This window comes from Poromitra crassiceps (genome assembly GCF_964638095.1).
Source record: "Poromitra crassiceps genome assembly, chromosome: 1".
NCBI lineage: Eukaryota > Metazoa > Chordata > Actinopteri > Beryciformes > Melamphaidae > Poromitra > Poromitra crassiceps.
In genome coordinates, this window is record NC_139623.1 from 63,940,831 (window position 1) to 64,517,546 (window position 576,716).

Sequence of the window (576,716 nt, forward strand, 5' to 3'; positions counted from 1 at the left end):
TAATCCACCTCCATACATGTCAAACCAAATATGAACACAGCCTACTACCCACAGGGTAGGAGGCGCTTCATGTTTGATGTACTGTTACTTAACGGCACCCTCCTACGCTGTGTAGGCTTTTATCACAAACTGAAACACTTTGAATGTGTATGAAAGGCAAGGAAGCTATATCACTTAGCTACCAATAGGTACCTGCTTAATGAATATACCTGATTTGAATGTAGGTGGTTGGTTTACCAGGAGGTAACTTCCCATGTCGCGATTGCCTACAATGTAATGCCATGATCAAAAATGACTTTTTTGGGCACCCACATACCGGCAAGAAATACACCATTAAACATAGGATTTCTTGCAAAACCAAATATGTGGTATATTTACTTAAATGTCCATGTGGCCTTGTGTATATTGGCAAAACGAAAAGGGAGCTGAGAATAAGGATAGCAGAACACAAGAGCACAATTAGAAACCATGATGAGAAATCCTCAGTTGCGAGACACTTCACAGCAGCTCATCACAATGTGTGTTCTTTACAATTTCAGGGTATTGAGGTGGTCCAGCCCCTCAAAAGAGGTGGTGATCGAGACAGAGTCCTATTACAGAGAGAGGCAGCCTGGATTCATTATCTACAAACAGAGAGCCCTAGGGGTCTAAATGAGGAACTGCAGCTAGGCTGCTTTCTATAGATTTGCTATTGCATAATGAGCCTACTGTTTTTTGTTTTTTGATTTCTTTATATCATTCTTTATATAATTCCTTCTTTATATTAATTCCTTTAGATTAAAATGATTATCTTCTTTATTATCTTGTTCATTATTGATTTTTCACCTTTTTTCACAGATGGTTTGAGGTTATATGGTTTATTCCCTGTTATTTGTTACATGTTTTTTGTACTGATCAGTTTTCAGCCACACACCCCCCTTCCAGTCTATTATTATATTCATTATATTTGTCCAAGAGTTATTTCCATACTGTTTTCTTTTATAAATGACTATTATAGCCCACTTGTATTGTACAAAGACAAACTATATTTATTTTCATATTGATGAATTTCTTTAGACTGAAGCCTGATAATCTATGCATGTCTATAAAGATGATTGGCCTGCCACCTAACACGGCTGATCTCCATTCTCCATTAGTCCCCTCCTGTGAGTGATTGGCTGTGATCAGTATATAATGTTTGTCCATTGTCATAGTGTCATGCTGACGAAGCCTTCTAGGCGAAACGTTCATCACCTTGTTTGCCCACAATAAATAAGATATTTTTTTCTTAAACTGTGTGTGCCGGGACATCTGTCACCTACTGGTTTCAGACATCCTCGTCTGAAACCAACCAACCGGGGCAGCCAGGCAGAGTTTTCCCCTGCCATCCTGCATTTAGAAAATTCCCAGAAATGGAGGGTGGCAGGGGAAACTCCATGTGTGTGTGTGTGTGTGTGTGTGTGTGTGTGTGTGTGTGTGTGTGTGTGTGTGTGTGTGTGTGTGTGTGTGTGTGTGTGTGTGTGTGTGTGTCTGTGTCTGTGGCTGTGTCTGTGTCTGTGTCTGTCTGTCTGTCTGTCTCTGAGCTGATGTTCAAGTATGACTGTCTAGCTGTCAACTTGAGGCTCAGGTTGTATAATTCAAGCTTTAGCTCAACTTGCCCAGCTCATAGTCTGACATTGCCAGACCGATTCACAAATGCATCTGCAAAAGCAAAACACAAGCTCACGCAGATTCGTCAGATTCCCCAAGGCTAGGCTACAAGCTAGCAGTGTCCTGATTCCAGTCAGTTAGGTGCTTCCTTCCTACTATCGGTCAAAAGTGACTTTCCTGACACTGTACAAACCACTATCCGCACTAAAATGAAGTCATGTTTGACATAATTGACGATTTTAAAATAAACAGGGAAAGAAAGTGATAGATGTTTGTTATTTTAACAAACGTTATGTCACTTTGTTCTCTAGCAAGAGACTCTTAGCAGGGTCGCAAGGTATTATGGGATACCCTACCAAGGAATCATTGCATGCTTCCTTGAAGGTTTGCCAAAAATATGTGCTTAGAAAGGTTGCAAATAATGTACCGGTATCCTGTTTCAGACAGCCTAAAACTTAAAAATGACAAATTCCTACCAAATGCATTTACTGTATGTTGATTCCTTGTGTTTCATCATCTGTAAACAGATGAATCTATTCTCCCCCTGGCCTTTGGCGCTAAACTGCGTTAAACGCAAAAAAACACGCTTTGCGCCTGCCTACCCGTGACTCGGGAAGATAGCTTCAGCTTTACGCTGAAGAGGCGTGGCGCAGTGCCAGAATAGGCCAGAATGGGTGTTTCGGCCTTAAATACCAGCCAAAGCGATCTTCCCAACTGGCATTCATTTTGCGGTTAGCGCTTTTCAAAACCAGGCCTTATACAGTGCGCCGGCTCCCGGCGATGCAACCACGGCATTAAGGCCTAAACATGGTCGTCCGTCAGATCCTCGCCCCGCCCTCCCCATAGGACGGCGGGTGGAGCGCCGTCCTACGGGGAGGGGGCGCCGTCGGCTGACGGGGGCTGCTCGAAAATGTGACTTCACGGCGACGATACGTGCGTGACGTCAACTGCAGGAAAGTTGTGATTGGCCGTTGCCCTGGCTCTTCGTCGTAAAGTCGCCTTTCAAAGCATGATGTTAGATTATAACGAACTAGTTGTGTGGCTTAGCCTTCCCAAATGTTGAGGGTCGTTTTTTAGAATTTAATACATAGAATTGGGAATGTTAAATTCAATTTCATTCAGACTGCCTGGCACACAATCTCCGCCATTTTCACACTGAGCTTCCACGGGAGGAGGGAGGGTGGGAGGGGGGAGGGCGAAGTGGCGTCCGAGCATGTAGGGCTCGCTGGCGCCGCCAGACGGCGAGACGGCTCCAATTCGAGGCGGACGGATGACCATGTTTAGGCCTTTAGCTATCTCACTCTCTCCCCCCTCTCTCTCTCACTCCCTCTCTCCCCTCTCTCTCTCACTCCCTCTCCCCCCTCTCTCTCTCACTCCCTCTCCCCCCTCTCTCTCTCACTCCTTCTCTCCCTCTCTCTCACGCGTCAATTTCTGCCCCTATAGACCTTATTCGCTTGACGTCACTCACGTACTGGCACGCCCACCGCCGCCATGTTCTCGACATAATGCAGCAGCTCGTGACAGCCTATGTAAGAGCAGCGTTTATAGCAAGCTAGCCGCCGTTAGCATTACCTGTATCGTTCCAATTGTGTTCGGATGGGGACCTGCGTTGCACGGCTGTAGTAATGACAGCAACACAGGCAGAGACACTGCACTTATTATTATTATTATTATTATTATTACCTTTATTATTATTATTATTATTATTATCACTTTGAAACACAGTGCAAAACTTGTCATCTCAACACAAAAATAAAATAAAACTAACAGTATACTATACCATTATACTGTAGCAGCAGCCAATGACAACACATTCAAGCCATCCTAAAGTGCATTAGTGAGTGCAGTACTGAGTCCGGGCAGAGAGTTCCCCAAACTTTTGAGTAGCCAGTCAGATTAAAAAAGTAGCCGGATCATGTTCGCGGCGTTTGTTCCAGTGGTCCTTTTCTTATAAAGGCCCAATGCTCAATTTAATTATAAATAAAACAATATCCATATTGTAAAACACAAACAGGCAATGTATATTTTTAAGAACAAAGAAAATACTAATAAGTGTATGTTTCCCACAGGATTTGGAGAGATTGTGGTGGGTAGACCTTGCTTGGACCCTCTTGGGGGGTTCGGGGGGCCATGCCCCCTGTAAGAAAAATGTGTACATTTTAAACTAAAATGCATGAATCTGGTTCACTTTGAGAACCAATTGAAGAGGTTAGATCAGGGGTGGGCAATTATTTTTCATGGGGAGCCACATGAAAAACCCAGATTGTTGCCGGGGGCCGAACAAATAATGTCATGCCGTAACCCAGGAACTTTGATGATAGAGAGGACTACAAAAAAATGTCCTCGCCACCAGAGGGCCAGATTATGCTGAGGGTTGGGGGCCGAATGGCGCTGGCGCCAAAAAATTTGGGGCATTTCAAATCAGGTTTAGAGGAATAACTAATTTTAAATGTTAAAGTTGTGATGTCATTATTCAGTCTTAAACACCAATATTTGATCCTTTTCTCATTCACTCCTATGTCACCACTTGCTCTCCCTGCAGGGCTTGAAATTTGCTTTTTTGACCACCTCCCAATATGGCTGCTAGAAGTTACCAGCCAATTAGAATTTCCACTATCCAAAATGTTTTTGTTGAAATAAACCATAATATGAGTGGGTTAATTTAAGCATAAGTATCAGTATCAGATTCTCAAAGCCTGTGTTGAGGGTCACACGAACAACAATGCACTCTTGAAGCTAAATAAATCCAAAACCAACAAGTTAATTATTTACATTTTTTACTTCAACGTAGAACAGTCATTTCTTACACATGAGATTACTTTTAGCCTTTTAGTCGTAAAGATTATTGAAAGATATTCCATAGCAGCAGAATGTGTTGACTGGTGTCACACATGCAGGCAAAAAGATATCAAAAGGACGCATGGAGGTCTATTCCTCTAAAAGTAAAGCTTCATTCTTTTTTAATGGTGAAGTTTTTAACTTGCTGATTTACTTTCTGCTCACAAATACCAGTTGCATAACCACAGAAATATAGTGGGCTGTCAGTGGGCAGTGGAGGACACACACACGCACGCACACACACACACACACGCACGCACGCACGCACGCACGCACGCACGCACGCACGCATGCGTGCACACATACACTGATATAAGGGGGAAGGTGCCGATAAAGCAGAGTGAGTGGGTGAGAGAGAAAGAAGGAGAGAGACAGAGAGAAAACAAGGCCAGGTCAAAACCTGGCATAAGGTCGGTGCATGGGATCGTCACCCATGTATACCCATACACATTTTAACAATCAACAGAACACATATAAGCCGTCATCTGATTTTCCACCTTTTTTCCCTGTTTGTGTTTAGGGATTCAAGATTCAAGATTCAAGATTTTTATTGTCACTCCATGGTACAAGTATCACGTGTGAAATTCTTGTGCTGTGGACTCCGTTTACAACATAGTACAAATGTAGGCATATGAGTGCAAAAACAACAAGAGACACAACAAGCAATAAGGCAGTATAGTGATAAGACAAGTCAGAGACAGTGGCATATTCACTGCACATAGGTGCACATGTCCTGTGCATACTTTAGCCGTGCTTAAACATTTTAAATTCGGCGTATTTGACATATAGGTGCAAATAGCATATTCCTTATTAATCATACAATTAAACTCTGCGTTTTAAATTTGGCGTATTTGACATACGGGTGCAAATAGCATATTCCTTATTAAACATACAATTAAACGTTAGACATACGTAATGGTAGCAGCTACAGTACGGTACAGTACGGCTACTACACTATTTGTGTATGTTAAGGAGTCTCGTGGCCTGCGGGAAGAAACTGTTCCTCAAGCGATTTGTGCGTGCTTTTGGAACCCTGTATCTTCTCCCTGAGGGTAGCAGGGAGAACAGGCTGTTGTGGGGATGGTTTGTGTCTTTGATGATCTTCAGGGACCTCCTGAGGCACCGCTGTTTATACAGTTCATGCAGATCTGGCAACTCACATCCTGTTACGTGCTGGGCCGCGATGGCCTGCGGTCCATGGTGGTACAGTTCCCGTACCAGGTGGTGAAGCAGCCAGTCAGCAGGCTTTCAATGGTGCCTCTGTAGAAGTCCGTGAGGATTTCTGTATGCAGGATATTATGGATTTTTTTAAACGATACGATACTCGATACAGATACGATACTCGATACCTAATGGATAAGAAACAGAATGTCCACAAGGTTGATCACATTCACAAATTCAAGGTTTAGTAACACCCTTAACAGTCACTGTGGGATTGAAGGACACCTTTTGAAATCTCTGGTGTTAGAAGACCACCATATGAACTGAAGGTTTCTGTGCTAGAAGAATAATGCCATATTAACTGAATGTCTCTCTGTGATAAAACAAGGCCATAATGTAGGCCAGTGGTTCCAAAATGGTGTGCCAAGGCACACAGGTGTGCCTTGGGATTTTGCATTATTGCAATTGCAAATATAGCCTAAAACTATACAAAAAGTGGGTGTGTTGCTGCTTTGATGTAGTAATTTTGCAAAGTTTCAAATTAATTCCTAGAGTAATATATTTTGTCAAATTGTATTTGACATTAGTAAATAAAAAAGCATTTAGAGTGATAAGAGTAATAGAGGCTATTTTGCACCGATATACTTGTCGTGCCATTTGGTGTGCCATGGGCACAAAAAGTTTGGAAACCACTGATGTAGGCTATCTCTATGTATCTCTTAATACAATATTTTTCTTTACACTCTTTACAAATTATATAGCCATGTACATTGCACTCTTCACAACAACCTGTGATATCAGTCAATGTTTGAGACAGGCCTGTCTCATTGAAAACAGAATAGAAAAATATAAACTGCAGCACTGGCACAGCACACTATAGACTATGTAAAATGGCTCAGACTGAAAAGTTATTAGTGTGTCTGTCCAGTAACACACGATAACCTAGTAAGGCTACATTCAGTCCAAACGCGTTTTTGGAGCTTCCAGCGTCTTTCTGCAATTCATTCTCTATGTAAGGACGCGCTAGACGTCCTCCTCTTTTAATGAACGCACCTGGCGTTTAGTGCTGGTGGCGTCTGTTGTTTTTGGAGGAGCGCAGTGGGTGTTTTAAAGTTGAAAAAAGTTGAACATTGAGTAATGTAAATCCGGAGGGATTTTCAACCTCTGCTACTGCCATAGCAATAATCTGGCTTTTATGTTGACAGTGAACAACATCAAACATACAAAACTAGCTGGCTACCATCCGTGTGGTTGTTCTGTACTGCACGCGACTACAGGGGAAAACAAACGGAGCAAAAAAAACGCTCCGTGCGCTGTGTTTTGTGCACAATGGAAGCGCTCTCAACATGATTTTCATAGCGTTCTGACTGAAAAAAGCGCTTTGGGTGTGAATGGCGCCTCAGGGTAACCCAGGTTATTTCTTTTGTTGTGACACATTACAGATGTCACGCTTTCCCGACGGCTCCTGAACGCATCATGTGCAGGAGGCTGGAGAGAGGATGCAAATGCGAGTTTGTCTGTCTCTGTCTGCTCTCAACTCCGTGAATATCGCTTTAATCTTCATAATAGCGGCTCATTACCCGCTGTACACAACATGTACTAGTTCTGCACAAGCACTCGCGGGTCTCTCCTCTCGGCTAACACGCTAGTTATAGCCTACTTAGCTCAGCTGTTAGCTACTTAGCTTAGCTCTCTGCCTCTCGGTAAGATGTTCATGTTCCTTATGCATAACAATCCATTCATGTATATTTGCTGGAAGGGGAGACGTCTCCCGCTACTGTTGATGTCCAGTGTGATGGCAGAGACACTGGGAAATGTGTGTTTGTTTATTTGTTGCGTCGCATGTAACGTTAATTAGAGAGGAATCCCGCAACTTTGTTTAAAAAGCACAACAACGACCAGTTAGTACTGAACTTTGGGAACTTCCAATACCAAACTGTTTATACAGTACACAGTAAACAAATTTAGATATTTTTACAGAATCGATATTTTGAGGCCAATTGGCCGGAAAACCAGGATAGCCTCGATTTCTATTTTTCTGCGCGGACCATGGGCGCGGACCCTCTGCGGCCGTGAGCGACTCTGTCAAGCTGAACAAGATCAGATCATGGCAGACAGGAAGTCCGAAACCAGACATTCGTCAAATAAAACCAATTTCAAAGTAAAAGCCCATCTTGATGAAAGTGTGCCAGGAGTCGTGTATGCAGCGATTGGGACACACATGGTCATATAGGCCAGTGCAGGCACCGGCCTAAAAAGATATAGTAACAGACACATGAAAGAGCAGTTGTTACTTCTATAATGTAGGCTACTTTATCAATGTCACCTGTAGCCTACTGTAATTTGAGCTTTGGTAGCCTAATAATGTTGTTAATAAAGCAGACTGGATTTAACAGAGAGAGCGAGAGAAAGAGCGCACGAGAGGGAGAGAGAGAGAGAGAGAGAGAGAGAGAGAAAGAAAGACATTACACTGATTTTTATTTTTTATTTAATTTTATAGTCATTATAGGCTACCACAATTTTGACAATATTATTGCTTTGGCAAGAGATGTATGTCCTGGCTGTCAGCCAATAAAGCAATAATGTGTGTGTGTGTGTGTGTGTGTGTGTGTGTGTGTGTGTGTGTGTGTGTGTGTGTGTGTGTGTGTGTGTGTGTGTGTGTGTGTGTGTGTGTGTGTGTGTGTGTGAGTGAGAGAGAGAGAGAGAGAGCCTCAGTCTCAGTTGTGAGTTGGACACCGTGAGAGAAAGATGCGGTCTCTCTCTCTCTCTCTCTCTCTCCCAGCTGAACACATGGACCGAGCCATAAAAGGGCACATCGTTTTTCCTCACAGTTGTTGCACGATATGGAAGCGTACTGGAAGGCTAATTTTAAGCCCGTGGACCTACTATACCGTGTGAGTGCGCGCGCGCGCGCGTGTTTTTTTTATTTAACTCGCTGCTACTGATGATCGCACCCAGCCAGCAGGAGCGTAGTAAGTGTGTGATCTGTGGAGGAAGAGGAAACACAGCGTAGCCTAGGATACAGCTCAGAGACTCCCAGCAAAACTTCTTCACCTGCTGCTGTAGCCTACACATTCAGCCCGAGGCCTAGCCTACTGAGGATTTAAATATGTGATTGGTCTAATTGGTCAGCGTGCACCAGACTGTCATCTGAGAGGGATCTGGTCCTGATGCTGCTGATGTGGTGGATTTCATATAGGCTGTGGCTTCCAAATCCATTTCTGGCTTGATTTATCCCTGACTCAACAAGGATTTTTTTTCATTTATAATCTGGGATGCTTCTTCGAGTGCCACTCACACGGACTTCCATTTAAAGTAAGCTGGACAGTCACTGCTTATTATTATTATTATTATTATTATTATTATTATTATTATTATTATTATTATTATTATTATTATTATTACCTTTATTATTATTATTACATTTCTGGGAGGTTTTGGGCTTAATTTTGCTGTGCGTAATGCTAAAAAACACAAAACTACAATATGTGGACGCACTCTGGCTAAAAGCCATGACAGGTGTGACCCACTGACAGACTGGAGACAGACTGTACAACATGAGTTTGGACGCTGCGAATGCTGTTTGGAGTAACGGGACATCGCCGGGGCTTTACACGGGGACGCAGGCGTCTCCTCCCGGCTCCAACTCCTCCAACCTCACCGCCTATGACCACAGCAGCCACCGGGCGGCGTTGGACCTGGGCCGTGCCGTGCCGGTGGGCATGGTGCTGGCCTTCTTCATCCTGTTTGCCATCGTTGGGAACATCCTGGTCATCCTGTCTGTGGTGTGTAACCGCCACCTGCGCATCCCCACCAACTACTTCATCATCAACCTGGCTATAGCCGACCTGCTGCTAAGCACCACGGTGCGTAACACTCGCAAATGTGCCAAGGCCAGTGGTTCTCAAAGTGGTGTCCGGGGGCCCACAAGGGTCCTTGAGGGGGTTCCAGGGGGTCTCCAGCAAAATGGGGAATATTTCACTATAAGTCAATCCACGTGTAACACAATGACAGACTTTAGGCTGCTGTGTGACTATTTTGTGTCAGTTTAGGGGTCCTTGAGGTGAAAAAGTTTGAGAACCACTGGACTAGGCTACTAGGCTATGCTTTTAGAACATTGCTTGCAGTAAACAAATTAATCCACTGGGTGCTTCTTGTTAAATACCGAGTTACAGCAACAGGCAGGGACGCTATAACTCTATTTAAGTAGGGGGTGCTGCAAGGAAGGAAGTCTCGGTGGCGCCCATAAGGGTGCCGTCGACAATTTTCTTTTTTTTTAATGCGTTTTAGACATATTTAGAGGAATATCTTATTTTAAATGAACCTTAGGTTATATGGTTGTGATGTCATTATTCATTCAGTAGTTTCTCCTTTTCTTACTCACTTTCATGTCACCACCTGCCTTTAGGTCATTTTACACTACAACAGACAGCAACACAGGAAGAAACACTGACGTTATTATTATTATTATTATATTTTATTATCTTATTATCATAAACCAAGTATCAAAAATAACATCTCCACCCTCTTTACTTTACTCATAGTCTTCAACCAAACCCTAAATATCGCAGTATAAAGCAAATAAAACACATTTTAATAAAAATTATTTTTATTGATGTAGCAATTCCAATACAAAACAGCAGAGGGTGTTGCAGCACTCTAACCCCCACTTCCCGCATCCCTGGCAACAGGTTGATTCAGTGCCTTTGATTCTCTACTCTGAGTCTCAGACAAGCACCCGCAAATCCCACTGTGGGCTCCATTTAAAATGCCCCTATACTTGTTCATCCATATAGCCTTCCTTCTCCTTAGATCTGTTTTCTTCTGGGGTGAAGAGTCAGGCTTTTGATGAGATTACGCAATCGATACCTCGACCACCATACATACTGTAGCTATCGCAATAAAACAGTACTTTCCTTAAAGCCGTTGTTGTCCGCTGAAACAGGCTATTCTTGAATGTTGTGTTGTTTTCAATTCTCTGCCTGTCTTTTCAATTGAAAATGGCTGTTGTTCTTCTGCTTCCCAGCAGGGAAACAGCACCCTCTCTGCTGTGGCTACAGGTGGAAACCCATAATTACACATCCGGAAGAACAGAAATTACAGGCTATGGCATGAAAAAAAACTGTTCGTTATTGAAAACTATGCAAGACTGGCCTGTTCAAAGACTGCTTGGGCTTTATACTTATTAGGTCCTATAATCCCAAATAGCAAAGAGAAAACAAAAATGCAAACCAAACAAAGCTCGGGTCTCAGGAGGCTATGCCTGTGTTTTTGTGATCACATGTAAAAAAGCAGGGCCGTTTTGAATGGAGCCCACAGTGGAATTCACGGGTGCTTGTCTGAGGCTCAGACTAGATAATGGAAGGCTGACTCTCATGATCTGAGGATAGTATGTGAGAGATATTAGTGCTGTAGATGTTGCCCATTTAGTTTTGTGGTACTGCTGCAGTACTGCGACAAGTGCCACAAGTGTGGGCGTTTGTTATTTAAATGTTTCATTTGTTCTTAACAAAAGCCATCTGCTTAAGGATGTCTTTACCGATTATCAACCCACTTTGTATCATTATAATGTCGTTAATATAAGCAGATGGGCAGTGTTTACCTTCACTATATGTTTTCCACTGAGAAATATCCTCCATTTGTCTGGATTGCAGAAACCCCGCTCCCGCCAGGTCTCGATGCGATTCTCTGTGGATGTGCGGCACATACTTAAAATATAAAAACTAACAAAAACAGCCACCCTGGAAGTCAAATTGACAGCCCTCGGAGCAGAGTCCGCATCTCGAACATTTCCATTGTGCCGCGTTGTGACATACAACGCGTCACAGCAGAGCATTTTGCCATGGAGGAAATGGGTAGCCTGGGTCCAGACCGTCGAAGCCCCCCATTCCAGAGATGTGGATTTGGCTGTTCTTGCTCTGGCATCGTCATGTGCAAAAGCTTTTTCTCTGGTTGAAAATCCAATCACGGGTGCTGATTGGCTAATGCTGTTGTCAGTCATGCACAACGGAAACACACAGCTGTGGCCAAAGCATTAAAGGTCCCATATGATGCTATTTTTAGCTGTTTAAAACATGCTGTTTTTTTAAACAATGTTACAAAAACAAACCCAACAAAAACCATTATAAGTGTTGGTGACAAACAGCTAACGTAGCTAGCTAATGCTAGCTACGTTAGCTTGTGCTTGTGACTAGGTGGGCCAGAGGAATTGTATGAAACACATCTCCTAGCAAAGGCTACATGGACCAAACAAAAATGAGGACTTGGAGAAGTCAGCAAGTAAATTGGATTAACATTACAGGTTCTGAAAATGTGTGCCTTCATTACTTATTCCAGCTAAACTGCATCGGTTGTTCATATTGTCTATGAAAGGCAGCTGTGCTAGGGTAACGTTAGCATTTGCGAGCGCTAACATTAGCGCTTTACATCCAGGGCTCGACGCTTACCATTTTCCCAAGGAGCACATGTGCTACTGAGTTGAAAAAGTTATTAGCACATTAGCTTCTATCTTCCGACAGGCGATATCCCTAAATAGCGATTTGCGCACTGTTTGCGCATGCTTTAAGGCACGGAAGATAGCGTTCCGCCTTGCGCCATCCGCCAGGTGTTCTGCCGAGTTTTGCTCCCCCGCCGAGCAGCAAAAAAAAACATCCCCACCTCACGGGAGCTACTTGTAATGGGGAGCTACTTGTAATGATTTATACAGAAATGTAACTGTTTCAAAGTGATATAATTGTCTGGTAGACGTGACCTCCCTGATTTCTAAGTTAAAACAGCCCCGAAATATGTTGGGGATGCAATTCTCGGCGGGCATGCGGAAACGTTCACGGCACCTGTCGCAGGCGCAAATTAGAGCCGTGCCAATTCTGCCAAAAATCATCTGCACCCCAAAATGCCTGCGCAAATGGGATTTGGGTGGTCTTAACTACCAGAATTATTCACAGGCGTGGCCAGGCAAGGCTGGGCATTACGTCAATCAAAACCAATCAGGTTCCCGTCTCGCAATGGTTGTTTGCACGAGGTTGCCTCGCCGAGGCATGCAATATGCTGTAATTCTCTCCATGCGTAATAGAGTGTACTCACTCGTGCGAGGACAGAGGGAGCTTATTGACAGATCGTCTGTGGTGCCAATGACCCTTCGGGTTATGAAGGTAAATAGCCTATGTCCATTGTCCCACAAGTGTTCTCAATTAATTTCCCTCTTTGCGATGTGATAAAAGTTTCTCAGTGAGTTATAGTTGATTGCCTCACTGAATTATCTGCTAATACCCAATTTTAGCAGCATAATTTGATGTCTTGGCGTGGCAAGGCTGTGCTTAATGACATATCCAAAAGGAATTCCACTTTCCACTCCGCAAATACCTCTCTGCGCTGGGAGCGCACCTGTAATCTCCGTGCAGAGCGCCCAGCGCAGAGAGGTATTTGCGCATAAGAGGTCCTTTTCAAAGCTCTTAGCGCAAAGTAATTGCGCGCTGCTGACGATTGGGTAACGCCATCTATCCCACATTTTAGCACTGAAACGCCTGCTTTGGCATGGGGCAGCCAATGCCCAGTACAATTATCACAGGCATGCGCTTGTGTCCGCCCCCAATTTGCATTGCGCACGGCGTTAAACGCTTTTGGGAAGATAGAGGCCAAAGAATTTTAGTAGCACAATTCAAATTTGATACAGAACAATATAGCATGTATTTGATATGATTCTATTCATCTCTGATACGTTACAATTAAGTTTAATTCAATTCAAAGTATTATCATGATAAACATGCATTTATTTCCTACCAGAAGGACTCAATAGCTCATTGGCTATTGTTCTGTTGAAAACCATAGCTGTGTAACGTTATCAGATAGCTGATATCAGATAGCGTTAGATGGTCTATCTAATAACAGACAGCATAACGTTAGCCAGATTGTCAACAGGTCTTTTTGAAGACATTTGCTAAGCTTGCATTGCTAATGCAAACATTAGCTGCTAAATAACTAGCGATGTCATTCATATAAGCCAGCTAACGCTAGGCGCTAGCCATCCCTGCTGAAAAAACCAGCATGCACCAGCATAGCTTTTTATGCTGGTGTACCAGCATCCCAGCATCACATGCTGGGATGCTGGTAAATTTGTTGTGTTTTGAAAACACAACAAGTTATGCTGGTGTACCAGCATCCCAGCATGGGATGCTGGTGGTGTGACCAGCATGGGATGCTGGTGGTGTGACCAGCATGGGATGCTGGTGGTGTGACCAGCATGCAATGATGCTGGTATGCTGGTGGTGTGACCAGCATCCCATGCTGGTCACACCACCAGCATGGGATGCTGGTGGTGTGACCAGCATGCGATGATGCTGGTATGCTGGTGGTGTGACCAGCATCAAGGTCTTGTGACCAGCATGGGAAGCATACACCAGTACACCTATGCTGGTGTGCTGGTGTGACCAGCATACACCAGCTATTCTGGTGTCAAAACACAACATGCTGGCCTATGGTTGAATGCTTGTTAACCAGCACCCCATGCTGAGAGTAGTCAGACCAGATAAACATCACAAAAGTAATCTTTCTTGAACTAGTTAAATGAAGACTATTTCAGGTTTACATAACAATATAATTATTTATTAAATAAAAGCAACACAGAGAGGGAGTGGGAGAGAGAACCGCACATACAGCAGTGCACCTGAACAGTCAGCCTGTACCTGTCTTTATGTCAAAAGTATTAAAAGTAAAAGTGCGACTCAACTCAATTAATGTGCTGAAGGCAATTAAAGACTCATTACAATTAAACTCAATTAAATAATAAAACTACTGACTAATTAACAATAACACAACAAACAGGCAACATCACCCGACAAGAAAAGAGGTCACCCCAGGAACAGCTGGAGAAGAGGTGTGCAGGCAGAAATGTCTGGGAGCAGGCTCAATTGGGGAGAACAGGGAAGAACCGCCAACCACCGACATTTTGTCAATAGCCTATGCTCCCTTGAGGAGCAAAGGCCTTAAGTCAAATCAGAAGTAGAGAATTCCACTGAAAAACAATGCAGATTTATTTTGCACAAAATCTCACAATCCTAAAAACTTTATGGAAAAAAACAATGTTTTGCAGGCATTCATTTACCGTAATTAATTAATTTCAGTTATTGAGAGTTGATTTGAGTTCAGTCGTGGACCAGTGATGTCATTCACAAATCACAACTTAAATCAACTCTCAATAACTGTCAAACTAAATGAATGCCTGCAAAACGGTTTACAGTTTTTGGATATGTGTGAGATTATGTGCAAAATAAATCAGCATTGTTTTTCGGTGGAGTGTCCCTTCAAGTGCTATTCTTTGCTTGTTTGTTTATGTCCATTATTTTCTCTGTGATGTAGCATCCAGGCTTCCCCCCTCGAGCTTCCACATCTGCTTCACCCAGGTTTTGGTTCTGGAGCCATTCTTTGTATCAAACTGAAAAGCAAACAGAGATAAATTAGTGGCAGAGTAACACTGTTCTTTGGTCAATATTTCAACTGCCATTTGAAAAAGTGCTACACAAAAGTGACGCATGAGCTACTTTAAAAATTATTTCACTGTACTGTCTGCCCAGGGTCTAGCTGTACAAAGACCTTTCTGGCTCACAGCCCGATTGGTCCCAAGTTCCCAACACATTTTAAAATTCATCTTGAAGTTGATAAGTCAGATACTGTAAGTGGGGGCGTTAAATCGCACCTTTCTGATCCACCTTGGAACCTGGTAAAACAGCTCATCCATTCCAGACACATTACAATTTGGTAAATAAGAGTCCAAATGCAGTGACACATGCATTAGGTTCCATGGGATCATGGCATCAGCTATGTGCACAAATCATTTATTTAACAAGCCAGTCACCTTTAATTAAAACTACAGCCACCCACAGGATATGTCCATCTAGATCGTTTTGGTGTGAGTTGCTGAGTTTTGGAGACACCGGCCATGTTGTGGTGCTCAAAGCACACACAAAAAATAAAAATAAAATAAAATAAAATAAAATCCTTTCCAGAAAGGATAAAAAGCAAGTAGGCCTAGAGGACCACAGGAATAGGTTTTTGGAGAAAAGAAAAGTTCTCAACTTACTTAACAGATTAATGTGTGTCCTCCACTGGCTGTTTCTCCCTCAATGTATGATATCTCATCGAAAACCTGCACACACACAGTATATAGACAAAGAGACAGTGTCCATTAGAAAAGCATGTGTGAAAAGCAGCACTTGCCCCTCCCTCATTACCACCACTGAGGTGCCCTTGAGCAAGGCCCTTAACCCCTTAATGTGTGTGTGAGTGCGAGCAGGGCCCACTTGAAAAAGAGATGGAAATGTCAATATGGTTACATCCAAGATCTACAGAGCATTACAGGGAAACAGTTTAGTGACTGTAATATTTGCACAATTGAAAAGTGAAACCCAACGAAAAAGGTCTGGGTCAGTTTCTCTAGCTTTACTTTACACATCACAAATACCAGGTAAGGTAGAGCTTTCCCCCTGTTTTCATATTTATACAGTAATTAAATCAGCTCCACCATTAAAGTCGAAGTGAACCGGAACGGAATGCACCAGCGCGAGCGTCAGACACTGAAAACGAATTGAGAGGCGGACCATATACGTGTCGATGATTTGATTTGACAATTCTGAGGACTGGCTTTGGGATTGGCCAATCCTGGCGTGTTCCACCCGCAAATCCAGTGGGATTCAGCCTGTTGTCATGCTACACGAGTGGGATCCGCAGAGTACCAGGGAGCCAGCTGCTTCGTGCGGGGCGAGCGGACAATCCGATTCATAGGTGCTGTCCGCCCGCCTGGAATCTCCGAGAGACGACCCCTGACAGCCAGGGAGGCTGTCAGGCTCGGAGGCGCGCGCCATTATCGTTATAAATGTAAATAATATTCCTGGAATGCGTGTTTTAACGAGCCAGTTACATTTCTTTGCATTCTTAGACATTACCGTTTGATTTAGTTTGCATAATTGCTCAAGTTAGTAGTTAGTTTATGGGCTAGAAACTCTGCCAGATGACAGGCAAGGCGCCATTTTCGCCTTCATTTGGAAGAGAAAATGATCCTGTAATGAAGATTTGATTGACAGCTGAACCAAAATACTAAACTAAATACTAAACCAAAATACTAGCCTGTTACAATATAGAATTATCACCCAGCCTGAGCCATAACGCCACCACAAGCGCGCGCACGCACGCACGCACACACACACACACACACACACACACACACACACACACACACACACACACACACACACACACACACACACATCACGGTAAAAAAGTGTTCCCCCCTCAGCGGCCACTCTCCTTCTTACAAGTAATTGACTAACGTGAATAACCTCTTTCTGTCGTAGTAAATAACACACAAGTTAAGCCTACTTCACTCACCTCCACAAATAATCTGCTTCAAGCCGCCGGTTCGTTGTTTCTGGAGTTTATTTGAAGACCGGAGCAGTGAGTGCTGTACTGACAATTGACAAATGGTGCAGACAGGTCCAGCCGCGCGAAAGTTTGGAGATGGTCTCGCGCAGCATATCAGAGGCGTAGTGATACTCAGTTCCATAAAATAGTTCCAATTGAATGGAGGGTATGCAGCACGGACGTCACTTTCCCACTGGAACATGCCCCCTCAATCGGGACTGGCAAAACCTAAAACCTATGGGCAAAACATTCAGCAGGTTCTCTGTTGTTTGGAGCAGTAGGTGTCATTAATCTAGGCTGATTACTGCATTCAAAATCAGTCTTGCTGTCACTCAGTGGGCGTGACCATGCAGTGACTTCTGCCTGTGACATCACGTGCATACCCTCTATGGGAACACTGGCCTCAGAAATGAGTCTGACCCACGGCCACCTAGAGTTTAATTAAAGCCTCTGTTACAGTAGAAAACATAACATAGCTTGAAAGTAATAATAATAATAATAATGACGACAACAACAACAACAACAACAACAACAACAACAACAACAACAACAACAACAACAATAATAATAATAATAATAAAATAATAACAATAACAATAACAATAAAGGTAATAATAATAATAATAATAATAATAATAATAATACATTCATGTGTAATGTTATTTTAAAGGACTATGCTTGATATAGAATTGCATTAGCCTCTTGTATTGTGTTATATTAGCCTGTTACCCTGTAAGGTGTTTTGTTGGGCATGGTTAAAACTTTTTTCTTGTGTGTTGCGTTATTTGTTGCTTATGTTATAACTTGGCCCTGTACCATTTATTTTATCTGGCAAGCTGTCAATGGAGACCAGAAGACGATACAAAATATAAAAAGAAGGCATATAACCCTACCCTGGGTAAACCCAGCCTCCACGTGACCAGTAGCCTGTACTACGAAGCTAGTTTAATGCCTTATCCGAGTAAGTTTGAGTTTAAACCTGGTTTAGCCGTACTACAAAGCAAGTTAACTTTCAATCACCATGGCAACTGACGCTGCAAAGCTAACCTGGTTGCGACCAGGTTAGCTTCAGAGGATAAGATCAAAATCCATGACAGACCCATATAATCGGCTCTCTGGAGTCACTCACCGTTCATATAAGATCGCCATAGGAAAAATAGATTGCAGTCAACTGAGAATATAACAAGAAAAACATTCGTGGCTCTGTAGGCTACATAATTAAATTAAGCCTACTTACCACTTTATGTCTTAACAGCTCAACGATGCGTGGAGAAATATGATCACTATTAATCACCGCGGCGCATATCATGAATGGACCCTCAAATGGAGTGAGGGTGATATTCTCCTACATGCCAGAAAAGCCTATACATATAATATAGATATGGGATAAATATGGATAGCCCCAATACTAAATATGCAGGCTATTCTTGCATCTTTCAGCTGGAACTGTGTCCTGTAGGCTGTATGCCAATATATGAGCAAAAATAGGCTAGTTTTTATCAATGATAATATGCCCGCATCGTCTCAATTCAGTTCAGCAGTTTTCTCTTTTATAGTAGGCTATTAGGCTTTATACTAGGCTATTTTATATATGAATTATTCGATCAGTGCAACCACACACATGAGTGATAGAGATCATTATTCATTGAGCATGCGTTTCTAAATCTATGGTCTAAATAGGCTTACAGATTGTGGAAATGTATAGACTGAGACTGCTGTATCAATGTATGCAGCTGTATCAGACAGAAATCGCTGATCAAAGTAGCCTAAATCAAATGACTGATGTGAATACAAGCTGCTGCTTTAGACAGCCCTTCAGCAGACTATCCAACGCGGATTTTCATTCTGACATTAAATCGCGGATACATTAAATATCCGCTAAAACTCTGATCATGCACTGCGCTTTCATGGAACGAGGAAATGGGTGTGGGCGTGGATCAACTCAGCTGTTCATAATGTGATTGGCCAGCGCACCTCTTTCGCGTGGACGCGCGCCTGTGCACGAGCGAAAAACGTGCGCGTGCACAGGCAGATCCCAGGTCCACTTACCTAGTAAAAAACCAGCGTCGTAGTATCAGTTAACTAGATAGCTTTGATCCTGTTCAGTCAAACCAGATCAAAGGGACTTATCGCGGATCTGTCAAACTAGTTTCGTAGTACAGGGCTCTGCTCTCAGACCTGCTCTGCTCTCGTAGTGACTGAGAGCAGGTCTGAGAGCAGGTCACGTGGAGGCTGGGTTTACCCAGGCTAATATAACCCACCCTATAACCCATAGGGGATGGGTGATGGGCCAGATTGTTTCCCAAACTTTTTCACATCAAGGTCCCCTAAACTAGACCACAGACCCCCAATTTTGTGCCAGGGTCCCCCATCCAATAAAACTTTTGCTTTTAGATGTTTTCCTCATGGTTGCCATGGCAGCCATTTTACTTTCCACTATAACCTAATTATTTTTGCATCAAATCTCCTGAACCAAACATGATGACAGAAAAGGTGATGTCTACCCCTTACTGTATGTTTTCATGGTATGATCCAGTGTAGGAAATTAGCCAGGGGCAAGGCCAAATATGCTCTAATAAATCTCAGAATGCACCAAAAAAACATGATCAAGGGGCAAAAATTGTCCCCAAGATTTTGATAGGCCTAATTATATTCTCATTACATTAATTACATTTTCATTTGCTTCTCTAACACACACTAACACAATTAACTTTTGTAAAACACCCCAAAAAGGGACCTGGGCTTGGCCTGGACACGAAAGTTAAAATTAAATCCATGCCATGGACCAGCAGGGTACAGAGGAGGTCATTTCCATTGTGGAGCACTTCACAATCTCCTCCACCAGCATGACCATGCTGGTCAAGCAATCCCCAGCACAACCATGTTGGTCCACCAGCTTCACCATGCTGGTCCAGCAACTTCACCAGCTTTACCATGCTGGTCCACCAGCTTCATCAGCATGACCATGCTGGTCCACCAGCTTCACCAGCTTCACCATGCTGGTCCACCCGCTTCACCATGCTGGTCCACCAGCTTCATCAGCATGACCATGCTGGTCCACAAGCTTCACCATGCAGGTCCACCAGCTTCACCAGCTTCACCATGCTGGTCCACCCGCTTCACCATGCAGCTCCACCAGCTTCACCAGCTTCACCATGCTGGTCCACCTGCTTCACCATGCTGGTCCACCAGCTTCATCAGCATGACCATGCTAGTCCACCAGCTTCACCAGCTTCACCATGCTGGTCCACCAGCTTCACCATGCTGGTCCAGCAACTTCACCAGCAAGGCCATGGTAGTTTACCAGCTTCACCAGCAAGCGTTAGCTGGTGGACCAGCAAGGTAATGCTGGTCCACCAGCATCAGACCAGCACTAACCAGCATAGACCAGCATCAGACCAGCACTAACCAGCATAAACCAGCATAGACCAGCAAGAAATTCATGCTGGTCTATGCTGGTTTTTTCAGCAGGGATAACTATCGTCTGCTGCAGTGGTAGCTTTGTCTTGTGTACAAATCCATCGTCTGACGCATTTTAATCCCATCTGTTTATGTGACTCTTGTCTTGCCAGCCAGTAACTGGCTAACGCGTATCATTACAGAGTAGACACTTTTCTGGCTGTCCGCTGTCTAAACAGCCAACTGACTGACTGACTGAGCTGAGCGACGAGTCGATCACATGCTTTTTTCAATGGACACCATTGGTTCTGTGCAGTGCTGCCTAAACTACACACTGCAACAACATTGAAACTGAGCATGGCACTAAAAATGAATTGAATGGTTGAATTCTGTATTCGCACACGTGCCCCTTATTGCGTTTTACAATTCACACTGTTCTATTTTTAGTAGCAAATGCGATCAAAATGATCGCACCGTCGAGCCCTGTTTACAACTGCAGTACAACAGATGCTGGAATGAGACACATATTTTCAGAACTTACCACTTCAGTCTTACATCCTTGCTCACTTCCAAGTCGTCTCATCTTTTACTGCAGTTCCGAATCCGTTATTCCATCAGACTGGTGTGTTAGCCAGGGAGCCCAGAGAGATTCAGCTCCAGCAGGCAGTGATCTTGCAAGACTGCTGCCAGCCGGCTGGTTGCCGTGGACACCATGGTCTCTAGTGATTGGTTAGCGTGGACACCATGGTCTCTAGTGATTGGTTAGCGTGGACACCATGGTCTCTAGTGATTGGTTAGGGAAGACCAAAGCCTGCCCCCTCATAGAAATCCTCTGAAATGACTGCAATCTCAGACTAGAAGAGGAAATGAGTGTATGAGTTGACGATTCAGGCTAAGAAAAGGGAGGTCCGTGTGGAAAACATAGAGAAGGTAAACACTACCCATCTGCTTATATTAACGACATTATAATGATACAAAGTGGGTTGATAATCGATAAAGCCATCCTTTAACAAAACTGCTGGGGTGTGGCAGAAGACTAAATGAGTGACATCTGTACGTGTGTGAAAATCCCAATATTGGCATCGTCTGGCTCTGTATTGCTATGCTATGCAGGAGCAAGCTAAAGCTAATGTAAGCTAATGTAAAGATAAATGGTAAGCTGTCATCAGCCCTCAGTTATTATTTTGGTGTACCTCAGGGTTCAATATTGGGTCCTGTGTTGTTTGGTCTCTTCATAAATGATCTTCCGTCTGTATGTAATGATGTTGATATGCAAATGTATGCAGATGATACTGTCATTTATGTACACGCAGCAACCAAACAACAAGCTGCATGTAAACTCACGGCAGCGATGGCCCCTGTCACAGAGTGGCTTAATAGCTCCTGTCTTCACTTAAACACCAAGAAGACAGTCTGTATGTTCTTTACAAAGAGACAAACAGATGATCGAACACCTGATGTCTATGCTGCGGGGGAAAAGCTGACAGTAGTGACTGATATAAAATATCTTGGTTTGACAATTGACTCAAATCTGACCTTTAAAAAGCAAATTAAGAATGTGACAAACATAGTGAAGTTCAACCTGTCCAATTTCCGCCATATTAGGAACTGTCTAAATAGCAGGGCAGCAACACTATTTTTTCATGCCATGATCATGTCACATCTGTCTTATTGCTTGACTAGCTGGGCTCAGGCCTCCTGTACAGCACTCAAACCTTTACAGTCGGTATACCACCAGGCTCTTAAAGTGCTTGACAGGAAGCCAAACACCCATCATCACTGTCATTGCCTAAGAAATCAAAATCTACTAAGCTGGGATAATTTCATTAAAATCACAAACGCCAGTCTTGTTTATAAGATTCTGCATGGCTTGGCCCCTCCCCCCCTTAGTGCTTTTGTTAAGCAAAAAACAATGGATGACAGACGCACCAGGTCTGTGGCAAGAGGCGATTGTTTAATTCCTATGAGGAGGTCTGCCTTCAGACAGGCAGTCTTTTCAGTGAGAGCAGCTCACACATGGAACAGTCTCCCACTACAGGTTAGAGACTGTGACACTTACCGCTCCTTTAAAGTCAACTTAAAATCTTGGTTGAGAGACAATCAAGTGTGTGACCATACCGTGTAACATGACGTGTTTTGATTTACGTTTTTATGTATTATTCCTTATTGTATAATGTATTTTATGTTATTGTATGTGATGTGGCACTATAGGTACAGTATTGCTGTTCCGGTTTGAATGTACTTTTTGTTTTAGCAGTTTTTACCATCTTACTGCCCAGGGACTACGGTTGAAAATTAGCCAAGCTGGCTAAACTGGCGCATTTACAGAAATGTTTATTAATGTGCACTGTCCCTGTAATTTTAAACTCAATAAATGAAAATGAAATGAAAGCTAAGACACGACCAAACTGGTTCCAGGTGCTGCCGGTGTCAGCCACGCTGGAAGTCTTGGACCGCTGGGTGTTTGGGCGGATCTTCTGTGACATCTGGGCGGCGGTGGACGTGCTGTGCTGTACCGCCTCCATCATGTCGCTGTGCGCCATCTCCATAGACCGCTACATCGGCGTGCGCTACCCACTGCAGTACCCCATGATTGTGACGGAGAGGCGCGCCCTGCTGGCCATGCTGGGCGTCTGGATCCTGGCTACAGTCATCTCCATCGGCCCGCTGCTGGGCTGGAAGGAGCCGCCCTCACAGGTAGCACAGTGTTGTGCAAGCCCACACTTCACAAGAGCTAGCTCAAAGTTCAGCTCACGCAGATTCAAATGAACTAGTTCACGTTCATAGCTGAGCCTCATATTTTGAACTTTGAACTATAGCTCACAGTCCCAAAAAATGAGCAGCTCAGTTAATTTCAAGCTCACTTCTTGTTTACCCAGAGAAAAGGCACAGCACTGAAAACGTAACACACAATATAGCTTTTTAAACATCTTTATTTTAAAAGATGAATGTAAAATTCAGGGGCTTTAGCCCAAGCTTCAACAAGAGCAGCCATTTATCTTGCTCTAAAACCAAAAATATACAATTAAAAATATACAGTACATAACTTTTTGGTAACGCTTTAGAATACAGCCCGCAAATAAGTATTTAGTTATAGTATAACAACGGGGTTTAGGGCTGTAGTTATAGTATAACTACGGGGTATAAGGAGTGAAAAAATACTTTAACTAGAGGGTAACAAGATCTGTACTTATAGTATGACTACGGGTCCCAGGAGTGTAGTTATAGTATAACTACGGGGTATAAGGAGTGAATTAATTAAACCCCGTAGTTAGACTATAACTAGACTCCTTAAACCCCGTAGTTAGACTATAACTACACTCCTTAAACCCCGTAGTTATACTATAACTAGACTCCTTAAACCCCATAGTTATACTATACCTAGACTCCTTAAACCCCGTAGTTATACTATAACTACACTCCTTAAACCCCGTAGTTAGACTATAACTAGACTCCTTAAACCCCGTAGTTAGACTATAACTACACTCCTTAAACCCCGTAGTTATACTATAACTAGACTCCTTAAACCCCGTAGTTAGACTATAACTAGACTCCTTAAACCCCGTAGTTATACTATAACTAGACTCCTGAAACCCCATAGTTATACTATAACTACACTCCTTAAACCCCGTAGTTAGACCATAACTACACTCCTTAAACCCCGTAGTTAGACTATAACTACACTCCTTAAACCCCATAGTTATACTATAACTACACTCCTTAAACCCCGTAGTTAGACTATAACTACACTCCTTAAACCCCGTAGTTAGACTATAACTACACTCCTTAAACCCTGTAGTTATACTATAACTACACTCCTTAAACCCCGTAGTTATACTATAACTACACTCCTTAAACCCCGTAATTAGACTATAACTACACTCCTTAAACCCCGTAGTTATACTATAACTACACTCCTTAAACCCCGTAGTTATACTATAACTACACTCCTTAAGCCCCGTAGTTATACTATAACTACACTCCTTAAACCCTGTAGTTATACTATAACTACACTCCTTGTACCCCGTAGTTACCCTGTAAGTACAGTGTGGTACCCCGTAATTAGCCTATAAGTACAAAATTGGTCCCCTGCTTCATAATACAGCCCACGACCCCGTAGTTAGACTATAAGTACAGATCTTGTTACCCTCTAGTTCAAGTATTTTTTCACTCCTTAAACCCCGTAGTATACTATAACTAGACTCCTTAAACCCCGTAGTTACACTATAACTACAGTCCTTAAACCCTGTAGTTATACTATAACTAGACTCCTTAAACCCTGTAGTTAGACTATAACTACACTCCTTAAACCCCGTAGTTATACTATAACTAGACTCCTTAAACCCCGTAGTTATACCATAAGTACAGATCTTGTTACCCTCTAGTATTAATTCACTCCTTATACCCCGTAGTTATACTATAACTACACTCCTGGGACCCGTAGTTATACTATAAGTACAGATCTTGTTACCCTCTAGTTAAAGTATTTTTTCACTCCTTATACCCCGTAGTTATACTATAACTACAGCCCTAAACCCCGTTGTTATACTATAACTACATGCTTATTTGCGGGCTGTATTCTAAAGCGTTACCGCTTTCTCAACATAACATTTTTCCCCAGTCCAGTTCACAGGCAGCTGTTCTATAGACTCATTTAGAGTGGACGTCGTTAGTTGCGCACGCATCGTGGTATCCAAAACTCTGAGGAACTGAAGCCGAACGAGAGAGATCCCCGAATACAGGAAAAAGACGTCTTGTGCCGTATGCGTATAGATGCTGGACATTCCCACTAGGAATATGACGATGTCCGGCACTGCAACTTTGGCGATCTAGTGAGGATTCCATACCAAATTTCAAGCTGAGAGAGAGGCCGTCATATCTGTATTACCTGATCAGCCCGTGACGTCAGTCAAGCCCAAGCATGACGTCAAGCATGACATCAGTTGTCCTCAGTTCATGACGTCAGGCATGACGTCAGTCCTCCCTAGTATATATAGCAAGGGTTCTACGTCACCCCCCACTCTGGAGGATCACAGCAGCAGCCGGCATCGCGCAGGATGGGGGGGGGGGGGGATTCTCTCTAGCCCAAATAGATGCCACCCTCTCGCCTAAAGAGGAGCGCCATCTTACAATGGACTCATACGCCAAAGTAGACCCATCCTGACAGTGAGTACGGGTCAAGAAACCTCACTCCATTGAAAGAGTTAGTTTATTTGTGTAAGGTAACCTGTCTGTTGCTGGCGAAGATTTAAAATACGTGGAGGAGGTGTCAGGATCTTCCATATTTCTATGACAGCTGAACCGCTAGTTGTAACTTTCTGCAACCAGTTCGGCTCCGCCCACAAAATCCCAACACCTTTAGAGGATTTAAACGGCTAGCTAGGCTGCTGTGCTTACAACGTTTAACCCGGACAGCTATCAGCAACTACTAGACTCATAAACCAGAAGACTCACCGAGAGAGAGAGAGAGAGAGAGAGAGAGAGAGAGAGAGAGAGAGAGAGAGAGGACACCGCTTTTCTCTCCGTTTAGCCAACGTTACTTCTATCTTCAGCAGGCGACCGCTATGTTGTGAGAGAAAATACCAGATGTCTGTGTGAACAGGAAGAAAGCATAAACATGATGCACTTTATTTAGTCACTTTCCCATTCGGTCTTCTATTTTTTTTATATTGCTCAAATGCAAAAAATAAATTCAACTTAAAGCAAAATCTGACACTCACCAGCACAAGAGTCAACTCAGCCAACCTCGCCTCACTCGCTCTATAGTCCAGAATGAAACACCCTCCTCCTTATAAGACGCAGAGAATCAGCTGATTGATTGAGTCGATTTGCCACAGCTGTGGTGCTTGGTGTGTGTGTGTGTGTGTGTGTGTGTGTGTGTGTGTGTGAGAGAGAGATCAGAGAGTGAGTGGGTAGGTGTGACTCACGGTGAGAAGGCAAGCGCAGCCTGGCGAAATGACTGCAAAACCGGTTTTATTCTTATATAAATTACCACACACACACAATGGCCAATGGCCAATTATCGAGGTAAGAAGAGAACGAGAAAAAGAACGATGAGAGCGCCGTTCACCCCCGCTCAGCTCACCGTTCATGAAAATAATGAGCTTGCTCAGTGAGTGGCGCTCTATTAGCGTGTTCAACACTTGGTAAGCAAGCTACAAAAAGGACTCCCTCCAGGATTTCGCAGTTTTTTTTTACATTGTGGTCAAAAATGCTTGGGTTTGCTGCGACTTTTCTCAAAAAGTGCAATGTAATTTGCAAAGTTTTATGTGATGTTTTGCAGGAAAATTGCGGGAACTGGCAATTGCAAAAATTGCAAGTTGGGGTGGGGGGATTCAAAATGTTTTCTCAAGAATCGCAATGCTTTTTTCCCCCATAAAATTGTGGGAACTGGAAAAAATGGCAAGTTGAGAAATGTGTTTTTGCTGTTTTTGCAGAGAAACCGCTGGAATTTAGAAAAATGGCACACCCCCGACAAATATTGCAGAGATTGATTGAATTCGCATTAATCATTGTGATTGTAATTGCAATTTCTTGCAGGAATTGAATAAGGTTGATCATTATTGATCTAATTTTAAATGTAATTGATTGTGACAAATGTGCCATGCTCAGCACATCTTACGGTAACACTTTATAATAACGTTCAGTCGTAAGTCATTTATAAGCCTTTAGTTAATGATGAACCAATCACTTACAAAACATGAATATACATTTGTAGATGATTAATAAATGCTATGTTAACACATTGAGTGCCAAGGACGTCTGTGGACGTCCTAAAAAAAAGTAACGAGGAGTGCCAAGGACGTCTGTGGACGTCCTAAAATCATAATTCATATTATTCCATAATTCTGCTGTTTAAGGTCGTACCTAGCCAGTGAGCATGAATCCCTTCAAGGGATCACACGGCGCCACCTTAAACATCGTCACAGGAGCTGCTCCACCCACCTCAGATCCTTTACTTTGTACAGGAGACAGCGGAGAAAGCCGTGATGAAAGTGGAAACCGATGCATGCTTTCTGCCAGAGCCGTATATATTGCTCTGTCTACAGCGGAGAGTGGGCTCGGCTGCATCCGCGCTCACAACTGAGCGAAGAGTATGCCACAAGCTTATGCTTCTATCTATCTCCACACGATTTCCTAGAAAGCCAGCATCCGAAGCCGAACGGCCAAGCCTTTTCGTTCAGTCGCGTTTGCCAGCGCGCATCATTTCCTTGATGGGCGCTGGGATCTGTCCGGGGCAAAAACGGAGTCGAGAAACAAACTCTGTGCGTGTGGGGAGGAGCCCGCAGCTCAGAGGTGGAGAGGGGGGGGGGGGGGGGGGGAGAGGGGTGTGTGGCACACAGGCTGCACAGAAACCACACCACACGCCACCACATCAGAAAACACCAGCCAGAGTCAGTGAATGTGCTCGAAATTAGAGTGCAAAAGGTATTCATAAAAGGGACTATATCTTGGAAAGTTAAAAAAAACGACAGAAAACCCTTGAAAGTGCACTTTTTTGAGAGGCTGTCATTTCATAATGGAACTATCTAGAAACAAAATTTCTTCTTTGGAAGAAGCAGGAGTGTTCAATGTTTCATTAAAGTCCAGCCCCGTTAATATAGCCATAATAGAAAAAATTCTATAGCTGTTTTCAACTGAATGGAAGTGAATCTGGCACAGGCTCCAGACAATTTTACTGAAGCGCTGTGGCACTCAATGTGTTAACATATCACAAATGTGTTGTAAGTCATCTATAAACTTTTAGTAAATGAAGTGTTCCTCACCTGTTATAAATGATGTGTAAATCATTTACAATTCATTTAGAAGGCTTTCTGCATCCCCTAATCTAAAGTGTAAACCATTCATCACACATAAATGTGTTACATACAAGGGGCTAGCTCTGTCAAAATTGAAATTGGTAGCGAGTGGATTGGTTAAACTCACTCCCCAGTATAAAGGCATGTTAATCAGCTCCGCCAAGGGAGCTAGCTCTCTTGGCGTTGCGGTTAACATGTCGTTCTCCCAAGCCGAGGGTCGGCAGTTCGAATCCACCCCTGGACAAGCCCTTAACATTGGTTGCTGCAAGTACCACCTACACAACGCCGTTACATGGGTGTGTGTGTGTGTGTGTGTGTGTGTGTGTGTGTGTGTGTGTGCGCGTGGGGGGGGGGAGTTTTTAGTGCTGACCACTGTGGAAATGAAGCCAAGCTGGGCAAAAGAGAGAATTAAATAGATTAAAGCCTTTTCACATTGCATGAATAATGAATAAGTGACAAGACAATAAAAATAAATAAATAAAAGCTAGTAAGGATTTAGTGTCTTGCTCAAAGACACTTCAGCAGGTTGGGGGTTTGGATCTGTGTCATCTAACACCCAGATGGTGTCCAGGTCTGCATTTGTTTGCATTCGTATCTGGTCTTAAAAATGTGTCATATTGCTTTATACAATCCAAATGCCCCGCTGTGTTTATAGGGATCAAGTATTAAGAGAGAGGGAATGACACAAAACTCCACACCTTAATGGATAACATCATTTTCTTTTTAAGTTGTGCTGATCGTCTTCCCTTCTTGCTGCTGGTGTCTGCACTACAGATCTCAGTGCTAGTTTTATTCAGAAGTCTGTTTGCTACCGTTCACTCTTCTCCAGTATGAAAAATAAACGTCCACAGAGAGGGAATCCATCACAGCATGATCCAAACTTTCTGCTTTCGTTTCACTGAGCTGAGATATAGCTGAGTGTTTTGTTTCACTGAGCTGAGATAGAGCTGAGTGTTTTGTTTCATTGAGCTGAGATAGAGCTGAGTGTTTTGTTTCACTGAGCTGAGATAGAGCTGAGTGTTTTGTTTCACTGAGCTGAGATAGAGCTGAGTGTTTTGTTTCACTGAGCTGAGATAGAGCTGAGTGTCTTGTTTCATTGAGCTGAGATAGAACTGAGTGTCTTGTTTCACTGAGCTGAGATAGAGCTGAGTGTTTTGTTTCATTGAGCTGAGATATAGCTGAGTGTTTTGTTTCACTGAGCTGAGATAGAGCTGAGTGTTTTGTTTCACTGAGCTGAGATAGAGCTGAGTGTTTTGTTTCATTGAGCTGAGATAGAGCTGAGTGTTTTGTTTCACTGAGCTGAGATAGAGCTGAGTGTTTTGTTTCATTGAGCTGAGATAGAGCTGAGTGTTTTGTTTCATTGAGCTGAGATAGAGCTGAGTGTTTTGTTTCACTGAGCTGAGATAGAGCTGAGTGTTTTGTTTCACTGAGCTGAGATAGAGCTGAGTGTTTTGTTTCACTGAGCTGAGATAGAGCTGAGTGTCTTGTTTCATTGAGCTGAGATAGAGCTGAGTGTTTTGTTTCATTGAGCTGAGATAGAGCTGAGTGTTTTGTTTCATTGAGCTGAGATAGAGCTGAGTGTTTTGTTTCATTGAGCTGAGATAGAGCTGAGTGTTTTGTTTCACTGAGCTGAGATATAGCTGAGTGTTTTGTTTCATTGAGCTGAGATATAGCTGAGTGTCTTGTTTCATTGAGCTGAGATAGAGCTGAGTGTCTTGTTTCACTGAGCTGAGTGTTTTGTTTCACTGAGCTGAGATAGAGCTGAGTGTCTTGTTTCACTGAGCTGAGATAGAGCTGAGTGTTTTGTTTCATTGAGCTGAGATAGAGCTGAGTGTCTTGTTTCACTGAGCTGAGATAGAGCTGAGTGTCTTGTTTCACTGAGCTGAGATAGAGCTGAGTGTTTTGTTTCACTGAGCTGAGATAGAGCTGAGTGTTTTGTTTCACTGAGCTGAGATATAGCTGAGTGTTTTGTTTCATTGAGCTGAGATAGAGCTGAGTGTCTTGTTTCATTGAGCTGAGATAGAGCTGAGTGTCTTGTTTCACTGAGCTGAGATAGAGCTGAGTGTCTTGTTTCACTGAGCTGAGATAGAGCTGAGTGTCTTGTTTCACTGAGCTGAGATAGAGCTGAGTGTTTTGTTTCACTGAGCTGAGATAGAGCTGAGTGTTTTGTTTCACTGAGCTGAGATAGAGCTGAGTGTTTTGTTTCACTGAGCTGAGATATAGCTGAGTGTTTTGTTTCATTGAGCTGAGATATAGCTGAGTGTCTTGTTTCATTGAGCTGAGATAGAGCTGAGTGTCTTGTTTCACTGAGCTGAGATAGAGCTGAGTGTTTTGTTTCACTGAGCTGAGATAGAGCTGAGTGTTTTGTTTCACTGAGCTGAGATATAGCTGAGTGTTTTGTTTCATTGAGCTGAGATATAGCTGAGTGTCTTGTTTCACTGAGCTGAGATAGAGCTGAGTGTCTTGTTTCATTGAGCTGAGATAGAGCTGAGTGTCTTGTTTCATTGAGCTGAGATAGAGCTGAGTGTTTTGTTTCATTGAGCTGAGATAGAGCCGAGTGTTTTGTTTCACTGAGCTGAGATAGAGCTGAGTGTCTTGTTTCATTGAGGTGAGATAGAGCTGAGTGTTTTGTTTCATTGAGGTGAGATAGAGCTGAGTGTTTTGTTTCATTGAGCTGAGATATAGCTGAGTGTTTTGTTTCATTGAGCTGAGATATAGCTCAGTGTCTTGTTTCACTGAGCTGAGATAGAGCTGAGTGTTTTGTTTCATTGAGCTGAGATATAGCTGAGTGTCTTGTTTCATTGAGCTGAGATATAGCTCAGTGTTTTGTTTCACTGAGCTGAGATAGAGCTGAGTGTCTTGTTTCATTGAGCTGAGATAGAGCTGAGTGTTTTGTTTCACTGAGCTGAGATAGAGCTGAGTGTCTTGTTTCACTGAGCTGAGATAGAGCTGAGTGTTTTGTTTCACTGAGCTGAGATAGAGCTGAGTGTCTTGTTTCACTGAGCTGAGATAGAGCTGAGTGTTTTGTTTCATTGAGCTGAGATAGAGCTGAGTGTTTTGTTTCACTGAGCTGAGATAGAGCTGAGTGTCTTGTTTCATTGAGGTGAGATAGAGCTGAGTGTTTTGTTTCATTGAGGTGAGATAGAGCTGAGTGTTTTGTTTCATTGAGCTGAGATATAGCTGAGTGTTTTGTTTCATTGAGCTGAGATATAGCTCAGTGTCTTGTTTCACTGAGCTGAGATAGAGCTGAGTGTTTTGTTTCATTGAGCTGAGATATAGCTGAGTGTCTTGTTTCATTGAGCTGAGATATAGCTGAGTGTTTTGTTTCACTGAGCTGAGATAGAGCTGAGTGTCTTGTTTCATTGAGCTGAGATAGAGCTGAGTGTTTTGTTTCACTGAGCTGAGATAGAGCTGAGTGTCTTGTTTCACTGAGCTGAGATAGAGCTGAGTGTTTTGTTTCACTGAGCTGAGATAGAGCTGAGTGTCTTGTTTCACTGAGCTGAGATAGAGCTGAGTGTTTTGTTTCATTGAGCTGAGATATAGCTGAGTGTTTTGTTTCACTGAGCTGAGATAGAGCTGAGTGTCTTGTTTCATTGAGCTGAGATAGAGCTGAGTGTCTTGTTTCACTGAGCTGAGATAGAGCTGAGTGTTTTGTTTCACTGAGCTGAGATATAGCTGAGTGTCTTGTTTCATTGAGGTGAGATAGAGCTGAGTGTTTTGTTTCATTGAGCTGAGATAGAGCTGAGTGTCTTGTTTCATTGAGCTGAGATAGAGCTGAGTGTCTTGTTTCACTGAGCTGAGATAGAGCTGAGTGTTTTGTTTCACTGAGCTGAGATATAGCTGAGTGTTTTGTTTCACTGAGCTGAGATAGAGCTGAGTGTCTTGTTTCATTGAGGTGAGATAGAGCTGAGTGTTTTGTTTCATTGAGCTGAGATAGAGCTGAGTGTTTTGTTTCATTGAGCTGAGATAGAGCTGAGTGTCTTGTTTCACTGAGCTGAGATATAGCTGAGTGTCTTGTTTCACTGAGCTGAGATAGAGCTGAGTGTCTTGTTTCATTGAGGTGAGATAGAGCTGAGTGTTTTGTTTCATTGAGCTGAGATAGAGCTGAGTGTTTTGTTTCATTGAGCTGAGATAGAGCTGAGTGTCTTGTTTCACTGAGCTGAGATATAGCTGAGTGTCTTGTTTCACTGAGCTGAGATAGAGCTGAGTGTCTTGTTTCACTGAGCTGAGATAGAGCTGAGTGTTTTGTTTCATTGAGCTGAGATAGAGCTGAGTGTCTTGTTTCACTGAGCTGAGATAGAGCTGAGTGTCTTGTTTCACTGAGCTGAGATAGAGCTGAGTGTTTTGTTTCACTGAGCTGAGATAGAGCTGAGTGTTTTGTTTCACTGAGCTGAGATATAGCTGAGTGTTTTGTTTCATTGAGCTGAGATAGAGCTGAGTGTCTTGTTTCATTGAGCTGAGATAGAGCTGAGTGTCTTGTTTCACTGAGCTGAGATAGAGCTGAGTGTCTTGTTTCACTGAGCTGAGATAGAGCTGAGTGTCTTGTTTCACTGAGCTGAGATAGAGCTGAGTGTTTTGTTTCACTGAGCTGAGATAGAGCTGAGTGTTTTGTTTCACTGAGCTGAGATAGAGCTGAGTGTTTTGTTTCACTGAGCTGAGATATAGCTGAGTGTTTTGTTTCATTGAGCTGAGATATAGCTGAGTGTCTTGTTTCATTGAGCTGAGATAGAGCTGAGTGTCTTGTTTCACTGAGCTGAGATAGAGCTGAGTGTTTTGTTTCACTGAGCTGAGATAGAGCTGAGTGTTTTGTTTCACTGAGCTGAGATATAGCTGAGTGTTTTGTTTCATTGAGCTGAGATATAGCTGAGTGTCTTGTTTCACTGAGCTGAGATAGAGCTGAGTGTCTTGTTTCATTGAGCTGAGATAGAGCTGAGTGTCTTGTTTCATTGAGCTGAGATAGAGCTGAGTGTTTTGTTTCATTGAGCTGAGATAGAGCTGAGTGTTTTGTTTCACTGAGCTGAGATAGAGCTGAGTGTCTTGTTTCATTGAGGTGAGATAGAGCTGAGTGTTTTGTTTCATTGAGGTGAGATAGAGCTGAGTGTTTTGTTTCATTGAGCTGAGATATAGCTGAGTGTTTTGTTTCATTGAGCTGAGATATAGCTCAGTGTCTTGTTTCACTGAGCTGAGATAGAGCTGAGTGTTTTGTTTCATTGAGCTGAGATATAGCTGAGTGTCTTGTTTCATTGAGCTGAGATATAGCTCAGTGTCTTGTTTCACTGAGCTGAGATAGAGCTGAGTGTTTTGTTTCATTGAGCTGAGATATAGCTGAGTGTTTTGTTTCACTGAGCTGAGATAGAGCTGAGTGTCTTGTTTCATTGAGCTGAGATAGAGCTGAGTGTTTTGTTTCACTGAGCTGAGATAGAGCTGAGTGTCTTGTTTCACTGAGCTGAGATAGAGCTGAGTGTTTTGTTTCACTGAGCTGAGATAGAGCTGAGTGTCTTGTTTCACTGAGCTGAGATAGAGCTGAGTGTTTTGTTTCATTGAGCTGAGATATAGCTGAGTGTTTTGTTTCACTGAGCTGAGATAGAGCTGAGTGTCTTGTTTCATTGAGCTGAGATAGAGCTGAGTGTCTTGTTTCACTGAGCTGAGATAGAGCTGAGTGTTTTGTTTCACTGAGCTGAGATATAGCTGAGTGTCTTGTTTCATTGAGGTGAGATAGAGCTGAGTGTTTTGTTTCATTGAGCTGAGATAGAGCTGAGTGTCTTGTTTCATTGAGCTGAGATAGAGCTGAGTGTCTTGTTTCACTGAGCTGAGATAGAGCTGAGTGTTTTGTTTCACTGAGCTGAGATATAGCTGAGTGTTTTGTTTCACTGAGCTGAGATAGAGCTGAGTGTCTTGTTTCATTGAGGTGAGATAGAGCTGAGTGTTTTGTTTCATTGAGCTGAGATAGAGCTGAGTGTTTTGTTTCATTGAGCTGAGATAGAGCTGAGTGTCTTGTTTCACTGAGCTGAGATATAGCTGAGTGTCTTGTTTCACTGAGCTGAGATAGAGCTGAGTGTCTTGTTTCATTGAGGTGAGATATAGCTGAGTGTTTTGTTTCATTGAGCTGAGATAGAGCTGAGTGTCTTGTTTCATTGAGCTGAGATAGAGCTGAGTGTCTTGTTTCATTGAGGTGAGATATAGCTGAGTGTCTTGTTTCATTGAGCTGAGATAGAGCTGAGTGTTTTGTTTCACTGAACTGACATAGAGCTCAGTGTTTTGTTTCACTGAGCTGAGATATAGCTGAGTGTTTTGTTTCACTGAGCTGAGATAGAGCTGAGTGTTTTGTTTCACTGAGCTGAGATAGAGCTGAGTGTTTTGTTTCACTGAGCTGAGATAGAGCTGAGTGTCTTGTTTCATTGAGCTGAGATAGAGCTGAGTGTTTTGTTTCACTGAGCTGAGATAGAGCTGAGTGTCTTGTTTCACTGAGCTGAGATAGAGCTGAGTGTCTTGTTTCATTGAGCTGAGATAGAGCTGAGTGTTTTGTTTCATTGAGCTGAGATAGAGCTGAGTGTTTTGTTTCATTGAGCTGAGATAGAGCTGAGTGTCTTGTTTCATTGAGCTGAGATAGAGCTGAGTGTCTTGTTTCACTGAGCTGAGATAGAGCTGAGTGTCTTGTTTCATTGAGCTGAGATAGAGCTGAGTGTTTTGTTTCATTGAGCTGAGATAGAGCTGAGTGTTTTGTTTCATTGAGCTGAGATAGAGCTGAGTGTTTTGTTTCATTGAGCTGAGATAGAGCTGAGTGTTTTGTTTCATTGAGCTGAGATAGAGCTGAGTGTTTTGTTTCATTGAGCTGAGATATAGCTGAGTGTTTTGTTTCATTGAGCTGAGATAGAGCTGAGTGTTTTGTTTCATTGAGCTGAGATAGAGCTGAGTGTCTTGTTTCACTGAGCTGAGATAGAGCTGAGTGTTTTGTTTCATTGAGCTGAGATAGAGCTGAGTGTTTTGTTTCATTGAGCTGAGATAGAGCTGAGTGTTTTGTTTCACTGAGCTGAGATAGAGCTGAGTGTTTTGTTTCATTGAGCTGAGATAGAGCTGAGTGTCTTGTTTCATTGAGCTGAGATAGAGCTGAGTGTTTTGTTTCACTGAGCTGAGATAGAGCTGAGTGTTTTGTTTCACTGAGCTGAGATATAGCTGAGTGTTTTGTTTTGATCTCAGCGCTCCGCTCTGCTGACTGTTAGTCAGCTCACTGACATCCGCAAGGAAGAAATGGAGTCTCCTCCAGGAAATAATCCTGAGAAAGAGTTTACTGTTGCATCCATCTCTTTTTATCTAGGCTGTCTTTGTCAGCAGCTCATTTCAAGCTCAGTTTAACACAGTAAAAACATTTAAAAAAAATCCAAAATATATCTTTTTGAGTATTGTTATATACCCGTATATCTCTCCTCCCTTGTGTTGTCAGGCTCCATCTGGGCCCTTCTTGAACTAGCTTCTTTCTCTCTTTAAAAAAAATAATAATAATACTAACCTGAACTAAACTTGTACCACTGTTCCTTCAGAAGTTGTAGTTGTCATAGACTGTGTTGCATAGTTGATTGCTCTATTGCTGACAAAAATATGTTATTGTAAGTCGCTTTGGATAAAAGCATCTGCCAAATGACGTAATGTAATGTAATGTTAAAGCCTATAGCTACAGCAATTAATTAATCACAATAATCAAAAGACAAGACAAATCTGAGAGGTAGATGTGTGTGTGTGCGTGCGTGTGTCTGTGTGTGTGTGTGTGTGTGTGTGTGTGTGTGTGCGTGTGTGCGTGTGCGTGTGTGTGTGAGTGTGTGTGTGTGTGGGGAGTTTTCAGTGCTGACCACTGTGGAAACGAAGCCAAGCTGGGCAAAAGGGAGGATGAAATAGATTAAAGCCTTTCACCTTGCATTCAGTCTGGCATCTGATGAGGCCAGGTGTTTTGTTTCACAGAAACATCTGGGAACTCAATCTTAGAAACAGTTAAAAAAGGGCCGGCACTTTTTCAAACAATACTTGGCATGTGATTGGATGAACTATCTCTCTATCACTGTCTATCACGAGCTAACTTCAACCACTTAGGACCACCTCCTCCTTCCTCGATTGGTAATTCGGATTCAAACGAAATAGATCATGCTTTGCAAATGGATTTGTCATGTGATCGTGATCTCGTTCTAGTGTGAATCCAGCTGTGTCGCAATGAAGAGGTCTAAACGATAGCGTTGCACGTATCTGCAAATGTGATATACAACACCGAAACATTAATCAATGCACCTGTAGTTTGCAGAAACATAACATGCCATAACATATATTTGCCGAGTGGGCTGGCTAAACTAGTCTACTAAACTAAACCGAACTAAACTAACCCCCGTCCCCCCTGCAGGACGAGACGGTGTGTCCCATCACGGAGGAGCCCTTCTACGCTCTCTTCTCCTCGCTCGGCTCTTTCTACATCCCACTGGCGGTGATCCTGGCCATGTACTGCCGGGTCTATATCGTGGCCAAACGCACCACCAAAAACCTGGAGGCCGGCATGATGAAGGAGCGGCAGGAGGACTCGAACGAGCTCACCTTGAGGATCCACTGCAAGAACCAGCAGATCCAGGAGCTGTGCGGGGGCAAGGGGGGCGGGGGCTCGGCCGGACGCAGCACCCTCACCGTCAAGCTGCTCAAGTTCTCCAGAGAGAAGAAAGCAGCAAAGACGCTGGGCGTGGTGGTGGGCATGTTCATTCTCTGCTGGCTGCCCTTCTTCCTGGCACTGCCGCTCGGTGAGTGGAGTGGGGCTAATGTGTGTGTGTGTGTGTGTGTGTGTGTGTGTGTGTGTGTGTGTGTGTGTGTGTGTGTGTATGTGTGTGTCTGTGTGTGTGTGTGTGTGTGTGTGTGTGTGTGTGTGTGTGTGTGTGTGTGTGTGTGTGTGTGTGTGTGTGTGTGTGTGTGTGTGTGTGTGTGTGCTTTTGTTTTCCTGTATTTCTGTACTTTCAAGGCCCAACGGTCTTCACAAAGGTAGAAAGAAGACAGAACTCCTCCAAAGTGAAGACATTTTAGCACACTCCTCATTGTAAGGGGCTAGTTTAGGGTTCACACTAGAGTTTAAGGTTAAGATTTTGTTTAGATTTAGGGTCTGGAGTCAAATCCCAAAAATGAAAGTTCAGTCATTATCTACTCGGCACCATGCCGATGAAAAGCCGGGTGAAGTTCCTTAGTCCACAAAACAGTCCTGGATCTTCACAGCAAAACAGTGTTGCAGCATTCTCCTAAACAACCAAAGTTCATGGGGACATAAAATAAGAACCGAGAGGGAAAAGGCTCCATCTTGCCCCTGTGTAATCCAAGTGTTCAGAATCCCCGAGATGCCAAGTTCACTTCAAACGATGTCAATTACACACTGTCACTGCTGAGCTCAAAGTTCACGTTAGCCCCCATCTGAAGTGTGTGCAGGAGCTCGAAGGCTCTCCTTCCCTGGATTTTTGGACGGTGAAAAGTGTTTGCCACACACCCACGCTGCACTGACAAGTTGAGATCCAGATGAAGAGCGCATGAGCTGTGCACCCACTTCACATGGAGTGCACGCTAACATGAACGTGAAGATTTCAGCTACCGTAAATACAGGGTGTAAATGACGTCTTCTCAAGTGAACTTGGCATCTCGGTGCTGTGAAGCTCCAGGACTGTTTTGTGGACGAAACTTCACCCGACTTTCCATCAGAATGTGATTGAGTAGATAATGGATGAATTGTAATGTTTGGCTGAACTGTTCTTTTAAGGTGAATGGTTTGGGGTTTGGACATGAATGAAGTCCTCACAAGTGTGTTGGAGTGTTTATGTGCAGCGCTGCAGTGTTTCCTGCACACTTGGCCTCTGGAACAACATTCACATCACGTTCCTTTGAAAGCAAAAATAATGAGATTTATCAAGCTGAGCTGCTGCTCTTGAAGACATAACACATTACCACTCAATCATATTAGAAAAATAGCTGTGTGCCATGTGTGCCTCCCAGTGTTTTGGTTTTGTTCTGGGCCCGGAGCCTCAGCAGTGTGTGAGCCACACAGAACATTTAGTGTATTTTTAAGCCTTTATTTGGCCAGGGAGGGTTATCTGAGCACGCATGGTATGTTTCAGCATGGCCCTCCTCCACACCATACACTAACATACTCCATGGTATGTTTCAGCATGGCCCTCCTCCACACTAACATACTCCATGGTATGTTTCAGCATGGCCCTCCTCCACACTAACATACTCCATGGTATGTTTCAGCATGGCCCTCCTCCACATCATACACTAACATACTCCATGGTATGTTTCAGCATGGCCCTCCTCCACACTAACATACTCCATGGTATGTTTCAGCATGGCCCTCCTCCACACTAACATACTCCATGGTATGTTTCAGCATGGCCCTCCTCCACATCATACACTAACATACTCCATGGTATGTTTCAGCATGGCCCTCCTCCACACTAACATACTCCATGGTATGTTTCAGCATGGCCCTCCTCCACATCATACACTAACATACTCCATGGTATGCTTCAGCATGGCCCTCCTCCACATCATACACTAACATACTCCATGGTATGTTTCAGCATGGCCCTCCTCCACATCATACACTAACATACTCCATGGTATGTTTGAGCATGGCCCTCCTCCACATCATACACTAACATACTCCATGGTATGTTTCAGCATGGCCCTCCTCCACATCATACACTAACATACTCCATGGTATGTTTCAGCATGGCCCTCCTCCACATCATACACTAACATACTCCATGATATGTTTCAGCATGGCCCTCCTCCACATCATACACTAACATACTCCATGGTATGTTTCAGCATGGCCCTCCTCCACATCATACACTAACATACTCCATGGTATGTTTCAGCATGGCCCTCCTCCACATCATACACTAACATACTCCATGGTATGCTTCAGCATGGCCCTCCTCCACATCATACACTAACATACTCCATGGTATGCTTCAGCATGGCCCTCCTCCATATCATACACTAACATACTCCATGGTATGTTTCAGCATGGCCCTCCTCCACATCATACACTAACATACTCCATGGTATGTTTCAGCATGGCCCTCCTCCACATCATACACTAACATACTCCATGGTATGTTTCAGCATGGCCCTCCTCCACATCATACACTAACATACTCCATGGTATGCTTCAGCATGGCCCTCCTCCACATCATACACTAACATACTCCATGGTATGTTTTAGCATGGCCCTCCTCCACATCATACACTAACATACTCCATGGTATGTTTCAACATGGCCCTCCTCCACATCATACACTAACATAATCCATGGTATCCTTCAGCATGGCCCTCCTCCACATCATACACTAACATACTCCATGGTATGTTTTAGCATGGCCCTCCTCCACATCATACACTAACATACTCCATGGTATGTTTCAGCATGGCCCTCCTCCACATCATACACTAACATACTCCATGGTGTGTTTCAACATGGCCCTCCTCCACATCATACACTAACATACTCCATGGTATCTTTCAGCATGGCCCTCCTCCACATCATACACTAACATACTCCATGGTATCTTTCAGCATGGCCCTCCTCCACATCATACACTCACATACTCCATGGTATGTTTCAGCATGGCCCTCCTCCACATCATACACTAACATACTCCATGGTATGTTTCAGCATGGCCCTCCTCCACATCATACACTAACATACTCCATGGTATGTTTTAGCATAGCCCTCCTCCCCATCCATTTACTAACATACTCCATGGTATGTTTCAGCATGACCCTCCTCCACATCATACACTAACATACTCCATGGTATGTTTTAGCATAGCCCTCCTCCACATCCATTTACTAACATACTCCATGGTATGTTTTAGCATAGCCCTCCTCCACATCCATTTACTAACATACTCCATGGTATGTTTTAGCATGGCCCTCCTCCACATCCATTTATTAACATACTCCATGGTATGTTTTAGCATAGCCCTCCTCCACATCCATTTACTAACATACTCCATGGTATGTTTTAGCATAGCCCTCCTCCACATCCATTTACTAACATACTCCATGGTATGTTTCACCATGGCCCTCCTCCACATCATACACTAACATACTCCATGGTATGTTTCAGCATGGCCCTCCTCCACATCATACACTAACATACTCCATGGTATGTTTCAGCATGGCCCTCCTCCACATCCATTGTGGAAGCTAAAAACCTAATCTAAGAAAAACCCTCAGATACCCTCAGAAACGCTCTAAGAAAGAGACAGTCACACAGTCCTGGAATAGATAATTGGTCTATTTTATTGTAAGTACACAACCCTTATATAGCCGTCCTGGCACGCAAGTCTCAGTCAGGAAGTCACAGGGACCACTCTGTTGCTCTGAAGCGGCCCTCTGCTTCCCGAGATAAGACCTATTCACAACTTCCTACAGAGAAACGATTTCACTGTCCTAGTCTGTGCGTCTGGCAAAATTCCACCACACCATACATTAACATACTCCATGGTATGTTTCAGCATGGCCCTCCTCCACATCCATACACTAACATACTCCATGGTATGTTTCAGCATGGCCCTCCTCCACATCCATACACTAACATACTCCATGGTATGTTACAGCATGGCGCTCCTCCACACCATACACTAATTCAGCTGCCAGGGTTCTGACCCGCACCAAACCCTGGCAGCACATCACTCCCACCCTCATCCACCTCCACTGGCTCCCGGTCAAGTCCCGTATCTTGTACAAAATCCTACTCCTCACATACAAATCCCTCCACACCCTCGCCCCCCAGTACCTGTCTGACCTCCTGCAACCCTACACCCCATCCCGGAACCTGAGGTCCTCCAACTCGGGTCTCCTCTCCATCCCCCACTCCCGCCTGCCAACCTTTGGGGCCGGAGCCATCAGCGTGGCGGCCCCCACCCTTTGGAACTCTCTCCCAGCCTAAATCTGCAACGCCCCATCACTGGCCAGTTTCAAAACTCTACTCAAAACTCACCTGTTCAACACAGCCTTTGGCAACTAGTCTCTTCTGTTCCTTGTTGCTCTTTGTTATCCTCTATGTGTGTCCGTCATCTTTTTATACTTTTGTAAAGCGGCCTTGGGTTCCTTGAAAGGCGCTATATAAATCCAAGCTATTATTATTATTATTATTATTATACTCTATGGTATGGTTCAGCATGGCCCTCCTCCACATCATACACTAATGGCCCATTTCAGCTGGTATTAGCGCGGCTCTGCCCAGCTCGTCTCGCTTTTTTGTCTCATTCTACTGATCAAAAACCTGGACAGCCGGGTTGAGTCGGGGTTGAGTCGTGCTAGTTTTGGTCCCTGCTTTGTTGAGGTTCCAGCCGGTACCATGCGGTGACGTGAAAACCCTGCAGACGACTGATTGGTCAGGCAGAATCGGGTTTACTGTATCTACTGTCAATAGGGATGGGACTCAATACCCGGGTCCTTACGGAAAATCAATAAGGTCCGACCTTATCGATACTGTTATCGAGGGTGGGGTGTGCTTTTAGGTGACAGCCACCACTCCCGGATTGAAAGGCGAGCGGAGGCATTTCCACCCAGCTCCTCCTAGCCCAAATTAATATTTTCATAGGTTAGTGTAGCCTAGGCTACTGTATGATGAACGAATTCATTCAACAACGTGGGCGCCCCCTGTGTGGCCCGCGCTGGAATTGCATTTTTTTTTTACAGTGCACCTGAACGCAACATGCAAGATACCCGCTGAATAAGTGTCCAAATGTTCATGTAATTCTGGCCAATACTCACACTTCTGTTATAGCATTTCAGTCTGGAATATGGAATATCTTTCAATAATCTATGATTTAGCTGCTAAATTGTCAAATACTACCGTCTGCTCGCTACCCAGGCACTTATGTATGTACTTAACCTATCCGGTGTGCACAACATTGTCAGACTAAACTCCGTCTGACACCTACAATCCGCTACAGAAAAATGTATATTGTTTGTTTATTAACTGGCCCCTGGCCTTCTATCATTTCACGAAAGTGGCCCCCGGGCAAAGCAAGTTGAGTATCCCTGATGTAGCCTATTAGGTACAAGGCTAATTCTTATCTTCTGGTTCCAGTTTTTTGTAAAGCAAATTATTCCCATGAAGTAGCCTAATTAGCGCCCGTACTCCGTTCAGTGTCATATCTTCAGTGCCTACTGCCCAGGTGGGGTATCTCGTCGTAAGGGCCTTTCTGTCTGTGTGGAGTTTGCATGTTCTCCCCGTGCTCCCCCAGGGGGGTTCCTCCGTATATAAACCCCCCCCCCCCCATTAAAAACATGCAGAAGATCAGATCGTCATCGTCATCCGACCAGTGACGACAACATCCGAAGTCGGTCCCCGGTCGCTGTACGAGAAAGCGACCACTGCTCCTGGCCTGCCCCCCGGAGGAAAGGACAAAGCCAGGATGGGTTAAATGCAGAGGACAAATTTCACCGGCCACCGTCAGCATGTGTGTGTTGTGACCCTCCGTGCATGTGTTGATTGTAATCGTGTGACAATAAAGACGGGCTTGTCCGTCTGAAATCGTGTTAAATCGTGAAAGACGACACCCGCATATCAAACAGCTGCAGTCTGCATAACGTTCGTCGGGCGAATAGTATAGGCTTAAATGCACATGACTACTATAAGGTTAGTAGTTTTTGTAAGGGAATGCACAAGTGGCTAGCTAGACAGATTGCAGTTCTGGAGCTGGTTTCCAGAGGGAATCCTCAGACCAACTCGCCACAGACAGCTATAGTCCTCTGAAGCGTATTATTATATCCGTTAATTTTACCTACTGTTAACATCGTTTGAGCATAAAGCCTAACCTACTTAAAGGGGGACTAACCCCCTAGATATGTATTAGAACAGTGATTTGAAAATACCTATGGAAAAAACCAAGAAATGACATATACTCTTGTCTATACTAGACTCTTTGGCTGTGTTCAAGTCTAGATTTTTTTTCGGAAATCGACGCCATTACAGTTTGCCTACTGCCTCAAAAATAATTTATTTGAGAGGGGCAATATATTTATAAATATCAACAACTAGCCAACGCTGGTGGCCTGTATGGAAACATAAAATCTGAAAATGGTTGAAAGTTATATCAATTTGGTAATTCAGTGGCGAACTAGAAATTTTATTATTTTTCTGCATGTATCTCTATGGCAGCTCTCAAACTACGTTACGAGAGCAAAGTGACATGGGCTCGTTAACAGCAGCACACCCACAATAGGACAAACCTCTCGCTCTGGGGTAACACAATGCGAGATTTCTCCACGTAATTCCCTCGTCTAACTAGAGATAAACCGCGTAATGAAATCCGTTTTTAATTAGCGTTTTGGGGCTTTTCGTGATTCTTGTTAAAAGTTACTGCAGCGCAGGGTTCTATTATACAATCCATGAGCGCAGGGCAGTGTCAGACCTCCATGTGTGAAGAGCTCCGCCCGCGCGTCCCCGCTGCCTGAGCACACAGCAGCTCGTGCTCGTGCTCTAAAAGGCAGGGTGCCTACGAGCTGCTGCGTGGCTGGCAGAAAGGGCTCCAGACTCAGTGTGATAATCCTCTAACAGCATTTGAGCTTATTCAGGTAAGATATTTATAATGTAATGACACATTCAGCGATAAACTGTCTACAATGAAGACATATGTCAAATATGACAACGTGGTGTTCAGTATTTTAAGAGCACAGGAGCTACTTGCTTGATCAAACGGTCAAACCCAATCCGCCCAGCAAAACACACACACACAGACACACCGAGAGAGCCCAGCTGCTGCTGCGCGCGCGCCTGGAGCTTGGCGCTAGTGCATGAGGTTTACAGTACGACTCTCTCCCGCCCGCTCCCGCCTGCCTGGGCTGGAGACAGTGCTTCCCACTCGGACTGATAATATAAACATCATCATTCGAGCTTATCCAGGTAAGATATTAATAAAGTAGTGACACATTCAGCGGGAAACTAACTATAATTAAGACATGTGCCAACTTTGACGACGTTTGGTTCAGTATTTTAAGAGCAAACTTCAATAGGAATAGGCTTGGAGTTCTGAGGAGCCGAAAGGGTACAGGGGGGGTAGGGGAGTAATTATCTTGAAATCCCATAGTCTTTGGGAACACTGTGACGTCAGTGTGTTCCTAATATCCCATTCATTTGAGAAAAAAAAAAAAGCAGTCTTCGACCCTTAGAGGGCGCTTATGCCAGATATGCTGCTGAAAAATGATACAAATGGTCAAATGGCAACAGTTTGGTGTCAAATGTGGAAATTCTGACCAGAATTCTTCACACATCACCCCCAAAGTCATATATATTGGTTAAAAGCTGAAAAAAAGTGTTTTGGGGGTTAGTTACACTTTAAGCTGCGTTCACACCGACCTATTAAAGTTTTTCGCTGGCATCGAGTTTACATACAAAGTCAATGCAAACGAGCGATTGAGCGTATTTTCGCCCGGGAGAAAAATCACTGGGCGTCTGAGCGACAGAGGCAGAGCGATAGGGAGAAAATTCGCTCCTCGCCCGAGATGAAATATCCCAACTCGAGCGAAATGACGCTGGCATCAGTCGCTCGCTGTTCAACGCTGATTGGTTGCCGTGTGAGAGTGAGTCAAGGATCACACTGGCTTGGAACAAACCGCTGGTTTATTGTGTGGCAACAAACTGCATTGACAGCTGATTGACAGGCTGACAAATGACATGAAGTGAAGTCTGTACTACCGGTATAGAACTCACGTTAGGAGCACGCTGATAGGCTTAGCTTGTAAACAACTACGGTGGCTCGTAGTGGACAAACATCATAGGGCTGTCCCAAACGATTATTTTCTTATCGATTCGACTAACGATTATTTTTCCGATTAGTCGATTAATCTAACGATTATTATTATTTAATTTTTTTTATTATATAACAATAAATTTACCCAAAACAAATAAATAACCAAAAACTTCTCAATTTCTGTATTTTATTTAACCATCTCATTCTCTTTAACAGTCCAACATAAAATCTCTCAAATAAAATTAAAGCAAGAGCTTGTCCTCAAATAAAATGAATATAGTGCAATTCAAAATAAAATAGTAGAATAAATTAAATTCAAGTCACTTTCAGGAGGAATACCAAAAACCTTGTGCAATGTCAACTGAGTTTAGCAGCAGTCCAACATAAAATCATCATCTTACAGTACAATGGTGTGCAATTTTCAGTAACAGTGCTCTTAATTTTGGAGAAAGACAAATGCTCCAGGTAAGCGCTAATGTTAGAGGCTAACTGTTACTTGTTGTTACTTTAAATGGCAGTAAAACGCCACTGAATGACCAAATTGATTTAACTTTTAACCATTTCGATTTCCACTTTCCATACGGACCCCAGTATTGGTTAGTTGTTTATAACGTGACTATATTTATAACGTTTATAACGTACAACGGTTTCCAGTTTATAACTGTCTACAGCCAGAGTGCGGTTGTAGCTATAGCGCAACACACAGATTCAGCCCGCAAACCGGAGTACGTTATTAACGTTATAAATATAGTCACGACGTTAACAACTAACCAATGCTGGGGGTCCGTATTGAAAGTGAAAATCGAAATGGTTAACACATTCACTGCCAGCCGTTTTTTTTTTACTGTAGGTAGCTTCTGCCAGAGGGTTTTTTTGAGGATTCTGGCTCATCTTTCAAGACCCGAGGATTCTTTTCTGCTAAGATTTTGTGAACACAAAATATCTCAAAAGAACTAATAGAATGTGTGCTTTCTCTGTCTAAAAGAGTTAGTTTGTAGAGTTAGTAGTTATGTAGGCATTAGCACTTGAATACAGCATGGTTTCAGCGTCTGAAAATTTAAGCTGAGATAAATAGCTTTTTGTGAAATTAGATAGAACAGTCACTTTAACCATTCATTTTTGGCATCAGTAAGACGTCAGACATCTAAACAATAGTTTTGAACAGTAATTTCCTCCATAACAGCAGGAAACCCCCCTCTACTTCAAACTCCTCCCTCCGTGTGTGTTCTTCTTGGCTGCAGCGGGCGTGTCACAAGCTCGTTTCTGCTGCTGCTGCTGCTGCTCCTGTCTGCTGGCGGCCGCTGGGCGAGGATGGGCTCACTCGTTTCTTGGGGTTTCGGTTGAGAAACCCCAAGAAACGGGGTTTCTTTTGCGATTCTGGTCTTATTAATGCTGCGTGTTTCAAAGTGTGTTGCACCCATAAACTATTATGCAAATTTGCAATCCCCCACCGCCAGCAATCAGCGCGAAAGCGAAAGCGTTTTCGCCAATCCATTTTACAGTATAAGAATGGTTTCATCACGCGTTCCCCTGCAGTTTTGGCTCGGCTTTTTCTAGTGTGGAGAGCACTGTCGCCACTTAGTGGGTCGGTGGAATGGGTTGTACACGTTCGGCGGCTCCAATATTTATATAAGAGATGTAAAAGGGTTAGATCAACGTCCCACCGTCAAATTTTTTTTTTTTTTTTACGTATTAACACGTTCACTGCCAATGGCGAGTTGACTCGTCAAAAAAAATCCAACGGTTGACTGCCAATGACGAGTTGAGACGTCAAAAAAAAAAAAAAAAATTTGACGGTGCTACGTGGATCAATGCCCCCCACGTCTCCTATAAAAATATTGGAGCCACCGAACGTGTACAACCCATTCCACCGACCCACTAAGTGGCGACAGTGCTCTCCATTCTAGAGGAAGGCAAGCAAAAAGCAGTGTGAGGAAGCCATTCTCATGAAAATGGATTGGCGAAAACGCTTTCGCGCTTGGGAGCTGGCGGTGGGGTTTTGCAAATTTGCATAATAGATTACGGGTGGAACACACTTTGAAACACGCAGCATAAATAAGACCAGAATTGCAAAAGCTTCATCAAAGCTCTCAGAACCCCAAGAAACGAGCGAGCCCATCCAGACTTGCCCAGCGGCCGCCAGCAGACAGGCACAGCAGCAGCAAAGCAGTGAGCCTGGTGACGCGAGGTTACAGCAGCAACAGAAACAAGCTTGTGACACGCCCGCTGCAGCCAAGAAGAACACACACGGAGGGAGGAGTTTGAAGGAGAGGGGTGTTTCCTGCTGTTATGGAGGAAATTACTGTTCAAAACTATTGTTTAGATGTCTGACGTCTTACTGATGCCAAAAATGAATGGTTAAAGTGACTGTTCTATCGAATTTCACAAAAAGCCGTTTATCTCAGAATAAATTTTCAGACGCTGAAACCATGCTGTATTCAACTACTAATGCTTACATAACTACTAACTCTACAAACTAACTCTTTTAGACAGAGAAAGCACACATTCTATTAGTTCTTTTGAGATATTGTGTGTTCACAAAATCCTAACAGAAACGAATCCTCGGCTCTTGAAAGATGAGCCAGAATCCTCAAAAAAACCCTCTGGCAGAAGCTAACTACAGTATTGAAAAACGGCTGGCAGTGAATGTGTTAACACGTCATTGGCAGTCAACCGTTGGATTTTTTTTGACGTATCAACACGTCATTGGCAGTGAACGTGTTAAAAGTTAAATCAATTTGGTCATTCAGTGGCATTTTACTGCCATGTAAATTAACGAAAAGTAACAGTTTATAGCCGCTAAAATTAGCCACACGTGACGCGTCGAAGCACGTAGCGTGCGTCGATGTAATTACGTAGTCGACGTCATCGATTACGTCGACTCGCTGGGACAGCCCTAATCATGACATTGCGTAACGTTATAGCCCCCAGATGTCCGTCAATTCGTGTGCCTGTTGACGAGCGATTTAATCACAGCGACAGAGCGATTCCAAAGGGTTGAATCAAGCAACAGAGCGAAAAATAAATATCTCGGTGTGAATACAGCTTTACAGGCATGGAGGATTCCTCCTGGCGCCCCTGCAGTCATGATTGTATAGGCTACTTTTTTTACTTTCACTGTTGGTGATTTCCCCTGTAATTCTTTTATTAATGAGCTGACCATTCGCACTGTTCCGGCTTGCCGCTCCTACGCTTTCAAGTGGAGGCGGGTTGCCTGGTAACCCGGCGCTGTGACTAGGTCCACTGGTGGAACAAAAGGCGTACAACAATTACCCACCAACCCGTGTTCACAACTTTCACATCGCAGGCGCGGATCCTATTTTCCGTGCATTTTGCGGCTTTCAAGGCCGGTGTGAAAGCGGCTTAAGATTCACACATTCAAACAAGAAGTTCTCTCTGTGTTTCAGAGTTGTTTTGTATTTAAACTAGTTTGATATACAATACCATACAACATAACTTACTGTCAGGTTTCTCTGTGATTTGTTATGCATCATAGCAGCTGTGTTTAAAAACAAGACAGAGTCTAATAACTGCTATTGGATGCAATGTGAATGCGGTGCAATATGCAGTTGTTGTTATACAATCTCTTCACTTCCATGGTGATAGCCAGTTTAAGGTCCAGCTGAAATGGCATTGCCAGAGTATCTAACATCCGTATCATCATGTACGTACCGTCATGTATTGTACGTACGTACAACACGTAGCAAAACATTTATTTAAACGGAAACAGTGGTGGGTTGAATTGTGAGGAAACATGACATTCAACCTGCAAACGTAGCACACCGTTTTCAGATTGAACACACCCCAGATTACAGCGCCTGGCTGGTTCACTGTGCCCAGCCCCAGAGCAGTCTTCCCCCATGCACAGCCTCTTCCCAGATGGGGAGAGAGAGCTGGCCAGCTGCCAGGAAAGAGCCATGGTGAATTGCAATATTCCTGGAGTGTGAGTTATGACGAACCTTTGCATGTACAGATATTGACACTTTTTGTTATCTTTGCATGTTTATTTTAAAAAAAAACACGATTTCAGACGGAAGCCCGTCTTTATTGTCACACGAACACACTACAACACATGCATGCGGCCACAACACACACTCATGCTGACGGTGGCCGGTGAAATATGTCCTCTGCATTTGACCCATCCAGGCTTGCCCTTTCCTCCGGGGGGCAGGCCAGGAGCAGTGGTTGCTTTTTCTTTCCAGCGCCCGGGGACCATCATTGGACCAACTTCAGATGTTGTCGTCACTGGTCGGATGACGATCTTCTGCATGTTTTTAGTGGGGGGTTATGTACGGAGGAACCCCCTGGGGGGTACGGGGAGAACATGCCTATATTGCCATATTTGCGCAGATATTAACATTTTTGGTGGGCTGACATCATGCATGTAGCTGATTGGGCTACTTTTCATGGAACAGAAAGACAGAGAGACAGACACTGTATACACACATACTGTACAGTATACAGACAAACCCTCTTATAGATGGCTTGCCACAGTCTGTGGCCACACCATAACCACCTCCCCTCCCCCCCAAACAAACAAACAAACAACAACAACAACAACAACAACAACACACATGGGGTGAACACACAATCACATTGCAGGTAGTAAAACACTTCTCGCACTACATTCAATTACACCTAATTTTATGAAGCCTCCAGAGACTGTACCCGCATGTGCCTTTTTTTTTTTTTTTTTTTTTTACTTGCCTTCACATTTGAGGCATTTCGCTGAGATTTAGCTGCCATCCTTATCTGGGACTGCAGCAGCAGAACAAGCTTCAAGTCCTAAATCAACAAGCAGTTATAAGGCAGTAAGGAGGGGGAATGCACCCAGAAAATATCCCTGGTTCCCTAGATCAGTGGTTCTCAACTTGATCCTTGGGGGGGTTCCAGGGGTCCCCATGCAAAGAGGAGGATAATTTACTTTCACTATAATTCCATCCATAAGTAACACAATGACAGAATGTATGGCTATTTTGGTCATGGGTTTCATACACTTTCTGTAATAAAACATCTAAAAGCAAAAATCTTAGATCAGAGACCCTGTGAATCTTATCAAATGGGGGTCCGGAGTCTAATTTGTGTCAGTTTAGGGGTCCTTGATGTAAAAAAGTTTGAGAACCACTGCCTAGGCTGTTGGAGAGGTGCAGCAGAGACAAGAGAGTAAAGAAAGAAGTGTATTTCTTATTTTTTCCTATGTATTTGCCACAACATTGCCCTCAGTTGCCCTTCGTCAGTTGTGGCAGCGCCACACATTCTCACTTGATGACATCACAGATTACAGCCAAGCGTGTTTGGATTGTGGTGTTGGAAGGGGAACTGGTTATTTTCATAAAGACTGACTGCACAGCACTGTGCCTGAGCTGATGAGTAACACAGACTGACAGCACTGTGGCTGAGCTGATGAGTAACACAGACTGACTGCATTGTGTCTGAGCTGATGAGTAACACAGACTGACTGCACTGTGTCTGAGCTGATGAGTAACACAGACTGACTGCACTGTGTCTGAGCTGATGAGTAACACAGACTGACAGCACTGTGTCTGAGCTGATGAGTAACACAGACTGACAGCACTGTGTCTGAGCTGATGAGTAACACAGACTGACAGCACTGTGTCTGAGCTGATGAGTAACACAGACTGACAGCACTGTGTCTGAGCTGATGAGTAACACAGACTGACTGCATTGTGTCTGAGCTGATGAGTAACACAGACTGACAGCACTGTGTCTGAGCTGATGAGTTACACAGACTGACTGCACTGTGTCTGAGCTGATGAGTTACACAGACTGACTGCACTGTGTCTGAGCTGATGAGTTACACAGACTGACTGCACTGTGTCTGAGCTGATGAGTAACACAGACTGACAGCACTGTGTCTGAGCTGATGAGTAACACAGACTGACTGCATTGTGTCTGAGCTGATGAGTAACACAGACTGACAGCACTGTGTCTGAGCTGATGAGTAACACAGACTGACTGCACTGTGTCTGAGCTGATGAGTTACACAGACTGACTGCACTGTGTCTGAGCTGATGAGTTACACAGACTGACTGCACTGTGTCTGAGCTGATGAGTTACACAGACTGACTGCAGTGTCTGAGCTGATGAGTTACACAGACTGACTGCACTGTCTGAGCTGATGAGTTACACAGACTGACTGCACTGTGTCTGAGCTGATGAGTAACACAGACTGACTGCAGTGTCTGAGCTGATGAGTAACACAGACTGACTGCAGTGTCTGAGCTGATGAGTTACACAGACTGACTGCACTGTGTCTGAGCTGATGAGTTACACAGACTGACTGCACTGTGTCTGAGCTGATGAGTAACACAGACTGACTGCACTGTGTCTGAGCTGATGAGTACCACAGACTGACTGCATTGTGTCTGAGCTGATGAGTAACACAGACTGACTGCACTGTGTCTGAGCTGATGAGTTACACAGACTGACTGCACTGTGTCTGAGCTGATGAGTTACACAGACTGACTGCACTGTGTCTGAGCTGATGAGTAACACACTACTTTGAGGTGGATGCCCCTTTAAAGGCCAAAACCTTAAAGCAGTGATACTCAACTTGCGGCCCGTGGGCCACGTGCGGTGCGGCCCGCGGGCGCCCCCTGTGTGGCCCGCGATGGAATTGCAACAAAAACGTTTTTTTTTGTTTTTGTTTTTTTACAGTGCACCTGAACGCAACATGCAAGATACCCGCAGAATAAGTGTCCAAATGTTCATGTAATTCTGGCCAATACTCCACTTCTGTTATAGCATTTCAGTCTGGAATATGGAATATCTTTCAATAATCTATGATTTAGCTGCTAAATTGTCAAATACCGCCGTCTGCTTGCTACCCAGGCACTTATGTATGTACGTAACCTAACTTAACCTAACTAACTATCCGGTGTGCACAACATTGTCAGACTAAACTAAAGAGCAGATATGCTAATTCTGATGTGACAGCATCCACTCCATTGTGATGTCATCCATTCCATTGTGATGTCATCCACTCCATTGTGATGTCATCCAGTCCATTGTGAAATGCCCCCCCCACACTGCCCCCCTTTTAGCCAATTGGCATGAACACAAACACACACCTTCACACACACACACACACACACACACACACACACACACACACACACACACACACACCTTCACACACACACACACACACACACACACACACACACACACGTCACACGCACGCACGCACGCACACACACACACACACACACACACACGCACGCACACACACACACACACACACACACACACACACACACGCAAACAAACACTTGACCTCCATGCTAATTTCAGCCTCCTAGGACGAAATCTGTGCCTGCTAAAGTGTGGTGAACTTTTTATGGACCAACTGACCAACCAACGGCCCACAGCTAAAAAGTAGAATGGTACCTATTTTTGTTATACCTCTGCTGGCGATAGCCAGGTCAGAGGCATTATGGATTCGGGTTGTCTGTCCGTCCGTCCGTCCGTCCGTTTGCCTCAAACGTCGACTTGGACTCAAGGATGAACTGATTAGATTTTGGTGGTCAAAGGTCAAAGTATGCAGCTGTACCGTTAACTCCCATACATTTGCGAATCTAACTAACTGCAGGGCTACCTCACAGTGTACTGCATGGAGAGTGATGATAAATGCATTGTTTATCTTGTTTATGTATGGGCAATATGGCAAATAGGTGAATATCTCAAAAAGTTGGCCTATCCCTTTAATATACAATTGCTTATGTTTGTATTTTTTGTAAAGTTTGGAGGCCCATATTCTCAGATCCACTAGGATGTGACAAAATCATGTTCTTCCAGTCAGTGCATATAATAGTTCAGTTTAGTTTAATAATTATAATGATACAGAAGGTCATAAATGGGAAATAAGTAATACAAAAAACGATCAAAGTTGGGGTGGCTTGGTGCAAGGGCGAATACCTGGTTTCGCAAGTGGGGAGGGACACAATAAAATGTGGAGCGCCGACCCTCTAGGGGGGTCCGGGGGCATGCCCCCACTGAGGATTTTTTTTTTTTACATTTTAAAGTAAAATGCATCAATTTGGTGCACTCTGAGGGCAAAATTAAGAGGCTAGATCTATAAAGAACTACACACATCACTCAATACATGCCTTTTAGACACCACCTCTTCCAACTCATCAGAGCTCTGATATGAAAGCAGTTGACAAGGCATAGAACAATACTGATGTGAAAGCCAGAGCCATATTGAAATCACGTAGGTTGTATTATTATTATTATTATTATTATTATTATTATTATTATTATTATTATTATTATTATTATTATTATTATTAGTGTACTTTATTTTAAATTCAACCATGTTCACTGCTTACCATGCACTCCTCCCTCTCATTATCAAGAAAGCAAAATCACCTAACCCTTTATACAGCAGCACCATTTATTATTATTATAATTATAATAATTATTATCATTATTATTATTATTCCACGGTGCACAGCAGCACTTACAACCTATCTGCAAAGAGCCGCTTGGCCCTGTATCAACCTCCCTGTCTTCAGGCACCTTCTCCACCTCATCTGATCTCTGACAAAAACACATTTGAGTTCAGCACCAGTATAAAAAGTTGGGGGGATAGAATCTAGGTTTTGAAAAGTGTGTGTGTGTGTGTGTGTGGGGGGGGGGGGGGGGGGGGGGGGGGGGGCATGTCCCCCCTGTCCCCAGTGTAAAATATGCCCCTGGCTTGGTGGGATAAAACCGTTATATGTCATCTTGGTCCATGTTAAGATTTTTTCCTAATGAAGTCAAACTTGTTTTGGGCATATTTTGGATGTGCCCCAATGTGCTTAGATGCACCCATAAAGACCCCCTACTGTTTACCAGAGTTGATTAGAAAAGGGTATCATTTCAATGCTGTGAATCAATTAGTGAAATACGCTCCAAGATGACTACAGTCTCAAAAGTATGATCATATTAGAAGCAGATGTTTTGACAGGCTTAAAAAATGCTGATATTCATTTGGTGAGACAAGGTCTAAATGTGTTTTCAAAGGAGGCTGTAGCAGTTCTGCAGGTTTGTACACTTCAACTGCTGTTTATAACGGAAACACACTTCTAGCCTTTCATGTATTTAGTCTCAAGAGCATAAACAATGAAGATGGCTTCTTCGGGAGCACTTGTCTTTCTGCTGCAGAGTGGACTCTTTCATTTTCCAGGTTTCTCTTTACTGACTCTTTTTTTATGGCTGTCGCCGCCCATGCTAACTACCTAACGTTAGTTTTTTCTTCCTCTGTTGATTCCAATCAAACCGCGCATTAAGACATCGCTTGTAGGATATCTGGACCTATCGCCAGAATAAAGAGTTAAAACAAAATTTCATGTAGTGGAGAATTGCTTTCCTTCCCTTCTACCTGCAACAGCGTTATGTGTGCTTGTGACCTAGCAAGTTCATTCTTCCAAGAACGACTAGCAAGAACGTTCTCCCCAAGAACACAAGAACAAGAATGCATTCTTGGTATTGAGAAATGGCCCAAGTGTCAGGTCAGCCAAAACAAAATGGAAACTTCCAGGTACAACTTTCAAAATAATGTATTTTAGACAGGAGAGAAAGGTGTTTCAACAAACAAAGCAGCAAACATTGTATCAAAATAGTCTTCGTGGTGTTAAAATTACATATGGAGTGAAACTGTGGCTGTAAAGCATTACTCAAAATGTTAATGTTACAACGAGGGTTTTATTTTGAAAGAGCTAAAGCGGATGACCTACTTACATTTTGGCTGGCTTGACGCAGTCTTTCCGCCTGGGCTGTGTGGGCTGCACTCGTGCATGAGAGACAGCATATTCCGTCAATGTAAAGTAATTAACTGTTAAGAAAGACACATTTCAAGGTACAAGTACAAGTACAAGTACAAGGTACAAGGTACAAGGTACAAGGTCAACTTTATTATCCCACAAGGGGAAACTCGGGTGGTCATCATACACGTCTGTTGCAGTACATACCGTGTACACACTGTACACACCATATACACATACACATACCCACACACATACACACGCACGCAATATCAAAAATATAAAACATCTACAATAGCCTACATAGGTTTAAAAGTTACAATGCAAGTGCATAGTGCAAAGTGCATTCTGGGAGTGCGGTGAGCACATTAAAGGTGCAAAGACTGTTTTAGAGAATATACAGCAGCATACAATATCCAATAAAGTATATACAGTCCAAACAATATACACAGTTTGATCAATTATTTCTTGTTTAGCGCTCTGATTGCCGTTGGCATGAAAGATTTACTGTACCTGGTTGTTCTGATTTTTCTCTGCAGAATTCTGCCGTTTGACCTGCTGCTCCTGAGGAATTTCAGGTGGAGGGGGTGGGTAGGATCATCTAGGATCTGATCAGCCTTTTTTTTAATAAGGTCGTCGTACAGCTGTGCTGCAGACACCTGATCAACCCCAATGATCCTGCTTGCTGTCTTGATCAAGCGCTGTAATTTGACATGATCTTGGACACGCATGTTACCAAAGGTGCAGATTAGACCAAAAGACAGAACACTCTGTAACACTGCTTTATAGAACATCTGAAGAATGCGACGGTCTACTCTAAAATGATTCAGTTTCCTAAGAAAAAACAACCTCTGTTGTAGTTTCTTGGATTTGTTCCGTGCGCATTCATTAAACTTCAGGCAGTCATCAATTTCAACACCCAGATATTTGTAGGTGGAGACCCGTTCAAGTGACTGGCTGTTGATCACGAAGGGGGGGACTTCTTTCTTATTTTTACTGAAGTCTATGACCATCTCTTTGGTCTTCTTGACATTGACCTCGAGGAAGTGGTCAGAGCACCACTTCATAAAACCTTCTATTTCTCTCTTAAAACTCTCCATGGATGGATTATCTGGTTTTAAAAACCCTAACAGCACCGTGTCATCTGCATATTTAAAAAAGGTGTGGAAAAGAGCAGATGCCCGACAGCTGTTGGTATACAAAATAAATAAAATTGAAGTCAGAACACATCCTTGAGGGGCCCCTGTGTTAATAATTTTAGAGGATGAGATGGCGGAGTTGAATCTGACCTGCTGGCTGCGGTCTGTCAGGAAGTCATTGATCCATAAGATAAGTTTGGGATTGACCCCGAGATGCACCAATATGCTCATCAACAGGTGGGGTTGGATCGTATTAAATGCACTGCTGAAATCGACAAACACAATTTTAACTAGGCTCTGGGCCTGTTCCAAGTGCTCATAGATGTTATTTGTCAGAGTCAGCAGTGCATCTTCAACGCCTCTGTTCTCCCGGTAGGCAAATTGGTTTGGATCTAGGTGAGGTGAAACCTCGAACAGAAGCTGTTTAGATATTATTTTTTCAAAACATTTCATCACTACAGATGTTAAAGCAACTGGACGCAAATCATTGAGTTCTTTTGGTCTGTTATTTTTGGGCACTGGCACAATCATGGACTTTTTCCATATGTTGGGGACTACCCCAGTGTCTATTGACAGCTGAAACAGCCTCTGAAAGGGCTGTGCCAACTGGTCCGCACATGCTCGTAGTGCTCTACAGCTGATGCCATCAGGTCCCGGGGCTTTACGGGGTTCACACGTTTAAACTGAGACCGAACATCATCTAGAGAAATGACAACATTCATATCAGACATATCCTTTACTCTCGCAATAGCTTCGGCTTGTTCATGTTTAAAATCATGACAGTCAAATCTGCAATAGAAGTTATTTAACACGTTAATTGCCAAGAACGAGTTGAGTCGTCAAACACAATCCAGCTGTTCACTGCCAACGACGAGTTGAGTCGTCAAAAAAATTATTTATTTATTTTTTGACCGTGGGATGTGCATCTAACCCTTTTACATCTCTTATATAATTATTGGAGCCACCGAACGTTTACAACCCATTCCACCGACCCACTAAGTGGCAACAGTGCTCTCCTGACTAGAGGAAGGCAAGCATTTTTTTAACTTGTCACGCCATTCTCACCCCAGCCATTCTCATGAAAATGGCTGGGGGAAAACGCTTTCGTTTTCGCGCTGATTGCTGGCGATGCGGGATTGCAAATTTACATAATAGATTACAGGTGGAACACACTTTGAAACACGCAGCATAAATATGACCAGAATCGCAAAAGCTTCTCTCAACCAAAACTCCAAGAAGCGAGCGAGTCCATGCCGACTTCCTCAAACAGCGGCCGCGCAGCCACAGGCACAGGACAGCAGCAAAGCACTGAGACTGGTGACAAGCTTGTGACGGCCGCTGCAGCCAAGAAGAACGCCCACGGAGGGAGGAGTTGAAGCAACTCTCCCTCTCGCTCTCTCCCTCTCTCTCTCTCTCTCTCTCGCTCTCTCTCTCTCTCCCTCCCTCCCTCTCTCTCTCTCTCTCTCTCTCTCCCTCTCCCCCTCTCACTAGGATTAAACCTAGTGCGTCTCCCTCCCGAGAGGGAGGGAGAGAGAGAGAGAGGGAGGGAGAGCGAGAGGGAGGGAGAGAGAGAGAGAGAGAGAGGGAGGGAGAGCGAGAGGAAGGGAGAGAGAGAGAGAGAGAGAGAGAGCGAGAGGGGGAGGGAGAGAGAGAGAGAGAGAGCCAAAAATGAATGGTTAAAGTGACTGTTCTATCGAATTTCACAAAAAGCCGTTTATCTCTGAATATTTTTTCTGACGCTAAAACCATGCTGTATTCAACTGCTAATGCTTACATAACTACTAACTCTACAAACTAACTCTTTTAGACAGAGAAAGTACACATTCTATTAGTACTTTTGAGATATTGTATGTTCACAAACTCCAAGCAGAAAAGAATCCTCGGCTCTTGTAAAATGAGCCACAATCCTCAAAAAACGGCTTGGCAGAAGCTACCTACAGCAAGAAAAAAACGTCTGGCAGTCAATGTGTTAAATTATTCGCCATGTCCAGCTCATTGTCAACTGGCATGGAGCGGCTCACGGGCTTGTATCCGGTGATTGTCTGTAAGCCCTTCCATGCTCTCCTAGAGTCATTTTTAAAATAACGTTCTAATTTCTTTTTATATGCCGCCTTGCACTCGGAAATCTTATTTTTAATCTTTTTCTGTACTGCCTTTTTCTCTTCTTTGCTACTGCCTGATTTAAACAGGCTTTTTCTCTGGTTGAGGAGTTGCTTTAACTCCGGAGACACCCAGAGCTTATTATTAGAGAATATTTTGATAGATTTTTGGGGAATTATCATATCCTCACAAAACTGAGTGTAACCCGAGATGGCAAACGCTGCATCGTCAATGTTATCAGTCCCATCAGTCACTACTTCCCAGTCGGTACACTCCATGCATGCTTGGAGGGCTTCAATAGCAGCGGTTGTCCAGTGTTTAACCTCCACCCTTTTTGGCCTTCTCGCGCCGTAGTCGGGGCTCATAAGTAGGCACCAGCCTAACCATGTTGTGATCTGAGCTCCCCAGACCAGACAGTGCCTTGGAATAGAAGGCATCCTTGATGTTACAGTAGCAGTGGTCAAGAGAGGCCATATTGCGGGCCTGTGGGAATCACTGAATCACTGACTCACACTGGAAAAGGAGCGGCAAATCAAGAGGAGGAGAAGCAGGGTCGGAAAATAACGCGTTGGACCGCTGCCAAGTTTTATATCGCCATGGCGTGCAGAGCCGTCTCATTAAAACCCGCCTCACTTGCAGGGTCGCGCTATCGGCTAAACAGCCCGGTTTGGCAAGTTTTAACGCACAGGGAGTGAAACTTAACGCGCGTAAATGTCTGCCCCTATAACGCACTGCAAGCATCAGATACCAAATACCAACAGTACAGAACCAGCAGTATTTTACTTGGTTTCTGGCTCCTATTCATATTTGTGGAGGCAAATTTCATTGTTATCCATCTGTCATTCAGAGGCTGTTGGATCATCCTACCTGTCTGCCGTGCACTCACTGCGTGAGAAAATGACACAATCCATTCTGTCCAAACTTTCACCAATCTAATCTCATCATGACATCCAGGAATAGGGTATATTTTGCTAGCGGATGCGTTTAGAACATTATTCTCACTTTGTTCAGACAGTCTTGCATAGCGTATTTACATGCTTACTGTATTTAAACTGCCGTGAGATTTGTTTGAGGAGCATGGCGAGACAGATGGGGATGAAAGTGGGCAGAGGGAGGGGGGAGGGGGGGAGCTCAGAGCGCTTTGGTCGCTGCTGGAACCTCATTTAACGCTCCAAAATTGAAACAGGTTCGGAGTATGTGCGTCAAGGCAGTTTTATGCGTGTCAGAACTAGAGCTGGGTATTGGTTCAAATTTCAAGAATCGATTTGATTCCGATTCGATCAATTTCAATATTGATTTGGTTAGTAATACCAAAATGTGTTTTTTGAGCTGTACCCTGAATTACATGACTGTCCAGTTATGTAACATAGGGGTTCCCAACCAGCCAAGTAGATACATGGGAAAAAAAGTTGCAGACCTGTTGTCAATTTTAATGGTTTTAGTTACACATATATTTACCCACCAGGTTGTGACAAAGGGTAAATATCAGCCTTTTCATCTGTCAATAAAGACATTTTCACAATTATGCACAGTGATTTGATTTCAGCCTATATAATTTCTAAAAGTAGATATTAATGATCAAACATTTCCATTCATGTAGCCTACAGTATTTATGTTTTTGTTTCAACTACAAACATAAATAAACGTCAACTTGAAACTATGTTTCAACTACCACACACAGTATAATATTTTAGCCTGTTTATTAATCTTTTTTTTTTTTTTTAATTAAAAAAAATCGATCTCTGGACATAATGAATCGATAATCGAGGATTAAAATGAAAATCGATAAAAAATCGGCGAATCGATTTTTATGAACCCAGCCCTAGTCAGAACGCTCTTGGTGCGCGTTCGGCCGTTTCAATCATGAGAGACCAGTGGGTAGAATTTGACAAGCAAGCTTTATTCACAAATAGCATGGCTAATTAATTTTGGCGTAATGACTCCGTGGTAAGATTACCCTCTTCTTGTGGTGAGAGAGGAGGGCATCTGCTCAGTCTCTAGAATAAAGAATCTCCCCCGTAGGGAATTCTTCAGGAGTCAAGACGTTGGTGGTGGACTGGGGAGGTGGGTGGGGTTGAAACACAGCTCCAGAGAAGACGATCAGCCCAGCTACAGCCACCACTGAGGTGAACGGCCAGGGAGGATGATGACACGCTGACCATGGCTAAATATACTGCCACGTCATAGGCTCAGCAGCGACGTCATAACGTCATCATATTGACAGGGGCTGATTGGCTATTGAGGATGGGGTGATGAGTCACGAGTCACACGTCATAACAGACGTCACGCTTGACTTATGTTGAGAGCTGATTGCTATTGTGATATGAGATAATGTGGTCTCCATCTTGAAATTCGGTCGAGACCAACATTTAAAACAATGGGTGGACTTCAAAACGCGATCGTCTGACACTCCTAGTGCGTTTGGGGCTTTAGACTGAGTAAGTTCACTAACTCCACTAAAACCAGACGGATTAAATGATCTTATCTTGTCTTTAAGGTAGAGTTTCCCACCACAGCTATAACATTACTAAACCTTATTTATATACGATTTTTAAAACACAAAGTGCTTTCCAACACAGTTCAGATAAATAAGCGCTTATATATTGAACCAAAACTAGATTAGGCTACAGTATAAATGAAACCAGACATGAATCAAATTAAATAAAACAAAAGAAAATAAAACAACATTTAATTAAATCAAAATACAAAAATAGAATAAGAGTTCAAGGAGACAGACAGGGTTACAAACCAGGATGAAAAAATAAGACATTCAAGACAAATGAAATCAGATATGATGATAAAGATCAAATAATATTATGCAATTGCTTTTTGAACATTTAGCTTTTTTTTTTAACTTTTGCTAGTGACGTGCATCACAGGCTACTGAAACACCGGAGCAGAACACAGCAGCAGCTGAATGCCTTCAGTCAGGCTGCTCCCTGCTGAGTCACGTTCTGCACAGAAACACTTCCTCCATCTAAACCAAGACAGGCAGGCTGCTTGAGGCGAGCGTCCTCAAACGTCCTCTGCCCTTTACACACACATTTTCATTTGATGGTCAGTGCGATGAGAGGGAGTGTGCCTGACCGCGCTGCAGTGTAGAGCCACTGCACATCTAAGAGACGTGGCCGCTCCAATCAGCATGCTTCACTGGTTATTTGGCAAAGCTTCACTTGATATAAGATTGTTGCAGAGGTCAGTGAGCCTCACTCTGTGTAACTCTACTCATGTCTTGATATAAGATTGTTGTAGAGGGCAGTGAGCCTCACTCTGTGTAACTCTACTCATGTCTTGATATAAGATTGTTGCAGAGGTCAGTGAGCCTCACTCTGTGTAACTCTACTCATGTCTTGATATAAGATTGTTGCAGAGGGCAGTGAGCCTCACTCTGTGTAACTCTACTCATGTCTTGATCAGTGTTGGGCAGTAACGCGTTACTAAGTAATCAGTAACTAATTACTTTTCCAGAGTAACGCGTTACTTAGTAACGCGTTACTGTAATTAGTTACTTTTTTAGTAACTAAGTAATATAAGGCGTTACAATTTCCAAAACAGTAATTAATTACAGTTACTAATCCAAGTAACGCATGCGTTACTGTGTTACATCATTGCCTGCCAGAATGCAGTGTTTTCTATGTAAAAGAAAACATTTTATCCTCACGGACTCAGGCGCACACATATAGTCATAGTGTGTGTGCGCAATACAGCGTCAGAGCGTGCACGCTGGCTTTCAAAACAAACCGAGTCAGAAGAAGGAGACGAGCAAGAGAAACCTGGCTACCTCGAGAGAGAATATGCGGGGATGGAGGCTAAATTGAAGGCGACGCTGGGTGAGGTAGACTTGGGTGTGTTCACTGGATTAACAGATACACTTTGGGTAAGTCAGTGTTGTAGGCTACACTTTGTTACTTCCTAACCTTCTCGTCAAAGCCTTTCTCACCGTAGTCAGACGGGCCGGCCCAGGGAATGTTGACAGATCATCACTTTTCTTTCAGCAACGAAGCTTGAAACGTTTGCATTGAGGCTGTTGTATTACCACTCCGAGTTTCCGACAGTAACAGCATCTTTCACTCACGTTATCTGTGTGACTGTCTGACTTTCATTTCGTGTGAAGCTAGCCAGTCTTAATACACCACTTCCTGTTCTTTCTAACCGAATTTCAAAGTAAAATGCCTTTGGCTTTTCGTTTAACATAGCCTATATAATACCAAAGCGAAAATAATTAATAGAGTGACATGCTAGACGGTATTTGGGGTAAAAATAAAAATAAAAGTAACTAGTAAAGTAACTAGTAACGTACCTAGTTACTTTTTGAAAAAGTAATCAGTAAAGTAACTTTTATTACTTTTTTAAGGAGTAATCAGTAATCAGTAACTAATTACTTTTCCAGAGTAACTTGCCCAACACTGGTCTTGATATAAGATTGTTGCAGAGGGCAGTGAGCCTCACTCTGTGTAACTCTACGCATGTCTTCATATAAGATTGTTGCAGAGGTCAGTGAGCCTCACTCTGTGTAACTCTACTCATGTCTTGATATAAGATTGTTCCAGAGGTCAGTGAGCCTCACTCTGTGTAACTCTACTCATGTCTTGATATAAGATTGTTGCAGAGGTCAGTGAGCCTCACTCTGTGTAACTCTACTCATGTCTTGATATAAGATTGTTGCAGAGGGCAGTGAGCCTCACTCTGTGTAACTCTACTCATGTCTTCATATAAGATTGTTGCAGAGGTCAGTGAGCCTCACTCTGTGTAACTCTACTCATGTCTTGATATAAGATTGTTGCAGAGGTCAGTGAGCCTCACTCTGTGTAACTCTACTCATGTCTTCATATAAGATTGTTGCAGAGGGCAGTGAGCCTCACTCTGTGTAACTCTACTCATGTCTTGATATAAGATTGTTGCAGAGGTCAGTGAGCCTCACTCTGTGTAACTCTACTCATGTCTTGATATAAGATTGTTGCAGAGGTCAGTGAGCCTCACTCTGTGTAACTGTACTCATGTCTTGATATAAGATTGTTGCAGAGGTCAGTGAGCCTCACTCTGTGTAACTCTACTCATGTCTTCATATAATATTGTTGCAGAGGGCAGTGAGCCTCACTCTGTGTAACTCTACTCATGTCTTGATATAAGATTGTTGCAGAGGTCAGTGAGCCTCACTCTGTGTAACTCTACTTGTGTCTTGATATAAGATTGTTGCAGAGGGCAGTGAGCCTCACTGTGTAACTCTACTCATGTCTTGGGGTGTCTCTTCCTTTGTGAAAACCCTGTGCTATGTTGAGACTGGACTCTCTCTCTGTTTTGAAAATCACGTCTAAAGCCCCAGACACACCAAGCCGACAGTCGGCCGACGACCACGTCTGTAAGTCTGTCGCTCTAGTGCAGTGATACTCAACTGGCGGCCCGCGGTCCACATGCGGCCCGTGGGCGCCCCCAGTGTTTGTGGCCCGCGATGGATTGCATTTTTTTTTTTTTTTTACAGTGCACCTGAACGCAACATGCAAGATACCCGCTGAATAAGTGTCCAAATGTTCATGTCATTCTGGTGAATACTCACACTTCTGTTATAGCAATTCAGTCTGGAATATGGAATATCTTTGAATAATCTATGATTTAGCTGCTAAATTGTCAAATACCGCCGTCTACTCGCTACCCAGGCACTTATGTATGTACTTAACCTAACTAACTATCCGGTGTGCACAACATTGTCAGACTAAACTCCGGCTGACACCCCAAAAACCTACAATCCACTGCAGAAAAATGTATATTGATTGTTTATTAACTGGCCCCTGGCCTTCATTTCATGAAAGTGCCCCCGGGCAAAGCAAGTTGAGTATCCCTGCTCTAGTATTTGCGGCTCTAGTCTGCTTTGATGGCAGCTTGTCAAGCATCAAACATATTCTCAATTAGAAGTAGTGATATTACAAAACCGTTTAAGTGAGCGAAATGGTAAGGCAAACGCTGCCTTGTTTCATGAATCAAGTCTCAGGCAGGCGCAGAATGTTCATGAGTTGCCCCTCAGCTGTCGTGTTTGTGGTGTTCAAATGTGAGGTGACGCATCGGTCGGCCTCTAGTTCCTATAGTTCTCCCGGTGTGTCTGGGGCTTAACACATAAAGGAACGCCGACAAAGCAGATACTCTCACTTTTTCATTTGATTTTTTTCCATTGGAAAAACTTTCCTTTGACCGGATTTTGATGTTCCCTTTAATTCAGCAGCACGATTATTTTTTAAAGCGGTGCAGCCGCTTCTATTAGTCACGTGTGTCCGTCCGTTATGGTCGAGATGTGAGCACGCGATTTGAGCAGTGTACACGAGATGTAGAGGTTCCTTACCTGTTCCTTCCTACCGTTTCTTATCCTTCTTAGAAGTGATTTTCAGACTGTTCCTTCAGACAATGGCAGTGAATGGAGAGAGAGAGGGGGGGGGGGGGTCTCCTGTAGGAGCAACAGATCACAGAATCACTGATTTGTCATGGAGGGTGAGACACAACCCAAGACTCTACCAGAGGCACACAGAGCTGGACTGGACGTCATACAGTTACATGATTACTGCTTTGATTTGATTTAAGATATTAAAAGAAGAAAATGTTACAAAAAAGACTTGTTCCTCGATGGAAGACAAAATAACAGTAACAGTAGCCTAAAATATGATAGTATTTACACTGCACTGGCCAAATTGTCCAAATACTATAGCAACAATTTAAGTAAACCTTTTAGTTCTCTCTTCTTCACTTTGATTTGCAGGACGAGGCAGATCTACACACTGATAACAAGGAAGAAAAACGAGTTTCCAGCTGAAAGTTATTCAGGATTTAAAAGAACATTCCACCTTTGGACCTGCTATATATCATCACTCTGTGATGTTCAGAACATTCCAGGACTTATTTAGTAATCAAGTGTTGTAATTTACTTTATGCTGAACTCATCTTCCCTCAGCTCGCCTCGTCTAGGTTAACCTCGGGTAGTGATTTAATACATTTAGAATATCTTCAACCCCAGAGAAGGAGTGTGAACTTGTTGCACTCCGTTAGCTCTGGGTTAGCTACATTAGGTGAAGAGAGCGAGAGTAGGCACACCACCCAGAAAGACAAAAGCTGCTGCTGCAGTGCATTCTGGTCTCTCTCCTGCTCCTGTGGTGGAGAAACTGGTCTCTCCTCTTCTACCATGGATCTCTGCCTGTGTGATTGTGTGTCTCTTGGTGCAAAATGGCAGCTCTAGAACGAAGCCATCACTCTTTAGCCGTATTCGGCATGGTAGACCCTTAGAATTAAGGGAGGGAGAATAATGTAAGTCTGTCTATAGGATAGAAATGGCTGCCATAAGTCATAGAACCTGTCAGTTGAGCCTCTAAGAGTATATTAAATGTTTTCTACGTGGAGAAATTGTATACTTTACTTTACCTACTTTATTTTATTTGTTTATTTGGTCAGGACAGTACACATTAATGAACAGTTACCTATACAGAGTCATCTATATGATAACAGTAAATGTCAGATTTAGCTAAAAGCTCATTTGCATCCGTAGTCCTCAAGACATAAAAACATACAAGATAAAAGACAACATCAAAACAGAATACAGTAGGAAAAATGCCAATAGAAACAACAATGTGGCCAAATGAACATAATAATGGTGCGTTAAAAACTAAAGTATGCAGGATAAAAGTGCGAAATTACAAAAGAATAAAGTGCAAGGGTAGAGACATATGAGGGCTTAATAGTTATGGTTGGTTATGGTTGCAGTGTTGATTTATTTTGAGCCATTCCTTGAGGTTTATTTTGAAGGTTGGATATGTGGGGCATTCCCTTATTGCAACTGGGATGCTGTTCCAGATTTTCCCACCAGTGATAGATAGAACATTGTGACTGAAGGGCCGGCGGTGCACCTGCGGAGAATCTCGCAGTCTCCTCTCTGGCAAGCCCTGGTGGTCATGCCTTCTATGGTTCTCTGTTTGAGAAACTCACCCAGAGGAGGTGGTGTGAGACCATGAAGACATTTAAACACAAAACAGGCGTATCTAAAAGTAATGAAATTAACGGAATAAAATACATTTTGTTTTTTCAGGACATTACAAATGTGAAAGGACAGTGGCTTTTTATCATAGATTTTTAGAGCTTCTTTGAAGAGAGATTCAATGGGCTTAAGTGCTGTTTTACAGGCCAGTGACCACCTCGTTAAGCAGTAGTCGAAATGGAAAAAAAACTTGGAATGCAAAACATTAAGGCAGCATTGTCAGTCAGTAAGTTTCTGATCTGCCTAAAGCTTGGAAGGTTATATGACTGAATTAATCATCGTTTTGATGTTCAAGATTCAAGATTCAAGATCTTGAAACATTTGTATCCTGAAGGAGAGTTGTGAGTCCAGGATGACTCCCAGGTATTTGACCTCGTTCACCAGGGCGAGCTCCTCTCCTTCCAGAAACACACCAGAGTGTGTAACATTCATTGGTATAAGATCCCTGATCCATTAAATATGTATTTTTGTTATTTAAGCCTAACCCAAACCATGATCCTAACTTTAACCAAGTTGTTTTACTTACCTAAACATAACCAAAGTTGTTAAAGTCTTTTATTTGCATTTAGCATTGGAAAGATTTGAGTTGAGATTGCAGGTTTGCAGAGATGTCCCTTACAGAAAAAACACATGAGGTTTACCAGGGGCGTTTGTAGGTCCTGAAGACATTGGGGGCTTAGCCAGGGAAGCCGACGGGGAGGGGGGGTAAAAACAATTTGGTTTTTCCAATCCGTAAATACCCATGTTGTGAGTCATTTGAGATGAATACAGAAGAACAAGATTAGTGGGTCTCAAAGTGAGGTTCAGGGACCACCAGAGGTCCTTGATAGGGTTATGGCGGGAGTCCACTTAGCAAATTCATGAATTGATAAATGTCAGCATTAGCCTCTTTCACTTACAAGAAGTTCTCACCACCTCCCCTCCTCATCCTCTGGTCTGGTCTCCTCAACTCTGCTCTCCTCTCCTCTGCTGTGGTCTGGTATCCTCTGTTTTGCTCTGCTCCACTCCCCTGGGAAGCGTTCTGGAACAATTTCACATGTGATAACATGTTATCACATGTGATAACATGTGATAACATGTTTTGCCACATGTTGTATAGCAACATGTTTTCCACATGTGGAAAACAACATTTCATGGGTTTCACATGTAATCACATAGGTGTCACATGTAATTACATGGGAATTTACATGGGTTTCACACATTTCACATGTGAAAACGTTCCAAACTACATGCTTCAGATGGGCAAAGCACATGTTTCAAATGTGTTCCACATGTTTTCAGCTGTGAAATTTAACATGTTTTCACATGTGATTACATGTGAAATTGCACATGTGCAAAATCACGTGATCACATGCAATCACATGTGTTTTTGCACATGTGATCACATGTGATCACATGTGATTTTGCACATGTGAAGTTCATGTGGTTTTTCTGTAAGGGGTAAAATGCCATGTTTTAGAAACATTGTTTCAAACTTATGTTGATATTCTGCATATTTCTGGTTTGCAGTCACATACTATATATATATACATATACTGTATGTATTTATATATACATATATATATATACATACGGTATATATATATATATATATAATTGTATTCCCCTTTGTAGTGTATATATATATATATATATATATATATATATATATATTATATATACATACATACATACATACATACATACATACCGCATTTTCCAATGGTGGATATCTCATTTTGCAATAAAACTCTTCATCTACAGAGAGACAGCAGCACCTGGCACTGAGGCAGAAGATCACCTTACAAGTGCATGTTGAGGTGGAGGAGGCCAGGTTGATCTCTCTCTTAATCCTGACAGCTTCAGGAGGTATAGGGTTCCCTCTCTTATCTCAGAAGGAGCGCTTGATTTGTTCCTCCTGCTCGGCGGGTCAGTTCCCTCATCCCAGGTGCTGTGATGTCATCCTCAGTCTGCCCTGAAGCCGGGCCTTCACAGTGCACACCCTACCTCCAGGTCTTTTCAATCCCACAGGACGATCTTCCAGGCTTGTGTCCAAAATCAGAAGTAGAAATGTGTTAGAGACACAATGAAGTTCAAGTTCATTGATTCCTGTGTCAAAGAACTTTGAGAATGTGCCTAACTACAGTAGATTAGTAGTAGACTACACCGGGGGCACGGTGGCTCAGTGGTAGAGCTGTCGCCTCGCAGTCAGAAGGTCCTGAGTTCGATTCTCGCCTGGGACACTGTGGGCGCTGTGGTTGTGTTCCCCCCCATATCTTCAGTGCCTACTGCCCAGGTGGGGTATCTCGTCGTAAGGGCCTTTCTGTCTGTGTGGAGTTTGCATGTTCTCCCCGTGCTCCCCCAGGGGGGTTCCTCCGTATATAACCCCCCCCCCCACTAAAAACATGCAGAAGATCAGATCGTCATCGTCATCCGACCAGTGACGACAACATCCGAAGTCGGTCCCCGGGCGCTGTACGAGAAAGCGACCACTGCTCCTGGCCTGCCCCAGGAGGAAAGGACAAAGCCAGGATGGGTTAAATGCAGAGGACTAATTTCACCGGCCACCGTCAGCATGTGTGTGTTGTGGCCCTCCATGCATGTGTTGTGTGACAATAAAAGACGGGCTGCCGTCTGAAAATCGTTTTTTTTTTTTTTAGATCTAGCTGGGGGGGGGGGGGGGGGGGGGGGGCGGGGGTTGTGGCTTGCTCGGCCTTAATTTTGAGGTCAATTACAAACCTGTAAAGTTTCGTGACTGCATCTTGCATGGCTTGGATGCTATCGCATTTACAAAGTCTGTCCACAGACAGAGAGACAGCTAACCTGACTTCGCCAGATGAGGCGGTATTGAGTTGACACCACCACCACCATCTGAATCCGGCCCAAGGATTGGAGTAGAAGCCGGCCCGGGCCCAGACAACCCAATCAGCGGCATCTACGGGCGGGCTTTAGGCGAGACCGAGTGTGAGGCCACCAAGAAGCTGTAGTTCTTTCACTATTCAACATGGCGGCAGCTACCGAGGCTAGCTTAAATGGTGCAATAACAACAGTTATGTTGTATGTTGGGGTCAAACATTCTATTCAAAACAATAAGCTAACATAAACGTTAAACACTTGATCTTACAGTGAGTATGAAACTGTTACCGTATTGCTATAACGTTATCAACTATGAACATTAGTAAACTTTATTACTAAGACTAATTGTTGTAGGATTTGGGGAGCCAGCGTTCATAGAGAGCTTTGCCAGGCTGGGAGACCTTTGATTATGCCAATTCCACCTCACCTGGAAAACATACAGCACTGCCTTTGGCTCTAGCATATAATGTGACGTTACAGATCACCACATTTCAATAAATGTTTTTGGAGATTTGAAGGTGCTTGGATGTTTAGACTCTTCTGTCTTATTGAACAGACGGGTGAATTCTTTTCCAGATTTCTTTTATCCCATTTTTATCCCCCATTAGTGCTCATTTTAATTTATTTATCCTGGTTGCTGCTCCACCCTCTGCCGATCTGGGGAGAGCCGAAACTGGCTCCATGCTCCTCCGAGACATGCAGTAGCCAGCCGCTTCTTTTCAACAGGGGAAGCTTCAGAGTTGGGGTCCGTTACTCAAAAAAGTAATGTATTACACATTACACATTACTTTAAAAAAAGTAATGTCTTACTTTACTTGATTACTCCCTGGAGAAAGTAATTTGTTACACTACTCGTTACATTACTTTTGCGTTACTCCGTAACATCGCCTGAGATGCATTGTCACGTAATTTGCCAGTTAACAATACAACATTAAACCTTACCTTACATATGCCCATACAGTATATTAGCACAAATCTCTATCGTAATAAGGTAGGTTACTACTGTGTAGCTCTACTACGTGGGTAGCTACTGGGGCATACACAGTAAGTCGGGGCTTGATCAACCCCGGCTGGGTCACCTGGGCGAGGGTGTATGATGTTGCGAGACCCGAAACATCCTATGACCCCAGGGTACATCACTGATGATATGTCCCAGTTGCATCCATGTGCTGTTTCTTTTCTTCATAGTTAGCCTGGTCTAGCCAGTGACTCCTAGGAGACTACATGACAACCAGGAATAGATTGGTGACCACTGGAGAGACAGTTGACAGCCGGAATGTAGACGGCACCCGGGAGCAGTATGGGTTAGCGCCCCAGCCTGTGTCTTCCGTGAGGAAGAAGCCCAACAAATCCATGAGAGGCCTTTTAGGAGGGCCATTCAAGCCACAAGTGGAGCCTGCAGTACCACCATGGCCCAAGAAACATCTTACCAGAATTAAATGTTTGGAGCGGGGGAGTCTGGTGCAACGCACAGGTCCTGGACCTGGTGAGACATAGGAGGAGCCCGGACAGGGGGCAACCCACAGAGCCCAGTCCCTCCACGTGCCAGAGCCTCCCGGTCCCAGCAGAGTAGTTCCGGGCCCCCTAAGAGGGCTGACCGTGGGTAGCTACTGAGACATAAGTCGGGGCTTGATCAACCCCGGCTGGGTCACCTGGGCGAGGGTGTATGATGTTGCGAGGCCCGAAACATCCTATGACCCCAGGGTACATCACTGATGATACGTCCCAGTTGCATCCATGTGATGTTTTTTTTCTTTATGGTTGCAAAACTTTTCCTGTCTGATGGTGGCTGTCCGTTCCCTGCCATCTGTATTTTGCTCAATATTTTTCTGAAAAATGGCGAGTTCATTCTACTGTTGAAATTGGCAACATTTCCTCTACCATGTACGAGGAGGCAACAAGCCTGTCCATCTCTGATTTTGGTGTTACCTGGTGAAAAGCAAGCTTTTGCTGCTTACTTGGGGTCAGGGACGTGCAGAGAACATTAGAGGGGCAGGGGCTCAAATTCATAAAAGGGCACTATTACTACGGAAATTTGAGGCAATTTGAAGGCCAATTTAGGGTTATAACTCATTTTAAATATTCCGATTTTAACCAGATTTAGAGGAATATCTCATTTTAGGATGAGACTTGTCACGGAAAAATAACTCCATAACTGAATAATATTAGTATATAAAAGTTGCATGCTGTTGCAATACTGTTGTGAAATCATTTAAGCATCAATATTTATTTGCTCCTTTTCTCCCTTTAGGTTGTTGTACTACAACAGCACAGGCAGAAACATTGAACGATACTGAGTGAGGCTTGTAATATACCATGCATTTTAACCATAATTCTAAAAAGCAAGACAGAAGATTTAGATAAGGGGCCCTATTCTCCCACAGGCCTTCGGCGCTAAAACGGGCCTTAAACGCAAAAAAACGTGCCTTGCGCCTGTTTTGGGACGATATCAATATGGCTTTACGCTGCCAAATGCGCTTTAGGCCGAATGGGCGTGGCGCAGTCCCAGAATGGGCCAAAGTGGGCGTGTCGGCGCTAAATACCGGCGTACTGCTATCTTCCGACCTGCCGTTAATTTAGCGCCTTGCGCCTTTGAAAAGCAGGCCTATTCAGTGGGCCAGTCCCTCCCCTCTCTCCTCTGTCACCCTTCTCTGTGTCACTCTCTCCCTCTCTCCTACTGACAGGAGCAGGCATTGGTGTGCGTTTACCAGTTTATTGTGAAATAAATCCTTCCGCGTTGAGTTACTGTCACAAGCCTGTGTGACAACGCGTCCAGCCTGGGTAAAACAACTCCGTCCGTACCGCTTTGAGGCTGCAGGCAGTCTGACAGGCACAATACTGACTGTCTCTCTCTGACTGCCTGTGAATGCCCCAGCATGCAATTGGGTACTCAATTTCGCTACTAAATAGCAACCAAATGAGGCGAAATAGATATAAAAGGTTGATCTAAAATAATGTGTAATGGTAACACAGCCTGCAATTGTAGAACATTTCAATATTGGACCAAATAAATCATCGAAATTAAAACACCACCCTAAGTGAAACATATATGTCCTCCTGGGCCTATATATATCCTTTGTCGATTTAACGTCATTTAGCTTCTACTGTCATGTGCTATACTGTGATGTCCGCTCCAATAACTTGGCCCAACTTCACATTTAGTTTTACAATAAAAACACATTTATGCAATGACTTTACATAATGTAGGGTATATTTATGTGCATCATTCTACCTGCAGCAGGGGAGAGAAAACGATATCGTTCTGAACAAACTTTCACCAATATAAAATTAATCTCATCATATAGGGATAGGCTATATTTTTGTAGCTGATGCCTTTAGAACATTATTTTCACTTTGATCTTGCTATACTGTAGCGTATTTACATGCTTGCAGTATTGAAACTGCAGTTAGATTGGTTTGAGAAGCATAATAATATGGAATAATATCCTATAATGCAGACAGACAGACTGGATGAAGGGAGGGGGGGGGCAGAGCGTTTGGCTTTCGTCTGGTTTTGCGGGATCACTGGAATTGGAGCTAAAAAGGCAAGCGTGCAATTCGTTTATTGCAGTTATCCAATGAGCATGACGGTGCATAATTTTACGCTTAAAAGGCGTGGTTGTAATGGTTGAGGCTGCGTCTAGCGCCAGCACGACGATATCAAGTGCGCTTGTCCACGCCCACTGATTTGAGCTGCGCCAGGCGTTCGGCCTAGAAACAGCGCCGATGCAACGATAGGGACCAAGGTGTATTACCGTAAATTCCGGACTATAAGCCGCGGCTTTTTTCCCGTTTTTTGGCCCCTGCGGCTTATATAACGGTGCGTCTTATCTATGGATTTTTTCAGAAAAAAAAAAAAAATCTCTCTTTTTTAGCACTCTTTCTAACTATAAATCCACTTCTGTTTTAATTTCCTCTCTTGCCCTCTTTTCACCACACCGCGGACACTGTGTGCACTGTAAAAATAAACAACGGTGGTGTTGTGTTATGTTGTTTTGTTGAAATGTTGTAATACGGTAAATGGGAGCTTCCTCAAACAGCCATCTCTTCCCGACAATCCCCTCTGTGCGTGACCACTTACATATGGTAATTACGGTAAGCAAACGGCCACTCGGGCAACAACTCCCTCCCCCGACTACCAGGAGAAAATCACAAACTTCGGCGAATTCACACAAAGGAAGATCAAGGAATATTCACAACAAGACGAGCAGTAGAAGCAACACTCTCACTTACCATGGGGAAGGTACGCAGAAATTCACACGAGGCAGCTTTCAAGTTGAAAGCAGTCAATCTCGCATTAAAAGAGAGCAGCCGCCGATCAAACAGAGCAGCCGCGCGTAACCTGGGCAAAAGGGACTGTCCGTCCGGGGGAGAACTACTGAACAACTCCCTCCCGACTATCAGGAGAAAATCACAAACTTCGGCGAATTCACACAAAGGAAGATCACGGAATATTATAGGAGTGTGAAAACATCCACAATTACCAACGGGTTCCAAAACGCTGGACTGCTGCGGGATGAAGAGGATGACGCCACGGGGACTGCCCCCTAGTCCGATACCTCACGAGTCCGATACCTCACGAGTCCGACACCTCATGGTTTTGGGTTAGGGTCTGGGGGAGGTTAGGTTTAGGCGTGGGGGTGGGAGAGGTTAGGTTTTGGGTTAGGGTCTGGGGGATGTTAGGTTTAGGCGTGGGGGTGGGAGAGGTTAGGTTTTGGGTTAGGGTCTGGGGGAAGTTAGCCTCTTTTTTCGGACTCGTGAGGTGTCGGACTCGTGAGGTATCGGACTCGTGCCATGGCACCTGAAGGAGAGAGGAGAGTGGTTGACGAAGCCACCCTGAACCTGTTCGTTTCCGACACTGAAGATGAGGACTTTGGTGGTTTCAGTACGCAGGAAGAAGAGGAAGACGAGGATTAGTGACTTGACTTCTCTGGTTACAGGTTTGCTGCACATATACGGTAGCCTATTGTTGTGTGATTTTGTCTGGGGATTAGTGACCTGACTTTTGTTTTGTTTTGTTGAAATGTTAATAAATGGGAGCTTCCCCAAACAGCGATCTCTTTCCCGACATTCCTCTCTGTGCACGAACCCTTTCATATGGTAATTAAACATCAAAACACCCGCGGCTTATAGTCCGGTGCGGCTTATAGAAGAAAAAAATAGTCAATTTTGGTCCCGCGGCTTATACACCGGTGCGTCTTATAGTCCGGAATTTACGGTAGATTTATTTTTATTTTTTGCTGATTCAACAACACAACATCCCTTTCCAATAGTGTAAAGTAAAAAATATTTTCAAGAGCAACAATTCTGCATTTGTTCCCTATATTTTGGTTATTTATTTATTGGGTGGTTTATTTATTTATGTATTTATTTATTCATTCATTCATTCATTCATTCATTCATTTAAGTCGAACAAGAGCCACAACAACTACCCAGGCCAGTAGCCATAAATGAGGCTCACTCAGTCATCACTGGCTAGTGGCTACGGAATACATATCGATATCAGACAAAGCCGAATTACAGTTGCAGTTATTTAACTCCGTTTTTGCTACATAGACCACCATAAGATGTGATTTGCATCCCCTCCAGACCAGAGGCCTGCCCTCAGTGCCCTGGTACATAGACACAGACTTTAAAAGCATAAAAAAGCATTGAGGTGACTTTCATGTTTTGGGGGCTCTCTCCTAGCACATGAAGGCTGAGTTTGGTAATCAACATCCAGGTAGAGGTGATCTCGACATCTCGGTGCTGGCGGGGTGTAAAACGGCATTACAGGCTGCTGCATGCCTGTCTCAGATAGGCATGCAGCAGCCTCTGCACCGGCGAAATTTCAACATGAAACTGAAATGGGGGGGGGGGGGGGGTGGCTCTCTGTATAATTCTTTGTTTTGACAAACATACATACCTGATTCACGTTGACTGACTGATATATCTGTCAGACTGTGTGCGCCTGTGCTGCTGCTGTCCGTCTGCATGTGTTTGCTCTGGCTGAGTGGAGTGCGCACTGCTGGAGTGGGTGGGGACGGGCCACGTGCGTTTTTGGGTTGGTGCCTTCAGGGGCGGTTTAGAAAAACACTGCTCCATGCAGAGGCCTATTACAAATGGTGCATTCAAGGCCAAGAGAGCTCGGAAAAGGCATTTCTCTTTGAATGCTGCCTTCAGTGACGGCATGGAAAGGGCAATTTCCATACAAAGCACCATTAGAAATGCATTCATGGTCAGGAAAGGGCACTTTTTATTTTATTTTTTCATGTGTCTGAGCTGTTTGTTTTGTTCATGTGTTGTTGGAATGAAAATGAAAAATGTATTATAAAAAAGAAAGAAAAAAGGCACCTTTTATAGACTGAAAAAAAGGCAGGGGCTCAAGCCCCCTTTCATGTCTATGTGTGCACGTGCCTGCTTGGGGTCAAGGCAGGCGACTCAGCTTGGCTCTGCAACCAGCTTTGTGTTAGCATGTTTCCACTGCAGATGCTTTGAGAGGTTTGATGTCGTACAGTAGCTAGCTGCTTCTGTCCAGGGCAACGTTTGCAGTGTCACATTCTTGTCCTTCCACGCAACAAATTCGAAGTAATGTGCGTATCTCCACCCCTCAAAGGTTGTTGTAGAAGGCATGCTTTTTGGCAGATTGCAATCCAATTATTACGGAGCATACCGCACTGTGCCCACTTCACTATACATGTAAGACGTTGTATTTGCGAGGGGTATTTACAGACCCCATCGCTGTATGTGGGTTTCTCTTATGGTTTACATTTCATTTCATTTTATTTTGTCCAATATTCAGATATTCCAGAATTGCATGTTGTGTTAAAATACATATTATTATTTCTATCTAACACTTTTTAGCCTCATTTAATTGTAAAACAGAGTGTAAAAAGTTATGCAAAGCCTTCTGGGAAATTTCAGAATTAATACTATTAATAGAAAAGTAATTTTCTATTTGTTTAAATACAATTGTTTCCACAAGTTTTCCTAATACAGGTAAAATACTGATTGGCCTACTGTTTGATCCAGTGAATGCTTCTTTTCTATTTTTCGGTAGAGCAGTCAGCTACCTTCCATACTTGAGGATAAATTTTTTCATTAAAACTTAAGTTAGAAATATAACATATAGGACTTGCTACAATTCCAGCCGACAGCTTTAAGAGTCTACTGTCTAGATTGTCATGACCACAGGGCTTTTCACATTTTAATTCAGACAATAGCTTTTCAATTGACCACATTAACCTAATTACATTTACACCTGGTTTTAATGTGTCTCCACTGTCCACATTGAGATCTGATTGCAATCGGATCAGGCAAGCTCCATAGCGTAGAGCTGAGCAGCAGGGAAAAAATAAAATAAAAAATAGCGGTGACTGTTGTTGTATGTGGAGAATGCATTTGCATTTCCACTTCTGTTCAATGTGGTCATAATGTGTCCCTGACCACCTCCAGAGGTGATTCGGCCAATCAGATCACAATCTGTCCTCAATGTGTCTGCTGCTGCTACATTTGCACCTGTACCTGTGGTACAGTGGTCAGGCACTATCCCACTGCAATCTGATCACCCAAAATACATTTTAACGCCAGGTGTAAATGGGGTCTAAGTGCCAATAAACTCTCAATTGGAATTCCTCAGACAAAGACACTCAAATTCCCAATGGAAGAAATATTAATGAAACTCACACATTCAAACCAACACAAATGAGAGTGTTTGAAGGCATCTAAAAGAGTTTTGGGAGCTTCTGTAAAGCAAGGTGGCTCACACTGCCGATCCAACGGGAGCTTTTTCTCCTGCCGGTTCCCAGCAGGAGACTCGACCAGAATCCTCCAGTGAGCTGTAACGACTGTGATGGGATGGATGTGGGAGACGGGTGGAGGAGGTTGGGAATGTTGCCATCTCTCTTCTTTTTTTGGGGAGCCAGAAGTGTCCATATTTGGACAAGAAGAGCTGCAGCGCTGCCTGCTATTGGTCCATGATTGGAAAGCTACGTGCTCACTGGACAGGCGATCTGTCAAATACACCCCAAAGCATTTATCGTCTATTTTACTCTAAATTGGACCATAATTGACCAAATTCAAGATTCAAGATAATTTGAATAGTTATAGTGAGTAAGCATGCTACAAGTGAGGAATTTGTCTTTGTGCAGTAAGCAAACAAAACAATCTCAAATTATAAAAAAAATGTGAAAATGCAAAGTAAAAGTCCTTTAAAGTGATGTGTGTGTGTGTAGCCGTTTTCCCACATGCGTACCGGAAAATTACCTGTAAGTCAATATCGGACATTTCCCTTCACACTTCGGCTCGCGCATGTGGGAATCTATCAGCGAATTTGCCTGTATGTTGGGGGGCGGGGGGAGCTTGTATGTATGTAGAGAAAGCAAATGCACGAAGCGAAATGTGGAAGTAGTTTGCTTTGATGTGCGCGAATGATTAGATGATGCACTTTGAAGAAGTTGGGATCCGTGTCTGAGAGAAATAGTTGCTGGTTCGATGTTTATCCGTTCACCTGCGTCGCGTTGAAGCACTTTTTACAGACTGGCTTCGTTTGATGTGTCCGGGCTTGCCTTGCCTTCGGAAATCAGCACGCCCACACATGAAGCTGACATAGGCTACCGCTCTTATTATCACAAGATCATTTCGCCAGTTTGCTTTAATGTGCGCGAATGATTAGATTATGCCCGCTGGAACATTAAGCAACGTGTGTAGGCTACACCTCGCCCATGAGAGAAGGACCGACCGCTGTCGCGGAAAATGACTGGACCCGTTTCCCACTTGGTCTCCCTTAAGAGCATACCGCTCTTCTGACTGGCTCGAAACTGGTGAAATCTCCGCGACGACGGGGTCGCGCTTATACCGGCACGACGACTTTCACACATGCAGGCATTAGACCACGTTCCGGTCATTTAGCGGTACAAAGCGCATGTGGGAAAACGGCTTGTGTGTGTGTGTGTGTGTGTGTGTGTGTGTATGTGTATATATATATATATATATATATATATATATATATATATATGGCAAATGGTTCTCGAGATACATGAAGGACAGACATACAGAAGTCGATCGGACGGACAGTCTTGGAGATACATGAAAGCTGTGATCTTATTGCTTGAATTGCACATAGTCGGACGAATAATTCTGGAGATAAACTGCTTTTTGTGTTGCCAGTAGGTGGCACTATGACTATGCATAAGTGCAAATTACATGAAATGTGGCACCGCACTCCATCGGGGTCTGAGCAGCGCACTCCCCAAGTTTGAAGTCAATCTTTTTGTATTGCCAGTAGGTGGTGCTATGTCAAATTGCACCAAATTCGGTACCGCACTACGCCGAGTTCGCCAGCAGCACACTCCCCAAGTTTGAAGTCAATCAGATTAATGGGTCTCAAGATAAACTGCTTTTTGTGTTGCCAGTAGATGGCGCTGTGCCGAATTGCACAAAATTCGGCAGTGCTCTATGTTTGGTTCCCAGCAGTACACTCCCCCAAGTTTGAAGTTGATCGGACTAATGGCTATCGAGATAGCATTAGAGCTTTTTCAATTTCATCCCAACTTAACATCTTTCTCGGAGAAAATGACATCCTAGACAAATTCCAATCAGGCTTCAGAAAGAACCACTCCACAGAATCTGCTCTCCTCAGGGTCTCCAATGACATTGTAATGGCATCAGATGCAGGTAAATGTGCAATTATGGTGCTATTAGATCTTAGCGCAGCTTTCGACATGGTAGATCACCGCATCATGTTAGACAGGCTTAGGGAGTGGGCGGGCATTTCAGGGACTGCCCTCCAGTGGTTTGCCTCGTATCTCAATGGGAGAAGCTTCTCAGTGGCCATGGGCCCTTTTAGGTCCAATAGGGCTCCCCTACCCTGCGGCCTGCCCCAGGGGTCCGTTCTGGCCCCTTTACTTTTTGCCCTGTACATGCTCCCTTTGGGCCTCTTAATCAGCAAGTTCAAGGGTGTTTCTTATCACTGCTATGCTGATGATATTCAGTTATACTTCTCCTTTAAGCCCGACAAGATAGAGGAAATTAGTACCCTACTTGGGTGTCTGTCAGCCATCGAGGAGTGGATGTTGTTGAGCAATTTCCTCCAACTCAATGCGGCAAAGACAGAAGTCCTTATTATAGCTTCTGATGACATCGCCTCTAGGGCAGCCAAGCGCTTGGGACCCCTAAGTGAAAATGTTCATCCAAACATCAGGAACTTGGGTGTAATCGTTGATCAGTCAATGCACCTTGAGAAGCATGTAAAAGCTCTGACACATACCTGTTTTTTCCACCTCAGGAACATCGCTAGACTCAGGCCTATTGTATCCGATGCAGAGATGGAATTGTCTGTTCATGCTTTTATATCATCGCGGCTAGACTACTGCAATTCCCTATTCACCTGCCTGAGCAAAGCATCAGTGAACCGGCTACAACTGGTCCAAAACGCCGCAGCTAGGCTGCTTACTAGGTCCAAAAAATCATCTCATATAACTCTCTGCCCACCAAACACAAAGTCATCTAGCCTCTGCCCACCAAACACAAAGTCATCCAGCCTCTGTCCACCAAACACAAAGTCATCCAGCCTCTGCCCACCAAACACAAAGTCATCCAGCCTCTGCCTACCAAACACAAAGTCATCCAGCCTCTGTCCACCAAACACAAAGTCATCCAGCCTCTGCCTACCAAACACAAAGTCATCCAGCCTCTGCCCACCAAACACAAAGTCATCCAGCCTCTGCCCACCAAACACAAAGTCATCCAGCCTCTGTCCACCAAACACAAAGTCATCCAGCCTCTGCCCACCAAACACAAAGTCATCCAGCCTCTGCCTACCAAACACAAAGTCATGCAGCCTCTGCCCACCAAACACAAAGTCATGCAGCCTCTGCCTACCAAACACAAAGTCATGCAGCCTCTGCCCACCAAACACAAAGTCATGCAGCCTCTGCCCACCAAACACAAAGTCATGCAGCCTCTGCCTACCAAACACAAAGTCATGCAGCCTCTGCCTACCAAACACAAAGTCATCCAGCCTCTGTCCACCAAACACAAAGTCATGCAGCCTCTGCCTACCAAACACAAAGTCATCCAGCCTCTGTCCACCAAACACAAAGTCATCCAGCCTCTGCCCACCAAACACAGTCATCCAGCCTCTGCCCACCAAACACAAAGTCATCCAGCCTCTGCCTACCAAACACAAAGTCATCCAGCCTCTGCCTACCAAACACAAACTCATCCAGCCTCTGCCTACCAAACACAAACTCATCCAGCCTCTGCCTACCAAACACAAAGTCATGCAGCCTCTGCCTACCAAACACAAAGTCATGCAGCCTCTGCCTACCAAACACAAAGTCATGCAGCCTCTGCCTACCAAACACAAAGTCATGCAGCCTCTGCCTACCAAACACAAAGTCATCCAGCCTCTGCCCACCAAACACAAAGTCATGCAGCCTCTGCCCACCAAACACAAAGTCATCCAGCCTCTGCCCACTAAACACAAAGTCATGCAGCCTCTGTCTACCAAACACAAAGTCATGCAGCCTCTGTCAACCAAACACAAAGTCATGCAGCCTCTGTCCACCAGAGGGGGGTGGGCTAGGATTGGGGTGCTGCCATGTGGCACGAAACCCTCAAATATAATCTGAATATGTATTAATAAATAATAACTAGGGACAGGCAGAATAACCAGAATAACCGTCACTGGGGAGTCGTAGCCGTGGCCGGAGACTCAGCAGTCTCTTTACGATCCTCCGCTCAAACAGATGGCCCGAAAACAAAATTGGCCAGCTACCAGCATTTTTAACATTCACTCATTAGACTTATTTTAAGAATGTCTAGGAAGAAGCTGTTATGCACCAGTGGGTCAGAATTTGTTTAATGACACTGCATTGTTGCATTAACTGGGCATCTTGTGCGGGCTCGCTCCTGCCCTGCAACTCGCCGAGCTGGCCCTGCAGCTGCAGTCTCTCTCGTGACTCTGCGTGTGTGAGTGAATTTATGACATCACTGATGATGTCATCAGTGGGATTTATGACATCACTGATGATGTCATCAGTTGATTTATGACATCACTGAATGCCTATTTATGACATCACTGATGACATCATCACTGATGGCATCATCACTGATGACATCACTGATACATCATCAGTGACATCACTGAACTATAGCCTTGTGTGTGAGTGAATTTATGACATCACTGATGTCACAATGCCTATGTATGACATCACTGATGACATCAGTCACTGATGATGTCATCATCTGAACTATAGTCTTGCGTGTGAGTAATTCACTGATGATGTCATTTATGACATCACTCATGAGTGGGACAGACAGAAACAGACAGAGCCCAGACAGACAGACAGACAGACAGACAGACAGACAGACAGACAGGCAGACAGAGCCCCAGCTCCCATTTATATACTGATGATACTAGGCATCTCACGCACTATGCATGCTCGATTTCTAGGCTCGCCCACCCTGCAGCTCGGCTGTTGCGTGGCTTCGCCTGCCCTATTGGCGCATGCGCGATGTCTCGATCCCTCTCTCTCCCTCAGTCTCCCTCTCTCTCCCTCAGTCTCCCTTACCTCTCTCTCACTCTCCCTCAGTCACTCTCGTCTCCCTCTTTCTCTCCCTCAGTCTCTCCCCCCTCTCTCTAACTCACCTCTCTCTATCTCCCTCTCCCTCAGTATCTCCCCCCCTCCCTCTCTCCCTCAGTCGCTCTCGTGTGTGTGGGTGTCACTGATTACATCATCAGTGATGTCACAATGCATATGTATGACAACACTGATGACATCATCACTGATGGCATCGGCCCCGGGGATCATGAATAGGATTTAACAGTGGTTCTCAACAGAGCACCAGCGCTCCTTGAGGGGATTCCAGGGGTTCCCCAACAAATTGATGAATTGTTAAAGTTCAGCATTATTTCATAAGAAGTTAACACAATTGGGGAATAAAGCAGAATGACTGTTATCTTTCTCCATACAGTACAGACAGTCATGGGATTCAGGCAAGCAGCTATATCTAGTAGCTCCATTCGTGAAGCCAATGTGGAAATTTCTTGAACCTACATTCTTTCGAATGGCCTGCAGGAGGCCACTGGCTGCAAAAAGAAGTCAAATTATATTATATCCGCTTTTTTATTATATGGAGGTCAATGGGAAAATGGAGGTCAAACCCAAATTCTCACTTGATGACCTCAGTAAACAGGTAACACTTTATAATAACGTTCAGTCGTAAGTAATTTATAAGCCTTTAGTTAATGATGAACCAACAATTTACAAAACATGTAAAGCGAATAGGACCAATCAGCGTGACATCACTTGACACCCAGAAATGCGGAACCCTGCGGTTCTACTGTATACATGACATCGCTTATATTTTGACATTCTGAGTGAGAGCAGAAGTAGCTCAACAGTTTGATGTATAATATATGCATGTCGTGTTAAAGTTGTGTGAACTGTCGCAGTTTTTAAAATGTAAACAGAGTTAGCCGGCTAGAGTCAGACAATCAAGCCTCGCGCCACTTGGGCTCCATTGCCGTTCCATTGCCGTTGCCACCCAGTTTACCAAAATGCTGCTTGGCTGATCCCTCATATAAGAATAAGGATAAGCAGGGATGCAAGCTGTGTCTGCCCCCTGGTATCTCTCACTTTTTTAACTATCCATAACTTTGCATCCCTGAATAAGAGTCTAATAATCATTGTCATTGTGTTTTATCTGGAGACTAAGCAGCCATAGGCTTTTGGTTGTATTGAAGCCTTTATTTTTATGCCTCCGCCGCCGGCGATAGCCAGGCCGGAGGCATTATGGATCCGGGTTGTCCGTCCGTCCGTACGTCCGTACGATGTTCGTTAACGCGATATCTGAGGAACGCCTTGACAGAATTTCATCAAATTTGCCTCAAACATTGACTTAGACTCAATGATGATCTGATTAGATTTTGGTGGTCAAAGGTCAAAGGTCAAGGTCACTGTGAGCTCTCGAACGCCATTTTCAAGCTTGTTAACGCGATATCTCAGGAATGCCTTGACGGAATTTCATCAAATTTGCCTCAAACATTAACTTGGCCTCAAAGATGAACTGATTACATTTTGGTGGTCAAAGGTCAAAGGTCAAGGTCACTGTGACCTCTCGAATGCCATTTTCAGGCTTGTTAACGCGATATCTCTTGATGGAATTTCTTCCAATTTGCCTCAAACGTCCACTTGGACTCAAGGATGACCTGATTACATTTCGGTGGTCAAAGTTCAAGGCCACTGTGACCTCACACACCCAATTTCCAAGCTCTGTAATGCAACATCTCAGGAGTGCCTTGACGGAATTTCTTCCAATTTGCCTCAAATGGTGATTTGGACTCAAGAATGAACTAATGGTGGAGGCATAAGTCCACGTTGCGGTCGCTCTAGTTTGTATTGAGTGATACACTTTACTAAAACTCATATATCATATTATAATACCCCAGGTGTGTATAAACAAAAATGTGAAATTATTATTCGGTATCGTATCTGTTATCGGACAGGATATTTACCGGTTATCGTATCGGCTGAAAGAATCCCCCCCAAAGTCTATAAATCCCCCCTATCGGAAGAACATAAGAGGGGAATTCCCCCCCAGTTTGCAAAGTGAATTTTATGCCCTGCGTCTAGTCTATGGATTCTGGACATAATCGAAGAGACAAAATCTCATCAAATGGGGGTCTGTGGCTGTAATGTGGTATAAATGAATGATGTGCAAAGGGTTGAGAGTCACTGCAATATACTTACTGTCAATTCTTCTCATTGTATATTATTATACTTGTGTCTCAGGCACAATGCTGCATACAAGCCTGTTAGTTATGTGGTTTAGTTCAGTCAGCTCACCTTGAAACAAACAAAACAACAAACACATCACAGCCCTGCTCACATCAGCTCCTTCTGAGATACTAAAACTCAACAGGGGGGTTGTCCTGAAGGTTTTGCATCCTGCACCACAGACTGCACCACGCACGCGCGCGTGCTGACACCTTATAGGCTTTCACAGCACGTATGTATACAGAACAGACCTCTACTGGTTCTCAAGCATTTTCACATCAAGGACCCCTAAACTGACACAAATTAGACCACGGACCCCCATTTTATAAGATTTTCTCCTAGGGTCCCCCAGATTTTTTGTTTTTAGATGTTTTATTACAGAAAGTGTATGAAACCCATGACCAAAATAGTCATACATTCTGTCATTGTGTTACTAAGAGTTGGAATGGAAATAAATTATCCCCTTTTTTCCCGGGGCCCCCCTGGACCTGAGAACCACTGCTCGAACAGAATAACTGGTTCACACCCATCATGTTCAGATCACTATTTGGACTGTTACAGTGTGTTTTCTGCTTCACTGTGTTGGTTTTTCCAGGTGATAACAATGACCTTTGAACTCTAGTGCCACCAAATAACACAGATACCCCTTGCCAAAACACAAGGGGTTATATGTAGCAGCAGACAGAAAGTGTAGGCTACTGTAGCAGAACTGGTTCATATTCAGCTATTTCCCCTGGCATGAACACCAAAACATTTGTTTTGATTCCACACTCTCCACAGTGTGAAACACTATTCCTCCTGTCTGATCTAAAGTCTGTGTCTCCCTCAGGATCATTCAATGCCAACCTGCGTCCACCTGAAACCTTCTTCAAGGTGATTTTCTGGCTGGGATACTTCAACAGCTGCCTGAACCCCATCATCTACCCCTGCTACAGCCGGGAATTCAAACAGGTACTACTAATCTACATAATCAAGTTGAAGTTGTCTGTGTGTCTGTATGCATGGCTGTCTTCTATGCACGCCAACACCGCAGGTCGGATTGGCCTGAAAATTTGCATGGAGGTGGGTTATGATCCGGGGAACGTCATGAAACTACCTGGAAATCTGGCATCTGGAGGACTGCTCCAAACGTATTTTCATTGTACTTGTACAGTGACAATAAAGTTATTTACTTTTTGGGAGGGTCATGGGCACGTCATCAAGTCCTGGAACAACCTGGAAAGTCCTGGAAAGTCCTGGAAAACACCTCACGCTCACCCCAGGACGAAATGGTCTGAAATTTTGCCTGTCGGGGGTTATAATCCGGGGAAGGTCATGGGCCCAGCATCAAGTCCTGGAACCACCTGGAAAGTCCTGGAAAACACCTCACACCCACACCCATGTCGGATTGAGCTGACATTTTGCATGGCGGGGGGTTATGATCTGGGGAAGTCATGGGCAGGTCATCAAGTCCTGGAACCACCTGGAAGGTCCTGGAAAATCTTGGAAACCACCTTACTCGCACCCCAGGTCAGATTGGACTGAAAATTTGCATGGCAGTTATGACCCGGGGACAGTCAGGCAGGTTGTGTACTCCTGGAAACTATCTAGCCTGGTAAACCAGCCGGTCACGTGAACTCACATTTCATTTCGTTCTGCGGGACCGTCTGGCCTCAAGCCCTGGAGGGCTTTAAGCAAAAACTGCCAAGTGGAAGAACCGATCAGCGACTGCGCTCAGTGCGCTATGATTGACAGCGCAAGTTGGCCAATCAGGAACGCCACTAGCACTGCCCTAACAAAACAATAATGGCCGCCTCCTTGCCAGTCCGTCTCGAGGAGTAATGTCAATAAAGTGCAGTTATTGCAGAAATAGACTCAATAACAATTAAACAAGTAGCCTACAGCAATATGCAACAGCGGAGTTTCTCGGCGGAAAATGAGTTTTGCCATTCTCCCGAGTGGATTTGGGTTTGACTGAATCCAACGCTGATTGGCTTAAGGAGTTGTCTGTCAAGGCAAGTACACCCGCTCAACCTCCGCCCACTGCTAAACACTGGGAGAAAGCTTAAGGCCAGAAATGAAATGTGAGTTCACGTGACCGGCTGGTTTACCAGGCTAGAAACCATCTGGACACCACCACAGTTTTCCGCCCTAGCAAAAGGCGCAGTTGTATTGCTTTGTGCCTACTTAACCCGGGCAACGCCGGGTACATTGCTAGTATATTATACAGTACTACTGCTGCTGCCACCACTCCTAGTGCTACTACTGCTACGATGGCACGGTGGCTCAGTGGTTAGCGCTGTTGCCTCACAGCAAGAAGGTCCCGGGTTCGAACCCCGGTCCGTCCCAGGCCCTTTCTGTGTGGAGTTTGCATGTTCTCTCCGGGTGCTCTGGTTTCCTCCCACCATCAAAGACATGTATGGTAGGGGAGTTGGTCCCTGGGCGCTGCACTGCGGCTGCAAACTGTGCTCCTAGTTCTAGGAAGGTTCCTAGTAGAGGATGGGTCAAATGCAGAGGATGAATTTCCCCATGGGGTTAAATAAAGGATAACTTTAACTTTAACTACTACATTACTCCTTGGCGTCACTTTTTAACACACCGGGTACCCTTCTTTTTTGCGTCACTTTTTAACACACCGGGTACCCTTCTTTTTTGTTACTCCCACGTCTGAAATCAATGCCAAGGACACTGTGGTTCGTGTGGCAGACATAATTTTACCTTGAACAGGGTTAATCTCCCAGCATTTTTAAAGTACATTTCAACCACATTACATTTTTCTTATTTAATCATCACCAAACCGTTTCTCTAACCTTAACCAAGTTGTTTTAGTTGCCTAACCATAACTGTAACATAAGATGCTGGATATGGGGGGGTACGGTGGTGCAGTGGTAAGCGCTGTCGCCTCACAGCTCGAAGGTCCTGGGTTTGATTCCCACCTGGGACGCTGTGAACGCTGAAGGAATGCATGCCCGTCCACATGTCCTCGAGGACCCGGGTGGGGTCGTCAAAAGGGCCCTTCTGTGTGGAGTTTGCATTTCTGTGTGGAGTTTGCATGTTCTCCCCGTGCCTCCCGGGGGTTTCCTTCATATAGGAACCCCCTTCACCAAAACATGCAATATCCTGGTTGCTGATGTGGTTCCTCCTCTGGTCGTTAAGGGTGCCTGTTCAGAGGGAGGGGAACTCGTTGGAATAGCGTGATCCTCCCACGTGCTATGTCCTACCGGTGAAGCTTCCTCTGTCAGGTGAAAAGAAGCGGCTGGCTAACTGCCCATGTCTCGGAGGAAGCATGGAGCCAGTTTTCGGCTCTCCCCAGATCGGCAGAGGGTGGACCACAACCAGGATAAATAAATTAAAATTAGCACTAATGGGGGATAAAAATGGGATAAAAAATTTGGGAAAAAATATATAAAAAAAGAAAGAAAAATAAATTGCTGGATATGGTCTCATAGCGTCGAAAAATGATGAAAAAGTGTGTTGTGATCCCAAAGAGGGTCCGGACCAAATTTGACAAGTTGAGAGTGAGAATGTGTTTATTGTGTTTTACTTTCACTCCACCAGCTCCTTCCCTCATAACGATGCCATGCTGCTGTTTGGTCGATCTCTTTTGGATTGGATCTCTTTGTGTCTCTTCAGGCCTTCATCCGCATCCTGCGCTGCCAGTGGAAGAAGAAGAAGAAGGGCTGGCAGGCTTACTACAACTACCGCTCCCACCAGGGCTCCAACAACTCCTCCTGTCTGAACGGTAGCCAGCAGACCCTGTCCTCCGTCAACCCCAGCCCCCGCTGTGTGGCCTCCCGCCTGGGCCCCTCGCCCTGGACCAGAGGGGGGTCCTCGTCCTCCGCCTCCTCGCAGCACAGCAGCCCCTTCCCCGGGCCCGTGGCCCACCGAGGGGCTCTCCCCGGGATCGCTGGAGGAAGAGGGAGGGGGCAGCCAGTGTCCCCTCTGGCTATCGGCGGGCCGGGGTTAAAGGTCGGGACGGGGTTAAAGGTCGGGACGGGGTCGGGCGTGTTGGTGAACGGAAAGAGTGGAAAGCTGGAGGGGAAACCAGAGTCCCAACTGTGACTGGCGGAGCTCGTTGTGTGGGTGAAACATGAACTGGGATCAGAGTAACTCACACGTTGTACCTCTGGAGAGGGACTTGCTCCCTCGGGACTCAAGAAGGATTTCCACCATGCAACGTCTCCACTCCGTCTCCCTGCCCTCCCCGCCGTGCCCAGCTTTGACCAGGCAATTGCTGCTGCTGCAGAGTGTCAGCAGGCTTTCTCCTTCCATGTGGCGCTGAAAGAATGTGGAAAGAACGGAGCAAGACTTGGCAGAACGCGACACCAACTCTGCCAAGGATTGGGGGTTCAATCCCACTGGGGCTACTGAAAGCTGACCGAGTGACTCCCAGTACTGTTGACTGAAATAATGTACCAGATGGATTATGATGCCAGCCTGAATAGGAGTTATAAGTTGTAATACAAATAAGTGGCAGAGGTCAAATCAGCCACCTCTCCAACCCTGGGACCAGCTGCAGAAACCTGGTTTGAGACTGATCTAAGCCTTTGACTGGTCTTTCTACCACTGATAACAACAGTGTAGCCATGATGAACACTGGAGTTCAATGATGAATCCAACTCATGGCAGCATATGGGGATCTGCTTCTGGGGAAAAGCTAGTGAGACATTTAGACGTTTAAACTGGTTGAACATCAGCACTTTTAAGTCAAAGCCATAGACCGTATAATAATATGGATGTAGTTACCATTATGTCACTCATTGGTTTTGGACTCGCGTTTTGAAGCCTCGAGGTTGGCATTTTTACTGTTGCCATCTTGGAGCCAGAAGTGATGTGAATTTGGACAAGAAGAGCTGCAGCGTGGCCTGCTATTGGTCCCTGATTAGCGAGCTGCATGATAACTGGACAGGTGACCTGTCAATCACACCCCAAAACATAGTCTTTTTTATCATCTATTTTACTCTAAATGGGACTATAATTTACTAAATGAACATCATGCTGTATTGAAGAAGACTTGAAACTGGCGATTGAGACCATACACTCATTAGGAAAGTGTTTACTGAGGTCATAAATCAAGTGAGAAGTAGCCATTTTCCCATTCACTTCCATGTAACCAGACTTATTTTTGCAGCCAGTGGAGTTGCCCCCTCTAGGCCATTCAAAACAATGCAGGTTTAAGCTACTTGTGCATTGGCCTCACAAACGGAGCTCCCAGCTAGCCCACAGGGGCGGAGCGACCCTATCAGCCCAGAGGGGGCGAAGCTCTTAGGGGGGCCCCATCAAAAAAAAAAAAAAAAAAAATTTTTTTTTTTTGAAGGCCAGGCCAGGCCGCGAAGAAAAATGTACCTTTTTTGCATGTTTGAATCGGTTTTAGCCATATTTAGTGGAATATCTCATTTTAAACACACCAATGTTATTGTCTATTGATTGAATTCCTCTCAGACTCACACCACTGACTTTATTAAATAAAGTAATTTTAAGTTACAACTGTAAAATAGCTGATAGCCCCTATATCCGAAAACACAATTTGTCACTCATTGAGCCAAGTAATATTATGTCCAAGAAAGACTACAGTGAAGCCACTTTACAGACAAGCTTGTTCTGAAGAAGAAAAATAAAAACAATGGTTGCCAGCCGGGCCTGGTGGCCTGGCCTGCAAAAAAAAAAAAAAAAAAAAAAATTGTTTTTTTGATGGGCCCCCCTGACGAGTAGGCCCGTGGCGGCCGCACCCTCTGCCCCGGCGTACGCTCCGCTACTGCTAGCCCACTATCCATTTAGTGTGTGAAACAGATCTTGTGTAGTGTTATATAGCATGTATTGACACAAGCAGTTGAGTTATATAGCATGTATTGACACAAGCAGTTGAGAAATATTCCTTTGATCTGTGAAGAAAATGAGCTATTTGAATTATGCGCCAACCAGACATTTGAATAGGGGCTGATAAAGATAATATTGAAAATTAGTGGCAAAAATAATTCAACAGTACCAGGATATTTACTTAAAAAGTTATAAAGTGATTTGGCTGAAATCTGGTGGACAGATCGCCTGCACGGATCAGTTGATGAGATTTTATGATGATCTTGGATTTCCACCATTAGACTATATTTGTTTTTGAGCCCTTTGTTCATGTGCTGGTGGAAAAGTCAGACCTCTGGGACTTCCAAATTGCCGCTGTCACAGGTTCGGTTATAAGCTGGAGTCCAGGGGCAAACAAATGGCACTCCACCTCAAACCTTGTATCTCCAAATTTGGCCATTTTCTTTTTATTTCATAAATGGATTTAGGGGGTACCCAAAAATAACCTGTGAAAGTTTCAGGTACATTGGACCAGCGAAAGATGTTATATTACTGGTTAGTAATGTTGTTATTACTATTACACTGTATATTAAAATGTGAACGTTTTTTCTTCCTTGTGAAAAATAGCTTTTTTGGAGATACAAGGTTTCTGCACGACAGCAGCGAAACACACAGTCCAATTGTTTTCGTATGCGTTTTTAATCCGTCATCTGAGAACACAGACGGGTACCAGCTCGCAAAAATCTAAAATGTAACCTCTTCCGAAAACTTTAATGATGGACGAAGGTTTCGGAGTCAGTGTGTAAACGTCAGTGACACAACATGAGGTCGTATTTATTTTTAAACAGACGGAAAATACGGACTTGGTGTGCAAAAACCTTTACTGTTGACAGACACCAAACATGAGTTTGCCCCATGTTGAGAAGGTTAAAGGTTATTTTTCATAACTTTTTCAGGGCCCTTAAGCCGTCTAAAGCTACAGGTATTGATAACATCCCAAGCAGGTTCATCCGAGATGCAGCTGATTTGATTTCACCTTTTATTACTCATATAATCAATCTGTCTATCAGATAAGGTCATGTCCCCCATGATTTCAAACAAGCCAGGGTAATCCCCCTTCACAAAAAAGGAAGTAAACTAGAACCAGGAAATTATCGCCCAGTCTCAATTCTCTCTTCCATATCTAAGTTAATGGAAAGAGTCATTTTTGAACAAATTGACAGTTATCTTGCATCTCGGGAGCTCCTGTTTAAATTTCAGTCTGGATTCAGAAAATCACATTCAACTGACACCTGTCTGCTTTTTCTAACCGATCACATCAGGAGGGAAGTAGACTCTGGTAAATACTGTGGTATGGTCATGCTGGACCTTCAAAAAGCATTTGACACCGTTAACCATGACGTTCTACTGTGTAAGCTCGGGCCCTGGGCTTCAACAGCACTTCCCTCAACTGGGTTAGGTCCTACCTGGAGGGTAGGGAGCAGGTGGTGGACATAAACGGTACGCTGTCTCGTCCCCTTCACCCTGACGTGTGGGGTCCCCCAGGGAAGTATTTTAGGGCCTCTTTTCTTTTTAATTTATATAAACGATATGCAAGCGGCCTGTGACTGCAACCTGTTCCTCTTCGCGGACGACTCCGCCCTCCTGTTCTCTCACAAGGACAGGGGGGAGATCTAAAGGAAATTGAGCAGTGAGCTTCACAGTGTTAGTGTGTGGCTCTCGGACAACAAATTATCACTTCATCTGGGGAAAACGGAGTCCATTTTATTTGGGTCAAATTTTAATTTAAAAAAGTCCCCCGGGTTTAAAATTATGGTTGGTGACGTAGCTGTTTCCACTAAGGAGGAGATTACTTACCTTGGCTGCATTTTAGATAACAAATTCTCTGGAGAGAGCATGGCCTTAAAAGTAATTTCCAAAGTAAATCAAAAATCCAAATTCTTAGCCAGAATTTGATCCATCATAGACAAGAGCGCCCTTGTAACCTTGGCAAATGCTCTGATTCAATGTCATTTTGACTATGCTTGCTCCTCCTGGTTCACGGCAATCACCATGAAACTCAAAAACAGGCTACAGACGTCTCAAAATAAACTAATATGGGTTATCCTGAAACTGCATCCCAGAATCCATCTCCTCCCCTCTCACTTCCTTAGCCTTAGGTGGCTCAGAGTGGAAGAGAGGGTTTCTCAGATCAAACTGTGCATGGTTTTCAGGATTTTTAAACGGGAGGCTCCTCGCTACCTCTCTGACTACTTCTGTAAAGTCAGTGATGTACATGGCTACTCCACAAGAGGAAGCACTTCCAACATTGTTCCGACCAAATTTAAATCTTTAAAGGGTAAATGTACTTTGTCTTATTCAGCAGCTATTTTATGGAACAAATATGGAACAAATATAAAGACCCTTAATTCCAGGTTTTCTTTTAAGCTTGCCTTGAAAAAATGGCTGGTTGGTTCCCAAATGGGTTCCTAACCTTTTATTTTCTTCTGTCTCCTGTATGCTTGCAGCATTTGAACCCATGGTAGGGCTTTGATTTATTATATGAGCTGGTCTCTCTTTTTACTTATTGATTGGTGCATTTTTGTTGTTGTTTAATAACCATTCGATCAGTCATTGAGTGTATGGCTGTGTTGTTTAATGTTTTTGTTGTTTATGTTGCCCGCGCACACACGCGCTCACACATGCACACATACACTCACTCCACTTGTCCCATACAAAGGACCACAATGGAAACAAGCCCTTGGGCTTTATTGTGTTTTACTCCTTTTGATCAATATTGTTTTGTTGTATTGTCTTGCACAATTCTGCATTTATTGAATCAATAAAGATATCAATCAATCAAAAAAAAATTGGAAACTCGGGCACAATTTTCGCCAACTTGCCTGCTTTGTCGTCCAAATGAAATTACTGCAAAGTAGGATTTATTTATTTTTCCTTTTAACAACATGTACAAAATCAACAAGAGGGTAGCACCTGCATGGAAATGAATAAATCAGTCACTCAATCAATCAAATTGTATTTATTTTTGTACACTAAGTGCAATGAAAATTGCTTTACAGAAATAAGATACAAGACCAATAATAACGGGGGGGGGGGGGGGGGGTGGGGTGGGGGGGGGGCTTGGGGTTTTCTTTTTTGTATACAAAATAACAAAACCATAAAAGCCACAACTCAAGTAAAAGTAATGCTAATTTATATTTTAAATTCTCTCTTAAAACAAACATCTTCAGTCTTCACTGAATGATTATTCTCTCAATCCAGTCTCTTCCACAATCTTCGAATGCTCTATAGTAAGTCTGTACTTCCCATTTGGCCACCACCCCATAGGTGGTGAAAGGTGAGGCTCATTGGACTCAGGTGCTGAGAAATGAGTAAATAGCACCACCTGCTGGTCTTAGAGACACAGTAGAGTCCATCTGGAGTAGGTTACTTGCTGACAGAGACTGAGAGAGTAGGCTAAAGTTCTTTCCTCTTTGCACTGTGAGATGTGCTGTAAATGAACAGTGAGTTATTATATTATTATTATTATTATTATTATTGTTATTATTATTATTATTATTATTATTATTATTATTATTATTATTATTATTATTATTATTATTATTATTGAGATGTGCTGTAAATGAACAGTGAGGTACACTGACTTATTATCATCATTGTTCGTTGCAAACTCCACACAGAAAGGCCGTTTTCGATTAGCCCACCTGTAGCACTGAGGACATGGGAATGGGGACACACCCTCAGCGCATCAAACTCTTGAGCGAATTCTGCTCTCACTCAGAAAGTCAAATATAAGCGATGTGATGTATAGTTTTTGAGATATTAACGTTTGTTTGGCACAACTCATACTAGTATTTACTGCCGCGCGGTTCCGCATTTCTGGGTGTCAAGTGACGTCATGCTGATTCGTCCTATAATGCTACACTGTGAGAAATATGAGACCGAAAAAAGGCATCTGATTCAAAACCTGAGAGAGGGAAATGAGTGTTATTGAATCCTATTTCAGGAGCCTATCTTAGGCCCCAAGATAATGGAATAGGATTCAAAAGTAAAATAAAGAAAATCAAATTAGTTACTCTGACTTACACTAACCTCGCGTCACCAGGCTCTTCTCGGCGAGAAAGAGCCTGGCTCCCGCCCACAATTGATTTTGTCACCCTACTGGTTCCAGCCTAGAGCCCGCCCTAGACCGGATGGCAGCGTTTCTAGCTCGTCAACTTTCACGTTAACTTGACAATTTGACCCAAGTATCAGAATCCTCTTTCACCGTTTTGACCGGTGTGTCAGGCGGTGGTGGCGGAGATGCCATATTGCATAAACGTTTTGTTTTATGTAACGCTAGCTTTGTTTTGATCAGACTCTAGTTTAGGTAACATCACCGCGTCAAGCTAACGGCAACAAAGACGTTGTTAGGCGCATTGCCATCCGGTGTTAATTCTGGGTCCGGGGTTTACGCCCCCATGACAAAAAGCGGGGTGGAAGGTGCCCAGACTAGACTTACACTACACTCCAGACCAGTTGGGGGCGGTAATGCACCAATTCGTAAACCAAAGCGTGGCTTTGTGACGTCGGGCAAGATGGCGGCCGCTGTATGAAAACAATACGCTTGAGAGACACTTCCCTATATTTTCCTTTTAAAAGTCAAGTTTGCAACCTTATACAACAGAATAATGTATGGATGATACTGTATATAAACTGGAGCTAAGGTTGAGTTTCGCTGTGAGAGCAAGAATAAGAAGTTCCTCCCTCTTATGGACTCAGATGAATGGTTTAGCTGATGCTAACGTTATAATGGTTTAGCTGGCACTAACGTTATAATGGTTTAACAGCTAGCTGATGCTAACGTTATAACGCCAATGTTTTAGCTGATGCTAACGTTATAATGGTTTAGCTGATGCTAACGTTACATTCATTAGCTTTGAAATATAAAGTTGAAATAGTAAATAGTCGAGGAGGAAAAGTTGCTGTCGCTGTGTGAAAATGTCTAGAGTGCAGAAGCTGAGAGCGGTGGTGAAGCAGCGACTAACTGCGGCCGTTGAAGAGATATTTGGGCTGTTTGAAAGAATGATAGCGGAGTACGAGGAAGAAACTTCTCTTTCGAAACAGGAGATCGACCGACAACGAAAGCTGTTAGACGCTGTGTTAAACCCTGAAGGGCGCTTACACGGAGCAGGTTGGTGACTGATATTTAAATGTTATTTTTACGTTAGTTTCCCCCCTTTAAAACAGTTTGCTCTAGGGCTGCTGTGAATCAGCGTGACATCACAACAGAAAAGTACTTCTGGGTGCCACACTTTAGCAGAAACTAGAATAGCCCCATTTGTTCCCTCACCCATCGCCTCTGTTTCTATCCATGATACATCAGATCGGCAATACGTCATTTTGTAGGCGGCACATTAGTCCATGGGCCAATGGTGAAATCGGTACCACCTAAGGGGACCGCACAATTTTTGTCTTCCTACATGTCTCTAGTTTATATTTTGGTATGATAACCCTGCCAATCTAGTATCTTATTGATAGTTATCACTCTGTAAACAATCCTACTCCCATATAAATGACAAAACCCTGATTTCTGTGTATTAGTCCAGATGATATGTGAAAATGATCTTCCCTTTTTCGTAAAAGCATGAAACTTGGTGCGCCGCTTATAGTTTTGGGCCATGAACATTTTCAGAAATTGGGCCATCGCAAAAATGCCTTTTATTGTGTGTGTGTGTGTGTGTGTGTGTGTGTGTGTGTGTGTGTGTGTGTGTGTATATATACGCACACACACACACACACCATATTTATAATGTGTGTATGTGTGTGTGTGTGCGTGTGTATGTGTATGTGTGTATGTATATATACCCCCACTCCCTTTAAAAATGATCTAAATCTATGCATGCATTGTTATGTGGATCTGGCAGCATGAACTGCACGGGCGTCAAGTCAGCCAGAATGTACAAGTATGTCATCCGCTTTGTTGCTTTCAAAAATAAAACGCTTATTGTAACGTAACCTTATTTATTTTGAGTAATGCGTTACAGCCACAGTTTCACGCCATATAACATCACAAAGATTATTTGAATACAAGTTTTGCTGCTTCGTTTGTTGAAATACCATTTTATCCTCCAACGTGCATCAATAAGCTATATGTTTGTTTAAAGTCGAACTGAACCTGTTCGTCACGTGCATAATGAGTCCGTTTCAGACTGAAAACATAGTTTGTCTAAGATGATTTTATTTGACAATTCTGGGGACTGGATTGGGCTTTGGCCAATCCTGGCGTGTTCCGCCTCCAAATCGAGTGGGATTCAGTGTGTTGTGGCGCTCCCCTCGGAAAGAGCCTTTTGACGGGAGGAGTGGAGCTCAGCGAGCCGCAGGCAGCCAGCTGCCTTCGTGTTGCCGAGTGGAGAGTGCAGCACGTCGGCCTGGAATCTCCGAAGTGCGACCCCTGACAACCAAGCTCTCGGATGCGCGCGCCATTATCGCTGGTGTAAATACGATATCCCTGGAATGAGCGTTTTAACGAGCCAGTTACATTTCTTTGCATTCTTAGAGATTATAGTTTTTGTTTTTTGTTCATGTTTCTAACAATTGGCCAAGTTAGTAGTTAGTTTATGGGATAGGAATTCTGCCAGATGACAGGCACTAGGCGCCGTTTTCTACTTCATTTGGAAGAGAAAATTATTCAGAAATGAAGATTTGATTGACAGCTGCATGTCGTGATATGATTGGTTGAAATGGGGTAGAAATTTGATAGTACTAGGTGACGTCAGCAAACTGTACATTACTGTTATCAATGAAATCTTGAAAAGTGAACTTTTGATGTGAAAAAGTGTGAAAAACGAAAGAAATTAGATTGTTGTGATTTTGTTTGCATACATTATTAAATAGGTGCACTGCATACCCAGGTATTTGAACTAAAAGAAAAGAAAAGTCATTTTTGGGTTCAGCTCGACTTTAAGTAACATTATATTGAAAGTTTTAACTGGAACTTTTCCAGCTCATCCCGAAAATGGTGGCTGGAGATATGCTCCTGAAGGAGACAGATGCACGCTTCTTCATAGCACACGCCCGATAAAACTCATTCAAAACTTTTCACTAGTTTACTGACTACACTGTCGTTTCCCATAATGTTAGTCACAAGAAATGTGGAGAAAGAATAGCTTTTTGGGAGACAATCGCTTCATGGTGATTTAACGCTAGCTGCAGCTGTAACGTTAATCACACTGGTCAGTTTTCACTTTTTGGCAGAACACCGGACCTTGTAATCCGTGGATTTACGTTAGTGTAACAGTGATCATAAAGTAAAATGGATCATACTGGACATTGGATAATGGACATGTATTGGAAATGAGCCTTCGCTTGTTTCACAACACTATTGTCTGCTCCGAAGTGCTAATGCCATCCATCCAACCATCGGAGATACTGTCTGAGGTAGGCTTTAGATGTTAGCTTAGCGTCACCTCACCTAATATCAGTCAGTTCCTCTCCTCACAATAAATGCTCCAGGTAGCGCTTTTTCCATGCAAAAATGCCAACGTTATGTGTGAACAGCCCCATACACAGCAGATTACCCCTGCTCCGTCATTACCATAGTAATCACACAGACACCCCCCCCCCCCCCCCCGCGCGAGTACTCGTTCATAATAGAAGGAGAGTACTCGAGTATTTAAATTGCTTAAAATGCCCATCCCTAGTATGAAATGCTTTGAATGCGCGGATATTTGGACACAACAAATATGCTGCTTGCCGAGCGGGGAGGCTACACCGCTGCCTGAGGTAACGTTCAGCTAACAGTCCGCCCTTTAACTCATTGAGTGCCAGCCACTTTTGGAGAACGGACGCTCCCAGTGCCAGAGTTTCAGAGCGTTTTCAGTGATTTCTCGAGGCCCACAGAATATTGTGTGATATTACTATGTAAACAACGAACACGCCCAAAGAACGATGAGACTCTCTTCTATCATCAGCAAAAAAAAGTTTATTGATATCATTTTCCGTTCTTTAGTTATCAGCCGGAGAAGATAGGTTGATTTCAGCAAAAACAGACGTTTCCATCTAGAAGCTGAGATAAACAGCCTTTTGTGAAATGAAGCATTTCAAGCAAATCACTGACTCTGAAGCTAATATTTTCTGACCTGAAACATCTGAACAGTAATTTCCTTCAATAAAACAGCACGCCCACCCCCCTCAACTCCAAACTCCTCCTCCGTGGGAGTGTCTCTGGTGGCTCTGCTGGCTGCTGCGTGTGTCAGGCGAGTCTCTGCTGCCTGCTATGGCAGGCTCTGCTGCCTGCGGATCCACGTTCGGATGGCGGCCGCTCGTCGGGGGAGTCTGGATGGGGCTCGCTGAGTTCGTCTGCGTTTCTGGGGTTTCGGTTGTGAGCTGGGATGAAGCTGCGTCCGATTATAGGCTTTCTGCTGCGCGTTTCAAAGTGCGCTGCACCCAGTCTATTTTCGGAGCGCTCAGCCTTGTGCATGAGAATGGTTTGGCTTTGGTTTTATTTTCTGGCGGCTAATCGTGTGGAGAAACTATGCAGCAGAGACAGAGGGGCTCATTTGTGGGAGCGGATTGGCTGCTGTTCGCAGCTAACGTTAACTCCAGCCAGAGCAATCTGTGCCGCTCTGGCTCATGCATCGGTTTCTCTTTCATCACGGGGCTTTTTCTGCTGTTTTTCCTCAACTTTCTCTAATCTGGAGAGCACTGTCGCCACCTAATGGGTCCGTAAAATAGGTTATACATACACCTTCAATAGCTACAATATTTTTACAGGAGATGCAGGAGGCTTTGATCCACGTCCCACCGTCAAAAAACGCAATTGACGACTTTAGTCGTCATTGGCACTCTACGTTAGTATTTGAATTGACGACTATAGTCGTCATTGGCACTCAATGAGTTAATGTGTCTGACCAGTCGTCCGTATTCAGCAAACGATCGTTCCGCTCTGTCGGCTTAACGTTATAGACATTGGTGCGCAAACAATTGCAGGACTTCTCCCGCATTATTAAATTACAAATCTGCGGGAATTGGCAAAAATTTGCGCGATTCTCGCAATCCCGTGCCAAATTTTAAGCCCTGGGCTGTCGAAAGACTGGATTTAAAGGTACTAAATGCGATATTCAGCACGACTAGATGCCCGCAAAAGACAATTTTATATCTCGCGAGACAGGCAGTTTATAATGTTCAGAGCAGTGAAAGAAGCCACGCCCTCTCTCTGTGTCGTGAAAACAGGCTTTGGCTGCGTTTCCCAACAAAGAAGCTTCTTAAGGAGTTAAGAAGCTTCTTAAGGAGTTAAGAAGGCTCCAAAGAAGTGTTTCCCAAACGCCTTCTTAACAGCCTTCTTAACACATCGCTAAAGAAGGCTCTTAAGAAGCATCTTAACTGGAGCTGTCCACCATCTCGATGTGAGATGTCCTCTGCGGTAGGCTTGCCGCGATATTAGGTGTTACCAGTGTTACACGGTGGGGAGCCTTACACCGATTACATAACATGCCCACCGGTAACACCTTCAACTCCACCCGCTCGTGACAGTTTCAGCATGCACTCAGCTGCGCTGGTGTATATTACAAGCGCTCCCTCCTATCCTGGCTGTCTGAGTGTGGCTGTACTGTTCCTTGTATCTCTCTGGTTAGACATACCAGCAAGTAACGTTAGTTGTACATGTTGTGAACACAATCCCCCCTCATAGACATGTAGGTAAGACCCTTATCTAAGCCTGTGTGTATTCTCTTGCCACTGCCATTTCTGGAAATGTGGTTTTAACAGAGAAAAATCTCCGCTAGGATTGATGCTAATATGTTAGCTAAACCTCCGCTAACATTAATGGTAATAATTAGCATTGATGACTTAGCTGTGATAAAAGCACATGCTACTCAGCTATCGTCATTGCCTGGCTTACTGCTGCTTGCTGGTCACGTTAATCCCATGGCCAGAAGAAATCACCAGATTTGTGGCTAATGAAGTTAGTTTCTTTTCTCCAGGAGGAGATCTGTCCCCAGTGTTTAACGTTATGTGAGGCTGACAGACACCGCTCACAACAGCGCGCAGCAGCAGGGATGGGAGAAACATGGGGTAGAAAGGACTGTGTGCAAAGTAGCCTAATTTATAGACTGACAAACGTAACTGCTCCAAACTATTCTGTGTGGTTAACCTGACATCCCTACCACGCTTGCATTGGTGACTATCTTGACGGGTGTGACTGAGAGCAGTTCAATTAAAACTCCGGACCGTGAGGACTGCTGAGCAGCTCTGGAGTCTGTTTTTTGTTTTTTTACACGGTGTAACCGGTAACACCGGTGCTGACACGTGTTTATTACCCGGTGGGAAAATGTCAACACCGTGGCATCCCTACTCTGCGGCCCACTAGATGGCACTCTGAGCCCACCAGTGGGCCACGACCCATTGGTTGAGAAACACTGTTGTAGAATAACCTAATCGTGGTCATGTTAAACAAGAACTTCTATTAAACATTATTTATTTCAGACATGGACTGCAGTTCAAATTGCTTTATATACACAACATACAACAAAATTGCGAGAAACACTACAGAATTTAAGCGACCTTGGGTTCTGTGAAAGGTGCTATATAAATCCACAACATTCTTATTATAAAAGGAATCCATTCTGATTAGAGGAATATAGCCTACGGTAAAACATTTAAAACACAAGTAACCATACATACAGGGGAGATTTTCAAGTGTTCCCCAATTTTAAACACTAAAGGGTGCATGAAAGAAAGGAAAAAGGGAAAAACACAAGAGGAACAGTGAACACAAGTATCTCCTTTTGCCTGACGCGGCTGGATCTGCCAGTGTTTCGTCATTAAGAATGCCCCAGACCCTTCTTACAAAACCTTCTTAACGAAAGATCATCTTAGCGCTAAGAAGCTTTTGGGAAACGCAGTCTTCTTAACGAAAGATAATTTTAGGCTAAGAAGCAATCGGGCTCCTGCTTCATTTCTGTGGATTTAGCTCTTCACCGCGTTTATAAATGACAGAGAGTGACCCAGCGAGGCCTGACAGCTATAATAAAGCGGTCATGGCTGTGAAAATAGGTTTGTCTCTGTTTGTATCACGGTTTGGGACTGTGTATTTCCTGGTCTGTGTTTACAACGCGCAATGTCGGCTGGAGTGGCTCGCTATGCATGTCTCGATAGACAAGTGTCTGGTAGGGGTGGGAATCTCTAGGCACCTCACGATTCGATTCAGAGGGCTACGATTCAATGATAAAACGATTATCGATGCATCTTGATGCATCACATCACAAAAACAAAAAATATCAATCCTAACCCCTGAATAAAAATAAAAATGGAAAAAAATAAATTGGGGGGGGCAAATTAATTTGGGAAAAAACTGATTTCATATGGCTCTACACTGGATCCCATTATAAACGTTGAAAAAAGTATCAAACTTAAACTGCGATTTCTCAAACAGTACAAAAGATAAATTAAAGCAGCTTTAATTTATCTTTCCTTTCCTTCGGTAGTAAACAGAAAATACATTTGTGGAATCCTCTCTCCTGATGATATAAAAGTAGGATGGGATCCCAGAACATGTATTTTCTGGATACTCCAGAGCATAGGAGGACGTTACTGACCAAACACTCTATATATATGAGTGAAGACTGTTGGAAAGTAGAGCTATTCATGGGTGGCAGAGCTCCGTCCGTACAGACTGATTTCACTCAAATGTTAATGATCATCTGTTCCATTTTCCGTCCGCCTCCCCGCTAATAGATCCTCTCCTATGTCAAGGACCCTAGGCCTGTGTGTTCTCAGTGTTTGAAATGAACAGTTGGCAATCGCCGAGCGTTTGGCCTCCGGCAGCTGTCCCCCACATGGCGAATAAACCAAAATAGTAGCCTAATAAACAAAACTGTGCTGACAGTCTCTAGTCTACCACCGCATATCATTGTTTGAGCTACTCTTCAGTGGATGTCCTCTGGAAAACAGAGAGGAAAAAAGGTGCAAAAGTGACGGTGAAACTAGTGAACGCCTGTTATCCCCAGGGAATGAGGAATTGTCCATTGCATCCATAGTAACCAAAGTGACAGTGAAAGCTATCCAGACAGGGACAGCTACTGTAATGTCAGCAGCACCGACTAAAAACCTGCATGTGTGCGCATGTCAGGTAACCGACATCTAATGTACTGTAGTCTATGTATTGTAATGCAGTGGTTCCCCAATGTGGGGCTCGGGACACCAGGGGGGTCGTGGGATAGCACTGGGTGGGTCGCAAGATGATTTCTAGAATGTGTAAAATTGGCCTAAAGAATGTGTAAAACTACAAAATGTGTGAAATACAATTTAAAAACTATTAAAAAGAGCACATTTTAACCATAATTGTTTGTTTTGTTTACAAAATGCGCACAAATGTTTGCATGCTTCAACCACCTCCGGGGATATTGGGGGTCGCGAGCCACTGGCACTGTTATTTTGGGGGTCAGTAGGGGTGTCACGATACACTTAGTTCACGATACGATACGTATCACGATACTGGGTTCACGATAACGATACGATACGATACGATTTTAACAATATTTTTTTAAACTTGAATAATGACAATATATGACTGGAAAAGTAGTATTTTATTTGAAATGCACAAATACAAAACATGCTGTTGTGGGAAATTGTTATTACAATAACAACTAGAAAAAACATGAGATTGGAGATAAGGCTTATCTTGAAATAGAATGAGTTACACCGTCACTTAGATTTACTTTGAACTAAAAGGTTTCTCAGCAGTATAAATTCTCATTATGCATCTTCAGCTTTTCTTCAAACTCAAACAACAAGACTTTTCTTAGTCTATTTTTTATGCATCTTCAGTTTTTCCTGTCAAGTAAACAGTTTTGCCAGAAACTCAATTGAATGGTTTCTCTCCTGTATAACTTCTCATGTGTCTCTTCAGAGACTTGTTCAACTGAACTACTTTCCACACATTGAACTTCAACAAACAAAGACGTTTCTTTGTCTATTTTTGAAAAAAAAAAAAAAAAAAAAAAAAATTTTTTTTTTTTTTTTTTTTTTTTTCACGATATGAGATTTCATCTCAACGATACATATCGTGACGTTTTACTATCGCGAAATTTCGTGGGACGATATATTGTGACACCCCTAGGGGTCAGGGGCTGAAAAGTTTGGGAACCCTTGATGTAATGTAATGAAAACCAACCAACTCAGAACAAGACTTCCTGACAATGTTTTTTTTCAAAATAATATGAATGTAAAATGAACATACTCAACGGTGCGGAAGTACAGCAACAAACGTTAAGCTACGGCTAGTAGCCAGGCCCATGACAAGACTTCCTGTCATTTCCCCCCCAAAGTAAGATGAATGCAAAATATATGGTCTGACAATGGTGAGTTGTGGCACCCTTGACAGTAATCTAGTTAAAAAGACAGGTATATTTGAAGTAGAAATCCTAACCTAACCATTTCCGTCTCCTTGGCCCAGCAGTAGCATGTAACTCCAGACCATAGATGGTAGGGGTGGGGGAAAAAATCGATTCACTTAAGTATCGCGATTTTTAATGTCACGATTTTTTGAATCGATCTTTTATTCTAGAATCGATAATCGCAACAACAAAAAAAGTCAGGCCACTCACTGAACAGCAGGCCAGGCGCTGCCTACTGGTTAACTAGTGGTTTTATTACTTTATTAGTTAGTCTGAAGTAATAATTACACTTCAGGGTTAAAGTGGGTGCATCTCATTGTAAAATTGGACTTGGCCCAAATTGGGCTTCAAACAGACAAATTTCACGCGCGTCGGCCCATATCAGCCTGGCCTGCTTGGTATCTAATGCCCGGCCTGAATTATGATCCCAGTCCGCCCCTGTTTTTAACTATATCGCCCAGCCCTACTCATGATATAATATACAGTCTTTAGTGTATGATTCAACTTTTCCAATGTTCTAATCTAGTGTAAAAAAGCAAACAAACTGAAAAAAGAAACAAAAATCGCAATAAATCGTAATATCGAATCACAATAATCGTAGAATCGCAATACTTAAGAATCGCAATATATATCGAATCGGCACCCAAGTATCGTGATAGTATCGAATCGGGAGATAAGTGAATCGCCACAGCCCTAATAGATGGTGACCACTAGTTTGGGTGAAATAACGCCCTTTGCTGGTATACAAGTTAAATGATGCACAGAACACATTGTTGGTTAATCAGTTAATAAATTGTTAATCAGCGAAGGTCGCCATTGTAAATAAGAATTTGTTCTTAATGACTTACCTGGTTAAATAAAGGTTAAATAAAATATCAATTAATGACAATTAATCAAGGGTTAATCACTAACATCCCTATTTTGGACGTTTATATAAATTAGTTATTGTGGGACCACAGGCATTCTATTTACCAATAACAATGTAAATCTTTATCCTTATAATATAATTATTGTTCTAGATATGAATGGGCCAGCTATCTTTATTAAGAATTTAAACATTTATGTAATTGGGATTCAGGGGTGAGAGGTCATGGCATGGCGATTTAGGGGCAGCAGTCCACAGAAGCACTCCTTAAATCATAATTTTCCTATTAAGGAGGCTTTCACACCAGCCTTGTTTGGTCCGGATTTTAGGATTTTTCCATTTGATCCGAACCAAAGTGACAGGAGTGAAAACTCCCACAGACCAGAACGGTCCGGACCAACGGTCCGAGGAAAAGAGGTTGTCTCGGTCTGGATCAAACTGCACTATGTGCGGTTCGCTTGCCGTGTGAAAGCATTTTTGGGATAGTTTGGACCTTAGGACCAATTACAGGACGTTTTGCCAGGCTATTGCCAGAGGAAAAAGGCTAAATGAGCCACGGGAGGCCGGGAGCACATGCAGACGGGAGGACGGCACGTTTTTAATATAAATATGGTCAGACATCGTTATAAAAAGTCAAGCAGAAAAATGCCAACACTTTAGGGATTTTCGGAGAGTATCAGAGAGAGAGGGGAGAGCAATGACACGCGAAGATAAATAAATTATTGCCTTTTTTTAAGGGAGTGAGCATGATGCACAACAAACCTCTATTATTGCCTCACTGTAAGCAACAAACAGCGCCACACAGACCCAAACTACTCCTTAATCCAACACAACAAACAGCGCCACACAGACCCAAACTACTCCTTAATCCAACACAACAAACAGCGTCACACAGACCCAAACTACTCCTTAATCCAACACAACAAACAGCACCACACAGACCCAAACTACTCCTTAATCCAACACAACAAACAGCACCACACAGACCCAAACTACTCCTTAATCCAACACAACAAACAGCACCACACAGACCCAAACTACTCCTTAATCCAACACAACAAACAGCACCACACAGACCCAAACTACTCCTTAATCCAACACAACAAACAGCACCACACAGACCCAAACTACTCCTTAATCCAACACAACAAACAGCGCCACACAGACCCAAACTACTCCTTAATCCAACACAACAAACAGCGTCACACAGACCCAAACTACTCCTTAATCCAACACAACAAACAGCGCAACACAGACCCAAACTACTCCTTAATCCAACACAACAAACAGCACCACACAGACCCAAACTACTCCTTAATCCAACACAACAAACAGCACAACACAGACCCAAACTACTCCTTAATCCAACACAACAAACAGCGCAACACAGACCCAAACTACTCCTTAATCCAACACAACAAACAGCACCACACAGACCCAAACTACTCCTTAATCCAACACAACAAACAGCACAACACAGACCCAAACTACTCCTTAATCCAACACAACAAACAGCGCCACACAGACCCAAACTACTCCTTAATCCAACACAACAAACAGCCCCACACAGACCCAAACTACTCCTTAATCCAACACAACAAACAGCGTCACACAGACCCAAACTGAAAGCAAACCTAACTGGACCAAATGTATACAATGTAACAAAAACATGAATTTGGTTCGGACGTTGGTTCAGACTTTTAGGTGTGAAAACGCCCTAACGTTATGAAGGAATGGTAATAAGTTTAGGTAGATTTACTTAGTGTGAAGTGAACATGTCTGTATTTAATTTGTACCTCCAGACCTCCAGCAGCTGCTGTTCAGTAAAGAAGAGGTTCCCCCTGAGCAGCAGGAGTGGAGCTCCAGTCTGGACCAGGAGGACCCAGAGCCCCCACACATTAAAGAGGAACAGGAGGAACTCTGGATCAGTCAGGAGGGAGAGCAGCTTCAAGGCCTGGAGGAGGCCCATATCACCCAGTTCCCATTCACTCCTGTCCCTGTACTCTTTGGTACCGCTCAATAATTTCCCCATTAACATTATGAAGTAATGGTAACAAGTTTATGTAGTTTTCCTTAATGTGAATATTTCATTTGTACCTCCAGAGCAGCTTCAAGAGCCGGAGGAGGCCCATATCACTGAGTCCCCATTCACACTCTACACTGTCCCCGTGAACAGTGGAGATGAAGAGAAACCTCGGTCCTCACAGCTTCATCAAAGCCAAACTGAGGAGAACAGAGAGGCAGAGCCTCTAGCCAGCAGCTCAACTCAACAGAGGAAAACGGAAGCTGATGGAGAGGACTGTGGAGTACCAGAAACAGCCAGGAACTTAGATCCAGCTAGTCAATTACAACCAACTAGTGCTGGCAAGACTTCACACTCTTCTGAACCTGAGACTGAAGACAGTGAAGGTGATTGGATGGAAACCAGTGAAACTCGGTCAGGTTTAGCCTCACTTGGGGAGAAACACTTTAGTTGCTCATTCTGTGGTAAAATATTTAATCACAAATCACACGTGAAAACACACATGAGAGTCCACACAGGTGAGGAACCATTTCATTGCTTAGTCTGTGGTAAAAGTATTGGTCATCAAAGAAACTTGAAGAGACACATGATGGTCCACACAGGAGAGAAACTATTTAATTGCTCAGTCTGTGGTAATAGTTTTGCTCGTAAAGGAGTCTTGCACAGACACATGAGAGTCCACACAGGTGAAAAACCATTTAATTGCTCAGTCTGTGGTAAAAGTTGCAGTCAATCTACAAACCTGAAAAAACACATGGCGCTCCACACAGGAGAGCACCCATTTAGTTGCTCAGTTTGTGGTAAAAGATTTTGTTATCAAGGAGACTTGAACAGACACATGAGAGTCCACACAGGACAGTGACCATTTACATTGCTTAGTTTGTTTTGTGTGTAGGGATGCCTTTTTTTTGGACAGACAGCCAACACTCGTAAACCGATCATTAACTGTTAACCGACAAGATTAAAATGTACTATTTAGAATGCATTCCCCCAGCTGGCAAAGTTATTTAGAAGGGAAGCACAAAAATGTGGACCAAAGCAGCTCAGCAGGCAAAATAGAATACAAGGCGAAAAAAGGAGCTACTTGGAGTTTGAAAAGAATATATTATTGAATGAGAAGTAATTGTATCTGCGTACTGCAAAGAGTTACAAACCAGAATACATCTTCAATTTGATACGGGCCAACACAAAAACACAATGCGTTTCAACCGTTGGTCTTTGTCAGGCTGTATAGATCCCCTCTGCACGGCAGACAGGATGATGTAACAGCCTCTGAATGACGGGCTCAAAACTATAACAACTTTTTTTTCATCGGTCATTGTGCCTGCCTCGTGCCTACATATGAATTAGTAGACTTTCCCCCAAAATAGTGATGGTTCTGTCATTCTGTGGTGTAGCCTACATTTCAGATCTGATGCTTGCAGTGCGCTATAGGGGAAGAAATGTATGTGCGAGGGAGTGAGAGAGAGGGGGTAGAGAGAGTGAGATAGCGGCAGAAAGAGTGATTGAATAACGCCGTGGGTGCATCTGAATAAGGCCTGGTTTTGAAAAGCGTTAACTGCTAAATTAACGTCAGTTGGGAAGATCGCTTTAGGCTGGTATCTAAGACCGAAACGCCCATTCTGGCATAGTGTTGTGACGTTCGCGAACGACCCGAATCTATTGAACGGCTCTTTGGTAGGAACGACGGGAACCGAGTCGTCGTCGTTGAGAACCGTTCTTTTCCCCCCTTCGTTCTTTTTTCCTCTCAGGTTTCTGTCAGTCACACTCACCGGACTATAGCGCTGAAGCGCGCACACAGCACACGCACGCACATACACACACACACACACACACACACACACACACACACCCCTCCCCCCCCCCTGCTAACAAGCGAGCTCGCTGGGGAGCAGGAGGCTTGCTTGTCATGTTAAAAAGCGCACCCCGTTTACTGGCTCAAATGGGCGGTGTCAGCACTTAAAATAACAGACTACACCGCGGTGAGCATAACAAGTGCATCCTCATTTGATATGCAAAAATGGTGACGTCAACTTTGACGTGAACTTTCCTTCCCCGGGGGAAAAAAGGGGGAGGGGGGCGCGCACTACTGTTTCTGAACAAGTAGTGCGCGCCCCATAAAAAAAAAAAAAAAGGAACGAGGAGCCGCTATTTTGAACGGCTCTCAGAAAGGAACGGAGCCATAAGATCCGGCTCCCTTCAAAGAGCCGTAATTCCCATCACTATTCTGGCACTGTGCCATGCCTCTTCAGTGTAAAGCCCATTTCGGGCCTAAAAACATGACGCTATCTTCCCGGGTCACGGGTAGGCAGGCGCAAAGCGCGTTTTTTCCGCATTTAACGCCAGTTTAGCGCCTAAGGCCAGGGGGAGAATAGAGCCCATCATCTACGGCTGGCACTGTGAGACTAGCCTATCCCCACGGCCCAACCCCCCTGATAAGACCGGACCAAGTCTGGAAATGTATCAAATTTTGAAATGGAAAATGTGTAGGAACCATGAACTAAGTTAACCCCTGGCTTTAGAATAATAATAATAATCGATCGCTTTTAGTAATTTTTTAAAAACAAAAGTCTAAATTCTCTGAGTATTTTCTGGTTTCTTTACTCCTCTATGACAGTATACTGAATATCCTTGGGTTGTGGACAAAACAAGACATTTGAGAATGTCATCTTGGGCTTTGGGAAACACTGATCTAAATATTTCACCATTCCCTGACATTTTATAGACCCGATAACTAATGATAACTGATAAGATATGATAACTAAACCGATTTACCAAGAAAATAATCAACAGATTAATCGAAAATGAAAATAATTGTTAGTTGCAGCCCTACTATTGTTTTGGTGTTTGAATGCAGTTTCTGAGGAGTTGCAGTGTGTCAAACGTCCTCTAGAGCAGCGGTTCTCAAATGTTTTCATATCAAGTACCCCTAAACTGACCATGGACCCCCATTTGATAAGATTTTGTCCCAGGGTCCCCCCACCTGATAAGATTTTTGCTTTTAGATGTTTTTTTGCAGAAAGTGTATGAGACTCATGACCAAAACTGTCATACATTCTGTCATTGTGTTACTGTATGGATGGTATTATAGTGAACATAAATTAGGCTATCCCCCTTGTTGCTGGGGAGTGGGGACCCCCTCAAAGACACCAACATTCCCGGACCCCACTTTGAGAACCACTGCTCTAGAGGGAGCCTTCTCCTTTCTCTTCTGCTGCTTCAAAAGGAAAGCAGTGAATTCAGAGAAGTCAAAGCTGTACTCGTCTCAGCAGACTTCAGGGGCCAAATGTATAAATCTCTGTATATTTAGGTGTAGAAATCTGTGTAGCTCGAAATAAAATGTCACCCAAATTCACACATACATTATCCTTTTTTTTGCCACATCACACTACTCAGAAGACTGCGTACAGGCAGGGGTGTCAAACTCATTTTAGTCCACGGGCCACATGGGTTCTCCTGGCAACCAGCTTGCAGGTGCTGAGTGTGTGTTCGAGATGGAAATGGAAATTAAATGAATTGAATGAAAATAAAATTATCAAAATCTTGGGGGCATTTTTTTTTGCATGGTTTTTCTGGGGATTCTCACATTATTGGGGACATTTTTGCCCTATTGCCCCCGGCTAATTTCCTACACTGGTCCAGACTGACCTGAGGACCTCGGGCTCCATGTGGCAACCCAATCACCAGATTAAAAAAAAAAAAGAAGCATTTTGCATGCCTCAAAACCAGGCATATGTACAATATCAACATAAATGTCAAACAAAAAGTCTGCAAAATACATTTCTAAAACATGGCACTTTATGTCTACAGTCTAAATGTAAAATTGAAACAAAATGCTGGTTAATCTGAAAACCTTGCTGCCTTTCCAACGTTAAATGCAAATAAAACCACTTGGTTATGTGTAGGCAAGTAAAACCACTTGGTTGGGGTTATGGTTTGGGTTAAAGAAAAAGATGGTGCAGGTAAAAAAAAACATGAATTTACATTTTTGGCCTCATGTCAGAAAACATCACTCAACAGGCCAACACTGTCAATGGAAGGAATCAGAACAGACTCTGACTCGGTTTAGATTTGTCTAAATGAAGGAATATTTTCAAAAAGCTCTCCTCTGATTTATACAAGAATCCTCTCTCATAATATGGACCTGTGGTTTCTCATCAGATTCCCTGCAGGTTTCAGATTCACCACCAGAGGGAGCAGCAAGTCTGTCCATCCCTGCTCATTCCATATGTTTCAGGTTTCTACCATCAACATGGTTTCTACTAACCTGACGCTGCCAGATGGACGGTATAGCTCCACATAGGTTTCACTAAACCAGTCGGAGAACCAAATGAAATGTGAGTTCACGTGACGGGCGGTTTACCAGGCTAGGTTTCTACCAGGAGAGGAAGAGAGTTGAAATGTTAAGTTGTTCCTGCTAAATTAATACCAGATATGAGACATAATTAACAGAAGTTGCTGTTCAATGTCATACCTAGTATTAAAGTGAAATAAGTGTTTTGCCGCCAATAGTTTTGTTTCTTTAATTATCAAGTCAATTTTTTCATAAAAAATAAAATAAAAATACACAACACAATGATTTGCACAAATAATAGACAAGGCATTAATTTAGCAGGAAGAACTTAACATTTCAACTCCCAGATACCTTCAGTTATTAAGGTGAGACATGGCAGGTGAAAAGGGTAAAAAGGCTGTTTTGCCTTTATTCTCATACTCTGAGCCAGAAATCTCCACTTCAGAAGCTACCTACACCACACTTTCCAGTTTTATTCCTAGCTATATTAAGAATGTTTTTGTTTACATAGGTGTTTATTTAGATCATTCCTAGCCTGATTTATTTATCATTTTATTCCTAAAAACTTGGTGAAAATAGTTTTTTTTATGACTTGACAGTATTTTCTGATTTATGGAGTGATAAAAAGAGATATCTAAAATTGCCTCTGTAAAAACTTTTGGCTCTAAATGTCAAAGTGAAATTCTAATTTTTAACCTGGCTTTATCCAATGTTCAAATTTCTGTTCAGGAAATCTATGCAAATTAGCACATATTTAAGTAGATAATGCCTCATGTGCACATTTCAATAATGAGAGGCTAGAAGGAAAGTAAAATAAACTTTAATGATGTAACAAACAACACTTAGATTTGGCGTATGACTCCATGGTATGATGACGCTCCTGAGACGTGAGGACGACGTCTGATTTACAGGATAGATAATCCCCTGTAGGGAATTCTACATTCATGACATTGGTGGTGTTCTTTACTAAAAAGGTGGATGACATCAGCTCCTCCTTCCATCCTCCAGACACCCTCACTAACACTCCCGACTCCAATCCTGCTTCTCGGCCCCCTGTCCCTGGATTTCCTTCCTTCTCTCCCCTCTCTCCCGATGAGGTGCTTAAACTCATCAGCTCTAACAAAGCCACTTACTGCCCCCTCGATCCTATCCCTCCCTCTCTCCTCCAAACCATCTCACCTGACATATCTCCCTTCCTCACTACCTTCATAAACTCCTCTCTGTCCTCTGGTCTTGTTCCGCCTGCTCTAAAGACTGCAAGAGTCAAGCCTCTGCTTAAGAAACCCTCCCTTGACCCTACTGCTATTCAGAACTACAGACCTGTCTCTCTTCTCTCATTCCTTTCCAAAACCCTCGAACGAGCAGCGTCCGAACAACTTTGTCTCTATCTCTCCCAGAATGACCTCCTGGACCCTCTGCAGTCCGGTTTCAAGGCTTCTCACTCCACTGAGACAGCTCTTCTTGCTGTCACAGAGGCCCTTCACACTGCTAAGGCCTCATCCCTCTCCTCTGTCCTTGTCCTCCTTGACCTGTCTGCTGCCTTCGATACAGTCAACCACCAAATCCTTCTTTCCACTCTGTCTGACCTCGGCATTTCAGGTTCTGCACTCTCCTGGTTTGCTTTCTATCTCTTGAACCGCTCATACCAGGTCTTATGGAGAGGGTCCCTCTCCAGATCCTGCCCTCTTACCACCGGTGTCCCCCAGGGCTCAGTCCTGGGCCCCTTACTTTTCCTTCTCTATATCAGATCTCTTGCCTATGTGATCTCTTCTCATGGCTTTTCTTATCACTGCTATGCTGATGACACCCAGCTTTTCCTTTCCTTCCCCCCCTCCGACACTCAAATCGAGGCTCGCATCTCTGCATGCCTCAAAGACATTGGCGACTGGAAGTCTGCCCACCACCTCAAGCTCAACCTTGGTAAGACAGACCTACTCTTCCTCCCAGGGAAAGACTGCCCTCTCACAGATCTCTCCATCTCCATTGAGAACACCACTGTACGTCCCTCCCAAACAGCTAAGAACCTTGGGGTGATCCTTGACAACCAGCTGTCTTGCTCAGCCAACATAGCTGCAACAGCACGCTCCTGTAGGTTCTCCCTCTACAACATCCGCAAAATCCGTCCCTTTCTCACAAGAGAAGCGACTCAACTCCTGGTCCAGTCACTTGTCATCTCTCGCCTGGACTACTGCAACGTGCTCCTGGCCAGCCTACCTGCCACCGACATCTGACCGCTTCAGCTCATTCAGAACGCTGCAGCCCGTCTGGTATTCAACCAACCCAAATTCTCTCATGTCACTCCCCTCTTCCAGGACCTCCACTGGCTTCCCATCTCGGCTCGCATCAAATTCAAGACACTGGTACTGGCCTACAGGGCAGTACACCAGTCAGCTCCCCTGTATCTGCAATCTATGGTCAGGTTCCAAACCTCTCAGCGCTCCCTTCGCTCCTCCACCAGTGCAGGTCGCCTCACCCCTCCTTCGCTACGGGGGCTCAAAAGTCGCTCATCCCGATCTCGACTCTTCTCATCCCTGGCACCTCAATGGTGGAACGAGCTTCCACCTTCAGTCAGGACGGCCTAGTCACTGCCGATCTTTCGGAAAAGACTAAAGACACAGCTTTTCAGGCTCCATCTGGGCCCTTCTTGATCTAACTTCTTTATCTCTCTTTCTAAAAAAAAAAAAAAAACTACTAACCTAAACTAAACTTGTACCACTGTTCCTTCAGAAGTTGTAGTTGTCATAGACTGTGTTGCATAGTTGATTGCTCTATTGCTGACAAAAATGTGTTATTGTAAGTCGCTTTGGATAAAAGCGTCTGCCAAATGACGTAATGTAATGTAATGTTCAGGGGAGGAGGTGGGGTGAAGCAACTGCTACAGTGAGGAATCAGTCGCTGAAGTGAGACACACAAGGAGATTTACAACACTGAAATATGGGGGAACTGATATAGAACTTCAGTTAGGTGATTGGCCAGCAGGCCAGAGAAAGGGAAGCGTGGGAGACATAGATTGGACAGGAATGAATGGGCGAGTATATTTATGAATGGATGACGTAACCTGAACAGGCGTTGCTTGCAGGGGGAGAGAGAAATGAATGAAATGGATTAATTAATGGGATGGGTAATCAGACATTGACTAGGGGAAGTAGACATTATTTAAACATACAATTTTAGAAAACTTGTAATAAAAAAACGTAATGTAAGTAATCAACTGGGGAAGTTTCATGGTGATATCTATTAGTTAAAAAATTTACCTATTCACCTGAAAGCAAATTGGCAGTGATTTACAATTTCTGCTTCCTGTAGCTTTCCAGTAGCTAGTTGACCAGGTTGTGATCAAGGTCATAGATAGAATTTCTGCATCACAACCTTTTATAATGTTCCATGTCTGATTTCAGCCAAAAAATTAGGGTTTTGCCGCCTGGGTATGAACAATGAAGAAAAAGACAAGGGCACGTTTGAAAAGATCAGACTTGACTTATTTTAATCACAATCTATTATAGCTTGAACATTTGTCATTGGACAGGACAGAGGCTGCGGCCTCACGAGGAAGTAGCCAAACTCCTTCTGGATTGTAAAATAAGGAAAGTGTTTGCATAAGAAAATATATTTAGAATACTCTGTTTGCACATTAGCTACAACCAGGTTGGTTCAACATACAATGTATCCTCTTTTTAAAAAGAAACGTCTTTGTTAAAGATGGCCCAGGTAGCAAGCGAATGATGGGCTGCCACTGTTGGGCCGATGCTGGCAGTCTGGTGGCCAGACTGGTCAAATCTCCTGCCCTGCCCCCTCCCGCTGTGCTGTTTGCTCATTTTCCCAGTAAATCTCCTGTATTTGCCATTTTACTTTTTTACACTTATACAAACAAGTTGTTTAGATTAGATTCATAGACTCATTTGGGAGACTATTTTCCCATTCCTGACCAGAAGCATGTTAGGAAACATCCATTTGTTGATCTAGTTAAGCCAATTATTTTTGCTGTGAGATCACAGCAGGGCAGGCATTAAAGGCTCCTGCTCATTAGATCTCTGGAACCAAGAGATGAAACCCCTTTCATGCAGGGGTGTAGTGTGTGTGTGTGTGTGTGTGAGAGAGAGAGAGAGAGAGAGAGAGAGTTTACACACCTATTTTCACATCAACTGTATCAATCAATGAGGGGAAACAAGGTAGGTAAACTGCTCACCTTGGATAGTTTACCCACGTCTGTATTTACCACTACACCCCTGCTTTCATGATGTAAAAATGATGGTTGGGTGGGGGTCCTGGAAAATCTCCCTTATTTTTAAAGCCCAACGTTGACAAGGTATGGTCTGGCCGGATTTAGACTGTTCAGCCAACTGTGGTAAGGATGATTTATGTAAATATATAATTATAAGTCAGTCAATATTGGCTCAACGCAGGGCAATATTTTTCAGATTTCCAACCAAACAGGCCAAACAGTGATGCTAGCCCAACATTAGCTTGCTAACATGGTGGCACCTGAGGATTCTATTGAGCAACAGATTTCTACAGGCTTTCCTACTGAAGTGAGGCTCTGTGTCCACTGGGCTCCTCCTCACAGATGTCCTGCCTGCTGCAGTTCAACTGAAACCTTGTGTGCAGCACGATGCTCCTTAACTAAAATCTTCTGACAACTAACAATGACCTGTGCTCTCAGAGCTGTAAGGAGCGCTTAATTAACTGCCTTTCCAATGAAAATTATTCCAAAAATCGCCAGCAGTCTGTTGCCTCAGTCAATTCATTTTAACAGTTGCACCGACTGACAACGTTCTAATGTAGTTAAATTACAACTTAAAATGTACACTTGTCCTCTAAGCTGTAAAGTCTTTGAAAAATAACCGTTGGCATGGTTTGATAGAGGAAAACCTAATAATAATAAATAACTGCTGTAGGAGAAGCAAATAATCAGCAATCGGCTTAAAATAAATAAAATATTTCCACCCCATTAGTGATTGAGGGGGAATTGCATTAGGCCTGACAACAGTATACAATACAGCTTTTAGCCTGTTGAAATTACAGGTTACACCACGAGATGTCAGTGTTTTTCTCTGTATTAATGAGATGTGACGATCTACAGTGGGTATGGGAGACAAACTACAAATACCCATGCTTCGTACTTGATAGATAACCTGTTTGTTGATGTGTAGTGATGATAAGCTTGGTTCCTCCTCTTTTTCTCTCACTATCTCGACTCTGAAGTTAGCTGACATAAGTGCTGCTGTTACAACAGGCTGCAGTACCCAGTGGACACATACATGCTTTCTGCTATTAAAGAGTCAAACATGCAAAGACAACCAGGAAAACACAGGAAGTAAATACTCAATATACAGTTTCTATATTGTGCTTTTAACATTTCTTCCACCATCTTACAACCCCGTAAAATCATGCCCAGTTTCCCTTCCCGTGAATATCTCTCATACATCCTGCTGCTCACCCAGCTAACACACACCCATCCTTACCCATACCACCCACCCCCCACCCGCTCTGATGCTGCATGCTGCAATCCATTGCAAGTCAGAAGTCGATAGTTTCTGAGTCGGTATTCCCGACTTCCGATCTAAATGCGTCCCAGTGCATCTGCTCGGGAAAACATGGACACCCGGGAGGAGTAGGCTAGTAGCGCATGCTCGCAAATATTTTTTAGTTGTTACAGCATGTTTCACAACACAAACACTACATGAAGTACAAATTGATGAAAGGTACTGAATCTGATCACTGTGTGTAGGCCTACCGCCATATTGATGTTTGATGCGATGTGTGTTTATATCGGTAAACTCGTGCAAGATCCATCTAGCCCGAGTTTTCGACTTGAATGACCGTTCCAATGCACTTTTCCATGTCGGAGGTCATTTTTCCGAGTTACGAGTACAATAGATTGCAGAATTACACCCATGGGAGTCTATGCAAGTTTCCAGACCTGAAGCTTGCGTAGGCTCTCATGGATTCAAAAACACATGAAAGCTACACGTTAACAACACAAACCCATGCACCTCTGAACAAATCAAAACACACCTCAAAATCAAATGCTTCCAAAAGTGATTACACAACACAGCTGAGAGCTATAGCTAACCAGTTAGCACAAAACAAAAGCAAAGCCAACTAACGTTACCCGAACAGAACAGGTTTAAAATATTCCTCAAACCGGATTACATGAGGGCTACTCAACAGTCTCATTAGAGAAAACATCCACTGAGCATGCCCAGCTTCTGGAAACATATTTACATACATAATAGTAACCATGACAACACATTGACTTCCCCAAGGCTAGCACGGGTGTGGTGGCTTTGTGAAGGACATGCTTTTACATGCTTTTACATTTTACATGCCATCATGCTGCCTGCTTTTTAAAATGCACTCGTGACAACTGGAAGCTGGAATCTGGGTCCAAAATTGAATAATAAACTAAATAAAATAAATAGACTTTACCAAATGATAATTTTTCAGAGAAAGATGCCACCCTACTTGTTTACAGTGCTGTTTAGTGCATAAAATCAGCTACTGTGTGAAACATTCAATAACAAGACGAGACAAATTATTATAGAGCCAATCAGGAGCCTGCTTGACACGCAGCCATTGCTTTGCTTGGATTTGATTGGCCCAGGGTCAAAGAGAGGGCACACTGGTCTAACCTTGCAAGGCAGCTGATTCGTGCGAGATCATGAGATCACAATCACACGACAAATCCATCTTGCCACGCTCCAATCGACTGGTTTGAATCTGAACCACCAGTGGTTCGCACCAATCAGCATCCTATGAGGCAGCTATGGGCGGGCTTTGGTGTAATGCCAGTGAGAGCAAGCACATGATAGACAGATGGTTCATCCAATCACCTGCCAGGTATTTTTTTTAAAGTTCCTGCCCTTTGAAACACTTTCCCGAGCAACTCGTTCCCGGATGGTTATGTGAAAATAAACCATCTGGCAGTGTCAGGTTAACACTGGTCAGCAGGGACAAAATGTAAAATTAAATATACAAGAAAAACACTGGTCAGCAGGGACAAAGTTACCGGCCACCGTGGCAGTTTAATCTGTACTGAATGATCAGACAAAGACAACGTTTTACCAGCGTTTGTCACTTTTTGAATGGTCATTTTGAACCCTGGCTGAGACATTTACAACCTCCAAGCTATTAAAATAAACATGGAGAGGAAGTGAGCAATAATGACAACATGCCAGTTCAGATTCTTATGACAAAACTGTCATCTCCTCAGCTCAAAAACTTCCAAGTTCCCAGTTGTCATGAATGCGTCATTACTGCCACCTAGTCCGTTTCACCGCCTGACGAAACAGACTAGGTGCTCATGGCTGCAGCATCACCTCAAAGATTTGGTGTTTGATATCAGATTATTTGGTCCCTTACTATAAAAAGCCCAAACAACACAATCAACCCAAACACACCCAATTTGGTCAGACGGAGGATTTGAACCAATGGCCCCCAATTTAGGGAGAGGGGGGACTGAACCACCACCAACCCTACGAGCCTGAGGATAGGGGGGGGGGGGGGGGGTCACAGGGAGCATGCAAACGGGGAGGGGGGGGGGGGGGACATCTGGGTCCTCTTGTCGTTCATTCATTCCTGTCGGAGAGAAGCAGTGTGTCTTTAAGGAGTTGTAATGATTTCCTGTTTCAAAATAAACAGAACACAGGCATGTCCGTTATACTTTGGTCATCTCATCAGACGTGAGGCAAAACAGCAGTTAAAATTTCACGATTTGGGAGAAGATGATGAGCGCTTGATTTAACTTAAAGGATGGCTTTACCGATAATCAACCCACTTTGTATCATTAATAATCTCAGTAATATAAGCACATGGGCTGTGTTTACCTTCTCTCTCTGTTTTCCTCACGGAGAAAAATGCTCCTGCAGAAACTCTGCCCCCACCCACTGCAAGTCATTAAGACTCGTTAAGGCTCTCAATGCGATTCTCCATGAATGTGCGCATACTTAAAAAACAAAACAAAACAATAACAGCCGCCCTCGGAGCAGATTCCGCATCTCGAGCACAACTTCTGCAGTTCCATTGTGATGCATTGTGACATAAAACACGTCACAACGGAGCGTTCTGTTAGAGGAGGAAATGGGAGCTCTCCGTGATGAAAACAGTGAGAGAAGGTAAACATTGCTCATCTGCTTATATTACCGAGATTATTAATGATACAAAGTGGGTTGATTATCGGCAAAGCCATTGTTATAGTAAATTATTGATTGATCACTTATTCATTGGTTGTTGATCATTATCGACTCTGTTCCATAAATGATCTATGGCTCTCCTGATGTAAGTATCATTTATGGAACAGAGTCGATAATGATCAACAACCAATTAATAAGCGATCAATCAATAATTTACTATAACACCATCCTTTAACTCAAAAGTAACGGGTGCACTAGCCTGGCAAGATAAATCAAACGCACCACAAGTTAAGTAACGCATGATATACTGTACAGCTAGCGCTTAGGGATGTTTAGACACTCTGCCAACAAGCTTAGTGACTGGCTCACTGCACATTATACACCTACGTACCACAGACATTCATATGACATACAAAATATGACATGCATTATTTACAAAATATTGATTTCAAATGATTTAATCACAAGATTAAGTAATTTACAGACTTCGCCCCCCCAAACATAATGCAGCACATCTGTCTGCACTGTGCAATAACCAAGGAGCAACATATTTCAGGCACAAGGTGTCGCCAGTTAATAACCCCCGCCTTTTGTTTGTTTGTTTGTTTGTTAGCAGGATTATGGAGAAACCACTGGCCCGATTTTCATGTAACTTTGTGGAAGGGTGTAGCGTTGGCCAAGGAAGAACCCATTACATTTTGGAGTGTATTCGGATCCGACTCATGATAAAACAAGCAATAATAGCATGAACCTTGGCGGAGATCTGTGCTCTCCGAGTGCCCTTCTAGTTTGATTTGAAATCAGCTAGAACGACCGCACCAGAGATATATGCCTCCGCCAACAAGTGAGCAGTCCAGATCCATGTCTGTCCAAACTTTGACGTTTGAGCCAAATGTGATGAAATTCACTCAAGGCATTCCTGACATATCGCGTTAACGAGGTAGAAAATGGTGTTCGTGAGGTCACAGTGACCTTGAACTTTGACCTTTGACGACCAAAATCGAATCAGTTCATCCTTGAGTCGAAGTGGGCGTTTGAGCCAAATGTGACGAAATTCAGTCAAGGCGTGTCTGAGATTATCACATTAACGAGTTAGAAAATTGCATTTGTGAGGTCACAGTGACCTTGAACTTTGACCACTAAAATCTAATCAATTCATCTTTGAATCCAAGTGGACGTTTGAGTCAAATTTGAAGAGGTGTTCCTGAGATATCGCGTTAACGATCATCGGACGGACGTACATACGGACGGACGGACAACCCGAAACCATAATGCCTCCGCCTCGGCTATCGCCGGCAGAAGCATAACAAAATCGAGTTCTTGATAGTGGAGTGAAATGAAATGTGAAAGAGCGGGCTGTTATTCAGCAGTAAATAAAAGCTCTTATTGTCCAGTATTCAACAAAGCCAGGAAATGATGAAAATAAGGATGCGCCAATACATATGATCACTATTATTGGATAGTTGGCCGTTATCAGGCTATAAAGGGCAAACTTATCAGAGAATCTCTCCAATACTAAAATGTGATGTCAAGATCCACATACAACATGCCAGGAAGTCAGGAACCAAAGCAAAGCAAAGCAACTGGACTTTGGAAAAATGGAATAAATCTCAGTTATTTTTGTCAAAGTAACATAATATAGTTCAGTACAAGTGATGTGGCAGTATGGGTGCATCCATATGATATTTGAAAGGATATTTAAATATATTTTTGTCCAAAACAATGTTTAGTTCAGTGTTTGTGAGTTTTCTCTAGATTTCCCGCTATCACAAATTCACACTTGGATAGTCTAATATACAAATAGTTCATACTCAACCTCCTAACAAGTAACTATAATGTGTCACCGAAAATACATACAACAATTTCTGTTTTGGGTGAACTATTCCTTTTGCCTAGTAATCTTACATGATATGTGGCTAAATCTGGAAGTTTTGTGTCAGAGATTGCTCAAATTTATGCAAAAATCTCCTTCTTAAAATGCTCTCTTCTCCCCAGTACTTTTCTAACACAACTCTCTCTTATTCTCTCCAGTATTTACCTGTTTGATGATCGCCCCGGTCCTCTCGATGACGATGGTCTTGCCTTCCTTGACGGGGGAGGTGGCCAGGTAGTCGTCACCCAGCAGACCAAGGATGGGGTACTGGTTCCTGTACCTACGTGCACGCCACACCCGCACGCATGCACACACACACACGTGCGCACGCACGCACGCACGCACGCACGCACACACACACACACACACACACACACACACACACACACACACACACACACACACACACAATAGTGTAATGAGGGATACACGATATTGCAATATTTTGCTGATATCTGACATGCCGATATTTTCCAACTCTTTTGGCTGACTGCCAATACCAATATATCCACACATTTTTTCCACTGAATTTCAGAGAACATCAAGTCTCTCCTGGAGGGGAATGAACACATTATTATGCCGACTCTTATCGTGATGGAGCACTGGCAGATGCAGACATCAATAAATACAGTGCTTTTCAAAATGGACACATTCACTGGGCAAAATAGGAAATCTTCAACTTAGGTTATGGAAAACATGCCATAACATGTTCTTTCAAACAAAACTGTAAGATTCATCCTACTTAAAACCTTATATCCTACTGGGGATGGATTCCGTCATTTTTTCAGATTCGTATAGCGATGATTTTGAGATTGGTAGGCCTTACGGTCTGAAATTAGGCCCAGGTGTTTATTTTTTTGGGGCGTGTTTTACAAAAGTGTGACACTTCGCATTAGGGACACTTCCTGTCACCCTGTAGTCAAAATAGTTACAGCTTTACTATTGGGGTCGGATTCCATCAGTTTGTTTTCCATTCAAATGTGCTATTTTCTTAACCTTGGAAGCAAGCTGGATTCTCTCGTGAGATCTAAAATCCTTTGAGATAATCCATCTTGGCCTCAAGCTCGGCCTTAGCGTGAGTGGCTGAAGCCGCCGAACACCCAGCTGTCAGAATTTTAAACCAAGTTAGGAGTGTTAGTCTACCAGCTCAGCTGGACATGCCAAGCTCCGTTAAAAATCTGTGTCACTGATTATTGGTAAACATAATTCATCAATATAATATAGTTTAAGATTTTGCACCTATTGTTAAGCTCTCCTGGTAAATCCGGCATATACCGGTTAGATAATCCACCAAGCAGCACTTAAAAATACACAATAAAAGTTAAAACATTCACTGCTTACACCACAGTGTACTTTTGATAATGGTGAAACAAACGTCTGGGAGCCGAGACTAGCAATAAACAAGGAAGGGACCATTCTTACAGTTTGAAATGATATCGGAATACATGCTACATGGTGTATGTGCCGAATTGTTACAGATACAGTATCAAAACATTTCAATAAATATAAACCTAAAGCTTTCAAATTTGAAGGTTGCTAGCAGGCTGTTTTTCCTCTTCCTTGCCTACCTTGACGTCCTCTGGGCTCCAGGGTTGGTCGGCTCCCTTTCGCGTTCATCAACATCAACATCTTTATATGAATTTATATCAACACATCTTATCATTTTATCCAAGGTGCCTCTGACCAGACGACGGAGAGTGAGCGATCATCTGCGATACATGATTCAGATTTACATTCAACACTAGCACAAGGCCATCTTTCCTCAGTTTATTCTCACAAAATCAAGCAAACATCTGATAAATAAACTGATGTCAAGATTCAAGATTCAAGATTTTTATTGTCACTCCATGGTACAAGTATCACGTGTGAAATTCTTGTGCTGTGGACTCCGTTTACAACATAGTACAAATATAACAGGGCATATGAGTGCAAAAACAACAAGAGACACAACAAGCAATAAGGCAGTATAGTGATAAGACAAGTCAGAGACAGTGGCATATTCACTGCACATAGGTGCACATGTCATGAGCATACTTTAGACGTGCTTAAACATTTTAAATTCGGCGTATTTGACCTACAGGTGCAAATAGCATATTCCTTATTAAATATACAATTAAACTCGGCGTTCTAAATTCGGCGTATTTGACATACAGGTGCAGATAGCATATTCCTTATTAAACATACAGTTAAACATTAGACATACGTAATGGTAGCAGCTACAGTGCGGTACAGTACGGCTACTACACTATTTGTGTATGTTAAGGAGTCTCGTGGCCTGCGGGAAGAAACTGTTCCTCAAGCGATTTGTGCGTGCTTTCGGAACCCTGTATCTTCTCCCTGAAGGTAACAGGGAGAACAGGCTGTTGTGGGGATGGTTTGTGTCTTTGATGATCTTCAGGGACCTCCTGAGGCACCGCTGTTTATACAGTTCATGCAGATCTGGCAACTCACATCCTGTTACGTGCTGGGCCGCGCGTCTCACTCTCCGTAGCGCCCTGCGGTCCATGGTGGTACAGTTCCCGTACCAGGTGGTGAAGCAGCCAGTCAGCAGGCTTTCAATGGTGCCTCTGTAGAAGTCCATAAGGATTTCTGGCCTTAGCCCAAATTTCTTCAGGCGCCTGAGTCCGTGTATTCGCTGTTGGGCCTTTTTGACAACAGTGGCGGTGTGGCCGGCCCAAGTCAGGTCCTGGTGGATGTTGACTCCCAGGTACTTGAAGCTGTCCACCCTTTCCACCACTGTGCCGTTGATGGTGATTGGGGGGGGTGTGCTCCCCCCCCTCCTGTAGTCTACAATGATCTCCTTGGTCTTGGAGACATTCAGAGAGAGGTGGTTGTCCTGGCACCATTGTTCCAGGGCCCCCACCTCCTCTCTGTAGGCCGTCTCGTCACCCCCCGAGATCAGCCCCACGACTGCTGTGTCGTCTGCAAACTTCACGATGGTGTTCGAAGTTTGAGTCGTCACGCAGTCGTGGGTGTAGAGGTCGTACCAGAAGGGGCTGGAGACGCACCCCTGGGGCGCTCCTATGCTGATGGTCAGTGGGGAGGAGGTGAGGTTGCCCACCCTCACCACCTGGCGGCGGTCTGTCAGGAAATCCAGGATCCAGTCGCACATTGCTGTGTTATGTCACATGTCCCATGTTTTAACGCATGTCTGGGAACACCCATACAGGCTCTAGGAACGCCCACAATAGACGCTGGGTTAGCCTGGGGGCGGGGTCAGGGTGGGGTAAATTCCCCCATTCTATCATTCAGCAAAGTTAGAATTTAGCTGATAGCCCAGCCCAGGCAGACACGGTCAGGGATTTAACCACCGCAGTAAACGCACATCTGAGCAGACGTCTTGTGTTCTGCTCTAGAACCCCCAAACATGTAGTTTAGAGCCGCAGCACCGTCTTTTGGTGAGTCAGCCCATGAGATATATCGGCAGTTTTACCCATTGAGATATAATATGAATGGAGAACGCGTCCCTATCTCCTCCCTGTATGGTCTATTGAAGCCAAAATCTTCTCAGATCAGAGAACCAGAGTCTGCGCACTAGCTCTTTTGGGTTGAAACCTCAGTCTGAGCCCCCCCCTCTATACTTTCTTATGTAGAGCTGCTGTTTCTAGAATGCGCACAGTGCATTGTGTATTTATATACAGTCTAGCTCTGTAAATATGGCACTTTAACACATTGACTGCCAGCCGTTTTTTTTTTGCTGTAGGTAGCTTTTGCCAAGCCGTTTTTTTGAGGATTCTGGCTCATTTTACAAGAGCCGAGGATTCTTTTCTGCTTGGAGTTTGTCAACACAAAGTTCACAAAAGTACTAATAGAATGTGTGCTTTCTCTGTCTAAAAGAGTTAGTTTGTAGAGTTAGTAGTTATGTAGATATTAGCCGTTGAGTACAGCATGGTTTTAGCGTGTGAGACAGGAAGCTGAGATAATCGCAGTTTTGTGAAATTCAATCAAACACGCAGAACAGTCACTTTAACCATTTATTTTTGGCATCAGTGAGAGATCAGACATCCAAACAATATAGTTCCGAACGCCCTCTCCTTCAACTCCTCCCTCCGTGGGCGTGTCTAGTGGCTTTCAGCCTGCGTTTGTCACAAGTGAGTGCTCTGCTGCTGGGAGCCTGGCAGCGAGTTTGAGCAGCCTGCCTCCCTGGCAGCGAGTGTGGATAGGTCTGGGTTTGAGAGCCCCGATGAAGCCCCGTGCGACTCTAGGCTTTATGCTGCCCACCATGGACAGTAGCCACACAGTCCATTTCTGGAACCCCCCACCGCAGCAGCGCGAAAGCGTCCCCGCCTACAGTATGAGAATGAGGCTCGTTCGTTTCTGACTGTAAAATCGCCAAGCCATTTCCTTGATTTCCTTCCTTGGAGGAAGCAGACGCGGGAGGCGGCTGCTTTTGGTTGACTTTATCTCTGTCGGGAGAGGACCGTCGCCACCTAGCTGGTCGGTAAAATAGATTATACACATTCAATACTTCCAATATCTCCATAGGAGACGCGGGGGGCATTTATCCACGTAGCACCGTCAAAAAAATATATATATTTTTTTTGACGACTCAACTCGTCGGTGGCAGTGAACAGCTGGATTGTGTTTGACGACTCAACTCGTTGTTGGCAATTAACGTGTTAACACCTTAACTGCCAGCGACGAGTGTACTCGTCAAACACAATCCAGCTGTTAACTGCCAGCGACGAGTGTACTCGTCAAAAAAATCGATTTTTTTTTTGTTGACGGTAGGTTGTGCATCTAAGCCTTTTACATCTCTTATATAGGTATTGGACGTGTACAACGTGTACAACCCATTCCACCGACCCACTAAGTGGCGACAAGGAAGGAGGAAGGCAAGCAAAAAGCAGTGTGACTGAAGCCATTCTCATGAAGGTGGATTGGCGAAGGCGCTTTCATTTTCGCGCTGATTGCTGGCGGTGCGGGATTGCAGATTTGCATAGTGGATTGCGGGTGGGACACACTTTGAAACACGCAGCATAATATGACCAGAATCGCAAAAGCTTCATCAAAGCCCTCAACCAAAACTCCAAGACGCGAGCGAGTCCAACCAGACTTCCTCAAAGAGCGGCCGCACAGACAGGCACACACCCGCACAGCAGCAGCAAAGCAATGGTGACAAGCGGGGACTGCCCCCTAGTCCGACACCAAATTGGAAACAAATCCCATTCTAAAAGGCTTTTAGAATGGGATTTTCAACCCATTCTTTTTTGTTTCTTTTTCGCTATAATTTAGAGTAATTTAATTTCTATTCAGAAATTTATTTGAGAGGTCGAGAGTATGAGAAAGTGCATTTGCAAAGGTAGGAAAGTGCTTGTGACATGGCGCTGCAGCCAAAAAGAACGCCCACAGGAGGGAGGAGTTGAGCAGAGGGAAGTTTACTGCTGTTATGGAGGAAATTACTGTTCAAAACTATTGTTTAGGTCTTACTGATGCCAAAAATGAATGGTTAAAGTGACTGTGCTATCGAATTTCACAAAAAGCCGTTTATCTCTAAATATTTTTTCTGATGCTGAAACCATGCTGTATTCAACTGCTAATGCTTACATAACTACTAACTCTACAAACTAACTCTTTTAGACAGAGAAAGCACACATTCTATTAGTTCTTTTTAGATGATTGGTGTTCACGAAGTCGTAACAGAAGAGAAACCTCGGCTCTTGTAAAATGAGCCTAGAATCCTCAAAAACCCCCCTGGCAGAAGCTATCTACAGCAAGAAAAAAACGGCTGGCAGTCAATGTGTTAAGTTGTAATATTTTTTGTCTCGCCAAAAGTAACCAGGAAGATTCCCACTATGAGATCAGTTTATCAAAATGACGCCTGTACGAAAATCTGATTTTGGTTGTCGGAAATTGAGACCTCCGGGCTGCTCTCAGCAGCAGCCCGGACCGGAGGAGGAGCCAGGGATGCTCATAGCCTCGGATGCACTGCTGTGTTGATTAGCCTAATGTTTCCGTGGCATTTTGATTAACTTTATGATTTAATTCCTTTTGGAGCAAATGTTGGTTTAACAAATCTAACCTTTATGCTTTACGCTACGTTGTTTACTGGTATAGCATGAGTAGGGCAGCCTGTAACGTTCCATTTAATATAGCTCAGTGGTAACGTTAGCCCAGCTGCCTGGTCTCTTCTCTGTAACTATATCCTTACAACAGCTAAGAAAGGAGCTTGTGAAGAACGAACATCCCCACAGTCCCCAAGTCACTTCCCTGAGATATCTATATAAAAACGTTTATTGCTTTACTACCAAAATTAGCGATTAGCTAATGGTGGTTGTGTACACTTATGTAGGCCCCGTGTTGGTTATACCCGGGAGTTAACATTATAAAACACATTTCCTGGCATATGCAGGCAGTTGGACAACGTGGTAAGTTCTGAAAATATGTGTGTATTATTGTGTTATTCCAGCTATCGTTATCGGTTGTTAAGTTATTGTTACGTGGGAGTGTCTGTGCTTGATTGTTCCTCTCCAGGCCCTCCCCCCCCTGTGCTGTGGCACCTGTGCAGGAGAGCACAGGTGTATTCACTCTGCCAATCAGAGGCTGCAGCTTAAAACCATGGAGAGACAGACAGTCAGCCCAGTGGGCCATCGTGACAGCTTGGAGCTGTGTGTTGGTGTATACCAAATTCCTTACAGCTTGGTGCTGTGTGTTGCACACAGCATGGTGTGCTGTGTGCGTGGTGCTTAGCACTTGTGGATCGGTGTCGGTCAAAGAAAGCTTTCTCAACTCTTCTAGAGAGTGTGACTCTCAGATTGAGAGTGGGGCGCCTGGTGACTCTCTCCGAGAGTGTGGTCAGTTTATTTGGTTAACCTTAGTTTTTGTGTTATTAAAGCCCCAATCAGTAAGATTTTTTACATTTTTTACTGTAATATAACAGCTTTTTAGTCACAGGACATGGTAGATTGACTTGTAATAGGGAGACCCTCGTCTTTATTTATCCCACACCGCCCTCCATTGGCCAGCCCTGGGACTAAGCAGTTTGTCTGCCACGTCCCGTAGCAAGAAAAAAGAAAAAAGAAAAGCATGCGCGCATGCGCTGTACAGCGGAAGCGCTGTGTTCAAGAAAACAAGGAAGTAACTCGATTCGGATTTGCTACGAAAATGATGTTTCACGGAACTATGGATTATTATTTCATCACGTGGTGAGTACCCGATGTCACAACATGTACATAGAGCTTTCTGGCGCTGTGTTTTGTTGACTTTGAACGGCGATATCATTATCGATACTATTGGACCCAGAGGGCGCAGTTTCTCCAACAGTAAAACTTGGAAAACTTACTGAATGGGGCTTTAATCACTCTTCCTCTGTTTCAGGAAGCAGTCCTGTGTTGATTCGATTTGTACCTTTTTATTTAACCTTATTTTAGTAATAAAACCTGATTATTGTAAATGATCTGTCTCCTTTGTCCCCCGGTTTGTTGTGTTTCATCATATGTTACATCCTTTCTCCCCTGGTCAAACTTGGGAACGTAACATTATAGTAATATTAAGCCGATAAATAATGAAAAACAGCCGACTAGCACAAGCGGCTAACGCTAGTGCTAGCCTGCATGTTAAAAACCGTTGTGTACCGATAACGTGGCTGGAACTAATAAAACACATATTTTCTGAACTTACTTCAGTCCCCAACCAACGTTACTTCCTCGCGCACCTTTCACAAAACAATGTCCTTTTTATTGGATATGTCTGGTAGCCAACACAGCCACCCCGACCTCCAGGGAGCCAGTACCCATGCTAAAAGCCCGACCCCCAGGCAGCGTTAGGCTGGGTTCACACCGACGACCCAAGCCTTGCCTATGCCTTGCCTTTACCCACGCTTTTTAATAGGCGTCCGTTTTAGTCAACGAGGCTGTGTACACCGGCCGCCTGAGCGTGAACCCTGCGTGTACCCATGCCTTGCCTGTGCCTTGCCGATTTTATCGAATAGGCGTGAGCTCTATTTTGAAGCCGACAAGGCGCGTGCAGGCAGACTTCTTCTGTCAAGCCATGAAAGAAAAACGCACAATATCCGTCGGAAATGGAAAAGTCAACTGAATTTCATAATAAAATGGAGTTACTACAACATGTTGAGCAGAGAGACAGAGAGATTGACGGGTGGCTATCACGTGGGGCTTTCTCCCCGTCGGCAAACAAATCTTCATGAGAGAGAATAGCGACCGAAGAAGCAAGATGGACAATGTTGTTGTGCCAGCACATATTCTTGCAAGATCACCTCTCTAAAATGTACGACTATAGTCAGACCTGGTTATACATATCCAGCATCAATAGAACATTAAATATATCCGATTTATTTTACCTAGAGGCTACCCATGACAATTCTGGACAACACGTGAAAAAATACAGTCGGGAGAGAGGAGAGGCGCTTGTGACTCGGCTCCAGGTTCGGCGTGCAAAAGGCGTGCGGTGTGATCGCAAAAGCGAGTAACAGGTTCACGCCCAGCTCGGCGTAGGCGTGGGTTGAGGCAAGGCAAGGCGTAGGTTGTCTGTGTGAACGAAGCGTTAGATAACAGATGAAGCCGTGTGTCTTGTCTATGACGATAGATCTATAATATGAACAGCCTGTCCAGCCAATGACGGCTTGAGACTGGCTGCCACAGCTGTCAATCATCCATTTTTATCCCTTTTTATATGTCAAATAACTACTTAAAAACAAACTGATCAGAAAAAGGACCACTTGCACAGGCATTAGCATGATAATGACTATCTAAAATGATACAAACCACCTTTGGAAAAAAATTATCTGACGTGTGCTGTGATTATTTTTGTTGTGATTTTCCCATCCACTAACATGGGGGAGGCGGGCCTTGTGACCTATACTGGCTACAGCCGCCAGAGCGGCGATCTAACATGCAGCGGCTTCACTGAACGGGACCAATGCTCAGTCCATCTTTATATGTCGATGGTTTTACCCCACTCACTCACTCACTCGCCAGCCGGTTAACATTTTGTGGGCGTTCCCAGACATGCGGACTGTCTCTATGGGTCCCTATGCCAAAATGGCTGTAAAAACTCATTTCAAATCAAATTTGAAGCGTTAACTCCAGGATGAATGCTTAACATCAGGTAATTAATGTTTTTTGGTTGTTTGTTTTGTTTTAGAAAAACAGCTGGAAGTCCAAAAAAGTGCCTTTTTGGTGGTTTGGGGGCTTTTTTGCTATATGACGAGGCCTTTTTCCATGCTTGTCAATGAGATTTTCCCCCCTTTCAATTCTTTCTTTCAAATCTTTGACTTATTCCAGGCTCTGGGGAGGAGTGGGGGATGCATTTGTGGGACTGAGCCCCCCCCCCCCCCCCCCACTATTTGTGTTTTTTACATTATATAGAAAACCAGTGCCACGGTGGTTTATTTTCCTGTGTCTGAGCCCTGTTTGTCTTGTTCGCATGTAGAATTGGGGGGAAAAATGTTTTGCTGCCAATTAAAGAATTTCCCATTTATGGGATGGAAAATAATTCACTTGTATTTTTTAACACTGATAAAAAGCACTGCCAGGAAGTAAACAAACTGGAATTTAGAGGGTTAAAATTCAGAGTTGGAATGAAATGTTATTACCAATGAAAAAAACAAAAAACAAAACAAAAAATTCATCCTTCTCAACAATTTTGACAAGTTCTGATGAAAACAAGGGTATGTTACAGGGTATGTTATAGGGTACAAAGGACATGCTTGGATGATGAGACAACTCTGACAATAGCCAACCAGGGCAAATTCGAACTATTTCACAACTACCGTATTTCATTTGGGCATAATTAACACGTAATCTTATCGGCCTGTCATATCAGCACAAATGTTTCAGGCCGACAGCGTTATTTCATTTTAAAGCCTTTATCGGCCGATACCGATGATGTGCCGATATTATTGTGCATCCCTAACTGTAATGTAGTGTAACATAGCGTCATGTAATGTGTAGTGTTGTGCTGGCTCATGTAATGTGTAATTGTGCTGGCTTGCACTCTACAGTACCTCTTGGTGATGATGGTCTTGGTGAAGTTCTTGGAGCTGTCGCTCTTCTCCTGCAGCAGTTTCCTGATCTCCTGCAGGAGGAACAACACAGGTCAGAGGTCACACCAGCTGACAGGCTCGCAGGTCAGAGGTCACACCAGCTGACAGGCTCAGACACTCAGCAGCCGACTGTGTTTTGATTCACAAATATACAGTACAGTATTGTGTGCTCAAGGATTACTCTTAGTATCTCAAGTAGAAAAAACGTAGGTGCTCTTGAAGAAAGGGTTCATGAGGAAAAGACAGGTGTCTGTCTTTTACTCATGCACAGCCCAGGTCGAAACTTTTTTTTCATTTTTTTAATTTCCATTATCAAATTCCTTGCTCCACGTATGAGTGCCTGAAGTCTCCTTCTGCTCCAGCATACAGTACAGTATGTTTGAAATGATGTCGTGGTGTTTTCCCTTTCTGTCCCTGAACATGGATGCCTGCACATGCGAACTCCGACACACGCACGCACGCACGCACACACACACACACACCATGGTTTAATGTGTTGATGGTGCTATTTTTCGCACTTTTGTTTTTAAAGCTTGAGTGTCCAACTTTTACATATAAATGACCATGTCTTAATTGGCCTCGGCTGGGTCTACTGGGCGAGGGTGTATGATGTTGAGAGACCCGAAACACCTTACGACCCCAGCTAACATCACTGATGACGCGTCCCAGCGCATGCTGTAGCATGTATTTTAAACCTAGAATCCTGGCTCCCCTGGCCAGTGAATAGACTAGGTGACAACCAAGTATAGTTTGGTGACAAGCTGGAGAGACAGTTGACGGGCGGAGAGATGGCATCCGGTACTGGATGGGATTAGCACCCCATCCTGGCTCTCTCGTGAGGGAGAAACCCACAAACGCTACGGATTAGCCTCCTGAAAATCTGTGCAAAGATCGGCGCGGCCTGGGGTCCTTCAGGCTAGAGTGAGGTGCTCGCCGCAGGCGAATGACGTGCAACGCACAGGCCTTCTTGAGTCGTCCTCTCTGCCCATGGTAGGATTGCCTTTTCCCCGGGAGGGTCTGGTGAGACGAAGGAGGAGCCCGGCCTGGAGTCACCCACACAGGGCCTTAGACCCTCCATGCACCGAAGGCATTACAATACTGCGGTGTAGCACTAACTCTATTGCAGCGGATTGGGTGTGATCAGCCCTTCCGCGGGCAATGTTGCAGACAGAGTAGGAAGGCTGATCCGTGAGCGGCTGCTTCTGGGATGGGGGTCGGGGTCTTAATCGGCCTCAGCTGGGTCTACTGGGTGAGGGTGTATGATGTTGACAGACCCGAAACACCTTACGGCCCCAGCTAACATCACTGATGACGCGTCCCAGCGCATGCTGTAGCATGTATTTTAAACCATCCATTATAAGCCACTGCCAAATGAGTCCCCACAATGCTGATTAAGCCTATCACTGCCACATAACTCTCAGTATTCCACAGTAGACAGTAGCGCACCAGAGAGTTCCACCCAGCCAAGCCGGCTAGCTTCAGGTTAGCCCTCTGCTAACTTCAGGTTAGCCCTCTGCTAACTTCAGGTTAGCCCTCTGCTAACTTCAGGTTAGCCCTCTGCTAACTTCAGGTTAGCTCTCTGCTAACGTGAATGTAGATCAATAATGTCATCGTCTTCTTCCAGCTTATTTGTTATTGAACCAAATGGATCAAATTCTCAAGTGAAACGACTTATTTCGTGGGGGTTGTGTGTGACGCTCAAAACAAGTGATCGACTGTTTTACAGCCCAGACAGAGTAGGCTGACTAACGCTGCATCCATGTGCTGTGCTCCTTGCATGGTTCCATTTCCAGAGTTGGGAAGTCCTGCTTCCGACTTCGGCGTGTTCACAACATGGACGCAGTGTTGCCAACTCTTTTGCAAGGAAAGTAGCTAATGGCTACTCAGAAAGTCGCTAGATGATGATGTCACACGCTCATTTGTATATGCAATTATGCACGCCGCGGAAAAAGCGTTGTGATATAGAGAGGTGCTGACTCTGCCTGCCTGGAAACCCTATGCAGTGTGTGTATCTGTGTGAAGCACTGGCAGGGAGAGAGAAAGAGACAGAAACCCTGGCAGCAGCCATACCAGATTTGTCGCTAGTCGATTTAGAGCAGTGGTGACCAATTTGGGGCCCGCGGGCCAAGTTATCAGATATCTGCACTGATTGCAAAGGGTGGACGAGCTTTTTCATGTGGTGACTTTGTGAAACAGTGTCTGAATGTGGCTGCGGATACTGTGTTCACTCCTGAGATTGCATCCCTGCAAATTGTCATGGCAAATTGTTTACAAAAGATGGACAATAAAGCTGATTTTCAAAGTACCTTGAGGATTTTTCAAGTTGTGAATTAAGTCAAATTTCTCTCTTGATTACAAAGGTGGAAAATACAACTGTTATTAACTGGGTGTTTACTGATTAAATGTTTAAGCTCCCCACAAATGCAGATGTTTTTTTAAATATATATAACCAATTGCAAATTATTACAATTACCAAACAGATAAAAAGTAGATTATTATATTGAAATGTAATTTTAGATTTAGAATGTTAATTTTCTATAAAACACAATACATTTTAATGTAATTCCACAACGTTTATTTTTGGCCCTCCACCCAGATTGAGTTTTGGCCCTTCATGGGAAAGAATTTGGGCACCCCTGCTCTAGAGAAATAAAGTCGCCAGGGGGGGTCTGAAAAGTAGCTAAATATAGCGACAAAGTTGGACACCACATGAATGCAGCGCACATACTCTCACTGCCAAAAGGGGGAGACAAAATATCCGCACTATAGCTTTAAATGTAAAGAAGTGAAATAAGCTGAACAGTATGAAGGGGCGAACCTCCTCCTGTCGTGTGATAACAGTCTGCCTCTGCTCCAGCGTGCCCAGCAGCTCTGACATCTTCAGCTGGAGGCTCCTCTCTGAGGACGACCGCTCAGTGGTCACTGTCTTCTGGATCTTCACCAACTGGGACTACAGAGAGAGAGAGAGAGAGAGAAAGAGACAGACAGACAGACGGACAGAGTGACAAGCAGAGTGACAAACAGCCAGCCAGAGATAAAGAGAGAGAGAGAGGGGACACACACACACACGCACGCACACGCACACACACACGCACGCGCCATGCACACACACACACAGAGCAGTGGTAAATAAATGAAAGTAACTCCTAGTGAACCCTTTGATACGTACTTCTATAGAGCTCAACAGTCACGTGACTTCCCGTGACGTTTCCAGCCAAAGAAGAGCTTCCCATTAATTTTCTCCATAGACTAGGGCTGGGTATCTATCTATATCTATACTATAATGACGGGATCGTCTGTCTCTCTCTCTGTCTGTCCTTCGCGTATCTCGGGAACCGTTGGTCGGATCGACTTGAAACTCGGGGGGTGCGCTGATGGCGACCCGACGGAGTGCGGTGCCCTGTTTCCGTGCGATTCGGACACGAAACACGTTCGATATTTGAATATTTGTCTTCAGTTCTGCTCCTTCAGAGGGTGAAGAAATCTCCTCCTATGTATGTGCCTGTCCAAATATGCATTTACAAGTCTGTCATGAATAAAATCAAGGGGAAATAATCAGTAGAGCTCAGTTTTTTATGTGGCTATAATGGTAGGCTATAAAGGTGCTCTTATACTCGAGCAAAGCTCCGTGGGGGTGGGGCCCCGCGAGTCTCCGTGAGTCACCGTGTAGACCTCGCGCTGGGGCAGATGCCATTATACTCAGAAAGTGATCAGCATGTATTGTACAATGGTGAGAACAGCCCGTGAAAAGTCGCAATGAAACTCTGTGCAGTACTGAGTGCGCTTTAACTCTCAAACGACCGCACATCAGCACATGAAGGACTCACCAAACTTGTTTTTACTGAAAGCCGTTTTTACTTCTCAGCCCTGATAGCCTACTCTGTGCTGCTTTTAATCTCTCTCAATCATGCTCTCAACACAACACATTTACTTGGTGAAATGACTAAAAACGAACAGTTGCAAATCTAAGTTTATAGCCTACCACATGGGTCAAGAAATGTGGTGAAAACACAGCTCAGTGTTCAGGGTTCAGTGGCTCGAAAGCAGCCATGTTTGGAGAGAAGCTCGCGCTGTTAGAAAAAAAATCAGGCACAACGCGAGCGGCCGCTGGAGCTAGCGAATAACCACGCCCAACAAATTTACGTAATTTGACGCGCCCGCCCCTCGCTCCACCCCCGCGCAGGGTGAGCATAATTCAGCCTTAATGAGTCACGCATTCAGAAATAATATCCTCTAGGGCAGGGATACTCAACTTGCTTTGCCCGGGGGCCACTTTTGTGAAATGATAGGAGGCCAGGGGCCAGTTAATAAACAAACAATATACATTTTTCTGTAGCGGATTGTAGTTTTTTGGGGTGTCAGCCGGAGTTTAGTCTTACAATGTTGTGCACACCGGATAGTTAGTTAGGTTAAGTTAAGTACATACATAAGTGCCTGGGTAGCGAGCAGACGGCGGTATTTGACAATTTAACTGGAGCTCAGCCAAACTTTATTTCACATTAGTTATTATTGTGAATGAAAACTAACGTGAAATTATTAGGAAATGGTCGGGGGGCCACTCTGCACCCTGTCGCGGGCCGCATCTGGCCCCCTGGCCGCAAGTTGAGTATCACTGATCTAGGGCCACGCCACTTCCGGGAACCCCCATCCTGTGTAAGTTGGGTTGGGAGTGTGCCCTATTGTGCAGTGCCCTGTTTTCGTGCAATTCGGCATAGCGCCACCTACTGGCAACATAAAAAATGCTGTTTATCCCAAGAACCGTTCGTCCGATCGACTTCAACTTTGGGGAGTGCGCTTTGGGGGACTCAAGGGAGTGCAGGGAGCTGAATTCCGTGCAATTTGGCATTGTGCCACCTACTGGCAACACAAAAAGCGCTTTATCTCCATAGCCATTCATCTGATCGACTTCAAACTTGGAGAGTGTGCTGCTGGGAACCTGACATAGAACACTGCAGAATGTTGTGTAATTCGGCACAGCGCCACCTACTGGCAACACAAAAAGTGGTTTATCTTGAGAACCGTTCGTCCGATCAACTTCAACTTTGGGGAATGCGCTAATGGGAACTCGACACAGTGCAGTGACGGATTTCGTGTAATTCGGCACAGCGCCACCTACTGGCCACACAAAAAGTGGTTTATCTTGAGAACCATTCGTCCGATCGACTTCAAACTTGGGGAGTGCGCTACTCGGACCCCGATGGTGCCACATTTCATGCAATTTGGACTTATTCCAGGACTGCGTCTATGTATTTTCTTCGCATATCTCGAGAACCGTTTGTTGGATCGACTTCAAACTTGCGCTTAGGGGGACCTGACAGAGTGCAGTGTATGTGCGGGGGGGAGCGCCCACGGGGTGGTGCATGGGGGAATGGGCACTGCACTAGTTGGTTCAAATTTCAATAATCGATTCGATTCCGATTCACAAGGTTCCGAATTGATTAATCCCGATTCGATTCGATTAATTTCAATATCGATTTGGTTAGTGATACTAAAACATGTTTTCTGAGCTGTAACCTGAATTACATGATTGTCCAGTTATGTAACACAGGGGTTCCCAACCTTTTTTGCGCGACCGGTTGTCAATTTTAATGGTTTTAGTTACACATATATTTACTCGCAGGTGGTGACAAAGGGTAAATAACAGCCTTTTCATCTGTTAATAAAGACACTTTCACAATTATGCACAGTGATTTGATTTCAGCCTATATCATTTCTAAAAGTAGATATTAATGATCAAACATTTCCATTTATGTAGCCTACAGTATTTATGTTTTTGTTTCAACTACAAACATAAATAAACGTCAACTTGAAACTTTTTTTTTAACTCATTCATGGCCAGTTTAGGACTGCCAATATTTAGCACAGGCCAAAGATTTTCATAATTGTTGGTCATCTTTCAAGACCCACAGTAAATTATCTATTAGCACCAGAGTGATTTGCAATACCTCAAAATGAAGATGTACGTCTCTGGGTTCACCAGGAAAAAAAAAGTGAGCTTTTAGCATGTTCTGTACTCTACTTATATCCATTTATATACACCCTGTTTTCACCCAAAAGGTCTCTCTGAGATGACAAACAGGAGAAAAGGCAATTTCTGTAAAATACACATTCTCAGGCAGAACTCACTCTCAATTCTTTTATTTTGAACTGTATTGACATCAGACATGTAAATACTATTCGTTATGACACAAATGAAAAAAAAAAAATATATATATATATATATACACATGAAGTGCTTTTTTTTACATTCAACAATACAGCAGTGTGAGTGAGTGTGCAGACAGACACACAGACAGACAGACAGACAGACAGACAGACAGACAGACAGACAGACAGACAGACACACCGACAGACAGACAGACAGACACACAGACACACACACACACACACACACACACACACGATCCCCCTTCGTTGCGTGATTTCTAACCCCACATAGGATAAGCAATAACCACGCCCTGTGGCGCCGGGATTGGCCAGGAGCAACACTGGAGGGCACGCAGCCCAGCGATTTCATGAACCAACTGAATAGCTCTTGAGAACGGACAGCGGGCTGCTGTGACTGCCACTTCTGCCGTGTGTTTATTTTGTTTTGTTCTGGTCCACCCGTCCTCGTCCATGTCTCCCTGTCCTATCCTCCTGCTATTTGATCGTTCCCGTTTTCCCCTCGGCTATTCAACACGTCCTCACCGCCCTCTGATCGATCATTTCCTCATTCCTCCGATGATCAAACGCATCTCTGGATTACTTTCTCCCGTTTTCTCCCGGCTGGCACACAGGAAAGCGACCAGCTCCTGCAGCGCGCCGAGGGGCGTTTCAATGGCGTTTCTCCTGTCTGCACAAGGCAAGCTCCTTATCCGTTTTCTGCTTTTCCTCCTGCTCAATTTCAAAACAACAGCTGCGGTATGTGTTTGTTCACGTGTTGTCTTAGATGCTAGGGACCTGATACTATGTCACAGGCTGAGGAAGTGTTTGAACTACGCGCTGCAGTAATAAAAACAAAAACACGTCAAACACGTCTGGGCTATTCCTGATAACATGTCAAAGACGTCATTGGCCCTGAATGAGTTCATAAAAAAAATTGATCTCTGGACATATGAATCGATATCAAAGGAATAAAATAAAAATCGATTAGAAATCGGAGAATCGATTTTTTTAACCCAGCCCTACCATAGAAAAATCCTTATAACGAGTTTTAATGCTGAAACCAAGCTAACCCTGAATTGTGAATGACCATAAAACATTTCAGTTGGAGCAAAAACAAAGAATAACTAGTGGGAGTGGGGGGGGGGGTGTATACAATTAAAAAAAAAATCCCTGTTTTAATTTTTTTTTTTTTTGCTCCAAGTTAAATGTTTTATGGTCACTCACAGTGGTGTAGTGACTCACTCACGACCCGTCACCCATGACGCAGGGACGTCGGGGGCCCTCAGGGGCCTTCAACGGCCAAAGGGGGCCAGGTGTAGAGTAGAGAGGGGGGCGGGGGTTGGGGGAGTTGGGGCATGACGACACAATGGGGCATTGTGAAAACTGACCACACAGCTGCACTTCATGCATGGAAGACAACAGTCTGAGCGTAAGCTATAGCCTTAATTCAACAAACTATCACGACATGCAGAGTCTGATAACAAGTTGCTAAAAATACATAATGGGTGATAATGGCCCGATAACGTTCATGCATATAATAATTTGTGCATAACGTTGGGAATTAATTAAACGACCCTACAACTCATGCCGAGATGCATCGATTTCCTCAAGTCTCAAGTGCTCCAAAGAAAACAGGTCTGCAGGACCGCCCTCTCTAGCCTGGGTAAGTCACGTGGGGGCTGGGTTTACCCAGGCTACGCCCTCTCACCATCACAGAGGATGTACGCTGGTCGTTCATGCGGATCAACCTACACGGGTGGCCCGGAGGGCATCCCCGGTCATGTCCTCAAGGTCTGTGCCCACCAGCTGGAGGGGGTATTCACAGACATTTTCAACCAGTCCCTCTCCCTCCGGACTGTGCCCTCCTGCTTCAGATCAGCAACCCCATTCCCAAACAGCAGAAGGTGACCAGCCTCAGTGCCCCATAGCCCTCACCCCCATAGCCAGCAAGTGCCTAGGGTGGGGGGCGGATGCCACACATCCGCCCCCCTTCCCCCCCAACCACGGCCCTCTACAATTTGCATACCGCCCCAACAGGAGCACAGCGGATGCCATTGCCCACGTGCTACACACCGCCCTCTCCCACCTGGAGGGGAAGGACACCTATGTGAGAATGCTGTTCATGGACTACAGCTCAGCATTCAACACCATAGTGCCCTCCAGGTTGGTCAGCAAGCTCAAGGATCTGGGCCTGTACACAGCACTGTGTGACTGGATTCTGGACTTTCTGACAGACCGCCTCCAGGTGGTGAGAGTGGACAACCACACCTCCTCCCCACTGACCATCAGCATAGGAGCGCCTCAGGGCTGTGTCTCCAGCCCTTTCTGGTACGACCTTTATACCCATGACTGCGTGGTGACACAGACTTCAAACACCATTGTGAAGTTTGCAGACGACACAGCAGATCTCCAATGGCAATGAGACGGCCTACAGGAAGGAGGTGGATGCCCTGGAACAGTGGTGCCAGGCCAACCACCTCTTCCTGAATGTCTCTAAGACCAAGGACGTCATTGTGGATTACAGGAAGGGGAAGGAGACTCACCCCCCAATCACCATCAAGGGCACAGTGGTGGAAAGGGCGGACAGCTTCAAGTACCTGGGAGTCAATATCCACCAGGACCTGACGTGGGCCAGCCACACCACCACTGTCGCCAAAAAGGCCCAATAGCGACTACACAGACTCAGATGCCTGAAGAAATTTGGCCTGAGGCCCAAAATCCTCAGGGACTTCTACAGAGGCACCATTGAGATCCTGAAGTCCCATACTAGATATGTATGTTAGCTAGTGTCAGATGTGTTAACAACAAGACATCATGGTTAGCTGATAGCTAGCTAGTAGTGATGCGCGGGTCACCCAGAACCCGCCGGGTCCCGCGGGCTGAGCCGCCCCGCAGGCAGGCTGGGTTGGCAAATTATGAAAATATCGCGGGTGCGGGCGGGGCAGGCTCAGAACGTGACAAAGCAACATTATTAAATAATTTAGAGCAGTGAAACACGCAGAGTAATTAACCTTAAAGACGTTAACTCTCTGTCACGCGTAGGTACACACAATCAGGCAAGACTCCTGCTGCACTCTCTATAGCCTACATGGAGTAAAGAAACGCTTCAATGATGTAACCTATGTGTTCTCAAAACAAACATTTTGGAAGGATTATTCGCTGTAATTATTAGTTGAAGTGTAATGCCACCGCAGATTTTCTGTTGTGGACTCGACTGTGATCTATTTGTCAACTTTACTGCAACGTGAGTAGGTTGTGAACAATTGAGTGCGCATGAGGTAATTAAAAGAAATCAGACAGCGAGTCTAGCCGTATCTGCAAGCCGTGTGCGCACCTGCTGCACTACTACGTTTAGTAGCCTACTACTGCAACATGGCCAATTCAGAGCGAATGAGGTAATTAAAATAAATGGGGAAGAATAAGAACTGTTTCTGTAGCCTGCCTAGTGCCTACCTCTACCTGCTACCTCCATTTGAAACACTGCGGTCACGCCATCCGCACTTTGGGGAAGCATAGTCGGTCGCGCTATCTGAAGACTATGGATTAATTGAAGAAAGACCGTCATGAAAGCAGCAGCGCAACTCATCCAGAGCAGTATAGTAGGCCTAGGCTACAACTGTTGTCGGGCACGGCAGCATGTGAGTGTCTGTGTGTGTGTGAGAGAGAGAGGGGGGAGAGACACAGAGTTATTAGCTACTTTGCACACCTTGGAAGCTCCGCTGTGCTCCTCCTGAGTCCGGAGACATATTACATTAAATTGGCCGTTGCGGGCTGCTGGGTTGGGCTGGGTTCGGAATTTTCAGATATTTTAACGGGCTGGGCGGGGCGGGCTGGCTCCAATGATGGGTTGGGTTGGGGCGGGCCTTAAAAAACCATGACCCGCGCATCACTACTAGCTAGCTAACAAGCTAGACATTTATAGATGGGTGGACCAGTGATAAAACAACCAGTTCCCAGTCAAAAACAGCAGAGAAATACACCATGTCCACTGAACTTTGCTCAAATAGAGTTGTATGTTTTCACAGCTGTTAGTGCTTAAGAGCTGATCTCCAATATGGCCGCCAGTCGGTGCATTACATCACCTGTACAGTAAGTCCTCTACTGTATATTTTTTATTTCGTTTTGCCCAATTCAACTGTATCCATTCCTCCCTCCATCTCTCACCCGCAGGCTCTGCAGCTCTCTGTCCTTCTCGTCTCTCATGGCGTTGAGCTGCTCGCTATACTGACGCGACAGCTCCTCTGTCTTGGTCTGCAGGGTGGAGCTGCTGCACTGTCCCGCCAACTAGAGAGAGAGAGACAGAGAGAGTTAGGCAGACATAAAGACAGAGAGACAGAGAGAGTTAGGCAGACATAAAGACAGAGAGACAGAGAGAGTTAGGCAGACATAAAGAGAGAGAGACAGAGAGAGTTAGGCAGACATAAAGACAGCGAGACAGAGAGAGTTAGGCAGACATAAAGAGAGAGAGACAGAGAGAGTTAGGCAGACATAAAGAGAGAGAGACAGAGAGAGTTAGGCAGACATAAAGAGAGAGACAGAGAGAGTTAGGCAGACATAAAGAGAGAGAGACAGAGAGAGTTAGGCAGACATAAAGACAGAGAGACAGAGAGAGTTAGGCAGACATAAAGACAGAGAGACAGAGAGAGTTAGGCAGACATAAAGAGAGAGAGACAGAGAGAGTTAGGCAGACATAAAGACAGAGAGACAGAGAGAGTTAGGCAGACATAAAGAGAGAGAGACAGAGAGAGTTAGGCAGACATAAAGACAGAGAGACAGAGTTAGGCAGACATAAAGAGAGAGACAGAGAGAGTTAGGCAGACATAAAGAGAGAGAGACAGAGAGAGTTAGGCAGACATAAAGAGAGAGAGACAGAGAGAGTTAGGCAGACATAAAGACAGAGAGACAGAGAGAGTTAGGCAGACATAAAGACAGAGAGACAGAGAGAGTTAGGCAGACATAAAGAGAGAGAGACAGAGAGAGTTAGGCAGACATAAAGACAGAGAGACAGAGAGAGTTAGGCAGACATAAAGACAGAGAGACAGAGAGAGTTAGGCAGACATAAAGAGAGAGAGACAGAGAGAGTTAGGCAGACATAAAGACAGAGAGACAGAGAGAGTTAGGCAGACATAAAGAGAGAGAGACAGAGAGAGTTAGGCAGACATAAAGACAGAGAGACAGAGAGAGTTAGGCAGACATAAAGAGAAAGAGACAGAGAGAGTTAGGCAGACATAAAGACAGAGAGACAGAGAGAGTTAGGCAGACATAAAGAGAGAGAGACAGAGAGAGTTAAGTTAAAACAGCGCCAAAATATGGTGGGGATGCAATTACTTGCGGGGGAACATAACTCATCACAGCAACGGGCACAAGCGCAGATTAGAGGCACACCAAATAATTTATGCACGGCGCAAACGGGATTTGGGCGGTTAACCACCAGAATTATTCACGGGTGTGGCCTGGCAATGCCTGGACGTTACATCAATCAGATTTCTATCTTGCTGTCCATGTAATACAGTTTGTGTGAGGCATGCTGTACTTCTCCCCATGCGTAATTTGGATAGGTGTAGGCCTATTGACTGTATATATTATCTCACAACGACACCATCACATCATATACCTGTTAAAAACTAGGGATGCACGATATATCGGCAATCATATCGGTATCGGCAGATGTTAGTTATTTTTTAACATATCCGCATCGGTCCGATGTTGCAATGTTAATGGCTGGGTTTCCCAAAAGCTTCTTTGCGCTAAGAAGCTAATTTAACCCTTCTTAACTCATTGAGTGCCATGGACGAACATGTTCGTCATTTCGTTTAGTAACGTAGAGTGCCAAGGACGAACATGTTCGTCAATTACGTTTTTTGACGGGGGGATGTCGATCTAAGCCTCTTACATCGCCTCTTACAATAGGGGAGCTATTGAATGTGTCTAACCTATTTTACAGAACCCTTAGGTGGCGACAGTGCTCTCCAGATTAGACAAAGGCCAGGAGAAAAGAGAGAAGAAGTCATGAGGAAACGGAAATCGCATCGATATGCTTAAAGCATAACGTTAGCTGTGCCTGTGAACAGCAGTCATCTGCTGCCACAATTGAGCCCCATCCGTGTCCGCTGCGATAGCCCATCCATATGATTTAGTTGCCGACACCAGCGTCTTTCTGAAAAGTTACATTATTCTCAGCTGGGAGCCGGGGACACGCTGTAAAAAAGCGGGGGGATGCAGCGGACTTTTCAGTGCAGATCAAACTCAGAGCAAACCGCAGCAGAGACACTCCTCCCACCACGGAGGAGGAGGAGGGGGTGGGGGGGGGGGGGGGGTGGGGCACACGCAGGGCACTACAGCATACAACCATTGACAGTACACACAGACCCAGGCAGCAGCAGGCTCGATGCATAGAGAGCAAACAAGCTAGAATAGGCTATCTGATGCCCACCAGCAGTAAATCAAGACCAGCAAGAAGGTGTAGGGTCTGCGCACGCAGGGGCCAGCGCTGCTGGTTGCAGCTAAAAAATATTATTTGGCCAAACAAAATTCCTTTGTTTTCACTCTTTTATTGAAGGAAATTATTTTTGAGGTGTCATTATATCAGAAAATATTAGCTTCAGAGTCAATGATGTGCTTGAAATGTTTAATTTCACAAAAGGCTCATTATCTCAGCTTCTAGAAAAAAATTGCTGTTTTTGGTTAAATCAAGCTATCTTCTCCGGCTCATAACTAAAGAACGGAAAATGGGATCAATAAACTTTTTTTTGCAGATGATAGAAGAGAGTCTCCTCGTTCCTTGTGCGTGTTCGGTGTTTACATAGTAATATCACACAATATTCTGTGGGCCTCGAGAAATCACTGAAAACGCTCTGAAACTCTGGCACTGGGAGCGTCCGTTCTCCAAAAGTGGCTGGCACTCAATGAGTTAAGGCCCCCTTAAGAAGCAAACGCGTTTCCCAATTGCTTCTTTACGAAGGCATGCGTTTCCCAAAAGCTTCTTAGCGCTAAGAAGCTTCTTTGACCCTTCTTAAGGCTCCCGTAAGAAGCCAACGAAGCCAACGTGTTTCCCGATTGCTTCTTAGCCTAAAATTATCTTCCAATTATCTTCCGTTAAGAAGGCTGCGTTTCCCAAAAGCTTCTTAGCGCTAAGATGATCTTTCGTTAAGAAGGTTTTGTAAGAAGGGTCTGGGGCATTCTTAACACCTTCTTAATGACAAAACACTGGCAGATCCAGCCGCGTCAGGCAAAAGGAGATAATTGTGTCCACTGTTCCTCTTGTGATTTTCCCTTTTTCCTTTCTTTCATGCACCCTTTAGTGTTTAAAATTGGGGAACACTTGAAAATCTCCCCTCTATGTATGGTTACTTGTGTTTTAAATGTTTTACCGTAGGCTATATTCCTCTAATCAGAATGGATTCCTTTTATAATGTTGTGGATTTATATAGCACCTTTCACAGAACCCAAGGTTGCTTAAATTCTGTAGTGTTTCTCTGTTTTGTTGTATGCTGTGTATATAAAGCAATTTGAACTGCAGTCCATGTCTGAAATAAATAATGTTTAATAAAGTTTAAGGGGACCATGATTAGGTTATTCTACAACAGTGTTTCTCAACCACTGAGTCGTGGCCCACTGGTGGGCTCAGAGTGCCATCTAATGGGCCGCAGAGGACCTCTCACATCGAGATTGTGGACAGCTCCAGTTAAGATGCTTCTTAACACATTGAGTGCCAGCCATTTTTTCAATCCTGTAGGTAAGTTGTGCCAGGTTTTTTTTTGAGGATTCTGGCTCATTTTACAAGAGCCGAGGATTATTTTCTGTTAAGAATTCGTAAACACCAATCATCTAAAAATAACTAATAGAATGTGTGCTTTCTCTGTCTAAAAGAGTTAGTTTGCAGAGTTAGTAGTTATGTAGATATTAGCCGTTGAGTACAGCATGGTTTCAGAGATTTTCAGAGAGTTTGGAGATAAATGGATTTTTAGAACCACCTCACGTGCCTGTGATTATGGGTGCCCTTGTCTCCCACTCTGTGCGCTCTCTCTCTCTCTCTCTCTCTCTCTCTCTCTCTCTCTCTCTCTCTCTCTCTCTCTCTCTCTCTCTCTCTCTCTCTCGAGAGAGAGAGAGAGAGAGAGAGAGAGAGAGAGAGAGAGAGAGAGAGAGAGAGAGAGAGAGAGAGAGAGAGAGAGAGAGAGAGTGTGTGTGTGTCTCCAAACTCCTCCCTCCGTCTGTGCTGCGGAGTGCTCTGCTGCTGGGAGTTTGCAGCGAGTTGAACAGCCTCTCTCCCTGGCAGCGAGTGTGGATAGGTCTCACTGTCTCTTGGGTTTGAGAGCCCCGATTAAGCCCCGTGCGACTCTAGGCTTTATGCTGCTCACCCAGTCCATTTCTGGAACCCCCCACCGCAGCAGCGCGAAGCGTCCCCGCCTACAGTATGAGAATGAGGCTCCTTCGTTTCTGACTGTAAAATCGCCAAGCCATTTCCGCGGGAGGCGGCTGCTTTTGGTCCACGGGTCCCGTGGCTGTGGCTTTCTCTCTGTCTCTGTCTGGAGAGAACTGTCGCCACTTAGTGGTCGGTAAAATAGATTATACACATTCTCTTGCTCCAATAGTGATCTCGAAGATGTAAAAGGGGTTGATTGATGTCCCACCGTCAAAAGAAAAAAATGTTTATGTAAGACGAGATAGCTCGTCTATGGCACTTAACCGTTGGATTATGTAAGACGAGATATCTCGGCTATGGCACTCAACGTGTTAAGAGCCTTCTATTTTTTTTTATTTTTCTCTTCTGTTAAGAAGGCGTTTTGGAAACACTTCTTTGGAGCCTTCTTAACTCCTTAAGAAGCTTCTTAACTCCTTAAGAAGCTTCTTAACTCTTAAGAAGCTTCTTTGTTGGGAAACTCAACCAATATCGGTTATCGGTATCAGCCAAAATGTTCACATTGAGAGGAAACAATGCGGTGAATCTATGATGTATGGGCTTTTCCAAAGTTTTGTAAATAAAGAAATGCATCACTTTTTCAATATGTTCAAAATTCGATGATCATATAACGTGTTTTTATACAGATCATATCGGCATCGGCAAATATCGGTTATCGGTCATAACAGCAATGTTAATATCGGTTATCGGTATCGGCCAAACTTTTCATATCGGTGCATCCCTATTAAAAACATCTGAGTTTTGATGCAACTCGGGTTATTTTGTTGACTGGGGTGGGACAATAGAAACGTGTTTGCAGCGGGTAAACGAAAGATAAAAGAAAAAGAAAAGATTGGAGGATTTACAGTGGACTCAATTAAAACTCTGCGAAACATTGAGCTGCCGACTCGTGCCGAGGACAGAGAGAGATGGAGACAGCTTGTGACAGATCGGCTGTGGTGCCAACGACCCTCCGGGTTATGGGATAGCAGGTGAAGGTGAATAGCCTATTGCAAGTAGGCTACAATGTACAAGTTTTCTCAATTAATTTACTGTAACCCCTCCTTGCGATGTGATAAAAGGTTCTCAGTGAATTATAGTTGATTGCCTCACCGAATAATCTGCAATCAAAATAATTTCAATTTCATGACGTTTCTGCGCTGCGCAGCATGGAGATTATGGTGCGCTTAAGCACAGCGAGTATTTTAGTGCCTAAGAGGTGCTTTTCAAAGCTCTTAGCGCAAAGTAATTGCGCGCTGCTGACGATAGGATAATGCCATATATCGCCACATAGCAATAGATGACTTAGCGAATTAGCGCTGAAACGCCTGGTTTGGTATGTGGCACGCCTATGTCCAGTACAATTACAACAGGCATGCGATTGTGCCTGCCCCCAATTTGCATTGCGCCGGCGTTAAACGAGCGCAAACGCTAAATTACCGCTTTTGCGAAGATAGGGCCCAAAAGCTTCACTATTGAGCATCATCAAGGTCTTGAGACTTTAAACAATCTCAACCATGCGGGATACTTCGGCAACCAGCTGCATATACCGGATCAACTACAAAATACTGGTCCTCACAATCACATACAAGGCCCTGCAACAACTTACCACCCCCCCCCCCCCCCCCATCCTTCTCCAGGGCAGCTCCCAGGCTCTGGAACTCCCTCCGCCCTGACATCAGAGACTCAGAGTCCCTCACAGTTTTTCAATCCCCCCTCAAGACCCATCTATTCTCCTCTGCCTTCTCTTAGTCCCCCCCACCTATCTCTGTGTGTCTGTGACCTGTTTGTCCATTATTTGTTGCACTATCGTCATCACGTTAGTGTAGTGTATAGTGTAAAGTGTCTTTGAGTCCTTGAAAGGTGAAATATAATAATAATAATAATTATTATTATTATTATTTGAGCTAAGAACACAGAGAGAACATGTGACAGAACATGACACAATGACACAGCGATGTGACAGTTTTCCATAAGTAAGACAGGGTAGGAAATTATTGGGCCCTTGGAGAAAAATACCCATAAAAATAATTAAGTTGTCCTTGGAATTGGAATGACAGTTTTTTTTATGCCCCCGTAAAATAAAGAGTTCACTTTCTGTATATTAACACGTTCACTGCCAATGGCGAGTTGACTCGTCAAAAAAATTCCAACGGTTCACTGCCAATGACGAGTTGAGACGTCAAAAAAAAAAAAAAAAATTTTTTGACGGTGCTACGTGGATCAATGCCCCCCACGTCTCCTATAAAAATATTGGAGCGACCGAACGTGTACAACCCATTCCACCGACCCACTAAGTGGCGACAGTGCTCTCCATTCTAGAGGAAGGCAAGCAAAAAGCAGTGTCAGGAAGCCATTCTCATGAAAATGGATTGGCGAAAACGCTTTCGCGCTTGGGAGCTGGCGGTGGGGTTTTGCAAATTTGCATAATAGATTACGGGTGGAACACACTTTGAAACACGCAGCATAAATAAGACCAGAATCGCAAAAGCTTCATCAAAGCTCTCAGAACCCCAAGAAACGAGCGAGCCCATCCATCCAGACTAGCCCAGCGGCCGCCAGGCAGACAGGCAGACAGGCACAGCAGCAGCAAAGCAGTGAGCTGGTGACGCGAGGTTACAGCAGCAGCAGCAACGAGCTTGTGACACGCTCGCTGCAGCCAAGAAGAACACACACGGAGGGAGGAGTTTGAAGGAAAGGGGTGTTTCCTGCTAACCTGACGCTGCCAGATGGACGGTATAGCTCCACATAGGTTTCACGCTAAACCAGTCGATCTGGGTTTGAAGTCACCAGACCCGCTGACGGAGGCGGGCACTTTGTCCAAGCTACTTGGCAGGTGATTGGATGACCCATCTGTCTATCACCGCTGGTGGGTGTTAACTTCAACCAATCAGATCGCGGAAGGTGCCTGTGGATGATCTCCGTGGTATTCATTGATTGAGTCCTCGCGGTCGTAAAGTCACCTTCGAAGCATTTAGTTAGATTATAACGAACTAGTTGTGTGGCTTAGCCTTCCCAAATGTTGAGGGTCGTTTTTTAGAATTTAATACATAGAATTGGGAACGTTACATTCAATTTCATTCACTGCCTGTCACTTCCGCGGCGGCAGCCATGCTGATGAGTGAAAAGAACTACAAAGACCATGTACCCACTACTTGCCCAGACGAGCCAGAGCCCGCCTACGGCCGCCGCTGATTCGTCGAGCTGGCATGGCTCGACCAATCATCTTAACTGCCTGTGCAGGTCCAGACCGTCACGGAGAACCAAATGCAATGTGAGTTCACGTGACGGGCGGTTTACCAGGCTAGTTTCCTGCTGTTATGGAGGAAATTACTGTTCAAAACTATTGTTTAGATGTCTGACGTCTTACTGATGCCAAAAATGAATGGTTAAAGTGACTGTTCTATCGAATTTCACAAAAAGCCGTTTATCTCAGAATAAATTTACAGACGCTGAAACCATGCTGTATTCAACTGCTAATGCTTACATAACTACTAACTCTACAAACTAACTCTTTTAGACAGAGAAAGCACACATTCTATTAGTTCTTTTGAGATATTGTGTGTTCACAAAATCCTAACAGAAACGAATCCTCGGCTCTTGAAAGATGAGCCAGAATCCTCAAAAAAACCCTCTGGCAGAAGCTAACTACAGTTTTGAAAAACGGCTGGCAGTGAATGTGTTAACGTTACTCTGTATTTGCAAAGCACAACTCGAAAATGGCCAGCTCTCCTCCTAATAGCGTTATTTACCTCAGTGACAGGCAGCACAAGGTAGCTGGCCAGCTAGTTAACTAGCTAAAGTTAACTTAAGAAAAATAGATAATTTTTTAATATGCAAACCACCCACGGAGTCATAACTAGAAAGAGATCGAAATGAAATAGAAACAGGGCCAAACAAGCTGTCAAAGAGTCTACTATTGTGGGTTGAAGGATAAATTGGATAGCGAGTAGAGACGTGTACCGATGGAGACAACGATAGGAAATTGGGATTTTTTTACTGTGATGGTTTAAGAACTAGAGTGGGCTTGAAGTGCCATGTGAAACTTGCAGCATGCGTGGGACCTGGTGAGGCGGGGCAGTAACGTTACCTTCTGTCGCAGCATCTCGTTCTCCTTCTCCATGGCTCTCATGCGCCCATCCAGTTCCTTCAGCTTGAACTCCCGGCCTGAGTCTGTGCTCCTACTGCTCATCAGCTGACTCTCCAACGCACGCTGAGATGCACTGCTCTGCTTCACAGACACCTAGAGAGAGACCACACACAGAGGGACTCAGAAACACACATGAACGCACACGCGCACACACACACACACACACACACACACACACACACACACACACTGACCAGCGGCGGTTGGCGGTGGTAATAAGCAGTGTTGGGGGTAACTCATTACAAAAGTAACATATTACATGTAATATATTACTTTTAGCAGTAACTCAGTAATACTTTATTACTTATAGGAATTCAGTAATATTATACCAGTTACTTTGTCAAGTAACTCAAGTTACAAATTCAGTTACATTTTATTCAATCAAAGCACATATTTAAAAAAGATACAATTATTTCCTAATCAAACTGTGTGTTTTTATGCAAATAACCACTATAGATGACAATAACAAAGGAAAAGAATAACATTTAGAATTTTGGACAGTTTAACTGACTTCAAGGCGGTTGAAATTATTTTTCGGGATGGTTCCGGGGCGGCCATGTCATTCTGCTGCTGCTGTTGTTTTGGTAAAAGTAATCCAAAAAAGTAGTGTAATAAGTAACGAGTTACTCTACACAGACAGTAATATTGTAAAGTAACTTATTACTTTCAAATGAAAGTAACTAGTAATATGTAGTATATTACATTTTGAAAGTAACTTGCCCAACACTGGTAATAAGTGATTGGATTTACATAGCACCCAAAGCACTTTACATATCATGGTGTGTGTGTGTGTGTGTGTGTTTGTGTGTGTGTGTGTGTGTGGGGGGACCTATCCATCTCCATTGACAACACCACTGTACTTCGGGAGGTTATTCATGAGACCAGAGGGAAGAGCACCTCCTACTGGTCCTCCAACACCCCTTCCAGCACCATGGTCTCCCATCTAAGGACTAACCAGAGTCAGACATGCTTAGCTTCCTCCAACAAGCCAAGGATGTAATGCAGGAGCCACGGTGCCAGTAATCGATGTCCAAAACAGTATTCGAATGCTTCCTGTTTTTTTTTTTTTTTTTTTAGCTTTTTCAGAACATGTACAAAACAAAAACAAACATGCTCAGACACAGGAAAAGAAAAATTTAAGAAAAACAAAAACAAAGACATACAACATTCAATATTACAACATGGCTACCTTTGCATAAGGTGCTTATAATAAAAACTGCGCTTGGGGTCTCATACAAGATGGGACAAAGAGTCCAGTCAGGTGAGTCATTCATCCCCCTGACCAGGTAGGCCAGAAACGCTTCCCAAATGACAGAGAATTTGTCCAGTGAATTGGTCCTTGTGAATCTAAGTCTCTCCATCCGCACAACTGAGGTCCTTACATTCATTTTTAAATAGCAATCCAACATTATTCATTATGTATCAACATTAATTATTATTACTTATTCTCTCAGGCAAGGGCAATTAACCTTAGTGATAGTTTTGTGCCTAACAGCTCTCATATAAGATTGCTTACCAGCACTGAAACTGTGACAGTTTGACCATGCAGCCACATTATCAGCAAAATTTTGTTTTTATGGGCTATGGCTCTAAAAACAATATGTGTAGGAGTATTCTTTTCAATAAAAAGGAAAATCCTTGAAGTTCGATTTTTGCCCTCACCTTCGTGCCGCCCAGCCAAGGCCGGATTAACCATAGGGCAACCTGGGCAGGTGCCCAGGGGCCCTCGGTGTGAAGGGGCCCTCCAATTTTTTTTTTTTTTTTTTTTTTTGGTCGGGCTCATGTTGGGCTCCACAGAACTATGACACAAATCTAAGACCAATCAGGACAAAATAAAATTTGTTTCCAAGAAGATTAAGTCTGATGATTTAGGGGCCCTTTACACGAGGACAGTTTCTGAAAGAAACGACACAATAGCGTTTCCTTCACACCTTTTCCTTCACACCTTCTCCCTGTTTACATGAGCGCTGTTGAATTTTTAAAACGCCGTAATGTACATGCCAGGTCGCTAGGTGGCAGTGTGATCACCTTATTCTTTGCCCATACAAGGACGCTTACTGCATGACGTAATTTCACTTTAAACGCGGAAGTAGAGTATACTTTCCGCAGTCATTTAGACTTGCCAAAAAGCTTTTTTCAAGCTAAAAAAACCCCCCAAACTGTTAAAGTTTTAATATTTGTCGGGTGAGAATGTAATATATACGTGACCAGTTTATCAGAATAACGCCTATTGGAAATCTTTAACGAGCAGCGAGGACCGGGAGGCTCCTCATTCAGCGCTGGCCAGCTGACTGTGATCTGTCACCCTACTGCTACTGGCAGTGAGAAAACACTGTCGACTGCTTTTGTAACTAACGTTAAATGCCGACCGGGTACAGCCATCGGCTCCTCGCAGCAGTAACGCTATGAACATGTAACTGAAGTTGGCCGCAGTGTAGCTTAATTCTGAGTGTTGCCAAACTTCATTCATACTGACGTTGTATTTGGTTGCCAACTCGCGCACGGCATCGCGTGTGTCGCCTGTGCAGGCACGTCAGAGTTTCTGAAATGTGCCGTTCCAAAGTGATTATGTGGAGCGCTCAGCGGGGAGCGTCACCAACAATTCCACTCTGGAGGGTGGTTTTAAAATGTGTCGTTTCCTAAGCGCAAATTTGCCGTCGCCGTCTTAACGGGAGGCACTAACGATACAATAATTCCCCGTTTCCATAGGAAACCGTCCTCGTGTAAAGTGCCCCTTAGTCTCATTGGATGCCTGTGGGCAAGTGGTGACCAGGGGCGCGGGAAGTGGGGGTGCTTGTGGTGCTGCGGCACCCTCTGCTGTTTTGTATTGGAAATGTAATGTCAATTAAAATATATATATATATATGATCAAAATGTGTTTTATATGATTACAATTTGTTTTATATGTTTTATACTGCGATATTTAGGGTTTAGTTGAAGACTATGAGCAAAGCATGTTATTTTTGAGGTTTGGTTTATAATAATAAGATAATAAAATATAAGACTAAATAATTTCAGTGTTTCTGCCTCTGTTGCTGTCTGTTGTAGTGTAAAACGACCTAAAGGGAGAGCAGGTGGTGACATGAAAGTGAGTGCACTGGCGATTATACGTTGGTGCACCGGATGCACGTGCAACCCCTACTGGCCAGATGATTTTTTTATTTTATTTCTACGTAATAAACTATTTAGATGTCCCCCATTTGCGCGAGATAGAGCGCGAGAGACCGAGGCTGATAGAGAGGGAAAGAGAGATAAAGAGAGCGAGAGACAGAGAGGGAGAGAGAGAGAGATGAGACATGAGAGCGGGGGAGGGAGAGAGAGCCACGGCTGGCACCCAGCTGCTTGTTAACTTAACTTAACGACACTACTGCAGCCTGAGAGACTCGTGAGTAGGCTACTCCCAGTAAAAACAAAACAAAAAAAACAATACCAATAGCGTGCAAATATAGGCTACTTAACCATAACATAGGATACCAATATTAATGCAACAGTATCTTCTTTGTACAAAGCTTACCAATGTTGTTTTAGCACAATTGAAGACAGCCTCAAATATTTCTCAACAGCATCCTGTCTTTGAGATGTCATTTGCAGATATTTCTCTACACTGCTGTTACAAAGGACATTTATAAATTCCATAAGCTGCTCTTATTCTTAATGTTTTGTTCAAATGAACCAGTAATGTAGCCTACTACAGTTACAGTATGGTTCTACTTCAGTATAAGCTATTAGTACATTGTTCTACTAGAAAAGATTGACTAACTTCAATGCTATGGTTGGAAGGCACAAACATGCCATGCATTTGATATCTGAACAGAAGCCATGAATCCCATATCAGCAACCTGTCTGTTCTGTTTTATTGTAGCCTACACACTTTAGTCACATGTGTTGCTTACTGTAGGCTATTTAGCCTGGGAGTTGGGACAGTAGACCCTTCTCACGGGGTCTTTTTTGTCGAAAAGGCAGGGTTAACACAGGTGCAAGCAAAACACTAATGAGGGCTTCAAACTTCCATGATTGGAATTTGGAAACCCTCATTAGTGTTTTGCTTGCACCTGTGTTTATTAGACAATTATTTTTTCATCATTGTAAAGCCACAGCACAGTGAAGAGGATATTAATGTGAAGGTCCTCTTCCTTTTGCTCTCAGAGTGCATCAGATTCATGCATTTTACTTTAAAATGTACAAAATATTTTTATCCTGCTGGTGCTACCTGTTTGCAAAGCCTAGAATCGCCTATGAGTGAGTGAGAAACTGAATCTCAGAAACTGAATAATGACATAATAACAGTATAATACTAATGTTAATTTAAAATGAGATATTCCTCTAAATATGGCTAAAAAACATCCAAACATCCTAAAAAGTAAATTTTTCACAGTCCCTTCCTTGCAGCACCCCCTACTTAAAAACAGTTCCAGTGTCCCTGGTGGTGACTGCTCAGCCATTCATTTTTCCATAGACATTTTATAAAATGCTTATAAAAAAATTGATTTGCTTGGTCAAACAAAACGATTCAGTTATATTTAGAATCAGCATTTTACTTGGACAATTGTTTTTAATTATTTTATCTTGTTTTGGGTAGGGGGGCCCCTGGGAGTTTCAGTGCCCAGGGGCCCCTGGGGGTAATGTGCAACATGAGATGTAGTTGATTAACAAAACTAAACCTTACGTTTCAGTTTCAGGACAAACTGTGACTTTCTTGACATGCATAGTTATCTTTTAAATTGACAAAATGTAACATGTGTATCTCGTGGCACAATTCAAGCGGGATCAAAAAAGTACTGTCTGTCTCTGTTTACCACCGTTGTATTTTTTCTGATGCTGGTACAGGGAGAAAGGCAGGAAGTGACGTTCACTTTGGCTCTCTATTCCAATACTTGTCACTGAAAGGCAGGAAGTGATGTCACTTTGGCTCTCTATTCCAATACTTGTCACTGAAGCTTCCAAGTTCAAAAATGGTATTCGGGACAGCCCTAGTAAGCAGTGTATACAAAATGACAAATTATGTAAAATATTACAAAACCAGTAAGGAATTTGCATGCATAGCCGCAATATAACATGCACAGTACATAATACAGCATAAATATCAACCAAGGTACAGAGCTGCTTTACAGGGTGATTATTCATTTCACTTTGGGTATAACCTAGTTATTGTAGCAAAGAGTTAAGAGGATGGTTATTGTCTAGCCTCTACATAATCAATGAAGGGTTGCCAAGTCTTATGGAATTTCTCAACGTTACCCAATATATCAGACAGTTTTAAATAAAGAGTTCAAAAAACAAAAATAGCTTTTTAAAGATTGGCAAAAATCATGAGTCGTTCATCATTAATAGAAAAATAAGACAACACACACACTCGTGGGCACGCGCGCCGCGCGCACACACACACGCACACACACACACACACACACACACAAACACACGAGTGTACCTGTAGCTGTCTGTTGTTCTCTCTGACAGCCTCTAGGAGGCGGTCATACTGCTGAGCCTGGTCTGCCTTAAAGCTCAGGTCTCTCTCCAGAGTTTCCTTCTCACTGTCCAGACGCTGCATGAGAAAGCACACACTGCTGCTCAGACTGAGAGAGTATATATAACAGATGTTTATATATTATGTTTATATATTATACATGAGAAAGCACACACTCTGCTGCTCAGACTGAGAGAGCAGCTTCAACACTCTGCTGCTCAGACTGAGAGAGCAGCTTCAACACTCTGCTGCTCAGACTGAGAGAGCTGCTTCAACACTCTGCTGCTCAGACTGAGAGAGCAGCTTCAACACTCTGCTGCTCAGACTGAGAGAGCAGCTTCAACACTCTGCTGCTCAGACTGAGAGAGCTGCTTCAACACTCTGCTGCTCAGACTGAGAGAGCAGCTTCAACACTCTGCTGCTCAGACTGAGAGAGCAGCTTCAACACTCTGCTGCTCAGACTGAGAGAGCTGCTTCAACACTCTGCTGCTCAGACTGAGAGAGCAGCTTCAACACTCTGCTGCTCAGACTGAGAGAGCAGCTTCAACACTCTGCTGCTCAGACTGAGAGAGCAGCTTCAACACTCTGCTGCTCAGACTGAGAGAGCAGCTTCAACACTCTGCTGCTCAGACTGAGAGAGCAGCTTCAACACTCTGCTGCTCAGACTGAGAGAGCTGCTTCAACACTCTGCTGCTCAGACTGAGAGAGCAGCTTCAACAGTCTGCTGCTCAGACTGAGAGAGCAGCTTCAACACTCTGCTGCTCAGACTGAGAGAGCTGCTTCAACACTCTGCTGCTCAGACTGAGAGAGCTGCTTCAACACTCTGCTGCTCAGACTGAGAGAGCTGCTTCAACACTCTGCTGCTCAGACTGAGAGAGCTGCTTCAACACTCTGCTGCTCAGACTGAGAGAGCAGCTTCAACACTCTGCTGCTCAGACTGAGAGAGCAGCTTCAACAGTCTGCTGCTCAGACTGAGAGAGCAGCTTCAACACTCACACAGGTACTGTGCTAACTTGGGACGGGCATCTGTCATTCTAAAGGATTAATCAAACAAATAATCCATAGATTGATTTCAAATTGGACACACCTCTTTATGTTGGATTTAAATGATTTTAAGTGCATCACATTACATGGAGGCTATTGGAATAAAACGTGAATTTACCATAAACAATATTAATATAAAATACAAGCAAAATACAATATACACGTAAAAGAAGTGTGTCGTATTTGTCCAATGTAGTAATAATTTCTGGTGTTCATTTGGAGGCAGTGGCTCACATTACATGGAAGCTCTTAATAATAATAATAATAATCATAATAATAATAATAATAATAATCATAATAAATAATAATAATAATAATAATAAAAATAATCATAATAATCATAATAAATAATAATAATAATAATAATAATAATAATAATAATAATGATAATAATAATAATAATAATAATAGCAATAACAACAACAACAATAATAATATTAATCATAATAATAATAAGCTGACAAAAGGATTTGATTAATTTCATGACTTTTCCAGGCCTAGAAAATTAGATTTTGAAATTCTGGGCCTTTTCCAGTTTTTCCATGACCGTGGGAACGCTATACAGTAGGTGAACTAGGACTTTATGACGTTGTGGAAACACAACACTGAAACAGGTCTGAGGACTTCCAGTGAGTGGTGGAAAACTGTCATGATGGGTTGGAATATTTTTAGGGATGCACCGATTGCCATTTTCTTGGCCGATTCCGATTTCCGATTTTTGAATAGTCTGACTTGCCGATACCGATTTTTGCCGATTCCGATTTTTTTTCTCTAAAAACAACAATTGACAGCTTACACAAACGTTTTTGTAACTTTGTTTGAAAATTAAGATACATAAAACAATTCTTACATCTAATGGGGATCCAAATAAACAAATAAACAATTATTATCATTTGCATGAAGTAGGACCATCTCACTCAAACACATCTCAAAATAAAAGTGTTCCAGGTTAGGCTACTGGACAGAGCTTTTTTGTGCAAATACAATGAATACAAAAATTTAATTAAATCCAATAGCCTATATCCCACAGCTATCATGCATTTACTTTTCCAAAAGAAAACAGGTGCAACAGAACATCAAAATGATCCATGGACAAGGGGTTTATAGACTGGCTCCAGACCAGTCCTCTTGAGTAGAGGGGAAATGAGTTTATGAGTTACAGTAACGATCTTCAGTCTGAATATCAGGCGGAGTTTACACACAGTCCGAAGTTTGGTATGCGTATTTGTATCTGCCATCCGAAAAAATATCGTCACACACAGAAAACCTTGCACACTTGTGAGTCCGATGCATTTTTATTATTATGTCCGTCGTTCTATTTGCAATACGAAACAAATAGTCTCTCCTGTATCTACGTTACAACATGACTGACAGGCTGAGGCAGCAGCGCTGATGTGGAATGGAAAAGGCAGGTCGGGGAATGGTTATACTGGACACAATGCTCGCGTTCACCTCGCCAAGCCGGCTGTGCGCGGTGGCGGTGCTGGAGCACCGCTTCCCGGGGAGAGAGAGCAGAGAGAGAGAGAGGGGCCAGTGAGGTGAAGCAAGCCGCTCAGACTGGACTCCAGCCGAGCGGGACTCAGCCGCATCTCTGTCTCCACGGCTTATTTTCGACTTGCATGTGTGACAAACTGCGAGATTTGTCTACTTCACTGACGGTGAAAAAAATCCACAACGAGGAAGGTATGCTGGCGTGTGTGGTGTGGTGGCTGGGTGCCTGTCTCGGTGCTTTGGGGTGCGCGCACGTCATGTGAAAATCGGCTCACAGAATCGGCTATTTAGAGTGACCAGCGCAGATCACCGATCGAGGCCGATCACGTGAAAATCGGCCATTTCCGGTCACGTGCCGATCGATCGGTGCATCCCTAAATATTTTCCTTGCTGTAACCAGCACAGTTTAAAACCACTGTATTAGACTTGACTCAATAACAGGGAAGTAACCAGGGTTGCAGTTGTAAATACAGAGGTGGGTAAACTATCCAAGGTGTAGTAGTTTAGCCACCTTGTTTCCCCTCATTGATTGATACAGTTGATCTGAAAATAGGTGAGTAAACTCTCTGCCTCGTTTCAAAGAGGTGGGTAAACTGTGTTTACCCTCCACTACACCCTTGGAAGTAACACATGTTTAACAGGTTCGGAATAACAAAATAAGCTGAGTGGACTGATTGAAGAAATGTAATTAGTTACTCTCTGCTGTCACATTTAACAGCCACATCATAGTCTAATTTGCCCGTTGGATTAGTTGTGACTTGAAGCCTTGGTCACTGATTCTCCAGGTTGGACGCGTCAGTTGTCTTCCAGTCAGAATAAGTGAGGAAGCTGTCTGTCAGTGTAATGAGTTCAACATCATTCCTCACTTTCAGGTCATGTGACGTGTCATGTGACGTGTCATATGACCGTTAATGAGAGGAGACTGAGGGTTCAGACATCTTTCACTTTAACATGCTAGGTGACGTTACAAGCTTGGCCTTCGAGATCCAAACAATAATGATTCTCAATCTAGCCGAAAACTACCAGACACCAGTAGAGATGGAAATGGAAAACTACATAAGCCTTCATTGAGGTCTGTGAATGATCACTAAAATAAATAAAAGTAGATGTAAATAGTTATGGTATTAGTTCAAATAGCTCAAAATAGCTATAAGATTGACCAATTACAATTCACAATACCTGACAAGTCCAGGCTGAAGTCCTCCTAGGTTAAGTTCATGGCCGTATTTTTCAAGTGGTTTACAAATTCCCTACAGTATTCACAACAGTATACAGTACTGTAGAGTCTAGGGTCTCACCCTTAGGTCTTCAGACATGTGGATGAGCTCCTCTCTCAGGCTGCTGAAGGTGGACAGAAGGAGGCGCATGCTTTTATCTGCAGTCAGACGAGTCTGAGGGACAAACACAAATTCAGTCTGACAAACTCACTACAAAGACACAACCAAAGGGCTACATATATCCATATGCGGATATCGTCTTAGATTTGGATATGGTAATATCATGATGTAGATGCATGATGCATGTGTAGTGTTTTCCTGGGTTTAAAGGCTGCATTACAGTAAAGTGATGCCATGTTCTGAACTTACCAGACTGTGCTAGCTGTTTCATTATTTGCCTTTACCCACTTAGTCATTATATCCACATTACTGATGATTATTTATCAAAAATCTCATTGTGTAAATATTTTGTGAAAGCACCAGTAGTCGGGAAGGAAAAACTGTCTTTGCATTTTATTTTCATCATCACAGTCTTGTTTTAATAACAATGCTTGTTGCGACATTTCACATGTGGCTTTGACTTACAACTGAACATTTAGCTTACTGCGTAGAAAATACTGAGATATATTTTGTGTATCAGCATTCAGCCTAAAAATACAGTATATGATTTTTGGTCCATATCGCCCAGCCCTAATGACGAACACTGAAGGGACATTTAGAGTGAGCTCTGATCTGCAGTCAGACGAGTCTGAGATGAAGAGAAATACAATCTGGATAATAGCAGCATCTAAATGCTAACACATTTAAGGGACAGTTCACCACAAAATCAAAAATGTCCTCTTAGCTGTAGTGCTACCGTATTTATAAAAGTAGCACGCACATCCACTTCAGTAGCAGGTGCAGGACAAACAAATCAGCAACAAGTGAAAAGAGTAGAGTCTGCACACTGCGTAGAGACTTGCTCCCAGCACATTTATTGTAAGATTTATTGTACCATATTTATCACACCAAAACAGTGAGTTGCAGAGTTTTGGAGATATCGGTCGAAGTTTAAGTAGCAAGCATTCTTGTACGGGCTTGAAGGGCTCGTACTCTCGTTTACATTCACCACTGGGCTTGAAGGGCCCAGACCCTGGTACACGTTCGGTTCAGGGTTCAGGTATGAACCTGGCTCAGATCTCAAAGCTCGTATGTGTCCGTCAAAACACGGTCTAATCTCTGAGTAATCTCTTCCTTAATCCCGAATATCGAAGCCATGGATCAAAAACACAACCCTCTCTAGGGGGGCGTGGCTAGACACGCAATGGAGTAGACGCTTTTTATGTAGCTCCGCAAATATACAATTTAAAACACAGTTTTTCTCTAACTTTCTGACCTAAATCTCACACACAATATGCCAAAACCTTCAACCAGGCAGTCGGAGAAGCCTGCATCAAAAAAGTCTACACCAGGCTCAAGTTTAGACGAGGTAAACGCCGTTAGTCCCGCTACATCCAACGTGGCTAAACCTGCAGCTAACGCTGCATCATCAGACCAAATGGCCTCAGGAGGAATTCTCCGGACAGAGAAAATGGGCATGAACAGGCGAGGAGAGAGAGAGAGAGAGAGAGCGAGAGTAGCAGGGAAGCGTGCGCTGTGTCAACACGGAGGATTTCTAGTCTCGTCAACAGCGCTGTGCTGTGTTCCTTTCTCTCTCTCTCCCCTCGCCTCTTCATACGCACATTTTCTCTGTCCGACAGTAAACCCCGGAGAATAATATTCATGTATAGCAGCGATCCTCAAAGTCCGGACTCCGGTCCGCATCCGGACCCAGACGCCGTCCTATCCGGACCGAGCCACCTACAAATCACTGAATAGTTACATTTTCACGGAGCAATTCTATTTTAACCGGCACATTTTCTAGCCTTTACGGTACTGGTTTATCTGTCAGGAAGCTCACAGACCAATGCATGCGCTGTAAATCATCACACGTGATGCTACTCAGCCAATCAACAAGCGAATCGATTCTGCCTGCTGCTGCTGCGGGAGAGTTGACACACGGACGGAGGAGAGGCGAGACTCGGAGAAATGCGAGAGAAGTATTTCACATCGCGTGCTCAAAAGAAAGAGTAGCCCGTGAAAGCTTTAGTTTTAATCCAGAGCAGGCAGACTCATGTTCATTCATTGGTCTCACGAGCAGTTCAAAACCAGTATGTCTCGTGAAGTGTGATGCGATCCTGACCAGCTGTCTATGGAAGTGCCACACATGAGCACACACACTCAAATCCAGGGCGCACACACATTCACTGCCCAACGGCATGCAAAGTTTGCATTGCGAGCGACCGATAGATAGAAAGACAGACAGACAGGCAGGCAGGCAGGCACAGACAAACAGAGTGGGAGCTCACTTCTATCAAGAGAAAAGGAGGTTTGTTGGCTGAGAGCCTGACTGATAAAATGTGAAATGGAGTTAAGAAAAGGAAGAAAAGGGGGAACTTATTTTTCTAAAATGAAAGCACTTTATTTTAAGATGCAAATTTTTCCAAAGCACTCTGTTGTGTTATTTCTAAATGCAGCCATTATTTTACTTGAAATGAGAAAAGAACATGTATTTATTATTAGTGTAGGCTAGTTATTTATAATTAATCCAGTTAAATATGAAAACTGTAAATAAACATTATTGATGTTTATTTTGATTTAACAGTCAGTCACTGACTACATACAGACGTTGTACCATTAGGCTACTGCAATCATTGAAGTAGCCTAAGTTCAATGGCACTGAATCATAATGCAAGCTCAATGTTCCGGACCTTCGCTTGAGGACATTTTCTCTATCTGGACCTCTTAGAATTTTAATTGAGTGCCCCTGATGTATAGAGTCGTTTCCATGTTGCCAGACACTATAATGACAGTTTGAGTCTCCCAGCGGCAAAACAAGCAGTTTTATTAAGTTTTTAAAGTTATCCTTTATTTACCTGTTTGCTTTTTCTAACCGATCACATCAGAAAGGAAGTAGACTCTGGTAAATACTGTGGTATGGTCATGCTGGACCTTCAAAAAGCTTTTGACACCGTTAACCATGATGTTCTACTGTGTAAGCTCGGGGCCCTGGGCTTCAACAGCACTTCCCTCAACTGGGTTAGGTCCTACCTGGAGGGTAGGGAGCAGGTGGTGGACATAAATGGAACGCTGTCCTGTCCCCTCCCCCTGACGTGTGGGGTCCCCCAGGGAAGTATTTTAGGGCCTTTATTCTTTTTAATTTATATAACGATATGCAATCGGCCTGTGATTGCAACCTGTTCCTTTTCGCGGACGACTCCGCCCTCCTGTTCTCTCACAAGGACAGGGGGGAGATCGAAAGGAAATTGAGCAGTGAGCTTCACAGTGTTAGTGTGTGGCTCTCGGACAACAAATTATCACTTCATCTGGGGAAAACGGAGGCTATTTTATTTGGGTCAAATTTTAATTTAAAAAAGTCCCCCGGGTTTAAAATGATGGTGGGTGACGTAGCTGTTAACACCAAGGAGGAGATTACGTACCTTGGCTGCATTTTAGATAACAAACTCTCTGGAGAGAGCATGGCCTCAAAAGTAATTTCCAAAGTAAATCAAAGAACCAAATTCTTAGCCAGAATTTCATCCTTCATTGACAAGAGCGCCTTTGAAACCTTGGCAAATGCTCTGATTCAATGTCATTTTGACTATGCTTGCTCCTCCTGGTTCACGGCAATCACCATAAAACTTAAAAACAGGCTTCAGACCTCTCAGAATAAATTAATACGGGTTATTCTGAAACTGCATCCCAGAGTCCATCTCCTCCCCTCTCACTTCCTTAGCCTTAGGTGGCTCAGAGTGGAGGAGAGGGTTTCCCAGATCAAACTGTGCATGGTTTTCAGGATTTTTAAACGGGAGGCTCCTCGCTACCTCTCTGACTACTTCTGTAAAGTCAGTGAGGTACATGGCTACTCCACAAGAGGAAGCACCTCCAACATTGTTCCCCCCAAATTTAAATCTTTAAAGGGTAAATGTACCTTCTCTTACTCAGCAGCTATTTTATGGAACAAACTCCCTGAGAGTATAAAGACCCTTAATTCCAGGTTCTCTTTTAAGCTTGCCTTGAAAAAATGGCTGGCTGGCTCCCAAATGGGTTCCTAACCTTTTATTTTCTTTTGTCTCTTGTATGCTCGTAGTTTTTAAACCCTAGGTAGGTCTTTGATTTATTATATGAGCTGGTCTCTCTTTTTATTTATTGATTGGTGCATTTTTTGTTGTTATTTAAATAACCATTCAGTCAATGACTAATCAGTCATTGAGTGTATGGTTGTGTTGTAAAATGTTTTCATTGCTTGTGTTTGTTGCCCGCGCACACACGCGCTCATACCTGCACACATATTCACTCCACTTGTCCCATACAAAGGACCACAATGGAAACAAGCCCTTGGGCTTTATTGTGTTTTATTCCTTTTGATCAATATTTTTGTTGTATTGTCTTGCACAATTCTGCTCTTATTGAATCAATAAAGTTATCAATCAATCAATCAATATCCCCATGGGGAAATTCATCCTCTGCATTTGACCCATCCTCTACTAGGAACCTTCCTAGAACTAGGAGCAGTGGGCAGCCACAGTGCAGCGCCCGGGGACCAACTCCAGTTCTTTCGCCATTGCCTTGGTCAGGGGCACTGACAGGAGTATTAACCCTAACATACCCTAACATACATGTCTTTGATGGTGGGAGGAAACCGGAGCACCCAGAGAAAACCCACACAAACACGGGGAGAACATGCAAACTCCACACAGAAAGGACCTGGGATGGACTGGGATTCGAACCCGGGACCTTCTTGCTGTGAGGCAACAGCGCTAACCACTGAGCCACTGTGCCGTTTATTATCGAACGTGTATTGACGATGCGGTGCGGGATTGCCCTGTGTAGTACACTGTGTAGTTGTTTGAGCACATTGCTCGAGCTGTAAACAAGGTTATCTCGGTGAGTAGCCTACTCGACCAATTTGAAAAAAATATGTCACGATGAGTTTATTAGACACATACAGTGTGGAAAATAGGGTCCAGGTTGAAAGAAAAATTAAATTCTTCTTTAAGGCATAGTGTTTTCTAGTCACCCTAAGATTAATAGTGGGTTAGGGTACTACGTTTGGGGTAGTTACCTATTTATGTTGGGGTTAATAGTTTTTCTGTTTAGCTCAGTCAGGTTTGATCTGTTTTGTCTTGTTATGCTGCCATTCGCTCCACTTCACTGTATATATTTGTGCTTCCCTATTACAATAATCTTCCTTTGTAAAAATGTCCTATTTGTTTGTACATGTCTGGGCCTGGGGTTAGGACTTGGGTGGGGGGTAGAGACCTTACAATTGTTTCATGGAACATCAAGGGGCTATCTCAAAGTGTAAAAATAGAGAAGGTTTTAAGACATCTTAAATCCTTATCAGCGGATTTGGCCCTTCTGCAGGAGACGCACATGAAAGTGGCCCAGCAACACAGATTGAGGTGCAGTTGGGCTTCCCACATTTTTCAATCACCATTTTCCTCCCATGCCCGGGGGGGCGCTATTTTGTTTAAGAAAGACATCCCATTTAAACTTAGTTCTATGACCACATATCCATTTGGTAGGTATATTTTAGTTTCTGGTACTATTGATTCATTTCCGGTAACCCTTCTTAACCTCTAAGGTCCAAATGTAGACGAACCCAAGTTTTTTTAAGAAAGTTTTTAATTTACTTTTGTTGTCAGTTGACACTGACAATTCAAATATAATAATTGGCGGCGACTTGAACTGTTACTTAGATCCCTATTTAGATAGACTGTCATCATGCCCACCCCCAAATATCTCGTCAGTGCAGGTTTTGAACAATTTGATAAAATCCAGGAATTTAGTGGATATTTGGAGGGTTCAACACCCTACCGATAAAGTATACTCATTCTACTCCCATGTCCACACATCCTATAGTAGAATAGACTACTTTCTAATAGATTCCCAATTAATCTCCCACGTCACCAATATTAAGTACTACAACATACTATCTCTGATCATAGCCCCTTGTCGATGTCTCTGAATCTCTCTCTTCCCAAGCAAACCTACTCTTGGCATTTCAACCCCTCTTTACTCAATGAAGGGAAATTCATAGAATATATTACCACCAAATGAAATCATTTTACGGAATTTAATGATAACGGCGAAGTATCAGCGTTAAAGGTTGTCATTCATGGGGATATCATTTCATACGAGTCCGCTGCCAAGAAGGAGAGAAATAGGCGATTATTGGAGATTGAGAATGTGCTACCCGCCCTTGAGGCGGTATATCAGATCTCAAAATCATCTGAAGATTATAATAAGATATTGAAGCTAAAGTATGAATATAACTGCATCCTTGGTGGTCAAATAAATACTCTCCTTTTAAAGCTGAGACAAAGGCAGTTTGAATTGGGAGATAAACCCAAGGGGCTCCTCACACGACAACTCAAGGGCGCCCAGGCCTCCAGGTCAATCCTCTCTATTAAATCAAAAATGGGCGCCCTGCTGACCGACCCCAAGGAGATAAACAACCGTTTTAGGGAGTTTTACAGTGAACTTTACTCATCTAAGTGCGATGCCACTCAACCTGATTTGAACAATTCTTTCGATCCTCTTGAAACACCCAAACTTAGTGATGCTGCCAGACAGGAGTTAGACTCTGATTTCACATTAGAAGGAATAACTTCTGCCATTAAAGCATTTCCATCAGGCAAAGCTGCCGGACGGGGTGGATTTGGTGCCGAATTTTACAATAAATTCTGCGACATTCTCACCCCACTCCTCCTCAGAATGATATCTAGCTCTAAGAAGGACAAAGTCTTGCCCAGGACAATGTATGAGGCTAACATCTCCCTTATTTTGAAAAAGGGGAGGGAGGAAGTAGACCCGGCTAGCTACAAACCCATAGCGCTCCAGAACTTTGACAGAAAGGTAATCACTAAAACACTGGCTACCCTGCTAAATAAACATTTGTCATCCATCATTCATCCTGACCAGACAGGGTTCATCCCAAATAGGTTCTCCTTCTCCAATGTCAGACGTCTCCTCAACACAATATACGCAGATCACAGCAAGACCAGTGGTGCAGCGATTTTATCACATGATGCACAGAAGGCGTTCGATCAGGTTGAGTAGCCTTATATGTTTGAATCGATGCAAAGGTTTGGGTTTGGCGATTCATTCATATCCTGGGTAAAGCTCATATATGCTAGTCCAATGTGCTCAGTTATAACCAATGGTGACAGGTGTGGAGAGAATTTAGAGGTCAGCCGGGTTTCCATTGCTTCGCTCGGTCCAGCAGGGTTGCCCCCTCTCACCGGCCCTCTTCGCCGTCGCGCTCGAACCGCTCGCCTTAAAAATACGTAGTCACCCAAGCATTGCAGGCCTGAAGGTTGAAGGTATTGAGACACGCATCAGTTTGTATGCCGACGATGTAATATTATACTTCCAAATGTTAGAGCTTTAATGTTCTGGCAGCAAGGGACTCCTGGCGACTTAAAGGACGGCTTTCCCGTGGGGAATATGAATATATATTAAATCTCACGCTAAGGTTTTCGAATCCGTTGAAATTTTTGAAATTGGTTATTCACAGCCAGAGATATCAACCGAAATCCACTCTGTGTGTGTGTGTGTGTGTGGGGGGGGGGGTGGTGGAGGGGAGGGGCGGGTGCGGGGACCCGAAATCCTACATTTCCCACAATGCACTGGGCTCGCGTGGCCTTCGTTTCCACGCCCACCCCTCAGGCATTTGGCTGATATCAAACTCCAGTAGGTGGCGGTAATGCACATATATGCTTGCCAACCGCCATAAAAGTCAAAGAAAAAGAAGAAGAAGAAGGCTTCGGCATAAAAACATTTAGTAGAACAAGAAAAAATAAATAATTAAATTGCCTCCAAATTGCACCAAATTTAAACCGTAGTATATGTCGGGAGATGTCTTCATAAAAAAAAATTCATGCATTTTAAGGCATTTTCCAAGGAGTTACGCGCATCTGATGTTGTAACTATTTCATGTAAAAATGTGTAAAAACGGGTGCATTGCTCAGCGTTGATTTCGTTACTTCAACGCACCTACTACTAGATGTAAAACTTGAAGAGCTTTCCAATGCCGCCAGTCCCGTGTCTGTACGTGCTTCCGTTCCCGAGATATGGTCTCTTTGCAAGGAGCTATGGAAAGCTAATATTAGCTACCGTAGGCTAGGCGGTGGAAAAAGATGGCTGCCTTTTGTTTTTCTTCAAGACCTCTGAAGGGGCGTGGAGGACCTCTAGAGGCGGGACCATGGCAGCACAGGCCCACAAGTAGTGTAGTTCATAGGTGCTCGACTTCCGCAAGGCGGACTTGGCCCAGATGACGCAAAACGCGTCGGCTGGGCCAAAAAATATGTGAGAGATGGTTGATATCTCTGGCTGTGAATAACCAATTTCAAAAATTTCAACGGATTCGAAAACCTTAGGGGCGTGAGATTTAATATATATTCATATTCCCCATGGGAAAGCCGTCCTTTAACCCTTGGGGCCCCCCTTTGGCTGAAAATGGAGGCCAGCTCTGTTGCCAACTGTTCTCTATCAGTCCTGTTATTTTCTAAGTTAGAGAAGCCTGGGACTTTACAAAATGTAGGTTTTGTTGTGAGAAACTCCCTCAGAATTCTAAACCAAGTCAGGAAGGTTTTGAGTCTACCAGATGTGTCTGTCCACACACCAATTTGTTTCAATCACTCTTTTTTACCTCCATGGTCGGACAGAAACTACCATGCCTGGAGTGAGAAGGGGCTAATTTCCATCAAAGACCTATACATAGATCATTTTGCATCCTTTGATCTACTGAAGAGGAAAGTTGAGTTGCCCTCCACGAACTGGCTGAGATTCCTGCAAATAAGAAATGATGTGCGATCCAGGATCCCTGCCTTTGAAGCGCTCCCAAATGAACATGCCTTTTTTGAAGTTTTGCTGAGCCCTCCCCTCTCCAAGCATCTTATTTCTAGATGTGTATGTCTGTTTGATAGCGGCACCATGACCTCTACTGTACATGCTTTCATTTCCTCAAGACTCGATTATTGCAACTCACTTTTCACCTGCCTTAACCAATCATCCATAAACCAGCTCCAACTTGTCAAAAATGCCGCTGCAAGATTGCTCACCAGGTCAAAAAGGTCTTGTCACATCACCCCTATCCTAGCCTCTCTCCACTGGCTCCCAGTGAATTTCAGAATTCAGTTTAAAGTCCTGGTCTTAACTTATAGAGCCCTCCATGGACAAACCCCGGTTTACATCTCCGAGCTTCTCCATTCATACTCGGCCAGTCGGTCTCTGAGGTCGTCCGACCAGGAGTTACTGGCGGTGCCCTGGACCAGATTAAAAACTAAGGGTGATAGAGCCTTTGCGGTGGTGGCCCCAAGGCTCTGGAATACTCTCCCTCTGGACCTGAGAGTCTCTTCCTCTGAACTCGTGTTCAAAAAGCAATTAAAAACTTTCCTGTTCAGAAAAGCTTTCGGCCATACATAGATTTTACCGACTGTTTTGATTTATTTCATTCTTCTGCTTGCAATGTCTATGTCTTTATTTTAGCTATTTTTCTGATAGCCTAATTTTGCATTTTCTTAGACATGTTTTAATTATATGATATGTTTTAATTGTATTACTTGTTTTAAACTGTATGTGGTCCTCTGTGAAGCACTCTGTGCACTCGTGCTACGAAGAGCACTATATAAATAAAGGTTTACTTACTTCCTTACTGAGAGGATTAGAGAAGCATGGCAGGGGGAACTTGGTATTGATTTATCTGACATTATATGGGAAAGGCGTCTGTCAGTGGTACAACTATGCTCAGTTAATAGTAGACACCAGCTGATTAAATTTAAAGTCGTTCACCGCCTTCACTACTCTAAGCACAAGTTGCACAAGTTCTTCTCTTCTGTCTCACCACTGTGTGACAGGTGTCAGAGGGCACTCTGTCTCACGCCTTCTGGTTCTGCCCTTCACTGATGGGATTCTGGGCCAAAATATTTGACTGGTACTCTAAGGCCTACAAAATAACCCTTCACCCGGAGGCAGGACTCGCCATCTTTGGCTGCTCGGAGACCTCTCTGGACTTCCCCACAGCTGTGCAACAGTCTCTGACACTGCAGACAACTGTTGCAAAAAAACTCATCCTGAAAGAATGGAAGTCCCGCTCTTCACCTGCTTTCCAACTGTGGTTGACGGACATGATCTCTATCATAAGGATGGAAAGGCTCAGATCCCTGAGAGCCAACTCAATTAAAAAGTTTCAAACTATTTGGAACCCGTTTCTGGAATACCTCGACGAGGTTGGGGGCAGTAGGTGACTTGCCCGATTGGTTTCCCTTGGACCCCCTGAGTGGGACCCCATGTGCAACGTTTCTTACAAGCACATGAGCACACTATGGACGGTAGCACTATATTATAATTGTTGATTATTATGTTTTTGTTTTTCTTTCTTTTCTTTTCTGTGTCTGAGCTTGTTCGTTTGTTTTGTTTGTATATTGTTAAAATTGGAAATTGGAAAAAAAAAAACTCTGGTCCTGGAGCGTGGGCCACTTATGGCCCATGCTCACACACCGCCGATGATGTCACACATCCCATTGTGATGTCATCAGAGATGGTGACATCCTCATTGTGATGGCATCAGTGATGATGTCATACTCGACTATGACATCATCGGCAAGGACATCACTCTGTCATGATGTCACAGGCAGCATTGTGAGGTCATCGACGCAGTGATGATGTCATCACCAAAGTGTCATCCAGAAGCGGCTTCAGGAACCTAGCTGGACCCAGAAGCCCAGAATTTGCTCCGGGGGGCGGCCGGCCTGGTGTTGATGTGAAGCCTTTAAAACAATGACACTCGGCTTGTGGTGCTAAAATACATTTGAAAAACTCAACAGCAATGTCTCTTTCCAGAAATCATGACCCGGTTAACTCAAGAGAATCCAAAGACCTTGTTGTGAGCAGTTTAAGCGAGGAACTATTTTCTTTCAACCCAAAGTTCAGTCTAAAGAAAATAGATCCTAGATGGATAAAATAGCACTACACAGGTAAGACGGAAATAAGTATTTTTTATTGTATTATTTGATTTTGGAGTGAACTGTCCCTTTAAATAGCTCAGAGTCTGTCTCACCTGCAGCAGGTAGCGGATCTGCTGCTTGGTCAGTTCAGAGGCTCCTTTAGGAATCAAACCCTCCACCTCCTCTCTCTCCAACTGGACACAGAAAGACAGACAGAGAGACAGACAGACAAACACACACACACACACACACACACACACACACACACACACACACACACACACACTCAAAGTCAAGACAAAGCATGTCTCAGAGGGCTTTACAGGGAATGTACCTAGCTAAATCTAGCTAAGCACTACAGTATCAATAAACAGAATTGAACAATCCTATATAAAGCATATAAAAACAAGCATAGAAGAGAAGAGAGGGAGGGGGAGAATTAGCAGAGGGAGGGATAGGGGAGAGAGAGAAGAGGGTGAAGGGAGAAGAGAGTGGGAGAGAGAGACAAGTGTGGAGAGTGAGTGGAGAAGAGGGAGTGTGGAGAGCAAGAGCAGAGAGAAAGAGAGCGGAGAGAGAGGAGTGTGGAGGGAGCAGTGGTGCCCTGACATGGTACAGTACTGGTTTGACCCGCTTTAGCTCCAAGAAAAACAAAGAAATAAATGAAGCCACGCCATGTCGAGCAACAATATTCCAGTGCCTGAGGGGATTTGGCGAAGACACATTAGCCTCTCGTCACATTAACTGCAAACACCTGTGTGGAAACCAACTGCTAGCTTACAGCATCCTCTTCTTCCAACCATTCGTCAACATTAAGTCCGCCAAATAAATCAAATTATACATGTAGTTCCGACCAAGCAATCTGATTGGTCAAGGACCGTTCTTAAATGAGCATAACAGCAAATTAAAATTAACAACAAAACAATCCATTTTGCATCAACGCTGTAAGCTAGATGCTGGTTTCTGCACAGGTGTTTGTTACAGTTTTAACAGTTAACAGTTAGTAGGCGGACAAGCCCGTCTTTGATTGTCACACGAACACACCCAACACATGCATGCGGCCACAAACACACTCATGCTGACGGTGGCCGGTGAAATTTGTCCTCTGCATTTAACCCATCCAGGCTTGTCCTTTCCTCCGGGGGGCAGGCCAGGAGCAGTGGTCGCTTTTTCTTTCCAGCGCCCGGGGACCAACTTCGGATGTTGTCGTCACTGGTCGGATGACGATGACGATCTTCTGCATGTTTTTAGTGGGGGGTTATGTACGGAGGAACCCCCTGGGGAGCACGGGGAGAACATGCAAACCACACAGAGAGAAAGGCCCTTACGACGAGATAGCCCACCTGGGCAGTGGGCACTGAAGATATGGGGGGGAACACAACCCCAGCGCCCACAGCATCCCAGGCGAGAATCGAACTCAGGACCTTCTAGCTGTGAGGCGACAGCGCTACCGACTGCGCCACCGTACCCCCACATAGTTAACTAATGTGATGAGCATATCGGCTGGCTGACTCAATGGGGACTATTTCTTGTCTCGGACTAACACACTCGGCAAAAACTTTGTTATTGTGAGAGCAAATGGCCCCAAAATATAACCACCTTTTGTTTATAGTTTGTATTTTGTTGGTAACTGTTGTATAATCGCAATATTACACGAGAGGGTGTACTTTACTGTGGTTATTGGCACTTCAGTGGAAGTGGCTGAAGCCAAGGTCCTGCTGCATCACTGTCGTGCCAATAACCACGGTAAAGTAAAGTACAGCCTCTCGTGTAATACTGCTTAAATGAACAACAAAACAATTTAGCATCGACGCTGTGAGCCAGCTGTTAATGAGATGAGAGGCTAAAGCTGGCTGGCTCAGCCTGGCTGACTTAACGGGGACTATTTCTTGTCTAATAAAAATGGAACTAACACTAGCAAAAAGTTTATTTTGCCGCAAAATATGCACACCTTTTGTTTATAGCTTGTATTTTGTTGGTAACTGTTGTATAATCGCAATATTACACTTGAGGGTGTGCTTTACCTCATTATTGGCACTTCAGTGAGGCGCACGGACCTCGGCGCAAGTGCCTCAGTCCTGCCACATCACATCACTGCCGTGCCAATAGCCAGGGTAAAGCACACCCTCCAGTGTAATATTGCTTCATTAGGGGGCACGGTGGCACAGTGGTAATGCTGTCGCCTCACAGCTAGAAGGTCCTGGGTTCGATGCCCGCTGGGAGTCAAGTCAAGTCAAGTCAAATTTATTTATATAGCACCTTTCATACACAAAGGCAATTCAAGGTGCTTTACAAAAAAATAATTGAAAAAACAAGCAGCAAAGCAATGCATATATAAAAAAACACAGCCGACAGTTTTAGTTAGAATATATACTCAAATTAACAAACATGAAACATTATTTCTGTTTTAAATAAGTTACAAGGCATTCTTCAGTCTTATTTTTGGTTGTTTGTTTGTTACATGTTGTGGGAATTTCAAAAATGCATCAAACATTTTGAGCTTTACCAGTTACAATCGGCTAACTTGGTTCTACTCCAATTTGGTCTTGTTACAATGTGCCTAACATGGACCTTACTTTTGAACATAATGAGCTTTACCAGTTACAATCGGCTAACTTGGTCCTGCTGCAAAAGTGGTATAGCTTTACCAGTTACAATCGGCTAACTTGGTTCTGGCTACAATTTTACCACTGATTTCTGTTGGAATTGATCCAAGTTTCCTTAAGGTCAAAGACCCTCCTCATAAAAGCAGGAGGGGAAAATGGTTTGCAGACAGGTCCCCTGTCCCCATTTGACATTTCTGCTGAGGTCACACACAAAAGTGTCGACAGTTCAGTTATCTAAAAGTAAGATGGACGTTTATTTCCATGCCTATTGTGGTTAAGAGGTGTTGCGTCGTCTCCCGTCTCAGTAAAGGCGTTGTGGTTAAGGTGCCGTCTTTTAGTCCCCATGAAGACATAAAGAACAGAGGTTAAGCATGCATGGTTTAACCACAGGGTTTTTCCACTAGTTTAGTTATACGCCTGTGACGCATGATATGCATTTTGAGAGCTGACGCCTGTGACGTATGAGATGCTGAATGTGTGTGTGCGTGTAGGTGTGTGCGCAGGATGTTCTCTGAGTGTGTGCGTGTAGGTGTGTGCGCAGGATGTTCTCTGAGTGTGTGCGTGTAGGTGTGTGCGCAGGATGTTCTGTGTGCATATGTATGTATGTGCACGTACACAGTTTGAGCCACCTGTTTGCACACCCCCCAGGAAGATAAGCACCCAATGAGAATAGCGAAATTGGCAATCTGCATACCCACACATGGAAACTCCCCTATTAAGATCCAGCCTCTAATTTGATTGTATATAACCCACTGCTTGATGAAATAAAGATTGCTTCTTCATCGGAGGAGACCTGAATTCAGTCCAAGACTTGTTGTCGTTTGTTCTCTTTTCACTTTCACTCTCCACCAGAATTAACGAACACGGGAAATTGAGTCATCTTTGATTGCAATCCTTTTTCCATCTAATTGATTGGTCAACTTTGCTAATTTCTAATAGTTGGTGACCCTGGACGTTTTCTGTGTAGGAGGGACTTCTGTCCAGCCGCTGGACATCAGATCTTAATAAGGTGGCCACCTCGTATAAGGTAAGCGGAGCCTATTATTGAATTCTGCACTTTTGGATATGTAAATCAAGAGATCTGATGTTCAGAGGTTGAGATTGAAGGTAGGAATGTGAATTGCCGACATTAAGTCTGGAGAATAAATTATATATAGGACATTTTTACCTAACTGAGTAGGAGTAAAAGCGTAATATTCCAGGGATAGTGCGGGGGTTTGACCAAGCTACGGGCTTGAAAGACAATCAAACACTAGGAATAGTTCCAGGATAGCGTGGGGGTTTGACCAAGTTACGGGCTTGAAAGACAATCAAACGCTAGGGACATAGGGACAGTTTCACGGGAAAGTGTGGGGGTTTGACCTAACTGAGGGTTTGGAAGAATAATCAAGCACTAGAAACGTTTTGGAGAGTTTCATGAGGAAGTGTGAGGGGTTGACCTGAGGGTAGGGAAGACACTCAAGCACTGACGTTTTTCTGATAATCTGCAAAACTGTATTTGTATAACCAATTACTGTGGAGGAATTTCAGAAGTCTGTTGATAGTGCTCTAAGTCAGCACTGACTCTGGAACTGTGTTGTAATTGAAAGTGGAATTTAAACAGAACCTGTTAGCACTCGCTAACGTGTGGCAACCGGGCTACGGTCACAGTGTTGGGGGAACCCCATGCAATGAGCCGGGGAGAGCTGGTCTGAAGCAGTGTGCGAAACAGTAAACTCCCTAGAAGCTTGCTCATTGGGCACTCGGTTCTGGGCATTGCGACCCAAATCCACTTTCATTACGGGTGTGTGGTGTTATTACTCTATAACTCTGTCAGGAGAGATGAATAGCTGGGTTTAGTAATTGTTTCTTTAAGAGGATAAGATTTGCAGTTATTTTTCCAAAAGCACGAGAATTTGGGATAATAGGAAAGTACATTTAAAACTCAAAAACCCTGTGTGGAAGTGCAACTTTAGCACACACATACACCTAGATACCTTAAGTTAAGAGTCTAGCCGAAATAGCAGATTCTGACCAGTGCATACCGGTGGCTGATACCTTACGGTGACAACTAAACCACCACGGAATCCCTAACGGGAGCTGGCATCTGTGAAAAGGGAGACTCCTCTCTTAAGAGGAAAGGCCAAAATATAATTTTTTTTTTAATTTTTATTAAAATTTAGAATTCATCCAAATTTATTTTTAATAATTATTTCAAATACCTCATAATATTTAGATATATTGTTCCAAAATCTAGGGGGAAATAGAATAGTACAAAGAGTAGAACGATTGAGTCAAAATAATTTGTTCGTTACAGTAGTGTCAGAAAATAATTTTTTTTTTTTAATTCTTCTAAGTTTAATTTTATAAGTATTTCCTATACCTCATAGTATTTAGATATATCGTTCCGGGATCTAGGGGAAAACAGGATTGTAGAGAGGGTGGAACAACTGAGACAGTCCGAAGGTCCGACAGTCCGACAGTCCGACAGTCCGAAGGTCCGACAGTCCGAAGGTCCGAAGGTCCGACAGTCCGATGGTCCGAAGGTCCGACAGTCCGAAGGTCCGACAGTCCGAAGGTCCGACAGTCCGAAGGTCCGACAGTCCGAAATTCCGACAGTCCGATAGTCCGATAATAGTCCTGGTGTTAACAATAGGATTCTATTGCTTGTGTATCTGGACTGAAGCAAGATGAACGAGGAAAAAACTTGTTAGATTTAGGATCAAAACCGCAGGGAGATTGAAGTACATTTTCTGTATAACATAGAGGGATAAATAAATTGTGTAATTAGCCACACTCCTGGATTTGGAGAGGGAGTGCAGTTGGGCTCAAAGTGACAGTTCGATTCTGACAAGGGACGCCTTGTCAGAGTAAAACTGACAATTGACGGGGGGGGAAGTGATTTTATATGCCTGCCTTGATAATTTTTATTAAAATAGGGGGAGTTTTAGAAACCACAATAACAGGGTGGCATGTGTGGAGTATTATTCATTGCGAGAATGCCACGGTAATCGGCTATTTTGAAACACATTCAATAGAGAGGTTTTACTGCAAAATAGTCGAACTTTCAAATTGGATGGATATAGAGTTTTCATTAATAGAACTACTGATTCTCCCGGCGCTTCATTGTATTATAGGAAGACATTAGAAGTGAAAGTAAGTTGTTCTTGAAGGGACATATAACAGCGGGTGTAGTGTTCTCAGAAGGAAGCGGCTGCGGCAAGCGTGGCTCTTGTGGCGACCTTTGATATGGTTATAGGAAGTTGAGAATAGGTTCATTGAGAAAGACTGTACTATTGACAGTGAACTTTGAGATTTTTGACAGAGACCGGAGCGAGTTTAAATAAAATAATTTGAATGCCCTGTTTAGCCATATAAATTAGAACTCAAGCAAAATTAGGAGGAATAGGAGTATGAGAGATCGCCTCTGATATGCTAAAATGAAAATGTGGCAGGAACGCTCAATTCTGCTGTTGCTAACAGTAACAATGATATCTATGTCAGATCCAAATCTGCATATTCTGGATAATCCATCGGGGGAGGTGAAGATTCCTCTTGGGTCGTCCTTGACTCTGGAATGTAGTTTTAAAGCCGAGCGTAAAGTTAGGGTAAATTGGTGTTTTAACAGAGTGGGAACTCCAGGATACTGCCAACACAGACTTTCCACTGAAGTGTATAACAACTCTGTGAAGCAGAGTCAAGGGGAGGCGGGTGTAATTACTTCTAATTACACGTTATCAAATGTTAGATACGGGCACAGCGGACAGTATTTTTGCCATGTCATAATAGAGATTCCCCTTTTAAAAGAAGCGATTAGCAACGGAACGAGGGTAGTGGTTATTGAACCGGTCCTTACAACAGATGTTCTGCTCCAGTCCGGGAGATTTTTGGTGGCGATGGGGGTGATAAACCCTATCCTAATTGCCTTATTAGTAACGATCTGGGTCATACTGAAAAGCTGGTTTAAGCGTAGACATATCGAACAGTCAATATACGCGATTATGCGCCCTGTGCGGATGGCGAGTAACTATGCAAACAGACAGGTCGTGTGATGCTAAAGCAGTTAGCCATTTAGCATGAACTATGCAACAAGTTAAATAATAACGAACTAAATTATATTTTAAGTCCGTCGGGTAAAGTAGCGAAAAGCGCTAATCGAGAAACGGTGTTAGATTCTCCGGCTGACATACCCCGGATGTTGATTGTATAGGCGGGGTCAAGATGGACGAGGATGCGCGTGCGTGTATCTGTGATGTGAGCAAAGAAGGCAACTAGAGAGTAGCGGGTGTGGAGTTCCTGATGGCGGAAGTGCCTACAGAATGACGTGGTGTAGTTTTGCTGGTGGAGGCAGAGAACAGGCACGGTTGTACAGGCACAGGAGAGAGGCAGCAGCATGTTTGAGAATAAGGAAACGGAGTGTTTGAGAGAGCGAAAGGAATGGGGTTGCAGCGTGTGAATAATCATGTGTGATTGTTATTGTGTTGTAATGATTGATTGGTTGAGGAGTGAATGGAGTGGGAGTTGATCAGTGCTGATTAATGCGGGCTGATCGGTCATTGTTGAATGGAGGAGGAATGGGGTTGAGTATTGATAGTGGGTTGATTAGTTTAGATCGACAAGGGGGAACGCGGCTTTCAGTGATCGAAGTTCCCGCCCCATGTGAGAGCATCAGCTGCTAACTGATCAGGCACGGTCGCCCCTGTGCCTCCGGCGTTTGTTGTCCTCATTGGGGACTATGCTGCTAAAACTGGAGGCACGGTTTACTTTGTTGGCTGAATGGAGTTGAGTGTTGTATCATTTGGTGAATTGTGGAGTGCATGGGTAAAAAGATGAACACACAGTGCTTCGTGGGTCCCCTGTGTCCGTTTCCTGTGTGGCTCGGTTAGGTCTCAGCAGAAACACATTGTCACATATAATAAGTTATGGAAAATAAAATAGATTTAACCGGGAAATTAATTACAACGGTGGGGAACACTGAATACTGCACATTATATAGTAATACTCACTGAATAGAAAGTTTGCAGAAACTCATAGAAGAACAACAGACATACGATGAGTTTGCTTAGTTGACAAATTTGCATAAATGGAGGCTTTGTTGATTAACTTGAGAATTCCCTCCGTTATCTCTATAAAGGAACTAACACAAACCCAGGTAAAATACACCAACATTTTTCCGTTTGAGATGAGCTACACATAGCGAAATTTACACTAGGAGACGGGAAGAGGGTTCAAAATTTTGTCTATGAATTAAGACAATGACTTTTTAGGACAAGACTGTCCTTGGGTGCATTTGAAGTATGTAAACAATGTTGACTGTTACTGTTCCATCTAGAGGTCTTGCCAGCCTCCACACACTAGTGAACTGGGAGGTCTAGCCATCCTCCATGAAGTCTTGATCACAGACATGTCACAAAACCACAAAGTCAGTACATTGAAAACGCTGTAAGCTTGAAATGCACCCCAGGAGCCATCTAGTCTAAGGGGAAAGTCATTATAACCAAATGTAAAGGATTGGGGAGGGGGTCACATTTCAAACATCATCTGCAGAAGAGACTTATTGTCGTAATTAAAATAGTTTGTCTGAAAACAGGCACACTGTGAGATAATGCTGGGTGGAGATGTCATACAGGAAACTTTCACCAAAGCACTACACTTAAGCTAGTTCAGTAAATGACTAGAGAGAAAAAATCAGTGTCATGTCATGGAGTGAGATTATATTTGTTATAGGTTTGTGTTGATTCTTTTTGAGATCACAAATTCCGATCTTTTGACTACAATTTTAAGGTGCGGCTTTTATTTTTACATAATGGGGATCTAAGTACATTTTCATGCATTCGTTGTATAAATTGGGACAAGAGGGCAGAGTTTGGGAACTGGGGTATGGGAAGAAATAATATGACGAATTAGGAAAGGTTAGCTGATGATGGGTCAAGTGTGTTGATGTTGAGATTTGACTGTGTCTGTTTTTGTACACAGGAAGTGGAGACATCGGGGAACCAGGAGACTGGAAAATTACCTAAGACTGTTAGTTTGGTGGACCACAGACGCGCCGAAAATATGGAGTCATTACCTCCTTTCCCAATTCACAATGGTCCAGACAGCACTGTCCACTATCTTTCAGACGGATCGAGCGTTGAAGCGGTCGATTTTAATAGACCCTCGAGGGTTACTGTTGAGGTGGCGCTGATCCGATTGCCCCCCGGTATCGTCGTAAGCTGGAACGTGGAGGAAGAGTACAATTTAGAGCCCCCGATGGAAGATTACACTGTTTACATGACTTGGGAAACGGGAAAAGGAAACGGTATCTTCCGTAATTGGAAGTCTAGGGGAGTGGTAAAGTGTTTGCAGCTTCCGATGTATGTGGTGGCTGCCCGTTGCAGGCCAGGGTTTACGGCCGGTTTCACTGTAGTGGGAAGAGACGTTTTTGGTAGACATGGTTCGTTTAGTAAGGTGGCATGGGCTTTGATGCCTGAGTAGGAGTTTGGAGATATGTCAATCATCTATGCACAAAGAGGGCGGTGCCTCGAGCCGGCCAGGATAGTCAGTATAACAGTTGCGATAATAAGTGAAGGGTACGTTTAAAATGATTCAAATTGCAATGCTAATGGAGTACAGGCTATGTTACAGAATGAAAGGAAAGATCAGTTTTGCTGCGGAGTTGAGTAAGTAGTTATACATCTTTGTTAAAGGTGTATAAAGAGGGATTGATGGGATTTCTCACGTTCCTTTCCTCATTCAGGTATCCGGCTTCGAATGGGACACAGATGCCAATCTCAGGCAGAGATAATGTTATTTTGAATGTTTTTAAGCTTAGTTATGCTCATGTGCAAGATTATGGATGTCGAAAGTCAAGTATGTAGTATGTTCCTCAGTTTTCTGATATTTAATCATGTAATATGTATTTTCATCTTGAAATACATTATGCTAATTCAATTATATATTTTATTATGTTTTAAATATGTTATTTTTGAAATACACATTTTGATGCTCTATTGTTTCATGTGACCTCTGCTCCACTGTCATCGGGCGGTGTTTTGCTGCAAAGATCTCTTGCAGGGTCTCCTGCAAGCGTATGGTGCAGCTCACCGGGGCCAAAAGTTCATTCAGGCGTATATCAGTCGCTATCGAAACTAACAGACGTCTGTATGTATTTGATGTGGTTTTGACCGCATGGAAAGAAGCGCATCGTGTAGATTATCCAGCAAACGAAGATGTCTCTAAAAAGCCCGTAGAAAAGAGGGGGGGGGAGTTTCCACATCCTGCCCACAATAAAACCTGCAGCTACTTGTGTCTAGAGGGTCACCGAAAGATCACTTTTAACAGTTCATTAACTCTCACCTAATTAAGTTAAAATTAGGATAAAATAATAGAAAGCATGTGTGTATTAATCTTTTCTTCCATAGGTGAATTGATTTAACAAATAACATATTGTAACGTATCGTGATACGCCAAGGAACGGAGAGTTGTAGTTGGTACAGGTTAAGATGCTTATATTCAGCAGTTGCAGAAGGGAAATCAGAGTGAGGAAGCCTTTAGGGCAGTCCACCAGCAGCTCAAAGCAAAACGCTGGACCAATCGTTGAGAGACAGATGCTGTTGCTAAATCATGGAAGAAATGGAGTCAGACTGGAATGGGAAGAAGAAGGAGATGAACCGGTGTGAGGTAAAGACAGAATAGTGTAGAGAGGGACAGAAACGCCGTGAAGGTGGATCTGGTGGAAGTAGGGGTAACCTTGTGACATGGGGTTACAAGCTTCCTAGATTTGTGCTCCTCACAAAAAATGTAAAAACAGGTGTACCGGCTGGGACCTGAGGTTATGAAAATAATATAGGCAGTTGAGTGAGGCCAGCTGGCCTTAGAGCGTGGAAAATATATTGTTTCTTTATCATTTTATACTTTTATACTCTTAAAACAAAAGCTTGCTAAAACAAAATTAAGGGGACTCTTGTAGGACTCTTGAAAAAGTCAATCTAGGCAATATTGAATTTTATAGTTTATAATAGACTTTTGTTGTTTTTAGGAACATTGAATGTACCACAGACCCACAGGATACATCAACAAGGTTTCTCCTGAAAATAAAAACAGGTCTCCGGGAGTTTTTACCGAGTTGATGTGCTCTTGGGCGAAGTGAACAGTCTAAGATGTATGATGTGGTTGTATGTTTCTATTTTCTTATACTTTTATGTTATTAACATTGTGTATGTTTTTATATTTTTAATATTTTTATTAAAATATTTGTTTCACTCAGAATTTAAATGAAGACACAACTATTACAGAGCGGTAGGAATAGAAGGATCTCTGAAAGGTCATAACGATGGCCTGGATGGTGGAAGAAATCTCATAGATTCACTGAGGCTAGGGAGGGGGATTGGGCCCCCCCGAACCTAGCCTCAAACAGGCGGCGGCGGGCCTGCGAAGGTCTGAGGGCACGTTAAATCTGAATATAGTGCTGGGGAGAGGACTGAAGGGCCCCCGTGTCTTGAAGTATGAATGAACATACTGCTGTGGTACCGTCTAGTCGGCGTGTGTGTCGCATGTAGGTGTGTGGGCAACACGTGGTACGTGGATGACAGTCCACACCTAGCAGAGTGGGCTTCAGGGATAGGAGTCACTCTGTGAACAGGCTAGGCAGATGAAAACGTGTCAAAGTTCCTATGCCCATAGCAAAGTGGGGTAGGGATCAGACCGTCGGCTTCCAACCGGGTGGCCAATCACCACTACGGGATCCACCTTAGAGGTGGGTTGGCGGTCGCTATCGATCTGGGTCATCTGCCGGTTGGGTCGCAGATGGCAGTAAGACCATGTTGGACTGAATGTCAATGTGGCCGCCGCGCTCAGCTCAATGTACAGTCAGGCCACTACAAGCCAAAAGCGAATGAGTTAGTAGGCGAGTAGTGCTCCTGTGATCGGGGTTTTTGAAAAGAAAACACCGGGAAGCAGGAGACTGAAGATGGCTAAGTGGGGTTGTTGAGGCAGCACACTTGAGTCAGCTTCAGTGGAACGGGGTCTAGCCTGGGACTGCGCCCTGGGAGAGGGAGGTCTAAAGGACTCAAGCGAGTGTTTACATAGTCCTTGGAAATATGGAGCTTGAAGACAAGAGGTCATGAATCCTGGAACAGATTTATTTGAGTTGTGTATTTTTATACTATGATTATTGGATTTTATTTTATCTTTATTTTTATAATATCTTTTTAATATGTTTAAAATGCTGCTATAAAATTGAAGGGTTAGGACAAAATACAGGTAAATGATTATTGATTTAGATTGGATAAATTCAACTATTTAGTTACATAAGTAAATCATGTAAACAGGGGGTCTGTTGGAATTGATCCAAGTTTCCTTAAGGTCAAAGACCCTCCTCATAAAAGCAGGAGGGGAAAATGGTTTGCAGACAGGTCCCCTGTCCCCATTTGACATTTCTGCTGAGGTCACACACAAAAGTGTCGACAGTTCAGTTATCTAAAAGTAAGATGGACGTTTATTTCCATGCCTATTGTGGTTAAGAGGTGTTGCGTCGTCTCCCGTCTCAGTAAAGGCGTTGTGGTTAAGGTGCCGTCTTTTAGTCCCCATGAAGACATAAAGAACAGAGGTTAAGCATGCATGGTTTAACCACAGGGTTTTTCCACTAGTTTAGTTATACGCCTGTGACGCATGATATGCATTTTGAGAGCTGACGCCTGTGACGTATGAGATGCTGAATGTGTGTGTGCGTGTAGGTGTGTGCGCAGGATGTTCTCTGAGTGTGTGCGTGTAGGTGTGTGCGCAGGATGTTCTCTGAGTGTGTGCGTGTAGGTGTGTGCGCAGGATGTTCTGTGTGCATATGTATGTATGTGCACGTACACAGTTTGAGCCACCTGTTTGCACACCCCCCAGGAAGATAAGCACCCAATGAGAATAGCGAAATTGGCAATCTGCATACCCACACATGGAAACTCCCCTATTAAGATCCAGCCTCTAATTTGATTGTATATAACCCACTGCTTGATGAAATAAAGATTGCTTCTTCATCGGAGGAGACCTGAATTCAGTCCAAGACTTGTTGTCGTTTGTTCTCTTTTCACTTTCACTCTCCACCAGAATTAACGAACACGGGAAATTGAGTCATCTTTGATTGCAATCCTTTTTCCATCTAATTGATTGGTCAACTTTGCTAATTTCTAATAGTATCCACATGTCATTTTTGACACACCCACAATATGCAAACATTTCAGATTATTATTATTACATGTACAGTCCATTTGTTGGAAATGTACAGGAAAAAAAATAAAAATTACAGGCCGAATACAGGTTTATTCTGCCGCGCTGGAGAGAGGCAGTAGTTTAGTAGCAGTTAAAGGCAAGAGTAAACATAAAGGTCTTTAGCTTGGATTTAAAAATAGGCAGAGTAGGGGCAGATCTAATGTGTTCAGGGAGTTTGTTCCAGTTATGAGAGGCATAGTGGGAGAACGCGGCTTCACCATGTTTTGATTTGGTCCTCGGGACAATTAGTAGACCAGTGCCTGAAGATCTCAGGGATCTGGATGGTTCATAGTGTAGAAGCATTTCAGAGATGTAGTGTGGGCCTGACCTGTTGAGAGATTTGTAAACTATTAGCAGAATTTTAAAGTCTATTCTAAGATTTACTGGCAGCCAATGCAGGGATTTGAGAACTGGTGTAATGTGTTCAGCTTTCTTGGTTCTTGTTAGAACTCTAGCAGCCGAATTCTGAATGAGCTGTAGTTGTTTAATAGCTTTTTTGGGAAGACCATTGAAAAGACTGTTGCAGTAGTCTAGCCTGCTAGAAATGAAAGCATGAATTAGTTTTTCAAGATCTTGTTTGGACATATAGCCTCTAATCCTTGCTATATTTTTTAGATGAGGACATTCCCATGTCCTCAGTGCCTACGGCCCAGGTGGGGTCGTCAACAAGGGCCTTTCTGTGTGGAGTTTGCATCTTCTCCCCGTGCTCCCCTTGGGTTTCCTCCAGATAGGAAACCCCCACTATATATACTGTACATATTGCTTAATTATATTTATGCAACCATGGCTAATTTCAGCCTTTAGTTGAGTTTGCCACAGACAGATATTATCTAATCAACTCTTTATTGACAGACACATAAGGTCCAATAAGAAGACACACAAACAAAAACACTACATTTAAAAGCATCACACCAAAAAATAAAATAAAAAAAAAGTAAAGTAAAGAAAAAAAATAAAGCAATCAGAACACTAAAGTAAGGCACTATACCAGTGTTTCCAAATGCACGATTGGTATTTCACATTACTGAAACTGGGTTGAGTCAGCAGCATAATAATCAAATTATGAGATACATTCAAACGACAAATAAACTTAAACGTCAGATTTCTCAGAAGAGCATGAAAAGTGCACACTCCTACTTCACAAAACAATTGACTGGCACTCGACCATCTGGGTTTTCTAAGTAGAACCCTCATACAATCATTATAAGCAACCTGCAGCTTTTTAATGCTTGTCTGCTTATATTTTACCCACAAGGGGGCAGTATACAGAGGAGTGCAGTAAGCTCTGAACAAGTTTATCTTGACATCATTAGAACAAAAGTAGAACTTCTTCCTCAACATGTTGGCTTGAGCATACAGCATACGCCTCTGCCTGTATAGGTCATCATCATCACTCAGTTGGTCAGTAATGATGTGACCCAAATACTTTGTTCTATCACACACTGTCAGAACCTGACCTGACAGATAGAATGAAGGAAAAGAAAGGTCCTTGTCCTCTCTTGTTCTACAGATCATGATGACACTCTTTTTAGCATTATATTTCACATCACATTTTACACCATAATCAGAACATATATTCAGCAGCTGTTGAAACCCAGCACTGCTAGGAGACAGGATGGCCAAATCATCTGCATACATAAAATGATTTATCAGAGTGTTACCAAGCACACATCCCATTCTACAGTTACTGAGTTGTACAGAGAGGTCATTCATGTAGAGATTGAAGAGGGCCGGGGAGAGAATCCCCCCCTGTCGGACCCCATTCCCAACCTTAAAAGGTGCAGAGACTTTTTCGCCCCATCGATCGTTCAGATAATTGTGTGTGTGTGTGTGTGTGTTTGTTACCTTGTAGTCGTTGCTGGGATCCAACTGATGTTTCCTGTAATACACAGAGAGGAAAGACAAACAATGAGGAAGCCATGACAGGAGAGGAGGGAGAGGTGTGTGTAGGTGCAAGAGCGGGGGTGTGTGTGTGTGGGAGTGAGCGAGTGAGTGAGTGAGTGAGTGAGTGAGTGAGTGAGAGTGTGTGTGTGTGTGTGTGTGTAGCCGTTTTCCCACATGCGTACCGGAAAATTACCTGTAAGTCAATATCGGACATTTCCCTTCACACCTCTCCTCTCGCATATGGGAATCTACCAGCGAAATTGCCTGTATGTTGGGGGGCGGGGCGGCACTGCAGAGCGGGTGGGGAGTGACGTGTCGGCAAAACTCCGAATGGTGAAATAAGTTTGCTTGTTTATCCGTTCACCTGCGTCGCGTTGAAGCACTTTTTACAGACTGGCTTCGTTTGATGTGTCCGGGCTTGCCTTCGCTGTCGGCAACGTAAGCAAAATACTTCCACATTTCGCTTCGTGCATTTGCTTCGTCTGTGTCCCTGTCGGGCTGCTGACTGAAGGAGGAGGACGGACTGTGGCCAGAGAGCGAGCAGGCAGCAGAGGGGAGAGGGGAAAATCAGCACGCCCACACATGAAGCTGACATACTGCTCTTATCACAAGATCATTTCGCCAGTTTGCTTTAATGTGCGCGAATGATTAGATTATGCCCGCTGGAACATTAAGCAACGTGTGTACACCTCGCCCATGAGAGTGTTGCGGGAAATGACTGGACCCGTTCTACACTTGAGTCCGCTATCGCGCATACCGCTCTTCTGACTGGCTCGAAACTGGTAAAATGTCCGCGATGACGGGGTCGCGCTTATACCGGAAAACAACTTTCCCACATGCAGGCATTAGACCACGTTCCGGTCATTTAGCGGTACAAAGCGCATGTGGGAAAACGGCTTGTGTGTGTGTGAGTGAGGGAGTGAGTGAGTGAGTGAGTGAACTGGGTAGGGAACTGTTACTGTGAATATTTCTGCTTGTGTCCGGTGTCTAGAGAGTCCAGAGGAGGAAGGCTGCAGGCAGAAATTGGTCACTTTTCAGATTGTTTTCTTTCTTTCTTTTTTCTCTCTCTTTCTCTTGCAGTCCATTCTCTGAAAGTGCTGTCAATGCCAATGGGGGGGGGGGGGGGGGGGTCATTTCCCACCAATGTGCTAGAAATATGCAGTTTGAGAATGTAAAGAGAGTTTGTCTATGGGGTGAGTGTGTCCGTGACTGCGTGTCTTACATGAGTCTGCCGAGTGTATCATGAGTGGCTTACTAGTCCATAAATCATCAGGTGTGTGTGTGTGTGTGTGTGTGTTTGTTCAGTGATTCAGAGCCACAGGTGGCTGACAGAGAGGCGAGATGTCAGAGGAGCCTTTCTTTGACGTTCTGTAAATCACAGTTAACGATCCTCTGTCACTTTCCATCCCCTATATCTCAGTCTGTCACTTTCCATCCCCTATATATCACTCTGTCGCTTTCATCCCCTATATCTCACTCTGTCACTTTCTATCCCCTATATCTCACTCTGTCACTTTCCATCCCCTATATATCACTCTGTCGCTTTCCATCCCCTATATCTCACTCTGTCACTTTCTATCCCCTATATCTCACTCTGTCGCTTTCCATCCCCTACATCTCACTCTGTCACTTTCATCCCCTATATCTCTGTCGCTTTCATCCTCTATATCTCACTCTGTCACTTTCATCCCCTATATCTCACTCTGTCGCTTTCATCCCCTATATCTCACTCTGTCACTTTCATCCCCTATATCTCACTCTGTCACTTTCATCCCCTATATCTCACTCTGTCACTTTCATCCCCTATATCTCACTCTGTCACTTTCATCCCCTATATCTCACTCTGTCACTTTCTATCCCATACAGGAGCAAGCAAGCAAGCTCAGATGGGAACCGAAACTCATCTTGTGTTTGACCTGTTGGAGCACGTTGCTCATGATGCAGGAGAAAAATGCCAAAGCCAATACTAAAGTAAACTAGAGGCCAGGGCTGCTCCAGGATTCCCTCTAGATTAGATTCTACTAACCTACATGCCAGCCTGAGTGTTCAGTGTTATCACTTCTGTCTGTCTGGTAGTTTTGCAGCAGTGCGGTGAAGCAGTCTAATATTCAGAGCTACATGCCAGTTCAAACGTTTGCCAGGGTACTTGGCCCTGGGTGAATGGAGGAAACACATATCCAGGGTGTGTCATTGTGTTGTTGACTGCTGACTTCCTTGGTGCTGTGAGTGGGGTTGGTGGACCAATAGGAGGTGAGACATGGGGCCAGTTGCACCAAGTGGTCTTACGACTGGTCTTAAGCTAAGTTGGTCGTAACTTTACGACCTAACAGCTACGCCGGTTGCACCAAGAGGGCTTAAGCCTTCTTTTCACTACGCCCAGGCGTAACTCTTACGCCTGGTCAGGAGGAGGCGTAATGAATTGCCTGCCACAGAGATCTCCGTGTCTATCAGCGGAGACCTGCTGTAATTGAGTCCTTACCGTCCTCATCGTCGTAAAGTCGCCTTTGAAGCATGACGTTAGATTATAACGAACTAGTTGTGTGGCTTAGCCTTCCCAAATGTTGAGGGTCGTTTTTTAGAATTGAATACATAGAATTGGGAACGTTACATTCAATTTCATTCAGACTGCCTGGCACTAATCGCCGCTGCCATTTTCCCCCGGGGCTTCCACAGGAGGAGGGGGGTGGGAGGAGGGAGGGTGTAGTGACGCACATACAGTAGTGGGTGACGGCGCGAGGCACATTTTTGGCCCAATTAGGGGGCATTCCCCGGCAATTCACATGGACGCGCATTGCTATGACCAGCGTAGTTAAGACCAGACATAAACCCTGTTGGTGCAACAGGCGTAAATCCACTCTAAAGACTGGTCTTAACTAAGACCGATGTAGGAGTTACAACCAGGCATAGTTAAGACCACTTGGTGCAACTGGCCCCAGGAGACCAAGAGAAGACCAAGATTGAGGGCGGACGAGACCGGGACCAAGACTATACAAATGCGAGACCATTTTCAGGACCATTTACACGCGACCATTTAACCTTTATACCATTGCTCTGCTAACAATGAAATAAATCATTAGGAATGATAGTAAAATATAAATGGCTGTACAGTATACAGTATACTCTAGGGCTGTTCGATTTTGCCTAAAAATAAAATTTACGGTTTTTTCTCTCAAAACTCGATTTTCTTTATACTATTATACTTCTGAAGAGAAAGGAGAGTCCCCACGCACAGCCAGTGGAAAGATCAGGTGCTGGTAGGTTGCAGGTACAAGGCATAAAACAAAAGAAGGTACCACCGCACACTGGAGTCAGGATTTAACTGAGATTTATTCAGCAAACGACGCGTTTCGCTGTAGCAGCTTCATCAGGTTTGCTCATACTATTATACTTCTCTAAACATTTGTTGCCCTGCAGAGCTCTTTTTTCTCGCTTTTTTTCACAAGTGATAATTTACGCTTTTACTCTGAAGGCAGAACAACCCAACTCCCTGTTTTAGCTTGCCGCTGCTATGCCTAACTTCCTGGCTGTTGCTTGCTAACCTGCAGTCACTTGACACTGGTGGATTTGACTCACTCGGTGCTCTGTTGGAGGGATACTCTTGGTTTGATGACTCTTGCCTGTAGCGTGTGTGTCTCTAGAGCTAAGCGACCACCCGTGCTCTGAGTTATATCTGTACTAGAATAACACAAAGTCACAACAGGTATGCGGGGAACTGCGATAGCAGTTAGGATGAAATTCAGACAAGGTGAGTCAGCAGAGGCTGGTAACATAACGTTATGAAGCAGAAGCAGAATCTATCAGTACTCGGTGGCCTCACGTGTTGTTTACGTCTGTGTTCGTGTGCGCGTGTGTGTGTTGTGGCAATCGTTATCTTGTAGGCTACAGCCCGCTGTGCAACATGCTGCTCAGTCAGGGCCGGCCCTAGCCATCTGGGGGCCCTAAGCAGGATATAGATTAGGGGCCCCCTCCCAGGGGCGGGGGTTTGGGGGCATCCGCGCTGGAAGTACTTTTAAGTAGGGGGTGGTGTGACGAAAATTTGACGTTTTTTGGACTTTTAGCCATATTTAGAGGAATATTTAAAACAAACAAACATGACAATGATGACGCTCGTTTGTAGCCCTATCAGTGTCAAGCAAGCGTATAGAACCCAGCAGCCATAAGGGTTGCCAGGTCAGTTAAACCAGGCCAGGGGTTCCCAACCTTTTTTGTGCCAAGGACCGGTAGATACATGCAGGACCGGTTGTCAATTGTAATGGTTTTAGTTACATATATATTTACTCACCAGGTGGCGACAAAGGGTAAATAACAGCCTTTTGTGTTGTACTGTATGTAGCCTACAGTATTTATGTTTTTGTTTAAACTACAAACATAAATAAATGTCAACCTATGTTTTAACTACCACACACAGCCTGTAATATTATAGCCTATGTTTATAAAAAAAAAAAAAAAAAATTTGAGGGGGCCCCTGGCAAATCCCGGGGCTCTAGGCAGCCGCTTAGTTCGCATATAGGGCGGGCCGGCCCTGTGCTCAGTGCTCACTCTCATTCATTTGCGCTGCTGTTTTTAGTAGCCAGTAGTCACAGCCTCCAGAGAGACTTTACAGCGGGGAGAAGGGATGAGTAGCAGCATGCATACATGAGAGAGAGCCGCCCCGCCGTAATGTAATTACCCTAGTTAAAGTGTAAATCGATTTGACGATTTTCCTTTTTTTAACATCGTCCTAACTAATTAATTCGATTACGATTCAAACTCAATTTATCGAGCAGCCCTAATATACTCAGTGACAGAATGCAATCCTTTGATCTGAAACACTTGAATTCCATATCACTGACCTTCAGAAAGGCTCAACACAGTTGACAGAATGAAGTGTAAAAACACCTTACTGCTGCTAAATTATGACTCCTCCCCCCTTTGTGGTTTGTATAAGCAAATCGTATTATTGATGATTTGGATGACATCTCTCCAGCCACCTTGTTGACCTGTGTTGTCTTCCTTTGTGCATGAACGTGAGGGGAGTGGCTACAGCGTTAGAAACTTTCAAACTACAAGGTTATTGGTTGCGATTGAAGGAGGGATTTTTACACCCAATCACAGTAAAAAAAAATATATATACACACACACAGGCAAGTAATGATGTCACTGCAGTTGTGGTCTCGGCTGGTGTTGAAATAAAATCCCAAGTCCGGCTTGCCTGAGAAACGAGATAAGACCGAGACCGAGGGAGGGCGAGTCCGAGACCATCAAATGTGGTCTTGAGACTGGTCTCGAGTACTCCAACACTACTGGGGTGTGTAACCCTGGTGCTCTGAGGGGTGTAACCCTGGTGCCCTGAGGGGTGTAACCCCGGTGCCCTGAGGGGTGTAACCCTGGTGCCCTGGCTAAATACCCACACAGGCCCTCCTTCCATCATGGCCAGCTAATCATCCCCTGATAGCTAAGTGGCTCATTCAGTCCTCAACTGGCTGCCATGCATCACAGTGGGTGCTACACATCGGTGGTGGATGAGTTGAGAACACTTTTTTTATTTTATTTTTTATTTCTGGTCTGAGTTATGGTCTCTCCTGTTTCTAAATAGCTGAATCGCTTGGTTTGAAGTAAAACCAGCATTTTACGAAATGTCTATGGAAAAGTGAAGGGCGGAAAATCCTTTGGTTCGTATGCCTAACACAGAAGAGGGTGTGACTTTGGAACTTTATTGTACTTGGCCAATTCCCCCCTGCTGTCCCGGTCATGTGCAGTCGCAAGCCGCTTCTTTTCACCTGACAGCGAGGGTTGTCACCGGCAGTTTTTCTGATCTAATATCTGTCGAGAGAGAGTTTCAAAAGTGTCGCGCGATGAACCATAAATTGTGCTTAAATGTACTTCAGAACGTACCGTCCGCGGATCTTGGCCACGTGTTCGGCGATGCAGGAGTGGATGTCACAATTCTTCCTGTAGACCTCAGCCAGCAGCTCGCCGAAGAAGCGCGTGTCCATCTTCATGACCTGAGGCACCTCCTTCACCTCGCTCCTCAGCTCCAGCCTGGAGGTCCTCTGGATCACCACAGGCTTCTGCTCGATCACATTAACGATCTCCACCTCCTCCACCTCCACCATCTCCTCCTCCTCTTCTTCTTCTTCCACGTCCTCCACCTGGAAAAGGGGCAGACAAACTTATTCACATGCTTCCTGTTTTATTTTTTAACTTGATTTTTATTCTTAGTAATTATGGTTATTAGGGCTGTGGCGATTCACTTATCTCCCGATTCGATACTATCACGATTCTTGGGTGCCGATTCGATTTATATTGCGATTCTACGATTATTGCGATTCGATATTACGATTTATTGCGATTTTTGTTTATTTTTTTCTCTTCTTTTTTCAGTTTGTTTGCTTTTTTACACTAGATTAGAACATGGGAAAAGTTGAATCATACACTAGAGACTGTATATTATATCATGAGTAGGGCTGGGCGATATAGTTAAAAACAGGGGCGGACTGGGATCATAATTCAGGCCGGGCATTAGATACCAAGCAGGCCAGGCCGATATGGGCCGACCCGCGTGAAATTTGGGCCGTTTGAAGCCCAATTTGGGCCGTTTGAAGCCAGATTTGGGCCGTTTGAAGTCCAATTTTACAATGAGATGCACCCACCCATGTAATTATTACTTCAGACTAACTAATAAAGTAATAAAACCACTAGTAAACCAGTAGGCGGCGTCTGGCCTGCTGTTCAGTGAGTGGCCTGACTGCAAGCACCCAAAAAAAAAGAAAAAAAAAAAGAATTGCGATTATCGATTCTGGAATAAAAGATCGATTCAAAAAATCGTGACATTAAAAATCGCGATACTTAGGTGTTATCTTCCCCCACCCCTAATGGTTATGGTTTTGTGTGGGGTGAAAAATGATGAATACAATGTACCAGTCAATGTGTACATTACCCAATATTGTAGTACGTGCGTGTACACATGCAATTTGCGCATCGTACAAATTATTTATGTCAAACATCAGTGATGATGTCGCTTATATTGAATTACAGGTATATATGCTTATATACAATAAGTTAAACTGGTGAGGCTCTTTTCTGAATGGTCCAGGTCTCTAGGTTGTGGTTGTAAAGTTCCATGAGGCTGTGATTATCCTAGAGATCACAATACTGTAGGTCATTATAAAGTGAGGTCGAGTTTACAAAAATCGTTGTCTCAATACAATGAAATGGCTACTATGGGGAGTAACATCCTCAGATATGAATATAATTAGGCCCATTGAATCTGCATGCAAGAGTCAGCTTTCCAGTCATATCCAATTTACGCAATTCCAAGACTGTTTATGCAGAAAAGTAAATAGAATAGGCGAAAATAACACATTTATACTGCATGCAAAAACTGCATTTTGTGTGTGTGCCAAAAAACTGCATGGGCTTAGCATAAAGTTGGTGTGTCTGCAAAGGGGAGACTCGTGGGAGGTACCCATAGCACCCTTTCTCATTCAGATATCTTGTGGTGAGAGGTAAATGGACGCCTTTGAAAATGCCCATGCCAGTTTTTCCCTCACCAGAATATATCCTAACTTTAGAGCTAACTTCCCCGACAAGCTAGCATGACATGGTTGCTAGCAATGGATTCCTTAGGTCTTCTATTTCATGTGATATCAGTATCTTCACTCTGGCTTTAAAACTGAGCCCGCTATAGCCTCTGAAAGACAGCAATGTCGGCCGTGGACGCCAGCATCCTCAAGGCGTACAATATCTTTTCTTCATGCACACATCCACGACCCACTCAAACAGCACCAGGTCGCAACCCCCAGATGAGAAGCACGGATTCAGCCCGCAGAATGGATGATGACATGCAGTATGCCTTGGGTGTATAAGAAGCATGTCGTTCAGATGCCAATGTGATGATATCTACACTGCATCATGTGCCATTCATTAGAGGGTTTCTCAGTCAATTACTGCAAGAGATTTACTACAATGCAACAAGTCACTCCTCGCCTTGGGGTCATGCTGCCAAACGGCTGTCAAGATACAGCATTGATGGAAGGAAGGACTGAGGAGCATGAATGACGACCGCCATCACTGCTGCACAAATAAAGCTAGATGCTCATTGGCTAGCTAGCCACCAAGAAGAAGACATTTAGGACATCTGGGTAATGAAGTCCTTCAGACGTGGCACATTCAAAGAATTCTCTCCTGCCACCACTTGGCACTGACAAAAGTGAAAGTTACCATTCATACATGGATGTATACCTCTTCTCTGATTATTTTCTTGCAAAGGTAAGACTTAACCCTGTGAGGCAGCTGGATTTGCACGAGAACGAGATCACGTGAAAAATCCATCTTGCCACGTTCTAATCTATTGGTTTGAATCCAATCCACCAGTGGTTTGGACCAATCAGCATCCGAGGAAGAAGGAGGCGGTCCTAAGTTGTTGAATTTAGCTCGAGATAGACAGATCTTCATCCAATCACATGCCAAGTATTTTATGAAAGTGCCTGCCCTTTTTAACCGGTTTCGAAGATCGCATTCCCAGATGCTTCTGTCCAACAAACATCTGGCAGCGTCAGTTTAGGTAAGGCTGGGATTAACCAATGAACAAGAGACATACTTCTATGAGATTATAGGATATGTTAGTGTTTATATAACATCCCGCTGTAAATGGAGGGTAGGGGCGTAGCTGTGTGGGGTTATTGGAATTACAAAAATGGGCACATCCAATCAATCATTGGATTAGGCGCACCACACTTCTAAAGCCCGCCACACCCACCTATGTGGCAGCGCTACACTTGGCATCGAGCTCCGCTCGAATTTGCCACCTTGCGCTCAAAATTCAAATTGTTTAAACTTTGACCTCTTTACCGCTGACCTTTCTCTGCTCTACCTCGCAGTGAGAGAAGAGAAGATCGCTTATCATGTGAAGGCAGCTTTAGGCTCTCAATGCTAAATCCCAATGTGCATTCTGTACAGGCTGCGCCGCACTGCTGCACCAAACACACCCACATCTGCCTGTTATCTGCCTGTAGCTGCAGAGTCCAGTCAAACACACCCACAGCCGCCTGTTATCTGCCTGTAGCTGCAGAGTCTAGTCAAACACACCCACAGCCGCCTGTTATCTGCCTGTAGCTGCAGAGTCTAGTCAAACATACCCACATCCGCCTGTTATCTGCCTGTAGCTGCAGAGTCCAGTCAAACACACCCACAGCTGCCTGTTATCTGCCTGTAGCTGCAGAGTCCAGTCAAACACACCCACACCCGCCTGTTATCTGCCTGTAGCTGCAGAGTCTAGTCAAACACACCCACGGCCGCCTGTTATCTGCCTGTATAGCTGCAGAGTCTAGTCAAACACACCCACAGCCGCCTGTTATCTGCCTGTAGCTGCAGAGTCCAGTCAAACACACCCACAGCCGCCTGTTATCTGCCTGTAGCTGCAGAGTCTAGTCAAACACACCCACAGCCGCCTGTTATCTGCCTGTAGCTGCAGAGTCTAGTCAAACACACCCACATCCGCCTGTTATCTGCCTGTATAGCTGCAGAGTCCAGTCAAACACACCCACATCCGCCTGTTATCTGCCTGTAGCTGCAGAGTCTAGTCAAACACACCCACGGCCGCCTGTTATCTGGCTGTAGCTGCAGAGTCTAGTCAAACACACCCACATCCCCCTGTTATCTGCCTGTTGCTGCAGAGACCAGTCAAACACACCCACATCTGCCTGTTATCTGCCTGTAGCTGCAGAGTCCAGTCAAACACACCCACATCCGCCTGTTATCTGCCTGTAGCTGCAGAGTCCAGTCAAACACACCCACATCCGCCTGTTATCTGCCTGTAGCTGCAGAGTCCAGTCAAACACACCCACATCCGCCTGTTATCTGCCTGTAGCGGCAGAGTCCAGTCAAACACACCCACATCCGCCTGTTATCTGCCTGTAGCTGCAGAGTCCAGTCAAACACACCCACAGCCGCCTGTTATCTGCCTGTAGCTGCAGAGTCCAGTCAAACACACCCACATCCGCCTGTTATCTGCCTGTAGCTGCAGAGTCTAGTCAAACACACCCACATCCGCCTGTTATCTGCCTGTTGCTGCAGAGACCAGTCAAACACACCCACATCTGCCTGTTATCTGCCTGTATAGCTGCAGAGTCCAGTCAAACACACCCACATCCGCCTGTTATCTGCCTGTAGCTGCAGAGTCCAGTCAAACACACCCACATCCGCCTGTTATCTGCCTGTAGCTGCAGAGTCCAGTCAAACACACCCACAGCCGCCTGTTATCTGCCTGTAGCGGCAGAGTCCAGTCAAACACACCCACGGCCGCCTGTTATCTGCCTGTATAGCTGCAGAGTCTAGTCAAACACACCCACGGCCACCTGTTATCTGCCTGTAGCTGCAGAGTCTAGTCAAACACACCCACGGCCGCCTGTTATCTGCCTGTATAGCTGCAGAGTCTAGTCAAACACACCCACGGCCACCTGTTATCTGCCTGTATAGCTGCAGAGTCTAGTCAAACACACCCACGGCCGCCTGTTATCTGCCTGTAGCTGCAGAGTCTAGTCAAACACACCCACGGCCGCCTGTTATCTGCCTGTATAGCTGCAGAGTCTAGTCAAACACACCCATGGCCGCCTGTTATCTGCCTGTAGCTGCAGAGTCCAGGCAAACACACCCACGGCCGCCTGTTATCTGCCTGTAGCTGCAGAGTCTAGTCAAACACACCCACGGCCGCCTGTTATCTGCCTGTAGCTGCAGAGTCCAGTCAAACACACCCACGGCCGCCTGTTATCTGTCTGTAGCTGCAGAGTCTAGTCAAACACACCCACGGCTGCCTGTTATCTGCCTGTAGCTGCAGAGTCCAGTCAAACAGTTGTTGCATAACCTGTTAGCCAACGCCAGGCAGGGCTGCTGGCTGTGTGTACTCTTCACGTGGGAAGCACCCTCACTCTCTACAAACAGCTGTCCATCAAACTCTTTGTTGACACGTGACAATGACAAATGTGTGATGTTTGCACTTTCTATGTTATACCTCTTGTCTTCATACATGTGTCCCTTTTGTACTGCATGTGAAGAACTTTTGTGGCAAAGCTTCTTGGTGAAAGTGCTTTACAAATCATTTCGACTGACACCCAGCAGACCTTGACCCTATTAGAGCCACATCTCAAGAATGTGAAAAGAATGAGAGAGAAGTTATTCTTAGTGACTTGGCTCATAGCCAAACCAATGTTTGTTGTTATATCTTCAAGTGAAGTCCACATCAGGCTTTCAAAGACAGGTTGGTTGGGTTCCTGAGAGGCCTATCTTGTTGATCTATCTAACCAAAGCCTCTTCTAAACATGAACTTTGGATCATAACCTTATCAGGTCCGACTCTCCCCCGCAGGTACCCTGCAAGACATGACTCAATAAACCACTTAATCACTTTCTAAACATGGGGAGAAGCTCCGGTGTGGTTTGGGGCACAGTGCCTAGCCTACTGTAGAGGAAAGGTACAAAATAGGCTACAATTCTCTGCTCTGGATCAAATTATATGTAGGGATGCACAATATGGATTTTTACAGCCGATACGATAACCCATAAATATATGCTTCACCTGGCCGATAACGATTTAACGAATTATTTCACATTTTTGTTTAAAAAAAAAAAGTTCTTAACTCATTGAGTGCCAAGGACGAGTATGTTCGTCAATTGGTTTAGTAACGTAGAGTGCCAAGGACGAGTATGTTCGTCAATTGCGTTTTTTGATGGTGGGACGTGGATCAAAGCCAGATCCATCTCCTGTGAAAGTATGGTGCATGTTGAATGTGTAAAAGCTATTTTACGGACCCATTAGGTGGCGACAGTGCTCTCCAGATTAGAGAAAGGCGAGGAAAAACAGCAGAAAAAGCCGTGATGAAACCATTCTCATGAGAATCGTTTGGCTTTTCGCTGTCGCGCTGGGAGCCGGCGCACAACGGTGGGGGGCTCCGAAAATAGACTCTGGGTGCAGCACACTTTGAAACGCGCAGCAGAAAGCCCAGAATCGGACGCAGCTTCATCCCAGCTCACAACCGAAACCCCAGAAATGAGCGAGCCCGATCCAGACTCCCCCGACGAGCGGCCGCCATCCAGGCAGCAGAGACTCGCCTGACACACGCAGCACTCAGAACGAGCAGAGCCACCAGAGACACACCCACGGAGGAGGAGTTTGCAGTAGAGGGGGGTGGGGGTGCTGTTATATTGAAGGAAATTACTGTTCAGATGTTTCAGGTCAGAAAATATTAGCTTCAGAGTCAGTGATTTGCTTGAAATGCTATATTTCACAAAAGGCTCAATATCTCAGCTTCTAGATGGAAACGCCAATTTTTTCTGTTTTTGACCTATCTTCTCCGGCTGATAACTAAAGAACGGAAAATGATATCAATAAACTTTTTTTTGCTGCTGATACAATAGAGTCTCATCGTTCTTTGTGCGTGTTCGGTGTTTACATAGTAATATCACACAATATTCTGTGGGCCTCGAGAAATCACTGAAAATGCTCTGAAACTCTGGCACTGGGAGCGTCCGTTCTCCAAAAGTGGCTGGCACTCAATGAGTTAACCTGTATTTTATGCACACCTGGGGTAAAAAAAAATAAAGAAAGGGCAGATGTAGTGAGCAAAGATGAATGATTTAATATTCCATAGCTCTGACCTAACCAAATCTAACTGACATCACTATAACACAAAACACTTCTGATGTAATATGATTGTTTTAGTAAAGTGTATCACTCAATAGTCAATACAAAAAATAAAGGCTTTTATAGAACCGAAAGCCTAAAGCTGCTTAGTCTGCAGATAAAACACGAAAGGCATAGTAATTTAGACTCTTATTGGCATGTTACTGATACTAAATGGGCTGAATGGGTCTGAATTTTGCATTGGGGCCAGTTCTATTGAAGTGATGGGGCAGGCATGGAAAGCCTCACTATAAGCCATCATATCTGTGTCGTTTCACTTTTTACTGAAAAATGCTCCCTCTAGATCAGTAGCGTAGCCAGACTTGGCTCATTGGGTGTGCCACAGAAAGCCAGGGTATGCCAGGGGGCGGACCACCTGGTGGCGGCCGCAAGGCCACCGCCAATTTTTTCTGGGGTCTTTTCAAACCAGATTTAGAGGAATATTTGTGTGTTGTTTGCTCCTTTTCGCACTCATTATTAGCAGGTAGAAGCAGTCAATTAAATTGTATTTTTTGGCAACATAAAACCACTTTGTTTAGTATCTCAAAAAAGTCTCACCTACTTTTTCCAATGAGTGTTCTAGTCGGGAAAGAACGCAAATTTGGTTGGCATGCAGGTTCGTCTACTGCAGAGAGATCTGTAGCGTTAGTGTCCTCTGGCTCTGCACAAACCATCAGTGTGTTTTTGGCTGCGTTCCCCGCTGTTAACGTCATTGTTTCGGCTGCATCATCGTCTGTCTCTTCTCCACTGTACACCACCAATACAGGTGCGGGAACGGGTGCACTACAATCCGCACTTGTTGAGGGGGAGGGTGACGACGAGTCATCTTCTTCCTCGTCGTCAATGCGACGTTTCTTGCCTTTGCCGAAAAAGCTTAAAAGCGAGCTTTGTTTCATATCTTCTTGATTTGGCTGCTGCTGCTGTGCGTGCGTGCATTTGTTTACTTTACGTGGACGACAGCTTAACTAGTTTCCCATGATGCTCCGGGGCACATAGGGCAGCGGACAGTTGGACACAGTGCATGACAGCGTTGACATGTGTTTTGCAGACAAAACAAAAAACTTTTTTTACCCCATTTTTTTGGGTGTGCCAGCGGCCTGTCTGGGTGGCATTTGCACACCCTAGCGCACCCGTGGCTACGCGCATGCTCTAGATGAAAGAAAAGACACTGTGATGTTGACTGGTGTGTTTTTTTATGTAAATGTGCACATTTGTTTTCCGTATTATTGGTCTCTATATAACTAGATCATGACTGCCCAGCAGCTAGCTAGCTAGGTTAGCTTCACGTTAGCTTACACGTAATGTTACGTTAGCGGGTTGCTTTTGGAGTTAAGACACAAACCCTGGACGTTTCATTTTGGGTAAAGCGAGGTTCTCTATGGTTTACGCCAGCTCTGGGAGTATGAAGTGCTTTAAATGTGGGGATGTTTGGTCACAACAAACTTGAGGACCGCTGCCTGCTGAACTACTAGGTAGGCCACAACTAGCTAGCTAACGTTAGCCACCACAAGCCACAACGTTAATGTATGTTAACGCTAAACAAATCCGCTGCCTCCTCCCTACGTTTGGTTTAACGTAACGCCAGCTCAGACTTTCCCTCATCTCAGAAACCTTGCGGGACATGTATTGCAAATTGCAATAGCGTTGTTTTGTTATCAACTGAAACTGAACAGCCACACTGGAGGTGGCCATGTTTCACGCAGCTGCTTGTGACGTCACGAGCACACGACAACAATGCTCTGCTTCCATTGCAAAACAAAGCCAAGTTGGCGCCGTATTATCGGGGGCTATTTATCGGCTAAAATGCCATTATTGGAATAATAAATGATAACGCAAAATGGCCATATCGGCCGATAATTTATCGGTCCGATAAATATTGTGCATCCCTATGTTTCGAATGCATTTATTCCTCTAGCATTCTTCTCAGAGATCAACTTTGCAGCGGGTATATGCCTAGGCTATAGCCTATTTGTTCGGCACGTCATAAGTTATTCTGGGCAAGCTTGGGACGCATCGTTATTGAAACAGAGACAACATGCACGCTCCTATCTGCATTTGCGGACACAAATATGAGCCAATATTTCCTCGACATTGCCTTGATGGGAAAACAATGCAGCTTAAAACATGTTGGCATGGGGAATAGGCTAAACTCAGTCACAGAGAGAAGAGTGCAATGTGAGCGCCATGCGCGGCTCTCTCTCCCCCGAACACGGACAGAAAAAAAACTTTATATTCACAATTCTCAAATGAATTATAGGCTACACAGAATTACTACACAGAACTAATTCAAAATGCTGCTGCTAGGCACATCTCTCTTCCTTGGCTTGCACTGGCTCCCTGTGTCATATCGTATTGATTTTAAAATTGTATTACTGACTTTTAAGGCCTTAAATGACCTGGCCCCTACCTACCTCAGTGTCCTCCTAGTCCCTTATGTCTTTTAGTTGTCCCCAGAACTCGGCTGGTGACTAGGGGTAATCGCACTTTTGCAGTTCGGGCCCCCACTCTTAGGTCTGCTAATTCTGTTTGTGCTTTTAAAACCCTTCTTAAAACATTATTTTATAGAACAGCTTTTATCTCCGTTTGACTTATACGACTCTGTAGTTTCCTTTACCCTGTTTGTGTCTTTTTTATTGTTTTTGGTGGTTATGCTCTTTGATTGTTTATTTCTTCTTTTATATTACATTATCTTGTGTTGTTTATTGCTTTTATCCATGATGTGAAGCACTTTGTAACTTTGTTAAGAAAAGTGTATACAAATTAGGTTTATTATTGTGGTAAACCTGTGGTGGGAGGGGATGTACAATGACAGGCTGATTGGGGTAGCCCCTCTTGTGTGGAAATATAGCCTAATTGCGGTGTACTGCATCTATTGCACGCTTTGTGTGCCGTTTGGTTTTCTCATGTGTGCTGTGCGTAATCATTAGCCTACTGTTGTGGCCTATGTTTGAAGTGACTTCATCTCCTCCTGTAGTGGTTTTGCCTTAGAATAGACGTTCCCCCAGGGACCGTTGGGAAGCTCATTTATATATTCACCTGTGATCACCTCTATGTGTTTTAACCTGTTACCCAAAGCCTGTCAAAATAAAGCTGTATCTATTTTTTCATACTCCCGATTTGTGTGTTGCTTGGTCTCCGTCAGAGCCCTTTCCGGGCTGGTTTATTACATTATTATTATTATTATTATTATTAATATTATTATTATGTCGTATTAAGTGTTACAAATTCAGCAGAAACAAATTTAGAAACTATAGAAACTTAACAAATTTAAAAGCTCAGAACGAAAATGTGTTTCTGGTCAACAGATTTCCACTTTAAACAGCATGCGCTGGAGCACGAGTGTGTTGCTTTTCTCTCCCACCTGCTGTAGCTTATGTCTATGGGCTGTCCTGAGTGTCCTCACTCGCTGATCATGAATTTGCAGTTTAATTCATTGATATGCAGAACAATTAATTAGCCTAATATAGGCTACGTGAAGATTAATACCGCGGGCACTTATCACCCAATACAATAGCCTAATGCGCAGTATCATCTCCTTGTTAAATTTTCAAACTGGCAGATGGAAGAAAATAAACGATTAAACTTTTACGGTAGGCTACTTGTTTACTCACCAATTTGGCTCTCTTCCAAATAATCCAGCTACGTAACTACGTCCATTCATGAAATTATTAAATAGCATGGGGACATTTATGGTCTGTATGTGCTCGCTTAGCACGTCATCAACGCCGCCACCGGACCATCAACTGTGACCTGCTAAACAAGAGCCGCAGGCACAGCGATGCAGAGCTTGGACGAGGGCCTAGGTGGTAGGCTGATATGATCCGCAATCATGGGAGTGCGCTCAAAACAGAGACTTGGTTCTAAACATGCAGCCAATTTGACTAAGGTGCGGTTATGAGTAGGAGTTCAGTACATGTTTAAAAAACAGCTCAAGAGTGATGTCAGGACATGTATGTCTTGATTTAATTCAGTTTCGATATATTCTGTTAACAAAGTTTAATGTATCATAATAATAGTTCCGTTTCTGATCTGCAGATTTTCTCAAAGTAAGACCAGATCCAAGGCAAAGGTGTGCAAAATAAATAACTCTGGTCTAAAAAACCCTAATGTCACAGTTCAGCACTTTTCTTTTCTTTTTTTATCGTGCTATAATATCATATCATGAAAGGTTTGTGCTCGACTGCCTCCTGCTAACCTGACGCTGCCAGATAGTTTGTTACACAGAACCATCTGGAACTCTGGCATGTTCAAAAAATATATACCTGGCAGTTGATTGGATGAACCATCTGTTTATCATGGGCTCGCTTCTTTCTGTTATCACCCCTAAAGCCCGCCCGTAGCCCACAGCAAGATGGATCTCTATCTTTCTCTCTCTCTCACACACACACACACACACACACACACTTGCTCTCACTCCACGCATGCACGCACGCACGTGTGCACACACACACGTGCACACACACGCACACGCACACACACACACACACACACACACACCCACACACACACAGGCCCTTCATCTGGCTGCTCCAGCATGTCTAGGTCAGGTATTGGTGCGTGGAGAGGCTGATTATCATAAATCTAAACTGTTTTTCAAACTCGCCTTCCCGCTGTCTTCTTTATGCTTTTATCTGTTTTGGTTTGGTCTTTGTGGAATGTTTTCAGTTTGTGCGTGACTGTGCCATGACCTTACTTATGTATTATTATAACATAGCATTGTAAATTCCATTTTGTTGATGGTTTTGTCCAAAGCAACCTGCAGTTTCATGACAGGTTTAGGCAGTGTTAATACCTATCTCTCCCATATGAGATACACATGGTTCTTATCTCTCACTGCCACATCAGGTTAGAGGGGAATTTCAAGAGGCAGGGTTTCCTGGTTAGCTCACCAAATATCAGAGTTAATCCTTTCATTACCTTGGATAATCCATCCTATGGGTGTCTTGTAGCAACAACAAGAACAAAAATTCTAAAATAATAATACTGTATTGGTGAATTAGTTTAAACCATTCTTTCAATTAAAAAAGGTAAGAGACAACTAATAATACATGAAAAGAAAACATGAGCATGAAGGATGCTGTGCTGTGTTGAGTGTAGGAGGGAAAGTGAGTGCCAACTCAAGACTCCCTTTTCAATTCTGCCCCCTTTCAGATGAGGGTGTGTTATGTTCTCTTTGTACACACCGGACCGGATCATCACCAAGGCCTCCAAAATCATCGGCCATGACCTCCCCCCAATCAGCTCACTATTCACAACACGCACCTCCAACCGGACAGCCAAAATCATCAGAGACCCCTCCCATCCAGCTCACCACCTCTTCCAACTCCTTCCATCTGGAAGACGCTACACGGCCATATCCACCAAAACCACCCGGTTTAAAAACAGCTTCTTCACAACAGCAATCAGAACTCTAACCCCCTCCCCCCCCCAATCTGGACTTTTACTTTTCTCTGCTGCTGTATGTTTCTCTGTGCGTGCTGTAATGTTTATATGGTGTTGTGTCTGTTTGTCTACTTCTTGCACTGAAGCTGAGCTACCATGCTGTACCTAACAATTACCACCAACATTGTTGTGTGGCATTAATAAAGTATCTTGTATCTTGTACTTTATACCTGGTCTGGGTCAATAGTCCATTCTGATTGGCTGCAGGGTGTCCAATATTTTGTGATAATGTACACCTAGCTAAGTAGTTCCAGGCAAATGGTATGTTCACCGTTCATATCAATGTGCCATGGTCTCGACAGAGCCGTTTGAGCTCTATCCACCGTTAAGGGTTAATATGGCACTTTTATAAGGTTAGAAAAAGAATTAGTCGGTCAAAGTAACTATTTAGATTACCCCTGTGTGCTCTTTTTTCCCCCCTTCAAAATAACGGCTATTTAAGTGCCCGGCATGGTTCTGCGCAACCTCGTCTTGGTGCCCTGTCGCCGAATGGCGGCGACAGCGAGACTGTGCATACTCAAACGTTAACTCGGCGCGTTGGCTGCGGTACACGTCCAAAACGTTATTGTGTCGTTTAGGAACTTGCAATCATGTCGGTGGGGGGACATTTTATTGTCCCTCAATTTCAAAACTCATTCCGGTGAGCCTGCAGAAGGCTTTGCTAGATGAGGGACAAGCACTGTTAAATGAGGAAATGGCATTTCCTCATTCCTCACAACAAGGAGTTGACGCCGCGGAGTCACATCTTCAAGGAGCTGCACGCGCAGTCAGCGCCGGCGATTTCGCTCGAGCATAATTTGCGCTTTAGAAAGCTCTTGTTTTCGGAGATTTGATGTTGTCAGCTGACAGAAGCCAGCTGTTAGCTGTCAACTGTCAAACCAGGTCTGTTTACAATTTTGCAGCAAGCCAGTCAGGCGCTTTGCGAGATACAAATCAAATCGAAGAGGAAAAAGATGAGATCAACAAAAAGAAAACAACGAAATGGGCAGTTAACACCAACACACTGAGAGACTTCCTTGTACAAAACAATCTGGACTCCAACATTAAAAGCTACACTACTGATACAGTACGTCTCGCGCCACTTACGTTAACGTTATTCCTGGAATGCGAGTTTAACAAACCAGTTACATATCTTTGCATTCTTAGACATTACCATTTGATTTATTTTGTATGTTACATACAATTGGCAAAGTTATTAGTTAGTTTATGGGATAGAAATTCTGCCAAGGTTGTAGGCACTAAGTGAACTTTTCTCATGTGAAAATCTTGAGCAGTCGAGGGGACTATTTTGTCTCCGCTTCTCAACTCATCCAAGGTTATGAAAACTAGATTTTGATTGCAAAACGCATGCATATATAAATTGTTTTGTTTCTTTGGCATGTGACCATGGTATAAGCGGGTTAATGCACTTCGAGGTGTCCATTATCAGTAAATAATGGCCTTTGCGGAGGCAACCGTTTCTAAACATGTTTCACGCCTCCGCGTCGTCCATTATTTTCTGATAATGGACACCTCGGCGTGCATGCCATTAACCCTTACTTATAAGCTCTTTGGATGAAGAGGAAATCTATACTGCTGTATTTATTAGTCATAATCCAGGAGAAATGACACAGAGAAGAGAGGGATTTGTAAAACAGTCATGGGTCGTTATCTACCATGACAGATCCAGTTGAGTCTTCATTTAATCTGATCTGAACTTGGTTTCACCCCTGAGAGAGAGGGGGGGAGGTAGAGAGAGGGAGAGAGAGAGAGAGAGAGGGAGAGAGAGGGGGGAGAGAGAGAGGGAGAGAGAGAGGAAGGAGAGAGAGACAGAGAGAGAGTGAGGTGTTTAAGGTGATGTCACCCCTTCTTAATATCCACAGTGCAGAGCGGTGCAGCCAGATTCCACAGCAGGCTGGTCGGGGCTGGACTGACACTGTGGTGTTACTGTCTAGGGCCTCCAGACCCCCTGTGGAGCCTGTAGCACTAAAGGCCTAAACATGGTCGTCCGTCAGAGCCTCGCCCCGCCCTCCCTGTATGACGGCGGGTGGAGGGCCGTCCTACGGGGAGGGGGCGCCGGGGGCTGACGGGGGCTGCTCGAAAATGTGACTTCACGGCGACGATACTTGCGTGACGTCAGCTGCACGAGAGTTGTGACTGGCCGTTGCCTTGGCTCATCGTCGTAAAGTCGCCTTTCAAAGCATGACGTTAGATTATAATGAACTAGTTGTGTGGCTTAGCCTTCCCAAATGTTGAGGGTCGTTTTTAGAATTTAATACAAAGAATTGGGAACGTTACATTCAATTTCATTCAGACTGCCTGGCACACAATCTCCGCCATTTTCACACGGAGCTTCCACAGGAGGAGGGAGGGTGGGAGGAGGGAGGGCGTAGTGGCGTCCGAGCATGTAGGGCTCGCTGGCGCCGCCAGACGGCGAGACGGCTCCAATTCGAGGCGGACGGACGACCATGTTTAGGCCTTAAGGCTTTGTTCACACCATAGGCACAACTGATGCTTGACTCACGCTGAACGTGAGCTCACGCCTAACCGTTCACACCAGACACTCTCCTTTCCTCTAACCATTCACACCAGACACTCTCCTTTCCTCTAACCGTTCACACCAGACACTCTCCTTTCCTCTAACCGTTCACACCAGACACTCTCCTTTCCTCTAACCGTTCACACCAGACACTCTCCTTTCCTCAGCCTAACCGTTCACACCAGACACTCTCCTTTCCTCTAACCGTTCACACCAGACACTCTCCTTTCCTCAGCGCGGGGCGCAAAGCTGCTCCACCGGCCCCCTCCCCCCTCCATTCACTTCCTGCATGGCAGCTTCAAGCTTCACGCGTTACGCTTGGAAAATAGGACTGAATCCTGAACGATCGCTTGAGCAAGGTGTGAGCGTGGCTTCAGCGTGACACGCGCGTGGGTGGTTTATTTGTTTATTGTTTATTATAAGGATCCCCATTAGTCTACACCGAAGTGAAAGACTACTCTTCCTGGGGTCCAAGGACACATAACTTAAAACAATGGAGCACACACAATGGAAACAAGAAAAAAACGTACTTGACATTATTGCATTGTGGTGTGAACTAAATGAAACTTGTGGGTTCAGCGTAGGTTGAGCTTATAGGTTGAGCGTTGCTTCGGCGTATGGTGTGAACGGCCACTAAGGTCCAGTTTACACGACAATGCTCCCTGCATAAAATGGCAAACTTTTGTTGCATTTGGGCCTTCCATTTACATGGCAAAGGCGTTATTGGGGCCTGAAAACACAAAAAAGTGAAACCAGGTTCCAGAGTGGAAACGCTCCCCTGGTAAAATGCAATTCTTGTGAAAACATGGCTCCACTTCTCGCAAGTGATAAGCGATAAGTGCCGCTATTAACGTTCACGGATATTAATTAATCGTTTGTGCAAATTAAATGATCGAACGACCCTCAAACTCATGGCCAGATGCATCAATTTCCTCAAGTCCCAAGTGCTGCAAAAAAGTATTTTTTTTATAGGGCTTTACTGGGTTTTTATTCTGTACTGCAACCAGTGTGTCACTATGATGTGCATACAGTGGAATAAACTTTTTCACCTTATGTAGCCACGCCCATTTGACCCGGTTGTGTGGTCGTGTCATGACTTCCGGCAAAAAAAAAAGAAAAGAAAAAGGCCGGCTGCTCCAATATCATCTAACTCTGAATTAACTAATAATTTAGCCAATTGTATGTAAAGCCGCTTTCAGACATGCCTTGGAATTCGGGAGTAATCTAGAGGGCATCCGGATGGTGGTGTATGTATGAACACATTTTGGTGAGCTCTGCGCGCTCCTGCGACCCTTGTATCAGGGGCGAATTGTTCCCCCCCTCCCCTCCAGAGCTCGGTGAAGTAGCCAGCTCAGTGAGTGCATGAGGAGAGAGGCAGAAAGCCAGCGTGACAGATTATTATTATATAAATAGTCGATGTGAATGAGCGAGCAAAAAAACATCATGCCGTTTCAGTTTTTCCAAATGAAGCTCAAACCTGCTCCGTGTGCGTCGGCCAACAAGCTACATGTTGCTGGATTGAAAGGCTCATGGCTCTGATCTGATTTCATTTCTGCATAGCTTCGCACAGCACACACATTTAATGAGCATTTTTGGACGCGAGAGTAGTCCCGCTTCCCAGTATTGGACATCGCTAGGTAGGGTATCTGGATCTGGTTGCGTTCATGCCTTTGATTTAACGTTTACACAGCGTTTGTGAAGATTCACGTGCAGAACCGCAAATTCCAAGTAGCGTCAAGTCAGGCAGTATAAAACGGAAACTTCCGGGTATAACCTTCGCATTAATGGCAATTAAATGAAGTAAATGCATGTGTAATGTTTTTTGTGTGTGTTATCCGAAAGATACAGAATAGAGATAAACTGGAAGAATATCTGCTCCCTTCGAATCAATCAATTTTAACCCGTAGTGAGTCGACCGTTCTGATTTCTTGTTACTAAGCAATACAACATTGATTTTATTTTGAAGGTAAAAATGTGTAGCTTCCTGTATTCTGTATAATTCTAGTAGATTTGACGCATTTTAGGACTGAACATAGCAAAGACCTGTTTTATTTTTAGCGCTTGAGACTCGAGGAAATCGATGCATCTGGGCGTGAGTTGTAGGATTGTTTAATTAATTACCGTAAATTCCGGACTATAAGACGCACCGGTGTATAAGCCGCGGGACCAAAATTGACTATTTTTTTCTTCTATAAGCCGCACCGGTCTATAAGCCGCGGGTGTTTTGATGTTTAATTACCATATGAAAGGGTTCGTGCACAGAGAGGAATGTCGGGAAAGCGATGGCTGTTTGGGGAAGCTCCCATTTATTAACATTTCAACAAAACAAAACAAAAGTCAGGTCACTAATCCCCAGACAAAATCACACAACAATAGGCTATATGTGCAGCAAACCTGTAACCAGAGAAGTCAAGTCACTAATGCTCGTCTTCCTCTTCTTCCTGCGTACTGAAACCACCAAAGTCCTCATCTTCAGTGTCGGAAACGAACAGGTTCAGGGTGGCTTCGTCAACCACTCTCCTCTCTCCTTCATTGTCACTCAAAACCAACGAACTCCTCTTCATCTATAGCTGTGTTTCCATTACAGTTTTTCGCAAAAGAATTGCGATATTTCTACAACTTCGACAATGTACAATTGCGACTTGTAGGCGTTTCCATTGAAGTTGCGTTTGAGTGATTCCCCGTTGCAGCAGCTGCCACAGTGATTACGCACGGGGATCTGCCCCATATCCCGTCCCCTGCATGCTCAAATCCAACCAATGGTCAATGGAAATCCCAACATGAAGTTACAATGCATATAAACGAGCCTGATTATCAATTCAAAAGAAAATGAGTCGCAAAATGTTGCTGGCTGCGTGAATGCAGTCAGCGCGACAGGCAGAGGAAAAAAGGTAGCCTAATAGCCTACAACTGGTCCGATTTAGAGATGGAGGGGGGAAAAGGCTGATTTGGTTCTATAATTGCACCTGAAACGTGTGCAATGTATTAGCCTACTCACAGTCACTGTATTCACTTCAGACAGCACCACCGCACCAGTGTGTGCTTTTCATCCTCTCATCTCGCCGCTGTGCCAAATGCGCGCACACAGGCAGCCTGCTGTCACCATGGACCGATTTCTGCCATTAAACATTATCTAATTTGCCCGGCTACGCTTTTGCACAACACTCGTCTTTCTGCTAGGTAGCGTTGCTTCAAAGTTTTCCACTTGCTGCGGAGGTTTTGACACGGCTATCGAACCTTACTTACCAAACTTATTTTCCGCTCCTTTTCCAAGGGATAATATGGGTCACATGACGTGCAAATGCGAAAAATGTGTTTCCATTACACTTTTGCGATAAACTGCTATATCGACACGTCTGAAAAACCACCTCATGATCATCTACTGCTCGTTCTCATGCTGTCGAGAACGAGCAAAGCTTTTTTTTGGTGAAAGAATCCTCCAGGGCGCTTCTTGTTAACAGTCCGAGTGAGTGGCAGGTCGAACGTCAAAGGCACTTCATCCATATTTATGATCTGCTCCGGTTCGATGGAATATTCCTTGATCTTCCTTTGTGTGAATTCGCCGAAGTTTGTGATTTTCTCCTGGTAGTCGGGGGAGGGAGTTGATGGGCTTGTGGCCGTTTGCTTACCGTAATTACCATATGTAAGTGGTCACGCACAGAGGGGATTGTCGGGAAAGAGATGGCTGTTTGAGGAAGCTCCCATTTACCGTATTACCGTAACATTTCAACAAAACAACATAACACAACACCACCGTTGTTTATTTGTACAGTGCACACAGTGTCCGCGGTGTGGTGAAAAGAGGGCAAGAGAGGAAATTAAAACAGAAGTGGATTTATAGTTAGAAAGAGTGCTAAAAAAGAGAGATTTTTTTTTTTTTTTTTTTTTTTTTTCTGAAAAAATCCATAGATAAGACGCACCGTTATATAAGCCGCAGGGGCCAAAAAACGGGAAAAAAGCCGCGGCTTATAGTCCGGAATTTACGGTACTAACGTTATGCGCAAAAGATTATATGCCGTGAACGTTAGGCAGTTATCGCCCATTACGTATTTTTATCAACTTGTTTTCAGACTCTGCATGTCGTGATAGTTTGTTGAATGTCAATGCGATTCACTTAAGGCTATGCTCAGACAGTGAAGTACAGCTGTGTGGTCAGTTTTCACAACTCCCCATTGTGTGGTCATGCTCAAATTCCCCCCGCCCCCTCTCTACTTTACACCTGGAGGTGCTCCACATGTATGAAAGCAACATGCCTCATGTCTGAAAGGAGACACTTCACGTATCCCCCGGGTCAGGCTGAGGGCAAGCAACCCTGACCTGACCCGGAGTTCATGTCTGAAAGTGGCTTAACATACCAAATAAAAGCAAACGGTAATGTCTAAGGCCATGGCACACCAATCAAACATTATCCAACACACACGAACGAACACGAACACACGTAGATGTTCGTTTGGTGTGCCATAGCTGTCTGTCCTTGTCTGTTCGTGTTCGGCGATGTTCGGTGATGTTCGCCCGGATTCAACATGATCAATCCGTGCTTGTTCGGTGTTCGCGGTTGTCTGGTCAGTTCACCATGTTTTCAGTCGCGTATCCATGGAAACGGAGCTCGCGCACACGTGCACACACACTCAGTACTAGCTAGCAGTAAACTTCTGGCTGTTGTTGCTGTCGATGGCTTCGTTTTGGACCCTGGAAAGAGAGGAACTCTTGGTAGAGCTGTGGGAATCAAAACGAGAGTTGTACGATGTGTCATCTCAACGATTTTCCAACCGAAACAGCCCGGCGAAAGCAATAGAAGAGATTGCTGAAAGACTCGGCACTACTAGTGAGTTTATAGTGGGCTAATGTTAAGTAGCTAATGTTAGCGTAAGGGGCTTTAACATTAGCATTAGCTTAGGTCAAAGTAAACACGGAAGTTATTTGGTCAGCTTCTTCTTCTTTGGTGTTTTACGGCAGTTGGCATAGTTATTGTTGCATTACCGCCACCATTTGGCTGAAATTAGAACAACTGTTGTGCTGAATATGTTTGGTCGGTGTGCCATGCTTTCAAACAATCTCCAACATCTGCCAACATTCACAGACAATTGTCTGTTCGTGTTTGTTGGTGTTTGTTGGAGAATGTTTGATTGGTGTGCCATGGGCTTAAGAATACAATGCCATGTAACTGGCTCGTTAATTCTCGCATTCCAGGGAATTACGTTAACATCTGCAGGTTTTATAGACGTAAATGGCTCGAGCTGCGCTCAAACTCATGGCCAGATGCATCAATTTCCTCAAGTCCCAAGTGCTGCAAAAAAGTATTTTTTTTATAGGGCTTTACTGGGTTTTTATTCTGTACTGCAACCAGTGTGTCACTATGATGTGCATACAGTGGAATAAACTTTTTCACCTTATGTAGCCACGCCCATTTGACCCGGTTGTGTGGTCGTGTCATGACTTCCGGCAAAAAAAAAAGAAAAGAAAAAGGCCGGCTGCTCCAATATCATCTAACTCTGAATTAACTAATAATTTAGCCAATTGTATGTAAAGCCGCTTTCAGACATGCCTTGGAATTCGGGAGTAATCTAGAGGGCATCCGGATGGTGGTGTATGTATGAACACATTTTGGTGAGCTCTGCGCGCTCCTGCGACCCTTGTATCAGGGGCGAATTGTTCCCCCCCTCCCCTCCAGAGCTCGGTGAAGTAGCCAGCTCAGTGAGTGCATGAGGAGAGAGGCAGAAAGCCAGCGTGACAGATTATTATTATATAAATAGTCGATGTGAATGAGCGAGCAAAAAAACATCATGCCGTTTCAGTTTTTCCAAATGAAGCTCAAACCTGCTCCGTGTGCGTCGGCCAACAAGCTACATGTTGCTGGATTGAAAGGCTCATGGCTCTGATCTGATTTCATTTCTGCATAGCTTCGCACAGCACACACATTTAATGAGCATTTTTGGACGCGAGAGTAGTCCCGCTTCCCAGTATTGGACATCGCTAGGTAGGGTATCTGGATCTGGTTGCGTTCATGCCTTTGATTTAACGTTTACACAGCGTTTGTGAAGATTCACGTGCAGAACCGCAAATTCCAAGTAGCGTCAAGTCAGGCAGTATAAAACGGAAACTTCCGGGTATAACCTTCGCATTAATGGCAATTAAATGAAGTAAATGCATGTGTAATGTTTTTTGTGTGTGTTATCGGAGGAGAGAAAACCATCTGAAGCTTTCTTTGTTGGAGTCCAGGTATTTTTTACAAGAAAGTGCTCGCCATTGTCGATGATAACGTTATCTGACCTGGCTAACAGTGGATACTCCGCTTGCTGTGTACCGAGCTCAAAGTAAGTAGTAGGCTACGTTCTTTGTTTTACCCCCTGCACTGTCCGCTACAAAAACAACTCTCTCCTTCTGACGTGTTTTTGTATTTCGCGCCATGACCAGCGGAAGTGTTAACACGACCCGGGAGAATTTGGCCCACCCCCGCGTATGAAAATAAGGTGAATAGAGCTGCACGATATTGGAAAAAATCGGACATTGCAATATGTATATTGTGATACAGGAAATACAGGAATTTTCACCAAAAGACTTGAATAGGTCTATCAAGCCTTGCCCGTTTAAGAAGGTGGCCTAGTGGGTAACCTGCATGGTTGACGTAGTGGGGATGGGAATTGATAAGATTTTAGCGATTCCGATTCCATTTTCGATTCTGCTTATCGATCCGATTCCTTATCGATTCTCTTATCGATTCTCATTGGGCAAGGGAAAAAAAAAAAAGAGTAGAAACGGGTTTATTAACATTACTTTTCTTTTAGATTATTATTATTATAATTATGTATTATTATTCAGCTCTGAGATCAGATTGCTCTTTTCAATCCCATACCAAGCAGGGATCAGTGTGTCTGTTAAACTGGCTCTGTTTGGGGGTTTGTATTTTGGGTTGAGCATCTTTGTCATCTCCCTATAGAAAATATATAGTGGGAATGAATGAAACAGAACTAGTGGTTAGAATGACAACATGCAACTTTGGACATTTTACTTTAGCTGGCATGTCAGACAAACTTAGTCACTGCTCGGTGACATTCGTTTACCCTTGCCTCGGTCATTTTACTCCTCCCTGCCTGGGTGAATGGAGGGGCTAGAGGTATACAAGAAGTACTCGCTGCAGCCTCTGACCCAAAGCGACTACCAGTCTAACCCTAACCCTACCAGCCCCTGAACCAGTCTGACTCTGAACATCATCATCCTCTAAATGAAATGGATGGAAATGGAGTATTGGTGAAATCTGGTTTACACAATAGACAGGGTCTGGAGGAGTTTACTCTCCATATTAACAGATGACGCGCTAACGTTAGCCGCGCTGCTGTTAGCCACGTTATCGTCACTCCGTAGCACATCAAAAACGTGACATTCCTCCAAAATTATTGCATGCTGTGTGGACAAATGTTTCTGCATATTGCTAGTATTTCCCCCCTTTGACGAAATAGAGGTTTTGCAAGCATTGCAAGTGGCACTGTGGTCATCGTTTTGCTTCTGCCTAGACGCCATGGTGGCTGCGGTCTAAACAAAACAAGGCTGCGTTGCGTGCGTGTCGCAGCGTGTGACGTCATCGCGCATGGAATCGATAGTGGAATTGTTAAGGATTTTGGCTAACGATTCCAAGGAATTGATCCACTGGGACCCGGTTCTCAACAAGAACCGGTTCTCGATTCCCATCCCTGTGATTTTAGCTGCAGCCAGGGTGAGTTGCAGGATGCTAAGAGAGTAAAGGTACTATAGTTAGTAGGAAAAGAGTTTAGAACCTAACAGAGAGGGCATGCATTACTGTAGGCTATGAGTTCATGTGCATTACTTGACATTGCACATTCTGCGATGTGACTATTGCACATGTGCCCATTGCGATGACGATGCTGAAATTATATATTGTGCAGTACTTTAAACTGGATAATTCATTCAAATTAATACTCCTATGAAGCATGCATCAATCCCGCTAGAAATACTCAGAATACAGTAAGGCGTTTTTACCTTCAAAATAAAAGCATTAATTTATTGCTGAGTAAAGAAAAAACAGAACAGTCAACTCATTATTGGTTAAAATTGACTTTTCAAAGGCACCAGATATTCCTCCAATTTGTCTAAACACTCAAGCCATGAATGTGTTTTAGGTAGTCTCTTAAAACAGCTCCAGCAATTTGCGCCACCTACCCATCTGTACTTCCTGCAGGGGAAAGTCGGTCAAAACAGAAAGGGAAACTCCAGTGAAAATAATGAGCTCTGATTGGACTAATGAGCGTTTAGACAGCTCATCAGTCCAATCAGAGTCCAATAGTTCCCAACGGATATAAGCCGGGTACAGTACATCCACTGAAGGCGGGCACATCTGCTAATTTGTCCAATCACCTGCCTCGGTTTTGTTTACATGTGTCGCGATTGATCGAATATCATCAAACTTCCTCTGGTCTGAAGCTTTTTTCCCCCTTTCGCTAAATTTTAACGGGCTAACGGTGTCTGTGTAGCATCAGAGGAAGCATGTGCTAGTCTGCAACTCTCCCCAGAACAGCAGAAGGGGTGGAGCAATGACAAGAACAGCAGCGGGAATTGGCCAAGTACAATTGGGGAGAAAATGGGAGAAATAAATAAAAAAATAAAAAATAAAAAATAAATTAAAATTGTAATTAAATTAAATAACAGGCTAAAGTACAGACTGTCTCCGGAGCATTTGAAGATTGTGGAAGAGATAGACTGGCTTGAGAGAGTATGTTTTAGGCTGATTGGAATTTTAGTTACACAACAATTTCACATGGCTGCTCTGAAGGCAGAAATAATTTCATTCGATACTAAGTTATCTAGGTTAGCTAGCCTAGCTGACCTTCCAAGTTCAACCAAACTAGCCAACCAACCTATAGCTACAAGTATTAGCCTAGTCCAGACATTTGACCTAAAAATATGGTTCACACACAAATTGCAACAGAAACAAACTCAATGGATTTTGCGTCTTCAATATGTTTTAAATGAGAGAAAAAAAAGTGTTTATTTAAAAATTGTATATGGGTGGTATTAGATATTTCATGTGAAAAGACGTTATTTTTTGTTTTTGTCATACCTGACAGTTTCGACTGCTTTGCTTCCTGCAGCCTTCTTCAGAGACGTCACGTGATGTTGCTGTGACGTATATATGGCCAAACCCACATAAACCATCCATATATACGTCACAGCAACATCACGTGACGTCTCTGAAGAAGGCTGCAGGAAGCAAAGCAGTCGAAACTGTCAGGTATGACAAAAACAAAAAATAACGTCTTTTCACATGAAATATCTAATACTGTAAAACTAAGTCAGACGTCATGAACCTTTTTGGTGTATATGGGTGGTGTTACAACAGGTGGAAATGTTTGAAAATCAACTAAACATGAGCCTACCAAAAATGCCCCCCTCCCTCTCTTTTTCTTTTAGCAATGTAAGTCTATGGGAGGACTGTTCAAACAATGCCCTATTTGAACTACTCTTGCATTTAAGCTACAAACTCCATTCCAGAATTATTAACTGTTATACTGATTTTCCCAGCCAGTATGGGAAACAAGCCTGCTCCTCAATGCACTACTGCCTGGTGAGCAGAGCAATGCACTAAATACATAGGGGGGAAAACACCTGCTGGCAAAACTATCCGTCTCTATTGTTTCAGAATGTTGCCTGTGTATCATGGCCCTTTTCTTTTTTTTAAACTCTTTATTTTCCTTTTTTCCACACACATACCTATCACTTCACACAACAGGTAAATAAAACAATTAGGTCGAACTTCGACAGCCTATTGGTGATATACATCGGTGATGAAATGACAGCCATGAAACAAACAAATAAACAAATAAACAAATAAACAAATAAACAAATAAACAAACCAGAGCGCACTAGGGGGGGGATCTCTGTTAACTCTCCTCTTCTTCGACTTACTTAGATGGCTCAGTTAGGGCCTTCAGTCATTTTGTGCCCAGTAGACCACCCATTTCAACCAACGGTTGTCATGTGTTTTAGCCTTCGTTCTCAGGCGACAAGTCAGTTCTTCCATGGAGTGGATCTCTTCCACAATGTTTTTCCATATCTCTGCCCCCGGGGGATCTTCCTTTAACCAGCTCCTTGTAATGGCTTTTTTCCCGGCCAGGGTCATAATCTTGAACAAATAAATATCATCCAGAGGGATACTTTCTTCAATTAGCCCTAGATACACAACCTGTGGTTCTCTTGGAAAGTCGTATCCCAACACCTTCTGTATAATCTGTGTGATATTCTCCCAAAATGGTTGAATTTTCATACATGCCCAGAAAACATGAGAGTGATTGGCATTCACCTGGCCACATTTTCTCCAGCATATTTGCTGTTCACGAATCTGTTTGCTTTTGATTAGAGGTGTAATGAAATAGCGAATTATGTTTTTCCAACCAAATTCTCTCCAGCCCCTGGAGTATGTAGATTTCTGTTGTGTTTCGCACATGGAGTACCAATCACTCTCTGAGATGTCAATGCCTAATTCACGTTTCCACTTTTCCATAATATACAGTGTGTTATCCCCAGTCCTATTCTGAAAACATCTATATAGCCTGGAAACAATCTTGGTAGGTGTGTGTTTGTATGCTCTCATCAGTAGTTCCACCACCTCGTTACCCTCTGCAGAAACATCTTTCTTAATTTCGTGTTCATAGAAATGCCTCAACTGTAAATATCTAAACATGTCTCCCTCTCCCAGGTCAAACTCCCTCTTGAAGCTCACAAAGGACCCAAACTCCTGTCCATCTGAAAGTGTGCAAATGGCTGTCACACCTCTTTCCCTCCATCTCGAAAATGTTTTATCTAGTCTACCAGGCCCAAAGCTTGGAGATTGTGAAGGCCAAATCAAAAGTTTAGTATCTCCCTCCAGTTTGTATCTCTTGACCACCTCTCTCCATATGTGTAGGGTTTCCTCTATTATGATGTTATCTCCCCTCTGATTCGCTTTCTCTTTTTCACCCAGTCTAGCCTGGGGCCGGCCCTCCCCCAAAGTCATCTCGATATCTTTCCATCTGGCTTCGTACGCCGAGGCGCACCAGTATACTATGTACCTCATTTGAGCCGCATAATAATATCCTTTCAGTTCCGGCAGTGCCAGGCCACCCTTTTCTTTGCTAACCTGAAGTGATTTGAATTTAACCCTCGGCCTGGTACCCGCCCATATAAATCGCGATATCTGCTTGTCCCAGGCTTTGAATTGTGAATCCGGCACCCTAACCGGTAGAGACAGGAAGAGATACAATAGCCTCGGTAGAACATTCATTTTGACCACTTCTATTCTGGAGCTGAAATCAAGCACTAGTGTTGACCACCTTGACCAGTCAATCTGTAACCTATCATTAATTATATTGTAATTTACTTCGTACAGTCTGGTTAGGTCACGTGTAATTACCACCCCCAGTTACTTTATTGACTCGTTCCTCCACTCCAGCCTAAAACTTTGCCTAAATATTCTATCGGGAGAAAAGTTAAAAGCGAGGACCTGAGTTTTTGAGACATTCAACTTATATCCGGACATTCGTCCGTAGTTTTCCAAAATGGTCATAAGTCTAGGGAAGGTTGTGTTAGGATCCTGAAGATATACTATAATATCGTCTGCGAAGAGACCTATTCTATGTTCCTTACTACCCACTTTAATACCCCTTAAATCACTGCTTTCTCTAATAATTTGTGCTAATGGTTCTATGAAAATTGCGAAGAGGGCGGGGCTAGCGCAACATCCTTGACGGGTCCCTCTATACAGTTTAAACCTATCCGTCAATTGACCATTTAACTTTATTCTCGCATTCGGACTGTCGTATAGGGCTCGAATACAGCTTACGAATTGTTCATTAAAACCCAACCTTATCATCACCCCAAACAGGAACGTCCAGCTGACCCGATCAAAGGCTTTCTCCGCATCTAGACTCACGATGGCTGCGCTCAGATGTTGTTTATCCGTCTGGTCTATAATATGGATTGTACGTCTAATATTATCCTGGGTTTGTCTTCCCTTTATGAAACCCGTCTGGTCCTCGTCTATCAAATCTGGCAGAGAGCGCTCCATCCTTTTGGACAGTATAGACGTGAAGAGTTTATAGTCCACATTCAATATCGATATTGGCCGGTAAGACTCGCAATATTCCTTATTTTTTCCTTCTTTTGGAATGACTGATATCACCGCCTCTTTCCAGGAGGGAGGGGCTTCTGCTTTCTCAAGTGTCCAATTGAATGAATTTAACATCATGGGGGCGAGATCATCTTTAAGAATTTTGTACCACTCGTTCGGGTAGCCATCACTTCCTGGACTTTTGTTGGCCTTTAGACGTGTTATCGCTGCATACAGTTCTATAGCCGTGATGGGAGCAATTAGAGCTTCGCTCTGTTCTTTCCCTAAGGACGGGAGGTCCAGCTCTGTTAGAAATTGTCCTATGCTCTCCTCACTCTCCGCTTCCGGCTGTGAATAGAGATTTTCATAATACTCTTTAAAAATACGTTGTATTTCCTCAGGATCATGGACAGCTTCACCTTTTCGGGGGTCTCTAATCTTGTGTATTGATTGCCTATTTTGTTGTTTCCTCAGACGTTTCGCTAATATTTTGGTTGCCCTTGGTCCTGATTCATAAAATGTTTGCTTTGTAAATCTCAGTTTCTTCTCCAATTCGTCCTTTGCCATTTCTTCCATTTGTCTTTTAATTTCCCTTATCTTCTCTAATGCCCCGTCTCCTCCCTCCTGTAATTGTCCCTCCCCTATTTGAAGCTCCCTCTGCAGTTCGTCGTATCTGGCCCTTCTACGTCTATTTAAATATGCTGTCCTTGATATCAATTTCCCCCTCATGACCGCCTTAATCGTATCCCATACCATAATTGGACTCACCTGGCCATTATCATTATCTTTAATACATTCCCCAATCTCCTTCTTGATCTGCTTTAATTCGTCTTCACTGTTCAAAATGCCCACATTTAGCCTCCAAAGCGTGTTCTTCCTCCCGTTGTTTAGCTGAATTGTCATGTAGACTATGTTATGGTCTGAAATATCTGCCGTTCCTATTGAACACTCTAACACCCTATGTCTGTCCCCTCTATTAATCAGAAAAATATCCAGTCTGGAGTGCACCTGATGTGTTGCAGAATAGTGTGTATAGCCCCTCTCCCCTGTGTGTAAATCCCTCCAAACATCCATCAACCCCGTCTCTTTGATAAGTATGTTAAGATCCTTAGATCTCTGAAACTTGTGTTTCCTCGTGCTTGTAGTGTCCAGAGAATAGTTCAATATCGTATTCAGGTCCCCGCCCCATACTAAAACCCCTTCCGCTTCTGAATTTATCACATCAAATAAATTTTTCAAAAACTGCCTACTACTTTCGGGGGGAACATACACGTTTACCAAGGTTAGTGGAACATTGTCTATTTTCCCCACTACGATTATGTATCTACCTTCTGTATCGCTCCTTTCCCTTATTAGCTCAAAATTAACCGAGTTAGAAATCAAGGTAGCCACTCCTCTTCTCCTACTGTTTGAACATGAGCTGAAAAACGTATTTTGATAACCAAATGTTTTCATTTTCCCATGTTCTTCATTCGACATGTGTGTCTCTTGTAAAAACATCACCCGTGTCTTATCCTTTCTTATTTTTGCCAATACTCTGCTTCTTTTAACTGCATTACTCAGGCCATTAACATTTAAAGAAGCAACGTTCAACTTAAGTGAGCCCATCATTCAGTCTTGTAACGATACACAGGTTATACATCCCCCAAAACATGCGCTGAACATAAACACACCTCAAACCATAAACTAAAAACAGTAACATCATTAACAACATAAACCTGACTTCCAAACGAGAAGGATATAACCACTCCTCCTCTTCCGTGACCCCGCTGGAAGGTCTGGGGGCAAAACTCCCTCTTGGAGAGGTCCCCACGCCAAAGGTGACTAGCTTGGCAAGACGCCCAACCTCCGTCAACTTCATTGTCCAACGTCCAACTCCACTCCTCTCCACGCACCGAAACCAGCCCTCCCAGGCCCTCAACTGTTCAAATTAGCTCTGTATGTCCAACGCCTTTATCCTCCACAGTCATATATTTATGTAGCGCCCACTCCGAATACTTCACGAGCCGTTCTGCTGCCGATATTTCCTGAGTTTGTCCTCCACTCTGGCAGCCACGTCTCGCTCCCTCCCGCTGCTCGCCGCCGTCTCCGCTCCTCCCGCTCTGTTCGCTCCGCCGGTTGGCTTCTCCACCTGAATCCTCCGCTCTCTTAGCGCTTGGTACGCCTCCAGTGCACTGCCGTAGGTCCTCGTATTTGATCCCTGATCCCAAAAGATCCTCATATTTGTAAACGGCGTCTGGAAGCGCACCGCAGCCGTCTTCAGGGCTTTCTTTATCCCGCTGTATTCTTGCCTCTTCTTAACCACCTCCGTGGCATAGTCATGATCGAAATAAACAGGCTTGCCTTTTATTAGGATCCCTTTCTTCTTCCATGCCTCTCTCAGCACTCTTTCCTTGGTTGTGAATTCCAGGAAGTTTATTATGAAGTGCCTCGGTGGTTTTCCTTCCGGGGGTCTTTTAGCAAGCGATCGGTGGGCTCTCTGTATCCTGAGGTCCGTATCGTTCAGAGTCGGTAGTTCCTTTTTGAGGAAGTCCTCCATATACTTCGCCACATCGTCTCCTTCTTCCCCCTCTGGCACACAGAATATGCGAATATTATTTCTCCTTGCTCTCGATTCAATGTCCGTCAATTTCTGCTGCAGGGCGACCCTCTGCTCCCGGCTGTGTCGCAGCTCCTCGGCTATATCTGCTGCCCATCCTTCTGCTCGCTCCGCCTGGGCCTCAACTACTACGACGCGGTCTACCAGGCCTCGCATCTCCGTGACCGCAGCTCTGAGTTCGCTATTCATCCTCTTTTCCATCTCAGCAAAGTCCCGCTTACGACTCTCATTCATTTCTAACGTCTGCTGCTCAAGCAGGTCTTTCATCATACTCCTCATCCTATCTTCGTCGGCCATGCTATCTTCCGAGTTAGCTTGGTTAGCTTGGACACTGTCAACACGCCTCTGTGTGGCTAGGTTAGCTGTAGTTGTGGTTGTCACGTTAGCGTCTTTTTCTTCACTACTTTCTTCACTCCTTTGAGCTAACCTGCTACTTGCTCTGGTCTGCTGTTGCGCTCTTTTCTGTTTTCTTCCGCCCATTCACCCACTCCGTCTCTCAAAATTTGAATTCAGAATTATTATTTGTTGTTTATGGCTATTTCCCCGGGAGCGCGGCTTCCATGCGACTTTCTACCTCTGCGCCATTTCCGGAACCAACACAAATGTTCTTTTACCTCACACTCATCATGGCCCTTTTCACTTCCTGTAGGTACTCTCCGCCCATACGCCACAACCAATAAGAGACAGACTAAACAACAATGTGATCACACTCAGGAAGTGGTTCATGGAAGCAGGCTGGTACAGGAATTCTGTTCAAACATCAAGCAAACTGAGCAGCAGCTCTAGACTAGAGGTTCACTATATTACACTTGAATGCTTTACCGTCATTATTGGCACCATAAGTGATGTGGTCAGGATTCAAGTTGCGATTATACAATGGTTATCAAATATATAATCAAAATGTATTCATATTGTGAGGCAATTCACTCTCAAATTTTTTTTTTGCTGGTGTTATTTCCATTTCCCTGGAAATACATTGGGTGTGACTAATAACTGGAAAACAATCAGTTACGTCAGTAGATTCTATGTAATGAATCCTAGTTTACTAGTCAAGCAAGTAGCCCAACCCTTATTCACGAGTCCGACCTAGCAACAGAGACGATTTCTAGTCCCTCCCTGTTGAGCCAGAGCCAGCCAACTTGAGCTCATGTTTAGAGATTGCGGGATTTCCCAAAATGGAATAAATACCACACACACAAAACTGCCTTGCTAGCTCAATCTTGCTATAACTAAGATACCTGCTGAAAAAATACATTTTCCATGTACAGATTTAGCTACCATCCGCAAACTTCACATGTATTTTTAAGCTAGTGTTTAAGCTAGTTGGCCCGATACAGCTAACCGATCTGGACTTTGCAGATGATATCGCCTTGCTGTCAGACGAAATAACAGATGCTCAGGAACTTCTATCAAGAGTGGAGACAGAGTGCAATAAAGTGGGATTGCACCTCAATGCCAAGAAAACAGAATATATGGCCTACAACACACCGGACCATGCCCCTTTGAGGACCGTGGAAGGAGCCCCACTCATGCGAGTCTATGACTTTAAATATCTTGGCGCCCGCATGGAGAGCTCAGAGCGAGACATAAAGGTGCGACGAGCACTCGCATGGAAGGCGCTCAACGACACCAAGAAGATCTGGACCTCAAATTTATCCCGGGGGCTCAAGAAAAGGATCTTTGTCGCTACCATAGAGACCATACTGCTCTATGGGTGCGAGACATGGACCCTTTCCAAGGCCACATCAAGATCTATAGACGGATGCTACACGCGGATGCTGCGAATGGCATTTAACATCTGCTGGTCACAGCACATCACAAATAAGCAACTCTATGATGACTTACCATCCCTCACTAGTAAAATAAGAGACAGGCGACTACAGCTAGCTGGCCACTGCGCCAGACACCCTGAGCTGCCTGCTAGCCAAGTCATTCTGTGGGAACCAACTCATGGAAGGATGAACCCAGGAAGACCAATTAAGACCATGGTCAACACCCTAAAAGAGGACTGCAGAGCTGTAACAACTGGGGAGCTACGCTCCCTGATGGAAGCACGAGACGTGTGGAAGGTCCGACATCGTGCCCGACGGCGGCCATCCCGGCCTGAGTCGATGTAGTGAGTGAGTGAGTGTTTCCGCCACATCCTGTCTGGACCACTTGAAAGATGGCCGTTATCTAATTTATGGTCCCGCAGAGCTCAAGGGTTATAGAGCAAGGCACTCGCACTGCCAGAGTGAAACAGAAAGAGGATGCTGTTCTTCCAGGGGGCTGATGCAATACACACACCATTTGACTGCAGAGCAGGTGGTTGGGTTTAGGCATGTGGTCACTGAGGTTATGGTTAGAGCAGAGCAGGTGGTTGGGTTTAGGCATGTGGTCACTGAGGTTATGGTTACTGCAGAGCAGGTGGTTGGGTTTAGGCATGTGGTCACTGAGGTTATGGTTAGAGCAGAGCAGGTGGTTGGGTTTAGGCATGTGGTCACTGAGGTTATGGTTAGAGCAGAGCAGGTGGTTGGGTTTAGGCATGTGGTCACTGAGGTTATGGTTACTGCAGAGCAGGTGGTTGGGTTTAGGCATGTGGTCACTGAGGTTATGGTTAGAGCAGAGCAGGTGGTTGGGTTTAGGCATGTGGTCACTGAGGTTATGGTTAGAGCAAACTTACGGTCAAGGCTGTCGTAAAGTCATGAAGAAGCGACGAGACAACCCACCCAATGCGAGCCAACGAGAACGCACATCAGGCACACAAAACAGCACGTAATCGTAATGCATGAAATGGCATGTTTTTAGAAAGCCCCGTTCTTCCAGAGCAAATGGAGCTAAAGCTTTCAAAGTTTCCTGCGACTGAATTGGATAAAGCAAACTTAAAGAGCATAGTGCAGGTAAAAAATATATATATTTACAGTTAGGAGGACTCAGGATTCTTATGAAAATACCCCCCAAAAAACAAAAACAAAATTAAAACATGCCCCCAGGGCAGAACTATGGAGAAAAAGGTGACATTATAATGCATATGTAAAAAAAAAGCCATCTGTGCAGATAACACCTGTGATGACACTTGGGCTACTGTACTTACTGTAATAATAATAATAAACAGTCAATGTGTACAGAGGCCCATACCACGAATGGAGGATAAACAGATCCAGGATCTGTCTTTTGATCTGGTTTGGCTTAACCAGATCAGAGCATTCAAGCTATTCGGTACGACGACAGCGGTTATCAGTTGGGTCTGTTCATTCAGGCTTTCCTCATCAGCTCTGAGCTCGCGCACCTGAAAATCCTCGTGAACAGGAGCTCGTGCCCATGAAAGAGGCGTGGTCTGTAACAACTATAGCCAATCACAATGCAATATGGACAGCTCCGGATTTTACAGCGTCACACACACCTATTTCCTCATTCATTGAAAGCCACATGAAAGTATTAATTAACGGAGCTTTACTGCATGTCAGAATCAAAGTCTGCATTGAATACGAGTCTGTTACTGAAGGACTGTCTAAAGTTACCGCTTTTATTCACATCAGTCATTTGATCTCTGCTGCCGTTTCTGCCTACAGCAGATTAATATACTCAATAAAACCTGCATGTGTTTTTTGTGAGTAGGAGTGTAAACTCAAAATTTCCTAAATCCGTAGGCCTATTTAGACCTTAGATTTAACGTCTGAATCAACACGTTGCGGGGCGTAGTTTTCATTGAATAAAAGAATTGCCTATAAAAATAGCAGCTCCGTTCCACACAGCGCACCTTAGTGCGCTTTGGAGACGTTTATGGTAACCTTTTTATGCAGGTGATTTGGTGATATTTCTCCACGCAGCGTTCAGCTGCAATCGGCAGGGTCAAACGTGCTTGCAGCAAATAAAAATGAATACTTCACGCTGGAGGAACAAACCATAATCTTAAAGTGTAACTTTTAGTGTAAGTGTAGCTTTTAACCAATATGACTTTGGGGGTGGTGTGTGAAGAATTCTGGTCAGAATTTCCACATTTGAGACCAAACTGTTACCATTGTACCATTTGTATCATTTTCAGCTGCATAAGTGACCTCTATGGGTTCAACACTGCTTTTGTTTTTGCCCTCAAAACTGCACAAAATTTGGTACAACCTGACGTCACGATGAACCAAAGACTATGGGATTTCAAGATAGTAACTCCCCTACTCCCCCTGTACCCTTTCCCGGCTCCTCACAACTCCAAGCCTATTCCCAAGCATGTTCCTACCAATATGGTGCTACAATACACACAGCTCACTGGCTGTTTGTGTCACTTGACCTGTTAATCACCTGTTAATTGATTATAATCGCCTGTTATTTTCCTACCAAGATGGCCATGTGGTGTATGTTTTTCAAACAAAAGGTCAGTGACTGAAACGTCACAGAATAAATTCTTATTTGCAAGTTTGGACGGTGTGCAGGACTCCCTTTTTACAATTGATGGACAATTCTGTTCCTGTCCGACACACCTGCCCGAAAAAGAGATGTGCGGAGCTCTCCTTCTAATATAGGCCTCAGCAGAAAACTTTCCAAAGCACCAGACGTACGATAATTATCGTAGTTGTACGATAATTTACCACCAAAACCAATAGCATTTTTACCCTCTGGTACAATAATTTGACACTGCCCAGAATGCATTTCGGCATTGACGGGCGAAAAATAAAACTCCGCTCCATTTCCCCCCCAAAGGCAACTGTTTACTTTCTGTTTAGTTTGGGCTCTATCTATGGTTAATATGGCACTTTATAGTTTCAGCAGAACACATCACCCTTATCATTGACCTCAAGATGCAAGAGGGACAGTGAGGCAGCAGAGAACAGCTTAAATTCCTTCCTGACTCTACAACAATAAAGATAAGCTACAGTGAGTGGCACAGTGAGGGGCGTAGGAAGCGCTGTAAGTGATGCGTCTAATCACATGCTGGTGGCCAGGTGTCCCCGGGCGGGCGGGTGCAGGGGTGTGGCTGATATGGGAACATTCCTATCATTCCTGCAGTGAAAGGACAGGTAGAGACGACAGATTAACTGCTTTCACACCTCCTTCCTTGCACACCTGCTGTGAGAATAGGGCTGGATGATATGGCCAAAATCTATCTCACGGTATACTTCTTTATATCAGTCCATACAATACTTATTACAATATTAGTCAATTAGTGTGTTAACACTAAAAGGCCACGGGAAAAACGGCCAGGAATGCCCATTTATGTCACAACCAGTGTTGGGAGTAGTAACTTAACTACTTCTTGCAGTAACTAGTAATCTAACTAATTACTTTTCAAATTTAGTAACTCAGTTACAGTTACTAAAATAGTAACTGGGCTAGTTGCTAGTTACTTTAGGACATGAAAATAACAGACAACTTCAGAGGATTATCCGGTTTCTGATCCTCAGACCTAGTCCGGGGAGAGAGCTGCAGCCAGAGCCCCAGAGGCTAATGACCTTGATAGGCTATAAGCCTCCCCAATAAGTGAATGTTCAATGCCACACTGTGGCACAGTGACACTAAAATGTGTGCATTAATAACAATCGAAGCAGACTTTTAAAAGTAACGCAAAAGTTACTTTCCCTAGTAACTAATTACTTTGAAGTAACTAGTAAATTTAAAGTAATTAAATTACTTTTTGAGATAAGTAACTAGTAACTAACTAATTACCAATTTTCAGTAACTTGCCCAACACTGGTCACAACAGATGTCTGCACCTAAAAACATGTTTGAAAAACAAATGTGGCAAGTCTGTTACAAGCCGTGGGTTGCTTCAAATCTGCCCGTGGGCCGCAATTGGCCCGCGGGCATGTCTGGCCTACGACGTGCCCAGCATGTGTTTGTTTAGTCTCATGTTAGATACATCTCCAGAAAATAGTTTTGGGTGTTGTCTTGGCAGTAAATTGAAAGGGTAGACGAAGCAGGTGGATGAGACATGTTGACCACGCCTCTTCTCTCTCTCCCATATATATATATATTTAAGCAATATCACACGAGAGGGAGTGCATTGTTGGCTAATATTGGCACTGCTGTGATTCGGTCGCAGGCACGAGGCCGCAGGCCGAGTGCCGTAGATAATCACAGCAGTGCCAATATTAGCCAACAATGCACGACCTCGAGTGTGATATTGCTTTTATACAACAGTTCTATTAAACAAAGCTGATTAAAAAAAAATGACAAAAAGCTGAGAAAATAGATGATTTCTGTATTTATTCCTCCGCCAACAAAAATAGTCCCCCCAGCTTTCCCTTTGCAGAAAATGTAGCCTAATCAGCCTAATAACTGCAGGCTGTCTACTTTTTGTCATACACATTGATTTGCACGTTTCCATTTATTGTACAGCCAGTGAAGAGAACAGAGTCTGGTGACGGCATGGTTGACTGTCGCTTTGCAGGAGACATGTCGGATACCGAGGATGAGCTTGTTTGATCTGACAGTATGTTGCTCCATCTTTTCCTGCTCTCCGTGGATGGTCACCAATAACTTTTTAACGAGCTTTCAGACCAAGACAAAAATGTGTGGCGAAGTATCACTAATCACCGTCCTCGTTGAATTCAGCATCCTGCATTAAATTCCATGAACGGCTGAGAGGCGGCTCGTTGATATGGCGATTTAAACCAGCGCGAAGCCCAAGGTAACCGCTTATCCCATATAGCTCTCCTTTGTTCGTCCGTACGGATCCATAAAACTGCCTCAAAACAGTATTCAGCTCTGTCTTCTCAATTGACTGGAAGTTGATGGTCATAGTTTTTGAACGTAGCCAAGTTTGAAAGCAGTTCACAGCCCAGACTGTTTGCTTCACAGTGTTTGCTTCGTTTTTGTTTTTCTCCAAATCGTCAAGTCCTGCAGGTGAAATATGAGCAAACCTGGAGGTTTCCGCTGAAGAATGTTGCTCCCCCTCGTCCTCTTCTGACGAGCATTCATAGTTTAAGTCAAAAGTTATGTTAGGAAAAAAATCCATCTTTGCGCTCTCGGTTACGCTTTGAATGACGTTCAATGTAACGTGGCTGGTGTTTGTTTTGTTGATTAGAGCAGCTGTGAAGCGGAGTGATATAGCCTACCCTACACACAGTGAAGCGCCAGTGCATTATCGTGAAATATAGGCACTCGTAAGATCCCTCTTGTCCAATCAAATTGCTCGGCCGGAACTACCTGTTGTATAAATATATATATATGATCCACCCCTATTTTGGCTCACTTTCACACCAGCCAAAAATCAAATGGTCCAGATTGGGTTGCCAACCCTCCTCCTGGGATGGGGGGAAAATCCCAGAGATTTTTTTCACAGATGAATTCATAAGAATAAATAAATAAAGATTTATAAAAAAATTCACTACATTGGTTGATTTAAGTGACATGAGATACAACAGGGAAGGATTTACTAATATCTTGCGTTGAATATAGCATGTTTTAACACTGGCCATTGGTTCAGTTGATCTGCCAAAAACAGATAATGCTTATCAAGCTGGAGAACGTGACTCCTCTCTTTTTTTTTTTTTTTTTTTTATGTTGTTGTTGTTTTTCTTTTTGAGGGCAGTCCTATCGGTCAGATGAGATTTATTTTCAAGGATACGACCCTAACCCTAACCTACGACCCTAACCTGACCTTAACCCTAACCTGACCCTAACCTACGACCCTAACCTGACCTTAACCCTAACCCTAACCCTAAACCCTAACCCTACACTGCTGTACTTTTGACTTTGTTGCTGTTGTTCTTCAGTGGTCACACAAACAGCACAGGTCGCCTGTCTGCCTCAGGCTTTAATATGCAGTCAACTTCACACGCTAAATACCAGCTCTGCAGTCATACTGCTGTGTAGAATGTGTGGGAAGATTATAGCAACCTTATGATGATAGGTTAGACTGGAGGTGTGTGTGTGTGTGTGTGTGTGTGTGTGTGTGTGTGTGTGTGTGTGTGTGTGTGTGTGTGTGTGTGTGTGTGTGTGCATGCGTAAGTAGGCTGACCTAGAAAGGAGCAACAGAGCATGGAGAGAACAGAGCAGACCTGGGGTCAAACAGTAGGCAAGTTTATATTCTTAGTGTTGGTTTTAAACTCTTTGAACTATCAGACGGATGGGGTTGACCCTGACCTCTCACCCCAAATTTGCTACTGGGAACGATAAACCATCCCATTTTTATCCCACTTATCATTTCTGTGATGTATTGCTCACTGAATGTTGCAGAATAGAATGTTTTTTCGAGTTCACAGTGTCACGCCCTCAGTCTCAACTGGCCCCTAGGCTTTCCCTCTCTTTTGTGTTTGTGTGTGTGTGTGTGGTCCTGATTGCAGGAGATTGGACCCTGGTGTGCTGGAGTGGAGGCCTCGCCTGCACAGCTGCCGGCTATGTCAATCAGCCTACAGCCTGGCTATATATACTCCAGCCAGACATCCAGTCTTCGCCGGATTATAGACTATGCTACGTCAGTCGTGTAACCCGCTAAGTTCTCATTCAGTCTTGCTCCTTTGTTCCGTGCTTGTGCTAACCGTCTCTTCATCTCCATGCCCAGGATCTCCTGCCTGCCTGTCTACCTGCATGCCGCAGCCGATAGACTCCTGCTCTGACCAGGCCTGCCAGCCTCTACCACCAGCCACACCGAACCTTTAATTAAAAACTCTTTGTTACATCTTCAACTGCCTTGCCTGCTTCTCTGCTCAAAAGCCACCTATTATACCGGGTCTTAACACACAGCTTAATTCGAGCACAATCATCATCATCATACATCAAATTACCAAAGTGGCATCTGTCTGCGATTTTGGTCATGTTGCACATTTCTAACTTTTCACCTTTTCACTTTTCTGGGTGTTTTCTTACTTATAGACTAGTTGACTAGTCGCCATTAAAATGTCTGTTTAAACGAAAATTAGTCACCACCGGCATCCCTAGTCACTGATGATGTCACAATGTCTATGACATCATCAGTGATGTCACTCGAGCAATTATGATGTCAACATGTCTATGAGTGACCTCATCAGTGATGCGAAGTTGTCCAATTGTGCGCGGAATGATGTCACTCGAGCACTGCATGATGTGATCAGTGATGGTCACTGGAGCCATTGTGATGTCATCAGTGATGTGAAGTTGATGCAATTGTGCACTGCGCATGTCAATAGAACAGGCGAGGCCACGCAGTGGGCAAGGTGCAGGCCGGGCGACGGAATCGAGCGCACTTAGCGCGCAAGATTTCTACTGGTAAACTAAGAGCTTGCAATGTCACTTGTAGACTCAGCTCTGAGTCTTTATCCGCATCACTGAACTAGAGACTGAGCACAGCTTCTCCCAGCTTCCACCACCTATTAGACAAACAATTAGAATTTTGAGTGAGAAAAACAAAACAAAAACGACATTGCAGAACCAATCCAGAGTCTTTAGGGCGGCCCTTCATGCAGAACCAATCCAGAGTCTTTAGGGCGGCCCTTCATGCAGAACCAATCAGGAGTCTTTAGGGCGGCCCTTCATGCAGAACCAATCAGGAGTCTTTAGGGCGGCCCTTCATGCAGAACCAATCCAGAGTCTTTAGGGCGGCCCTTCATGCAGAACCAATCCAGAGTCTTTAGGGCGGCCCTTCATGCAGAACCAATCCAGTCTTCATGCACAAGTTGTGTGCTTGTAAACACGGATGAAACCAAATCAAATAATGTAACATTGCTCAAGACATCCATTTTGTTTCACTATGGAGGATAACAGGGGTAATTTCTGGTAACTTGAGAAAGGGCCGTAGGTTTGTTAGCGGGCGTTCTTGTCGCCATTCAAACTGCTATTTTTGACGAGAAGTCCCCAGGGCCCAGTAGTTCAAAACTTTTAATTCCTATCTGATCGGATCAGATTTGGATTTTGGGTAGTTCAAAACCAAAAAACAGGATTAGGATCACTTTGATATCCGATCAGATCAGGAAATCAAATCCAAGCTTTAATCTGGATCAAATCTTCAAAACGGGTAGTTAGCGACAACACAGGATTGGGATCAGTTTGATCCCAAAAAACTGGATTATCTTGATCCCACCAGAGGGGTGGATTTCCAGTGGATTACCAGAGCAAAATGTACTATACAATTTATTTAAAAATATGTTTCAATATAAATAAGATGGCAAAGTTTGTTAACTCATTGAGTGCCAATGACGACAATCGTCGTCAATTCAAATAGTAACGTAGAGTGCCAATGACGACGATTGTCGTCAATTGCGTTTTTTGATGGTGGGGCGTGGATCAAAGCCTGATGCATCTCCTGTGAAAGTATGGGGGATGTCGAATGTGTAGAAGCTATTTTACGGACCCATTAGGTGGCGACAGTGCTCTCCAGATTAGAGAAAGGTGAGGAAAAACAGCAGAAGAAGCCCCGTGATGAAACGGAAACCGATGCTGGAGCCAGAGCCGTATAGATTGCTCTGGCTGGAGCTAACGTTAGCTGCGAACAGCAGTCAATCCGCTCCCACAACTGAGCCCCTCTGTCTCTGCTGCATAGTTTCTCCACACGATTAGCCGCCAGAAAAGCAGCACCCGACGCCGAAGGGCCAAACCATTCTCAGCAGTCCGGTTTGGCTTTTCGGTGTCGCGCTGGGAGCCGGCGCACAAAAACGGAGCGCTCCGAAAATAGACGCTGGGTGCGTGTTAGGCTGTGTGTTAGTGTGGGGATGAGTTTCTTCTAGCTCCGCCGGCATGCAGGCTGTGTGTTGGTGTGGGGGTGAGTTTCTCCCAGCTCTGGCATGCAAGCTGCGTGTTAGTGGGGATGAGTTTATCCCAGCTCCATGCAGAGATTCGTCGCCTGACACACGCAGCAGAGCGAGCAGAGCCACCAGAGACACTCCCAGGAGGAGGAGTTTGCAGTTGAGGGGGGTGGGGGTGCTGTTTTATTGAAGGAAATTACTGTTCAGATGTTTCAGGTCAGAAAATATTAGCTTCAGAGTCAGTGTGTAGAAAAGGGCCCATAATGGCCCACCGTCAAGCCTGTTCTTGGGGCAGTCGATGCCCACCAGCCGGCGCGCCACGACGTAATGATGATGACATCATCAACAATGACACCGATGATGTCATAGCATAGAGCTCACCTGTGAGATCATCGGCAATGTCAGACATAACATCGATGATGTCATAGCCCCCTAGAACGTTGTGACATCACCAATGACGTGATGTCATACACCAAAACGCGGGCATATAAGCCAGGTGTCCTGTGACGCTATGCTTGATTCACCACATCCGAGAGGTTCCTGCTTGATTCCTTCGACGTCAGGTGAGCTCGCTCTGGTCATGGCACCTCACCGACCAGAGGAGCAACCCTCCCCCCACCAGATCGGATCTGGATACCGCAGAGTATCCAGGGTTCGGAGTAGTACTAAAGGGCCAGACCCCCTACACTCCGACCAGACGATCCACCAGGGGCAGGAACTCATCCGTAGCCACCAGCAAACCCTCATCCAAGAGATTCCGGCCTCACCCGAGAGATTCCAGCTTGATTCCAGAGATCCCCTCAACCCTAATAATGTCAACCATTAGCACAACTAAATCCGGACCCGAACTGAATCCTGGCCATCTTCCAACCGGCCAGGCCCTGGTGCCTGATTGCCTTACACCCAGTCATCCCAGTGGTATTTCAACTGCGTCCCAGGACCGACCAGTCGGTCCCTATCTCCATCTCCGTGATTCTGATCGATCACAGCCCGTGAGCCTTCATACACGATCCAGCACACTTCACGAGGCAAGCCCAGAAGCTTTGCCCCCAGCAAGCCAACAAGCTTCGCTACACAGTGATTTGCTTGAAATGCTTCATTTCACAAAAGGCTCATTATCTCAGCTTCTAGTCTGAAACGTCTGTTTTTGGTGAAATCAACCTATCTTCTCCGGCTGATAACTAAAGAACGCAAGGGGACTTAAGATACATCAATCCAGGACCAATTGTGGAAGAGGGGAGAAGCAGATGCAGCGCACAGTGGAGACACTTGGTGAGACGCAGGAGGACTCCAGTCAGGAAGCACCCCACAGCACAGGAGACCTCTCAGCACCTGTTCCACCCCTAAGCCACAGGAGGGATCCTCCTAATGCCACCCCAGACACCCAACCTGAGAGAGGGAAAGTGAAATGGCCCCTAGCGAATGAAAACACACAATGGAACCAGTTGGATCAGGACCTCAACGGAGTTCTAGAGGCCACATTAGCAGGGACAGCCGAAAGGAAAATCGACAGCATGACAACAATCGTCTTCAATATGGCCAAGGAACGATTTGGCATTGAGGAGAAGAAGAAAACCAGCGGAACACCTGGAAAACGGCTCAACAGGAAGGAGAGAGAGATCCTACAACTGAGAAGGGAAATCAAGACTCTCAACAAGCAGTTCAAAAGAGCAAGCGCTGAAGAGAAGGATGGCATAAAAGATCTGACCAGTGGACTTCGAGGGCAACTCTGCAGACTGAGACGGGCTGAAAGGTCTCGGAGACTGAGGAAGAAGAAGGAGGTTAAGCGGGCCCAGTTCATAAAGGACCCATACAGGTTCACCAAAACCCTGTTGGGCGAAGCAAGATCTGGGAAACTGATCAGCCCTAAAGACGTCATAGAGGAGTTCCTCAAAGAGAGCCACAGTGACAATTTTAGGGGCCAGACTCTGAGCGCGCACCCGAAGGTTGACAGGACTGAAGCCCCTGAGGAAGAGCTTGACACCAGAGAACCATCATGGCGAGAAGTCAAAGACATTGTACGGAAAGCCCGATCAGCATCTGCTCCAGTGGTATACCCTATAAAGTATACAAGAAATGCCCGATGTTACTCCGCAGGCTGTGGAAGCTTTTGCGGAGGGTATGGTTAAAAGGCATCATTCCATCATCCTGGAAAAGGGCAGAGGGCTGTTTCGTACCAAAGGAAATGGACTCTTCTGAGATCAGCCAGTTCCGTACAATCTCTCTCCTCAGCGTCGAATGCAAGATCTTCTTCTCTGTCCTGGCCAAAAGGTTGACTACGTATATGGTGAAGAACAAGTACGTGGATACAGCAATCCAGAAGGGCGGCATTCCGGGCTTCTCTGGATGTTTGGAACACACAGGTGTCCTCAACCAGCTGATCCGGGAGGCCAAGGAGGGCAAAGGTAATTTAACAGTTGTCTGGCTCGACTTGGCCAACGCGTATGGATGGTAAATGGTAAATGGCCTGCATTTATATAGCGCTTTTATCCAAAGCGCTTTACAATCAGTAGATAGTCTACATTCACCCATTCATACACCGATGGCGGCAGGCTGCCACGCAGGGTGCCTACACACCATCGGGAGCAAGGAGGGTTAAGTGTCTTGCCCAAGGACACAACGACAGCAGCTGGGAGGGAGCGGGGATCGAACCGCCAACCCTTGCGTCATTGGCCGACCCGCTCTACCTCCTGAGCTAAAGCCGCCCCATGGATCAATCCCTCATGACCTCATTTACACAGCTATGGAGCATTACCATATCCCCCATCATATCAGGGGACTGATCACCAGCTACTTCGGAGGATTCAAGTTACGATTTAAGACTGCCCAGTTCACAACCCAGTGGCAGGACCTTGAAAAAGGAATCGTAACAGGTTGCACTATCTCCCCCATCTTGTTTATCATGGGAATGAACCTGCTCATAACAGCGGCAGGGAAGGAATCCAGGGGGCCGATCATGGAGTCTGGCACCCGCCAACCCCCAATAAGGGGCTTTATGGATGACCTAACCATAACAACCACATCCCATGTACAAGCAAGGTGGATCCTGAAGGCACTTGATGACGTGGCAACATGGGCGAGAATGAAGTTCAAACCAAAGAAATCAAGAAGCTTGGTGATCAGAAATGGGAAGGTGACCAGCAAGTTCCAGCTCCAAGTCCAGGGGGCAGTTATACCAACTATTGAGGAAAATCCAATCAAATGCCTAGGGAAGTGGTACGATGCCTCTCTTAATGACAGAAACAGCGTATCCAGGACAGAGAAGCAGGCAGATGGATGGCTGAAGAAGATAGATGGATCAGGCTTACCAGGAAAGTTCAAGGCCTGGCTCTTCCAGCAGGGTCTGCTACCAAGACTCATGTGGCTACTGACAATTTATGAAGTGCCTATGACATCAGTGGAAGGCATCGAGAGGCGCGTGAACAAGCATCTTCGCAGGTGGCTCGGCATTCCACCAAGCTTCACGTCAGTAGGCCTATACATCAGGTCTGGACAGTTACAACTACCCCTATCATCAGTGGTCGAAGAGTTCAAGGTGGCAAAGTGCAGGGTTGTGATGATGTATAGAGATTCCAGCGATGAAAAGGTCAGAGCTGCAGGCGTCACCACAAGATCAGGACGCAAGTGGGTGGCTAGTACATCTGTGGCACAGGCCGAAAGCACGCTGAAGTTGAAGGACATAATCGGGAACCCGTGCACGGGGAGACAAGGACTCGGGACCACCCACTTCCAACAGTGGGGGAAGGCAGACCCAAGGCAGAGGAGAGACATGATCCAAGCCGAGGTCCGACACCTCGAGGAGGAGAAGCGTAGGTCAAGGGCTGTGGAACTTGGATCACAAGGTGCCTGGACCAAGTGGGACCTGCCAAAGCGAAAGATCGCGTGGCCTGAACTCTGGAGACTGGAGCCCTTTCGCATCTCTTTCCTGCTTCGGTCAGTGTACGACACGCTTCCTACACCAACAAACCTGCATAGGTGGGGAATGAGAGAGGACCCACTTTGCAGGTTATGTGGAGGGAGAGGCACAATGGCGCACATACTGGCAGGATGCAAGACTGCACTTAGCCAGGGAAGATACAGATGGCGTCACGACAAAGTCCTCAGTACACTGGCTGACATCTTGGAGCAGGAGAGGCGGAAAAAACGCCAGACCCATGTGAGACCAGTCCCATCCATCCAGTTCATCAGGCAGGGGGAGAAGCCATCGTCCTCCAAGAAGACCAAGAAGAGCCTCCTACAGGCAGCACAATCATGGCAGATGAGGGTGGACCTGGGACGTAAACTACACTTTCCCCAGGTCGTCCAAACATCCCTGAGGCCTGATATGGTCATATGGTCTGAGGAAGCAAAAAAGATCATCCTGATTGAACTTACGGTGCCGTGGGAAGACGGATGTGAAGAGGATTCAGAGAGGAAAGCCACCAAGTACCAGGACCTGGTCCAACAGTGCAGAGACAAGGGGTGGCAAGCCTGGCTATTACCAGTTGAGGTCGGCTGCAGGGGCTTCCCAGCGCAGTCTGTGTGGAAGATGCTCACAGCTCTGGGGATAGCTGGAAGGGAGAGGAAGACAGCTGCTCGCAGGTTGGGGGAGGCAGCGGAAAGAGCCTCTTGCTGGCTTTGGAACAGGCGGGAGGAGTTGAGCTGGAAGCCAGGAGAAGGTGGGTAGTGACTGGCCATCACTGCTGACCCGCCAACTGGAGGGTGTTGTGGTTGAGGGTTGAAACACCCGCTGAAAGTTGGACGCCACCTGACGACATCTTCTCCTGGCCGAAAGCTACAGTCACGAAAGCGACTGGTAATTTGTGCATCGATGTATTCAATAGAACGGAAAATGATATCAATAAACTTTTTTTTGCTGATGATACAATAGAGTCTCATCGTTCTTTGTGCGTGTTCGGTGTTTACATAGTAATATCACACAATATTCTGTGGGCCTCGAGAAATCACTGAAAACGCTCTGAAAGGGCTGGCACTGGGAGCATCCGTTTTCTGGCTGGCACTCAATGAGTTAACTGAAATAATACAAAATTTTTAGCCTTCATGGCAAATAAATTTTATATTTCATTTTTTGGTCACATTTGTGGTGGCCCATTTTGTTTTCAACCAAATGTTGATGACATAAATGTTTATGCTCATAAAAGTATCACAACAAAGATTGTCAATCACAAATGTAATTTAGATTAAAGAAAAAATATCTTCAACAAAAAAAAAGTCCATCTGTCATCACCTTTCAAAAGTAATTGCGGACAATAGCATCTCGCATTGCACCACCACTCTGTCTCTCATTTAGAGGGAAATCCATAGGTCAATGCACCTGATGTGACACACACCATTCAAGACAAGGTCCTCCTGACCCATGTGGATCCAGAAGCTGGACCTTCAGCCAGGCCTGATGACACACTGCAAGAGCCACCTCGAAAGAGAAAATGCAAGCGCACCAGACAACCAGAGCAGAGGGATGATGCCTACGAGACACTGCTGAGCCGTGAAACGGAGAGGGCAGAGATGCAGATCAGTCCGGCCAAAGAACAAATACAGCAAACTGAAACCTCACTTAGAATTCAGCTCCTCAAAGCACGCCTGGATGATCCAGCTGCCTTTGAATGAATGTTTTTTTTTGTTACCCTAGTGGGAGTATTTTTTTAAATTACAATTCCATTATGATTTTATGTCCTTTATGTATTTAAAAATATAATTAGACATTATAGATGTCTCTGCAATGTGGTCTCTTGTCTTCCTTGTATTATCTTTCATATCCACTAGATGGAGATCGGTAGGATTAAAGCACTGATATTCAGGATCTATTAATCTTGAAAAGTCTGAAACTGGATCAGGGTGATCCTATCCTGAATTGCTTTGAAATATTGGGACAAAATCTGGTCGAGTTGTCTGATCCTGGATCACAGAAAATGGGATTTCAAAATCTGATCGGATCTGATTGAGATTAAAAGTTTTGAACTACTGGGCCCAGATGATGATTAGTAGGCGGAGATCTCAAATTGTCTGGGAGCTAAGACTAGGTCACTTCCTGTTAAGACGCAGAATAGAGACCGATCAGTCAGAAGTGCTAACAAAATGCCAGCAGCAGTCTCTCTGTCTCCACAAACGTGTTTGGACTCAAGTCACTTGTGCGCAACATGATTTGCATATTGGGTTCATTCCAGGACAACATTGCAGAAAGGATTAAATGTGTGCTTAACATAGCTGGCATGAATGACACAGATCCCACGTATAAACATCTGGTGGAGGCAGAAACAATGTCATTGCTGCTACCAAACACACACACACACGACACGTGTACACACACACACACACACAAACAAACACAGTTTCTTGTTAAAGCACGTGGTTAACCTCAGATTCCACAAATTGTGTTGTGTCAGTGCGGTTCTAGCTACTCCACAGTGAGTGCTTTTATTTTGAAAGAGGAGCAGCATCAGATCCATCAATATGCAGAAGTATGAAGTATAGCTACGTATGTTTTCACTTTGTGCACACGTGAAGAAACGCTGAGCTGAAACAAGCCTGCGTTGTGTTGAGAGTCCGCACTGGGAATCAAACTGGGAGGAGGCTAAAGCCATATTATTTAGCTGGGATGAGCTACAGCTGACTGGTCTTGTTTTATTGCACATGGTCAAACCATCTAACAGCAGAGCTATCTGAAGACAGAATGTGAGAAAGAAGCGTCCTTAAGACTATCTGCCTGTAATCCAAGAGGTAAACAATACGTCATCGCACCACCTCTAAACCGGGACCACAAAGCCTTCCTGTGTGTGTGTGTGTGTGTGTGTGTGTGTGTGTGTGTGTGTGTGTGTGTCCAGTGTGAGCATGGCAGTGATGTAGGTCAGTGTGTGAGTCAGGCCTTCAGGACTCTGTGCGACCGTGTAACACTAGATGCTAGAGTCACTTTACCAAACAGGCTGTGTGTGTGTGTGTGTGTGTGTGTGTGTGTGTGTGTGTGTGTGTGTGTGTGTGTGTGTGCGTGTGCATGTGAGATTGTGGGAGAGAGACGAAGACTACAAAGAAAGGAGGAAAGAGAAAAGGTGAGAGAGAAAAAACCATAGTGACAATCTATAGAGATGATTTCATGTGTTAGCACACACAGGCACACAATACACACACGCTGATGTAGTTTTAACTTGACTACTTCCAATAAAATGAAGAGACGAGACTCTGGACTTGAACTCAGAACTGCTTCTTTAGTGAATAAAACAAACATACATGTGGCTTGTGATAATGAAGGATTAACGGACAGCATGGCCGCTAACATTAGCGGGTTGAGTTGTGGCTGACTCGCTAGCTGTGGTGATGTTGTTACAATACCAGTTTGTGATGTGCTGCTGATGAAAGGATCCAAACAGTTGTTTATAGTGCGGAAACCAGTCCATTTATTCCATCATTGACAGGCAAACAATAATCCATTTATCGACCCACGAATATCCCAACATAGCAAACAAAATAGCACAAAACAAAATCAACGGCATGTAGCACAGCAGTGCGTCAGCCACAACTCAACCCGGTAATCAAGCACCTCGGTGGCTCATAGTATAGGACTAGGGCCTGCCTCAACATTAGTAAAAACCGTTCGCCCTTCCGGAGTCAAAACACCTCGTTTTCTTCTTCTGTTGATGATAAACCCCATGATGTGGGATATACCATGTCTTGCCATTTCCTTTATGCAGCTCACTCACAGGCACTGGCTCAGCATAGCCTTTCTCAATCATGTCTTCTAGGAAGGCTGTGTATTCATCCTTGTACTGTGGGCTCCTCAAGAACTTCCTTTTCAAATTCAGAAGACGCTGTTCAGCTACTTGTCGATTGTTAGGAAAAGTGACATCATCATGTCTGAATGGTAAGCTGAGAGTGTAGTGACCATTCTTAAGCACAGCTGAGTCATCAACAATCCTCATGAATCGTTTGTCTTCCAGAGACAACTCTTTAGTTTCCTCATAAGACTTCTCATTAAAATCAGTGTTATACTGTTCGACAAGCAAGTCTTGTAGCTTCACTACTGAAGTCCTGTTGACAGTGATTGGAATTTGTTTATCACCACCCACTTTCAATGGACCATTGACAACCCAGCCAAGGAGGGTTCTCACTGCATATGGCCCATCTCCTTGACTATTAATGACCTCCCAGGGCTCCATTAATTTAGGTGCATTTGTTCCAATCAACATTCCTATATCGCTGTTTATTTCTGGAAGTTTCACCTTTTTTAGATACTCCCACTTCAGTAGGTCCTTTTCGCTGGGTATGTTCTCTTTAGTCACAGGTATGGATTGCTGTGTGAATGCCTCTGGTAGTGGAATGAATGTCTGGCTGTCTATTCCACTCACCTCCAAATTTGCAACAAGTGAACAGTGAACAGGCCTCTCTTGACCCATGGTACGTAATAGGATTTTTGTTTTCCTATTTTCAGTGCCCAGTTGTTGAGCGAGCTTCTCAGTACAGAAGGTGGCATTGCTACCCTGGTCAAGAAAAGCATAAGTCTTTACAACTTTGTTTCCCTTAGTTGACTTGACTTGAATAGGCACAATAGCTAACACACACTCTTCTCCGGCCCCAGTAGACGTGTTGAATGAGACAACAGCATTGCCTGTTGCTTTCTCTTCTGTGTGTTTTGTTCCTGTTCTGATTGCATTCTCATTTGTGACCTTGTGAAGTAGAGTGGGATGTGTTTGATTACACACTGTACATGTGAGGCGTTTTGTACAAGTCTTACTCATGTGTCCTTTGTTTAAACAACCGAAACAGATTCCTTTTGCCATAAGAAAGCTGATCTTTTCTTTCTGCAGCTTCTTCTAAAGTGAAGGACATCTCTCCAGGTTGTGCTCCTGGCTGCAAAATAGACACATTGAATTAGTGAGCTCTGTGATGTTCAACTGAGGCTTGTGTTGTTTAACTGGTCCTGAATTCAACACTGGCACAACACTGGTGGCATAGCTGCTGGGTTTGGGTCTTTTCTGTATGTTACCACTCTTGCTTGCACTTTCACTTCGGTGGTCTTGAATATTTCCAAACACAGGATCAGTTGTGATCTTGACCTGTTTTTGGATTAACCTTCAAGACCACCGAAGTGAAAGTGCAAGCAAGAGTGGTCTAAAGTCCATAGCAACAGAACAGGAGGCACAGCAACTCACAGTAGATCTGCAATCCCTCTGCCAGAAAGGAGGCTTTCATCTATCTAAGTGGATGAGTAACAGTCGAACAGTGCTTCTATCTATCCCAGAATCCGACAGAGCAAAAGAGGTTAAAGAGCTGAATTTGGATATGGACAAACTTCCCATGGAAAGGGCTCTAGGAGTCCAATGGTGTGTGGAAAATGACACATTTCAGTTCAACATCAACATCAGAGAACAGCCACACACTCGAAGAGGAATATTGTCCATGGTCAGCTCTGTCTATGACCCACTGGGCTTCATGGCACCGTATACTCTGTCTGCCAAGCTGCTACTTCAAGATCTTTGCCGGAGTAATTATGGATGGGACGACATGGTACTACCATCACTATCTGAAAAGTGGAAAAGATGGACTGATGAGCTGGAAACCATGTCAGAGTTCAAGGTAAATCGCTGCATCAAACCAAAAGGATTTGGAGAAGCCATTCATGCACAGTTGAATCACTTTTCAGATGCCAGTGAATATGGCTATGGAACTGTCAGTTATCTGAGACTCACTAATGGCAAAGGTGAAGTACATGTAAGATTCCAACTGGGAAAGGCCAGAGTAGCTCCTCTCAAGCAAGTTACCATTCCACGCCTGGAGCTGGCAGCTGCTGTGCTAGCCGTGAAGGTGGATAGAATGTTAAGGACGGAGCTACAACTAAGTCTGGATGACTCAAAGTTTTGGACTGATAGTCAGTCAGTACTAAAGTACATTGCAAATGAGCACACAAGGTTTCATACATTTGTAGCCAACAGGGTGGCGATGATCAGAGAAGCTACTCACGTGCATCAATGGAGCTATCTTGATACTAAACTGAACCCAGCTGATGATGCCTCGAGAGGCCTAAGTGCTAAGCAGTTTTTGGAGAACCAAAGATGGATTCGTGGGCCAACCTTTCTTTGTTTGCCAGAGGAAAAATGGCCACTTGAGCCTACAGAAGAGCACACACTGAAAAGTGATGACCCGGAGGTCAAAAGAAGCGCTGCTGTGTGCAGTATTGTTGTCTCACATGACAATCCCACACGTCAACTCATGTTGTACTTCTCCAGTTGGATCAAGCTAAAGAAAGCAGTTGCCTGGTTCCTGTGGTTCAGAGATGTCTTGCAGGCACTCAGCAAAAAAAGAAAAGAAATGGCGTCTCATCCCACAACAGTGTGCACACGCTCAAGGAGTAAGGAAATGTGCGTGTTCAGATCAACTTTGAGTGGTCAACGTCTCACTGTGAATGATTTGAGATCAGCTGAAAGGGAAATTATAGCTTTCAATCAGAAGCTTGCATTTCCAGAGGAATATACCTGTCTGGAAAGAGCACCATCTAGTGTAAAGAAGACCAGCAGCATCTATAGACTGGATCCTGTATTAGAGAAGAGGATTTTAAGGGTCGGAGGTAGGCTGAGCAGGTCAGCTATGCCAGAGGAGAGTAAGCACCCTGTTATTCTCCCTAAAAATCTTCACATCTCTACTCTAATTCTCCACCACATACATCAGGTCACAGGACATGCTGGCAGAAATCACATGCTCTCAGAATTAAGAAAGAAATACTGGATCACCAGCGCCAATTCTGCTGTAAGGAATATAGTCTCAAAGTGTGTTGTGTGCAGAAGAGTTTTGGGCAAAATCAGCGAACAAAAAATGGCAGATTGCCACGAGAACGGATTACACCTGATTTACCTCCATTCACAAACACAGGGATGGACTATTTTGGTCCCATTGAGACTCGGAGAGGAAGAGGTCACATCAAGAGGTATGGAGTCATTTTCACATGCATGTCCAGCCGAGCTGTTCATCTTGAGATGGCTTACTCTTTGGACACAGACTCATGCATCCATACTATAAGGAGATTTGTTTGCCGAAGAGGACAAGTGTCTCACATTAGATCTGACAATGGCACCAATCTGGTTGGTGCAGAGAAAGAACTGCGGTTGGCCCTCTCAGCTTTAAGCCAAAGCAAAATCCACAACGCTCTGCTAAAAGAAGGTATCAAATGGAGCTTTAATCCCCCAGGAGCTTCTCATCACGGTGGAGTATGGGAAAGGCTTATCAGGATGGTACGCAAAATACTTTGTTCTATCCTACATCAGCAAGTACTTGATGACGAAGGCTTGCATACGGTGCTGTGTGAGATAGAATATATTTTGAACAGCAGGCCGATCACCACAGTTTCATCTGACCCACAAGATTTGGAGGCTCTTACCCCAAATCACATTCTCCTCTTAAATGCCAAGCCCATTCTGCCACCTGGGATATTTGAGAAGTCTGATCTCTACATCAGACGCAGATGGAAGCAAGCTCAGTATATGACTGACTTGTTTTGGAAGAGATGGACCCAGGAATATATGCCACTGATGCAGGAGAGGCAGAAATGGTTCAAAGAAAGGAGAAACTTGGATGTGGGAGATGTTGTAATGGTGGTGGATTCCACAGCCCCAAGAGGAGCATGGATTCTTGGCAAGGTACTTGAGACTACAGCAGACTCAAAAGGACATGTGTGGTCTGTCAAGCTCAAGACTAAAGGTCCTTACACACCGAGCACGTTTTTTTCGTGCGATTAATTCGCACGTCAATAATATTTTCCGAACCTATATCAGTCAATGCAACCGTACACACCAATGGCGAAGTTTCGCCGAGCGTTATTGCGGTGTTTATTTTTTCGAACCACGGTCGATTTTTTAGAAGTTCGCTTCCGACGTGTACACATCTGTGGCTGTGATTGACAGGTGGGTCAAAACTCGCATCGCAATTTCGTGCCGTATATTCGCATCGCTCTTGATGTGTAAGGACCTTTAGACCAGTATTCTAGAGAGACCTATCACAAAGTTATGCCTGCTTCTAGAAGCCTCTGATTAGGACATAACCATAAAGTACTTTTGCATTATAATGAATGAATGCATTGATTAATGAATTTAGTGTTGGCTCATTTCTTAAGTTGATTAATTGTATTGTTGCCTGCCCTTACAATTAGGGGCCGGTATGTATGAGCCAAAAACTGAGGAAAATTTATACTTTACTGTTAGGTTAATGTTACTGTGAATTACCCCACCTGCTGGCAGGAGGAAAAACATAAAGGCCTCAGGTAAGCCTGGCAGGTGAGGGGAGTGGCCGGCAGGGCAAACAGGCTTTGACCATGCTGAAGATCATGGTTTTCCTCCTGCCAGCAGGTGGGGTAATTCACAGTAACATTAACCTAACAGTAAAGTATAAATTTTCCTCAGTTTTTGGCTCATACACTGGTATTTTCCTTCCTCACTGCTCCTGGAGCATTATGGGTAGTGAGGCTCTTAAAGGGACAGTGTCCGGCATTATGCCTCTAAATAATCTTCTGTACTCATTACTTAATCAATAAAATACTCAAATGAAATGTACAGCCTGATTTTAACCCTTTTAACTAATATTTACCATATTATGATTTACATGAATTAGTAACGTATTAACCCCGTGTGAAATAAACATCAGTTGCATCAAATAAATCATTCCCATCAATTAAAGTTACAACATTCTCCCCCCCGATGAACTACAGTTCATCTAAATCTCTAAAGAATATAGTAACTGAATTGGTCTCCTCAATATAGTCCCTGACGTAGTGCGGACGGCATATGACCGCACAAGTCCATCGCGACCTGGAAACAGTTCCTCAACTCTTCCTAGCTTCCAGGACTGCCTTGGCATGTTGTCCTCCCCGATGAGGGCAACGTCCCCCACTTTCAGCAGAGAGGGTTTTGGCGTCTCACTGCGATGGGCTGACTTCAAGTCCTACAAGTATTCTCTTCGCCAGCTGTTCCAGAAACTGGTCATGAGTCTCTGTCTGTATCTCCATCTCCGGGTCATTTCCTCCTTGTTCACTGTTGGATGGAGAGTATCTGCCGGAAATGGCTTAGGAGGCATGCAAGTGAGTCTCTGACCCACCAAGAAATGAGCTGGTGTCAGCGGCTGTGGTTCATCCACTTCGTTGTGCACATAGGTGAGGGGCCTCGAGTTTATTATGGCTTCAGCTTCTGTCAGCATGGTGCACATTTCCTCGAAATTGAGTTTGGCTCTCCCAAGCACCTTCCTCAGAATTATTTTTACTGACCGCACCAGTGTCTCCCAAAATCCACCCCACCAGGCTGCTCTTTCAGCTATGAACCGCCAGGTGATGCCCTTTTCTGAGAAGAACTCTCGTAGCTGTGGCTCCTTTATGCTCTTCCAGAGCTCCCGCAAATCCTGATCAGCTCTCTTGAACGTTTTGGCGTTATCTGAGTAGATCACCTTGCACAGTCCTCTTCTTGAGATGAATCTTTTCAAGGCTAACAGGAAGTTCTCCGTGGACTGATCGGAGACCAGCTCTAGGTGTATTGCTCTTGTTACTGCACAAGTGAACAACGCAATGTATGATTTCTTCATGGAACCCTGTGCTTTCACATAGAGCGGCCCTGCAAAGTCCACACCTGTGACTTCAAATGGCGGTGACTCTGTTATTCTGTCCTTTGGTAGTGGAGCAGTAGTCTGCTGTCCAGCCTTTGCCTTGAATCTCTTGCAAAGTGTGCACTTTGACAGCACTCTCCTCACCACCTGCCTTGCCCTCAAAATCCAGTATCGCTCTCTGGTTTGCACTAAAGTGTCTCTTACACCTGCGTGCATTATCTTCTCGTGTTGATACTGCACCAACATTTCTGTGTATCTGTGATTGTTGGGGAAAATCCATGGGTGCTTCTCTCTGTAAGTAAAGTCAGAATGCTGCAGTCTTCCTCCCACACTGAGCAGCTCATCTTCATCCAGAAATGGTCGTAGCTCTCGGATCCTGGAGTCAGCGTGGAGGCCTTTTCCTGCTCTCAGAAGATTGATTTCTGGGCTGAAACTCTGACTCTGTGTTACTTTTATCCAATATTTTTCTGCGTCATGCAGCTCTTCTGTTGTCAATTGTCCACGCCTTTTTGTGTTTGAACGCATGTTGGCTATGAATCTCTTTATCCAGGCTGTCACTCTGAATACTGTTTTCAGTTTACTGTACCTTTCCAGACATAAGACTGGTGTTAAGAGGTATGTGTCTTGACTAACAGGCTGTACAGTAACCTGGTATTTGGACCAGACTTCAGAGTTAACCTCATCTTCTTGAATGTAGTCTTCAGCTCCTTCTGACTGATCAGTTGATGTCATAACACTAGGTCCATTCCACCACAGTGCGCTCTGATTCAGATCCTGTACAGTTATGCCTCTGGTGGGAAGGTCGGCTGGGTTCATTTTCCCTTGGCAGTGTGACCATGACTCTGGGTCGGTCAGGGATTGAATCTCCGTCACTCTGTTCGCAACAAACGGTTTCCACCTTTGAGCAGAACTGCGTATCCAGTGTAGCGTAATCATTGAGTCTGTCCACAGGCTGATTTGTGTTCTGTCTATTTGCAGTGATTTCATTAGGGTGTTCCCTAGTCGGGCTCCTATCACTGCTCCCATCAACTCTAGGCGTGGCAGTGTCATCCTCTTGAGTGGGGCCACCCTGGACTTGGATGCAACAAGGCTTGTCGTCATTTTGCCATCCTTTGTTTCTCCCTGCAGGTATGCGACTGCACTGTAAGCCTTTTCACTTGAGTCACAAAACACATGTAGCTTCAAGGTATGGCAGTTCTGTGGCTGCATATCTGTTCTGTACCACCGTGGGATAGACAGCTGGTGCAGTTGGGGGAGTTCTGAACACCATTGTTGCCATTTTCTTACCAGATCAGTTGGCAATTCCTCATCCCACCCGAGCCCTCTCTCCCACATTTCCTGGAACAGACACTTGATCCGGATTGTAAAGGGGGTTAAGAAACCTAGAGGATCGAAAATGCGAGCAGATGATTGCAGAACACTTCTCTTTGTGTTCTCCCTTTCCTTCAGAATGATGAGCAAAGCCCTGAGGTCAAACACAAAATCATCAGTCGCTGGTCTCCACACTAAGCCCAGAACCTTCAGTACTGATCCATGTGTCTCTGGCTCTACGGCACAATCCATCAAACTCTCCTGCCATTTCTCCTTCAGCTCCGGAGAATTTGTCATCCATTTGCAGAGGTCCATGCCTGCAGTAGCCATGATGTGCTTGGTTGTTGTCGTCACTGAGTGGGCCTCTGATACCTCCCTTGAACTTGCAATAAAGTCATCCACATAAAGTGAGGTTCTGAGGATCTCTACCACTTGTGGGTGCTCTGACTCGTATTGCTCCAAGTGCTTCCTTATGGTGGCTGCGAGTAAGAATGGGCTCGAAGAAGCTCCAAACACCACTCTGGTCATTCTGAGCACACGCAGCTTTTCATCCTTCTCTTCATTTGGTGGGCCTGTAAGCCACAAGAATCGTACAGCATCCCGATCTCGTTCTGACAGTGATATCTGCAGAAACGCCTTCTTGATGTCTGCCATGTATGCAACTTCATGCAGTCTGAACCTTATCAAAACGCTCAGCAAATCTGGATTCAGATTGGGTCCTGTTAAGAGACAATCATTTAGTGAGGGACTTCCATCTTCGTGAGACGAAGCATCAAACACGACTCGTAGTTTGGTTGTCACTTTATCTTCTCTCAATACAGCGTGATGAGGTAGGTAATATGTCTCACTGCCTGGCAGAGTTGTATTGTCCTTTGGCACATCCTCAGCCATTCCTTGGTTTAAGTAGTCCTCAATCACATCATTGTATCTGCTGTAAAGCGTAACATCCTTTCGGAGTTTCCTCTTCAAACCTTCAAATCTTTTCTTGGCAATGCGGTAGTTGTCCTGTAGTGGAGGATGGTCTTGTCGCCATGGCAACTCCACTTCGTAACGCCCCTTTTTGAAGATGGATGTTTCCTCAAACCGTTGTAGAGCCTCTACATCCTCTGGGCTCTCTGTCCTTTCACTTGTGATGCCCAGTGACTCAAGCTCCCAGAATGCATGGAGCTGCTTGTCCATTTGTACTTCCTCACTGAGCTGAATGTGCATACAAGTTGTCTCTGTCATGCTGGACACTGATACTGGGCCCTGCACCGCCCATCCAAAGGTGCTCTCTAATGCTACCAGGCTCTCTGTCAGTCTCTCTACTCGGCCTGATACAATCTGCCAGTAGTAATCTGAGCCTATTAGCACAGAAAGTTCAGGTGTGTCATCTCCAGGGAAGTCTGCGAGTAGTAGACCTCTCCTCTTCATCTCTTTCTGTATATGATCACCAGGAACTTTCATCATGGCTGAGCACACTTGAGGGGTCACGACTGCCTATATCTCAATTCTCTGCTGTTTATCCCAGACATTCTCCAAGCTGAGCTTCACTATGTTGTGCTTCACCGTTGTTGGAGCAGGGGAGCCAAATGTGTGGAGGTTGAATGTCCCTTGTTTAATGACAGGTAGTTTCAATGCGTTCACAACATTCTCATGCACAAAGCTTCCCTGACTGCCTCCATCCAGTAAGCAACGGACTATCTTCCTACCCATGAGCCCTACCACCCATGCCTTGGCAGTTTGAAGCAGCACAGTGTTCTCACCATCCGGCTTAGTCTTCTCTGCTTGCGGAATTACGGAGGATATGACAGTGTCTGTTTTTTCAGAAATCGTGGTTGGGTGAGCCTCATTTCCCTCACAAATAGCTACATGATGCCTGCCTCCACATGTTACACATGACATGCCCTTTAGCCTGCAGAACCTTGCAATGTGTTTAGGCCCTAAGCATACAAAGCACCTGCCTAGCCTTTTTATCTTCTCCTTGCGCGCCACAACATTGTGGTCTGGACATTTCTCAGATTTGTGTTCAGCACTATCACAGAACAGACAATTTTGTGTCTTCTGGCTAGCTGTATGTAGTGCAGCTGCGGATGCCATGCTTGGTTTCTTAAATTTCATGTCACTGGAGGGATATGATTTGCTGCTTGGCTTGTATGCAGGCTGGCTCTCTCTCTGATTGTATGATCTCATCATTTGCAAAGCTCTCTCTCTACTCTGAACCTCCTTCCGCAAGAACATAAGAACATCAGGTACTCTCCATTCATCATCTTCTCCTCTTAGACGGCTATATTCAAGAGCCATGTCCTCTGGCATCATCTGTAGCAGTATTGGGCATAGCATGCTTCCATATGTATCTGATACCACTCCCAATGACTCCAGGCTCCTACTCTGAATTTCACATTCATCATATAACTGCCTCAGTGCACTGACATCAGATGATTTTTTCACAGGAGTAAGATTCAGTAGCTTTGACATGTGCGAATTCACGATGAGATCTTTCCTTCCAAATCGGTTGTGGAGTATATCAATAGCAGCATCATAATTACTGTCTGTTAAAGTGAGTCCTGCTACTGCCTTTGCAGCTGGTCCTGCCATGTACGTTTTTAGATAGGTGAATTTCTCTCTTTTGCAAAGGGCATAATTGCTGTGAATAGCAGTCTCGTACTGGCTCCAAAATTCCTGCCATAGACTCACATCTCCATTGAATTTCTCAATCATCAGCCTTGGCAACTTAACTGATGGAGTGCTGCGCTGAGATACAGTAGAATGTGCACTAGCATCACTTAGGCGAGGAGAGGGGTCGTTATTACTCACAGTCTCATGTTCCTTGATTATTTGGTGAGCTCGCGCTTTCATTCCAATAATACGGTCCTTGTATTCCTCTGCAAGTTCGACCTCCGCCTCCACGTCTTCCACGGAAGTGTGTTCTTCCATCTCCCGGTCAAGCTCAGACAAGCTGTCCTCCTTTGCTGACAGCACAGCCAGCATCTCTCGCACATGGCCAACATCACGATCTTCCTTTATTAATTCACTGTCCATCTGATTAAGCAGTTTAAATGATGTAGTTTTAACTTGACTACTTCCAATAAAATGAAGAGACGAGACTCTGGACTTGAACTCAGAACTGCTTCTTTAGTGAATAAAACAAACATACATGTGGCTTGTGATAATGAAGGATTAATGGACAGCATGGCCGCTAACATTAGCAGCTAACTTGACTGGTCACTGCTCTGCAACATTCTGGTATTTTCCTTCCTCACTGCTCCTGGAGCATTATGGGTAGTGAGGCTCTTAAAGGGACAGTGTCCGGCATTATAAAATCTAAATAATCTTCTGTACTCATTACTTAATCAATAAAATACTCAAATGAAATGTACAGCCTGATTTTAACCCTTTTAACTAATATTTACCATATTATGATTTACATGAATTAGTAACTTATTAACCCCGTGTGAAATAAACATCAGTTGCATCAAATAAATCATTCCCATCAATTAAAGTTACAACACACGCACAACACACACACCCACACATCAAAATCCTCCCAGGCAGGTTATCTACCTCTGTAACACACAGCAGGCAGGTTATCTACCTCTGTAACACACAGCAGGCAGGTTATCTACCTTCGTAACACACAGCAGCAGGCAGGTTATCTACCTCTGTAACACACAGCAGGCAGGTTATCTACCTCTGTAACACAGCAGGCAGGTTATCTACCTCTGTAACACAGCAGACAGGTTATCTACCTCTGTAACACACAGCAGGCAGGTTATCTACCTCTGTAACACAGCAGGCAGGTTATCTACCTCTGTAACACAGCAGGCAGGTTATCTACCTCTGTAACACAGCAGGCAGGTTATCTACCTCTGTAACACAGCAGGCAGGTTATCTACCTCTGTAACACAGCAGGCAGGTTATCTACCTCTGTAACACACAGCAGCAGGCAGGTTATCTACCTCTGTAACACACAGCAGGCAGGTTATCTACCTGTATCTATGACGATGTATCCTGTATCTATGACGATGTATCCTGTATCTATGACGATATCTATGACGATGTATCCTGTATCTATGACGATGCCCCTCTGTATTGTTGTTGCACTGTCCTATAATGAAGTCAGGATAGCTCACACCAGAGCCGTATAATGGAAGAGTTCCGACATCTCCGTTCACTCCAATGGACCAGTTTTTTACAGCGATGGCGGCGGGGCGGAGCCTCCATGGGAGCCTCGCAGAGTTCCAATTACCAGGAAGTAGGTCTATCAGCGTCGCTGTTTACATTCATAGTTGCAGCAGAACAGATGGCTTGTGATGATGTACTTTGAAAGGTAAGACGTTTAAAGAATCAAATTGTATATTATCAGTACATCTGAATCAAATTAACGTGTGCATTAAAGCATGCTAGTGGATTATCCCTCAATACATTAGTAGATTTAGGGAAGATAGAAGGTAACGCTAGAGAGCAGATTATGGTAGGGTTGCCGACTTCTTGAAATGGAAATAATTTCTCAGTTAACATTCACATAGCTCGTTGCTACACGCTGAAAACGATTGGTGTGGATTATGCAATGAAGCAGCCTGCATGGTATGTTCGGTGGATGGCTATAAACAGCCTTTTCCCCCTCTAATCCACAATAAAAAGCGTCCCAGCCAGTCCCAGCCCCTTTGCTGGGAGAGTCTGGCAAGCGAGAATCACAAAACGGCAATTGCTTAAGCTTCAACCATTTACCCATTATTATTTAACACAAGCAAACACACAAACCTGAATTTAATCAGTTTTTTGCATTTTTGCACCTAGCCTATTTGTGAGAAATCCACTGCTGGACTGATTTACTCCCTGATCGAGCGCACTCCCTTAACTACCTCGTGGTCCGCGAGTTGGTTATCAATTCTTTCATTGTGTGACAGTGTGTGCGTCGCTAAGACTGTGAGTACAAACCTGTACAGTATAACTTAGTATAAGTTACAGTTGTATAGTAGTTTTGCTGTGTGTGACTATAGTTCCCTGTAGCTGTCGAATTGTTCTGACTATGTTATGATGATGGTCATTGAAATTCCATGCATGCTAGTATTGGATGTAGACTATACAGTTGACGCTGATGCCTGTTATAGTTAATATTTATATCAGTATCTTCATTACAAGGCATAGCTATCATTTAACTAAAGTAGGATAATACCCACAATCATTTTCTTTCCTTTTCTTGATGAACATGGCTTATAGCAATTAATAGTAATTACCGAAAGGAATGTGGTCAATGCTGCTGCCATGTAGGCATAAATTGTAATTACATATAATTTCTTTGATGGGAAGAGGGCTTGCAGCTGTGTACTGTCATATATATCTTTCTGTTATTCTTGAGGCTTGAGATATGTAGATTGGAGATTATTGTACTATACTCAGTTACATTATTTTAATAACTACTTAATTAAATTTCCATTGTATTTTCCTACAGCAACCACATGCTCAATCACATGCCAGACTTACCAATTAATAAACCAGTGAACAAGACCATGGTTGCAGTCTATCTAACCGGAGTGCATAGCCAGTTGACTACAACCAGTATTTCAGCATCTGCACACTGAATCGCACACTATTCCTAGAAATATCATCAAATAATTTTATTTGGGCGTTGCAAAACAAAACTTTCTCATTCTTAATAATAAAACAGCTGTATTTTAACTCATTCAGGGCCAGTTTAGGACTGCCAATATTTAGCACAGGCCAAAGATTTTCATAATTGTTGGTCATCTTTCAAGACCCACAGTAAATTATCTATTAGCACCAGAGTGATTTGCAATACCTCAAAATGAAGATGTACGTCTCTGGGTTCACCAGGAAAAAAAAAGTGAGCTTTTAGCATGTTCTGTACTCTACTTATAGCCATTTATATACACCCTGTTTTCCCCCAGAAGGTCTCCCAGAGAAAATAAACAGGAGAAAAGGCAATTTTTGTAAAAGGGCACAATCTCAGGCATAACTCACTCTCAATTCTTTTATTTTGAACTGTATTGACATCAGACATGTAAATATTATTCGTTAGGACACAAATGACAAAAAAAAAATATATATATATATATATATACACATGAAGTGCTTTTTTTTTACATTCAACAATACAGTTTACTCGGTGTGAGTGTGCAGACAGACAGACAGACAGACAGACAGACAGACAGACACACCGACAGACAGACAGACAGACACACACACACACACACACACACACACACACACACACACACACACACACACACACACACACACACACACACACACACACACACACACACACACACACACACACACACACACGATCCCCCTTTTAGATTTCTAACCCCACATAGGATAAGCAATAACCACGCCCTGTGGCGCTGGGATTGGCCAGGAGCAACACTGGAGGGCACGCAGCCCAGCGATTTCATGAACCAACTGAAGAGCTCTTGAGAAGGACAGCGGGCTGCTGTGACTGCCTTCTGCCCGCTGCTGCCTAGCTGTTCCTGTGTTTATTTTGATTTGTTCTGGTACACCCGTCCTCGTCCATGTCTCCCTGTCATATCCTCTGCTATTTGATCGTTCCCGTTTTCCCCTCGGCTATTCAACACGTCCTCACCGCCCTCGCAAACTGATCGATCATTTCCTCATTCCTCCGATGATCAAACACATCTCTTGATTACTTTCTCCCGTTTTCTCCTGGCTGGCACAGAGGAAGGCGACTCCAGCTCGTGCAGCGCGCCGAGGGCGTTTCAATGGCGTTTCTCCTGTCTGCACAAGGAAGCGTTACCCGTTCTCTGCTTTTCCTCCTGCTCAATTTCAAAACAACAGCTGCGGTATGTGTTTGATCGCGTGCTGTCGGCTACCCTTTGAAGGCAGGGACCTGTGTCTGTGTCACAGGCTGGGCAAGTGTTTGCTGCAGGCGCTGCACCAATAAAAACAAAAACACGTCAAACACGTCATTGGCGGGGAGGGCTATTTCTGATAACACGTCAAAGACGTCATTGGCGGTGAATGAGTTAAGAAAGAAAAATGCAGTGATGTCATTTCATATTTTTTTTGCCTCAATTCTCAACCAAGGTATTCAATTCAAGGTATGAATCGCTTAATGATTTTTTTCTTGTATTCCACAGCATGACGGAAGCCTACAGGAGAGTGCCTGAGCTTCTTTCTCCAAGACAGCCACTGCGTTGGGGAGCTCCATAAGGGAGGAACCAGTCTTGGTCCTAAATAGTTCCTCAATTTGATGAATAAAATCATAGGCTTCTTGGGAAGGGCGACAAAGAGCACCTGCCTTGAAGTCTTTCAAGTTAACTAAGATGCTGTTTTCTCCAGCAGGGCTGTCATCATTGTGCTTTGTTGCAATGTTGCATTCTTCACAGATGCTGGAAAACTTGATGAGCTTGTGGACGATGTAGCCTGCAAGATGGAAAATAATACATTTCTCCGTTTTTGTGAGGTCAGGGGCTGCTCTGTTCACTGCCATCAGCTGTTCCACTCTGACTGACGGAGTGATATTTTTCTCCACTGTGCATTTTGCTTAGAAAGCTGCAAGAGTAAACTATAGCATATGATGCGATGAATGAATGATAACCCACCTTTTGAAGAATACATTACAAAATGAGAAATAGAGTGATAGAGATACAATTAGTGCCTCATGAACAGATTTATTTTAACCTTTCATTTATTTTCATGATTTATTATTACATTTTTTCAGTTTCCCCTTTCTGTCAAGTACCCTCTGTAGTACCCCAGAGGTACACGTAGCCCAGTTTGGGAACCACTGCCATAGTGGTTGAATGCACAGTATTAGGGAACACTTTATACTTACTGGACATGTACACACTCATTACATATATAAAAGACAACCATGAACATGAGACAACTTTATACAAATTCATATCACATGCATCATCATAACTGATGTGTCTTGTCATACTTTGTTCAACATCAGCAGCAAAAGCTGTTGATGATCACAACTAATGAAGTTCCCTAAGTTTGGCAACAAAGACCACACCTCATCTCCCAATTAAATGTCCTGTCCAAGCCTAGATAGATGTGTCTGTGTCCCTCCCTCCCTCTCTCTCTCTCTCTTTCAGCACAAGAACCACAGGGGGATTCAATGGCACCTGAAGACTCCTTGTAATGAGACAGAAGCATCGCCCTGCACCCTGAGTTTTAACTCCTTGGGTTTTGTGAGCCTTTCCTTGTTCTGTAGTTTTAATAAACCAAACATAAGCTTTAATTACAATGGTATGATCTTTGTGAACAAGTGCAAATGCAGTGTTTGAACATGATTACCTCGTATAGTTTCCTGTTGTTGGGATGTTCAATTGATAGATTGCTCCTCCTCACTTGAGCCAACCATTTTTTTCTCCTCTCCTCATCTTTGGGGAAATTGTACATTCCTACCCCGGATTCTGACCGCTTTGAGCATTCCCATGCAGCAAACCGTGGTGGGGACTATATGGACAGCACCGAGGAAAGGCCACACAGACAACCTGCTTGATTTGCTATCCATGTTTCTGATTTTATTAGAGTTTGATTGAATGAACTAGTTTCAGTAAATAAAGTGAGGGCCTTTAATAAAGTGTTCTATTTTCATTAGGCCTAAAAGGTTGTTATACTGCATTATCCATTGTGTCAACTATCTATCTGAAAACCAAAAAGATGACTGAAAGCACAATAAATAAATACAATTGTAGAAAGGTCATCTGAACTTTGAAACATAATACTTTCCCCTCCTCTAGAAACATTAGGATGTCTTGACTGGCATACAATTATTTAGAAAAAGAAAAGAAAAACACCTTGATGTAACTACATACACATGTCAGTGGGCTATATATAAATAAACACTGTTAACAGTGTAAATAAATGCATTTATTGACTGGATAATTACCAAAGACCGTAGTTATGGCTCCCTCTGTTGTCTTTGACCATTGTGTTTGACAGAGGCTTCATATTTCCCGCCAAGCCACTGGAACTCTCCAGTGGCTACATGGGTCACGTGACATTCAGCGTTTTGGTCCTCCGCTGACGCCACTCTCTCTCTAGATTGCTCTGGCTCACACACTCTTCAGAGGCCATCTGAGCAGAGAGAGCACATTTAAAGCAAGGGGCCACTTCACTTCAGCTCTGAGAAGCCTCATAGTATGAGGCTTCTCAGAGCTGAATTTAAGATGAGGGATTAATATGTGAAATGTAAACCCTCATTTTAACTTCAGCTCTGAGAAGCCTCATACTGTAATTAGAGCTGTCACGATTCCTCGAGTACCTCGAATAACTCGAATAATTAAAATGATCGAGGCCAAAATGATTCGCCTCGACACGGCATTTAGAGACTGTGTTTCTCACGGACGCTTACTGGTGTGGCACAGCGCTCTTCCGGTGTAAACACGTGAGGACACATGATCGCAGACAGACCAGAGAGCAGCTATAGCGAGCGGACCCCGCAAAATGGAACGAGGCGGCGGAGAAAGCAGACAGGAGGAGCCGGGAAGGGAAGAACCAGGGCCGAAAAAGCGACCGAAACTGTCTAAAGTGTGGGATCATTTCACGCTGAAAAAGGACACAAACTCAGTGGTGTGCAAGTACTGTAACGATACTTGCATATCACAACAGTACCTCGTCAATGCTTCAGCACCTGAACCGTAAACATCCAGTCTACGCATCCACCAGCGCATCTACGTCGAGCGGAGCAAGGTAACATAACGTTAACTATACACAACGCTAATGTAAATGTATGCTAATGATTGCTACTTGATATTAAGACTAGTAGTAGTTGTGCTGCTGGCTTGCCACGTTGCCAATATGACTATTAGTAACTGCATTCACGCTGCATTTTTGTGATGTGGCTTGCCGTTTTCTGTGAGAAATACAAAGCTCAACCTAACATTAACGTTAGCGGCTAATTTAACAGCGTTGTGTGTGTGTGTGTGTGTGTGTGTGTGTGTGTGTGTGTGTGTGTGTGTGTGTGTGTGTGATCACACCAGCCTGTTGGTGTGTGAGAGAGAGTGAGTGTGTGTGAGAGAGAAAGAGTGTGTGTGTGGAGAATGTACATTTACACACCCTAGACCGGTCGACTCTTCTCATGATGATTGCAAACAACTATTTAATTGGTGCATTTTAGGCTCCAATTATTACACCACCTGACCTGTTATCTTGCTATTCTGATATTTGTGTCAATAATAGGCAAACAGGTCTAGGGTGTGTAAATGTGCATTCTCCAGTTTTGTTATGAACTTACCTAATAAATATCAATATTAATTATTATTTCACCTCTTTTTCAGCGGATCACAGCGTACTATGGACAGCTTTGTAAGGACGGGTGAAAAAGATGAATGGTGCCACTGCCAGTTCTATGCAATTTAAAAATAAAAATGTTGTTTTTTCTAAGAAAGAAACTAATGTAGTTGTTTATTTGAAGAGATTTATCTTATTTTTTGGTGTATATTTACGATAAGCCTTTGAAAACACAAAAAAGGGTTCTTATCCGATTACTCGATTAATCGATGGATTATTCGGTAGAATACTCGATTACTAAAAGAATCGATAGTTGCAGCACTAACTGTAATCCCTCATCTTAACTTCAGATCTGAGAAGCCTCATACTGTAATCCCTCATCTTAACTTCAGCTCTGAGAAGCCTCATACTGTAATCCCTCATTTTAAATTCAGCTCTGAGAAGCCTCATACTGTAATCCCTCATCTTAAATTCAGCTCTGAGAAGCCTCATACTGTAATCCCTCATCTTAACTTCAGCTCTGAGAAGCCTCATACTGTAATCCCTCATCTTAACTTCAGCTCTGAGAAGCCTCATACTGTAATCCCTCATCTTAACTTCAGCTCTGAGAAGCCTCATACTGTAATCCCTCATCTTAAATTCAGCTCTGAGAAGCCTCATACTGTAATCCCTCGTCTGTGTAATCTGACTTGCACCGGTCAGCAGTGAGCCTGGCCCTCTGCAGGGAGAGAGACTGTCCCGTAAGGTCACATGTTTGATCCTGTGCTGCTGCTGAAAAGTCCCCGAGCAACAAGACAATGAAGCCCGAGCTGCTCAAAGAATATCAAAAGAAAAAATGATTTTGCTTTTATGTTGATTCTTTTTCTAGCATATACAGCCCCAAATACACTGGAAGCATCAGCATGTGAGGCAGGCATTTTGAAGTCCACCTGTTGTTTTAAACGGCCAAACATGCACTACCAAGTGTTATGAGGCGCGTCAAACTGCCGGGCCCTAACTGACGCGTCAAACTGCCGGGCCCTAACTGACGCGTCAAACTGCCGGGCCCTAACTGACGCCCCGACTCCCAACTCCTCAAATGAGGACCCAGCAGCAACCAAAGCGCTCTCTCTCTCTCTCTCTCTCTCTCTCTCTCTCTCTCTCTCTCTCTCTCTCTCTCTCTCTCTCTCTCTCTCTCTCTCTCTCTCTCTCTCTCTCTCTCTCTCTCTCTCTCTCTCTCTCTCTCTCTCTCTCAAAGCAATTAAAAAATCATCAAGTCTCATGCAACACTGTAGTTTACAGGTGTGCAAGTCTCATGCAACACTGTAGTTTACAGGTGTGCAAGTCTCATGCAACACTGTAGTTTACAGGTGTGCAGTTGAGATCAAAGTGAAGGCCAGGTTGGAGATGGGTGTGGTCTGACCAGCCCCTCCACTTTACCCACGTGTGTTTTAAGCCGTACGGGTCCAAACTGGTTTTGTGTTTTACTGCAAATGACTGTAAAAAGCTGACTTGACTTGACTAGTCAGTCAGCCTATCAGTCAAGTGAGTGTGAGTGTGTGTGTGTGTGTGTGTGTGTGTGTGTGTGCGTGCGTGCGTGCGTGCGTGCGTGCGTGCGTGCGTGCGTGCGTGCGTGCGTGCCAACCAGGCTGAGTATGTGTCCAGTTGTAAAGTACTGTATCTGTCAGTCAACAGCTGTCTGCAGCAGCTTCACATTAGTTGTGTCTCTCTGTAGACTGGAGCAAAGGTTTCCTGTGACTGTTCCCCTCACCTTCATCAGCCCTGCATATTATAACAACATCCATTGTTTCATATACTTTCCATCCAGACAAAAGACTAAAACTAAAGAAAAACATTTGAGCAAGATTTGAGATTTTAGCAAAATAAAATTAAAAGAAACAAAATACAAAATAAAAACAAAAATTAAATAAAATGCTAGTTATGTAATAAATAAATAATTATAGATATACTGTATATATTGCAAATAGAAATAAATGCATGTATTACATTACATTAAAATAAATTCAAATAAATGTAATATTCACTGGCAGGACGTAGCATGTGGAAGGATCACACTATTCCAACAACACCCAAAACTATTTTCTGGAGATGTATCTAACATGAGACTAAACACATGCTGGGCACGTCGTAGGCCAGACATGTCCAAAGTCCAGCCCGGGGGCCAGTTCCTGAATGGTATTGTATCAAGGACTTTTTGATATCAAAGACATAAAAGTGGATTTTATCTCATCCGTCATCTGTCGCTATCTCGAAGAGGATGATAGGGTCTTTACTTGTGTGTGTGTGTGTGTGTGTGTGTGTGTGTGTGCGTGCGTGCACGTGTGTGCGTGCGTGTGCGTGCGCACACGTGCGTGCGTGTGTGTGCGTGCGTGCGTGTGCATGCGTGTGTGTGTGTGTGTGTGTGTGTGCGTGCGTGTGTCCTTACCTCCTCCTCAACACTTGGCTCGGGGCTCTTGATAGGGCTGGACGACTGGCTGAACACTGAAGACGACTTTCCATTATAGCTCTGAAACAATGGACACATCAGACAGACAGACAAACAGACAGACAGACAGACAGAGTTTTAACAATGAACACCAACATAATATATGACATTGTAGGGTTGCACAATTAATCGAATCACAATATGGCCAAGTGCAATATCCAAATCACAGGAGTCTGCAATTATTTGATGAAGGAAAAATGTGTCACAACAACATAGCATTAAATGAAGCATTGTGGAGCTACAGAGAAGCCATGATATTCTCCAGACGTAGGGGAACATGCTTGTTTGTTACAGACCCCAGTAAAAATCACATCACATTTTTATTTTATTTTTGTGTGAAAAAGAAATCGAAAAATTGCCATTCCCACTAAAATCGTATTGCATATAGCAATATCTGTCAGTACAATCGCAATATCTTTTTTTTGGCATCTTGTGCAGCCCCGTCTTTCGGCTTCTGTCTGCCAAAACTCAACTAAAGCTAAAGCAAAGCTGCACAAAGTAGTATGTAACATCTTTCTAATGGAGAGAAATGAGCTGCCTCCCTGTATCATGATATAATTTATATCTTTCTTCCCTCTTTGTTTCTTTGTTCTGCCCCCGACCATTTTCAGGAATTCTGCATCTTTTTCGGTTGATTCTGGAGTTTTGGCTGAGTTTATTGCGTTGGCTTGAGGGAGCTCAGAAATCAAGTGTCCATGCTACTCAGACACCCCACCCCCAATCTGTAATACTATTTTTATAAGCATTGTACGAAATGTAGGTGGAAAAAATAATGGTGGAGGAATGGCTCTGGTGCATATGCCTAAACCGGAAGTGGGCATGATTTTGGCTCTCTATTCGATGGCATTGTGTGCAGTGGTGGCCTAAAAATGTGTGAGCTTGTGACCGGAAGGTCATCGGTTCAATCTCTGAGACTGGCAGGATAAATCTGGGTAAGGAAAGTGAAAAAGTAGCTCTTGCCCCTCCCTCATTACCACCACTGAGGTGCCCTTGAGCAAGGCCCTTAACCCCAAGCGCTCCAGTGGAGCTGGTCAGTGGCCAGCAGATCAGACTGTGGTTGTACTGGTCAGCTTCCAGGTATGTATGTCTGTGTGAATGTGATCAGGGCGCTCCTCAAACTCCTGTACTTTACGTTTGTCACTGGACATCTAGTACCTGTGCTAGTATTTATCTGAAATGTATGTAAAGTAGTACCTGAGGTATTTTGGACAGATTTTCAGACACATTGAAATTTTACATTTCAGGCACTAAGCTGCTCTTGCCCACTCTGACAGGACACCTGGCTGGGCTGATATATATATATATATATATATATATATATATAATCTGCTGTCTTCCAGGCGTCTAATCACAGAGAAGTGATTCAGGTGAAAGAATGTGTTTGTCTTCACATGTAAGGGTGTGCCAGCTCAGCTAAACCAGCCTGGGTGTGTCAGGCCAGGCAGCGTCTCTCTGTCCTGCTCTCTAACCAGCCTGGGTGTGGCAGCCAGGCAGCGTCTCTCTGTCCTGCTCTCTGGGCATTTACAGAAGCTGAAGCTCGCACACCATCAAACCAGCTTCAAGGTGTAAACCAGCAGCACTGCATGCAGCCAATAGCAAGGAGCGGCTCAGAGCCAGACTCCTTACAATACTCTGTGACACACGAGTGGTCAAGTAAGAAAGACATGTTGAAATGAATAGAGGTGGGTGAGGTGAGTAAGTTCTCAGCCCAGGGCTCATGCCAAGACTTTCAAGAAGAGATGATCAGAGCAGGGAATAGCTGTCTGGCAAGCAGCAGGTGTTCATTAGACGTGGAACCTCCAAATAAGGAGCAGTCAGATACACCAGAATGTTAACTGGAGACAAACATCTACAGCTTGTATTGTAGTGAATTGGAAAAGCACACCTTAGCTCATGAAGCCTGAGTTTCAAAACATGTTCCACCTCACCAACAATGACACAGATGGTTTTGTCACTTGGTTGCATAGTTCACCTTGTCCAGGTGAGAGCGATGGCAGTGAACTCTGTCTGGTGCCACCAAATAACATCAGCGAGACGCCTGAAAATATGGCTCTCTCCAACAACCAGTACTGCAGCGTCGGTGCAGTTTGTTAGAAGTGAGAACACACTGTAATGCAAACAACTTCAGTAAACCACCACAGAACCAAACAGCTTTTCTCAGGCCGAGTCCACCAGTCTGCCTATCAGCAGTTAGAAGCAGGTTCATGTACTGGACAAAAGGCAGAGTCTTATGCTCTTCCTGCCGCGAGGTGAAGAAGCAGCTCGTCATCAAGCACAAACTAACATAATTATAGTGAAGAGGATTTCCCACGCACAGCCAGTATGATCAGGTGCTGGTCGGTTGCAGGAACATAATGAGGAAAATAAGCACCGCACACTGAAATGACTTACTGAGATTTATTTAGTGAACAACGCATTTCGCGGGTAGCGTCATCAGGTACACTCATATGCCATGAGCGCCCACAGGTGTGTTAAATACATCAGGGTCACATGACCAATTATCAGTCATCTTTTTTAAATATAGAAATTACAAAAAATACTTCAAAAAGGAAAAATACGACAGCAGAATTACATGTTTTTAACAATATATCAAAAAAACATGGCAAAGTTAATTTTACACAATTAGCAATTCTTTTTTGTTTTTTCAAGATATTTAAGTTCATTTTCAGGAGGATAAAATACCCTATAGCTCTCCCTCTACCACTAAAAGGGGGAGGGGTGAGTGTCAGGGAACTGAGTGGCTCGTCTCTCCCTAGGCTCTAGATCAGAGGTTCTCAAATGTTTTTCAGCCAAGGACTCCTTACAAGATAGAAAATATACCGGGGACCCCCTCATTCTGATTTGTGATTTTGGGCTAAGCTTAATTGTTTCCACGGCAACATGCTTGACTTTTAAATTGATAGGTTTGTTAGATTAGAATTAGAATGTAATCAATGAACCATTTTAGATTTAAAGCATACAATATTTTCATTGAACTATGAAGCTTTTGCACACACAAAAAAGTTTTTATTTTTATTTTCCTGAAAACTATTCGTGGACCCCCTGCCAAAGTGCCATGGACCCCTGGGGGTCCCCGGACTCCATTTGAGAACCACTGCTCTAGATTACCTGTGGAGAGAGATTAACCAAAAGTTGATGAATCAAATTAATATTTGAGACGAGAGGCTTTCTGTATATTTGAACTGAACACCATTGCACCTTTTGGCCTTAATGAAACATGATTTGAGTTGTTTTTTGTGATATGTTTATTAATTTGTATCTTTCTCCACAGGTAATCTGGAGCCTATAGCGAGAGACGAGCCACTCAGTCCCCTCCCCCTTTATTGGTAGAGGGAGAGCTATAGGGTATTTTATCCTCCTGCAGTTATACTTCCGTATGGTGCAGCTTAGCCTTATCAAATGTTCTCATTCTGTAACTGAATATTAACTTTGCTATGTTTTTCCAATTATGGATTTTGCCTAATGCTTTCTGTGCTTTTTGAAAATCTTAAATATCTATCTATCTAGAAAAAAAGCAAATTGTGTAAAATGAACTTTGCCATGTTTTTTCATATATTGTTAAAAACATGTAATTCTGCTTTCATATTCTTTCCTTTTTTAAATGTTTTTTGTAATGTGTATATTTAAAAAAGACTTGGTCATGTGACCCTCACGTATTTTACACACCTGTGGGCGCTCATGGCATTATGAGGGAACCTGATGACGCTACCCGAGAAACGCATTGTTCACTAAATAAATCTCAGTAAGCTATTTCAATGTGCGGTGGTTATTTTCCTCATTTTAGCATGTAATTAAATTATGTTTGGATAAAAGCTGTGATCTGTTTCCACATGGATATAGACCAGGGGTGGGCAATTATTTTTCATGGGGGGCCACATGAGAAACCCAGATTGTTGCCGGGGGCCGAACAAATGGGTCTCTATCGTTGCAAAGGCCTAAAAACTGAGCTTAGTGCCAGGCGCAGCGCAATTAGTGGGTGTGGACCAGCGCACTCGATATTTTGGTATCGGCGCTACACGCAGCCTTAGGCCTTGGCCACACTGATCCGTGGTGTCTGTCCGTGTGCGTTCATTTCTCTGTTCACTTCCATTCATTTTCAATGACAGCTGTCCGACTGTCCGTGGAGCATTCAGAAGCGTACGTATCCAGAAAATTTGCATACGTTTTGATGGACAGAAAGTTGAAGAGGGATGAACTTTTTCTGGATGGACGTATCGGATGGTCGGATGATCGGATAGTCACTGTCCGTTTAGCCAATCAGAGTCGAGGTCTCGAGAGGAGGCGTTCCGAGATTTGTTTCAACTTTTCAAAGAAGATGGCGGCCGAGGCGGTGAAGGAGGCTATAATTAATGCTGTGTACACCATCCCGCTGTTGTACAACGTGATAGTCAGTGTCACCGTCTGATTTCACCATCTAATCTGGTCATTCGGTGGCATTTTATTGCCACATAAGTAACAGCTAGCTGACGCCAGCTTTCTTCTTCTCTCGGTTTATAGGCGGCTCGCTGACACCTTCAAGGTGCTTACCGCCACCTGCTGTACAAGTAGGTTACTTATGCAACGGACATAAATCTATCCGTCTATCCGTTCTGTCCATTTTCTGACGGATCAGTGTGGCCAAGGCCTTAAGCATTATAACCACGCCTTTTAAGCGTAAAATTATGCACAATCTGCTCATTGGAGAAGTGCAGTAAACGAATCACAAGCTTGCCTTTTAAGCTCCAAATCCACGGAGCGATCCAGTCCGGTCAGAAAAGCCAAGCGCTCTGAGCTCCCCCCCTCCCTTTCATCCCCGTCTGTCTGTCTCCATATATATTATTCCATATTATTATGCTTCTCAAACCAATCTAACTGCAGTTTAAATACTGCAAGCATGTAAATACGCTACACTATAGCAAGATCAAAGTGAAAAGAATGTTCTAAACGCATTGGCTAGAAAAATATAGCCTATCCCTATGTGGCCTATGTCATGATAAGATTAGATTGGTGAAAGTTTGTCCTGATTAGAATGATATCGTTTTCTCTCGCTACCTTTTCTTCTCCAGTGCTGCAGATGATGCACATAAATATAGCCTACATTATGTAAAGTCATTGCATAAATGTGTTTTTATTGTAAAAGTAAATGTGAAGTAAGCCAAGTCTTATTGGAGCAGAGAGGACATCACAGTAGAACCGTGTTACGGCTGTCTCTCATCTAAATCACGTTATATCTGCAAGGGATATATATACCACCTGGGCTGGGGTACATATATGTTTCACATAGGGTTGTGTTTGGATTTCTATGTTTTATTTTGGCCAATATTGAAATGTAAAAAATTAAAAAAGGCTGCTGAACTGAATCGACACGGTACGTGCGGGCATAGATTTCATTTATAAAAAATAGCCTATTTTGTGGTCACATATAGGCTATTGGCAGCAGAGTCGCATGTCTCCCTATTTCATACAAGGACTATGCTGGAAATAATATGAAGTTCAATCACATCATACAGGCCAAAAGCAACACAGTTGCAGCTGCAAAATGCAGGAGTAGCCTAGATATGAATCATCTGTGTGCAGGCGATCCCATATTAAATTGCTTAGATAGTAGTAGGCTATTCTGACATGTATGACCATGTCCAACCCAACGTCAGCCTCAGCTCCGTTGCGCACACGGCTCCGTGCGCTTTGGAGACGTTTATGTAACCTTTTTATGCCGGTTTAGTGATATTTCTCCACTCACCATTCAGCTGCAATCGATCGGCGGGGTCAAACAACGTATATAGGCTACTTGAGAGCACAGAAATTAATATATAAAAACATATTCCAAAGTGGTAAAGCTGTGTTCACACCGAGATATTTATTTTTCTCTCTGTCGCTTGATTCAACCCTTTGGAATCGCTCTAATTGACGGACATCTGGGGGCTATAACGTTACGCAATGTCATGATATTTGTCCACTACGAGCCACCGTAGTTGTTTACAAGCTAAGCCTATCAGTGTGCTTCTAACACGAGCTCTATACCGGTAGTACAGACTTCACTTCATGTCAGCTGTCAGCCTGTCAATCAGCTGTCAATGCGGTTTGTTGCCACACAATAAACCAGCGGTTTGTTCCAAGCCAGTGTGATCCTTGACTCACTCTCAACACGGCAGCCAATCAGCGTTGAACAGCGAGCGACTGATGCCAGCGTAATTTCGCTCGAGTTGGGATATTTCATCTCGGGCGACGAGCGAATTTTCTCCCTATCGCTCTGTCTCTGTCGCTGCTCGGACGCCCAGCGATTTTTCTCCTGGGCGAATATACGCTCAATCGCTCGTTTGCATTGACTTTGTATGTAAACTCGATGCCATCGAAAAACTTTAATAGGTCGTGTGAACGCAGCTTTAGTAGGGCTTGATTTAAATGTAGCCTGCAACAAGTGCAAGGCTAATCAGTCCTCTATTAATTCAAGAGGAGCCATTTTTTTTCTTTTTTCTTTTTCTTTTCTTTTGAATGCAATGTATTTTTCATATGGGGACCATATGAATGGTGACTCGCTGTTTCCAGAGAGCCGATTGGTAAGCAGGTGGGTCTTTCATGGGTTTTGATCTTATCCTCTGAACTTAACCTGCTACAAAGCAGGTTAGCTGTAGAGCATAAGTTGCTATGGTGATCTATCTCGGTAAGAAGTTAACTAGCGTCGTGGTACGGCAAACCTAGGGTTAAACCTGAAGTTACCTCGCTAAGCCACTAATCCTGCTTCGTGGTACACCCCACTGATCTACAAAATTATCCAAAAGCATATTTATGTATATTATCTACAACTACTAGGCTATTACTAGCTCTCTTACTGTTAATAATTAACAATAGCCTAAAAAAATTGATAAATAATTAAAAGGAAAGACAGACAGACAGAAAGAAAGAAAGAAAGGCAAAACAAAATCTATAACTATGCCATTACTGTTAACAATAACAATAATCATCACAATGAGCAAAAACAACATAGCCTACTACTAGCCTACTTGGTAGTGTCATGGGGACTTAGTGAGCAGTGTGCATCATGTGTCTATGACAGTGATCATCAAATCAATCAATCAAATAATCAACAACAAACAATGTTAGTTTTTGGCAAGAAGAAGAAGCCTAGAAAAACACTGCAACTCCTCAGTCTTACTACTGTAGGCTACTAGCCTACTTACAGTATTACCAGACAACTTTAAAGTTACAGCTTCTTCTGCTCGCTAACCCCAGGCGAGCAGGCAGCAGTCTGACCCCAGGCGGGGTGCTCTCACCTCGGACATGCCGTGCTGGCGGTACAGGTGGTCGGACTCAGACTCCTGGCTGGAGACGCTGATGCGGGGGAAGCTCTGGACGCTCTGCAGGTAGACAGGGGACATCATCTGAGGCATCATCTGCACCTGAGACATGATCTGAGGCTGGGGCATCAGGAAGAAGCCCTGCTGCCCCTGCTGCTGAAGGCCAGGCTGCACGGGCACCAGGTAGCGCACCGTCTCATACTGCGGAGAGCCGTTCAGAGAGAAGGAGCCAGACAGCGGAGAGAGAGGGGAGGCCGGCCCGGGGGAGAGCACCTGGGTCCGGGGCTCAGAGGACACGCTCACGGTCCTGTAGCTGGTCCTGGACGTCGTATGGCCCGCAGGAACAGACATCTTCACGACGCGTGGTTCAAGTTTAAATCCCTCCAGAGAAATAACAGTAAAGTCGTCCAAAGTGTCCCAGGACAGACAGAGCCGAGCTACACCATGCGGAGTTGGCTCCAGAAACGCCTACAGTTGGTGGAAGTTTGCAGGACAGGACCGGACAGGACAGGTAAACATCAGAGACTTGACTACTTCCTCCACTGGGAGAGCTGCGCACTGTTTCTGGATCATGAAGGCGGGGCTGAGAGGCGGACCTTGGAGGGGGACAGGAACCTAGAGGATTTGAGGAAAATAACAAAACAAAACGCTACAAAACAAAACAAAACAAAACATGCTATGTATAACAACAAAAACAACTAGGCTATAATAATAATCATAACAAAAACAATACATTTTACATGTTTATTATTGGTGGTAGTAGTGTAGTTGTAATTTTTTGTTAATTCCCTTCCCATTATTATTATTATTACTAGTGCAGTGCCCGTTCCCCCATGCACCACCCCGTGGGCGCTTCCCCCCTGCACACACACTGCACTCTGTCAGGTCCCCCTAAGCGCAAGTTTGAAGTCGATCCGACAAACGGTTCTCAAGATACGCGAAGGACAGACATACAGACAGTCCTGGAATAAGTCCAAATTGCATGAAATGCGGCACCGCCTCAATCGGGGTCCGAGCAGCGCACTCCCCAAGTTTGAAGTCAATCGAACAAATGTTTCTCAAGATAAACTGCTTTTTGTGTTGCCAGTAGGTGGTGCGGGAAATTGCAAGATTTGCAAGAAAAATTCAGCGCCACATTACTTCGGGTTCCCAGGAGCACACTCCCCAAGTTTGAAGTCAATCGGATGAACGGTTCTTAAGATAAACCACTTTTTGTGTTGCCAGTAGGTGGCGCTGTGCCAAATTACACAAAATTTGGCACTGCTCTATGTCAGGTTCCCAGCAGCACACTCCGCAAGTTTGTAGTCGATCAGATGAGTGGCTATCGAGATAAACCGCTTTTTGTGTTGCCAGTAGGTGGCGCTATGCCAAATTGCACGGAATTCAGCTCCCTGCACTCCGTTGAGTCCCCCTAAGCGTACTCCCAGAGTTTTAAGTTTTAAGTGGATCAGATGAATGGCTATAGAGATAAAGCGCTTTTTGTCTTGCCAGTAGGTGGCGCTATGCCAAATTGCACATAATTCAGCTCCCTGCACTTCCTTAAATCCCAACGGTTCTCAATGGCATGCAGCAGATGATGCTCATCCATAAGCAGTGGTGGAAATGGCCAGGTTTTACTCTGGGAACCCTACTTACACAGGATGGGGGTTCCTGGAAGTAGTGTTGCCCTAAAGCAGAGGTTCTCAAATGTTTTTCAGTCAAGGACCCCTTATAAGATAGAAAATATACCGGGGACTCCTCATTCTGCTTGACATTTAAATTGATAGGTTTGCTATGAAGCTTTTGCTGAAAACTTTTTGTGGACCCCCTGGCAAAGTGCCATGGACCCCTGGGGGTCCCCGGACTAGAGGATATTATTTCTGAATGCGTGACTCATAGCCTACTATTATAGCCATGTAAAAAATCTCTTAGAAATCTCACTTAACTAAGATCACTGAGCTCTACTGATTATTTCCCCTTGATTTTATTTGTGACAGACTTGAATATTAATGCTGCTTATTCAGCTTACAAATAGATGTTCTCCTACCATTCTCTATACTCATTTCATGCTGCCCTCTCTCCCTCTCATCAGGGCCCCCAACTGTCACAACTTAAACCACAGACCCCCATCTGATAAGATTTTTTCTTTTAGATGTTTACAGAAAGTGTATCAAACCCATGACCAAAACAGTCCTAGTCAATAGTCATGTCATTGTGTTAGATATTGATGGAATTATAGTGAAAATAAATCACTCCCCTTTTTGCTGGGGACTGCTAGGAAGCCCCTTGGCAGTGGTTCTCAAACTTCCTCACATCAAGGACCCCTAAACTGACAAATAACGGACCCCCATTTGATAAGATTCTGTCCCAGGGTCCCCCATCTGGTCAAATGTTTGCTTCTAGGTGTATACAGAAAGTGTATGAACCCCATGACAAAAAATAATCATAAATTCTGTCATTGTGTTACTTATGGATGGAATTATAGTGAAAATAAAGTATTCCCCTTTTGCTGGGGACCCCCTGGCACCCCCTCAAGGACCCCTGGGGGTCCCCATACCCCACTTTGAGAACCACTGCTATAAGAAATTACATAGTAAAACATTAAGAGTGGTTAACGGTACGAAAGTCCCCCAGAAACGGGTACCAGAAGAGGAAACTGTTATTAAGGGTATACATAACTGATTTGATTTTAACCCTTTAATGCATAACATATTCATACCCCCGTTACTACACAACTGGGGTAAAAAATGACCCCAATTCATTTCCTATGTAATTTCATGCATGGCTGAGGGTTTCTTTGCTATATGTTGAAAACTATTTATTTCATCAATAATGTCCCAAGTATTCATTAAATATCATGTTTTTCATTACAACAAATCATTATTTACATGTTTACTTTGTTACTTTGGTACTACATCAAGTTTCCACACATGGTTCAAAAACGACTTATGTAGGCAAGTATGATTAAAAACAAGCCAATGACAGACTGTAATAATAATTTTGTTAAAATAAATATTTTAGCAATGATTTGGACCAAACATTATTTCATATTTCAAATATTCTTATTTGTCACATTGTCACACATAACATAGTTTACACATAATACTCTATAACCGATAACGCTAAAATTGAACTATAGTGTACCTACAATGTAACTGTAGTGTAATACTGAATGGTGATGAATGTGACAAAACATCAAAAGCACTTCAGTGTGTATGGGTCACAAAGTAAAACTTCATGTTTGTGTTCCTTGCACACAGGCCTGGTGCACTGGGAACAGATGCTGGTGGCTTTTCTGTCCTTGGCACGGGGCCAGATCTCGCACCTCTTCCTCTTTGGGCTCTCCTGTGGTAAATGGTCTGCATTTATATAGCGCTTTTATCCAAAGCGCTTTACAGTCAGTAGGTACATTCACCCATTTTCACACAGATGGCGGCAGGCTACCACACAGGGTGCTGGCACACCAACGGGAGCAATTTGGGATTCAGTGTCTTACCCAAGGAGACTTCGACATGCAGACTGGAGGAGCCGGGAATCGAACCACCAACCTCTTTTATCCAAAGCGATTAGTGGACGACCCGCTATACCTCCTGAGCTACAGCCGCCCCTGCCCCTGTGGCTTGTCTTCTCTTTTCACCCCACATCTTTCCATTGCCCGTGTAACGTGCTTTTGGAGTGGGTGTGCTCTCCAGGTGCCTGATCATGTGTGACAGGACAAGCTCTTTCGTGAGCTCCTTGATAAAGAGCCACCGTGCGTGGGGCACACCACCCATGTAGTCAGGGTGGTGTGGAGTGAATATGGTGAAGGCATTGAGGGTGGCAACATCCAGCACGTTGTAGCAGAGCGCCATAGGGCATCTCCGGGTTCTGCGCTTGCAGGTGTAGTTGCGCACCATTTGGTCCATTATGTCCACTCGTCCTTTTAAACATCACCTTACCTTAGGAAGAGCAGGATTTATGGTTGTCAACAGCACTTGGGAAAATGTCTGCTGCATCTGTGGCTGACTCCTTCAAAATGACTGACAGTCCCCACCACCCCACTTATGTGACACTTTAAATTAGGACCCATGCAAACATGAACTCAATAAATAGTTCTGTCTGTTAAAATTGCATAGGGTGGTTGCTTTTGACTGGGATGCAAAAAGCACTAGTAAAATAGTAGCAACAAATTAAATCATATTTTTTTTTGATTTGTGATGAAAAAACAATATATTTATTGAATACATGTGATATGACATGATAAAATACATTTATTTCAAAGATATGGCAAAGAAACACTCAGCCTAGCATGAAATTATATAGGAAATGAATAGGGGTCATTTGTGACCCGTTATGTATTAAAGGGGTAGTGTTACAAAAAGTATTATGTTTCAAAACGTAAAAAAGAGAAAATTAAAGTATTTGTGATGATCAAAAACAAGTTACTTGAGGAATACCTGGAACCCTGGATAATGATTTTTGTTGTTGTTGCAAAGATATAGAAAATTTAAACCCTGCGGAGTCATTTTTTACCCCAGTTGTGTATTAAAGGGTTCCTGTTTGAGATTTGTTTAATGTTAAATAGTTGTCACAGTGCTGGTAGCTTGTTCCAAGAATGTGTGCCCCTTAGATCAGAGGTTCTCAAATGTTTTTCAGCCAAGGACCCCTTACAAGATAGAAAATATACCGGGGACCCCCTCATTCTGATTTGTGATTTTGGGCTAAGCTTAATTGTTTCCAAGGTAACGTGATTGACTTTTAAATTGATAGGTTTGTCAGATTAGAATGTAATCCATGAACCATTTTAGATTTAAAGCATACAATATTTTCTTTGAACTATGAAGCTTTTGCAACAACAAAAAATATTTTATTTTCCTGAAAACTTTTCGTGGACCCCCATTTGAGAACCACTGCCTTAAGCTTAAGGAACCTTTTGAGTACCACTGGTTGTTTCGTGTCACCCGAGTAAATTAATATCAAACAGCTCCATCTTGTGGTGAAATACAGATACTACGTGAATGAGCCTTTTGGACAGGTTTCTTTCCAAAATGAGACTTGTGACACTGAAAAAAAAAAGTCTGACAGCAGCACATACCTATGAGGACTTTATTTCTTGGTTGCAATACAACATTGACCGTTTAAATCCTCTCCGTTTTGGACATGAACTTTTCTATGGATATAGGCCTAGATGGGGAAAATAAAATTGCTGTTTATACTCGTTTACAAAATATTGTAGGATTAATGAGCTTGTTTATATACACGACACAACTCAATTGACAGGAAGAAATAAACTAATCAGGAATTGAAACAATCAGTACATATATTTTATTTCAGAGTGTACATTTACTTCATACAAAGCAAAATCCATTCTGTCAAAGAGAGAAAAAGAAAGTAGTTTATAAGGAAAACTTCAACCATCGAAACCCACTGACAGAAAAAGCGGAAGGTTATAAATCCGACTGCAATAATACAGCTTGAGCAGACGTGATGACCACTGGAGGTGACCCGGGCCAAACTGTATCTGCAGGCACTGAGTTTGCTTTCTCCTGCCTCGTTGCAGATGGGTGATGCTTGCCACACCAATAGGCTAGTGTTAGAAAGTTTAGCCAATCAGAATAAAGTGTTTGGAAGTCAATTTTCACTCTGACACAGTTGGAGGACCGCCTGGGATGATCCTGATGTGGTAAACCCCGCCCATCTGGGACTGACCGATATGGGCTTCTGATACTGATATTATTGGATTGAAGTTGTCAATAGCAGATATTTTGTACTGATTTATTATCTTATTCTTACAGTTGACCATTTATTGACCAAGTGAAAGTTGTTTTACAGACTGTTTTGTTGATGTGGTCAGGGACGGAACTCAGTTGACTGGCTGACATCTGGCATTAAACAAATGGCCAATATCGCTCCGATATCGGTCAAACCGCAGTTAAAACACACATTTGCAAATAGCAGCTATGTAGCTCGTACAGTGTCAGACAGCAGAATAACAGCTATGAGATGGAGAAAAAAACTACAGTAGTGAACAGCTACACTGCGTCACAGGCAGGGCAGACAGATTACAGTAATCAGATTACACTTTCTGAACAATTTAAGTAATCAGATTACTGATACACATACTATTACTGGCTCTCAGTAACATGTATGAAGGGAAAGGGGGTGTTTACATTGTGAGGATGTGTACAGCAAAAAATTTGAGATAATCCAAATGTATCTGAAAGTAATCACATTGCACCAATGGATTTGAGTATTCCAGCAGTTTATATTAATAAATAATACTCTGTATATTTCTTTATGTGCATAACCTTCTAAAATCAAATCGCACACACTGTTAAAAACAGTTCTTCAGATGCTCTGATTGCAGTCATTTTTCTCTCAACCACGACCTGTTGTAAAGATAAAGCACTAAACAATCAAGAACCAACTTAACCAAGCACAGGAATTGTGGATTTCTTTGCAATACAAAAAGAAAATATATTAAAACCAATGTTGTTCAACAGTTCACTATGGACAGTTCACACACACCCAGTGTGAAGCTCACAAACTGCAGGTTTTTCCACCAGTGGACAATTTCTTCAATTTGAACAATTGGGACGGAGATGAGATCAATCATGTTCCTAAGTTCTTCCTAAAATGTGGCCAAAACATATGAGGAGGTTCATTCCAAAATGAACTATTCACCATTTTGAGTGAAACCACACTCTCACAAAGTGGATGCAGGCTTCCTTCAACTCATTAAGAACTATTTAGGTTACTGATATCTAAAACAGCTGCCCACAAAGTGCAAGTCATACTCGTCACTGACACACATGTGTTACATAAAGGGCATTTGTTTTGTTCACCATAATGATAATGCTGGTGATGAGAATGTGTTTTTAGGCAAATAGTGACGTCTAATCAAAATGTGGTAAACTCATGAAACACATCGAATTACGTTTACTAACATCTAAAAGGAGTGCAGTGCTTCTCAGAGGACATGTAAGCATTACATGCAATAAGCTTTGCTAATCAGGAATGGACAATAACAGCAGCCAAATTGACAAATAAATACATGAATCATTCTTCAGTCAAATCAGATCAACATAAAAGCATAACTTCATATCAAATAATTAGAAAATAAACCAAACTTTGCTTTAGAAATAAAATCTTAAATATTTTAAACAATTTCCGATAATAATTTAGCCGATACAATACCCTTTGCACTAGGGGTGGAGGGGAATCGATACAGCATAGTATCGCAAGATTTTGTTGGCATTGGCAACATAATCGTATCCTATCGAATGCCAAGTATCATGATATTTTATTATACAAAATGTCAAGTGCATGCAACATTTATGACAGGTTTTTTATGACAGTGTTGGTTGTTGATAACAGACTGGAAACTTTATCTCATTAGATAAAACAAATATTGACGTTTTTTTCCCTTTGGGGACATAATTTGCAGTTGAAAAAAGGTAATAAATCACAACATATCGCAATATCACAATACTCATATCACAATACTAGCATATCGCAATACTATCGTATCGTGACTTAAGTATCGTGATAATGTCGTATCGTGGGGCATCCGGTGATTCCCACCCCTACTTTGCACCAGAAGCATTAGCACTGGGTTAATATGAGGATCTGGGACTATACAAAATACAACTGGAAATCCTTAGACGTTTTAAAAGGGTGGATCAGTAACATCGTTAGCAGTAACGTTACTCTTTTTTTTTGGACAGCATATGTTCATAATGTATATTGTATTGTATGTATATGCATTGGAGTGTCACCCAAAACTATACACATACTGTACAGTGGATCTGCTGAAAAATCTTTAAAAGAATGTGAAATCTGATAGAATGAAAATATAAAAAACTGAAATAACCTGAACTGGCACATGGCTCAAGGTGTCAGCTAGCTGCACCAGGATTTCTGTGACTTTTATACTATCTATGGACTGAACAGACTGGACATACAGCAGCCAATCATCAGACAGTGACATGGCAATGTGTTACAGCAGCCAATCATCAGACAGTGACATGGCAATGTGACATATAGCAGCCAATCAACAGACAGTGACATGGCAATGTGTTACAGCAGCCAATCATCAGACAGTGACATGGCAATGTGACGTACAGCAGTCAATCATCAGATAATGACATGGCAATGTGTTACAGCAGCCAATCATCAGATTCCTAGCAGTCTGTAGAGAGTCAATTGTGAGCCATGTCTAGCCACTGGAGGTGGTATGAAACCCAAAAGAAGGTACCAGCAAATAGACTGGTGGTTGAGACGTGCCTTCTGAACTTAATTACAGGGATGCAAAGTCATGGATAGTGAAGAAGATGACAGATACCAGGACATAAAACCACTCAGAAATCCTCCTATTCTGGGATGAAAAAGTTGACCGTCACATAAAGGTTACTAGTTTGCATCCCTATAATTAGGCATGATTTAGGGATGTCACAAACCACATTTGTTGCCAACAATAATACACAGAAAGTATCACAATACCAAGTAGATTTGTTATATAACGCCAAAGAGTGCAGACACAATGACTTGTTGGTTAGTGTGTGACACAGGAAACCATTTTAGGCACAGAAGCGAGCTGAAGTTAAACACTTATGAGCTCATAATCCCCTTTGCAAGTTTGTAATTATTTGTTAAATATCAAATCTACTAACACAAGCCACTGTGTGATATGCTCCATAAATAGCCTATAGATTGTCACAAAACATATTCTATCATTTTGGTGTCAGACGTGTTGTAACCCCTCGGTCACAGTTAATGAGTTCAATGTGTATCGGTCATCTTTCAGTCACACACACACATTCTGGATGGAATGCACTGGCAGTGTTCAGTCACACACACACATTCTGGATGGAGTGCACTGGCTGTTTGGTATTGTGATAGTTCAGCTGGACTCAGCATTATGGAAATCTGTCAGTGAACATCGAATGGCTCAGGAAAGCATGTAACACAGTACAGATCTCCACTAACAAACTGAAATGGTATTGAAGTATTGAAACATATTAGCACAATCTATAGATAGTGAATAATAAAGAAATACAAACCCAAGCGAAAGCACACAAATTCAACATACGGTAGTCAGGAGGCATTGGTATAGGCAAAGAGCAATACAGCATTAGGCAAAGAGTCACAATAATAAGGTGAGCAAAGCAAAAGCGTCTAAGGCTAAGGAAATATGTAACATTATCTCTACAGTATGCTCACAGCTCCAGGCTGGGTTACTGTATCTTCTCTACAGTACCTTCACAGCTCCATGCTACGTTACTGTATCTCTATATTACCTTCACAGCTCCAGGCTGCATTTCCCAAAACCATCTTTACACAGAGCCCATGCTCTATGCATGATGCAGGTACAGTAAGGCAGAAACACAGCCCAAACGCCCAACTTGAAACAGTCAAGAAAGGATCAGAACGACTGGTTTTTCTTTGTTTTCGTGACACTTTTGGAACTGCAGTGACCCACTGACGCACTTAAGGACAAAATGCAGAACTTGTATAGAATTGTATAGCATGGTCATTCCACTGTTTACCATGGTATTTGGCTAGCAGTACAGCATCAAATTGTGATTTGAGAATTTTAAGGGTTAGTTCCTATGACAACACCACCACCAATCTGGACATGACCCTGTAAAGTCTGTCAAACTTGCTTGAGAACTGACTGAGCAGATGAGTTTGTTAGCAAACTGAAAGCTACGTTAGCAACAACACTAACATAGCTTTATCACAGAGTGTACTTTTTTTCTCTAACTTTTCATGTTAGTAATCCATCCATGGCAGCAATTCAGCTAGTGGCATTTGATTGTTCATATCATATGTATGGACACAATATGAAAACGATACAGTCAAGCTGGTTTACTGGGCAATTACAAGGCAATTACAAGCCAACTGCAAGACAGGCCAAGGAGCAGAGAAAAAGTGGTGCAGAAATGCAGGTGCCAGCGCTGCACCAGCTATTGACACAACAAACATGACAAGTCTCAGTCTGTAAATGCTTTTGGGAACCTGTCTCTGACCAACTGACTCGAGCTTTCCACTTTCCAAACTGCTCAGCAACCAGCCGCACAACACTGAAGGTCCTTAAAAACTGAGTAAATACAAGGAACAAATTCAAACAAAATAAAATAAAATAGAAAATAAATAATCGAAATAAATGGACATCTGCGCCAAACAAATCTGAGATGGGGGGGGGGGATTAATGTACATCTTTAAATAAAACAAAGCCATGGTAAAATTTTGAATGGCGACAGTGTTTAAAAAAACAAACAATTGCAAGTGGATGAAAAGTATCCTGCCCTGGCAGCACATTACTGACCTGTACAAACCACACAATGACAATTTGTTATTGCAAATAATTACTAGCTTTTGTTACCATTCATATGGAGATGAACATTATTGATCCCCACATAGGAATTGGGTCACTGCAGGAGCAAAGAAGATATCAAGTTGTCAAAATGCATGTCAGCATCTGTCTGAGGATGTCCATGGGTGCAGCGTACAGCGTCAGATTCACTTCACATATCATCACATGTTATAAATTGTACAAACACCTTCCTGTAATTGCCTAAGAGATTTTCCTGCATAGCAAATCTCTGTTTAAAACAGAACTAAGAATGATTTGCAAATACAATTGAAGCCAGTCTGGCAGAAGCACAGTTTGGCACAACAGACAACACCCCCTTCCTCTCAATGCTAATGCCTCTTTTCCATTCATGCCACGACTCAAACCTCCAAAGAGGGAAAAACTGTCAAAAGAAAAAGGCGGCTGACATGGATCAAATACATCCACCTCTGTATCTGTCTGTGTGTACTTAGCCTCTGTCTGCCCCTTAGCTGAACAACAACAGTTACAACAAAATGAATACAATGACAGTGTCTTCAATGGGATTGTATCTTTGTATGCAAATAAACAAGAAAGTCATTTTGGTTTGTTATGGTGGAGAATGAATACGAGCAAAAGGCAAAAGTCCCTTTTCTCATCAGAGGCTTTGGTCACAACATTGTGAGTTGGTTTCAAGTCAAACTGAAGGTTTCAGATTGCTGATGTTCGGAGTTTCTTTTCTAATGTCTCTGTAAATTTAACTGCAAAAGTGTTACAATTTCATATTTTTCTTACTTTAATTTTTTAAAAATGCATGGCAATTTACGTGTTCCCATTTGAGTGATGTTTGGTTTTCACTGAAATCTCAAATCCTCTCATTTAACCCCACAGATTTAGTGCAAGCAGATTTTAGATTGGGGTCAACTAAAGCAGATCCAATATATCCATGATCTGCGTAGCAGCGATGCTACTGACACTCTTCAGTGGAGCTCACCACTTGGAGCTCACCACAGCTTCAGTGGAGCACACCAGCTCAGTGGCCTTGTGGTCTGAGCGTCCGCCCTGAGACTGGGAGGTCGTGAGTTCGATCCCCGGCCGAGTCATACCAAAGACTATAAGAATGGGACCCATTTGCCTCCCTGCTTGGCACTCAGCATCAAAGGGTTGGAATTGGGGGGTTAAATCACCATGTGATTCCCGAGCGCGGCGCACGCTGCCGCTCACCGCTCCCCCAGGGGATGGGTCAAACACGGAGAACAAATTTCACACATTGTGTGACAATCAGTGGGACTTTACCTTTACCTTAGCTTTCTAGTGGAAACGTCTCCATACCAGCTCTAAAACAATGCTTTTCTGATACCATCTTTGTTGAATGAAAGCTCAATTCATTTTGTAACATGGTATAACACAAGTTTCAGGTTGAACTTTTGTTCACGCCATCTGCTATTCTAAGCTGAATGGGACCTTGTTCAGTCCAAACAGGCAGAAGGTCACCTCATGCTTAGATGTTTCACAACTGTTGGTGCATTCAAATACATTACAAGAGCAAAACTCAGTCAGTACATATTGCTAGTTATTATTTTTTATACAGAGCCTAACTCATGTGGAGCGTTGGTTCTTCCAATCTGTGTGAACACCGTCTTACAGCAGATCCTGCAATCCTCTTGTAACAGTCAAATTGCCACTCTACCAGGCTTTACCTCTACATTTAACAGTTACACTAATAGTTATTTAACAGTTAAACCTAATAGTCATTTAACAGTTACAGCTAATATTCATTTTGCAAACACATTTCATGCAAAGATGTGCCTAAAACACAGGGTGTCTATGCATTTCAAAATTCCACTCTCTTTCCTTTGCAATTGCCAGACCTTTCAGGACTTGATAATTATCTAATTAATTTTCCATACTCTTCTAAACTTGCGTAGGAGCCCAGAGATAACAATCCGAAGCCTCTTCTGTGTCTCAGTCGTGAGAAGATCATATTCTGCTCAGTTGATCCAAAGCAGTAAGCCTCGTCTTAATGACATCAAGGTAATAAACTAATTTTCAACTAAATCATGTTTCCATCGTCTGCTACAACCAAACATTTAGCTGCCTGGGGAGTGCCAAGGGTAGTTGAGGCCTGAGGGTGAGAACACTCCTCTCAAAACTGTACCAAAACAAAACAAAACAAAACAAAACAAAAGAATGACAGTAAATAAATGGTGAAGTGAGATGATCCAGGTTGAGATGCAGATAAGCGTGTGCAGATGGATGGTGGTGTAACGGTGTGAATGTAATGGGGACAAAAAGCAGGGCTGTGTCTGCACCCCACCTCTGCCCAACACACACACACACACACACACACACACACACACACACTCACACACACACACACACACACACAGTCTGTAGAACGACAGTGTCCCGCTTGGTGCTGGTCTTAAAACGGGAGGTTCTTCAGCTGCTCGAAGGTGATGAAGAACTGACAGTCTGTTAAGGACAACTGACGTGCGTACATAGTGCTTTTTCCCTAACCGCGATTCAAAGACATGGACTGACAAGACAGCAGCTCATGTCTAAGCCCTCGTTCACACCATACGCTGAAGCCACGCAGCGTTATGGCACTTTCATTTCGGCGTCCTTGTTAACAGGCGAGACCGTTCACACCAGTCGCACACCACGCTCTGCTGAAGCCATGCTTTCAGCTTCTGTTCTATCTTTCAAGCGTGCAGCCAGGCATGAAGTCAATGCAAGTTGTGAGCGGGGGGACGGCAGCGCCGAGCGAGGCGCTGAGGAAAAGAGACCGGTTTAGCGTGGCACTCAGCTTCTGTGCTGAAGTGCCTTCTCTTGTTCCACAACACTGAACACTGTAGTGTCTGCTAGAAGAGCTACAAGCACTTTGAGTACTTAGAAAAGCGCTATATAAATGGAATCAATTTATAATAACCAACTGACCACTGAGCTGGCAGCTGCTAAGCTAACAGCAGCTGTTTCCATGACCGAAAAGGCAGTGCCTTTTCCATGAAAAAAAACACTGTGTGAACTGTGTGAATTATGTAAATATACAGTATAACAACTAGAAACAGATACCTGAAAAGGCTTGTTGTGGACCTAGATAGAACAAGTCAGTACTGTTACAGGTAATAGCAAACAGTCTGATAAGATGGATTTGTAACTGTCTTGTCTTTAGCCTATCTCTGCTCCAAAACACTCTGAGCTGTAGCTTGAGAATAGGCTGTGCAGTTAACCTGAACTACCGTTTCATCATGCTGCACTGAAACCACTTTCCACCATCAGGTGACAGTAAAGACTATTCTACCCTGGCTCCCCCTCCAGTCAGTGTTTCATACGTGGCTGTACAACATTGATGTTCTATGAAAATGTACATGTGCGCGCCGCGTGCTGTAACAACACGTCATCATGTGCGCGCCGCGTGCTGTAACAACACGTCATCATGTGCGCGCCGCGTGCTGTAACAACACGTCATCATGTGCGCGCCGCGTGCTGTAACAACACGTCATCATGTGCGCGCCGCGTGCTGTAACAACACGTCATCATGTGCGCGCCGCGTGCTGTAACAACACGTCATCATGTGCGCGCCGCGTGCTGTAACAACACGTCATCATGTGCGCGCCGCGTGCTGTAACAACACGTCATCATGTGCGCGCCGCGTGCTGTAACAACACGTCATCATGTGCGCGCCGCGTGCTGTAACAACACGTCATCATGTGCGCGCCGCGTGCTGTAACAACACGTCATCATGTGCGTGCCGCGTGCTGTAACAACACGTCATCATGTGCGCGCCGCGTGCTGTAACAACACGTCATCATTTGCGCCAAAGATCGTATATTGATAAGAACCGAAGGCTTATACCTTGTTCCACTGCAACATCATGGCTGTAGCGCTGTTGTAAAAAGGCTAAGAGCCTCGCTCCTGCCTTCAATATACGATCTTTGTCTCCCTTCCAGGCGGTAGCCCGGAAACAGTATGGCTGCCTCTACCTCCGCAAAATGTTCGTCCAGAACAGAAGCCACAATATTGTTATAAATATCAACAACCAGCCTACAAATCTCAAAGCTGGAAAGAGCATGACACAAACTGCTTGATAGTTATATCAAACATTCAGAGGCGTTTTGTTACCACATAACTAACGTAGGTCACAGAGCTAACAACTAATGTAACTCCACACTGTAATGTATGATGTGAATACGTCAGTCGTTAGACAACCATAATGTCTGACGTCATCACCTGTTTTTACCAACAGCTTATTTTTGCGACTTTGAGCCAAAAATAAGGTTATTTGTCAACAAAATACACTGGCGAACACTGTGGCTAATTGGGAAAAAAACAGCTACACATGAAATGTCTTAAAAATGACAAAATACACTGGCGGGAGGCTTTAAAGAGACCATCCTGTAACCAAACGTCCTGCCAAACTCTCCTCCTTTGTGCAAGGCACTGAACCTCTACCTGCTCAGATACGTAAATGAATACAATGTAAAACCTATTCCTCACTTTCTATTCTATTAAGGTTATCAAAATTATCGATAGTGTCGATAAAAATCAATACTAAAAATTTTAAACGGATACAATACTAATTTACAACAGGTATCGATAGTGTGACAGATCGCTACTCCCTCTCAGATAGGACGTTGTGATTGTTTATATGTATTATAGATCTATTCTTATTTTGATGGCTGTCATTGAGGGAAAGGGGTTGGCTCAGGAAATGATGTAGCGGGCTGGTATTTAATAAACCCGGAAGCTGCGATAGCTCTCTCATTTGAAATCAACGCAGAAGAAGAGCCAGACAGTCGCTCGCTCGGAGTCTCCGTTCTGTCTTTCTTTTATGTCATGTTCTTTACCAGTGTGTGTTTTGAGTTTTGTAACCAGTCTAAATGATCAGAGGTGGAGTCGTTGATCTCCACTCGTCCTTAACCACCTGAGCTTCCCGAGGAAGAGCGCCTCAACACCACACCTGGGCCGGACTGTGATAGCTTCGCCAGGTGAGCCTTTCATTTCTCTTTGATGACAGCTGTATTTCTTTCATGTTGCAGAGTTGCGGTGCCATTTGATTGCCCCTAGACTCGAGCTTATAACTAGGGATGCACGATATATCGGCAATCATATCGGTATCGGCCGATGTTGGTCATTTTTTAACATATCGGTCATATCGGTATCGGTCAGATGTTGCAACGTTAATATCGGTTATCATTATCAGCCAAATTCTTCACATTGATATGAAATAATGCAGTAAATCTATGATTTATGGGCTTTTCCAAAGGCTTTGCAAATAAAGAAATGCATAACTTTTTCAAATTCAGTGTTAACGTGTTTTTCAGTATGTACAAAATGTGATGATCATAAAAATGTGGTTTTATACAGACGGCCATAACAGCAATGTTAATATCGGTTATCGGCATCGGCCAAAATTTTCATATCGGTGCATCCCTACTTATAACCGAACCTGTAATATTAGTATCAATACTAAAAATGTGAGACTGATACAATACTCATTTGCAACAGTATGGATACCAGCAGTGCTTTCTCTGAATGAAAAAAAACATACTGATTTCTCCCTCCCTACTATTGGTGGGTATCTGTTGCTTCAAAAAGCTCAAAGTGTTCTGATAGGCTGATGACTAGAGCAGGGGTAATCAGCTGTGTAAGTGCTACGTTTTTAATGAGTTTTATCGGGCCTAGATTATGGAGAAGTGTACGTCTGTCCGGCCATTTTTCTGTGTTTATTTTTTATGCCTCTTGATGTGTTGTCACCCCCCCCCCCCCCGCCCCCCGCCTTAATGGTATCGAGTATCGATATTTTCCTGGGTATCGGTATCGAAGTAGAATTTCCTGTATCGTGACATCCCTATATAGACCCTTCTGACGGGGGCCATTTTGTGTCGAAAAGGCAGGGTAAACACAGGCGCAAGCAAAACACTAATGAGGGTTTCAAACTTCCATGATTGGAATTTGGAAACCCTCATTAGTGTTTTTCTAGCACCTGTGTTTACCCTTTTCAACACAAAATCGCCCCTGTGAAAAGGGTCTATTCCAGTGGTTCCCAACCTACGGTACGCGTACCGTAGGTGGTACTTGCGCCGCCTGCTGGTGGTACTTGGAAGGCTCTGTGAAAATTAATATATATATATATATATTTTTTTTTAAGTTTTTGTGCAAAATCCATGGTGGTCATTAGTAGTAGTTTTCAAACATGTGAAAGTGAAATAATAATAATTATTATTAATATTATTGGCAGTGTTTCTCAAGGTAGGTGGTACTTGCGCCCCCCCCTGCTGGTGGTACTTGATCCCTGGAATCCCAATGTTTAAATTATGAAATAAACCCAACTTTAAAATCAATTGTAAAACATGTTTATCTATCAATATAATACTACGAATGAAAATAAACTTGTGATCATTGAAATTGAGGTTTATTTTGTTGTCTTGAGATTTAGAAACAAATATTTGTTTCTGACGGACACTATACCTGTTGCGCATGCACAATTACCTGCCCGCCCCGCATGGTTGCACAAGTGGTGAACAAAGACGAGGAGGGATGCTAAAGTGGATCAAAACGGGAGGGAATCGTAAAAGAGCTGTAGTAGAGGAGAGCAGCAACGATGAAGCACAAGGAGGTGAAGACAGCAGTCAACCCAGCACAAGTGCAGCAGGTTGCACATAGGCTGCAGGTTGGAATAAATGTGCCTCTGCGTGAACTGTGCATAGCTGAATACTGTATTTTAACGTCGGTCATATGGTGGTACTTGGAGAGCCAACTACTTTCTCAGGTGGTACTTGGTGTAAAAAGGTTGGGAACCACTGGTCTATTCTATCAAGTAAAAAAAAAACTGACAATATGCCGAAACAGCCGTTACAAACACTGTCCAATCACAAAAACCACTACATACAACGATAAACCCATTCTATTCAGTACGGAAAGGACAGTAATCGATTTATAGTGTGTAATTGAATATCAGTTATCCTGGTGCTGTTAATGGAAAAGTTACCCTGGATAAATAAAGGTTTAGCTAATCAACTGACTAGCCTTGCAAACTATTTAATCAGGTCTCACTCACAGAGTTGGCATGCAGCCTCTCCTCTCTCTCCACTTCACTGATTCAAACTCCGCTCACCTGTGTGCTGCTCCACTCTCTAGCTCTCCATGGTGCTGAACCTGTCCCAAGTCATTTTTGCCACTAATGAGCCATTTTTGCCTATTTAGTCGGCCCAATTACCTAAGTAAAAAAACACGGCTCCATTAAGTCACGCGCAGTGGTGCTCTTTACACTTCCTGAAAGATTCAGTCCAATCGCACGTAAAATGGCATAGCTGTGATCGAACACAATTCTGCTCACTCACTCACTCACACACACACACACACACACACACACACACACACACAGACACGTTGCATTCTTATTATAGGATACAAGGTTCCTATTAGGGGTGTCACGGTACACAAAAGTCATGGTTTGGTACGTACCTCGGTTTTGGGGTCACGGTTCTGTATGAATACGGTACAATGGAGGAAAAAAGCAACAAATCCCAAATTCTGTTTTTTTCCCTTTGAATTTTTCTGAATTTTGAATTTTGCTTTTTACGCTAATTTTTCCATCAGAAATAGTGTCTAATAAGTGGGAATGAATAAATGTCCACAATTTAATAAAATCTAGGCAATCCACACAAAAAGGTTTTACTCTAGAGCAGCAAAGTGTGGGGTGCGCCTCCCTCTCAGATGTCTGTATTCCAGCTGTTTGACAGGGTAAAGGCATTTCTCCCCACTTTAAATCTTTATTGTACACAAGTTTGTAAACAGAGTGCATGTGGAGTAGCCTAATACAGTGGTTCTCAATTTTTTTCAAATGAAGGACTCCTAAACTGACGATTAGACCACGGACCCCCATTTGATAGGATTTTGTCCCACGGTCCCCCATATGATAATAAGATTGATGCTTTTAGATGTTTTATTACAGAAAGTGTATAAAACCCATGACCAAAATAGTCATTGTGTTACTTAAATGACCCCCTTTTGGCTGGGGACCCCCTGGAACCCCCTCAAGGACCCCTGGGGGTCCCCGGACCCCCATTTGAGAACCACTGGCCTAATACACCCACCCACCCCTCCCCCACTGTCTGACAGACAGCGGGGCGGGTTTCACTTTCCCAAGTACACTACGTACCCTAACGTTATTGGATGAGAGTTTTGTTTACCATAATGATTACGTTCGGTCATCATAATGGATTATTGGAACATGACAAGGAGTCATCCCCTCTTCCTCACCGCATCTTGCTTGTCATCTCACGCGATGTAAATTGCTTGTTTACAAGTTAACAGCTTTGTCAGTGTTACAGTGGGTTCGGAAAGTATTCAGACCCCCTTAAATTTTTCACTCTTTGTCATATTGCAGCCATTTGCTAAAAGCAATTAATTTCATTTTTTTCCTCGTTCATGCACACACAGCACCCAATATTGTCAGAAAAACACAGACTTGTAGACATTTTTGCAGATTTATTACAAAAAAAACACTGAAATATCACATGGCCATAAGTATTCAGACCCTTTGCTGTGACACTTGTATATTTAACTCAGGTGCTGTCCAATTCTTCTGATCATCCTTGAGATGGGCCTACACCTTCATTGTGCTTAATTATATAGATTGGACTTGATTGGGAAAAGCACACACCTGTCAATATAAGACCTTACAGCTCACAGTATAAAGTGACCAGTACTCTTCCTCGAACTGGCCATCCGGCCAAACTGAACATCTGGTTGAGAAGAGCCTTGGTGAGAGAGGTAAAGAAGAACCCAAAGATCACTCTGGCTGAGCTCCAGAGATGCAGCGGGGAGATGGGACAAAGTTCTAGAAAGACAACCATCACTGCAGCCCTCCACCAGTCGGGGCTTTATGGCAGAGTGGCCCGACGGAAGCCTCTCCTCAGTGCAGAACACATGAAAGCCCGCATCGGGTTTGCCAAAAAACACCTGAAGGACTCCCAGACTCTGAGAAATAAAATTCTCTGGTCTGATGAGACCAAAATCGAACTTTTTGGTCTTAATTCTAAGCGGTATTTGTGGAGAACACCTGGCACTGCTCATCATCTGCCTAATACCATCCCTACAGTGAAGCATGGTGGTGGCAGCATCATGCTGTGGGGGTGTTTTTCAGCTGCAGGGACAGGACGACTGGTTGCAATTGAAGGAAAGATGAATGCAGCCAAGTACATTGATATCCTGGACAAAAACCTTTTCCAGAGTGTTCACGACCTCAGAATGGGCCGAAGGTTCACCTTCCAACAAGACAATGATCCCAAGCACACAGCTAAAATAACGAAGGAGTGGTTTCAGAACAACTCTGTGAATGTTCTTGAATGGCCGAGCCAGAGTCCTGACTTAAATCCAATTGAGCATCTCTGGAGAGACCTGAAGATGGCTGTCCACCAACGTTCACCATCCAACCTGACAGAACTGGAGAGGATCTGCAAGGAGGATTGGCAAAAGATCCCCAAATCCAGGTGTGAAAGACTTGTTGGATCATTCCCAAGAAGACTCATGGCTGTATTGGCTCAAAAAGGTGCTTCTACTCAATACTGAGCAAAGGGTCTGAATACTTATGGCCATGTGATATTTCAGTGTTTTTTTGTAATAAATCTGCAAAAATGTCTACAAGTCTGTGTTTTTCTGACAATATTGGGTGCTGTGTGTGCATGAACGAGGAAAAAAATGAAATTAATTGCTTTTAGCAAATGGCTGCAATATGACAAAGAGTGAAAAATTTAAGGGGGTCTGAATACTTTCCGAACCCACTGTATGTAACGTTTAGCCGCGACGCGCAACTATAAAGGACTTTGTTGTGGCTACGTAACGTTACATTAGCAAGCTTACCTCGTTGGCTTGATGTTGACAGAATTAGCAAAACAGCTTATCGCCTGAGTCATAAAAGTCATTAGGATACTGTTCTGCACTCGCTTTTTTGACGATGGTAAAGGGGGGGCAGCTGGATGCTTCAATATTGTTGAGGTTTTGTTAAGTAGCATGGAAGCTACGGCTTGTAAACACGCTGGAGCGACCCCCGGTAATGTTTCCTCTCCACAAAACGTTCCATTCAGTGAACGCGGATTTCTATGGCCCTTGTGTTGTTTTGGTGTGTCTTCTTCTGTGGCGTTTATGGCGTTCAAACAGCATTTCTGTGTTTTACCACCACCTTCTGGATTCGACGGATTTGTCGTGTCGCCTCACGCACTGAACCGTGATGACCATACCGTGACTTCATGGGACGAATACACGTACCGCGACACCCCTAGTTCCTACACATTTTCCATTTCAAAATTGGATCATTTTTCGAATGCTTAATTTCTGGACTAGATTTAAAGTGTCTGAGTAACATGACCTTCAAATACATCATATGATCACTCAAGTTACTTGACACCAATCTGGGAACCCATCGGTTAAACATTTTTGTTTCTCTAACCTCTGGGGGCAGCCCCGTTTCCATGTGGTGCAACAGGAACTCAAGAGGCACGGTCGGCAGCGGAAGAAAATCCCTATCCGCTCCCTGCAAGCTTTGCCATTGGCTCCAACCGACCGGCTCTGCCCATTAATGGATTTATTTTCCGCTACCTGCGTGTCGCTCTCAAATCCGTCCGTCGCTATGAAACAACAATAACAACTCTAGCTCGTTGCTATTAGCAAGTAGCAACTTGCTATACACTGACAATGGTAAGTTTTGCCTCGACACCGGTCACGTTCACGTTCATTTTGATCGGGTAAAGCGCAGCATGCTTGCGAGCGCTGTTGCACACCTTTTGACGGAGCCTGCCGACAGATTTTCGATGCAAGTCGAAAGTCTGTCTCGAGAGATTACTTGACACAAATATGGTGATATGTGAATGTGCCATAGAGTTAGCCAGGACCTGCCAGTGGGTCTACAGCCACACAAAACAAGAGCCTCCTGTATCTGGACTAATATTTCCAGGCACTTTGTGCAATTCCCAAACTTTTCAAGATCAGACACGGATTGAAAGTAAATTTTCCATCTATCTCCAGAGCTGTGTGGGAACCTGTAGAGTGAAAAGGATACGATGATGTTCCACGGGCCCAGTCTCAGCCAGTTTGGCCAGAAGCCCTTATAGAGGGCAAAGAATCCCTCATTCTTCCATGTCTGCATCAGTCCGTCCAGGGTTCCCTTGTACATCGGGCTCCCCGACAGAACTCGCTGGTTCATCATGCGGGTCCGCACCACGTCCACAGGGTTGGAGGCCAGCGCCCCCGCCAGGCCGCATGTGAAACTTGAACTGTGGACACATCCGGAAATGGGGCAATGTTAAAGGCGCAGAGTTTCAGCCCAAAATGAGATGTGCACCATTTGAAAAAAGACACTGAGACATTCATATAATTACTGTAAACACAAAAGCATGGCTGAAAAGACAGTTTCTAGCAGCCACTACACTGCATTTTATATTGTTTCTACCAGCCACTACACTGCATTTAATATTGTTTCTACCAGCCACTACACTGCATTTTATATTGTTTCTACCAGCCACTACACTGCATTTTATATTGTTTCTACCAGCCACTACACTGCATTTAATATTGTTTCTACCAGCCACTACACTGCATTTTATATTGTTTCTACCAGCCACTACACTGCATTTTATATTGTTTCTACCAGCTACTACACTGCATTTTATATTGTTTCTACCAGCCACTACACTGCATTTTATATTGTTTCTACCAGCCACTACACTGCATTTTATATTGTTTCTACCAGCCACTACACTGCATTTTATATTGTGTGCCTCCAGGTCACATTTCATGACAAGTGTTGTATTACTTTATGGCCAAAAGAAGAAGACGACGGCCACTAACACTCTGCTCATGCTATGTAGCATGTAAACGGGAATATTCTATAAGCAACTCATGTAAACACCTTCATCGAAACACTGTCTTATATAGAATAAGGTAGATATTTGGATCATTGCTGTCCATGGAAATGTAGTCAGTGCAGGCATTTAGCCAGGGGCAAGGGCAAAAATGCCCGTAGGAAATCTTAGAATGCCCCTAAAAACCATCATCAAGGAGCAAAAATTGTGGCCAAGATTTTGATCATTTTATTTTCATTCGATTCATTTTATTTCCATTTGCACCTCGAACACACACTCAGCACCTGGTTCTAACACACACTCAGCACCTGGTTCTAACACACACTCAGCACCTGGTTCTAACACACACTCAGCACCTGGTTCTAACACACACTCAGCACCTGGTTCTAACACACACTCAGCACCTCGTTCTAACACACACTCAGCACCTGGTTCTAACACACACTCAGCACCTGGTTCTAACACACACTCAGCACCTGGTTCTAACACACACTCAGCATCTGGTTCTAACACACACTCAGCACCTGGTTCTAACACACACTCAGCACCTGGCTCTAACACACACTCAGCACCTGGTTCTAACACACACTCAGCACCTGGTTCTAACACACACTCAGCGCCTGCAAGCTGGTTGCCAGAAGATCACAGTCACACAAACAGTGCTGATGTTCACACTATGCGTTAAAGTCATGCACTAATTGTTTTTTTAAGTGCTCCCAAAATGTTGTAAATGCCCCCATTTTGTAGACAGTGGGGGCAAGTTGCCGACAAAATATATATTTTTCCTACACTGAATGTAGTCAATGTTGTACCAAAAACATAGAAAAAACAAATAGAAAAAGAATAAGCTTACATGAAATGTGTCAAAATGGTGTCTCCCATGATGCCGGAGTGAATTAGGTGTTTCTTAGTGATGTCATAGACAGGAAGCTCCACCCCCACCACGATGGCCGCCCGCTGGGCTGTGGGGATGACGCCCTGAGGAAGAGGAAGATGAAGAGAGACACTCTGACCAAATACTTCAACAACACTGATCAACTGACAGCTCTGATGAGAGGATGACTTAAACAACACTGATCAGCTGACAGCTCTGATGAGAGGATGACTTAAACAACACTGATCAGCTGACAGCTCTGATGAGAGGATGACTTTAACAACACTGATCAGCTGACAGCTCTGATGAGAGGATGACTTTAACAACACTACTCAGCTCTGATCAGAGGATGAGAGATGACATACTGTATGACAAAAGCTTTAACACAAGTGGTCTTCAACATGGGCCCCCAGGGGGTCAGCAGAGGTACTACAGGGGGTCTGCCAATTTCTGTCACTCGGTGGTGTGCATATCTCCGCCAGGCCCGTGTTTTCCCCCAAGCTGACCCATAGACCATGTGTGTGACGAGACATTGCCTGAATGTAATGTGTTAGTGAGTGTTCTCATACTGAGATGCTATTGTAAATCATATATGGTAAATGGTAAATGGTCTGCATTTATATAGCGCTTTTATCCAAAGCGCTTTACAATCAGTAGGTACATTCACCCATTCACACACCGATGGTGGCAGGCTACCACGCAGGGTGCTGGCACACCATCAGGAGCAATTTGGGGTTCAGTATCTTGCCCAAGTTTTTTGTCAAGTTTTTTGTTGTGCCTTTGTGTTAGAATAATTGTTTAGTTGTTTTATTAGGGGATGCGGTTGCGTGATGAAGGGTGGGATTGGGGTTTCTCAAGGGCAGTCTGACTGAGTGTATTCCTCCAAAAAGGTTCATAGTGTCTATAATTTACTTAGATCATTAGGTTTTCTTCTATATCAGACACAGGTTTACAGGAGCAGCGTTCTCAAACGGCGAAATGACAGCGTCGTCCTGTCAAATCTGACAGGACGATCACGCCTCTGTAAACAACATCAGCTGTTTAAGACACGTCACACACCATCTAGTGACACCTCTGATGAAGACGGAAGTTTTGCCGTCGAAACATGTCAGGTAGGAACAAAAACCTGTGTCTGATATAGAAGAAAACCTAACGATCTGAGTGTATTCCTGTGTATTAGGGATGGGCATCGAATTTCGAATTTTCGAATAATCGTTGTTATTATCAAGGTCGACTTTTATTATTGAAATTCGAAATTCGAAAAAAAAAAAAAAAAAAAAAAAAAAAAATTTGAGTGAAATGTTGCATTGTCTCCCCTGATTCTAAGTATAGTCAAATCGCTTGGTTTGAGCAAGTAAAACAATTTTTATAAGCATTTTAAGCAAGGTTTATGGAAAAATGAATGGCGGATGAAATCCCATGAAGAGGGAGAGGGGGTGACTTTGGCACCCCTTTGGCACTCAGACCTGAGCCTACTAAATATTTAATGAACCACTCATGATTGTCAAAACTGTTTTTTATTTTCGAAAATGTCAATGTCATGTAACATGTTCTTTACTTCAGTGGTGCAATGCTTGTTTGAGCTAAAAATCCACAGCAGAAGCTTTTTATATTAATTAATAAAGCCGTAGACTTAGAATCAGGGGAGACAATGCAACATTTCACTCACAAAAAAATAAAATAAAAAATACATTTTTTTTTTTTTTCGAATTTCGAATTAAATTCGAATTTGGCCAGCGAATTTCGAATAGTGTTTTTGCTAGAAATGCCCATCCCTACTGTGTATTAGAGAGGCAAAGTGAACATCACTTCCTGCTTCAGCACTGTACCAGAGATTTTCTTCCGCAATTTATTTTCCCATAGACATTTCGTAAAATGCTTATAAAAATAGTTTTACTTGGTCAAACCAAACGGTTGAGCTATATTTAGAATCGTGAGAGACCATAGAACAGTGGTTCTCAAATGGGGGTCCGCGGACCCCCAGGGGTCCGTGGCACTTTGCCAGGGGGTCCGCGAAAAGTTTTCAGGTTAAAAAAAAAAAAAAAAAAAAAAAAAAAAATTATTATTATTATTATTTATTTATTTATTTTTAAATTAAAAAAAAATGCTACATGTTACTTATTCCTTCTCAAACTACTTCCTACATGGTGCAAGTCTATCAAAATATCTTGGCTGTCATTGATTGTGTTGCATAGTGGTTTTCTGTACTGTTGACAAATTGTGATATTGCAAGTCGCTTTGGACAAAACAAAAGTGTCTGCTAAATGACGTAATGTAAATGTAATGTAATAAAAAAATATATATAGATATATATTTTTTTGCAAAATCTTCATAGTTCAACGAAAATAGTTTATGCTTTAAATCTAAAATGGTTCATGGATTACATTCTAATAACAAACCTATCAAATTAAAAGTCAAGCACGTTACCGTGGAAACAATTAAGCTTAGCCCAAAATCACAAATCAGAATGAGGGGGTCCCCGGTATATTTTCTATCTTGTAAGGGGTCCTTGGCTGAAAAACATTTGAGAACCTCTGCCATAGAACATTTCACTTAGACCAAAACTTAAAAAAACAACATACCGTAGATGTGGGATATAACATAGATAGGGGTGACCAAAGTGTCTATAACGGCTGGCGGCCATTTTGGAAAATGGTCATCAAAATGCCAATCTGCAATGCCCCAATATCCAGATGTCTTCTACATATATTAAGCTATTTCTGTGGCAAATTTGGCACTTTTATCGCTAAATGAACATGAATAGCCGCACTAATAGGCCTATAATGTACACATAATGAAGTGACCAATTACTTTGTAAAAGTTCATATAATTTTGAATTACCGGTACTATTTTTATTTGGTTCTCAGGCTTACTAGGATCTATATTATGTCTGGTATTGCATGTGGGTCCAATGGGATAGGAAATGTAGACAAATTGATCTGCAAAATTTGGTGCTTTTATCACAAAATGAACGATAGGTTAGCTATGCCGCCCCACTATTTTGCATTATGTTTTCAATTTCAATGTGTACTGTTTTGCAGTTTGTACTATATTACATTACATGCAAGTACATTGATGCCAGAAATAAATATGCTGCTACATGCTCTAAACTTTAAAGTTCATTAACTCATTGAGTGCCAGCCACTTTTGGAGAACGGACGCTCCCAGTGCCAGAGTTTCAGAGCGTTTTCAGTGATTTCTCGAGGCCCACAGAATATTGTGTGATATTACTATGTAAACACCGAACACGCACAAAGAACGATGAGACTCTCTTCTATCATCTGCAAAAAAAAGTTTATTGATATCATTTCCGTTCTTTAGTTATCAGCCGGTAGGGCTGGCACGGATCACGGATAATCCGTGACCCGTACGGATCAGCCCCCACGGTTCGGAACGCGGTTCGGAACATCAATAGTCCGTGGACCCCCCCCCCCCCCTTCGTTTCATTTAACGTTTAATGTTAGTGTATGAGAACGCCCAGCGCAGCCAGACACAGACAGGCATAATCATGGCAAGCACAATTGAGCTTCCTCATCCCTTGTCGCTGCTGTAAAGTATGTCTGAAGGCTGTGGCTAGTGGCTACTAAAGACAGAGTCACACAAACTTATTTCAACACCTCTGAAAAAGCACAGGAATGCGATCAGCGTGTTGCGCGCTGCACAAGATAAAGAGAGCCACAACACACACACACACACACACGCGCGCACACGTTTCACAAACACATTATCACCGGACGGTGAAATGTTGCCTTAGGACACATAACAACAAAACAACACGTGGGGCCACTGAGTAGCTTAACGTAGCATCAACGTTATATTTCCAGACTGACCTGGTCTGGTCTGTAGGTCTGTACCCGTGTCATGTGACTGGTGCAAGCAACAGCCACGAAGTTAGGCATAGCAGTGCCACCTAAAACAGGAAGTTGGGTCGTTCTGCCTTCAGAGTAAAAGCATACATTGTGTCACTTATGAGAAAAAAATATTTTTTGAGCTGTGCAGGGCAATAAATGGTTAGAGAATTATAATAGTATTAAAAAAATCTAATCGAAAATCTAATTTTGAGAGAAAAAATCTGATATATATTTTTTTTTGCTGATCCGAAAAATCCGTGATCCGTGGCTCAAAATCCGTCACGCGATCCGATCCGTGGGTTTTCTGATCCGTGCCAGCCCTATCAGCCGGAGAAGATATGTTGATTTCAGCAAAAAAACGCGTTTCAATTTAGAAGCTGAGATATTCAGCCTTTTGTGAAATTAAGCATTTCAAGCACATCACTGACTCTGAAGGTAATATTTTCTGATGTAATGACACCTCAAAAATAATTTCCTTCAATAAAACAGTGAAAACAAAGGAATTTTGTTTGGCCAAATAATATTTTTTAGCTGCAACCAGCAGCGCTGGCCCCTGCGTGCGCAGACCCTACACCTTCTTGCTGGTCTTGATTTACTGCTGGTGGGCTTCAGATATTCTAGCTTGTTTGCCTGTCTCTGTCTATCGAGCCTGCTGTCTGGGTCTGTGTTTACTGTCAATGGTTGTAGCCTATGCTGCCCTGCGTGCCCCACCCCCCCCCCTCCTCCTCCGTGGGAGTGTCTCCGGTGGCTCTGCTGCGTTTGCTCTGCGTTTGCTCTGCACTGAAAAGTGCGCTGCACCGCGCTTTTTCACAGCATGTCGCCGGCTCCCAGCTGAGAATAATGTAACTTTTCAGAAAGACGCTGGTGTCGGCAACTAAATCATATGGAGGGGCTATCGCAGCGGAGACGGAGAGGCTCAATTGTCGCAGCAGATTGACTGCTGTTCACAGGCACAGCTAACGTTATGCTTCATGCATATCGATGCGATTTCCGTTTCCCCATGACTTCTTCTCTCTTTTTTCCTCGACTTTCTCTAATCTGGAGAGCACTGTCGCCACCTAATGGGTCGGTAAAATAGGTTATACACATTCAACATGCCCCAAAATTTTACAGGAGATGGATCTGGCTTTGATCCACGTCCCACCGTCAAAAAACGCAATTGACGACTTTAGTCGTCATTGGCACTCAACGTTACTATCCGAATTGACGACTAAAGTCGTCATTGGCACTCAATGAGTTAAAATAGTATTTTTGAGTGAATTATCATCTTAATTGTCTTTATTTTTAGTTGGCACATGCTTAAAACAACTTGAAACTGATGATAGCTAAATCAGAGCGATTGAGTTGTGCGATAAGCTGCAATTTATGATCCGATTAGTCGACTAATCGTTAAAATAATCAGTGACTAGTCAACTATCAAAATAATCGTTTGCGGCAGGCCTAGTCCATGCAGGCCTAGTCCATGCTGGACCTTCATGTGTCTTTGATGATGATAGAAGTGCTGTCAAAGCACCTACTGGGAGGACAGACACAACAGAGCATGGAGGGGTTTTTAAGCGACACCACATGCCCTCTAGTGGTGGGTCAAAGCTATATAATATAGTTCACTACATTCAAATGATCTCAATGACACATTTCGGTATTAAAATAAAATGAGGGGGGAAAAGGCACTCAGACAGACACACACACACACAGAAATGGTTCACTCACTCTCCACAGGCCCCTGGTGCCCTCTGTCTGGTAGATGTTGATGAAGTTAGACATCATGCTGCCCTGCAGCAGGCTGCCCTGGGCCTGCATCCTGATCTGCACCAACACACACACACACACACACACAGAGGAGTCAGAAAAACTGTCTCAGACACATCAGGTTTTGTAAGCGTTTTTGTGTGAGTAAGGTCACACAATAGATCATCATCATCAGTGTATATATATATATATATATATATATATATACATATACACACATACATTAGGGATGCACACAATTAATCGAAGATCGATTACTCGCTCATTAAGGATTTACTCGAGCATGTGAAAATGTACTCGATCAAAACAAAACAAAAAGCAACGTGCATTCTGTCAGTAGAACGGTGTTTTCAAATCATTTTTCAATGATCCTCCAGAGGGCGCAATGATATCACTGTAACAGACTGTTCAGTGTGTATGCGAGGCTCTGTGGATGTCCCTTCAGAGTTACCGTAGAACAGGAAGTGCCGGGACTTACAGTATGTTGTTATTGTTGACGAGAGCCGGTGTTGACGAGTGTGCTAACGCTAGGCGCTACTTGTCTGAGAATAGATGTGAAAGCGTGACTCTCTCGTTTATTGTTTTATTAACAAAGTGTAAGTAATAGGCGGACCCGGACACTCGGCTACATCACTATAGCCCTTTTCAGACAAGTCATAAGATGCTCTACTTGAACAGTGTTCATTCGGATAAATTGGCTGACTCCTCTTCCTCAAACCTGGAGCAACCCACCATCAGCGAGGAAGATGAAGAGTTGAGACGCACGTACAACAACAATCAATGTTCATTCGGATCCTAGTCTCACCTGGACTGGAGCTGAGCAACTCGGCATCAGCGTTTAAGAGCTGCGACGCACTGCGAGCAGAAAAAGTAAACAATCTGCGGTAAGTGAGCCCCTGTTGGACCTAGGCAGCGCGGCCGCGGCGCGGATTCTGGGCAAATGTTGACATGTCTAAAAGTTATGCCTCTACGTTTTTATGTGTTTCATAGCGTAGGCTATGCTATGCAAGGCTGTGAGAAATATACAATAAGTTGCTGCTGTATAAATAAAGGTTTTATTGAGGAAAAAACGCATTTTGTATGGTTTGGATTTTATTTTTATTTTTATTACTCGATTGATTGCTCGTTAACGTTACCAATGATCGATTTTGGAATTTGTGGAAAATGTGCATCCCTAACATACATACATATATATATATATATATATATATATATATATATATATATATATTTATATATATATATATATATATATATATATATATATATATAAAGCATGTAGCGAGCACCTTGAGGACGTCGGTGGGGTTGGCGATGGAGGAAGACAGGACTCCAGACACCACGCCACAGAAGACGTTGATGACCATGGTCTCATCTGTCCCAACATAGAGAACAAACACTGTTTACACTCTGAATGCCACCAAACATACACAATCACATACACAGTACACATATATACACAGCTATAGGATTATGTTATGCCAATAGATTATATGAATACCATAGATACTCTTTTTCTCTTAAAAAAATAGATTTCATTTTCAACACACATTGTATAACTTTCAACACAATATACAGTATGTTCTCGACAACATTTATCACATGGCTTCGTTGAATACTCAATTATGATTAGTCAATGAGTGCATTCTCATACCGTCTCAGACGATGTTTCAGAACAAATCGTATCACTCTCAAGTCCAGAGGTCAGGTTGATTTGCGTTGGGGTCAAGGTGGGAATTAAACGGAGACCATGGAGGCCATGGCCTCTGTTGCCCCTCCCTTTAGCCGTGATGCCCTGAGCCACCTTGGCAGTGCCCTGCTACAAGCCTGCTACTGTCAGTTGCTTTAACAGCATCAGTGGTCTCAGTTTAATGTAGCCTGCCCTATGCAAAGGATGTGTCATTGGCTCATTTTAACAAACATTTCAGAAAAATCACCCTTCACGATTTCAATAGAACAATTGCCTTTGTGCGCTGGCATGTGGCCTTGTGCCCTAAACAAATTTGACGCTGAAGGCCAGATGGCATTGGCCCTAAATGACGAAATTCCCACCCTGGTTGGGGTCTTTGATGATCATGTCAGTGTTTATTTTTGTGATAATGCCCAACATGCTATGTATTCATTATGAAAAAAATATACTGTATATTATATTTTCATTACTAGAGGAATACCCGTCCAGTGTAGCACTCCATGCAGAACGGTTAGTTAGCATTGTTGTTTTCAATTTGGCGGCCGGGGACATTTACAGCGACACACAGGGAGGAGGGAGAGGAAGGCGCTCTGATTGACATGGTCGGAGCCAATGACAGAGCTTGTAAGCGGGGAGTGGAAATCCGGCAGCGACTGAAATGGTCGCCTCCAATGGGAGAGCAGCTGTAGAGCAGGGGGGGGCTTATGCCAGCAACCTGTTTCCATGCAGCCAGACTCCTCTCATGGAAGGGAGGGGAGGCTGGCAAGCGAGACTACACCTTACTTAACAAAGTGGTTCTGATCAAGTTAACTGTTAACTACTGATGTGATGATAACCCCTTCAGCAGAGAGAAAAATGCTCAAGGTCAAAGTCATGACATGCATTATCCTGTGCATTAGACACTGTGTAACCTGAGGCTTACAGTAGCAGCCGGGCAGGATTCACTTACAGGACCGTGCAAGGTTTAGACGGATACAGGAAAGCATTTGAAATGTAGTATTATTTTCTGTAATTGATGACCTACTAACACTATCCAAATTAATGTGATGCTGTTTAGATCTCCAGAGGGAAATTATCTTGTCTCTTTTTTTTTTTTTTTTTACAATTCTTTGTGGTCAATCCCAGCCATCTGGTACTCCAAGCTGATCAAGATAAGCACTTTATTTGTGAATGCTTTTTGATCTGAGTCTAGGGCTGGGTATTGGCAAGGACCTCACAATACGATACGTATCACGATACATGGGTCACGATTAGGGATGGGTATCGTTAAGGAATTAACGATACTACTACTCTTATCGATACTGCTTATCGATCCGGTACTTTAACGGTACTCTTATTGGTACTTTCTGTTATTTTTAAGAAAAAAAAACAGAAAAAAATGGGGCTGGTTGTTGTCGGTTCTTTTCGTTATTTTTAAGGGGAGAAAGAAAAAAAAGTCAAAAAAAAAATCGATTTTTTTTTTTTGACGGTGGGACGTTGATCTAACCCTTTTACGTCTCCTATACCAATATTGGAGGTATTGAATGTGTATAATCTATTTTACCGACCCACTGAGTGGCGACATGTCTCTCCAGAGTAGAAAGAGGCGAGCCAAAACTGGAGGGAAAAGCGCGAGGAAGCCGTTCTCATACTGTAAAATGGATGGCGAAAACGCTTTCACTTTCGCGCTGACGCACAGCGGTGGCAACGGTGGGGGGTTCCAAGAATAGACTGGATGCACACTTTGAAACACGCACCATAAATAAGCCCAGAATCGCAAGAGCTTCATCAGAGCTCTCAACCGAAATGCCAAGAAACGAGCGAAACCCATCCAGCGAGCCCCATCCAGACTGCCAGGCAGCAGCCAGGCAGCAGCAACTCGTTTGTCACAGACCCGCTGCAGAGCCAAGGAGGGCGGAGGAGAACGCCCACGGAGGGAGGAGTTGGAAGCAGAGGGGGGTTTCCTGCTGTTATGGAGGAAATTACTGTTCAAAACTATTGTTTAGATGTCTGACGTCTTACTGATGCCAAAAATGAATGGTTAAAGTGACTGTTCTATCGAATTTCACAAAAAGCCGTTTATCTCAGAATAAATTTTCAGACGCTGAAACCATGCTGTATTCAACTGCTAATGCTTACATAACTACTAACTCTACAAACTAACTCTTTTAGACAGAGAAAGCACACATTCTATTAGTTCTTTTGAGATATTGTGTGTTCACAAAATCCTAACAGAAACGAATCCTCGGCTCTTGAAAGATGAGCCAAAATCCTAAAAAAAAAACCTTGGCAGAAGCTAACTACAGTATTGAAAAACGGCTGGCAGTGAATGTGTTAATGGGTGCATTTTTATTATATAATAATTTAATCCTCCTACCACTGCCAATACCAACATTCAGCTAGGGAAAGAATAAATAAAGCACGACAGTATCTGTCTGCTGCACTTGCCCCCAAATCACTAAATTTCCCCCCTGCTCTGGAAATAACATTTATTTAGGAGAACTGATTTAGCTCTGTTGATTTATTTCAGACTGGGTTTTTGATTATTAACACACCCAAACAGCTGGATAATGTTTACTACTCTCGTCTTAATCATCCGTGTTCACATAGTCCTACCTGATGACGAGGTGGGTCCGTTTATCATGGGTAACCACAACCGGGTCATTATTGACAGATGAAGAAGTCGTGTGAGCTAGCTTGTCGAAAACTGTGCATTTCTCCGTTTGTACCTATTTGATGCACTTTAGTGTTTAGACTAGGGATGCACCGATCGATCGGCACGTGACCGGAAATGGCCGATTTTCACGTGATCGGCCTCGATCGGTGATCTGCGCTGGTCACTCTAAAATGCCGATTCTGTGAGCCGATTTTCAAGTGATGTGCGCGCACCCAAAAGCAGCGAGACAGAGACGGATGAGTTGCAGCCAAAACAAAAGCTGCCACTACACACATGCCACAGCATGTCTTCGTCGGTGTGGAGCCGCGGAGGGGCAGGGTAGGTTGGAGTCCACTCCAGTAGGGCTGCAACAACTAATCGATTAAATCGATTAAAATCGATGATCAAATTCGTTGGCAACGAATTTGATTATCGATTCGTTGCCTCGCGATTAGTTGGACCGCAGAGCCATCTGTTTTGTTGATAAAAAACAGCAGCTGATCGCAGCTGCTGCGGCGCAGTGCTGGCTACGTCACTCCCTGGCCCCGCTGTCGCGGAGCCGACTACGTCACTCGCCTTGCGAGAGCCGACTACGTCACCGACTACGTCACTCGCCTTGCGAGGGACTGGAGTAGAATTGGTGCACTGTCAGTCAGTGTGGTGAAGTACCTGAAAGCATGATCACGTGACGTCACAACGCTGCGACGCTGTGTGATACCGGTGTTTTCAGCTCTGCCTATTACGACTTATTTTGCCAATTCCTCGCCTACCTTTTGCTATCTTATCTTTTCTCTGCCTGCGATATCACATCGCTACTTAATAACTCTTCTCTCTCAATCCGCGGACATCTGAAACAACCGTTCTATCGCTAAACGTTAGCCTAGCCGCCTGCTAGGCTAACGTAAACAAGAACTGCTAGCCACCAGCTAACAGCTAACGTTAAACTGTTTACAATGCTCTCGCTCTCCCCCCCGGATAATCACCATGCTACGGGACTATCCAATACGACTACGCTTAGTGGATCCGTGGAATCACGCTCATTTCCTTCGGATGATGAAGTTATTTTCAAGCTGCTGCCTGATACTACTTCAACACCAGCTCCCTCAGTATCCCGGGTCCTCATCGCACAACAACTAGCCACAACATCCGAGCGACTGGTCCGGCGTCAACCTAGGCTACCAGCCTCTGCTCCTAATGGCCTCAGGTCCCCGGACTGGCCCGCACTGGCCCGGCGTCAACCTAGGCTACCAGCCTCTGCTCCCAAGGCCCCAGGTCCCCGGGCACCGCAACGGCATGAGCTGCTTCTGGCCGCAGCACTACGACACGCTCCTGACATGGCTAACGCCAGCCATCTCCCTCCCGAATCGGGTAAGATCGATCCAATTCTTACTATCCACTCTCTCTTAGATATGATTAATCTATTAGAAAACCGTGTTTCCCAACTAGAGAACGATAAACGCCAGTCACCTAATGATAGTCTTGTTACACTTAACCAGACTGGCTTCCCTGATCACTTACAATGTACCTCAGTAGCTGATGTGTATTGTGAATTAAGCGAGGATGCTAGCTGCGGTCCAGCTGGTACCCCCGTTAATGCTACTCCGCAGCACGAGCAGAACAACCCGGCCAATGTCTCGTTGGCCCCACAGTCTGTGGATGATGGGTTTACAGTTGTCTCACACTGCCGTGGCGTTAAACGTGCACAGCCCGCCGCTGTGCAGCCCGTTTCCCAACAAACCACTTCGGTTGAGATCCGAAATAGATTCACGCCGCTTGCTAACTCTCCTGTTCAGCATGCTGTGTCGTCCGCTCCGCCCGACAATATTAAACCCTCTATTCTATTGATTGGAGACTCTATAACCCGCAATATCAAGCTTAACACACCAGCCGAGATAGTTTGTCTGCCCGGGGCCAGAGTACCCGACATTGAAGCTACTCTTAGGGTGCTAACAAACAGCCATAAACAGACAATTACCCAGGCTACCCATGATAACATCATACTACACGTTGGCACCAACAATGCCAGGTTTAAACAATCGGAGATCACAAAGCACAGCATAACTAGGACCTGTGCTTTTGCTAGCAAGATGAGTCGGCATCCATTAATTGTCTCTGGTCCCCTCCCTGTCACACTTAACTCTGACATTTTTAGCAGGCTGTTTTGGCTCAACAACTGGCTGGCCAAACACTGTGCTGATAAGGGCTACCTATTCTTAGATAACTGGCCCTCTTTTAGAAGCATGACTGGCATGCTTAAGATGGATGGCATCCACCCTACCCCATTGGGTGCTAGCACCTTATCAAAAAACCTGGATAGTTGCCTACGGCAAACCCAGACTACTATCCTTGAATGACAGTTTCACCCACAACATGCAGGGCCACAGGCTGCTAGACAGCCTGTTAGTTCTACTTGTGCGGTTATGGAGTCTGCTAGTTCAATTAACTTAGTCTATCCAATACAGACTGTGCTCCGTCCGCGCCGCACTATTACTAGTAACCGACCCATAAACGCTCTGCAATATCCTAACCCAAACCTTATTGTTATTAATCCGACTATTACCACCGCCGTTCCGTCTCCGTATTATACCACGATCTCTCAAATTAGCACAGTTTCTCTTCGTCGCTCCGTCCCCTCACGCCGCTCTCGTCCACCCCTCAAAACGTCAAACACCAACCTCATTGAGATTAAATCTACTCTTGGTATCGAATGCTCTAAATTAACTAATATTGATGATAAATCTATTCGATTTGGATTCATTAATATCAGATCAATCACCAATAAAGCCCTCCTCGTCAATGACTTAATCATTGAACATAATATTGACGTTATGGGATTATGCGAAACCTGGCTAAAACCGGACGTTGTTCTTCCACTCATTGAAGCCTCCCCCCCTAACTTTGACAATTCGCATGTTGCCAGAATGTCAAGAAATGGTGGGGGCGTTGGCCTAATTTATAACTCAAATCTAGGTCTTCTACAGGATCAAAAGTATAAGCTCCTATCTTGTGAGATACTTACTATGAGACACTCTAATATAGCTGGCCTCGGAGCCTTCTACCTAGTTATGCTCTACCGCCCACCTGGGCCCTATTCATCTTTTCTTGATGAATTTTCCAATTTTCTCTCTGACCTCGTAACCCGCACGGATAATATCCTTATCATTGGCGATTTCAATATTCATGTTAACCGTAAAGCTGACCCACTCTGCAAAGCCTTTCTATCTTTAGTCGACACCCTTGGCTTTGCTCAGTTGGTTCATGAACAAACGCATTCTAACGGCAACACGCTTGATCTCGTCCTTGCTCGTGGGATTAACGTCTCAGATCTGTCAGTCATGATTTACCCTCCAGCACTGTCAGATCATTATCTCATTCAATTTAAAATAGACCTGCCCCTCCGGCAATCAAACCTAGCTGATACCTATACCGCCCGGCGTATCGATAGTTCTACTCCCACTGAACTCGCTGATTTGTTATCGGGGCCGCTTTCCTCTCTCCCAGAGCGGATCGACTCCATTAATGAATTCACAAATCAATTTAATTCAATCCTACTCGCCTCGCTTGATTCTATCGCACCTCTACGTACTAAAATCCGTCGCCCAAAAAAACCCTCGCCTTGGTATACTGACGATACACGCGCACAAAAACTAATATGCAGAAAACTAGAACGTAAATGGCGATCATCCAAGCTTGAAGTCTATCGACTAGCTTGGAGTGATAGCCTATTAAAATACAAATGTATGCTCTCCGCTGCAAGAGCCTCCTACCTATCAGATCTTATTAACACTAATAAAAATAATCCTAAATTTTTATTTGACACGGTCGCAAATCTTACTCGCAAACCATCCCCCAATACAAACTCTCCATTTACAGCTAATGATTTCCTTGACTTCTTTAACCGTAAAATTATCTGTATTAGAGATGAAATTAGCAACTCTCTATTACTCACAAAGGGTGCTAACCCCTTTCCTAGCCCTGTCCTTAGAACCTTAGACGAGAGTACTATACTCTCGAATTTTGAGACTATCTCCCTAAATGCACTTTCAAAAATTGTACTTTCATCTAAATCCACAACCTGTTTATTCGACCCTCTCCCTGCAAAGTTGATTAAGGAACTCCTTCCAATACTAGGCCCCCCCTTACTTAACATTTTCAATAGCTCCCTCTCCTCTGGCATTGTCCCTGCCTCCTTCAAATCTGCTGTAATCAAACCTCTACTTAAAAAGCCAAACCTTGATTCTGAGGTTCTTAACAACTTCAGGCCAATCTCAAATCTCCCCTTCCTCTCTAAAATTCTTGAAAAAGTAGTCTCAACACAATTAACTGACTACCTCTCGCATAATAAACTTCTCGATCCCTTTCAATCTGGTTTTAGATCACTCCATAGTACTGAAACTGCTCTTACAAAAGTAACCAATGACCTTCTCCTCGCGTCCGACTCTAATTTCTCCTCTCTTCTCATTTTATTAGACTTAAGCGCAGCCTTCGATACAATCGATCATAAGATCCTCCTAGACCGCTTATCTAACTACGTAGGTATCCGGGGCACTGCCCTATCCTGGCTAAAGTCATATTTGTCTGATAGGACACACTGTGTCTCATATAAAAATATTATGTCCACATTCTCCTCAGTGAAGTTTGGTGTACCGCAGGGATCAGTCCTGGGTCCCTTACTCTTTGGAGTTTACTTACTGCCTCTTGGCGAAATTTTCCGTAGATATGGCATTAACTTCCACTGTTATGCCGACGATACCCAAATTTATATACCAATTAGACCAGACGATCGCTCTAAACTCGCTAATCTTGAATCCTGCTTAATCGCTGTTACAGACTGGATGTCAAATAATTTCTTACGACTAAACGCCAACAAAACTGAACTACTAGTTGTTGGCCCAAAAACCCAACTTCCATTTCTCACTGATCTTAGTCTGAACATTGAGAACTGCGTAATTACTCCAAACTCAAAGGTGAAAAACCTAGGTGTTACCTTTGATCCTACTCTGTCATTCGATGCTCACATTAAGGACATCACTAAAATAGCTTTCTTTCATCTTCGCAATATCTCAAAGATCCGTCCCTTGCTAAATGCAACGGATGCCGAAACCTTAATACACGCCTTTGTTTCATCTAGACTCGATTACTGTAATGTCCTATTCTCTGGCCTTCCACTTTGTAGCACAAATAAATTACAACTCGTGCAAAACGCCGCTGCTAGAATTCTAACTAGAACTAAGAAGTTTGATCATATAACTCCGGTCTTAATCTCCCTCCACTGGCTCCCAATTCAGGCCAGATCAGACTTTAAGGTGCTTCTGTTAACCTATAAATCTTTGCACGGGCTCGCACCTCCGTACTTATCTGAGCTAATCATTCCTTATGTTCCCACGCGTACTCTCCGCTCACAGGACGGTAATTATCTTACCGTCCCTAAAATTAAGAAAAAATCAGCAGGTAGCAGAGCATTTTCTTACCGTGCTCCACACCTCTGGAACCAGCTTCCTCTGTCAGTTAGGGAAGCTGGCTCCATTGAAATCTTCAAAACTAGACTCAAAACCCATTTATTCTCCCAATCATTTGGTTGTGCTTGATGGTTATGTTTGATGATGTCATTCTCTAGAAATATTTATTAGCTCTTGAATACATACAATCCTGAATTGCTGAGCGGGCTGTCTCAAGCCAGCAATATCAGTATAAACTTAGACTTGACCTAATTTAAATAATATGGCATCAGTCGACCCAGTAGCCTAGATAGAAAATCAAATAGTTGGTGAATAAACTTAGTCCTGAACTGCTGAGCGGGCTATCTCAAGCCAGCAGTATCAGTATAAATTTAGACTGGACCTAATTTAATAATATGGCATCAGCCGATCCAGTAGCTCAGATATAAAATCAAATAGCTGGTGAATAAACTTAGTCCTGAACTGCTGAGCGGGCTATCTCAAGCCAGCAGTATCAGTATAAACTTAGACTTGACCTAATTTAATTTAATAATATGGCATCAGCCGATCCAATAGCTCAGATATAAATTCAAATAGCTGGTGAATAAACTTAGTCCTGAACTGCTGAGCGGGCTATCACAAGCCAGCAGTATCAATATAAACTTAGACTTGACCTAATTTAATAATATGGCATCAGCCGATCCAGTAGCTCGGATATAATATCAAATAGCTGATGAATAAACTTAGTCCTGAACTGCTGAGCGGGCTATCTCAAGCCAGCAGTATCAGTATAAACTTAGACTTGACCTAATTTAATAATATGGCATCAGCCGACCCAGTAGCTCAGATATAAAATCAAATAGCTGGTGAATAAACTTAGTCCTGAACTGCTGAGCGGGCTATCTCAAGCCAGCAGTATCAGTATAAACTTAGACCTAGACTACCTAGACCTGAATTAGCAGTATAATATTAGTCATCCTAAATAATCCTAATAAATTTTGATTTGACCTAATTTTATTGCTGTCTATAGAGTTAGTTCCACCTCTGCGCAGATTCCCCCGCTCTCTTCTCTCTCTCCCCCTCAGGTGTCCTCATTGGCCTGACGTACACCCCACCGCTGCAGCCCTAGGTCCGGCCGTCATCGTCCTAGCCACCTGTCGTCACTCTAGGCCATCTACCCACTACTCCTTCTACTGTCTGACACCCCGGGCTCATCACCATCACCGACCCCTATCCTCATCATCCTGGTCACCTGCTTGCCTAAGGGAAGGGGGGGGCGCCCCCCCAGCCCCCCCCCCCGCCTCATCATCACCTCCAACTCCTATCCTCCCCTCCTCTTAATCATCACCTCCGACTCCTATCCTCCCCTCCCCTCCTCTTAATCCATGTCACCAACGCGGACTCATGGATTCCTCAGATCATCCTCATGGAACTCCCAATCTGTTACCCTTTTTGTCACCTAGCTAATTAACTAGTATTCTCTAAACCTACGAACACTTAAAGACTGCATTTTCTATTTCTTTTTGGACTCTACTTTTTAGATTTTCAACTCCCTTCCCTGATCTTAGGATAATTTAAAAATTACATTTTTATATCCCTTCTGTTGGACTCTTTTTTACATTTTCAATTTTCTGTTCTCTTGTACATTTTATTTCCATAATAAACCACTCACAGAGTTTCATTATCGGAAACTCTGTGCATGGTTTAGCCCGGCATCTCTCGGCCTGTCTCGGAGGGGAGTCCCCAGATGGGGGTCCGCTGCTGTGGCCTGGTGGGTGGGCCCGTCCCCCGCGTGGCCTGCTCTCACGCTCTCGGTCACTATGCTGGTGGCTGGGGGCTGGGGGGGCGGGTCGCGTGGGGGCTGGGTCCGCCTGGGCCGCAGCAATTGGCCCCTAGCACAACGACCTCACAAGGTTCCTCCTCAGCCAAGTCACTGGGGCAATCCATGCGGCGATCCATATGGTGGAAAGGTTTTCTTGCGTTCACTGGGGGTGAGGGGGTGCCGCTGTGTCCCGGCCTGGCCTTCCCTCCCACGCCATGTGTGGGCGGGGGCCGGGTCGGGGGGCATCGGTGCTCTTCATCACTGGTCGAGGGCTGCCGGTTGGTTTAGAACAGCTTAGGTAGGCGATAGATTAGCTACAGCCTAAGGCTGACCTGTTAGTGTTCAGGCTAAAATCAGACTAGAGCAGGGTAGGATAGGCCAGATTAGGCTGTAGATTAGCTAGATACTATGTCCCAGTTAGCTCTGGTTAATGCTTAGAGTAGTCAGTTGTCTGCTCTTCTCCCCCCCCCCTCTCTTTCCCCCTTTCCCCGCTTCTTCCCTTCTTCCCCCTTCTTGTTCTCCTCTCTTTCCATGCTCTTTCCTCCCCCACATCCCACCGCCCCCCCCCCCTTCTCCTGCTCTCTCCTCATTCTCCCCCCCCTCTGCTCCTTCTCCTCTTCTCCCCTATTTTCCTGAATCCCTGCCACTTCCTGCTCTCCCTTCTCTCACATTCCCCCTGCTCTCCTTCCCCTGCACCCTCCCACCTCTCCTTCTCTGCCTCTCTGTCCTCCCCCCTCTCTCACATTCCCCCTGCTCTCCTTCCCCTGCACCCTCCCTCCTTTCCTTCTCTGTCCTCTCCTCCTCCACATTTCCCATTTTCCCCCCACCCTCGCCCCAATCCGGGCCCGTATCCTACTCCCTCCCTCCACCCTAGACCCTACCTCTACTCTCTGTCCTCCCCCCTCTCTCACATTCCCCCTGCTCTTCTTCCCCTGCACCCTCCCACCTCTCCTTCTCTGTTCTCTCCTCCTCCACATTTCCCATTTTCTCCCCACCCTCGCCCTAATCCGGGCCCGTATCCTACTCCCCCCCTACCCCTAGACCCTACCTCTACTCTACAGATGCAGCCACTCCCGTCGTGACAGATTTTTTTCATTACCTTGTGCTTGACGATGCGGTGACGTTTTTGAGATGGTTTGAGATGTGAATAATGGCATTCAACCACTAGGGGCCCTCATAGTACCATAATGTGTCTCTCACTGTTGCAGCAGTTTCAAGCTGCGGGGTCACAGTCCACGCAAACGTATTTGTTCTTCCGGTTCAGCGCTAGTTGTCCTATGTGGCTACTAACATAGCTGCTAGTTATGTTATATGGCAGTAAAATGCTACAGAATGACCAAATTGATATAACTTTTAACCATTTCGAGTAGCAATGTTTCCATACGGATCACCAGCGTTAGTTTGTTTATAACGTGGCTATATTCATAACGTTTATATCTCGGATGCGTTATATACTGTCTGGTTAACGCCAACCTACAGTATGTGCCCTATCAGAGTTCGTTACGTTCGTTACGTTATTGTACAGTACACTAAACAAACGTGTGGGCGTTAAGTTTTAATTTGGTACAAGCATATTGTATGGTGACATTGAATCAGTGTTAGCTTAGCGCTAGCTAGCTAGCAAACACTACGATCTGTGAATATAATCTAGAATTGGCCTGCAGCCATTTCTAACTACTGTACAGTAGCTAGTTTTTCTCGAATTGATATAACGTTACAGTAGCATGGACCCATCTCGTTATGACAGTGGGGAGATGTTAGCTTTTAGGTTGATACTGTATACATTCAGATCTTTACTACCTAACATCCGAAAAGCTAGTCACAATACTGTATTAATACCGACTAGTCACCTTTAGCTGACAGCCAAACTTTTCACCCTGAAATAGGAGGATTTACTGTATGAGTAGCCTAGTTTGATTTCTCCCCTGGTATCTATTCATTGTCACTAGCCTATGCATACAGTACATGAACCACCATCATTCAGTCAGTCAATCAATTGATCAACAACTTTATTAATCCAACTCAGGGAAATAGGTCAAATGTGAAAGAGAATCTATACTGTAAATGTTGGTCTGTAGATAAATGAAGATAAAATAATTATAGAGTTTAAGTAAACTTCTGTGGGCACTGGGCAGGGCTCTGCTAAACACTGCAGTGTATGAGATTAAAAAGTGACTTCTTCTGTTGAGAGAGAGACCCGTACAAAAAATCAGGAGTGTTGGCAGTTATCAGTCCAATGTGCTTTGCTTACTTTATATGTAAGTCAGTATGGCCCTCTGGAAAAAAATGTTTCCCACCCCTGATCTAGGTTCATAGACTTTCAGATATCAAGTATCGAAGTAGGTTTTGAGGTGTCTTCAGAATGACCAGCTTACTGTATCGGGTCACTCTTACATGTACATTATAGTGACTACGCTGTTGTATGTTATCTGCCAAATATATTTCCAGGCTGTTAGAGGATTATAGATTATCTAACATCAGCCATTGATAGATATTCCAATGTCTTTAAAGCTCTGTCATTGTTACTTAACCCTTAGTTAATATGGAACAATAAATGAGCTTGAATCGTCACAACTCTTATGACATCTGTATATCAAATGCTTTGTCACAGAAGAAGCTTTCTAAACCCAGAAAAAGTGCCATAAATTCACACACACAGTGCTAAAACATGCATCATCACACCAAGTTCTGTCAAAACGGTCACATTTGTACAATCAAAAGGATCTGTGGGTTGATTTCCTGCCCACTACCATCTGATATTGTCAGTGTTCCTGCAAAAAAAAATCATACACAATTCATTTAAACAGATGGACATTTGCTTGCATAGGAGTTATGAGTGTGCAGTCTGTTTCCTTTGTTTACAACTTAGAACAAAACAAAACATGCAAAGCCACTTTTGCCTGCTCCTTGGTTGACCCATTCAGGAAGCGCTCAAAGTTCATGTTTCCAAGACAACAAGCAACAAGCACCACAGCTGTTTGTTTGCGGAAGCCGAAAAATCCATTGAGCAAATCAGCGCAGCGTATTTAGACCACGTGCATGCACATTGCGACATCAACTGTTGAGTGGTTAATTTACATGGACCTCTTGCCAGCCTCAAGAATGAAATTTGTGGGGGGAAGCAGGACAACTGTTACCTTTCAGAACCGGTTTGACTGCTATTCTAACAGCATACAGTGATCAGCTAATTAGATGCATCACTCACCCCCCCCCTCCCCCCCCGCACAAAGGGCACGCACACACAGCACAGAATTAGATTTCACTCAATATAGACTTTCCTGATTTGAATCCAATCGAAATCGTTTGGCATCTTCTGAAAGATCACATACGAAAAGTGACCAAATTCACACAGTGCTAAAACATGCATCATCACACCATAGTTCTGTCAAAACGGTCACATTTGTACAATCAAAAGGATCTGTGGGTTGATTTCCTGCCCACTTCAGCAGAACTGAACGTGTGGCCTGGTTTAGTGGTGTTTGCTGACAACGCCACCTAGGTTTTTTTTGGCTAGAGCCTAGGAACTTAATAGACTCAAATATACAATGGAGGTTCGGCACAAGGGAGAGCAGTTTAAAATACCCAAGGACAGAGACAGAAGCAGCTTTTCCCAAATATAAATACCATTTATTGGTTAAAAAGTTTTCAGGGAAAAAAAAAAAAAAAGTTCTGTTGTTGCAAAAGCTTCATACTGTAGTTCAATGAAAATATTGTATGCTTTAAATCTAAAATTGTTCATGGATTACATTCTAATCTAACAAACCTATCAATTTAAAAGTCAAGCATGTTACCGTGGAAACAATTAAGCTTAGCCCAAAATCACAAATCAGAATGAGGGGGTCCCTGGTATATTTTCTATCTTGTAAGAGGTGCTTGGCTGACGCCAGCCAGGCCGACGTGTCCTCCACGCCCGGGCGGGGTCCGACCAGCCGCCCACAGTACCGCAGCAGCGTTCAGGCGATCCGCTGACCCACAGCGCTCTGGCTCCGTCTCCGCCGCCGTCCGCTCCCTCAGAGCTTTGAGACCATCTTGCCACTCTTTTTGCTTTGGACGACACTGCTTACAGGCAGGCTCTGAAAAACAATGTAGAAACACAAAAATATTCTTCTTTCAGGTGACATAAATTTATGAATGTGACATATCCAAAGCGTCTTATGTTGACTATTTGTGAAGTCCCTCGGCGTGACTATACTGTATGTGAAAAGTAACAAGAGTTCGTCTGTTCCATTGTTAAAAACGACGTGTACATGCAGGGGCGGCTGTGGCTCAGGCGGTAGAGCAGAAAAATAGACTCTGGGACAGCCCTACCATTTTCCCCAGCTTCCTGTACAACAAAAGCACTCTATCTCTAGTTCCACCTCCAATGTGTGTTGAGTTCACATACTATAACAAAGCCTCACAAATGCACATTTTGTTTCACAGTTATGACTGCACTGAAGTTCGCACTGAAACATTTTGGGAAATAAAAACAAAAAAGAGCTAAATTAATTGGGAGTTATTTTTCTTTTTACGGTAGACTTTTCTTTGTGGGAAGCGAGGGGGGGCGGGGGGCGAGGCCTGAGCGCAGCGCGGCACGTCCATGGAGATTTTTCTATCAGCGCGTCGGGTTTTGCTGCCTGTGCCTGTAAGATCTGCGTGGTAGGCTATCAGTGGATATCTGCTGTGATTGAGTCCTCACCGTCCTCATCATCGTAAAGTCGCCTTCAAAGCATGATGTTCGATTATAACGAACTAGTTGTGTGGCTTAGCCTTCCCAAATGTTGAGGGTAGTTTTTTAGAATTTAATATATAGAATTGGGAACGTCACATTCAATTTCAAATTGCTGACATGCACTAATTTTAGCTGCCTATAACATTTGCAAAGCTGAGCTTTTCAATAGCTTTGTAAATAGCCTACTGTTCTAGAGGAAGCCTCACGTCTTTTTCTGCCTCCCCTTCCCTTCAGTTTTATCCCAATTTAGAAATGCTTCTTTCTCTACACTTTTGTCTGTCTCTCACAGATCTTTGTTGTCACTCGACACTATTATTTGGTGTTGCTTAGCTGGAAACGATCATATTTTCACGCACGCACACTGTGACGAGAGAGGGACCATGAGTGTAGCCTATAGGCTACTACTGTATGCCCTGTCTGACAGCTTGCCCGCCGGGCGGAGTTGCCTCCTCCCGCTGGGTGAGACAGCTGTCTTGGTATGAACGGGCGTGCAGTGGGGGATGAGAGGAGCGCGAGCCGTGTGAAAACAGACGCGGGCACCAGCATTCAGGCGATCCGCTGACCCACAGCGCTCTGGCTCCGTCTCCGCTCCGCCGCCGTCCGCTCCCTCAGAGGCGGCCTTTAAAAAGAGAAAGGCTGGTGAGTACGGGTGTCGAATCCCACAGTAAGAAAACTGCAATACTGTGATTGCAGAATGCAGATTAACGTAACAAGGCTCCAGCCTTTCCCAGTAACGGCAATGAGGCCAGTAGATATAGTGTGTGTCGGTTAGTGCTGCACGATTAATCGAATCGCAATCGCAATCGCGATGTCAGCACGTGCGATTGCATAACCGCAAAAGTGTGCGATTATTTTATTTTTTTCACGTCTTTTTGAGTGTGTGTGTGTGTGTGTGAGAGCCTCCTTTAAACTAACGTTACACGCGGTTAGAGAAGCGAGCTTCAATCCCCGGGACCGGCAGGATAAATCTGGGTGGGGAAAGTGAAAAGGCAGCGCTTGCCCCTCCCTCATTACCACCACTGAGGTGCCCTTGAGCAAGGCCTTAACCCCAACTGCTCCAGTGGAGCTGATCAGTGGCCAGCAGATCAGACTGTGGTTGTACTGGTCAGCTTCCAGGTATGAATGTGTGTGTGAATGTGAACAGGGCACTCCTGAAAAAGAGAGCATTGCTCTCAGTGAGACTCCCCCTGTATAAATAAAGGTAAAAAAAAAATCGCAATCACAATCGCAATCGCAATATTGTCCACCCTAATCGCTAATCGCACCTTTTCCCCAAATCGTGCAGCACTAGTGTCGGTTCACTGCTCCTCCTCTGCTGTCGGCGGGGACGTGGCTTTCGGCGGCTTGCTCTGGCTTCTCTCCGTCTCTGAGACATCAGAGTGAAATCCTGCTCAATCTGCAGACAAGATATACCTGTTAACATGGGGGCCAAAATTAAAAACAGTTCTGCAGCGCACACGCACTGCTCACGCAGACACTGTTTCAGCTGTTAGAATAAGAGCTTATATCCGGCTTCTCCAGCTGGGGGGAATGCATTCAAAATATTATGTTTGAATCAATCTGGGAACCGAGAGTCTATTTGTATTTGAAAAATAGACTCTGGGACAGCCCTACCATTTTTCCCAGCTTCCTGTACAGCGTGCCTTCCTGCCACTTCTGGCGCTCTTGGAACTTCTCTCGTACAGCCTGCATCCTTGATGGCAAATAAATTAATAAATGATCATTTCAATTGCATTATCACAAATATACACAGCAATTTAGTCATTTTAACAGTTACTAGTTCACATGCAGTACTGTACCTACTAGGGGTACTTGAGCAGCTTGCAGGGGGTACTTGGAATGATTGGGGAATACATTTTACCTCCAAAATGATAAATAAATAAATATATATTCCAAGTCATTTCATAAGCCCATTGTTAAAATGTGATGTGTGTGCCGCAACTAGTTCTGCTGGCAATTGTCAACTGCTACACTGTTCTGCTACTGATAATGGCAAAAAACAACAACTAAAAAGCCCAAACACCGGCAGTTCAGTGAAACATATATTTTGTATAGATTTACTTGTATGTAATCATCAACACGCATGAGTGAGGGGTACTATTGTCATGGAAAAACAGCTCAAGGGGTACATAAGACAAAAAAGGTTGGGAACCACAGTGCTGTGTACACCATGCAATACACGCTTCTGCAGTGGGTTGCACCAGCTGTGCGTAAGTTGAAACGTAAGCTAGTTTGAACGTAGCAGTTAGTGTGGACTTTACACCCTAACTTAAGACACAGCTGCAGTGGGCATTAACGTTAGTAAAACGTTAGTCAACCCAGTGCAGTTCTCCGTTCAGGCGTTGGACCGACCAGTGTGTCAAATTAACGTTTATGTCCATCTGCCGCTAGTAAAACTGTCACCCTACAGTCCTCTGTAATAGACTCAGTCAACCACACATGACAAAACTGCAACAAAAGTCGCCTACCCACGCTCTGTTCAGAGCAAAACACACGTGTCTCAAAGTCCGCTAGCAATTTAATACTCGTGTTGCACCGACCCACCTGGCGTTAATAACTTACTGTCGATAAACCACTACAAAGAGGTTTAATTAGTCAGTCCGATGCTAACGTAGCGTTAGCATGCTAACGTAGCGTTAGCATGTTATCAGCCCAGCCTGTTCAACAGATGGCTAGCATTACATGTAGGTAACTACTACTACCTGTAATGTTGCAAATCAGTTTAACCTGACACATGTTAATCAATAGTAATAAACTTACCTGGCATTTGATCCATCAAGTGAAGAAAAGGGCTTCCCAACTGCTTAATTATGTCCGTCATATTAACGCTACTGTAGGCTATAGGGGGAGAAAAATGGCGACCGAATCGGAAATAAAGTGGGCGTTAGTAGGCGTGACCATGCTGTTTACTCCAATATAATTTTGTCTGGAACTTTGCGCTCACTCTATTGCCTGCAGGTAATAATTATGCTCCAAAAGGATTAAATATTACTATTTGAGAGGAAAATAATATTTACTCTGGGAAAAATACCCTCCAGTTTTTCCTGTGTACTAGGCTACTGACGGTGGACTGCTCTGAGAGGCAGGCGAATCACAGGGCGAAGTCAGTCTTTCAGAAAGCTAATCAGACGGTGTGTTTTTGCACCTCCTGGTGGGTGAAAACAGAAGTGGACTTCCCAGGGTGAAAAAAAAATATTCCCACCGCAGCACTGCCGCGCGTTGCGCGCACGACAGACGCGGGGCAATGGGTCTCAGATTGGCTGGCTGCATCTGTACCTCCCCTGTACCCTTCCACCTCTCCTTCTCTGTTCTCTCCTCCTCTCTGTCCTCTCCCCTCTCTCACATTCCCACTGCTCTCCTTCCCCTGCGCCCTCCCACCTCTCCTTCTCTGTTCTCTCCTCCTCTCTGCCCTCTCCTCCCTCTCACATTCCCCCTGCTCCCCCTCCCCTGCACCCTCTCCTTCTCTGTTCTCTCCTCCTCCACATTTCCCATTTCTCCCCACCCTCGCCCTAATCCGGGCCCGTATCCTACTCCCTCCCCTCCCCCAACCCTAGACCCTACCCCTACCCTGGCTCTCCCTCCCCTGCACCCTCATCTCTCCTCCCCTGCTCTCTCCTCCTCCACATTTCCTATTTTCTCCCCACCTCCCCCCTCTCCTCCCTCCACCCTAGACCCTACCTCTACTCTACCTCCCCTGTACCCTTCCACCTCTCCTTCTCTGTTCTTTCCTCCTCTCTGTCCTCTCCCCTCTCTCACATTCCCACTGCTCTCCTTCCCCTGCGCCCTCCCACCTCTCCACATTTCCTATTTTCTCCCCACCTCCCCCCTCTCCTCCCTCCTCCCTCTCCCTCCCTCCTCCACTCTCCTGCTTTCTTCAAATGTTCAAATGTTATCTTTATTCTGTATATTCTTGTTACTGTGTGTTAGCTAGAATCAGCTAGACATACTTTCTGTGAAGCCCTCTGAGACATGCTTGTGAATTAGGGCTATATAAATAAACTTGACTTGACTTGACTTGCGCACGCGCAGTAAACGACAAACAACTTGGAAACATGGCAGAGGAGAAAGCAGCTTGACCCAAAACTTAGCAAGTTTGGGAGCACTTCATATTAACTGGAAATAAAAAGTCTGTTACGTGCAAAATGTGCAAAGCCGATCTTGCATGGCATGGAAGCACAACGGCCCTGCGTGAACACCTTAAACGCAAACATGTTGGATCATTGGATGGTGCCAAGGGAGCTCAGCAGCGGGGTACGTTAACGTTATTCTACTACAAACTCGATATGCATGTAAACTAGTGTTACATTATTAGACCCATGTGTATTGTTGTTTGAAGTGGAAATGTTCGTCTCACAGCAGATAGTTTGTTTTGTTTATCTAACGTTAACAGTCGATGCGCATTCCGCCCGCATCCAGGTCGACAACATTAACGTTATAGCCGACCGGCTAGTTAACGTTACGTTAACTTGCTAACGTTAGTGGTAGAGCAGACAGCAGATAGTTTGTTTTGTTTATCTAACGTTAACAGTCGATGCGCATTCCGCCCGCATCCAGGTCGACAAGATTAACGTTATAGCCGACCGGCTAGTTAACGTTACGTTAACTTGCTAACGTTAGTGGTAGAGCAGACTTGGTCTGTAAACTAAGGCTAAAAGAGATGTTGTTGTCCCTTGTTCATTGGTGTGTGTGTGTGTGTGTGTGTGTGTGTGTGTGTGTGTGTGTGTGTGTGTGTGTGTGTGTGTGTGTGTGTGTGTGTGTGTGTGTGTGCGCGCATCTTAATGTAAGGAGTGAGCTAAGACAAATTTCATTTGAGGCTTCTGTTATATAAAGGCCTTCTTTACATAAGCAATTATCAACTAAATCATCAATGAGTGAGTTTTATTGAGTTTTATGTTAATAGTGCTGTTAGGCATACTCGCTCATACTGTCTTTCTCATTTCAGAAAAAAACAACTCACCATGAGGCGTTTCGTTGTGGGGAATGCGGCTTGTACACCAAGGCAAGCAGCCATCATGACAGACAGTGTCCTGAACATGCTGGTCACCGACATGAGGCCCATGTCAATGGTTGGAGATGCAGGCTTCATTGCCATGATTAACACCCTCCACCCTGGCTACACTCTTCCTTCAAGAACATTCTTCACAAAACTGATGGAGCGAAAATATGAAGACACATTCCAGGAGCAGGTCCGTTAAAGCACTTTATTTAAGAAGATATGAAGATATCTGGAGGGAGGAGAGGGGAGGTGAAGTGGTGAAGGGCTAAAGGAAGTAGGCAGTGAAGGAGAGAGGAAGTAAAGTGGTGAAGGGCTAAAGGAAGTAGGCAGTGAAAGAGGAGGTGAAGGGCTGAAGGAAGGAGGCAGTGAAGGAGAGGGGAGGTGAAGGGGTGAATCTGTTATCTTCAATTTAACTTTTGTGTTTTAAATTTAACTGTGATTTTGTGATTCCCATTTTTCTTTGCAAGTTTGAAAGAAACCAGTGTGAATACAGTATACTATAAACAAGAGGGGACAAAGAAAAAAGATGTACCACCAAAAAAACCTCTTCATTTTCTTTGCAAGTTTAAAATAAAGTTTACCACTGAATACAGTAGAAGAGGGGACAAAGAAAAAAGATGTACCACACTGATGGACAGTCAATGTCAGAAAAAAGAAAAATAGCACTGGTTCGGTTCATGTTCTTGAGTAAATAAAAACAGTTTTCTACAATTTAACTTGGTTGTGGTTTCCCCCTTTTTGTATGCAAGTTTGAAGTGTTCCAATATAAACCACTAATGAATACAGTATAAACAAGAATGTTTTGATGCAGACTTATGTTGCAGGGACTACTAGAATCATCGTAATGTTGGAATTGTATGCATCAAAGGGTTAAATCGAGCATTTCTGAGCGATTTCAATATATCCGATTAATCGATTAATCGACAACTAACCCTACCGATTAATCGATTATCAAAATAATCGTTAGTTGCAGCCCTACACTCCAGTCTGAGCGGCTCGCTTCACCTCACCAGCTCTTCCCCGACCAGCGTCCACTTCACCGCTGCCTGCTGCTGCTGCTATCTGTCAGTCACGACTCACGTTGTAACGTGGATACAGCCAGGAGAGGACTTGTGTTTCGTATTGCGAATAGAACGACGAACATAATAATAAAACGCATCGGACCAGTGTGCGAGATGATTTTTTTCCGAATGGCGGATTAAAAAAAACACGCTCTGTGTGTAAACTACGATATTCAAACGGAGTCAACTCAAACTCATTTCCTCATCTAGGCTACTCAATAACAGCCAAATCCACAACTGTAGAGTGGGCATGGCTTCGAAGGTCTCTGGGCTCCAGAGCTATAGGCTATAAACTCCTTGTCCATGGATAACATTTTGACGTTTATTTATTTTATTTTATTAGTTTATTTGGTAGGGACATATACAAAAAAACATTAAACCCCATAGGGGAAGATATGCTTTGTAACAGATTTAGCCATAGGCTACTTTCCATCTGAAGCCCCTGTTCTGTTGCACCTTTTTCCTTTTGGAAAAGTAAATGCATGATAGCTGTGGGATATACTGGAATTAATTGTTTTATATTCATTGTATTTACACAAAAAAGAAAAGCTCTGTCCAGTAACCTGGAACACTTTTATTTTGAGATGTTTTTGAGTGAGATTGTCCTACCTCATGCAAATGATAAGAAATGTGACATGAATGTTAATTTTCTATTAAAGCAAAGTAAAAAAGTAAAAAAAATAACCCGCCAATTATTGTTCTTAGAAAAAAAATCGGAATCGGCAAAAATCGGTATCGGCAAGTCAGACTATTCAAAAATCGGAAATCGGAATCGGCCAACAAAATCGCAATCGGTGCATCCCTAGTTTAGACAAATTGCTCGTGTTTCCACCGTTGCTAGTGAATGATTTATCGCACTGCTGGTCCAGGGGAGCCAAAGTGCCCAGACGGAACGTTTTCGGCAGGGTACGTGATGGATGGATGGAAGAAATGGCAGACTGTATGCCTTGCCATTTTGACTGTTGAGGACGTCGAAGATGTTTACATATTCGGATTCATGATAGCTGGACTTTTGCTGACCGGTGTCGGCATCGCAGTCGTCTATCGCAAAATGTGCATGACAATGGGGAATAATGAAAGCCCAAAGATAGCTATCCTCATAAACATGATAAACGAGCTGGCCCGTGTTGTGAACTCTCAGTCTAATGCGTTCACAGAACGCATGAACTCTCAGGCTAATGCGATCACAGAACGCATATCAAAGGTGGATGCTATGCTTGCAGATGTGATCAAAAAACAGGACGCGATCTTGGAGAAGATGCAAAGAAACGGGAATGATGAGTATTAAGTTGGAGAGACGAGCTCCGAGGGAAAGATTTGGATTATACTTTCACTCGGATAACCAAATTATCCATCATGTTACTTATTTCGGATCCCCAGACTGCCAGATGGTGTATGAGAAATTTTCCCCGTTGAAGGGCCAGTGGAAACGAGGAGCTAACCCCCCCCAACAGTCACCCTTCACCTAGACAGCTGCAAGATAAAGACTTTGGACGAGGCCGTATATCCGCTCAACAACCGGGAAGGAGGCTTCCACTATCTGGTTGTTTAGGCTTACAGCTCTCATGGACAAACTATGGACATTCCTGCCAACACTCAAACTGACACACACACACCACATTATCCTCCCCCCATCCCCCGCCCCCCCATGCCGCCCAGTCCGGCCTGTCAGCCTTGCAAACCTCTACCTGGACGCCACACCCCCCCCCCCCCCTTCTCTCGGTCACACACATTGGAGCCCTAGTGGATGCTGCTGTGCACGATATGCATAGCCTTCAGTCATGCGTGAGCGAGCTTCTTCCCCCCCTCCCACTGCTAAACCCCCCCCTGCAAACCCTACTCCCTCCCCCCCCTAGTGTGTTTTCAACGGATGTTAATTCCTTACATGTAACAACAAATGTTTATGTATTGTATAATATTCAAGCGTGCCATTATTCCTATCAATCTAGTAATAATGTAATAGTCTTAATTCGAGTATAGAAGGTGATTCCCATTCGTGTGTGTTTTTGTCTCTATGTTGTACGTTGAGGACCGCAATGGAAATAAGCCGCCAGGCTTTATTGTGTTTTTATCCTCGGTGGACTGTCTGTTCCCTGTATCTGTGTTGACTTTTTCACCAAAATAAATAAATCAATCAATCAATCACTTATGACAATGTGAATTGTCAGCATCAACTCGAGTGAAGTACAACCTACTCCTCTCTCTGGCACTGTGTGTGTGCATGTGCGCGTGCGTGCATGTTTCACCGGCTTTGAGCCGTGGCACTTTCTGTCTCCACTCTCAATTCCTTGTACAGCCGGGGGGGAGGGTCTAGGTGCACTGCTCAAATCCTGTGTGCACATCTCAGCAGGGGAGTTTCTAGGGAGTGGTCTTGGCCACCCCAAAATCCTGAGGGTGCTGGCCAACAATACCGTCTTTCAGAGGCTGTAGCGGGCTCATTTTTAAGCTAGAGTGACGTTAGGCTAGATTTTGACAAGGGAAAACCTTTCTACATCCTTCCTAAATGCCGCAATCAGTGCCACCCTTGCTTGAGTCTGTGCCCCACCTGGGCCACCCCACTCAAAATGGCTGGGACACTGCATCTCGGCTCAGACACATCTCGCCTCAAACAGACACACATGTCAATTATAGATGTGGCTGCGCTGCTTAAAGCGTCTTGGGGGTATGCACGCATTGATGAGTTTTGTTGGGGCTTTATGTTCACTGATGGCTGATAGTGACCTGATGAGAGCCTTATGGATCAGATTGTGAGTCAGACCAGAACAGCCAAACTTTGGGTTTAGGTCTTGGTGAAACCAATGATGCTGATGCTGATGTCATACATCTGGGCTGAACGTGAGGGTGACTGGCTTCTAGGGGTGGGGGGAAAAATCGATTCACCTAAGTATCGCGATTTTTAATGTTACGATTTTTTGGATCGATCTTTTATTCCAGAATCGATAATCGCAAAAAAAAATTTTTTTTTTTTTTTTTTTTGTGCTTGCAGTCAGGCCACTCACTGAACAGCAGGCCAGGCGCCGCCTACTGGTTTACTAGTGGTTTTATTACTTTATTAGTTAGTCTGAAGTAATAATTACACTTCAGGGTTAAAGTGGGTGCATCTCATTGTAAAATTGGACTTCAAACGGCCCAAATCTGGCTTCAAACGGCCCAAATTTCACGCGCGTTGGCCCATATCGGCCTGGCCTGCTTGGTATCTAATGCCCGGCCTGAATTATGATCCCAGTCCGCCCCTGTTTTTAACTATATCGCCCAGCCCTACTCATGATATAATATACAGTCTCTAGTGTATGATTCAACTTTTCCCATGTTCTAATCTAGTGTAAAAAAGCAAACAAACTGAAAAAAGAAAAGAAAAAAATAAACAAAAATCGCAATAAATCGTAATATCGAATCGCAATAATCGTAGAATCGCAATACTTAAGAATCGCAATATAAATCGAATCGGCACCCAAGAATCGTGATAGTATCGAATCGGGAGATAAGTGAATCGCCACAGCCCTACTGGCTTCTCCATCTGACCACATTCCAGAAGATGCTTACCTACTACTTTGCAGCTGGCCATGTCAACCATGTCTGGTATGGCCTCTACTATCTTCGTTCCATGGAGAAGCTTCCTCCACAAAGGACTTTTCTCCAGGGGCAGAATGTGATGTGACACATTAGTGGAATATGGAATGGCCTGTGGATCAACCATTTCATAACTACTTTCGTGAGGTACAGCCACAGTGATGGAGGGATCATTGGAATAACCATGAAGCCAGAGGCACTGAAGATCTGGGCCCTGAGCCACCACATATGCTGCAAGATTGAGTCAGACATGAAGGAGATGGAAGAGGATGAGACAGATACTACAAAGGTTCATCTCTATCACAAGGAGGAGGCTAAAGCCATTGGTTAAGCAGATGCCAAAGTCAAGGACAGGGCTGGACTTTGTCAGAAACTGGAAACCTGCCTCCATCCATTGGATCCTTGGATTGGGGAGGCAATGTTGGAAGATTTTGAGAGGACCTGGTCAGAGGGATTTTACAACACCATCTCAAACAAAGTAAAGACAATGAAAACAACCAAATCAATCCAATTTGACAACTCCACAATTTATGACCTAAATGCCATCGATTCAAGGGTAATCACACTGTTGTCTAGGGAGGACGAGGACGGAATGCAAATTTGTAAATCCAAGTCTACACTGAAGAAGTCATTCCAAGTCAAAATCTCCAGGAGGAATGCCAGTGTCATTGATGGATCAGCCCTTCTTTGGACATCCACTGGCCAGCTGATGGCACCATAGCCGATTTCATCAAAAATGATAAGACACGGCTGAATTCATACCAATCAGACAGTGATGTGTACCTCATCTTCGGCAGCTACTCTGATTACAGAACTGTATCAAGTCCATCACCCGAGATGTCACAGAGACAGGGGTCAGCTAGAAACACCATCTCTTAGCTCTTATGTGAGGAACCAACCCAGGAAGGATCAGCTTTTCCATCTACAGAGGACAAGCAAACACAAGTTGGTGGTGCCAGGGGAGGAGCCATGTGACAGGGGAGGAGCCATGCCCCATTGAGATCAGGTTGGAAGAAAGAAGGAGCCAATATGATATAGAAAATCAGCAGGAAGAAACTGACACCATCATTGTCCAAAAGGTCCTGATGTGTGCTGGAGAAGCCCATCAAATCTCGGTGGTTTCTGATGACACAGATGTGTTCATCCTACTCCTTCACCATTACCATCAGGAAGGACTGGATGTACACCACACATTATTGAATCGCCCCACAAGGAAAGGGCAATAGTGGACATCAAGTCAACACTGGCCAAGCCTTCACAAATTGTGAAGCACCTTTTACCAGCCCATGCCATATTGGGATGTGACACTGTAGCGTCTTACTATGGGTTGGGAAAAGGCTCTGTCATCAAAGTCCTCAAAACTTTACGAACTATCTGCCATTAGCAATCTGGATGCACCGTTCCAACAGGTCCCCGACCAAGCCACTGCCTTCATCTCAGCCTGTTCTGGTATAAAGGAGAGCACAGACATGTCACACACAAGGCTACTTGTCTGTGAGGAAAAGAAAGGGAAAGGACACATGTCTGCTCCAAACTTAGCTGCTCTACCGCCAGCGAATGAAGCATTCATTGAGAATGTTAAGGGGGCCCACTTTCAAGCAATATATTGACATATCAATGTAAATCTGCCACTAGCATTGAACACAGGCATTTGGACAGGGGGAAAAAAGTGCAACAGGTCACTGAGCCCACCCACTCTACTGGAAGATTGCAAACTTGTCCTAGACTACATTTTGGAGATGATGCAGGTGTGGCTACAAAACCCTTTTAACTCCAATAAGTGCAACTGTGGAGTGCCTGGTTTGCCATGCACAATGTTCTGTGCATGTTTCAGGGTAGGATGCCAAATAGGCTTAACACTTTGAGTGCCACGGCCCTTGGGCAAAAGGTTGCTGTACTGTGCCACATAGGCCGCAATGCATTTTAATATAGCCATATCATTTTTTGTGTTCCTCTTATATGGACAACCAATAGCCTCAATGAAACTTTGAACCCTTCTGTTTCATTAAAAAAAAAACTGTGTTTATAAACCGTTCCATTTTGGAAATACACCCCTCTGAAAAAGAGTGTTTTCGACCGAAAAGAGCATGCTGAAATTAGTTTCTGAGATAATCACATCTTTATGTTAGAAAGGCGACAGAATGACTTCCGGGATGCAGGCGTAGGGAGCGGACGCACCTCTGGGCGCTCTCGCACTATTATTCCCATTTATATAATTTTATACCTGTAAACTGCCTGTTACTACATGGTTTAGACGTGTTATGTCTCTAGAACGTTGTTGGCCTGCTTCGTTTGAAAGAATGTCCAAACCAGCGGCCGCCAAACCCAATACAAGAAGCACAGAGAGAGAAGAATGGCGGAGAAAGATGGCAGTGTCCATGAGGAGCAAGTTAACGAAGCTGCAGCTAATGCTAATGCCACTGCTAGCAGCGGGCTCAGCGACCTCGACCCAGCTATATCCAAGGTTTTCCTAACGATGACTGAACACATCACGAAAGTGATTGACGATAAGTTGAGCCCGCTGCTGCAGACAGTGCAGGCAAACGTGGTTGCGCTGCAAGAAGTTGGAAAACGTTTGGATGAGGTCGAGGGCCGTGTTAACGTGGTCGAAAATGTCGCCTCCTCCACCGATACACGAGTGGATGATCTGGAGAAACAGGTGCTTATGTTAACAGAACGTCTGGATGGTTTGGAGGACAGGAGCAGACGAGAAAATCTGCGGATATATGGAGTTCCAGAGGGGACGGAGGGAGGCGATCCGGTAAAGTACTTCGAGACCTGGATACCTAAGCTTCTGAATATCGAGACGAAGGCCGGAGGGATAAAGTTGGATCGGTGCCACCGTCTCGGACCCAACACTAACTCCGACCGCAACCGAGCTTCGCCCCGCTGTGTCATCCTGCGACTCCACAACCCCAGGGACAAGCAGAGAGTGATGGAAGCGTCGAGACGAGCCGCGGAGAACGGGAAACAGCTGCGCTTCCAGGATTCAAGAATCTCGTTCTACCCGGATTATTCACAGGGAACTCTTCGGAAGCGCAAATCGTTTGACGAGGCCAGGAGACGACTGAGAGAGATGAAGGTGATCTACACCACGCTGCCCACTGGGGTGCTCCGAGTGACGCATAACGGCAAGACGACGCTGTACGACACCGCTGAGAAGGCAATGTCTTTCGTCAACTCTCTGGCCGCTGCTGGAGACAGGCTAGGATAGCCTGTTTGTTGCTCACCCCCTCCGCGCTACCTAGGTAACGTGACGTCACAGAGGCACTGTTTACATGGCTTATCGTATATGACTGCAACTGCGAGACATGCTGTTCTGATGAGGCAGCTAAGCCTTCTTATTTTAGTTACATTATTTGGGAAGTACAAACATTTTATTTTTTATCTTAAATGGTGCGTAGAGGCTTGGAGAAGGATATAACGGACTGGCTAGGTTTATACTAGTTTCTGTCATCCTCTGTTGTTTTCTAGGTGTCATCTCTCTTTCTCCTTTTCTCGCAAAGGAAGCCCCGCACCTAATGCAAAGTGAAAGCTGGTACAACAGCTTTGGAAAACCCATTCTGTTATGGGTATTTACGTCTACTCTAAGAGTGCTTTCACGGTTTTGTGTTTTTGTTCTGAATGTTGTTTTTTGTTTAGTTGGCGGCTCTAGACCTGTTTGTTCTACACATGGACACAATTTTTATTTTCTCAGAACGTCTAACGTCTGGTGGACATTTGCGTTGGACTGCTCTGTTTGAATACCTCTTACAAAACTATACACTGTTTGGAGGAGGGGGGCCGGGGAAGGCATATTTTGTGTTTACATACAAATGTTTATTTATTTTACTAATATTTTTCTTTAACAACAAATGTCATTGAATACCGTAAATTCCGGACTATAAGCCGCGGCTTTTTCCCCGTTTTTTGGCCCTGCGGCTTATATAACGGTGCGGCTTATCTATGGATTTTTTCAGAAAAAAAAAAAATAATACAAATAAAATCTCTCTTTTTTAGCACTCTTTCTAACTATAAATCCACTTCTGTTTTAATTTCCTCTCTTGCCCTCTTTTCACCACACCGCGGACACTGTGTGCACTGTAAAAATAAACAAAGGTGGTGTTGTGTTATGTTGTTTTGTTGAAATGTTACGGTAATACGGTAAATGGGAGCTTCCTCAAACAGCCATCTCTTTCCCGACAATCCCCTCTGTGCGTGACCCCTTACATATGGTAATTACGGTAAGCAAACGGCCACTCGGCCAACAACTCCCTCCCCCGACTACCAGGAGAAAATCACAAACTTCGGCGAATTCACACAAAGGAAGATCAAGGAATATTCCATCGAACCGGAGCAGATCATAAATATGGATGAAGTGCCTTTGACGTTCGACCTGCCACTCACTCGGACTGTTAACAAGAAAGGTGAATCGTCGATCACATTGAGAACCACTGGGCACGAGAGAACGAATTTCACTTGTGTTCTGGCCTGCTCTGCATCTGGAGTAAAGCTGCCGCCAATGGTGATTTTTAAGCGGATTACGATGCCGAAAGAGAAAATTCCCAGTGGGATATGCCTCAGAGTCAACAAGAAAGGGTGGATGATGGAAAGTGTCATGAAGGAGTGGCTGGCTGAGTGCTACGTCAAGCGCCCTGGAGGATTCTTTCACCAAAAAAAAGCTTTGCTCGTTCTCGACAGCATGAGGGCTCATATAACAGATTCCGTGAAAGCAGCCATCAAGACCACAAACTCCATTCGGGTTCCGAAAGGCTGGACTGCTGCGTGATGATGACGCCGGCACAGCTGGGCGCCTTCAGAGGCTGTTCGATTCCGACACCGACAGTGACGAAGAGGAGTTCCTTGGTTTTGAGAGTGACAACGAAGGAGAGAGGAGAGTGGTTGACGAAGCCACCCTGAACCTGTTCGTTTCCGACACTGAAGTTGAGGACTTTGCTGGTTTCAGTACGGAGGAAGAAGAGGAAGACGAGGATTAGTGACTTGACTTTGACTCTGACTCTGTTTTTGACGCTGCACCTTCACCTAAAAGATGAAGACAAGGATTACGGTACCTGGTTTGATTGTTGACAGCACCTTTTGTTGAAATGTTAATAAATGGGACAGCCATCTCTTTCCCGACATTCCTCTCTGTGCACGAACCCTTACATATGGTAATTAAACATCAAAACACCCGCGGCTTATAGTCCGGTGCGGCTTATATATGTAAAAAACAGTCAATTTTGCTGCTGCGGCTTATATACCGGTGCGCCTTATAGTCCGGAATTTACGGTACTCTTAAATTTTGCTCATGGAATGTCAGGGGTTTGCACAAACCAGTGAAAAGGAGGACAGTATTGGCTTTTTTGAAAAAAGAGAATGTTAGTCTAGCATTCCTCCAAGAGACTCATTTAGAGGAAAGCAAGGATTTAGCCAAATTACAACATACTTGGGTTGGTGAGGTTTTTATTACGTCTTATGCATCTAACAGTAGAGGTGTTGCTATCTTAATAAGTAAAAATATTGCCTTCAGATCCACAAATGTTTTGAAAGACAGGGAAGGTAGATATGTGATTCTCAGAGGCATCCTGTTTGGGAAATCTGTAACTTTCATGAACATCTACTGTCCCCCGGGGTACTCAACTGATTTCCTTACTAAAGCCTTTGCCGAGTTTGAGGAGCTAACCTCAGATTATTCTTATGTTGCAGGGGACTTCAATTGCCATATTAACCCTCTGCTTGACAGACTCCCTCCTGCTGCTGGTCCACCTGGTAGACAAGCCAAAGCTCTAATTTCAATATGTAATGATATTGATTTTGCTGATGTCTGGAGGACATTCAACCCTTCTTCTACAGATTTCACATTTTTTTCCAATCCCCATAAATGTCACACTAGATTGGATTATTTTTTTATGCCTAAAGGACTCATGTATTCAGTAATATCGTGTAAAATTGGGAATATAGTAGTAAGTGACCATGCTCCGATTTATTTGGAAATATCTCTGAAAGAGATGAACAGATTTTCCAAGTCTTGGAGGCTTGATACAACACTTCTGAATAATGATATTTTCACCTCTCACTTTAAGGCTCAATTTAAGACTTTCTATGAGGCAAATGTTAATTCTGCTCCAAACCAAGCAATTCTGTGGGAAACATGTAAGGCTTTCTCCAGGGGAGTAATTATATCTTACACAGCCAGCAGGAGGAGCCAAAGAATTGCCCAACAAAAACAATTAGAATCTCGGCTTTCCCAAGCTGAGGAAAGCTATATAGCTGCTCCTAACCCTGTCAAGTTGAGAGAGTTAAATGCTGCGCGTACAGCTCTGGAATCTTTACTTACTTTACAATCAGAAAAAAGTCTTAAATTTGCAAAACAGCGCCTATATGAGTTTGGTGACAAGCCAGGCAAATATCTGGCACGCCTAGCCAAAAAGAGAACAGACTCACAGACTATAGTTTCACTTGTGGATACTGAAGGCAATAGAACTTTTGAGACTCAAGCTATTAATGACATGTTTGCTGCTTTCTATACAAAGCTGTACACAGCTGAACAGGGTGAAGATGCTCCTCGTTCCATGCAACACTTTTTCTCCAACATTGATCTCCCTACAATTACAGATGAGCAAAGAACTATTCTCAATGCCCCCTTTTCAAAGGAAGAGGCTTTTATTGCCCTTACAAAGCTTCAGTCTGGAAAATCTCCCGGTCCTGATGGCTTCGGTTGTGAATTCTTTAAGAAGTTTCCAGACTTATTCCTTGACCCCTATCTAGCTATGTTGAATTACTCGGCTGAAACAGGAATTCTTCCCCAGTCATTAAGGGAGGCCAACATCTCACTCATATTAAAGAAGGGGAAATGTCCTGACAATTGCGCCTCCTATAGGCCAATTTCTTTATTAAATTCTGATTTAAAACTGCTTTCTAAAATGTTGGCATTACGGCTTGAACAATTCCTCCCCCATATTATTAACGTAGATCAAACCGGATTCATCAGGGGCCGGAACTCCTCAGATAACGTGAGGAGGCTCCTTAACATTATTCAGTATATGCATGAGCAGAAGGAGGCCGGTCTGGTGCTTTCTTTGGACGCGGAGAAGGCATTCAACCGTGTCGAATGGTCTTACCTCTTCCATACCATGAATGTTTTCGGCCTGGGTGATACTTTTATCAACTGGGTTAGAATTCTTTATAATGACCCACAGGCGGCGGTTATTACAAACGGCTTGCGCTCAAAAAACTTCGCTCTGGGGCGTGGGAACCGCCAGGGTTGCCCTCTCAGCGCTTTTCTCTTCGCCGTCGCCATCGAACCGCTCGCCCAGGCTATACGCCAGTCACCTGTGATCTCTGGAGTCTTTGTTGGAGAAAGGGAGCATAAAATTAATTTATATGCTGATGATGTACTTTTATTTTTAACCAACCCAAATATTTCTGTCCCATGCATCATTGATACTATTACTTTGTTTAGTTCCTTTTCAGGGTATAAGATACATTTTTCAAAGTCTGAGGTTATGCCACTGGGTTCTCTTCAGACAGTCCCCGATGCCCCTGACCCATTCCCATTCCGCTGGTCCCCCTCTGGTTTTGTATACCTAGGTATACGTATAACGCCCTCATTTGAACAGATGTACAACGCTAATTTTACTCCTCTTTTAGATATTATTAAGTGTGATCTTGACCGTTGGGCGTCCCTGCCGCTGTCTTGGTTGGGTAGGGTCGCGCTCATCAAGATGAACGTCCTACCAAGGATTTTATATCCACTCCAGATGGTGCCCATTATTCTCTCAAATAAGGTGGTTAAGATCATTGAAGGTTGGTTGAGCTCATTTATATGGAACAAAAGACGGCCTTGATTGAAACTGGCAAAACTACAATTGCCTAAAGCTGCTGGTGGTTTAGATCTCCCAAATGTGAAATGGTATCAGGCAGCTGCACATTTAAGGTTTATGGCTGAGTGGCTGAGGGGAGACCAGTCCTCTATATGGCTAGATGTTGAAGCCGCTCAGTGTGATTGTCCGCTCAGAAACCTGTTATTTCTTAGAAACCTTGCCTCAGTAAAAAGCCTGTGTAAAAACCCAATTGTTATTAACACTCTAAAGGCATGGAAATTGGTCAGATCGATGGAGGGCCGAACCAAACTAACATCACCTCTTACTTCAATTCAGGGGAACCCTGACTTCCCTCCAGGTCTTAGTGACCTTGGTTTTAACATTTGGAAGGATAGGGGGCTACTAGTTTTAGGGGACTTATTTGATGGCCCTATCCTGATGTCCTTTAACCAGTTACAGCAAAAATATAATTTGTCACACCAACATTTCTTTCGGTTTCTGCAGGTGAGGGACTTCATACTCCGGCGTACAACATTAACAACAAATATAGAAGCCTCTGAGGTCGAAAGGGTACTCTCACTTGGTCCAAGAAAGGGTTTTATTGGTTTTCTTTATAGTTTATTAAGGTCTACCTCTACTCTGAACACTCTGGCCACCAAGCAGATATGGGAGAGGGACCTTGAGGTGGAGATTGATGACGAGGACTGGTGTGATATATTTGATAACGCCAAAAGAATTTCTGTGTGCAACAGACTGTGGTCGATGCAGCTAAGAATTATACATAGATTGCAAATATCACCCAGCCTTCGTCATAAAATGAATGCTAGCCTGTCTCCCCTCTGCCTTAAGTGTAAGATAGAGGTGGGAGATTACACCCACTGCATATGGTCATGTCCTAAGATAGAACGATACTGGTCAGACATAGTGCAACAGTTGAGTGTCATCTTTGGTGTGGAGTTGGACCCAGACCCTGTCAGCCTTATTCTTGGTCTTCCCCATAAGAAACTCGTTTATAAACATCACAAACGGCTATTTAATTTATTAACTTTTGCTGCTAGAAAAAATATTCTTTTATTTTGGATTAAAGACAAACCTCCAACAAAGAGGAACTGGCATCAGATAATTATGCAGCTTATGCCTCTGGAGTTCATGACATGTATGCTGCACTCGACAACCGATATCTTTTATAAAGTGTGGGAGCCCTATCTGAAATATATCGACCCTAACCTAGCAGAGACACTGACTATTGGATATCTCAACCGAAGTGATACTGCCACCTGATGACTGCCTTTTGCCTTGTACATCTAATTTAATTTAATTTATTTTATCGTATTCTCATTCATCTGTCATCCTTTTCTTCATTGTTGTCCACATATGTGTCTTTGTGAAGTGTTTAAGCTGCCCTGTCTTTTTGTTTTTGTTTTTTGTCTTTGTCTGTTTTGTCTTGAAAAATTGAAAATTTAATAAAAATATTATTGAAAAAAAAAAAAGAAAGGCGACAGAATGAATTCTGCTTTGAGTTGAACAAAATGCTATAGCTGAAATGAAAGGTTAGAATGTCTAGTTTACCTGCGGGAAAAAGTATGTCAAAAGAAACTACACATTGAAAGCTTTCATTTGATGTGTAACATAATAACAATATTCAAAACACAACATGTCCTGCACTGTTTTATCACCCCTTGTTTTATCATTCAAGCACATCATTGACTCTGAAGCTAATATTTTCTGATATAATGACACCTCAAAAATAATTTCCTTCAATAAAAGAGTGAAAACAAAGGAATTTTGTTTGGCCAAATAATATGTTTTAGCTGCAACCAGCAGCGCTGGCCCCTGCGTGCGCAGACCCTACACCTTCTTGCTGGTCTTGATTTACTGCTGGTGGGCATCAGATAGCCTATTCTAGCTTGTTTGCTCTCTATGCATCGAGCCTGCTGTTGTATGCTGTTAGTGCCCTGCGTGCAACCACCCCCCTCCTCCTCCGCCTCCGTGGTGGGAGGAGTCGAGTGTCTCTGCTGCAGTTTGCTGAGTTTGATCTGCACTGAAAAGTCCGCTGCCTGCATCCCCCCGCTTTTTTACAGCGTGTCCTCGGCTCCCAGCTGAGAATAATGTCACTTTTCATAAAGACGCCGGTGTCGCCGTGTCGGCAACTAAATCATATGGATGGACTATCGCAGCCGACACGGATGGGGCTCAATTGTGGCAGCAGATGACTGCTTTTCACAGGCACAGCTATGTAACGTTATGCTTCAAGCATATCAATGGCGATTTCCGTTTCCTCATGACTTCTTCTCTCTTTACTCCTGGCCTTTGTCTAATCGGGAGGGCACTGTCGCCACCTAAGGGTTCTGTAAAATAGGTTAGACACATTCAATAGCTCCCATATTGTAAGAGGCGATGTAAGAGGCTTAGATCGACACCCCCCCGTCAAAATATGAATTTGGAGTTATTGACGCCATTTGGCGTCGCTGGCAGTCTACGGTAAATTTCTCTTGACGCCATATGGCGTCGCTGGCACTCAAAGTGTTAAAGAGCATGGTGCAGGTTAGAGACCCCAATCAGTCAATGTGTAGGTGAATTATGGAGGAACTCGATTTTCACATAAGACACTTACATATACACTACAGTGACTTCTGGGGTCGTTTTACTTTTTGAGCTTTTATTTTGAAATAAAACTCTGACGTCAGAAAGGGGAGTCGCCAGGCATGCTCGTCTGTCCCTCTGTCTGTCGTCACTTAGGTCAGGGCTGTCAGTCACACACTATGGATGCTAACGCCGGTTTTCAGGAGGAAGAGGAGGTAGCAAATGTTTATGCACATGCATGTGATGGGCCTCAGCCTAATTTTGACAGTGAAAGAGAGCAGGAACAGCCCACAACGGACCGCGGAGAGAGAGTTGTGGAGGAGCCTGAAAGCAAGCGAGCGGAGGCGGGCCGAGGTGCGGTCTGTAATTCGACACACACACACACACACAAGCGAGCGGAGGCGGGCCGGGGTGCGGACTGTAATTCGACACACGCACACGCACACGCACACGCACACAGACACACACACACACACACACACACACACACACACACCCACACACACACACACCGAGTGAGAGAGAGGGGGACTGACGGAGGGCCCCTCCACTCTTTCTTTCCCCTCCCTCCCTCCCGGAGCGAGTGAGAGAGACGAGAAAGAGAGAGAGAGCGTGTCACCGCGCAGACAGGTACACACCAAGGCTGCAGCCCTGGTCCCGTTTAGTGAAGCCGCTGCATGTTAGATGGCCGCTCTGGCGGTTGAATCCAGTATTAGGTCACAAGGCCCGCCTCCCCATGTTAGTGGATGGGAAAATCACAACCGAAATAATCACAGTATACGTCAGATAATTTTTTTCCAAAGGTGGTTTGTATCATTTTAGATAGTCATTATCATGCTAATGCCTGTGCAAGTGGTCATTTTTCTGATCAGTTTGTTTTTAAGTAGTTATTTGACATGAAAAAAAAAAAAAGGGATAAAAATGGATGATTGACAGCTGTGGCAGCCAGTCTCAAGCCGTCATTGGCTGGACGGGCTCTGCACATTATAGATCTATCGTCAATAGACAACACACACGGCTTCATGTTATCTAACGCTGCCTGGAGGTCGGTGGCTCATGTTGGCTGTGCTGGCTACCAGACATCAATGGACCCCAATAAAAACAACATTGTTTTGAGGAATGAAAACAAATGTTTTGTGCGCGAGGAATTAACGTTGGTTGGGGACTGAAGTAAGTTCAGAAAATATATGTTTTATGAGTTACTCCAGCTACGTTATAGGTAGGCTACACAATGGTTTTAACATGCAGGCTAGCATTAGCTGCTTGCGCTAGTCGGCTGTTTTTCATATTACTATAACTTAACAACCGATAACGATAGCTGGAATAACACAATAATAGACACATGTTTTCAGAACTGACCAGGTTGCCCAACCGACAGGAAATGTGTTTTATAACGTTAACTCCCGTCCCGGGTATAAGATGAGATGCGGCCTAGTAGTACACAAGCACCATTAGCTCATCGCTAACGGGTTAGCATGACATACAAACAGACGTTTTATTTTTTGTAGGCTATTAAAGCAACAAACGTTTTTATATGCATATCTGGGGGAAATGCTTTGACACAAGCTCCTCTCTTAGTAACGATATACCAGGCAATAGACCAGGCAGCCTGGCTCAGGTCTAGGCTAACGTAGGTTGGCCTGCCTACACACACTACCGGGCGGGTACAACAACGTAGCCTCACGGTTACATTTGCTAAACCAACATTTGCGCCAAAAGAAATGCGTAAATTCCGGACTATAAGCCGCACCGGTGTATAAGCCGCACCTGCAAAGTTGACTATTTTTTTCTTATATAAGCCGCACCGGACTATAAGCCGCGGGTGTTTTAATGGTTTTTTTTTTTTTCTTTTTTTTTTTTTGTGTTTTAATGTTTAATTACCATATGTAAGGGTTCATGCACAGAGAGGATTGTCGGGAAAGAGATGGCTGTTTGAGGAAGCTCCCATTTATTAACATTTCAACAAAACAACATAACACAACACCACCTGTGTTGTTTTTTACAGTGCACACAGTGTCATACAGTGTCATACAGTGTGGTGAAAAGAGGGCAAGAGAGGAAATTAAAACTTATTATAGTTATATAGGATTTATAGTTAGAGTGCTAAAAAAGAGAGTTTTTTTTTTTTTTTTTTTTTTGAAAAAATCCATAGATAAGCCGCACCGTTATATAAGCCGCAGGGGCCAAAAAAGGTCAAAAAACGGGAAAAAAGGTGCGGCTTATAGTCCGGAATTTACGGTAATCATAAAGTTAATCAAAATGCCGCGGAAACATTAGGCTAATCAACACAGAGCTGTTCATCCGAGAATTTCCCCCAGTGAGAGGCTGAGCCAAGCAGCCCTGGCTCCTCTTGCGGCTGAGAGCAGCCCGGAGGTCTGACTTGTCTGGCTGATACAACTCTCCGACAACGGAGAACGTTACAGGCTGCAGTACCCACAACACCAGCAAACAACGTTGCGTAAAGCGTCAAGGTTAGATTTGTAACACCAACATTTGCTCCAAAAGGAATTAAATCATAAAGTTAATCAAAATGCCACGAAAACATTAGGCTAGCTTAGTCAACACAGCAATCCCCCCACTGCCCCAGTGAGGCTGTTGTCTTGAGTGAGGCGGCCTGCCTCCACTTCCGGCCCACGCTGAGAGCACAGCAGCAGTCAGCAGCAGACCGGGAGGCCTGAAATCCCCGACAACCAAAATCAGATTTTCGTACAGGCGTCATTTTGATAAACTGATCTCATAGTGGGGCTCTTCCTGGTTACTTTTGGCGAGACAAAAAATATTACAACTTAAAGTGTAATATTTACAGAGCTAGACTGTATATAAATACACAACGCACTGTGCGCATTCTAGAAACAGCAGCTCTACAGAAGAAAGTTCAGAGGGGCGGGGAGCTCTCAGAGGTTCTAACTCAACGGAGCTACTGCGCAGACTCTGGTTCTCTGATCTGACAAGATTTTGGCTTCAATAGACAATACAGGCAGGAGATGGAGATCCTCCCTCCATTTTTATTTATCTCAATGGTACACACACACACACACACACACACACACACCGAGTGAGAGAGAGAGAGAGAGCGTGTCACCGCGCAGACAGGTACACAAACACACACACACCGAGTGAGAGAGAGAGAGAGAGAGAGAGAGATAGAAAGAGTGTGTCACGCAGACAGGCAGCAGCAGCTGAGTGGAGCTGAGCTTGTTATCTGCCTGCGCTCAGCAGGCTGCAGGCTGCAGTAACCTGGCGACACCCGACCCAAAACTCACTGACAACGACTTACTACAGGCAGCTACTGACTAAATGACTGACTAACTATATACTAAAAACTATCTAGTGATTAACCTACCAACTGACCGACCGACTAACTGGCTGACTGATTGACTTTGACTAGCGTACGTACCTGACCTGACTATCTGTCCTGAAATGCGACTGATTTGACCATGGAATTGACGACAGTGGAGGTACGGTGGTGCAGTGGTAAGCACTATCGCCTCACAGCTCGAAGGTCGTGGGTTCGATTCCCACCTGGGCCGATGTGAACACTGAAGGAATGCGTGCCCGTCCGCATGTCCTCGAGTGCCCACCACCCGGGTGGGGGTTGGCAAAATGGCCTTTCTGTGTGGAGTTTGCATGTTCTCCCCGTGCCTCCCGGGGGTCTCCTTCATATAGGAACCCCCTTCACAAAAACATGCAACATCCTGGTTGCTTATATGGTTCCTCCTCTGATCGTTAAGGGCGCCTGTTCAGAGGGAGGCGAACTGGTTGGAATAGCGTGAACCTCCCACGTGCTATGTCCTACCGGTGAAGCTTCCTCGGGCAGGTGAAAAGAAGCGGCTGACTTGACTGCCCATGTCTCGGAGGATGCATGGAATCAGTCTCGGCTCTCCCCAGATCGGCAGAGGATGGAGTAGCAACCAGGATTGAGTAATTCAAATGAGCACTAAACGGGGGATAAAAATTGGATAAAAAATCGGGAAAAAAACATAAAAAAAAAAAATAAAAAAAAAAAAAAAGGAATTGACGACAGTGGGAGGGGAGAGGGAGACACGCACGCGGGAGCCACTCCCCACTGTGACGTAGCAGGCTTTGTCTTAACAGAATAAAAGCCTGTTATTTCCTTCTGAAAAAGGAAGGTGTTTTTCTCCAAAAAAAAATCAAACTTTTTTTTTTTTTTTTTAAATGCTGCATTAACTTTTCAAATGGACATAGGGACAAGGTTAAGTATACATTTAGCAAAGGAATTACCCTGCTCCATGCTCTTTAACTACCATCAGAAGCAAAATGTGTCCTTCACACCTCCCAGTGTGTATCATCTACTCTGAATCTCTTCATGCCAATGAGCAAAGGCTCAATGGATGTTCTCATCCAGCACGACCCCTATAGTCATAAACAGTTTGTTTTGCTGGCATGGCTTAAAAGGGTTAACATTATGTAGTGTGGAATGAAATACATTGTACATGACCTCCTTTATGAATAGACATTGGAGAAAACAAATTAGATGCATTTGATTTGAGTATTTTGCATGAAATCCCATAAATCCCTATTTTTCTGGAATTTTGCCAATTAAGGGGTTAATATCTGAAAATGCTCAAGGGTGCTCACCGGGCACCCTCCTGTATTTTGAATAGGTACCCCCAAACTACAAGAATCAGCAGAGAAAAAAACTTTATCCGACGAAGCGAGGTTCAACCCCATGGCTCCCGGACTAACCGCAGCTGTTAGCTACATTAGCTAATCCCACTACTGCTGCTGTAACCACTTCACCAACACCGGGCTCAAAACGCCAGTGTGAGTGACACCAAATGTTTCACTTGTTAACCAGTCGGAGTGACGCTCTTGCCAGTAACATATTGGCTTTGAAATCTGTTGATACATGGACCCTGCTTGTAGATTGCAGCTACATTTAACGTTAAACACATTGCCGGTGGAGGTACCCGGATGTAGCAGACAAAGAGTATTGAAGGCAAGAGACAAAGCCTGTGTTGTTGTTTTTTTACAACAGCGCTCCCGCCTTGATGTTGCAGTGGAACCACTGAGGGGAACAATCCAGTCGTCAGTTCTTATTTACAATTGTCGAAGTTGCGATTTATAACTGAATCCTGGACATGCAGAGCTGCTGTTTGGGCTGTATGGGGCTACACTCTGAGCATACTGGGGGCAGCAGCTCAGCTTGAGGGAGGCTTTGGAGGGAATTGTAGCCTACATGAAACATGAAAGCTGGAACATCCCCACCCCCCACTAACTACTTAAGACAACTTAAAAATATATTGTGAATATATGCCATTGTTCTCTTGTTTTAACACATTCACTGCCAGCTGTTTTTTTTTTACTGTAGGTAGCTTCTGCCAGAGGGGTTTTTTGAGGATTCTGGCTCATCTTTCAAGACCTGAGGATTATTTTCTGCTAAGATTTTGTGAACACAAAATATCTAAAAAGAACCGTAAATTCCGGACTATAAGGCGCACCGGTGTATAAGCCGCACCTTCAAAGTTGACTATTTTTTTCTTATATAAGCCGCACCGGACTATAAGCCGCGGGTGTTTTAATGTTTTTTTTTTTTTTTTTTTTTGTGTGTTTTAATGTTTAATTACCATATGTAAGGGTTCATGCACAGAGGGGATTGTAGAGGAAGCTCCCATTTATTAACATTTCAACAAAACAACATAACACAACACCACCTGTGTTGTTTTTTACAGTGCACACAGTGTCATACAGTGTCATACAGTGTGGTGAAAAGAGGGCAAGAGAGGAAATTAAAACTTATTATAGTTATATAGGATTTATAGTTAGAAAGAGTGCTAAAAAAGAGAGATTTTTTTTTTTTTTTAATCCATAGATAAGCTGCACCGTTATATAAGCCGCAGGGGCCAAAAAAGGCCAAAAAACGGGAAAAAAGGTGCGGCTTATAGTCCGGAATTTACGGTAATAGAATGTGTGCTTTCTCTGTCTAAAAGAGTTAGTTTGTAGAGTTAGTAGTTATGTAGGCATTAGCACTTGAATACAGCATGGTTTCAGCGTCTGAAAATTTATTCTGAGATAAATGGCTTTTTGTGAAATTCGATAGAACAGTCACTTTAACCATTCATTTTTGGCATCAGTAAGACGTCAGACATCTAAACAATAGTTTTGAACAGTAATTTCCTCCATAACAGCAGGAAACACCCCTCTCCTTCAAACTCCTCCCTCCGTGTGTGTTCTTCTTGGCTGCAGCGGGCGTGTCACAAGCTCGTTTCTGTTGCTGCTGTAACCTCGCGTCACCAGGCTCACTGCTTTGCTGCTGTGCCTGTCTGCTGGCGGCCGCTGTGCAAGTCTGGATGGGCTCGCTCGTTTCTTGGAGTTTCGGTTGAGAGCTTTGATGAAGCTTTTGCGATTCTGGTCTTATTTATGCTGCGTGTTTCAAAGTGTGTTCCACCCGTAATCTATTATGCAAATTTGCAATCCCTCACCGCCAGCAATCAGCGCGACAGCGAAAGCGTTTTCGCCAATCCATTCTACAGTATGAGAATGGTTTCATCGCGCGTTCCCCTGCAGTTTTGGCTCTGCTTTTTCTAGTCTGGGAGAGCACTGTCGCCACTTAGTGGGTCGGTGGAATGGGTTGTACACGTTCGGTGGCTCCAATATTTATATAAGAGATGTAAAAGGGTTAGATGCACATCCCACGGTCAAAAAAAAAAAAATCATTTTTTTGACGTATTAACACGTCATTGGCAGTCAACCGTTGGATTTTTTTTGACGTATTAACACGTCATTGGCAGTGAACGTGTTAATAATAATTTAAAAAAAAGACTCTTAACCCATTGATACCTGATGCAGCATTTGCGTGTATATCCCTCATTTGTGTGTGTATCCCTTTAAGACCGTGAACCGCGATACACACACAAATGCTGCATCAGGTATCAATGGGTTAATGTGTAACTCATTCGTCCGTGGTATCGAAAATGGTATGAGTGAACTCTGAGTGAGTTCATGTCAATTCTGCTAATAAATACATAATACCTGCTTCTTGCCTTTTAGGGGTATTTTTTTCTCTTCAGTTACACAGATATCGTGATGTATCGTAGGTTAAATTTCTTCCAATATATCGATTATCGCAGAATCGCTGTATCGTGATAATATCGTCATCGAGGGCCAAGTATCGTGACCGTATCGTATCGTGAGTTACTCCGCGATTCCCACCCCTAGGTCACACAATATTAAGCTATTTTACATCAGGAATTTATTTATCTGGCATATTTTAAACCGGCCACTTGAGCCGGTGACCTTTTAATTTGCCGGCCCATGGCAACAAATTGCCGGCTAACGGAATCCCTGATACTGTATACATCTATACTGTACCATGTGCTGGCAACGTATGCTAGCACACAGGACGGCAGCAATATCTCACATTTTAAAAGAGGAGGTAGACCAACAGTGAAAGACAGAGAGAAGGGGCAGCACGGACAGCATCATGAGGAGCAACGACAGGTGTGTGCCATAGTGTTAGTAATAGTGTCATTGAAGGAACGGATGGAGACAAAGCTCTCCATATTCAGGGTTTTTTGTAACTTGTTCCAGTCATCGGCTGCAGCAAACTGGAAGGAGGAGCGACCCAGAGATGTGTGAGCTTTGGGGACCTTCAGAAGAATGTGAGAGGCAGTGCGAGTGCTGTAAGTGGGAGTTCAGCGTTCCAATAGGTGTGCAAGATAAGGGGGAATGAGGCCTAGGAGTGATTTAACCACAAAAAAGGATGTACTCGGAAGTCGTTCTGGATAACAGAATCAGTTAAATAACTAAAATGTAAAAATAATGGCCAAAAGAAAATTGTCCAATAGCCAAATACTGAAAAATATTTTTGCTGTGGCGGTTAAGGAAATTTGTTAGGAAGCCCAATCACAATTTTGTTCTTTGTTTTCTATTCTAAAAAACAAGATTGGCTGGTACAGAAGCACAGGTAAGAGTTGCTGGTGAATTGTGGGCGATTACCAGGAACTGAAAAGAGCAGTTGCTGTCCCTGCTGGCAAGCTGTAATTTCGGAGCATTAAAAGAGAAAGGTAAGAGAGGTAAGAAGCCAAAATATCAGAGGGAGAAATAACTGACACCCACCTTCAGGGCGAGTGACAAACAGCCTCTTCAGAGTGTTGTAGGTTCCTATCTTGATCGTCCCGTACGAAGCTTGCCTCAGCAGGGCCGGGGAAATCCTTGAAGGACAATTGGAATATTGTTATTAGAACAAAGGAAGATTATGTGCACATCCAAACAGGCTGGAGGTGCTGGTCAAGAAAGCTGGAGTACTTGATGAGAGAGAAGGAATGTATCCCATATACTTCAGAGCATTTTCAGGGAGGGACTAGGGCTGGGTCGGTTTGAAAATTTTAAAACCGGTTCGATATTGCCGTCTAAACTAGGGATGGGCATCGAATTTCGAATTTTCGAATAATCGTTGTTATTATCAAGGTCGACTTTTATTATTGAAATTCGAAATTCTAATTTTTTTTTTGAAGGCAGACTGCAAAATAAGCCAGGAATGCAGACAGCAGTTTTCAACTGTTTAAAAAGCCATTTAAATTTTCTTCAACATGGCCCCTTCCTAAAAAGTTGAATAAACAAGCAAACAAAGAAAAAAATAATAATAATAACCCCTTCTATGATATAACAAGGAGCACTCAATGTACGTACCAAATAATACGCTTTATGACGTCCCTTTTACAGTATGTCATCTTTTGTGTCAACTGCGGCCATTTAGAATTTAGCCAAAAACTCACTTCCTGTTTAAAACTTTTTGGCCACCCCTTGTAGGATGTGTTAAGATCACCCACAAGACATTTGTATAACATTTTATGCCTTTATGAGATTCTTTAGGCTTTTTGAGTCTATCGCCAACACTGTAGGCGGACCATTTTCAATTGTGTCAATAATTCACTTCCTGTATAAGATTTGTTTGGGCACCCCTTCTAGGCTATCTCAAGATGACCCAAGGGACATGTGTTCCAAATTCTATGCTTTTTGGAGATTATTTTGGTGTCTTTTGAGTCAACGGTCAACAGTTTAGGTGGCCATTTTGAATTTTGTCAATAACTCACTTCCTGTTTAAGATTTTTTTGGGCACCCCTTCTAGGATGTTTTAGGATGACCCAAGGGACATATGTGCCAAATTTTATGCCTTTATGAGATTCTTTAGCCTTTTTGAGTCAATCGCCAACACTGTAGGTGGCCATTTTCAATTTTGCCAATAATTCACTTCCTGTTTAATATTTTTCGGGCACCCCTTCTAGGATGTCTTAGGATGACCCAAAGGACACGTGTTCCAAATTTTATGCTTTTTGGAGATTCTTTTGGTGTCTTTTGCGTCAACGGTCAACAGTTTAGGTGGCCATTTTGAATTTGAATTTCGAATTAAATTCAAATTTGGCCAGCGAATTTCGAATAGTGTTTTTGCTAGAAATGCCCATCCCTTGTCTAAACCGGATCGAACCGGTATACCGATTTTTTTTGTAATTTAATTTGTAATTTTTCTTTTTTTTTTCTTTTTTAAGCAGGGCTCCCGAGTGTGGCCCATAACTGTCTGTAGTGCAACTTCAGTCCACCTGATAGCGATAATACACCTCTAAGCTGGTATTGTCAACCAGCAATGATACTGAATAAAAAGAAGCAGGACACCTGTGTAACAAACACACCCTGTATTTATTTCTCATAACTATTCAGCTTAACTTTTCTTCAAACATCAACATAATAAACAAAATAAGACTTTTGCATACTAGTGCAACTTGAGAAGAGGCTAATACGAACAATAGTGCAATCAGAATGGACTGGCAAAAAAATATATATATATTTATTTCTTTTTATTATTTTTTTCGGTTTTTTCGGTTCAAGATTCAAGATTCAAGATTCAAGATTATTTTAATTTGTCCCGAGGGAAATTTGTCTTGGACATACAGGCTGCCACATAGGTACACAGTGCCATAACAAAAACAACAACAAAAAAACAATAGTGCATAGTACACCAGTGCCGACATGTGCAAACACACAACCAAAGCACGTGATCAAACCGGTTTGGGCTCGTACATCGAATCGAACCGGTAAAACCGGAAATCGACCCATGCCTAGAAGGGACCGCACACTCCAGGACTTGACTTTTATAGAAGAATTAATTATTAAAAAAACAACGCGTTTCGCTTGCGCTTCTTCAGGTGAAGACCTGAAGAAGCGCAAGCGATATATATATAGACTGAAATGCATGGTCGGAGCCGGTCAGATCCAATGGCAGAGCTTGCAGGGAGCTGACAGCTGAAATGGTCGGCATTTGCACTAACGCACGGCGCTAATTGTCCCAGCGACACCACTGCGAGGAAATGCGGACGATATCGGCCTGTAGGTTTATATCCACTTTGGATACAAAATTGTTTGCCAATGTTCACTATTCATTATTTAAAAACAAACAGATTTAAAAAGAAAAGTTAAAATTATAACATTGTCTAAAAGGTCATTTCCGAGAGCTTGAAAATAGTGATAATAACATTCAATGTCAATGATGACTTCTACTTTCATGGCAGCAACAACTTGATTAGCTTAGGTGTTACATTTTAGAAGTGGTGTATATCTCAGTTTGGAAAGTCTTCAAATACAGCGCTGTGCCATGCGATGTGTGATAGAAGCAATATGAGTCTATATATTACTACAACACAGCATCTCAAGCAGATGTCAGGGCTCCCCTGGCAGGCATCAGACACAGCTATGTCATATAGTACAGGCTGCACTGTGCGGGATGCTAACAATAGATCTGTGCACGTTGATTTATTTGGAAGCGTCAAACAAGGTAACCTCGTTTTCAAATGTCATGGAGAGAGGCTACACTCAGGACAGCCAGGCGTATGGATGTGTCTGTGTCTGTGTCTGTGCCTGGAGACAATGTGTCTGTGCCTGGAGACAAAGCAGCTGCTTTCCACCCTGACAGAGACCAGCCATCAGAGTGATTTCTCTACCCTGACCAGCCAATCAGAGTGATTTCTCTACTCCTGACCAGCCAATCAGAGTGATTTCTCTCACCAATGATGCAACACTGATTCGACATCTTAGATCGGCCGGGAAAAGCTGCCGACAAGCCGTCGTCAAAGCAGACTAGAGCCCTGGGTGCAGGACAGAGCGGGACAGAGCGACACAGCTGCTGTGTCTGGGGCTAAACAAATGCTACTTCTTGTCCTTCAACCCTCATTACTCCAACTGTCCAATCCAATGGATGATATCGACCAACTGTCCAATCCAATGGTCCCAAACGAGCAAGGACCAAATCATATCTCTAATCAGGATGTAGCACAGGGCTTTTCAAAGTGTGAGACTGTGGGCCTCCCCTCAGACAGTTTACTTGCTTAGTTTCACTCAATTCCTAGATGCCTATGAGATTATTATTGTTATTTGATCCCATAGACACTCAACAATTGAACCAAGATAGCCCTCTGTTTGATAGTCTGACATAGCCTACTTCAGATGACACCAAATACATTCAAAAAGCTCTTTCTGAAGGCGTTTATTTGTTTCTGACTGAGAAAGTAAAATTCCCACTATATTTATTTAACCAAATTACACACATTTAGGTTATTCCATGTGCTCTCCTTTTGATAACAAATAACTAAATATAATATTTTTTTCACTTCCATTCAGTCACTGAGCCTCCCCTGAAACTGTTTGGAGCCCCCCTGGGGAGGACCGCCTCCCACTTTGAAAAGCCCTGATGGAGCGTGTCCTGAGCCTAAATGAAAGCTGCTCCATACCCAGAGTAGAATAACCCTAACCCATACCCAGAGTAGAATAACCCTAACCCATACCCAGAGTAGAATAACCCTAACCCATACCCAGAGTAGAATAACCCTAACCCATACCCAGAGTAGAATAACCCTAACCCATACCCAGAGTAGTATAACCCTAACCCATACCCAGAGTAGAATAACCCTAACCCATACCCAGAGTAGAATAACCCTAACCCATACCCAGAGTAGAATAACCCTAACCCATACCCAGAGTAGAGCGCCCGGATGCCCTCCTCCTTGCCGATCCTGAACAGCGCGTGGAACATGCCCTTGTAGCGGATCTCCATGTACTGTGACTGACCCTGGACCTGCAAGCGCGTCTTGGTCAGGTCGATGGGGAAAGTCCCTGTGGATTCATAAAACAAGAGAAAAAATATCAGGCTATTGACCAGAATGGTTAAGTTCAACAACAGTTTTTCAGGTAATAATCCTGTTCAAATGGTGCAACCATGAACCAACAGCTCATTGTATTTGAATCAAGTGTCAAATTCATACTGCATCTGGGTATAGAGATAGATTATCCTACAAGTAGCGTGCAAATACAGTGGTTCTCAACGTGGGGTCCAGAGACCACCAGGGCTCCTTGAGGGGGTTCCAGGGGTCCAGAGACCACCAGGGCTCCTTGAGGGGGTTCCAGGGGGTCCCCAGTAAATGGATGAAATGTGAATGAATTGATTTCATTTACAAGAGGCTAACACAAGTAGAGAATGTAGAATGACTGTTTTGATCATAGTTTCACTATTAGCTCTCGACCTACAATACAGTCATGGAATTCTGCAGAAAATCATATCTAACAATAAACACATTCTCAGATTTGGGACAGAGAGAAAACATATCTTCAAATGGGGTCTGTTGCGCTCACTTGGATTACATGAAGGTCCTTGATATGGAAATGGTTGAGAATCACTGGTTTATAAGGAAGCAGCAGACAGTAGCACGGTGTCAGGATAACTAACTTTGTGAATGGTGTACATCTGCAGCTACCAGGCGCGATGTGCACCAAAGACCAAACATTTTTAAACAACTGGATGCATCAATCGTCATTCAGCAGACGTCTTATCTGATCATTTAAAGGATCCCATTTGCATTAGCTTCTATTCTGTTACATATAATACCACACAATTATTCTCCAATGATCAATACATACAAAATGCATTATAAACGAAATATGAATACAGAATTACTTGTAATATGCAGATACAAAAAAAATAAGAAAAATTAAAATATTAACACAAATCATAAACATGCAACATGGGACATTGATAATGCTAGCTAAAGACTCTGAACAAATCTCTATGAGTAGAGATTTCAGAGCTTTTCTATTGGTAGAAAATGCAATAGATTTTTTCCTAATATCCCGTTTCAATTACAACGACATACAGCAGGACAGTATAGAGGCGTTTTTGTAATATGTAATATGAAATTCAGCAAGCATAGCATATTTATCATATAGCACTGATTCTTACATTGAATTCCAGAAGCCTATGTGGCAGTGAGTCAGTGTGCGTGTGTTATGGTGCATCACGTACCGAATTCTGCGACAATCGAGGCCATTCCTCCGTAGATGAACGGCTTCCAATTCAGGCTAACCATCTCCTCTGCTGCGGCCGCCTCTGCCTGCTGCAGCCCGGCTAGGAACAGGAGCAGAGAGAGGTAAACAAACTGCTGTACGCTCGCACAAGGCAACATCTTGATAAACAGAGATCAAACGGAGCTAGGCTACAGAGCATCCACTGACTCCTCTCCTCAGCAGCACAGCACTGCACCGGAAAGGGACGCCCTGCCGCTGTGTCAAACAGCCACGAAAGACACATCATATTTCTCGGGCTGCTGCTATTGGCTGAGAATAAAATCAATCGTAGAAGGAATTCAATTGGCTCCCCATCTGTGGTTTGTATGGGCAGAGCGTGAGTGACAGCTCGGGGACAGCAACAGTGTCATGAGAATGAAACGAGGTTATTCGTCAGATAATAAACAGAAACACAATTTAAATAATAGATATAAACTCCCGACACATTAGTGTACCACTTCAAGTAACAAGATAATCGTACATTTTACAAGTAGCCATCTTGGCCGAACAGATGGCCGTGCCAAGAGCTGGGCACACGAAGCAGATGGCTGTGGCTAGGCTAACAGCTAACAGAGAACACTTCTGGAAATGCTTAGCCACCTTGCTAGGTTACTGGCCAACTACTAACGTTGCAAACAGTCAAAACGCAACGTACCTGTGCTGTCTGTAAAAGTCCCGATCTGTTATTTGACTTTGTTCTCCATGACTTATTCGATACAGCGGCTAACTTTGATGAAGTGAAAGCAGAAAACTTCTCCCCTGCAGTTAGCTTCCCATTGCAATCGGTGTCAAGTGAGCCTGTGTGTTAAACAACAGGAGTTCCGTTCAAACTTTCAAAATAAAATGCACTTGTGTACAATGAAATTCTAACCTCGCGTCACCAGGCTCTTCTCGGCGAGAAAGAGCCTGGCTTCCGTTCACAATTGATTTTGTCACCCTACCTGGTTCCGGCCTAGAGCCCGCCCTATTCACCTTATTCACCACGCCCACTTTTTCTCTCTTCCGCATTCAACGCAAACGTATTTGTTCTTCCGGTTCAGTGCTAGTTGCCTTCTGATATTAGCCACTAGTTAGTTATGTTATATGGCAGTAAAATGCCACTGAATGACCAAATTGATATAACTTTTAACCATTTCGAGTAACACTGTTTCCATACGGATCACCAGCGTTAGTTTGTTGTTTATAACGTGGCTATATTCATAACGTTTCTATCTCGGATGCGTTATTTCGAATCGCACATAGGTTACGCCAAACCACACATAGGAAAACGGTTACGCCTCGAATCGCACGCAACCTATGTGGGTTTCAGGACGCAACAGCCTCGACTCCACTAACGTCATCTTAAGAGCACAATATTCCTGGAATGCAAGTTTAACTAAACAGTTACATGTCCTCTGCATTCTACATAAAATTAAGATATTAAGGGTTGTTTTATTTTGTATGTTACACACGTATTGGCCAAGATATGTTAGTTTATGGGGGAGTAATTTTGCACTTTAGGAGCGGAGTGTGCGCGGCCATTTTGCCTGCGGGGTTTTTGGCAAGTCAAAACGGAAATACTATTACGAAATGACGTAATGCGGAAGTGTCCATGTGTGGGCAAAGAATAAGGTGAATAGTAGGGGGAATTAAGGGCAAAAAATGGCCAAATCGTTACGCGGTGGATACAAGCACCAAATTTGGTACACACATTCTTTAGGGTGTATCTCACCATCTCAGAAGGGGTGCCCAAAAATTCGGACCCATTAAATGCTTTTTAAAAGGGAAAATCCTAAATGGCCACCAGAAATGACGCATGATTCCAAGAGGTGATATAATTCTGACATTTTGACTTAATGTGCTAATTATAGATTTTACATTTATAGTCAATAGACAAATAATAAAGGATTTGGCCAAAGCCACCAAAGAAACATGTGTTAAATATGTTTTAAAGGCCTTTAAACACAAAAAATAGGCTTAAAATGTACTCCGAAAGACATGACCTTCCACATTAATCCTTCTCTGAGTGATATATTGTTAATGCCCGATATACATCATTGTTTTTAAAAACTTTTAATAGGCCCTATGAATGATTATCTATAGATAATATATTGTGACAACTTCATATGACCATAGATCAAGCCCTCTAGTAGGTCACAGGCGAGACATGGCAGGTGACTAGGGTAAAAAAAATAACTAACAGCTATCACAATGAAACTTCTCCAGTTGATTACTTACATTAAGACTAAGATTTTTTGTATTACAAGTTTTCTGAAATTATATGTTTAAATATGCAAATTAGGCAATATATGCACTAATTTGCATTAATTTGCATACATTTCAGGGACATAAATGCGACTAAAGGTATACATGTGCTTTCATCAGGTGCTCTAGCCACAATGCCAGACTGTGACCATGAGGAGGCAGACACTAGAGTATGCATCCATCTGAAAGATGCTCTAGAAAAGGGTGCACAGACAATCGTAATTCGAACTGTGGATACGGATATCATAGTGATTCTCGTGGGTCTGTTTGGACAGCTAATTGAAGAGTACCCAAATATAGGCCTCTGGGTTGCTTTTGGTATGGGGAAAAACTTCCAGGAAATATGCATCAACACAATTTTCAACAAGCTGGGGAGGAAAATTAGTTTGGTTCTACCGGGATTCCACTCATTCACAGGCTGTGATACAACTTCGCAGTTCCAGGGAAAAGGCAAAAAGACAGCCTGGGCTGCATAAACATTTCCAGAAGTGACAAATGCCTTCACTGCTATGATGGTTAATCCTTTTGAAGCACTTAGCCAGGAATCAAACAGTTTTGCAGTGCTAGAAAGATACACCTGTGTTCTGTATGACAAGACAACTGACATTGAAAATGTCAATGAGCTAAGGAAAAAGGTCTCTCAATGGAAAACATTCCTCCCACACAGGCTGCGCTGCTACAACATTCAAATCGAGCAGTTTACCAATCTGGCATTTGGTCCAGAAGCCTGAAAGCTATGCAATGTCTACCATCTCCTGAAAGACATGGATGGATTAAAGTTGCTGATTCTTGGACACCTTTATGGACACTCTTGACAGAGGCTGCCAAAGTTTGTAGAGAACTCCTCAAGTGTGGCTGCAAAGCTGAGCCTCTCTGTTCGAGAAAGTGTAGATGTGCTGGTAATTGCGAAATGGCACACACATGAATAGTTACCAAACACTAATCACAAAAAACAGTATTCTACAACAGCATGAGTGAATACTGGATTCTGATTGGCTAGCAACAGTGGTAAATAGGCCAACAATCTACAGTTCGGCTCCAACCGCAGTATCACTCCGCTCCCTGATGCTGACTCCGCTCCCTGTGCTGACTCCGCCCACTGTTAGCCTGTCAGTCTGCAAATCTCTAACAAGGAAATGGCCGATCTCTAACAAGGAAATGTCCGATTTCGTAGTAACGTTTGATTTACTGGGTGGATTGAGTTTTGAGCAGTGGTTAGATGAAGATGAAGGTGAAGTGAACAAAGAACGACATGGTGAAATTGGGGAGAGAGAACTGGCTGAGCTTGAGTTGTCACGAGTTCGGACTAGCGGGAGGTCGGACTAGCGCCCGGACCCCGAACCTGGGACTGTCAAACAAACAAACGCCCTCTGCCGTCACCAGATATCAACACACCACCACCAAAACGGGCTGCTTTAGATAACTGTTTAAATAACTGTACTTTTACAGGCAATGTATCAATAACTGTGAATCCCGTTAAGGAATAGGTTAGTTGTTTTTTGGCTCAAAGGCAACTAAATGTTTAGTGCAATCATTGATCTTGTGTATGGAACTATATTCTGTGGCGGAAGGATAAATGTATTCTGAAACCAGTAATGATTGTAAATAAATGAATTGGATGTTACAATTGTGTATTTTTTATATTATTTGGTAGCTGTTGTAGAAAACAAATTTACCACTCGAGGTCGGGGGTTGTGGCCACATTTACCACTGGTACAGGGTTTATAGCACTCGGCTTCGCCTCGTGCCACAACCCTGTACCAGTGGTAAATGTGGCCACAACCCCCTTCCTCTCGTGGTAAATTTGTTAAATAATCAAGAAGAAAATAAATAATACAGAGTGCAAAACAAAAAAGAAAATGCAGAGGGTAAAATAAGAATATGCAGAGTAAGATAAGATGCAGAGTAAAATAAATAAGAATATGCATAGAGTTAGTAAAATAAAGAAGATTCAAAGAATCAATAAAGTATATAAAAAAGAATGCAGAAAGTAAAAATAAGATGATGTAGACTAGAGTGTAGGCTAAATGTAAACTGAAGGCAGACTGCAAAATAAGCCAGGAATGCAGACAGCAGTTTTCAACTGTTTAAAAAGCCATTTAAATTTTCTTCAACATGGCCCCTTCCTAAAAAGTTGAATAAACAAGCAAACAAAGAAAAAAATAATAATAATAACCCCTTCTATGATATAACAAGGAGCACTCAATGTACGTACCAAATAATACGCTTTATGACGTCCCTTTTACAGTATGTCATCTTTTGTGTCAACTGCGGCCATTTAGAATTTAGCCAAAAACTCACTTCCTGTTTAAAACTTTTTGGCCACCCCTTGTAGGATGTGTTAAGATCACCCACGAGACATTTGTATAACATTTTATGCCTTTATGAGATTCTTTAGGCTTTTTGAGTCAATCGCCAACACTGTAGGCGGACCATTTTCAATTGTGTCAATAATTCACTTCCTGTATAAGATTTGTTTGGGCACCCCTTCTAGGCTATCTCAAGATGACCCAAGGGACATGTGTTCCAAATTCTATGCTTTTTGGAGATTATTTTGGTGTCTTTTGAGTCAACGGTCAACAGTTTAGGTGGCCATTTTGAATTTTGTCAATAACTCACTTCCTGTTTAAGATTTTTTTGGGCACCCCTTCTAGGATGTTTTAGGATGACCCAAGGGACATATGTGCCAAATTTTATGCCTTTATGAGATTCTTTAGCCTTTTTGAGTCAATCGCCAACACTGTAGGTGGCCATTTTCAATTTTGCCAATAATTCACTTCCTGTTTAATATTTTTCGGGCACCCCTTCTAGGATGTCTTAGGATGACCCAAAGGACACGTGTTCCAAATTTTATGCTTTTTGGAGATTCTTTTGGTGTCTTTTGCGTCAACGGTCAACAGTTTAGGTGGCCATTTTGAATTTTGTACATAACTCACTTCCTGTTTAAGATTTTTTTGGGCACCCCTTCTAGGATGTTTTAGGATGACCTAAGGGACATATGTGCCAAATTTCATGCTTGTATCTACCGCGTAACGATTTTTCCCTTAATTCCCCCTACTACTAGACCGGATGGGCAGCGTTTCTAGCTCGTCAACTTTTACGTTAACTTGACAATTTGACACAAGTATCAGAACGGCAAACAACAAAACAAAAGATGGACGTACCCAACAAAGTTTTTGAAGAAGTTATTTTAGAAACATTGCGGATTCACAATCTTACATCTTTTAAGCCAATACAGAAGCTTTGCATCAGACAATTAATCGAGGCAAGAGACTTCAAGCTAACGGCAACAAATACGTTTTTTGGCGCACTGCCTTCCGGTGTTCATTCTGGTTCCGTGGTTTACGCCCCATGACAAAAAGCGGGGTGAAAGTTGCCCAGACTAATGAAATTCAGGAGAGAAAAATAAACAATTTTGCTTGATAAACTCTACAGTCTATGGATAAAGGGAAGGGCAATGTAGGGCAAAGTAGACTACGGTAAAACCTGTCAAATGAGTTAGTGTATTAACAAGAGGACCTCCGTTAATACTGTAGCGATCCAGGTAATTGCAGGTATTGTGGTGTTTCCGTGTGTAGCTAGGAACGGATATGTGTGGGTGTGTTCCTAGGGGGAAGGGGGTATATGGGACCAGCGGCCGCGTGGCGGAAGTCAGTCAGGCTATGTGAGCGAGCTGACCGGGTGCGTGTAGAGTTAGCAGCGAAGCTAGCTGCTAGGTGCTGTTGTGAAGCCAAGAATAAAAGCCTTGTACCAACTTCAAGTCTCCGGTTCCTTGGGCGAATACCCGATTCGCTACATTGGTGTCTAGGAGTGGGATCGATAACCCTCTGCGACGGCCGAGAGGGGAGAGGGTGAGAGGAGGAACGGCAAAAGAGACTGTGTGCGGCGCGGCTTTTGGGCTCCAGACCTAGCGGTAGCAGGCTAGCTGCGTGTGCTAGCTGCTAGGGGCGCCACGTGTGATGGTGCACGGTGAAGAATGGCCATTGGCGAACGGGAGAAAAGAGGAGCTGACGACGGGGATCAGCTCGGCGCTGACGGGCATGGAATCCCGTTTGTTGAGAGAGGTCAGATGGCTGGCGGAGGCGATTCCTGCCTGGGCAGTGGAGCTGTGGCGGGCGCTGCGGGAAGTCGGGCGGCGTGTGGACGAGTGGAGCACAGAGGGAGCGCAGTGTGGAGAACGGCCGGAGGAGCCACAAAAGAGACTGTGTTGGACCTGCGGAGAACCGGGCCACGTGGCGAGGTGGTGCCGAAGCGGTCCCGGGAGACGGACCGGGTATGCGGAGCAAAGGTACTGGGGACAGCAGGGAGCCTGCTGGGCATGCGGTGGATTGGGGCATATAGCCAGAGAGTGTCGAGAAGCTGTCGGGGACTGGAAGACAGCGGGAGAGGAGAGACGTGCAGGCGGCGGACAGGTGAGACTTTGTTGGACGTGCCGTTCGCCTGAGCATTTAGCCAGAGACTGCACTAAGAGTGTGAACGCTGGAAGAGACACACAGCCGGGGGAGCAGCCGGAGCAACAAGCAGCGACGCAGCGGAGCAGTGCAGAGCCGGTTATTCAGGGCAGGAGAGTGACGTTTGAGCCGGCCCAGGCTAGCTGCTCTGCATACCAGCCGGTAGAGGGGGACATCATTATCAGTAACGAGACAATCAGGAGAGCGGGGATCGTGTTGAACAGCCAGAGGGAAGTGAGAGACATCACCTGCAATGCTGTTGCAGTCGGGGGAGCGACACTCGTGTCTCCGGGTGAGCCTGGGGAGTTACCGCCGGGGGAACCAGCCCAGCCTAGCCGCTACATACCCCCCATGGTTGCACTGCGGAGAGCCGAGGTGGAGATCGACGCCGGTGGTGTTCGCCCTGCTGTCCTGAACGCGCCGCCCCCTGGGGGAGGGGGACGGGAGGACGAACGAGTGCAAGAGGTGGAGGAAGACGAGGGAGATTGTTCAGATGGGGACCTGACAGACGAGGACATAGACGCCATCATGGATGTCGACGAGGAGGAGTGGAAACGCAGGCAGGCGGAGGACGCGGATATCGGTCCGGTGTATGCGTGGGTAGCGGCCGGGGGGACTGCCCCCTAGTCCGATACCTCACGAGTCCGATACCTCACGAGTCCGACACCTCATGGTTTTGGGTTAGGGTCTGGGGGAGGTTAGGTTTAGGCGTGGGGGTGGGAGAGGTTAGGTTTTGGGTTAGGGTCTGGGGGAGGTTAGGTTTAGGCGTGGGGGTGGGAGAGGTTAGGTTTTGGGTTAGGGTCTGGGGGAAGTTAGCCTCTTTTTTCGGACTCGTGAGGTGTCGGACTCGTGAGGTATCGGACTCGTGCCATGGCACCGCGGCCGGACGCCGGCCCCCTGTGGAGGAGATTCACACATGTTCCGGTGCCACGAAAGGACTGTGGAACATGTTTTCGGACCTGCGTCTCGATGGAGATGGGCTGTTGGAGAGGAAAGGGGGACAAGGGGAAAGGGGGTTCCAGAGGGTTGTACCCAGCTACCTGCGGGGGTTGGTGCTACGGGGGACGCACGGGGGCTGCGGCTGGAAGGGTCATTTCGGGCCTGAAGCGACACTCCGCCGGGTTCGTGAACTTTACTACTGGGGCAAACACAAGGAGGATGTGCGGGACTACTGCCTTCGCTGTGTTGACTGTAGCGTGCTTCAGGTGGGACAGAAGCTGTAAAAGGGGGGATGGAAATGGGGTTTAAATGAAAAATTAAGAAGTTGCTGGAGAAAGAAAAGTTAAGGAAAATGTGGGGGCTTGTGTTTAATTGAGATGTGGGGGTTATTGTTGAATGGGAAATGTGGGTTGAATTTAAATGTGTGAAAAAGAAAGGAAATAATGCAAAACTAGACATTATGGAGTGCCTAATGGGAAACTAGACATTATGGGGGTACCTAATGGAAAACTAGACATTACGGAGTACCTGATGCAAACTGGACATTATGACGGGGGTGTTGGAAAAAAGAAGGGACTAATTGTGGGGAATTGAAATGTTGTGGGGTTTGTGGGAATTGGAATTTGATGTGGTGATGGGAAAAATGTTGTGTTGGGTGTGTTTTGGTACAGGAGGATATGTGTGGGTGTCGCGTGGGAGCGACATTAAAGTTGGGTGGGGGAAATGTAGCGATCCAGGTAATTGCAGGTATTGTGGTGTTTCCGTGTGTAGCTAGGAACTGATATGTGTGGGTGTGTTCCTAGGGGGAAGGGGGTATATGGGACCAGCGGCCACGTGGCGGAAGTCAGTCAGGCTATGTGAGCGAGCTGACCGGGTGCGTGTAGAGCTAGCAGCGAAGCTAGCTGCTAGGTGCTGTTGTGAAGCCAAGAATAAAAGCCTTGTACCAACTTCAAGTCTCCGGTTCCTTGGGCGAATACCCGATTCGCTACAATACTTTCAAAATAAAATGTTCTATATAGGCCTACTAAAAATATTGTAGCGATCCAGGTAATCCAGGTATTACATGTAATGTGGTGTGCAATAGAAGTGTCTAGATTGCAGCTAGGAACTGATGTGTGGGAGTGTTACCGAGGGGGAACACTAGGCTGGTGGGAGACTTCCGGGGAACACAGAGCATGCGTGTGTCAGTCTCCAGATACCGCCAAAAGGAGAAGCTGCTAGCTAGCTTTGGGTGTAGCAACCACCAAGAGTTGTCTGATAACTAGCTGTGAATAAAGAACCCTGTACCAACTCAAGTCTCCGGTTCCTTGGCGAATTAACGATTCGCTACATTGGTGCAGAAGTGAAGTGGTAACGCCTCTGATTCGGCCGGGAGGGGAGAGAGTGAGGAGGAACGACGGAGAAAGTTGGAGCCGACAGCTTTGGGCGCGAGCGAATAAAGTACGGAACGGAGCCGCCGAAGATGAAGAGGGAGATAGAAGAGGCTGAAGCCTCGGTGCGCGCGGAGATGAGGAATACAGTGGAGGACGTAAGGGGGGTATACAGACGGATGAGGGAGGAATACAGACAGATGGCGGAGAGCCTCGGGCGGGAGGAGAACGATGCCGAACCGGGCCCCTCTGGCAGACAGGGACCCGTGTACAGCGCAGCAGAGGCCGAGCCGGACCCCGCTGGCAGACAGGCGGGGAGTGACGAGGCTGAAGCAAGGCCCGCGACAGCGGGAGACGGCGCCCGCAGAACCAGGAAGGACGTGGCCGTCCCGAAATACAACGGTAAAGGCGAGTGGGAGGCGTACTGCAAGCAGTTTGAGGCGGTTGCAGACTGGAATGGCTGGACGAGAGGGGAGAGAGCCACCCATCTCGTGATGTCCCTCGAGGGCGAGGCTATAACGTGCGTGTCGGCAATAGCTGATACAAAGGACTTGAATGTGGTGATGGGGGCCCTGCGGAGACGCTTCGGACGATGTGAAGAGAAGGCCATCGTAGTCGCGGAGCTGTGTAACAGACGCAGACGGCAGGGTGAGTCGCTGCGTGCACTGGCAACGGACATTGAGATTCTCAGCCGGCGCGCATACAGTCAGCTGCCGACGGAGGCGCTGGAGGGGTTGGCCCTAAGCTACTTTGTCCAGGCCATCGAGCCACAGAGTCTAAGCCAGAAGGTAACGCTGAGACATCCGAAAACACTGGAAGCAGCGCTGGGGTTGGCGCTGGAGATAGAGATTGTGGAGGGCTGGGACACGAGCAGCGGCATGATGGAGGCCGCCCCCGTGGCGAGAATGGCGGTGGAGAGCCCGCCACGGGAAGAGCCAGCGTCGAAGAGGGTGTTGGAGGAGCAAAGCAGCATGGTGCGGGAGCTATCTGAGTCGGTGCGCCAGTTAAAAGAACAACTGCTCCGAAGCGCGACCCTGCAGCCCACCCCACGAGACAATACCTGGCACAGGGGGCCCGGGGCCATGCGCTGCTGGACCTGTGGACGCCCCGGACATCGGGCCAGAGAGTGCCGCGGAGGAGCGTGGAACCAGGGAAACGGCGCGGGGCCCGTCTAAGAGGGGCGAGATGGGCCCCCTACGTCATATTCCCTATGGCCATGTCACCGTTGGAGGGGGCCCAGCGGTACAGATGGGGAGGTGGGGCGTCGCCTTCCCCCGAAGCAGACGACATCGCCGGCGCTGTCAACATGCAGAACGGGCCGCACACGATGAACGGCTGCCATGTTCAGGTCCGCCTGCAAGGGAAGCCCTGTGTCACCCTGGTGGACACGGGGTGTACGGCAACGCTGGTGAACTACAACATGATGCCAGAGGGAGCGCTTCTGGAGCAGCCAGCGGACCAGCTGCTGAGGACAGTATCCGGTGAGTTGATGCCGATGAGGGGAAGGGGTCCGTGATGATAACTGTGGGGGGACAGACAGTGAACTTTCCGGTATGGGTAGTAGAATGGCGGGGCCCTGTATCTTGGGGGAGGACTACTTGATGCTAAACCAATGCACAGTAGACCTGGGAAAGAGGACACTCACGTTCGCAGGGGGGCCAGTAGTTCAGATGGGCCACCCTCCCACCGCTCCAGGGGAGCAACCAAACGTCAACGGCACCACAGTGTACCGCGTCATGGTTGAGCACGGGCCCCACGCGGAGCCACAAAAGAGACTGTGTTGGACATGTGGGAAACCGGGGCACTTAGCGAGAGGGTGTCGCAGCGGTCCCGGGGAACAGACCAGGTACGCGGGACAACGACATGGACAGCAGGGAGCCTGCTGGGCATGCGGTGCGATTGGACACCTGGCCAGAGAGTGTCGAAAGGCTGTCGGAGACCGGGGGACAGAGGGAGAAGAGAGACGCGCAGGCGGCGGGCAGGTGAGACTCTGCTGGACGTGCCGTTCGCCTGAGCACTTAGCCAGAAACTGCACTGCGCCCCCCACGGTTGCTGTGCGGAAAGCCGAGGTGGAGATCGAGGCCGGTTGTGTTCCCCCTGCTGTCCTGAACACGCCGCCCCCTGGGGAAGGGGGGCAGGAGGACGACCGAGTGCAGGAGGTGGAGGAAGACGAGGAGGACTGTCCAGAGGTGGATCTAGAGGACGATGGCGTAACCATCATGGATGTCGTCGTGCGTGAGTGGAAACGCAGGCAGGCGGAGGACGCGGAGATCGGTCCGGTGCTTGCGTGGGTGGCGGCCGGACGCCGGCCCCCCGTGGAGCAGACTCACATGTTTTCCGGTGACACGAAAGGACTGTGGAACATGTTTTCCGACCTGCGGCTGGATGAAGATGGGCTGTTGGAGAGAACAGGGCACGGGGTAAAAGGGAGGCAGACCCCAGGGGTTGGTTGTGCGGTGGGCGCACAGGGGCCGTACGGGGCATGACGACCCTGAGAAGATGCTCCGAAATGTTCGTGCACTTTTCTACTGGGCCGGACACGAGGAGGACGTGTGGAGATACTGTAGTGCGTGTGATGGCTGTGGGGCACCGAGGGGGGACCGGGCTGAGTTACACTGCAGATGACTAACCCCACTGGGGGTTGAGCAGGAATAGAGTGCTTCAGGTGGGACAGAAGCTTTAAAAGGGGGGATGGAAATGGTGGTTTAAATGAATGTGTAAAGAAGAAAAGAGAAATAAGGTAAATGTTGGGGTCAAATGTTGAATTGAAGTGAAAGTGAAAATGAGTGTAAAAGGAAAGGGGGAAAATGTCAATGATGTAGATGATGGTGGTGGAACGGGAATTAAGTGGTGTGTGGAAAAAAAGGAAAGACTGTTGTTGGGAATTAGAATTTGATGTGGTGACGGGAAAAAAGATGTTGAGGAAAAAAGTTATTGTTGTGTTTTGGTACAGGGGGGGATGTGTGGGTTGTGGGTGTCAACGTGGGCGTTGACTTATTGTTGGGCGGGGAAGTATGTAGCGATCCAGGTAATCCAGGTATTACATGTAATGTGGTGTGCAATAGAAGTGTCTAGATTGCAGCTAGGAACTGATGTGTGGGAGTGTTACCGAGGGGGAACACTAGGCTGGTGGGAGACTTCCGGGGAACACAGAGCATGCGTGTGTCAGTCTCCAGATACCGCCAAAAGGAGAAGCTGCTAGCTAGCTTTGGGTGTAGCAACCACCAAGAGTTGTCTGATAACTAGCTGTGAATAAAGAACCCTGTACCAACTCAAGTCTCCGGTTCCTTGGCGAATTAACGATTCGCTACAATATCTAAACGAGATTAGCTATATAACTAAAATGAAAAGAAATTGCTAAATTAAATTGGGGGGAAATACATTTGAATGATTTTGCTTGATACAACTGAGTGTCCACTGTCCAGACAGCAGTTGTTAATGTAGACTACTGAAGGGCAAAGTAGTCCCAATTTAAATGGACTAGAAATTGAACGCACTCCTAGTGTGGTTGTCATCATCCTCCTCCTCATCATTGTTTTTTTCCCCCTACCGTGCCTTGTTGGTTTGCCCTCGAGGTCTCTCCCACGCTTCTAGGGCTCGCAGACGCAGCTCAGTCACTGCATGACCTCGCCCGCTCAACTGCAGTTGAGCCAACTGCCGCCCAATTATATTAGTAAGATGGGCAGAAAATTAATGATATAGGGAGCAGGTTCAGTTTTTATGTTCCAAAATGGAAAGAAAAATGAACACTAAATTATGTGGAAAAACTAAAACTTGACTACAAGAGAATACCAGTAGTCTGAAAAACTAAACCTAATGTTAGCTAACGTATCATTAAAATTGTAAATTGTTAACACACTGACTTGAACTCAACTGAATTAGGGATTAACAATGAAGTTGAAATAAAAAACGTCTAAATTAAAAACAGGGTGACATTCAGTGACTAACACATTAGAGGAAAAAGGGAAAACGATGACTATGCTGTTTTAGAAAACAAAGGTTAGCTTTATTAGATCAAATATGTTACAACAAACATGATCAAACCATTTCAAATCAGAGTAACCTCTGGACAGAACCATGCCTTGACCTTGCAGGGATAGGACTCTATGTTGAATCATGCCATGTTTCCATGCTAATGTTTTATCAAATTAAATCCCTTAACCCAATCAAATCAATAGATTACTTAAACACTCCATTCAGAGAACGTATATGAGGAGCTTGTTGTTTTTATTGTTTATTCATTTATTTAATGTCTCTTTGGACAGCAACACACTTACACCACAGTTTCTTTGCCGGCCACTGTGCAGCTCCACTGGAGGGTTAGTGCATTGCTTATGGGCAATTCCATGATGATTGTTGAGGGAAAGGACAGGTTTAACTCCTTTACATCCCACATCTGCAACAGATTCAGCCAGTCCCTGGATTCGAACCGATGACCTTCCAGTCACGAGCCTGGAACAAGCCGGGCTCACAGGCGAAACCTGATGCATTTAAAACAGGAGTGCTGACATCCATCCCACCTCACTCGCCTCACACAGCAAGCCTGCTATGATATCCAAAATGTTCATCTGCACCTGTAGAAAAATAGACATTTATTTTTTGTGCAAAATGACATTCCTCTTCTACAGTCAGAGGATTACAGTAAAGAAGAGAAGGTAGGTGAGTCAACAATTAAAAGAAATCAGGAGGTCTGGCGATCCCAATTCAAAAAACAATTTGAGTATAGCGAGAATAACATGCTTCTTCCTCCACTTCTTCTTCTTCTTAATCTGTGGATGGGCGATGTGCTGCTGAAGGTCATGCTAGATGGAGGCTGGAAGATGGTTCCAAAGAAGAGGAGCTGAAGGCTCTGCCTCCCATTCTATGAGCAATATAACTATTGACCATGTCAATAAATCACTCTTTACAACACAAACATCCCATGTTAGGGCATGGTGTCTCGGTGCGTCGGGCCCAGGGTATGGCGGTGGGAACAGGAAGTGCTGTGGATTACAGAGTGGTGCGCAGCAGTCGCATGACACGTTGGTACAGCTGCTGGACGACCAACACTAGATTCCTGAGAGAGAGAGAGAGAGAGAGAGAGAGAGAGAGGAATGGTAACTCTTCCAGCATTCTACATAAAGTATTATTTGCAGATGACACAAATCTATTTTCATCTCACAAAAATCTAAATGACCTGCAAAACAATGTAAACGAAGAACTGGTTAAGGTGAACATTTGGTTTAAATACAATAAACTATCTTTAAATGTAAGCAAGACTAATTTTATTGTCTTCCGCTCAAACAAAAATCAAAATAATGTTGAAGATGTCTGTATTAAAATAAACAATCTGGTTATTGAGAGAGTGAAGTCCACCAAATTCCTGGGGGTTCATATTGATGAACATTTAAACTTTAAGCGTCATATTGATGACTTAACGAAAAAACTGTCTAAATATGCTGGCTTATTTTTTAAGGTGAGACACTTTCTTCCATTGGAAGCACTTCTAACCTTATATCGGTCCTTATTTGAGCCCCATATTAACTATTGTAATATTATTTGGTGCAATACCTTTCCCAGTTATCTCATGAAACTACAGACTGTACAGAAAGAAGTCATACGTGCCATTTCATGGTCGAAGTTTAATGCCCATACTGATCCTCTCTTCCAGCGCTATAGTCTTCTGAAGCTGCCCGAAAGTAATGTCTTTCACAATGCATGTGTTATGTATGATGTGGTGCATATGAAAGTAATGTCTTTCACAATGCATGTGTTATGTATGATGTGGTGCATATGAAAGTAATGTCTTTCACAATGCATGTGTTATGTATGATGTGGTGCATATGAAAGTAATGTCTTTCACAATGCATGTGTTATGTATGATGTGGTGCATATGAAAGTAATGTCTTTCACAATGCATGTGTTATGTATGATGTGGTGCATATGAAAGTAATGTCTTTCACAATGCATGTGTTATGTATGATGTGGTGCATATGAAAGTAATGTCTTTCACAATGCATGTGTTATGTATGATGTGGTGCATATGAAAGTAATGTCTTTCACAATGCATGTGTTATGTATGATGTGGTGCATATGAAAGTAATGTATTTCACAATGCACGTATTATGTATGATGTGGTGCATTGTAATGTCTTTCACAATGCATGTGTTATGTATGATGTGGTGCATATGAAAGTAATGTCTTTCACAATGCATGTGTTATGTATGATGTGGTGCATTGTAATGTCTTTCACAATGCATGTGTTATGTATGATGTGGTGCATTGTAATGTCTTTCACAATGCATGTGTTATGTATGATGTGGTGCATATGAAAGTAATGTCTTTCACAATGCATGTGTTATGTATGATGTGGTGCATATGCGAAACAACTGACTTTGTGACCTTGTTCCAATTTATGTTCACTCACACACACATCAGACAAGAAGGAAACATATTATAAGGGGGAAAAAGCGTAAGCTTAAATGTACGAGCTTCAGTACCGTTTGCAGAGTTCCACAACTGTGGAATGAACTTGAGGACACCTTAAAAATGTCAATATCTGTGCCTGTCTTTAAAAAGAGATTAAGGCAGCAGTTGCTGCAAAAATACAAATGTAATTGAGGAAATATGTTCTGAGATCATCATTAATTTTAAAGTCTTATTTTAACCTCTAGGGTTTTTATGTTTAGTGTTTACTGTAGGTAGTGTATGTATTTTACGTGTGTGTTATTTTTGTTTCTTAGGTGGAGGCTCAAATAAGCCCATACGGGTTTCCTACCTCTTCCTGCACTGTCTGGACTACTTGTTGTCTTTTGTCATATTTTATGCATCTTAAACTGTGTAATGTGTGGGTGTGTGTGCACGTGCAAAATAAATAAATAAATTCATTCATTCATTCATTCATAGGAACAGGATAAAAGAAGAAGAGAGTGGGAGAGAGAGGGTGGGAGGGAGGGAGGGGATAAGGGAGATAGAGAGAGACTTGTGTGTTCACATCAAATATGTTCTGAGCGGTTTATTTGAGCTCTGCAATGTTTCTTCCTATTGTTTGTCCAGATGAGAACGATGACCTTTGAACTCTGGTGTCACCAGATAACTGCAGAGTCTCAGGGGCTGTTCACATAATAGTGTTTTTTCCCCAACCGCCAGGACCCTTTTCTCATTAAAAGACATGGGAAGCAGCTGCAAGGCGCAAAAAAGGTGGCCGCTCCCACGGATATAAACAAATGGTATCTAGGGATGTGCCGGTATGAGTTTTTGATGGTATAACCTTGAACAAAAATACCACGGTTTCACGGTATCACAGACTAAAATAGCTACATGAAATATATTACAATTTAAAATATATTAAAAAATAAATAAATAAAACAAATTGAAATTAAATTATCTTTAAAAAAATAAGAGAATACAGCATATTTATTTTTTTATAAAATAAAATCGACTTTTCTTTTTTTAGAGAGAGAGTTACACACAGAATTTACATGCAGACCCTGAAGGTTGCTTCTGCAGCTGCGAGGGTTTTCTCTGCTCTCGGTTAATGTCACTATATTCTTCATCGCAGTGGGTCATTACCATCGTCATAAAAAGATGGACGTCTGGTCTGGTCCCGTTCAGTGAAGCATGAAGTGGAGCATGTTAGATCGCCGCTCTGGCGGCAGGTACAGTAGGCTATAGGTCACAAGGCCCACCTCCCCATGTTAGTGGATGGGGAAATGAACAACCGAAACAATCACAGTACACGTCAGATAATTTTTTCCCAAAGGTGGTTTGTATCATTTTAGATAGTTCTTATCATGCTAATGCCTGTGCAAGTGGTAATTTTTCTGATCAGTTGTTTTTAATTAGTTATTTGACGTATAAAAAGGGATGATTGACAGCTGTGGCAGCCAGTCTCAAGCCGTCATTGGCTGGACAGGCTCTTCATATTATAGATCTAGCATCATAGACAAGACACAGTAGCCTACTGCTTGGTAAAACGGCTTGATCTGTTATCTACCAGACCGCAATAAAAAATACATTGTTTTGAGAAAGCTGCGCAAGGAAGTAACGTTGGTTGGGGACTGAAGTAGTAAGTTCAGAAAATATGTGTTTTATTAGTTACTCCAGCTACGTTATCGGTTATTTTAATACATCAATGGTTTTAACGGATGCCAGCTAGCATTAGGCGCTTGTGTTAGCCGGCTTTTATTAGCTTCATTCTTTAATGTCAGCATAACTACCAACAATCTAACAACCGACAGCTGATAACAGACACATATTTTCAGAACTTACCAGGTTGTCCAACTGCCTGCGTATGTCAGGAAATGTGTTTTAACGTCACAACTCCCGGGTATAAAATGAGGCCTACGCAATACCAGCCATTAGCTAATAGCTAACGGGTTAGCCTGTCGCAAACAGACACTCTAGTCACTAGAGGTTTTATTTGGGGTGAAGCACGAGGAGAGTATTTAGCCTATATGGATATCTCTGGGAAGTGCTTTTACTATGGGTATGTTCGCAAGCTCCTCTCCTCATAGCTGTTGTATAAGGATACAGAAGAGACAGGCAGCTGGATAACGTTAGTTAGAAAAACGACCCGACTGAGATAAAGCAGCACTGGGCTGCCCAGTAAGTTACAACGTAACCAAAGGTTCAGTTCGATTTCACCTGTTAAACCAAAATTTGTTACAAAATGAATTAAATCATAACGTTAATCAAATGCTACGGAAACATGAGCTAATCAACAGAGCTGCAAACATCAGTTCATTGGATAATAATTTCCCCCTGTATGATAGTTTGTTACCCAGAGCACCCCGGAGTCTGGCTGCTAGGATCAATCTCCGACAACGAAATTCAGATTTCCGTACGGGTGTCATTTTGATAAACTGACCTCGTAGTGGGAATCTACATGGTTAATTTTTGCAAGACAAAAATGATTAGAACTGAAAGTGTCATATTTACAGAGCTAGAGAGGATTGACTATAACACACTGTGCGCAAATCTAGAAACAGCAGCTCTACATAAGAAAGATTAGAGGGGATAGAGAGGGGGAGGGGGGGCTCAGACGAGGTTTCAACCCAAAAGAGCTACTGCGCAGACTCTGGTTCTCTGATCTGAGAAGATTTTGGCTTCAATAGACCATACAGGGAGGAGATAGGCACGCTCTCTCCATTCATATTATATCTCAATGGTCATTACCTGCTGTACACTTAACGTGCACTAGTTCTGCTTAGAACACGGCTCTCTCGAATACTCGATTCTGATTGGTCAATCAACAAGATTCACCGGTCATTATTTCTCGACAACCGACCGCTGCTCTGCCACACCTGGATTAATCAGTTGATAAAGAGCCTTTTGCCAGCAAACACTACTAATTAGGCCAACCAGTTGCAGCTGTGGTGTCTTGTGTGCCAATTACGAATGAAACCGCTTTGTCTTGAAAACGCTATTAAAAAATCTATTTGAATAATTATTTTTGTCAGATTATTGAATGATTTAGTTGTAGGCCGTGTTCTAAGCGGGATAATGTATGGTGAGCCGGTGATTACTGGAAATAATGACCTTCAGGTGAATGATTAAGCCCTCCGCTTCGTCGGTCATTATTTTGCCAGTAATCACCGGCTCACCATACATTATCCCTTACATAATCACCTGCAGCTCTCTCCTTCTTTTACCCACTTTCTCACTAATCACACGGCTGTTTCCATCCATTCCATTTTCTACTCACTTAGCTTAGTTAGCTGTTAGCGGTGGCTGCTGTCTCTCCCTCAGGTAAGATGTTTATGTTTAACCTTATAACGTTGCTGTATATTTGGAGGTGGGAGAAGTCTCCCGCTAGTGTTGATGTCCAGTGTGACTGTGAGTTTCTTTGTTTATTTGCTGCGTCATGTGTAACGTTAGTTAGACACACAGACAGTTAGCACACGCACACAAACAGACTTATATATAAGAAATATATAATTGCACCCTTTTGCGGTTATGTAACGTGCTGACATCGCGATTGCGATTATGATTCGATTAATATATAAATATCATCACAGACTCACCGAGCCCCGACGGAGAAGCAGTTGTTGCGGTTGGGGTTGAGGCAGAAGAGTGAGGCCACACAGTACACACAGCACAACAACATGGACAGCAGCCGTCTCTTTAAAGACATCTTCAGTCTGCAAGGGAAGAATCACAACCAGTCACACTCATCTCTCTGCACACATCAGTCTGTCACACTCATCTCTCTGACACACATCTGTCAGTCTTCTCTCTGACACACATCAGTCTGTCACACTCTTCTCTCTGACACACATCTGTCAGTCTTCTCTCTGACACACATCAGTCTGTCACACTCTTCTCTCTGACACACATCTGTCAGTCTTCTCTCTGACACACATCAGTCTGTCACACTCTTCTCTCTGACACACATCTGTCAGTCTTCTCTCTGACACACATCAGTCTGTCACACTCTTCTCTCTGACACACATCTGTCAGTCTTCTCTCTGACACACATCAGTCTGTCACACTCTTCTCTCTGACACACATCTGTCAGTCTTCTCTCTGACACACATCAGTGTGTCACACTCATCTCTCTGACAGTCTGTCACACTCTTCTCTCTGACACACATCAGTCTGTCACACTCATCTCTCTGACAGTCTGTCACACTCTTCTCTCTAACACACATCAGTCAGTCATCTCTCTGACACACATCAGTCTGTCACACTCATCTCTCTGACAGTCTGTCACACTCTTCTCTCTGACACACATCAGTCTGTCACACTCATCTCTCTGACAGTCTGTCACACTCTTCTCTCTGACACACATCTGTCAGTCTTCTCTCTGATACACATCAGTCTGTCACACTCTTCTCTCTGACACACATCAGTCTGTCTCTGTGTCAGCTGTGCAGAGACATATCACAACCAGTCAGACTCATCTCTCTGACACACATCAGTCTGTCTCTGTGTCAGCTGTGCAGAGACATACTGTATCAACAAATAAAGTGATGGATTTCAATAGCAGTTGTTTTATCTACTTTACCAGCCAAATATGAATTCAAGATGATTTTACCCTTTCACGCATCATGTCCACCTGAGTGGACGGAAATTAAAATGTATTTTTGAAATCATAATAAATGTTTTTTTTTGTCAAAGTTGCACATAGGCCAATGAAGTGGACGTTAGAGCATCACCCTATACACTGCCACCCAGTGGCCAGCCGTTGGAACTGCACCTAAATTGACCAACACCCAAGATGGCCGACAGAAATAAAAACATGCCAAGCTGCTCAGGTATATCCAGCCAATCCGTCTATGGAAGCAGACACTTGCAGGTAAAACATTTTGTTTTACATCAAATAACATCTAAAAAGCAATATAGTTGTGAAAATGTCCAAGTATTGATTTTATTTAGTGAGGAAATTGCGATTGATCGTCTGTCCAATACATTGGCCCTTGTGCGTCACTGGCTCTATTTCAACTACAATTCATGCTATTACTGCCACTTTTTTTCTATTTTTTATTTATTTGTTCTTTTCATGCCTAAAGATAAATAGAAACACTTGGGGAAAAAATCCTGACTGAGGCTTTCATAATTCATGCATCAAAGGGGTTTTAATAGCCATAGTGAGTATTATCATCTTATTACAAAGGAGGAATTTTTCTTTGTGCAGTATGCAGTGCAGCAATCACAGCAATAGGAAAATATGGACCAGACAGAAAGACAATCTTCAAATGATGAATAATAAATTATAAAGTGCAAAGTATAAGTCCACGTAAAATGTCAAGTAAGTCCTCTTAAGTCAGTGATTCCCAAACTGTGGGCCTCGGCCCACCAGAGGCCTGCGGAGGTACTGCAGGTGGGCCGCCAGGAGCATTTTCTTTTTTTAGGCGGACATTTTTGGACAAATACAAACTACCAAATGGACTGTACTTGACTAGAAAGGTACTTGACTACAAAGGTTGAATAATACACTAACAAACTAGGTTAGACCACCCAAATCAGTGTTTTTATTTCACTATTACATCCTGGAAGTTGGCGCTAATGGGGTGCCGCGTTAGCATACTCCATGACCACATACATGAAACTGTTAGCATTTGAGCTACAGTAATGCATTGTAACATTTTAACAGCAACATTAATGTGATTTGGGCGATGTACCCCAGCCTGCAAGCTTTCCAACCATGTCTAATTTGAATTCAATCTAGTTAAAAGCAAAGAAAATTGCAGTGCATTGTTTGGAGAGTAGGAAGTGAAATGCGTGTGCATTTTCTTTTCAAGATCACCTGTCAAATCCCACTTTAACCCCTGTGCACGCAAATATTTCTGATGAGTAAGGGGGAGAAAATGTTGGCAATCTGGCTTTTAGCTATTTCGCAGATTTTTTGTATTATTAATTAATGGATTATTAATTTGCTGTATGCCTATGTTCACATGCTCTGTTAATGAAATAAAAATATATAGGGAAATATATCTTAGTTGCATGTGCTGATCAGAGCTTTTATTTATTTTATTTAGCCTTCATTTAAACAGGTAAAATCACATTGAGACCGAGGTCTCATTTACAAGTGCGACCTGTTCATACAGCAGCTCATACAACAGTTACACATGTAAAGACAGCAACAATACAATCAACCGTCAAACAATAATAAGTTAAAAACAACATAAAACATAAAGAGTTCTGATTAAAGGGTTCGGTGGGCCCCGGAAGATTTTCTGATTTCAAGTGGGCCCCCAGTATTCTTAAGTTTGGGAACCCCTGCCTTAAGTGATATATAATGGGGGGGGGGGGGGGGGGGGGGGGGTCCGTGGGATGAGATCCTTTAAAGAGGTTAGAGACCCCAATCAGTCAATGTGTAGGTGAATTATGGGGGAACTGGATTTTCACATTAAGACACTTACATATACACTACAGTGACTTCTGCTCTGTGAAGGTTAAGGTTATGTGAAGGTTAAGTATACATTTAGCAAAGGAATTACCCTGCTCCATGCTCTTTAAGTGTCTGTGAGATAATGTCCATGGTGGGACCTCATTCGTTGCATGATGGGGCTCTGAATGATGGCTGATTAACAGATTATACCAAATTTACAAATTTGCCAGATTGTATGTAGAAATCTTACTTACAAATTATAATGTATGAGCACAACGTTAGAAGCATTCATTTTCCCTATTATTTTTCAGGTTTGGGCATTTGTCTTTTACTCTGAGATCCTGAAACACACACATGTGCTCAGTTTTTGAATTATGAATAAATCATAGATGTTTTATACAAATCTTGTTCCTTTCAGACCACTGATGTATTCCTGCTTTTTACAAGGTTTCTACACATTTTCAATAAAAAAAATGCCATACTTTTTTACAGACCTTGATTTGTTTTGACGATTTTGTCTGGTGTTCAATATGTTGACACAATTTGGCCTGCTAACTAGGTCATATCATTGTATAGATTACAGTTGTTCTTCACAGCCACAAATATCAGAATATGAGGTATAAGAGCATCCCTCTATCTGAACATTCTTCACATCAACAAGAACTGTGGACTCTAAGTGGGTCGACAACAACATCAAAGCTAGAATTATGTGTGTATCAGACCTGAACCACATTTCCCATACTTTTTCATGCCCCCCCCCCCCCCCACATTTCCCATACTTTTTCATGCCCCCCCCCCCCCCCCCCCCCCCCCCCCACACACACACACACACACATTCAATTCAATACTTTTCCAGACTTTCCAGACGTGTGTAGGAACCCTGACTACAGTTTGCAGGTTACAGTGTGGAACTGAGTTAAATACCTGTTCCCCAACGCAACACATTGCCCTTCTCCATCACCTGAAAACACTCATCAATCATCACCTTAGCAGTCCAGTCGACTTGTAATCTTCAGAAACAGCTTCTTTCCTACAGGTCCACCCTCCAAATCCAGAAATGTCCTCCCTGTGGTCTAAAGCACACACAGCAAGGTCTTGGAGAAACGTCCAGGTCAAGGCAGCGTCAGAAGAAGCAGAGGCGGAGGTGTAAACAGGGTGCTGCTTGGTGCTGCCTGCTGGGCAGCAGAACTGCTGAGCCACACTTTGTTTTGAAAGGCCCTGAAAGGTCTAGCAGTGGTGAATAACATTCCTACATTGTATGTCTGTTGGAGCTACTGAGTTATTCAGGGTTGGGGAGGGGTGAGGTGTGTGTGTGCATGTTAGGGAGGGGTGAGGTGTGTGTGTGCATGTGTGCATGTGCGTGTGTGTGTGTGTGTGTGTGTGTGTGTGTGTGTGTGTGTGTGTGTGTGTGTGTGTGTGTGTGTGTGTACTCTGGACTGGTTGGGATTATTGGGTTGAGGAGTGAGTGTGTAAAAATGGTACCACATGAAATACATATGACATTAACCAATGTTTTCTGCAGAAGAAAGATTGTGATTGGTCAATAAAGTGAACGATGACATGACACACTTCTTGCTATGCAGATGTTCATTCAAGGATTTGAAAGACACTTGTAGTAGGCTAGCATGACTGGCCGCCTCTGGAAACTCCTGAAACTCCTGAAAGTCCTATAGCTACAAACATTTCAACTAACCATTGTTGATGTGAAATGAAGACAGATTAAGCAACATGGCTGATTTCTCACCTCACATTTTTTCAGAAACACATTTCGGTGAACCGTTTTCGTAATATAAGAGTTTCCAAACGAGTCACCATGTTTTTCAAGTTTGGCTGAGGCTTTTGTCATCCGGAAGTGGGCGTGGTTTCATCTAAACTGAGGGACCTAACCCCACCTCTGATCCTAACCCCAACCAATCATCACTCCCCATGCCTAAGATATAAAGGTAAAGGTAAAGTCCCACTGATTGTCACACAATGTGTGACATTTGTTCTCCCCATTTGACCCATTCCCTGGGGGAGCGGTGAGCAGCAGCAGCGCCGCGCTCGGGGATCATATTGTGGCGGAATGAGGCGCACACCAGAGGCAGATCCTTTGGCTTATCAAACTCTTTATTAGCGAGCGAACAGACACACATAAAGGCAGGCACGCCAACACCTCGCTAGCTTCTCCTAGCCTAGCTCTCCCCAGCACGTCTGCTCTCTTCCAGCTCCACACAGCTCTCCCGACCATCCCACTTCCTCCCCTAGTCTCCACCCACTGGCCCTATGCTCCCTTCACTTGCCACTCCAAAACCCCAAACCCCACATGCACAGAACATCATAACAGACAGATACAGTTAGACATACACCCTACTAGCTATCCCATAATACTCCATCTTTCCCCGCGCTACCCTGCCCCCCCCTTTTTAAACCATTTGCCCCCAAATGACACCCCAAAACAACCCTTACATCAACCCTTATAAGCCATTCAACATTTTTCATTTCAAACAGAACATTTCCCCTTTTATTCCCCCCCCCGCACATCACATCCCCAAGTCCCTCGTGCATCTAGCCCACCTCCGTTTCTGATGTTACCATGGCACAGGTGGTCCTACCCTTCCCCACTCAACAGTTTTGTCCCCCCTCCTCGCACCGCACTCAACACAGCAAAGGCAGTAGTCCTCTACCTCTTCCTCCATCTGCACCCAGTAGAAATGTCGACAAAGGTGGCTGAGTGTCTCTTCAGGCCCGCGATGCCCCTGACCGCTGCGGCCCCTGTGCGCCCCCCGTAGCACCAACCCCCGCAGGCAGCTGGGCACAACCACGACTCTGCCACTCTTCCCGTGCCCTTCCAACCCCAGAATCCCCGACTCCCACACCCTCAGGTCCGGAAACAACTCCCACAGTCCCTTCGTGGTACTTGAACACATGCCAACCTCCTCCACGGAAGGCCGGCGTCCGAACGCCACCCACTTGCGCACCGGTCCAACGCTAGCGTCCTCCGCCTGCGTATCCACTCCTCCACATCGACATCCCCCATAGTCACGTTCTCATCCTCCACCTGTAGACGCTTGTCCTTTCGCCCTCCACCAGGGGGCGGCGAGCTCAGGTCAGCGGTGGGAACACAAATGGACGCCATCTCACTCTCCACCCCGGGCCTCCGCACAGCACCAGCGGGGGTTGTGGAGCAGTTGGACTGGGCCGGCTCTTCCGACATTTGCACCACTGGTACCTCAGGAAACACAATCGTCCCGACCTGAAGAACTGGCTCTTCCCTCTGGTGGCTCACCTCCTTCCCAGGCTGTGTGTCTCCTCCGTTCCCCACAGTCTCAGTGCACTCTCTGGCTAAGTGCTCAGGCGAACGGCACGTCCAACAGAGCCTCACCCTTCCTCCAGGTGGACCTCCCTCCGTTCGCACTGTCCTTTGATCTCGGGACGCGTCGGGGCACACTCTGGCCAAGTGTCCACATGTCCCGCACGTCCAGCAGACACCTGGACGCGCCCAAAGCCTCTGCTCCCTGGGTCTGGTCCCTCTCCTGGAACCGTAGTGGCACCCTCTCGCTAAGTGACCCACTCTCCCACAAGTCCAACAAGCTGTCCGCGCTGGCTCCGGCCGCTGCTCACCGTGCAGAGTGGCCTCTTTTATTAGCTGCATCAACTTCTCTGCCCAGGCAGGCGTAGCCTCCAACAGCTGTCTGACCCCCTTCAACAAACGGGCTTCCATCTTCCCCAAGTTGGCAGACCACCAGCTGTGCTCCGGAGTTATCAACTCCCGGCGTGCTCCGTCACGTGCCATTCCCCTGTGGTCGTCCATGGCAGCTAGCTAGAAACGGCTAACTGCTAACGCTAAGTCGAGCCTGATTTTTAAGCCAAAACGATCCCACTTCTGACACCAATGTGGCGGAATGAGGCGCACACCGAGGCAGATCCTTTGGCTTATCAAACTCTTTATTAGCGAGCGAACAGACACACATAAAGGCAGGCACGCCAACACCTCGCTAGCTTCTCCTAGCCTAGCCTAGCTCTCCCCAGCACGTCTGCTCTCTTCCAGCTCCACACAGCTCTCCCGACCATTCCCACTTCCTCCCCTAGTCTCCACCCACTGGCCCTATGCTCCCTTCACTTGCCACTCCAAAACCCCAAACCCCACATGCACAGAACATCATAACAGACAGATACAGTTAGACATACACCCTACTAGCTATCCCATAATACTCCATCTTTCCCCGCGCTACAATATGGTGATCTAACCCCCCAATTCCAACCCTTTTTTCGATGCTGAGTGCCAAGCAGGGAGGCAAATGGGTCCCATTTTTATAGTCTTTGGTATGACTCGGCCAGGGATCGAACTCACAACCTCCCAGTTTCAGGGCGGACACTCAGACCACAAGGCCACTGAGCTGGTATATAAGTCATGCCATGCTATTGATGGTTGGAGTTGGTTAATGCATAGTTCTGTGAACTTCTGTACTTAAAAATGTCTGAGTTACTGTCACTGTAAGTAAAAAAACAACAACCATGGCTGTACTTCCCCTCCAGACCAGCAGGTGGCAGTGAGATGCACACACTGCGCATGCGCGTCCCTGACAGCTGTCATGGCGGCGCCCTGTCAGAGGTTTCCTTCGTGGTGAGAGACCGACAGCTACAGACAGGCATAGATCTAACGTTACAGACGGTCTGTGTTTCAGGATGAGGTGAGAGTAGAAGCGCGAGCTGTCTAGGTGAGTTTCCCGTCACACCCGGTCACTCCGCACTTTGTTCCTGGGACTCAACTCCCGTGACGTCCTGTCCACACGGGAGGACGCCAAACTTCACAGTAGAGAAACGTGTGATTATAACATACTAGACTCTATGGTGTGATCTGCTGCGTACAGACTGCTGTACAACACAGCTGTCACTGATCATCCACCAAGCAGCTCTCATTTACATGAACGTTACATGTTCATTCATGTAGGCTAACGAGATGTTTGGCTGTCAGATACTGTCAGACTGCTGCTATCACAGCGAGTCAGCTCTGAGTGACGCTTCAGAGTCTAATGAAGTTTAGTGGGTTAATTTTAAGCCGAGTTTACTATCAGACTCTGGAGGTTGGCCAAAGCTCTTCAGTCTGAAGCCCCGCGGTGTGTCAGTGCCACTGAGCAAAGCAGCAGTGATTTTAGCAGACTTTGAATGGAGCGTGGCGTCGCCCTCTGTCCATACACGGCCCGGCCACATCTACGCGTCGTTTGACGCCGGCTGACGGCCGGTTCACACACACGCCTACGCCTATGCCTACGCCTATGCCTACGCATATAGGCATTAGGCTGGTTTCACACCGACGACCCACGCCTTGCCTTGCCTCAACCCACGCCTACGCCGAGCTGGGCGTGAACCTGTTACACGCTTTTGCGATCACACCGCACACCTTTTGCACGCCGAACCTGGAGCCGAGTCACAAGCGCCTCTCCTCTCTCCCGACTGTATTTTTTCACGTGTTGACCAGAATTGTCATGGGTAGCCTCTAGGTAAAATAAATCTGATATATTTAATGTTCTATTGATGCTGGATATGTATAACCAGGTCTGACTATAGTCGGACATTTTAGAGAGGTGATCTTGCAAGAATATGTGCTGGCACAACAACATTGTCCATCTTGCTTCTTCGGTCGCTATTCTCTCTCATGAAGATTTGTTTGCCGACAGGGAGAAAGCCCCACGTGATAGCCACCCGTCAATCTCTCTCTCGCTCTCTCTCTCTGCTCAATACTGTTGTAAACTCCATTTTATTTTGAAATTCAGTTGACTTTGCCAGTTCCCACGGATATTGTCGCGTTTTTCTTTCATGGCTTGACAGAAAAGCCTGCCTGCACGCGCCTTGTCGGCGTGAAAATAGAACTCTCGCCTATTCGATAAAATCGGCAAGGCACAGGCAAGGCGTGGGTACACGCAGGGTTCACGCTCAGGCGGCCGGTGTACACAGCCTCGTTGACTAAAACGGACGCCTATTTAAAAGCGTGGGTAAAGGCAAGGCATAGGCAAGGCTTGGGTCGTCGGTGTGAAACCAGCCTTACGTCGGGTTCACACACACGCCTAGAGCGACGCTTAAAGCAACGCCTAAGCAACGCCTAAAATTTAGGCGTCCTTGTTAACAGACGAGAGCGTTCACACATACCGCTGCCACGCTGTGCTGAAGCCACGCTCGCGCTGTGCCTACGCTGCGCTGCATTTATCGTTTAGGCGTCTGTTCTATTTTTCAGCTCTAGGCGCGCTGAAGGACTTGGGCCATATTTTCTACCGAGTTTGCCCAAAAGGGAGGGTGGAGCATAGTAGCAGAGGAGAGCTGTCCTTCATGTGTTCCTCTATTAACGTCTTTTCTGTCAGATGTATATATACCCCCCCTGTCTCAATGCAAGTTTCACTCATGGTGTTGATGACTCATAGTCACATGATTACCCGAGGGAAAATAACAATTACAGCGGGCCAGGAAATAGACAGACATCCTCACTTGCACATTACAATAAAAAAGAGGACTCACCCATGCTATAAATCAGATCTGAAAAGTGTAAAAAACCCGCTGCTCATGTGTTCAGCGTAGCGCAGAGCGTGGCGTCCTGTGTGAACGAAAATAGGCGCCAGGCTGCATGAAGCAATGCCTATATGCGTAGGCGTCGATTAAAGCATATGCGCAAGGCGTCGCGCAAAGCGTGTGTGTGAACCGGCCGTTAGGCTCGTTTGAGATGAGCAAATTCTGCGCAGATTCGACCAGCGCCTTGCTTGCCCCATTGCATGATGGTTAGAAAGTTGTCCGACTTGCTCCGTCCTGCCCGACTGCGTGAGTCACGTGACTCTCGCGAGAGCGAGGCGGGCGCAGATTTGGAGCGAGGCGTCGCAGTTGCTCCCCACCAACTGCGCCCGACTGTGGATGACAGAGGATGACGAGAAACGCATCAAGCTGAGCGCCCATTGGTTCAACACAGGTGCATCACAAACCCACAGTGAAGTGTAGAAACTTCAATTTTATATCTATTCCAAGCTGTCACTCCATATTTTACATAAATACCACCTGGAATGCCTACATTAAAATAAAAATAAGGAATCTGAAGATCTGTGTTATTTGAGCAGTGAGTGTGGGTGGTGCTAATGCATGTTTTAATTTGTTTACAAACCGCTGTTAAACCAAACTGTAGAAGAAGAAAAGCAGCAGCAAGTGTGCCGTCGGGGGTGTTCGACTTGTTGATGCCTCGCCTGACTGTGCTCGCCTGCTCTCGCCTGCTTTCCAGGCGAGGCGGCAGTCATCTCAAACGAGCCTATTGCTTCATGCACGCCTGGCGCCTATTTTCGTTCACACAGGACGCCACGCTCTGCGCTACGCTGAACACATGAGCAGCGTTTTTTTTTACACTTTTCAGATCTGATTTATAGCATGGGTGAGTCCTCTTTTTTATTGTAATGTGCAAGTGAGGATGTCTGTCTATTTCTTGGCCCGCTGTAATTGTTATTTTCCCTCGGGTAATCATGTGACTATGAGTCATCAACACCATGAGTGATACATGCATTGAGACAGGGGGGGTATATATACATCTGACAGAAAAGACGTTAATAGAGGAACACATGAAGGACAGCTCTCTTACTATGCACTCATTAATTCGCGCTCCACCCTCCCTTTTGGGCAAACTCGGTAGAAAATATGGCCCAAGTCCACCAGAAACAACAGCCAGCTTGACAGTTCAGTGCGCCTAGAGCTGAAAAATAGAACAGACGCCTAAACGATAAATGCAGCGCAGCGTAGGCACAGCGCGAGCGTGGCTTCAGCACAGCGTGGCAGCGGTATGTGTGAACGCTCTCGTCTGTTAACAAGGACGCCTAAATTTTAGGCGTTGCTTAGGCGTTGCTTTAAGCGTTGCTCTAGGCGTGTGTGTGAACCGGCCGTGACGCTTGGCTGTATGGACGTTTGACGCTTGGTGGGCGTGGAAATCCGGAAGCAGCAGCTAGCTCCCAAGCAGCTAGCTCCCAAGCTAGCTGCTGCTAGATTTACATTAGGCTCGTTTGAGATGACTGCCGCCTCGCCTGGAAAGCAGACGAGAGCAGGCGAGCAGTCAGGCGAGGCGTCAACAAGTCGAACACCCCCGACGGCACAATTCCTGCTGCTTTTCTTCTTCTACAGTTTTGTTTAACAGCGGTTTGTAAACAAATTAAAACATGCATTAGCGCCACCCACACTCACTGCTCAAATAACACAGCCCTTCAGATTCCTTCTTTTTATTTTAATGTAGGCATTCCAGGTGGTATTTATGTAAAATATGGAGTGACAGCTTGGAATAGATATAAAATTGAAGTTTCTACACTTCACTGTGGCTTTGTGATGCACCTGTGTTGAACCAATGGGCGCTCAGCTTGATGCGTTTCTCGTCATCCTCTGTCATCCGCAGTCGGGCGCAGTTGGTGGGGAGCAACTGCGGCGCCTGCTCCAAATCTGCGCCCGCCTCGCTCTCGCGAGAGTCACGTGACTCACGCAGTCGGGCAGGACGGAGCAAGTCGGACAACTTTCTAACCATCATGCAACGGGGCAAGCAAGGCGCTGGTCGAATCTGCGCAGAATTTGCTCATCTCAAACGAGCCTTTTGCTTCTTTGAAAATTGGTGTTAGAGAGGAAGTGGAAGAGGACAGGAAGGGTAGGATAGGTCTTACCCCGCTAGCCGGGCGCTCCTGGCTCATACGAGCGCATTAGCGCCCGGCGAACGTCACGCATTTTCCCATTTTACACTGTGGCATTTTCACGTCTAGGTCTAAATGCCGGCTCCTACCTGAGTCTTCACGTGAAGTGAAGACGCTATCCGATATAAAACACCCTCTTCTTTTAATGACACCTAGTTGTTGCATCCAAATTGTTGCATAAAATCCACTTTTCTGTCTCTCAAAAACCGAAAAGCATTTATCTGGAGCAACTCGAGCAACCCGGAAGTCGTTGTTCCGGGTTGCTTCAGATCAGAGAAGAAGAAGAAGCGGTGCGCCAAATAAATGCTTTTCGGTTTTTGAGAGACAGAAAAGTGGATTTTATGCAACAATTTGGATGCAACAACTAGGTGTCATTAAAAGAAGAGGATGTTTTACATCGGATAGCGTCTTCACTTCACGTGAAGACTCAGGTAGGAGCCGGCATTTAGACCTAGACGTGAAAATGTCACAGTGTAAAATGGGAAAATGCGTGACGTTCGCCGGGCGCTAATGCGCTCGTATGAGCCAGAAGCGCCCGGCTAGCGGGGTAAGGATAGGTCCTAGGACGAGCTCAATTGGCTAGCTTTGTACTTTGTCAAATTCCACCCCACCCCCTCTGTTGCCCACTGTCGCTTCACAAGCCTGCTACGCGTCGTCTGGTCTCCCAGCATGCTTTGCGAGGCGTCGAGCAGCATGTTCAATACAAAGTGGATGGGCAGCAGCGTCAGCCCGCGTCAAACGACGCGTAGATGTGGCCGGGCCGACAGGGGGAACAGCTCGGCAGGGCGGCGGGGGGGGGGGGGGGCTGTTTTGTATTGGAATTGCAGTCTTATATAGTAGTATATATATATATATATATATATATATATATATATATATATATATATGTATGTATGTATATATGTATGTATGTATATATATATATATATATATATATATATATATGTATATATATATATATATATATATATATATATATCCACCTTATTTTTTAATGCCCCGCTGTACAAATAATTATGGGTACAAGGTCCGGTTTAACGTGACTTATTGTTGCAGCTTGCCATTTCCTAAAACGGTATTCTACTTGATTTGAAAAGATGGCCGCCTACACTCCCTTGTACCCTGGCTGAATTGAACATAACTTGGCCAATAAGTATGTAAAAACAAACAGTAATGTCTTTATTTGATGTAGAATGCAGAGGACATGTAACTGTTTTGTTAAACTTGCGTTCCAGGAATATTGTATTTACTGCAGCTGCTCTAAAAAAAACATTAGTGGCGCGTGGCTCAGAGAACTTGTTTGTCCTAGAAGCCACTCGCTTTGCGCCAGAACACAATCGATTTGGGGGTGGAACACGCCAGGATTGGCCAACGCCAACACCAGTGCCCAGAACTGTCAAATCAAATCATCGACATCATCATGGCCCGCCTCCCAGTATTTATCAGTGTATCAGAGTTAGATAGATAGAACGTGACAAATATAGCCACGTTATGGTTATAAACAACAAACTAATGCTGGTGATCCATATGGAAACAGTGTTACTCGAAATGGTTAAAAGTTATATCAATTTGGTCATTCAGTGGCGTTTTACTGCCATGTAACATAGCTAGCTAGCCGCTAACACTGCGCTCTTAAAGGGATATTTATCGACAAGATTTTTGTCAAGCTGGACCTAATTAGTGATTTGCTCCGTTCGCCCAGACGAGTGTCAAGCTGTCAGCAACAAGGGGAGGAGCACACCGGAAGAAAAACCCAGAGGCATCATGGCTGCTAGAAATAAGCTGGATAGGACGAATCAGCTTGACGTCCCTTGCCACCCAGAAATGCAGAACCCTGCGGCAGTTAATAGTAGGAGTTGTGCCAAACAAACATTAATATCTCAAAAACTATACATCACATCGCTTATATTTTGACATTCTGAGTGAGAGCAGAAGTAGCTCAAGAGTTTGATGTATAATATATACATGTCGTGTTAAAGTTGTGTGAACTGTCGCAGTTTTTAAAATGTGAACAGAGTTAGCTGGCTAGAGTGAGACATGCAAGCCTCGCGCCACTTCGGCTCCATAGGGTTCTATTGCCGTTGCCACCCAGTCCCGCGGTTTGTTTACAAAAATGCTGCTCGGCTGATCCCTCGTATATATATATATATATATACTGTATATATATATATTAATGATTAAAATGTGTTTTATATGTTTTATACTGCGATATTTAGGGTTTATGAGCAAAGCAAAGAGGGTGTAGATGTTATTTTTGATGTTTGGTTTATAATAATAAGATAATAAAATATAATAATAAGCTCAGTGTTTCTGCCTGTGTTGCTGTCTGTTGTAGTGTAAAACGACCTGGTGGTGACATGAAAGTGAGTGAGAAAAGGAGAAAATACTATACACAACAGTATAATCCTAATAATCCTAATCCTAATGTTAATTGAAAATGAGATATTCCTTTAAATATGGCTAAAAACATTAAAAAGTCCAAATAACATCCAAATTGTTTTAGCGGGCGCCGCCAAAAGTCCCTTCCTTGCAGCACCCCCTGCTTAAAATGACTTCCAGCGGCCCTGCAGCTGTGAGCGGAAAACAAACGCGTTACCTGCCTGCAATGTTTGTATGATGTGAATACTGTGTGTAGACTGGTGACCATAAAATAGATATATGGGAAAACCTAATATATATATATATATATATATATATATATATATATATATATATATATATATATATATATATATATATATAATACTGTGTGTAGACTGGTAACCATAAAATAGATATATGGGTAAATTAAACTGTAATAAATGGTTAAGAGATGTGATTGATTAACCAAGCTAGATACTTTTCTGATGATACCAATTGATTTCATTATTTCATTACAGACAAGATGATGAATGTCGTTTATCCAATTCAGTTTCTCATCAATCAGAATTCAAAGGAATCTGGTAGATGCGACCTGAAGGTATTAATTCCCATTGACTACGATTTTGGCACTATTAAAAAACCCATCATTAATGGTATTGGTTAAACCTGTTAAAACTTTACTTCCTGCTTTACAACCTCAAAACAGTTGCTGTGACAAGAGTCTATAGCACATGTGGCAAACTCAAGGCCAAATACGGCCCGTCGGGCCCAGCACCTCATTTTATGTGGCCCGCGAGAGCTAGCAAACAATACAATTTGCACAATACAATGCTTCACAATACGGCTCAAAATAGCTATTGTTAAATTGAATAATAGTTGCAGGCTAATAGTTGTCTATTGCCATTGTTTGTTTCCCTATAATTCAGCTTTCAGAACTAGTTATTTAAGTTAATACTAAAAAACTATAATAATAGAATCAGAGGTAATTATGAAATATGATAACACGTAGGCTTGATACATTTATATATTTATGTCAAAAAAGCTCACAAACGTCTCTCCTTTTTAACTCATTCAGGGCCAGTTTAGGACTGCCAATATTTAGCACAGGCCAAAGATTTTCATAATTGTTGGTCATCTTTCAAGACCCACAGTAAATTATCTATTAGCACCAGAGTGATTTGCAATACCTCAAAATGAAGATGTACGTCTCTGGGTTCACCAGGAAAAAAAAAGTGAGCTTTTAGCATGTTCTGTACTCTACTTATAGCCATTTATATACACCCTGTTTTCCCCCAGAAGGTCTCCATGAGAAAATAAACAGGAGAAAAGGCAATTTTTGTAAAAGGGCACAATCTCAGGCAGAACTCACTCTCAATTCTTTTATTTTGAACTGTATTGACATCAGACATGTAAATATTATTCGTTAGGACACAAATGACAAAAAAAATAAATATATATATATATATATATACACATGAAGTGCTTTTTTTTTACATTCAACAATACAGTTTACTCGGTGTGAGTGAGTGTGCAGACAGACAGACAGACAGACAGACAGACAGACAGACAGACACACCGACAGACAGACAGACAGACAGACAGACACACACACACACACACACACACACACACACACACACACACACACACACGATCCCCCTTTTAGATTTCTAACCCCACATAGGATAAGCAATAACCACGCCCTGTGGCGCTGGGATTGGCCAGGAGCAACACTGGAGGGCACGCAGCCCAGCGATTTCATGAACCAACTGAGAAGGACAGCGGGCTGCTGTGACTGCCTTCTGCCCGCTGCTGCCTAGCTGTTCCTGTGTTTATTTTGATTTGTTCTGGTACACCCGTCCTCGTCCATGTCTCCCTGTCATATCCTCTCTGCTATTTGATCGTTCCCGTTTTCCCCTCGGCTATTCAACACGTCCTCACCGCCCTCGCAAACTGATCGATCATTTCCTCATTCCTCCGATGATCAAACACATCTCTTGATTACTTTCTCCCGTTTTCTCCTGGCTGGCACAGAGGAAGGCGACTCCAGCTCGTGCAGCGCGCCGAGGGCGTTTCAATGGCGTTTCTCCTGTCTGCACAAGGAAGCGTTACCCGTTTTCTGCTTTTCCTCTTGCTCAATTTCAAAACAACAGCTGCGGTATGTGTTTGTTCACGTGTTGTCTTAGATGCTAGGGACCTGATACCATGTGACAGGCTGGGGAAGTGTTTTAACTATGCGCTGCACGAATAAAAACAAAAACACGTCAAACACGTCATTGGCCCTCTGGGCTATTCCTGATAACACGTCAAAGACGTCATTGGCCCTGAATGAGTTAAGAAAGCTCCACAACCTTAAACGTTTACTATGCAACTATTTCATAAAAAAACCCATTATATAATTATACAAACGTTTCCCCTCAAAACGATAACTTCTGGCCCATATAATAGTGTGGCAGTGTGTTTCAGGGAGTTCCCTAAGTAGCAGTAACAGATTCTGCCTTTCTTTAGTCTCGCTGGCCAGCCTCCCCTCCCTTCCGGGAGAGGAGTCTGGCAGCACAGGTCTCCATTGTGGGATTACGACGGGCGGCGTTTGGCGGCAGTGCCCTTGAAAAATAGTTTACAACAATCCAACTTGCCATTTTCAGCGTGTAGCAACAAGCTAGCGTGTAGGTTTCTGCCATTAGCTTGCTAGCTAGTTAGCATTGTTGTTTTCACTGAGGCGGCAGGGGACTATTTACAGCGACACACAGGGAGGAGGGAGCGTAAGCCACTCTGATTGACATGGTCGGAGCCAATGACAGAGCTTGTAATAAGCCGGGAGCGGACATCCAGCAGCGACTGAAACAGTCGCTCCAGTGGGGAGCAGCTGTAGAGCAGGGGAGGGTTTATCCCAGTAGCCTGTTTCCGTGCAGCCAGACGACTCTCACGGAAGGGAGAGGAGGCTGAAGAGAGAGACTAGTGTTCTTTTACGAACCAAAAACAATTCTGCCGTTAATTTTTTAATAGACATTTCGTAAAATGTTATAAAAATAGTTTTACTTAGTGAAACCAAGCGATTCAGCTATATTTAGACTCAGGAGAGACCATAGAACATTTCACTCGGACAAAAAAATACATTTGTTTTCCCCCCCCTCAGATGAGTGTTGTGGCCCGTCTTGTGCGGAGGGCACGGCCTCTCGCCTGGCGCTGTGACCCGGCTCTGCTATGTGCCGCCCCCCTGATGGACACGCCTCTCCTCCAGCTCAACAGGAGCCTCGCCACCAAACAGGTGAGATGCCCGAAACCAGGTCAGACATAGACAGACAGGAGGCTTCACTCTGCTCTGACTTTAACATTTTATTGATTTATTGATTTATTTTTGGTCATTTTATGTAAAAAAAAAAAAAAAAAGAAGACGACGTTTTTATGTTGTTTTTTTGTCCGTTTTTGACAGGTTTCTGTGTTTTTGTTAGGGGTGCAACAGATCACAAAACTCAAGGTTCGGATCATAACACGGTTTTGAGTCATGGATCGGATCATTTTTCAGATCAGCAAAAAAGTAGAAAAAAAAAGTAATTTAAAAATGTCCTACTTTCGCTCTTTTTTCAGTCTTTATTGGGGAAAAAACATTCAAATCGGCTTAGGGATGGGTACCGAAACCCGGTATCAAACGGGCCCCGAGGCTGAATTTGTAAATAACGGAGTATCAATAAGCTTTAACATTTACGGTTCTCTTATCGGTACTGGATAAATTAAGAAAATAGATTTCCTATTTATAATTGCTACATAAACGTTATCTTGCACATTTCATCTTAGCAAATCCGTGAGACATGCCTATGATATGTTTTTTGCCATTTCTGAACGAGAAAAGAGATCCTCTTTCCGGGTTGCTTTCTCTCTCCGTCAGACGAGATGAAGAGAGACACAGCAGCAGTGAGCGAGGAGCCATTTGTCTGAGTGTGAAGCGCAGAGGAGAGGGGCGGGGCACAGCACAACACACACACACACACACACACACACACACACACACACACACACACACACACAGTCACACACACACACACACACACACACACACACACACACACACACACACACACACACACATGCTGAAGGCAGGCAGCAGAACAGTCACAGCCGAGAGAGACCGCAGCATGCCAGTGAAAGATAAATGGCAGAGAGAACGAATTCAAGCGATCAGAAATGTGGTTGTACTTCACTCGAGTCGATGCTGACAATTCACGTGGTCACAAGTGCAATAAATCGTTTGCTAGTAAAGGTGGAAAGTGGAAACACAAGCAATTTGTCTAAACACTTAGCCAAAGTGCATCAAATACAAACGGAGAAATGCAGTTTTCGATAACCTAGCTCGTACTTCATCATCTGTCATATTATGTGAATATGGTAATGATTAAAACACGAGTAGTAAACATTATCCAGTTGTTTGGGTGTGTTAATCATAAATCCAGTCTGAAATAAATCGTAAGAGCATCATCTCTGTTGTCCTTCAGAAATGTTACTTTCAGAGCAGGGAGATATTTAGTGATTTGGGGGCAAGTGCAGCAGACAGATACTGTCTTGTTTTATTTGTATTTGTATGATGCTTTCTCTAGCTGAATGTTGCTATTGGCAGTCAAAGAGATTTTAATTCTTATATAACGCTGATCACAATCACAGACATTATAGGCTGTAAAGCTAATAAATGCTGTTGCAGTTTGGTACTCATGAGAAAATAAAGCAATTTCTGTTCTTATTTGGTTTATTTATTTTTTCTTTCTCTTAAAAATAACAAAAAGAACCAACAACCAGCCCCTTTTGTTTTTGGGGTTTTTTCTCTTAAAAATAACAAAAACAAGTGCCGTTAAGAGTTAAAGTACCGGATCGATAAGCAGTATCGATAAAAGTAGTAGTATGGTTAATTCTAGGGATGGGCATTTCTAGCAAAAACACTATTCGAAATTCGCTGGCCAAATTCGAATTTAATTCGAAATTCGAAAATAAAAATAAAAATGTAATTTTTTTTTTTTTTTTTTTTTTTTTTTTTTGTGTGAGTGAAATGTTGCATTGTCTCCCCTGATTCTAAGTCTACGGCTTTATTAATTAATATAAAAAGCTTCTGCTGTGGATTTTTAGCTCAAACAAGCATTGCACCACTGAAGTAAAGAACATGTTACATGACATTGACATTTTCGAAAATAAAAAACAGTTTTGACAATCATGAGTGGTTCATTAAATATTTAGTAGGCTCAGGTCTGAGTGCCAAAGGGGTGCCAAAGTCACCCCCTCTCCCTCTTCATGGGATTTCATCCGCCATTCATTTTTCCATAAACCTTGCTTAAAATGCTTATAAAAATTGTTTTACTTGCTCAAACCAAGCGATTTGACTATACTTAGAATCAGGGGAGACAATGCAACATTTCACTAATTTTTTTTTTTTTTTTTTTTTTTTTTTTTTTTGAATTTTGAATTTCGAATTTCAATAATAAAAGTCGACCTTGATAATAACAACGATTATTCGAAAATTCGAAATTCGATGCCCATCCCTAATTCCTTAACGATACCCATCCCTTTAGTAAATAGGCTATGCAGGCAGTGCAGATGTGCTCAGCATAGTGTATACAAATAAACAAGAATATACATTTAAATAAACAAATAAACGTAATAATTATTATTTGCCTGGGATAAATAAACTCCCATTAATATAAAATGATTTGCTACTTTGAATCTGATGCAGCTGCCACTCTCTGTCTGAACTGCTGCTCATTTGGCCTGGCCGCTCTGCTGCTAGTTCCAGTGTGCCGTTGCTACCTGGGGCTGGGCGATAAATGTAAATTCATTTCTTGCTTATTCATTGGCTATTTTCACCTGATAAGTAATTACATAACCGGTTTGCTAAATTTGACTGTCGCCGGTGACTATTCATGACCATATCGCCTAGCTACAGTATATTCTATCTGTTCTGCTCTTCTCTCCCCCCTTCCCCTGCGCCCTCCCCACCTCCTCCCTTTCCCTGCTCCTTCCTGCCCCACATCCCTACCTCCTCCCTTTCCCTGCCCCCTCCTCCCCCACATTCCCCCCTCTCCCTCTCCACCTCCTCCCTTGCCCTGCTCTCTCCTCCCCTACATCTAGCCTAGGTAAACCCAGCCACCACGTGACCTGCTCTCTCAGTTCCCAGTCACTAGCGTCTAGACTCCGGGCCATTCAGATCGATTTCTGGGGCGATTGAAAGACCCGCGCAGACCCGCAGCCACCCCGCAGCCAATGAGTGACGGCGTGACTGCCAACATCAGTCCTGCCGTGATCGGCCAATCAGAGAGTGCGTCTTTGTCAATGACGTGTAACAGCTGCAGCGGCTTAGCACTACCTAGCCGTTAGCATTTGGCCTCTCTAAAGCATAGCTCCCGAGCTAGCTACTAGCTGGCTAGCTATATGGCTATGCAACTACGTGAGGAAATTCAAGTGAAAACAGCTGTTGAGGTTGAGGTCTGTTGATCAAAATAACACCTAGCGTTATCGAAATCGGATTTTAGCGGACCATACAAGCCAGGGCTTCAGAGCTGATCACCTGGACACATTTTATCGCGAAATTATCTGATAAACTTGTCTGTGCTGCTCTGTGGTGATCAGCTAATGTCTTCATAGCATTGTGATTATGATTTAATGCATTATGGAAGATAAACGCTGGTTTAACATAATTAAAATAATTCCCTACCAAACATGTAAAGTGACGCTTCTGGGCAGTAGACCATTTGGGCATAACATTATGTAATGTGACATGAGATCACCACATTTCAATAAATATAACGTTTTTGCACATTTGAATGCTGCTGGTCGTTTGTTTAATGCTGTATATATTGGATATTTAAAGCTGATACACTTTACACAATCAAATCTAACTTATTCACAGCAATACACAGTCCAGTAGTACAGTGGGCTAATTGTTTGAATTATATCGAAATATATTTGCATGGTGTAGCATGTAATGCAGATAATGTAGCTAGATACTCTGACACAGAAAGGCAGACAAGCTAGCAGCAGGGATCTTGTCACACTGATTCCAGATAAACTCCTCTGTCTAGCCAGCTATACAATATTGATCAAAATAACACCTATATCGAAATCGGATTTTAGCGGACCATACAAGCCGGGGCTTCAGAGCTGATCACCTGGACACATTTTACGGCGAAATTATCTGATAAACTTGTCTGTGCAGCTCTGTGGTGATCAGCTAATGTCTTCGCATTGTGATTATGATTTAATGCATTATGGAAGATAAACGCTGGAAGGCTGGGTAGCATTAGCTGACGTCATCCAGGCTACAGTAACATTAGGCTATTATAGTTATGAAACGCTGAAATATTTTGTGAACGCACCAATAGTTAGAGAAGGAAACCTCTCTTTGCATTTTATTTTTTAATAAAAGTAGGCTACTTGTGATATCTCACGTGGTCGATCATCATTGCAAATTTATGTGAACAGCTAGGTTTAATGACAAATATGGAATATCACCCAAGGAAATACCACGGTTTAATGCCAACAGATAAACCATACAGATTTGTTGTAATTGTGAACACATAAGGGAGCAAAGACATGGTTTTCAAGCATAACACAATGTACAACTTTTATTCAAAGACAGGATTGAAAAATATAGGTCACTTGTATTCACTTCAGTAATGTCAGGTCTCAGTCGCATTCACGCTAACCTCTTAACTTCTAGCTAGGTCAAACACACCTTAACGTTATGAGTGTGGCCGTTTTGGATTAACATTAAGTCCACGATCAAGTCTAGCATTTCGGTATATTCCTACCTCTTAACATCTAGCTAGCTAGGTTGGATCTGGAATATGATATCGGCTTGATACATTTGATTATAGCTACTCATACAGCCGTGTGGAGCTTATCTAGCTAGGTTGCATCTGGAATATGATATCAAGCCAGTAATGTAGCTAGCTAGCGTTAAATAGGTTTATCTGTAACCACGCTGAAATGTGAGGGCATTAACGTTAATATTTCTAGCTAGGTCAAACACACCTTAACGTTATGAGTGTGGCCGTTTTGGATTAACATTAAGTCCACGATCAAGTCTAGCATTTCGGTATATTCCTACCTCTTAACATCTAGCTAGCTAGGTTGGATCTGGAATATGATATCGGCTTGATACATTTGATTGTAGCTACTCATACAGCCGTGTGGAGCTTATCTAGCTAGGTTGCATCTGGAATATGATATCAAGCCAGTAATGTAGCTAGCTAGCGTTAAATAGGTTTATCTGTAACCACGCTGAAATGTGAGGGCATTAACGTTAATATTTCTAGCTAGGTCAAACACACCTTAACGTTATGAGTGTGGCCGTTTTGGATTAACATTAAGTCCACGATCAAGTCTAGCATTTCGGTATATTCCTACCTCTTAACATCTAGCTAGCTAGGTTGGATCTGGAATATGATATCGGCTTGATACATTTGATTGTAGCTACTCATACAGCCGTGTGGAGCTTATCTAGCTAGGTTGCATCTGGAATATGATATCAAGCCAGTAATGTAGCTAGCTAGCGTTAAATAGGTTTATCTGTAACCACGCTGAAATGTGAGGGCATTAACGTTAATATTTCTAGCTAGGTCAAACACACCTTAACGTTATGAGTGTGGCCGTTTTGGATTCACATTAAGTCCACGATCAAGTCTAGCATTTCGGTATATTCCTACCTCTTAACATCTAGCTAGCTAGGTTGGATCTGGAATATGATATCAAGGCTTGATACATTTGATTGTAGCTACTCATACAGCCGTGTGGAGCTTATCTAGCTAGGTTGCATCTGGAATATGATATCAAGCCAGTAATGTCAGGTCTCAGTCGCATTCACGCTAACCTCTTAACGTCTAGCTATAGCTAGGTTACATCTGGATTATGTATAATATACAGTATAATACTACGCTCACTACGTCATGACATTCACATTAACGCCTCCAAAAATCTAAAAGGATGTTAGCATGCTAGCATTATTAGCACAGAATGTATACAGTCCATGGTACAACGTTAGCCCTTCAAGTCCTGAGGCGAACAGCACTGGAGGATGAAGTCTGCAGTCTGGCATTCAGTGTCCAGCATAACAAGCACGCCTGTTTCCTCATCAGGTTGGCAGCAGCTGTATAGATGATGACTGTTCTTCACAGCCACAAATATCTCTCCAGATCTGCGGCCATCTGCAGCAGGGATCGAGGTTTGGGTCCGTGTAGACACGTCCTGTTCCTCTTTCATTCCCTGACCACCGTCACGCGATGTTCTCTCTTCTTGTAGCTGGTTGTAACCATTTGCGTGCTAGCAGTACTGAAATGAAAAGTGTTAGCTCGCTTGCTAACAACAAAGGTCGCAGAGCGATGACGCCATCTGCTGCACTGCGCATGTGCTCTGTGCACAAAGCTGGTTGGATGACGGTTGCGTAATGGAGCGGTCTATCGGGGGGGGGCCAACAACCGCAGGAAATCGTTTAACAATGGTGGGAATCCAGACCATAGTGACTGAGAACAGGTCTGAGAGCAGGTCACGTGGGGGATGGGTTTACCCAGGCTACCCTACATCCCCCTGTTCTCCCTCCCCTGCTCCCTCCCCAACCCCTCCCCTTTCCTTCTCTCTCCTCCCCCACATACCCCCAGCTCTCCCTCCCCTGCTCCCTCCCCAACCCCTCCCCTTTCCTCCTCTCTACTCCCCACATACCCCCAGCTCTCCCTCCCCTGCTCCCTCCCCACCTCCTCCCTTTCCCTGATCTCTCCTCCCCCACATTCCCCCTGCTCTCCCCTCCCCACATTCCCATGTTCCCTCCCCATCTCCTCCCTTCCCTGTTCTCTCCTCCCCCACATTCCATCCCCCTTTTCTCCCTTTCTTTCTGCCTTTCTCTATCATATGATTGTTCAATCTTGTTATTATTACTACTGTAATTGCTACTGTTGTGTCAGCTAGATTTAGCTAGATATATTTTCAGTGAAGTCCTCTGAGACATGCTTGTGAATTAAATAAACTTGACTTGACTTGTCTCTGTAGTCATGTTTTCTCCATGAGAAAGACTTAGAGCTGATTATGACCAAACCACAAAACTTTCTGGAAAGGCTGGTGGAGGTATGCACTCTACCCAGTGTCCTCTATTTGTCCCCCCCCCCCCCTTTTTTCCCTTCCTCTCGCTCGGGATCAGAATACGGTAGGGATGGGCATCGAATTTCGAATTTTCGAATAATCGTTGTTATTATCAAGGTCGACTTTTATTATTGAAATTCGAAATTCGGAAAAAAAAAAAAAAATTTTTTTTTTTTTTTTAGTGAAATGTTGCATTGTCTCCCCTGATTCTAAGTATAGTCAAATCGCTTGGTTTGAGCAAGTAAAACAATTTTTATAAGCATTTTAAGCAAGGTTTATGGAAAAATGAATGGCGGATGAAATCCCATGAAGAGGGAGAGGGGGTGACTTTGGCACCCCTTTGGCACTCAGACCTGAGCCTACTAAATATTTAATGAACCACTCATGATTGTCAAAACTGTTTTTTATTTTCGAAAATGTCAATGTCATGTAACATGTTCTTTACTTCAGTGGTGCAATGCTTGTTTGAGCTAAAAATCCACAGCAGAAGCTTTTTATATTAATTAATAAAGCCGTAGACTTAGAATCAGGGGAGACAATGCAACATTTCACTCACACAAAAAAAAAAAAAAATTACATTTTTTTTTTTTTTTTCGAATTTCGAATTAAATTCGAATTTGGCCAGCGAATTTCGAATAGTGTTTTTGCTAGAAATGCCCATCCCTAGAATACAGCTCTTTGTCACATTCTCCTCAGAACATTGTGTGGTCAGGCTCAATGCTGCCCTCTGGCTTTAACACTGCCCTGCCTTTCCAGGTCAAAGGTCAGAAGAAGGTCCAGAAGGTCAAACCTAAAGTCCACAAACAGGAAGTGGAGATCAGACAGAGGATGACGGCCGCAGCGCTCGCTCAGGCCATGAACAGAGACTTCGGTAAGAGACGAGGAGAGGAGACAAGTTTTACTTGGACAAACCAAGCAATTCAGCTATGAGATGAATCACAAGTGAAACAACAACAGCAGTAGCGAGTCAGTCAAGGTGCAGGGCCAAGGTAGAAACGTACAAAAGAGAACAAAAGGCCAGCACTCAAAAAAGTCCTTTAAGTGTTTTTAATACTTAGCTTGTACAGCAGCACAACGTGCTTTTTAAAACTTAGCTTGTACAGCAGCACAACGTGCTTTGTCGTTGTGCTGCTGTACAAGCTAAGTATTAAAAACACCTAAAGGACTTTTTTGAGTGCTGGCCTTTTGTTCTCTTTTGTATGAATCACAAGTGACTATAGAATATGAATAGGAGCGCGCTATGCCCCTGGAGCTGGCAACATACAGCTGTCCATGGCTGAAGATGGGGATCTGAAGCCACACTCCCACTTCTTTCAGCGTCTGCCCCTGGGATTTGATTTTCTCTTATGAGATCACTGATGACATCATCAGTGATCTCATAAGAGTCCCACTGATGCATGATGGATCATGCTAACTGGCTGGTGCATCTTGGATCATGCTAACTGGCTGGTGTGTCTCAGATCATGTTAACTGGCTGGTGTGTCTCAGATCATGCTAACTGGCTGGTGCATCTCGGATCATGCTAACTGGCTGGTGTGTCTCAGATCATGCTAACTGGCTGGTGTGTCTCAGATCATGCTAACTGGCTGGTGTGTCTCAGATCATGCTAACTGGCTGGTGTGTCTCAGATCATGCTAACTGGCTGGTGTGTCTCAGATCATGCCAACTGGCTGGTGTGTCTCAGATCATGCTAACCGGCTGGTGTGTCTCAGGTCATGCTAACTGGCTGGTGTGTCTCAGATCATGCTAACTGGCTGGTGTGTCTCAGATCATGCTAACCGGCTGGTGTGTCTCAGGTCATGCTAACTGGCTGGTGTGTCTCAGATCATGCTAACTGGCTGGTGTGTCTCAGATCATGCTAACTGGCTGGTGTGTCTCAGATCATGCTAACTGGCTGGTGTGTCTTTCTTTCTTTCTTTATTCGGATCCCCATTAGCTTCCACAACAGTGGTTGCTAGTCTTCCTGGGGTCCACATAAAATATACATTACAATACATTTACATTTACATACAAATACATAAAAACATGACATTTACAATACACATACAAGCATCATAAAAGTTTTAAAAATAGTAATACACATTACATTAAAGGAGGTTATCAATACAGATTATTGAATTGAGGCACAACAAGCATGGCTGATGGTGCGAGTATCATTCCTGTTGTGTAAATTCATGCAATAGCTTCTGTTTCAGAGATCTTTTAAATGGATATTTACCTTTGATGTGTTTCATATGAGTGGGTAATGAATTCCAAAGACTGGTTGCTCTATAAATGACTGCATTTTTGAGTTGATTTGTTCTAGGCTTTGGAAGGTCGTAAGAGCATACACTGACCTGTCTAGTATGATGAGTATGCCTTAGACCTGTTTGTACCTGCTCTAAAAAAAACTCTGGTTTTCCATCGACAATAGCATTTCGAGTAAACATAGCAAGACTAGATATTATTTTTGCCTCAACAGTCAGCCATGACAACCGACGGTGCATCTCTCTGACATTGGTTCTGAAAGAACACTGAAGAGCTAATCTTGCAGCTCTGTTTTGTGCGAGCTGGAGTTTCTTAATGTGTTTTTGTGCAGCGCTGGACCACACAGCCATACAGTACCCTAAGTGAGAGAGGACGAGTGCCTGTGTCACCTGATTTCTTAACGATGTAACATAGTGTGAGCATTTTCTAGTCATGGCAATACCCTACCCCATTTTTACTGCTGTATGATCAATATGGTCAGACCATGCCAAGTGATTGTCAATTATGACGCCAAGCAGCTTAATTTTCCTCACTTGTTCAATTGGGGTTCCCCCCATAGATAGATTTAAGCACGAGTCTCTTGCAAGCCTTCTACTGGTACCAATTACCATGCACTTTGTTTTACTTAAGTTCAGAACCAATTTGTTTTGCTCTACCCAATCAGACACAGTTTGTAATTCTTCGCATAGTACATCATTCAGCTCTTTACATGTTGACGCTGCACAGAACATAGTCGAATCATCAGCATACATAACTACATTAGTCTTTTCTAGAACACAGGGCAGGTCATTGGTAAAGATGGAGTATAAAAGTGGACCCAGGCAACTTCCCTGTGGAACTCCACAGAGGACGTCTTTGCTGGCAGATAAGCTACCATTGAAAAACACTCTCTGCTTTCTCCCAGACAGATAACTCTCCATCCAAGAGAGGGCAGTGTCTGAGAAACCGTAGCCCTTGAGTTTGGCTTTTAACAGAACACAGTGTCTGTGTGCTAACCGGCTGGTGTGTCTCAGGTCATGCTAACTGGCTGGTGTGTCTCAGATCACGTGTTGGAGGCGCTCCTCAACACGGATGTGGACCTGGACTCACTGGAGCCGGATTCGGTGCTGGAGGAGCGCTGGATCAAGGAGGCGGTGATCCGGTCCGGGATGAAGTTCAGATGGGCCAAGCTGAGCGAAAGCCGAGAGCGAGAGAACAGAGACGTGGAGAGAAGGTGAGAGATGGGCTTAGGCGATATCTCTCCTCCCCCGCCCCCCCCCCCCCCCATTCTCTCCCACCCGTTCCCTCCCCCTTCTCTCCACCTCACACCACTCCCACCCGTTCCCCATATTCTCTCTCTCTCTCTAATATAAGATTGTTCAATCCTGATTTAGCTAGACTGAGATAGACATTCTCTGTAAAGCCCTCTGAGACATGCTTGAGAATTAGGGCTAATAAACTTAAGAAATAAACTTGACTTGACTTGATCAAAAAATTTATATCGCGACGTTGTCCCGCCAAAATATCGCTCCTTGTTTTCTGATCTGCTTCTGGTGGGGTTCGTTTGGTAGCATTATTTTGTTTTGTTTTTGTTAGTGCTAGGGATGGGCATTTCTAGCAAAAACACTATTCAAAATTCGCTGGCCAAAGTCGACTTTTAATCGAAATTCGAAAATAAAAATAAAAATGTAAAAAAAATTCAAAATGTAAAAAAACCAAAAAAAACACACAAAAAAACAATTGTGAGTGAAATGTTGCATTGTGTCCCCTGATTCTAAGTCTAAGGCTTTATTAATTAATAGAAAAAGCTTCTGCTGTGGATTTTTAGCTCAAACAAGCATTGCACCACTGAAGTAAAGAACATGTTACATGACATTGACATTTTCGAAAATAATAAACAGTTTTGACAATCATGAGTGGTTCATTAAATATTTAGTAGGCTCAGGTCTGGGTGCCAAAGGGGTGCCAAAGTCACCCCCTCTCCCTCTTCATGGGATTTCATCCGCCATTCATTTTTCCACAAACCTTGCTTAAAATGCTTATAAAATTGTTTTACTTGCTCAAACCAAGCGATTCGACTATACTTAGAATCAGGGGAGACAATGCAACATTTCACTCACCAAATTTTTTTTTTTTTTTTTTTTACTTTTTTTTTTCTTCGAATTTCGACTTTCAATAATAAAAGTCGACCTTGATAATAACAACGATTATTCAAAAATTCGAAATTCGATGCCCATCCCTAGTTAGTGCAATGCATTTCGATAATTATGGTAATCGACGACGGCATGCTCTAGGGACTCCCGCAGGCCGAGTCATCTTGTGGCATACTTGTGGTACATAACTACAAATTACAGTTATGTTATATTATTTTATAACAGGCACCAGAGGCCTATACCACGAAGCAAGATTAGTGGCTTAGCGAGGTAACTTCAGGTTTAACCCTGGGTTTGCCGTGCTACGACGCTAGTTAACTTCTTACCGAGATATATTTCCATAGCAACTTATGCTTCACACTTAACCTGGTCGATAGCAGGTTAAGTTGCAAGGATAAGATTAAAGCTTAAAAGGCACCGCTCATGAACCAATGAGCTTCCTGGAAAAGGAGAGAAGAGTCTTGCCACCGCCAAGACCCATTTAATCATATACGTCTCTAAAGCGCACCGTGTGCGCAACGGAGATGCTGAACATTGGTGGCGAAATCAAGCAAGCTGAATAACTTTCACATTGAGACAATCTACATTTTTTGCCAGCCCTCCTTTCTGTGATTATTATGTGCAGCAGTGTTGCCTTTGGTTTTTATTAGCCTACATCTTTGAATTCTTCATATTTCCTTAAGATTATGGTTTGTTCCTCCAGTGTGAAGTATTAATTTTTCTTTGCTCCCAAGCACGTTTGACCCTGCCGATTGCAGCTGAACGCTGCGTGGAGAAATATCACCAAATCACCTGCGTAAAAAGGTTACCATAAACGTCTCCAAAGCGCACTAAGGTGCTCTGTGTGCAACGGAGCTGCTATTTTTTATAGCCAATTTTTTTATTTAATTAAAACTACGCCTGCACCGTGTTGATTCAGACGTTAAATCTATGATCTAAATAGGCCTACGGATTTAGGAAATTTAGACTGAGTTTACACTCCTACTCACAAAAAACACATGCAGGTTTTATTGAGTAGACTATATTGAGTAGTGTATATTAATCTGCTGTATAGACCTTATTCGCTAACCCCGGACAGCGCCATATTGTTGACATACCGTCCTGCAGCTGACAACTAGAGTAACGGCCTTATTGTCGTTTCTGTTCCATTACAAAATAGCGATAGTGATGACAGCAATAAAAACCCCAGAGTTGTTGTTTGTATGCTGCCGTTAATGCCTGTAATAATAAACAAAAGAAAAAACGAGATGAACAGACTTTGCTGTGAGGAGCTGTCAGAAAGTTTCACCTGTCTCTCCCAACTATCCACACATCTCCTGTGCTGCTGACGTATCCTCCGTCTCGCTCTCTTCACGTCTGTGGACAGTAGAGATAGAAACAAACCACGGGGACTTTATTGCTGTCATTTCTACAGCCACGTGTAACGCAGGTCACCATCCGAACACAATTGGAACGATACAGGTAACGCTAACGGCGGCTAGCTTCCTATAAACGCTGCTCTCACATAGGTTGTCACTTAACTCATTCTCTGCCAAAGACGTACCCGGACGTACTTTTAACAATGGCGTTCTGTGCCAAAGACGTACTCGGACGTACTTTCATGTTTTGGCTGTTTACATTAGATCAGACCCTTTCCCAGCCTGTGACATTGTTTCAGGTCAAACAGATAAAAGGAACCCGCTAGTTTAGTATTTATGGGTGGAGCCTGTGGTCGAAACAGAGTCCGACCCAGTCGTTCTCGGATGGCGACGATGGCGAGGAAGACGCCGGCATTTTCGTTGTTGCTCCACGACAGGGGGCCAGGGCAAAGAAGGCTCCCCTTCACAGTGTTCTGGTCTGACACAGATGAATCGGAGGAGGAGAAATGGGTGCCACTTGGAGAGAGCGATGACGATGGTAAAAAGTAGCCTATTTTTTGTATCGCGTTTGAGATGAAATGATCACACACACAACATTCGAGTATAATTGTCACGCATTGTTTATAACTTATGCCGCCGGCATGACTCGCTTCACGTTTCCTCTTGCCAGCTCTCCCTCTCAAGGGAGAGCTCTGTCACACTCAAGTACACTCAAGGGAGGGGGAATCACATGGATACGTCAAACGCGTCAAACCGCGTCACACACCCGTCCCCAGCAACCAAGGCGAAACATGTGTCACATAAACATTTCAAAGTTTACAGCACTAACGTAGCTATTGTGTGATCTTCTGTGCTAACGTTAGTTATGAGAGGTAACGTGACAGCAGGTAACGTTACAGCACTCGTTATTCCTGTGTGTGTGTGTGTGTGAGAGAGAGAGAGAGTGAGTGTGTGAGTGTGACCACATAAGGGTTCGTTCCATTTGTTTATGCTTTTATCAAGCTAAGCTAAAAATCCACATGGCAACTGTAAAAGTAAATTATTTATTTGATTTTGTGCACATATTTATCATACTTTGATAAATACTGCGGCCAAGCCTCATCTGTCAAGAAACCCCAGGGGCCAGACTCTCTCTCTCTCGCTGTAGCCGCTCACTGGGCGGGATGGACCGACACAGCTCCCTCAAATACATTCTCTTATTTTTTATTTATTTATTTGGGAAAACAAATACTGTATAATGTGTCTGATGTGTCACTGAGGCAAAAAATAAAAGGCTCAAAAGAGAGTTCTGCTTGAAACGGTGTCCTTCACTAAAAACCTCTTTTTCTCGTATTTCTGTTCCAAAGAGGGCATTTTTAGTGAAAACAAGCTAACTTCCACTGCTTGTAAATAAACAAGGAAACATGGGAGAGTTTCAGTTTTTTACAAGGGGTAAGAAGAGAGTCTCTGCTTTATTGTGAGATATGTTGTGTAATTTTATTCCTAGCACAGAATATTCTGTGGGTCCTGGAAGATCAGGAAATATGCTCAAAATCCTGGCACTGGGAGCACACAGACCGAAATGACCCTGGCAGAGAATGAGTTAAGAGCTGCAGCGTTATGTCGAGAACATGGCGGCGGTGGGCGTGCTCGTACGTGAGTGACGTCAATCGAATAAGGTCTATAGGCACTAGGCAGAAATGGCAGCAGAAATCAAATGACTGATGTGAATAAAAGTGGTAACTTTAGACAGTCCTTCAGTAACAGACTCGTATTCAACGCAGACTTTGATTCTGACATGCAGTAAAGCTCAGTTAATTTGCCACTTTGATGTGGCTTTCAATGAATGAGGAAATAGGCGTGTCTGACGCTGTAAAATCCAGAGCTGTCCATATTGCATTGTGATTGGCTAGTTGTTACAAAACCACGCCTCTTTCGTGGGGACGAGCTCCTGTTCATGAGCATTTTCAGGTGCACGAGCTCAGAGCTGATAAAGAAATCCAAATTGACAGACCCAGCTGATAACTGGCATCGGGGTACAGAATAGCGCGATTGCTTTGATCTGGTTAAGCCAAACCAGATCAAGGGACAGATCCTGGATCTGTTTATCCTCCATTCGTGGTATGGGCCTCAGGAGTTTACCGGTATCTCCACCATTGTTTTTTCCTCTGTTTGTTTTTTGGGGTCGGTCTTTATTTGTTCGTATTGACCATGCCCCTGGCCATTATCAGAGACCCGGTATTTAATTGACTACTACTACCACTATTAGAGGAATTACGGTATTCCAGTCTGTAATATTTAGCTATTGTATCAGATATCTCATTATAGCAAATATATTCAGTAGTTTGAGGCGGATGACCTGTGTTAAAGAACTCACATTTGGATGTTTTTCTTACTTGAAAGATTTTCTATGGTCATTATCTGACAAAACACTATGAACACTGGCTTTAAACAGGAGATCTATGTAAATGAAACCATAATAAATAACATTAATATTATTATTGTTGTTGTTAGCAGCAGTAGTACCTGTTCTATTAGTGTTGTACAAAGTAATAATGAATAGTTCCTATATTTGGTTTTTGAACTGAGTTGAGAGTGAAGTTCTGGGGATGGTTCTGGTCTTGATGCGGTTGGTTCTGGTCCCCGGCAGACCCCCGGCGGACCCGTTGCTCCTGGAGCCCCGCCCCCCCGTGGTCACCATCATGGGCCACGTGGATCATGGGAAAACCACGCTGCTGGACAGCCTGAGGAGGAGCCAGGTGGCGGCCGGCGAGGCGGGAGGCATCACCCAGCATATTGGAGCCTTCCTGGGTCAGAACTGTCTGTCTGTCTGTCTGTCTGTCTGTCTGTCTGTCTGTCTGTCTGTCCAAATAATTAACAATTGACCGTTGAGATTGATGGGTGAATTCAGGATTCAAAAGAAAAGAAAAGAAAAGAAAGGTCCACACACTGAAATTGAGCTCCCAGGTCAGTTTATTTGATGTTTCGACACAGAGGTCTTCATCAGAATAAAGGAGGAAGTAGGAGGAGCACTCATATACATCAAAGACTCAACACTGATTGGTGGAGAAAACACAGGTGTATATATTTGTGTCAATGAGGGATCATACAAATCACCAATGCATTATATACATATAAGTATATACGTAAGTACAGAGTGCATAAACGTTCAGTACTAAAGACTGACAATATATATAATAAAATGCAAACCCAAGGGAAATATATAAATCTACTCAAAGTAAGCAGTGTAGGTAATGTGTAGGGTCAGACAGAAAAAAACAAGTGTAGGGTAAAGTCTCCTTTTCTGTCTGTAAGAGGGCAGTATTTCCCTGGGAGGAAGAGTAGCTCTGTCTTTGCAAAGTTTTGTTTGAGATACAGTAGTGGGCAGACATCCAGGCACTGATGTCTTTGAGAGATGCAGAGATGCTGAGGGGGGAAGAGAGGTCAAGCAAAGTGTTCAGTATAGCAGTGATAGGAGAAGCCATGAGAGGAAATAACATGGCTGAGGGATTTAGTATAGAGAAGGAAGCACACCGGTGCTAAGAGTGTACGATATGGATAGAGATCCTCTCTGTAACTGTCACCAAGTGTAGAAACGCCACCGAGGGTAGAACCATCGTCACCGGTCTGTCTTACTGACTGACTGACTGTCTTACTGACTGACTGTCTGTCTGTCTGTCTGTCTTACTGACTGACTGACTGACTGTCTGTCTTACTGACTGACTGACTGTCTGTCTGTCTTACTGACTGACTGACCGTCTGTCTTACTGACTGACTGACTGTCTGTCTGTCTGACTGACTGACTGACTGACTGTCTGTCTTACTGACTGTCTGTCTATCTTACTGACTGACTGACTGTCTGTCTTACTGACTGACTGACTGACTGTCTTACTGACTGACTGACTGACTGACTGTCTGTCTTACTGATTGACTCTCTGTCTGTCCAGATTACTAACAGTCAGTTGTCTCCTCCAGTCCAGCTGCCTACAGGAGAGAAGATCACCTTCCTGGACACTCCGGGCCACGCTGCCTTTTCTTCCATGAGGGCCCGCGGAGCCAGCGCCACCGACATCGTGGTGCTGGTTGTGGCGGCGGACGACGGCGTGATGAACCAGACGGTCGAGTCGATCCGACATGCCAGGAACGCCCAAGGTGCTGCTGCGCTTCATACTGTCACTATTTCCACTGAGTTCCTGCTGTTTCTCCACTGAGTTTCTACTGTTTCTACTGTTTCAGTGCCGATCATCGTGGCGGTGAATAAGTGCGACAAGCCTCACGCAGATCCAGAGCGAGTCAAGCAGGAGCTGCTGGCTCATGATGTGGTGTGTGAGCAGTTTGGAGGAGATGTTCAGGCCATCCACATCTCCGCTCTCAAGGTGATGCACCGTGTCATGCACCAAGTCACGAGTCTTTACAGAGAACTGTGTCACGAGTCTTTACAGAGAACTGTGTCACGAGTCTTTACAGAGAACCGTGTCACGAGTCTTTACAGAGAACCCTGTCACGAGTCTTTACAGAGAACCCTGTCACGAGTCTTTACAGAAGACCGTGTCACGAGTCTTTACAGAGAACCGTGTCACGAGTCTTTACAGAGAACCGTGTCACGAGTCTTTACAGAGAACCGTGTCACGAGTCTTTACAGAAGACCGTGTCACGAGTCTTTACAGAGAACCGTGTCAGAAGTCTTTACAGAGAACCGTGTCACGAGTCTTTCCAGGGACCTGTGTCACGAGTCTTTACAGAGGACCCTGTCACGAGTCTTTACAGAGAACCGTGTCACGAGTCTTTACAGAGAACCGTGTCACGAGTCTTTACAGAAGACCGTGTCACGAGTCTTTACAGAGGACCGTGTCACGAGTCTTTACAGAGAACCGTGTCACAAGTATTTACAGAGGACCGTGTCACAAGTCTTTACAGAGAACCGTGTCACGAGTCTTTACAGAGGACCGTGTCACGAGTCTTTACAGAAGACCGTGTCACGAGTCTTTACAGAGGACCGTGTCACGAGTCTTTACAGAGAACCGTGTCACGAGTATTTACAGAGGGCCGTGTCACGAGTCTTTACAGAGAACCGTGTCACGAGTCTTTACAGAGAACCGTGTCACGAGTCTTTACAGAGAACCGTGTCACGAGTCTTTACAGAGAACCGTGTCACGAGTCTTTACAGAGAACCGTGTCACAAGTCTTTACAGAGGACCGTGTCACGAGTCTTTACAGAGAACCGTGTCACGAGTCTTTACAGAGAACCATGTCACGAGTCTTTACAGAGAACCGTGTCACGCGTCTTTAGAGAGAACCGTGTCACGAGTCTTTACAGAGAACCGTGTCACGAGTCTTTACAGAGAACCGTGTCACGAGTCTTTACAGAGGACCCTGTCACGAGTCTTTACAGAAGACCGTGTCACGAGTTTTCACAGAGAACCGTGTCACGAGTCTTTACAGAGAACCATGTCACGAGTCTTTACAGAGAACCATGTCACAAGTCTTTACAGAGAACCCTGTCACGAGTCTTTACAGAGAACCGTGTCACGAGTATTTACAGAGGACCGTGTCACGAGTATTTACAGAGGACCGTGTCACGAGTATTTACAGAGGACCCTGTCACGAGTATTTACAGAGGACCCTGTCACAAGCCTTTACAGAGAACCCTGTCACGAGTCTTTACAGAGGACCCTGTCACAAGTCTTTACAGAGAACCCTGTCACGAGTCTTTACAGAGAACCATGTCACGAGTCTTTACAGAGAACCGTGTCACGAGTCTTTACAGAGAACCATGTCACGAGTCTTTACAGAGGACCCTGTCACGAGTCTTTACAGAGAACCGTGTCACGAGTATTTACAGAGGACCGTGTCACGAGTATTTACAGAGAACCGTGTCACGAGTCTTTACAGAGAACCGTGTCACGAGTCTTTACAGAGAACCCTGTCACGAGTCTTTACAGAGAACCGTGTCACGAGTATTTACAGAGGACCGTGTCACGAGTATTTACAGAGGACCGTGTCACGAGTATTTACAGAGGACCGTGTCACGAGTATTTACAGAGGACCCTGTCACGAGTCTTTACAGAGAACCCTGTCACGAGTCTTTACAGAGGACCGTGTCACGAGTATTTACAGAGGACCGTGTCACGAGTATTTACAGAGGACCGTGTCACGAGTATTTACAGAGGACCCTGTCACGAGTATTTACAGAGGACCCTGTCACGAGTCTTTACAGAGAACCCTGTCACTAGTCTTTTCAGAGGACCCTGTCACGAGTCTTTACAGAGAACCCTGTCACGAGTCTTTTCAGAGGACCCTGTCACGAGTCTTTACAGAGAACCCTGTCACGAGTCTTTACAGAGGACCGTGTCACGAGTCTTTACAGAGGACCGTGTCACGAGTCTTTACAGAGAACCGCGTCACAAGTCTTTACAGAGGACCCTGTCACGAGTCTTTACAGAGGACCGTTAATGTTAATAAATAATTTTTCTAACTAATCTACTGTAGGTCACTCTACAATACATGGACAGCAACTAACAATTACAATTACAAATGACATGTGAGCAGTTGATAGAGTTGTGAGAAGTTCATATGCAACAAAACGTTTCTTACCATCAAGAAAACATTTACCTTTGTCCGCCATGTTTATGCATATATGACGTTGAGTCGGGAAGTCATGTACCAACACTTTTAGACGGTGGGCCAAGACCGTTTTTCGTGTTGTTGATTGATCCTCATCGACAGTTGACACAATATTTTATGTATGATGCCAAATAATTCTATGAAGTCTAAAACGGTTTGTTGGCAGCTCTGGTGTGTCCATCTAGAATCTAGATGGACACAAGGCCACTACTGCAACAGTAGCCTTATAGGTGCAGGGTGAGAAATTACCACTGCAGCTAAATGCTGGTGAAATACTAAAGTGGCTGGTAGATTTAAGACGCAAAATAATGTACAATGTACTGTAAAAAGTTGACGTTAATTTCCCACTCTGGTAACGTCCAACATAGCTAACGTTAGCAATGTTAGAATTCTATTCGCTAAACATTATCTATGTATAAAACAGACTTACCTGACAGCTTAGGCTTCAGTCGTTCTGTGATGCGTTTATTTCATGTTTGTTCACTTCCTAGTACGTCCTGTTTGCGCAGATATCATTGGCTGATTCAAGTCATGTGATGCTAGAACAAGCATTTGATTGGTTTTTGCGATAGCACTGCCTAGCATTTCCCTGATCTAGTAAATTAAGTTTTCATTAAACTGCATTCGAGTTGAGGCTGCCAACAAACGGAATCGTGTTCAGAAGAAATGTATTTAGTTCATATGAAAAAACAACCTAAACTTAAGATGGGGATTGATCATCTCAAAAACTAAAGTAGATAGCAGCTTTCGACCCACCACTTATTTCTGTGTTGTTCCGATTTGAGGGGGCGTTCATGAAGTTTCCCCGTTGGGAACAAATTTTTCAGATTATTCCGACACCACATGAATGCAGCATTAGATCAAAAGTAAGCTAAGCGGTAGAAACGGTAATAGAAGGTGTGTGTGTGTGTGTGTGCGTGCGTGCGTGCAGGGAGACAACCTGCTGGCGCTGGCAGAGGCCACGGTAGCGCTGGCCGAGGTCCTGGAGCTGAAGGCGGAGCCGTCCGGCCTGGTGGAGGGGACCATCATCGAGAGCCGCAGCGACAGAGGGAAAGGGTTGGTCTTTTACATTTACATCCTGTCCAATCACAGGACAGCATGGTGTCCCAGGTTCAAATCCTGTCCAATCACAGGACAGGACACAGTGTCCCAGGTTCAAATCCTGTTCAATCACAGGACAGCACGGTGTCCCAGGTTCAAATCCTGTCCAATCACAGGACAGCACAGTGGCCCAGGTCCAAATCCTGTTCAATCACAGGACAGGACGGTGTCCCGGTGTAACAGCTCAAGATATATCCCCTGGCCAGACTATACCCAGGGTTAAAGTGGGCTAGCCTGTTATATACCCCGGGTATATTCTGAGGTAGTCCAGTTCATACCCTGAGGTATTTCATGGCTGTGATTCAGTCGTAGGCACGAGGCCGCAGGCCAAGTGCCGAAGATGATCACAGCCGTGACGATATTAGACAACAACAGCCAGACCTCAAGTAAATATTAATAAATAAATATTGCTTTTATACAACAGTTGTACAGCGTAAACAAAGCTATGCATCAAGTAATAACGACATTTTAAAGTAATTTGCAGATACTTTCTGTCTGTCATTTGTCTCTGCCAACAAAAAATAGTTCCCTCAGGAGTGCATTGGAGTTGCCAAGCATCAATGCAAGCTAGCTAAGCTAACTTTAGTTACTTTCAGAGTTTTTGTTTGCAAATGATTTGGCGGCCCACTTGCAATACCTTCGCGACCCGCTAGTGGCAACTGCACATGTATTGGAGGAAGCATGTGCTAGTCTGACTACAACTCTCCCCAGATCGGCAGGGGGAATTGGCCAAGTACAATTGGGGAGAAAACAGGAGAAAATCGGAAAATGAATTATTATTAATAATAATAATAATAATAATAATAATAATCTTGCAGCCCTAGTAGAGTTTTGAAGGTGTCAGGTTGGTTGGAGCCTCCTGCTGTAGCGAAATGTAAACAGTTTGCGGTTGCTCCCTCTGTCAGACCCGTGACGACAGCCATTGTCCAGCGGGGGGCGCTGAGGAAAGGCTGCATTCTGGTGGCGGGGAAGACTTGGGCCAAAGTCCGCTTCCTGTTTGATGAGCACGGGCGTGTGGTGGCGGAGGCTGGGCCTGGAGCTGCCGTGGAGGTTGTTGGCTGGAAGGAGCTGCCCAATGCCGGGGAGACCATCCTGGAGGTGGAGTCAGAGGTGAGGGGAACGCATCACTTCCTGTGGTCCGGGTGGAGGTCTTTTATGTCCTGCCCAGGACTTTCAACACATAACCAGACTGTATAGTGGTTCATTAAGTGCTGTACTGGCACAAAAATAAAGTGCAGTTTGGGTTAACTCATTGAGTGCCAATGACGACTATCGTCGTCAATTCAAATAGTAACGTAGAGTGCCAATGACGACTAAAGTCGTCAATTGCGTTTTTTGACGGTGGGACGTGGATCAAAGCCAGATGCATCTCCTGTAAAAATATGGGCGATGTCGAATGTGTATAAGCTATTTTACGGACCCATTAGGTGGCGACAGTGCTCTCCAGATTAGAGAAAGGTGAGGAAAAAACAGAGAAGAAGTCATGGGGAAACGGAAACCGCATCGATATGCATGAAGCATAACGTTAGCTGTGCCTGTGAACAGCAGCCAATCTGCTGCCACAATTGAGCCCCTCTGTCTCCGCTGCGATAGCCCCTCCACATGATTAGTTGCCGACACCAGCGTCTTTCTGAAAAGTTACATTATTCTCAGCTGGAATCGCTGGGAGGAAAAACGGCGGAACGCTGTGAAAAAGCTGGGCGTAGCGCACGTTTCAGTGCAGAGCAGACGCAGCAGAGAGCCACCAGAGACACTCCCACGGAGGAGTGTGCAGTTGAGGGGGTGGGGCACGCAGGGCAGCATACAACACCGACCCAGACAGCAGGAGGCTCGATGGACAGATTTACAAACACAAGCTAGAATATCTGATGCCCACCAGCAGTAAATCAAGACCAGCAAGAAGGTGGTCTGCGCACGCAGGGGCCAGCGCTGCTGGTTGCAGCTAAAAAATATTATTTTGCCAAACAAAATTCCTTTGTTTTCGCTGTTTTATTGAAGGAAATTATTTTTGAGGTGTCACTACATCAGAAAATATTAGCTTCAGAGTCAGTGATGTGCTTGAAATGCTTCATTTCACAAAAGGCTGATTATCTCAGCTTCTAGTTTGAAACGCCTGTTTTTGGTGAAAACAACCTACATATTCTCCGGCTGATAACTAAAGAACGGAAAATGATATCAATAAACTTTTTTTTGCTGATGATACAATAGAGTCTCATCGTTCTTTGGGCGTGTTCGGTGTTTACATAGTAATATCACACAATATTCTGTGGGCCTCGAGAAATCACTGAAAACGCTCTGAAACGGCTGGCACTGGGAGCATCCGTTTTCCAAAAGTGGCTGGCACTCAATGAGTTAAGGGTCATTTTGCCTACAAATTAATTCTGTTTTTGGTTTTGCGAAAAGCCCCCTTTTATCCTCAAAGAAAAACAAGCCTTATTCCTAAAATGAAAACCCAGTCACTTTCAGTTGACTAACAATGTAGTCTCGCTTGCCAGACTATCTCCACACTTCGTTTTGTGCTGAGTCTGGCTCAACTCACTCTCACTCTGGGCTAGCGGAGAAAAAAATCATCCCTTATCTTTTCAACCTTCCACCGAAAGTACCAAGCAGGTCTGCTTTATTGCACAATCCAAATCTTTGTCAAAACCTCTTCAATTTTCAGCGTGTAGCTTGCTAGCTAGCAGTGTATTTGTTGTTTCATAGCAGCGGAGGCATTTGAGAGCGGTAACATGCAGGGAGCGGAAAGGGATTTCCCTTCGCTCTGACTGAAATGGTCAGAGCCAACGGCAGAGCTTATACCCACAGCCTGCTTCTGTACAATGTGCTTAATGTGTGGCTTAAAAGAGAGGGTTCAATTCATGTACCAAGATATTTATAGGAAGTGACAACCTCAATTTTGTTGCCCTGAATAGTGGTAATTGATGGGAGATTCAGTGGAGGATTTTTTTGTGTGTTTATTTATTTACATGAGTTTATTTAAACATTTAAAATTTTATTTTATTTTTGCCAGCATTTAGAACGAGCTTCAAATGACAAACAGTATTAAAAGCAAGCTGTAGCTGACAAAGAGTCTCAATCTGTGTAGGAGCCAAGCAGTAAATGAAATGAAATGCATTTTATGCATAAAAGTGGAAATTTGCATTGGATACATTTTGATCAAGACTGTTATTATAAATAGTAAATAAAAGTGGTCCAAGGACTGATCCCTGTGGCACACCATTGGCGACTTTAAGGGAGCTAGATGTGAAACCCTGCACACAGAGTCCTGTACAAAAGGTAATTACCAAACCAACAGTTTCTTCCAACAGTCCTAAACCACGTCAGTATTTCATGATTCACTGTATCAAAGGCTTTTGTAAACTCTATAAAAAGTGCAGTACAGTGATGCTTCTTTTCCAGGGATTAAATAAAACCATTAACTACTTTTACAGCTGCTGTGTTAGTGCTATGCTAGGCAATCAGATTACATACGAGGAATTTGACTAAGTATGTGGTCACATCAATAGTCACAAGACAAAAAATATAAAATATACGATTATTTAAAAAAAAAATCAAAGTGCAGTCCAATATATACAATATACACACAAATTAGAAGGTCCCGAGGGGAAAAAAAATAGAGTAAAATATTCTGCTAAGAGAAGCAGCTAAGGTCGGCAAAAGGGCCTTTCTGTGTGGAGTTTGCATGTTCTCCCCGTGCCTCCCGGGGGTTTCCTTCATATAGGAACCCCCTTCACAAAAACATGCAATATCCTGGTTGCTAGTGTGGTTCCTCCTCTGGTCGTTAAGGGCGCCTGTTCAGAGGGAGGGGAACTGGTTGGAATAGCGTGAACCTCCCACGTGCTATGTCCTACCGGTGAAGCTTCCTCTGTCAGGTGAAAAGAAGCAGCTGACTGACTGCCCATGTCTCGGAGGAAGCATGGAATCAGTCTCGGCTCTCCCCAGATCGGCAGAGGATGGAGTAGCAACCAGGATTGAGAAATCAAATGAGCACTAATGGGGGATAAAATGGGATAAAAAATCAGGGGGAAAAAATTATAAAAAAAAAAAAGAGAAGCAGCTATGATACGTTAATGAATGCAGTAATACGGTAACAAATGCAGTGCAGCTCTGCAGCTACTTTATGTCCCTGGAAACCAAAATCCACAAAAACGTTCTAACTACCGTATGTTATTTAGGGTCTTATGTTAGTAATTGTGTCCCTCAGAAATTATTATACATTACTTTCAACCCAAAGCCTTAAAATCGACACTTTTCTACAAGATTGTACAAGGTACTTCCTCATTGAAGAGAGCAGTGCGCGAGGTGCTGAAATGCAGGAGCTTATGACGTCATAAGCTCTATATAACCTTTGTACACGCGCGCAATCCGCACCCACCCTCCTTTTGTCCGTTCTTTGCCCCCAGTGACAGCGCTCGCTCAGTGTCTGTCTCCCTCCCACTCTGTGTGCAAGCGCTATGCTTCTCTCTCTCTCTCTCTCTCTCTCTCACTCTCTCTCTCTCTCTCTCTCTCCCTCTCCGAGCAACGAACACACACACACACACACACACACACAGACACAGTAGCGCTGTGCAGTCGCAGCAAGTCTCTCTCTCTCCCTCTCCGAGCAATGAACACACACACACACACACACACACACACACACGTGTGTGTGTGTGTGTGTGTGTGTGTTCGACACAGCACTCGATCTCTCTTTCTCCGTTTCCCTCCCCCCCTCTGTCTCGCGCTCTCTCTCTCTCGGAGACCTGCTGCAGACGGGACACGCCCACACAGTCCGCGGGAGAAAATACACTCTAAAAACGAATTGATTCTCATGAGTTTTGCCATGACTGTCAAACCTAAATTTATATACTTTCCGACGTTCATCATCGTTCAAATTTGGCTGGTGGCTTATTAACATAGGGTCCTGTGATGTGATGAACTCAAAATGCTAAATAATAAAGAAATATTTCTGGTTTCCAGGGACTTTAAGTAATGTATAGGGGGATATTGGGGTGGGGGTGGTAGAGTCCTTAGTAGAGCGGGCGTTCGGGCCTTGTTGATGAGGCCGATGGCAGTTGGGAAGAAGCTGTTCTTAGAGGCGAGAGGTTTAGGTTTTGTCAGACTTCAGCCTCTTGCCGAGGGGGGTGGGAGCGGTTGCACATGATTTTACCAGACCGATTCAGCGTCCTGGCGGTGCAGTAACCTGGTAAAGCAGCCGGTCACATGAACTCACATTTCATTTTGTTCTACCAGACCGTCTGGCCTCAAGCCCTGGGAGGGCTTTTGCAGAAACTGCAAAGCGTACGAGCCAATCATGCGACCCGCCTCGTAGTTGACATTGTAACCGGCCAATCAGGAATGCTGCTAGCAAAACAATAATGGCTGCCTCCTTGCCTGTCCGCCTCGAGGACTAATGTCAACGTTCGTCGAGTTGAAACAGCCATAATGTGCAGTTGTTGCAGAAATAGACTCAATAACAACGATTAAACAAGTACAGGAGTATGCAACAGCGTGAAAGCTTAAGACCAGACGGTCTGGTAGAACGAAATGAAATGTAAGTTCACGTGACCAGCTGGTTTACCAGGCTAGGTGTGCAGGCCTTGATGGCAGAATTTTAATGTCATAACTCTTCCTTTAACTGTTGGATCTCAGGTAGCAATATTTTGTTAAAATGAGCAATAAATCAAAATGTGTCCAGCCTTCATGCTGTTGTCGTCCGGGCAGCAAAGAGCGAGGGAGGTGGTGGACTGGCGCCTGTACCAGGAGGAGCAGCATCAGCTAGAGGAGGAGCAGCGAGCCGTGGAGGCCAAACAGAGACAACACCAGGAGAGCTACAGGAGGGAGAGAGAGGGGCTCACTCACCTCAGCTGGAGGCAGAGGAAGAGCGCCCTCTACAGGGCCAACAAACAGGCAGCCGCCATGAGACCCAGAGAGAGAGCAGAGAGAGACGAGCTCGCTCTGCCACTCATCATCAAAGGTTAGAAGAGATTCCCCCTGATGTTCTCTGTGTGGATATCTCACCTACATACGTAAAGTGTAAGGTGTAATGCATGAATACAGTGTGTTCACATTACTGAGCACGTATCCCTCAGTAGAACTGTCATCACCGAATGCAGAAACGTTGTCATATTTGTCACCGAGTGAAGAACTGCCACTGAGAGTTCCGGCTTGGTCAGATGTTCCTATAGACACAATTGCCCGTCTCTGCCGGTGGAGTCCTGGTCGCTGCACTGGTGCCTCCTCTGGTCGGCCTGTTCGGGGGGAGGGGAACTGGGGGGAATAGCGTGATCCTCCCACGCGCTACGTCCTGCCGGTGAAACTCCTCGCTGTCAGGTGAAAAGAAGCGGCTGGCAACTGCACATGTATCGGAGGAAGCATGTGCTAGTCTACGGCTGGGCGATATGGCAAAAAATGATCACGCTATTTCTTTTCCATATTGATCGATATCGATATTTATCACAATATATAATTTGATAATGCTGCCAGTTTGAAGAGTATCCTGATAATGACTGATGAAGCCTGAAAAACCAGAGGGTTCATCAATTAAACTTTAGAATATAATTTATTAACTTTTCTTTTTATAACATCAGGTGATTCGACTAGGTTTCTACTTCAAAAGTGCTACAAGTTGCCATTGTCAGACCGTACATTTTACATCCACCCTGAATACTTTTATTTTGGAAAACAGTGACAGGAAGCCTTCTCTGCTTGATCCCAGTGTTGGGCTAGCTAGCTTGATGCTCTTTGGTGTCAAGATGTCGGCATTGTTCAGCATGTTAAGAAGCGGTTTCTCTGCATGCTGGCTCAGTGCTTTCACTACATTCCTACAGCGGACACCAGCGTACATGTCCCGGTGGCAGAGGGTGACTGTCATGCTCATGCACAGAGTAGTGTGTAGTCGGCCCTGGCTAACGTTAGCTGTTAAGTTACGCTTCCACTGTCACTTCGGTTCCCAGCAAGCAGGACGGACCCAGACGAATCGAGAGAGCCCAATTGTGGCAAGATCAAGTCATATCATGACGAGTCAGATCTGGCCCAGAGTATCACGTATCACTATCCAACTAACTTCACTCACCACTGAAATATCCATGAGGATAACTAAATGGTTGCAATCAATGTCAAATAAATTGCGTATTTCTCACTCTGGTCTATTCTTATCCAAAATCGGACTGATCAGCACTCATCGAACAATCACCAGCGCTGATGGAGGTGGGACTACGAGGAGATCAATTGCAGTTGAATCCTGCATTGTCTCATTTGCATATCTTGTTGCCAGATTGTTTTGGGCAAAAAAAAAAAAAAACACTGTGAGGCGTAAAAGTCTACAAGTTGGAAGTTGGAATGGAGCATTTTGGGCGGGTTCATGTTTTTCAGGGTTCTGCTTCTGCTTCCACAAATTGTTGGTCACACTGTGATGTCCGATCCACAAAGACTTGACGCCCACGTAGGCTATGTTAAATTTAAATAAAAAACACGTTTTATAAGGTTACTTCCTACGGCATCTATATGTACAGGAGCGCTGGATAAACAACATTATAGGCTGGAGACAAATTTGAGAGAACCCTCAATGATTCTTTGAGATTAAAGTTTGAATTAAATTACCTTTCGTTTTTTAAATTATCCCGACCCCACGGATGTGATACCACTGTAACAAATAAAAAGATTCATATAGGCCTACGGTATATTACTTCAACTTCCCTCTGATGATCTCAGCGAAAAGATGGTGTAGTGGTAGAGTAGAAGGCTGATAAGCTGTAGATCCCGGGGTCAAATCCCAGTTGAGGCACTATTTAATTTTTTGAAAATGTAGCATAAATTGTTAATCTGGACATAATTATGTATAAAGCTGCTGAATACACACTGTGTACATAGCAGAAATACTGAACATGGTAACGTCATATTTCGACATCATCTCGATGTTACCGTGTAGACGTCTAAATCATCCCCAAACCAGCTGTGATTTGGCCATGTCCTGGATGTCACTGAAAGACGTCATCACAACGTCATCATGACATAATTTTGCTTGCTCGGTTACTATCTGATGAAACGGACGAGCTCTTCACATGATACAACATAAGATCACTAGTTCACCGTTGCTTTCTTGTCCCTCGACACTTTCTTCTCTCAAACTTACTATCAGCGAGGGTAGAACTGTCGTCGCCCAGGGTAGAAACGTTGTGGATTAGGAACACTTATGAATAGTTGACTTCTGTTGATTGCGACCTTTGCCCTCTCACCTCAGGAGATGTGGACGGCTCGGTGGAAGCCATCTTGAACATTCTGGACAGCTATGACGCTCAGGAGCAGTGTCCGATGGAGGTGGTTCACTTCGGCATCGGAGACATCTCCGAAAACGACATCAGCATGGCCGAAACCTTCTCAGGTATAGCAGAATGTTACTAACAAACTTCAGTCTGAACAGAAGGTTAAGACAAGGGTCAGAGGTCATGGCACCCAGGCTGAACAAATTGAGTACCGCAGGGATGACGTATTTTTGTAGGCCAACTCAGCTAGTCATGCTAGTTCCTAACTCTAAAAGTCAATGGGATTTTTGTTTGAGGATTTTGGTTAAATGCATGAAAGAAGATTAATAAAAGTTTATGAAACAGCAAACTTTGTGTTCAGCAAGATAGTCTTCAGAAATGAGGACCACTTTTATGATTTTGATCGTGATTTAAAAACAATGCATTCACGCTAGTGCTGCACGATTAAACGAATTGCAATCGTGATGTCAGCACGTGCGATTACATAACCGCAAAAGGGTGCGATTTCTTTTTTTTTAAACGTCCGTTTGTGTGTGTGTGTGCCTCCTCTAACGTTACACGCGACGCATCAACACTAGCGGGAGACTTCTCCCATGCACTCCCGCAAATACTGTAAGTAATGTTATGTGCAGCAAGGTTCACAAACATCTTACCGAGAGGGAGAGAGAGAACATCCATGATCGCTAGCCGTTCATAACTAGCCTTTCAGAAAAGCATGTAAACAGCCGTGTGATTAGTGAGAAAGTCAGTAAAATAAGGAGAGAGCTGCAGGTGCTTATGCAGAACTAGAGCACGTTTAAGTGCACAGTGGGTAATGACCCGCTGTGATGAAGAATATAACGAGATTAACAAGGTTGATAGCAGAGAAAACACTGTTGCAGCTGCCACCAGCAGCACCTCCAGGCTTCTAGCTAGCCTGTCACATGACGCCTTCATGGTCCCTCGATAAAATCTACAGATGCACGTTACCTCGCCTCTCTCAAAAAAGAGTCACGTGAGTATACAAAAGAAATAAACTGGGTGTATTACTCATTGTATTACTGGACAGACATGTAACTAACCTTTGCAGTATATATAAAACTAGACTATAATAAACATTATTTACAGATGGGTTTTTATATAAAACAAAGAAAATATTTAGAAAAATGTGCCTTTTAACTGCATTTTCTACCTGCTCTGAGCCCTGGATTATAACTGTTATAATCCTCCTTTTTACAAATTTAAAAAGCTGCAATTTATTTGACAGCAACCATTTTTTGGCAGACACTTTTTGATAACATCAAACAGGGACACTAGAGCGGCCCACAGAGTTACGGTACATAGAACATGTGATGCATTATCTACAAGCATGATGTGTATAGGGAGTAACAGGTTAATTCATATTGTCACCAAAACACACATTGGATCATAAATTAAACCTACTGATGTGATTTTGTGATTAATCAATGGTTATGGTTCACACATATGCTCAGGTGCCTAATGGTTATTAGAGTTCACAGTATGTAGCCAGGCTGTGTGTAATGGCTCTGGCTCACTGTATAGAGGCCTAAAAGTCCCTCTTTCATGTTACCAGACAGTATGTATTATAAATCTGTGCACATGGTGTGGTTTAGGAGTACATTCACTACATTGTAATAAAACCATGCCCACTGAGCTACCATATTGTTTTTGTACCAGGCGATCCCTGCAGGTGTGTTCCACAGTTCTCCTTTATAGATGAATAATGCTGCGGTTTGTTGAATATCCACTCATCCAGCACAGAAATGTGTCTGTTGCTTTCGTTGTTCTTGTCAATGGACGAGTTTTATAGAGAAATCGTGAAATAACTGTTGCGATGGTGCAGTGTGCCGCCTGCTCCGCGGTGCAGCGTGACACGCTCCTCCCGAGCATCTCTTTTTTCACCATACATGAGTTTGCATCTCTGACTTGTGCACGTGTAACCGAGGTGAATCAGTGTTGATTCCTCGTGAGCCCAGAGTGGTAGCGAGTGGATTGGTTAAACTCACTCCCCAGTATAAAGGCATGTTAATCAGCTCCACCAAGAGAGCTTGGTGGAGTGGTTAGTGTCTTTGACTCCCAAGCCGAAGGTCGGCGGTTCGTATCCACCCCTGGACAAGCCCTTAACTCATTCACCGCCAGTTTAGGACTGCCAATATTTAGCACAGGCCAAAGATTTTCATAATTGTTGGTCATCTTTCAAGACCCACAGTAAATTATCTATTAGCACCAGAGTGATTTGCAATACCTCAAAATGAAGATGTACGTCTCTGGGTTCACCAGGAAAAAAAAGGTGAGCTTTTAGCATGTTCTGTACTCTACTTAGAGCCATTTATATACACCCTGTTTTCACCCAAAATGTCTCTCTGAGAAAAGAAATTGCAGAAAATGGCATTTATGTACAGCACACAATATCATGCAGAACTCGCTCTCAATTCTTTTATTTTGAACTGTATTGACATCAGACATGTAAATATTATTCATTATGACACAACTGACAAAAAAATATATATATATATATATATATGAAGTGCTTTTTTTACATTCAACAATACAGTTTGCTCAGTGTGAGTGAGTGTACAGACAGACAGACAGACAGACAGACAGACAGACAGACAGACAGACACACACACACACACACACACACACACACACACACACACACACACACACACACACACAGAGAGAGAGAGTTCTGTCCACAGCTGCCTGCAGCTAGATCGCACCTCCTTCCCCCTCCTTCACTATCAGCGTTTTGCCTCCTCTGCTGCTCGTTTTCCTCCTCTCGTTCGGGCTGGGAGTGGGACGAATGCTGCGACACGAGTCACACGACACAGGAACGGGTCCGCGGCTTGGCTTTGGGACCAGGCGCTGCTGGAACCGGATCGATCATGTTCGTCACGGGTTTGACTAGGCAATCCAGGTTCGCCCTGCAGCAAGGCAGCAGTGCAGCGCGCCGAGAGGCGTTTCAATGGCGTTTTTTCCTCTGTACAAGGAAGCGCGTTTCTCTGTTTTTCCTCTTTTCCTCCTTCTTCCTCGTTTCAAACAACAGCTGCGGTATGTGTTTGATAACGTGCTGTCGGCTACCCTTTGAGGATAGGGACCAGATGACATGTCAGAGGCTGGGTAAGTGTTTCAACTACGCGCTGCACTCATAAAAACAAAAACACGTCAAACACGTCTTTGGCGTGGATGGCTATTTCTGATAAGACGTCAAAGACGTCTTTGGCGGTGAATGAGTTAACATGGGTTGCTGCAAGTACCACCTACACAACGCCGTTACACATGTATGCAGACAGTGCCAGAGAGAGGGGGTTCAACCTGCACAAACTCACAACATCTGGGTGTGAATTTTCATATTCAAAAGCATTTAGTAATGCTTCCATTTATTTAAAGGGATAGTAAAAAAAAAAAAAGTAAAAGGTCTAGCTCTATTTGCTACTTAACAATGATGATGTTGATTGGTAGAGTTCTTTCTCAGCACAATCTCATAGTAGCTCTGGAAAGTTGGGCAAAAACAAATGCAAGGTCAATGGGGTCACGCTCCTGTCTGTACAAGCTGACTGAAGCTCACTGAATTTCACTTTGTGTGACTATGGATGACATTTTAGTGAGCCTCAGTCAGCTTGTACATACAGGAGCGTGACCCCGTTGACCTTGCATTCGTCCAGAGCAACTATGAGGAACAGTATAGATTGTACTGAGAAATAAAACCTCTACCAATCAACATTATCACTGGTAAGTAGAAAATATAGGGGTAGACTTCAAAAAATGTAAACCATCCCTTCATAACTAGGGTTTTAACGTCTCTGACTGATCCCTCCTGCAGGTTCTATCTACGGTTTTAACGTCTCTGACTGATCCCTCAGATTCAGATTCAGATTCATTTATTTAAAGAATGGGACATTGCACATTGATGAACAGTACAGCCGTACAGTAAACATGCCAGGTTATAGCCCAAGGGCTAGTTTCCACCTGTAGTCCCATGGCAGGTTGATGTAATCTTGAAAAAGAAAAAAAAAATTAATAGTACAAAAAAAATGAATAGTACAAAAGGTTAGTAAAACCTAAGGTGAGTAAAACACACAGAGCATGCAACGAAACATGACAGACGATATGTTAAGTATGATCACATTGCTGGTTTCATCTGAGCCATAGTTTCAACTGGCCTTTAAAGGTGGCGAGACTAGGGCATTCTCTAATAGAGGGAGGTAGATTATTCCAGAAGGTGCTTCCCATGAAGGATAAGGTCTTCTGACTAAAGGAAGTTTTTCTAAATGGGACCTCACAGACCTTTTTCGTGATGGCCCGGGTGACACGAGTCGAGTTGGCGGTCGATCGATATTTAATGAAGTCAGCAAGAGGAGGCGGCGCCAGTCCATGTAGAACTTTGTATATTAGACAGGCAGAGGTGAAATTTCTAAAGTTCTCAAAACTTAGCATGTCATATTTACGTATGATATGACAGTGGTGATGAGAAAGGGGTTTTTTATCTAGTATTTTCAGGGCTTTTTTATAAAGTAGTTCGGCTGGTTTGAGAGTGGTTACTCCTGTCAAAGACCAGCTAGTTATACAATAATTCAGATGCGAAAGGATCATCGAGTGTAAAAATAAAAACGCAGCATCTGTGGACAGACAACTCCTTATTTGTCTGAAATTATACAGGTGGAATTAAAAAAATTTGGAAATCATTTTAATATGGTTGCTGAACGTTAGGTTGGAGTCCAACATCACGCCTAAGTATTTCAACTCATTAACCACAGATAATTCCTCTGACCCCAAGAAGACATTGGAGCGCGGAGGTGCAATGTTTCTTTTAGAAAAGAACATACAAACTGTTTTTTTGCATTCAGCACGAGACAGGATTTAGTTAGCCACGCCTGGATATGAGAGAGAGAGCTAAAGATAAGACACGTGCCGCCTCCCCTGGGTTTTTAGCCCTTGTGAAGATGACTGTGTCATCAGCATAAAGCTGAACATCTACATTAAAACAGTAATCAGGAAGATAGAAAACCGTAGATGCGGTTTTAATGTCTCTGACTGATCCCTCCTGCAGGTTCTATCTACGGTTTTAATGTCTCTGATCCCTCCTGCAGGTTCTATCTACGGTTTTAATGTCTCTGACTGATCCCTCCTGCAGGTTCTATCTACGGTTTTAATGTCTCTGACTGATCCCTCCTGCAGGTTCTATCTACGGTTTGAATGTCTCTGACTGATCCCTCCTGCAGGTTCTATCTATGGTTTTAACTCATTCATGGCCAGTTTAGGACTGCCAATATTTAGCACAGGCCAAAGATTTTCATAATTGTTGGTCATCTTTCAAGACCCACAGTAAATTATCTATTAGCACCAAAGTGATTTGCAATACCTCAAAATGAAGATGTACGTCTCTGGGTTCACCAGGAGAAAAAAAAGTGAGCTTTTAGCATGTTCTGTACTCTACTTATAGCCATTTATATACACCCTGTTTTCACCCAAAAGGTCTCTCTGAGAAGAAAAACAGGAGAAAAGGCGATTTTTGTAAATCACACAATCTCAGGCAGAACTCGCTCTCAATTCTTTTATTTTGAACTGTATTGACATCAGACATGTAAATATTATTCGTTATGACACAAATGACAAAAAAAAAAAAAAAATATATATATATATATATATACATATACATGTACATACATATACAAGTGCTTTTTTACATTCAACAATACAGTTTACTCAGTGTGAGTGAGTGTGCAGACAGACAGACAGACAGACAGACAGACAGACAGACACACACACAGACAGACAGACACACACACACACACACACACACGATCCCCCTTTTATCTTCGTTACGTTGTTTCCGGGTCTGAGTACTGCTGGCGTCTGCTGCTGTGACTGCCGCTTCTGCCTTGTTAGCTGTTCGTGTGTTTATTTTGTTTTGTTCTGGTCCACCCGTCCTCGTCCATGTCTCCCTGTCCTATACTCCCTGCTGTTTGATCGTTCCCGTTTTCCCCTCGGCTATTCAACACGTCCTCACCGCCCTCTGGATTACCCGTCAAACTGATCGATCATTTCCTCATTCCTCCGATGATCAAACACATCTCTGGATTACTTTCTCCTGTTTTCTCCTGGCTGGCACACAGGAAGGCGACCAGCTCGTGCAGCGCGCCGAGGGGCGTTTCAATGGCGTTTCTCCTCTCTGCACAAAGAAGCGTTTATCCGTTTTCTGTTTTTCCTCCTGCTCAATTTCAAAACAACAGCTGCGGTATGTGTTTGTTCACGTGTTGTTGGCTTGTCTTAGATGCCAGGGACCTCTGATAACATGTCACAGGCTGGGGAAGTGTTTGAACTACGCGCTGCACTAATAAAAACAAAAACACGTCAAACACGTCATTGGCCCTGAGGGCTATTCCTGATAACACGTCAAAGACGTCTTTGGCCATGAATGAGTTAACGTCTCTGACTGATCCCTCTTGCAGGTTCTATCTATGGTTTTAACGTCTCTGACTGATCCCTCCTGCAGGTTCTATCTACGGTTTTAACGTCTCTGACTGATCCCTCTTGCAGGTTCTATCTACGGTTTTAACGTCTCTGACTGATCCCTCCTGCAGGTTCTATCTACGGTTTTAACGTCTCTGACTGATCCCTCTTGCAGGTTCTATCTACGGTTTTAACGTCTCTGACTGATCCCTCTTGCAGGTTCTATCTACGGTTTTAACGTCTCTGACTGATCCCTCCTGCAGGTTCTATCTACGGGTTTAACGTCTCTGACTGATCCCTCCTGCAGGTTCTATCTACGGTTTTAACGTCTCTGACTGATCCCTCCTGCAGGTTCTATCTACGGTTTTAACGTCTCTGCCAATAAGTCGATCCAGCAGCTGGCGTCCAGGAAGGACGTCCCCATCAAACTGCACAACATCATCTACAAACTGATCGACGACCTGAAAGATGAACTGAGTGGCAAACTGTCCCCTGTCGTCAGCGAGACCGTCATCGGTACGTTAACTCAAACACTCTGTGGGTCCAACAACTACAGACAGTAATGTCTGTAGTTGTTGGACCCTGACAGCTGACTGGAGACAATACTGTATGTGCAGTGGTGTAATGTAACTAAGTATACATACTTAAGTACTGTACTTAATTATTTTTTCTGAGTAACTGTACTTATATTTCTGTCAACTTTCACTTTTACTCCACTACATTTCCCAAATAAAATGGATACTTTTACTCCTCTACATTTCCCCCAAGCATCTTAGTTACAAAGTAAAATCAGAAGAAATTGCGTAGCCTGCAAGCAATCAGGTTTGGCAAATCAGTGCTCCTAGTTTGCAAGTTACGTTAATCACGATCCACACGCCATTCCATTTGGTGGCTGTAATGCAACATAACGTTGTTTGCCAGCGGCTATAAAAGTCAAGAAAAAGAAATAGACTTCCACTCAAGCTCAGGCATGTCTTTTGCTTGATTTTTTTTTGCAGCATTTACTTGTACTTTTTACTTTCAATACTTAAGTACATTTAATATCAGAAAATTACTTTTGATACTTAACACGTTCACTGCCAATGACGAGTTGAGTCGTCAAAAAAAATCCAACGGTTGACTGCCAATGACGAGTTGAGTCGTCAAAAAAAAAAAAAAAAAAATTTGACGGTGGGACGTGGATCAACGCCCCCCACATCTCCTATAAAAATATTGGAGCCACCGAACGTGTACAACCCATTCCACCGACCCACTAAGTGGCGACAGTGCTCTCCAGACTAGAAAAAGCAGAGCCAAAACTGCAGGGGAACGCGCAAGGAAACCATTCTCTCATACTGTAAAATGGATTGGCGAAAACGCTTTCGCTTTCGCGCATTATCGCGCTGGGAGCTGGCGGTGGGGGATTGCAAATTTGCATAATAGATTATGGGTGAAACACACTTTGAAACACCAGCAGAAAGCGCAGAATCGCACACAGCTTCATTCCAGCTGAGCTCAACCGAAAACCCAGAAACGAACGAGCCTCATTCTCATACTGTAGGCGAAAACGCTTTCACGCTGGTGCACACGGGCGCACAACGGTGGGGGGTTCCAAAAATAGACTGGGTGCAAAACACACTTTGAAACACGCAGCATAAAGCCTAGAATCGCACAAAGCTTCATCAAAGCTCTCAAACCCAAGAAACGAGTGAGCCCCATCCAGACTTGCCGACGAGGGGGCCGCCAGGGAGGGAGGCTGCTCACTGCTCAGACAGGCAGTAGAAACTCGCTTGTGACAAACGCTGCTGAAAGCCACCAGACACGCCCACGGAGGGAGGAGTTTGAAGGAGAGGGCGTTCAGAACTATATTGTTTAGATGTCTGATCTCTCACTGATGCCAAAAATAAATGGTTAAAGTGACTGTTCTGCCTGTTTGATTGAATTTCACAAAACTGCGATTATCTCAGCTTTCAGTCTCAGACGCTGAAACCATGCTGTACTCAACGGCTAATATCTACATAACTACCGTAAATTCCGGACTATAAGACGCACCGGTCTATAAGCCGCGGGACCAAAATTGACTATTTTTTTCTTCTATAAGCCGCACCGGTCTATAAGCCGCGGGTGTTTTGATGTTTAATTACCATATGAAAGGGTTCGTGCACAGAGAGGAATGTCGGGAAAGCGATGGCTGTTTGGGGAAGCTCCCATTTATTAACATTTCAACAAAACAAAACAAAAGTCAGGTCACTAATCCCCAGACAAAATCACACAACAATAGGCTATATGTGCAGCAAACCTGTAACCAGAGAAGTCAAGTCACTAATCCTCGTCTTCCTCTTCTTCCTGCGTACTGAAACCACCAAAGTCCTCATCTTCAGTGTCGGAAACGAACAGGTTCAGGGTGGCTTCGTCAACCACTCTCCTCTCTCCTTCATTGTCACTCAAAACCAACGAACTCCTCTTCATCACTGTCGGCATCGAACAGCCTCTGAAGCCTCTGACGGCCCTCAGCGCCAGCTGTGGCGGCGTCATCCTCTTCATCCCGCAGCAGTCCAGCGTTTTGGAACCCGTTGGTGATTGTGGATGTTTTCACACTCCTATAATATTCCGTGCTGAGACAGTTCCTCCTGCTGCACCGTCCAACGCCTCACCATTGACTCATCGATGCCCAGGTTACGCGCGGCTGCTCTGTTTCCCTCTTTTAATGCGAGATTGACTGCTTTCAACTTGAAAGCTGCGTCGTGTGAATTTCTGCGTACCTTCCCCATGGTAAGTGAGAGTGTTGCTTCTACTGCTCGTTCTCATGCTGTCGAGAACGAGCAAAGCTTTTTTTTGGTGAAAGAATCCTCCAGGGCGCTTCTTGTTAACAGTCCGAGTGAGTGGCAGGTCGAACGTCAAAGGCACTTCATCCATATTTATGATCTGCTCCGGTTCGATGGAATATTCCTTGATCTTCCTTTGTGTGAATTCGCCGAAGTTTGTGATTTTCTCCTGGTAGTCGGGGGAGGGAGTTGATGGCAGAGTGGCCGTTTGCTTACCGTAATTACCATATGTAAGTGGTCACGCACAGAGGGGATTGTCGGGAAAGAGATGGCTGTTTGAGGAAGCTCCCATTTACCGTATTACCGTAACATTTCAACAAAACAACATAACACAACACCACCGTTGTTTATTTTTACAGTGCACACAGTGTCCGCGGTGTGGTGAAAAGAGGGCAAGAGAGGAAATTAAAACAGAAGTGGATTTATAGTTAGAAAGAGTGCTAAAAAAGAGAGATTTTATTTGTATTTTTTTTTTTTTTTCTGAAAAAATCCATAGATAAGACGCACCGTTATATAAGCCGCAGGGGCCAAAAAACGGGAAAAAAGCCGCGGCTTATAGTCCGGAATTTACGGTACTAACTCTACAAACTAACTCTTTTAGACAGAGAAAGCACACATTCTATTAGTACTTTTGTGAACTTTGTGTTCACAAAGTCCAAGCAGAAAATAATCCTCGGCTCTTGTAAAATGAGCCAGAATCCTCAAAAAAACCCTCTGGCAGAAGCTACCTACAGTAAAAAAAAAAACGGCTGGCAGTGAATGTGTTAAGTACAGAAAATAGCAAGTACTTTAAGACTTTTACTCAAGTAATATTCTAATGAGTGACTTTGACTTTTACCAAAGTCTTTTTCTGGGAAGATATCTTTACTTTTACTTAAGTATGGTTTTCGAGTACTTTATACACCACTGTGTATGTGGGTCTAACACCTACAGACAATACTGTCTGTGGGTCTAACGGACTGGTTGAGCTGTGGTCTCTGTGCTGCCCCCTGCAGGTGAGGCATCGGTGCTCACCATGTTTGAGGTCACTGTGGGAAAGAAGAAGGTTCCGGTGGCAGGATGCCGTGTCCAGAAGGGCCAGCTAGACCGACGAATGAAGTTCAGACTGATCCGCGGTCGGGACGCCGTCTGGGACGGTGAGTTAGACCACACTCACTTGGGACCTCAGTATGGTTGTTATTGCGGCTTTCCTGCGATTCTAACTGTAAATCGATTTAGATTCCAAATTAAAATCAACACAAAAATGTAAAAAGTTTTACGACCATTGAAATTCAACCGTTAAGCCTTGAAGTTCTCCCTCCCCACTTGTGAAATGGATCAGACCAAGGCAGTCTATCACAAATTAGACTAGATATTCCTCCTAAATCAGAATGAATTACAAAGCCATTTAAATGAAACGGTTTCTACAATTCCTGAGTAAGGAGACGACTTCAAAACATGTCAATACAAAACATGTCAATCCATATGTCATGAGGAACATGAATCAGCTCCATCCTGCTGTAGTCATCAACTTTCACAAGCTCTCCATCCAAATTATATCATTGTCTCTTTGTAATAACAATTACATTGTTATTATTCAATTGTTTACATTGTGGCTAGTAAGGGTGTGCCGTATCGTTATATTGTTAGAATTCATATTCATATCTTCAAAAATTCACATCATGATAATTCCAATATTCCGACTTGTTGCCGTTACGCAGCCTAACGGTGTGACGTATGCACAGCAACAACAAGCATGGCTGAAATTGGCCCCACAGGGAGGCGTTCATTCCAAATAGGGGAGTGGCTTCAGTAATGTGGAAGTGGTTTGGTTGGTAATATTAGAAGGTATACCTGAATATTTGAAGTCAAACTGTTAGGTTTATGCTGATATATAAAACTATAACACTTATTTTGTTGGATAACAATACAATACAATATTTTTCATTATTTTGTCACATGGTCAAGAATATTATCGGAGAAATACGCTGAAATATTGTGATATTATTTTAGGGCCATATCGCCCACCCCTAATCACTGGAAACATTTGAGTCTCATAAATGAACTGAATTCTGCACAGTCAGACTATATTGTCACACTGTGACTGTTATCCTAAATAAGAATCCGTTCTAAATGGACCTGCCTGGTCTAATAAAGGTACCAAAAACAAAGAAAACATCCTGATTGTATTGTAAGGTCATGTGACTCTCTCCTCAGGTTGTGTGACAGCGTTGAAGCATCATAAGGAGGACGTGTCGGTGGTGAAGGCGGGGATGGAGTGTGGTCTGTGCGTAGCGGGGGACGTGGAGGTCCAAGCCGGAGACACCGTGCTCTGCTACGAGGAGCGGGAGGCCCCACGCCGCACCGCCTGGGACCCCGGTTTCTGACCGCCTGGGACGCTGACTTCTTACCGCCTGGGACCCCGCCGGCTTCTAATCGCCTGGGACCCTGGCTTCTAATCACCTGGGACGCTGACTTCTTACCGCCTGGGACCCCGGCTTCTAATCGCCTAGGACGCTGACTTCTTACCGCCTGGGACCCCGGCTTCTAATCGCCTGGGACCCCGGCTTCTAATCACCTGGGACCCCGGCTTCTAATCGCCTGGGACCCCGGCTTCTTACCGCCTGGGACCCCGGCTTCTAATCGCCTGGGACCCCAGCTTCTAATCGCCTGGGACCCCGGCTTCTGAGGGGTCTGCTTCTCTGATGCTCACTGACTGATACAATGTACAACTACAATTATGTTAATTTGTCACGTCCGGACAGCTGTGACTGTGATAGATGTGTTGGGTGTAAAGTGTGAATTTGTAAGTTATCACGGTGCATTTTATGTACATGTCAGATTTTAGTCAACTTTTTGTCATTACTTTTAGTCAAAATGTTTTCTGCAACGACTGCCGGACTACTGGACATTTACTTTGCACTTTGAGATAGTTTTGTTTGCTCCATCTTCTGCTCTTGCTGTGATGGCTGCGCTGCAAACTGCACAAAGACGAATTCCTCGTTTGTAATATGATTACTCACTATGGCTATTAAAATTATGTATCAATCCAGATCAAGGGAACTATCCTGGATCTAGTGTTAATGGAGCATCGTAGTATAGGCAGGGAGTTGCCCAAGCCCCGGTGGCCGGTGATTTCTCCACCTACTGGCCTACCGGTTACTTTATAGATAATAAAAAAAAAATTACAGTGCACCTGAACGCAACATACAAGATACCCGCTGAATAAGTGTCCACATGTTCATGTCATTCTGGCCAATACTCCACTTCTGTTAGAACATTTCAGTCTGGAATATGGAATATCTTTCAATAATCTTTATGACTAAAAGTAATCTCATATGTAAGAAATGACTGTTCTACATTGAAGTGAAAATGTAAATAATTAACTTGTTGGTTTTGGATTTATTTAGCTTCAAGAATGCATTTTTGTTCGTGTGACCCTCAACACAGGCTTTGAGAATCCCGGGCCACTTACTGATACTTGTGGTTAAATTAACCCACTCATATTCTGGTTTATTTCAAGAAAAACATTTTGGCTAGTGGAAATTCTAATTGGCTGGTAACTTCGAGCAGCCATATTGGCAGGTGGTCAAAAAAGTTAATTTCAAGCCCTGCAGGGAGAGCAAGTGGTGACATTGGAGTGAGAAAAGGATCAAATATTGGTGTTTAAGACTGAATAATGACATCACCACTGTTAATTTAAAATGAGTTATTCCTCTAAACCCGACTTCAAATGCCCAAAAAAATCTTTGCGCCGGCACCGTTTGGCCCCCAACCCTCAGCAAAATCTGGCCCTCTGGTAGCGAGGACATTTTTTTGTGGTCCTCTATCATCAAAGTTCCTGGGTTATGGCATGACAATATTTGTTCGGCCCCCGGCAACAATCTAGGTTTCTCATGTGGCCCCCCATGAAAAATAATTGCCCACCCCTGATCTAGCCTCTTAAATTGGTTCTCAAAGTGAACCAGATTCATGCATTTTAGTTTAAAATGTACACATTGTTCTTACAGGGGGCATGGCCCCCCGAACCCCCCAAGAGGGTCCGAGCAAGGTCTACCCACCAATATCTCTTCAAATCCTGTGGGAAACACAGTTTAGTATTTTCTTTGTTCTTAAAAATATACATTGCCCGTTTGTGTTTTGCAATATGGATATTGTTTTATTTATAATTAAATTGAGCATTGGGCCTTTATAAGAATGTTTATTTGTATTATTTCAATTGTCACACTCATGGATACATATTTGAGGTTTGTTTATTAATTGGGGAAAAGGACCACTGGAACAAACGGCGCGAACATGATCCAGCTACTTATTCAATCTGACTGGCTACTCAAAAGTTTGGGGAACTCTCTGTATAGGGCTGTGAAGTTTTTCTCTGCAGATTCATGAATGAGTGAATGAATGAATGGGTGGACGCTGGTGATTTTGTTGCACTGTAAAGTTTTAATGAAAGAAATCCAAATTAAACAGTTTCTTCTACACTTTACTAAATCTTCTGTTACTTCAGGAAAAATAAAATAAATCCAGAGAAAATTATCCTTCCAAACGGTAACAAGCAGAGATCACTTTCATAAAGTTTCATTTTAGAATGAAACTCTTCACTTGCATTCCCAGCTCTGTTTCCATCCAAGGATTCCTTTACAAAAATTATGTTCAATTTGGAAAGTGAATACCAAAGTGAAACCCCATGCCCTTGCTGGGGGGAAACACTTGAAGTGGCAAAGTGTTTGGCTGGTAAAGGAACAAGCGTGTTGAGCTCGACCACCAGAGGCACCACATCGACTCTGCTGATTTAGCTGCAGCGTTTTTGTTTGAATCTAGTCTGCGATACAAAAAAGAAAAAGAAAACATTTGGGGCCATATCTTACAGCGGCAAGTGCTAAATCTTTGATAGTTTCTAGCACTCAAAATTTCCTTTTTTTCCTTTTAATTACCACTGGGTCAGTACATCAAAGACCCAGTGCTTTTAATTACCACTGGGTCAGTACATCAAAGACCCAGTGGTAATTATATATAAACCACTGGGTCAGTACATCAAAGACCCAGTGGTAATTATATATTTAAAAAAAACATTTTGAGTGCTAGAAACTAGCAATGACTTTGCACTTGCCCGCGCGTAAGATATGGCCCATGAAGTCTTCAGGTTATAATTCAGAGAGTAGGAAGTATTCATCGGTTGTTGAAAGGCTGGTGAGTTTCACTGATGTTCTGTCCACGATGTCCACCTGGCTTGAGCAAACAGGTTCTACAATGTCTTTGAGGTTCTTCGTTCTCTCGTCATGGTCTCTGGAGACCAACCCAGTTTAAAGCTATGCCCACTTCCCTATGACGAAAGCCTTGGAAGGCGGCCGTTTGGAAACACTCTTATATTAGCAAAATGGTTTACATAAATGTGTTCTGAATCTGTCTTCATTTCACATCGACAACGGTTAGTTTACAAGTTTGGATACGAGTTTCAGGAGTTTCCAGAGGTGGCTTTCGTCGGGCATGGTTTCATTGAACTGGGTTGGGAAAAGGATAAAACGTGTATTCTGTATTTGGCTCCAGAACAGAAACTCAGGCGACTCTGACCTCTTCACTTCTTCTTGGACTTTGCGGGTTTGGCGAGCAGCGCCGGCTCGATCTGCTCCGGCTTCAGGCCTCGGACAGAGAAGAGGCGTGCGGCGCGCTCCCTCAGCGTTCCCCCACACTTCACTCCTCTGGACATCAGTTCCACCTTCAGCTGCTCCAGACCCAGAGCTTCCAGCTCCTCTGCAGAGCCCACAGCCTGCAGCTCTACTGGGCTGACTGGTCCAGCCTGGAGCTCTACTGGGCTGACTGGTCCAGCCTGCAGCTCTACTGGGCTGACTGGTCCAGCCTGGAGCTCTACTGGCCTGACTGGTCCAGCCTGGAGCTCTACTGGGCTGACTGGTCCAGCCTGCAGCTCTACTGGGCTGACTGGTCCAGCCTGGAGCTCTACTGGCCTGACTGGTCCAGCCTGGAGCTCTACTGGCCTGACTGGTCCAGCCTGGAGCTCTACTGGGCTGACTGGTCCAGCCTGGAGCTCTACTGGGCTGACTGGTCCAACCTGGAGCTCTACTGGGCTGACTGGTCCAGCCTGGAGCTCTACTGGGCTGACAGGTTCCTGCTATCAGAGGAGACAGAAAGAAAATGGCAGTAAATTTAGTTTTCCAATGTTTGTCATGATTAGTTTTTCCTCAGACTTAAAAAAAAAAAAAGAACAGAAAATATAGCCACAAGCTGCCAAGTCATAATCGAGATGGCCCAGGGTAGTAGACAGAATATCAGCTTTTCTTCATGCAGTAACGAGCCTTGAAACTTTTTACGGACTGCATAAAATAAACATTCAAAAGTTAGTTGCGGAGTCTAGGGTTTGAGTGGAGCCACCTAGTCAGAACAAAGGGGAAATACTTTTTAAGACAAGACGATTGTCACATAAACTATATGATTTTTAACAATAAAAAACTATTTTTTTATGATAAATGACTATTCAAAAATCACTGCCCATCCCTAATATTAACTCATTGAGTGCCAGCCACTTTTGGAAGACGGATGCTCCCAGTGCCAGCCCTTTCAGAGCGTTTTCAGTGATTTCTCGAGGCCCACAGAATGAGCTGAAGCTGAGATAATCAGCCTTTTGTGAAATGAAGCATTTCAAGCACATCACTGACTCTGAAGCTAATATTTTCTGATGTAGTGACACCTCAAAAATAATTTCCTTCAATAAAACAGCGAAAACAAAGGAATTTTGTTTGGCAAAATAATATTTTTTAGCTGCAACCAGCAGCGCTGGCCCCTGCGTGCGCAGACCCTACACTTTCTTGCTGGTCTTGATTTACTGCTGGTGGGCATCAGATATTCTAGCTTGCCAATCTGTCCATCGAGCCTGCTGTCTGGGTCGGTGTTGTATGCTGCCCTGCGTGCCCCACCCCCCCCCCCTCAACTGCAAACCCCTCCTCCGTGGGTGTGTCTCTGGTGGCTCTCTGCTGCGTTTGCTCTGCACTGAAAACCCAGCTTTTTCACAGCGTTCCGCGTGTATTTGTCACCGGCTCTCAGCGCTTCCAACTGAGAATAATAACAACTCCACAACTAATCATGTGGAGGGGCTATCGCAGCGGACACGGAGGGGGTCAATTGTGGGAGCAGATTGGCTGCTGCAGGCACAGCTAACGTTATGCTTCATGCATATCGATGCATACCGATGCGGTTTCCGTTTCATCACGGGGCTTCTTCTGCTGTTTTTCCTCACCTTTCTCTAATCTGGAGAGCACTGTCGCCACCTAATGGGTCCGTAAAATAGGTTATACACATTCAACATGCCCCAAATTTTTACAGGAGATGTATCAGGCTTTGATCCACGTCCCACCGTCAAAAAACGCAATTGACGACAATCGTCGTCATTGGCACTCTACGTTACTATTTGAATTGACGACGATTGTCGTCATTGGCACTCAATGAGTTAATCAAACTTGCACTCACCGGCTGCTGGGGGGCGGAGCCTAAAGCTTGTGGATCTGGTCCCTGCTCTGCTGCACTGGGGCTGCTGCAGGCAGGAAGGCTGCAGAGAGACAACAGGTCATGTTGAGACAAAGGAATGACCTCAAGTCAAGTCCCAGGTCATAATGTCAAGTCCCAAGTCAAGTCCACATCTTTAATGTCAAGTCCATGTCATTAATGGCAAGTCCCAAGTCATTAATGTCAAGTCCCAAGTCAAGTCCACATTTTTAATGTCACCATGTCATTAACTCATTGAGTGCCATGGACGAACATGTTCGTCATTTCGTTTAGTAACGTAGAGTGCCAAGGACGAACATGTTCGTCAATTGCGTTTTTTGACGGGGGGATGTCGATCTAAGCCTCTTACATCGCCTCTTACAATATGGGAGCTATTGAATGTGTCTAACCTATTTTACAGAACCCTTAGGTGGCGACAGTGCTCTCCAGATTAGACAAAGGCCAGGAGAAAAGAGAGAAGAAGTCATGAGGAAACGGAAATCGCATCGATATGCTTGAAGCATAACGTTAGCTGTGCCTGTGAACAGCAGTCATCTGCTGCCACAATTGAGCCCCATCCGTGTCTGCTGCGATAGCCCATCCATATGATTTAGTTGCCGACACGGCGACACCAGCGTCTTTCTGAAAAGTTACATTATTCTCAGCTGGGAGCCGGGGACACGCTGTAAAAAAGCGGGGGGATGCAGCGGACTTTTCAGTGCAGATCAAACTCAGAGCAAACCGCAGCAGAGACACTCCTCCCACCACGGAGGAGGAGGAGGAGGGGGGTGGGGCACGCAGGGCACTACAGCATACAACCATTGACAGTACACACAGACCCAGGCAGCAGCAGGCTCGATGCATAGAGAGCAAACAAGCTAGAATAGGCTATCTGATGCCCACCAGCAGTAAATCAAGACCAGCAAGAAGGTGTAGGGTCTGCGCACGCAGGGGCCAGCGCTGCTGGTTGCAGCTAAAAAATATTATTTGGCCAAACAAAATTCCTTTGTTTTCACTCTTTTATTGAAGGAAATTATTTTTGAGGTGTCATTATATCAGAAAATATTAGCTTCAGAGTCAATGATGTGCTTGAAATGTTTAATTTCACAAAAGGCTCATTATCTCAGCTTCTAGAAAAAAATTGCTGTTTTTGGTTAAATCAAGCTATCTTCTCCGGCTCATAACTAAAGAACGGAAAATGGGATCAATAAACTTTTTTTTGCAGATGATAGAAGAGAGTCTCCTCGTTCTTTGTGCGTGTTCGGTGTTTACATAGTAATATCACACAATATTCTGTGGGCCTCGAGAAATCACTGAAAACGCTCTGAAACTCTGGCACTGGGAGCGTCCGTTCTCCAAAAGTGGCTGGCACTCAATGAGTTAATGTCAAGTCCCAAGTCATTAATGTCAAGACCCAAGTCAAGTCCACATCTTTAATGTCAAGTCCATGTCATTAATGGCAAGTCCCAAGTCATTAATGTCAAGTCCCAAGTCAAGTCCACATTTTTAATGTCACCATGTCATTAATGTCAAGTCCCAAGTCATTAATGTCAAGACCCAAGTCAAGTCCACATCTTTAATGTCAAGTCCCAAGTCAAGTCCACATCTTTAATGTCAAGTCCATGTCATTAATGTCAAGTCCCAAGTCATTAATGTCAAGTCCCAAGTCAAGTCCACATATTTAATGTCATTAATGTCAAGTCCCAAGGCATTAATGTCAAGTCCCAAGTCAAGTCCACATCTTTAATGTCAAGTCCCAAGTCAAGTCCACATCTTTAATGTCAAGTCCAGGTCATTAATGTCAAGTCCCAAGTCATTAATGTCAAGTCCCAAGTCAAGTCCACATCTTTAATGTCAAGTCCATGCCATTAATGGCAAGTCCCAAGTCATTAATGTCAAGTCCCAAGTCAAGTCCGTGTCTTTAATGTCAAGTCTGTGAGAACACCAAGTCAAGGCAGGACAAATCAATAGTCCAGTATCAAAGAAAACGAAATATCAGAACATTCCAATGCAATATGGTTTGAATAGGATAGAATAAAAAAAAAGATAAAAACTTGGTCAGAGCATCATGAGACATTTGAATTCTATAATCAGTTTTAACTTACTGAACAATACATTCAGTCATTCCACACAAATTCAGAAAACAGAATTTAAATGCAGTCGTCTGCTGGAGGGTCAATGACAAATAAGGCTTCAAAAAAGTGAATTTTAAAATGTATTTTCAAAATGGATGTAATGCATATTTTTGAGTCTGGAACAATGTGTTTAAACAAGGCTAATTTGTGGGCCAACATTCCCAAGTGTTTAAATGCATTCATTCATTTTTTGACTGTATTATTAACTCGACCGCCCAAAAAATGTCAGGTGGCGCAACCAAAACATTTCCTTCTATTTATTCTAATGAAATCTTTGGCAAATATACCTTAGAGTGTCTAAAGGGCCTAACATTACCTTAGAGTGTCTAAAGGGCCTAACATTATTTTGTGCAAGAAGAAGAGGTAGGAGGAGTGACATTGACGAGTAGCGCGCTTTTCCTCCAAATGTTTAACTTTTTTCAGCTTGAGACACCCAGAGTGCTCCGCCAAAAAACATTAGACGCCACCAGCACTTAAACGTGAGGTGCATTCCTTGAAAGAGGAGCGTGCTTAGTGCGTCCTTACCATAGATAGAGAATGAATCGCAGAAAGGCGCTGGCAGCTCAAATAAGCGCGTTGGGTCTGCACAGCCGCTTATGTGGGATCATGGCATTTTTTTCATATGTACGCCGACGATACCCAGCTGTACTTCCCACTGAAACTTAATAGTAATTCTCCCTGATGGCCCTGTTCCACTAACCTGACGCTGCCAGATCGATGAGTTTGCTTCAAATATCTGTTTCACAAACAACATCAAACAATGAGGTGGATTGTGAATTTGTGGAACAATGCCGCCCCCGTCTGGTGGAGTCAGGCTACTGTTCCACTGCCTTGACGACATAACATCCTGTATGTCAAATAAGTTTCTTATGCAAATTGACAATAAAACGGATTGTTCTATTTTGCCCCCCTGCCCCAAACAACAACAACAAAACAAACATCAATCATATGTGACACGGGCTGGTTTTTTCACTAGAAACTCGCCAGGTTGAAATCGCGCAATTTGAGGTGAAAGGTTGTTTTGTGAAAAAAGTAGTTTTTCGTTTTTTTTCCCATTAGTACACAAAGAAGAGGGTGAACTATCCATTCCACGTAAAATTGAGTCATTTTAGAATCAGTAAATATGTATATTTTGTAAGATAAAAACTGACTCTGAAAGAGAAAATACTTCTCTCTGGACACGGCTGGTATTAATTTGCATGCGGCGTTTCACTGGCTTAATGTCTGCTATTGTTTCGAGTTTCGGCCAATGAGCCACATCAATAGAATCCAGCTTGTTAGATGGGGGCGGGGTGCAAAGCTCTGTTTACAAGTGACAACATGGAGAGTCACTGATGAGGACAGTCTGTGTGGATTAAAATGATTGAAACTTTATCTGTGAGACGAGTGCAGTCCGGCCACTTCATCTGACAACATGGAGGAACGACAGATTTTATTCACAAGACCGATGGAACGCAGACAACAAAAAGACACATGTTCGTTATGGGAACTTTACTGATGCAGGCAGTGCAGAACACTTCTGGCTTTTTTTCACCTAGTCCTAGGTGAGTTTAATCATGATCCCTAACTAACGTTACGTCTTGTTTCGGTTTTAGGGACTGTGCGACCATCGAGTTATGGTTGGACGTGTGTTTTGCTATGTTTTATCGCGTAGTCGAACAGTAACAAAGAGTATTGAAGGAAAGAAGCGACCATTTGCAACAGCACCGCGGCCATTTTGGCGCGGAAAACAACGGGACAATAGCAGAGAGGTTAGTTGCCCCCAAAATGGCGGTTTCTTGTGCACTGTAACAATGGACTAGTTGTCGCTTCTTCTCAATGCTCACTCCCCTCTACTAAAAGTAATGTTAAAGCAGCTACGAGCAAGATTTTCGATTGTTATTAAACAGTCTAAATTTAATATCGATGCCTCACATCTTACCTCTAATAGTAGACGAGACCAACGCAGAGTAGTCTTGCTTGAACCCCGAGTGAATCGGCCAGTGTTGTCTTGATGATTAGTCTGTCTGCGGCCGGGGCAGATCAGGAAGTGTAATTAAACGGTTTGCGCCAGCCACTTTGGCCATAACCACAAAATAACAAAATAAGTTCCAAACAAACTGTTAGAATATAATGAGAGATGTTCGCGAGAGTAGCAAGCCCCTGGATGTAGCGAGCATGGCGTTCTTGTTTATGGTCTGTTGCTAGGCAGCTGCCGTAAACCGTTTCGTTTCACTTCCTGGTCTGTCCGGCCGCTGGAAGACAGACACAGACTCTATAATCATCAAGAGAGCAATCTCTGATTCACACGGCTTTGGTCTCAGCTACTATTATAGGTAAGATGTGATGCATCAATATTACATTTAGACTGTTTAATAACAATCGAAAATCTTGCTCGTAGCTGCTTTAAAACCGTCGGTGTTGCTGCGTGCAAGAGGGCTTGTGTTTACCATGAATATGACATAAATTCACTTGAACGGTTACACTTATGTAGCTAACATTGTTTGACTGCAGTAACAGATGAAGTCACAGCAGCTAACAAGCTAACGCTAATGTGCTGGTGGTGTTGGTGGCTGTGTGACGTTGCCCCAGAAGTGAATTCCTCCATAATTTTCTCCATAGAAATTTCGGAAAGAAATCCTTATGTAACGAGTTTTAAGGCTTGAACCAAGCCAACCAGTCTTCCAGAGAATCGTGACTGACCATAAAACATTTAACTTTCAGCAAAAACAAAAATAAAAGCAAAAACAATATATCTTTTTTTCTTCCATTTATTTTTTATGGGCTAGTAGTCTTATTAAATGGTATACATGCAATGATAAAATAAATTACAGATTGTTTATTTTTATAGTCCACAGAAATTACAAGAATATTCAGTATCAATTCTAAAGTCAAAGTATTTTTGCTGGGCATATTATTATTATTATATTCATTCTATTGTTCCAAGTACAATGACACTAAGGTTTTGCATTCATTTATCCCAATATGCCTGGAATCTGCTTACTTGCAACTTTAAAGAAAAGGTCAAGGTCACTTCAGACAGTAGTTAACTTTTTCACATCAAGGACCCCTAAACTGACAAAAATTAGACCACAGACCCCCCTTTGATAAGAGTTTTGCTTTTAGATGTTTTATTACAGAAAGTGTATGAAACCCATGACCAAAATAGTTCTACATTCTATCATTATGTTACTTGTGGATGGAATTATAGTGAAAATAAGTACCCCCCTTTTTGCTGTTGACGTGTGACCTGTGACAGTGATGACAGCTGGAGTGGATGGGGAGTGGTTAATTTAAATGAGCAGCTATTGTTCACTCCCCCATTACCTGGCTGGGGGAAAAACACCTTAAAAAAGATCATCACTCTAGCTTTAAAAATGAGCTCCCTGTCAGCCGTGGTTGTACCGGCCAAATTCAGTTAAAAAATGTGTGAGTTTAAGGTTGCTGTTTTTATTTGCAAAATGACAGGCTATGCAGCATGAAACATATTACCGGTAATACGAAAAAAATAGCGCTGCTTGGTGGACCATTTGCACGCCGAATTTACTAGAAGGCCCGGATAACTTGAACTTAATTGACTTACTTGCACATCCAGGCCGTCTGTAGTGTAACCGCATGCAGCCGAGCCGAGCCGTTGCATATATCCCAGTTTTTGCGGAGATTTCAGCCTCCGCGCGTACCGTGGCGGCCGGCTCTAAACTCGTGTTGGCTCGCGTAATGCAACAACTGTCTGGCTTGTGAGCGAACTTACTGCTTGATAAAATAAAATAAAAAATAAGAAGGGGAAAATATAATATGCTGCTACTGTCATGTAAATCTATATATTACTGTCAGGTCATCACAGCAAAGTGGAATTTTGATGTCATCACTTCCTAGTAGTGAGCTGGATTCAGCGTTGAGAGACTCATTCATCATTGGACAATACAATGTCAATCTTACCGATCTATCCAATCAACAACCAATTAGGTTGAATAAATTAATTGATTGGCAGTGATTGGTGAGGGCGGTTTAGGCTTCACTGTTCCCTGTGAAATGCATGTGTTTTTCAACCAATCATATTTAGCACGAATTACCAAGGAAATGAAACGCCCTAGGGGGGAATGTTTTTCTACTGTACCCCCCTGAGACAGACCCACTGGCACAGACTCTGTCTGCATGCCGCTCCATCAGTGCCCTACAGGTATCACTGTTGTTGAAGGATTTTAAGAATACCATGAATACCATGAATTTTTATTAAGTAAAAACACATTTGATTGATATTTTATAAAAAAAAATATATATTACTATATAAAATCCCCCATCTCTTCTAAAAAATAAGGGAGGACCATCCTCCTTTGGATACATTAATAACCTCCACTGGTAAGTATGTCTTTGTGAGCTGATCACTGATCTAAAGTATGTTTTGTGAGCTGTATTTCAAGGTTTTAGCTCACAAATGACTTCCGGGGTGACGGCTAAAAACAGAACGTGGGTAGACAAGTAATGGGAGGTAAGCAGACACATTGTTGATATTGTTATTTATATTTTCACTTTAGATTTGTTGACGTAAGCGATGTATTACGTTTTTTGCCTGTTCCTTTAAGGGAGACCTAAGCCTGCTGACTTGCTTGTTTTGGTCTTCCTCACTTTACATGTTTTTAGTTGTTTGATCACTTGTGTGTTTGTATAGATTAGGGGTGCACTGATCATGTTTTTTGCCACCAATCACTGATCGCCTATGAGAAATATCTGCCAAACCGATCACCGTTTTTTTTTGTTGCAGCTATAGCAGTCTATAGAACAGTTTCCATTTTATAGGCCTACATTTCACGCATCAAATTAAAAGTGCAGCACATTTTATTTTTTCTACATAAATATTTTATATTGTGTAGGCTAAAGGAAACTGCCAACATTGGAGTACAAGACTGTTGAGACTAGAAAAGGCTAGAAGAAATGGTCTTTATAGTTCAGTCCAGTTCCCTCAGTTCAGTTTATAAAGGAACACAAATAGTCCTATTCCACTTCAGGATTTCCATGTTACCAGTTCAATGCAGTTCAGTTCACTCAGCAAAAATACTCCATTCCGGGATTTCCCTGTTATCGAAGAACTAACTACGGTATTAAATAAACTATTTTATAGATATATAAGCTAAAGCTGCCAAAGCTAACCGAAGCTAACCCAAAGCTTTTTCAAGTGGTCACACGTCTTTTGCCAACGCACGGCTGGTGACAGCTGTCGTCAGTTCAGGTTAGTTCATTAGTGGCTAGTTGATTACAAGATTAGAACAGCTATTGTCAAATCTGTCGGTGAAACAGTCTCACAAAGCACTCGTGTTAGCCAGCTGCGCACCAAAACACACATGATAACTATTATCTCCTCATATATACTGTATCATACGAGTGTTGGCAACAAGTGCGAGCGATTGATTCATTGATTGATTCGCCCGACGTTAGGCTGTCAATTTACCTCCGCTAAATTGACGACTGCATTTCATTCCAGAGTCACGTTTGGTAGCCTATACGGGATAGGGCTGGGTATCGTTCAAAATTTTTCGATATCGATACCGTTTCGATACTTGGATTTCGATACCGGTTCCTGAACGATACTTTTTTCGATACCAATTTTTAGAAAAATCCATTTGAACAAAAATAAAACTGCATTACACATTTAAATTATTTTACAAATCTTTAGTTTTCCCCCCATCTTAAGTTTTACAGCAGAAAAAAATAAAATAATGGGCGATAACTGCCCGCTTGCACATAACGTTAACGCTAATTAATTAAACATTAACGCTAGCGTTGCAGATCACTGCTGCAACAGAACGTCATTCTTGTCAAATCTGACGAGACAGCTCCACTTCATGCATTCACTGACTAGCCAATCAATATAAATGAATCACATTTACATTCAACAAACTATCATGACATCATCAAAAATACACAATGCCCGCTTGCGCATAACGTTACGGCGGCAATTAATTAAACGATCTAATGCTAGATACAACTCACAGCCAGATGCATGGATTTGTCAGACTGAGGGATCTGATAACCGCTAACTTGCGGTAAGCTGACCCACCTCTCAATTATTTCTCTTGTCTGTGGAAACCAGTCCGTGTTGTTTCTGTTTCTTTTCCTGCTTTTCATCATCTTCGCCATATGGTACTCCAGGATAGGAGTAGCTTGGGTGGCTAAATTCTTGTATACTATATCCGCACCGCACGCCTGGCTCACAACAAACACACCGGCTAAAGTGGGCGTAACGTTTCCTGCATGCCTCTACATGACAGCCAATCACCAGCCGTATTAGAGCGCGGCGTGCAAGCATGTCGCATGCTTATAGGCTCAATGACGCTGTTTTGTTTTGGTATCGAAAATTGGTATCGATTGACAAGGGAGGCTTCGATACCCCTTAGTATCGATGTTTCCATTTCGGTGCCAAGTAAGTATCGAAACTCGATACCCAGCCCTAATACGGGAGAGCCAGAATGAAACAGCCTCAGGAAGCACTCATGTTATGCTACCGCACTGAACTAACGTTAGTTTCAGACTGCTTCCTTGTATATTGTGCGCTGGGGTCAGCGCTCCCCAGCGCACTCCCAGCGTTTAACAGTCGGAAAAAGACGCTAGGTGGACACAGGCCGGCTACACAGTTTTAATATTACATGATGACTATTTTGAGACCCGCCACATGGCGGAGACGCGCCAAACCTAACTCGCCAAAGCTAAAATCTGCCCGCCATTGTCGGGTGGCGGGCTCTAATTTCGGGCCCTGGGAGGACACATGCAGATATAGACCAAAAGCGGACTTAACACAGCGCAAATGCCTCGGTAGGCTGACATAGTGGAGGACTGGAGGTAACTTCTCCCTGCTTCTCTGGCTGATTTGTGTGACTCAAGACGCAAGGGGTGCATTGACAGAGTCTGTGGTGAGTAAAAAAAACACTGACGAAAGCAAAGCGTGTCATTTGCAACACAATGATATAAACGATAGAGCATAATATGAAAGAGCATAATATGAAAGTGAAACGATGTCTATCATGAAAATGTGTTTCCCCCCCAATTAACTCTGCGGAGAAATGGGTTGTCTCGTGTTTCTCACATCCATCATGATCAGCTATGCAAATCGGCAACAATAAAGCAATATCTGCATTCAGCCGATCGCATATTTGAGGTAAAAATCTGCCGATTCCGATCGCGTGCAGATCGATCGGTGCACCTCTAGTATAGATTCTAGATTATATAATGGGTATTTTGTTTAAGTGACACTCTTGTGCTAATAAAATAAAATAAATAAATAAATGGTGTGGATGATGTGAACCTGTGGCTCCGTTCCGGTTGCTCCAGCTCCTCCTGCTCTTCATCCTCATGGTCATCTTCCTCCTCCGAGCTAGCCAGCCCCTCGTCTGTCCTGCAGAGAGAGAGACAGACAGGTTCTTACTGGTCTGTCCTGCAGAGAGAGAGACAGACAGGTTCTTACTGGTCTGTCCTGCAGAGAGAGAGACAGGCCCTTACAGGTCGCCTGTCCTTTTGAACCGGCAACCTTTGGCTGAGCTCAGGGGTCTCATCGATATGTACTGTGCCCAGAATCCCTTCTAAAACTATGACTTATGACTCGATCCAATCTGTGTTTCACAATGTAGTGTCATCTTGCAAAGGTATTCCACACAAAAGTAGTGATGTAAAAAATAAATGACACAATGGTTAGAAAGTAAACAGGACATCTTAAATTCTGACCCTTGCTTAAGCACATTTTGGGAGACAAGTGCCCACACCTGCTGCAGGCAATTACCGGTAACCCCATTATCAATCACAGTCCAACGGCTACATGCACAACTCCAATACTTCCTGAAATTAGTACAGCTTCTTTATTTCCTGTCATCACTATTGGATGAACTGATTAATGTCAGGTGTGCTGCAGTCACAACAATGATCAGGCACACCTGATTAATCAGTTCATCCAATAGTGTAGTACTTCTTCCAAGTATTTTAGATCAAACACACACCTTTATTTCCCTCACAGTGACTTTACATCTCAAACTAAATCATGGAATATGTCGAGTTATTAGTCCACAATTGAGAGGTATAGGCTACTGCGGCGATCCTCAAAGTCCGGACTCCGGTCCGCATCCGGACCGAGATGCCGTCCTATCCGGACCGAGCCCTGTAACCTACAAATCATTGATAACTTACATTTTCACGGAGCGTTTCTATTTTAACCGGCACATGCTTTTCTAGTCTTTACGGTAATACTGGTTCATCTGCCAGGAAGCTCACAGACCAATGCATGCGCTGTAAATCATCACACGTGGTGCTACTCGGCCAATCAAATAAGCGAATCGTTTCTCTCTGTTGCTTCGTTCTCAGTGGTGCTGCGAGACACACGGACAGAGGCGAGTTGAGGCGAGAGATAGTAATTTCACATGGTGTGCTCAAAAGAAACCACTCTTACACGTCCATTCATTGTTCTTACGGGCAGATCAAAACCAGTATGTCTTGTGTGAAGTGCGGTGCGATCCTGACCGGTCTATGGAAGCGCCACACATGAGCAAACACACACCAGGGCACACTCACTGCCCAACGCAAGGGCATGCGAGGTTTGCATTGCAATTGCATTGATCGACAGACAGACCGACAGACAGATACCGAGCTCACTTATCTCAAGAGAAAAGGTTGTTTGTTGGCTGAGAGTGTTAAATGTGAAATGGAGTGAAGAAAAGGGGAAACGCATTTCTCTTAAATTAAAGCACTTCATTTTAAGATGCACATTTTTCCAAAGCACTCTGTTGTATGTTATTTGTAAATGCATTATTTTACTTGAAATGAGAAAAGAACATTTATTTATTATAGTAGGCTAGTTATGTAGCTATAATTAATCCAGTTAAATATGAAAACTGTAAATAAGCATTGTTGATGTTTATTTTGATTTAACAGTCAGTTGTTGACTACATACAGACGTACTATTAGGCTACTTCAATCATTGAGTTCAATGGCACTGAATCATAGCGCAAGCTACGTTACAATGTTCCGGACCTTTGCTTGAGGACATTTTCTCTAACTGGACCTTTTTGAATTTTAATTGAGTGCCCCTGGGCTACTGTATTCAAGACAAAGTGGCTAAATGAGAGCTAAGCATAGACCTAATATAAACACAGTCAGGGGTCGTATACATCAAGAGCGATGCGAATATATGGCACGAAATTGCGATGCGAGTTTTGTCCCACCTGTCAATCACAGCCACAGATGTGTTCTGACGCGTCGGAAAGCGAATTTCTGAAAAATCGACCGTGGTTCGAAAAAATAAACACCGCAATAACGCTCAGCGAAAAGGACTTTGAAGCTTTATTTTGTAGCCCATGTGTGTCTTTTTCATATGTGGATGGTTATTAATTTAAAAATACATACATTTTGTGTGTAGTCTAAAACATGTCTATGCATAGACAACATTATCCTGGGCTAAATGAGAGCTAAGCATAGACATAACGTTAAAATCTTGTGCTCGGATAAATGACCTTTTATGCTAACTTCTCTAGTGTATATTTTTGTATTTACTGCTAATTATTCATTTTAATAATGTATTTACTGCTTGGTCTAAAATAGGTCTATACATTAGCCGGCTATATGAGAGCTAAATCATAGATGCCCCGTTGAAATCACGTCTATTGTGGAACAGCATGACAGCTGCGGCACAGGCAACGCGTCTGTCCATCTCCATGGTGACGGCTCTTTCCTGTTTCCGGTAAGGTAGCGAGGGCGTCTCACTAGGCTACATGCACAACTTTTTTACTTCCTGAAATTAGTACAGCTTCTTTATTTCCTGTCCTACACTATTGGATGAACTGATTAATCAGGTGTGCCTGATCATTGTTGTGACTGCAGCACACCTGACATTAATCAGTTCATCCAATAGTGATGACAGGAAATAAAGAAGCTGTACTAATTTCAGGAAGTAGTGGAGTTGTGCATGTAGCCCCTTGTTCGGCTTCTCTTTTCTGCCCTCCCCTTAATCAGCAGTGCCCTCTACAGCTGCGAGTGAGAGTCCATTTGGAGTGGCACTCGGTAGTGAAGTGATAGGGAGTGGTTTGGGATTGGGCCAGTTTGATGGCTGTGTTACTCACCAGAAACACTTCCTCTTAGCCGAGCGTTTGCTTTGGTCTGGGCTCTGCCTTTTAGCTCCGCGCTCCTCTGCCTTCACCTGGCCGCTGGAGGATGCCTGCATCCCTGAAACAAACAAACAAACAAACACACACACACACACACACACACACACGCACGCACACACGCACACGCACGCACACACACACACACACACACACACACACACACATGAAAACAAAGACTGGCCCAAATCAAATGTCCACCCTCCTCGTGGACTGAGGCATGGCAAGGCAAGTTTATTTGTATGTGTGATACACAGAGGCAATCCAAAGTGCTTTACATCAAATGGAGGAAAAAAAAAAAGAGCGGTGATACAAGGTAAAATATAAGATCCAAAAGGTGACAGAGCAAAATTATTAGCAGCATATTTTTACTTTGAGTGAATTCATATGCATACATAGACCTTAAATTATGCACTGATGTTAGTGCTGCACGATTTGGGGAAAGGTGCGATTAGCGATTATGGTGGACAATATTGCGATTTGCGATTGTGATATAATAAAGAAATGGTATCTAGGGATGTACCGGCATGTTTTTGACAGTATGATAACCTTGGACAAAAACACCACGGTTTCACGTATCACACACTAAAATACATGAAATATGTTACAATTTAAAATATATTAAAGGTCCCAATTCGTGCAGCTGTAACCTCTTAAAAACGTGTGTCTCTGGTCCACAAAACATGATTCTGGATTAATCTGTCGAAAATACAGCAAGCCCGTTTGCTGTGACGGAGTTGTCCCTTCCTCATCTCGTCGCGTCCCAAGAATGGTTGGTTTTGCTAATTTATTCAGAACCAACAGCTCCCATTGGTCGCTGGGGAAGAGCCCGCCCCAGGCTCCCAGCGGCCAATCAGATTAGCGTCTGTGGACCAGCACGCTAGGTTGCGAGTTATCGTTAACTTAACGGTTACTACGCTAAAGAGGACATCTCAAAATGCCTAGACTTACCGAATGCACCTCCGCAGCTGCTGGATCACGTACAGCCGGCGTTGCTCCAGCTAGAAGTGTTAATTTTGTGGCTATAGACAAAATGGTGCAGATAGCTTGTGTGAGATACACGCGCGCAGTATGCAGAAGGAAGCTCGTGACGTCCCAATTCCCAGCCAATTCCCCTCTCGGCAAACGACGCGTTTGGGGGTGTGGCTTGGAGGAGGCTGCAGGGGGACGCTGGATAGGGACAAATCCAACTGTGGCAGTTCTGAGCGTGTGACCACTCATTACAGGGAGGGCTGACAGCAGTATATATGCATTTACAAGTAAAAACAGCTTTTGCACGGAATGGGACCTTTAAAACTAAATAAATAAAACAATTTGAAATAAAATTATCTTTACAAACAAATAAAACATTTTGAGACATTTGTCTGTCCCAAACATGTAAAAAAGAAACACCAGAAAAATAGAAACTGCACTGTGTTACAGCACATAGAAGATGGCTCAGACTGCAAAGTTAGTTACATGTCTGTCCAGTAATACACCCCGTTTATTTTGTAGCGACAGATGGCCTTAAATGCCACACTCACGTGACGCTTCTTGAGAGAGAGGTGAGGTAACGTGTATCTGCAGACTTTACGAGGGACCATGAAGGCGTCATGTGACAGTGTTTTGTTGCTATCAACCTGGTTAATCTTGTTATATTCTTCATCACAGCGGGTCATTACCCACTGTGCACTTAAACATGCTCTAGTTCTGCATAAGCACCTGCAGCTCTCTCCTTATTTTACTGACATTATCACTAATCACACGGCTGTTTACATGCGTTTCTGAACGGCGAGCTAGTTATTAGCATAGCTCGCTGTTAGAGATCATGGATGTTCTCTCTCTCCCTCTCGGTAAGATGTTATGTTTGTGAACCTTGCTGCGTATAACATTACTTACTTGCGGGAGTGCATGGGAGAAGTCTCCCACTAGTGTTGATGCCCAGTGTGATGGCAGAGAAACGTGTGTTTGCTGCGTCGCGTGTAACGTTAGTTTAGAGGAGGCTCACACACACACTCAAAAAGACGTGAAAAAATAATAATAATCGCACACTTTTGCGGTTATGTAATCGCACGTGCTGACATCGCGATTGCGATTAGATTAATCGTGCAGCACTAACTGATGTGAATGAATTCTGTACATGTGTTTATACTGGTTTATTAAATTATATTTTTTCTAAATCTACTTTGAACCAATCTAAGACACCGAGGGCCCTATCTTCCCAAAAGCGGTAATTTAGCGTTTGCGCTCGTTTAACGCCATGCACAATGCAAATTGGGGCGGGTACAAGCGCATGCCTGTTATAATTGTACTGGGCATAGGCATGCCACATGCCAAAAAAGGGGTTTGAGCACTAAAATGTGGGGATAGATGGCATTATCCTATTGTCAGAAGGGCGCAATTACTTTGCGCTAAGAGCTTTGAAAAGGACCTCTTAGCACTAAAATACTCGCTGCGCTGGGAGCGCACCATAATCTCTGCGCTGCGCAGCACAGAAACGTTATTACGCACGGACGTGCCACCCCAGGACATCAAATTCTGCTGCTAAAATCGGGTAACCAGCATATTATTCGGTGAGGCAATCAACTATAATTCACTGAGAAACTTTTATCACATGCAAGGAGGGGTTATGGTAAATTAATTGAGAAAACTTGTACATTGTAGCCTACTTGCAATAGGCTATTCACCTTCACCTGCTATAACCCGTAGGGTCGTTGGCACCACAACTGATCTGGCACAAGCCTCGGCACGAGTCAAGTTTTAATTGAGTCCACTGTAATTCCTCCAATCTTTCCTTTTGTCTCTGCCGTTTACCCGCTGCAAACACGTTTCTATTGTCCCACCCCAGTCAACAAAATAACCCGAATTGCATCAAAACTCAGATGTTTTGAGGTATATGATGTGATGGTGTCGTTATGAGATAGGGATAATATATACAGTCAATAGGCCTACACCTATCCAAATTACACATGGGGAGAAGTACAGCATGCCTCACACAAACTGTATTACAGGGAGCGCAAGACGGGAATCTGATTGATGTAATGCCCAGGCATTGCCAGGCCACACCTGTGCATAAATGATTTGGCACGCCTCTAATCTGCACTTGTGCCCGTTGTTGTGATAAATTATGCTCCCCCATGAGTATTGCATCCTCACGAGATTTTGGGGCTGTTTTAACTTAAAAACAGGGAGGTCATGTCTACCCTAGTCTCGACGCCAGACCCATGAGAGTTCTTACGCTGATACACTACGTTACTGCATGCTGCAGAGCTCTCTCTGAGTCTGGGACACTTTCCCTCATGGTGAAAACACACCACACGCGACTCCTGCACGTAAGCTTAGCGGCGCGACCATTCGCGACCTTGTGCGCAGCCAGTTTTCATTAGGACACCATGTTAACAGATCTGCCAGTCCACACCGCTCAGCTCAGCGGATGCTCATGCCGCGCAACTCAGCCTGGATTTCTATTTTCCTGCGCAGCCGTCTGCGACCATGAGCGACTCAGTCAAGCAGAACAGATCAGATCAGGGCAGACAGGAACTCCGAAACCGGACATTCGTCAAATAAAACCAATTTCAAAGTCAAATAATGTTTATTTACGTTGTTGATTGCCCCTTTGGAAGTGTGAAAAGAGAGAAAGAGCATTTGGAGAGGGGGAGCGGCATCTAGGGGCTCGTTGCCTGCGGAGCAACAAGTAGAGAGCTAGGACTCGCCTTCTCTCTACAACAGCACGCACTGGGAAAACGGGAGGAGAACAGACTTAAATATGATGCAATTGCATTTTATAACGCCGAAGGTAGCCATTAACAGTTATCCCAAACATATTACTTTATATTTATGTCGTTATTTACTACCCGTGATAACGAAGACAGTAGATTTGGGGCAAAATATATAGCGGACGAGCAGAGCGCGCAAAGTTAGCTGCGCTCTCTGTGTGGACACTTTAAGCGACTTCTGCGCGGAGGTGCGCTGCGCAGCGCATGCCCGCAAGTTCCGCGTGTCGGTGTGTCCCCGCCGTCAGAGGGCTGGTTATGGGAGGGAACCATTCACTTGGCCAGTGATGGCTTCAGTCCTCTCCAATCAGTAACGACTTTGCGATCAGACGACAGGGAGGCGCAGCCCATTTTTCAAACCGCTCTCATCGGTGCTACGACCCGTCACTCATTCAATTTCAACCCGCCTTCAAAACCAGCAGTGGCTGTTAACTCATTCACCGCCAAAGACTAGGGGTCGACCGATTATCGGTTTGGCCAATTATTATGGCCGATATTCATCATTTTGCCGATTACCTGTATCGGCATTTTCATTGGCTGTTTGCCGATATCATAATTTAATAAAAAAGTGCGCGGGTGCTGCACCTGGAAGAATCCTCTCCTACAGTAATTCCCTCTGTGTGTGATCTGGAGCAATGTCCCGCCCACAGCGCTATCTGATTGGTTACACATCAAGCAATAGCCTATCAGAGGGCTCAGAGATGAAATCTTGACACCTCACCTCAGTGCTCTGCTCTCTGTTCAGCGCAGCCTAGTATAGGGGGACAGAGCGAGGCTGCCTGTAGCGAGAGCAGCGGACTCGACTAGTTGGCTGTTGTCACACTGTAACAGTCACACTGTGTTAACACATTGACTGCCAGCCTTTTTTCAATGCTGTAGGTAGGTTCTGCCAGGGTTTTTTTTGAGGATTCTAGGCTCATTTTACAAGAGCCGAGGATTCTTTTCTGTTAGGACTTCGTGAACACCAATCATCTAAAAAGAACTAATAGAATGTGTGCTTTCTCTGTCTAAAAGAGTTAGTTTGTAGAGTTAGTAGTTATGTAAGCATTAGCAGTTGAATACAGCATGGTTTCAGCGTCAGAAAAAATATTCAGAGATAAACGGCTTTTTGTGAAATTCGATAGAACAGTCACTTTAACCATTCATTTTTGGCATCAGTAAGACCTAAACAATAGTTTTGAACAGTAATTTCCTCCATAACAGCAGGAAACTTCCCTCTGCTTCCAACTCCTCCCTCCGTGGGCGTTCTTCTTGGCTGCAGCGCCGTGTCACAAGCACTTTCCTACCTGTGCAAATGCACTTTCTCATACTCTCGACCTCTCAAATAAATTTCTGAATAGAAATTAAATTACTCTAAATTAGAGCGAAAAAGAAACAAAAAAGAATGGGTTGAAAATCCCATTCTAAAAGCCTTTTATGGCTGTTTCCAATTTGGTGCTATTTTGCAAGGCAAAATGGCCTGCTGCACCACAAGCTTGTCACCAGTCTCATTGCTTTGCTGCTGCTGTGCGGCTGTGAGCCTGTCTGCGCGGCTGCTCTTTGAGGAAGTCTGGTTGGACTCGCTCGCTTCTTGGAGTTTTGGTTGAGAGCTTTGATAAAGCTTTTGCGATTCTGGTCATATTTATGCTGCGTGTTTCAAAGTGTGTTCCATCCGTAATATATTATGCAAATTTGCAATCCCGCACTGCCAGCAATCAGCGCGAAAACGAAAGCGTTTTCGCCAATCCATTTTCATGAGAATGGCTTCGTCACACTGCTTTTTGCTTGCCTTCCTCCTTCCTTGTCGCCACTTAGTGGGTCGGTGGAATGGGTTGTACACGTTGTACACGTCCAATACTTATATAAGAGATGTAAAAGGGTTAGATGCACATCCCACCGTCAAAAAAAAAAAATCGATTCTGACGACGTGTTAACACGTCGTTGGCAGTCAACAGCTGGATTCTGAAAACGTGTTAACACGTCGTTGGCAGTGAACGTGTTAAGGAAAAGCAGCAGATATTGCCATGCCAAAGTTGTAATAAAGTTAATATACATAATAATTACCTACGCTGACATTGCAAAAACACCACGATCTTATGAGCGATTCGTATGAAGCGCTGCCTCGCACAGTGCAAAGTGTGGAGTGTGGAGAGGTCTGTCTATCAGTGAGAGAGATGAAGCAGTTTAATTGAAAATGCGCGCATGCACTTTGTTGCAGTGATAACAATAACAAGATAACAGAGATTATTTGTGTATTGATAGCATAATATATCTTTGAGTAACGTTGGTGCCTGCAGTGCTGTCGCGCTGCGTGTCCGAAAAATACATTGGCAGCCAGGCATGTCTGGGCAAGCTGCAGCAGACTTTTTTTCTCTTCTCTGCCTGGAACAAGGAACCGAATAAACTAGGATGAGACATTTCGTCAGCGGAGCGGACTCTGTTTGGAATGAAACAAGGAACCGAATAAACGAGGATGAGACATTTCGTCAGCGGAGCGGACTCAGTTTGTTTGGAATGAAACAAGGAACCGAATAAACGAGGATGAGACATTTCGTCAGCAGACTGTTTGTTTGGAGGATGCACGGATGAACATGTTTGTTTCAGTATTCTCCTTTGAGAGCCTGGGGGTGAGGTTATCAGGTGTAAGCGGAGGGAAACCCTCTATTATCTTGTTACTGTAGTGAGTCGGTGTTAGTTTGTTAAAAGTATAAGTCCACAGATTTATCTTGATAATATGCCCAAGTCTCCACTAGATTGAGCACACACGCGCACACACACACACACACACACACACACACACACACACACACACACACACACACACACCACTTTGCTTAATGTTAATAGTGTGACTATTTTCAATTAATATTGCAGTTGGATAAACTGAAGAAAATGCATTTTAACAATCGGTCGTGTTATTCAAAATTTTGACACCAAGATTTTCTATTTTACTGCAAATATATATCGGTTCCAAAATATCGGTTATCGGTCTGCTTGACTCGCGATAATCGGTATCGGTATCGGCCATGAAAAAGCCATATCGGTCGACCCCTACCAAAGACGTCTTTGACGTGTTATCAGAAATAGCCCTCCGCCAATGACGTGTTTTTGTTTTTATTAGTGCAGCGCGTAGTTCAAAGACTTCCCCAGCCTGTGACATGGTATCAGGTCCCTGCCCTCAGAGACAAGCCGACAACACGTGAACAAACACATACCGCAGCTGTAGTTTTGAAATGAGCAGGAGGAAAAACAGAAAACAGAGAAACGCGCTTCCTTGTGCAGAGAGGAGAAATGCCATTGAAACGCCCCTCGGCGCTCTGCGCTGGTCGCCTTGCTGCAGGGCGAACCTGGATTGAGTTGTTCGCGGTAGTCAAACCCGTGACGAACATGATCGATCCGGTTCCAGCGCCTGGTCCCAAAGCCAAGCCGGACCCGTTCCTGTGTCGCAGCATTCGTCCCAGCCCGAACGAGAGGAGGAAAACGATGCAGAGGCAGAGGAGGCTAGACGCTGATCTCAGACCAGTTTGGTGTTCCCCTCCTATGCTAATTTGCGGGGCGATCAATAGTGTTCCCTGCGAAGGAGGTGCGATCCAGCAGCAGCTGTGGACAGAACTCTCTCTCTGTGTGTGTGTGTGTGTGTGTGTGTGTGTGTGTGTGTCTGTGTGTCTGTCTGTCTGTCTGTCTGTGTGTCTGTCTGCACACTCACTCACACTGAGTAAACTGTATTGTTGAATGTAAAAAAAGCACTTCATGTATATATATATATATATATATATATATATATATTGTCATTTGTGTCATAACGAATAATATTTACATGTCTGATGTCAATACAGTTCAAAATAAAAGAATTGAGAGCGAGTTCTGCCTGAGATTGTGTCTTTTACAAAAATGGCCTTTTCTGCTGTTTCTCTTCTCAGAGAGACCTTTTTGGTGAAAACAGGGTGTATATAAATGGCTATAAGTAGAGTACAGAACATGCTAAAAGCTCACTTTTTTTTCCTGGTGAACCCAGAGACGTACATCTTCATTTTGAGGTATTGCAAATCACTTTGGTGCTAATAGATAATTTACTGTGGGTCTTGAAAGATGACCAACAATTATGAAAATCTTTGGCCTGTGCTAAATATTGGCAGTCCTAAACTGGCCATGAATGAGTTAACTGGCACAGACTCACTTATGTAGTATGCAGAGCGCAGCGATTCAACGTAATGTTTGAGTCTGGGGAGAGACTATGTCTACCCAAACAATTATACAATTTTTAAACAGTTATGTTTTTGTATAAATCATTACAATTATGCTCCCGTGAGGTGGGGATGCTTTTTTTTGCTGCCAGGGCGGGGGTGCAAAACTCGGCACAACACCTGGACAAATGCGCAAGGCGGAGGACTGTTATCTTGCCTGCGTTAAGGCATGCGCAAACAGGTGCGCAAGCGTAAATAGGGGGTATCGCCTGTACGAAGATAGGGCCCCGAATATTTTCTCTTACCTCAGTTCAAACCTCACTCCTGCAGTCATATCAGAAATTGGGTTCAAAGCCTCTGCCACTCTTGGTTCATCTTTCAGAACCTCATTGCCCTCAAGCAGGGCTGCCGTGTATCTGGCCTAGGCCCGGGACAAAATGATCTCATAAGGCCCCAACCCTCCTCCATCCAATATTAAATTACACAGACAATTAGACATTTAGAGGTCCCTCCTGGGCCCCGTGGTTCCAGGGCCCGCGGCAACTGATCCTGTTGCCCCGCCCCCAAGTCGACACAACTGCCCTCGTAGACTTAAAGGAGAATTGTGGTTTTGCACAACCTGGACCTTATTTCCAGCTTTAATTATGATTGATAGTTTTTGTTTCTTTTAATCAGACAAATGTGTAGTAGATGTTTTTTTACCTTGACAGTTTCGACCGACAACTGCAGTCTTCCGCAGAAGCGTCAAATGACAGCTGTTCATATGTTCATTGAACACATTATATTAATGTTCGCCCATATTTAGTCTCTTTTATAAAGAAAAAAAGAAGTTGAAAAAAGTGAAATAATTTAATGTTCACCACGTCTGTGGAGCATCGTTTATTCACTGTGTTAATGGAAACAATGATGAACGCAGCCAACTTCTGCAGTAGGAGACCGTCCATTCTAATCGATCTAATCCTATCGGTTAACGATCGGTCAATGAGGGTCGGCTATCATGCAGGGGGAAAATAATCTAAATGAGCATCCCTACTCCCACTAGGTATCCCAGCATGTGCCATTGAGCACAGAGTCCTGGGCCAAATGTCTAAAACAGTGTATATTTAGGTGTAGAAATGTGTAAGCCCAAAAAAGCTCTAAATAAAAAGTCACCCAAATTCACACTTACTGTACTTTTTTGCCACACCACACTAGTGGTGAGAGATGTACCGTACACACCCATTCTCACAGCCCGTGGGTTTTTATACATTTGGAAACCTGTGTGGAAAGTGGTGCAGCACACTATTCATACGTACACATTAGGCTCCTGAAGTCTCTCTGACAGGTGCAGTGTTTCTCCTAGAAAAAATTCAGGCCTGGAGGGATTTCGAAATGTACCTCGGCCGCAACGGTGGGGGCCCTCGCTGGCGACGCTAAACCTTTAGCTAACCTGTTCGCATCTATGTTCGCAATGGCATCCCAAGTATCAGCATACTATTATGGGATGCGATGCGAACAGTTGTATTATGGGATGTGCGTTTCCCAGGCAACAACACACATTGACACAAAATGCTTATTGTTTTGAATGATTTGGCATCTTCTATTACTGTCAACACTAGTATTGCTGTATTGTAATAATATGGCATAAAGGTTTATTGTAATTTTGGGGAGAGCAGAAAAAATCTTATCTGGCCTGGCGGGGGCGCCGTTGGCCTGGTGGGCCCGCCAGGCCTGTAGAATGGTAGAGGAAACACTGAGGTGGTACTTGCCTTTGAGCACAGAGTCCTCCAGTCTCTCTGACAGGTCGTGGCACTGCCTCTGGTATTCCGTGTCGGTGAACTGGTGCTTGGGCTCTGCCAGCTTCCTCTGCAGACGCTCCAGACGACGCTGCTCCTTCTCTGCCTCACGTTCCGCCTGCTTCTTCAGCCACTCCGCCATCCTGACACACACACACACACACACACACACACACACACAGAATCACTAGGGATGGCTTTTTGTATTTTTATGATGCTAAAACAGGGGTGGGCAACTCTTTTTCATGGGGGGCCACATGAGAAACCCAGATTGTTGCCGGGGGGCGAAAAAATGTTGTCATGCCGTAACCGATGGATGGGCAACTTTGATGATCATCAACAACGCATGTGGAGAAAGAATCACTTTTTGGGAGACAATCGCTTCATGGTCACTATTTAGCTGCTCCTGTAACGTTAATCACACTGGTCAGTTTTCACTTTTTGGCAGAACACCGGACCTTGTAATCTGTGGATTTACGTTAGTGTAACAGTGATCATAAAGTAAAATGGATGATACTGGACAATGGACATGTATTGGAAATTAAATTAGCCTTTGCTTGTTTCACAACATTATTGTCTGCTCCGAAGCGCTAATGTCATCCATCCAACCATCGGAGATACTGTCTGAGGTAGGCGTTAGGGTTAACCCTAACCTAATATCACAGTCAGTCCCTCTCCTCACAAAAAATGCTCCAGGTAGCGCTTTTTCTATGCAAAAATGCAAACGTTGTGTGAACAGCCCCATACACAGCAGATTACCCCTGCTCAGTAATTACCATAGTAATCACACAGACCCCCCCCCCCCATCCGCGAGTACCCGGTTACTCGTTCATAATAGAAGGAGAGTACTTTTGAGTATTTAAATTGCTTAAAATGCACATGCCCATCCCTAATAAAAACTAGAACGACCGCAACGCGTACTTATGCCTCCGCCATTAGTTAATTCTACAGTCCAAATCGCCATTTGAGGCAAATTGGAAGAAATTCCATCAAGGCGCTCCTGAGATGTTGCGTTACAGAGCTTGAAAATTGGGTGTGTGAGGTCACAGTGACCTTGAACTTTGACCACCAAAATGTCCTTGAGTCCAAGTGGACGTTTGAGGCAAATTCGAAGAAATTCCATCAAGACATTCCTGAGATATTGCATTAACAAGCTTGAAAATGGCATTCGAGAGGTCACAGTGACCTTGACCTTTGATAACCAAAATGGAATCAGTTCATCCTTGCGTCCAAGTCGATGTTTGAGCCAAATCAGAATAAATTCTATCAAGCCGTTCTTGAGATATTGCGTTAACGAACTTGGGAATGGCGTTCACGAGGTCATAGTGACCTTGAAGTTTGACCACCAAAATGTAATCAGTTCATCCTTGAGTCCAAGTCGATGGTTGAGACAAATTGGAAGAAATTCCGTCAAGGCATTCCTGAGATATTGCGTTAACAATAGGGCTGTGGCGATTCACTTATCTCCCGATTCGATACTATCACGATACTTGGGTGCCGATTCGATATATATTGCGATTCTTAAGTATTGCGATTCTACGATTATTGCGATTCGATATTACGATTTATTGCGATTTTTGTTTCTTTTTTCAGTTTGATTTTTTACACTAGATTAGAACATGGGAAAAGTTGAATCATACACTAGAGACTGTATATTATATCATGAGTAGGGCTGGGCGATATAGTTAAAAACAGGGGCGGACTGGGATCATAATTCAGGCCGGGCATTAGATACCAAGCAGGCCAGGCTGATATGGGCCGACGCGCGTGAAATTTGTCTGTTTGAAGCCTAATTTGGGCCAAGTCCAATTTTACAATGAGATGCACCCACTTTAACCCTGAAGTGTAATTATTACTTCAGACTAACTAATAAAGTAATAAAACCACTAGTTAACCAGTAGGCGGCCCCTGGCCTGCTGTTCAGTGAGTGGCCTGACTGCGGGCACCCAAATTCTTTTTTTTTTGCGATTATCGATTCTAGAATAAAAGATTGATTCAAAAAATCGTGACATTAAAAATCGCGATACTTAAGTGAATCGATTTTTCCCCCACCCCTAGTTAAAGCTAGCCTGACTCCACCAGACGGGGGCGGCATTGTTCCACAAATTCACAATCCACCTCAGTCTGGCCCTGGCCTCAGAGAGGCGTTCAAACCGGCCGCCACCCAGGCGCACCAATCAGCGTGAGCTAAGGGCGGGCTTTGCGAGACCGGGTGTGACGCCACCGAGAGGTGATGGGCGTTTGTAGTTCTTTCACTATTCAACATGGCGGCAGCTACCGAGGCTAGCTCCAGTGAGCTAGTCAAACATTCTATTCAAAACAATAAGCTAACATAAACGTTAAACACTTGATCTTACAGTGAGTACGAAACCGTAACTGTATTGATGTAACGTTATCAACTATGAACGTTAGTAAACAAGACATTGTTGTAGAATTTGGGGAGATAGCGTTCAGACCATTGATAGGCTGGGAGAACATAGCTGCCATCAGCTAGCTGTAGGCTAGTGAATGGCTAGCAGTTAGCCATTCACGCAAGTCACACAAACACAAAGCCCTTCTCACCACAGCCCAGTAAACATGCAATCTGTTAAACCATCATTTTTGTTCCAAATAGAAATAAATCATAACGTTAATCAAAATGCCACTGAAATATTAGCTAATCAACACAGAACTGCAAAGATCAGTGTGATGTATTGTCCCTACTGCTAGCTGAAGTGTATTCTGCTATGATTGGAATGTTTGCTGCTGTTTAATAAACCACGTTAACTCACGTTGGTGTCCGAGTGACATATTATGTTATACAGGCGAGATTAAAGATCTCAGGATAACAGGATGTTACTCGAGAAATTGGTTTATCGATAGAACATAGCTTAATATTTTGCACTTGTACTTTCTTTAGATAGGGGGTAAAAAAACTAACGGCATGGGAGCCAACACTAGATTATATCCAAATGCTGCATGGTGTAACCTAAAGGGTGTTTTTCCTCTTCTCCGTTGACGTCCTCTGGGCTCCAGGCAGCTCCCTTTCGCAGATTCATCTGACATAAACATCTTTATGAATTTACATCATCTTATCATTTTACCCAATCGTGCCTCAAGACCAGCAGATTATGTAACAACAACACCACACGGCCGTCTTTTCTCCGTTTAGTTTATTATCACAAAAGTATAACATTCTCCAGTCATGCGTAAACATCTACCATTCCACTGACAGATATGCTAAAATTCACCAGTCCTTAATGCTAAATAGTAGCGTTAAATCATTATATTGTATCAAAGTATTTGGTTGTTATTGATTGTTTTGGTTGTTATTGAGCGAGCTACTGTAACTTGTCCCAATTTCCCCCCGGGGATCATTAAAGTCTTTCTGATTCTGATTCTGATTGCCATGATCATAAAGGCTAGAGAGCGTTGCGTCTCCATGACGTTAGCCGTCCAGGCCAGTCCAGGGTGCGTGCCACTCGGTGTCATATCGTGTCATCAGTTCCCTGAAGAAACGAACAACGATATGTGTTAGTCATGAATCGCTGTTAACGTTAACATCAAAATATCAATCATCAGACGTAGCACCCCAACATCCAAATGTTGCTAACGTTAGCGTAACATCAGTTAATCCAATCAGTTACATTTAACGTGCAAAATGGCCTACCTGCACTTCATCCTCAGTCAGACATCTGCAGTAATTCTTCTTTCTTTTGGCAAATTGAATAGTCAATGGTTGCACCCAATATTCACCTTACAAAAACAGCAAAAAATCTGCGACCTCCATGCTAACTAATTAGCAATTGTAGTCCTAGCCGTTCGTGTTCACCAGGCGAGGCTACGTCATGAAGGCAAGTCGATCTGATTGGTTGGCGTTGGCACGCCCAGACGGTGACAGACAGACGGTCCATCCAATCACCTGCCAAGTAGCTTGAAAAAAGTGACCGCCCTCTTCAGCAGGGTAGCTTGACCAAATCCAGATGGATGTCGTTTGTGAAACAGAATGTGAAGCAAACTCATCAATCTGGCAGCGTCAGGTTAAGTTAAAGCCCCATTCAGTAAGTTTTCCAAGTTTTGCTATTGGGGAAACTGCGCCCTCTGGGTCCAATAGTATCGATAACGATATCGCCGTTCAAAGTCAACAAAACAGCGCCAGAAAGCTCTATGTACATGTTGTGACATCGGGTACTCACCACGTGATGAAATAATAATCCATAGTTCCGTGAAACATCATTTTCGTAGCAAATCCGAATCGAGTTACTTCCTTGTTTTCCTGAAGACAGCGCTTCCGCTGTACAGCGCATGCGCGCACCCTTTTCTTTTTTCTTTTTTATTGACACAAGTCAATCTACCATGTCATATAAAAAGCTCTTATATTACAGTAAAAAATTTCAAAAATCTTACTGATTGGGGCTTTAACAAGCTTGAAAATGGCGTTCGAGAGGTCACAGTGACCTTGACCTTTGACCACCAACATCTAATCAGTTCATCCTTGAGTCCAAGTCGATGTTTGAGGCAAATTTGATGGTTGGTTTTTGAAAAAGGTCTGAGACCGAAACGTTACAATTAAATTTATTTTTGCAAGTTTGGACAGTGTGCGGGACTCTCTTTATTTTTGTGTGAATTATATCCTTGTCCTACGCACCTGCCCCAAGAGAGATGTGCGGAGTTTTCCTTCGAATGAGGCAAATTTGATGAAATTCTGTCAAGGCATTCCTGAGATATCGTGTTAACAAGCTTGAAAATGGCGTTCGAGAGGTCACAGTGACCTTGACCTTTGACCACCAAAATATAATCAGTTCATCCTTGAGTCCAAGTCGATGTTTGCCTACAGCTGTGAACACAGGATGGAGCATTGTCTTTTTAACATCACTGTGGCAGAAATGCTGTCAAACACTTGACGAAGGTCCACAGGGACCAAAGCGTTATAAATGAAAGCAAGAGCAGTGTGCGGGATCTTCCTTCTTCAAGACTCAAGTGATCCAACGCACATGAACTGCATGTGCGAACATCTCCTTTGAAAATATAGTATCACAGGGTAAAATCTTGGTATCGTGACAACACTAAAGGTGATACTGGGTTTGGGTACCCAGTCCCACATAGGCCTAGTCTCAGCTCAGTGGTCAGTAGTGAGGGCAGGGTCTGGGTATCTTACTCTTTCTAGTCTCAGCTCAGTGGTCAGTAGTGAGGGCAGGGTCTCACTAGGCAGGGTCTGGGTCTCTTACTCTTTGTAGTCTCAGCTCAGTGGTCAGTAGTGAGGGCCGGGTCTGGGTCTCTTGCTCTTTCTAGTCTTAGCTCAGTGGTCAGTAGTGAGGGCAGGGTCTGGGTATCTTACTCTTTCTAGTCTTAGCTCAGTGGTCAGTAGTGAGGGCAGGGTCTGGGTCTCTTACTCTTTCTAGTCTCAGCTCAGTGGTCAGTAGTGAGGGCAGGGTCTGGGTCTCTTACTCTTTCTAGTCTCAGCTCAGTGGTCTGTAGTGAGGGCAGGGTCTGGGTATCTTACTCTTTCTAGTCTCAGCTAAGTGGTCAGTAGTGAGGGCCGGGTCTGGGTCTCTTACTCTTTCTAGTCTTAGCTCAGTGGTCAGTAGTGAGGGCAGGGTCTGGGTATCTTACTCTTTCTAGTCTCAGCTCAGTAGTGAGGGCCGGGTCTGGGTCTCTTACTCTTTCTAGTCTTAGCTCAGTGGTCAGTAGTGAGGGCAGGGTCTGGGTATCTTACTCTTTCTAGTCTTAGCTCAGTGGTCAGTAGTGAGGGCAGGGTCTGGGTCTCTTACTCTTTCTAGTCTCAGCTCAGTGGTCAGTAGTGAGGGCAGGGTCTGGGTCTCTTACTCTTTCTAGTCTCAGCTCAGTGGTCAGTAGTGAGGGCAGGGTCTGGGTCTCTTACTCTTTGTAGTCTCAGCTCAGTGGTCAGTAGTGAGGGCAGGGTCTGGGTCTCTTACTCTTTCTAGTCTCAGCTCAGTGGTCAGTAGTGAGGGCAGGGTCTGGGTCTCTTACTCGTTCTAGTCTTAGCTCAGTGGTCAGTAGTGAGGGCAGGGTCTGGGTCTCTTAAGTCAAGTCAAGTCAAGTCAAATTTTATTTATATAGCACCTTTCATACACAAGGCAATTCAAGGTGCTCTTACTCTTTCTCGTGGTTGACGTCTCGGAGGCGGCGTCCGCTCAGGTCCCGGCACGCCTCACGGTTCGTCGTCTTCTCAATCTGAGCTCCAAGAGCTCTGAGCATGGAGCCGAATCCTGCACCACACACACACACACACACACACACACACACACACACACACAGAGTTGTCTCGACGGTAAGGCTGTCCCAAATACTGTACCATATTTTGGCCTTTGAAGCTTGAGGGAGAGAAGAAGTCTGTGACTCAGACTCAGTTTGGGTTAAACTCAGTACCTCCTTTTCCTCCACAGAGTCGTGGTTCCAGGTGATAGATGGCTCCATGTTGGACTGAATCCTGCAGGTCAGATCGGCGTCCATTACTGCTGACATAGAAGTCCTCAGCAGGAACACCCTGCAATACAAACCAGCACATTAACACATTAACTAACACATTAAGATAATTTATTCAGATATTACTTCTATTTGGACAGACCTGAGATACTACTAATATAGAAGAATAGAAGACCTAAGGAATCGATTTGTACCAATCATGTCATGCTAGTTTGTCAGGAAGGTAGCTAAATAACACTCCAAATTTAAGCTAAATTTTGGCGAGGGAAAAAAAAAGATTTTCAAAGGGGTCCTCTTTTTCACAGCCTAATGTTGGCAGGTGTGTGTGTGTCCGTTTTGAACCAGCTAGTAGCCTTATATTGTCATTTAGCCTTTCTGCTGCTGTTGTTCTCAATGTTATTAAACATGTCCGTTTTGAACCAGCTAGTAGCCTTATATTGTCATTTAGCCTTTCTGCTGCTGTTGTTCTTAATGTTATTAAACCAGTTATTGTTATACAGAAACATAATCTGTATTGTATAGCTTCGTTTAAATGCTTACTTAATTGTTTTAATGTGCAAATGTATCATTTTTCAATTGCTTCCGTGTGCTCTAGGCTTGTGCAAAAAGGTCACCGGAAGTGGTTATTGTTGCTCGTCTTATTGTTGCTAACGGAACAGAGGTTAACGTTACCTGAAAGTTACAGTGACGCTAATTAAATGCATGTGAGCAGTGGCTCCACGGCTCTGGTCGTAATGTAGTTAATGTTATATCTGATTTAGTCTAGAATAAACTGTCTGTCAGTCAGCTGTTGTTAGCCGCTCCGTCTGGGCTAGCTAACGTAGCTAACGCTAACTCTACAGACGGAGGCGGAGCGGCTAACAGGTTAGCCAGCATCAGCTTATAAAGCAGTTGAGAGATAGGCTTGTGAAGGAGGTGTTGGGGTCAACTGACCGTGTGGGTTAAGAAGCGGTCCAAGATGTCTCTGACGCGGGAGCCAGCAGGCAGAGAGGAGCTGGACGATCCAGAGAACAGAACAGGAGCAGAGACAAACACAAACACCTCCATGTTGGCAGCAGCAATAATCGTTTGGACTTCCTTCTTCTTCTTCCTCTTCTTCTTCTTCTTCTTCTCCTTCTTCTTCTTCTTCTTCTTCTTCTTCTTCTCCTTCTTCTTCTTCTTCTTCTTCTTCTTCTTCTTCTTCTTCTTCTTCTTCTTCTTCTTCTTCTTCTTCTTCTATTGATGTTTTATGGCGGTTGGCAAACAACTTTTTGTGCATTACCGCCACCTACTGGAGTTTGATGTCTTCTTTATATTGGAATCTATTTACAGTGTTCATCATGTATCATCACCCATAGTGCTCCCATTCACGATATATATGTCCATTCTACGACTCAGTCGGCGGGAACTCATCCCTCAGCGCCTTCTCGATTTCCTCCCCATCATCATCTTAATCTTTTCCTTTTTTCCTTTGACCTGCTCCGCACAATTAATTACCATGGCCATGAATGTCAAAAATCCTTTCTTGTCCACACAAATGTTTCGTTCAATTCCACCAGTTCCACTCTTCTGCTCCGATTCATTTTGCACTTCCACTTTTTCCTTTCTCTCAATCTCCCTGCACTTAACTAACCTGACGCTGCCAGATGGACGGTATAGCTCCACATAGGTTTCACTAAACCAGTCGATCTGGGTTTGAAGTCACCAGACCCGCTGACGGAGGCGGGCACTTTGTCCAAGCTACTTGGCAGGTGATTGGATGACCCATCTGTCTATCACCGCTGGTGGGTGTTAACTTCAACCAATCAGATCGCGGAAGGTGCCTGTGGATGATCTCCGTGGTATTCATTGATTGAGTCCTCGCGGTCGTATAAAGTCACCTTCGAAGCATTTAGTTAGATTATAACGAACTAGTTGTGTGGCTTAGCCTTCCCAAATGTTGAGGGTCGTTTTTTAGAATTTAATACATAGAATTGGGAACATTACATTCAATTTCATTCAGACTGCCTGTCACTTCCGCGATGTTGACGAGTGAAAAGAACTACAAAGACCATGTACCCACTACTTGCCCAGACGAGCCTGCCCGCCTACGGCCGCCGCTGATTCGTCGGCCCGGCAATGGCCGGCATGGCTCGACCAATCATCTTAAACTGCCTGTGCGGGTCCAGACCGTCACGGAGAACCAAATGAAATGTGAGTTCACGTGACGGGCGGTTTACCAGGCTAGCACTTAACAGCCTCAGCATACTTCTTCTTCTTCTTCTTCTTCTTCTTTGAGGTTTATTGGCGGTTGGGAAACAACGAATTGGTGCATTACCGCCACCAACTGGTGACTTCCTTCTTCTTCTACTTCTTTTTCTTTCAGGTTTTCGGCAGTGTAGACGCTACTAGGCGTAGTACTGCCCTCCGCAGGAGAAGGATAACTAACTCAAACACTACACTTCATATTACAACTAAATGAATGAATGCATTAATTAATACAATTCTCGATACAACTCTGAATCATGCAGGAACACAAACGCATCACCAGTGATTCTTGTTCTGGCCAAAGAAAGATTTAACAGAAAAATATAAAACTATAGGCAGTGGTGTGTGTGTGTGTGTATATACTGTATATATATTGTAGCGGGTTGGGTTTGTGTGCTACTGTTGTGTGTTGTACTGTTCTGTGCATGGGGGTTAACTGTGGGATTGACATGTCTGTGGGGATTTACGGGGGCCTGTGAAGGCGACATTAGCCAGTGGGTGGGGTGAGAGGGGGGTTCACCTGTGATTGGCTGGGGGGAGGGGAGCTGTGGGCGAGAGGGGAACAGCTCGGGGGAGTTGGAGCGTGAGCCTGAGAGAGACGGCTGTGTTTGGGGAGAGCTGAGAGCTAGGAGGGAGCTAGCGGGGTTTTGGTGTGTGTTGTGGGGTTTGTTTTGGCGTGGGCTACGGCTGACAGTAGCCCTGGAACCTGTGTTAACAGAATAAAGTGTGGTAACAAGATCCTGACTCACCGACTGGTTCCTGACAATGCTACACTGGTGTCAGAAGAAAAACTTAACGACTGGAAGACTCGAGCGCGACCTGGCGTTAGCGGTTAGCTGTTTGTGTGCTAGCTGCTACAAGGACCACGTGGAATGGTGCGCATAGAAGAACGCCTGTCGGTGGACGGGGGGGAAAAGGAGCTACCGACCCCGGAGTTTAGCTCGGTGCTTGCTAGCATGGAGGGCCGCCTGAAGCAGGAGCTCAGCGCGGTACTTGCCGGCGTGGAGGCCCGCTTGATGCAGGAGGTCAGACGGCTGTTGGAGGCGACGCCTGCCTGGGCAGAGGGGCTTATGGAGCTGCTACGGGAAGTCGCGCAGCGCGGAGAGAAGCGGACGGAGGAGCCGCAAAGAGAGTGTTGGACTTGTGGGGGACATGGGCACCTGGCGAGGTGGTGTCGCAGCGGTTCCGGGGGACAGACGGGGTACGCGGAGCAACGATACTGGGGACGGCCGGGTGTCTGCTGGTCGTGCGGAGCCTTCGGGCATCTGGCCAGGGGGTGTCAGGAGACTGTCGGGGAGCAGAGGACGGCGGGAGAGGAGAGACGTGCAGGCGGCTGGCAGGTGAGACTCTGCTGGTCGTGTAAGAGGCCTGGACATTTGGCCAGAGACTGCACTGAGACAGTAGAGGTCAGGGGAGAGACACAGGCTGGGGAGGATGTGAACAACCGGGGGGAAGAGAACGTTGTTAGGATCGGGAGAGCGACGCTCATATTTCCAGGTGAGCGGGTGTCGCTACTAACGCCGGAGGGACCGGCACAGCCGAGCTGCCCTACACCCCCCACGGTTGCTGTGCAGGAAGCCGAGGTGGTGATCGCAGCCGGCTGTGTTATTCCCACTGACCTGAACACGCCGCCCCCTGGGGGAGGGGGACGGGAGGACGGGCGAGTGCAAGAGGCGGAGGAAGAGGAGTACTGTTCAGATGAAGAGGAGTTCTGTTCAGATGTGGACCTGGAGGACGACAACGTGACCATCATGGATGTCGACGCGGATGAGTGGCAATACAGGCAGGCGGAGGACGCGGATATCGGTCCCGCGTATACGTGGGTGGTGGCCGGACGCCGGCCCCCTGTGGAGGAGATTCACAGGTGTTCCGGTGTCACAAAGGAACTGTGGGAGATGTTTACCGACCTGCATCTGGATGAAGACGGAGTTTTGGGGAGGGGGGAACATGGGAAGAGAGGGTTCCGGGCGGTGGTACCCAGCTACCTGCAGGAGTTGGTATTACGGTGGGCACACAGGGGCCCGGGACCTGGTCATCAGGCGGCTGAGGAGGCGCTCCGCGGTGTTCGGACGCTGTTCTATTGGAACCAGTACGAGGGGGATGTGCAGAACTACTGCAGTGCGTGTGATGACTGTGGGACACAGGGGGGCGCTGAGGAGAGTCACCCGGCGGAGGAGTGACCCCACTAGGGGGGGGGGAGAGGGACTAGTGTGCTTCTGGTGGGCCAGAAGCTTTGATGTGAGGGGGAAGTGTAGCGGGTTGGGTTTGTGTGCTACTGTTGTGTGTTGTACTGTTCTGTGCATGGGGGTTAACTGTGGGATTGACATGTCTGTGGGGATTTACGGGGGCCTGTGAAGGCGACATTAGCCAGTGGGTGGGGTGAGAGGGGGGTTCACCTGTGATTGGCTGGGGGGAGGGGAGCTAGGGCGAGAGGGGAACAGCTCGGGGGAGTTGGAGCGTGAGCCTGAGAGAGACGGCTGTGTTTGGGGAGAGCTGAGAGCTAGGAGGGAGCTAGCGGGGTTTTGGTGTGTGTTGTGGGGTTTGTTTTGGCGTGGGCTACGGCTGACAGTAGCCCTGGAACCTGTGTTAACAGAATAAAGTGTGCTAACAAGATCCTGACTCACCGACTGGTTCCTGACAATGCTACAATATATATATATATATATATATATATATATATATATATATATATATATATATATATATATATATATATATATATATATATATCGATTTTGCAATCAAAATTTAGTTTTTATAACCTTGGAGATGATTTAAGAACCGCAGAGAAAATTCACGCATTGTGGAGCGGTCTCGTTCCACAATGCGCCCAGCCTCCTGGGACATGATGCTCACACGTGTTCAGAGGGCAGTTTTGTTACAGTCGGGATTCTGCCTCCATTTCAGCTCGCCCCCGCAGGGCGCAGCTCACCCCCGCTCAGCTTGCAGAGGCACGCGCGTCACTTAATGGCTCAGAGCCGGCTTCTGTCAGGGGAGGGAAATCTCCGAAATGAAAATCAAAATTGTAAATAAGAGTTATTTTTGATAAACTGAGCACACAGGGGTGATTTAAATATATATATTGTAACGATCCCACAAAGCAGTCGAAGAGTCAGGATCTTGTCACCGCACTTTATTGTGGATCGCTATTCCGGGGACTACTGTCAGCCGTAGTCCACGCCACCAAACCCCACAACCACACACCCAAACCCCGCTAGCTTCTCCTAGCTTCTCCCACACACAGCCGTCTCCTTCAGGCTCCACATCAACAACCTTGAGCTGTCGCTCTCTCATTCACACCCCCCTTCCCCCAGCCAATCACAGGTGAACCCCTCTCTCCCACCACACCCACTGGCTGGTATGCTGCCTTTACGTAACCCTGTAAATGACCCCCCCATATCTTCAGTGCCTACTGCCCAGGTGGGCTATCTCGTCGAAAGGGCCTTTCTGTGTGGAGTTTGCATGTTCTCCCCGTACCCCCCAGGGGGTTCCTCCGTACATAACCCCCCACTAAAAACATGCAGAAGATCGTCATCCGACCAGTGACGACAACATCTGAAGTTGGTCCAATGATGGTCCAATGAAGGTCCCCGGGCGCTGGAAAGAAATAGCGACCACTGCTCCTGGCCTGCCCCCTGGAGGAAAGGACAAGCCTGGATGGGTAAAATGCAGAGGACATATTTCACCGGCCACCGTCAGCATGAGTGTGTGTTGTGGCCGCATGCATGTGTTGTAGTGTGTTGTGTGACAATAAAAGATGGGCTGCCGTCTGAAAATCGTGTTTTAAATCCCCACAGACATGTCAAACCCCAGAGTCGCCACATTACCTCCTCCCAACAAAGCCAGCGCCCACGCTGGCACCCACAAAACACCCATATCCCTGTACATGTCCCTGTACAATAACACCCCAACATTTACATTATTCTTTTCTTTTTTCCATTCATTTCAATTCACAACACCATTTCCATCCCCCCTTCAAAGCTTCTGTCCCACCCGAAGCACACTAGTCCCTCTCACTCCCCAGTGGGGTCAGTCCAACGCAGGGTGACTCTCTTCGGCCCCCCCCCTTGTGCTCTACAGTCATCACACGCACTGCAGTAGCTCCGCACATCCTCCCTGTGTTCGCCCCAGTAGAATCCCAGACGAACACGGTGGAGTGTGTCCTCAACCCCCCGATGACCGGGCCCGAGTCCCCTGTGTGCCCACCGTAGCACCAATCCCTGCAGGTAGCTGGGTACAACCAACCCTCCTCTCCCGTGCACCTTTCTCTCCAAACGCCCATCTCCATCCAGACGCAAGTCTGAAAACATATTCCACAGTACCTTCGTGGCACCGGAACATGTGCGAATCTCCTCCACAAGGGGCCGGCGTCCGGCCACTACCCACGCGTACACCGGACCAATATCCGCGTCCTCCGCCTGCCTGTGTTTCCACTCATCTACCCCGACATCCCAGATGGCGTCCACATCCGGACAGTACTCCTCTTCCTCCGCCTCTTGCACTCGCTCTTCCTCCCGTCCCCCTCCCCCAGGGGGCGGCGTGTTCAGAACAGCAGGGAGAACACAACCGGCAGCGATCTCCACCTCGGCTCCCTGCACAACAACCGTGGGGGGTGTAGAGCAGCTAGGCTGGGCTGGCTCCTCTGGCGTTAGCAACACCCGCTCATCCGGACCCACGAGCTTCACTCTCCCGACTCTAACAACGTTCTCTTCTCTCAGGCTGCTCACATTCTCCCCAGCCTGTGTCCCTCCTCCGTCTCCCAATGTCTCAGTGCAGTTCCTGGCCAAATGCCCAGGGCTCTTACATGACCAGCAGACTCTCACCTGCCAGCCGCCTGCACGTCTCTCCTCTCCCGCTGTCCTCTGGTCCTCGACAGCCTCCCGACACTCCCTGGCCAGATGCCCAAACGATCCACATGACCAGCAGACACCCGGGCGTCCCCAGAAACGTTGCTCCGCGTCCCTGATCTGCCCCGAAGGAATGCTGTGACACCACCTCGCCAGGTGACCATGTGCTCCACAAGTCCAACACTTTCTTTGCGGCTCCTCCATCCGCCGTTCTGCACGCTGCGTGGCCTCCCGCAGCAGCTTCATAAGCTCCTCTGCCCAGGCAGGCGTCGCCTCCAATAGCCGTCTGACTTCTTTCAACAAACGGGCTTCCATGCCCGTAAGCACCGAGCTGAACTCCTGCTTCAGGCGGGTCTCCATGCCGGCCAGTACCGAGCAGAACTCCGGAGTCGGTAGCTCCCTTTCCCCCCTGTCCACCGACGGCCGTCCTTCTTCGCGCACCATTCCACGTGGTGTTTGTAGCAGTTAGCAGACACAGCTAACCTTGTAGCAGCTAGCACACACAGCTAGCCTCGTAGCAGTTAGCACACACAGCTAACCTCGTAGCAGTTAGCACACACAGCTAACCGCCCACGCCAGTCCAAGCTCGATCCTCCAAGGCGTTAACTTTTACTTCTGACACCAATGTAACGATCCCACAAAGCAGTCGAAGAGTCAGGATCTTGTCACCGCACTTTATTGTGGATCGCTATTCCGGGGACTACTGTCAGCCGTAGTCCACGCCACCAAACCCCACAACCACACACCCAAACCCCGCTAGCTTATCCTAGCTTCTCCCACACACAGCCGTCTCCTTCAGGCTCCACACATCAACAACCTTGAGCTGTCGCTCTCTCGTTCACATCCCCCTTCCCCCAGCCAATCACAGGTGAACCCCTCTCTCCCACCACAACCACTGGCTGGTATGCTGCCTTTACGTAACCCCGTAAATCCCCACAGACATGTCAAACCCCAGAGTCGCCACAAATACAAGGTCCAGTATAAAACACACAATACATAAAAAAGCAATACAACATCCCAACATACACATATGCCAATACATTACATTAAAAGGTTGTACCAATGTACCAAAATGCTAGACTGGTACTTAATAGCACTGAGACCAGGTTGAGACAGCAGCATAATGATCAAGTTCTGAGATATATTAAAGGAGAATTTCGTTTTTTTTTAACCTGGACCCATCTCCTGGCAATAATTATGATTTGGCCACTCACCCAGCGATGTTCGCGGCGTTTCTGGGTGTCCTAGCGTTGTTTTGAGATCAATAGCGTCCAAGTCAGTCGTAAAATGGAGCTGATTTGGGGCCAAGTGTGAGCCTGTCTTTCCTGCATCTAAATACCGTAAATTCCGGACTATAAGCCGCGGCTTTTTCCCCGTTTTTTGGCCCTGCGGCTTATATAACGGTGCGGCTTATCTATGGATTTTTTCAGAAAAAAAAATACAAATACAAATAAAATCTCTCTTTTTTAGCACTCTTTCTACCTATAAATCCACTTCTGTTTTAATTTCCTCTCTTGCCCTCTTTTCACCACACCGCGGACACTGTGTGCACTGTAAAAATAAACAAAGGTGGTGTTGTGTTATGTTGTTTTGTTGAAATGTTACGGTAATACGGTAAATGGGAGCTTCCTCAAACAGCCAACAATCCCCTCTGTGCGTGAACCCTTACATATGGTAATTACGGTAAGCAAACGGCCACTCGGTGACCTCCAAAATCGATGGATTTTACAGGTTACACAGCTTCATCAGCACATTTTATGTGCATTGCTTTGCTGCTTGTTTTTTCGATTATTTTTTTGTAAAGCACCTTGAATTGCCTTTGTGTATTAAAGACTTGACATCATTGGCGGAAATCAACCGGTTACTCCTACCGGTTCAAAGTTCATCAGCCGCCCGGAATCACAACAAGACGAGCAGTCTCTCACTTACCATGGGGAAGGTACGCAGAAATTCACACGACGCAGCTTTCAAGTTGAAAGCAGTCAATCTCGCATTAAAAGAGGGAAACAGAGCAGCAGCGCGTACCCTGAGCATCAATGAGTCAATGGTGAGGCGTTGGAAGGCGCAGCAGGAGGAACTGTCTCAGTGCAAGAAGACCAAAAAGTCCTTCAGAGGTCATAAAAGCAGATGGCCCGAACTTGAAGATTCCCTTGAAGACTGGGTGTTGACCCAGAGAGCAGACGGCCGAGGCGTTTCCACGGTGCAGATCCGACTGAAGGCCAAAACAGTCGCCACCGAAATGAAAATTGAACATTTCAGAGGTGGGCCATCTTGGTGCTTCCGATTCATGAGACGAAAGGGACTGTCCGTCAGGGCGAGGACGACTGTGTGCCAGCAACTCCCTCCCGACTACCAGGAGAAAATCACAAACTTCGGCGAATTCACACAAAGGAAGATCAAGGAATATTCCATCGAACCGGAGCAGATCATAAATATGGATGAAGTGCCTTTGACGTTCGACCTGCCACTCACTCGGACTGTTAACAAGAAAGGTGAATCGTCGATCACATTGAGAACCACTGGGCACGAGAGAACGAATTTCACTTGTGTTCTCGGCTGCACAGCATCTGGAGTAAAGCTGCCGCCAATGGTGATTTTCAAGCGGATTACGATGCCGAAAGAGAAAATTCCCAGTGGGATATGCCTCAGAGTCAACAAGAAAGGGTGGATGATGGAAAGTGTCATGAAGGAGTGGCTGGCTGAGTGCTACGTCAAGCGCCCTGGAGGATTCTTTCACCAAAAAAAAGCTTTGCTCGTTCTCGACAGCATGAGGGCTCATATAACAGATTCCGTGAAAGCAGCCATCAAGACCACAAACTCCATTCCAGCTGTGATTCCTGGGGGCACAACGAAGCATCTGCAGCCACTTGACATCAGTGTCAATCGTGCGTTCAAAGTGGCACTACGCGTTGAGTGGGAGGCGTGGATGACGAGCGGCGATAAATCATTCACCAAAACAGGTCGCATGCGAAAAGCAACTTTCGCTCAAGTTTGCCAGTGGATCCTGACAGCGTGGAGGAGTGTGAAAACATCCACGATCACGATCACCTATGTGGGATTCGAAATAATGAAGGTTATGCCAAACCCCACATAGGTTACGCTAAAACCACCACCGCAAAGCGTCCTACCTGTAGTTGACCAGTCGGCAGGAAAGTATCACGGGACTTCACGAGACTTGGTGACCGAGATCACGTTTGAGGTAATTTGGTCCCTGGGAGAGACCAGGAAATAGCCTGGGGGGAAATATCACTCTGGTGGATGTTGACGGATCAGATTATGGCGATATGTGGCGAAAACGGGAATAAAAATAGCTATTTAGATGCAGGAAAGACAGGCTCACACTTGGCCCCAAATCAGCTCCATTTTACGACTGACTTGGACGCTATTGATCTCAAAACAACGCTAGGACGCCCAGAAACGCCGCGAACATCGCTGGGTGAGTGGCCAAATCATAATTATTGCCAGGAGATGGGTCCAGGTTAAAAAAAAACGAAATTCTCCTTTAAAGGGATAGTTCGGTTTGTTTGAAGTGGGGTCCTATCAGCTAGTTCGATACACTAACTTAATTAGGTACAGTGTTCAGGAGGCTGGGCGCATTGTGGAACGAGACCGCGCACTCAGAGCAGCAGCCAAACCAGCCTTTTCTCTGTAAGTACGGGGGGTCAACAACTAAAACGTAATTTAGCCACCTAAAACAACGCCCACCTAAACAAATCGATATCTGTGTACATGCACGCTCTATTTTGACCATTTTCAGCGCTTTACTTTTCCGCAAAACAGCAGTTTCATTCGGCACTGCTTTTTCTCCCAACCGTACAACTACCGTATTCCTCCGCTAAAAGCCAGCACAGAGCACAGAGCCGCGGTTTACAAAACAGGAAGGCTTGGAAGAGAGATAAAACACTGACTTACTTTAGAGACAACAAGTCACCTGGCCTCTCTGGTCTGGGACGTTTTCCACAATTTATCCTGGGAATGGTGAAAAAGGTCTGCAGGGCACCCCGGCATTTAGGCAGCAGGCGCATCTCTCTTTCTGCCTGTTCACTCTCTGCAAAAGTTCCTCTTCTGTATTCTCTCTGGTTCATAATTGTATCCTCTTGTCACCAAGGTGAATGGCATATCATCCTCGCTATCAAAATCACTCATATTTTCGTTCGTGTATTCTATTTGTTGTGTCTTCACTAACAAACCGGGAGAAATAAAATACCCCCAAATAACTGCGGAGTAATCCAGTGCTGCGGCTTTGTGCAGGCTTTTAGTGGAGGAATACGGTAGTTGTACGGTTGGGAGAAAAAGCAGTGCCGAATGAAACTGCTGTTTTGCGGAAAAGTAAAGCGCTGAAAATTGTCAAAATAGAGCGTGCATGTACACAGATATCGATTTGTTTAGGTGGGCGTTGTTTTAGGTGGCTAAATTACATTTTAGTTGTTGACCCCCCGTACTTACAGAGAAAAGGCTGGTTTGGCTGCTGCTCTGAGTGTGCGGTCTCGTTCCACAATGCGCCCAGCCTCCTGAACACTGTACCTAATTAAGTTTATTGTATCGAACTAGCTGATAGGACCCCACTTCAAACAAACCAAACTATCCCTTTAAGACGACAGATAAACTTGTAGGTCAGATTTCTCAGCAGGGCATGAAAGGTGTAGACTCCTGCACCACAAAACATCTCACTAGCACTGCACCACCTTGGCTTTCTGAGCAGAATCCTCATGCAGTCATTGTAAGCAACCTGAAGCTTTTGAATGCTAGCCTGCTTAAACTTGACCCACAGGGGACAGTATAGAGAGGAGTACAATAGGCTCTAAACAGGTTAATCTTGACCTCATCAGAGCAAAAATATAACTTTTCCCTCAGCATATTAGCTTGTGCATACAAGACACGCCGCTGCCTATACATGTCATCATCATCGCTCATTTGATCAGTAAGAATGTGACCCAATTACTTGGTTCTACAGCACACTTCAAGAACCAGTCCTGACAAATAAAAAGAAGTGAAGGAGAGATCCTTATCATCCCTTGTTCTGCAAACCATGATGACACTATTTTTAGCATTATATTTCACATCAAAATCTACTCCATACGCAGAACAAATATTCAGCAGCTGTTGAAAACCAGTACTGCGTGCTTGGAGACAGGATGGTCAGATCGTCAGCGTACATAAAATGCTTTATCCAGGTGTTATCCAGCACACATCCAGTTCTACAGCTACTGAGCTGTACAGAGAGGTCATTCATGTAAAAAATGAAAGTGGACAGGAGAAAGAAGCCCCCCCTGCCGGATGCCGTTCCCCACCCCAAAAGGAGCAGAGACCGAATTACCCCATCTGACCTGCATGGTCTGGTTGGCATACCAGAATGCTAGGATTCTAATAATGCCCCTAGGCACACCTCTCTCTCTCATCTTTAAAAACAGCTTCTGATGGTTAACTCTATCGAATGCGTTAGAGGCATCAATAAAGCCACCAAAACAGAGGGGTTCTTAGCTTTATACATATCCATCACTTCTTTAAACCCAAACTGGTTGTCAGTGGTGTCTAAAAAGGAACTTAAACGATCTAATAAAATTTGCTCTAAAACCTTGGAGAGTACACTAGCCAGTGCAATTGGCCGGTAGATGTCCAGGCTCCCCACCTTGCCCGCCTTGTCCTTGATGACCGGCACTAAGGTGACGGGCAACATGGAGTCTGGCAGCAGCCCATGTGACACGAGGCCTGTAAGACAGATGGAGAGCAGGACAGCAACCTGGCTCGCAAAGATGCTCTGCAGTGATGTTATCAGGGCCGCTGGCTTTATTATAAGCAGTGTTGGGGGTAACTCATTACAAAAGTAACATATTACATGTAATATATTACTTTTAGCAGTAACTCAGTAATATAACTTATTACTTATAGGATTTCAGTAATATTATACCAGTTACTTTGTCAAGTAACTCAAGTTACAAATTGAGTTACATTTGATTAAATCAAAGCACATATTTAAAAAAGATACAATCATTTCCTAATCAAACTGTGTGTTTTTAGGCAAATAACCACTATAGATGACAATAACAAAGGAAAAGAATAACATTTAGAATTTTGGATTGTTTACACTGACTTCAAGCGGTTGAAATTATTTTTTGGGATGGCGGCGATGTCATTCTGTTGGTGCTGTTGTTTTGGTAAAAGTAATGCAAAAGTATTGTAGGAAGTAACAAGTTACTCTACACAGAAAGTAATATTGTAAAGTAACGTATTACTTTCAAATGAAAGTAACTAGTAATATGTAGTATATTCAGGGATCGCGGAACCGCCCGGGCCACATGGGCCCGGGCCCGGGTACATTTCAGTTCCCCCCCCCCAAAAAAAAAAAAAAAATTAGATTTTTTTTTTTTTTTTTTTTAAATTAAACCTCATTTACTTATTACACTCGACTGGTTGTTTTTCAGATGTGATGTGAATCTAAAGTGAACTAAACAAGTCAGATCCACTATAAATGTTTTTCAGTAGATGCTGTGATGTAGCCACAAGAAAGGTGCAATATTAATGTTTTTCAGGAGATGGCGATGTTGCTAGCTATAGGTTCTAAACAAGAAATATGGTTCAAATGTTTACAGTAGTTTTCCTTTCTTGCTGCACTACAATGTTACAATGCTGTGAGACAGGCCCGGCGTTGGAGGGGGGCCTGACCGGGCCGGGCCCCCCATTCCCTAAGCTGGCCCCCCCCATTCAATTTCTTTTTTCTTTTTTTTTTGTGTGTGCTAAAAACGTTTTTCCGTTTTTCTGTTTTAAAGTTTAAAACGGAATCTGGCTGTCATTAGGCATTGATTAACTGAATGCTATTGCTAACTGTTACTTTGAACCTCCATTTGCAATGATTCTGGCTGGATATTAACTATTGTAAATTTGTCACAATGAATGCAATTTGTGCACAATGTGTAAATACATTTAATATTAATTGTTTAGGCCTAATTATTTGTAAAGTCACAACACATTAGAGATGTGTGTAGTTCTTCATAGATTTAGCCTCTTCATTTTGCTCTCAAATGCACCAGGTTGACGAATTTTACTTTAAAATGTACAAAATCTTCTTCCGGGGGAGAATCCCCCCGGACCCCCCTTGGGTAGCTTGGCCCCCCCAAGCTAGGGGCAGGCCCCCTCTGTAATTTGGTTCTGGAGCCGGGCCTGCTGTGAGACGGAGCTAAACACAAAAGATGCAATATTAATAGTTTTTCATGAGATACTCAGTATTTAATACTAATACTAATACTAATAATATAAAAGGAGAAGATACTGAATAATGACATGACAACAGTATAATCCTAATGTTAATTTAAAATTAAATATTCTTCTAAACTGCTTACAGACAGTCAGTATGGCTTTAGAACAAACAGGTCAACTGCCATGGCTCTAACGGATTTAGTGGAAGAGTTAACAAGTACAATTGACAATAAGAAATATGCAGTGGGTGTTTTCATTGATCTGAAGAAAGCGTTTGACACAATAAATCATGATATTCTAATACAAAAACTAGAGAGGTATGGGATCAGAGGGGTGGGGCTAAATTGGCTAAAAAGCTACATTGAAAACAGAAAACAGTTTGTGCAGGTGGGCATTACAACATCTTCTCCCTTAGATATTACTTGCGGTGTACCACAAGGGTCGATTTTAGGACCAAAACTGTTTATACTGTACATTAATGACATATGCAATGTTTCAAAAATATTGAAATATGTAATTTTTGCTGATGACACAAATATATTCTGTGTAGGTGAAAATCTTCAGCAGCTGTTAGAGGCTGTCACAGAAGAATTGGGGAAGCTAAAGTTGTGGTTTGATGCAAATAAACTATCATTAAACACAAAAAAAACAAAATTTATGATCTTTGGCAAAACAAATAAACATCTGAATACTCCCGTAGAATTAATGATTGACAGTGTTAAACTAGAAAGAGTACATGAGAACACATTTTTAGGAGTAATAATCGACCACAACTTTAGCTGGAAACCACATATCAGATATATCAGGTCCAAGTTAGCAAGCACTGTGGGGATTCTATGCAAAACAAGGCACTTTTTGAACATCAAATCATTGCAAACACTGTACTGTACACTCTTCTTACCATACCTGACTTATTGTGTTGAAGTATGGGGAAACACCTATAGAAGCAACTTACAGACAATATGCAACATGCAAAAGAGAGCAATAAGGATAGTGAATAAGGTAGGTTATCATGAACACACAAATGTACTGTTTCATAAATCAAAGACGCTGAAGTTTTGGGATCTGGTGGAGTTCAAAACCGCCCAAACTCTGTATAAAGCGCGACATAATTTACTTCCTGGTAATATACAAAAACAGTTCAGTGATAGAGAAGGTGGTTATGAGCTGAGAGGGAGATTGAATTTCAAACAACCAATTGTTCATAGCACTCTGAAAAGCATGTGCGTATCTGTCTGTGGTGTGAAACTGTGGAATAAATTACCTGACGAGATCAAAGAAAGTAAAAATCTTGTGCAATTCAAAAAAAAGTATAGAAACATTATTCTGGAGAAGTATAGACGTGATGATACATAATCAGGACTTATGGGTCACTTGTATTTCCTGTAGTATGTTTGGTATTAGCTATGTATGTGTAATTATATGTGGTAGGTAGCCTATGTGTGTATAGGCATGTATGAATAATTAGGAGCATGTGCTATTTGTGTGTGTAAATCAATGCATGTATGTATCCATGTGTATGCATACCCAGGTGAAAAAGTATTATACTTAAATTATACTTTTCACAGTATGTACTAAGTACACTTTCAGTTAGCATATGTTAATTTGGCACCCTTAAGTTATACTTAAGTGTACTTAAGTAGTCATTTAGTAGTACTTATGGACTCCTTGAGCACCTTTTAAGTGTAATTTGTATGCTTTTTTGGAACAACTTTTTATAAACTTTAAGTGTACTGAAGTACACCAGTGAAAAGCATGATTCGTGAGCATTCAAAACACACTTTCAGTACAATTGTATTATATCACCAGTGTGTTGAAAGTATACTTAAAAAGGCATTATAGATCAATTGATGTAGTCTACAAGTATACTTTAAATACAGTTATCATACTATTAATATTCTTCTAGCATGCCTCAGTAATATTTCAAATAAACTTCAAATGCACTTTTTGATTTTAATTAGTACATTTAAAGTGTGCTATTGTTATTAAGAAATGTATTTATAGTGAAGTTCTATCACAATTTAAGCATAATAAAGACATGTACTTAAAGTGTACTATAATTGACTAAAAGTGTATCTGAAGTGTATTCCATCATTGCTTATGCGTCAGGATAAAAGTGTATTTTAAATAGAACATTGTTATACTTTAAGTACTGTATTAAATGTTCCTGAAGTATACTCACAATACATCACTATTACACTTCACATGGTGCCATTTTAGTACACTCCAAATGTGCCGTTTTGTTCAATGACCAATTGCACTTCAATTATGAGAAAAACACATTTTATTTACATTAAAATATTATGGTAATACAAATGTATGTAAGAAATTAAAACAGTTACCAGTAGCGATGCACAATATATCAGCAATCATATGGCTATCAGCTGATGTTTGATCTTGAATATATCGGTATCAGTCCGATGAGCTGATGGCTGGAAAGCCCTTGTTGGTGGCCTATACCCCAGGAGGGGTAGTAGACATAAGTAAGTCCGATGAGCCAAATAACCAAAATGTTAAACCATGAAGCCACAGTCCTGAAGGCAGGCTGGTTGACAACGCAGGCTGGCTGACAACGCAGGCTGTGATCTGCTCCCATAGGCTGCTGTCCTTCTGCACCGGAGTGGAAGACCTGTCCGCCGACAAGGCTGAGGGGATGAGAAAAGAAAAAGACAAATTAATGCAAGACAAGCTTTTATAGTGAACGCAGAGGTCAAGAAACTGTAAGAGAAGAGGTAGAAATTTAACAATGTGGCTTTGTTGCCTAAACCTAACCAACGGCACTACACGGCCTCTATTAGGGCTGCACGATTTATCGTATTTTGAAAATGCGCGATGAACACATCGCAAAAGTCACGTGTTATCGCAAAAAAAAAAAAAAATTACAGTGCACATGAACGCAACATGCAAGATACCGGCTGAATAAGTGTCCAAATGTTCATGTCATTCTGGCCAATACTCCACTTCTGTTATAACATTTCAGTCTGGAATATGGAATATCTTTCAATAATCGTTATGACTAAAAGTAATCTCATGTGTAAGAAATGACTGTTCTACATTGAAGTAAAAATGTAAATAATTAACTTGTTGGTTTTGGATTTTTTTTAGCTTCAAGAGTGCATTTTTGTTCGTTTGACCCTCAACACAGGCTTTGAGAATCCCGTGCCACTTACTGATACATATGCTTAAATTAACACACTCGTATTGCAAAATGAATTTAGGCCCTCACTGTAATACTTCAGAAGTTGAATTTGAAGTTCAGCATTAATACATTTGTCATTTTTTGTCTTAGATTTACCTTTGTGTGTTATTGCAATATCAAACTACATAATTGAGAATCGATTCTAGATTCTGGAATCGAGAATCGTTGGAATCGAGAATCGATTCTGGAATCGGATCGTGACCCCAGGAATAGGAATCGGATCGGATCGTGGCTTAGCCGGATCGGAGCACCCCTACCCATTAATATTTTTTTTATAGCATTTTTTTATTTATCGCAGGTCATATCGTCATCACAATATTGAACAGTTATCGCACATCGCAGCTTTTCCTCATATCGTGCAGCCCTAGCCTCTATCTTCCCAAAAGCGCTAATTTTCCGCTCGTTTAACGCCATGCGCAATGCAAATTGGGGGCGGACACAACCGCATGACTGTGAGATAAGTGTACTGGGCATTGGCTGCCACAAGCCAAAGCAGGCGTTTCAGCGCTAAAATGTGGGATAGATGGCGTTATCCTATCGTCAGCAGCGCGCAATTACTTTGCGCTAAGAGCTATGAAAAGGACCTCTTACGCGCAAATACCTCTCTGCGCTGGGCGCTCTGCACAGAGATTACGGCTGCGCTCCGAGCGCAGAGGGGTATTTGCGGAGTGGAAAGTGGAATTACTTTTGGATATTTATATATATTTGGGTATTAGCAGCAGATAATTCAGTGAGGCAATCAACTATAACTCACTGAGAAACTTTTATCACATCGCAAAGAGGGAAATAAATTGAGAACACTTGTGGGACAATGGACATAGGCTATTTACCTTCATAACGAAGGGTCGGCACCACAGACGATCTGTCAATAAGCTCTCTCTGTCCTCGCAGGAGTGAGTACACTCTATTACGCATGGAGATAATTACAGCATATTGCATGCCTCGGTGAGGCAACCTCACGCAAACAACCATTGTGAGACGGGAATCTGATTGGTTTTGATTGACGTATGCCAGCCTTGCATAGCCTTACATTAAGAGATTTTAACCAATATGTCACATGTCCTACCAGAAGCAATAAGATTCTAGACCAGTGCTATGGTAACGTAAAAAATGCCTACAAGTCACTCCCTCTCCCGCCTCTGGGTGCATCCGACCATAACTGTGTACACCTCATTCCAGTATACCGTACTGCACTAAAAAGAGGTAAAGTGCAGAGTATCCACATTAAGGACTGGAATGATGAAGATGCCTGCCAGACTCTCCAGGGCCTCCTTGACTCTACAGACTGGGATATGTTTACTGAATCATCTGCTGACATTGATGAACTGACTGATGTCGTTACAAGCTGGATATCATACTGTGAAAGCATTGTTATTCCTGTTAAAAAGGTTAAAATGTATCCCAATTCTAAACCGTGGGTTTCAAAATCTCTCAAAACACTCCTTCAGAGGAAAAACAGAGCCTTTAAAGAGGGGAACACTCTGGAACTGCGTAACCTGCAAAAAGAAATTAAGAGAGAAGTCAGGGCTGGTAAAATGAAGTTTAAGGACAAAATTGAGGCTCAACTCAGACTGAACAACCTGGGTTCAGCCTGGGAAGGCATGAAAACGATCACTGGGCTGACCAAGGGAGGCAGAAATAAGGTGACATTGGCTGACTACAATTCTGATCATCAGTTGGCTCAGAGTTTTAACGACTTTTATGTTAGATTTGATGTTCATGATTTTAGAGATAAACATTCTGAGATCAGAAACAATCTTCTCTTGCCAGCCCCGCCTCTCACTCCTTCTAAACCTTTCATTGATGAACAGAGTGTCATCAAGTGTTTTAAAAGGTGCAAACCTAGGAAAAGTCCTGGCCCAGACAACATCGGTGGTCGCCTTCTTAGGACTTGTGCGGAGCAATTAGGCCCCATTTTCAATTATATTTTTAATTTGTCTCTGATCCAGCAGAGGGTGCCGTCTCTCTGGAAGCAGTCCACCATTGTCCCTGTTGCCAAGAGCAATAATCCAAAGACGCTTAATGATTTCAGACCCGTTGCTCTGACTTCCTTAATCATGAAGCAATTTGAAAAACTAGTTAAGTCTGAGCTTGTGGAAAAAACCGAGAGCCTGCTGGACCCTTTTCAGTTCGCTTATAGGACTGGAAGGGGCGTCCAAGACGCTACTGCCACCCTACTCAATCTTCTTCACAAACATCTAGAAGGCAGTAAAAACCATGCCAGGCTGCTCTTCATTGATTTCTCATCAGCGTTTAATACCATCCAGCCCCATGTCCTGGTAGATAAACTACTCAGCACGTTTGGTTTGGATGCATGTTTAGTGGGCTGGATCCTTGACTTCCTTACTAATAGATCTCAAAGAGTAAGAGTTAATGGGATTTTATCTAGCATCTTGTCATCCTCTACCGGCTCGCCTCAGGGCTGTGTCTTATCCGCCTTTCTTTACATTCTTTACACCAACGACTGTCGTGGCCTGTATAACAACAGATTCATCATTAAGTATGCTGACGATTCTGTCATCGTCAGCCTGCTTAAGGATGATGAGGACGGCCACGGGCAGGTTATCGATGATTTCCTGTCCTGGTGTAATGATGCTTTCTTGCAGATCAATGTCTCGAAAACAAAAGAAATATGCATTGATTACAGACGTTCCCCTCCTACACCTCAGAACAGTGTTTTCAATGGTCAGAACGTGGATCTTGTCACCAGTTATAAATATCTAGGCACGATAATTGACGACAAGCTCAAATTCGACCTGAACACTGACATGTTGTGTAAAAAAGGTCAGCAACGTCTACATTGCCTGAGGAAACTTGCAAAGTTCCAAATTGATAAGACTCTGATGAAACTGTTTTATAGTGCCTATATCGAGTCAGTCATTTCCTTTTCCATTGCCTGTTGGTATGGTAACCTGTGCATTAAGGATAAGAATTCCCTCGGAAAAATTGTGAAGGTGGCATCTAAAGTAGCCGGTATCCATCTGGACAGCCTCGACCATGTCTTTAACAGACAAGTACTTAAGAAGGCCTTGTCCATCCGTTCAGACGCAGCCCACCCTCTAAGCTCGGAGTACAGGCTCCTTCCTTCAGGTCGTCGACTGTGTGCCCCACGGGCCACAAAAAATAGGCACAAGTTCTCCTTTGTCCCTGTCTCCATTCGAGCATTGAACGCTGCTGAGGGAAGGCAGTGATGGTTTAGTGTTTTATTATCATTTTTTACCTTCAGCCTCCGCCGCTGTTTGTATTGTTTTATTGTTTCTATTGATTTTATGGTTTCTATTATTTTATTGTTTTTAACTATTGATTTATCTTTCCTTATTTTGTGCACTTTACTGGCCATTCGTGCACTTTATTCTACTACCTCACTTTACCGGTCGCTGCGTGTCTGCACTTTACTGATCGCTGTGCACTTTACGGATCGCTGTGCACTTTACTGATCGCTGTGCACTTTACCGATCGCTGTGCACTTTACGGATCGCTGTGCACTTTACGGATCGCTGTGCACTTTACGGATCGCTGTGCACTTACCGATCGCTGTGCACTTTATCGATCGCTGTGCACTTTACCGATTGCTGTGCACTTTAATGCTACCTTGCACATTATCGGTCATTGTGTGCCACAAACAAGGTCCTTGATGTTTATTTAGCTTTTTATTTATTTTTAACTATAGGCATGTAACATAACATGCTACTTGTGTTGTTTCTTGTCAATGTTCTTATTTGTATGTCTATATGCTGCAACTCAATTTGCCCTTTGGGACACTAATAAACTTGAACTTGAACTTGAACTTGAACTTGCCCGGTCACGCCTGTGAATAATTCTGGTAGTTAAGACCGCCCAAATCCCGTTTGCGCGGGCATTTTGGGGGGTTACATGCTGCCACTCCGACGTGCTGCCACTCCGACGTTCTGCCACTCCGAAATATCGGCACTCAGAAAGGGTTCTATATTCCCCGTTTTTCACTAACCTCTCCCAGCCCCCACGCCAAACCTAACCTCCCCCCATGCCTAAACCTAACCTCCCCCAGACCCTAACCCAAAACCTAACCTCTCCCACCCCCACGCCTAAACCTAAGGTCGGCATTGCGGCTTCTAAGGTGAACGACCGCCAGTCCGAATACTGGAAGTTAACGTTCGGAGTGGCAGAGCTTCGGAAAGGCAGACAGTTACCATTTTGGGGCGCAGATGATTTTTGGCAGAATTGTTTCCGCATGCCCGCCGAGAATTGCATCCCCAACATATTTCGGGGCTGTTTTAACTTAGAAATCAGGGAGGTCACGTCTACCAGACAATTATATCACTTTGAAACAGTAAAATTTCTGTATAAATCATTACCAGTAGCTCCCGTGAGGTGGGGATGTTTTTTTTTTGCTGCTCGGTGGGGGAGGCAAGGCGGAACGCTATCGTCCGTGCCTTAATGCACGCGCAAACAGTGCGCAAAGCGCTATTTAGGGATAGCGCCTGTCGGAAGATAGAGGCCCACGTGTTTACTTTAGTTCTTAACGGCGGAGGAATGGAACTGTTAACATCGGTAGTGGGCCATGGGATCCTGACTATACGTCAAACTAGGATGAGAATGAGAACGTGCTGGGTGTGAAGAGACAGTAGTCTGCTTGCTACTGAAACACACAGGCCACATCTTCTTTCTGGATGGACAGATTTGTCACCGCAAATTAGAGGCATTTTCTCTTTTATTTTTAAATGGCGTTGACATTCCAAAACAACAGAAATCTATCCTTTCTGATGGATCGGTGTGGCTGCAGTTAATTCCTTCCAGAGTCATGTTCACAGCACACAGAACACAACACAGCGTATAGCCTAATATATTTACATAATCTTTCAGTCATTTTCTATAGGATAACCACTGTGTGTGCGCGTTTTCTTCCCCAGCGGCAGCATGGTCTGGGGGAGAAACGCGAAACCGAAAGTAGACCAAGATGCGTGTTGCATCTCAAATATCCAAATATTCACTGTTGATTACCACCGAATATCCGGAGCCCAAATGTTTTTATTCGGGCCAGCCCTGGAATTAGATGACTATGAGCAGACAAATAAATGAGCATATACTGTACTTCCTGCTTAATATTTCCTCCTACTGGGCGTCCGGGTAGTGTAGCGGTAGATTCCCTGCCTACCAAGATGAGGGTCGCAGGTCCGTGCCCCCGTGTTACCACCGGCTTGGTCGGGCGTCTATACAGACACGATTGGCTGTGTTTGCGGGCGGGAAGCCAGATTAAGGGCATGAGTCCTGGTCGCTGTACGACCGCCTCCTCTGGTCAGTCAGGGCGCCTGTTCGGGGCGGAAGGGGACTGTGGGAATAGCGTGATCCTCCCACATGCTACGTCCAGCCACTGAAGCTCCCCGCTATCAGGTGAAAAGCAGCTGGCAAATGTGATCGACAGAGGGGGTGGAGCAGCGAGCGGGGCAGCAGAGGGAAATTGGCCAAGTACAATTGGGGGAAATGAGAAAAAATAATAATATAAAAAGGGATAACCCACCTACTGATGTTGACAAGTCCGTTAGTGGCGTGTGCTTTCCGTTGAGGCTGAGTGAGGTCAGTCAGACTGAGGATGATCTGATGTTCAGTGAAGATGAGGTTGGAGCAAACACACCAGCGGGCACATCTAGAAACACACACCCACACCAACAATTACTCCCAACAGCTTTTAGAAGCACCTGAAGAGTATGGCAACTGTATCACATTTGAAATATTCCATGATTAAGATAAGACATGGGGAGCTGTGCAAATAAAAACAGACATCCAGAGCAGGACTCTACCTTAGTCTCTTCCTATTTCAGCCCTACTTGGGGAAAGTCTGCTGAGAGTGGGCAGGATGCTCTACACAGGGCAGCGCTGAGCAGCGGCTGATTGGCTGGTATCCCAGCAGAGGGTGGGTGGCTGGTACAGGCCCTTGACAGGTGACACGACCGCTCTGGGAATCACAAACAGGAACATATTATATATACTGTATTCCAACCACATGCAAGCACCAGGTCCCTCAGCTTTTTTTTAAAATAAAATACAGTTGTACTGTCATACCTCTGGGCAGCTGTATCTGTTGTCGATGGAGTGATGTTGAGTTTCTACGAGGAGTAGATGGGTAGTGACGATGCAGCGCACACAGAGCAGCCTCTGGACACACTGCCTTAAGCTGGACAACAAAGTCAGATAAGATTGCAGTGAGAAAACTTCATTTTCTATCTGTAGTACTCATGAGTGTAATTTTTTTTCAGCATCTTCTGGAGAATCTCTTTTTGTGGATTTTTCTCACATTTTCTCCCCAAATGTACTTGGCCAATTCCCCGTTATAACGGTCGTTGCGCCAGCCAGAGGGGTTTCACCAGCAGGACGTAGCGCATGGGAGGATCATGCCATTCCCCCCAGTGCCCATTCCCCGAAACAGGTGGCCCGGCCAACCAGATGAGGCGCTAGTGCAGCGACCAGGACTCATACCCTACCGGCTTCCCACCCGCAGACACGGCCAATCTTTAGGAATGTCTGACCAAGCCAGAGGTACCTCTGGCAGGAGTTGAACCTGGGACTCCGCGGTGGTAGGCAAGTGCTTTTACCTCTACACCAGTGGTTCCCACCCACCGGGCCCCAGTCCATAAAGCATTTGCTGCCACGCCGCGGGGAAGCTAATATGATTCTGCAGGGAGAAAGAGAGTGAGATAGCTCTCTCTACACACACACTTGCATTAAGAGAGCGTCCATGAAATTGAGAGTTTACAGTCTATTATTTCACTTGTAATTCACTATTCCAGTGTGTCAGAATTTTACATACACTAAGAAGCTGACTGTCCCCTAGCCCCATAACGTGACGCTGCTACTGTACTCCGATAATATTCTCATACAGCAGTCATCGTCACACAGCGTTCGAATCCTCAATAGGTGGAAAACGCTGTTAAAAAAGCTCTCCTACCCGTATCCCACCTCCGATTGCAGATCCGAAGATATGATAGTCCGCCTAGTGAAGCCAGTAATTTAGCCGACGCTGTTAAAATGATACTGCTTGCGTGAAACAACCGTTTAGAAGCAGTCTTTGTACAGCCTGCGCTGAATTTACAGCAGGGTGTGTTTGATCTCACTATCATGGTGCACCGCTTGCACATGGCGAGCAAACAACACATGCAGTCACACGGAGACGGCGTCTGTCAGTGATCATCGCAAATCCAGCGCACCTGGGAAGCAAAACATGTCATGAAATAGGTTCCTGTCGGCACTAGGAAGCTTCTCCTGTCCTCAATATGGCACAGGCTGTGCAAAGACTGCTTCTAAATGGGTGTTTCACGCAAGCAGTATCATTTTAACAGCGCCGGTTAAATTACTGGCTTCACTAGGCGGACTATCATATCTTCGGATCTGCAATCGGAGGTCGGATACGGGTAGGAGAGCTTTTTTAACAGCGTTTTCAGCGGGGACCGCCTTCCATTCCGAAACACCATCGTTCCGACACACCCCCACTCAGAAACCCCCCCATTCCGAAATTGAAATTGATTTAACCCCCCCACTCCGAAATTGATTTTCAAGTCCATATTTCTCCGAGTTTCCTGCATTCCTGCAGCTTGAAATAAATGTTTCAACTCATTGTTTTTTTTATTATATGTCACTGTCTTCATACAATTTCGCTATAGCAGTAAACACGAGCCTGCTGCATTCAGATAGATACAGGAATGTGAACGTTGGATACATCCTAAAATCAGCTGTGGATCACAGACATGTTTGCACTCTGTGTTGTTCAGAATCGTGCGAGCCGCTGCTCAGGGACTGGGCACAGCTGTCCTGCTTGCTTTCTCCCCCACTCCGCAAAGAAATAGGCTACACCTTGACAACGCACACTCTAGTTAACCGCGTATCGGGCCCGGAGCAGTGTTTTTATTTTAATTTTTTGGCACACAGACTTTCCACTCTGCTGGTCTAAATAGCCTACCAGGTGTGGTCTTGCGCATTCCTGGCTCGCAGTTTTCTGCAGGTGCACAGAGATATCTCTCTACAATCACTAAACATTGTTAATTTATGTTGTCTTGCCATACAGTTTGTTAAATTTGTCAAATGCGTAATCTGAGAGCACAAGGATCTGTTCCACAGCAGCATATTCAACTGATTATTTTTACGCCGACAGGATCTAATCATAAATGATGTTTTCTACACATCTAAAGGTGAGCTGTTACACACGCCCACATTCATACCCTGACAAGTGTTTGAAAAAAATTAATTGTAACTTTGAGTCAAATGCTCACAGTTGAATAAGGTTCATTGAGTCATATTAGCAAGATGTGGACGTTCTTATTTGTGAATGCCAGTCGGGTTGAACTGATTTTGTTTTATGAAAATCTGAGGAAATTTAGCTTCCCCATTCCCGATGGTCTAGCGCCGCCTATGCATATTTTCAATAAAAAACAATGAGTTGCAGTGTTTGATGCAGGAAACTCTGAGAAATATGGACTTGAAAATCAATTTCGGAGTGGGGGGGTTTCGAAATGGAGGGGATGTCCCCATTTGGAATAGGGGTGCCTTTAAAAAAATGGGAAAACCCCTCCATTACGAAGAATGGAGGTCGATCTTCGGAGTGGGGGGGTTTCGAAAAGGCAGGGTGTAACGGTTTTCTACCTAGTGAGGATTCAAAGGCTGTGTGACGATGACTGCTGTACGAGAATATTATCGGAGTACAGTTACTGTAGCAGTGTCACATTATGGGGCTAACTGTCCCCATGTCCTCACTGCCTACTGCCCAGGTGGGTTCATCAAAAAGGAGTTTGTGTGGAATTTGCAGTTCTCACTCTGCTCCCCGGGGGATGAATCCCCTGCAATATATATATAAGAAAATAATATCTGTTCTGTGATAAACCATGACAAAATAGACAGGTTAACATGACCATTTACTATTTTAGGGTGTGTGAGGAAGAACAGTAACCTTATTCCTTTTACCTTCTGTCGTTGCCTTTCATGATCACCCCTTCAAGACAGACAAAATCCTCCCGACATGACTGCCTATATTGTGAACAGGAGAGAGTTGTAACTAGCATCGAGTTAGCAGCTAACGTTATACAGTACTTGATTGTCTCTGGCTGCTAGCTAGCTAAGCAGACTGACTCCCCACACTAACGTCAGCTAGCATTGTTTTGTAGCATACTGTTCACCCTTTGAGTAAATGTAATTCACAAATAAGTCTAAAACGATTCAACTGTTACCGTAACATAACGTTACATCAGTCTCACAGACTAACCTAGCGTTAACTAACGCTGGTAACGTTGTGTAAAGCAGTCTATACAGAGAATAAGCGCTAACGCAAGCTAATCTGCTTTAGCGTTAGCTAACGTATGCTAGCTAATAGAAAAACGCACATAATGTTGCGTTTCGGGGTACACCAAAATACTTTGGTACCGTCTGCTTATACAAGACATACAGTTTTAACTAGTTTTGTCAATATTACCGTATCCCAGGCGGCAGGATGCCCGCTCGAATTTCAAACGAAACATGTTGGCTGGCCCTGATCACTTCCGGAAGTACCTTCTTCTTCTTCTTCTGATGTTTAATGGCGGTTGGCAAACAGCATTTTGTGCAATACCGCCACCTTCTGAATTTGAGCAGTTACACAATATTATTCACAGTGTGGGAAAAACAAAAACGATGTCCACCCAAAGTGCTCAAAAACATAATAGTGTCTCTTCTTCTTCTTCTTCTTCTTCTTCTTCTTCTTCTTCTTCTTCTTCTTCTTCTTCTTCTTCTTCTTCTTCTTCTTCTTTTTCTTCTTCTTCTTCTTCTTTGCGTTTATAGGCAGAACCGGGAGTACCTCGCTTTCATGTCTTAAAAAAAAATTGTATGGGCTATTAATAACTTCACTACTTATTTTATTGTTTACCCTTGTTTTATTTGCTTAGTGGTATCTATTTTATCTGAGAACTGAATACAGTAGGCTAAATGGAGCTGATACTTGAATTTGATCACTGAGTCTGAGACACATGATTGTGTTTGTGCAGGGCAGGCTAATTTTGATCTTACTGATCTTATTTGAAGAGCTGAATATTTCAGACAAATAGGGATCAGTGCTGAGAGAGAGAAAAAGTAAATTTTAAGATCCTAAATGTCAATGTCACCTTGCTACCTTCTCACACGGATAGACAGACAGGCAGGCGGACAGACGGACGGACGGACGGACGGACGGAGACAGACAGACAGACAGACAGACAGACAGACAGACATGTTATTTTAATGTGAGCCAGCTAGCTTTACAAACATTCTCAGAATTAATGTTTGGGAAGTATAATTAGTTACTTATTATTGATTATTCATTTAAAAAGTAATACAATTACTTTACTTATTACTTGGTTTCAAAAGTACTTGTTACGTCAACAATCAGCCAAACGTCATACATTTTATTTATTTGCCTATATAGGACAAAAACTAATCATGATCTGGCAACACTAGTCTTGCAAAGCCAGACCTATCTCCACTTTTCATTTCAACACTATGCCAGCACTGGAGAAAGTAATGCAGTAACTTGAAATTACTTGGATTACTAACTGTAATATAATTTCAATCATGAGAGGCCAGTCGGTAGGATTTAACAAACTTTATTTAGCAATCGGCATGCATGGCAAATACTTTGGCGCATGACTCCATTAGCCAGTGGCGCTGCTCTTGAGGCAAGAGGAGGGCATCTGCTTAGGCTAGGAGATCCCCCCCCCGTGGGGGATCAGGAGTCACGACTCGTTGGTGGCGGACTGGGGAGGTGGGTGGGGCAAAACAACGCTCCGGAGGAGGGCTCAAGGGAGATGGACTGCTGTGAAGCTGCTGCTGTTATGATCGGCCAGAGAGAGAGAGGTGACGTAGAACCCTTGCTATATATATGAGAATTAACTGACGTCATATCTGACGTCATTACGGACGTCATACTAAGACTTTGACTGACCACGTCATACTAGAACTTGATTGACGTCAGGGGTGATCGGATTAGATTATGCACGAATGGCCTTCTGCTTGAACTATGGTCTAGAGACCTCACTACTTTTTACTTCAATGTAGGAAATTAAAAAATAAATGATTTTGGAGCAACTTTTGTCCCCACTGTCTAAAAACTATAGGGTCACACTTTAAAAAATAGTAATTAGTGCATAAAGGGCTAGATAAAAAGTAAAATGACTGAATAAAGACATACTCAAAAAAGTACAAGTACACAAAAAGCTAATCAATTACACTCATTTGAGTACTAGTAATTAGTTTCCTTCCATCTTGTATTACGACTGTAAGTATTTACAACTTATCCTACTTAAAGTACAGCTAAAATGAACTAACATTTAAGTGCACTCTTTATAAGTTTACTTAAATACACTTCTAATGAAGTGGAATTAAAGTACACTACAATAAATCATACTAGTTGTGTATTAAGAAGGACTTTAACAAAAGTGTACTTTTCACAAGTACACTATGTTACCACTAGAAGTGCTTGCACTTTAGTATACTTTTTTGAAGTACACTGAAATACAGCTTAAAATGAATTTATATTAAAGTTCACTCTTTGCAAGTACACTTAAATACACTTATAAATAATTCAATTTAAAGTGTACTACAATAAAGCATACTGTTAGTGTATTACAATTGACTTGAAAATAAGTGTACTTTTCATAAGTATACTAAATTACCACTTTACGTATTTGCAATTTAGTATACTTTTAAAAAGTACACTAAAATTACAGCTTAGAATGAGCTTATATTAAAGTGTACTATTTGCAATTACACTTAAATACACTTATAAATAATTCCACTTAAAGTGTATGAGAATAAGGTATACTAATAGTGTCTTACAATGGACTTGAAAATAAGTGTACTTTTCATAAGTATACTAAATGACCACTTTACGTAGTTGCAATTTAGTATACTTTTTAAAAGTACACTAAAATACAGCTTAGAATGAGCTTATATTAAAGTGTACTATTTGCAATTACACTTAAATACACTTATAAATAATTCCACTTAAAGTGTATGAGAATAAGGTATACTCATAGTGTATTACAATGGACTTGAAAATATGTGTACTTTTCATAAGTATACTAAATTACCACTTTACGTAGTTGCAAATTAGTATATTTTTTAAAAGTACACTAAAATACAGCTTAGAATGAACTTATATTAAAGTGCACTTTTTTAAAGTACACTTAAATGCACGTGTAAATAATAGCAATTAAAGTGTACTATGATAAAGTATACTAATACTTTATTAAAATTGACTTAAAAATAAGTATACTTTTTATAAGTACACTATATGACCACTTTAAGTATTTACAATTTCGTATACTATTTTAAAAGTATACTTAGGTACAATTTATAATACACTTGCAAGAAAGTACGCTTTTTAAAAGTAAACTAAAATACCACTTTAAGTATTGGAAAAATGAGTATATTTATTTTTAGTACATTTAAATTGACCTTAATGGCATCTTTTCTGAAGTACACTTTATAAAAGTACATGTTAAATATACTTTATATTAAGCACAAAAAGTAAAAGTATAATTATAATAACTTTTGTATACTTAAATTATATTTCAAATATACAAAAGTATACTATTTTTTCACCTGGGTATGTACTGCATATGTTTACATATAACGTAAAGGAAAAAGGGTAAGGGCATTTAATAAGCTAGCTAGCTTCAGCCCTAAAACCCTTTCGGTCAGCCTTATGTATCTTTTGTTTTCTTCTGTTTTTTTTTCCTATTCTGTGAATATTCTTTGCTTTCTGATCGAAATAAATAAACTAAACTAAAACTAAATATGGATAAAAGTCCAAAAAACATAAAATTTTCTTTGACGCTGCCGAGATTCCATTCCTTACAGCACCCCCTACTTAATAATAGTTCCAGCGCGGCTGCGAAAATATGGTGGCGCATTGTGTCAAGTGTACTGGCTCGGGGAACGGTCCGGCCGGTGCCATGGCACGAGTCCGATACCTCACGAGTCCGACACCTCACGAGTCCGAAAAAAGAGGCTAACTTCCCCCAGACCCTAACCCAAAACCTAACCTCTCCCACCCCCACGCCTAAACCTAACCTCCCCCAGACCCTAACCCAAAACCTAACCTCTCCCACCCCCACGCCTAAACCTAACCTCCCCCAGACCCTAACCCAAAACCATGAGGTGTCGGACTCGTGAGGTATCGGACTCGTGAGGTATCGGACTAGGGGGCAGTCCCCGGTCCGGCCCCCGGTCCCTTAGGTTTCTGACAATGTGGCCCCTGAACAATTTAGTTGAATAGCCCTGCTGTAAAACCCAGTCGCACTCATATTCTGGTTTATTTCAAGAAAAACATTTTGGCTAGTTGAAATTAATTGGCTTGTAACTTTAAAATCTAGCAGCCATATTGGCTGGTGATAAAAAAAAGTTGAATCTCAAACCCTGCAGTGAGAGCAGGTGGTGACATAGGAGTGAGTGAGAAAAGGAGCAAATATATGATTGTTAAGACTGAATACTGACATCACAACCGTCTAATCCTAATGTTAATTTAAAATGAGATATTCCTATATGAATCTGGCTTCAAACAACCAAAATCTTTATATGATGATAATAATAATAATCAATGATGGTGGTTCACAGACGTGTGTGTGTGTGTGTGTGTGTGTGTGGGGGGGGGACACACCCCCCGACACGCCCCCCGGCCCCCCCAAGTTCAGATGCGTTCCGCTATCCCTGAGTATATTACATTTTGAAAGTAACTTGCCCAACACTGATTATAAGTCACTCACCGTCTACATTATTCCAAGTCTAGGTTGCATAAGATATACCTTTCTGTCTCACCGCTATGTGATAGGTGCCAGGTGTTAGAGGGTACACTGTCCCATGCTTTCTGGTTTTGCCCTTCACTGTTCGGATACTGGGCCAAGATATTTGGTTGGTACATAACCCTTCAACCAGAGGCGGAACTCGCCATCTTTGGCTGCTTGGAATCCTCTCTGCCTCTCCCTACAGCTGTGCAACAGTCTCCGACACAGATCTGTTCATCTGATCATCTGACACGGATGACTGTTGCCAAGAGACTCATTTTGAAGGAGTGGAAGTCTCCCTCTTCTCCTCCTTTTCAACTGTGGCTGACGGACATGGTTTCAGTTGTACGTATGGAGAGACTCAGGTTCCTGAGGACGAACTGAACAAATTTTCAAGTATTTGGGGCCCGTTTCTGCCCCACTTGGATGAGGTTAGGGTTAGGTTTCTACGTCTGAGTTTGTTTTTGTTTTTGATGTTCTGAAAAATCCAAAAATAAAATATTGAAAAAAACACACAAAAAACACTCTCCCTAGTTGCCACTGGTTTCTTGGAAGAGTGTCGTCCTTGATGATGACAATGTCATTTACTTTGAGGTTGCGCCAGGGTGCATGCCACTTCTGCCATGTAGAACTGTTCAGGAGGTATTCCCTCTTCCAGCAGCTCCAGAACTGTTCAATCAAATATTGCACCCGGCGCCACCGTTTTGTTGCATACATATCTTCCTTCACGAATTTCTCAGGAGGTGGTAGAGCAACCTAAGCCCTCGTTCACACAGGACGCCGAACGTAAGCAGAACTGAAGCTTGAAGCAGGCACAAGCTGAACGTACGCCTTACTGTTCACACAAGACGCCTTCTCTTTTCCTCTCAGCGCCTACTCTCGCGCCTTGAACCCGCCCACAACTCCCAATTGCCTCACGGCTTTACGGCTTCAGCGTCACGCTTGGAAATTCTGCGTCAGTCCTGAGTGACCGCTTCAGCGCGGCGTAAGCATGGCTTCGGCATCAGCGTGGAACGCGCGCGGGTGGTGTGAACGGCTTCGCCTGTTAACAAGGATGCCGAAACGAAACTTGTGGGTACAGCATGGGTACAGCGTGGGTACAGCGTGGGTACAGCGTAGGTACAGCTTCGGTTGAGCGTTGCTTCGGCGTGCTGTGTGAATGGGGGCTTAGACTTCATCAGGATGAGATGGTTGGGCATCAAAGGCTCCAGCGATTTAGGATCGTTGATTCCATCTACATTTAGCGGACGGCTGTTAACGATAGCCATAGCTTTGTAGAACAGTGTTCTAAGTGAAGCGTCATCAAGTCTGCCTGGACATTGAGAGAAAGCGACATTCAGCACGTTTCGCACAGTCCTGATTTGGCGTTCCCAGACGCCGCCAGCATGACTTGCTGAGGAGCAGATTAATTCACATTGTTTATCAGCCAGGAAAACTTCAAGTTCCTTTGTGTTACATTGCTTGAGCGCTGCTTTGAACTCGTTCATGGGTCACACAAAGTTTGTGCCATGGTCACAGTGGAGTTGACGAAACGGCCCCTCTGAGGCACCTCAAGGCATTGATAAAGGTATCTGTTGACAGATCGTTGAGCATTTCGATGTGAAAAGCTTGAGAGGAGAGGCAAGTTAGGATTAATCCATACCTCTTGTATTCTTTACGGGCTCTCTTGATGACAAATGGGCCAAATACATCCATACCGCAGTATGTGAAAGGTGCTGAGGCTTCAACCCGTTCCTTCGGGAGCTCGGCCATTTGCTGTTCCTCTGCTGGTCGTCGGAGTCTTCTGCATCTCACACAGTTGTGTATCAGCCTGGCAACAGATTTGCTCCCACCAATTATCCAAAACGCTGTGTTGCTGTGCCAAATACGGCCAAAGTTGGCACATCCAGGGGATGAGGCAGCGCCAAAAAGGTGAACTGCCATGCGATATTCTTGTGGCTCTGTTTCCAAGTCTGCGTCATCCCACCAGAGAAACCTCAGGTAGTTCCGTGCCTCAGGCGAAACAAAGAACTGATGAAACATATTTTGGATGCACTGTACTGCTCTGTCTGTATCCTATCAGACAGAGCTGCCTGCCCCTTCCCTTGGGCAGGCAGGTGAAGGAGTAATAGGTAGGTGGGCCGGAGTGACGACAGGTGACCAGGATGATGAGGATAGGGGTCGGTGGTGATGATGAGCCCGGGGTGTCAGGGTGTCAGACAGGAGAAGGAGTAGTGGGTAGATGGCCTAGAGTGACGACAGGTGGCTGGGACGATGACGGCCAGACCTAGGGCTGCAGCGGCGGGGGTGTACGTCAGGCCAATGACACCTGAGGGGGAGAGAGAGAAGAGAGCGGAGGAATCTGCGCAGAGGTGGAACTAACTCTATAGACAACAATAAAATTAGGTCAGGTCAAAATTTATATTGATATAGCTGGCTTGAGGCAACCATCAAGCACAAGTTTGGCAGCTAATCATTTCCTGTCGATACTGCTGGGACAATTGATACTATATTACAAAGTCAAGTCTAGATTTATACTGATACTGCTGGCTTGAGACAGCCCGCTCAACAGTTCAGGACTAGGTTTATTCAGCGGATATTATAGATATTCTGACAGACTGCTCTGTCTGTACCCTATCAAACTGTGCTGTTGTGCACTGTACTGCTCTGTCTGTACCCTATCAGACTGTGCTGCTGTGCACTATACTGCTCTGTCTGTACCCTATCAGACTGTGCTGCTGTGCACTGTACTGCTCTGTCTGTACCCTATCAAACTGTGCTGTTGTGCACTGTACTGCTCTGTCTGTACCCTATCAGACTGTGCTGCTGTGCACTGTACTGCTCTGTCTGTACCCTATCAGACTGTGCTGCTGTGCACTGTACTGCTCTGTCTGTATCCTATCAGACTGTGTTGCTGTGCACTGTACTGCTCTGTCTGTACCCTATCAAACTGTGCTGTTGTGCACTGTACTGCTCTGTCTGTACCCTATCAGACTGTGTTGCTGTGCACTGTACCGCTCTGTCTGTACCCTATCAGACTGTGCTGCTGTGCACTGTACTGCTCTGTATGTACCCTATCAGACTGTGCTGCTGTGCACTGTACTGCTCTGTCTGTACCCTATCAGACTGTGCTGCTGTGCACTCTATGCTCCGTCTGTATCCTATCAGACTGTGTTGCTGTGCACTGTACTGCTCTGTCTGTACCCTATCAGACTGTGTTGCTGTGCACTGTACTGCTCTGTCTGTACCCTATCAGACTGTGTTGCTGTGCACTGTACTGCTCTGTCTGTATCCTATCAGACTGTGTTGCTGTGCACTGTACTGCTCTGTCTGTACCCTATCCGACTGTACTGCTCTGTCTGTATCCTATCAGACTGTGCTGCTGTGCACTGTGCTCTGTCTGTATCCTATCAGACTGTGTTGCTGTGCACTGTATGCTCCATCTGTACCCTATCAGACTGTGCTTTTTTTGGATACTCTGTGTAGTCCTGCGCAGTGGCGTGCCTGACCAATTTGGTGCCCTAGGCAGGAGTGTGAGGTTTTGGAGAGATATCGAGAGAGAGAGGGGGTATAGAAACAATATCAGCAGCATGTGGCTCTTTACATGTGATAAAAGTTTTTCAGTGAATAATAGTTGATAGCCTCACTGAGTAATCTGCTGTTCCACAATTTTAGCAGCGGGATTTGATGTCCTGGTGTTTGTATTTTAATGGGACATCCGTGCATAACGATGTACAGTATCCAGGGATTTCCCCTGCACTGCGGTGCGCAGCGCGGAGAATAATGGTGCCGTATTTTTGAGCTAAGACCTGCTTTTCAGAGGTCTTAGCGCAAAGAGTTGCGCACATAGGGACGATAGCAAATGGGGTCATAGTCTTCCGTCCGACCTCTCAATAGTTCGACCACTTATGAGTTAGACTACCCAAAGATCCGCCCTATTATTTTAATCTCATAAATCCGACCTCCCAAAAATCCGACCGCAGTAAATTAGACAGTTGCGTGGGACTCCAGAGAGAGAGAGAGAGAGAGAGAGAGAGAGAGAGAGAGAGAGAGAGAGAGAGAGAGAGAGAGACGTCTCTCTCTCTCTCTCTCTCTCTCTCTCACACACACACACACACACACACACACACCCTCCATCTCTCTCTCGTTCCGAAGCAAATGCGCAGCGGGTCGTGCACGCCACGCACAATTACGGCGTTTTCACAGTTCATACGGTTATTTCGGTGCCTCGTAAGACCAGACACAAAAATTATAGTTTGTTTTGTTTTCCAGAAATTCCAACTTGTTTGGTTCGGTTTCACACCAGCCAAAAAGCACCGACCAAAGTTGCTAAGTGCCAACGCTCAGATTGGCAGGAGACTTGACTCCTAACCGGAATTTCTGCGTAGCCTATAGGCTATTATGGCGATGTATATGACCCTAACCCTACAGAGAAATACACAGACTGCTTCTGTTGGAAGTGCTGTATATAGGCGGATTTACGCGAGGTCGAACTACTGGGTATGAAATCCGACAGTCGGAATAATGGCGTTAAAATGGTCGGATTAATGGAGGGTCGACATTATGAGACTACAATGATAAAACTCGCCGTAGACATCAATGGTCGGATTAGCGGGTGGTTGGAGTTATGAGTAGTCTGACCTATGGGGTGTCGTACTAACGCGTGGACCCCAGCAAATGTGAGGATTTAGCGCACGCGCCACACCTGGTTTAGCATACGGCACAGCCACAGCTGGTTTAGCATACGGCACAGCCACAGCTGGTTTAGCATACAGCACAGCCACGCCTGGTTTAGCATACAGCACAGCCACAGCCACGCCTGGTTTAGCATACAGCACAGCCACAGCCACACCTGGTTTAGCATACAGCACAGCCACAGCTGGTTTAGCATACAGCACAGCCACAGCTGCGCTGAGGCAGGAGAGCAGGCGCAAAAGTGCCTGCTATCGCGGCTGGAGCACAAAATGGCAGTCTGCGCTTGTCCGATGATAGCATAGACATGGTGTTACGGCGCGCAAACAAAAACTTTCTGTCGCCCAAATTATTTTTTGTTTCAACACTGACATATTTTTCTGTTTCTGTTGTAAAAAAAAAAGTGATTTGATCGAGGGGCACAAAAGGCTAACCTGATATAAGCCACAGCTGGTTTAGCATACAGCACAGCCACGCCTGGTTTAGCATACAGCACAGCCACAGCCACGCCTGGTTTAGCATACAGCACAGCCACAGCCACACCTGGTTTAGCATACAGCACAGCCACAGCTGGTTTAGCATACAGCACAGCCACAGCTGGTTTAGCATACGGCACAGCCACACCTGGTTTAGCATACAGCACAGCCACAGCTGGTTTAGCATACGGCACAGCCACAGCTGGTTTAGCATACAGCACAGCCACGCCTGGTTTAGCATACAGCACAGCCACAGCCACGCCTGGTTTAGCATACAGCACAGCCACAGCCACACCTGGTTTAGCATACAGCACAGCCACAGCTGGTTTAGCATACAGCACAGCCACAGCTGGTTTAGCATACGGCACAGCCACACCTGGTTTAGCATACAGCACAGCCACAGCTGGTTTAGCATACAGCACAGCCACAGCTGGTTTAGCATACAGCACAGCCACACCTGGTTTAGCATACAGCACAGCCACACCTGGTTTAGCATACAGCACAGCCACAGCTGGTTTAGCATACGGCACAGCCACACCTGGTTTAGCATACAGCACAGCCACAGCTGGTTTAGCATACGGCACAGCCACACCTGGTTTAGCATACAGCACAGCCACAGCTGGTTTAGCATACGGCACAGCCACAGCTGGTTTAGCATACAGCACAGCCACAGCTGGTTTAGCATACATCACAGCCACAGCTGGTTTAGCATACGGCACAGCCACACCTGGTTTAGCATACAGCACAGCCACAGCTGGTTTAGCATACGGCACAGCCACAGCTGGTTTAGCGTATGGCACAGCCACAGCTGCGCTGAGGCAGGAGAGCAGGCGCAAAAGTGCCTGCTATCGCGGCTGGAGCACAAAATGGCAGTCTGCGCTTGTCCGATGATAGCATAGACATGGTGTTACGGCGCGCAAACAAAAACTTTCTGTCGCCCAAATTATTTTTTGTTTCAACACTGACATATTTTTCTGTTTCTGTTGTAAAAAAAAAAGTGATTTGATCGAGGGGCACAAAAGGCTAACCTGATATAACTGTCAGAATGACTTTTTAGAAGCTGAACTTGGCATAGACAGATAATGGATAATATGGGTTAAGAGCTGACAGATTCTGAGTCTGTATGCTAGAGTCTGTGGTTTGCACCAAATACAGTATGGCAGACTGATGCTGCTGGATCACTCTGAAAATCATGTTAGGTATATATTGAGGGTTTGACTGATATGGGTTTTGAAATGCATATAACAGGTTTGAGATTTTCCAACTCTCCAGTCACCTATTTGAATGGAAATAGTCCTGCAAAGCAATACATTGACATCTGCCACTGGCTCTGGCCTTTTGTCTCTGCCGTTCATTTGGGAGGCTCAGGTGATAGATAATGAGGGGTAATGGTCTGTCTGGATGAGGCAATGTGGGAACACGCGACATCGAGCTGTCTGCCTGGATGTCCCTATAAATAGATTAATGACTAACGATTACATTAAGCCAACCATCCATTTGCCTAAAGGAATGATTGATCCTCAAAAAATACTCTTTATTGCCTCTCTACTGGCACGTCTCAAGACAGATTACTGTGATCAAACTAGAATATAGACGCTATGTGTCAGTCGTGACACCTTCAAAACTAATAATACCTAAATGTATAAAGAAAAAGACCTGCGGTATTATCACGTCACTCCAAACCCTACAGGGAATACCAGGGGTGGACACAGCCATTACTAATTGAGGAGTTTTCAACAATATGGTCTAGTTTTTATATCAAATGTGCCACTGTGCCATCCATATGCAGCCAGCTCTGACCTCCACAATGTTCTCTGACATGGTGTTCCCTTGAAAGGCTAACTAAATCCCAAAACGCATCCCTCCCACCAGGGGCAGACTGGGATCCTAATTCAGGCCGGGCATTAGATACCAAGCAGGCCAGGCCGATACGGGCCGACGCGCGTGCCGGCGTCCGAAGGGCGGCGGCGAAAAATTTGGACCATTTGAAGCCAGATTTGGGCCGTTTTAAGCCCAATTTGGGTCGTTTGTAGCCAGATTTGGGCCGTTTGAAGCACAATTTGGGCCGTTTGAAGCCCAATTTGGGCCGTTTGAAGCCCAATTTGGGCCGAGTCCAATTTTACAATGAGATGCACCCACTTTAACCCTGAATAAAGTAATAAACCCACTAGTAAACCAGTAGGCGGCGCCTGGCCTGCTGTTCAGTGAGTGGCCTGACTGCGAGCACCAATTTTTTTTTTTTTTTTTTTTCAGGCCAGGCCAGGCCATGCCACCGGGCATTTGCCCGACGTGCCCGATTATGCAGTCCGCGCCTGCCTCCCACTTTAAACCAATGTATATGGCTTTAGTGTTGCTGAAGGATTCTGGGCAAAATCTCCACTTTTGAGAGTAAACTGTTCTACAAACTATCCTTTTCATGCAGCTAGAGTGTCCTCTAGGAGTTGAAACCAGTTGGATCTGCCAAGAGGCTAATTTTCGGTTCCGATGACATCATCATGCCTTTCCCACCCAGAGTCAGTCTAATACCCCGTTCAAGACAACTCGGAACAGAGGAAACTAGAAATACCAACAAGTCAGCAGTCTACATCCATATCTGTCCAGACTCATACAGTCTACATCCATATCTGTCCAGACTCATACAGTCTACACCCATATCTGTCCAGACTCATACAGTCTACATCCATATCTGTCCAGACTCATACAGTCTACATCCATATCTGTCCAGACTCATACAGTCTACATCCATATCTGTCCAGACTCATACAGTCTACATCCATATATGTCCAGACTCATACAGTCTACATCCATATCTGTCCAGACTCATACAGTCTACATCCATATCTGTCCAGACTCATACAGTCTACATCCATATCTGTCCAGACTTATACAGTCTACATCCATATCTGTCCAGACTCATACAGTCTACATCCATATCTGTCCAGACTCATACAGTCGACATCCATGTGTGTCCAGACTCATACAGTCTACATCCATATCTGTCCAGACTCATACAGTCTACATCCATATATGTCCAGACTCATACAGTCTACATCCATATCTGTCCAGACTCATACAGTCTACATCCATATCTGTCCAGACTCATACAGTCTACATCCATATCTGTCCAGACTCATACAGTCTACATCCATGTGTGTCCAGACTCATACAGTCTACATCCATATCTGTCCAGACTCATACAGTCTACATCCATGTATGTCCAGACTCATACAGTCTACATCCATATCTGTCCAGACTCATACAGTCTACATCCATATCTGTCCAGACTCATACAGTCTACATTCATATCTGTCCAGACTCATACAGTCTACATCCATATCTGTCCAGACTCATACAGTCTACATCCATGTGTGTCCAGACTCATACAGTCTACATTCACATCTGTCCAGACTCATACAGTCTACATCCATGTGTCCAGACTCATACAGTCTACATCCATATCTGTCCACACTCATACAGTCTACATCCATATCTGTCCAGACTCATACAGTCTACATCCATGTGTGTCCAGACTCATACAGTCTACATCCATATCTGTCCAGACTCATACAGTCTACTTCCATGTGTGTCCAGACTCATACAGTCTACATCCATGTCTGTCCAGACTCATACAGTCTACATCCATCTGTGTCCAGACTCATACAGTCTACATCCATATCTGTCCAGACTCATACAATCTACTTCCATGTGTGTCCAGACTCATACAGTCTACATCCATGTCTGTCCAGACTCATACAATCACAAATACCTTGAAGCCCACAGCACAGTGGTGTGGCCATAAGGCACTTTAGGCAATGTTTGGGAGTACCTCAACAATACGGCTAATCGTTTTAAACATGAAAAATGGTCCTACACCTACCCAAATCACACACATCCCCCCAACCACTCCCCATACCCGCCGCTCCAACCCCGACTCTCTATGACCTTCCTATCAGTAGCTACAGCCCCTTTCTCCTAGCCCCACCTCCTAGGCCGCATTCCCTGATGGAACAGATGGACGACATGTAGCCACAGTGACCTTGAACTTTGACCTTTGTGCACCAAAATCTAATCAGTTCATCATTGAGTCCAAGTGGACGTTTGAGCTAAATTTGAAGAAATTCCGTCAAGGCATTCCTGAGATATCGTGTTAACGAGCATGACAATGGCGGTCGTGAGGTCACAGTGACCTTGAACTTTGACCACCAAAATCAGTTCGTCCTTGAGTCCGAGTGGACATTTGAGCCAAATTTGAAGTAATTCCGTCAAGGAGACAAGAAAATCTTAGTTGAAAGTTCCGAGGTCTGAGTTGTCAGCTCCCCAGTTTGAGACTCTTAATTAGCATTTTCTTAAATCCCAAGTAGAGGCAGGTCTGCCAGAATTAACAGTATGCAAAACACATTGCAGTTCAGAAGTCATTCATTCATCCATTCATCCATTCTCTTTACGTGCATTATTCCTCTTCAGGGTTAATGGGGGATGGAGACTGCATACATTGGGTGGAAGGCGCAGAAACAAAACCGTCAGGTTGTCAGGTTTGTCACGTGGCTAAATTCAGATTAACGCAATCAGTTCTGTGATTTGATTTAAGTTGTGAGCATTTATCCACATACAAGCCCATTATTCAGACTGCACTCTCTATACAGCACTCTATAATACAAGAGCTTAGAAATGCTGCTTTGAACAGGAGACAATTTATTCTCATCTTCATTGCAGCATTTGCCAATGCCTCACATTAGCCACAAGGTGGGGCTAGGGGCCTGCACAAAGTGGCAAATCTTCAGCAATGAATAGGTAGACGGAGACATGGATGAAGTCAGGAGGGTGGAAAAGCGTGGTGATCAATTGAAGTGTCTATTTTTAGCAGGTCTGAGTGTATTCTCCTCACGTTCCTGACTTTGACAGATGCATTATCTTACAACAGTTCACAGTCCAACCTTATGACGCAGATATCTTTACAAAGTCCCACCTATCAGTGGATTCTCAGCCAGGCTGCACTTGCTGAGTGCAGCGTAAATAACAAAGCCAGCATTTGTGATTCATTACACCTGTATCTTTCTCAAGTCCAAAATGGCTATGATAATTCCCCTAATTAGACTGAATTGAATTGCCTTCAAATAGCATCCTTTGAATGGACTGGTTGTCCAGTGACTGCTTTGTCATGTCTTTGTAATGCTATGAATCTGACTAGCTTGTTATCCAGAGCTCTAGTATCAAACAAACATTGTGCAATTTTTAGTTGTAGAAGCATTGCTAATGTCATTTCACAAACTTCCAAAGGAAAGCAAACTCAGTTCAAGTCTATGCTCATTTCCTTATTCATGGTGCTCCATCACATTCCCTCATTCCTATAATATGTCTTGCCTGGATGAATTCTCTCCACTATTTCACCTTTATTTATACAGGGATATCTCTTGAGAGCAAGCTCTCATTTTCAAGAGAGCCCTGGTACAGAGGAACACATACACAAAGTTTCAAGTTACAGACAGACAATCAAAACAACATTAAGAATAGGTGAAAAACCCACTTTCAAGTAAAACAAGAGCACCCATTATGTGGGAGACCTTCTAAAAGAGTTTTAAAGGAAACAAGAGGGATCAATGCTTCTATTTTCAGAGTGTCCTGAAGTCTATTCCAACTGTTGGGGGCATAGAAAGCAAAAGCACTCTTTCCTTGTTCAGTCCTCACACGTGGGATAGATAGTCTAATACAGGACTGTGAGCGAGTTTGATAACCCACTGTTATGAATGAGAAGTGAGGACAAATATGCCGGGAGTTTCCCAATTAAAGCTTTGTAAATAAATAAAAGACAGTGTTTTTCTCTACGAGCCATTAGGGAGGACCAGCCCACCTTTTCGTACAAAGTACAATGGTGTGTAAGAAAAGCCTCGCCTGTGATAAAACGCAGAGCACTGTGATAAACAGCATCGAGGGACTTCAAAATGGAAGATGAGGCATGCATGTATACAACATCACCATAATCAAAAACCGACATTATTAATGATTGTACAACAGTTTTTCTGGCACTGAATGAAAAGCAAGATTTGTTCCTATATAAAAAGCCGATCTTCCTCCTCAGTTTCTTTGTGAGATGTTCAATATGAGTCTGGAAGGAGAGTCTGGTGTCTAACCAGATACCAAGGTACTTATAAGAATTTACTGATTCAATTTGCTCGCCTTGGAGCGTGTGCATACTAAGATTGACATTGGTGCAAAAAGATCTCGTGAACATCATCCACTTTGTTTTAGAAGAGTTTAAGACTAACTTGAGGTCAGATAGAGACCGTTGAAATGAGTCAAAAGCCATCTGAAGTGTTGAAACGGCCTGAGCTGGGGTCGCTCCGAAACAGTATAAAATAGTATAATAGTACTATGTTCTCAACTAGGGTCTAACTCATTTCTGGTGCCATTGCCATCATGACAATGCCATCAGCAATGCATACAAGGCTCCCAAAAATATACATGGAAGTTCTCAAATAGCAGACTTGTGAAAAGTGTGTAATATCTAAATCTATATCTAGTATAATCTAATATCTAGTCTATTTTAAAGCTGCACTAGGCGATGCCGCACGTTGGTGTCTCCAAATGGCATCAAGGTATACTTCAATTTCAAATACTTCATTAGCCAGAAATCCTGTAAGGTGACATCAGTAGCCTAACATCATCTTCATAGTGTGGGTGGAGGTGGTGAAGAGGTTCAGCCATCATCGCAGCCACTACCCGCGCATGTAGATTTTCCCTCTATAACATCCGTAGGATTCGGTCCTGTGTCTCAATAGAGGCGACTCAACTCCTGGTCCAGGCATTGGTTCTCTCCCGCCTGGACTACTGCAATGTTCTGTTGGCAGGGTTACCTGCATCTGCTATCTGACCTCTTCAACTAATTCAAAACGCTGCAGCCCGTCTGGTGTATACCCTTCCCAAATTCTCTCACGTCACTCACCTCTTCCATAAACTCCACTGGCTTCCCATCCTTTCACGCATCAAATTCAAGACTCTAGTACTGGCCTACAGGGCACTCCACCGGTCAGCCCCTATGTATTTACAATCCATGGTTAAGCTCCAACCATTGCATAGCTCTCTCCGTACCTCCACCCGTCCTGTCTGTCTAGCCCATACATGGGCAAACTACGGCATGGAATTCTGCGATGGAATTGCAAAAAAAAAAAAAAAAAAAATTTTTTTTACACAGTGCACCTGAACGCAACATGCAAGATACCCGCTGAATAAGTGTCCAAATGTTCATGTCATTCTGGCCAATACTCCACTTCTGTTATAGCATTTCAGTCTGGAATATGGAATATCTTTCAAAAATCTTTATGACTAAAAGGCTACATTTAATTAGAAATTTAAATAATTAACTCATTGGTTTTGGATTTATTTAGCTTCAAGACTGCATTTTTGTTCGTGTGACCCTCAACACAGGCTTTGATCATCCCGGCCACTTACTGATACTTATGCTTAAATTAACCCACTCATATTCTGATTTATTTCAAGAAAAACATTTTGGCTAGTGGAAATTCTAATTGGCTGGTAACTTTAAAATCTAGCAGCCATATTGGCAGGTAACATGCAGGTGGTGACATAGGAGTGAGTGAGAAAAGGATGAAATATTGGTGGTTAAGACTGAATAATGACATCACAACTGTTAATTTAAAATGAGTTATTCCTCTAAACGTGGCTTCAAATGCACCAAATTTTTCACGCTGGCGCCGTTCGGCCCTCAGCAAAACCTGGTAGCGAGGAAAGTTTTTGTGGCCCTCTCTATCATCAAAGTTACCCATCCATGGGTTACGGCATGACAATATTTGTTCGGCCCCCGACAACAATCTGGGTTTCTCATGTGGCCCCCCATGAAAAATAATTGCCCACCCCTGGTCTAGCCCCTCCATCACTATGCGGACCCGGGGGTCGCTCATCTAGATCCCGACTCTTTTCCTCTTTGGCGCCACAATGGTGGAATGAGCTCCCCCTTTCGGTCAGTTCAGCTGAAACACTGCCTATTTTCCGCCGTAGACTAAAGACTCACCTATTTGGACTATATCTTGGCCCTTCGGGATCTGACTTTTCACAAGTGCTATTTTTTAATTTGTCGGTCGTCTTTACCTTGCTTATTGCTTGCTATGTTTTTACAAGTACTACTTTTTATAATTGTTTGTCGTTTTTTACCTTGTTCATTGCTTGCTATATTTTTCTGTACTGTTGTTGATAATGTGTATTCTGTTGATAATGTGTATTCAGTTTTTATATTGTACTGTATTGTATTGTATTGGAAGTCCCTTTGGACAAAAGCGTCTGCTAAATGACATAAATTAAAGTAAAGTAAAGATTAGTGAGACCAGCTTTCTCTGGGGGGCTGTTTAGGAAAGTAGAAAAATGCGAGCACACTCGGAGAGTGAACAAAGAGGTCTGGTGCACGGCACGAGTACAGATTAAACAAGAAGAAAAAGCCAGCACTCAAAAAGTCCTTTTCAATGTTTAATTTACCTCAGTCAGGAGTACAGCACATACATGTTTCGGCCCTACGGCCTTCCTCAGTGTGGTCGGCTGTTTAGGAGACACTTGGATTTCACTCTGAATGATCAACTAAACCCCAAAACCAAATCTGTGGTGAAACCTGACATCTAATGGTGAAAAGTAGCCTAAATGACCATGTGCTGAGCAGATGGCTCTTCTTTGTTACATTCCTGCTTTGTGATTTCGAGGAGACAAATAAGATGGCTGGATTGTTATAAACATCAGTGCAGTGGGCTCAGGCTATGGCAAGTATACTGGCCAGGTCAGGAAAGGTGGGTGACACAAGGACATGAGGTTGGAGTCTGCAGCGGATTCCCAATTCTGCGGTCATCAGTGTGGAGACCACGGGACACCAAATCTCTCTCACTCTCTCTGTGCATCTCTCTCTCTCTCTCTCTGTACATCTCTCTCTCTATCTCTCTCTCTGTGCATCTCTCTCTCTCTCTGTGCATCTCTCTCTCTCTCTCTCTCTCTCACACTGTCTCTCTCCTCCCTCCTCTCCCGCTGTGTGTCTCCATCTCTCTCTCTCTCTCTCTCTCTCTCTCACACACTGTCTCTCTCCTCCCTCCTCTCCCGCTGTGTCTCCCTCTCTCTCTCTCTCTCTCACACTGTCTCTCTCCTCCCTCCTCTCCCGCTGTGTCTCCCTCTCTCTCTCTCTCTCTCTCTCACACTGTCTCTCTCCTCCCTCCTCTCCCGATGTGTGTCTCCCTCTCTCTCTCTCTCTCACACACTGTCTCTCTCCTGCCTCGCTGTGTTTCCCTCTCTCTCTCTCTCTCTCTCTCTCTCACACTGTCTCTCTCCTCCCTCCTCTCCCGCTGTGTGTCTCCCTCTCCCTCTCTCTCTCTCTCTCTCTCTCTCTCACACTGTCTCTCTCCTCCCTCCTCTCCCGCTGTGTGTCTCCCTCTCTCTCTCTCTCACACTGTCTCTCTCCTCCCTCCTCTCCCGCTGTCTGTCTCCCTCTCTCTCTCTCTCTCTCTCTCTCTCTCTCTCACACTGTCTCTCTCCTCCCTCCTCTCCCGCTGTCTGTCTCCCTCTCTCTCTCTCTCTCTCTCTCTCTCTCTCACACTGTCTCTCCTCCCTCCTCTCCCGCTGTGTGTCTCCCTCTCTCTCCTTCTCCTCTGGCTCAGTGGTGTGTTTCCAAGAGATAAGACTCTTGCTCATTTCACACATGAGCGGAGTGGAGTTGGGTAAGGCTGTGTGTGTGTGTGTGTGTGTGTGTGTGTGTGTGTGTGTGTGTGTGTGTGTGTGTGTGTGTGTGTGCATGTGTGTGTTTGTGTGTGTGTGTGTGTGTGTGTGTGTGTGTCTGTGTGTGTCTGTGTGTGTGCGTGTTCATTGTGTGTGTGTGTGGGTGTGCGTTTGTGTGTGTGTGTGTGTGTGTGTGTGTGTGTGTGTGTGTGTGTCTCCACAAGTGTGCGAGTGTGTTGGCGCACGTGCGTGTGTGTGACTGGGTGGGAGTTCATGCACGCTGCTTGTGTGTGTGTTGAAGGATGGAGAGAAAGAAAGCATGTACAGACTCCGACTTCAAGTTTCCCCCACTTGCTGCTGCTTTACTTCTTCTTTGCTGCTGCTTTACAGTACTTCTTCTTTGCTGCATTTAGAGGTGATGATTGGTCCGACCTCCAGACTTTTCTATTATTTATATATATACAGTGTGTGTGTATATATATATATATATATATAGCAGCTCTGCTAGCGCCCACAATGTCTCCCTCTGTCTCTCCCTTAGTCTCTCCCCCTCTATCTCCCTCTGTCTCTCCCTCAGTCTCTCCCCCTCTGTCTCCCTCAGTCTCTCTCCCTCTGTCTCTCCCTCTGTCTCCCTCAGTCTCTCTCCCTCTCCCTCAGTCTCTCTCTCCCTCAGTCTCTCCCCCTCTGTCTCCCTCAGTCTCTCTCCCTCTCCCTCAGTCTCTCTCCATCTCCTCTCTCTCCCTCTCTCTCTCCCTCAGTCTCTCTCTCCCTCAGTCTCTCCCTCTCTCTCTCCCTCAGTCTCTCTCCCCCTCCTCCTCTCCCTCAGTCTCTCTTGTGAGCATTTAAACTTTACACGGCAGCGCTCCCTGCATAAAACGGTGTTGTAGAAAATTGAAGTTCAATTGGCATTTCCTAACAATGACCATGAGACAGGAACGCTTGCTGATAACAGTCTCCCAGTTGGACTGAGCTGACGCACACTCCAAACTATTCACACATTCCTCTCCCCTCCTCTCTCTGTTTCTCTCTGCCTTCCTTGCCTATAAAGCGTGTGTCAAACTGTCAATCGCTACTGAATATTGAGACTCTGTACATTGATCAGATGGTACATTGAGATTCAGTCTCTCCTATAATGCAGTTTATAGGAGAATGTTATGGCTTTAAATATACTCTTATAAGACAACTTTCTGGCTCTTGGCTTCATTCATTTGGTTTATATTAGCTGTTATATATATTATATTGCGGATGAGGAATGGTGAAATTCTATTCTCTATCAAACGGCAAACTTTTTTTTGCGTTAGTCCTTTTATACGGGAACGGCATTCTTGGCCTGAAAACGCAGAAAAGTGAAAACAGGTCCCAGAGTGGAATTCTTTGATAACTCCGCCCCTTACTGCTGCCGTGGCCCCAAAGTGGCGAAACGCAATTGAGGTGACGACACAGCCCCCCTTCGCCATGGAAGCCCAGCGTTATGGCACACTACAGGCACAATGAATTGCATTGGCTTTCAACAAACGATTTTCTAAAAACACATAATCTGCGTTAAGTGCCCGCTACTAACGTCACACGCATATGAATCACTCCTGCATTAAATAATTAAAGACAACTCACGGCCAGATGCATTTCCTCAAGTCCCAATTGTGCTGCAAAGAAAACAGGTCTTTTTTATGGGGCTTGACTGGGTTTTTATTCTGTAATCCAATCTGGAGCAGTTTATTACCATTTGTGACTTCTGTGTCACTATCGCATAGAAAATTCATTTAAAGTTCAATCCTACAAAGCTAAATCAAGCCCGTTAGAAATAGACAGAATAGAGGAAGCTAGGCGTTTTTACCTTCAAAATGAAATCCGTAACTTATAACTGGGTAAATAAAAATGAGGGCCGTCGACTTACTACATGTTAAAATTGACTTGAGTACTTGTCTGTGTTCTATGTCTTCTGTGTATTTTGGATCACACACAAAAAAATGTTGCAACATGCATCAATAAGGCTATTAGTTTACCATTACCATTATTGGGAAGGTTTTAACCAGAAGTTTCAATGTTATTCTGGCTCACTTGACGCTGCTCTAGGTTTTTTGCGGCTTCAGTCGGCTTCAGTCTGCACCAAATCGTTGTCACAAATGCTGTGTAGGCTATAAACGCAAAATCAAATGTGAGAACGCAACGCCAGTTTGCCGTTTGGTTTAATGCAGAGACCTAAACATGGCCTCAGTCTCTCTCGTGAGCCTCAGACTGTGATGTAACTGATGACATTAGCCTATATATCATCAGTTTGAGTGTCTGTCACATGCTTTTAAATGTAGTGTTTTTGTTTGTGTGTCTTCTTATTGGACCTCATGTGTCTGTCAATAAAGAGTTGATTGATTGATTGTCTCTTGTGTGTGTATGTGTGTGTGTGTGTGTGTGTGTGTGTGTGTGTCTCGTGTGTGTGTGCATCACTGATGATGTCACAATGCCTCTGACATCACTGATGATGTCACAATTTATGACATCACTAAGTTAAGTTAAGTTATTCTTTATCCGCATGGGGAAATTTATCCTCTGCATTTGACCCATCCTCTAGAACCTTCCTAGAGGAGCAGAGGGCAGCCGCAGTGCAGCCCGGGGACCAACTCCAGTTCTTTTGCCAGTACCTTGGTCAGGGGCACTGGCAGGAGGATTAACCCTAACATACATGTCTTTAGGTGGTGGGAGGAAACCGGAGCACCCGGAGAAAACCCACACGGACATAGGGAGAACATGCAAACTCCACACAGAAAGGACCTGGGACGGACCGGGGTTCGAACCCGTGACCTTCTTGCTGTGAGGCAACATTGCTAACCACTGAGCCACCGTGCCGCCACGTCATGGCCCTGCAGCTCGCATAATGCAACTCAGCCGCTGCATGGCCTATATATATATATATATATATATATATATATATATATATATACACACATGTATATGTACTTTTATATAATTTTTTAATCAAGTTTTCTGATTTCTCTCCTATTTTCTCCTCACTTGTACTTGGCCAATTCCCCCTGCTGTCCTGGTCGTTGCTCCACCCCTCTGCCGATCTGGAGATAGTTGTAGTATGCTTCCTCCGATACATGTGCAGTCGCCAGCTGCTCCTTTTCAACTGACAGCGAGGAGTGCACCAGCAGGATGTAAGGCGTGGAAGGATCACACTATTCCCCCAAGTCCCCATCCCCCTGAACATGTGCCCTGACCGACCAGAGGAGGCACTAGCTCATCACTTACCCCGCAGTTAAGCGGTCCCATCAGAGACAGCGAGAGACACATGAAAAGAGTTATCCACGCCAATACAGGCTAATGAATAGTTTGGTTCCCCTTTTTTCTCTCCCACTCTTAACACATTGAATGCCAGCCATGTTTTCATTCCTGTAGGTAAGTTGTGCCAGGGGTGTTTTTGACGATTCTGGCTCATTTTAGCAACAGCCGAGGATTCTTTTCTGTTAAGAATTCATGAACACCAATCATCTAAAAATAACTAATAGAATGTGTGCTTTCTCTGTCTAAAAGAGTTAGTTTGCAGAGTTAGTAGTTATGTAGATATTAGCCGTTGAGTACAGCATGGTTTCAGCGTCTGGAAATTTATTCAGAGATAAATGGCTTTTTGTGAAACAGTCACTTTAACCATTCATTTTTGGCATCAGTAAGACCGTCAGACATTCTAAACAATAGTTTTGAACAGTAATTTCCTCCATAACAACAGGAAACACCCCTCTCATTCAAACTCCTCCCTCCGTGTGTCTTCTCCTTCCTCCTGGCTGTACAGCGGGCGTGTCAGAAGCGCTTTTGCTGCTGCCTGCCTGTGTGCCTGCCTGCCTGCTTGCGTGCGTGCGGACGCTCCTTGTGCGAGTCAAGATGGGCCGGGGAATGCGTGGGCGATGGGCAGATGTTGATTATGGCCTTTCTGAGGTGTTTCAAAGTGTGTTTCACCTATGATCTATTTTGCAAATCGCTCTCCGCTCTCTGTGTGCTGCTGCCGGTGCGCGGCCGCTCTCAGGCAAGACAAGTCTTGAGTGGATTACTGTAAAATCGCCACGGCATTTCCTTGAACGGCTTGGTCCCGCGGCAGTTTTTTCTTTGATTTCGGTCGTCTGGGGGAGCACTGTCAACACTTAGTGGGTCGGTAAAATAGATTATACACATTATCTTGCTCCAATAGTGATCTCGAAGATGTAAAAGTTGTTGATTGATGTTCCACCGTCAAAAAAAAAAAAATGTTTATGTAAGACGAGTAAACTCGGCTCTGGCACTTAAGCGTTGGATTATGTAAGACGAATTATTTCGGCTATGGCACTTAAGGTGTTAAGGTAGTTTGGCGGGAGGACAGCTGTTCACTTACAGCGCTGTTCATTCACACAGACCACCCGACTCCCCAGGGAGAAGAGAGGAGGTGATTTGAGCAGTCTGCTTGCTGTGCTACAGCTGTCTCATTCTTGGGTTAAAATACGGTAGTTAACTTTTTTTTGTAGCTGACAGATATTTATTAGATGAATTCACAGTATACATCATACATAGTAACTAGTATCAAAGTAAGAATAGTGTGGTATATGGCCCATCTACCCTTTAATATTTTATATTATTTTATATTTTATCATTAACACGTTCACTGCCGTGGACGAGATATCTCGTCAAGCAGAAACCAACGGTTGACTGCCGTGGACGAGATATCTCGTCCAAATTTTTTTATTTTTTGACGGTGGGACGTCGATCAACCCCTTTTACATCTCCTATTAAAATATGGGAGGTATTGAATGTGTATAATCTATTTTACCGACCCACTAAGTGGCGACAGTGCTCTCCAGACGAGAGAAAGCCAAGAAAAAACAGCCGCGTGAGGAAGCCATTCTCATGAAAATGGATTGGCGAAAACGCTTTCGCTTTCGCGCAGGGAGCTGGCGGTGGGGGATTGCAAATTTGCATAATAGATTATGGGTGCAACACACTTTGAAACACGCAGCATAAATAAGACCAGAATCGCAAAAGCTTCATCAAAGCTCTCAACCGAAACCCCAAGAAACGAGCGAGCCCATCCAGACTCGCCCGACGAGGGGCAGCCAGGCAGCACAGACAGCAACTCGCTTGTCACACACCCGCTGCAGCCACGGAGGGAAGAGGAGAACACACACGGAGGGAGGAGTTTGAAGGAGAGGGGGGTTTCCTGCTGTTATGGAGGAAATTACTGTTCAAAACTATTGTTTAGATGTCTGACGTCTTACTGATGCCAAAAATAAATGGTTAAAGTGACTGTTCTATCGAATTTCACAAAAAGCCATTTATCTCAGCTTAAATTTTCAGACGCTGAAACCATGCTGTATTCAACTGCTAATGCCTACATAACTACTAACTCTACAAACTAACTCTTTTAGACAGAGAAAGCACACATTCTATTAGTTCTTTTGAGATATTTTGTGTTCACAAAATACTAGCAGAAAATAATCCTCGGCTCTTGAAAGATGAGCCAGAATCCTCAAAAAAAAACCTTGGCAGAAGCTACCTACAGTAAAAAAAAAAACTGGTGGCAGTGAATGTGTTAAGAGAGGAGTGCAGTTATGAAGTGTAGTGTTAACTAAACAGTATTAACTAAAGAGGAATTAACTAAGTTGAGGGTAGTGAAACAAATGGGGCAGGCAGGTTCAGGCAAGCTCCTCTTTGAAGCGTGGGGTATGAGCAGTAAAACTGGACGACTGGCAGCTGGACACACACAGGAGTTTTAACAAAATGATTAGATTAGCATCTCAGGGTGTGACTAGGGGATTTACACACAAAACGTACGGTTTAGGGCATAGAGAGGATGAACACACATACTCAAATCCTCTCAAACAGTCACAGGCCAGCATTCTGTTGTGATACTGAGGGGAGATGACCCTTCAGGCCGTCGTAAAAAGATATAACACCATTTGGTGGGGACATCTAAGCAGGAAAGCAGGAAGCCCTTTCAAAGATGAGAGAGACAGTTGTCAGGGGGGTTTGATTGATAGGTAACACACACTGCAGCTGCCACAGATAGCACATACACATTTAGGAGAGGGAGCTGATTGGATGATGGAGCATTAAAAGTGGGAGTTGTCCTGAGTGAAGGGAGTTTTCATATACAGAGGACGCAGGTTGAAAGGTCAGAGGATGCACTCAGAGAACACACTCAAGACCATCTCTCTCCACGACTCTACAGAGAGCCATGTCAAATATCACATTCTGCAAATAAAACAACTCTTTAAATAGATATCATGTTCTCCATCGTTTTCTGTGGTTCATCTCTTCTCCCGATGTACTTAAAATACAAGTGAAATAAAAGTGGCGAGCCAAGCCGGAGATGGTTAATCGGCGGTCTGGATGGAGCAACTACACGGCAGGTGAGTAGGCCTATCTCTAAAATATTGGGATGCGCTGTGCGTTTGCTCCGTTTCGCCGACCAGCACGGACGCTAGTAGGAGAGAGGAGAGATGGAACTGTTTAAATTTAAATAGCCTAAATAATAATGCAATGATTTTAGAATAGTAGAAATGTTTGTTAGTTTTTAGTGAGAATAAGAGAGACTTTTCAGGGGTTAACTGGCACACAGAGTCTGAATGAAGACAGATAGACTTGGAATTACATAATGAAAACAACACGCTGAACATCGTTTTTTAGAACGAAGTCAGTGTGGGAGTGATTCAGATCGTGCAATAACTGCTTTGATTAAGTTTTGCTCTAATAGAATGGGGATTAGATAAAAAGTTGTTTTTATTTAAATCAACTTCCAACAGTGACCATTAAACATATTGTAACGTATCGGTGATACGCCAAAGAACGGAGAGTTGTAGTTGGTACAGGGTCTTTATTCACAGGCTTCTTTAGCTCCTAGCAGCTAGCTTCACACCGCTAGCTCCACACATAGCGACCGGTCTCAGCTCGCTCCATAGCTAGACTCCCCTCCGGCCCAGCGGCCGCTGGTCCTATATACCCCGTTTCCCCTAGGAACGCACCCACACACATTAGTTCCTAGCTACAATCCAGACACTTATATTGCACATCACATTACAGGTAATACTTGGATTACCCGACACGTTACATACTCCTCACCCAACATTAGCTCAATGCCCACATTGACACCCACAACCCACACATATCCCCCTGTACCAAAACACACCACCCCACAACATTTTGTATTCCCCCAATTTCCCCACATAGTCTCTTATCTTTTTAGCGCACTTCTTAATTTTCATTCCACCACCACTATTTGCATTTCTTTTCATTTCTTCCCTCTTTTCCCATTCCTTAAATTCAACCCACATTTCAATTCACATTCCCATTCCAATCATTTAGTTACTTCCCATTAGCACCCTTTTCCCCAACATTTTCACTTATCACAAGCCCCAACATTTACATTCCCTCTTTTCTCTTTACACTCATCTTCAATTTAACTCAAACCCATCACATTGACATCATTCTTTTTTTTCCATTACCTTCCTTTAAACCTTTTTTTCTTATTCACATTATCCCACTTCACTTCAACCACTATTTCCATCCCCCTTTTACAGCTTCTGTCCTACCCGAAGCACATTACAGTCGACACAGCTAAGGCAGTAGTCCTCTACGTCTCCCTTCATCTGTACCCAGTAGAAAACTCGACAAAGGCGGCTGAGTGTTTCTTCAGCCCCTCGATGCCCCTGACCCCTGCGGCCCCTGTGCGCCCCCCGTAGCGCCAGTCCCCGCAGGCAGCTGGGCACCACCACGACGCTGCCACTCTTCCCGCGCCCATCTAACCCCAGAATCCCCGACTCTCTCACCCTCAAGTCCGGAAACAACTCCCACAGTTCCTTCGTGGTACTTGAATACATGCATATCTCCTCCAGGCGAGGCCGGTATCCGGCCGCCACCCACCTGCGCACCGGTCCAACGCTAGCGTCCTCCGCCTGTCTGCGTATCCACTCCTCCAGATCGACATCCTCCATAGTCACATTCTCATCCTCCCGGTCTTGCACTCGCTCGTCCTCCCGTCCCGCTCCCCCAGGGGGCGGCGTGTTGAGGACAGCAGGGCGGACACCATCGGCGTCGATCTCCACCTCGACTTTCTGCAGTGCAGCCGTGGGGGTTGTGTAGCGGCTTGGTTGGGCCGGCTCCTCCAGCGTTGACCCCTCTCGCTCCCCCGGGGACACGAGCGCCGCTCCCCCGACTGTAACAGCATTGCAGGTGATGTCGCTCACTTCCCTCTGGCTGTTCAAAACGATCCCCGCTCCAGAGCAGCTAGCCTGGGCCGGCTCAACAGTCACTCTCCTGCCCAGAACAATCGGCTCTGTACTGCCCCGTTGCTCCTCTGCTTGTAGCTCAGGCTGCTCCCCTGCTTGTTGCTCGGGCTGCTCCCCCGGCTGTGTGTCTCTTCCAGCGTTCACACTCTTAGTGCAGTCTCTAGCTAAATGTTCAGGCGACTGGCAAGCCCAACAAAGCCTCACCTGTCTCTCCTCTCTCGCTGTCCTCCAATCCCCGACAGCTTCTTGACATTCTCTGGCTAAATGTCCGATCGCGCCGCATGCCCAGCAGGCTCCCTGCTGTCCATGTCGTTGTCCCGCATACCCGGTCCGTCTCCCGGGAGCGCCTCGGCACCACCTCGCCTCGTGGCCCGGTTCTCCACAGCTCCAACACAGTCTTTGCGGCTCCTCCGTCCGCTTCTCTCCGTGCTGCGCGACCTCTCGTAGCAGCTCCATAAGCCCCTCTGCCCAGGCTGGTATCGTCTCCAACAACCGTCTGATTTCCTGCATCAAGCGGGCTTCCATGCCCGCCAGCACCGAGCTGATCCCCGTCGTCAGCTCTTCTTTTCTCCCGTTCGCCGACAGGCATTCTTCTAATCGCACCATCACACGTGGCGCTCGTAGCAGCTAGCTCACACAGCTAGCTCGCTACTGCTAGGTCGCTCGAGCCTTTGATCTCCAACTTTTCTCCGCTGTTCCTCCTCACTCTCTCCCCTCTCGACCGAAATCAGGCGTTACCGCTTCACTTCTGACACCAATGTAACGTATCGGTGATACGCCAAAGAACGGAGAGTTGTAGTTGGTACAGGGTCTTTATTCACAGGCTTCTTTAGCTCCTAGCAGCTAGCTTCACACCGCTAGCTCCACACATAGCGACCGGTCTCAGCTCGCTCCATAGCTAGACTCCCCTCCGGCCCAGCGGCCGCTGGTCCTATATACCCCGTTTCCCCTAGGAACGCACCCACACACATTAGTTCCTAGCTACAATCCAGACACTTATATTGCACATCACATTACAGGTAATACTTGGATTACCCGACACGTTACAATATTCAATGTGGTTATCTATGACATAAAAGGAGAGGGATGTCTTATCATCTTAGCTTAATAGTCTATGCAGCGGGGAGCAGTATACTGCAATATATAGCTTAAATAGGGGGTTTTTCTACATCTGTAGTGGGGGTGGCTCTAGTTTAGGGTCTTAAAATCAGTGGGCAAATATCTGTGTATTTTAGTGAGATGCACATAGGCTGCTATTAATAATTAAAATGATTAGTGGAGTTTCTGTTTTTAGAACAGCGTGGCATACGTCTTAACGGTGGGAACACAGCATTTGACTACAGTTCATACCAGGATATGACATTGAAACTACAATACCCAGAGTGCTTTGCAGCGTGGAGCAGGAAGTAGACTGGCCAATCAGCAATCAGGAGCCTAGAATTAGTGGTTGTTAGTTATTGTAGGCTACGATTTGGGGAGATTATTGGTAAAGATTAATAGTATTACATTGAAGAAGTTTATTTAGTGTTAGGGAAGCAGGATAATAATGTGCGGAGCCATTTAAGAGAATGGGAGGTGATTTGATAATCGCATGTTATGTTTGTCTACTGTGAGCTGCCGTAGTGTTTACATGCTAAGCCTATCAGCGTGCCTGTGTGTTGGAGTACCGGTCCGGTAGCGTGTAGCCAGATCGATATCACATGCCAATGTATCTGCATGCAGCTCTTGCTATTAAAACGAGTAATCAGTTCACAGTGTGTTCATGTTGAAGTGAGTTTGTATTCTTGGGAGTCTTGGGGCCTGATGGTATTTTGGGTTAGCTAACAAAGTATGAAACACAGATAGATGGTTTATGAAATTATTTAGGCTAGCGATAACATTAACTGAGGTTTGATAATCAGTAGCCTATATAAGAGCTCCAGTTTAAATTGATTAATTAGGAAATCATTTATTGGGCTGTTTTTGATGGATGGGTGTTTATTTGATGTGCCAAAGAATCTGTGGATCTGATTGATTCTTGGTTGTTGATAGAAGTTGATTGTGGTTATACTGAATGGGAGTTAATTGATGATGCATGTTGAAATATTGATAGGGGTTTGCGAATAGAGATTGCCTCAAAATATTTGGATGGAGTTGAACCAGCAACCTTAGTGATTACTTAAGCGTTCAAGGATGTTTTGGGGGGAAAGAATAGTCATAGGAGGAGAGATAGTTTAATGGTTAAAAAGGGAAAAACGATGCCACCAGAAGAGTTAATCAGTCAGATACACTGAGATGGGGTTTTTGGCATACATGATTTGATATTTAATGTTTAAGTCAATCCAATTGAGCAATTTAATTACTTAATTGCTTCTGTAGAATAAAGGTAAAGTAGAGTAAAGTCCCAACGATTGTCACACCTGAGTGTGTGAAATTAATATCTGCATATAGTAATACCTAATGAACCCTACAGGTGTTTGCTATTTGACTACGCCATGAAAAGGGAGGCCCTATTGATTAAAAAGATAAATTATTATTTTGTGGCTTTTTGATAGAAGCATTAGTGTGGAAAACCAGAGGGGTGGAGTGTAAATTATAGATGTGATCATATTAAAGCAGGGGTTATTGTTATGGGGTCTGGTTAGATCGATGCTATCATCTATCCCACAGCTTGGCTGGGGAGACCTGGATGTATCAGTGTTATTGAAGTCATGCTGTAACGCACTGGTCTAAGGCAATACTAAGGAGTTAAACACAGCTTGTGTGTCAGAGTCATTCATTTTATGTTATGCATCATACATAAACAGTTGTTATATGACTACAAATAGGGGGAAGCAAATTTTATGGGGGATGATAAAGTTAACCTCATCATTGTATTAACTTTTTGATCACAGGTGATAAAATATTATGTTTCTACAGCACATTGATTACACAGGAAGTTACAGTGGATGATTAATTTGGGGCTTATATGCATTGTGAGAAAGTCAATGAGACTGAATGGAACATACGTATCTAGAGCTGCATCTTAAAGTATGCCAAAAAGACAGAAGGTTCATGCTGGCTCCACCCAGAAATATTGTAAAGCTGAAAAGAAAATGCTCCCCTCAACTGTTTTGAAGGTATTGGGGTCTTCTCCCTCCCCCAATGATTATCTAATAGGGGAACTGGTCCCTCCCCTAAAGAAAAAGGCACAATGAAATCTTGATGTTAGTGATGCTGTTATTGGCAATGAATTGTAAACTTGAAAATATGGCTCTATTATCCGTATGGTTTGAAAGTTTTATTGCAATCAAAAATGACAAAAATAATTATGGGGAAATTTGAGAAGTCTGCTGTGTATCTTCCTATAGACGATATAGACTGACTGAAGATGAATTGTATTATATTCATGAGGAGACACATAGATGCAAACACAGGTTACATAGTACACTGAACTAGTTTCTGAGTTATATTATAAAGATGGGCAGTTGTGGGGATTTTTTGAAGATCATAAATTCTGATCTTTGATTAGATTTTTGGGGCCTCCCATTAGTGTTGTGGTTTTAGCAAATTATTTTAGTATATATATTTAAGGACTCAAGTGGGGGTTTATAGTTGATAGGGTTAAGTTTAATGCAGTGTTAAGTGCGATTTGCTGGTTGAGGGATTAGGTAAGTTACAGCTGATAGAGTATTGATGAAATCCAAGTGATTGTGTAATGATTGAAGTAGGTTATTAGGGGGGAGATAAATGTATTTAGGACGTTGTTTAACGAGAGAGGTGTGATTTCTTAAAAGTTGACATCTCAAGTAAATTGGGTTAGTAAAAGGGAAAGTGCATAAGATAAAGTTGCTGCTGACTTATGTATCAAATGTTGACATAACAACAATAGGTAATGGGGGTTTAGTTTTTGAACAACAAGAAATAAGCGAAGAGGGCCTTTAGGAGGCTTTTGGTTAGTTATAGATTTAATGAGGGGATTATAAGGAGATTTGTGTATTAAGAAGCAGCTTCTCGGATATTGCTTATGTATGTTGCCTGGGGGATGAGTTTGGGGGATTTCATTGCAGTATGATAAAACATAATGAGGAGGATTATTACATGGAGGTGTGAATGGCTGATTTGATATGCTATAAGTTCCAGTATATTTTAGTTGATTTGAGTGTGATGTTTGATACAGATAGGAGACTTTTCTTACTGCATGAGTGATGGTTGGATGATAGAGGATGATGTCATTGTTGATAATTGTGAATGCATTTAGTTGTGGGAGGATACAGATAGGATCTGAGTGGGTTGTTGGTGTATTATTGTGACATGTCTCAGATGGTTTCAGAGAGAGAATATGTTTGGGGGAGTTTAAGGTGAGACAATGGTAGTGATTACAGTATGATGATAATATCTTGGAGGATTATATAATATGATGGATAAAGTTGAAAGAGCTTGTGGATTGTGGTTTGATAAGTGTGATTGGGGAGTTAGTAGTGAGAAGCATTTTGATGAAGGCGATGGTATGTTGAAGAGATGGGAATGATGATTTTATGATGTGTGATGTCATGGTTTATAGGATGGTAATTAAAGAGGGTCAGATGAGATTGACTGTGTAGGATGGTTGGCGATAGAAGGTTGATAGTATTCATATTGAGTATGGGGAACATAAGGGCCCCTATCGTTGCATCGGCGTAGTTTCTAGGCCGAGCGCCTGGCGCAGCGCAAATCAGTGGGCGTGGACCAGCGCACTTGATATCTTGGTCTTGGCGCTAGACGCAGCCTCAACCATTACATCCACGCCTTTTAAGCGTAAAATTATGCACCGTCAGTTCATTGGATAAGTGCAATAAACGAATTGCACGCTTGCCTTTTTAGCTCCAATTCCAGTGGTCCCACAAAACCAGACAAAACCAAAGCGCTCTTCCCCCCCCCCCCCCCCCCCCCTTCATCCAGTCTGTCTGTCTCCATTATAGGCTATTATTCCATATTATTATGCTTCTCAAACCAATCTAACTGCAGTTTAAATACTGCAAGCATGTAAATACCCTACACTATATAGCAAGATCAAAGTGAAAAGAATGTTCTAAATGCATCAGCTAGAAAAATATAGCCTATTAGATTGGTGAAAGTTTGTCCAGAAAGATATCATTTTCTCTCGCCTGCTGCAGGAAGGATGATGCACATACACACCCTACATTATGTAAAGTCATTGCATAAATGTGTTTTTATTGTAAAACTAAATGTGAAGTAGGGCCAAGTTATTGGAGCAGACATCACAGTATAGCAGATGACAGTAGGAAGCGCGTTCCGCAGTCACTTATCTAAATCACGTTAAATCGACAAGGGATATATATAGGCCCAGGAGGACATATATGTTTCACTTAGGGTGGTGTTTTAATTTCGATGTTTTATTTGGTCCAATATTGAAATGTTCTACAATTGCAGGCTGTGTTACCATTACACATTATTTTAGATCGACCTTTTATATCTATTTCGCCTCATTTGGTTGCTATTTAGTAGCGAAATGGAGTACCCAATTGCATGCTGGGACATTCACAGGCAGTGAACTTACAACTGCTATTTCCTATAGGACGTGTGTTGTGTCTGTCTGAGCGAGGGAGTCAGAGAGAGACAGTCGTATTGTGCCTGTCAGACTGAGGAGAGAGGGAGAGAATGACACAGAGAAGGGTGACAGAGGAGAGAGCCAGAGGGGAGGGAGAGAGCCAGAGGGGAGCGCTCCGCGCAACTGGCGCACTCTGAATAGGCCTGGTTTTCAAAAGCGCAAAGCGCTAAATTTACGCCAGGTGGGAAGATAGCAGTACGCCGAGATTTAAGGCCGACACGCCCACTCTGGGCCATTCTGGGACTGCGCCACGCCCATTCGGCCTAAAGCGCATTTGGCAGCGTAAAGCCATATTGATATCGTCCCAAAACAGGCGCAAGGCACGTTTTTTTGCGTTTAAGGCCCGTTTTAGCGCCGAAGGCTTGTGGGAGAATAGGGCCCATGGTGTGCAAATGCAGAGAGTTATTTTGAGGCATAGTACAAAAGAGTGCGTGTCTTATTATATGAGTGAAGTAAATGAGTGGGATTTTATTTGTGGCATCTTTTTCAGTGTGAATGAGTGGTGGTCTAAAGTTGGGGGGAAAAAATGATAAGAAAATAAATGGGAAATAGTGAAGAAAGCAGGTAATATGCAACAATGCAAACTGAGAGTTCTGAGTACATAATTAATGGTTAATAGTGGCTCTGGGGCATTCTTATGACATTAGAGAAGGAACAAGGGGGGTATGAATAATAATAATTCTAGAGTTGTTGTGATTGATAAGTATGTACAAGCATCTAATGATGGTTATTTTTGAGGGCCCAGGTAAAGGGAAGAAATGGAAGAACATCAAGGCGGATATGAACATGAATAACTATGAAGTATGTATGGGAATTGAAGGTGTAACAAAAGTGTCATAGGTTTGGTTTGATTCATAGATTCAAGGGGTTTGACAACTTTTAAATTATAAGATTAGCAGTACATTCTGTTAAAATCTGTCATTGAGTGCACGCAATGGCTGAATTTAATGTGAAGAGTCTGCTATGATGAGAGATGACACATCAATCGATTATTTGATGTAGTTATATGAAATTTGGGATACTCAATTATTATTTAGGTCATTGGTTGTCATTTATGTTATGAAGACTTGGTTGTTTTGAGCTGTGGGGTTTTTGTGGCTGTGGGAGATGTTCTGTTTCAGTTTACAGGAAAACAATAGTCTGATAAGCAGGAAACCAATGTTGATATCGGCAAACCGTGATGAGGAGAGAGAATAGACGGGGAGTCTACTGGAGGAGATGTGTCTTGATAACATTCTGATCAGAAAAACATTAGGTTGCTTTGAGTGTTGGGTAAGTACAAGTATTAATCATTTTAGTGAGAGATGGTAAGTTAAGTATGTATTGTGGAAGTGCGTAAAATAAACACGACAGTCGGGAGTATGGAGTCTCTGATCTTTACTTCCCACTTCCAACAAGAACAGCTCATACACAGGTACAAACACTCCCTTCTATATCCCCCCACACAGGTGCAACCACTTGCCTAATCACCACCCATTCAGTGTCCATTCTGAGGTGAGATACCTCCATCTAGTGTCCACCACACAGGCCCCCCCCGAACACTCAGAATTGACATTCAGTCACATTAAACCCATACAAACCCCGCTAACAGTACCCCCAGTGTCTTTAGTCTTTCTTAGGAGGCCTGACTAAGCGGCCATAGCTACTGTATTTAACAGTCACAGGGAGCGTGGAAGGAGCAGGGGTAGGGGCAGGGGGACGTCCCCGCCGACGATGAGGCTTTGCTGGTGGAACAAAGGATGGAGGGCATGGGACAGGGGCAGATTTGGGTGGCCGGCCCCGGCGCGGGGGTTGAGCCAGCTCAACTGGCTCGTCTGGAACCACATGAGCAGGTTTAAGACGATCAATCGCAATCCGTTCTTTATTCCCCCCTATGTCCACCACAAAGTTCTTGGCGCCCGCCTCGAGAACACGGAAGGGCCCGTCGTAAGGAGCCTGCAGCGGAGAACGGTGGGCATCGTGCCGGATGAACACATAGCCGGCAGCCATCAGGTCCTTCGGAATGTAGGACTGGGGAAGGCAGTGATGTGTGGGAACCGGGGCAAACGCACTCGCTGCGTCCCGGAAGGCCCGGTGAGTAGTAGCATACCCAGGGGGCGAGGAAACAGGAAGAAACTCCCCAGGGACCCTCAGCGGTTGACCAAAAACCAGCTCAGCAAGGACTTCCGGTTGGAGAGCGCGCGGTGATGGCAGCATGAAACAAAGGCTCCCCACCCTCGGTCAATCAAAACGCTGAAAATGAGGAAAAATAATCTATCAAACCACCAGGATTTGCCAAATGGTCGACTGTGAAAGGTTATGAGTAAAGACACTGGTTGGAATCTGCGCTCTGGTACCGTAGTACAGACATCAAACAATTCAAGACGGGCAAGACAGACAAACAGACAAAGCCCAGAAGAAACCGCGATGGAAAAAATGCTCCAAAAATTCGCGGATGATATTACAAATAAACTGGAAAACTTCAGAGAGGAATTTAAAGTGTTCCGGACGGAAACAAAAGAATCCTTTGTTGAATTGAGTCGGGATGTTAAAGATCTCAAACAAGACCTCAAGAAGACTCGTGAACAGGTGGAGGAAGCAGAGGAGAGACTGAGTATGTGTGAAGAAAGAGAGATAATTCTCCACGAAACAATAAGTCATCTGCTGAGAAACCAGAAAGTAATGACAACTAAGATGGACTACTTAGAGAGTAAATCACGACAAAACTCAATCCGGATATTTAACGTGAAAGAGGGAGCGGAGGGAGAGGACACTGTTGGCTTTGTGAATGAATTATTTAGGGACAAGCTGGGAATAAATCAAGACCAATTAAATATAACGCGGGCACATCGCAGCCCTCCTATGCACGCAAGTAAAGGTGATCGGCCGCGCTCGATTGTGGTGAACTTTCTGAACTGGGACAAAAGGCAACAGGTGCTGAAAAGTGCCTGGTCAAAAAAAGAAATCGTGTTCCAGGGAAACAGACTTTATTTTGAACAAGACTTCACTTCAAAGGTGCAACAGGAAAGAAAACGTCTGTATCCCATTAGAAAACATCTGCAGGAAAAACAGGTGAAATCTCACATCATATTCCCAGCCAAGCTCAAAGTATTTGGTAAAGAGGGCGTGGTTATCTATGAAGACGCTGAGACTGCAGGACTGGCCCTGGGGTTCGATGTCCCAAGTATCTACACCAGTGAAAGTAGAAAAAAAGTCCAAGGCAACTCTTCTTATGAATAAAAAGCCTTTATTCTAACTTGGCTAGTTCAAACACTCCAACATGTTTCGGCCTAAGCCTTCATCAGGGACAATCTGAATGAGCCGAACCCCAGTGCTGACAGATAACAAGGTCTTGATTACCAATGACCAACAGCTTGTGCCTAGTCATGTCATAGTAAATCACATCAGTTACATCTGTAAAGCCTGTAGGGGTCAGCAAATACCAGATACTTTGAATACAGATTAACAGAAAAACATCAAAAATCCATGAAACATCACAGGAAAATACAATAAAAGACCAAGATGACTACTTACACAGTAGAGTATAGAATATACACTGGCCATTGCATCAAACCCATAACTTATTACAGGCATCAATAAATGAGGCATTCATAAACAGGACAACAAATCAATAGAATCATTAAGACCAGGGGGGACAGTAGCCTGTAATTTGTGAATCCACCGGCTTTCTTTTTGGTTCAAGGTTTTCTGTCTATCTCCTCGTCGGATGGTCTGGGGCACACAATCTATACCCATGGCTGTGAAGGAATTGGAAGAACATTGATGAACTCTTTAAGATGCTTTGTCATGGCATAATCAATGTTTCCTATCTGTACTGCATGCTTATGCTCATATAATCTGTCCTGCAGTCTACGTTTTGTGCGCCCTACGTAGAACGCATTGCATTTAGAGCATGACAAAATATAAACTACGTGTGTAGTCTTACAATTAATGAAATGATTCATTTTGTAAGTCATTTTTGTGGTCGGGTGTGTAAAGCCCTTTGATTTAACCACTACATCACATTGTTTACAATGTCCGCATGCATAAGTACCAGCTGGTGCCTTGGGTAGCCATGTAGCTCGTTCTACAGGTAGATGGCTGCGCACAAGTCTATCACCAAGGGTGGGCGCCCTTCTGAAAGAAAACACAGGGGGCTCTGGAAAGACTTTACTGAGTGTCTCATCACATTGTATAATGTTCCAGTTCCTCTTAATGATGTTGCTGACTGCCAGAGCCTTGGTGCTGTACTGGGTGGAGAAATAAACCCTATCGGTTTTAGCTTTCAGGGTTTTTTTCTTCAGAAGGGAGTCCCGATTTAGGTCCTTGACTTTAGACAGTGCCGGTTCTAAAATGCTGTGAGAATAGCCCCGTTCTCTAAATCGATTGTACATTTCCCCACTTTTTACTTTAAAATCAGATTCACTGTTACATATTCTCCGTAACCTTTGGAACTGTCCATAAGGTATGTTATTTATGAGTGAGGGCGGATGGTGACTCTTAGCATGCAACAACGTGTTTTTGTGTGCTTTCTTTCTGTAAATAGAAGTATGGAGGTCACCAATGGAATCCTTCAAAATCTCCAGATCCAAGAATTGGATTCTGTCTTTACTGAATTCAAGTGACAATTTGATGTCACTGTTAACACTGTTCAGGTATGAATGGAAAGATTTCAATTCTTCTTCTGTACCCCCCCACCACATAATCACATCATCTATGTAACGAGCCCACCATAAGACCTTATCTCTAAATACATTAGAAGTGTTAAATACATGATCCTCTTCCCATTTACCCATAAAGAGGCCCGCATATGAAGGGCTAAAACAGGCTCCCATTGCACATCCTTTCACCTGCTGAAACAATTTGTCCTGAAAAAGAAACACATTATTATGCAATGTCCATTCAGTGAGTTTCACAAGAAAGTCAGTGGGTGGGTCATGAGGATGGGGCCGTGTGTCTAGAAAGTGTTTCATGGCCCCCAGACCTTGGGTATGGTCAATCGAGGAATAAAGCGCTTCAACATCCATAGTCACCATAATAGAGTCTGGTCCTATATTCATACGTTCTTTTATCTGGTTGAGCACATCCGTTGTGTCCTGTAGGAAGGCTGGGAGTGATGGAAGCAGAGGTTTGGTAAAAAAATCAACATATTTAGAGATTGGCTCAGTGATAGTGTCATTACCTGAGATCACAGGCCTACCTGGTGGATCAGTCAGATTCTTATGCACCTTGGGCAGTAAGTAGAAAGATGCCATCCTTGGATTAGAAATTGTAACTCCTGGTCAGAGATTAAATTATCATCTTTAGCCTTGGTAAGGATCTCATTCAGTTCTTTTATCAGAGTCTCAGTCGGTATCTACACCAGTGACTTGGAAGTGAAACTGCAGAAAGTGGACCTCTGGGAGAAGATGACATCCAAGGGTGAGCAGCGCCGACGTAGAGAAGAGGAACGACGGGACAACAAGCCCGATGCGGAAAACGGATAGGTCCTAAATAAGACGGAGCAGCGGATGCTAATAACTTGGATCCCAAAGTACTGGATAAATGACTCCGTCCCCATAGTAGCCTACTGGATTCGGGCTGTAATACTGATGAACCTAGAGACAAAAATGAACGATGGCCTGAAGAACACAACTATAGCCTATCTAAATCGGTGTATGAAGTGGGTAAGGAGAGTTGGTAACACACCTACTGACATATAAGACACCTAGTTGAAAAATAGCTAAATCATGTGGTGGCACTGCTCCATCAAGTTAGAATGAATGATAACAATTTTTGATGTGTTCTCTTTGTGTTCCTTTTCACTAGAGTTTGAGAAGAAAATATATTATTTGCTTATTTTCTTTTTCCCTCTTCTAACTATGTCTATGCATATGCATGCGCACATGGGGGTGCGTTCATGCATATTGAGAAATCGAGGGGGACAATAAATGTACATAGGCCTAAACGTAATCTTCGAGTCCTGTTATCTATTCGCCCTTTTCGCGGGGCTCTTCTTTATGTGTCGGGAGGATGGGGTATAGCCTAAATGAGGCCCTGAAAAGTCCTAAGACTGTTCTAGTCTAGAAAGTTATTTTTGTGTTTGTTTTTCATGCATTTGATTCCTATTAGGTTTATTATAACGATTATCATAACGTAGGCCTATATATATATATAAATACACCATTTTTATTTCTACTACTACCACTAGGCCACTAATAATATGGCTATAGTTTCTTTCTCCCTCGTGTGTGTGTGTGTGTGTGTGTGTGTGTGTGTGTGTGTGTGTGTGTGTGCGAGTGTGAGTGAGTGAGTGGAGTTATTTTTTATTTTATTTTTTTATTTATCTACTTACTTTATTTTATTTACTTCGCATATAATTTGTTAACTATTCATTTATTTCTTCTCATTATGATTACCATAAAGAGTATCATAACGTATATTTCTTTTTAATTGCTATCACTACCACTAATATTGGAATAGTTTCGTCTTCCCTTTAGTGTGTGGATGGATGTGTGTGTGTGTGTGTGCGTGTATATGTGGGTGGGTGTGTGCGAGCGTGTATGTGCGTGCGCGCATGAGTGTGTGTGTGTGTGTGGGTTTTATTTTTATTTTATTTTTGCTTTTTTTTATTATTTTTTTATTTTTGTTTGTTTGTTTTTCTCTTGTTTTTCTCCTTTTTATATTCAATTTTTTTAATTATGTATTTTCCTTTGGAATGGTTATTTTTGTTTTAGGGGGAGATGGGGTGTGGGCGGGCGGGGATGTAGGGCGTGAGAGGCTCAAGAATACCTTGTGGGCCGTCCATTCTTCACGGATCCCCCCCCCCCCCCCCCCCCCCCCCACACTTTCCATATTACAAATATATGTGTGGACTTTGAATAGTCTCAAATGTTTAACTAAACCAGCTCTGATTGAAGTGACTGGGCCCTATTCTCCCACAGGCCTTCGGCACTAAAATGGGCCTTAACCGCAAAAAAACGTGCCTTGCGCCTGTTTTGGGACGATATCAATATGGCTTTACCTGCCAAATGCGCTTTAGGCCGAATGGGCGTGGCGCAGTCCCAGAATGGGCCAAAGTGGGCGTGTCGGCCTTAAATCTCGGCGTACTGATATCTTGGCACCTGCCTTAAATTTAGCGATTTGCGCCTTTGAAAACCAGGCCTATTCAGTGCGCCAGTGCTCTTCTGCTGCCTCTCCCCTGTCACCCTTCTCTGTCTCTCTCTGAAACCAGGCCTATTCAGTGCGCCAGTGCTCTTCTTCCTCTTCTCTGTCACCCTTCTCTCTCTCTCTCTGACTCCCTAGCTTAGACAGGCACAACACACTTCCCATATAGGAAAAATAAATTGTAAGTTGTCTGGCCTGTCCCAGCATGCATTCTGCTTCTCCATTTCGCTACTAAATAGCAACCAAATGAGGCGAAATAGATATAAAAGGTCGATCTAAATTAATGTGTAATGGTAACACAACCTGCAATTGTACACATTTCAATATTGGACCAAATAAAACATCGAAATGAAACACCACCCTATGTGAAACATATATGTCCTCTTGAGCCTATATATACCCTGTGTGGATTTAACGTGATTTAGATAAGTGACAGCGGAACGCGCTGCGGAACGCCTTCTACTGTCATGTGCTATAGCCTACTGTGATGTCCGCTCCAATAACTTGGCCCAACCTCACATTTAGTTTTACAATAAAAACACATTTATGCAATGACTTTACATAATGTAGGGTATATTTATGTACATCATTCTACCTGCAGCAGGGGAGAGAAAACGATATCGTTCTGGACAAACTTTCACCAATATAAAATTAATCTCATCATATAGGGATAGGCTATATTTTTCTAGCTGATGCATTTAGAACATTCTTTTCACTTTGATCTTGCTATAGTGTAGCGTATTTACATGCTTGCAGTATTTAAACTGCAGAATAATAGCCTATAATGACAGACAGACTGGATGAAGGGCTTTCGTCTGGTTTTGCGGGATCACTGGAATTGGAGCTAAAAAGGCAAGCGTGGGATTCGTTTATTGCAGTTATCCAATGAGCATGACGGTGCATAATTTTACGCTTAAAAGGCGTGGTTGTAATGGTTGAGGCTGCATCTAGCGCCAGCGCGACGATATCAAGTGCGCTGGTCCACGCCCACTGATTTGCGCTGCGCCAGGCGTTCGGCCTAGAAACAGCGCCGATGCAACGATAGGGACCTATATGTATGAGTGAGGAGGGACGTATGTGTGTGTGTGTGTGTGTATGTGTGTGTGTGTGTGTGCTACACGGGGGGGGGGGGGGGGGGGTTAAAAAGGTATATATCTAATAGACTCTATAATACTATTATTAATATTAATGTTACATTATTTTTTGTCTGTTTTATAGAACTACAATAGCAGAATAAATATATTGACCGGGGGAAGGGGGAGGGGGGGTAAAGTAGGCCCATGCAACACATCCATCAGTCATGTGCTGTCAATGGTCTTGTTTCTTTTCAAGAGAAGGGTACCAACTTTTTATGGACCCTAGTATCCATGTGGTTTCTCTTACCCATGGAAAACAAAATGCTACCCTTGGTAGGTGGTAGCACTAATGGAGGTCAGGTTATCTTAGTTTTTTTAGTTTTGTTTCTTTTTGCTTTATTTTTTATGCTAGGTTATTCTAGGTTAGTTTTTTTTTTCTTATCCTTTGTACATGGTTGGGTTTGCAAGGGGAAGCCATATAACTTCTGGATGTATTTGGAAAGGAGGAGCCATGGATTTCCCCAGGGAGATCAAGCAGGTAACGTACTTCCCTCGCCATGATGACAGACCTTAAAATAAACTCGCTTAATGTGAATGGATTAAATAACCCCATTAAAAGAAAAAAAATCTTGCTCAAACTAAAAAGGGAGGGAGGAACCATAACATTTCTTCAAGAAACCCATTTATCAAAAGAAGAACATCAAAAATTGGAACAACTTGCAGCTGCTCAGGTTTTCTTTTCATCTCACTCCTCTGCAAAAAGGGGAGTTGCAATATTAATCCGAAAAAATATTCCTTTTCAAGTCGAAAAAACTATTGCAGATAAGGAGGGGAGATATATTTTCGTCACGGGCAAAATAGAAGATTTAGAAATAACACTGCTAAACATATATAACCCACCAGGGCAGGGACCAGAATTAATCGCTAAATTGACAACATTAATTACTTCAGAGGCAAAGGGGACAACAATAATTGGCGGGGATTTAAATTTGATCATGGATGCAAAATTAGACTGTCAATATAATATAAAACATAAATCAGAGAAAACAACAGCATTGCTGAAGAGGGTAGAAACAGAAATAGGCATTATAGACGTTTGGAGAAAATTACATCCTAATGAAAGAGATTACACTTACTACTCCAAAACATATAACAAATACTCGAGATTAGATTACTTTCTCATGTATAGATCAGAGTTAGAGAAAGTTAAACAATGCTCCATTGGTAAAATAGATATATCAGATCACGCCATAATCTCTATGGAGATAACCTTAGCAATAGAAAAAGGTGCATCAATTTGGAGATTAAATAACTCCCTCCTAAAAGACATAGAATTTAAAAATAAAATAGCAGCAGTAATTAAACAATACATCGAGATTAATGATAATGGAGAAGTCTCCCCTTTAATGGTTTGGGAAGGGGCTAAAGCAGTTATCAGAGGTGAGATTATAGCCTTTTCCTCATTTAAGAAGAAGCAAAAAGAGAGGGAAAGAAATAACTTGAATAGTAAACTGAAAATACTTCAGGAAGAACATAAAAAGAGATCAGATAAACAAATACTAGATGAAATAGATCAAATTAAAAAACAAATAGATCTTCTGGATATGGAACATATAGAAAAAGCACTCGCATTTACTAAGCAAAAGTATTATGATAGTGGACCAAGGGCCCAGAAAACGCTAGCATGGAGGTTACGAAGACAGAGCAATAAAGCTCGGATCCTAAAAATTAAAGACAGTTCTGGTAATACATTAATAAAAAGGTCTGAAATAGCTAAAGAATTTGTCAAATTTTACCAGAAACTGTATACCCCGGAACTACAAGAAAATCTTATAGAAAAAATACATAAATATTTGGAAACTATTATCTTACCAGAAGTAACAGAAGAACAAAATAATCAACTAACTAACCCAATAAAGGAGTCCGAACTATTAGAAATCATAAAAAAGACAAAAAATTAAAAATCGCCAGGAAGTGATGGCTTCACAAATGAGTTTTATAAGGAATTTCAATTGCTATTAGTACCCCTGTTATGCAAATCTTACAACTGGGCGTTAGAGAATAATCAATATGCAAATACTTGGGATATGGCAATCATTACGTTAATCCATAAGGAAGGTAAAGAATTAGAAGACTGTGCCTCATACCGCCCAATATCTTTATTAAATGTAGACCATAAATTACTTACCTCTATCATTGCAAAAAGATTACAAATTATTACTCCCATGATCATAAATCCAGACCAAACTGGCTTTGTTCCTAATAGAACTCTAGGAGACAATGTCAGAAGAACCCTGAATATAATAGAAAACTCTTCAAAATCAAAACAACAAATGCTTATCCTAACCCTAGACGCCGAGAAGGCATTTGATAGAGTGTCTTGGCCCTTCATATTTGAAGTGTGCCAAAAATTTAAATTTAACGAAACTTTTATTAGCTGGTTAAAGATTATATATAATACTCCTAAGGCAAGAATACGGGTAAATGGTACAATATCAGACTCCTTTAACCTCTCTCGGGGCACACGCCAGGGTGACCCCTTGTCTCCCCTCATCTTTATTTTAGCAATGGAACCTTTTGCAGAGAAAATAAGACAAAATTGTAAAATACAAGGATTGGCAGTGGAACAAGAAGAACATAAATTGGCAATTTACGCAGATGATCTCATCCTCTTTTTGACTAACATTCCACAATCACTGGAGGCAGTTATGGAGGAAATAAAACAATATAGTGTAGTATCTGACTACAAACTAAATATGGGTAAATCAGAAGCTATGGTAGTTGGACAATCAATATCACAAACCATAAAAGCGAAATATAAATTTAGATGGGTCCAAAACAAACTGAAATACTTAGGGGTAATGATCTGTCAGGAGCCTAATAATTTATACCAGTATAACTTTGAACCATTGGAGACCCAGATTAAACGCGACCTTAATAAATGGACATTAATACCATTATCATTAATAGAGAGAATTGAGGTAATTAAAACAAATATACTGCCAAGGTTTCTTTTCTTGTTCCAAAACCTGCCAATTTTCATATAAAAAAAAATCTTTAATCAATGGGATAAAACCCTCACAAATTTTATTTGGGGAGGAAGAAAACCTCGGATAAAATTGAAAACACTTAAATTAATCAAATTAAATGGGGGACTTGCTCTACCAAACTTAATTAATTACTATTATGCCGCTTTGATTAAACCAATCACCAACTGGCTATGTAAACAATCCATAGCAAAATGGAAACAAATGGAACTTCAACAGATGGGTAAATACTGGAACATGTATATATCTGCTAAAATGACAAAGAAGGAGATTGACAAAATTGAAAATACATATGTAAAGAGCACAATAAAAGCCTGGACAGAAGTAACAAAAACTAAGGAAATTCAGAAGGACTTGATATTTTTAAGAGAAATCGCTATGGACAGGGAATTTACACCAACCCTCAAAGATAATATTTTCAAAAACTGGGCAAGCAAAGGCTTGATTCAATATAATCAAATAGTTACAGATAAAGGAATAGATAGCTTCGAAAATTTATCAAAAATATATAATTTACCAAAAACAAACTTTTACAAGTATTTTCAAATTAGAAACTATCTGATCAAAGAAATGGGCTTAAATAAAACAACAAAGGAAATACATCCTTTAATAACCTGTGTAATAAAAACATCCAGTAAAGTCAACACCAAAAATATCCTTGGCCAGATTTACCGTATAATAGAAGAAAAACCTAGAAGGCATGAAATCAAGGCAATTTCCAATTGGGAGAAAGAACTTAACTTTACGCTAACCCCAGAAATATGGAAGGACATAAGCAATAATTCATGGAAAACAACAAGTTCTCTTATCTGGAGAGAGTATTCCTGGAAAATTCAGCTACGTTTTTTTATCACGCCTGTTATTCAAGCAAAATACTCTAACGAAATTACCACAGACTGTTGGCGGAAGTGTGGGGATGCAGATGCCAACCACACACATATTTTTTTCTCCTGTCCGGTGTTAAAACAATTTTGGACCCAAATAGGCGAAATTATGGACAACATTTTTCAGTGCAAACTTAATTTGGGCCCTGAGCAAATCCTACTGGGTAGACCACCACAATTGCTTTTACAACAAGGGGATAAATACCTCTATAGAATCTTAAGAGTAGCAGCACTTAAGCAAATAACAAAAAACTGGCTGAAACCAGAACCACCACAAATTACGAAATGGAAGAATACAATTAGCGACATTTATAAAATGGAGAGGATTAATCATAACATTAGAAACCTAACGGAACTGTTTGAGACAAGATGGAATATAATAAAAAGAGGGGATATAGAAATATAGAAAAACGCATATTTTAAGATGCTCCCCGAGTGAAACCCAACTATGTACCATTTATTTTTTCTTTCTTTTTCTTTCTTTTTCTTTTCTTTCTTTCTTTTCTTTTTTTTTTTTTCTTGTTTTACAAGCTTTTTTCTTCTTCTTTTTCATTAACTTTTGTTTCTTGCTTTATTTTTGTTTTGTTTTGACCTTTTCTTTCTCTGTGCTTGCTTTGCTATATATATATATATATATAGGTGTGTGTGCAGGGTGGATGAATGTGGGTCCGTGAGGAGGTGGAAACGTATGTATGTATGTATGTATGGAGGTGGTATGTGTGTGTATGGATGGATAGCTGTGTATATGGGTGTGACTGTATATGTATGTAAGAATGAGGACACTAACCATATGATCTACAGTAATGTAAGAGTGCATCTAGGTGATAACACTTGTAGAATAGTAAGTAGATATGTATTCTACAATGTCCTATACATATAAAAATGAGGACCTATGTGAGTATGTATATGTATGTGTATGTATGTATGTAGGTATGCACACATTAATGTATGTTTTCTAGTTTGTTTGTTTTTTTCGTTTTGATTGCTTTAATTTTTGTTCTTTCAGGGAAATGTGTGGGGACTGAGGGGTGGGTGGGGGGACATGCAGTAGATATGATGATCATCATATGTTCCCTTTGCTGTAACTTTACTCATTATTTGTGAGGACTACTGTAATGGACCATCTTCTATAAATAAAAAGTATAAAAAAAAAAAAAACCCAGCTCAGCTGAAGAGGACCGCAGATCTTCTTTCGGAGCCGAACGCAGGCCCAGCATGACCCACGGCAGACGGTCGATCCAGTTGCTGTCCGTTAGAGTGGCCCGGAGAGCAGCCTTCATGGAGCGGTGAAAACGTTCACACATTCCGTTGGCCTTGGGGTTATATGCTGTGGTACGATGTAATTTGGTAAAAATGGTAAATGGCCTGCATTTATATAGCGCTTTTATCCAAAGCGCTTTACAATCAGTAGGTAGTCTACATTCACCCATTCATACACCGATGGCAGCAGGCTGCCACGCAGGGTGCCTACACACCATCGGGAGCAAGGAGGGTTAAGTGTCTTGCCCAAGGACACAACGACAGCAGCTGGGAGGGAGCGGGGATCGAACCGCCAACCCTTGCGTCATTGGCCGACCCGCTCTACCTCCTGAGCTAAAGCCGCCCTAATTTCACCCCAAGTCTCTCAGCTACAGTGCTCCACAGCTCAGAAGTGAACTGGGATCCCCTGTCCGAAGTGAGATCCAATGGTGTGCCAAACCGGGTCACCCAACCGGAGATTAACCCCCTGGCCACCTCTGTAGTCGCTGTAGATGACAGGGGAACCACCTCTGGCCACCTGGTGGTCCTGTCCACCATAGTGAGGAGGTGAGTGAATCCCTGGGACGGGGGAAGTGGGCCCACCAGGTCCACGTGAACATGGTCAAACCGCCTCTCTGGAATGAGAAACGGTTCCAGGGGGGCCTTAGTGTGACGATGCACCTTGGCCCGCTGGCACGCCACACAGGAGGCCGCCCATCCTTTGACGTCCTTCCGAAGGCCTGGCCAGACAAACTTGGCCCCCACCAGCTTCACTGACACCCTTACCCCCGGGTGTGAAAGGATATGAATGGCGTCAAATACCCGACGGCGCCAGTCTGTCGGTACCATGGGGCGGGGCTGACCCATGGAAACATCACAGAGGAGCGTGGCACCGCTGTCGTGAAACGCCACATCCTCTAGTCGTAGTCCTGTCGCAACCGTCCTGAACGCCTGAAGCTCTGAGTCGGTGAGCTGGTCGGCAGCCATGGCAGCATAGTCTATTCCCAGGTGCACAGGACTGATGTGCGCCCGGGAGAGGCAGTCCGCCACCCGGTTATCTTTGCCGGCCACGTGTTGAATGTCTGTAGTGAATTCCGATATGGCGGAAAGTTGACGCTGCTGTCGACCCGACCACGGCTCTGTGGTCTTGGCCATGGCAAAGGTTAAAGGTTTGTGGTCCACAAAAGCGGTGAACTTTCGTCCCTCCAGCATGAACCTGAAGTGGCGCACAGCGAGGAAAAGGGCCAACAACTCCCTATCAAAGGTGCTGTATTTCCTCTCATTGTCCCGAAGCTTCCTACTAAAAAAGGAGAGGGGCTGCCAGGCGCCAGCCACCCACTGTTCACACACCGCCCCCACTGCATAATCAGAGGCATCGGTGGTGAGGGTGATAGGAGCAGCAGGGGACGGGTGGGCCAGCATGGCAGCTTTGGCGAGAGCAGCCTTTGCATCTTCAAATGCCTGGACCCGCTCCGGGGACCAGTCTACCTCCTCGTTGTCCTTTTTGCCCTTCAACGCCTCGTATAAGGGGTGCATGAGGTGAGCAGCGTGTGCTATAAACCGATTATAGAAATTAATCATGCCAAGATATTCTTGCAGGGACTTGATGGTGAGGGGGCGGGGGAAAACAGCGATGGCCTCCACCTTGGTGGGTAGCGGAACAGCCCCCAGGGGGAGACATGATGACCCAGGAAATCGATGCTGGGCAGGCCAAAATGACACTTAGCTGGGTTCACTATCAGTCCATGCTCATCGAGCCGCTTAAAAAGCTGTTGGAGATGCCCCAAATGCTCCTCTGCCGATGTACTTGCTACCAGGATGTCATCCAAATACACGAACAGAAATGACATACCTCGCAGCACCGTGTCCATCAATCGCTGGAATGTCTGAGCTGCCCCTTTAAGCCCGAATGGCATACGCAGAAACTCAAACAGCCCAAAGGGTGTAATGACTGCTGTTTTGGGCACGTCTGGTGGATGGACCGGCACCTGATGGTAACCACGCACCAAATCTACCTTAGAAAAGATGGTGGCCCCCGCCAGGTGGACAGAGAAGTCTTGAATATGTGGAACTGGGTACCGATCATGGGTGGTCATATTGTTCAGGCGACGGAAATCACCACACGGCCGCCACTTCCCGTCCGCCTTGGGGACCATATGCAGAGGGGAGGCCCAAGGACTGTTGGATCGGCGCACAATGCCGAGCCGTTCCATCGTGGCGAATTCCTCCCTGGCTATTGCCAGTTTAGCAGCATCCAGGCGGCATGCTCGTGCATAAACCGGTGGCCCCACAGTTGTTATATAATGTTCCACTCCATGCTTAGCAACTGAGGCAGAGAAAGCGGGGACCGTTAGAGCAGGGAATTTGGCGAGGAGGCGCTGGTACACATCCCCTGTGGCGAGCATATTGGCAAGGGCAGGTGGCCCCCCGGGCCCCCCCAGTGTGCACGGGTATGTGCCAAAAGACACAGAGTCAATCAGCTGACGGTTTGCAACGTCCACTAACAGTCGGTTAGCACACAAAAAATCCGCACCCAGTATAGGCACTGACACAGAAGCTATAATAAAATCCCAACCAAACTGATGTCCATGGAAACACATTGTCACATACCTGGTACCAAACGTACGGATGGCAGTACCATTAGCCGCATCCAGCGGTGGTCCATGCCCGTTCCCCAATGCGTCCACGGCAGACGCAGGCAGGATGCTCCTCTGGGCGCCCGAATCCACCAGGAGCAGCCTCCCAGAAGACGTGTCCTCAATAAACAGCAGCTCATTGGTGACGCCAGCACTCATAGCCGCTAACGAGCGCCGGCTCTCCCGTTTCCCTGGCTCCCAAAACAGCAGGGCGGAATGCAACGCTTCGCCTTGGTGCCAAAACGGCGATGGTAAAAACATAGTCCATCATCCCTCTGTGTCTGATCCCTGTGGTCATACACCCGATCCGACACCGCAGCGACAACGCACTGGCGGGAGGCCAGCAGTATCCTGTCCGCTTCCTCTGCTAGTCCCCGATAATCCTTGGTGCGCACGAGAGGCGAGCTGGCCAGAGCCGTGCGCACTGGTGTCGGGAGTTGACGCAGGAAAAGCTGGACAAAAAGAAACGTGGTGTCACCTGAACCGAGCAGTGCTAACATGTTTTCCATTAGTTCTGTAGGTTTACTGTCCCCCAATCCATTGAGGGACAATAGGCGCTCCGCGCGCTCTGCGTCTGACAGCTGGAACAAGCGTAACAGCTGCTCTTTGAGACCGTTGTATTTCCCGACTGCCGGTGGCTCCCTGAGGAATCCCATCACCCGGCGAGTGGTGGAGGAATCCAACGCTGCGACTACGTGGTAGTATTTGGTGTCATCCACCGTGATTCCGCGGAGGTGAAACTGCGCCTCAATATGTTGAAACCACGGGGCCGGGTCATGCTGCCAAAACTCAGGTAACTTTACTGTAGCCGCAAACACAGCGGGAGCGGCGGCCGCTTCTTGACCATTCTCTTGCGACATGTTCAATAATTAAACAAACGTCAGGGTCACCACTGTGGAAGTGCGTAAAATAAACACGACAGTCGGGAGTATGGAGTCTCTGATCTTCCCCAATATATATATATATATAAATATCAAGTGGTGTTTGTATTGGATTTTGGTGTTGTTTTGTGTGTGTGTGCTTCTTCTTTTTGTCCAGTCTAGGAAATAGGTTATGGGATGTGATGATATGACAGCATAATGGAATGGAGATTTCCAAGGAAAACCCTATGATCAGATGAGGAAGTGAGTGGGTATTGTACGGTAAGAGGTTATTCTAAAGGGTTGAGGAATTACACCAGTGATAATGTGAAATGTGAGGGGTTAAATATAGGCAGGCGCGCGGGAAGCTATCTCCCACGAGGGGGTCTGAAGCATATACTCGGACTTGCCGCGCCGAGCACTTTGCGCGTGCACGTGTGAGGTGCGTGCGCGTGCACGTGCGAGGTGCGAGCACACGCAAAGTGCGCTGCGCGGCGCGGCCTTGTGCGAGCATGCTGCGTGAAGTTGGCACTTGTAATGCACATTGTCTTAAAACTTGAATGGAATCAGGGGTGCCGATTTATGTCTGTGCCAGTGCTTGCCCATGCTTGCGCATGCCCGTCGCCCAACCCATCCCCCGATAAAGCGATAAAGCTGACGCAAACGCACCATAGGAGATTTAACAGCGACCTACACACACACACACACACACACACACACTTCAAACACCACTTCAGTTCGACAGAATAGGAACAAGCGACCGAAGCATGCTGTAAACCACACTCATCTCAGCAACATAGAACATGAACAGCGTCAGCATCAGCGACCGACCCACACAGACACATTGATTGAGAGATCAAAAGTTTTAACCAACATTATAACATACACTACTACACCTCACCTGGAACTGGAAGTCGTAGGCTACTCGTCACGGTTGCACTGGTGGTGGTGGAAAACGCACTAGGTTTTGTGATCAAAAATCTCCTCATTTTGTTTTGGCTACTTGTGTTGAGATGTGTCAGTCTGTCACTCTCTCTCTGATACCGCTCAATGCACAAGTGTGTTTACTCACTACGTCAGCAGGGTCACATAGAGTGCACTGACTCATGCAGCCAATCAGATTGGGCTATGTTTTGATCAACTCGTTTTGTAACCCGGGGCCATCCAGCGGGCCTCGGGTGGGTGGAGTTTGCTATCAAATCAATGTAAAGAGACTCGACCCCGCCCAGCCACAGCCTAGAGCCTAGAGCCCAGAGCAGAGCACCCACGGGGAAATGAGGGGAGAGAGAGAGAGAGAGAGAGAGAGAGAGAGAGAGAGAGAGAGAGAGAGAGATGCCTGTGACAGTCACTGAAGTTTCGCCAAATGAGGGTGGGGCTGCTGGGGGGGCTGGGGGGGGGCTGCGTCAGGAAGGTGCAGGGGCTGAGGCCGCCACCAGGGGGGGCTGCAGCCCCGGCAGCTCCCCACTTCCAGCGCGGTTGAATATAGGTGGATGATTGGAGTCTCCTGAGTATGATTAAAATCTTTACAAAGAGGATATAGATATTTCAAATAGTCTGATGGTTAGCAGGACATTGAAAGTTTAGGATTGATAGATTGACTGCCTGTAATATATTACGTCTGAGTCTAGTTTAGCAGGTGGTTAGGATGTAGGATGTTGTTCCTGTAAAGTGTGTTTCAGGGGTTTAATGGGATCAGAGAGAGAGAGTGTCTGGACGAGAGAGGTGGAAAAGGAGATGCATTCGGAGCCAGACTGGAAGCTGAAGAGATGGTTGGGTGCCATCCCGGAGAGGGCCATGCATGTAGAGGGATGTCCGGCAGTCTATATGATCCTGGGGGAGAGAGGGAGCAGAGCTGAGAGAGAGATGGAGTTGCCCCCTGAAAGCCCAATGCACCAAAACATACATACATGCATACATAACAAAGAGACACGTGGACTGTAAACTATAGGCGGATGCCAAGAAGAATACATGCGTATACATTCGTGATCCTTAAGACCGGTTGGTAAGTGGAGGAGACTACTTGCGCGGCATTCAGTTGTGAAGATGGGGAGCGAGTCGAGGTGTTTTGATATCCAAGAAGAAAATGGGAGAGCAATAAATATTTAAGATGCTTAGAATGATAGAGTGTCTGTTGACAGTTGTGTGGATTATGTGTTAACATATTTCTTCCTCAGCAGCATGGATAATGGGGTATTATTAGATATAAGATAAGTTAAAAGGGGGGTGTCTAAAGTAGGATTATATTAGAATGGAAAAAAGGAACTTTATGGAAATAAATTGCATAAGCTAGTTTAGTAAAAATGAGAAAATGTATTATTCTTGATTGTTGATATGTTTTATCTGTATTCTTGATTATATTGATGTGTGTGTTTGTTCTGGATAGACTGAGGTAATGGAAGCTTATAGTTTTTGATTGATGTATGTATCTGTCTTTTGATTTTCATGATGATGAAGAAATGTTAGAGAAGGATTGGGAATAGGAAATTATAAAGATATTAGCAGCTATTAGATAGTAATTAGATTATATGTGTAACTAGGATCATGTTTTAATGTCTTAGAGAGGTGGAGATTTTCTCTGACAGAGATGAACTTATGGTGCATGCTTGAAAGAATATATATAAATTAGTAACAGAATGGATAAGCGATACTATATGATAGGTGCTAGATTACTCGATGATTTCAGATGTTTGATGATGTTACAAATGTCTATTCTTATGATAATGATTTAGTATATCTTTTGAGTATGGTTAGACGTGAAGTGGAATATTAGATGCTCAGTAAACGGGTTATCTTATGATAGAGTGGCCCCTATCGTTGCATCGGCGCAGTTTCTAGGCCGAGCGGCAGGCGCAGATCAAAGCAGTGGGCGTGGAAAGGCGCACTTGATATCGTCGTGCTGGCGCTAGATGCAGCCCAAAGCATTACAACCACGCCTTTTAGGCGTAAAATTATGCACCGTCATGCTCATTGGATAAGTGCAATAAACGAATCGCACGCTTGCCTTTTTAGCTCCAATTCCAGTGATCCCGCAAAACCAGACGAAAGCCAAACGCTCTGCCCCCCCCCCCTCCCTTCATCCAGCCTGTCTGTCTGCATTATAGGCTATTATTCCATATTATTATGCTTCTCAAACCAATCTAACTGCAGTTTCAATACTGCAAGCATGTAAATACGCTACACTATAGCAAGATCAAAGTGAAAATAATGTTCTATGCATCAGCTAGAAAAATATAGCCTATTAGATTGGTGAAAGTTTGTCCAGAAAGATATCATTTTCTCTCGCCTGCTGCAGGAAGGATGATGCACATAAATATACCCTACATTATGTCAAGTCATTGCATAAATGTGTTTTTATTGTAAAACTAAATGTGAAATAGGGCCAAGTTATTGGAGGGACATCACAGTATAGCAGATGCCATTAGAAGCGCGTTCCGAAGCGCGTTCCGCTGTTACTTCTCTAAATCACGTTAACTCGACAAGGGGTATATATAGGCCCAGGAGGACATATATGTTTCACTTAGGGTGGTGTTTTAATTTCGATGATTTATTTGGTCCAATATTGAAATGTTCTACAATTGCAGGCTGTGTTACCATTACACATTATTTTAGATCAACCTTTTATATCTATTTCGCCTCATTTGGTTGCTATTTAGTAGCGAAATTTAGTACCCAATTGCATGCTGGGGCATTCACAGGCAGTCAGAGAGAGACAGTCGTATTGTGCCTGTCAGACTGCCTGCAGCCTCAAAGCGGTACGGACGGAGTTGTTTTACCCAGGCTGGAAGCGTTGTCACACAGGCTTGTGACAGTAACTCAACGCGGAAGGATTTATTTCACAATAAACTGGTAAACGCACACCAATGCCTGCTCCTGTCAGTAGGAGAGAGGGAGAGAGTGACACAGAGAAGGGTGACAGAGGAGAGAGGGGACGGACTGGCCCATTGAATAGGCCTGCTTTTCAAAGGCGCAAGGCGCTAAATTAACGGCAGGTCGGAAGATAGGAGTACGCCGGTATTTAGCGCCGACACGCCCACTTTGGCGCATTCAGGGACTCCGCCACGCCCATTCGGCCTAAAGCGCATTTGGCAGCCTAAAGCCTATTGCTATTTTCCCGAAACAGGCGCTAGGCACGTTTTTTTGCGGTTAAGGCCCGTAATAGCGCCGATGGCCTGTGGGAGAATAGGGCCCATAGAGTGTGTTTAGGACAGTAATGGAATGGTGTCTGATGTTGTATTTCTGTGTGTTGAATAACTTCAATTTGCCTTACTTGCTACACAAGGAGAGAGCTATATAATATTTAGATAAATATTAGCTTATTGTTACTGCTGCAACTTTAGGTTGGGAAATAAATGTATAGTCAAAATAGTAAGGATATTAGGGCTGCATCTGCCGACCGAATTGGCAGGTGGTCGTCAAATTAGTTGATAAATGGCAATTGCTAATTAATAAGTATCCTCATCCTGATCAAAATAAGGATGAAGCTGCTTTTTCTGTTGTGTTGAGATTTGAAACTATGCTTTTCTCTTTTTACACCTCCTAGAGGTGGTTTTAGACCAAGAGATAGTGGGTTTGAGCTGTATGAAAATTGGTCCAGCTTCAGACTGAATATAGTTTAATTTGATTCTATCCAGGATATAGATTAGATTGTCTAGTCTAAAATAACCATAGATAATGTGCTACAGGATTTTAAATAGAGAAATTAGCTAAATTAGCTGACCCAAATTATAGGATTTAAAATAGGAATTTAAATAGGGTTAGGAGGGTTGTTAGCAGGCTAGTATCAGACAGAAAACTTAATGATAAAAATGTGGCTTTTGCTTTTTGTGCTAATGTAGTAGTACATTAGCAAGGGGGGCTGTGTGGTATATGGCCCATCTACCCTTTAATATTTTATATTATTTTATATTTTATCATTAAGAGAGGAGTGCAGTTATGAAGTGTAGTGTTAACTAAACAGTATTAACTAAAGAGGAATTAACTAAGTTGAGGGTAGTGAAACAAATGGGGCAGGCAGGTTCAGGCAAGCTCCTCTTTGAAGCGTGGGGTATGAGCAGTAAAAATGGACGACTGGCAGCTGGACACACACAGGAGTTTTAACAAAAGGATTAGATTAGCATCTCAGGGTGTGACTAGGGGATTTACACACAAAACGTACGGTTTAGGGCATAGAGAGGATGAACACACATACTCAAATCCTCTCAAACAGTCACAGGCCAGCATTCTGTTGTGATACTGAGGGGAGATGACCCTTCAGGCCGTCGTAAAAAGATATAACACCATTTGGTGGGGACATCTAAGCAGGAAAGCAGGAAGCCCTTTCAAAGATGAGAGAGACAGTTGTCAGGGGGGTTTGATTGATAGGTAACACACACTGCAGCTGCCACAGATAGCACATACACATTTAGGAGAGGGAGCTGATTGGATGATGGAGCATTAAAAGTGGGAGTTGTCCTGAGTGAAGGGAGTTTTCATAGACAGAGGACGCAGGTTGAAAGGTCAGAGGATGCACTCAGAGAACACACTCAAGACCATCTCTCTCCATGACTCTACAGAGAGCCATGTCAAATATCACATTCTGCAAATAAAACAACTCTTTAAATAGATATCATGTTCTCCATCGTTTTCTGTGGTTCATCTCTTCTTCTACCGATGTACTTAAAATACGACAATAGCCTACGCATGAATGAACATTCTGGAACTCAAATTCAAATTGATGATCATCACCTTTCGATGTACCACTACATCACATACCATAGAGAAAGCAAGATGTGTGATTTGATCATTGTGCAGACATGCATGCCTCTTATCACCTCAGACTGTTAGGATGCATACTCCTGCAGCACAAGACTGGATTATATGTGAAATTGTGTTGCTTCCGTTTTCCTAGTAGAGCGACGAAATAATCCAGGAGGAAATTATATGCTAAGGCGATCATCTATGAGGTTTGGATAAACCAAACTATGGGAATAGAAAATCCAATAATAACCCAGGAAATGGGAAAAACATTGCATCCACCAATCCAGCACAGCCGTATAGGTTAGTGCTTACAGATAATGCAGGCCTGTCCCCAGTATGACTCCTAGGCTTGGCACACTGTATCACCTAAAGCAGAAAGGCCATCCATGAACTCCCACCCACCTCTTTCCTGGGGCTTCCTCTACCTGGGGGCGTGGCTGCATCAGCCAGAGATGCTCACACGCCACTCAATGCAAGTCAAGTGTTTGAGGGACAAGTCTCAGACAGTCTGCTCAAACCACAACATGCTTCAGAAATGTATAGCCAAGTGATTAAATTGCCTCTTATTTTGATATTATTAAATGAAATCCTCTATCTCTAAATGGATCTATACTTAAATGACAATATAGATAGGAACTAAAAGAGAACATAATCACCTTATTAATAGCCTACATCATACCAAGGTTGCCCACCGCTCCTGGCCTGCCCCGAGGAGGAAGGGAGGGCCAGCATGGGAGAAATGCACAGAACATATTTCTCTGTCTCACTTAATTGCTGTGTGTGTGTGTGTGTGTGTGTGTGTGTGTGTGTGTGTGCGTGCGTGTGCGTGTGCGTGTGCGTGTGTGCGTGTGCACATGCGTGCGTGTGTGTGTGTGTGTGTGTGTGTTTGTGTGTGTGTGTGTGTGTGTGTGTGTGTACAGGCTTGTCTGTCCTGTGTTTGTTTGTTTGAAACCCAAATAGAAAAAAACACACTCTTGTACAGATGTTCATTGTACATGAATCTCTAATCTGGAAACAGAGTCAAGTCTCAAGCAAATTTGTATGCGAGTTAAGTGTGATTTGAGTTGCAAACTCGAGTCCTTGTTGAAGCAGGTGAAGTCACTGCTGGTGGGTGGACACTGTGTCTCACTGAGCGTCTGACAACTTCCTGACAAACACAAGCTTCTCCCGCTCAGGGGCTGAAGGAGAATATAGCAATTCAATCTTGGTTTATATTAAGAAGCTCCTATGTACTTATTACAGAACTGCTACAGCGACGCATGTCTCCTCTAAGCTATAGGGAAGAGGAATATAGTGCACATCGGTGCAATTATACAGAGTTATATTGATCCTATCTGGTTAGTGTCAAATACTACCACTACTACTACTACTACTACTACTAACTAATAATAATAATAATAATCATTGTATATTGCTTTTAGGTTACAAAGTGCTTTACAATAGAATACAGTAGGCTACAAGGCAGGGTTGAAAAGTGCATTACAGTACCAAATAAGAGAGACACCATTGGCAAAATCCAATGAAACAAAATAAAGAGAAACAGATGAAAACAGTTTAATCATAAACAGACAAAAGAAAAGAGCAGGGCTAGTGGCATAAAACGCTATGAAAAGGCTTTAATATACAAGAATGTTTAGCTGCATTTAAAAGAAGATGCATACTGTATTTCAGTTAATGTGACTGAGGTGCTCAGGCATTGGACTGCAAAAGCCCAGGTCACGCTCTAATGTTCAGGGGCAGACTGGGACTGAAATTCAGCCCTGGAGTTTTAGATGAGTTTTAGACTCCACAATGTCCATGTGTTTTATTGATGCTTCTAAAGCATTTGATCATGTTAGTCATGAAAAACTATTCCACAAATTATGTCGACGAGGGGTCCCTAGATCTCTGGTGAGGATTCTGGTGGACTGGTATGTGCACCAGACGATGCATGTGAAATGGGCTAACTCTGTATCTCCGTTCCATGTGAATAATGGGGTCCGTCAAGGAAGTATTTTGTGCCCTTTTCTTTTTAATATTTTTATGGATGTTCTATCATTTCAGTTGAATGCCTGCGGAACAGGGTGCATTGTTGGAGACTATCTCATCAACCGCCTTATGTACGCTGATGATCTGGTAATTTTCTGTCCATGTAGTGCTGGTCTTCAACAGTTACTGAGGATCTGTTCACAATAGATTTCAACATCAAATATAATGCAAAAAAGAGTAATACTATGATTGTCAGAAGTAGGGAGGACAGAAAGCTATAGTCTTTCCTGACTTCCTGCTGTTTGGTGTTTGTCTTAACACGTTGACTGCCACTGACGTATTGATACGTCAAAAAAAATCCAGCGGTTCACTGCAAAAATCGATTTTTTTTTTTGACGGTGCTACGTGGATCAATGCCCCCCGCGTCTCCTATGGAGATATTGGAAGTATTGAATGTGTATAATCTATTTTACCGACCAGCTAGGTGGCGACGGTCCTCTCCCGACAGAGATAAAGTCAACCAAAAGCAGCCGCCTCCCGCGGCTGCTTCCTCCATTCTCAAGGAAATGGCTTGGCGATTTTACAGTCAGAAACGAACGAGCCTCATTCTCATACTGTAGGCGGGGACGCTTTCGCGCTGCTGCGGTGGGGGGTTCCAGAAATGGACTGGGTGAGCAGCATAAAGCCTAGAGTCGCACGGGGCTTCATCGGGGCTCTCAAACCCAAGAGACGAGTGAGACCTATCCACACTCGCTGCCAGGGAGGGAGGCTGCTCAAACTCGCTGCCAGGGAGGGAGGCTGCTCAAACTCAGCAGCAGAGCACTCGCTTGTGACAAACGCAGGCTGAAAGCCACTAGACACGCCCACGGAGGGAGGAGTTGAAGGAGAGGGCGTTCGGAACTATATTGTTTGGATGTCTGATCTCTCACTGATGCCAAAAATAAATGGTTAAAGTGACTGTTCTGCCTGTTTGATTGAATTTCACAAAACTGCGATTATCTCAGCTTTCACTCTCAGACGCTAAAACCATGCTGTACTCAACGGCTAATATCTACATAACTACTAACTCTACAAACTAACTCTTTTAGACAGAGAAAGCACACATTCTTTTAGTACTTTTGTGAACTTTGTGTTGACAAACTCCAAGCAGAAAAGAATCCTCGGCTCTTGTAAAATGAGCCAGAATCCTCAAAAAAACGGCTTGGCAAAAGCTACCTACAGCAAAAAAAAAACGGCTGGCAGTCAATGTGTTAAGGGTGTTTTCACACCTACCTCGTTTGGTTCGGTTGAATCTAGAGTTTTCCCCCTTGGTGCAGTTCGTTTATGCAGGTGTGAAAGCAGCAATCGAACTCTGGTGCACACCAAACAAGCGGACCGAGACCGGTTGAAAGAGGTGGTCTCGGTGTGGTTCCTCCCGAACTCTAGTAGCCTACGGTTCGTTTGTGGTGTGAAAGTGATCCGAATTAGTGATGCAGCTCTATTTGAAGTTGAATTTCGTTCCACCAGCACCCATTTGATTAATCAGCTATTTTCTATTTGTTTCTATTAATATATATACATTGAATCCCACCAATTTAGACCGTCATTTTCCCCTTGGCGCACATAAAGAAACATGCTTCTGTCACTGTCTGCTTGATGGCGAGAGGGACTTCAGCTGTAGGCTACTCGTGACAAAACCAGACATCGAATTTTCAGCAGTTAATTTTTGCAGTAGCTAGGTTACTGGCTATTAGGCTACTAGGAGATGAGGCAGTTAAGTTGAGCTGGGTATAGTAACATTATAGGCCGACAGTATACCCCCTCTCTCTCTCTCTCTCTCTCTTTCACTCCCCGACGGGCTATTGCAGTGCTATTAAATGTAGCCTAATGGTTGGAAAAGATCAACATTTGCTTTTTATTTTCTCCTACCTAAAGTAATCTAATGTTACACCACATACCTGTATGGTCGGGAATTATGTAGCCTAATAAAACCAGACAAACGAATTCTCATTTTTAAATCAAGGTGTGTTTTTTCTGCAATGTAGGCTATAGTTGAAAACCATCAGCATTCTGAAGAGAGAAAAGTGTGTGCACGCGCGAAGTGTTTCGGGAGTGACATCCATGCTGTGCGTAATGTATCCAAGCGAGGATTTCCTGCATTGCGCAGAGAATACTGTTTGCGCTCAGGCGTACGCCTGGCGTAGTGTTTTTTTTTGCGCTAAGACCAGCTATTTGGTGGCGTTAAAATTGAGAGCACCCAAGGTCATTTTTTCTAACACATTACGCTGGAACGCCTACTTTCGCATGGGCAACGCCCAAGCCTCTGTTTACGCTCGGAACATAGCAACAGCATCTTCACCAGAGCGCAAAATGACACTTGCGGGAGGCAGATGATAGGCTAAGAGGCACATGGACATGCCTGGGCCACGCCTACACCTGTGTCTGCGCTTAGATCCCAGCGCAAAACTGGATGGTGGAGGCAGAAGATAGCTTAAGACGGGATCATGTCTATGTTCCCCGGGTTCTATGTTCCCCGGGTTCTATATTCCCCGTTTTTCACTAACCCTAAACCTAACCTCCCCCAGACCCTAACCCAAAACCTAACCTCTCCCACCCCCCACGCCTAAACCTAACCTCCCCCAGACCCTAACCCAAAACCTAACCTCTCCCAGGGAACATAGAAAGGGTTCTATGTTCCCCGGTCCAACAAAAACGGGGAACATAGGACCCGGGGAACATAGGGATGACCCCCTTAAGACACAGGGAAGATAGCAATAAGAGGCGCGCACGAAGATAGGGCCCATAATCTCTATTCTTTTTATATTTCTATTCTGTGTTTGTTGTTCTATGGACCCCCCTGAGATGTGTCCTGAATAAAGTTGGAATTGAATTTAATTTAATTGAGAAGATGAGGACCCCTTTTTTCCGAGCGCGCGAAGGGCGCCAGGGCAGCCGAGAGGATTGCGCGTGTAACACAGGTGAATTGATCATTCTGCCATATACACACTCATCTAGCCACAGTCCTGTATGATTGGACAAGCAAAACTGTCAAATCAAACACCTGAGCCAATCGGCTACAGGCTCTTCAGCCTTGCACCCGCCCCCTTTTCTTTGTCTGGGAGGAGGAAATCACTGCCTCATTCTCTCACTCCATGGCACTCACACCTGGTGAGAGCCACACACCTTGACTCATGTTCACCTTGACTGACATCGGACATTTGGAACCTGAATATTGTAAACTGACTGGATGCAACACCGCTTTTTACACCACATGGTTTCTGATCTGATGAACTGATGTCCTGCTGCTGTTGCTGCTGTGGAGGGAAAGCGTGGATGTGAACACTGGTCGGGCTTCATAGCTGGAGCTAATGGATGGCGAGCTAAACCAGAAGAACCTTGAAGAAACCAAATAAACAGATCCCTCCAGCTCTGGGCAGGCCTCAAGCATGACTCACTCCTACCATAGGCCCCATTCCCCTTGGGTGGTAGGACTGTACACTTAGACTAGTCTCTAATCAATTTCTCTTTCCCCTTCTCCCTTATTGCACTACAAAGGTCATATGGGTTGTGCAATAATTGTCGTAACAATTGTCAACTTAAAGCACTTTAATCACAATAGTCACTTTACAGTGTGAACTGAATTGAAGGCTTTATGTGCAATTGCACAGTATTTATGACGGGGAAGAAGATGGGGATGAAATGAACAGAAATGTGATTATATGACTTAATGAATTGATTTGAACTTTGACGCACTGAACTGGAATCACCACTAGTAGTGCTACGTTACAGAAGGTGTAAACCCACCCTTTTGTTATTTAAAAGGCCTCTTTATATTTACTTTATTTTTTATTTTTCTTGATTTAATTCAAGTGTTTTTTTTGTTATGCATTTTCATTTTGATTATATTGTGACGTTGTCACAAACCAGTCTGTGAGTCAGGATCTCGTTACCGCACTTTATTGGTTTCACACAGGTTCCAGGGCTACTGTCAGCCGTAGCCCACGCCAAAACAACCCCACAACACACACCCAAAACCCCGCTAGCTCTCCTAGCTTCTCCGCTCTTCACACCCACACAGCCGTCCCTCTCAGGTTCCACACACCGGGCCCCATTCCAATACCCATACTTGTACTTCTTTCTTGTAGTATGTACTGCCGCTGCCCTAACAAAGTATGGATTGTAGTGTGCAGCATGCATGCAAAATGCATACTATTGGGACACACTACATCTGTCGTCACGTGAGCTTCCTGAACTCCTGAACTTTTTTTAATTCAATAAACAAAGTCTGGCAATAACAAACAGTACATTATACAAAAAATTCAGACTAAACATTTACAAAATTGGAACAGACAATCAAATAAACAAAATAAAATAAATAAAGCAAAAACATTAAGTCAGAGTTCTAAACAGGAATCAAGATATGCATGTTTTGGTACACACTCCATGCTTGTTTGGTTTTAACATATTTCAAGGCTTTCTTAAAGTTAATTATCTCATTCATGAACACGCAGCTCAGTCAGTGCGACGTAACTCCAGTAGGTGGCGGTAATGCACAAAAAGTTGTTTGCCAACCGCCATAAAACATTAGAAGAAGAAGAAGACGTAACTTCCTGCTGCGCAAAGGATTGTGGGGAAGATTGGCTGGTGCAGCATGCATCAATGCATACTCCGAAATAGGAGCTGATGTAGTACAACATCCTGGTACTGTTGGCATACTGCATCTGACATACTATGTATTGGGACATACTAAATCTTTTTTTGCCTACTAAATAGTATGGAAGTATGGGTATTGGAACGGGGCCCGAACTCCCCGAGCTGTCCCCCGCTCACAGCTCCCCTCCCCCCAGCCAATCACAGGTGAACCCCTCTCTCACCCCACCCACTGGCTATATGCTGCCTTCACAGACCCCCGTAAATCCCCACAGACATGTCAGATCCCACAGTTAACCCTCATGCACAGAACAGTATAACACACGTACAGTAGCACACAAACCCAACCCGCTACAATATAATACAAACCGGTTCTTGCAGTTCTGTGTCGGTGTGTTCATTACTCTTCCACCAGCTCCATAGTCAAACCTGGAACTAGTCCATACTCTACTATATACTTGATTATATATTCATCTCCTATTTACACTTATTCCAGCATAAGTGCTACAAGCGCTTTGTAGTGATTTTTTTGACTAATAGAGTTTCTTGTGCTATCAAGAGAATCTGATAATGCTGAATACATTCAAGACACTTTAGGATGTCGTACTGACACCTGTCTTAAGTTTGTATAGGCACATCACCACTGCACTGAATCTCATGTTTCCCAGAGGATTTGGAGAGATTGTGGTGGGTGGACCTCACACCCCCTAGGGGGGTCCAAGAAAATGTTTCACATTTTAAAGAAAAACGCATCAATCTGGTGCACTTTATGAACATCACACATCTATGAAGAACTACACACATCACATTAATATCCTCTTTACTATGCTGAGGCTTTACAATGATGAAAAAATAATTGATTCCCTACTGTATATTTTCTGCATAATACTGCTTGCTTAAATACAACGGCCCATCTATACCAAAAATAATTTCCAAGGAAAAACTCAAGTACAAATTATCATTGGTTTGTAGGCCTAAACAAAAGTAAAAAACAAACAAAAACAAAAACATCTAACTTTGATTGGAATGATGTTCAGGCAGCCAAGCTACTTATATAAGCCCTAAAGCAGGAGTTTGCAGTCACCTAGTTGAAATGAATAATGGCCAACTACATAGGTTGGATTTGGAAAGTGGTGGGGACATTTGGCAGGGGGTCCGCAGACCCCTTAGGGTGGTCCGGGGGCATGCCCCCCCAGAAGAAAATGTTTAAATTTTAAATTAAAATGCATCACTGGTGCACTTTGAGAGCAAAATGAAGAGGCTAGATCTATGAAGAACTACAGACATCACATCCTCTTTACTATGGTGTGGCTTTACAATGATCCAAAAAATGATTACCTCGTCATATATTCTGCATACAGAATTCAGTCAATTCTCTCTCACTCTTAATTAAGTGATTTCACACTGGCGCCCCGGTACCGTTCCCGAGCACACTTGTCCCCCAATTGAACGGGGAACCGTGACAGGATCCACTTGAAAAGGTGGTCTGGGGAGCGCTTTGGCGTGCTGCCCGGGCACGGAACACTTGCGAGTGTGAACGCCAACCGTTCCGAACCACATACACAACACACGGAGCAAGGATACACTGCAGGCATAGTTGATGACGCAAGTGCACTCTGTTTTGTTTCCGAGCACGGAAGAAATGTTGTAATGTGAAAGCTGACCATCGGGGGAGAGGGGAGGGGGGAATCTTTCTGCGGGGGCGGAACGGAACAGAATGAAAGCAATCGTTCCCAGTTTGAAAGCAGCCTATGGACATTCAGATATCTGACAACAAAGACTGAACGCACATCTTTGGAGTAGTCTCTCTCTCTCTCTCTCTCACACACACACATTATTTAATGACCAAACACAGCAGCACAGCAGGGAAATCAATGTACAACCTTATTTATATTGTACTGTAGCTTATATATTCATAATATCAGAACCACACATGTGTGCCTATCCCAACAGGAGAACAGCGTAACAGTCCGGCACAGGTGCTAAATTGATTTATTTATCTATTAAAGTGTCATGCACTCATCGTGCCCAACACACATGGGTTTCCAAGACACAATAAAATACAACCGTACAGAATTGATACTGGTACATTTAAATAAAAAAACAGGTGGCAGGTCAGCGTACTGCTCGGACAGCAATACAGAGCAATACATAATTTACTAAACAAAAAGTTGTGTCTTTGCTCCCATGCCTGACAGATCAAATCTGCTGTGCGCAAGGTTGCTTTTTTAAACACAGCTCAAGTTTCTCATAATCGCCCAACTCAAAGGAGTCTACGTAAATAAAGGACATTTGACTAAAGAGTACTTCCCTTGCGTCATCATAAGTCAACATAAGCAGTACAGTAGAACAAGAAATTAATTTTGTTTGCCATTCTGCGTAATTCACATAGTAAACAGAGTCTATCATCTTCAGGGGTAGCTTTAAACCTACCAGTCTCTAGTGCTAATGGAAGAGTTCCAGAGTGCAGTTAAGCACACATGGATCTTTTTCGTCTGTTCAAATCAAACTTCACATTGGGTTCTACACTGTAACTGTCTTTTATGAGACGATAAGTTCTTAATTAATTTTGGTTTATACCATAAGTCGACAGACCATTTATCTTTATACAAGCTATAATATATAGTCTCTCGGGTGTCACAAAGTAGCCTGTTATGAAAGATAAAAGACAAGTCGTTCAAATAAAATAGGGATTCAATAGTATTACCAAAAAAAAAAACTGATCATTTGCAACAGGCATTATAGTATTGATATCGATAAGTAACAATACTAAGAATTAATGGATACAATAGTAATTTGCAACAGACTACAGTATAGACCTTATTCGATTGACTTCACTCACATACGGGCATGCCCACTGCCGCCATGTTGTTGACATAGCGTAGCAGCTTTAAGTGACAGCCTATGTAAGAGCAGCGTTTATAGGAAGCTAGCCGCCGTTAGCGTTACCTGTATCGTTCCAATTGTGTTCGGATGGTGACTGACCTGGGTTACACACGGCTGTAGTAATGACAGCAATAAAGTCCCCGTGATTTGTTTCTATCTCTACTGTCAACAGACGTGAAGGGAGCGAGACGGAGGATACGTCAGCAGCACAGGAGATGTGTGGATAGTTAGGAGAGACAGGTGAAACTTTCTGACAGCTCCTCACAGCAAAGTCTGTTCACCTCGTTTTTTCTTTTGTTTATTATTACAGGCATTAACGGCAGCATACAAACAACAACTCTGGGTTTTTTATTGCCGTCATCACTATCGCTATTTTGTAATGGAACAGAAACAACAATAAGGCCGTTACTATAGTTGTCAGCTGCAGGACGGTATGTCAACAATATGGCACTGTCCGGGGTTAGCGAATAAGGTCTATAGGATGAATCAGCGTGTTTGTAAACAAACTGATTGGCTATACTTCTGGGTGCAACTGCCGTTTGTTTTAAACAGCAGTTCATGGTGAAACCATGCCCTCTTTCAACTCTAACTGCTCCTTCATACTTTAAGCTAGACACTCCATTTAAACTTTAAACGAGTCACCACTTTTAGGACTCTATCATCTTAATTCAGTCTGTGTCATGGACGCGTTATTTCGAATCGCACATAGGCTCCGCAATAACCACGCCCTGTGCCCGCCTACGCAGCAGTCAAGAGCCGGGATTGGCCAGGCGCCCATGCTCACAAACAATGCAGGGCTCGCAGCCCAGCGATTTCATTAACCAACTGAATAGCTCTTGAGAACGGACAGCGATTTCCTTAACCAACTGAATTGCTCTTGAGAGCGGACATTGAAATTAATTATGGTCACAAACTGAATGGGTGAATTGGGTGGGAAGTGAAAATGGCTAATTTATGTATTCAAAGCAGACCTTCAAAACAGGAAACCCAGAGATATTACTCTCACAGGGCTTTCTGAGGAGAAAGATCATTATTGCCTCAAATATCAGATTAAGATGAGATGAAAAAAGTTGTGCTATAAGAACAATCTTGTGTTAGTTTTGCTAAGAAGTTTTGATGGAGAAAAATTAGTTAAAACATTGTTAATTTACCCTTTTACCGAAATCATGTTGGCAGCAGCACGCCGAGCTGCATGCAGGCTGAGGCCTTGTCAGTGTGCTTCTAGCGCACCTGGAGCTTGTCAATACATCATCGTCCCATTGGCTCACGTGAGCATGGGCGCCTGGCCAATCCCAGCGCTTGACTGCTGCGTAGGCGCGCACAGGGCGTGGTTATTGCGGAGCCTATGTGCGATTCGAAATAACGCGTCATGGACAGACACACAGGGATAGGTGGGGGGGAGGACTCAGGAGAAGGCAGAGGAGAAGAGATGGGTCTTGAGGCAGGATTGAAAAACTGTGATTCTCTGATGTCAGGGGGAGGGAGTTCCAGTGCCTGGGAGCTGCCCTGGAGAAGGCTTTGTCACTGCAACTGCAGAGTTTGGAATTGGTGGTGGAGAGAAGGCCGGCTGAGGTGGATCTGACTCAGACCTTCCCGAGGGACCGGGGCACATGAGAATTAGCCTACCGTTACAACATGTAATAGTGTTAATTTTCACAAATCCTTTGATCCAGGCGTGCCTGTGTCCACATCACTGGTACTCGTGGCGGTCATCCCTTGAATAAATGAAGGACACCATGTTATTAATCTGCTACTATAACGTTAGTCCTGTAATATTTGACAATTGGACATGTAATGTTATGCAATTACGTTAGCTATTAGCATTACCTTGATTTTGTGGAAGATAACGTCAAGTCGGCAGGCTGGTGACGCGAGGTCTGAAGAAGAATGCACAAACTACTGGCTTTTTCTTCTGGCTAAAAGTTACCCAGCCGCTCCGTTTAGCATAGCATGAGTGGAGCAAGAAGCAAGTAGGCTAGCAACTAGCTAGCAAGCGAGGAAGCAGAAAAGATGGCTGGCAGGAATTTTTGCAAGACCTTCGGACACTCCCCCGTCGTGGCCATCGTACTCCCCGGCCCCCTCTCCCCGTACAACTGCAGTACGGAAATCCATTAATCCAATCAAATATTATCAGGAAGATGGAGATTCCAAGCCTCATTTTCTGGTATCAAAACCGAATGGGTGAAGTCACGCTCACATTGTCCAGATATTATATACAGTCAATGGTTCTGTAGTCTGTTGATGAGGGTGGTGTTGATGCCATAGCAGAGTGAGTTGCAGTAATCGAGATGGGAGGAGATGAAGGCAGTGTTCCGGCAGCATGGATGTGGAAGAGAGGACCGGATCTTGGCGATATTGCGGAGGTGGAAGAATGAAGATTTGACAATTTGATGGATCAGATCAGAGGTTCACACCCCCGTGTTACCTCCAGCTTGGTCGGCGTCCATACAAGCATGATTGGCTGGTGTCTGCGGGTATGTGTCCTGGTCGCTACACTAGCGCCTCCTCTGGTCGGTCGGGGCGCCTGGTCGGGGTGGAAGGGAACTGGTGGGAATAGCGTGATCCTCCCACGTGCTACATCCTGCTGGTGAAGCTCCCCCTGTCAGGTGAAAGGAAGCGGCTGGCAACTGCGCATGTGTTGGAGGAAGTATGGTGCTAGTCTCAGCTCTCCCCCAGATCGGCAGAGGGTGGAGCAGCGACCGGGGCAGCAGGGGGAAAAATTACAAGTACAATTGGGGAGAAAAATGGTCAAAAATTTCAGTTAAGAAATTCCGTAATGGCGTTCCTGAGATAACTCGTTAACAAGCATGAAATTGAATCACAGTGAGGTCACAGTGACCTTGAACTTTTACCTTTGACCACGTCCAAGTGGACGTTTGAGCCAAATTTGAAGCAATTCCATTAGTGTTCTTGAGATATCCTGTGACAAGCATGACAACTGTGAGGTCACAGTGACCTTGACCTTTGACCACCAACGTTTAAGCCAAATTTTGAAGTAATTTCATCAAGGCGTTCCTGAGACATCGCGGTAACGAGAATCGGAGGGACAACCCGAAACTATAATGCCTCCGGGCTCGGCTGTCCCCGGGTGGAGGCAGACAATATCCAGGCCAGGGAGCTCACTGGCCCGGAACGGTGCTCCGAGAGTGAATGTGATGACGGAATGTACATTCTGGTTCTGAAAAAATAAACAAGCGTTTAAACAATTGGTTCATTTTGTTTTACTGTAACACCAAAGTTTGCCGCCTGTGCGGTGTTTGGACCTTTGGACCAATCACAGAGAGACTCCCGGAGTCCCCCTGTTACCTCCGGCTTTGTGTCGGAGGTATTGTGTCCTGGTCGCTGCACTGGTGCATCCTCTGGTCGGCCTGTCTAATGGGGAGGTGAACTCGGGGGAATAGTGTGATCCTCCCACGAGCTAAACTCATGCATGTATTGGAGGTAGCATGTGCTAGTCTACAACTCTCCCCAGATGGGCAGAGGGGGTGGCGCAACGACCCGGACAGCAGGGGGAATTGGCCAAGTACAATAGGTTCTCAAATGAGGGTCCGGGGACCCCAAGGGGTCCATGGCACTTTGCCAGGGGGTCCGCGAAAAGTTTTCAGGAAAAAATAAAGAAAAGCAAAACCTTCATAGTTCAACAAAAATATGTTATGATTTAACATGATTTAACAGTCTCTGACACAGGGGACAACTGTTGCCAAGAAACTCATCCTGAAGGAATGGAAATCCCCCTCTTCACCCTCTTTTCAATTGTGGCTGACGGATATGACCTCTGTTATATGGATGGAGAGACTTAGGTTCCTGAGGACCAATTCACTTAATACATTTTTGGTTATTTGGGACCCATTTTTAGCCTACCTCAGTGAGGCTGGGGGCGACGGGTGACTTGCCTACTTGATCTTCCGCGGATCCCGTTGCGTGGGATCTCAGAGACGATACGTCCTGCAAGCATGTAGATACCTTGTGCAACTGGTAGTATGATACAATACTGAGTGTTAAAGGGATAGTTCGGTTTGTTTGAAGTTGGGTCCTATCAGCTAGTCAGATACACTAACGTAATTCGGTACAGTGGTCTGGAAGCGAGGCGCAGTGTCTAACGAGATCCGGCACCCAGAGCAGCAGCCAAACCAGCCTTTTCTCTCTCAGTACTGGGGGTCAACAACTAAAACTATAACTGTAATTTAGCCACCTAAAACAACGGCCACCTAAACAAATCGATATCCGTGTACATGCACGCTCTATTTTGACAATTTTCAGCGCTTTACTTTTCCGCAAAACAGCAGTTTCATTCGGCACTGCTTTTTCTCCCAACCGTACAACTAAAAGCCAGCTCCGAGCCGCAGCACTGGATTACTCCGCAGTTATTTGGGGGTAGGCTATTTTATTTCTCCCGGTTTGAAGACACAACAAATAGAATACACGAACGAAAATATGAGTGATTTTGATAGCGAGGATGATATGCCATTCACCTTGGTGACAAGAGGATACAATTATGAACCAGAGAGAATACAGAAGAGGAACTTTTGCAGAGAGTGAACAGGCAGAGAGATGCGCCTGCTGCCTAAATGCCTGGGTGCCCTGGCTGCAGACCTTATTCACCATTCCCAGGATAAATTGTGGAAAACGACCCAGACCAGAGAGGCCAGGTGACTTGTTGTCTCTAAAGTAAGTCAGTGTTTTATCTCTCTTCTAAGCCTTCCTGTTTTGTAAACCGCGGCTCTGTGCTCTGTGCTGGCTTTAGCGGAGGAATACGGTGGTTGTACGGTTGGGAGAAAAAGCAGTACCGAATGAAATGACTGTTTGGCGGAAAAGTAAAGCGTAGAAAATTCTCAAATAGAGCGTGCATGTACACAGATATCGATTTGTTTAGGTGGGCGTTGTTTGAGGTGGCTAAATTACGTTTTAGTTGTTGACCCCCAGTACTGCCCTTACAGAAAACACACATGAGTTTCACATGTGTCCACATGAGTTTCACATGTGACCACATGTGCCATATGTGGACACATGTGAAACTCATGTGGACACATGTGGACATCATGTTACCACATGTTATAACATGTGGTAACATATTATAACATGTGGAAAACATGGTATCACATGTTATAACATGTGAAAAATATTTTGCCACATGTTATATTATGTGATGACATGTGGAGCGGATGTGGAAATCATGTTACCACATGCTGTGACATGTGGTAACATGTGGAGCAACAGGTTTTCCACATGTGGAGCACATGTGGAAAACATGTAGAGTACATGTGGAAAACATGTAGAGCACATGTGGAAAATGTGTAGAGTACATGTGGAAAACATGTAGAGCACATGTGGAAAATGTGTAGAGTACATGTGGAAAACATGTAGAGCACATGTGGAAAACATGTAGAGAACATGTGGAAAATGTGTAGAGTACATGTGGAAAACATGTAGAGCACATGTGGAAAACATGTAGAGCACATGTGGAAAACATGTAGAGCACATGTGGAAAACATGTAGAGCACATGTGGAAAACATGTAGAGCACATGTGGAAAATGTGTAGAGTACATGTGGAAAACATGTAGAGCACATGTGGAAAACATGTAGAGCACATGTGGGAAAACGTGTAGAGCACATGTGGAAAACGTGTAGAGCACATGTGGAAAACATGTAGAGCACATGTGGGAACCAGGAGAACACATGTGGAAAACATGTAGAGCACATGTGGGAAAACATGTAGAGCACATGTGGAAAACATGTAGAGCACATGTGGGAACCAGGAGAGCACATGTGGAAAACATGTAGAGCACATGTGGGAAAACGTGTAGAGCACATGTGGAAAACATGTAGAGCACATGTGGAAACCAGGAGAGCACATGTGGAAAACATGTAGAGCACATGTGGAAAACATGTAGAGCACATGTGGAAAATGTGTAGAGCACATGTGGAAACCAGGAGAGCAGATGTGGAAAACATGTAAAGCACATGTGGAAAACATGTAAAGCACATGTGGAAAACATGTAGAGCACATGTGGAAACCAGGAGAGCACATGTGGAAAACATGTAGAGCACATGTGGAAAATGTGTAGAGCACATGTGGAAACCAGGAGAGCACATGTGGAAAACATGTAGAGCACATGTGGGAAAACGTGTAGAGCACATGTGGAAAACATGTAGAGCACATGTGGAAACCAGGAGAGCAGATGTGGAAAACATGTAAAGCACATGTGGAAAACATGTAAAGCACATGTGGAAAACATGTAGAGCACATGTGGAAACCAGGAGAGCACATGTGGAAAACATGTAGAGCACATGTGGAAAATGTGTAGAGCACATGTGGAAACCAGGAGAGCACATGTGGAAAACATGTAGAGCACATGTGGGAAAACGTGTAGAGCACATGTGGAAAACATGTAGAGCACATGTGGAAACCAGGAGAGCACATGTGGAAAACATGTAGAGCACATGTGGAAAACATGTAGAGCACATGTGGAAAATGTGTAGAGCACATGTGGAAACCAGGAGAGCAGATGTGGAAAACATGTAAAGCACATGTGGAAAACATGTAAAGCACATGTGGAAAACATGTAGAGCACATGTGGAAACCAGGAGAGCACATGTGGAAAACATGTAGAGCACATGTGGGAAAACGTGTAGAGCACATGTGGAAAACATGTAGAGCACATGTGGAAAATGTGTAGAGCACATGTGGAAACCAGGAGAGCAGATGTGGAAAACATGTAGAGCACATGTGGAAACCATGTAGAGCACATGTTGAAAATGTGTAGAGCACATGTGGAAAATGTGTAGAGCACATGTGGAAACCAGGAGAGCAGATGTGGAAAACATGTAGAGCACATGTGGAAAACGTGTAGAGCACATGTGGAAACTAGGAGAGCAGATGTGGAAAACATGTAGAGCACATGTGGAAAACGTGTAGAGCACAAAAAAATAGTAATTAGTGCATCAAGTTGCTAGAGCGTAATGCAAACATTTGTGTGTTCTTCTGTTATCTTCTGGCAACAAGCTTGCAGGTGCACATGTGTGTTAGAGAAGCAAATGGAAATTAAATTAATTGAATGAAAATACAATTAGGCCTATCAAAAACTTGGGGACAATTTTTGCACCTTGATCATGTTTTTTTGTGTGCATTCTGAGATTTCTTGGAGCATATTTGCCCTTGCCCCTGGCTAATTTTTCCTACAGTGTATCAGGCTACCATGAAAACATAGGGGTCACCTTTTATGTCATCAATCATGTTCAGGAGATTTGATGCAAAAAAACTTGGTTATGGTGGAAGATATAGGCCAATAGCCTATGTCAATGGGTGGAAGGTAAAAAGGTAAAACACAATACAAGAGGCTAATACAATCCTGTATAAATCAGTAGTCCCCTAAAATAACCTTACATATAGGCTACATTGATTATTATTATTATTATTATTATTATTAGCCTATTAGTTATCATTATTATTATTATTACCTTTAAGCTATGTTATTTTTTCTACTGTTAACAGAGAGGCGTTAATTAAACTCTAAGTCAGAGCAGTGACTAATTTAATTTCTGATGCCAGTTTTCCTAATTCAATTGGAACTATTTTGTTTGTTGACAAACTAGTAGTATCACTACGCATTGTGCGCAGTGGAGCCTCCTCAGTATGATCTGATATCATGACATGCACTGACAGCGCGGGTCCGCGAGACCATCTCCAAACTTTGCCGCCAATCAGCAGCAGCACCATTCATCAGGACGCACTGTGCTGCGCAAGCGCTGTCTTCTGAAAACAAAACGAACTGGCGGCTTGAAGCAGATATTTGAGGTGAGTGAAGTTAACTAACTTGTCTAACAAGTGTGTTATTTATTGCGACAGAAAGAGGTTATTCATGCATCACTTGCTTGCTAGTTGCTTGTCAGAGGGAGAGAGGGGCTGAGGGGGGAATTGATAGGCAACTTTTTACCGTGTAATATAGAGCCATGCTGCCGAGTCATGGTAGTTAGCTGCTGATGTATGCTAGTTTTGCCTGGTCATCCACCCAGAGCCGTAGCCAGAGTTCCGAAATAGGGGAGGTCCAGCAAAAAATTGAGTTTTTTTTCCCCCTTTTTAAGCCATATTTAGAGTAATATATCATTTTAAATCAACATTAGGATTATACTGTTGTGATGTCATTATTCAGTATATTCTCTTTCATGTCACCACCTGCTCAGCTCTCCTGTCAACATAATTGTAACTAACAAACACAAACTGTTTTAGCCAAATTCATATCAAAATGACACCTACAAACACAGGTACACAACCCAAGCCGTACACAACACACAAAGTCATCATCGATAATAAAAAAAACATACAGAGGGACATTTATTTATTCCTGATAGGAACGATTGAAAAATAAAATAAAATATATTATGTTGTTTTTAACTTTACACCACCTCTTTTTGTTACTTATTGGGTCATGAAACTGAAACCATGCATATAGCCACCTGCATACCTGACTTCGGGAGCTTGGCAATTGGCATCATGCATGATTAGCCAGTAGCATCCCAACGTGTCACACAGGTAACATTACTTAAGAGACAGACTAGACACTTACTTTCTTGGTTGTTGCTAAAAAATCTGTCAGTGTCACTCACTGGCTACGTTTACATGATGACTTTTAATTCAGAATTAAAACTTCCGAATGAAATCATTCAGAAGTAAAGTTTTTTCCTACGAGTTTACATGTAAAATCTTAATTCCGAAAAGGTGGTTACATGAAAGAAACTTTAATCTGATGTTTTTGAGTCATCGTAAGGTTTGGGGCTGGGAAGGCTTCTGACTGGATAAACGTAAACAGGATGTTAACGTCATTACGTTTACCAGAAGTAAACACTCAGCAGAGTTCTCAGCGCTGCGTGATTTCTAACCCCACATAGGATAAGCAATAACCACGCCCTGTGGCGCCGGGATTGGCCAGGAGCAACACTGGAGGACACGCAGCCCAGCGATTTCATGAACCAACTGAATAGCTCTTCTTGAGAACGGACAGCGATTTACCGGTGCGAGCGACGAGCTAGAAACAGCAACAACATGGAAGAAAACGTTATCACCGCACTTTTCTGTTTCATTTTGATCGTTTGTGTTAAGCAGCAGCACGACAGTAATATGCTACTGCTTATTCTGCGTCTGCTGAGGAGGAGAAGGGAGGCAGTAGAAAACCGCTGTACCTCAGTCCATTGCCTTTTCCCACTCGCAAGGCCAGACAGCAGTGGATGAAAAAGGGAGCGAGCATGCGCAGAAAGACCGGAATGAACTTAATTCCTAAAAAGTGTGTACATGAACGGAAAATGGTTTCATTCGGAATAAAAAACGGAATCAACCGGCCACTTACATCGGATTGAATTTTCATTCGGATTGGCCATTTTCATTCGGATTTAAGTTTTTTCAGATGTTTACATGATAACTTTTAATAGGATTGAACGTTAATTCCGAATGAAAAGGGGAATAAATGGTCCATGTAAACGCAGCCACTGTCTGTCGTTCACTCGCTCACTGTCTCGCAGGTCGCTCACCTTCAATTATCTCGCCAGGCAGACAGACAGTCATCACTCACCACCATGCTGCTGCTCTCTCGGAATCAAGTTACCGCGGACGCGGCGTCAGATGACTTCCTGCCTGACCTGCCTTTCGTTTCAAAATAAAAGCGATCCCGTGTTTTTCATGCTTTTCCATGCAGATTGTTTTATAAAAAAAAAAAAAAAGTCCGGACCTCCCCGGCCTCATAGCTGGCTACGGCCCTGCATCCACCTAGCATAATGTACCCTAAATGTAGACTCTTAGAGAGAGAGAGAGTGAGGAGCCGAGTGCAGGACGATACGGGAGGAGATGGGAGATGAGAGCGAGGAGGTCAGTGCCGTGTGGAAACATACACATGAGCAAAGTGCACACAGACATACAGTACAGACAGACTGGATACTTGGTGAAAGAAGAGCGGCCAACTAAGAATCTTTCCCACTTTATACAACTGCTACATTTTTAACCTTTATTTCTCCAGGGCAATCACATTGAGATTTCCATCTCGTTTTACATTAATTTTCTCTCCTCCGAGCTCGAGCCTCACGTTAACGTAATTCCCTGGAATGCGAGACTTAACGAGCCAGTTACATGGCGTTGCATTCTTAGACATTGCTGTTTGCTTTTATTTGGTATGTTACATACAATTGGCTAAATTATTAGTTAATTCAGAGTTAGATGATATTGGAGAAGCCAGCCATTTTATTTTATTTATATAGTTTTGATATGGCCACACAACCGGGTAAAATCAGCATGGCTACATAAGGTGAATACAACTGCTACATTTTTAACCTTTATTTATCCAGGGCAATCACATTGAGATGTCCGTCTCGTTTTACATTAAGGGGTTAAGGGCCTTGTTCAAGGGCACCTCAGTGGTGGTAATGAGGGAGGGGCAAGTGCTGCTTTTCACACATGCTTTTCTAATTTACACTGTCTCTTTGTCTATATACTGTGTTTGTGTGCAGGTGTTTGATAATGACATGGGACAAACAGCCAGTGGAGGACACCCAATCTGTTAAGTAAATTGAGATTTTTTTTTCTCCAAAAACCTATTCCTGTTGTTCCTGATTTCTGGAAATAGACATTGCTGTTGAGTTTTCATTTCATTTTATTTTATTTTATTTTGTGTGTGTGCTTTGAGCACCACAAGCCAAGTGCCATCCAGTTCCATTGTATTAAAGAGAAGGCAGACATCTCTATGGCCGATTTGGTCTCCAAAACTCAACAACTCACACCAAAACGGTCTAGATTGACATATGCTGTGGGTGGCTCTAGTTTTAATTACAGGTGACTGGTTTGTTAAATAAAAGATTTGTGCACATAGCTGATGCCATGAGCACAAGGAACCTCAGTGCATTTTGCCTCTATTTACCAATTCTTTTTTTTTATTTTGCAATTTTTGTAAATTAAATTTTCAGTGTAGTTGATCACTTTTAAAGTAGCTCATGCTTCACTTTTCTGTAGCACGTTTTCAAACAGCAGTTGAAATATTGACCAAAGAACAGTGTTACTTTGCCACTAATTTATCTGTGTTTGCTTTTCAGTTTGATACAAAGAGTGGCTCCAGAACCAAAACCTGGGTGAAGCAGATGTGGAAGCTCGAGTGGGGAAGCCTGGATGCTACATCACAGAGAAAACAATGGACATAAACAAACAAACAAAAAATACTACTTAAAGGGACACTCCACCAAAAAACAATGCTGATTTTGCACATAATCTCACACATATCCAAAAACTGTAAACCGTTTTGCAAGCATACATTTAGTTCGACAGTTATTGAGAGTTGATTTAAGTTGTGATTTGTGAATGATATCACTGGTCCATGACTTAACTCAAATCAACTCTCAATAACTGAAATTAATTAATTAAATGAATGCCTGCAAAACTGTTTACATTTTTCGGATTATGTGAGATTTTGTGCAAAATAAATCAGCATTGTTTTTCAATCGAGTTCTTTACTTCTGACTTGACTTAAGGCCTTTGCTCCTCAAGGGATCATAGGCCATTGACAAAATGTCCTCCACCTCACTCCATCTCCCCAATTGAGCCCGCTCCCAGACATTTCTGCCTGTACACCTCTTCTCCAGCTGTTCCTGGGGCAACCTCTTTTCTTCTCGGGTGATGTTGTCTGTTTTGTTGTGTTATTGTTAATTAGTCAGTAGTTTTATTATTTTATTGAGTTTAATTGTAATGAGTCTTTAATTGTCTTCACCACGTTAGTTGATTTGAGTCACACTTTTACTTTTAATACTTTTTACATAAAGACAGGTACAGGCTGACTGTTCAGGTGCACTGCTGTTCTCTCTCCCACTCCCTCTCTGTGTTGCTTGTATTTAATAAATAATTATATTGTTATGTAAACCTGAAATAGTCTTCATTTAACTAGTTCAAGAAATATTACTTTTGTGATGTTTATCTGGTCTGACTACTCTCAGCATGGGGTGCTGGTTAACAAGCATTCAACCATAGACCAGCATGTTGTGTTTGACACCAGCAAGACCAGCATAGCTGGTGTATGCTGGTCACACCAGCATACCAGCAGATGTTGGTGTGACCAGTATATACCCATGGGAATTACATGGGTTTCACATGTAATATCATAGGTTTCACATGCAAATCCATTTGGGATACACATGGGTATTGATGTGGGTTTAACATGGGAATTTACATGGGTTTCACGTTATCCCATAGGTTTCACATGTAATCCCATGGGTTTCACATGGGAATTCATATGGTTTTAACATGCAAATTTACATGGGTTTCACATGTTATCCCATAGGTTTCACATGTAATCCCATGGGTTTCACATGGGAATTCATATGGTTTTAACATGGGAATTTACATGGGTTTCACATGTTATCCCATAGGTTTCACATGTAATCCCATGGGTTTCACATGTGAATTCATATGGTTTTAACATGGGAATTTACATGGGTTTCACATGTTATCCCATAGGTTTCACATGTAATCCCATGGGTTTCACATGGGAATTCATATGGTTTTAACATGGGAATTTACATGGGGTTCACATGTTATCCCATAGGCTTCACATGTAATCCCATGGGTTTCACATGGGAATTCATATGGTTTTAACATGGGAATTTACATGGGTTTCACATGTTATCCCATAGGTTTCACATGTAATCCCATGGGTTTCACATGGGAATTCATATGGTTTTAACATGGGAATTTACATGGGGTTCACATGCAATCCCATGGGATTCACATGCAATCCAATAGGTTTTACATGGGTTTCACATGTAATCCCATAGGTTTCATATGGGTTTCACATGGGAATTTGTATGCATTTACAAATGGAATTTACATGGGTTTCACATGTAATCACATAGGTTTCACATGTTATCACATGGGAATTTACATGGGTTTCACACATTTCACATGTGAAAACGTTCCAAAACCACATGCTTTCATGGGAAAAGCACATGTGATCACATGTGTTCCACATGTGATCACATGTGAAATTTCACATGTTGGCACATGTGAAAATGCACATGTGAAATTTCATGTGGAAAAATCACCTGGGCAAAATCACATGTGATCACATGTGATCACATGTGATTATTGCACATGTGAAGTTCATGTGGTTTTTCTGTAAGGGTGAGAGAGAAAAGGCTGGTGAGGCTGCGCGAGGCTGCTCCTCTGGGTGCCGGATCTCGTTAGACACTGCGCCTCGCTTCCAGACCACTGTACCGAATTACGTTAGTGTATCTGACTAGCTGATAGGACCCAACTTCAAACAAACCGAACTATCCCTTTAATAATATACGTAGCCTATGTTTTTTTTCTTTCCTTTTTTTCCTTTCTTTCGTCCTCATGTGTATGAGCCTGTCTGTTTGCCTTGTTTGTGTGTTGTTTAAAAAAAAAGCTGCTAAAATAAAATAAAAAAAGCTTTGAAATGCAAAATAATGGCATTTTAAACATGCGATACAAAGATGCGATTAAGAAAGTTAAGGGCTCTATCTTCCCGACTTGCGTTAGCACCCGTTTTGCGCTGGAATAGTGCCGTGCAAAGCCCTAATTGTGGGCGTTTCGGCCCGCTGCGCTTCACGTCATCTCGGCGCACATCTCCGTATAGGCGTGTTTATGCCCAAAAGCATTGTGGAGGTGTGGTCATGCCCATAAAACCACAGCGTCACGTCAGCAGCTTCCTCCTCACTCAGAGGGAGAAAGAGGGACAGAGAAAAGATAGCCTAGATGGGGAGAGGGAGAGAGAGAGAGATGTGAGGCTGTCATAGAAATCAAATAACTGCTCATGCCCACCTGTGAATCACTTGTGTATTATTGCCATTTCACACGCTGAAAAAGGGCTGCTGCCGTCTCCTTTTGGTGCTCTCTTCTCCTGCATCTCCGCTGCGGGCATATGAAGTTGAATTTTGTTCCACCAGCACACATTTTATTAATCAGCTATTTTCTATTCATTTCTATTAATATATTTACATCGAATCCCGCCAATTTAGCCCGTCATTTTCCCCTTGGCGCACATAAAGACACATGCTTCCGTCACTTGATGGGGAGAGGGTGTCTCTCTCCCCCAACGAGGGAAGCGGAGAGGGCTATTGCGGTGCTATTAAACATATACTGGTTGGAAAAGATCAACATTTGCTTTATATTTTCTCCTACCCTCTCCTACCTAAAGTAATCTTATGTTACACCACAGACCTGTATGGTCGGGAATTATGTAGCCTAATAAAACCATGACAAACGAATTCTCATTTTTAAATCAAGGTGTGTTTTTTCTGCAATGTAGGCAATAGTTGAAAATCAACGTGGCATTCTGAGGAGAGAAGAGTGTGTGCAGGCGCGAGTGGAGTGACATCCATGCCGTGCGTAAATGGATCCAATCAAGGATTTCCTGCACTGCACGGAGATGTGGAGACTGTCTGCGCTCAGGCGTACGTCTGCGTTTGCGCTAAGACCAGCTATTTCCTGGTGTTAAAATTGAGAGCACCCAAGGCGATTAAAGGTAAAGTCCAAAGTAAGGGACTTTACCTTTACTTTGGACTTTACCTTTAGAGGCCCACCGACACGCCTGGGCCACACCTACACCTGTGTCATCACAGCGCAAAACTGGACGGTGAAGGCAGATATCTGGGAAGATAGCAATAAGAGGCGCGCAAACGCAGCGCAAACGATAGTGCCGTACAACGATAGGGCCCTAATTGTTTGACAGCCCTAGTTATAACTATTGCTACCTAGTATGGCAAGGAGAGTGAAGGAATGGTATCTTAACTTAGCTTTAATTTGATAGTTATCAAAACATCCAGGAGCTCCTGCTGACCTTGTGATCCTCTGTATCTGAATCATTCTAACTGCTCAGGAACAGCGCTCAGGGACAACTCCAATTCAGAGGCCATGGGCTCTATTCTCCCACAGGCCATCGGCGCTATTACGGGCCTTAACCGCAAAAAAACGTGCCTTGCGCCTGTTTCGGCAAGATAGCAATAGGCTTTAGGCTGCCAAATGCGCTTTAGGCCGAATGGGCGTGGCGCAGTCCCAAAGTGGGCGTGTCGGCGCTAAATACCAGCCTAGTGATATCTTGGGACCTGGCCTACATTTAGCGCTTTGCGCTTTTGAAAAGCAGGCCTATTCTTTGCCTTCACTGCTTCTTCTCTGTCACCCTTCTCTCTCTCTCTCTCTGAGTTCCCAGCATGCATTGTGTTTCTTCATTTCGCTACTAAATAGCCACCAAATGAGCCAAAATAGATATAAAAGGTAGTTCTAAATTAATGTGTAATGGTAACACAGCCTGCCATTGTCAACATTTCAATATTGGACCAAATAAAACATCGAAATGAAAACACCACCCTATGTGAAACATATATGTCCTCCTGGGCCTATATATACCCCTTGTCGAGTTAACGTGATTTAGAGAAGTAACAGCGGAACGCGTTTCGGAACGCGCTTCTAATGGCATCTGCTATACTGTGATGTCCCTCCAATAACTTGGCCCTATTTCACATTTAGTTTTACAATAAAAACACATTTATGCAATGACTTGACATAATGTAGGGTATATTTATGTGCATCATCCTTCCTGCAGCAGGCGAGAGAAAATGATATCTTTCTGGACAAACTTTCACCAATCTAATAGGCTATATTTTTCTAGCTGATGCATAGAACATTATTTTCACTTTGATCTTGCTATAGTGTAGCGTATTTACATGCTTGCAGTATTGAAACTGCAGTTAGATTGGTTTGAGAAGCATAATAATATGGAATAATAGCCTATAATGCAGACAGACAGGCTGGATGAAGGGAGGGGGGGGGGGCAGAGCGTTTGGCTTTCGTCTGGTTTTGCGGGATCACTGGAATTGGAGCTAAAAAGGCAAGCGTGCGATTCGTTTATTGCACTTATCCAATGAGCATGACGGTGCATAATTTTACGCCTAAAAGGCGTGGTTGTAATGCTTTGGGCTGCATCTAGCGCCAGCACGACGATATCAAGTGCGCCTGTCCACGCCCACTGCTTTGATCTGCGCCTGCCGCTCGGCCTAGAAACTGCGCCGATGCAACGATAGGGGCCCATGTGTCTAAAGCCATGTGTCTAACCCTACAGACTGTACCATTTGAGCAAACTTATAAGTTTATTGCAGGCCGCACTGTGCAACGTTGGATCTAATAAACTTGCTGGGCCCTATTCTCCCACAGGCCATCGGCGCTATTACGGGCCTTAACCGCAAAAAAACGTGCCTAGCGCCTGTTTCGGGAAAATAGCAATAGGCTTTAGGCTGCCAAATGGGCTTTAGGCCGAATGGGCGTGGCGGAGTCCCTGAATGCGCCAAAGTGGGCGTGTCGGCGCTAAATACCGGCGTACTCCTATCTTCCGACCTGCCGTTAATTTAGCGCCTTGCGCCTTTGAAAAGCAGGCCTATTCAATGGGCCAGTCCGTCCCCTCTCTCCTCTGTCACCCTTCTCTGTGTCACTCTCTCCCTCTCTCCTACTGACAGGAGCAGGCATTGGTGTGCGTTTACCAGTTTATTGTGAAATAAATCCTTCCGCGTTGAGTTACTGTCACAAGCCTGTGTGACAACGCTTCCAGCCTGGGTAAAACAACTCCGTCCGTACTGCTTTGAGGCTGCAGGCAGTCTGACAGGCACAATACGACTGTCTCTCTCTGACTGCCTGTGAATGCCCCAGCATGCAATTGGGTACTAAATTTCGCTACTAAATAGCAACCAAATGAGGCGAAATAGATATAAAAGGTCGATCTAAAATAATGTGTAATGGTAACACAGCCTGCAATTGTAGAACATTTCAATATTGGACCAAATAAATCATCGAAATTAAAACACCACCCTAAGTGAAACATATATGTCCTCCTGGGCCTATATATACCCCTTGTCGAGTTAACGTGATTTAGAGAAGTAACAGCGGAACGCGCTTCGGAACGCTCTAATGGTATCTGCTATACTGTGATGTCCCTCCAATAACTTGGCCCTATTTCACATTTAGTTTTACAATAAAAACACATTTATGCAATGACTTGACATAATGTAGGGCAGGGGCACTCAATTAAAATTCAAAGAGGTCCAGTTAGAGAAAATTTCCTCAGGCAAAGGTCCGGAACATTGTAACGTAGCTTACGCTATGATTCAGTGCCATTGAACTCAATGATTGAAGTAGCCTAATGGTACAATGTCTGTATGTAGTCAACAACTGACTGTTAAATCAAAATAAACATCAACAATGCTTATTTACAGTTTTCATATTTAACTGGATTAATTATACATAACTAGCCTACTATAATAAATAAATTATCTTTTCTCATTTCAAGTAAAATAATGCATTTAAAAATAACATACAACAGAGTGCTTTGGAAAAATGTGCATCTTAAAATGAAGTGCTTAAATTTAAGAGAAATAAGTTTCCCCTTTTCTTCACTCCATTTCACATTTAACACTCTCAGCCAACAAACTATCTATCTATCTATCTATCTATCTATCTATCTATCTATCTATCTATCTATATATCTATCTGTCTGTCTGTCTGTCGATCAACCTCGCATGCTGTTGCGTTGGGCAGTGAGTGTGCCCTGGTGTGTGTATGTGTGTTTGCTCATGTGTGGCGCTTCCATAGACCGGTCAGGATCGCACCGCACTTCACACGAGACATACTGGTTTTTAATCTGCCCGTAAGAACAATGAATGGACATGTAAGAGTGGTTTCTTTTGAGCACACCATGTGAAATTACTATCTCAGTATCTCTCGCCTTGCGTCGCCTCCCCTCCGTCCGTGTGTCTCGCAGCACCACTCGAAGCAAAAGAGAGAAACGATTCGCTTATTTGATTGGCCGAGTAGCATCACGTGTGATGATTTACAGCGCGTGCATTGGTCTGTGAGCTTCCTGGCAGATAAACCAGTAGTACCGTAAATACTATAAAAGCATGTGCCGGTTAAAATAGAAACGCTCCGTGAAAATGTAAGTTATCAATGATTTGTAGGTTATAGGGCTCGGTCCGGATAGGAAGGTGTCTCGGTCCGGATGCGGACCGGAGTCCGGACTTTGAGGATCGCCGATGTAGGGTATATTTATGTGCATCATCCTTCCTGCAGCAGGCGAGAGAAAATGATATCTTTCTGGACAAACTTTCACCAATCTAATAGGCTATATTTTTCTAGCTGATGCATAGAACATTATTTTCACTTTGATCTTGCTATAGTGTAGCGTATTTACATGCTTGCAGTATTGAAACTGCAGTTAGATTGGTTTGAGAAGCATAATAATATGGAATAATAGCCTATAATGCAGACAGACAGGCTGGATGAAGGGAGGGGGGGGGGGGCAGAGCGTTTGGCTTTCGTCTGGTTTTGCGGGATCACTGGAATTGGAGCTAAAAAGGCAAGCGTGCGATTCGTTTATTGCACTTATCCAATGAGCATGACGGTGCATAATTTTACGCCTAAAAGGTGTGGTTGTAATGCTTTGGGCTGCATCTAGCGCCAGCACGACGATATCAAGTGCGCCTTTCCACGCCCACTGCTTTGATCTGCGCCTGCCGCTCGGCCTAGAAACTGCGCCGATGCAACGATAGGGGCCGCTGTGTGCAGACTGTGCGATCATGACACCTACTGGCTACGACCCACGTCTCTCCATCATACCTGTCAATCAGCAGTCAATAATCTCAGCAGAGATAATTACAACGTCAGCAGCGCAGGCCACAGCTACGCACGCATCAATGAATGTGCGCCAAAGTTGTCTGGTAGAAACGTCAACAATGAACTGACAAAGCTTAGCAGGAATGGAGCCTTTGCAAAGTGGAATTTTAGTGTATGGAAAAACATCCGATGAGGAGGAGAATGTGGACCCGCTCGTGGCTATAGGGAACAGAGGCCAACACGGGATGCCAATTTTGCCAGAGTTTGAGGTAACGTCAACTATTTATTAACCTCCTCTACTAGGATTACCCTTACAGAAAAACCACATGAACTTCACATGTGCAATAATCACATGTGATCACATGTGATTTTGCCCAGGTGATTTTTCCACATGAAATTTCACATGTGCAAACATGTGAAATTTCACATGTGATCACATGTGGAACACATGTGTTCCACATCACATGTGGAACACATGTGATCACATGTGCTTTTCCCATTAAAGCATGTGGTTTTGGAACGTTTTCACATGTGAAATGTGTGAAACCCATGTAAATTCCCATGTGATAACATGTGAAACCTATGTGATTACATGTGAAACCCATGTAAATTCCATTTGTAAATGCATACAAATTCCCATGTGAAACCCATATGAAACCCATGGGATTGCATGTGAACCCCATGTAAATTCCCATGTTAAAACCATATGAATTCCCATGTGAAACCCATGGGATTACATGTGAAACCTATGGGATAACATGTGAAACCCATGTAAATTCCCATGTTAAAACCATATGAATTCCCATGTGAAACCCATGGGATTACATGTGAAACCTATGAGATAACATGTGAAACCCATGTAAATTCCCATGTTAAAACCATATGAATTCCCATGTGAAACCCATGGGATTACATGTGAAACCTATGGGATTACATGTGAAACCTATGGGATAACATGTGAAACCCATGTAAATTCCCATGTTAAAACCATATGAATTCCCATGTGAAACCCATGGGATTACATGTGAAGCCTATGGGATAACATGTGAAACCTATGGGATAACATGTGAAACCCATGTAAATTCCCATGTTAAAACCATATGAATTCCCATGTGAAACCCATGGGATTACATGTGAAACCTATGGGATAACATGTGAAACCCATGTAAATTCCCATGTTAAAACCATATGAATTCCCATGTGAAACCCATGGCATTACATGTGAAACCTATGGGATAACATGTGAAACCCATGTAAATTCCCATGTTAAAACCATATGAATTCCCATGTGAAACCCATGGGATTACATGTGAAACCTATGGGATAACATGTGAAACCCATGTAAATTCCCATGTTAAAACCATATGAATTCCCATGTGAAACCCATGGGATTACATGTGAAACCTATGGGATAACATGTGAAACCCATGTAAATTCCCATGTTAAAACCATATGAATTCCCATGTGAAACCCATGGCATTACATGTGAAACCTATGGGATAACATGTGAAACCCATGTAAATTCCCATGTTAAAACCATATGAATTCCCATGTGAAACCCATGGGATTACATGTGAAGCCTATGGGATAACATGTGAAACCCATGTAAATTCCCATGTTAAACCCACATCAATACCCATGTGTATCCCATATGGATTTGCATGTGAAACCTATGATATTATCATCATCATCATCAACTCTTTATTGACAGACACATAAGGTCCAATAAGAAGACACACAAGCAAAAAACACTACATGTGAAACCCATGTAATTCCCATGGGTATACTGGTCACACCAACATCTGCTGGTATGCTGGTGTGACCAGCATACACCAGCTATGCTGGTCTTGCTGGTGTCAAACACAACATGCTGGTCTATGGTTGAATGCTTGTTAACCAGCACCCCATGCTGAGAGTAGTCAGACCAGATAAACATCACAAAAGTAATCTTTCTTGAACTAGTTAAATGAAGACTATTTCAGGTTTACATAACAATATAATTATTTATTAAATACAAGCAACACAGAGAGGGAGTGGGAGAGAGAACAGCAGTGCACCTGAACAGTCCTGTCCTTAGTACCTGTCTTTATGTAAAAAGTATTAAAAGTAAAAGTGTGACTCAAATCAACTAACGTGGTGAAGACAATTAAAGACTCATTACAATTAAACTCAATAAAATAATAAAACTACTGACTAATTAACAATAACACAACAAAACAGACAACATCACCTGAGAAGAAAAGAGGTCGCCCCAGGAACAGCTGGAGAAGAGGTGTACAGGCAGAAATGTCTGGGAGCGGGCTCAATTGGGGAGATGGAGTGAGGTGGAGGACATTTTGTCAATGGCCTATGATCCCTTGAGGAGCAAAGGCCTTAATTCAAGTCAGAAGTAAAGAACTCTCCTCTATATGGCTAGATGTTGAAGCCGCTCAGTGTGATTGTCCGCTCAGAAACCTGTTATTTCTTAGAAACCTTGCCTCAGTAAAAAGCCTGTGTAAAAACCCAATTGTTATTAATACTCTAAAGGCATGGAAATTGGTTAGATCGATGGAGGGCCGAACCAAACTAACATCACCTCTTACTTCAATTCAGGGGAACCCTGACTTCCCTCCAGGTCTTAGTGACCTTGGTTTTAACATTTGGAAGGATAGGGGGCTACTAGTTTTAGGGGATTTATTTGATGGCCCTATCCTGATGTCCTTTAACCAGTTACAGCAAAAATATAATTTGTCACACCAAAATTTATTTCGGTTTCTGCAGGTGAGGGACTTCATACTCCGGCGTACAACATTAACAACAAATATAGAAGCCTCTGAGGTCGAAAGGGTACTCTCACTTGGTCCAAGAAAAGGTTTTATTGGTTTTCTTTATAGCTTATTAAGGTCTACCTCTACTCTGAACACTCTGGCCACCAAGCAGATATGGGAGAGGGACCTTGAGGTGGAGATTGATGACGAGGACTGGTGTGATATATTTGATAATGCCAAAAGAATTTCTGTGTGCAACAGACTGTGGTCGATGCAGCTAAGAATTATACATAGATTGCAAATATCACCCAGCCTTCGTCATAAAATGAATGCTAGCCTGTCTCCCCTCTGCCTTAAGTGTAAGATAGAGGTGGGAGATTACACTCACTGCATATGGTCATGTCCTAAGATAGAACGATACTGGTCAGACATAGTGCAGCAGTTGAGTGTCATCTTTGGTGTGGAGTTGGACCCAGACCCTGTCAGCCTTATTCTTGGTCTTCCCCATAAGAAACTCGTTTATAAACATCACAAATGGCTATTTAATTTATTAACTTTTGCTGCGAGAAAAAATATTCTTTTATTTTGGATTAAAGACAAACCTCCAACAAAGAGGAAATGGCACCAGATAATTATGCAGCTTATGCCTCTGGAGTTCATGACATGTATGCTGCACTCAGCATCCGATGTCTTTTATAAAGTGTGGGAGCCCTACCTGAAATATATCGACCCTAACCTAGCAGAGACACTGACTATTGGATATCTCAACCGAAGTGATACTGCCACCTGAATACTGCCTTTTGCCTTGTACATCTAATTTAATTTAATTTAATTTATTTTATCGTATTCTCATTCATCTGTCCATCCTTTTCTTCATTGTTGTCCACATATGTGTCTTTGTGAAGTGTTTAAGCTGCCCTGTCTTTTTGTTTTTGTTTTTTGTCTTTGTCTGTCTTGTCTTGAAAAATTGAATAAAAATATTATTGAAAAAAAAAGAAGTAAAGAACTCGATTGAAAAACAATGCTGATTTATTTTGCACAAAATCTCACATAATCCGAAAAGTGTAAACAGTTTTGCAGGCATTCATTTAATTAATTAATTTCAGTTATTGAGAGTTGATTTGAGTTAAGTCATGGACCAGTGATATCATTCACAAATCACAACTTAAATCAACTCTCAATAACTGTCGAACTAAATGTATGCTTGCAAAACGGTTTACAGTTTTTGGATATGTGTGAGATTATGTGCAAAATCAGCATTGTTTTTTGGTGGAGTGTCCCTTTAAGTAGTATTTTTTGTTTGTTTGTTTATGTCCATTGTTTTCTCTGTGATGTAGCATCCAGGCTTCCCCACTCGAGCTTCCACATCTGCTTCACCCAGGTTTTGGTTCTGGAGCCACTCTTTGTATCAAACTGAAAAGCAAACACAGATAAATTAGTGGCAAAGTAACACTGTTCTTTGGTCAATATTTCAACTGCTGTTTGAAAACGTGCTACAGAAAAGTGAAGCATGAGCTACTTTAAAAGTGATCAACTACACTGAAAATTTCATTTACAAAAATTGCAAAATAAAAATAAAAAATTGGTAAATAGAGGCAAAATGCACTGAGGTTCCTTGTGCTCATGGCATCAGCTATGTGCACAAATCTTTTATTTAACAAACCAGTCACCTGTAATTAAAACTAGAGCCACCCACAGCATATGTCAATCTAGACCGTTTTGGTGTGAGTTGTTGAGTTTTGGAGACCAAATCGGCCATAGAGATGTCTGCCTTCTCTTTAATACAATGGAACTGGATGGCACTTGGCTTGTGGTGCTCAACACACACAAAATAAAATAAAATAAAATGAAATGAAAACTCAACAGCAATGTCTATTTCCAGAAATCAGGAACAACAGGAATAGGTTTTTGGAGAAAAAAAAATCTCAATTTACTTAACAGATTGGGTGTCCTCCACTGGCTGTTTGTCCCACAATGTCATTATCAAACACCTGCACACAAACAAAGAGACAGTGTAAATTAGAAAAGCATGTGTGAAAAGCAGCACTTGCCCCTCCCTCATTACCACCACTGAGGTGCCCTTGAACAAGGCCCTTAACCCCTTAATGTAAAACGAGATGGACATCTCAATGTGATGGCCCTGGATAAATAAAGGTAAAAAATGTAGCAGTTGTATAAAGTGGGAAAGATTCTTAGTTGGCCGCTCTTCTTTCACCAAGTATCCAGTCTGCCTGTAGCCTACTGTATGTCTGTGTGCACTTTGCTCATGTGTATGTTTCCACACACGGCACTGACCTCCTCGCTCTCATCTCCCATCTCCTCCCGTATCGTCCTGCGCTTGGCTCCTCACTCTCTCTCTCTCTAACTTAGAGTCTAAGACATTTAGGGTACATTATGCTACGTGGATGACCAGGCAAACCTAGTGTAACAGGACTCACTAACAGGACACCAGACTGAGCTGCCCTGCCAATAACTCCCCCCAGTCCCAGTCTGAGGGAAACTAGCTGGCCTGTATTCAGAGGGAGGCAGTACAGGTCACACAACAAGCTCCCAAACCGATGACATGTCTGATGCTGAGACAGTTTACACGTCTGTGAAAGATTTATGTGTTGAATCTAAAGTTGTTTATCAGAATATTCACAGAATTGGCAGTAGTAACAGTCTTTTCTACACACCTGTGGCAATGGGTGAGTCAGTGAAGATGGGCGGCATGTTGGACAGTGGATCAATGGCCTGCAGCATCAGTGAGACAGCTGAGATGAAGCTGAAAGAGGCCGGAGTGATAACTGACCAGAGACAAGCAGATGTGAATGTAGTGCTTGTTGGCTGTGGCGGACTTAGAGTTAAACCCAAGTGTGCTTTTGACATAGAGATGGAGGTGTATGGCTGTAAAATGTTGGTTCCCACGCTTGTTGTTCCGGGACAGCATGATGAACTGATACTTGGGACCAATGTTATAAAACACATCTTGCATCAGTCTAAGCTGTGTGATTCCTACTGGAGGACAGTGTCTGGCCCCTGCCCAACCAAAGACCCAGAAACTGAACATTTCCTGTCTATGCTCTCTGGTCTGAACCCCTGGAGAGGTGAAGATGTCCCTGATAAGGTCGGCACAGTGAGGTGTAACTCAGCCATCTGTCTCGAGCCTGGTCGTGAATATCTAATCTGGGGAAAACTGCCCAAAAACTCTGCTGTTTCCCCAGGCAGCACCATCATGACAGAGCCCACGTCATCCCGCTCAGCTCCCAGAGGTGTTATGGTCGCAAAGCTAGTGACTCCACTGTGGGGAGACAGGTGGGTCCCGCTAAAGCTCATCAACACGTCTGACAGACCAGTGCTGTTGAGGCGCAATGCAAAGCTGGCTGATGTCTACACCTGTGTAGCGCTTGAAGACATGGATGTTGCTGAGCACTCAGAGATTCCCTTGAGCAGCTGCGCCCAAACAGCTGTGCCACCCAGCTCCCTCGAAGATCAGCTCAGGTTAGTTGGACTCAGTGCCGTTGACATCGAGTCATGCGAGGTGTCACAGGGCTGTAAGAGGAAGATGGCTGATCTTGTTTTGCAGTACAACCGTCTGCCACAAGGCCTTTGCAACAGCCCTGGGAGCTTTATGCGCATGATGACCAGCATCTTCGGGGATCAAAATTATCTGAGTCTGCTATGCTACTTAGATGATTTGCTGGTGTTTGCGCCTGACGAGGAGACTGCACTGCTGCGCCTGAAGATGGCGTTCGACAGGCTGCGTGGCCATAACCTGAAGTTGGCGCCCAAAAAGTGCTTCTTCCTAAGAAAGTCTGTACGGTTTCTCGGCCACATAATAGATGAACATGGTGTTTCGACAGACCCCAGTAAAGTTGAAGCCATCACGAATATGGCGAGCACTGACCTCATGGAGGCTGATGGCGTGACACCGTCCCAGAAGCGAATAAGGTAATTCTTGGGGATGATAAATTACTATCAACACTTTGTGCCCCAATACTCTGCCACCGCCAAGCCGCTCTTTAGTCTGTTGAAGGGTGAGAAGAGGAAAGGCAAACAGCATAAAAACAAGCCATCAAGCAGGAAGTTGCGTGCGTCTGACTGGACGCCAGAGGAGGAACGGGCGTTTGAAAACCTGAAGGCTTCACTACTTCACAGTGTCGTCCTAGCTCATCCCGACTTTGCCCGCCCCTTCATGCTGTCAACTGATGCATCTCTGGATGGCATAGGTGCTGTTCTATCTCAAATGCAAGAGGGTGAAGCACGTGCCAGGCCTATCGCTTTCGCCAGCAAGTCGCTGTCTCAGTCTCAAAAGAACTACCCAGCTCACCGGTTGGAGTTTTTGGCTTTAAAATGGTCAGTCTGCGACAAATTCAGTCACTGGCTGAAAGGCCACAAATTCACAGTCTGGACTGACAATAACCCGTTGACTCACATCCTGACAAAGCCGAAGCTGGACTGTTGTGAGCAACGCTGGGTGAGCAAGCTGGCCAGTTGCAGCTTTGACATCAAATATGTCCCTGGTCGGCAGAACATTGTAGCTGACGCCCTGAGCCGTGTACCGTTTGTCAAGGACAGTGTTGGTCACAGGCTGCTTGCTGAGCCCTATGCAGGCCTCCTCACTCAAGTCAAAGATATGTCGAATAACTCTGTGCAAAATGCCTTCAGGTCATCTAGTGGTCACAAGAAACCTTCCCCAGTCAGTGACGCTGCCCAGTCCACCTGCAGTCCACTTCACATGCACGCTCAATCTGTTGCTATGGAGGATGTGTCTGCTGTTCTGCAGTCACATGTTGAGTGGGATGCTGGTCCAAGGGCCCGTGCTGTTGAAGCGTTGCAGTACCTGCCTCAGTTGATTCCACCTGGACAGGACTCCTTGCCTGCTTACACTGAAGAGGAGCTCCGTGATAAGCAGATGGAGGATAGGACTCTCTCTCGTGTTCTGTCCTATGTTGAGAGGCATCGGAGACCTTCTAGGAGGGAGAGGTTTAAGGAGTCTGTCTCTGTCACGAGATACTTGAAGCACTGGGAGAGACTCACTGTGAGCAACAGTGTGCTATACAGGATTTCAAGGGACCCTAAGACCAAGGCAAAGCGTTTCCAATATGTTGTCCCTGACTCACTTAAGCCTGAGGTCCTGCATGGAGTTCACGACGGGGCCGGACATCAAGCCCAGTCCAGGAGCCTCAGCTTGACGAGACAGAGGTTTTTCTGGCCGAACCTCGACAGAGACGTCCGAGACTATGTTCGTCATTGTCAGCGATGCATACTGAGCAAGACAGTCGAGCCTGAAGGAAGGGCTCCCCTGGAAAGTATAACGTCAACCAGGCCGCTGGAGCTCGTCTGTATCGATTTCTGGTCGGCCGAAGACTCCAAGAACAAGTCTATCGATGTCCTGGTAATAACGGACCACTTCACGCGAATGGCTCAGGCGTTTCCGTGTAAGGATCAGACAGCTAAGCAGGTGGCAAGGGTTCTGTGGGACCGGTATTTCTGTGTCTTCGGGTTCCCAGAGAGGATCCACAGTGACCAGGGCGCAAACTTTGAGAGTCGCCTGATCAGTGAGCTCCTCAGAGTCTCAGGTGTCAAGAAATCACACACAACCCCATACCATCCAATGGGGAATGGAAGTGTCGAAAGATTCAATCGCACCTTGGGTGGGATGATTCGCGCCTTGTCCCCTGGGGAGAAAGCTGACTGGCCACGCCGCTTGCAGACACTGACGTTCATGTATAATTGCACAGCTCATGAGACGACAGGCTATCCCCCCTTTTACCTCATGTTTGGCCGGGTCCCCCGCCTCCCGGTTGATGTCCTCTTTCGTACGGTCCTTCATGACTCTGCTGTGACGAGCTATGATAAGTATGTGACTTGTCTCGCCGATGATCTGAAAGAAGCGATGGTGATTGCTCAGGATCATGCTGCAAAGGAGCAGAATAGACACGCTCAGCTGTACAACAGGAGAGTGAAGGGATCCATGATTGAGATCGGTGACAGAGTGCTCTTGGCCAACAGGAGGGAGAGGGGTAAGAAGAAGCTGGCCGACCGGTGGGAATCGACCATCTACACTGTGGTAGACATGAATGCAGAGACGCACACATACAGGATCCGGGATGCCAACAGTGGACAGGAGAAGGTGATCCACAGGAACCTGCTGATGCTGGTCAACTTCCTCCCTGTCGGGGACGCATGTGAGGCGTCTGACCTTGCTTCATCTGTGCCAGCTACAGAGTCTTCAACTCCAGGAGATGATGATGTGGGAGAAGCGGAAGAGACCTTGCTTGAGAGAGAGGGCGAGACACCTTGTGGAGCTAGTGGAAGTCTTGATGCTGAAAGTGGCAGTAACTCACCCGTGACTGATCCAGAGCCTGTGGATTCTGAGAGGAGAACCATAGAGTGGATAACACAGTTGACTGACCCAAGTCTATCAGAAGCGGATGTTACTGACATGACAAGCGTGACCTCTGACCCCCGGGACGCCTCAGTCTCACCTGGGGATGACATGACCGATCCGTCTGTGACATGTGATTCTGACCCTGTGACTGCTGTGGATGTTTCAGCGCGTGTGCGACAGCCAGACCCTACTCCTCCTGACACCATGACACGGACAGACGATACAGACACTCTGCACACTCTTGACCAGACCTCACCCACACACTGTGATCATTCGAATGCACGGACACAGGTCAGGTCAAGATTTGGTCGCATAGTCAGACCTGTGAACAGGCTCATACAAACCATGTCCAGGCAGGATGTTATGCAGGACAAGTTCGATGTTAGGGTTGTTTGCAGATCTGTGTTCCAGGCTTTTGCTGACTGGAAGTCTGATCAGTTAACCGACTGTAGATGCCTTTATGTGCATAAGAGTTTTGTTTTATAATGTTCAACTGTTTTGTTTTCTTTGTCGTGGGCTTGCATCGCACTACACTACAGTGTGTGTCGGGGTCATGTGGGGTGTACAAGGCACCCTGTTTGCCAGTTGCTGGGTTGAGAGATAAGCGCTGCTCTCATACCACCTCATCCTTAGGGGATACATTTGGTGTTGGCTTTTCTTTTTGTGGGCCCCTTGTAGTTTGTCAATTTGTAGTGTTTTGTAGTGCGTGCTGTGTAGTTGGTGCTCCATGTCGATAAAATTCAGTGGGGGTGGATGTAACAGAGTTAAAAATGCACTTTATTATTTATTATTTCTAATTTATTTATGTCTCTTTTATTTATCATTTAATGGTCCTGTCAAGTATTGTGTGAATTTTATCTTTAGGTGTTATTTTTGTCTACTGAATCTAGTGTTTGCTGTGGAAATTGCCTTTTGCACATCGCGTTCTGTACCTCCTGAGTTTCCGTAGCCCCCGCCCCTTCCCCCTCACATTGCCGTCTGCACTGTTGAGGGTGAGTTCGATGTGAAAATGCTTCCGTGATATATTACTATTTTCGGTAGAAAATAAGCCATTTACTTCATAGTCTTTGGTGCATATTGTTAACTGATATTATTTTTATGTTACCCAACTGTTTTTGTACCGCTTTGACCATTAATTTAAGTTGTTTTAGACGTTTTCAATGCACTTTAAAATCGCCATTTGCTATCACGGAAGGCTGGCTTGTGTCATGTGACCTACGAAGTAGATAATTTTACATGTGTAATCTCTGTAATTTTGATTGTTCAGGAAGCTGATGTGCAGAAAGAGAGGCCAGAAGACAACCTAAAGTGTCTTTTAATTGTCTTCTGCAGGTATGCATTTTCCTGTTAAATGTCATAGTTTGTGTTCTGTTAGCCATTTTACTCCACGCACCATTTTAGTTTGTCCACAGTGTGTCGCTGTTCTTACTTTTTGTATAGTGTTCCCCATGGTTGCAATTTAGTTTTAAACAGTTGAAACTGTTGCAATAATTTAGTTAGAAGAAAAAAATGTTTGTTGCATATGTAATAGCTCTGAGTAAAATATTTCATGTACTAGAAATATTGTTAGCCTGGATAATTGTATAGCTATTAGTAATGTGAATACTCTACTGTAAAAGAACAAAACAGACATTGCCGTCTGCACTGTTGAGGGAAGCTGATGTGCAGAAAGAGAGGCCAGAAGACAACCTAAAGTGTCTTTTAATTGTCTTCTGCAGAGCAAAATAAATGCCACAAAAGAGAACCCTGAGTCGTCACTGTCCATGCCCAGCCCACATCCGTTACACTAGCATACATCAGGAGCTAGCATGACTCGGCAGCATGGCTCTATATTACACGGTAAAAAGTTGCCTATCGATTCACCCCTCAGCCCCTCTCTCCCTCTGACAAGCAACTAGCAAGCAAGTGATGTGTGAATAACCTCTTTCTGTCGCAATAAATAACACACTTGTTAGACAAGTTAGTTAACTTCACTCACCTCAAATATCTGCTTCAAGCCGCCAGTTCGTTTTGTTTTCAGAGGACTGCGCTCACGCAGCGCAGTGGGTCCTGATGAATGGTGCTGCTGCTGATTGGCGGCAAAGTTTGGAGATGGTCTCGCGGACCCGCGCTGTCAGTGCATGTCATGATATCAGATCATACTGAGGAGGCTCCACTGCGCACAATGCGTAGTGATACTACTAGTTTGTCAACAAACAAAATAGTTCCAATTGAATTAGGAAAACTGGCATCAGAAATTAAATTAGTCACTGCTCTGACTTAGAGTTTAATTAACGCCTCTCTGTTAACAGTAGAAAAAATAACGGTAACACTTTACAATAACGTACACAAATACTATAGTAGTTACTAGTAAACTAACCATTAACTAATAGCCAGTTAATGAGTAGCTAATGAAACATTTGGCATTAGTCAATCACTAGTTAATCATAGTTAATGAGTAGGTAGTCATTAGTTAATGATTAGTATCTAATTTCCTGAGTAGAGTAGTTAATCATTACCTAATGATTACTAAATGTCAGCTCGTGAATAGAGTAGTTAATCATTACTTAATGATTCCAAAATGTCAGTGCGTGAATGTATTAGTTAATCATTAGTTAATCTTTTTGTGTACCCTATTGTAAAGTGGTGCATCATACTCAGTAGTTTATGAATACTGAATCATTACCTGTCCATTAGTTACTCTTTTCGCACCCTAATATAAAGTGAAAGATATCCTTATCAAATAAACGCTCCCTCCAGGTGAGATTAGAACCCTGAACCCAAAGATTGTTAAATTGTAAGTCTGGTTCTCTACCATCTGAGCTATCCAGCCTGCTGCTTGTTAGTGCCATACTATCGAATGTAGAACCTCAGACCAAGTATTATAGTTTAAAGGTATATTCCACCCAAATACTACTTTCTGTCCAAGTACTTACAAGTACTTAGACATAAGTAGTATTTGGCTGAAACATACCTAAGTACTTGGACATGAAGTAGTATTTGGATGGAATATATCTTAAAAACTATAAGTACTTGAACAGAAAGTAGTATGTGGATAGGACATAATACTTAGTCTCTGACTCTACAGACCTATAGTATGGCTCTACCAAATAACAGGCTGGTTAGCTCAGATGGTAGAGAACCAGACTTACAATTTAACAATCTTGGGGTTCAGGGTTCGAATCTCACCTGGAGGGAGTGTTTATTTGATAAGGATATCTTTCACTTTATATTAGGGTGCGAAAAGAGTAACTAATGGACAGGTAATGATTCAGTATTCATAAACTACTGAGTATGATGCACCACTTTACAATAGGGTACACAAAAAGATTAACTAATGATTAACTAATACATTCACGCACTGACATTTTGGAATCATTAAGTAATGATTAACTACTCTATTCACGAGCTGACATTTAGTAATCATTAGGTAATGATTAACTACTCTACTCAGGAAATTAGATACTAATCATTAACTAATGACTACCTACTCATTAACTATGATTAACTAGTGATTGACTAATGCCAAATTTTTCATTAGCTACTCATTAACTGGCTATTAGTTAATGGTTAGTTTACTAGTAACTACTATAGTATTTGTGTACGTTATTGTAAAGTGTTACCAAAATAACATAGCTTGAAGGTAATAATAATAATAATGATAACTAATAGGCTAATAATAATAATAATAATAATCAATGTAGCCTATATGTAAGGTTATTTTAAGGGACTACTGATTTATACAGAATTGTAGCCTCTTGTATTGTGTTTTACCTTTTTACCTTCCACCCATTGACATAGGCTATATATCTTCCACCATAACCAAGTTATTTTGCATCAAATCTCCTGAACATGATTGATGACATAAAAGGTGACCCCTATGTTTTCATGGTAGCCTGATACACTGTAGGAAAAATTAGCCAGGGGCAAGGGCAAATATGCTCCAATAAATCTCAGAATGCACACAAAAAAACATGATCAAGGGGCAAACATTGTCCCCAAGTTTTTGATAGGCCTAATTGTATTTTCATTCAATTAATTTAATTTCCATTTGCTTCTCTAACACACATGTGCACCTGCAAGCTTGTTGCCAGAAGATAACAAGAACACACACAAATGTTTGCATTACACTCTAGCAACTTGATGCACTAATTACTATTTTTTTGTGCTCTACACGTTTTCCACATGTGCTCTACATGTTTTCCACATCTGCTCTCCTAGTTTCCACATGTGCTCTACACGTTTTCCACATGTGCTCTACATGTTTTCCACATCTGCTCTCCTGGTTTCCACATGTGCTCTACACATTTTCCACATGTGCTCTACACATTTTCAACATGTGCTCTACATGGTTTCCACATGTGCTCTACATGTTTTCCACATCTGCTCTCCTGGTTTCCACATGTGCTCTACACATTTTCCACATGTGCTCTCCTGGTTTCCACATGTGCTCTACACATTTTCCACATGTGCTCTACATGTTTTCCACATGTGCTCTACATGTTTTCCACATGTGCTCTCCTGGTTTCCACATGTGCTCTACATGTTTTCCACATGTGCTTTACATGTTTT

At 44.0% G+C, this 576,716-nt stretch overlaps 5 protein-coding genes and 1 long non-coding RNA gene across 8 annotated transcripts; 3 read left to right on the forward strand and 3 right to left on the reverse strand.

Moving 5' to 3' along the window:
- Positions 1–9,185: 9,185 nt before the first annotated feature.
- On the forward strand, positions 9,186–87,668 carry LOC310790272 (alpha-1A adrenergic receptor-like; the record flags this gene model as incomplete). The annotated part of the gene is made up of 5 exons (XM_083651942.1): positions 9,186–9,494; positions 22,858–23,136; positions 36,622–37,006; positions 84,457–84,578; positions 87,240–87,668. 5 exons carry the CDS (start codon positions 9,186–9,188, stop codon positions 87,666–87,668), a joined length of 1,524 nt encoding a protein of 507 aa, XP_083508068.1.
- A 6,714-nt stretch (positions 87,669–94,382) lies between these two features.
- On the forward strand, positions 94,383–105,666 carry LOC310790369 (uncharacterized protein; the record flags this gene model as incomplete). The annotated part of the gene is made up of 2 exons (XM_083652049.1): positions 94,383–94,575; positions 105,446–105,666. 2 exons carry the CDS (start codon positions 94,383–94,385, stop codon positions 105,664–105,666), a joined length of 414 nt encoding a protein of 137 aa, XP_083508175.1.
- Positions 105,667–113,423: 7,757 nt separating this feature from the next.
- pof1b (POF1B actin binding protein) lies at positions 113,424–337,457 on the reverse strand. Of its 2 annotated transcripts, none has more exons than XM_083643071.1 (14): positions 337,429–337,457; positions 264,383–265,021; positions 257,073–257,153; positions 189,489–189,745; positions 183,576–183,609; positions 169,023–169,103; positions 157,961–158,053; positions 154,092–154,205; positions 148,604–148,756; positions 140,280–140,399; positions 132,787–132,918; positions 129,930–130,000; positions 120,131–120,245; positions 113,424–117,538 (listed from the first exon to the last, which is right to left on the reverse strand). In XM_083643071.1, the coding sequence occupies exons 2-14, from the start codon at positions 264,755–264,757 to the stop codon at positions 117,533–117,535; spliced, it is 1,632 nt and encodes a 543-aa protein (XP_083499197.1). In that variant the 5' UTR covers positions 264,758–265,021; positions 337,429–337,457; the 3' UTR covers positions 113,424–117,532. The 2 variants fall into 2 exon arrangements, with proteins under 2 accessions (XP_083499197.1, XP_083499196.1); XM_083643070.1 differs by having other exon boundaries at positions 113,424–117,583.
- A 31,652-nt stretch (positions 337,458–369,109) lies between these two features.
- mtif2 (mitochondrial translational initiation factor 2) lies at positions 369,110–420,702 on the forward strand. The gene is made up of 14 exons (XM_083644015.1): positions 369,110–369,214; positions 378,684–378,815; positions 386,411–386,525; positions 388,943–389,114; positions 394,021–394,181; positions 395,346–395,522; positions 395,607–395,746; positions 398,926–399,050; positions 400,001–400,205; positions 404,799–405,051; positions 407,317–407,457; positions 414,146–414,310; positions 417,594–417,734; positions 418,795–420,702. The coding sequence occupies exons 2-14, from the start codon at positions 378,684–378,686 to the stop codon at positions 418,962–418,964; spliced, it is 2,097 nt and encodes a 698-aa protein (XP_083500141.1). The 5' UTR covers positions 369,110–369,214; the 3' UTR covers positions 418,965–420,702.
- Positions 420,703–420,817: 115 nt separating this feature from the next.
- sde2 (SDE2 telomere maintenance homolog (S. pombe)) lies at positions 420,818–453,522 on the reverse strand. Of its 2 annotated transcripts, none has more exons than XM_083650009.1 (8): positions 453,371–453,522; positions 452,381–452,498; positions 452,109–452,220; positions 445,985–446,154; positions 436,280–436,382; positions 433,483–433,572; positions 424,057–424,135; positions 420,818–422,701 (listed from the first exon to the last, which is right to left on the reverse strand). In XM_083650009.1, exons 1-8 carry the CDS (start codon positions 453,482–453,484, stop codon positions 422,153–422,155), a joined length of 1,335 nt encoding a protein of 444 aa, XP_083506135.1. In that variant the 5' UTR covers positions 453,485–453,522; the 3' UTR covers positions 420,818–422,152. The 2 variants fall into 2 exon arrangements, with proteins under 2 accessions (XP_083506135.1, XP_083506134.1); XM_083650008.1 differs by having other exon boundaries at positions 420,818–422,704.
- A 22,198-nt stretch (positions 453,523–475,720) lies between these two features.
- On the reverse strand, positions 475,721–478,884 carry LOC310773271. Its single transcript, XR_014552531.1, has 3 exons — positions 478,832–478,884; positions 475,943–476,054; positions 475,721–475,835 (listed from the first exon to the last, which is right to left on the reverse strand). It is a non-coding gene; the product is annotated as an uncharacterized lncRNA (long non-coding RNA).
- Positions 478,885–576,716: the final 97,832 nt, after the last annotated feature.

What these genes read in the sequence shown, in the direction of transcription:
- pof1b (XM_083643070.1), bottom strand. Translation starts at nt 264,757, where the DNA reads ATGTCTGTTCCTGCGGGCCATACGACGTCCAGGACCAGCTACAGGACC. An exon ending in ATCCCAGCAACGACTACAAG is followed by an intron (nt 169,104 to 183,575) that starts GTAACAAACACA and finishes TTCTGTGTCCAG; the next exon opens with TTGGAGAGAGAGGAGGTGGA. An exon ending in GAGAGCTGCAGAGCCTGCGG is followed by an intron (nt 132,919 to 140,279) that starts GTGAGAGATGGA and finishes CTCTCTCTGTAG; the next exon opens with TCCCAGTTGGTGAAGATCCA.
- mtif2 (XM_083644015.1), top strand. Translation starts at nt 378,684, where the DNA reads ATGAGTGTTGTGGCCCGTCTTGTGCGGAGGGCACGGCCTCTCGCCTGG. An exon ending in GGCCATGAACAGAGACTTCG is followed by an intron (nt 386,526 to 388,942) that starts GTAAGAGACGAG and finishes GGTGTGTCTCAG; the next exon opens with ATCACGTGTTGGAGGCGCTC. An exon ending in CATGGCCGAAACCTTCTCAG is followed by an intron (nt 407,458 to 414,145) that starts GTATAGCAGAAT and finishes TCCCTCCTGCAG; the next exon opens with GTTCTATCTACGGTTTTAAC.
- sde2 (XM_083650008.1), bottom strand. Translation starts at nt 453,484, where the DNA reads ATGGAGGTGTTTGTGTTTGTCTCTGCTCCTGTTCTGTTCTCTGGATCG. An exon ending in GGAGGACTCTGTGCTCAAAG is followed by an intron (nt 436,383 to 445,984) that starts GCAAGTACCACC and finishes TGTTTGTTTCAG; the next exon opens with GGATGCAGGCATCCTCCAGC. An exon ending in GCTCCGCCCCCCAGCAGCCG is followed by an intron (nt 422,705 to 424,056) that starts GTGAGTGCAAGT and finishes CTCCTCTGATAG; the next exon opens with CAGGAACCTGTCAGCCCAGT.